This window comes from Macaca nemestrina, chromosome 4, assembly GCF_043159975.1.
Source record: "Macaca nemestrina isolate mMacNem1 chromosome 4, mMacNem.hap1, whole genome shotgun sequence".
In the NCBI taxonomy this organism is placed as follows: Eukaryota; Metazoa; Chordata; class Mammalia; order Primates; family Cercopithecidae; genus Macaca; species Macaca nemestrina.
Window position 1 is genome coordinate 180,530,717 of NC_092128.1, and position 576,716 is coordinate 181,107,432.

The window sequence follows — 576,716 nt, forward strand, 5'->3', positions numbered from 1 at the left end:
AGTAGCAATGGGGTCTAGTTGTGTTGCCCAGGCTGGTGCTCGAACTCCTGGGCTCAAGCGATCCCCCTGCCTCGGCCTCCCAAAGTGCTGGGATTGCAGGCGTGAGCCACCGTGCCCGGCCCCCAGCATACACTTTTCTTTAAGGTAGGGGAGGGGTACGGGGAACCTTAGCGGCCTTGTGGGTACCACCTTTTAGTTGTGGATGCTCCTCCTCCAGGATGACCACGTAGGTCCCACATAGGTCCCCTGACAAGACGGGACTGGATGGGGTCCCATCCGGTCCTGCAGGAGGTACCCCAGGACACCAGGACGCTGCCTCTCTTGTGGGGGTTTGCGGTTTTCATGGTCCTGTGTGGCGTGTCCTGCCTGGTTTGCATTTCAGAGAGAAAGAAGGAGAATGAAATAGGTTTAGTTCACAGCCAATTTCAGGCCCACCATGTCTTCAGACATTATGAGGCTGAGGTTCCGGGTTCCAGCTGCACTTTGGATTACAAAGAAAGGGCATTGTGGGGGTGGACAGGAAGAGAGTGGGTCTCCTCCAGTGAAGTTACAGCAAAGATCGGGAGGCTTTGGGGGCAGGCACGTGCTTCGGTTCCAGGATGCACTATTGTTATTACCTACTGTCTTAAATATCACCTTCTAGTTCACACGATCTCATTAACCTTCAGAACGGTCCAGGGAGGTAAGTCGGACTATTCCCGTTTTATAGATGAGGACCCCAGATTGGTCAAGTGGCTTGTCCTCTATCACACAGCCACAAAGTGGGAGGGCTGAGGCTCAAAACAGGTGTCCGTGAGCTTCACGGGTGGTAAGGCCGTGTCTACACTGCTGGGGCGTGCATCCCGGGGCTGCCCCTGCCACGCTCCCCGAGTGCACGGGGGATGCGGACCTGACAAGGCCATTGATCTTGCGGGAGCTTCCTGAACTACTACAGCGTGAAAATCTTCCAGAAGGATTCTCCACAGGGCAATGAGGCAAGAAATTTACAGCTTAGCCTGACTAATGGACCAGGCAGTTAAGAGTTCTTTGCCAAGCTATGAGCATAATTTAAAGTCACCACGGCAGGAGGAAAGGCCCCATAACTCACATCCTTAAAGGGCTCTCAGAACAAGAGACACCCCGGATCACTGAAAACGTCCCCACTCCTCGCGCCAAAAGAGATCGGCACGTTTCTGGGTATTCTGGTCAAAGAACAGGGAGCCTCGATTAATATACACAGCAGAAAAAAGTGAAGAAAAGGCACACAGGTCATATATTTCTGACTGACATTCCGTTTGTCGTTTTCAGAGGGACTTGATACTTATTTAACCACATTCTCACTCGACATGCCCCCTCCCTACACCTTGTAAATGCCATCCTCTTTAGCCGAGTCATTTTTCATCACATAGAATTGAAATGTTGCCAGGAAGGCGATTTACGAGATTGTAGAAATGGTGCTAGAGAACGCAGTGTGAAAAGAGGCCTAGAACATAAAAGTAGAAGATGTAGTTTGATTCCTGGCCCTTTTGCCATGGGCTGTGTGGTTTGAGGAACTTCCCCTGATCTCTCTGGACCTGTTTCCTCCTCTGTAAAAGAAAGAGTTTGGACACATTGTCCTCTCTGGTTTGAAAGTTCTGTGAATTCCTTGCAGTCGTGACAATCACAATCTTATCATTACTAAGCATCTGGAAGTAATACTCCCCTCTGAAAGCCCCAGAGCATTTTATCTACATGTTAAAAAATGGTATTTATCACTTCGTATCTCAGGTTCTAGTTATTTACGAGCATTTCTTTTTTTCTTATTCCTCCCCAACTGGACTAGGAGTGCTTTTGGCAGGCTGTCTTTTTCATCCTTGAATTCCCCAAGCCCCAGCACAGTATCTGGCCTGTGGGTGTCACCTAATAAAACTCTGAGTGTAAAGGAAAAGCAAATGAATGAGTGGAGATGGTCTCTGCTCACTCTGTCCTTAGGTGCGATGGCTTGATTTACAGTTTTTCTTATAAAACATACATTCTTTCTGTTTGATATAATTTATGTGTTTCAACATGAGGAGTTAGAAATAGATTTCATTTTTGCAAGAGACTATTATTTTAGGAGAATCGTATCAAAATCTTCCCCTGTGGTGTCTCTTTTCTCCACCAGACTTTAAATCAAAGCAACACGTTCTTCAAGGATTCTGCAAGACACAGCTCCACAAATTCCATCTCGGTGGCTTTCTTCTCCCTGCTCCAGGTTGGTGGTTATCGTTCAAAAACATTCCTCCCTCTTACCGTGGACAGAATATGCCCACTGATGTTGGGCCTGAATACGTGGACTGGCTTAGGCCCATGCAATGGTAGCAAACGGCACGCAAGCGGAGGCCTTAGATGTGCTTGTGTGGTTTTCCTTGCCTCTTGTGTGTCTGCTTTTTATCCTGAAAAGAACTTAGAGAAGAGACAAGAACCTAAAATGCAGCCTAGATCAGCCCAGCACAGTCGACCTGCAACACAGTGATAAAACTGTCAGGGGATACTGGGTGTTGGGACTGTCTGTCACACAGCATTGTTGCAGCAAGAATTGACCAATACCATTGCCAGCAGCAGCTGGTCCCAGGGTCTGCAGCAACCTCAATACTGGCTTCCACCGAAGAAAGAGTTCCACTGAGGGGCATAAGACAGAGGGAGAGCCCGAGGCAGGTTTTGGAGCAGGAGTGAAAGTTTATTAAAAAGTGTAGAGCAGGAATGAAAGGAAGGAAAGTGTACTCGGAAGAGGGCCAAGCGGGAGACTTGGGAGATCAACTGCCCTGTTTAATCACTGACTTGGGGTTTTATACGCTGCATGCTTCTGGGGTCTTGCGTCTCTTCTTCCCGATTCTTTCCTTGGGGTGGGCCGTCCGCCTGCACGGTGGCCTGCCAGCAGCTGGGAGGGGCCGCACGTGCACTGTGTTTACTGGAGTTGCACGCATGCTCACTTGAGGCATTCTTCCCTTACTAGTTGGGTGTTCCTAGAAGGTCATCTACCAGTTAAACTCTGCCATTTTGCCTCTTAGCACACATGCTTGAGCCCACTTACCCAACTCCAGATCACCAGTTCCAGGTTTTTTCTGTAGACTGCCTTTCCTTGCCCTGGCTGTGACCAATTGTTATTTTAGAGAGGCGGTTAACAACCGCCTGACCATCACCTAAGGGTCGCCTGACATTTCTGCTGGGGAGGGGGCCCCCTCCTGCCCCGCTCATGTCTGACTAGCTAACAACTGCAACGATACTTCTGATTTCATTTCATCTTTGCATGTGTTTACTTTCCCCACCAATTCTTTATCCCGTTTTCTTTGTGCCTTTTGGGATAGAGACAGATGCACTGCTTGGCTTGGACATCTATTTTTTGTTTTGTTTTGTTGTATTTTATTAAGTTCTGGGATACATGTGCAAAACGTGCAGGTTAGTTACATAGGTATACACGTGCCATGGTGGTTTGCTGCACCCATCAACCCGTCATCTACATTAGGTATTTCTCCTAATGGTCTCCTTCCCCAGCCCCTCACCCCACAACAGCCCCCCACGTGTGATGTTCCCCTCCCAGTGTCCATGTGTTCTCATTGTTCAACTCCCATTCATGAGTGAGAACTTGTGGTGTTTGGTTTTCTGTTCCTGTGTTAGTTTGCTGAGAACGATGGTTTCCAGCTTCATCCATGTCCCTGCAAAGGACATGAACTCATCCTTTTTTATGGCTGCATAGTATTCTATGGTTTATATGTGCCACATTTGCTTTATCCAGTCTATCATTAATGGGCATTTGGTTGGTTCCAAGTCTTTGCTATTGTGAACAGCACCTCCCTTCGTTGCCCAGGCTGGAATGCAATGGCACCATCTCAGCTCACTGCAACCTCCGCCTCCCAGGTTCAAGCGATTCTCCTGCCCCAGCCTCCTGAATAGCTGGGATTAGAGACATGTGCCACCACTCCCAGCTAAGTTTTGTATTTTTGGTAGAGATGGGGTTTCGCCACGTTGGCCAGGCTGGTCTTAAAAACCCTGACCTCAAATGATCCACCTGCCTTGGCCTCTCAAAATGCTGGGATTATAGGTGCGAGCCACCCTGCCGGGCCAGACGTGTTTTTTTTTTTTTTTCTAGTGACAGGTTCATCAAGCAGCTTCTGCAGACACAAGCCCGCAGCTGGAGAACTGAGTTTGGCATCTCTCATTCTCTATGGTCATGTCTGTACTTAGTTCATTGTTCTTTATACTTTAAAATAGTTTGAAGCATAACCTCTGGAAACGTTACATGATTTACCAACATTTCTTTAAAAATCGACCCTTATATCATACATCCCATTTCATGGAATCAGAAGTTCCAGATGGCTCTTCCTTGCTGAGACAATGGCTAAAATAAACACTTTCATATAGGATTAAGAAATTTGAAAATTAAAGTAGATCTAAAGTAACGGCATTTACTTTTTAAAAATGAGATGAGATTCACATAACATAAAATTAACCCTTTGAAGGGCATTAGTAGTCTTTATCTGTTCTAGTAGGTAGTAAGCTACTTCTTTCATTTTAAATTTTATGACAAACCATAATTCCGGTAGGCCAGAGTCAGAGGAGGGAGGGAAAGGGGAAAAGAAGCCCAGAGCAGCTGGAGAAAAAGCAGAGAAAGTGGGAGGACTGAGAGGGGAGAAAGCTGGGAAGGAAAAGCACCCAAATGATGAGTTTGTGGCTGCCTTCTGCTCACCGCCCTGTGTATGTGGGGGGTGGGGCAGCTAAAGCGGACCCCATGCTCTGTGTGTTTTGGGGGTGCACTGATGCTTGGAACTAGCGGAGGAAAAATGGAACTAACGACGCGGTTTTTAAGGCAGGAGGTTAAGACGTTGAAAGTCCTTGGCTTGGACACAAGTCTAAAACTTATCTCTTTGCTCAGGCTTGAGGCAGGGTGGCTCCTCATCGCCCCCTTCCCACAGCATGCACACCCTCCGGAGATGGGATGGACCACTCTTGTCCGTCCCCACAGGCCAGTTCCCTGCTGTCCGCCGCTTGGATCGGACCCTGCATAAGTACACAAGCGTGTGTCCCTGGCTGTGTTCCGGGGATGCCTGGGGTGTCCCTGAGACTCTCCCAGGAGTCATGCAAGGTCAAAACCATTTTTCATAATAATCCTAACGCGGTATTAACTGTTTTCACTCTCTTGCATGTAACATGGAGTTTTCCAGTGGCCCCGTGACGTGCGAGGGGGAAACAGATTGAAGGCAGACGCAGACCTGGGATCCATCTGGCTCCTGTTCAGCCAGACACTGACGAGTTTGCAAACATTTAAAACAATGCCATTCTTGCACATTTTTTTCTTTCAGAAAATATATTTATATTTCATAAAAGTGTTATTCATATGAACCTGTAATGGCTTTTATATTTTGAAAATGTCTCTGTTGTAACATGGTGAAGAGTGGTCACTATTCCCCACATTCACAAAAGCTCCCTGGAGTCTTTCCAGGAGTCTTAAGACCAAGAAACCTGAGGACTGTTCCGGAGCAGCCGGCAGTGTTTCTGACGTTTCCTGCTACACATCCGCGGCAAGCCTTGTGCAAACACAAAGATTGCAGGAGGGCCCCTGGGCGGTGTTCAGGCTCTGCTTGGGGCGAGGGTCCGACGGGCTTGCGCTGCCAGGTTGGCTCTCGGTGGGGAGCTCTGTGAGTGCCATAGCTTCCCAGTGCTGGGCCTCGCAGGCCACCTGCCCGGGACCATCCCTGACCCTCACAAGGCCTCATGCCTTCAGGCCGCCAGCCCCAGCAGCACCCTGAGGCCCACCAAGGGGGCATTTGCACTGGCAGGCTGAACATACAAATGGACAATGATGAGAGCAGCTGCGTACAAATAAAATCCGACCACAACTTCTGCAGTGACCTGCTGGGTAGCCAGACCACAAGCTCTGCAGCTGTTGGCCCCAAACGGCCAGGACTTGGTCAACGCTGGCCAGCTTCCTAAGTTTTGCCCCTGCTTCCAACTCAGGAGCAACCAGTAAAAGGCAATGACCCCTGTAATCCATCTCAGAGGGTGCCCTGCTGCCGCCAGCTTCCCTGCAGGACAGCCACCTGTGGCCTCCCCTTGTGCTCACTCCACCTGTCCACGCCTGGCTTGGCTTTGAGTCTCTGCCACAGGCAGCTGTAATGGGTAGCACTGTGTCCCTCAGAAATTCATATGTTGAAGTCCTAACTAACCCCCAGTGACACAGAATGTGACCTTATTTGGAAGTAGCGTGGTTGCAGATGTAATTGGTTAAGATGAGGTCCAATATAACTAGTGTCCTTATAAAAATGGGAAATTTGGACCCAGGGACGCACACAGGGAAAACACCACGAGAGGATGAAGGCAGAGCGGGGGTGATGCTTCTACAAGTCAAGGGGGACAAAGACTGCCAGCATGCAGCAGAGCAGGGGACAGGCCGGGGGAGACGCTTCCCAGTGCCATCAGTGGCAGGTGGCAGACCTTAATCTTGAACTTCCAGCCTCTGGCACGTTTGTGCAGGCCACCCAGTCTGCAGTACTTCGTCACGACAGCTCCGGTCAGCGGTGGTGGCTGACACCCTGGCTGCAGCAGGCCTGTCCTCACCTGGGTGGGCTTTGTCTGTCTCTGCAGCACCCACGCCCCTGCTGCGGGAAGAACAGGCCTCGAGGTGCAGTTCACAGGACCCCAGGTTTGAGTCAGCTTCGGAGAGGGCAAAGCCTTTTTGTGGGCTACAGGTGTTCAGTCTTAGAGACATGGTCTGAAGGATCTCCTGACACGGTCCAGGGCGGCCTCCGTGCTGTCTGCCCTCACCTCTGTGTCACCAAAAGCCCCTCCAGGCAGCCTGGGCCTGGGCTGCAAACCACTGAGCAGGTCTCAGCCTCAACCCCAGAAGCTCACAAGTGGGAGTGAGCCCTGGAAGCCCATGTTAGCATTTTGATTCCCGTGGTGTAAAGAGCCTGGGGTTAGCTCAGAGGTCTTTATTTGGCCTTGCGTGTGCATGGGGAACCAGCGCCTCACTCCTCCCATGGCAGGCCGAGGCCGACTGGAAAGGAGTTATTTTGAGATCAGCACAGCCTGTACAGATAACAGTAATAGTATTTCATTGCTAAAGCCGTGTGAGAAATGTTGGGTTGGGGGAGAAGAATGGAGATGAGTTTAAAAATAGAAGGCTGTAATTAGCCAAGCATGGATTCGTTCTAGAAGGCATCAATTACTACGGCAACCACACGGCCCAGATTTTCCAGGGCGGTCTCATTCCATGGGACCGGATTCTTTTCAGTAAATGTGATTGGTTCCACGTGGAAAGGTGATTTGCTGTTATGGAGGTGTCCGATGTTACACATAAATTAATTCACAAATCCAAGCCAATGCTTTGTCCTATCAGGACTCTCTTTATTTTGTTACTAAAATGCAGTCATTTCGCCTGTGGTCTTTTCCTATAGGTTAAGAACTATTCATGTAGATAAGAATTCAGGAAGGTGTGCATTGAAAGTGGGGCTGCTGAAAGAGTGTAAGGGGGAGAGTCAGACGAATTTTTTGGTTGCAGTGCTTTCCATTTTTCCTTTTGGAGACAGGGTCTGCGCTCCCAGGCTGGAGTACAGTGGCGTGATCATAGCTCACTGAAGCCTCCAACTTCTGGGCTCAAGGGATCCTCCCTCTTCAGCCTCCCCAGAAACTGGGACTATGGGTATGTGCCATCACTTACAGCTAATTTTTTGATTTTTTGTGGAGATGGGGGTCTCACCATGTTGCCCAGGCTGGTCTTGAACTTCTGAGCTCAAGAGATCTTCCCACCTTGGCTTCCCAAAGTGCTGGGATTACAGGCATGAGCCACCACTGTGTCTGGCCACTTAAATTTTTTTATTTTTATTTTTATTTTTTTATTTTTATTTTTTTTTTAATTTTAGAGACAGGGTCTTGCTCTGTCTCCTAGGCTGAAGTGCAGTAGCAGATCATAGCTCACTGCAGCCCCGAACTCCTGACCTTAAGTGATCCTTCCACCTCTGCCAAATAGCTGGGACCACAGGTATGCACCACCACGCCCAGCTAACTTTTTTTTTTTTTTGAGACCGAGTCTCGCTCTGTCGCCCAGGCTAGAGTGCAGTGGCACGATCTCGGCTCGCTGCAAGCTCCGCCTCCCGGGTTCACGCCATTCTCCTGCCTCAGCCTCCCCAGCAGCTGGGACTACAGGTGCTCGCTACCATGCCCGGCTTTTTTTTGTATTTTTAGTAGAGACAGGGTTTCACCGTATTAGCCAGGATGGTCTCAATCTCCTGACCTTGTGATCCACCTGCCTCAGCTTCCCAAAGTGCTGGGATTACAGGCATGAGCCACCGCACCTGGCCCCAGCTAACTTTTTATTTTATGTTTTGTAGAGATGGGCTCTTGCTATTTTGTCCAGGCTTGCTTTACATTTCTAACTGGACATACACCCAAGGGGCTGGTTCACAAGTGTTTGCCACATTTGGTATAGTACGTCTCACAGTATGCCAGAGACGCTCTGCAGGTGACACTCACATGAGCTGTTCTGTGCATGGATTATTATGGCTTGTGTATGCTGCATGCCCATGAAGTGCCACATGAAGTGTGTACTGACAGGGATGTGTATGAATGCCTCAGAGGCCAGAGGCAGAGCTTGGAGCCAGAGAGATGGCAGCGCCTCAGGACCAGAGCTGGTGGAGTCATCCTAGCCGCATGGGATAGGATAGGAAACCATATGTTCTGTTTTTTGCTTTGGTTCTCAGAGAAGGCAATGGTTGTGTTCAGCCGTAGGCGGAGGGGGAATTAGGCCAGCAGAAGTCTAGGAGTCAAGGACTCTGCAGGTGGAGGTGAACTGAGGGACACTCACTCACTGCTGGTGGACGGGCATCTTAGCAGTAGAAACCTACATTTTGGAGACTTGGATATCCATTGCTATTTATATTTTCTTTTTTTTTTTTTTGAGATGGAGTCTCGCTGTATCACCCAGGCTGGAGTGCAGTGGCGCAGTCTCGGCTCACTGCAAGCTCCGCCTCCTGGGTTCACGCCATTCTCCTGCCTCAGCCTCCCAAGTAGCTGGGACTACAGGCGCCTGCCACCACGCCCGGTTAATTTTTTTTTATTTCTAGTAGAGACGGGGTTTCACCGTGTTAGCCAGGATGGTCTCGATCTCCTGACCTCGTGATCCGCCCGCCTCGGCCTCCCAAAGTGCTGGGATTACAGGCATGAGCCACCGCGCCCGGCCGCTATTTATATTTTCAATCATGATTTCCCTTCATTTTCTCCATCTTTTGCTTTATTATTATTATTATTATTATTTTGCAAATATCAGCTAATTTTAGTTATACTCAGGGGATAAGAGGATTGGAATTTTGATGGGCATAGTAGAAATCAGAGTTAAAAACAACAACAACAACAGCAACAACAAGCAGAACTCCAAGGGGAAGGTGAAGCTTGGAAGTTAAATGCTGGGAGCCCTGAAGACGACTGAAGCCCCTGTTCCCATTCCCAGCGTCTCCTAGCCCTCTTCCCTGCTTAACCTCTGGAGGCTTTTGCACTTTGGTTTTACGAGGAAGCTGTTCTGCGTTCTTCACAGCTGACTACTTGCTACCAAGGAGGTGGCATCTCCAAAAACCTGCCTTCAACCCTGGTTTGTGGCTGTAACACCGTCAAACGGTTTCTCAAAGTGTGCTTTGTGGCCCGTCAGCACCTGAAGCCCCCAGGGGCCTGTCAATTGCAGAATTCCAGCTTCCTCTTCAGACGGACTGCATTAGTCTAAATATCTGAGTGGCCGGACCTCCAGATCTTCATTTTCAGCACACACCTATTTAAGTTTTCAGCACACCAAAGTTTAAGAGCCACTGCTGCAAAATCTCAGCAAGTTGAGCTGAACTCCAAACTTCCTCTCGTCTCCACAGTCCCTAGACGGGGAGTATCCTTTTCCCAGCTCTAAGGCCACATGCCCGAATTCCTTCAGCTTGAGTGGTGTGAGCATGTGGGTGCCTTTAGAAGGCTAACGTGCTGCCAAAAGATAACCACAGGTGGACGTGGCCCTGGATGAGACTCAAAGACGTGGGCTGTTTCCAAAGATAGCAATGCCAAACCCGTGCTGATGACTGTGTGTGTCAGTATGTGTGCGAGGCTGAACAGCCTTATATAGCGAGGTGAGGCCCCAGGAAGGATCTGTGGAGTACAGCGTGTTCCGCACGCTCTTGAACGTGCGTGTTCTCAGAGCTCTGACACATGTGTCTCGCAGCAGGCAGCAGATCTGTAAGGAGGTCACCACGTGTCCGCATCTATCTTTGCAGACTGCCCCATCCAGCTTTAGGCAACAGCTGATAAATGCCTGTAGCAAGCAGAGCGAGGCAGCTGAACCAGAACTTTTACAAATGGGAGCAAACATCTGCCATGGTTGCTTGTGGTAGAGGCGCTGTCATTAGTGTTATTACAGATAGTGATGGATAAGCTGCAGAGCCTCAGCTGGTTCTGTGGAGATGGACCAACAATGGCACCACAGGTAAGAAGAGGAAAGGCACACCCAACAGCCACTCCCTCTTGTTCAAATGTTGTTCGCGGGGTTGTTGATTCTCCCATTGTATTAGTCCATTCTCATGCTGCTATAAGGACATACCTGAGACTGGGTAATTTATAAAGGAAAGAAGTTTGATTGACTCACAGTTCCACAGGGCTGAGGAGGCCTCAGGAAACTTGCAATCATGGTGGAAGGAGAAGCACACGCATCCTTCTTCACATGGCGGCAGCAAGGAGAAGTGCAGAGCAAAAGGGGGAAAAGCTCCTTATAAAACCATCAGATCTTGTGAGAACTTACTATCACGAGAACAGGATGGGGGAAACCGCCACCATGATTCAATTATCTCCAGCTGGTACCTCCCACAACACATGGGGATTATGGGAACTACAATTCAAGATGAGATATGGGGACAGGTGCGGTGGCTCACTCGTGTAATTCCAGCACTTTGGGAGGCAGAGACAGATGGATCACCTGAGGTCGGGAGTTTGAGACCAGCTTGGCCAACATGGCGAAACCCTATCTCTACTAAAAATACAAAATTAACCGGGTGTGGTGGCGGGGGCCTGTAGTCCCAGCTACTCGGGAGGCTGAAGCAGGAGATCACTTGAACCCAGGAGGTGGAGGTTGCAGTGAGCTTCAATTACGCCACCGCACTCCAGCCTGGGAGACAGAGCGAGACTCCTTCAAAAAAGAAAGAAAGAGAGAGAGAGACAGAGAAAGAGAGAAAGAGAGAAAGGAAAGAAAGAAAGAAAGAAAGAAAGAAAGAAAGAAAGAAAGAAAGAAAGAAAGAGGAAAGAAAAAGAAAGAAAAGAAAGAAGAAAGAGAAAGAAAGAAAAAAAGAAAGAAAGAGAAAGAAAGAAAGAAAGAAAAAGAAAGAAAGAAAGAAAAGAAAAGAAAAGAAAGAGAGAGAGAGAAAGAAAGATCTGGGTGGGAACACAGTCAAACCACATCACCCATCAAAGCAGGGCGCTCTCTTCCCTCACCTGCTTTACTTTTCCTCAAAGCACTCACCATCCCCTCTGGCATAAATGCCTGGATTTATCCCCAGTCTCCCTCCTGGAACATGAACCCTTGGGGAGGCTCCCATGCTGTCCTGCTCACACATGGGAGGAGCTCAAAGAGTGTTTGTTGATTGAATCAATGGTAGACAAGCTATCTCAGAGGAAGATCTGATGTGACTGGGAGCTCCTTCTCGCCCCTCTCCTTGAGACCTGCTCACAGAGCATGGAGTCTAAATTCTGGCTCTGTATGAGTCTGAGCAATGCCTGAATGCCCAGCAACCTCAGCTAGGTACAGCAGGTTTCAGTTTGTGGCTTCCACCCTGTGCCAGGCAGATCCCATCCTTGGGAAGTCCCCAGCTGGTCTCCAAAGTGTCCAGACACTACCGTTCTCACGAGGCTTTACCCTCCCTGACTTCCACTCATTCAAGGACCTCCAGGTCTTCAAGGACAGCTCAGGCCCCAGCTCTCCAAGAAACAATTTCTTCTGATGACACCAACCCATCCTGATGTTTCTTGATTCCCAGTTCCTATGGACTCGAGGCCTGTTGCAGTCTGGGGCGCTGCTACTGAAGCTCTGGGTCTCACCAAGTAAGAGGTATGACTGTTCATGGGATCGATAGACCCCAGAGTCCAGGGGCCAGGGCTCTCAGATTAGACAGAATCTGGTAAGGTAGGAAGATACTGCCACATACTGGCCAAGGGTGATGGCTCACACCTGTAATCCCACCAATTTGGGAGGCCGAGGCAGGTGGATCACGAGGTCAAGAGATCAAGACTATCCTGGCCAACATGGTGAAACCCTGTCTCTCTAAAAATACAAAAAATTAGCTGGGTGTGGTGGTGCGTGCCCTGTAGTCCCAGCTACTTGGAAGGCTGAGGCAGGAGGGTCGCTTGAACCCGGGAGTCAGAGGTTGCAGTGAGCTGAGATCATGCCACTGCACTCCAGGCTGGTGCTAGAGTGAGACTCTAGCTCAAAAAAACAAAAAAACAAAGATTCTACCAGATACTACCTACCGTGTACCCCACGCATATACCTAGTACACAGTAGAGTACACGGTAGGTGCTCACAGATCCCTGTTGATTGTTTAACTATTCAGGCTCCATCTCCATAGTTACCACAATCAGTGTTTTTCACACATTCCTGTCTTTAGGGTCACAGTATGCGAAAGATCCCCCGATGCATTTTTAAACATTTTATCAAAGTAAGAGATGCATATAGTTGAAGAACGGTATAGAACTGAAGGGCACGGTATGGTGGGAAGTGATGCCTCCATCCATTCCTTACCTCCCAGAAGATGATGCCTTCCTCTTCAATCTTTTAAGGACCCTGTGAGTACACTGGGCCCACCCAGATAATCCAGGACCATCTCCCCATCTCAAAGTCCTTAATCACATCTCCAAAGTCCCTTTTATCACAGAAGGTAAAAGTCATGGGTTCCAGGGATTAGATTTGGGGACCGTTATTCGGTCGACCACCTCCGTGTGAGTGAATGCCATTATTTCCTGATAAACCCATCCTTCACGCATCACCTGCTGATTGCCTATTACAAGAAGGATTTCACTCTTACATCTTTACCCCACCTCCTCCCCCCGTCTTCTCACAATGTTATTAAGACCCTGCAACCATCCTTCCCAGCAGAGCCGGCTCATGTACTATCATTTCATGTCCTTTCTTGGAGGGGATTTTCTCCCACAGTGGAGATGCTTCAATTTTCTGGCTGTCTTTATCTCTGTCCTGCAGTTGGCTCTTACCATGTTCCTGTCCTTCTCCTGGAACCCTCCCTCTGCAGTCCTCCAACTTTGTCCTCTGGGCACCTCACAGCATAGTGGTTGGGGTTTCAACCACTGAGAGAGAGAGACAGAGAGACAGAGAGAGAGAACACAAACACGAGAATACTGAGTGGAGTCCTCTCACCTTTTTGACCCAGCCTTGGCAGTCACACAGTGTCACGCCGGCTGTACTCTTCTTCCAATTCTATTCACAGAGGCCCTGGTACTTTTAAAGGGATGGGGAAACAGACACTATCTCTTAAAGCGGGGGTAATGGTAACATCCTGGAAGAACATGTGAGACCAGAAATGTTACAGTGGGCAACTGTGGAAATTATCAATCCATCCTACAGCATAATGTTCTTTCCCCCCACCCCCCCGAGATGGAGTCTCTTGCTCTGTCGCCCAGGCTAGAGTGCTGTGGCACAATCTTGGCTCACCGCAACCTCCACCTCCCAGGTTCAAGCGATTCCCCTGCCTCAGCCTCACCAGTAGCTGGGATTACAGGGATACACCACCATGCCCAGCTAATTTTTGTATTTTTTTGTTAGTAGAGATGGGATTTCACTATGTAGGCTAGGCTGGTCTCAAACTCCTGACCTGAAGTGATCTGCCTGCCTTGGCCTCCCAAAGTGCTGGGATTACAGGTGTGACCCATCGTGCGCGGCCTGGCATTACAGTCTTTTTCTCAAACAAAAATCTGTTTTCTCAGAGAGAAACTGGTGCTAGCAGAATAAAACATTATTTTCAACTCCATCCCACTTGTTTTTCACTGTCTTCCCACGTACTGTATACAACTTTGTCATGAGGCTTTAAGACAACTTTTCTCTCTTGTTGTCTCCACCCCTCCCATTATTTTCATTTTATATGACCTTATCTCTTTTCTTTGCTTACTATTAGAAAAATAGCTTTTAAAATGAAGAATACTATTTTTTCTTCAAAGTATGCATCCAGAAACAGTTGCATTTCCCGAAAGTCCTTTAATGTTTTGTTTTAACCACCTGAAAAAACATAAGGCGTTTGGGACAGATTTTTGTGTAACCAAAAGGCTGATGTTAGGATGATGGCCAAACTGTAACCATTCCCTGTCACCCCCTTGGCTTGTTGCTCTTGTTTTAAAAATCATTCTTTTGAAAACAAATACTTTTAGGCAATCTAATTACAATATGATATGTAATATTTGGACCAGTTGACGAAAATCAACATTAAATCCAAACCTCACATTATTCAGGCCAAAAGGAGACCTAATGCATTATATTACATGTAGATTTCAAAGTTCTTACACTATTAAAATGGTGAGAAGACAGCAAGGGTTGCCTGCAGGCCACACAGCCCTTCTGCGATGATACCTTACAAGTACCACTGAAGATGTCAAAAGAAGCTGTGAGCCTTCCTGGTGCAGGGGCTGCTTGGACATTGTGAGGCTTCACTGGCTTGTCTCAGCCCATGTTCACAGAGCTCACTGCTGTCTGGTGCTTGGGGAGCCTCAGCCCCATCAGTGGCCTGTGTGTTCCTCTGCCGTGGAGGTTGTACAAATGTGCTTTCCACTCAAGGCCACCAGGTACAGTAGTGCGTGCCACGCACTGAGCAGCTCCAGGAGCACCATTCTCATAGGGGTCATCCTAGGTCAGTTTCCTGACAAATAGTAATATTTATCTCCAGCAATGGGGACCTTTTCTAGTTCATGCCAAGGTACTTGCTGCCTGGAGTGAAAAAAACACTGTTTCTGCAATCAGTTAATTGGGGTATAATCCTGCAACTTTCGTTTGACTACCCTGTGTGTATTAAGTTTGCGAGGGCTGCTGTAACATACAACAGCCTGGCAAACAACAGAAATTAATTTTCTCACAGTTCTGGAAGCTAGAAGTCTGAGATCAAGGTGTCGGCAGAGTTGGCTTTTCCCAAGGACTATCTCCTCGGTTTGTAGATGGCTATCTTTTCCCTGCCTCCTCACATGGTGTTCTCTGTGTGTGTCTGTGTCCTAATCTCTTCTTATGACACTAGTCACATTGGATTAGGACCCATCTTTATGACCTAATTTAACCTCATTTATTTCACTCTTATTTGTTAAGAGTCAGAGTCTTGCTCTGTCGCCCAGGCTGGAGTGCAGCGGCATGATCACAGGTCACCACAGCCTTGAACTACGGGGCTCAAGTGATCCTCCTGCCTCAGCCTCCCAAGTAGCTGGGACTACAGGTGTGCACCACCACGGCCAGCTTCATGTTTCCTTTTAAAGACCCGTTATGCAAATATAGTCAGTCACATTATCAGGTACTGGGGGTTAGGACTTAAACATATGAAGTTTTGGAGAACATATTTCAGCCAATAACACTGTGCCTCAGGGCCCTAATCTTTAACCTAGGGAATATAATGATATTCTTAGAGAAAATCATATCAAAGTGCTTTGTAGACTGCAAAAGTGCTGCACAAATATTGTGGTTACTTCCTGTGTCCTGACAACTTGTGCCTGGATCCCTGATGTGATCGTTTAGATCTCGTAAAAATACCAGGTAGAGTCAGCCTCCTGAAGGTGGGAACAGTGGGTAACAGGTGTAGAAGCTGGGGCATGAGGTTGTGGCATGCTCTCCTTGCATGAAGGCCCTCTCTCCCCTGCTGCCCCCGCTGTTGGTGCTGTGTTCAGACTCATGGACAGTGAGCCCTACAATGTATCACACCCCTGGGGCTGAGGGCAAGAGGGAAAGGGAACAATGGCTCACACCAAAATGTAAAGGCCGTCCAGGAGTTCTGGTGTATAGGCCCTCCACGTAGCTGGAAATGATGGCCACGATTCCTCAGATGCCTGCCGACTCTTTCTTCCATGTCTTTAGTGGGGGATCGACAAGGTCACTTACTGTAGGGAGTGATTTACTCCGCCTTCCCTGGATCACATCAGGTGATTCTGATCAGGTATCTATGTACTGTTACTCCCTGAGCAAGCATTTGGCAGTACTGGTAGTGGTGGTGACCCAAGATGGATTTGATGTCCTTTGGCACATATGCTCCATTTTCATGACAACATTTCACAAAACTTAATGGAGGGGCTTTTGCTTTCTGAATCTGCCCTTTTTTCTAGAAGGGTGAGAAAGGAAGGTCAGATCTCATTTTCAGACGATTAGTGACCAGCGCCCTCCTGCAGTGTCCATGCTCCCACCCTGGGGCTTTCCTTTGAAATCAGCAAGAGTCTGCGTAGATTAAGAGATACGAGTCAGGAGCAGGTCCAAATAGAAGCAGCTTTCCCATATTAATAATAATGTTTAACAATAGTGTCACTTTGGGTGCTTCCTCTATTCCTTGGAGCCATAGATAGTGGATTTATTGACTTGTTTTCCTTTGACTTATGGCTCTTTCTCGTTATTTTCTGAGTGCGGTTTTGCTTTGCTTCCTGGAAAAGGAAACAGAAGTGGTTCTGGTGAATCCTGGGAGAGTAGAGCCTCGTTTTGAAATTTTACTCTGTTGATGACAGGGCTGCTCAGAGAGAAGCATGGCCAGAAGAGCATGTTGGAGTTCCTTGCTCATATCCCTGTGAATGTGGTCACATGTGGCTGTAGGCATTCAGTGGGTTCACGCAGTCTTTGGAACAGAACCCCACAAGGGGCAGAAAATCAACCTTCTAAGGCTTGGGGAGTACTGAACTGGACAAACCAGATTTTAGAGCTTCCTCAGTGACATGCGCCGAGCGGATCCAGTGGCCGCTCTTAGAGTCTCTCCAGGATGAGGGCCCTTCTTTCCTTTCTTCCATCTCCACTTCCCTCTCCCTAGGGCCCAGTGCTTTCACTGACCTCCTCTCCCATTGGAAATTTAGAGGTTACGTGCATTTCATCTAGCAGTGAATACAAAGAAGATGATTCTGAATCTCAGAGAACAGCTAAAGTGGAATTTCAGGCATTTCCAGGGAGAGTTTAAATGGTAGGAAGGGCTGGGTTTGCCATTAGTGGCCATTAGTTTGCCTATACTAAGACAGCTTTCTTTTTTGCTGTTGGGTCTGAGACAAACGTCATTCATTTGACATGAAAAGAGTTGGGACCATTTTGGTATCTCCTTAGCTGGCTCAGTTAAGTGCACGTGAGGGAGCCCGTTTTTCACGCCTGGCCAGCTCTGTGCTTAAGCGTCCTCGTCGTAGCCAGAGTAGCCTCATTACAGGTGAAGTTCCCCGTAGGCCTCCTCCTTCCTCTGAGCCCAGGGCAGTGCCAAGGCCGGGGACTCTGTCTGGCACTGGTGACAGGCTGTCTTGTCCTGAAGACACGAGGTTAGGTTTGGCAGCTGGCTCCTGCGGGACAGGGCCCGGTGCACTGAACGTACTTGAGCCGTTCCCCTCGCACCCCAAGTGTGGCACCAGGCTGGTCACTCAGAAGCAGCGAGTGGGGTGTCCTGGTGGGAAAAGCCTGGCTCTGTGCAGCCTCGGGGAAGGTTTTCAGCGCCTTCTGAACCTGTTTCCTCATCTCTAAGGCGGGGACCAGGAAGCCCGCCCCGCAGAGTAGTTGCAGGAAGGAGACATGTATCTGGGAGCAGCTGGCGCGTTCCTGGTATGCGCTGCTCCCATCCGATTTCCCCAGACTTCCTGCTGGAACGTTTTCTCGGACCTTAAGTTTTCCTGAGAGGACGACGTGGAGAGTGGAGACAAAGATGCTCAAAAGCCGGGAAATCGCAGGCTCGGAAGCCCCCAAGCACGCCTCTGAACGCAGCCGCCTCTCGGGGCCGCGACGGGACTAAGCCTGCCGCTTGCAGGCTGCCAGCGGCAGGGGCCGCGAGCAGCCGGCTTAGGCCGCTCCCGCAAAAAGACCCAGCCGCTAGGGTTCCAGGGGTCCGCAGACGCTTCCGAAGGGCCCAAGGCGAGAGAGCCCGGCTGGCTCGACGGCCACGTGACCGTCCGCGTCCTCAGCGCCCACGTGACCGTGCGTCCGCGGCGTCGATTGACTGGGAGTTCCCTGGCCACGCCCCAGGCGCCGGGCCCCGGGCTCCGGGGGGCGGTGCTGCTGCGGTTGCCATGGCGTCCTCCTAGCGCGCAGGCGTGGGCCCAGGGTCGCTTTTCCGGTATTTGCTACAGTCTCTCGGGATAGCTGGTCACCTTTGCTTGCTGAGCTTCGCGCCCTGCGTCCTCTGGTTTTCGGCAACTTGCAGTGCAGCCGTCCTGCATGAGGCCCTCCAGCGAATGCCCTAAAGCTCCGGAGTTGCTCCGGAGGAAAGCAGGCTTGCCCCGAGAGTCCACGTCCTTACTGCCCGTGCCGTCGTGGTCCCTTGAGGGCACCCTTCTGGGAAGATCCTTGCAGAGGCCATGTCCCCTCTCCACGACATCTAAGCCCAGTCCCAACTTGCTTTTCACGCCTGTCCCCCCGGGAAACATCTACTGGACCTCAGGACAGCCCCTCACCCCCGTGCATTCCCGAGGTGAATCTGCAGCGAAGCCTCCGTGGTGACTCACAGTTGCTAGCATTGGTTATCTTCTTCCTGGCAGAAGGTGGCAGGCTGATGCTGGCCTCGTTCCTGTGTGTCTGACAGATCACAAATGTGAATTCAGATCGTCACAGCTGAGTCATGCTCAGGATTTCCATGAGCCCTGCTGGGGTGGCCAGCTGAGCTTCCTTCCCCACAGCCCCCTCCAGCTCTGCAGCACCAGGCACCAGTGTGACTCATGGGGGCCTGTGGAAGCCGGGGCTGCTCAGTGGGGCTGAGTCTAGGAGGGGGAGAGAGAAAGGGAGCCCAGCAACAATTACAGCACAAACGCCGCAGCTGCCACCACCGAGTGCCTCCAGTTGGGAACTGGTTTGTGAAATTCATTACCCTATGAGATGAGTTTTATCTCTGTTTCACTCCAGAGGATTCTGAAGCTCAGGAGGTTGTGAATGACTCCGGGAAGCACAGCTGGTAGGTGGCAGAGTTGAAATTTGAATCCACGTCATTCTCACCCAGGAGTTCAGGCTGTTTCCCAGCCCAGCCTTTCCACTGGACCTCAATTAGCACAGTCAGATGCTGGGTGCCAAAGCTATTTACTTTGCTTGTGGGAGTCCAGGAGCTGGCTCCTAATGGCTCCGTTTGAAATGGTCTTTTAGGCAAAGGAGACTAGATAAATGTGGAGGAGAGGGAAAGTGTTTATGCACGAAGACGCTACGCAACAGGCTTATTCCAGTGCACTTCCAAACCCAGGCGTGGTGTTCTTCCTTCTTGCGCCTTACTTTTACATCCCCAGTCGCTGCTTGGCATCACCTGGTTGTTCTTTGTTCACCTGAAGCTCAGCATTTCAGGCTGAATACTTGATTTTCTCTGCCACATCTGTCTGCCCTGCGTGAGTTAGTGTCAGTGGCCATGTGACCATGCGTGTCCGCAACGTCCTCCCCCCATCCTGATATTCTTGCAGGCAGTCAGGCTTTGAAAACCAGGTTGTCTCTTGTTAACTTAAAAATCACAGAGTCTGGCCGGGCGCGGTGGCTCAAGCCTGTAATCCCAGCACTTTGGGAGGCCGAGACGGGTGGATCACGAGGTCAGGAGATCGACACTATCCTGTCTAACACGGTGAAACCCCGTCTCTACTAAAAAATACAAAAAACTAGCCGGGCGAGGTGGCGGGCGCCTGTAGTCCCAGCTACTCGGGAGGCTGAGGCAGGAGAATGGCCTGAACCTGGGAGGCGGAGCTTGCAGTGAGCTGAGATCCGGCCACTGCACTCCAGCCTGGGCGACAAAGCGAGACTCCGTCTCCAAAAAAAAAAAAAAAAAAAAAAAAAAAAAAACACAGTCTATAAATTTGGACGAGGAGACCTTCCTTCCTTCCTTCCTTCCCTTTTCTTTTCTTTTTTTCTTTTCTTTTCTTCTTTTCTTTTTGACAAAGTCTTGCTCTGTCGACCAGGCTGGAGTGCAGTGGCATGATCTCGGCCCACTGCAACCTCTGCCTCCTGGGTTCCAGCAATTCTCGTGCCTCAGCCTCTCAAGTAGCTAGGATTACAGGCACCTGCCACCATGCCTGGCTAATTTTTGTATTTTAGTAGAGACAGGGTTTCACGTTTTTTTTTTTTTTTTTTCCAAATAGAGGCAGTGTTACCAGTGGAGGGTGTCCAGGTTCTTGGCATCTTGTACAAAGAATTGGGCAAAACCCACAAACACAGCAAGGAAAGAATGAAGCAACAAAAGCAGAGATTTATTGAAAACGAAAGTACACTCCACAAGATGGGATCAGACCTGAGCATAGGGACTCAAGAGCCTGGTTACACAATTTTCTGGGGTTTAAATGCCCTCTAGAGGTTTCCCATGGGCCACTTGCTCTACACCGCATGCAAATGAAGTAGTGGCCTGCAGTCTGTCTGATTGCAGAGGCTGAAGTGAAGTTGCAAAGGTTACACCCTATGCAAATGTCTGATTGGTTGTGGAAAGCAATCCAGAGGCTAAAGTGAAGTTACAAACTTACACTTCTGTGCAAACAAAGACTTAGCCTGCAATCAGTCTGACTGGATGTAGAAAATGGGAAGGCAAGGAGGGTTTGCCTCTGGTCCTTTTGTTACTTAGTTGTGAAAAGTTGGGGTTTTCCTTTTGATTTAGTTCTAGAAGTCAACATGAATTGGCCTTAGGTTTCCTGCTTCTCGACCCCATTCTCCTGCCTCAACAGGGTCTTACTATGTTGACTAGGTTGGTCTTGAACTCTTGGCCTCAAGCAGTCCTCCTGTCTTGGCCTCCCAAAGAGCTAGGATTATAGGCATGAGCCCCCACGCCTGCCGAGGAGACTTTATTTCTTATAAGGGGTTACGGCCTGCAGGGTGGCCATCCTGTAGGCTGGGAAGAGCCTCCATCAAAGACCAGAGACAGGCTCTCTGGGGGAAAAAGGGGTAAGTCAGGAATTTAAGTTGAACATGTTGACCAAATGTACATATTCAACAGGTTATCAGAGGAGATGTGAGTATTCATGAAGGGGGTCCTGACATGCATATTGAACAAACATGCATGTAACATACAACCCATGTTCACTTGGGGTGGAAAATAATATTTGAGTGTATTACAATTAGGCCCTATAGGTCAAAAGTTCTTTTTAGGACACAAAAGCACTCAAGTATGCAGCCTCTGTAAACTGGCTAGGACTAGTTCATGATTGGATTGGTGGTGTCTCATCTAGAGAAAGTTACTGACATCAGTATCTTGTACAATCAAAGCTGTAGTTATGGCTGGGCCCTCTGCCTTATCTGCATGAGCTGCAAATTGTTTTAATATTGCTTATCCTGAGACCAGTGCTTATTTAAATGGTAGAGAAAAAGAAAAACCCTGTGGCTGCTGAACAGCACTTATTCTTTAAGCATAGGGGTGAGTAACTCAACCGTTCCTTGGTGTAAGGAACATGGCTGTGATTTGATCAAGGATGGGCTGAGGTGGGATGTTTACATTCTGCGTGACTCAGCGAGTTTAGAGCGCAGGCGTGTAACTCCACTTGTTATCACATCCATGGAGCCATAACATGGGAAGGCCATCCTTTGGCATTAAGCCACTATTGTCTGTGAAAGATATAATTGCCCTGCCGACACTGTACAGGCGCTGGCACCCTGAGAAAGAGAGTCACAGCTGTCCATCTTTGCAGATGGACAGAGGGGAGCCAGGACACAGCTTGGCTCACTGGTGCCCAGAGAGAGACAGAGTTAAGCTGCCAACCTTGAAGGCAAGGGAGAACTGGCTGCGCAGCTGTGTGTGTGGGAGCCACCAGACTAAGCAGCTGAGACAGGGCAGACAGCGTGAGAAAGCTGTTGATGAAAGCTGCTGCTGAATAAAACCATATTCACCTGCCTACGGCCCCATGACTGTTCTTTCTGCTCATCTACCCACTCCCTTTGAACCTCAGCATGGGCTGGAACCTGACCCCAAGCGTGACATTTGGCGTAGTCATGAACATGACACCTGGCGTGGCCATAGGTCTTATTTATAGTTTGATATCTTATTGTCATAGAATCTGTTGTCAGTTTTATGAGCTCTATTTTAGCATTAATGCTCATCAGCTGTGTCTAAACTGCAACATGGAAGGCGTTAATGAGGCATGTCTGACCGCCCATCTTGTCATGGCTGGGAACTCAATTTTTAAGGTTTTTCAGGGTTCCCTTTGGCCCAGAGAGGGCTCGTTTAATTTGTGGGGGGAACTTAGGATTTTATTTTTAGTTTACACTCTGAAGCTCCTGTTCACATCCAATTGTATGAAAACAGGCTTTTCATGTATTTCGTCCCGTAATTTTTTAAAATTTTATATTTTTGCAGCAGAAGGGCTCCTCTGGTTCTCCATCAAGGCCAGAAGCATAATTTGATGACAGCATTTTTTTTTTTTGAGACAGAGTCTTGCTCTGTCACCCAGGCTGGAGGGCAGTGGCATGATCTCGGCTCACAGCAACCTCCACCTCCCAGGTTCAAGTGATTCTCCTGCCTCAGCCTCCCGAGTAGCTGGGATTACAGGTGCACGCTGCCACTCTCAGCTAATTTTTTTGTATTTTAGTAGAGACAGGGTTTCACCGTGTTCCCCAGGCTGGTCTTGAACTCCTGAGCTCAAGCAATCCACCCACTTCGGCTTCCCAAAGTACTAGGATTACAGGTGTGAGCCACCATACTCAACCGATGATAGCATTCTTTTCGATCATTTTCTTTTCTGCTGTTCAGACACTGCTAATGGCTTGTAGTTTCCTGTGATACTAATGAGATGAGCTAGTTTATTTGTGTTTTGTTCTCTTTTTTCTGTCTCCTCCCCGTGCCCATTCGGAGCAGATAGCTGTACTCTTCACATGTCCTTGCTTCAAGAAACTGGTTGAAGACCACCCTTCCTCCAGCCTTGCGTGAGTCTGAACTTGTTGAAGAGACTTTGCCACAAGTGTAGTGGTGGGGGAGGGGGAAAGGAGTGCTTTTGAGGTCTGCGAAGGAGAAGAAGATATTTTAGAACCGACTCTCACACCTCCTGCCTCCCAGCAGGGCCTTGAGGGTGTGGTGAGACACCAGGACCACACAGCCTTGGGATCAAAGCTGTGCCTGATGTGATACAGGTCTCCATAAAGGTTTGCCAAACAAGCAAGTTAGTGCTTACAATTTCCCATGACTGTCACTCAGCTTACCTGTGCCTAAATAACTTGCCCATCGCTTAAGAGAGAAACCCCATAAATGTCCTTTGATCCATTTATGCCCCAAGACTGTTGTCATTGTCGTTATTGTCATGTTCTCAAATATTTTTGCCTGAAGAGTTTTCCTGTCTGAGGACTTTTCACACGAAGAGGAATTGCTTCTCATTCTTCCTGTTGAAATTACTCTCAAATCTTTTCTGACAGAGTTGCAAACACACTGACAGCTCCCGAATGATCTGATACAGGATCCTTAATAGGCACGGAAGTGTTCGCCAGACAGAGAGGTCCTGCCCTTGCCGATCTGAGCTGGTTCTGTGTTAGAGACTCCGTGGGTGTCTGTTTGACAGGATCTGCCAGGAGTGGCAGAATAACGTTCCTGATCTGGAAGAGCAAATCTCAGATATTTTGCACATTTGCAGGTATTTTAAAACAGTTTCTGTAAGATGCCAACATTACCTTTCCAGTATTTTGAAGTTCTCCAGTGTTTACTGAGAAGGGCTCAGTTGTGTTTATACTGAATTTCAGGTGGGTTTCTTGACCACACCTCTCACTTCATCACCAGCTTTGCTCTGAGCCCCTAACTGTACTCCCCCTGAGGGTCCCATGGATTCAGGTGATTGGTGCCCTTCAGGTTTCATTTGTGAGGACCCATTCTTCTTCCTGGGACTTTGGCTTGTCTTTCTTCTGCCAAACCAAATTTGCCATTTCCTCTAAGATTCTGTTCAAAACTCTCTTCTCAGGAACGTTTCCTGAAAACCCAACTCCCTGTGCTGATTTTTCCTTATGAGCCTTCCCTATGCCTTTGGTAAAATGAAGTTTGACAAACACAACTCTGTGACAATGAACATTTGCATTCATATAACTTCTCTTCTCTTGAATTATTTGCTTAATCTCCCAGAAGTGAATTTTCTGGATGAAAGCATTTAGACTTTTTTTTTTTTTTTTCTTTTTGAGATAACGTCTTGTTCTGTCACCCAGGCCGGAGTGCAGTGGCACGATCACAACTCACTACAGCCTTGACCTCCGGCCTCAAGCAGTCCTCCCGCCTCAGCCTCCCAAGTAGCTGGGACTACAGGCACACACCACCACACCCAGCTTATTATTGTATTTTTGGTAGAGACAGGGTTTCCCCATATTGCCCAGGCTGGTCTTGAACTTCTGGGCTCTAGTGATCTGCCTGACGCAGCCTCCCAAAGTGCTGGGATTACAGGCATGAGCCACCCTGCCTGGTCGCATTTAGACATTTTTATGGCTGATTGAATTCATTCATTCAAAAAGTATTTGTTGAGCATCTGTAGGATGCCAAGACTGTGCTGGTAGCTAGGGTGTGACAGTGACTCACAGTGACCTCTTATCCTTCCTAGAACCTACCCCTAGGAGTGGGAGGAGACCACAACCAAAGAAGCAAATGGAGACACAGAATATCAGATGAACAGCAGCTACACAGGCAAACAAAGCAGTGCAGCAGGATTGGAGGTGCTTGTGGTGAGAGGAGGCAGGGAGTTGCTTTTTACATGGGGAGATCAGGGAAGGCCTCAGTGGGTAGGTGATATTTGAAGAGAGAGAGACCTGGGAGAGGAAACAGATGAGCCCTGTTGATATATAAGGGTAGAATGACTCTGGCAGACGGTTGGTGCAAAGGTCTTGTGGCAGAAAACACCTTTTTTGACTTCCATTGTGAATATCTTGGGACACTCAATGGTGTCCCACAGATCTCTGAAACTTTGTTTGTTTATTTATTTATTTAGAGACAGGGTCTTGCTCTGTTGCCCAGGCTGGAGTGCAGTGGTGCAATCATGGTTCACTGCAGCCTCAAACTCTTGGGATCAAGTGATCCTCCCACCTCAGTCTCCTGAGTAACTGGGACCACAGTTGCACACCACCGTGCTCAGCTAATTTCTTATTTTTTGTAGATATGATGTCTATGCTTTGTTGTCTAGGCTGGTCTCAAACTCTTGGGGTCAAGCAATCCTCCCTCCTTGGTCTTCTAAAGTGCTGGGATTAAAGGTATGAGCCACTGGCCAATAAATCATTTAAAAAAATCCTTTTTCCCCATTCTGTTATGGACTGAATGTTTGTGACCCAACCCCCAAATTCATGTGTTGAAACCCCAATCCCTAATGTGGTGGCATTTGGAGGCGGGTCTTTGGGAGGTAATTGGGTTTGAATGAAGTCTTGAGGTGGAGCCTGTGAAGGGACTGGTGCTCTTGTAAGGAGATGAAGGGACCAGAGTGCTCTCTGCCATGTGAGGATATGGCAAGGAAGCAGCTATCCGCAAGCTTGGGACCGAAGCTAAGAAAGGACGATGCTGCCATCCTGACCTCAGACTTTGAGCCTCCAGAACAGTGAGAAATACAGAGTTATTGTTGAAGCCACCCTGTCTGTGGCATTCTGTTCTAGCAGCTGGAACTGACTAAGACAGCTTCCCTTCTTCAACCTGGATAATCTCAGTGGACCTACCTTCAAATCTGCTGTTGAGCCACTGGTGATTTTTTCATTATGGTCACTGTACTTTTCAGCTCCAGAATTTATAGATATATATTTTGATAATTTCTTTATTTCTGTCTCTTTATTCATGTTCTATATTTGGTGGGGCATGGGTCTCGTACTTTCCTTTATTTCTTTAGATTGGGCTTTCTTTAATTCTTTGAATGTACAATTGTCCTTTGGTATCTGTGGGGGATTGGTTCCAGGACCCCTGGGGATACCAAAATCTGTAGATGCTCTAAGTCCGATAGTTAACCTTCTGTGTCTGTGGATTCAACCGATCATGGATTGAAAATTGCAATGCGGAAATGTGGATAGGAGGGCTGACCATACAGTATTTGTAATCACTGACTTGACGTCTTTATATAGTCAGTTCAACATGTGGGCCTCCTCAGGGACAGTTTCTATCTGTCTTTTTCCCCCCATGTATGGGCCATAGTTCATGAATCTTTTTATGTCCCCTTGTTTTTGCTGTTGAAGACTGGACATATGAAATAACATAATGTGGTTACTCTGGAAATCACATCTGCCCAGGCTTTGTTGTTTCTGTTGTTTATTAAATAACTTCCCTGGATAAAGGGTGTAAAGTCTATGTTCTTTGTCACAGATGACTACGGGGAGTTTCTGGGAACTTCCAGACAGGTTAGACAATGATGATCTCTAAGAGTAGGACTTTCAGGGAGTTTCACTCCCTGGCTTCCCTGTCCAGTGGCTGCCAGCTTTCTGCGTTCACAGCTACTGTGGAGCTGGGAAGAAGGAGATGGCAACAGGGCAAGGTAAAATGCTGCGCAGCTCGCAGTTCTCTCTGAGATTCAGTCATTTTTCTTGAATAAATCTCCAGGAATTGTTGCAAGCCTGTAGTTAATTTCCAGAGTTCTGAAAAGTTTATTTCGACAATTTTCCATCATTTTCAGCCAGAGCCAATTTCACCATTCACTTGAAACTTGCATTTATTTTGCTTCCATCCAGATTTGCAAAACTCCTTGCTCACTGTTCACTAGATCCCGTCTTGATTCAACTCACCTGCACGCTTTCAGACCCCTCTTGGTCTTTGCCCCTCTGTGGTAACTATTGCATTTCTGGAACACTGGACTTAATTCCCAAGCCCTTCTTCACATCCAGGCATTCTACTAAGAAACAGGTCCCCATGGCCCTGAGTCCCTCTTGCTTCACCTTTGTCATATCCTGCATTTCTGGCCCTGCCTCCTTCTTAGCTCAGCTCTACAAAGAACCTTAGAGAACATTTGGAACAGTGGCGCTCAAACTTGAGCAAGCTTCAGATTTCTCTGGAGGACGCGTTACAGATGGCTGGGTCCCATCCCCAGGCACTCGAAGTGCCTGATCTAGTTGCCTGTGATGAGGCCTGGGAATTTGCATTTCTAACAAGTTCCCGGGTGCTGCTGGCTCAAGGACCCCACTTGGAGAACCAGAGCGCTAAGGGTCCTCGGTGGCCCAGCAGGACCCCTGCAGACGCCTAAGGCAGATCAGTGCTCAGTGGCTAGTGGCTAGGGGTGCAGACTGGAGCTGGCCTGCCTGGGCTCAAATTCTGACCTGGGGCTAGTGACTGAAACTCTCCACTCAGTGTCCCCATCTGCAGTAGGGATAGTGACGAGGTTCTAGGGGTGAAGAGTAAGAGAGTGTCTGGAAAGCACTGAGAGCAGGCCCAGCTCATTATGTGGGCCACATCGGTGCAGCCTGTTGTCATTCTTGTTCATTGTTTGGGCCACTTCGGTGCAGCCTGTTGTCATTCTTGTTCATTATGTGGGCCGCATCGGTGCAGCCTGTTGTCATTCTTGTTCATTATGTGGGCCGCATCCATGCAGCCTATTGTCCTTCTTGTTTTACTCACAGGGAAAGAGAAATTTAGGGGGTGAAAATTAGGCCCAAGCTGGCCGGAAGCCCATCAGAGCCTCGAATCCTTATCTTCTCACTCTGGTGGCGTTACCCTTCCACTCTCCAGGCCACTTCCTTTTAGTCTTTTGGTCACGTAGCTGCCTTCATCAGCCCTTGAGGAAATGTGGGATCCATCTGGGAGAACACGGAAGATGTCTGCAGACGCCAGGCTTCACCCAGCGCATTCACTGGGAAGAAAGAACACAGGGTGGGAGTTCGCCACCAGCTCTTGCATTGCCTGCATTTCTCAGGGCCTTTGTTTCCTTGTGTGGGGCTAACAGTAATGCCTACCTCTGAGGTCTGTGGAAGGGTTACATTTGACGAAATATGATCAAGCCCCTAGCAAAGCCTAAGGCACAGAGTCCGCCATTTGTAGAGCCTCGTTGTCACCACGGCTGATACAGGCATCCTCTGGTCTCCTAGGATTAGGCCAGGTTTCCTTATCTCCGTAAGAAGTCTTCTGGTGCATGGGCCCAGCTGTCAAAACAGATGGTTTTGCTGTTTTCTTTATTCATGCAAATTATTAAAAATAAATGATTCCAGGAGTGACCGCATGGCAGCGTGGCAGCTCTGCCGTTCTGCCAGGGTCTGGGTGTCCCCAGCCGTCCCTGCCCCATGACATCTTCTCCCCTCCGCGCCCCCATTACCCTTTGATACCCGTCACATTTTCTCACATTTACCACAGCACAACTCACATTTTCTCTATTATTTTATAGCATTCCTGTTAGTTTTAATCCTGTGGTCCTACATTTAAATTTTTTTCTGATTTTTGGACACCACTTTGCCCAAAGCCCTGCCCTCTGGCTTTCATGAGTAACAGTGAAACCAGAGAGAAAAACTTGAGAAAATTGAAAAAATTCTTCCCTTCGAACCACACTTTTAGGGAAAAAAGACAAAGCATACAAACAAAAAAAGCTAATAAAAATTAAGAGACATTGTTTATTTGAAGATCTTTGAGGGCCTGTGTTGACACCACCTCCACCTCACTGTCACCAGGAACTGTGACTGATGCCATTGAAACAGGTCCAGGACTTTGCATGCAGGTGTATTTAGGTTCATGGGGTCCAAAACGTATGACTCTGGGGGTCTACTTTAATTTAATAATATGAAACTATGAATATGGAGTTAGTTATAAAAGTGATTATTTATTTAGAAGAGAAACCAATCACCATCAATTATAAATTTAATAACACACACGTAAAAGGATCCAGAAAAGTAACCTAGTATTTTATTCATATCAACTAACTATATCTTTTTTTTTGGCGGGGGGGGGCACCTATTCTTTGCTCTCCTCTTCATTTGACGAAATTTTTAAAATTTTCTAAAAAGGAGAATGGATTGGTAATCTGGTCTTTCCTGGCATCTGGGATCAACATTTATTTATTATTGACAGGTGAGACATTATTTATTTATTTATTTTAGCCTCACAGCTTATTATTGGTAATGATGTCATGCAAAGTTTTAGAATTGTTGTTAAAATTGGGAAGACCTCTGTCAAGTTTCTTTCACACATGGGCTTTAAGAGTTCAAGGCATTTCAGTTGTCTTGACTATACTTAAGTAGTCTTTGAACCGACATTTCCTCATTATCCAGATGGTCATGAATGCCCATATTATGAGTTTTTCATAATCAGTGTCAGTATTCAGTGCCACAAAAGCAAGACATTGGAATCTTATTTCAATGTGTTCCTATGATTCACTTTTTTTTTTTTTTTTTCCAGACAGAGTCTTGTGCTGTTGCCCAGGCTGGAGTACAGTGGTGTGAATGTGGCTCACTGTGGCTTCAACTACCCAGGCTCAAGCAATCCTTCCACCTCAGCCTCCCATGTAGCTGGGACTACAGGTGAATACCACCACCATACCCAGCTGCTTTTTTGATTTCTTTTAGAGACAGGGGTCTCACTATGTTGGCCAAGCTGGTCTCAAACTCCTGGGCTCAGCAATCCTCTTGCTTTAGCCTCCTAAAGTGCTGGGATTACAGGAGTGAACCACTGTGCCTAGCCCACTTCTTATTATTAATTGGATATCAAATCATTCAAGAAACTATTTATTATTTCTATTAGAAATTTATCTTCCTGTTAATGATTTACTGATTTTGATGTAAACTTTTTTGTTATTAAAGTTCCTTTTTCAATATAGAAATAATTTCTGTTGTTTAATTATCCATCATTATAGCTTTTAAAATATTCTATTATTTTCTTTTAGCCTTTTAACAAATTTTAAACTTTCAAAAAAGGTACTTTTTATGCATGTCTACATAAAGAGTCTGTAATTTCTCCCTTGTTTTATTGAAACATTCCAAAACATCTTTTCAAATCACAGTTAAATTAACATATTCAAGCTTCATCAACATTTCTAGTACTTTTTTTGGCATTCCTGTTGTGTTTGGGTTTCTCTCTCACTCTGTCATGCAGGCTGGAGTGCAGTGGTGCAATCATAATTTACTGTAGCTTTGAACTCCTGGGCTCAAGTGATTGCCTTTCCTCAGCCTCTTGAGTAGGTGAGACCACAGGCATGTGCCACTCTACCTGGCTATTTATTTATTTATTTATTTTGTAGAGATAGGCTCTTGCTATGTTGTCCAGGCTGGTCTTGAATGCTTGGCTTCAAGTGGTCTTCCTACCTTGGCCCCCCAAAATGTTGAGATTACAGACATGCATCACCACACCTGGCCCTCTCTTGAATCTGTAAAAACATATACTAGAATCCTCATAATACTATTATAACCATGTTTCAAATGTTGGAGAGGTTTATAAGGACATCTCTATAATTAGACCCATCAAAGAAAAATCCAGTTGATAAGTGTGTTTAAAATACTCCATCAGTTAACCTGAACTGCCCCCCGTTCACCTCCCCATATAACTATTGCAGAATATCAGGGTAGTTAAAACTTTTGGTCTTGTGTAGGCAGATTTTTTCCCCATGAGTTAAAGAAATGAGATGCTCAATGCCCATATATTGTGATATTTGTGTTGCCAAGCTGGGTGAATTGGAAGAGTGTGTAGGAAGAGTATTCCTAGAGGTCATTTCTACACTAGACTAGCTAGTGATAAGTTTATGTGGAAGTAATTATGAAGCATATACATTTATCCTGTTAAACCCAAACTAAACCCCATCCCTGAGCCAGATCACAAAAATCACTGCAGCCACTCCAGTTCCACCAGTCATGAGGGGAAGTATGATACAGGGAAATTGAAGTGGATGGAGACAGTGGTCTAATTCTGGAATCTGTATTGATGTCATTCATCAGTTTTGGAAAAAAAATTTCAGCTAGCATCACTGCAAATGTTTATTCTGACCTATTTTGTCTCTCTTCTTCTCTGGGACTTCAATTACATGTGTATTAGACCATTTGGTATTACCCTTACATTTCTCTCACCCTCTGCTTTTTAAAAAATATTTTTTTCTTTCTATGCTTCAATTTAGAAAATTTCTACTGAGAATTTCAAGTTTACCAAAGCTTTATTTTGTTCATTCTGCTATTAAGCCCACCCACTGAATTCTCTACCTTGGTATTGTATTTTTTTAGTTCTACAATTTCCATTTGGTTCTTTTTTGGGGTTTTCATTTCTTTGCTAAAGTTCTTTATATTTTCACCCATTTTGCCCATATTTCCCTCTAAAAATGTCAGCATATATATTAATTAGTTTAAAATCTTTATCTGCTAATGCCAACTGTGGGTCATCTGTGGGCCTGTCTCTACTGACTGCTTTTTCTTTTGATTATGGGTCATACTTCCCAGTTTATATGTGTGGCCTGTAGTTTTTTTTTTTTTTTAATGGACTCTTGCTGTCACCAGGCTGGAGTGCAGTGGCGCAATCTTGGCTCACTGCAACCTCTGCCTGCCAGGTTCAAATGATTCTCCTGCCTCAGCCTCCCGAGTAGCTGGGACTACAGGCATGGTCCACAATGCCCAGTTAATTTTTGTATTTTTAGTAGAGATAGGGTTTCACTGTACTGGCCAGGATGGTCTTGATCTCTTGACCTTGTGATCAGCCTCCCTTGGCCTCCCAAAGTGCTGGGATTACAGGTGTGCACCACCGCGCCCAGCCAGCTTGTAGGTTTTTTTTATTGAATGCTGCGGTTTATGTATAGCATAGCAGTGGAGACTGAAAGAAGTACTTATTTTTTCTAGGAAGTGCTTGCCCTTTTGTGTGTCAGGTATCTTGGATTAGGATCTGAGCTCTTTAATCTAATAATTAGTTGAGCTGAATTAGAGTTGAGGTTGCCACTCTAGTTGATTTAGTTCACCTCTGGTTTCAAATAGCTTGAGTGTGAGATCACCCTCTCTCCAGCAAGGCTATGAAATCTAAGCACCATGACACCACAACATTTCTCTCTGCTTTTCTGTGTCATCTCCTGACTTCTTGGACACCATTTATTCAATAAATTTCTATGGGAGAGAGTTGGAAGACAGACAGAGATGTCCAGTGCTGTATTTGGGATTCCTCCAGGTTCAAGTCTAACACCAGCTGTGAAATTTCTGGTTAGTTTCTCCTTATTCCCCCAAATTTTATTTGCCTGTAGCAAACTTGATTTTCTGTCCATCTATGACCCCATGCTTGACAACTTACCACAGGACTCGAAGGGACCAGGTTTGCTCAACTGACATGGGCTCATCCATCTCTGGAATTTAGTTTATTTGGCTTTCGAATCTATAGGTTTTAAATGGTTTTAAAGAAAAACACAATTTACTAGCTTACCAGTGCTTTATCCTTGCTCTGCTGGAGTGGTCGTCTTTTGTGATCTTTTGCATCCTAACCAGAAGTTGAAACACTTAACATCTTTTTAATTTTGTAAAATCTCCTTTTTTTTTTTTTCATTTTTTCATTTTACATTTCTTTTAAGGCATTATTTGTTTTGTTTATTGGCTCTGATGTCCCTTCTAATTTAGTTTTCATTTCTGAAAAATTTCCTTTGTACTTCTAATTCTGTTTTGTGTTCTATCATCTTCATCTGTCTTTCAAATCTTATATTTCTAAATGTTTCTAGTTAGGATTTAAATGATACTTTAATATACTTTAATGGCATCTATCATTTTCCTAATTCTTTTTACCTCATTTCCAATATTAGGTTACATTTTCATCTTCATTGTATGTATACCTGTCTGTTGTATTTTCATTGTAGGGCCAATATTATTGTTGTTATTAATATGTTATTATTCTGCTTTCTCTTATAATAACTATATTAGATTTGGCTATCATCCATTTTATTGCTTTTATAAAGTGAAACAAGTTTTTCTTTGTTCATAGGATGAGGTATAGGTCAAGATAAGTTTTCAAACTTCATGGGTCTACATTCCCTCTTCTGTTGTTTTTGTAAAATGATTTCAAAAATACTGCCTTGTGTTTTCTGAGATCTGACATTCTGCTCCCATTCCCCATTTTCTTCTGAGTCATTTCTCTTATCTGAACATTTTGTTTGCTAGCTTTGAAGACTTACAGGCTGCTTCACTGTGGTCAGAATAGTATTGTGGTCTCCTTTACCCACTCAGGAACTGAACCCGGTAGAGCCATCTCTCAGCCTGCCACTCCTGGATTGGAGCTCTGTGCTTTCAGTGAACACAGGTTAGCAGTGTTGTGTTTTCCTGCCCTCTGGACTGTTGGAATCCCAGTTGACTTCCCCGACTTGCCAGTTGTTTCCCCTTACCCAAATCCTCATACCATGTGGGTCCTGCAGCTGTTGGTGGTTTGTGCCACACAGTCTTACTGTGAGATTCTTTGGGATCTCTGGTCACTGATTTTGTTGTAGAAGTACAAAGTCTTTGATTTTGTTATGCTAGATATTCAGTCTGTTTTTATAGGGAAATTTGAGGAGATTAAACTATTATACCCTATAATCTCCCTTATGTTCAAAACACTATAAAAGAAAAAAAAGGGTTTTATTAATTATCCACTTCTGGTGCCAGTCAACTGAGATATCTCTGGAAAGGATGGTTCTCTCCCAGTTTGGTGACTAGACAAGGTCATACACACCATCTATGGCTGTTTGCAAAGACCCCCAAGACCCTGATCTGGTTCCTTGACACCTTGAATTTTCTCTGTCGGGGGCTGAATTGTGTCCCCCAAAAGTCATCTGTTGAAGTCCTAACCCCCAGTACCTCAGAATGTGACTGGATTGGGAGATAGGGCTTTTAAGGAGGTGACTGAGGTTCAATGAAGTCACAGGGATGGGTTCTAATTTAAACTGACTGGCATCTTTGTAAAGAGAGGAGATTAGGACACAGACAGGCACAAAAGGAAGGCCCTGTGTAGACACAGGAGAAGACGCCATCTGCAAGCCAAGGAGAGGGGCTTCAGAGTGAAACCCCCACTACAGGCACCTTGATCTCGGACTTCCAGCCTCCAGAACTGTGAGAAAATAAATGTCTGGGCTGGGTGCAGTGGCTCATGCCTGTAATCCCAGCACTCTGGGAGGCCAAGGCAGGCAGATCACGAGGTCAAGAGATCAAGACCATCCTGGCTAACATGGTGAAACCCCGTCTCTACTAAAAATGCAAACATTAGCTAGGTGCGGTGGCGCACGCTTGTAGTCCCAGCTACTAGGGAGGCTGAGGCAGCGGAATTGCTTGAACCCGGGAGGTGGAGCTTGCAGTGGACTGAGATCGCGCCACTGCACTCCAGCCTGGGTGACAGAGCGAGATTCCATCTCAAAAACAAAAACAAAAACAAAAAAAACTAAACACGTTTTGTGGAAAGAATAAGAAAGAATAAGGTAGAGTGATTTTTATTTTATTTTTTTCTGTTATTTTGGCACAGGCACGACCAAGACCAGGAAATGATTGGTCTTTTATCTGTTTTCTTATCTGTTTCTATTATGGCTGTACCTAAAAGTGTTTAAATTATACAAAATATTTTCTCGCTCGCTCTCTGCCTCTCTCTCAGAGTTTTACTCCAAAGATTTTCTGGAGGGGGAGCGTGGTGGAAACCAGACTTTGTTGGCAGAAAGAGATGGTTCAAACCTTTTGTCTGCTGCTCGCTCACTGGACGTTGGGCGAGGCATCTGACATGTTTGAGCCGCCGCTTCCTCATTTGTAACTGGGAAATGATGCCCCTCCCAAAGGATAGACACGAGTGTTACATGAGATAAAGCTGTAATTTGCTTCCTGGCCCATAACAGACTCCAAATAAATGGTATTTTCCATTTCTTCTCTTCCTTCTCCCAACCCATAGTTAGCCAGAAAAAAACCAATTATGAACAAAGAAAAGTCCAGTTCATTGAATCCCTGTTTACATTTATGTAAATTAGAAGCATGCTACTCACTGCACTCCCGAATCGGTGTCCTCAGCAGGAGTTCAAAGAGGTGCTGCTCCCAGACTCAGGAAGTGCACCACTAGGCTGGTCCATGGACAGTCTTCTGAGCATGGGCCCCTCTCAGAGACAGAGGCTGTTCCAAGAATTCTATAGACAGTGCATTTATTGGGCAACTGGCAAGCTGATGTCCCACCTAGTGGTCAGTGGGAGGTAGCCCATTTCAAGAAGAGATGAGAAGACATTGCATATTATCTTCTGCTGGACAGAGCCTGAAGAACTGTCAGCTCACTCCATTCTCTCCATTTAGAGAGGCCTGGGCACGTACAGCACGAGCGTGAGGCATGACAGGCGCAGCGTGCAACGTCCCCTGGCAATGAGGGTGGGGCTGGTGAGTGTCACTCTCCTGGAGAGAGAAAGAAAGTCATGAGATTAAGAGGCATACCTTTGAATGGTTTCCCTAAAATATAAAATATTTCAAATACACAGAAAAGTTTATAACACACAACACATTCCCCACCCAACTCTCTTGAGTGCTAACATTTTGTCACACTTGCTTTCTATTTTGTTAAGAAACAAAACAACACACGTCCCATCAAAGCTCCTAGAATACCCTTCCACGACCCTTTCTCTTCCCTGTCTGTCACCCAGAGGTAACCATCAGCTCCAATTTTGTGTCTACCTTAAAATTACAAAATTCAATTTTGTGGCATTCAAAAATGACACTTAACATCCCACGTGTGAATCCATCTTTTTGCGTATTTTCAAAATTTATTTTATTGATGACATGCTGTATGTATTTTTTCTATGACGAATAATGCAGTGAACTTTCTTGTGCCATTTTCCCCATGGAACTTCTGCAAAAGTTTCTCTATTACTTTCTTACATGTGGAACTGCTGGATCAAAGAGCAAATGTTTTCTTTCCAGAGGTATTGTACCAAATTACCCTTCAAATCTCCAGGGGTAAGAAGTCCTCGTGCTCTGTATCTGCACTTATGTTGAGATTGTTAGTCTTCTAAATATTTTCCATTTGATGGTTATGAAATGACATTTCATACTGTTTTGATTTGTAGTTTCTTATTTAATAGCTATATCAAACATCTTTTTGTTTCTTGGCTTTGTATCTTTCTTCTCTTGTGAATGGTCTGTTGATATCTTTTGCCTTTTATTTTTATTTTTGAGACAGGGTCTTGCTCTGTCATTCAGGCTGGAGTGCAGTGGTGGGATCACGGCTCACTGTAACCTCCGCCTCCCGGGTTCCAGCAATCCTGCCTCCTCAGCCTCCCCAGTAGCTGGAACTACAGGTGCATGCCACCATGACTGGCTAATTTTGTTTTTTTTTTTTGTAGAGACAGGGTTTTGCCGTGTTGCCCAGGCTGGTCCCGAACTCCTGAGCTCAAACGATCCTTCCACTGTGGACCTCCCAAAGTGCTGGGATTACAGGCATGAGCCACCACGCCTGGCCCCTTTTATGTTTTAGTCGGATTTTTTTTTTTTCCTTGTTGATTCTCAGGGTTTCCTTATGTATTCCTGATAGGAATCCCCATTTTCGGTTATATGCTTTGCAAATATCTTTTCCCATCTGTACCTTCCTTTTTTTTTTTTAAAGTAAAAAGTTTAAAATGGAGTTATATACATTCATAAAAATGCACAAATCATAAATATAGAGCTCCATGAATTGTTACACCCATGTAACCACCCAGATCAAGAATTGGAATACAACCTGCCTACTTCCTGACCATACTAGCATCTGCCACACTCCCAAGATAAGCACTGTGCAGATTTCTGAGTAACTTTGTGTTGTTCTGAACTTTATATGATGAAGTCGCACACCATGTACTCTTTGGTTTCTGTTTTTGTTCACTTGATTGTAAAGTTGCGAGATTCATTTATAATGTTGCATGCAGCAGTCATTGTTTATTTCCCGTTTCTATTTAGTATTTCAATGTATGCATCTACTATTTTCATATGAATCCATTTGATTGTTAAAAATGTTTGGGTAGGATGGACTCGGTGGCTTATACCTGTAATCCCAGCACTTTGGGAGACAAAGGCGGACAGATCACTTGAGGTCAGATGTTCGAGACCAGCCTGGCCAATATGGTGAAAGCCCATCTCTACTAAAAATACAAAAATTAGCTGGGCGTGGTGGCACATGCCTGTAATCCCAGCACGTTGGGAGGCTGAGGCAGGAGAATCGCTTGAACCCGGGAATTGGAGGTTGCAGTGAGCCAAGATCGCGCCATCACATTCCAGTGTGGGCGTCGCAGCAAGACTCCATCTCAACAGCAAACAACAGCAGCAACAACAACAACAATAACAACAACAACAACAGGTGTCTGGGTAATTTCCATGTTTGAACAATTATGAATAAAGTTGCTGTGAACATTCTGGCACATGCCTTTTGGTGTGCACCGGGCAAAAGTGCAAGGTCATAGGGCACACGCATCCAGCTTTTGTAAAGTCTGCCTGTAATGAAGACCCTCCCATTTTCTACCTGTCAGGAGGTTAACTGCTGCTGGGAGCTGGCCAAACGCTATCCTCTTAGCCCAGTGACAGTCCTGATTTAATGACCAGAAGATGTGGGGATAAAACAGCCCAGCCCCACAGATTAATGCTGAACATCTCTAAGGACCATCCCAGCTTCAGAACCTCCTGAGGGACCACTGGGACCACCTGAAGTCTCCATTTCAAAGTTGAATAGAAGCAGTGAGGACAAATACAATTTTGCCTTGTTACCAATGTAAGGAGGAAAGTAACCTTGTATTTCTGGAATCAACTCCATTGGTCAAGATGTATTTTTTATATTTTCCTTGCTATTATTGGTAGTATTTTAAAGAAGATGTTTAGACCTAACTGCATGAGGGATATCGGTCTATTGTTTTCTTCTCTCATCTCCTCTTGTCATAAAATGAGTAGGGAAGAGTTTCCTCCTACTGTATTTCTGAAAGAGATTGGTGTTTTTATTTCAATTTGATAGACTTTACTGGTGGAACCATCTGGCATGAGTAATTTCTTTGTGAGAAAATTTTAAAATTACAAAATTCAATTTCTTACATATATATATATGTAGATTCGATTTCTCCTAGGTTTAGTAATTTGTGTCTCACAAGGAATTTGTTCATTTCATCTAAATTGCCACATTTATTGGCATAAAGTTGTTTATAATATTACTTTATTAATTTTTTTACTATTTGTAGGAACTATAGTAATGAGCCCTCTTTATTCTTGGTATTGATAATCTGTGTGTTGTCTCTTCAGGTTTTTTTCGTAATCAGTCTATTTAGAAGTTTATCAATCAACCAGTTTTTGATTTCTTGGATTTTTTTCCTATTATTTGTCCACTTTCAATTTCACTGATTTCAGCTCTTTACTGTTTCCTTCATTCTTTTGATTTTGATGTTATATTACTCCTCTTTTTTCTTCTAACTTCTTGAGGTTGATACCTAGATAACTGATGTTAGACTTTTTCTATTTTTAAATAAAGCATACATTTCTGACTACATGGCAGCATCCCACATATTTTGATATATTGTATTTTCATTCATTCACATTGAAATATTTCTTTTTATGAGAAAGGATGGGGGAAATGTACAACTATCATTGCAGCTTTGTCTATTCCTTCAATTTTCTTATTTTTGCTTTATGTATTTTTAAGCTTTGTAATTGGTCGTCGTCACATTTAATATTATTATGGCTTCTTAATCATTTACTCTTTTGTCATTATACAATTTACCTTTTTCAGGTAATATTCCTGGTTTTGACGTCTACTATGTGTGATATTAAAATAATTGTGTCAGCTGTTTTATGATCAGTCTTTACCTAGCATACTTTTCCCTATCTTTTTATTTTTAATCTACTTGTAACTCTGTATTTAATTTAAACTGCATCTCATGTATACAGCACTTATGTACTGCTATGTTTGAGTTTTGCTTATTTTATCCAAACTGATAATCTCTGCCTTTAATTGGAGTGTTTAGACCACTTATATTTAATACAGTTATTGGTATGAATGGGTTTAAATCTACCATCTTGCCTTCTATATAACTTGTTTGATAAGGTGTCTGTTTAGAACTTTTGGCCATTTTTATTTTGGATTGTTCATTTTCTTGTTGCTGAATTTAAGTCCTGTATTGGATATACGTTTTGTAAGTACTTTCTTCCACTCTGTGGCTTGTCTTTTTATTTTTCTAACAGCATCTTTTGCAGAGCAAAAGTTCATGATTTTGGTAAAGTCCAACTTATAAACTTTTTGAATGGATCATGCATTTAGTGTTGTATATGTAAAAACTCATCAATAAGCCCAAGGTTATGCAAATTTTTTGCTAGAATTTTTATAGCTTTGCATTTTAGACTTAGGTCTCTGATTGATTTCGAGTTAATTTTTGTGAAAAGCGTAATATCTGTGTCTAGGTTCATATTTTTGCATATCGATGTCCAGTTGTTTCAATGCCACTTGTTGAAAAGACTATCCTTTATCTGTTGAATTGCTCTTGTGCCTGTATCAAAGATCAGTTGACTATATTTGTGCGTGACTCTTTCTGGGCTTTCTTCTATTCCATTCATCTATGCATTTATTCTTTTGCTAATACTATGCTGTGTTGATTACTGTAGTTTTATAATAAGTCCTGAAATAAGGTAGTGTGAGTCCTCCAACTTTATTCTTCTTCAGCATTGTGCTGGTTATTCTAGGCCTTTTGTCTGTCTATACAAGCTTTAGAATCAGTTTTTCAATATTTAGAAAATAAATTAATGAGATTTTGACTGGAATTGCATTGACTCCATAGATCATGTTGGGAAGAATTGACATCTTAACAATGTTGAGTCTTCTAATTTGTTAATATATTTCTTTATTTAGATCTTCTTTGATTTATTTCATCAGTGTTTTGTAGATACAGATCTTGTGTATATTTTGTTGGGTTTATTACTAAGTATTTGATTTTGTTGGTACTATTGCCAATGCTATTTAAAATTTTAAATTCCAATTATCGATTGCTGATGTATAGAAAAGCAAGTGATTATGTAATTCACTTTGTATCCTTTGAACTTTCTATATTTTAAAATTTATTGAAACTTTATGACACTGGATATGGTCTATGCTGACTGTTCTGTGTACACTTAAAATGGATGTTTGTACTGTCATTTTTACATAGAGATTCAATAAAGTAAATTAAGTCAAGTTGATGGATCATGTTCTTCAATCTGGAAGTCCCAGAAGTTGGTTTTTGTGTTTTGTTTTGTTTTAGATTCTTTGTGATTTCTACAATTATGTCTATGAATAGAGACAGTTTTATTTCTTCCTTTCCAATTTGTATACATTTGAATTTCTTTTTCTTGTCTTACTGCACTAACTAGGATTTTCAGTATGATGTGGAGAGGGGTGGTGAGAGAGGACATCGTGCTTATTCTTGATCTTTGGGGGAAAGCATCTAGTTTCTTACCATTAAGTGAGATGATGGCTGTAGGGTTTTGCAAGTGTTCTTCCTTCAGTTGAAGATATTCCCCTATATTCCCAGTGTGCTGAGAGTTTTTTTCCTTATGACTTTAGCTTTTTGTGTCTTATATAAGAATACCATCCTGTCTTCTGAACGTAGAGCCTCATATATCTTCTGTTAATGTTTTCATGATTTTCTCTCATATTTTGAGATTTCTTTTTGTAAGTGGAATGAAGTGAAAATCAAAAATTTTTTAATGTTTCTCCAATTGTTGTCTCATCATTTGCTGAAGAAAGCATCATTTTCCAACTCTTTTAAGATGCTTCTTTTATAATATTTAAAAATCCCATACTTGCTGTTTCTGGGCTTCATTCAATTTAATTGCTTCATTATCTATTCCTGCACCAATGCCATGCTATTTTAATTACTTAGCTTTATATTATGTTCTGGTATCCCCCTTGTGCTCCTCAATTTCCAGTTTCTCTTGGCCAGTCTTTATTTTTTTTATTTTTTTATTTATTTATTTTTTTTTTTTGTGAGACGGAGTCTCGCTCTGTCGCCCAGGCTGGAGTGCAGTGGCCGGATCTTGGCTCACTGCAAGCTCCGCCTCCCGGGTTCACGCCATTCTCCTGCCTCAGCCTCCGGAGTAGCTGGGACTACAGGCGCCCGCCACCGCGCCCGGCTAGTTTTTTGTATTTTTTAGTAGAGATGGGGTTTCACCGTGTTAGCCAGGATGGTCTCGATCTCCTGACCTCGTGATCCACCCGTCTCGGCCTCCCAAAGTGCTGGGATTACAGGCGTGAGCCACCACGCCCGGCCAGCCAGTCTTTAACATACACGTTTCCTCTGTTGTCTTCTCTGCCTGGATGTTTCTCCCCCAGATATCCACTTGATTTGCTCTTTCAGGTTTTATCTAAATGTCCTGCTCTCATTGAGGGCTTCCACAGCCAAGTGATCTGAAATTTTCACTACTTACCCTACATTGCTATCCCAGCCTGCTTTATTTTTCTCCTTGAAACTGAGTACTATCTAAATATACTATATGTTTTACCTGTTTAGTCTGTTTGCTGTCTCCCTGAGCAGAATGTAACTCTAGAAGGAAAAATATTTTTGTCTATTTTGTTCACCACTTACGTTTTTGCACCCAGAAACAATGGCTGCCACAAGTTATGTATTGAATTGGATTGAATTGAATTGCTAAGACAAAGGCTTCAGTCTCTGTTTCTGCATGAAAATGTCAATGGCCACCTTAGCTCAGAGGAGTGGCATTTGACAAAATCCACTTTCTCATTGGCTTCGGGAAGAGGACAGCTATGTGTTTAGGGACCATTTATAGCAGATACACCTCCTTATAAACCAAATCTGAATTAGGCCTTCTCTTTGTGCTGAGCTTCCCAAGGTGCTGATCACTTCCTAAATTTCCATGGCGGATGTCCTCTGCTGGCCTCCTTAGGTCTGTAACCTCATCACCAGGACATGTGGCTCCGAGCCGGCAATCAAAGCAGGGTTTTGAATGAAAGGTGCTCTGTGACTCCTAAGGTAATGACCTTAGGAACCAAGAAATCCATAAAAAGAGGATGTGGTCTCTAGGAAAACAAATGGAAATTTTGATATGATGTGGATAACTGTAAAAAAAAAAACACAATTAATTTTGCCCAGGTTACCTAATTAAGGTAGGCTAGTTTTCCCACACTTGTCCTTATAACCATCTTCACTGGCCCTCAGGTTCAGTGGATGAGCTTCCTCTCTTCAGAGTTTGCTGCTATTGCCACAATCTTATTTCTTAGGGGCATTCATGCACACTTCCTCCACAGAGGTAAGAAGCACAGGTGGGGGTTGCAAAGTTGAATTTGGGATGTGGAATTTTGTAGACATTACAAAAAACCAGATCTGTCCACGCAACGTCAAGGGCGCTCTTCTGTGATTTCAGAGCAGGAAGTCCTTGATCTCCTGGAAGTAAAACCTTTTTTTTTTTTTTCCTTCCAGTTTATAGACGGTCTTATAAATTCTTCTCTGAAATACAGTAACACAAAATCTCCTAACAAATAAAGGCAGCAAGTTTTTTGGTATTATTGACAAAACTCTTCATCTAGATAGATATATAACTGCATTATGCATTTCCACATTTATTTTGCCAGTTGGAGGAAGGAAAGCTGAGCGGCATGTTTCCTGCTACCTGCAGGTTCCCTGCATCTGGGTTTGGCTAGTTGTCCTAAGTCTGCAAAAAATGCTCATTTTAATCAAACTCCTTTAGCTGTTAGAAGATGTGATTCATGCAGGAGTTAAAGCCTCTATGAATGAGAGGGAGAGAGAAAAAGAGAGAGGAAGGGAAGGAGAGAGAAAAGAGAGGAAGAAAGGGGAAGCAGGAAGAAAGAGGAGAAAAGAGAGAAGAGAGAAGGAGGAGGAGAGGGGGAGCAAGGGAGAGAGTGACAGGGTGTCCTGTCCTTGGAGAGTCCTGGTCCCACGCCTGGAGGGCCCTGATCCTGCCCCTGGAGGGCCCTGATCCTAATCCTGGAGAGCCCTGGTTTTGCCCCTGGGTGAGTCCTGCTCCTGCCCTGGTGAGCCCTGCTCTTGTCCCTGGTGAGTCCTGGTTCTGCCCTTGTAAGTCCTGGTGCTGTTCCTAGGTGAGTCCTTCTCCTACCCTTGGTGAGCCCTGGTCCCGCTCAGGTCCAGCCTGGTTCTGCCCTGGGTGTTTCTGACCCTGCCCCAGGTGATTCTTGGCACTGATCCTTGACTGCCCCTGGGGAACGCCTAGAAACTTCTGTTGTCCCAGGACCTCTGAAGCAGGGAGAGCCGGCCCAGCCATCCTGGGATCCTGCCTTGGCTCTAGTGCCTGAGGTCACAAGGTCTGGGCTCTTTTACTCTCCCTGTCCGTGGAGCTCATCCACTACCCTCCTTCCTCCCCAAGAATTAGCAACTCCAGAAGGACCCATATCACATCTTCTCTTTCCAGGGACCTCCTAAAATCTGTGGCTGAGAAGGGGCAATTTTCTCCCATAGAGAGCCCCTCCTAAGCCTGTGGTCTGGCTTCATGCGGCCTGATGGGGCCCTCAGAGGTTGCAGCCAGAAAGGAGGGGAAAACCTCAACGCTGTGCATTATTTCTTTTTCTAAAACGTGCAGGGAAAAGTGTAACTAAACACAAAGGCATGCAGGAGGAACCAGTACCACTCTGGGGCTGCGGGCTTGTTTCCACAAAGGCTGAGTACTGCTGGCCCTTCTAGGCATCTCATCACCTCCCTTGGAAAGATGCAAAGCTTAATGTCTCTTATTTGCCTAATAGTGAAGACTGCCAAGTGCTCTACAAGTGCTTTACATTTGGATTACGTCCCAAGTCACGCACGACAAATTCCCAAATCCCTTATCCACTCCCCATCCCTCACCCCTTCTCTCCCTCCTCTCTTGGATTCATGGAGGAGACTGGGCTGGGATATTCTTGTCTCTTGGTGGCCATTCAGAATTTGTCTGTGGGTTTCCAGTCTCCTCTTCTGTCACTGACTCCCTCTGATTTACTGACAGTAGCCTGGACAATGTGGTGGGAGATTCCCTGCCTGGGAGCCCAACAACCTATGGCTGACCCTAGCATGGCCTTTAACCAACTAGTGACCTTGAGCAAGTCACTGTATCTGTCGGAGCTTTCCTTTCCTGACCACAAAATGAGGTAATAATAGCTCCTACCTCCTGTGATTCTGATGAGACTGAAAAGAAATAATGCATGTTCATTAATTCACTAATTCATTTATTCACTGTGAGACACGAAGGACAGTGCCTGTTGCATCAAAGATTACAAATGTGGCCAGGTGCAGTGGCTCATACCTGTAATCTTAGCACTTTGGGAGGCCGAGGTGGGAGGATTGCTTGATCCCAGGAGTTCGAGACCAGCCTGGAAAACATAGCAAGATCCTGTCTCTATTTAAAAAAGAAAACATTTTATATATATATAATGTATATTAAATATATATATAATGTATATTAAATATGTATAATGTATATTAAATGTGTATATATATATTTACAGGAGACAGGAGTTATATTATTCACATATAATAGACAGGAGTTATATACTCAAATCAGTCTCCCCCAGCATTCAGGGACCAGAGTTTTTAAGGACACCTTGGTGGATGGGGGGATGCCAGTGAGCTGGGAGTGCTGATTGGTCAGGTCAGAATTGAAATCATAGAGATTCGAAGCTGTCTTCTTGCACTGGGTCAGTTCCTAGGTAAGGGGCCGCAAGAACAGATGAGCCAGTTAATTGATCTGGATGGTGCCAGCTGATTCATCAAGTGCAGGGTCCGCAAAATATCTTAAGCACTGGTCTTAGATTTTACAATAGTGTTTTTAGCCCCAGGAGCAATTTGGGGTGGACCAGAATCTTGTAGCCTCCAGCTGCATGACTCCTAAACCACAATTTCTAATCTTGTGGCTAATTTGTTAGTCCTACCAAGGCAGTCTAGTCCCCAGGCAAGAAAGGGGTTCATTTGGGGATAGGGCTGTTATCATCTTTGTTTTAAACTGTAAACTATAAACTAAGTTCCTCCCAAAGTTAGTTCAGCCTATGCCCAGGAATGAACAAGGACAACTTGAGGGTTAGAATCAAGATGGAGTGGGTTAGGTCAGATCTCTTTCACTGTCTCAGCTCTAATTTTGCAATGGCGGTTTCAATCTCTTTCTTTGAGTTTTATAACATCTTAATCTTAAGTGTTAAGCGTGTCCGTATAAGAAACCACTTGAGCAGGCTTAGTGTGAGCAACAAGGCTGTTTAATCACTTGGGTGCAAGTGGGCTGAGTCTGAGAAAGGAGTCAGCAAAGGGTGGTGGGAGTGGAACTGGTTTTATAGGTTTGGGGTAGGTAGTGGAAAGTTACAGTTAGGGGCAGTTTTTTCGGGCAGGGGAAGAATGTCACAAGGTGCATAGTCACAAAGTGGGAGGAGGTCACAAGGCACGCTATCACAAGGTGGATTGATGAGTTAGGGTAGGGCAGGAACAGATCACAACAGTGGAATGCTGCGAGGTCGGTTAATCTGTTAAGGCAGGAACTATTTCTTCTTCTTTAGTGGTTCTCCTGTTGCTCCAGGCTTTGCGACTCCAGGAGGCCTGTACGTGTGGGTCACTGGGGTCACAATGGCTTGACCATGGTGTAGCCCACTCAGAGGACCTTCCATTAAGGTGCTGGCTAATGAAGATGGAAAAAAGCCGAAGACCGTTCTAACTTCTTCCTGCTCATCAGGGGCATCGCCCGGGTGGGTGTTGACTCCAAGGTGAGAAAAAGAAAACTACAAACGTGAACTGTTATTGTGCATGCCGCCAGCAGGCAGGGCTGTCTCCAGGAGGGTCCTGGACACAGACGGGATTGCTCCTGTTCGGGTTGGAGAGTTATAGCTGTGAGTCTCTGAGATCGCGGAAAGCATGGCAGGCTCAGGGCTCTACCACGTGGCCGACCCCATCTCTGCTGCCTTCCTGAGAGCCTGTGGCTTTGTTTCTGGATTTCCCTTTGCTGATTTGATGCTTTGGGCCTACGGTTTTGTATTGGGTTCCCTGGGCTGCTGTAATGAATTATTACAGACTTAGAATAACAGATTGTTATTCTCTCATAGTTCTGGAGGACAGAAGTCCAAAGTCAAGTGGTCAGCAGGAAGAACCTGTTCCTGCCAGCTCCTGGTGGCTCCAGGCTTCCCCTGTTTGTGGCTACATCACTCTAGCCTCTGTGTCTTCACATGACCTCCCCTGTCTCTCTCTGAGTCTTCTCTTCTTACAAGAACACTATCGATGAAAAGAGTTGAACTCTGTAAAATATTTGAAGAGATTTATTCTGAGCCAAATATGAGTGACCACGGAGTCCCTCAGGACATCCTGAGAACATGTGTCCAAGGTGGTCAGGGCACAGCTTGGTTTTGTACATTTTAGAGAGGCATGATATCAATCAAATACATTTAAGAAATACATTGGTTTGTTCTAGAAAGCCTGAACAACTCAAAGTAAGGGGGCTTCCAGGCTATAGGTGAATTTAAACATTTTCTGGCTGATAACTGGTTGAGTTTGTCTAAAGACCTGGGATCAACAGCTTAAGATAAAAGATTGGAGTCCAAAGTTCTTTTGAAGTCTTACAGTGGCTGCCCTTAGAGACAATAGATGACAAATGTTTCCTATTCAGATCTTAGTGAATCTCTTTAGGATTAAGAGGGTCTGAAAGAAAAAGATCTAGCTATGTTAATAGAGAGTCTTTACAGATGCAAATTTTCCCTCACAAAGAACAGCGTTGCAGGGCCATTTCAAAATATGGCAAAGGAAAATGTTTTGGGGGTAAAATATCTTGATTTTCTTCCTTGTCTCGTAATGTTAAGCCAGAGTCACGTTGGAAAGTAAGTCACAGCATACAGGGTTAAATAAAACCCATCTGATGAGACTTATGATTTGTAGGGCGTGACTTCCCAGACCCCTTAGATAGGAATTTGGGCAAGATAAAAATCAGAGTTTAGTCCTCAACACCAACCATTGGATTTAGGGCCCTCTCTATGATCTCCTCTCAACCCTCAACTAATTACATTTGCAAAGACCCTATTTGTAAATTAGGTGACATCCAGAGGTAGACATGAAATTTGGGGGACACTATTCATCCCCTCACAGGCATTCACGCCGGGCTCAGCATGTGTTAGCAATGTAGTCACCCATAGTGGTTGGAAGCTCCTTCTTTTAGGCCTGGAGGCAGGCCCAGAGAGCCCTGGTCCTGACCTGGTGAGCCCTGCTCCTGCCCCAGATGACTCCTGATGACCCCTAATGTTGGGGACAAACCTGCTGACACTGACCAGGCCGGAGGACATTTGTTTGCTCCCCTCGTCCAGCACCCAGGGCAGCCCTGGAGTTCTTTCTTGCTTTACCAGATTCTTTTTTTCAGCCTCATTTTATTTTCTGAATCTTTTTGTCCTATCATCTCAAGTAGCCTACAATCAAACCAAAGCCATGGTCTGAATGTTGTGGTTATTGAGAGGGTAAAGTTTTTTATTTTTGTTTTTAGAGATGGCATCTCTCACTGTTACCCAGGCTGGAGTGCAGTGGTGCGATCCTAGCTCACTGCAGCCTTGACCTCCTTGGACTCAATTGATCCTCCCGCTTCAGCCTCTTGAGTAGCTGAGTCTATAGGCATGAACCACTGTGGAGTCCAAATAAGTAAGCAATGACGAGGAGAGCCGTTGTTCTGAGAGACCAGTAATCACAGACAACTAACTAGTACAACATCCTGTTCCCAAATACCTCGCTCCACACGTAGTGCCAGCAGCAAAACCTCATTCTGCACATAGCCCCCTCCAGTGTGAACCTGTAAAACTTCCTCCAGCCCCTGCCTCTTGGCACACAGCCCTTTCTCTGCTGTGCTGTCCATTGCACCCTTGCAACATATCTTTGTATTTTACCTAATAAATTGGCCTTTCTTTACCTACAACTGTCTTGGTAAAATCTTCTACCACCTGTGACGCTGGCCCCAGCCAGTTGCACCCACAACAGCCACCATACCCGGCTTTTAAAAAAAATTTTTGTAGAGATGGGGTCTTGCCATGTTGCCCAGGCCGGTCTTGAACTCCTGGCTTCAAATGATCCTCCTGCCTCAGCTGGGGTTCTAATGTGCTGGGATTACAAGTGCAAGCCACTGTGCCTAGCCTGCAAAGGTTTTTCTAAATGTTAAAGCAATAATTTGTTTAAAAATATTTTTAATTTGAAAAGATCAGAGAGATAAAGTACGATACGTAAATGCGTGAAATTGGTAGTGGGCTGCAAAAATGCTCATACTGAGTTCTTCCTTTCTGTCCCCTCTCGACTTGATTATCAATTTCTGCGCCCCCTTGGGCTCTGTCAGGATTGCATCCTGCCTGCTTTGTACACACGGAACAGACTTGTGGGTTCTTGGCAGCCCTAAGGGACCAGGCTCTGGTGAGCAATCACAGCCAGCGCTGCCTTCCTTTCAGGCCCCGGTGCTGCTCTGTTTATGTGTCTTATGGCTTCTGCAGCACTGCAATGCCTGGAGGAAGAATTTCCCACCTAGAGGCTTACTGCTCTGTGCACAGACACGCGAGTTGCAGGAGAATGAGTGTCTAATCTGGCGTGGCCCATGGAGGCTGAAAGCTCAGCCCCAGGTCTTCGTTTACCTTCAGCTGCTGGCAATGGAGGTGAGGGGGAGGGTGGGGCTGTGGGTTTCCACCTAATTTGTTTCTCCTGGATCTTTGGCCCTGGCAGCCTCCCTTCAGCATTTTGAGGTGTGGATAAACCCCCGGAGACCGTTTGTTCGGATTCCATTTGACACCAATTTTCTCGGTCACCCTGTGTCCAAGGGCCGGCTAAGTAGCTGTCCGCCTGCATTTCCCATTGCAGGCTTCTCACTTCCAGGGCTTGTTACGGTGCATTAGCCAGAGCTCGTTTCATAGCAGTGAGATCGTTGCTGTGGCTCAGAGGGTTTCATAGGGCAGCTGTTTGTGGCTTCAGCACGGGTGCAAACTAAGGGACGACGCGAATAGCAGTCCTGACAGTTGCGTTTTCATCAGGGAGCTGCTCTAATCCTCTAACTGGAATGCCGTGAATATGATGTGGTTCTGTCTTCCTTGTTGCTGCTTTTTGGCGGGGAAGTGACGTGCGAATATGGAGAAGGAAGCAGAGGAGGGCCAGGTGGGCATTGCCCTGGGCAGGTGCTGCAGAGGGAGGGACAGTGTGGAAACTGGGCAGAGACAGTTAACCCCTCTCACCAGGCCCCTTCCCAGCCCAGCGTCCTCAGAAGTGGAAGGGAAATGGCAGTGAGGCCTAATGTGGCAGGTGGTTTTCCAAGGCTAACTACAAAGCACGCCTATGGTCTTCTGTGAACTCGCCACCCTGTGACGGTGGAGGCTCTGCGTGGTGGAGTCTGACTGCATGGAGCATCAGAATATGGTGAAAAATCACTCCGTCCCTCGTGTGGACAGGTAAACCAAAAATAAAATTCTAACCCCGCCCTCCGCTCTCCCCATCTGAATGGACCCCTTCCCTTGGCAAGGGTGTTGGAAGGCTAACCTGAGGGACTGGTTCGGGCCACGATGTGGGGCGGGGGCTGGATATCCCTCACTCTCCCCTCCTCCCTTTCAGAATTACTGACAGAACAGGCTCTTTCAGTCTAACGAGAAACATTTACAATCTCTTCTCTCTGAAGCCTGCTACCTGTTGGCTTCATCTGCGTGGTAAAACTTTGGTTTCCACAACCCCTTATGATAACCCAGACACTCCTTTCTGTTGATGCCAGGTCTTTAGATAGTAACTTAACTCCTTCAACTGATTGCCAATCAGAACAAATGTAAATCTACCTATCACCTGGAGGCCCCCTCCCCACTTCCAGTTGTCCCGCCTTTCTGGACCAAACCAATGTCTATCCCACATGTACTTGATGTCCTGTGTCTCCCTAAAGTGTATAAAACTAGGCTGTACCCAGACCACCTTGGGCACATGTTCTCAGGGTCTCCTGGGGCTGTGTTATGGGCCATTAATCACTCCTATTTGGCTCAGACGAAATCCCTTCAAATATTTTACAGAGTTCGGCTCTTTTCATTGACAGCCATTAACGTTAACTCAGCTGCTTCGGCTTCTAGCCCCTTGGAAGCTGCCGTCCTGTAAGGAGGGGCACCTGGAGACTTCCTGCCTGTGAAGAGCCCACATCTTGTGGAGTTTGGGGGCTGTGGAGACAGAGCAAGACAAGGAGGCTGAGGTACCTGCTGATGGCGCTTGGGTCAGAGACGCATCCTCTGTGCCTGTCCTCCCTATCCCTGACCTGCAAAATCATGAGAAAATAAAGGATGATTTGAAGCTTTGAAGTGTGGGAAGCTGCCTATGGAGCAACACATCACCGGAGCATTCAGCCAAGACAAGCCTGGGATGGGGACGAGGCTGTAAGATGAGCTGCCCAATAGCCTGGTGGATGAGGATTTCAGCAGCTCTCCCAGGCAAGGACAGAGAGGGGCATCTGGCAGGGCCCAGTGAGGGCTCCAGCTCCCTGTGCAGCCTGGTGGAGGCCCCCATCTCACTGCGTCTCGGTGTGAGAGGGGACTGAGCAAGAGTAACTCGTCGTCTGCTCGCTGGGCAGCTCAATGTTCATCTCCCCACTTAGCAAATGCGTCCTGATCACGTGTCCACACACGCCCGCTGAGACAGGAGGAACAAACAGGTAACCCGGGCCCTCAGCGACTGATGGTGTAGTGGCACTTCCCAAGAAATCCCTGCACATCCCTGGGAGGGGCAGGCGGGTTTCCATGGGTCACTCAGAGATGGTGGCTGCCCTACCAAGAGCCTCCCCCAGCTGGTACCTCTCTGGAGGCTCCTCTGGGGAGTCTTAGCAAGGCAAGCACTATAGCCATCAAGGTGTCATAGCTGGGTCATGACGTGAGCACCTCCTGAATCCAAGTGGATAAATATGGGCGAGAGTTCCTTAGGGGCTTTGGGGCACCACTTGTTGAGACCCCTCTCCCTCGAGGAACAGGAAGTCATGTTTAGGGACTAAGCCCTGATCTTTTTCCATCTGTCTTTTTGGTCCTTGGCAGTAGCCCTGAGCCCTCCTGTAAAAAGTAAAGTAGGGGTTCCTCTTCAAAGACTTTCCTCCCCATTTAATTAGGAACAAATAGTAACTTCTCTTAGAAGCAAAATGTATTCAAAGACCTGTGCTAACATTCTTAAACATCTGCTAGTCGCGATAAAGAAATCAATGTACTTTATGTTCGCAGCTCCCACAATGTAGCCTAAATATTTGCCCGGGCATGCTTATACAGGTCCAAGCAAGCATTAGGTCATAGCCTGTTCCTCTTCCTTATTTGAAGGTGTTTTTACCTTTCTCAGCATTCCACAAGTTACTTCCTCCTTCCTATGTTCTCCTCTGCCTTTGCCTCTTTTAAAAAGTTCTAAGTTGCTAGTCAGTCAGGACAAATACAGAATGTGAGGTCCCGTTCCAGTCAGTGGAGACCGGACACAGCAGTAGGGTGGATGCGTCAGGTTATAAATGACCCTGCCTCCTTTGTTCGGTGTACTCTCGTGGCAAAACTGCTGGCGAGTGTACCCTTTCTGCAGAAAGTATTAAAATGGCCTTGCTAAAAAAATTAAATCTATGTTCAAGTGCTATTTTTTTTTTTTTTTTTTTTTTTGAGACAGTCTCACTCTGTCGCCCAGGCTGGAGTGCAGTGGTGCGATCCTGGCCCACTGCAACCTCCGCCTCTTGGGTTCAAGCGATTCTCCTGTCTCAGCCTCCCAAGTAGCTGGGATTACAGGTACACGCCACCACACCCAGCTAATTTTTTTGTATTTTTAGCAAAGATGAGGTTTCACCGTGTTAGCCAGGATGGTCTCGATCTCCTGACCGCGTGATCCGCCCACCTCGGTCTCCCAAAGTGCCGGGATTACAGGCGTGAGCCTGTAAGTGCCCAGCTCAAGTGCTATTTCTTTATGGCGCCGGGAAACAAGCATTTCAAACACCTCCGGACTCACTGAAGCTGGTTTTTGTTTCTGGGCAAGAAGGAATGGCTGAAGATCCCCCACAACGCAGTGCCTCCTCTCCCCAGCGTTCCCCAGGACTTTTCCTCGGGAGGACGTTCATCTTATCTTGGGGCTGTGTGGGTTTGGTCCTGGGCTAAGGATAAAACCTCAGATTTCTTTAATAATAGAGAATTAAAAGGAACTGGATAAACAATGTAAAGACAATTCCCAAGTATTTTCATCAATAGTTGTATTACTCCACCCTCACGCTGCAAATAAAGACATATCTGAGACTGGGTAATTTATTTAAAAAAAAAAAAAAAAAAAAGAGGTTTAATGGACTCAGTTCCACGTGGCTGGGGAGGCCTCACAATCATGGCAGAAGGTGAAGGAGGAGCAAAGTTTTATATTACAAAGAAGCAGGCAAGAGAGCGTGTGGAGGGGAACTTCCCTTTATAAAACCATCAGCTCTCATGAGACGTATTCACTATCATGAGAACAGCTGGAGAAAAACTACCCCCATGATTCAATTACCTCCCACCGGGTCCCTCCCACAACATGTGGGGAGTATGGGAGCACGATTCAAGATGAGATTTGGGTGGGGACACAGCCAAACCATATCAGTAGTTTAATCAAAGCTACTTATGGGGATCTAATTTGAAACTTCCTTCTGTTTCTTTCTTTCTTTTTTTTTTTTTTTTTTTTTTGAGACGGAGTCTCGCTCTGTCACCCAGGCTGGAGTGCAGTGGCCAGATCTCAGCTCACTGCAAGCTCCGCCTCCCGGGTTCCCGCCATTCTCCTGCCTCAGCCTCCCGAGTAGCTGGGACTACAGGCGCCCGCCACCTCGCCCGGCTAGCTTTTTGTATTTTTTTAGTAGAGACGGTGTTTCACCGTGTTAGCCAGGATGGTCTCGATCTCCTGACCTCGTGATCTGCCCGTCTCGGCCTCCCAAAGTGCTGGGATTACAGGCTTGAGCCACCGCGCCCAGCCAGTTTCTTTCTTATTCTGGACGTGTGTGTTACGATGTTATCACCAACTTTCCAGCAGCGGTGGGGTAAGCCGGGAAGTTCATCATCATTTCTGTGACTGACAGAGATTTGATTCTGTCTGATTTCATGCCTGAATGGGTACATTTTTCAAACTGTTTGTGGTCGGCCCGTTCCCCGTGTTCATTCTTGGCTCCTGTGTTAGGACAGCTGTGGTCAGTGTTAAGGGGACAATGTGCCCAGCAGGGATGATAAAACTGTGGGCATCTTGGTGAGCTTCCCGGGGTTGCTCCTCACCCCTTGGTCACTCCAAGGGCCACGTGGCTTGCGTCTGAACCTCCCTTCACGTCCAGCTTCCTGGGCTGGTCAAACACTGATTCCAAATGAACGCTCACACCTTGGTCTGCTTGAGGGCTGTAGAATCATGTGTGGAAGTTTGGCAGCTCCTTGGCAAGCCTGCTGCTTCCCCAGCAAATAGAAGCACCATTTTGAATACCTGGGCATTCTCTCTAACGTCCCTTTTCATCTCCCCACTCTCACGCAATCCAGCTGGCTCTCTCTGCCTTCCACGGATATCAAGAATGTCCACCATCTCCTGAGTCCAAGTCCTTCTCAGTCACCTCTTTCTTGAACTAATTTATTCCTGTTTGTTTTTTTCTAGTCCTCCCTTCTGTTCATGTCTCTCCTCTGCACACTTCCGTTTTCTGGTTCAGAATAAAAGGCCAAGTTCTTGCAGTGGCTTGGAGGGCCCCATCTATTGGATCCTCTCCCTGTCACTGTCCCAGTCACACTTGCCTTATGGCTGTTGTGTCATAAATACAGTTGACACTTGAACAACATGGGTTTGAACGCATGGATCCACTTATACACATATTTTTTTCAATACAAATATAGTAAAAAATTTTGGAGATTTGTAACGATTTGAAAAAACTTGCAGATGAACAGCATAGCATAGAAATATCGAAAAATTAAAGCTGGGTGCGGTGGCTCACGCCTGTAATTCCAGCACTTTGGGAGGCCAAGATGGGCAGATCACGAGGTCAAGAGATCAAGACCATCCTGGTTAACATGGTGAAACCCCGTCTCTACTAAAAATACAAAAAACTAGCCAGGCGTGGTGGGTGGTGCCTGTAGTCCCAGCTACTTGGGAGGCTGAGGCAGGAGAATCGCTGGAACCCGGGAGGCGGAGTTTGTAGTGAGCTGAGATAGCGCCACTGCCCTCCAGTCTGGGCGACAGAACGAGACTCTGTCTCAAAAAAAAAAGAAAAATTAAGAAAAAGTTAGGTATGTCATGAATGCATAAAACGTATGCAGATACTCGTCTATTTTATCCTTTACCGCCATAAAATATACACAAATTCTATTATGAAAGGTTAAATTGTATCAAAGCTTATGCACACAAACACTTATAGACCATATAGGGAGCCATTCAGTTGAGAGAAACGTAAGCAAATGTAAAAGTGCGCTATTTAATGCACTAATTTCTTTTTTTTTATTTTCCCCCCTAGGTCATTGACATTTTTATTTTTTAATTTTTTTATATGTATTAGATGTACATATTTTGAGGGCACATGAGATAATATATTTATATAATTTGTAAAGATCAAATCAGTGTAATTGGGATATCTGTCACCTTAAATACTTTATGATAGAAAAATTTGAATTATTCTCTTCTAGCTATTTTTGAAATATATAATAGATTATTATAAACTATAGCTGCCCTACTGATCCATCAAACACTAGGTCTCATTTATTACAACAAACTCTATATTTATACTCATTAATCAACCTCTCTTCATTCCCCCTCCCTGTACCCTTCCCTGCCCCTAATAACCACCAATTTACTCTCTATCTTCATGAGATTCTCTTTTTTTCTTTCTTTTTCTTAATTTTTTTTTTATTATTATACTTTAAGTTCTAGGGTACCTGTGCACAACGTGCAGGTTTGTTACATATGTATACATGTGCCATGTTGGTGTGCTGCACCCATTTCAAAGCCACCTCCTGTTGCTATTGTGGCAAGCCCAACTGTTGTATCTGCTTAAAATGCCATGTGATGCTCATCCTGGCTGTGTGAGCAGTTCCTTTCTCCAGAAAATTGTGCACCACAGGAAAAAGTGATCTCTCGAGTTTCCTGTGTATTTTATGTCGTGTCTGGTGCAATATTGTAAACCTTGAATGACATCAGGGGACCCATGCGAAGTTCCACTATGGTGCTGGAAGTGCTCCCAAGAAGCAGACAAAAGTCATGACGTGCCAAGGAAAAGTTGACTTGCTTGCTACCGAACTCAGATTGAGGCCTGCCACTGTGGTTGCTGCCATTTCAGACAGATGATCCAGCTTGTAAACAGATGACATAAACTTATGGTATTGATAATAGGGGATAGCACTGTCAATGTATTTTCTCTTCCTTATGATTTTCTTAACAATGTTTTCTTTTTTGTCTAGTTTACTTTGTTGTAAGAATACAGTCTGTAATGCACATATGAAATGTGTGTTAATCAACCGTTTATGTTATGAGCTTCCAGTCAGTTATACTACTGATAGCTTCCAGGCTATTAGTAGTCAAGTTTTTAGGGAGTCAAAAGTTATATGTGAATTTTCGACTGTGTAGGGGTTGGCAGTCCTGCGTTCTTCAAGCGTCAACTGTACACCGCACTGGGTGGCTTCAACAACAGAAATGTATTCTCTCATGGTTCTGGAGACCAGCAGTCTGAAATCAGTACTACTGGGCTGAAATCAAAGTGTTAACTGAGCCCCTCTCCCTCTGGAGGTCTCGGAGTGGGGGAAATTCCCTTCCTTATTTCTTCCAGTTCTGGTGGCCTGTGACCTTCCTGGGCTTGCAGCCGCATCATTCTGATCTCTGCCTCCTTCTCCTCTGCGTATGTTCTGGATCTGCCCCTCTCTTATAAGCTACATGTGACGGCACTCAGGGCCCACCTGGATAACACAGGATAAGCTCCTTCTTTCAAGAATCTCTACCTTATCACTTCTTTTGCCATATAACAGTCACAGGTTCTGAAGATTAGGAAGTGAATCTACATTCAGGGGTCCCTTGTTCTGCCTGCCACTACCACCCTACTTCAAGATGGCACCCTTTTCCCTCCAATCTCCTTCCTCTGCTTTATTTCCTCTCATAACATTGGGAATAAGGAAACAGAAAGCTCTAGGGTTTCTTAGCAGTCAGTGCCTGGAGTTGGTGAATTTTATGCACTAAAATGCCCAAGAATTGTAATGCACCAAGAACTGATGGCCTCTGTATTGGTCAGGTAAAGGCCACTTAATGGATTTCAGGTCTGAAGGGCTTAGTCAGCGAGTTAGGGGCTTGCCTATCTGCTGGGAGAGCTGGAGGAGAGAAGGTCAGGACTGGTTTCTCCTGAGACGCTGAAATGTCTGGGTTTCAGAAAACTGGAGTGACTCCCAGGGTCTCTGGGCGGTTGGCACCAACTTTCTCCAACTGCGGCAGGAAAGTAGGCGATGTTGAAGAGTTTACCAGGTGGCCATGGAGTCTCATGTGTCTGCTTGCAACTGCTTTGGGACAAGAGGGGCTTCTCTTTCTCTCCTCTTTCCAGGCTTCACACAAGTTCCTCTCATGGACAGACTCACCTGGAACCAGACAGGGAAGGAGAGATGGCAAAGGTAATTCCTGGCTTCCTTGAGATACAAAGGGGAGTGTAGAAGGTAGTGGCACTGGTGATGTAAGCTGACCTCCCACCTCCAGCCCCGCAAACAGTGGGGATCATTCACATGTCCTCACAACACAAGTGTCACCGTGTGCTCTTTAATTTATCGACATTTCTTCTTATCTTTAAAATGCATTCATCAATTTGTTGGCTAGAATAGATTGAATGCTTACTCTGGGAAAGGCATGGCTTCCACTGAAATGCATGTCGGGCTCATGTATTTGCTCTGGGAAATTCTTCCCTAGATCTCCTTTCTCTTACTCTCTTCTCTTCCCTCACTTTCTTCTCTTTTCTCCCATTCTTTCATTTTCTTTCCCTTTTTCTTTTCTCTTGATTCAATGGTGAACTTTTGTGAAGTCCTGTTTAAGTCTTCATTCACTGAATTCATAAACATGCCTTCCTTTTTTTCTGTACTATTCAAGGATTTTGGATGCAAATAAGAAAGCTTGAGCTCTGGTTAGGAAGTAAACTCCACATTTAGAACCACATGTAGTCATTATCATGTCCTCTGTTGGAAGTGCTATTCCCTCGGGTACCAAGATCTCTAAACAAGCAGACCCTACAGGTTGTAGGATAAGATGCAAACATTTTGCAAATGGGTCTTAGAGGTAGTCCTGAGATGCGCCATCCCCACTTCCTCTCCTTCTTCCCACTCCCATGTCTTCCCGAAATGGGAGAAATAGTCTCATATCATACAGGTCACTGGCTCAGCATGCACATTGCATCCTGTGAGATGGCCCTCAATCTTGCAGGATGTAGCCTCCCAGTTGATGGTGTAACTGAGTCTTCAGTAGGCCTCTTCATGAGCCCAGCTGACTGTGAATAACGGGTACACAGTAAGGCTTGTGAATCCCATAGGCACCTGGTCATTGCCTTAGTTCTCCTGCTGGAGTGATACCAATAACGTGATAAAGTGAATCCTTGTTCAGAAGCGGTGTCATGTCTGATGCTGCAACAGTAAGAAAGGTGACCAGTAGGGCCATGTGTGATGGTGTTGGTATAAGTGAGGGTGTTGGAAAAAGCAAGCCTAAATCAGAGGAAGAGTCTCTTCTGGTGAGAATGTATTGCTGGGGTGATGGAGTCCCAATGAAACAACTGGTTGCCAGGTAGCTGCCATGTTGGTCTAGAATTGAGTGTTCACACGTGGTTACTGCATTGGACAATTAAGTACTCAGCATTGTAGCAGCTGATCAGCCTTGGAGAAGGGGCTTTCTGTATTGTTGAGCTCATGAATAGGATCCATCCTGACACCATGGTCCCTTTGTCGCTGGGTTCCCAAGCAAGCACAGTGATGGCTGGGGAGGTTGGTGATTGACAATCATAGGTAGGAGGGCCTTCTTCCAAATGATCAGGACCCTTCTCTGCAAGAAAGACTTATTGGTGAGCATTTGCATGGACCACAGGTACTGGCACACCCAGCACTCATTCCTAAGGGTCGCCTTTCTGAATTTATTGATACGAATCATCCAACTGTGCTTCTTCCAAGACCCTGGCTGCCCAGTCAAACCAGTAGCCACTGCCTATGTTCTGGTCTAGCTATTTCTTCCTCTAGGCAACATGGACAATGAGAGAACCCTTGAAGTTATGTCTACTAAAAATATTTACCTTCTCCACCATCTTTCAGAATCATCTCTGGTTTGTTTTGGGAAAGGTTTAACAATAGGCTCTCTGGAAAAACAGAAGCTGTAATTTGTAGTATTTGCCAATTTCTGTGGCATAAGTATCCCCACAGTTACCAATCTCAAGCTACTGGCTTGATGTCACTGACTGCAGAGTTGGGAAGAGAGGTGCTCTGTGGTCTTCCATTAGATAGTATTTCCACCAGGATGATACAATAGATGTCAGTGACCTCAAGAACAGAGATAATAGTAAAATACATAATGCGACAAAGAAGAGATGAGTTTTGAGTATTTTGTAAACCTTTGTTTTAAAACATAATTTATTTAATTGTAAGTTTATATATAATTTTGTTTTTAGTAGTGGTTGTGTTTAACAACCAGCCTGCAAAATTCCTGGAAAAAATTCAGTTGGCTCTTGTGAACTGGTCCCAGCTGGCTCTAGCTCAGCACTGGCTGCAATGCTGCAGCGTTCGTCCCTCTGTTGGCTGGGGCTGCCATACATGGTTGGCAGTGCTACCAGTAAATTGGGCTCTTTTTTTTTCTCCCCAGGTAATTGATCGTAGAGAACTTCCCCATGAGGCCTTAAGAGTGGATTAAGGAATGGGTAGCAGTGAAATGAGACTAAGCATGCCAGGAGTTTGCAACCCCTACCTCCACTTACACAACTTTCTATGGTCTTCTGACCTGCTCAATCCCTGGCCTGTATATGCCATCTCCACCAGCTGATGCAATGCTGCTGAGGTGCCCCACTTGATGGCCGGCTGGGAGAGAGACCCAGCAGGACCTTGTGTTAGTGGAGTGACCCTGCTAAGAGGTCACTCATCCCCAATTAGCTGTTTCCTCCATCATTAGCCAGTGTTGTGCCCCTGCTAGCCTTGGCAGGGGTTGATTAACGTTCTCATGTCTCCTCTGGCTCTAACCTACTGACCCTGTCACCATGTAGCTAATGGTGGGGTAAATGCTGGTGTTCATTTCTTCCTTTCAATACCAAAGGACCCAGACATTAGATCATCTCACAATGTTCACTATGTAACCAGCAGTATAACTTTCCATTCAGTGTTATAATTGTGTGACACTAATTGTCGTTTGTGATGCAATTTGGGACTAAGTATTTAAATCTCTGAGCCTCTTTCCTCAGCTAGAAAATAGGACTGATACTACTGATCTTGCAGGACTATAAGGATTAAATAAGATAATGAACAAAGAATGCCCTGCACCTATACATAAATGTGCTAATGAGTGTTTGTAGTTGGGGTGGTTGTGCCGTGATACAGTCCACAAAGGGAAGGAGTCATCTGTTCACCTTGAGTCTATAAAAGTGAAAAAACAATGGTTTTTGAGACTGCTTTGACAAGAAAGAAGTTGGAAATGAGACCTGAAATGTATTGACCATGGCCTCTGGCAAGGCTGCTCTGTCCTCACTTTACCCCACTGTAATAGTGACAAGCAATGGTTTGGGGAGATACATTTCCCATTTTCTTGTCTTTGGGATTTTCTTGATGCTAGAGCACAGGGAAGCAGAGACTGGTCTGCTCCAAGCCTCCTTGGGGGATGGAAGGTGGCCCACATGTCTTTCCTCTGGAGATGATTTCAGGATTTTGAGAGAAAATAACCATGGAGCTGTGATTTATGAAAACTGTAAATCAAGTAACTGTTGGGAAGACCCAAAATAATGTATGTATTTATAAGGGAAGACAGATCACATTATATGAGCAAATATGTAGAAGGATGTATGCATTCATGCTGGCTAAGGACAGCTGCCATAAAATATACACATATATTTTATGTTGGAGACACTTGCTTTTCCGAGTTCCTCCACTGTGCTCTTGGAGTCCCACTGGGTGTGACATCTGTCCATCCTGAGGGGCCCTGCCTAGGTTGTGAATGTGGAAGCGCTTGCCTTTCTGGGGTACATACTGACCTTAGGTGGTTAAATGTATCCTACTGGTTATAAGTACCTGGGTCACAGCCGCAAGCAATAATTGGATAAGAAGACTCCTTTAGTTAATGCATACTAATGAATTTCACAGAAATCACCTATAAGAGCTGATGTAAGTAGTGTGGTGTGTTTTGACAAAATATGAGATAATCTGGTAGAATAAACAGTTCTACTACAGATGGAAAGCACCTGATAATTCCCAGCTGGCAAAGAGTGAAATTTTCAAAATATAATGCAACTGTGAAAGCAATAATAAAGGTTTCAGTGGCTGCTGTAGTCACCTGAATGGCAAACTCTGAATATTCCATCCACCCATCCACCCCCTCCCAGTCAGCCACCTATCCAGTCACCCATCTACTCATCTATCCATCCATCCCTCCACCCACCCAACCATCTATCCACCCATTCACCCATCCAGTCATCCACACATCCACTCATCTACCCATCCACACATCCAGCCATCCACATATCTAGCCATCCACTTTCCCATCCATTCACCCATCCACCCATCTATCCATCCACTTATCCACCCATTTACGCATTCACCCATCCCCACGTCCACCCATCCATCCATGTACCCATCTATCCACCCATCTACCCATCTACCCATCCAACAATCAATCCATCTACCCATCCAACAATCCATCCATCTACCCATCCAACAATTCATCCATCTACCCATCTACCCATTTATCCACCCATCTACCCATCCACTCATCCACCCATCCACCCATATACCCATCCACACATCTACCCATCCACCCATCTATCCATCCACTTATCCACCCATCTACTCATCTACCCATCCACACATCCACCCATCCACCCATCCACCCATCCGCCCATCCACACATCCGCCCATCCACCCATCTACCCATTCAACTACCCATCCACCCATCCACCCATCTACCCATCCGCCTATCCATCCACCCCTCCACTCAGCCAGCCATCTATCCATCCATCCATCCATCCATCCATCCAATAAATAAGTATTGAGCACCAACTAAGTGCCAAGCATTACAAAAGGTGCTGGGAACAAAGATGAGTGAGACCACCTTTGGCTGTCAGGGAGCTTGTCATGTACTGGGGAAGACAGACAAGAGGAGTGAACACACAGGGCAGCGTTAGTTTACAGATGTCTGAAGACCCATACTTGGAAGCTTACTGGCTCCCTAGGGGAGTTAGGGAAGGATGTCTGAGTTCCCTGCATGGCTCTGGATTCACATTCCAGAAAGAAAGGAACAATATTGTCAAAGCCGAAGTGGCCTGAGAGGGTGTGCCCTGTCTAGAGAATGTAGACATTCGATAAGGTGGTCTGCAGAGAGGCCCAGGGCCCAGAACCTGCTGATGCTGAGAGGCTCAGCTGAGGCATTTGGACTGAATGCTGCATAGCAGTGAGCATTAACCTGTGCTCCAATGACAAGGGTCTTGGGGCAGTTGGGTTTGAGGGGTAGGGCTCTGAGCCTCCACCCATGCTGCAACCAAGCTCTCTACTTTGTCTGCCTTAAATATGGAGCTTCTGCTTGAGCTTTCCTTCAGAGCATAGTTTCTGCAGCTTAGTTTGAAAACCACTGGAATAGACGAAGAAGTGCCAGTATGGTTTTGACCAGGGAGTTGCTTTAGCCAATCCCTTGGGGGTAATGCGGAGGGTTGCCCTGGAGCCAGAGAAAAGCAGAGATGGGGCTCTTCACTGGATGCATCTCCACAGGGTTGTGTGGGGCTTGATGGGTGAAAAGTGGGACAGACACACAGGGGCTGGGGGACACAGAGGACAGGGTAATAATTCCTCCAGGCACAATACTAATATTGGCAGGGGCACATTAGGAAAAGCAGGACGAAATACAGATGATGTCTCAGGGTTTGTTTCACCAAACACTAGCTCCTGGGAAAGAATTTATCTTAGCACATTTTTACCTGACTTTTGTTGATGTTACAGTGTGACGCAACTCACGTGTCATTTTTAAACCTTGGCTTCCTACACGCCTCGGTAGACAGGGACAGCTGGCTAAGCCACCAGCCCGAGATTCCCTGGTGGGGAGGAGTCAGAGCCCAGCCAAGGCACTGGAGTTTGGCAAAGCCAACCCATGCAAAATGGAACACTGAGAACATGAAAAACTCTCACAGAATGTTTCTGAACGATCGAACTCCTTTTATTAAGACTCTTAGAGCTGTGACAAGGGGCAGGATCAACTGCTCTGCAAGTCAGTAAGTCCCTTTAGTTTTTTTCAAGTTCCATGAGGTGTAAGGTACAAACAGGTATCAAAGGGGTCCCACTTGGGTCAGCAGGGGTGGAAAGGCGTGGAGCTGACCCATTGCTGGGATCTGGTCATAGGCAGAACGTGGGGGTAGAGATGGGGAAAGAGACAGGAGAGGGAGAGGGAGGAGGAGGAGAGGGAGCAAGAGAGTTAGGGAGAGAAAGAAAGAGATGGAGAGAGAGGAAGAGTGGGTGGGAAGAAGAGAGAAGATCACTCCAAACCCATGGTACTGTTCTTGGGTTATACCTGAGATGCCTGACATCTTGAGTGCCCTGAGGCAGGGTGTTGCACTTTAAACAATTCATGCTGTCACTGGTAAAAAAGGCCGACTTCTTTGGACACAGAGACACATAAAAAAGAAACCAAGGCCATATCAAATTTTTCTTTTATTGTTCCAGTCAAAAAAAGAGGAACACCTCAATATGTAAACAGTTTCCCTAACACAGCGAGTTCTTAAAGATATATATATATATATATATAATTATATATATATTTTATTCTAAAAAAATTTGGCATTGTAGTGATTTCTCAATACATAATTTGTGCTTTCGCATTGAGCATGCTTTCTTCTCATTGTCCGTGCACAGACGTACTTGGAGTTGAGTAAAGGGAGTTACAAAAGGACCGAAAAATGGGACAGGAGCCAAACCAATACTTGAGCCCTACTTGGTATTCCTTCCTAAAAATCTTGGTGGAAAGGTTGGCAAGATTGACCTCAGAAGCAAATCTTAGTAACTTTACCCTGAAGAAATCTCTGAAGCCTTGGTAGCAACTTTTGAAAGAAACATTTCTTATTTCCTTTCTGTTCATCCCTAAAGGATCATTGGTTTTGCTTGGAGAAAACTTTAATTATTTTGTACATTATATTTCTTAATATCTCTAAGTCCCTTCTATAATAAACCCTTGTTTTATGATTTTGCTGGACACATGGTTTACTACTACGTGCTATTGAAATTCCGCTAGTGATTTATTCTGCTTTTTACTGAATCATTTCAAAGTGCTTGACGGTTATATAATGACCTTTTGGTTCTGTCCAGTGAAAATTATTTTTTTAATTCAATACTAGAGACTTAAGAACCTTTAAAATGCAATGATGGGTTTATCAATAATACCACTCATGCTATTCCTTTCTTAGTCCTCGTCCTTAGCCTGAAATTCTAAGTCTCTATAAATTAGCACCAGTTTTCCAAATGCATATTTTATCAAATCCTATGATCCTAGGCCGGTCTAGGTACCATCCCCCAATCTTACCTTGTGTGTTTCTGTTTTAAGACCCTCTTCCATGCTGGCCTTGCAAACTGAAATGCCTTTGCTTTTGGATCTCGATCTCTCGATCTCTCTCTCTCTCTCTCTCTCTCTCTCTCTCTCTCTAAAACAGGAACAGGGTCTTGCTATGTTGCGCAGGCTGATCTTGAATTCCTGGGCTCAAGCAATACTCTCACCTTGGCCTCTCAACGTGCTGGAATCACAGGCATGAACCATTGCGCTCACCTGCCCTTGGATCTCTGTCTTCCGAAACCTACGCAGTCTTTGAGAAATGTCAGGGCAAATGTCCCTTTCTTCCTCATGATGCCATTTCTTACTGCTTCTGCAGAAGCTGATCTACTTTCTTTATATTCCAGCAAATTTGTTGTGCCTGTCCCTCTCTGTTTAGGTATTCCTAAAGCCAGACTCAGTTACTTCACGTGTAACGTGGGAAGCAGTATTTGCTCACGGGGTTTTTGTGTGGTTCAATGCACTTAGCACAATGTTGTTGCCTGGTAAGAGCTGGCAGCCATGGGATTACAGGCTTGTTGAGGACAGTGAGGGATGTTTCTTTTTCTCAGAGTCCTCATAGCAACTTGTCTAGGACATCACTCTCTGTACTACAAATGTTCACTGAGTGCTCATGGCCAGCACTCAGGCAAGTGAATGCACATTTGGAGTAATAAAATATGGGGCATCAGCTACCTTTCAGAATATTTTGAGTGGAGTTTTGTCCTTGTCTAGTTTTAGTTGGCTGCTGGGATCCCTGAGAATAAAAATACAAGTGTGTGCCTACTCCCAGCATTGACGAACTTCATGCACCTTGAAAATGGAACACTTTATTTCTCTGTATGATGTCAGCATTTGATAAAAAACTCAAGTTCGTAAAAAATTTCTGGAGACAAAGTTGAGGATCAAGTATCATCTGTGCTTCATTTCTTTTGGGAAGATGTGCGTTCTCTAGGCATGGATATTGGAGTTGACACACTGACATGCACCCTAAGGACCCTCAGCTTGGGGACCCAATTCTGACAGCTGCTGGGCTTTGCTTTCTTTGCTTAACTAGTTCTTGAAAATTCTGAGTGATGGTAAGAATAAGAACTTCCAGGTAAATAGAAACATGAATGTCCACAAACATGCAACTCCCAAACTAGATGCAGTCTTACCTTCAATTGCATAGATTCAAAATTAAAGAGACTATTGAAACCTTGGCACTGCTGTAGACTTTTGCACTAATAGCTTTACGGAATAATTTTCTATCTTAAGAAATAGCTCACAGAACAACCCCATATTTTACCGGGCCATAGTAAACATTTTGGGCCTTAATATAATGCCAATTTATTAGGAAAGACATACGGTGAATTATCTTTCAATTAATAATGAAAAGTGGCCACGATTTTCCATTATTGGTGTATGACAAAATAAAGCAGGAGTGCTATGGCTAAAATAAATCAGTTTAATTAAAATATTATGGTTTAAGCTTTTTGCCTCCTTAATTATTCTGTCTGGTTTAGTATTTTTTTTTTTTTTTTCTGACTGGGATGCATGCTTCAGAGAGGGTAGAGCTGGATTTGGGTTAAAAGCAAATTGTCAGTAGCTGCTGGAGCTGAAGGAATTGCTCATGGATGAGCCAGCGAGATGCAGCCTTGCATTTATTTTCTATCAATGATGCTGACCTTCCTTGGACATTTTTCTACTGCAGAGAAGACCACAGTGCATGTCCAGTAGCACCTCATTTATCTAGAAGGCACCTACCTCACAGCTCATTTCTCTGCTACCGGGTTTAGTGGTGATAAGGACAGGGGAGCAGGGTGTGGTTGGTGGGTGCTGTTGGAGACAAGTGTGTGGCTGGTAGTTAATTTCCCTGCTGCCAGCAAGGGAATCAGTTAAATGATGAAAACGGCTAAGACTTAAAGCTGAACCAGCTGGGGTCATTTAGTGTAGAGGTACAGTCTAGAACTGATGATGGTGTACGTTGGAATGGATACTAGAATTATTAAAGCAGATACTGTGGGGTTCAAATGTTTGTTGAAAAAGATGAGGAAACTACAGCAGATTACTCTTTTTTCCTAAGCTCACATGGAATGTTCATCAATTTAGACTGCATTCTGGGTCCTAAAACATACCTTAACACACTTAAAAGAATAGAAATTCTCAGATCACTTAAGGTCAGGAGTTCGAGACCAGCCTGGCCAACATGCTGTTACCCCATCTCTACTAAAAATACAAAAATTAGCCAGTCGTGGTGGTGGGCGCCTGTAATCCCAGCTACTTGGGAGGCTGAGGCAGGAGAATCACTTAAACCCAGGAGGTGGAGGTTGCAGTGAGCTGAGATCACGCCACTGCACTCCAGCCTGAGTGACAGAGCGAGACTCTGTCTCAAAAACAAAAACAAAAACAAAAAACAACAAAAAAAGTAGAAGTCCTACAATGTTTGCTTTTCAATAACAATGGAATTAAACTAGAAATCAGTAACAGAAAGGTAGCTGGCAAATGCCAAACTACTTGGAGATTAAACAACACACTTGTAAATATCATGGGTCAAAGAAGAAATCTCAAGATAAGTGAAAAAATATTTGGAAATGAAAATGAAAACACAGCTTATTATAATTTGCGGGATGCACTAAAAGCAATGCTTAAAGGGAAATTTCTAACATTGAATGCACACAGCGCAAAAGAAGATCTGAAATCAATCATTTAAGTTTCCATTTTAAAAAAGTAGAAAAAAGAGCAAGTTAAATCCAAAGTAAGTCAATGAGAAGAAATAATTAAAATTAGCTTAAAAATTGATGAAATTTAAAATAGAAAATCAATAAAGAAAATAAATAGAAACAAAGTTGATTCTTTGAAAAGATCAATAAACTCTGTAAGTCTCTAGGTGGGCTAACTAAGAAAAAAAGAGAAAGAACACAAATTACTACTATCAGAAAGGAGAGGGGACATTACTAGCAATCCCATGAATGTTAAAAGGGTAATAAAGGATAATGAAGGAATTTTATGAATGACTCTATGCCCACAAATTTGATAACGTAGATGAAATGAACCAATTCCTTGAAAGACTTCTATCTTTGTCAAAACTCACACAAGAACAAGTAGACAATCTGAATAGGTATATATCTATTAAATAATTTGAATCAATGGTTAGTAACCTCCCCAACCAGAAAGCACTTGGCCCAGATGGGTTCACTGGTGAATTCTACCAAACACTTAAGGAAGAAATGATACTGATTCTCCACAATCTCTTTCAGAATCTAGAAGCAGAGAGAATACTTGCTAACTCATTCTATGAATCCAGCATCACCTTAATACCAAAATCAGAAAAAGACATTACAAGAAAACTATAGACCAATACCCATCATAAGCATAGATGCAAAATATCCTCAACAAAATATTAGCAAATCAAGTCCAACAATATATGAAAATAATTATACACCATGACCACGTGGGATTTATCCTAGGTATATAAGGCTGGTTCAATATTCAAAAATCAACAAATGTAATGAATATCAATGGGCAAAAGAAGAAAAATTGCATAATCATATCAACAGGTGTAGAAAAAATCCAAACAGCCTTTCATGATAAGAACATTCAGCAAAGCAGAAACAGAGAAGTCCCTCAGCCTGATAAATAAATACCTAAAGAAAACCTTACAGCTAACATCATACTAAATGGCACGATGGTGAGAAACCTGAAGCTTCCCACTAAGATCGGGGAAAAAAAGGTGTTCCCATCACTACTGCTTTTCAACATGATACTGGAAGTCCCGGCTGATGCAATAAGACAAAGAAAGGAAATAAAAAATATATAGATTGGGAAGAAAGAAGAAATAAAACTTTGTTTGTCTTTGTTTACAGATGACATGATCATCTACGTAGAAAATCTGAAATAACTGACCAAAAAACAAAACAAAAAATGAAAACAAGCCCCAGAAACTTCCTGGAACTAATAAGGGATTATAGCAAGATTTCAGGATTCAAAGTTAATATATAAAGTCTATTGTTTTCTTATATACCAGCAATGAATAAGTGAAATTTGAAATTAAAAACACATGGTTATTTAAATTAGTAGTCCTTGAAATGAAGTACTTAGGTATAAATCTAACTGAATGTATATAAGATCTACATGAGGAAAACTACAAAACTGGTGAATGAGATCAAAGAACTAAGTAAATAGAGAGATATTCCATTTCATGGAAGGACTCAATATTGTCAAGATGTCACTTCTTCCCAGCTTCCTCTGTAGATTAAATACAATTCCAATAAAAATCTCAGCAAGTTATTTTGTCGGTACCAACAAACTGAGTCTACAGTTTACATGGAGAAAGAAAGCTACAGTAATCAAGACAATGTGGTGTGGGTGAAAGAATAGACAAATAGATCAATGGAACAGAATAGAGAGCTGAGAAATAGACCCACACAAATACAGTTAACTGATCCTTGGCAAAGGAGCACAGGCAAAACAGTGGAGCAAAGAGTGTCTTTTCAACAAATGGTGTTGAAGTAGCTGCCCATCTACAGGCAAAAAAAAAAAAAAAAAAAAGTCTAAATACAGACCTTATACTTCTCACAAAAATTAACTCAAAATCAGTCACAGATCTAATGTAAAATGAAAAACTATACAACTCCTAGAAGGTAACATAAGAGAAAACTTAGATGACCTTGGATATGGCAATTGATTTTTAGATAGAACACCAAAGACATCATGAAAGAAGTAATTGATAAGCTGAACTTCAGTAAAATTAAAAACTTCTGTTCTGAAAAAAGACAAGGTCGAGATAATGAGAAGACAAGCCACAGACTGGGAGAAAATACTTATACGGAAGACACATCTGATAAAGAATTATTATCTAAAATTTACAAAGAACAAATCAACAGTAAGGAAACAACTTTAACAAATCAGTAATAAGAAAACAACCTGATTTTTAAAAAATGCCCAAAAGACCTGAACAGACACCTCACCAAAGAAGATGTACAGATGGAAAACAGGCATATAAAATGATGTGCCAAACCATGTCATTAGGGAATTGCAAATTAAAACAGCAATGAAACACCACTGTACGTCTTTTAGAATGGCCCAAATGCAGAACACTGACAACACTAAATGACTGGTGAAGATGTGGAGCAACAGGAACTCATTCGCTGCCAGTGGAATGCAAAACGGTACAGCCACTTTGGAAGACACTTTGGCTGTGTCTGGGAAGACTAAATGTCGTTTTAACATATCATATTTACCCAAATGAATTGAAAACCTATGTCTGCACAAAACCCTGCATACAGATATTTATAGTGGCTTTATTCATAACTGACAAAACTTGGAAACAACCAAGATGTCCTTCAGTAGGTGAATGGATAAAGAAACCGTGGTACATCCAGAAAACGGATGAGTGTTTGGTGTTTAAAATGTGAGCTCTCAAGCCATAAAAAGATATGAGGGAAACTTAGATGCATGTTACTAAGTGAAATAAGACAATTTGATAAGGCTACATACTATATGACTCCAATTGTATGCCATTCTGGAAAAGGCAAACCTATGGAGACAGTAAAAAGATCAGTGGTTGCCAGGGGTTGGGAGGACGCAAGATGAGTTGGGAGAGCACAGAGGATTTTTAGGGCTGTGGCACTATCCTTTATGATTCTATAATGGTGGATCCATGCCTTTATGCATTTGCTCAGACCCATAGAATGTACAACACCATTGTAAACAATGGACTCTGGGGTGATAGTAATGTCTCAGTGTAGACTCATTCATTTCCACAGATGTACCGCTGTGGTTTGGCATATCACTTGAAGGGGCAGCCACTCATGTGTGGGGCGGGGGTAAATGAGAACTCTCAGTCATTTCTGCTCTATTTTGCTGTGAAGTTAACGCTGCTCTAAAAAATAACCTTTATCAAGTTTTTAAAAAGGGGTGGAGGGAGGTATTTCCGAGCAGTGAAATGATATACCCAGGACTACATTGCTCATCTAGGGGCAAAACCTGGTCTTCTGAGTCCAGGGTTCCTACCAAACACTGAAAGAAGGGCTGTTGCCTGTGGGTTCAGGAAAGTGTATGGTACATTTTAAAAATAATGCCACAGTGCATGCAGGGGAGGAACAGCAATCTTAAGGCTTTGATTTCTGGAAATTTACTTTTGTGTTGCCGCTCATACCTGATTGGGAAGGATAAGTGTGTGTGTGCGCGCGTGCGTGTGTGTGTGTTCATGTGTCTGTGTGTGTATATGCATGTGTCTGTGTGTGTATGCATGTATCTGTGTGTATGCATGTGTCTCTGTGTATTTGTGTGTGTGTGTGTGTGTGTGTGTGTGTGATGTAGGGAGAGGGTGCTTGTGTTGTTGCTGTGTTACTTATGAAGGACTGGGAACATTATTGTTGCATAATATAACTTTCAGAGGAGTCCTTATTCTTTTAGAAAAGGAAAAGAAAATCTCTGTGAAGGTGCACACAGGGAGGAACCATGTGATAACAGGCCACATGTCTTGTTGATGCCTGTTGTTACAGAATAAGAAAATACACAGAAGAAATTCTTCCAGTGCAGTTGTCCAGATTGTGGAAAGTTCTCATCTATCCTCTAATGCCCCCATAAGACACAGCAAGCTGACCAGGTTGGCTGCGGATCCTGGGATCTGGTTAGGCCTGACTCCCACAGTGTGGGCACGGTTCAGGGATTTGAATATTAATGTCCTCTTTCTGAAATCAGGCCCTTGACTGACATTCCCAGCATCTTAAGCACGACCATGTCCAAAATTTCTCCAGGGTTTGCGTTCAGTATGGTGGCTGCAGAATTGTTACTGGTTAGCAGAGTTTATTCTTATCTGGTCCATGGGGCCAGACTAAATTGAACTCTGAAAGCTTCAGCGGTAAATTCCACATTACCTTTTATGCCAATATAGGGGAGTCTATTCTCAAGTTCAAAGCCAGATGGAAAATGGCAAAGTTCAAGGAGAATTAGTATTCTGGAACTTTGCTCTGCGGGCAAAAATGAGTATTTCTGATTTGAAATCAGGTTTTCTGAAAGATTCCATAAATAAATTTTAAGATGGCTTTTGTTTATATTTGTGCTTATTAAAACACACACTGTTCTGGACCAATCTTAATCTTCTAGGCAGAATTTATTTAGTGTTAAGAAAACAGCAACTCTTTGGACATCTGTTACATGTGATAATATAAAATTAATTTTGAAAAAATTTTTTAAAGGCAAATGTGATTGGACTGTGGGCATGTGTGTGATATGAGGATGATGGCTTGAAAATAGCCTTTTAAGAAGCTATTTGGCCACCTAAGTGCATCCCATCTTAGGAAGAAAGGATGGGAATACCCCAGACCTGGCGTGTGGAGGGAGCACCTGTGTGCTGGGTCCTCCTCCACATTACCTTGGGTTCTTCCAAGTCTGTCTGCAAGTGAAGCAGCCCTAGGGAGCCTCTGCCCCGTGGGGCCTCTGCCAGGTCTCCTCGAGCCTGCGGGAGAGTGGTCCACACTGAGAGGCTGGGGGTTACCATGGCAGCCAAGAACATCCTCGGTAACCAGGCATCCATGAGTGCTGGGAGTTCCCCCAGAGCACAGTCTGTGCAGACAGTGGGAAAGGAAAGAGCACTTGGCCAACACAGGCAGATACTTGGGGAGGCAATCATTTTGGAATCCCATGCACCTGTGAGTTCACTGTTGTCTCTGTGTGGCTCTTGGTTAAGATGAGGAAGCACTGGGCTGAATAAAGATGTTCAGGAGCTTCTTTGGCAAGCTGGTCCCCTAATGGCATGCTGCAAAAGACAAGAAGATCCCACTGGACAAGTCCAGCTGTCTTTTCAGCACAAGACCTAACTTTATGCTGCTCTCGTCAGTTACCGGGCTGAGGCCATGTATACACCCAACCATCACTCATAGGCTCTCTGGGCAACTATGAAGCAGGAGCAAAATATACTTTTAAAAATATATATGGTTAGACTCTGAATATATATGCTCAGTTAAAATTGGTGGTGGCCATTAAGTGGAAAGGAATAGGACTAACCCCAATAATAGGTTGCTGGATTGTGGATGCTCAAAAATGAAATTAACCTTCCAACGGGGGTGCTAGGAAAAAGGAAGTTTTTGTGGTGAGATGAGGGAGAAAATTAAAAGCGAGCAGCCAGGGGGAATGGCTGACTGATAATCTACCATCACCTGAAAGCTGTGTGGGCACCAGGAGACAGCATAAGTTGTGTCTGTAAGTGCTGCAACGCAGAGGAGTTCCTTGCAGATAAAAACGAGACTTGACATTGATGCCTTCATTTGGTGACCCTGATAGAGGCAGGGATGTGCGATTCCTTTCCTTTTCCTTTTTCCTTTTTCCCCTTTCTTTTCCTTTCCTTTCCTTTCCTTCTCTTTCTTTCTTTCTTTCTTTCTTTCTTTCTTTTTTTTTGAGACAGAGTCTCGCTCTGTGGCCCAGGTTGGAGTGCAGTGGCATGATCTCAGCTCACTGCAATCTCCCCCTCCCAGGTTTAAGCTATTCTTGTGCCTCAGCCTCCAAAGTAGCTGGGTGCACAGGCATGCACTACCATGCCCAGCTAACTTTTTCGTATTTTTGGTAGAGGCGGGGTTTTCCATGTTGGCCAGGCTGGTCTCAAACTCCTGGCCTCAGGTGATCTGCCACTTTGGCCTCCCAAAGTGCTGAGATTACAGGTGTGAGCCACCACACCCGGCCTTATGAGATTTCCTGACTAGGGTGGGATTCTATTGGTTGGGGGGTGGCTTCAAACAAACCAAACTCCCAGCCTTACTCAAAAAGAGGGACCAGGTCAGACTGTCCGGAGAGAGTGCTGCCATTGGCCTGATGACTGAATCTGTGCCCACAGCACTGTGATACCAAAAAGTGAGACTTTCTAGAGAAAAGAGAATTAGATAAGTCACGAAAAAGAAAAGCACTGCGCTCATCACCATGAGAAAATCAGAACTTTCGAGGATTTCCTTACCCTGACTCCATTTACACTTTAGGGTTATTTTTGGACTTTCACATGGGGGGGCACCCCTGCACTTAGCAGATGCTAAAGGTCTTAATTCAGTCATCATCTCTGACCCAGGGAGGTGCTCTGTGGGGTCAAGGGTGCGGGGCAAGTTAAGCTTGAAAGATCCCGAAAGATACTTCTAGGGAGTCATTGTCCAGGTGGGCAAGAGCCAGACCCTGCAGGGAGAAGCTTCCCCAGAGAGACCTCAGTGGGTGGGCATGGCTGAGGCTTTTGTTCTGCCAAGTCTGAGCTACAGCAGGGTATTCCTCATACCCATGCCCACAGTCAGCAATGTTGAGAGATGATGCCAGGGCGATGCCTGTGATGGCCGGATCTGAGGACAGTGCTCCTTCCCCTTCTATAAGAAGACTGGCTGAAGACCCAGAGGTTTGGGTAATGCTCGGCTGACTGAAACTCAGCTCTCCGCACTCTGGTTGATCCAGTTCTACTAGTTGTGTTTAGTGATAAGACCCAAGACTGACATACTTCATAAGGCATTCAGTCTGGACTAGGCTCTTTGTAGCCAAAAGTCTGCTCCTAGGCTCCTGGAAGACCTTGCCCTTTTGCTTGAATGTTTTGTGATTTCTATCAGAATTTTAGAAACGATGATGAATACATGTTTATTTCACTAGTGCTTGTTGGTAGCAGATATTTACATTGCCTGAGAAAAACAGCCCTTCATATTCTTATAAAGATTGGCTTAATTGATATCACAGTATTGATGATCGGTGTTAATGCAGTGGGCACTGAGCCTTAATCTTGAAATGGGCAATTACACAAAGTCGGTAGGAACATTTCATTCTCTGAAATCAAGATCTGTTTACTATGTGGCCACAATTCTCTGGCCAACCACAGTGCGTGTTAGGATTTGCGTCTAGGGCGTATAGTGTCTAAAAATAACTCTATAAATACCATTTTCATCAGTGATAAATCTAATCTCCATCACTTAATCATGTTGACCACCCCAATGAAATATTTTTGTGTGCCTTAAAAGTATGTTGCCTTCCTTTTCCTGGGACTCTCTTATTGAATTAGGTGGATACATGAAGCTTTCTTTTACCAAGGCAATGAGGCCAAGTAAAAGTTTGACTCCTTTTACATTTATTTAAGTTTTATGGTGTTGAACTTTGAGATTTGTTTCCTCCCACTTAGTTGTTATGCTCTTCCATGCAGTTGAAGGGTCACAAGCTTTTTGCATGGTCTATATCGTAGATACCATTACCTACTTAGTTTCAGACGCAGGATCAAATCCATCATTTATCCACAATACAACAACATCACAATGATTTGTTACATTGTTACATTTTTTTCTTTCTCATCTGATTTCCAGGAAAGCACTCATAAGAGAACTTGATATGTTTTTCTATAGAACTAAAAAGATAAGGAACCTAGCTTGGCTGACTACATCTGGCATTAGAAATGCTTCCTTAGAAGACAAGGGAGTTCAGCTTAGTGACACTAAAGAATGTCATTTAATATTGACTTATCTAAAAATCCCAAGGTCTGGACTTTTTCCATTCATAATGTCTGTAATTACCAATCTTTGTCTTTGCTTCAGACTCAGAAAGCGCAAGAAATCCAACAACCCTTTACTACACTTCCATGTCTCCCTGAGCTCTTTTCAAAGGACCTTTTGGTTTTCCATAAGAAGCATTTAGTTCTTTAATTGCATGTTAAACTTCTAGCTTAGTGGCTAGAGAGAGCCAGAACTAGCGCAGTTAAACACAAGCGGTAGTTCCAGGTTCACGTTCATCACCTTGATCAGTTGTAAATTGTAGGCTAGAGAAAACTAGCAAGAAAACAGAGGGAGACATCTGGGCCACCTATTTAGCTCTCCTCCAAGAGAGCCTAAGAGAGAAGTCATGTGGAGGAGCGAGGCGGGTTTGATGTACAGCAACCACTGCAGGTCTGGGCTACTTTGCTGAGCAGAGACTGGCAGCCTGAGCTACGTACATCATCCAACGCCTGTGGGTGCCACTGAAGCAATATTTCTGTTGCAGGGCTGGGAATGCCCATTTCTCTGTAGCTGATTAAGGAGTAATTTTACTGTGTCTACTTTCTGAGTTGACCACGAGATCCTGGCTGGCTGTTGACTCTGTTTGCCACTCTGGAGGAATGGCTATGAAAAGGAAGGATTCTTCCTTTGAGACCCTAACTGAATGACTGGCCTCTCTAAGTCTCGTGAAGCAGTTGTCCCACTCACAAAACAAAAAAAAAAAAAAAAAAGGTTATGTTATTTTGACCAGACTTATGAGTGACTTCAATAGATTTACACTAGAAAAAAAGTCATTCTTCTACATTGCCTAGGAATCTCTTAAGGGTACAGTACAATATTTCATAGTACTTAGTAGTACTACTATTAATAGTACTATTACTAGTACTTAATAGTACCAATAGTACTTAACAGTACAGTACAGGGGTCAGCAAACTTTTTTTTATACAGGGCCAGATAGTAAATATTTCAATCTTTGCCGGCCACACGGTCTCTGTTGTAATTACTCAGCTCTGCTAGTGCATGTGGAAGCAGCCATAGGCAATACACAGACAAATGGCTGTGGCTGTGTTCCAATAAAACTTTATTTGTGGACATTGAAATTTGAATTTAGGATGATTTTCACATGTCACAAAATATTCTTCTTTTCTTTTATTCCCCCAATTATTAAAACATGTAAAAATCACTTTTAGCTCACAAGTGGTCCAATAACAGGCAGCAGATCAGATTTTTTTTTTTTTTTTTTTTTTTTTTAGCAGATTTGGTTTGCCAAAATTTTTTGTAGTAAAAATAGCCCACAGCTTAGGACCTTGTGACCTGGATTTGAGACAAGGAGCTATGATTCACTGGCCTTGTAAACTTGGCCAATTTGCCCAAACCCTAGTTTTCCCTCTATAAAATGTAAATTATAATACTCAGCCTCTCATGGTGAATCAGAATGAAATAAGATAATTTGTACAAGTGCTCTTAATGCTCTCAAACACCATACCATGTTGGGTAAAATATCACTTTGTTATTATTATACATTCTGTGATTTATCAAAATATCTTAGCAGCCTTCTGACAGAATTTTGACTTCTAGATGACACTCTGCATCTAAAGCACTCAAGACATTGAAGGCAGAACTATTAGGAAGAGGTGTGCTTTACTCAATTTTAAATTAAAGGCTCACATTTTCTTAAATACAGGTTGGCCATAAAGTTTAGAAACAAGATAATGTTATTTTAGTGTATTGTAATGTAATATCAATGAATCATCTATTATGTATATGTTACCTATGTTTTTCAATGTTAAAGCCATCCATTGAGAGGAAATCTCCAGGAAGATAATGTTTACCATATATAGAGGACACTGAACTTTCAACTACCTTCCTGACATTTCTAAATCATACAGAGTATCACCCAAGTCAAGGAAAGAAAGACTGAAGAGTAGCCAGACTATTAGCAAACTGTTTTGGAAATGATTTACTATGAGTATTTTAACCATATTCTCTCAGCAAATCAAATGATTTCCCATTCTTCTGGTGAGTTCAGGTAGTTTTCTAATAGCTTTCTTATGCCTCCTTTTTCTGTCCACCAGTTCCCACCTTTGTAAGCAGTTTCTAAATATCCCAAAGACACTGGCCTAAATCTAAATAAAAAAGCAAAGGAGAAAAAAGTAAGAAACGTGGAATGTAAGAAAATGTGGGGATGGAAAGCATAAGAATGTTGCTCTGGAGAATTCAAAATTTAGACTATTAAATGAAGTCATGAATAGTTTTTAAATTAGAATGCAATGAAAAATAGACATTTCAGAGCCCTAGCTTGGTTAAACCTGCAAGAGAAAATTGTGCTTAAGAAATAGGTTGACATTTGCAGCTGGATTTCTGTTAGGGAACATAAGGTACTGAACTAAAACAGTAGAATCGGAACTGGAGAACCAGATAAAGAACAAAGGGTGGGGACAGATGGAGGAAGGGAGTTGGGGGAAGAAAGAGTTCTGCCTCATGGACATAGATGGGATATATGTTGGAACAGCCAGGCTGGAAGGCCATGTTTGAAGGAACATTGAGGGAACAGAAAAGTTGACATTTGCTATGTTAATGCAAAAGAGTGTAGCTTGCTCAGGGGACAGCTAAAACATAAATGATTTTATTGGTTCCAGAAAGTTGATTTATAAATGAATGGGTGTTTTCCAGTTGGAGAGCACGTTGGGGTGGGTGGAGGTGAGAATCCGAGGAACTCAGCAGCCTTGTGGTGGGGGTCATGTTTGCAGCTGAAACTGCCCTTCCATCCAGCAGCACTTTGTCAGATTGGGGTCAACTGTGGCAAACCATACCCTTAAATTCCAAATTCTTGTCGGGCTCACGGATCCCACCATGCTTTATGGAAAAGCGACTGAAATGCATTAACCAAACAGACCAAAGGATCAAGTTGAGAGTGATCTTCTGGTTATGGATACTGTTGTATTAAAAGAGACTTTTAAAAAATTCTCATTGCACTTGGTTTGCTAATGGCGTGACTGAGGGAATGAGGACTGGATATTGGAGAATAGAATGAGTAGAAATGGTGGGGTCAATTTTGTTGAACTGTCTTAATGGAAAACACCATTCGCTCACTACTTGCTGCTTAGAAAATCAGTCTCAATGAACTTTCAGTTCCAAATTTTAACGGTTGACACAAAATACACTGTTAAACTGTGTTAACAACTGTAGAAAAATAGACATGTTTGATAGGGACATTCTAGTAAAAGGTTCTTCAGGAGCATCCTCATTTAAAGATTCAGAGGCTCACGTTACAAAAACGAGATTTGGTTCAAGTTCTGTCTCCAACTACATTGACAACAAAGACAGTGAGAAACAGGGAGAGACCTCACATCTGGGTGCCCGTCACAGACACAGAACTGACAGGTGCACGTGGCCAACGTGTTGTCAAGGCTCTTCGTTCAGTTGTGCTAAAGGGCAGGCAAGCAGGGATCAGGCCCTGAGCTGCTCTTCCAACCAGACACCAGGTTGTGCGCTGTCCTTTAAACCTTAGCAATGGAATTAAAAAGGCCCAGTGAGTCTTCAAGAGCTAAATTAGAAGACATTTTGCAGCCCCTACTCCATCTCGTTTCATACCTGCCATGGCCTGCTCTGCAACCCTGGCAAGGCTGCAGGGGAGCTCCCCAAGCCAAGAGTGCCCTTCGTTAGGCTGCCTCCAGGTCAGGCCATGGCTCCTCCTCGCAGCCTCAAGGGGTGTGTATCGAGCTTCCTCCTCCCGGACCACCACCTCCTTCTTAGAGTGTGTGAAATAAAGAAATGATTCAACAGAGATTCAATGCAAAAAAGGAAATGCTGCCAAACAGAAAGGGCTATGGCCAACAGTTTTGTCTTCCTTAAAGTCAGTGCCAAGAGGCAGTTGTTCTGATCCAACGTCTCTGAGATGGGAGAAGAGAGGCCCCGAGGTTATATTTAGGAGCCACTTTCCTTATCCTGGGACTTCTTTTTTAGTAGACAAGGTCCCCAGACTACAGCAAAGGCCTGTGCAATCAGGTCAGGGAAGGCAAGGGAAACAAAGAGGGACAGCTAGTTTGATCTCTTTGACCTCCATGGTGCAGAGCCTCAAACTGAGCACAGCTGTAGGAGCTGAAAATAAACTTGGATCCATTCAATGAATATTTATGATGGGCAACTGTGTTAAAGAACAAACAGCTTATAAATGCAAAATTAATGTGAAAGATCTGTTACAGTGCAAAATCTCCACCTGCCCCGGAGGTTTGAGCTAAGATTTATTTTCTTATGTTTTTCATTTTAAAATTCAGATTTCCAGTACAAATACTCCTTCCTTCCTTCCTTCCTTCCTTCCTTCCTTCCTTCCTTCCTTCCTTCCTTCCTTCCTTCCTTCCTTCCTTCCTTTCCTTCTTTCCTTCCTTCCTTCCTTTTTGCAGATTAAAGTGAATTAAGGCTGGAGTTTTTTGTTTGTTTTCATTTGATTGAGAGACACTTTGGATTTGATTTCTAACCTGTGGCGTACTCTGGAGACATTTCTTAGACAATCATCAAGATTGTTGATCTAATCTTTGAATACTGAACTCTGGTCATTTCAAAATAATAAAAGAATAAAAATAAAAGATCACAATGCAAGAAATGCTGATGGATAAGCCCCAGGGACAGGCGAGATGTCATTCTCAGAACGCCAGATAGAGTCAAAGCATGAGAGGTCGATGATTATAATGCGTGTCACTCACTACATGCCTTCATGAATTTCATGGCTTTAGACCCAAACCATCTTCTGCTAACTTACCATGTCTCATTGTAACAGTCTGTAGAGAAACTACAGCTGGAGAATCAATGGTTTTCTAGAAAAGTTTCCTAAATTATTGTACTACAAAGGGCAAGAGCTCATGTGAGTGTAAAAACATACCTTTGGTGACATGCTAGAGAATATCTCCTTCCTGGTATTCCCCCTCCTCCAGGCCAGTTAGTGAGGCCCTTGTTATCTTTTAAAAAAAGACATCTGTTTTGTAACATTTCACAGTATTTCAGCATATTGGTGGTGGGTTTTGTCATCTACCAGATCTCTCAATTTCCCCTAGACCTATGGCTTATTAGATTCAATGAAAGGATCAGCATGGGAACAGTGAGGTAACCCTAACGGCTGCCAGTCTGAGACACAAACAAAGGCCGTGCACTGAAGGGCCAGCCGTCAACGGGATCAAAATAACCTGGAAAACACAGACATCAAAACAGAAATGCCTACTGCATGTTAGGAATCTTTCTTTCTTTCTTTCTTTCTTTCTTTTTTTTTTTTTTTGCTTCTTATTTCTAAAGTTATATATCTAAACCTACATTAATGATACATCTATGTACAGTATTTAGAAGTTCTGTTCTATGGTACTTTTGTACATGCTGGGTTTTATTACTAACTACAAAAAGAAAATAATTACATAAGGCATATATATGTACAGTGGTTTGTCTTCAGCTCACCTGGGCCCTATAACTGCCACGCCCACACGGGGGCAAGCACCTCACCCTGTAGCAGATGAAAAGAATTGGGATCTATAAAACTGAGGGCTCCACTCTGTGTCTCACTGAATGAATAAATAGGCACCGGAAACCTTGCTTGTCATATCCCAGGTAAAATCTTTGACACACCTTTTTGAGTGATCTGGTATTATACAACACATGCAGGTAAGTAACTGAAATCTCCAGGAGCTGGACGTGTAGTATTTTGGGAGGAGACCAGGCTTGGGCCACAAACAAGAGCACTTTGCACCTTCATCAAATCCACGTCTACCTTGTCAATCTAAACAACTGAGAGAGGGCAGGTAGATATTTTACACCTTGAAGATTTGTTTTCTGGTCATGTAAAAATTAAATATAAATAAAGAACAAAGCAAGAGAGACAAAAAAGAAAGAGAATGAGAGACAAGGGAAGATTGTGTCAGGGGGAGAAGAGAAGGGGTTGCCCAACTAGGGCACTAAACTTTGGATTCATTCTCCAGGTTTGCCACATCACCATTTCTTTCTGTTTGCTCTTCAAGGTTCTTTTCTTCCTCTTCAGTCTCCAGTTCTGCATGTTGGTTGAGTTTGCTGGATACAGACCAACTCAGGGGCAGCTCTGCCCTGCTGGCTAACTCGGCCAGCTCTTTGGCACTAAGGGATGGGGTGCTGGTCTCATAGGTCTCATGGAAGCTGTTGTAGTCAACTTCGTAGAACCCATCCTCCAGGGTCAGGACAGGCGTGAACCGGTAACCCCACAGGATCTCACTGGTGATGTAGGAGCTTCGAGCTTGGCATGTCATCCCTGCAGAGAGAAGAATGGAGGCTTTAGCATATGTGAGTGTGGGCTTTCCATGGCCAAGGAGTCACCGAGAGCCGGGAGGAGTACTGCATGCAGCTGTTGAGACTGACCTGCATACAGTGCCACAACTTAGTAGGTGTCATTCACGTTGTAGACACATGCTAATGTGCCATGGAGATTCCAGGCCTCTTAGGGGAGTCCTGGGGAACAATGAGAGAGTCCTGGCTCACATCAAGCCACATTTGCCTGCATGGCCATGCACACACAAAGGAAATCAAGTGTGCAAATGCACACAAGTGTTTGCATGTGTGTGGCTATGTCTGGTCCACTCTTTGCTCTGGGAGAACCCTGAAGCCATGACTCTGGCCTCCTACTGCTCTTGGAGACAGCCTGGGTTCTAATGGTATTTGAGCTCTTTAGCCGCAGACTTAGAATGAAATTCCATATACGGAACTACACTTAGGCTGCTTTTAAGCTAGAGGCCACAGATCAGTGTTACCCTCCCACCTGCCATTAATACACAGGCCATGACTGTGGCCCCCAGATGCAGTTGGAAGGGTTACCCACCTGAATTTGCACTTTTCTTAGGCCCAGTGGTCATAGTTACTCAGATTGTGCAATCATAACTACTTTAAAAGCTTTTCCCCCTTCTTTTTTTTTTTTAGATGGAGTCTTGCTCTGTTGCCCAGGCTGGAGTGCAGTGGTTCCGATCTCGGCTGACTGCAAACCCTGCCTTCCGGGTCCAAGCAATTCTCCTGCCTCAGACTTCTGAGCAGCTGGGACTACAGGTGCACCCCGCCATGCCTGGCTAATTTTTTTTTTTTTTGTATTTTAGTAGAGACGGAGTTTCATCATGTTGCCCAGGCTGTTTGCGAACTCCTGAGCTCAGGCAATCCACTTGCCTCGGCCTCCCAAAGTGTTGGGATTACAGGCGTGAGCCACTGCTCCTGGCTACTTTTCCCTTTTCTTAAACATGAGAAGCCTTTCTGTAATTTGCACAAAAGCACCACGTGAGCTACCAGCAGCCCTGGAGTCAGGAAGTAGCTTTCTTTTAAATATGAAATGGCAGAATGAGGAAAATTCCAGCCAACTCGTTAGAAAATAAAAATAGGCAACAAGGGTGGCATAAGATATGAGAAATGACACTTGTGTGTGTGTGTGTTTTTTTTTCCGAGGCCAAAGAACTCTTTTATAAAAATTTTCAGGAAATGGAAATATTCATTCAGTCATTAATCCAAGGCTGACTTCTCCATTAGGCAAAAAGGCATGGTGTCTACAGCCCATGATACTTTTAGAGGACCATGAAAATGTTTTAACTTTTTTAAAATCAGAAAAGATAAACTTTTAGATGGAAAAATTGTTAACGTATTCATCTTTACACCAACACAGTTGTAAAATATAACTTAACACATTTTCTTAATGGGGCAAGGGACTTACAAGGGCAAAATCACCGGGGACTCATGAATGTCATACTGTGGCCCTGTGTCCATTCATTCAGGAGAGAAGCCAGCCAGCCAGTTGGTATATTATCTGTTAGGACCACCAATAAGTATTACGCAGCTGCTTTGTGCTGAATGCAGGTGGATTAGGGAGAAGAGGATACCTGTGAATTTTTACACAGAAGGGTCCAGAGCTACACAACATTCCTGCAGCACCGCATTTGCTACTTATGTCTAGAAGAAGAAACTGGGGTGCCAGGGACCTATGTGATTGACTTAACGATAGCTGTCGGGCCTGAGCCAGCACCAGCCCTCATCCCAGCTCTGTGCTCTTCCTGTTAATCTTAAAACCGAAATGTGACCCTTTTTCAATGTTTCCTTGGATGACCCACAGAAGCCCCCTCTCTATGCCTCTAAAACAAATATTGCAGGGCTTTTAGGTATTAGAAAAATAGGTCAACACTGATTTGATTTTACTTCTCAAACAATGTTTCTCTTCTGAATTGTTTTCTTTATCTGTGCTTGGGAGTGGTGGGGTGAAGACAGGTGATGGCAGGGATATGTGGGCTCAGAATGAGGAACAAACAGGAAGTCAAGAGGAGAAGGTGATCCAATAACTCTTTTTCCACCAAGGAAGTACATATTTATGGTAAAGTGGCTAGAAAATAGGGCTGTGATAACAGTTGGGGAAAACAGCAAGCTAATCAAAGAACAAAAATACATTTTTGGGAAAGATGTTCATAGGGAGCTTTGGAAAACTCTGACATATTCCTGAGAAACTAGAAGGCCACATGCATGTGTAGGGCTGTGCACACGCCCAAGAAAACCAGAGAAGGCCCTGAGCTCTCCCTTCTGGTTGACACTGAGGCTCTGTGCAAGTAGGAGGTGAAAGTTAATGCAGAGTTGTAAAGTGCCTGACTGAATGCTGAAGGCACGTCCCACCATGTACATAGAGACTCTTGACAAAGACTGGGAGATTTTTGGTTACTGGCTTTTAAGAGAACCTGTCTAATTATTAGCTGATCACTAAATTAACTGAACAGAGACTTTAGTGGCCATATACACAAAAAGTACAGACCTTACAAAATTAGCTCAGGAAAGTGACTAAAAAACAAATAGCAATGGCAACAAAAAACTCTGAAAAGGAAGGAGAATCTCATTTTCAGGATTACTACATTATATTATTTAAAATGCCTGTTTTCAACAAAAAATTATGACACATGCAAAGAAATAAGAAAGCGTGTCCCATACACAGGAAGGGAAGCAGTCAATAGAAACTGTCCTTGAAGATGTCTAGGCATTGGATTCACTAGAGAAAGACTTTAAATCAGCTATTTTAAATATGTTCAAAGAACTAAAAGAAGCCATGTCTAAAGAGCTAAAGGAAATTAGGGAAACATTGTTTCCCCAAATAAAGAATATCAATAATAAAAATAAGTTACATGTAAAATCCAAACATAAATTCTGAAGTAAAAAGTACAATAAATGAAAGAAAAGAACTACTACAGGAACTTCGCAGATTTGAGCTGGCAGAAGAGAGGATCAGGGAGCCTGAAGATAGGTCAGTTGAGATGATCGAGGTATAGAAATTAAGAAGAATGGAGAAAAATGAACAGTGCCTCAGAGACCTGTGGGACACCAGCAAGCATACCAACATACGCATTACAGGAGCCCCAGAAAGAGAGTATTAAGAGAAAATACCAGGAGTAATCTACACATCTAAGAAGCTTATCAAACCACAAGTAAGATGAACCCAAAGAGATTCACACTGAGACTCATCATGATCAAACAGTTGAAACACAATGATGAAGGTGGAATCTTGAAGGCAGCAAAAGATAAACAACTCATTACATGCAAGTGATTTTCAATGACATTAACAGCTTATTTCTCATTAGAAACCATGGAGGCCAGAAGGCAGTGAGAAGACATTATGCAAAGCACTGAAAGAAAAAGACTGTCAACTGAGATTCTCTATCTGCAAAATTATCCTTCACAAATGAAGGAGAAATGAAGCCATTCCATGAACAAAAGTGGAGAGACTTTATTGCTAGCAGACATGTACTCCAAGAAATAATAAAGGGAGTCCTTCGGACTAAAATAAAAAGACACTAGATAGTAACTTGGATGAGAACAGGTGTGTTCAGGGCGGTATGGTCATAGACTAGACCGTAACTCAAATCCACATGAAGAAATAAAGAACATTGGAAAAGGTAACTACATAGGTAAATATAAATGTTTTTCTCCAGCATAATTTTATGGTTATTCCATTTTATGGCAATTATACTATGCCATTATATGAATATATCATAGTTTTATTTAATCAATAAAACAAAATGATCCAAAATATGTGGTGGGTCTATTTGTTGGGGGAAGATATTAATAATACCGACTTGGTTTGTGGAGGTTGTCTTAAGTGTACTATTATGGGCTGAATTGTGCACTCCCACCCCCCACATTCATATGTTAAAGTCCTACTCTCCAGTATTTCAGCATGTGACATGTTTGAGATGGAATCTTTAAAGAGTTAATTAAGTTAAAATAAGGTCATACTGGTGGGCACAATATAATTGATGTCCTTATAAGAAGAGGAAATTAGGACATAGACACACACAGAGGAAAGATCATGTGAAGACACAGGGAGGGGATGACCATCTACAAGCCAAGGAGAGAGGTCTCAGAAGAAACCAGCCCTGTTCACACTTTGTTCTCAGACGTCTATCATCCAGCATTGTGAGAAAATAAATTTCTGATGTTTAAGCTACTCAGTCTGTGGTACTTTGTTATGGCAGCAAACTCGGTACACTTACTGAGTTCCACAGGGAGAGGAAAATACCTTTCCACAGTGCCATTTGAAAAGGAGTATTTAATTTACGTAATAAGTAAGATTTAAGTAAATGCTCATGAATGCTTTTCCAATTTTTGTTCATCATTTTCGTATCAGAACTCATTTAAAAAAGGATAAAAAAGAATATTAATGTTTGCCTATCAGTAAACATTAAAAAGTATTTCTAGGGTAAATTGATAATTTTCTTCAGAAAAATTCCTGTCTTACATATTGACCTAGGTCCCAGTCCAGTGTTTAAAAGTCTGATGTTTTACTGAATTTGGAAGAGTAACAAAATAAAACCAGCAGAGTTAGCCTCATAAGCAAAGCAGAACTGCCAAGATGGCATCTGTGTGTATGCATGTGGTGTTTATGTTCCATATCAGGGAGATCATCATAAAGTCTCCCTGAGCTAGGTTATTTTGTGAGTATACTACTTTCTGGAAGAAGTAATGTTTCATTCGATGAGGAGCAAAAGGTGGAAAACCTGATCTTGATCTCCTCTGAGCATGCAGTCATAGGTGTCTGTTTTTCTTTTCTTTTCTTTTCTTTTTTTTTTTTTTTTGAGACAGAGGCTTGCTCTGTCGCCCAGGCTGGAGTGCAGTGGCGTGATCTCGACTCACTGCAAGCTCCGCCTCCCAGGTTTACGCCATTCTCCTACTTCAGCCTCCTGAGTAGCTGGGACTACAGGCGCTGCCACCATGCCCGGCTAATTTTTTTGTATTTTTAATAGAAACGGGGTTTCATCATGTTAGCCAGGATAGTCTCCATCTCCTGACCTCGTGATACACCCGCCTCCGCCTCCCAAAGTGCCGGGATTACAGACGTGAGCCACTGCCGGCCAGGTGTCTGTTTTTCTTATTGAATTGTGAATGCCTTGAGGATCTATTTGTCTTGTTTATTTCCAAATTCCTTACCGTTTGCACAGTGCTTCAATATTGGAGGTTCCCAATAAGTACTTGCTAAGTGAAAAGAGTGGACTTGGGGAACTATACAGAAACAGCTTAATATTGTTCATTGGCCATGTCTGAATGTATTATTAAATAAAAAGATGGCTTGCGAGTCATTAGGAAAGAAAGTGGGAGATTTCTGCTTCTACTATCATGTCAGTCTGCGTATGAAGAACCCTTCGCTAAGATATAACACAATGCTGGAAAATTACAAAATGTCTTACCTTTTGTTTTATGTATTTATTTGTTTGACAAACAAAAATTTTACATATTGATGGTGTACAACATGATATTTTGATATATGTGTATGTTGTGAAAAGGCTAAGTCAAGCTAATTAACATATCCATTACCTCAAACACTTATTTTTTTTTTTGTTGTGAGAACATTTAACATCTACTCTTAGCAATTTTTGGGCATATAATACATTGTTGTTAATGGTAGTTGCCATTTGCGTTTCTATTTTTGTGAAAGTGCTTGTCCTCTCCTTTATCTTGAATGCCCTTCCCATACTAAAATGCTGCTTATCCCTCAAGAGCTAACTAATGTGTGATCTCCTTTCCAAAGCACATTGTTGCCAACCAGTCTCTTGCTGGAACTATTGAGTTCCAGGTCACCATAACACTTCAGTGACCTATCACAGCACTTATCAGAGTATTTTACAACAGTCATATGTGTCTGTTTTCCTTGCTGAATTGTGAATGCCCTGAGGATCTATTTGTCTTATTTCCATATTCCTTAGCATTTAGCACCGTGCTTCAGCATTGGAGGTTCCCAGCAAGTACTTACGGTTAAGTAAAAAGAGTAGACTTAGAGAACTATATAGAAACAGCTTAATATTGTTCATTGGCCATGTCTGAAATGTATTATTAATATTAAATAAAAAGATGGCTTGTGAGTCATTAGAAAAGAAAGGGGGAGATTACTGCTTCCAGCATCATGTCTGTCTGCATATGAAGGACCCTCAGCTAAAATATAACACAACGCTGGAAAAGTACAAAATTCATAATTTGAATTAAACCTGAGTTCAGTGAAAAGCAAGAGATGGGCCTTCTGGGGGCTGGTGAAGAGGGAGTAAACGCACCTATTCCTTCCCACCAATTATAGTTGAGGCCTCTGGACAATGTACTAAATGAAACCACCTGAAGACTAGAAAGTTCACAATAGCAGGATGACTGGAGAAGGGAGTCAAAACTTGAGGAATGAATCGTTTGGGGATACATTTTTCTGCCTTCCTCTTTGATCTTCTGGCCTGAGAGAGGCCCCCGTGTAGAACTGGGGCTCCAATGCAGAACAAGTGCCGGCAAGAAAATCTCGGAGAGAAACCTGCCTTTCTAACCGGAGGACCAGGAAAAGGTGCTGCTGTGGGTCAGAGACAGGAGTGGGAATCCCCATTAATTGAGTGTGAGGACTTCTCCCCCAGCCGTGAGTGCAGTCTTCGTACTCAGCTGCTCTGCAGTGCGGCGGTGACATAGGCGCCAAAACTCTGAGAGAGAGCCTGTCTTTTTGGACCAAGTATTGGGAAAGGGGAATTCCAGGGACCAGAGTGTGTGGCTGCATTTTCCTCTTTCCTCTCACTGCTTTACCCTAAGAGTGGCCCCGATTGTGTAAAACCATGCAGCAGCCCAGGTGGCTCAAATGCTGAGCAAGTCTTGGCTTTAGAGAAAGAAGTATGCGGGGGCCGACCGAGGGGAGGGGTGGGTCTCATAGAGGACAGAACTGGAGGAGGATTTCCAGATTCTGTGTATGAATTGATATAATCCTGAGCTTTGCATGCACAGGACAGAAAACAATAAGAAAATATGAACTTAAAAATTACCACGTTTTAGAATATATGACCACACTTCTAAATGTCAAAGAAGAAACCATAATGGAAATTTGATAATACTTAGGACTGAGTGATATTGAAATTCTAAATATCCAAATTAAAGAGCATATAGAAAGTAAGAAAAATTTATATACCTAAATGCACATATTAGAAAACAAGGAAGTCTGAACATTAATGTTTAGAATATTCAACTTAAGACATTAGTAAATGAACAACAGAATTAATTCATGGGAAATAGGCAACAAAGATCACTGTGTAATTAATAAAATATAAAACAAATCAACCACAGTGAGGATCAATAAAGGCAAAAGTTGTGTTTTTGAAAAGTCTAGTAAAATAGACAAATCTCTGATCAGACTGGCCAAGTAAAAGGTATAGAAGGCAAAAATAAATGGCATTGGGAACTCAAAGGTATATATAACTATAGAAATGGCAGAGACTGAAAACACAAAAGGAGATTATAATAACTTAAAAATAAAGATGAAATGGACAATTTTCTAAATCATGTAAATTACCAATACTTATTTAAGTACAAATAAAAAGCAGAGATACCTTATAACCCATTATGAAATTGAGCCAGTGATTAAAAACTTGCCATAAAGAAATTACAAAGCCCAGACAATCTTAAAGATGAGTTCAATGAAATGTTCTAGGAAGAAATCATGATAATTTTACATATACTGTCCCAGGAAATAGAAGAATAATTTCCTAACTCATTCTAGAAGCCAAATAATCTTGACAATAAAGTCATAAATATAGTACAAGAAAGAGAAAAAAAAGGAGAACACAAGCCCATATTATTCACTTGTGTAGCTACAAGAATCCTAGAAGAAATATTAGCAAACCAAATCCAGCAGTTTAGAAAAAAAGATACACCATGACCAAGTTGGGTTTATTCCAAGGAATGCAAGGGTGGTTTAACCTTAGAATACTGATCATATAATTTATCATGTTAAAAGATTGAAAGATCATTATACTATGTGCATAGAATTCATTTGATAAAATTCAAAAACCACTTATCATGAAACTTCTTAATAAACTTTGAATATGAGACCAACTGTATCTACCAAAAATCTAAACAATCATTATTTTTGATGATGATGATGATCAAAAGTTAGGATCATTTAAAGTCAGGACCAGTGATTTTAAATACAGATGCAGTAAATGCTTGCTATCACCTTTTCTATTCAGTACTGTACCAAAGGACTTTGCTGGTATAAATAAGATAAAACAAAGAAATAAAATAATTTGATTCAGAAATAAATAAAACTTTCATTATTTGCAGATAATATAACTGTGTACATAGAAAATTCACAAGAGTAGTACAACTATTAAGATTACTAAGAATGTTTAGCAAGGTGGCTAGAATTAAAAATATGTGGAGAAAACTTATGTATATTTTTATATACCAGTAACAAACAAAAGATATAACAACAACCCTTCACCATTTCCTCTAGCAACAAAAAATACCTAGAAATAAATCTAATAATAGAAATACAAAACCTTTATGACAATTTATAAATTATACAATTTGAGAGACAGTAAGGAAGATTTAAATAAATGGAGAGATATATCATGTTCATGGATAGGATGATTAAACATCCTAAAGATGTCAGTTTTTCCCAAGTTACTTTATAGATTCAATGCAATCCCAACAAAATACTCTTAAAGTTAAAAAAAAAAATGGATTTGACAAATCCTTTCTTACACCATAAGGAAGTACAAAGACTCAAAAGCCAAAACACTCCTGGAGAAGAACAAACTGTAGGGACTCACTCTATTAGATCACAGGACATATTTAGTAATTATGGACATGTACAACAGGAAACATATGGTTATGTTCATAGCAATTGATATACTTTGGATATTTGTCCTCTCCAAATCCCAGGTTGAAATTTGATCCCCAACGTTGAGGGTGGGGCCTGTTGGAAGGTGTTTCGGTCATGGGGTGCTTAAGTAAGTTCTCGTTCTATCAGTTCCCATGAGAACTGACTTTAAAAAGAGCCTGGCACCTCCATCCCCTCTCTCTCTTCCTTTCTCTCTTGCCATGTGAGCTCCATGCACCTGCTCCCTTTTCCCCTTCTGCCATGAGTGGAAGCTTCCTGAAGCCCTCACCAGAGGCTGGGGCCCTGCTTCCTGTACAGCCTGCAGAATCATGAGCCAAATGAACCTCTTTTCATAAATTACCCAGCCTTAGGTATTCCTTTATAGCAACACAATGAGCTAGGACAGCAGTATCATTTTTAACAAGTTGGAAACAACCCAACTGTCCATTGACAGACAGTGGCATATCTTCACCTAGTGGAATTTTAAGAAGTACTAATAAGTAAATTACACATGTAGGGTCCAATATAGATGAATCTTAGAAACATAATATTCCACATAAAAGCAAGTTTTATAAAATTTAAAAGTATACCACTTTTATGAAGTTAAAATAAGCATAAGTGAATAATATAGTATTTAGGAATACACACAAATCATTTTTTTTTTTTTTTTCAGACAGAATCTCACTCTGTCACCCAGGCTGGAGTGCAGTGGCATGATCTTGGCTCATTGCAGTTTCTGCCTCCTGGGTTCAAGTGATTCTTGTGCCTCAGCCTCCTGAGGAGTTGGGATTACAGGCTTGCATCACCACGGCTGCTAATTTTTGTATTTTTTTGTAGAGATGGGGTTTCGCCATGTTGGCCAGGCTGGTCTCGAACTCCTGGCCTCAAGTGATCCGCCCACCTTGGCCTCCCAAAGTGTGGGATTACAGGCATGAGCCGCCACACCCAGCCAAATCACTTTTTTTTTTTTTTTAAAGAAAGCAAGGGAATGTTAAAAACCAGTAGTTATATTGGGGTGAGAAAAGAATATAGAAATAGATATAATGGTTAGCAATGTTCTAGCTCTTAAATTGAGTGGCCAAGTTACAAGTGTTTTATATAATATTCCATTTATTTATTTATTATTTTGAGATGGAGTCTTACTCTGTTGCCCAGACTGGAGTGCGGTGGTGCGATCTGGGCTTACTGCAACCTCTGCCTCCCGGGTTCAAGAGATCTTCCCTCCTCAGCCTCCCAAGTAGCTTGGAGTACAGGCACATGCCATTACGCCTGGCTAATTTTTGTATTTTTAGTAGAGACAGGGTTTCACCATGTTGGACAGGCTGGTCTGGAATTCCTGACCTCAGGTGATCTGCCTGCCTCAGGCTCCCAAAGTGCTGGGATTACAGGCGTTAGCCACCACACCTGGCCTATTTTTTTGTTTTTTGAGAGGGTCTCACTCTGTCCCCCAGGCTTTAGTGTGGTGGTAGGATCTTGGTTCACTGCAGCCTCAACTTCCCCAGGCTTAGGTGATCCTCCCACTTCAGCCTCCTGAGTAGCTGGGATTACAGGCATGAGCCACTACACCTGACTATTTTTGTATTGTTTGTAGAGACAGGGTTTCGCCTGGCTGGTCCCGAGCTTCCAAGCTCAATTGATCTGTCTGCCTTGGCCTCCCAAAGTGATGGGATTACAGGCATGTGCCACCGCACCCAGCTAAATTACAAGTGTTTTATTATCACATTTTGTAACATAACATGTGATGTACATTATTTTGTACTTATCAAGTACTATATTAAAAAAATCACCAAATTCCATTTTGTTGGAAATTTTTTATATTATACTGCTTATAATTATTCGTGCAAAGGTCCTTCTTGTTCTGTGTTTTCAGAACCATTAACCGTTCACTTATTTGGTGGTGGGTAGGGGAGAACTACTCGTCTAAGTCCTGGGCTCTGAAGGTCTGAGAACCTGGAGTACTGATGTCTGAGGGAGAGTATGGATGCCCATCTCTAGACGAGAGAGCCTGTCTCCCTTTTCCCTGCCTTTTGCTCTTTCTGGGTCCTCAATGGATTGGATGGTGCCCACCCACATAGGTGAGGGCAGATCTTCTTTACTCCAGATTCAAATGCCAGTCTCTTCTGGAAGCACCCTCACAGACACACCCATAAATAATGTCTTATTAGCTACCTGGGTATCCCCAGCACAGTCAGACTGGCACACAGACTCACCCATGACAGGGAGGCTGCTTGATTTCCACAGTGTTGTCTGAACTAAGTTACTTCTCCAAATGGGTACGTGGGAGTGTGCGTGTGTGTGTAGCTTTTAACAGTTATTTAATTTCGCAGTTTCTCCACTGAGAGCTTCTCTGTCTGGATGCCTAGTTAGTCTTCCAGGAGTTAAACTTACAGGGACATGCATGCAAACAACCTGTCTTTGGGTGGCCATTTCATTCCCAATAAGACCGTGTGAGAAGGAGGGCTTGGAGGGGAAGGGAGTGCGTGTTACGGGTGGTGATTGCAAGGCTCACTCTGCCTAGGATCCAGGAAAATAGACTGAAACACAGCTAAGGAATGTGCAATAGGCACTGAGCAAACACAGGGGCAGGCCCTGCAAGATGGAGATTTAATAGGCAAAGCCCTATTTTTAGATTCCGTGACAAATTATGATGGGAGAAGTTTGTGTGCGGAACACCAGTATGATGAAAGTCATCCTCATGAGAGAGCCCTCTGGGCAAAGCGAGAGGTATGGTCAGTATGTAGATGATACATCAAAACTGCCTGGAGGATAAGATTCCAATAAAATTAGATGAATACAAACCACTCTCACCACTTCTGAATACTGTAAAATGAATCTGTATTGCCAATATTCAAAAACAACCGACTGTAGACACTTTACCATTTTATTTCAAACGCCAGGCTACATAGATGATGTTTTCCTTTTCCTTTACTCCTGCGCCCATTCTCGATAAGAACTGTGCTGAATTAGTGCAGTAATAAAGTGTTGTGCACTTATAAGTCAGTGCTGGGTCACTCTTCATGTGAGAGAAAGGTGTTGGTGATTAACCAAGCCCAGTGTTAAAAAGAAGCAGGATAGTGTGATTTCTGGCATAATCATGGTTTTAATTCAGTAGGTTTTGCCAACTGCTGAACATTTAAATAATGATGAGCCCTGCCTTAGGCTCAGGTTACAAATCCCTTCAAGGAACAGTTGTGTTTCTTCTATTACCCAAATATTAGAGGGCCAGTGAGGGTCACCTCCAGCTATGCAAAAACAAATGGAAGTGTGGATTTTTAAAAATGTCTAAAAAAAGAGATCCTACATGTGTACTACTAATTCTACTCTCACCAAGGTCATTGATAAGTGTATAAATTAAGTATTGAATTAAGTAGGCAATGTTATTTATTGAGTGTTTACTGTGTGCTGGGCTCAGTGTGTGCTGAGTGTGAGCCAACCAGCTAGTCCCTGCAACAGCCTTCTCAGACAGATGCTATGATCTCAATTTCACGTGTTAGCAAACTAAGGCAGAGAGATTAAGTAACTCTCTGGGTCACATAGTGCTGTGGATTGAATATCATGCCCCAAAATTCATATCCAAAGCCCTGACCTCCAATATGACTGCATCTGGAGAACTGGCCTTAGGGAGGTAATTTTTTTTTTTTTTTTATACTTTAAGTTCTAGGGTACATGAGCAGGTTTATTACATATGTACATATGGGGGTATTTAAGTTAAATGAGATAATAAGAATGGGTGTCCTCATAAGAAAAGGAAGAGACATCAGAGCATGTACACTCTCTTTCTACATGAACACAGAAGAAGCCATGTGAGGACACAGCAAGAAGGTCACTATCTACAAGCCAGGCAGAGAGCCCTCAGCAGAAGCCAGCCCTGCTGACACCTTGATCTTGGACTTCCAGCCTCCAGAACTGTGAGGAAATACACTTCTCTTGTTAAAGCCACTAAGTCTGGTATGTTGTTGTGGCAGCCTGAGCAGACCAATAGGTACAGTAAGAGTGGGGTGAGGGTTCTCATTTAGGAGGCCGGGCTCCAGAGTCTATGCTGTCAACCACAACACTATTATTTCTATATTTGAAGACAGAGACCACATGTTAATTCTGATCTTGATTTATCTTTATTTTTATGTTTAAGATGGAGTCTCACTCTGTTGCCCAGGCTGGAGTGCAGTGATGTGATCTCAGCTCACTGTAGCCTCTGCCTTCTGGGTTCAAGTGATTCTCCTGCCTCGGTCTCCCAAGTAGCTGGGATTAGAGGCGTGCAACACCATGCCCTGCTAATTTTTGTATTTTTTGGTAGAGATGGGGTTTCACCATGTTGGCCAGGCTGGTCTTGAACTTCTGACCTTAGGTGAACCACCCTTCTTAGCCTCCCAAAGTGCTAGGATTACAGGTGTGAGCCACCACTCCCAGCCATACATTTTGATCTTTATAACTTCTATAGTGTCTTACACCTAAACATTGATAACATATTTTACAAAATAAAATAGAGTGCAGATGAATGATCATAGCCAAGGACATTCTGTACACCAACACCTGGCCACCATTTGTCCTAAATTTCCACTCCCTTCTGCCTACCATTTCCACCCTCCACTAGCTTTCCTTTTAAGCCTGTCCATTCTTACCTTGTCTTCCACACAAATGGTGCTTATTCTCTGCCCAAATCTGGGATACTGGCTACCATCTTCAGAAAATTGCTTGCAGGCACCAGGCAACCTTCATTTACTTTTTAATAAATCATGAGATAGCCCCAAATCAAATCTCAAACTGCAGGAAACTTCTTCAAATTCTCCCATTCTATACTTGTATCTTCCTTCCCCAAGAGTAAGAATCTGAATTCTCAACAATCTATATATGTAGGCTCTCTGCTACAAAACATACAAAACACTTTTGGAATGGTCACATCCATAACTCTACGGAGGAATTGCTTATACAAGACTCAGACCTCACAGCTAAGGACCTCCAGTTGAAACAGAAAATCCCATGTGACCTTATTTAGCCTGAGGGCTCCCAATAATGTACCAGTAGGTGATGGACCAGTCATAAACTGCTCAATGCATTTGAAAGCCATTTGGAAAGCTTCCCTACTTCCAAAAATTCTACCTAATAGAACACTCACCAATCAAACACTGTCTTAAGACTTCCTTCTTTTACTCTATAAAACTTACCCTCCTTTGACTTTTCACTAGGAGGAAAGTGATGGTAGCAGTCTTCCTTGTGTGATCTCAATAAATAGCATTTTGTTAATTCTACAGATGCACTTTGCCCTTTTGATACCATCAACTACAAGCCTATGAGGTAAAACTAACAATTTCTTGCAATTTTTTAAAATCCTAGAATATTCCCACTGAGGTTGTACAAGCAAAATACTGTGTTCAAAAGTTACCTGAACTAATTTTTTTAAATATGTGGTTATGTTATCCATTGCATAGACAGTTAGGTTCCTTTGTTTCTATTTGTGTTTCCTTTTAAGGTTTGCTTTTGTCATTCTTTTTCTATTTTGTTTTTAAACTTGTAAGCCATTTAAATGGTTCAAAAATGTAGTCAGCACACAAAGACATATTCAGAAAAGTCTCATTCCCATCCCTAAACTCCTTCTGCCCCTGTTCTGCCCACCTCCTATGTGAGGTCATTTTCATTCATTTCTGCTAGATCCTTGATATGGTTTAGATTTGTGTCCCTGCCCAAATCTCATGTTGAACGTAATCCTCGATGTTGGAGGTGGTCTGGTGGAAGATGATTGGATCATGGAGGCAGATTTTCCCCTTTGGTGCTGTTCTCATGAGATTTTGTTTAAAAGTATGTGGTACTTCCCCGAGTCTCTCTCTTCCTCCTGCTCCAGCCATGTAAGATGTGCCTGCTTCCCCTTCCCCTTCTGCCATGATTGTAAGTTTCCTGAGGCTTCCCCAGAATCTGATGCTATCATGCTTCCTGTACAGCCTGCAGATCTGTGAGCCAATTAAATCTGTTTTCTTTATAAATTACTCAGTCTCTAGCAGTGCAAGAACAAACGAATACGATCCTTCCTGTGCCTCCTTCTGTAAACATAAGCAAAGCAAATATATATACATACACGTTCTTGTTTCCCAGTCTTTTCCCATGGAAAAAATGTTTCAGAACAAGAAACGGAATAATAGGTTCCTTCTGCTAAAGTAATTTGAAATCAGTTAATGCATTCATTTCATTTTACAGAGCACAGGCTCCTCGATGAAGCATAGGGGCCACACTACAGGAGTGGGAGGCACACAGGCCTGGGTTTGAATTTTGGCTGCAGGGAGTGGCTGTGGGACCTAGGACAGGCTACTTAACCTCTCTCACTTCCTCATCAGTCACATGGGGAAAACAATGACCAGATTACAGGTGCTATTGCATCCATGTGAAGCTTCACATGTGAAAGTACTCAACACAGGGTTCTGCCTGAGGACACCACTGGGGATTCTCTTAATTCCCTTCCTTTCCTTGGTCAAATGTAAAAGCAACAGCTGACCTTTCCTGTAGAATTAGCATCATTGATCAATAGCTTTTGTCCCTTATGTCATGTGTTTTGTTGTTTGTTGATTCTTTCAAGTGGAATAAAAACCTCCACAGGAAAGGTCTGGAGATGCCGTGTCTTGGCTTCCTATTGATGCCAGGGTTTACTTTACACATACTTGTTCTTCGGACATTTCAAAATACTCTTTGATGCCTGGTATTTAAAGAGTCGCTCTTCATTTCATTGTCCCTCATTATCCTGCATTTTTCAGGCACTGGTTCTTAACTTTTTTAAGGCAAGGACGCTTTTGGGAATCTGATGAAACCCATAGATCCTCTTCTTTTAAAATATACGTGCATTCCAAAGTTTCCCAATGGTCAGGTGCTCATGAACTCACTAAAGCCCATAGGATCCCAGGTTCAAATAAAACAAAGGAAAGCAGAAGTAGAAGAATAAAACAACTCTTCTAGGGTTAAATGTGTGCATGCAAGTCATGGGGAGGAGATTTAAGAAAAAGTAGGGAATAGGAAGAGGGAATTTACTTAAGCTGCCACTGGGTTATAGGAACCTCACACACTTTTACAGTATCCAGTGCTCACCCCATCAGAATCTTTTTCACCAAACTGTAACTGTCAATACTTGTCTGTATCTCTCTGAAGTCCAGGGACTAGGGTTTCTGTGGGCAGGAGCTCTGTCTTGGCCACCATTTTATCTCCATTCCATAGTATAGTGTTTGGCAATATGTCTAATAAATAATGGCTAAATGAGTAAAAAGACCCAGCTGGTAATAACTTCATTTATTTGTTTATCATGTATTTATTGAGAATCTATTATGTGTCAGGCACTCTGATGGGTTCTGAGAGCAGAATGATGACTTGGCCCTTGGATTCATTGGATGTATGGTCTACTGAGAATCCAAATAAATATAAAATTACAACTGTGACTCCTATGAGACTGTAAAAAAGGACTGCATTTGGTCTTGTGTGTGAATTAGTAAAAATGTCCCTGAGGATGTGACATTTGAGCTAAGATTTGAAGGATGGATAAGGCAATGTGTGGGGTAAGGGTGAGTGCCCTACAAGCAGAGGGAGCAACATTTGCAGGGGGAAGATCTGTTGTAGGAAGGCTCCTTGGTCGTTCAAGAAGCTGAAAGTAGATAAGTGTGTTTGGGGGATGGGCAAGGGGAGCTTGGTACTAAATGAAAATATTGTTCTGGCTGCAGAGAAGAAAATGACTTGGAGGAGGACAAAGTAAGCAGATGTGGGGGAAATAGAAAGCTGCTTCAATTGTACGAAGAAGAAATTATAGTATTGGGACTAGAATAGAAGTGATGAAGATAGGGAGACTGAAATGGACTCAAGACATGTTTAGGAGGTCAAGTAGACAGACCACTGTAATGAATTATTCATGAGGGCGAGTTAGAGGGAAGAGCCAAGAAGGACACCCAGGTTTCTGGCATGGCAAACAGGATGGACGGATGGCGGTTCCACTGGGAATCTTGAATGCAGCAAGATGACATGTTTGGTTTTGGACATATTTAGGTTATTGTGACTTTGACACATGCAAGAGTATTGAGCAGGCCATTGGGATAACCAAATCTCAGATCTACAGAAGAGGCCTTGGTTAGACATACACAGTGGGGATATCAGCGGCATATGGATGATAACAGAAGCCTGGGAGGGGGCGAGATTGCCTAGGGAAGGGTCAAATGAGAGGGAAAGGCTGAGCGGGAGACAAAGGCTGTAGAAACTTAACATCTGATGGGCAGGAGAAGGGGGATGAGCCTGCCCAGCATGTTGAAAGAGAGAGGCTGGAGAGGCAGGAGAAAATCCGGAGAGCAAAGGGCGGCAGAAGCCATGTGAGGAGGATGTTTCAAGAAGAGCAAGTGGTTAACGCTGTAAAAAAATGCTAAAAGAGAAAACTGCCCCAAACTGAACAATATGCGTTAGATTCAAACATGGCGGTGAGAGCTGAGGGGTAAAAAGGGAGCCAGTGAGGTGGTTTGAGAAGTGTTTGAGGTGAGGAGGTGGGGAGTGAATATAGAAAAGTTTTTCAAGAATCTGACCCCGAAGATGTGGGGAGAAGGCAAGAGTTAAGGGATATGGGGTTGGGTGAGTTCTGAAAGCCATGAGGCACCTGACCACGTTTAAACATGGCTGAGAAAGGCTCTGTTTGAGTGGGTGTGGCTCCATCTACAGGTAGGGGAGGAGGTGATCAACTATTTCAGGTTCTGGAGAGATGGGTGAGGCTGGGAGAAGATGGAAGAGGGACCCCTCCTCTGTCCTCACAGAGGGCAGGCTGAGACTGTGGGTACTGGTGCAGGTAGATCTGGGATGTGGTGGCAAAGGCTTGAGGGAATTTTGGTCGGCACAGTTCCATTTTCTTTGTGAAACAGGAGGTTGAGGGGGTAATTGGAAACTTTCTGAGGAGAGTAAGAGAGTGATTTGATCAGAGAAACCAAGCAGGATTTAGACAGGTGGCTAATCATGAATTTGTCATGAGTATTTGTTCGTTATATACCTCACACCCATTTCCTTTCCCCTTTCCAGGTATTATTCAGTTTTATGAGCTGCCTCCTATCACTGCCCATGAACTCTGGGGTCTCACTTGGCTTAAGCTTACTGACACATGCCATCTCCTTGGCTACAGTCATCCACTTCAGGGCTTCATTCAGATGAATTAAAATAGCACGGCAAGAAGCAGTTGGCAGAAGTGAGCTTTCCCCCACGACTGTGAACCAGCGCCCAGATAGCCTCTTGGTTGCTGGCAACTATGTAGGGACTGTGAGATGAGACACCCAGAGGAAGCTGACCTGGAGGACATGCCTCACTGTCCACAGACTTGAGAAGTAACGAACCCCATGATTGCTCAAGCCAGCCACTAAGTGCCCTAAAACAATCTATCTGACCCAGGCACACATTTGCCCTGATGTGTCACTTTCTCCAGTCACACACAACAGCTGTAGTTAAGGCACAGGCTCATTGACCAGCTTACTGCACCAAAACCAAAGGGAAATTAATGATATTCATTTATTTAACAAGAATTTATTGAATGCCCTCAAAGTGTAAGACTTTGTACTTGGAGATCAGAATTAGTAGTCCTGGGTCTCACAGAGTTCAGCATCCAGTGCAGGGGATACAATAGCTCCAAGGACACGGCACCACTGACAACAGATTCTCATTAAATTCAGATGAATATATGAGCTTCCCATTATCACTAAGACAATTCAGGGTGATTGATCCATATTCTCCTGAATGACATATTGACTTAGGGGAAAAAAAAAAAAAAAAAAGCAAAAACTCCCTTCAATTCCTCTTCCAAGTTGTTCTTGGTGTTCATTTCAATCTACCTCCTCTTATATAAAAATACTGGTTTTGGCCAGGCACAGTGACTCATGCCTGTAATCCCAACACTTTGGAAAGCTAAAGAGGGTGGATTTCTTGAGCCCAGGAGTTTGAGACCAGTCTGGGTAACATGGTAAAACCCCATTCCTGCAAAACAAAAACAAAAACAAAAAACAGAAATTAGCCAGGCGTGGTGGTGTGCACCTGTAGTCCCCCAGTGCTTGCAGGGAGCAACAAGGAGACTGGTTCTATTTGGGTGAGACCACACCCCCAACCATGACAAAGTGATATTATGCCACCCCAAGTCCAACCACCCTTAGGGTGGGGAGGGGAACATCTTGAATGACAGTTTGGATCTGAATTAACCACGTCGAAAACTGGAAGTATGTATGTATGTATGTATGTATGTATTTATTTATTTTGAGACAGATTCTCGCCCTTTCGCCCAGGCTGGAGTGCAATGGCAAGATCTTGGCTCACTGCAACCTCTGCCTCCTGGATTCAAGTGATTCTCCTGCCTCAGCCTCCTGAGTAGCTGGGATTACAGGTGCACGCCACCTTGCCCGGCTAATTTTTTGTGTCTTTAGTAGAGACGGGGTTTCACCATGTTGGCCAAGCTGGTCTCAAACTCCTGACCTCGTGATCCCCCCACCTTAGCCTCCCAAAGTGTTGGCATTACAGGCATGAGCTACCGTGCCCAGTCATGACTAGGTTATTTTTAATTGGAAAATCAGTCTCTTTCTTTCTTTCTTTCCCTCCCTCCCTCCCTCCCTCCCTCCCTCCCTCCCTCCCTCCCTCCCTTCCTTCCTTCCTTCCTTCCTTCCTTCCTTCCTTCCTTCCTTCCTTCCTTCCTTCCTTCCTTCTTCCCTCCCTCCCTCCCTTGTTTCCTTCCTTCCTTCCTCTCCCTTCCTTCCTTCCTTCCTTCCTTCCTTCCTTCCTTCCTTCCTGCCTGCCTGCCTGCCTGACTGACTGCCTGCCTTCCTGCCTTCCTTTTTTTGACAGTCTCACTCACTCTGTCGCCCAGGCTGGAGTGCAGTGGTGAAATCTCGGCTCACTGCAGCCTTGGCTTCTTGGATTCAAGTGATTCTCCTGCCTCAGCCTCCTGAGTAGCTGGGATTACAGGCACTCCCCACCACACCTGGCTAATTTTTGTATTTTTAGTAGAGACGGGGTTTCACCATATTGGCCAGGCTGGTTTCGAACTCCTGACCTCAAGTGACCCACCTGCTTTGACCTCCCAAAGTGCTAGGATTACAGGCATGAGCCATCATGTCCAGCCTATGTTTCAGTTTTTTTCTATTGGGAAACAGAAAGGGAGCTGAAGAGCAGAATTAATTTCAATTGCAGAGAAAAAAGTTGGTTCCATCTCTACTTATCTGAGTGTTGTGTCTATAAATTATTAACTCTCCTGGAACATATTTTTAAAATTTGGCTTAAAAATTCAAAAACTCTTTCTAATAAAACAAAAAAAGATACTTATAACTAAAATGTCTTCATCTTGAAAGATAAAAACAGAATCTGTGATCCTGAGAATGCCCTCTGGCGAGTTGACAAGTCTTGGGAAAGCTTACGTGATATTATTGCTCTGTGTAGCTGAAACATAAACATCTATGTCAATGAACTTTATGATTCTAGTAAAAAACAAACAGACCTCCAAGTTTTGAGTTTGATAACTAGAACAATATAGAGATATGGGTGGGTGGGGACAGTTTAACAAAAGACTTACTATCTTTTTGATGGATAACAGGCATATAGTCGGGCAATTTTCATGGACCTACGGGCTCCAGTCCTAGTATGTTTTCCACTGGTGTTAAAGGCAGGTATTGTGCTTTTGAGAAGACAAAAGCTCCTAGGAAACTCTGTCTACATTGTTTCTGTAGCAGTCAAGGGGAAAAAACAGTAGAGGCAAACCCTTGATGATGGTCTCATCTTAATTACCTAGCTCTTCATGAAACCAGCAGCTCAGGGAAGCCACATTGTGGACAGGAAACAGACTGGCCATCAGACCAAGACACTCAGAGCCAAGGGACCTGGTAAGAGTCAGTGCAGCGGTTTCAGAGCTCCTGCTGTGGGCAAGCTCATTGGACTGGCTCTGCCTCTACCCTTGCTTCTGGAAAATGAAGAATGCCTTTAGCTGAACCCTGAAGAACGGGCAAGGGATGGGTAGCTGGAGGGGCCAGGGGGGTGCTGCATGGGAGCCGGACCAATGTGTGTCAGGGTCTCTATCTGTGGTTTGCAAACAAGCTCTGGACTAAGGTGATACCACCTAGATGTGGACACCTAAGGAAAAGCTAAATTTGTCATCCTGTGCAAACTATTGGTCTTCCACAATCCCCCATGACCCCTTAGGTCTCTAGACCTCCCTTTGCCACACATTTGCATCTGGGCAATTATCTAGGAAGGTGAAAGTGAATTGAAAGGTCTCCTGAAGGCAGAGGTTACTAGAGAGAAAGAAGTTTAGACCTAAAAACAGAAATATCAATAGACCCAGCAGTCTCATTCCTGGGTACATACCCAAAGGAATATAAATTTTTCTGTTATAAAGACACATGTATGCGTAGGTTCATTGCAGCACTATTCACAATAGCAAAGACATGAAATCAACCTAAATGTCCATCAATGGTAGACTGGATAAAGAAAATATGGTACATATACACCATGGAATACTACACAGCCATAAAAAAGAATGAAATCACGTCCTTTGCAGGAACATGGATGGAGCCAGAGGGCATTATCCTCAGCAAACTCATGCAGAAACACAAAACCAAATACCACATGTTCTCACTTATAAGTGGGAGCTAAATGATGAGAACTCATGAATACATAGAGGGGAACAACACACACTGGGGCCTAGTGGAGGGCAGAGGGTGGAGGAGGGAGAGGATCAGGAAAAATAACCAATGGATGCTAGAGGCTTAATACCTGGGTAATAAAATAAGCTGTACAAAAAAATCCCCATGACACAAGTTTACCTATACAACAAACCTACACATGTACCCCTGAACTTAAAAGAAAAGTTAAAAAAGGAGAACATTTACTGATTTGCATGTGATTTGTCAAAGCATGTAATGCCGTTACCATCTATTAAAACAACTTTTGGTTCCCCAAACTGAGATTTGCCTCTGTGGTATAAGATGCATGTGTCTAAGGCTTGATTTAGTAACTGGGTAATTTACTTGTTGGGAGGAAACAGAATGTGTAAACCTCTCCCCCGACATATTTTTAGGTCCGTGAATCTGACTGATATTTCAGAAGTGTAGAGAAACTGGGGAATCTTTACTAAAAATTAAACACAGCTTATGCCTGGCCTAGCTATAGTTCACTTTTATTGCCTTTTCATAATTGTTTACATTTTCATTAATTTTGCACCTCAGGAGCCACATTTGATCAATTTGCAGAGTGATAAAATGTCCCCATTCTCTGAGGACCAGTTTGTACTCTGCTTTGTTAATAGCCTGTCAAAAGGAAATGCCTTGAGCGTGTTTTAAATTCTTCTTAAATTTAAGGGAGGCTGGTGAAACAATAGCCGGGCTTCCTGCCCTCCCTCCTCACCTCCGAATCCTTTCCGAAAGATTCCAAGGTGCCCTTCTCATGGGGGAGGACAGCTGATGAGCAAGGGAAGAAGAAGGGAGAGCATCATTGGTTGCAAGAAAACAGGTGGGGTTTTTTTTTTGGTGAAAAAGCAGGCTTTAAAGAATTTTGAACCAAAAGCAATAGATTTTTAAAAACCAGGCTGGGTATGGTGGCTCAAACTCATAATCCCAGCAATTTGGGAGGCTGAGGCAGGAGGATCATTTGAGGCCAGAGTTAGAGACCAGCCTGGGCAACATAAAGAGACCTTGTCTCTACGTAAAATAAAACAAATGTAGCTGAGTCCCAGCTACTCAGGACGGGAGGCTGAAGAGGGAGGATTGCTTGAACCCCAGAGGTTGAGGCTGTGGTGAGCCATGATTGCACCACTGCACTCCAGACTGGGCAATACAGCAAGACTCTGTCTTTAAAAACAAACAAACAAAACCAAACAAGCTCCTTACAGAGTGACTCACAAATCCAGCACCAGGAAGATGATAAAATGGAGACGTATTTATCGAAGCAACCGCGTCTTCTCGTGGGCCATCTAATGAAGGCAGTCTTAAATTGAAATAGTGGGCAAATTTTGGAAAAATAAATGTAGTTTGCATCCTGCATGTTTGTGAAGGTCTGTGGATCTTGGTGGCAGTGAAGTGTTTGAACCATGTTTAACAGGGAAGCTTTTGTCCAAGAGGTTCCAAGCATTCTGCCTAGGCTGCCCTGGGGCTGCAGTGACCCTGGAGCGGGTGAGCACCCAGTCGTATTCCAGGTGCCAGAGTTCCTTTGGTGGTAGCTACTAGACTAGAAAATATTACTTGTAGAGTCACGTAGCGGCCTTTTCCAGAGCTTCTTCATAAATCGGATTCATTTTTACTATTACAGCTGTCTCAAGAGGTCCAGAGTCCAGCGCACAGCCTCTCTTGTAATCTGCTGGAAGTCCCTCACTCTTCGACTAACAGTGAACAGTTAATAAAACGGGGGTAAAAATCCACTTATGACTCTGTTAGGAACTCTCACCCTTTATTCACATTTGGAATCTTTCTTGACTTTTGGAAAATTTGGTTTGGTTTATAGAGTGTGAGACAAGCCTTCTGAATTAGCACATCCTCGTAAATGTATGCGTAATACGTTTAGAAGTCAGAGAGTCTCCTTCAGTCCAAGTCCAGTCTTGAAGTATTTATTTCAAGTGTATAAATCAACGAATCTCTACATTCCTACATTAACTGGGGTACTGTAACCCAGGAGAGTTTAGCATTTCAAATCTGTTTTTTAAAAATATATATTTCATAAGAATCAAATATTTTCAGGAACAAATGAAGACTTGGTATGGCAAAATAAACCCGCACCATGCTACATCCCTTGGCTCACAAATCACCACCAGGTGCCCAAGTTCTGTCCTGACTGTTGTGAAATTCTAGTAATAACAGGAGTATCTCATCCATTTATGTTCACACCTCTAGCTTGTTATTATCTCGGGGTGACATGAGATCCTTGTAGCTTAATCATTTATTTGGCTCAGGCTTTTAAAGACGAGGAGGAGCTGAGTAACAACACTGTGTTCCTCTCTGGTCTAATCTTTGTCATCTCAATTCACTGTTCCTCCCGGGAGGGAGGGTTGGTATGTTCCGGTTCCAGCAGCCGGTGTGTCAGGCAATGTTCAGCAGAGCCAGAGAGCAGGAACAGCAGGTACCAGGATCCTGGGTCACAGTGCAGTTTCAGTTAGTTTAGTTTCAACAGCAGCTCTTCCAAGGTGGTGGAAATAGATTGTGTGTAGGGATCAGAGTGACAGGGAGGGATGGAGCCCTTTCATCTGTCCTATTTTGAGGAAGACGAGTCATACATCAAGTAAAGTAATACATGAGGATATAGCATAGGGCAGAACATGTAACATGTTCTTCATGACATCACTTATTAAGCACAGGCTATTATTGGTATCCTTATTATAACTTGAAGGGGCTGACTTAATTCTTACTTTTTAGCTCGTTTCTTTGGATCCATGAGTTGTTTTTGTCTTACTTCTAAGAGCGTCCTATTAGACGTAAAGACTTGGCCGACAGATGTGTGTATGAGTAGGGCTGGGGTGGAGGGGAAGCGATATTTTGTGTCTATGTCAGAAACAGCTTGGTTCTGGATTAGTGTCTTTTATTTAACCATGTCTTTTATTGTCTATTTTCTGATCCTTTGACATCCGGGGTTGTGCTGACCCAATTGCCAGAGACCAGTAAACAGTTTTGCCCATGGGATCACTTTTCAGATGCAAACCAATAGCTCTGGGGTCCATGCCCCCAATCACTTCTCTCATGAGACTCTCTCACTCCAGGCCATGATCCACTCACCTTAATCCCCCCCCAGAATTAGGCCTCAAACATCAGGGACAGCCTCCATGCTCCAGAGTCTGCTGAAATGATCCAAACTAGCCCATCCTAAGCCTGCTGACCAGCCTCATCTATTCCTTCTCATGGAAACCATGATAAAGGGTCTTGCCCACAGCTTCCCTCCCTCCTTCCCTCCTGGCTGACTGGGTGCTTCCTGATGTGGAACACCTCTGCCCCCACCATGACATAGTGTGCCTCCGACTTTGGGAACTGTGAGTGACAAACACCTCAGCAGAGCTTGGTGGCAGCAGAGGCAGGGTCTATATCTCGGTTTATGTTGATATTGCATGGAAAATGGCACAGCTAACACTGATTGTATTTCCTGGACCTCAAGTTGGGACACGCAGTCTGAGCTGGCAGATTTGGAAGTCATGCCTGTGATCCGTGACTGTTCTGAGGCTGCAGGAAGCCCTTCCAGCCTGGGTTAGCCAGGAGTGAGCTGGGCTGCTGCCACCACTGACCCTCATCAGACAGCCCAGGGAGGGGGACATCAGGCTGAAGCACAGATGGTAGGGGTGACATTTCTGAGCATGCAGGGTATAAAACAGGGGAGGAATCTACAGGGGAGGAGGCTGTGCCCCGAGGGCATGAGCTGCAATCACTGAGGCCAGGCAGCTCTGGCTACAGAGCTGTGGGCCATGGATGGGAGGAAGTCTTACAAGTAGCCGGGCCTTGTCACTCAAACCTCCGTGAACAGCATCTGCTGGCTGAGCTCTTGGACTTCTCGGAAAGGTGATGGGGGGAGCTGTGGTCTGTAAGGTTTACCTTTCCTCTGGCGGATGCTACTGGCACACATTACAGACATCAACATTTTAGCTGCTAATCCTGAAGAGCTGGTCTGGGATCTCCATGGGATGTCATCTTGCTAATATTTAGAGTTGGGGACAAAAACCAGAATAGATTATTTCCTTTCCTGAATACTTTAATTTCACTCATAGCCAAATTGCCAATAGGTTCATTTTCTCCTAACCAAATTGCCAATAGGTGCAAGTTTAGAATGACTTCTCTTGGAATAGATTTTATTACACTGCTTGTTGGAATGTGGATGCCACCTGACAAAATGATGAAAATGAACCTTCTTCCTGCTGTTTCTTGGGGTCGGTCATTTGTCCAGTCATATCACACTGAACTCTTTACCTTGGGTTTTTAAAGTTTTTTTTTTTTTTTTTTAAATTGCAGATATTTAAGTTAGGTCACCTATAGAAAGGGAACTTAGGCTGGGTGTGGTGGCTCACGCCTGTAATCCCAGCACTTTGGGAGGCCAAGGCGGGCAGATCACCTGAGGTCAGGAGTTCGAGACAAGCCTGGCCAACATGGTGAAACCCCATCTCTACCAAAAATACAAAAATTAGCTGGGCGTGGTGGTGGGCGCCTGTAATCCCAACTACTCGGGAGGCTGAGGCAGGAGAATCACTTGAACCTGGAAGGTGGAGTCTGCAGTGTGCCGAGATTGTGCCATTGCAAGCCTGGGTGACAGAGCAAGACTCTATCTCAAAAAAAAAAAAAAAAAAAAAAAAAAAAGGGGGGGGGCAGTTTATAAATCACTGTGTTTTTACTTTTCCTCCTCCTCACTTATCTTACACTTCCTCAAGCTAACCACGGCATGTTGTGGGAGAGGCGGGAGGAGTTCCAACCCAAGGAATCTTGACCTGAGATTTCTAGGAGGAGGAGTACTGCCTCTTTCCTCTGGGGCCCACCTCCAGTTGCACTAATTGTTCAGTGTTGTTCCACAGACTCAGAACACAGTATAATTGTATGCTTCTCAATAGGAGTTATTAATGAACATAGAATGCGAAATTGATGAAATTTTTTTTGTAAGTCAGAAAAGCTCTCAGCAGCAATCTCATGGTGAAACCCAGGAGACAGGGCTATCTGTACTGGGAGGCTGTGGGCAGGAGCGTTTGTTTGCCAGAGGCTGGCTGTGGCACCACTGTGATGTAGCCAGACCTCGCATCACCTTTGCTAGGCTGTGCCTCGCTGACGTTTCTGCAGGTGCTGTTTCCAGATGAATCAGCCTGGGTTCTGATCTAGCCACATTGATAATGAATGTTCGTTTTGATACCGAAGCACAAAACTGGGAGAAGCTGAGCTTCTTCACTTATTTCCTATCTGTTTGTCCTATGTCTCTAAATAGGTAGGTGACAACGTGGCACGAACTCAATTCACTGAGTGTTTTCTATAAGTGTTAGGGATGTTTCCCCTACAAAGAGAGCTCAGGACAGAAGAGCTTCTTAAGTCACACAGCTCTGCTTTCGTCCATCGACTTTGTGTGTGTCTCCCTGGTGGCCTCATGGTGGGAAAGGGTTTGGAGAATGATTCTGAGTTCATTGGAGGTGCCATATTCCACTCTTCAACTTATGGTGCTTCTTAAGGACTCCCTCGCTGTGAAAATACTGATAATCATTGCGAGTCAGTGTGTGTGAAGGTGGGAAATTATGATATGATTTGCATGACTCAGAAAATGTATATCAGAAGGCCACCTTTGAAAAATGCTAAAGTGTTTGCACAGAAGGATGTTAGCTAGAAATGTTCAGCCTGGGTAGGGCGTGGAGGTAATGCCAAGAGGAAGAGCCCATATAGTGATTAACACCAGTCAAGGCTGAGGCATGGAGGGCGAGAGCTCAGCCAGGACCCACACATCCCAGATGGGGCCTGTTGGGGTAGGGGGTTGTGGGACTCCCTTTTAGGGAGGAGATTCTGATAGCTTCGCTCTTACTTCACTTTCACAGTTGCATCCACTGAGTGACTCAAGTCAGGCCCATTTGGAAGGCCTCTTACATGGGGCACCTGTCTCTGTGCCTTTCTACCTGGGAAGGCAGGAGGAGGCTCAGCTCTGCCCCATTACTGCAGGACACCCTACTCATCAGCACTAAAGGAGCCAGCCAGCACAGAGGTCCTCCACTCTGGGTAAAAGGAGCAGTGAGGAGGGAGAGACAGCAGATTATACGCAGGAAGACTTGACCCTCCTTCTTTGCTCATTGCCTGTAAGAAATGCTATTTGTTAAGGAAAGTTAGGGAAACATCTATTTAAAGGGTTTTAAAATGTAGACCTATCATGGCCCTTCCTCATTTGTTTGTTCCAGAGTTGTTTGCTTATCTGTCTTGTTTCTCCCTTTCTGGTTTAACAGGAAGCTTTATATCCCCAGAGTATTTAACCTGCAAAGTGCAGATGTTCAATAAATTAATGGATGGATGGATGACAGGATGAAAAAGAAGGTTGAGACAGATAATTGAGGAAGGGCCTGCTGGGGTCTGGAGTGGAGTTGAGTTTGGCGTTGGCCTGCCCGGCGGTTGGTGGGATTCAGGCAGAGGATGTGGAAGAGGGGTCCTCAGGGGATGCAGGAAGGAGTCCTCCAGCGGACACTGGTCCCAAGCGTGGGTCTCAGAAACAGCACACAGGTGGGCTCCATAACCTCTAGTTCTGGGGAGCACCCCTGATGCCGCAACATGCAGGGTGCACCAAGTCCATGTCAAGATCTCATTCAGTGAGTTCACTTTTGCAGAGAATTGCTCAACTCCTTGTGGGACGGTCATAGTCTATGGAGACTCTCCAGGGTTTGAGATGTTTACATTGGACGAGGGTGTCCTTTCTGCCCTCACCTGCTCATTTCTAGATCTGCTTTGAATGAAGAGGTGGAGTAGACTTTTGGTGACATTGACTGAAAATCTTTCATTTGACCATTTTATAGTATTTCTCCTCGGCTGGATGTTTAGAGCAGTCTTCAGTTTTGTTTTGTTTTTTTTTTTTCATTAAATATGTAATGACTCTGAGCTGTGGTGTGCATTCCTTCACAATGGGGGCAGAGTCACATTTCAGCGGGCAGTCTTTCAAATGTAATTTAAGGATTTTTATTAACAGTCTGACTTGCGAGTTCCCTATTACTTGCTGATTTAGCGATCTTATAAGAAGTTTGGATTTTGCAGAAGTGACAGTATTACTGTAACAGGAAGACATGGAAGGAATGTTTGCTGGGTCAGGGAGAAAACTCAGTGGACTGCTTGCTTTCCAATGACCCTTTCTCTATGTCCCTGGAGCAGAGAGACTACTACTAGTAGCCATAGTTTAGTCCCTGGATGTTTGCAAGGATTGAATATCCTCAAACCACTGGCAATGCACAAAAATATTGCCAAGATACGTGGCATGGTAAAAAAGGGAGACATGCCTTTTCTACTTGATCTCCTTCTGGACTTGACAAATGAAAGGATGTCCTCACGTGTTGGAAATAATCAAGAAACTCTAATTCCAGCTTTTTTATTTTTTAATTTTTAAATTTAATTTAATTTTATTTTTTGAGAGGAAGTCTCACTCTGTCACCGAGGCTGGAGTGCAGTGGCACAATCTTGGCTCACTGCAAGCTCCATCTCCTGGGTTAATGTCATTCTCCTGCCTTAGCCTCCTGGAGTAGCTGGGGCTATAGGCGCCCGCCACCATGCCCAGCTAATTTTTTTGTATTTTTAGTAGAGACGGGGTTTCACCGCATTAGCCAGGATAGTCTCGATCTCCTGACCTTGTGATCTGCCCGCCTCAGCCTCCCAAAGTGCTGGGATTACAGGCGTGAGCCACCACGCCCGGCCTAATTCCAGCTTTTAAAAACAAGCTGTCCAGTGTGTCTGCGTTCTAGAAAAGCAGTGCACCATGAACGTGGCTTTGATTCTGCCTGGTCCTTAGATAATCCTGGCCACACGTTAGACCCAGGTGTAGTGTCTGGCGCCAGTTCTGGCCCTCCGCCCGCTTCCTTGAGCTCAATGCTCCAGCAAGGTGGGGCTAGGCAGGATAGGGTTGTTGTAGATTTGGGCTTTGGCAACAAGCTACCCCTGGGCTGAGTTCTAGTTCTGCCTCTCACTCTCCACATGAGCTGTGACAAGCTCCATTACTTTCCTGAGCCTCAGTTTCCTTATTTGTGAAAAAGGAATAATACCTCCAGGTTGTTGTGAGATGCACATATGGTAGGTACCAGGTATGTAGTGCGTTATACCTGCCTCACGGTGGGCTGTCAACAAAGACGGCAGCTGGATGGCCACAGCCTCCTCACTGTGCTGCGCATCATTCCCCTGTCTGGACTACGCTTCCTCTTCCTCCGTTTATTGAAATTCTATCCAGTGGTTTTAGGAGGCCTCTCTGAGCATCTCAGCCAGCTTTCCTTCAAGAATCCTGCTTCATCTATTGTCTGAAGCACTTGCTAGGCTCTTTTCACAGTCTACTTATTGCTTTTCACTTGACAATTTTCCAGGTTTCGTTCATTACAATTATCAAAAGAATTTTGGCAAAGTCTTCCTTCCCCAACTAGGCTGTCAGTCTCTGGCATTGAGTAAATATGTATGCTTTGTCTGTCTTTGTACATTCACCCTCATCTCCTAATCAGATAATCTCAATGGAATTTGTATCTCTTGTATACCATAAGCTCGATAAATACTTGATAATACTTGATGACAACTCAAAAGTTCAATTTTATTGCCACTACTTGAATTATAATAGCACTTACTGTATGACACAGGTACTGTGTTAATTATCAGAATGAATGAAACTAGAAACAGACCTTCTCCTCTTGAAACTTATCGAACGTAGGGAAATAAAATACATTGATCATTGTATAAAACTTGTAATGAGTTTTTCAAAAGAAAGGTATAGAGGGCCACAGGACCATATAAGGGCAGGAGCTTGGCGTCACTTGGGAGTAGGAATGGCTTTCTCAATGTCACGCTGACAGAGAGTGGACAGGGAAGGGTATCCCTGGACTGAAGGAGCAGTGACCCTGTTGTGGGGACAGTCATATGTGAGATAATGATGTGAGGTGAGGCTAAAGAGGTGAGCAGGGACACACATGTAGGCCTGTCGGTCACATCAATAACTCAGCCTTCCCTCTAAAAGCAGTAAGAAGGCATTGGAGAGTTTGGAGGAGATAGCTAGGATCCTCCTCTCTGTCTTTTGAAAAGAGCCCTTGAGCTGCAGTGCTCTTAGTGGACTGGGGCAGAGCAAGAATGAACAAAGAGAGAGCAAGGAGGAGCCTTCCCAGTGGTCTGGGCAAGGGGTGATGGCGGGTAGACTGGAGTGGTCATGCAGAGGAAGGGAGTGAAAGGATTCAAGACAGAGCTGGGAAGGGAAATAGACTGAGCTTGGCGCTGGGTTGGAAATGGGGGCAGGGAACATGCAAATTCCCTTGATGTCATCTAGGTTTCTGGACTGAGCACCTGTGTGGACAGTGGACCTGTACACCAACATACCGACTCCTGGAGAGGACTGCATTGAGAGGGAGTGTGTGAGTTTAGTGTGGACAGGTTGAGTGATGCCCAGGCTCTAAGAGGAGCTATCAAAGGATGGTTGGATAAAGCCTTCTGGAACTTTAGGGACAAGTCTAACTTGTCCAGCATTGATGGTGACTAGTTCACATGTCAACCACAGTCTCCATCCTGCAGGCTTGTAACCTTATTTTCAGCCTTACTGACCCACTGATTTTACTCCAAATCTCTTTAGAACGAGTCTTTAGGTTAGAGGTAAATTTGGGAGTCACTGGCATACGGGAGCTGATGTTGTGGGGATGTTAATGAGAATTGGAAATAGAAGAGAGTTGGGGGGGAAGAGCTTAGTTAGACGGAACCTTGAGAAACCACAACATTTTCATGGCTGGTTATACGAGTTGGAGGCTGAACAAGAGCTTGAGTGAATAGAGGCAGATGAAAAACCAGGAAGTTCGAAGTCATAGGAGCCCAGGGAGAAGAGTGGTTCCAGAAAGAAACAGTGGTCAACATCAAAAACTGCTGGAAGGACAAAAGAAATGGAAATAGTGTATTGGATTTAAAGACTAAAGACCATTGATGAGCTGGGCAGGGGATGTTTCAGCAGAACAGTGGGGTCAGAAATCTGGGAGCCTGTTGAGTAGTGAGCGGCAAAGAGAAGAGGGAGAATGGAAATATCAACAACTCTTTTGAAGAATTTGCTTGTTGGGGGGCAGAAAGAGCCAAGGTTGATAGAGAATTGTGGAAGCGAAGGAGGGTTTTTTGTTTTGTTTTGTTTTGTTTTATTTTTATTTTTTTAAAAATTTATTTATTATTATTATACTTTAAGTTGTAGGGTACATGTGCATAACGTGCAGGTTTGTTACATATGTATACTTGTGCCATGTTGGTGTGCTGCACCCATCAACTCGTCATTTACATCAGGTATAACTCCCAATGCAATCCCTCCCCCCTCTCCCCTCCCCATGATAGGCCCCGGTGTGTGATGTTCCCCTTCCTGAGTCCAAGTGATCTCATTGTTCAGTTCCCACCTATGAGTGAGAACATGCGGTGTTTGGTTTTCTGTTCTTGTGATAGTTTGCTAAGAATGATGGTTTCCAGCTGCATCCATGTCCCTACAAAGGACACAAACTCATCCTTTTTTATGGCTGCATAGTATTCCATGGTGTATATGTGCCACATTTTCTTAATCCAATCTGTCACTGGTGGACATTTGGGTTGATTCCAAGTCTTTGCTATTGTGAATAGTGCCGCAGTAAACATACGTGTGCATGTGTCTTTATAGCAGCATAATTTATAATCCTTTGGGTATATACCCAGTAATGGGATGGCTGGGTCATATGGTACATCTAGTTCTAGATCCTTGAGGAATCGCCATACTGTTTTCCATAATGGTTGAACTAGTTTACAATCCCACCAACAGTGTAAAAGTGTTCCTATTTCTCCACATCCTCTCCAGCACCTGTTGTTTCCTGACTTTTTAATGATCGCCATTCTAACTGGTGTGAGATGGTATCTCATTGTGGTTTTGATTTGCATTTCTCTGATGGCCAGTGATGATGAGCATTTTTTCATGTGTCTGTTGGCTGTATGAATGTCTTCTTTTGAGAAATGTCTGTTCATATTCTTTGCCCACTTTTTGATGGGGTTGTTTGTTTTTTTCTTGTAAATTTGTTTGAGTTCTTTGTTTTGTTTTAATGGGAGAGACTTGACACAATTACATACAAAGAATTCATCGGGAAGAGAGAGGTCAAATATTTGGGAGGAAGAGGGGATTATTTATAGTGTTTTAGGGTGACTAGCTATTCTGGATTGTCCAGGACTAAGAGGTTTCCTGGGACACAGGACTTTTAGTGCTAAAACTGGGATAGCTTTGGACAAACTGGGATGATTGGCCACTCTAGTTGACAGATAGGTAGGACAAGATGGGATTCAAAGCACAGGAGCTGGAATTTTCTGCAGGAAGAGGGGCATTTTCTCTTTTGCAATGGGAGGAAAGAAAAGGATGGACTCAGATGTGGAAAACATTGTAGGCTTATTTGAGGAAGCTAGGGGATTCCTGTCCGACGTTTTCAGTTTCCTGAGTAAGGCCACTTGCTGAGAGGGAATGAGTGGAGAAAGTTTGAAATGCTCTTTGTGGAGCCTGGGAGAGCAAATTGACCAGAAAAATTACTGGTCACTGTTGAAGGTCCCTGTGAGGTTGGGTTGCATGAATTTAGAATGATGCTCATCTGCCCACATGTGTGGGATTATTTAGCAGAGATCAGCAGCTCAGGTGCAGCTCACAGAAGATCAACGTTTGGCTACTTCTAGGGCTGACATTTTCTCCAGCGATGCAACAACAACAGCAGCAACACAAAACAAAGGAGTGAACAGGGAATTAAGGAACTGGCAAGAATTTTATTGAATTCATAGACTAGAGCTGGATAAAGAAAGAAGTGAAGACAGGAAATGACAATGAATTTGGAGTAAAATTGGTGGGTCAGTAAGGTTGAAAATAAGGTTACAAGCCTGCAGGATAGAGATTGTGGTTAAAGTTGACATGTGAGCTAGTTGCCATCAACGCTGGGGGTGCAGGTGTGCAGGGGCAAGGGGTGCTGGCCAGGCTGCACGAGCAGATGGGGAGATGTAAACATGCATTCTTTTTATGGAAAGTTATGACAAAGGAAGGGAGGGATTAAAATACTCAAGGGGGGACATAGGGTGAATGACTGATGAGGGAGGCAAGCTTTCTAACTGTTCTTAAAAAATAAAGCAAATGCATTTAAATGCTTTAGGGAAATGGCCATTATCAACTGCCATTATTAATTCCACAGTGCATGGCATTACAGGACTTCAGTCAATGTTTGATATATTTCATAGGCTCTTTCCATCCTGTCTCCAACCCTGTTGTAATTCTAGTTTGGTATTCTGAGCTAAGTATTAGTTTAATTATCTTGCCTTTCTTATTATCTGATGTACTATGTTCCATTCTTATCAGGTTGCACGAGGTAAGCATATTTGACTTGTCTTAGCCACCAAACCACTTTCCACAGAAAGTTAGAGATGCATTCTTAGCTAGGACAACCTCTAGAAAAATGGAGTGAAAGATGAAAAACATTACCCAAAGTGTGAGCTAGTCCCACCCCAACAGAGACTCCAGGACTCTACAGTGACTCAAGAAGGAATGTGGGGACCCCAGAAAGTTCTGGAATCAGCCTGGAGAGACTCTTAGGTAGGAATTTTATAAAGGGTGCCCTTGGGCAACCCTCGCCGTCTCTTAGAATCCAAGAAAAAAATTCCACTTTGTGGGTTTGTTTTTTTTTGGTGTGTGAGCATTAGAGATCATGGACATGTAGCACCAGGCACAGTGGCTTGTTTGTTAGTTCATCCATACTTTTTTCTTTTCATTCATTCATTCATTCATTCATTCATTCATGGAATCAAGTAAGCATTTCTTCAGTCTCCATGTCCTATATCCTAGGTGAAGGTGCTGGAACACAGAAAATGGACACTCACACCCCTCAGTAGACTCAACAAATGGAAGCGTCTGTCAGCTCTTCTGCTACTTTCTGATTGGTCTTCTACCTTCTTGATTCAACATCTTTCTGCTGTCTTGACATTTGGTTAAAAAAAATGTTTTGGCATTTCCTGATAACTCTTTCCATATTGCTTTCCTCCAATTCACCCTCACAGCCCCAAATACAGCAGTTTTAGGAGAAACAGCACCAGGCAGGGGTCAGAGCCCTGACTCATGTGTCCTTGAGCAGGTCAAGAGACCCCTCTGACCACCAGCTAGGGCCTGCCCATGCTGTTCCTTGCCATTTAAATGTCTCCTTTGATCTTCTCAGTTGCTCAGTGAAGCAGCAGGCTGGGGTGGTTCTTGCTACTTCCATTTCACTGATGAGCAAATCTACAAGATTAAATGACTGGTCCCAGGGACAGAGCAAATTCATGGAAGACCTGGGTGTCCTGGCATTTGTGGTTGGCCTCCTGTCATCTGCATCTTCATCCTCTCTGCGCAGCCCCTGGCTGTGTCCGGGGATGCAGGCCTCTCCCTGGCTCTGGGTGAGGAGTGCATGACCAGGCCTCAGCCCATCGGCACGGACATCCCCAAGGCCAATGGGTAGGCCTGTGGCCTGAGTCAATCACTGTGATTCTCAGAACTCATAGGAGCTATGGGCAAGTACTACAGCTCTTTCCCATTAAACTTGAACCTGAGAGGGTGTGAGAGAGAGGCGGACCGAGACAGAGGCAGCACATAGGAAGTGGAGCAGGGAAATGGAAGAAGAGAAGGTCCCGGTGACATCATTTGAGCTCTTGGGTCAAGCTCTATCCAAGCTAGCCCTGCCATGGTCTTAGAATACACTGCCCTTACACTCTAGACTCTGTGTGTGTGTGTGTGTGTGTGTGTGTGTATGTGACAGAGAGAGAGAGTAACCATGAAGAGGTAATTGATACCTAGGGCCTCTGAGCTCCTCCACCAACACCCTCCCCAGACGTGACCATATACTTCTGGAGTAATTATATCATACGCAAATCAAAGCTGAAATTATTTATGAAGAAACTGAATGAACTCATTGATTGTTCTTTACAAGAATTTCAACAGACTTTTTCTTCTAAGGAACAAGTAACACCAGGTGTTACGTGGGTTTTTATATATACTGTGCACTTGTGTGCGCGTGTGTGTATGTATTTGAGAAGATAGGACATAGGAAGGTAGAATGGACAAGGGGAATGATGTGAAAATCCTTTGCAAAGTGAAAAGTCTTATTTAAATATAAACTTATTTTCAGTTACGGTTCAATTGGTAGTTGGCTTCTTATAATCCAGTGCTTGGCTCAGGGACCTTCTCTGATTCTTAGTGGTAACCAGGGAGCTGTGTGTCAGCCATGACGCCCATGCATGGGGAAGCATTTTCCCCCAAAGGTCATGACCAGAGCCCAGCTCTGAGGCAGAAGAGGAGCAGGACTGAGCCATGGAGGCCGGGGTTTGCACTTCTGCTTCTGTATTTGGCTGACACCATTCCATGGACTTGGGTGTGGAACTTCCCCTATGTCTCTCTTGCTCTCTCTCTTTCTCTCTTTCACACACACAGCCCTGGGAGGATGGCATAGGAGACAGCGTGTCACACCACATGGCCATGGCCCGGGGGTCCCTTCCTGGACCCTCATAGACTTAGGGGTTTTGTATCACCATGGCGCTGCCAGGCGTGGCATGCACACATTACATCAATGATAACGGGACATGGTGCCTGGACTCAGCGTGATGCTGCTGTGCCCTCTCCAAATGATACGCCCCTGCTGCACAGGCTGGCATCAGCTGGCCACACCCCTTCTCCCTGCTGAGCAGCATGGGAGATGCTGACTCCTCGCTCTGTTGCCTTCATCTGATCGTTGGGGGTTCTTCCTGCTGTGCCCAGGGTCCACAGAATCTTGACGAGCTCCTCACCCGGAAGACACAGGCCTGGTTTGTGCATGCCAACTTCAGACCCCTCATGAACGCTAAGGGGCTGCCTCGATGTCCCTGCCAGCTCTCCTTTCCCTGCTGGGCCTTCCCAGGCTGTAGCTGCAGACCCAGGCTGAGTCAAAGCGGTTGGTTTGTGGGATAGACGACGAGCTTTGGCATGGTGGCCCCCCACCCAGGCTCACACGTGGTACTCTAACCTCTGAGGTGGCCTGCATAGCAGCCTCCCTTGCCCGCTCCTCTCCCAGCCTCCCCACGGCTCTGCAGCCCTGCAGGGGTGGTGCATCAGGAGCTGGAGCGGCTGGGCTGGCATGGCACACAAGGGCGATTCTTATCTTTGTCCTCTCCCCGGCTTGCCTAAGCTGGACCGTGGCTGGAGATCAGACCCTTGGCTTGCCTTCTGTCTGGGGCACTTTCCTCAAAACTTGAGGATGGGAGAGAAGTTCACGTGCTCCGTGGCCCAGCCTCCTGTCTCTCTTCTCTGGGGAGGGGAGGCTGCTTTTGTTCATGCTTCCTTCTCTCTGCTGGAAAATACTGGAATGAGCGGATGTTTTCTTGTCCTTTGACCCAAGAAGTTGGCGCCCCAGCCCTGGGGTTCTCAATGACGCTTGTTCTTCCTTCCCACCCAAAGAAAAGTTCCAGGGGATGTTGGTGATGGCGCTGTCCTGCTCTGCCATTGGAGGTCCTGGAATATGCAGAGAGATTGCCTCTTGGACAGGAGGAAGGGGAGGGGGTGTCCTGCCCTGGTACCCACATGGGCCTTCCTTCACAGGATGAGGAGTCTGAGAAGCCGAGGGAACCAGTCCACCCAGAACTCATGCCTTACCCCCAGCCAGTCCTCAGGTATCTGGGACCTGGGAACTCCCTCCTCCAATGGCCCAGACCCAAGGCCTGTGCTGGCTAGAGTTATGGAGGGGTGACTCAGGGCTGCAAGGCTGGGGATGGGACTTGGGGGGCTAGTTGGGGTGAACCCACATACATCCCCAAGGACCCTCACTGGATGAGACAGGAGACAAGGGTGGGAGAGAAGAGGCACGTCCTCGGGGCCCCATTTGTGCTGTCGTTCTGGCACTGAAACCCTTAGGGGTGGGCCTGGGGTGAAGGTCAGCAGTGGGAGCCCTGGAAACCTTCTCTGCCATAAGGATGGGGGATTCTGAGACAGGTGAGGGTCTGCCTAGTGTGCCCAGAAAATAGTTCCAGCTCTCCATTAGTAGCAGAATCACCGAGGCTGCCTGCTCCCAGCTTGACAGGGGATCACTAGGACCCCTTCCTCTCCTTCTCTCCCTACTCTCAAAGAGACTGGGGACTCAGCTGAGGATTGTCGGGTGACTGTGACAAACCAGAGGGGTGCCCCTCACTTTCTGGACTCAGTGAAAATCAGTCTTCTAATTTTGCTCATATCATTCCTGATGAAAATTCAGTTAAGTGAGGTCTTAGCGAAGAGGTAGTAGAGAAAGGGTAAAGGGAGTGGTAATTTCTCATAACTGACCCACCTAGGCCACCCTCTGGTTTAGAAAAGTCCCTGCTCCATGAAGGGAATTTTCGGAGGAAACAGCATCTAAGAAAATCAGTATTTCATGACGGTGTCTTTCCAGTGATGGTTCTGCAAGCTGGTGGAGTGGTGAGCCGGGATTTGAACTCAGATCTTTGACCACTCAGGTTTTCCTTGCCTTGCCTTGCAGGGCTGGTCTTAGGTTTCAAGATTCATTTTTGTAATTTGTGGGTTTTCTCTTAAAACGAGGCTCTTATTCCTGCAAATATTTACAGGTTACTTTATTCTACGTGGAACAGAATTGCTTCTGACTTGGTGGGGGCAGGGAACACTGCTGTCTGCAGTAAGGGCTCAATTAACTGATTTCACAGTGGCCACAGCATGACTGAGACATTCATTTTAGAGATTAAGTGGAAAATAAAAGAGATCAGAGCACCTCAAGCATATGGCAGGAATGCACCGTGAATTAAATGGAGAGAGGGAAGTATTTGGTCCCTGAAGACCAGCATGACATTGCGATTTAGCTTGGACGAGAAAACTGAGGTCTCTCGGAAGTGCCTACCCACGTGGGGGAATTTCTCTGTCAAGTTTCTGCTGCTTTGCAGCCATTTAAAATTGGTCCTGAAATATCTGCAGTGCAGAACATCTGAGAAGAGCTTTTCATTTGCTAGAATGTTGCAGCAAGCAGGCTGAGCGACATTTGCAGGCAACTTTGTGATAGATTTAGAAAGCCCCGAAGAAATGGGTGGTGGTGATAGAGAGATTTTTTTCTTTCCTTTTTCTCTTTTTTGGCTTGTCTGCAGAATAGATGAAAAGAGAAAATATACCCAGATACTTTGCTCACTCTCCCAAGTGCACACTAGGCAGTGTAAGCTCCAGAGGCAGCGCTCACCGGAGGGGAAGGGACGCTGAGGCCAAGAGAATCCTCCACAGCAGAGAGCTGGCTCACTGGGGTGGAAGGGAGTTCAGAGGGCGCTGCCCACTTCTCTTATCGCAGGTAAAGAAACAGAGGCAGTGGTCCTTTGTCCCAGGCCATTCAGCTGGCCTGTAGCGGAGCCCAGGGCTTGCCCAGATCCTCCAATGCCCAGGCTGGTCCTCCTTCCATTCTGACCCCAACACATGAAGTGTCTGTCTGGAAATGTTGGCTCCCACACTTCAAAACATTAAACTCCTTGTTTGCTTTCTCCAAATGATAATTTGTTTTCAGTGTTTACATTAGCTGGAAGCCAAGTTGGGAACACTGCTAACTCATTTTTCAAACAAGATGTTTTTTAATAAAGTTTCCCAGCATGGAATGCTTTGCTACTTTGTAAAGGCTTCAGTTGCTGAGAACTTACTGCACCTGTGTCAAAACTGTGCTCTCAGGGCCCCTGGTGGAGCCCAGAAGAAGAGTTCCACGCAGTCCCTGGGTTTTTCTTTTTCTTTTTCTTGTTTTTTTCCAGGCACTCCTGGAAACTGCATCACAGATCAGATCATGTCGTTCCACAAGAACGATGTGTCACTGTGAGGCTGCATTCCTGATCATGAACTGGGCACCAAATAAGTCACGGACGTGGAGCAAAAGGTGTGACCCAAAGGAGGCAGCGTGTGAGCCCCAGGTCTCAGAACATCCTCGCAGACAGCAAAGCCCTTGTGGTGGTAGAGTATGGGCCCGTGGCCACCCCTCACACATGGCAGGTCCTCTGCAACTCCAAGTGCCTCAGATGCTACCAGCCATCCTTGAGCAGGTCTGAGACGTGACAGAGAGGAAGATGAGAATGGAAAAAGAGAAACGAGTGGAAAACTAAAAGAGGGAAGAGCAGAGGAAAGAGCGGAAATGCAGTCTAGCTGCAGGGCAGGCCGCTTGCTCCAGCCAGTGTCAGTTCCTCCGCCACCTGGGGGACTCAGGAGTCTGAGTGGGTACAGGGCTATTGCCTCAGTTTCCCCATCTGATGTGGGACTTGCCTTGACCCAATGCCTGGACCACAGTCATCCTTGATACCTGAAGCCTCCATGGATATGACTCTTTCTAATGTTTGCTGCTTCAGGATTCAACCTTGTCCACTTTTGGCTTCTTCATGCCCTCTCCAATGAGTAGCGATTCAAAACCTTTTATAAAACTACACAGCACTGTCATCTCTGGCAATGTGGCTGTCTAGAGAACTCGGAAAACTGTCTCCCTCTGAAATATTTAAAATGCTGGCTATATTTCAGAAATGTAGATCGTCACATATGACTAAGTTAAAAGAAAGGGAAGTGCTCAGAGGCCAAAAGAAGACGCTGAAGTCCAGAAAGCTGCAGGAATGCTGGAGGGTGGCTGCCCTGGGGCAGGTGCCCATGACCTCAGGTGGCGGTGGTGTTCCCACTTCCTGGGGGCTCGGCACAGCAGCTTGGGCGAGACTCATGCGCAGAGCTCACCGTCCAGGCAGCTTTCCCGAGAGGCACCTGCCTGGGCACACATGTACACTCTCTTCCTTTTTTCTTTCACAACTGGTCCCCCCCCCCACTTGACCAAGAAAGGCCCTGTTTTACCAGGATTGGTGCCCCAGGGTGCAAGGCCCTAGACAAAAGGGTGAGAGATAAGAAATATCAGTGCTGTTGGACACCCTTTTAATAGTGGCATCATGCGTCCCAGGCTGGCTTTGGGGCTCTCCTTCTCTCCCATGCTCTACCCTGAACGGGAAGCACTGGTCATCGGGTGTTCTGGCCCAGCTGTGAGGTTCTGAATTCATTTGAGTTGTGGAGTGGGCTAGCACACGGGATGCCGATTTTCCTTTAATGACCTTGCCCCTTCCATCCCCTACTATGGCCACAGAATGTATTGTTCCCATGAGGACCAAACAAAGACTTGTAGACGATGGTAGCTCATGTCACCCAGGCAACAAACACACACCTCATCTGCGCACCTGTGTTAGAAATACTTTGGGATGGGGAGAAGGCATGCTAGGAATCTCCATGAGGTTCAGAGCATGCTGCTCTCACACTCACCACCGGGGCTGGAGGGAGGTTGTTGGAGAGCACGCTTGCTGCCGGCCAGCCCCTGCACCAGGGGGCACCCATTTAGCCTTAATTGACACCGCTAATCTTGGTAAGGCCTGTCTACCATCGGTGTCCCCGTCTGTGCCTCGGTTGGATCATTTGTATGATTTTAAGGACGAGAAAGTGAAAATGTGCACATCTAAGCAGATTGATGGAACGTCTCTGACAGAAAGTCACATAGGATAGAGGTAAGACAGTGTCTTAGTTTCTTCAACATTTACAGAGAAAACACTTTCATGATCTTTTGGCCAAAATACAATTGAATATTGTAAATCCTTATTCAACTTTTTTTGCAAGCGTCTATCAAAATTCATACTATCTCTATGTTTCTGAAATGTTCACAGGATATTAGGCTAAAAGAGGCTCTCCTAACTATAAGTAACAGATTAATAGTTATTTGACAAGTGTTGATAAGACCCCCCTCCCCACCCCTACCTTTTGGTATAATTCCTTGAAAGTGAGAACGTGACTGTCTATAATGACTAGTCACAAATCCTTTTGTAAGATAGGTGGGTTCCAATTATTTGCTTTTAACAAAACTGAAACAGGACCTAATTCACTTATCAGCTTATGGATCATTTAAAATAACTTTCCATGATTAATCAACATGTGATTTTTAATAACAAATGACTCTAAAGGGTTTCATAGAACAGAGGGATGTGCTACATCAATACCCATTTCTTCCTTTTTCTGTATTTTTGAGAATAATGTTTATAAGTGCATATATCTAAACTAATAAAGATTGGAACAGAAGTAATGCTGAATCCTGCCTTAGACTACGAGTAAGTCATATTAATCTATAGCTACATGCAAAAAAATTAGAAGCTCCACCCATTTCCTTAAGAGATGTAGTTCTTTCTCTTTTTTTTTTTTTTTTGAGACCGAGTCTCCCTTTGTCGCCCAGGCTGGAGTGCAGTGGCGTGATCTCAGCTCACTGCAAGCTCTGCCTCCCAGGTTCACGCCATTCTCCTGCCTCAGCCACCCCAGCAGCTGGGACTACAGGCACCCACCACCAAGCCCGGATAATTTTTTGTATTTTTTTTAGTAGAGACGGGGTTTCACCATGTTAGCCAGGATGGTCTTGATCTCCTGACCTCGTGATCCACCTGCCTCGGCCTCCCAAAGTGGTGGGATTACAGGCGTGAGCCACCCTAAGAGACATAGTTCTAAAAAAATTTTACTATTTGTACTTAAAAATTATTTACCAAAACTTAATATATTTATGTTTTGATCATTTGTGTTCTGCTTATGTTACAATGACTATCTAGAAGAAAACAATTTAATCCTTGCAGTCTTGTGATCAGAGAAAATTTTATTTATTTTTATTTTTATATTTTATTTAATTTTAAGTTCCAGGATACATGTGCAGGATGTGCAGGTTTGTTATATAGGTAAATGTGTGCCATGGTGGTTTGCTGCATCCATCAACCCATCACCTAGGTATTAAGCCCAGCATCCATTAGCTGTTTTTCCTGATGCTCTCCTTTCCCCTCCCCCTCCCTGACAGGCCCCAGTGTGTGTTGTTCCCCTCCCTGTGTCCATGTGTTCTCATTGTTCAGCTTCCATTTATAAGTAAGAACATGTGGTGTTTGGTCTTCTGTTCCTGTGTTGGTTTGCTGAGGATAATGGCTTCCATTATTCCAGCTCCATTCATGTCTCTGCAAAGGACATGATCTCATTCCTTTTTATGGCTGCATAGTATTCCATGGTGTATATGTATCACACTTGCTTTATCCAGTCTATCACTGATGGGCATTTGGGTTCATTCAATGTCTTTACTATGTGAATAGTGCTGCAATGAACATATGCGTGCATGTATCTTTATAATAGAATGATTTATATTCCTTTAGGTATATACCCAGTAATGGGATTGCTGGGTCAAATGGTATTTCTGGTTCTAGGTCTTTGAGGAATCACCACACTGTCTTCCACAATGGTTGAATTAACTTACATTCCCACCAACAGTACAAAAACGTTCCTCTTTCTCCACATCCTTGCCAGCATCTGTTATCTCTTGACTTTTTTATAATCACCATTCTGACTGGTGTGAGATGGTATCTCATTGTGGTTTTGATTTGCATTTCTTTAATGACCTGTGATGTTGAGTTTTTTTTCATATGTTCATCAGTCACATAAATGTCTTCTTTTGAGAAGTGTCTGTTCATGTCCTCTGCCCACTTTTTAATAAGGTTGTTAGTTTTTGAGAAAATTTTTAACATTTTAAATTTTGTATACATATTCTTATTACAGAGAGGTCTGAGAGGGTGATTAAAAATTACTCGGAAGCAAAAAAGGGTAATATATTAGGATAAAATTCTGTAGGGAAGATGAAATGGAAATAAAAGTTCAAGGAAGAAAAGGATACTCTAAAACTCCAGATGTTTAAAGAAAAGCTTGACTTGTGTTTTTTAAGTGGACGATGATGTGTACTAAATTGTTATACATTTATATTCCATGGGATCTATTTAAATGAGTTCTGTAATTGTTTATGTCAGTGTTTACAATATGCTAGAAAAAACACCTTTTATAATTATTTAAGCTTATAATAAAAATTCTGGATGTCAAATTAAAAATATGTGAGAGGCCTAATAGTTTTCCAAAATGTTTAAGGAGTATGTGAGCAAAAAAGTTGAAGACCACTGTCTTGGAGCACTCAGCTAATTTTCTAGTAAAAAGACAAAGATAGTTTCATGAAATAAAAAAAAAAATCCAGCTACATATTGTTTACAAGAGGCACTCCCCAAATAGAAGGACATAGAAAAGCTGAAGATAAAATAATAGGAAGGGATATAGCAAACAAATATTAATCAAAAAGAACAGTTGTATAGCTATACTAATATGGGACAAAATGGATTAAGGCAAAAAGTATTGCAAGAGATGAAAGGGTCACCATAATGATGAAAGATTCTACTCACCAGGAGAAGAATACTGATTATATACATCTAATAATACAGTTTCAAAGTAGAAAAAACCAAGAGTACAAGATGAAATGGACACATTCACCATCATGACAGCTCTATCAGTAATTGAAAAATTAAATTAATAGACAAAAATCAGTAAGAATATACGCACACCTATGAAGAACACAATTAGCAAGCTTAGCATCATGGATTCATGCCAAACACTGCATCCCACAGCTGGGCTGGCATTCTTTTTAAGCCCCTATAGAACACTGGATATTTACCATGTACAACATTAGCAAGTAAGTCTTTATAAGTCCCAAAGAAACTATCATTCAGTTCACATTATCCAATTATTATGAAATTAATTAAGAAGTCAGTAGCAAAGAAGACTAATAAAACATCATACTTTTGGAAATACAATAAAGTTGAATCTAAATAATTTATCAGTTAATAATCCAACACCATAGGAATTAGCTCTTAGAATTGAACAATACAATAAAAAACTACATATCAAAAGTTTTTGAATAAAATGACTCTTAGAAAATGAAACCTAAATTTCATTAGAAAAAAAGAAGAAAGAAAAGTAATGAGTGAAACACCCACTTTAAGAAATTAGAGAGGAAAAGTAACTGAATTCAGCCAGAGAAAAAGAAGTAAAGAAACAATAAAGATGACAGCAGAAAGTAACGAAATAGAAAACAATCTTGCAATGGGAAGAATTAAAGTTGATTCTTTGGAGGTAAGTGAAATTGACCAACTCCTGATGAGATTAACACAGTAAAAAAAAATAATAATTTAAATACACAATATCTGAAATTAAAAAGTGTGCATAACAAAAGATGCAGTAAAAATATATTAAGAAATATCATGAATTCATACCAGCAAATTGGAAACTTTAGATGAAATAAACAAAGATCTAAAAAATATTACTTACAAAAACTGACTCAGTTAGAAATAGAAAAACTTGAATAGTCCTATAACTATTAAAGAAACAAAATCAGTCACAGAAAGAAAATGCTAGATGGTGTTTTACTCTGAGTTTTCCTAAACATTTAAGGAATAGATAATTCCAATGTTATGGAGACTGGAAAAAGAAAGAATATTCATTTTAGGCCTTGGTTTAGTCATCTGCCAAATGGGTCAACAGTGGCACAAATCTCACTAGATCCCTATGAAGATTAAAGCAGATAATGAGTAGAAGTCTTTTGCAGTAAGCAACAGAAAGGTTCACTGGCCCATGGGATGCATTAAATAAACAGTAGCTATTATTATTATTTATGATTATTGATGGTTCCCAAGAGAGCCTCACTGGCAAGGCAGGCCATAGTGGCAGACATCTGTAAGTCGATGCGATCATTGAAAGCATCATTTCTCCAGGAATGAGGTAGTCATTGTTCTCTGGTTTTATAATAAACATTTAGCAATTGGCAGGATGTGGACGAACCTCATGGGAACTGGAAGTAGCTCTGAATTGTAAAGAGAAACAGCCAGATCAGATGGGAAAGCAATTTTTAATCACTCCGCTGAATTTCTAGCAGGGAGATTGCAACCTTGGTGAGTGAGTCTGCACACTGGCATGAGGTAGAGCTGGATTTGGACAGCTCAGTGCAGGCTTGCCAACCTTTCCTTCTCTCTCAGTGGACGAGGAAGGGAGGAACAAGACTAAAATACAGTTTTAGGTGGACCAAGTGTCTGCTCGGTGACATCATTCATCCCTCCCACAAGTATCATGGACAATTTTCGTACCGCAGCATTGCTGCTGTTTAGTAATTCAAAGTGGATCTAAGAAACATAATTATCTTGGCAGAGAGTTGGACAGCAGCTGAGGGTGACGTGTGAGCTGGTGCCAGAGGTTTGCTGGTTTAGTTACTCCAGGTGGGGAGTTGTCAGAAGGCTTCCTGGAGGAGTGGAGCTGGGTGCAGAGTGGCCTCTCAGTGAATGTGGGTAGAAAAAGGATCCAGAAATGAGCAGGCCCAGCTAGTTGCCGGATTGGATAGTTGCTGCCATGATGTCATTTCATACCCACAGCCATCCTGAGAACCTGAAAGCAAGATTTTATCACTCCCCATTTTGCAGGTTAGAAGACATGGCTTGCACAAGTGGAGTGATCCTCTCCAAACCACAGAAGCAGGAGTGAAGGGATCCTATCCTGGAGCAGAGGCTCAGGGGGAGAAGATGGGTACACAGGCAGAGATCTGGGAGTGGCAAGGTCGGCTTCTGGTGACCCAAGAGCCCCTAGTTCTGGCTTCCTGTTGAGTAGGGCCAAGACCTCACTCCCCTTCCCCTGGGATTCCTCAGGCTGGTCGGAGGCTGAGCTGACCCTCACGGTCTGGACTGGGCGGCTTGGCTCAGGGACTCCCGTGGGATGAGGACCATGAGCTGCTCAGAGGTGCCAGTACATCCAACCCCACCCCTTGCTGGCTGTGCTGTCTCAGGCAAGTCACCTTGCCTCTCTGAGTTGCAATTTCCTTATTTGAAAAATGGGGATACAATGCTAATGCATCGTTCGTTGTTTTCCCCTTAAAAATTAAATGAGGCAACACAGGCAAAGTGTGCATACCCGAGCTGGATACGTAACAAGGGCCGATGAGTGTGAGTTTCTTTTGGTCCCTCTTGGTATCTCCAGGCCAGGGTTCCACTTTGTGAGCTGGAGAATTCTGTACTGTGGAGGGCATTTACAACATCTTCTCCTCATCACATAGGAGCTCCTGTAACAAGCCCATCCTATCTGGACCAGGGGGATCCAGCTCAGCCGAGGGTCAGTCCAAAGAATTCCAGGACTCGGAATGACAATAGGACATCAGGGGTAGCGGACTCCGGGGTAGCGGGCTGTGGGGTAGCGGGTTCCGGGGTAGGGGGCTGTGGGGTAGCGGGCTCCGGGGTGGCGCGCTGTGGGGTAGTGGGCGCCGGGGTAGCGGGCTCAGGGGTAGCGGGTTCCAGGGTAGCGGGCTCCGGGATAGCGGGCTCCGGGGTAGTGGGTTCCGGGGTAGAGGGCGCCGGGGTAGCGGGCTGTGGGGTAGTGGGTTCCGGGGTAGCGGGCTGTGGGGTAGCGGGCTCAGGGGTAGCGGGTTCCAGGGTAGCGGGCTCCGGGGTAGTGGGTTCCGGGGTAGAGGGCGCCGGGGTAGCGGGCTCCAGGGTAGCGGGTTCCCGGGTAGCGGGTTCCGGGGTAGCGGGTGCCGGGGTAATGGGCGCCGGGGTAGCAGGCTCCGGGGTAGAGGGCGCTTGGATAGCTGGCTCCGGGGTTGGCACTGCAGGGTGTTTAGCACCATCTCTGCCTCAGATCACAAGGTGCCAGTAGCAGAACCCTCCCCACCCCAGTGTGACATCCGAAATGCCTCCATATATTGCCCTCGGTCCCCCGAGGGACAAAACTCGCCCTTGACTGAGAACCACTGTCCTAGGTCCATCTCGTGCAGTTGGGCCAGAGCGTACCTGGACTCTGGGCACCGAGAAGCAAGCGCCGCCCCCTGGAGTGGTGGTCCTCCTCCGGGAGGCATGCCAGAGCTCCCTGGTGCTTCTTAAAAGCGCCGGCGCCTGGGCTCTACTCCACGATTCTGATGTCATTAGATGCGGTGGTCATTTGCTGAAAACTCATGCGATGGTCTGATCAGTGGGCGCAGCTGAGAACCCGTGGTGCCTGGCTCGCTTGGGGACAGAGCCCACAGCCCCAGGGCCTCAGCTCGGGTGTGCGGGGCAGTTCTGTGCATGCTGAAAGCAAACCCCCTCCAGTGCCTGCTGGGTCCTTCTCTGCTCTTCTGCCTCAGAGTCCTCTCCAAAACCCATAGAGGCCTTCAGACCCATGTTCAGCCCCACATGAGGAGTTGGAGGGGTGTTAGTGCCCCAGGGGTAATAGGAGCCTGTAGGAGCTCCCCAGAGCTGCCTTAAGGGAAACCACAGATGGCGCCTTAAATAACACAGTGATTGTCTCAGAGTTCTTGTGGCTGGAAGCCTGTGCCAGGGTGTCGGCAGGGTTGGGTCTGCTGAGGCCTCTCTCCTTGGCTTATAGATGCCCTCTCCTCCCTGGGTCCTCACGGGGTCACCCCTCTTTGTGTATTTGTGTCCTAATCTCCTATTCTTATAAGGACACCAGTTAGGTTGGATGAGGGCCCACCCGAATGGCCTCGTTTACCTTAATCACCTCCTAAAGGCCCTACCTCCAGATACAGCCACATGCTGAGGTACTGGAGGTTAGGACTTCAACAGAGGCACATTGGGAGACACACCTCCACCCACAGCAGCATCTGGAGGGCCCGTGTCTCTGTCTGAGCCTGGGTGTGGATGCAGCGCCCGCACTGGTTGGAGGAAGCTGGCCTGCACGGCCTCTGAGCTTCTCCACTTTGTTACTCATCTCAACTTCGGGGCACTCCAATTCTGCTGAGGAAGGAAAAGGATCCTTTTTGCAAATTATGTACTGAGGAAAATGTCAGAAAAACCTGTCAGGAGACAGTTGGACCTATATGGGTCCCAGCTGCTCTCCCGGAGATGCAGCCTGCTGGCTCCCGTCCGAGGACTGAGGTCTCCAGGAGTGGGTGTGGGTCCCAGTCCCTTCCTGGGGTCAGCTGAATAAAGGCCCCCAAAGATGTCAGGTCCTGACCCCCAACCCTGAGACTCTTACTCTGCATGACAAAAGAGGATTTGCTGATAGATAGGATTCAGTGAAGGAACCTAAAATGGGGAGATGACCCTAGATTAGCCAGGCGGGCCCTAAATGTAGGCACAGGGTCCTTTAAGATGCAGGCAAGAAGGTCAAAAGAGACAACGGGTGAAATGGTGACAGAAGCAGAGAGACAGAAGAAGCTCTGGAGCTGCTGCACTGCTGGCCTTGAAGACGAGGAGGCAGCCACAGGCCTGGGGATGCAGATGGCCTCTGGACACCGGAAAGGCCAGGAGATGGATTCTTCCGTGGAGCCTCCAAAAGCAGCCCAGGCCTGCCCGTCCACTTTAGACTTCTGCCTCCAGAACTGAGAAAGAATCCATTTCTGCCAGTTTTTTTTTTTTTTTTTTGAGACGGAGTCTGCTCTGTTGCCCAGGCTGGAGTGCAGTGGTATGATCTCGGCTCACTGCAACCTCCACCTCCCGGGTTCAAGTGATTCTCCTGCCTCAGCCTCCTGAGTAGCTGGGACTACAGGTGCCCGCTGCCACGCCCAGCTAATTTTTTGCATTGTTAGTAGAGACGGAGTTTCACCTTGTTAGCCAAGATGGTCTGGATCTCCTGACCTTGTGATCCACCTGCCTTGGCCTCCCAAAGTGCTGGGATTACAGGCATGAGCCACCGCGACCAGCCCCCATTTCTGTCGTTTTAAGCCACCACGTTTGTGGTCACTTGTCATGGTGGCCACAGCGAACTCATAAATATCCCAGAGGCAGCAAAGCCTCCCAGTGGAAATCTGTAGCCTCTGACTCCCAATCACCTCCCCTTCTCTTCCTCCAGTGACAGCCGTTCTAGTATTTCATTTTGTACCTTGAGTCAATTTTTCAAAATTGTGCTGCATTAATCTAAAAGATGTCACAGGGAGGCCCCCCAGGATCACTGGACAGTGGCATTTGGGACCTCAGGGACTCCCGGTGTTGGCCTCGTCCTGCTGCAGCCCAGGAGTCCTCAGGTGCTGCAACATGAGGGTGCATTGAGTAGATCCTTGTCTAGAAGTGATGGAAATGGCTAGCCTGCTCAACAGAATCAAACAGGGATGGGACTGAGCTGATTTCTCTCCTTGGCAAGAAGCTCATTTCTCTCCTTGGCAAGAACAGGAACCAGGGAAGCCTTCTCTGAGGTCCCTGGAGTTAGACTATAGGGCATTGTTCTAGAATAACTGCGAGGCCACACTATCAGGTTCTCTGCTAAGGTTGCAGCTTCTGGGGCAGGGGGAGGGAGAAACAGAGTCGGCCTGGCTTGGATCTCATGTCTCTCTGCTCAGCTCAGCAGCTGTGGTCAGGTGCAGGCTGGTACACAATGCAGGACCTCTGTCTGGGGAGAGAGGAGAGCTTTTGTGGTGGAAAATTTGCATCTGTAAGGAATCTCTAATAATATAACTGGATATTTCCCCTTCCAGGCCCTCTCAGTCTAGAAGAGATTAAATAAGAGTCTAGCACCTTTAAATGATCTAAGTAGGAGCCAGGCGCGGTGGCTCAAGCCTGTAATCCCAGCACTTTGGGAGGCTGAGGCAGGCGGATCACAAGGTCAAGAGATCGAGACCATCCTGGCCAACATGGTGAAACCCTGTCTCTAATAAAATACAAAAATTAGCTGGGTGTGGTGGCACGCACCTGTAGTCTCAGCTACTCGGGAGGCTGAGGCAGGAGGCTGCATATAGCTCTGCTGTGTCCTACAGCAGAGATCCTGCAGAAAGGGCATCTGTCTCCAAAACACACTCATCCCTGGCTACATTGGTAGACATACCATGAGCTACCAGTGTCCTTCTGCTGGGAGGCAGGGGTCCTGCCCAATTCCATGGTCTGTCTACCATCTTGCTGTCTTCTCAAAGTCTCCTGTTATTTGAAAATAGGACAAGTGTCCCAGTGTCATGGGTACATCATGAAGATTGGACTAGAGGATGCTTATTATGGTGTTAGGCTGAGCACTCAGGAAATCCTAGCTTTTGAACTCTTAATACTTCCTTTCCTTAAGTCTCTGAGGTGTTCAATGGCTTACTGGCTTCTTTTTTTCTGACAGGAAGAGCAGGGTGTGGAGGGTGATAGTGGTTAGTGGAAGGGGAGGAAGGAGTGAGAAGGGGGCAAGGAGGAAAGGAGGGTCAGGAACACGTGGAGGCTCATGTTGCCTGGCCTTGAGTTCAGGCAGAAGATTCCTTGGACTCGGCCTGGGGAGGGGTAGGGGAGAGGGGAGGTGGAGTGGGAGGACGTGCCCTAAGGAAAGTGGACTTTACTCTAATTCAAACCTGGGCACTAAAGGACAATTAGTGTTACTTTTTCTCTTGTTCTCAAGCTTCTGAGTTTTTAATTTTAAAAATTTCACTATGTATTAGTAAGCAAATTTGTTCTCAGTGTAACTTTATGAACTTCCTAATATGGACAGGAGACGGAAATACTGGGTAGAGAGGGTGATTCCCTGGCAAAGGCCCCACTCTCAAGCCTGCAAACCTGCAACGCTAAATGAGGCATTCCTGTTTTCATGCCCAAAAGTTGCCTTTTGGCCTGCCATATCCCCCTGTCCTGTCCCCATATAAACCCCGAACCCCAGGCTCCAGAAGCAGGAGATGAGCAGATGAACAGAAGAGCAGAAGAATGGCAGAGAAGGAAAGAAGACAAGGAACATCGGGAGGAGTTCAGCTGTAGATGGTTGGAGAATTGGCTGTTGGACCGCCAAACTCCAGGGGAAGACAATCTTCCCACTCCATCCCCTGTTCAGCTCCCAATCCATCCTGCTGAGAGCCTCCTCCACCACCCAGTAAAACCCTGCATTCACCATCCTTCAAGTCCATGTGAGACCTGATTCCTCCGGGATGCTTGGATACAGAAAGCTGTCACACTCACCCTCTGCCCTTGCAAAAAGGCACAGGATCCACTGAGCTGGTTAACACTTGCACCATCTGAGGATGGCAAGGCTAAGAGAGTGCACTATAACACACACTGCCTTGGGCTCCAGGAGTCACAGGTTCCCACCCCTGGGTGTTGCCATGGGGCCGGAGTCCAGTGATCTGGCTCCTGCACCTGTCCATCTGTGTGCTCCCCCTCATACAAGGGGTTTGACCAAATAGACAAGCCACACCTCTGTTGCATGTCCTGCAAGGGGGGTCAGGGAACTCTCTCATTTCACTTTTAGTGATAGCTGATAGCTATAAACCAAAATTAAAATTCTAAGCCCCTCAAATGAATGAATGGACTCTCCTCTTGGCCAAAGGGATTCAAAAGAAGCCTGAAAAACAAGTTCAGGTTATGATAGGAAGGGGTGGAGGTCAGACACATCTCATCATACCCTCTCCCTTTTGGAGTTCAGGAGAAACCAGCGTTAACATTGAAAAGGGATCTTCAGACTGACAGAACAGACTCTTTGTAGCAATATGATACCAAATTCCAACTTAACTCTAGTATAACATCACATGACAGGTAAAGGAGGATATCAAAATATTTTATCCCAAAATATGTTTCTTTGCTATATTTTGAAGTGGTGCTGCAAAGCTGGCTTTTGTGATGCAAAATTTGCATCTGTAAGGAATCTCTAATAATATAACTAGATATTTCCCCTTCCAGGCCCTCCCAATCCAGAAGAGATTAGCACCTTTAAAAGATCTAAAAAGGAAACACTTGCCATCTATTGTCTCAAAGGGCAGCCACCTGTGAGACTTCATCTACATAACAAGAACCTTGGTCTCCACAATCCCTTATCTTAACCCAAACACTCCTTTCTATTGATTCTAGGTCTTTAGATAATAACTTAACTCTTCAACCAATTGCCAATCAGAAAATCTCTGAATCCACCTATGACCTGTAAGGCACTCCCCCACCTTCCAGTTGTCCCACCTTTCCAGAACTAAACAGTTTATACCTCACATGTGTTGATTGAAGTCTTATGTCTCTCTAAAACATATGTGACCAAGCTGTACCCAACCACTTGGGGACATGTTCTCCGTACTTCTTAAGACTGTGCTTTGGGCCATGGTCACTCATATTTGGCTCAGAATAAACCTCTTTAAGTAGTTTACAGAGTTTGCTTTTTTTTTGCTGACATACTACAAATTCAAAGCTCAATGAAAACAAAACAGGGAAGTTTCAAAGAAATCTCTGCTTGATGCCATGCAGGTCTTTGTATCTTTAGGGAGATGGTAGGTGGTGTTGGGGAGCATGAAGTCTGTGTGTGTTGTGTGTGTGTGTGAATGAATGTGCATGTGCATCTGTGCTATAATGTAGGGATAAAAGCAACAATGCTTTGGACATTTTCATGATGCTGAATCTACTGTTTGGAGCTTACAGTAAGGGAACGTACAGAAACTCTGAAATGTCTTCATAGAATTGTAGCATGGTTAAGATGGATATTCAAAATAATTTGAAAATATTTTCTCCCATTCTGTATATTGTCTTTCACTTTCATGATAATGTATTTCAATGCATATAAGTTTTTTATTTTGATGAAGTCATGTTTATATTTTTCTTTTGTTGCTTGTACTTGTGGTGTCACGGCTAAGAATCCATCGATAAATCCGAAGTCATGGAGATTTACCCCTGTATTTTCTTCTAAAGAGTCTTATAGCTTTTGCTCCTCATTTAGGTCATTGACACAGTTTGAGTTTATTTTTGCAAATGTATGAGGAGAGTTTCAACTTATTTTTTTGCATGTATATATCTAGTTATCCCAGCACCATTTGTTGAAAAGAGGATTCTTTCCCATTAAATGATCTTAGTGTCCTCATGAAAATCAATTGTTCTTAGATGTGCAGGTTTATTTCTGGACTCTAAATTCTATTCCACTGGTTTAGATGTCCCTCCTTTTGCCTTAAATTCAGTCACTGCTTTAATTACTATAGTTTTATAGTAAGTTTTGAAATGAGGAAGTGTGAATCTTCCAATTTTGTTCTTTTTTAGTATTGTTTGGCCATTTGGGAACCCTTACAATTCCATATGGACTTGAGGATTGGCCTTTATAGTTCGGCAAAATGGCCATTGGAATTTTGGCAGGGATTACATTAAATCTGCAGATCACTTCGGGTAGTATTGCCATCTTAATAATATTAAGCCTGGGCTGAGTGCGGTGGCTCACACCTGTAATCCCAGCACTTTGGGAAGCTGAGGTGGCGGATAACCTGAGCTCAGAAGTTTGAAACTAGCCCGGGCAACATGGTGAAACCATGTCTCTACTAAAAATACAAAAGTTAGCTGGGCATGGTGGTGGCACATGCCTGTAGTCCTAGCTACTTGGGCGGCTGAGGTGGGAGAATTGTTTGAGCCTGGGAGGCAGAGGCTGCAGTAAGCCAAGATCGTGCCACTGCACTCCAGCCTGGGTGACAGAATAAGACGCTGTCTCAAAAAGACAAAACTAAACAAAACAAAAATAATATTAAGCCCTCCAACCTATAAGCACAGGATGTTATTCCATTTATTTAGATCTTCTTTAATTTGTTTCAGCAGTGTCTTATCATTTTCAGTATATGAGTTCTTTCACTTCCTTGGTTGAACTTACGATGAGATATTTTATTTTATTTTTTGGATGCTATTGTCAACGGACCTGTTTTCTTAATTTCCTTTTTGAATTGTCCATTGCTAGTGTATTGTGATATTGTGAAATATATATTTGGCCTGTATCCCATTTCCTGATACACAGCTCCTAAAACCACTAGAATCTCTGGAGTGTTAAGAATGTCTTTTGTTTGCTGTTGAGATGACTGGCAGCTGCAGACCTCTAGAGAGCTGCAGGGTGGGGGCTGGCCACCTGAAAGACCATGGCATGATTAGAAGGTTGAGACTTTCAGTCCCACCCCTAACTTCCAGGGAGGGGAAGGGGGCTGAAGGTTCAGTTGATCACCAATGGCCAGTGATATCATTACTCATGCCTACATAATGAAGCTTCCACAGAAAAGCAAAAGGACTGAGTTCTGGGGGCTTCTGGAAAGCTGAACACATAGAGGTTCCTGGAAGTGGTTCACCCAGGGAGGGCGCACCCCTCTTCTCCCACACTTTGCCCTGTACCCTTCTTCCTTCTGGCTGTCCATCTGTACCCTTAATTATATCCTTTATAATAAATGAGTAGGTGTAAGTAGAGTGATTCTCTGAGTTCTGTGAACTGCTTTAGCAAACTAACTGAATCCCAGGAGGGGGTTGCGGGAACTCCCAATTTACAGCCAACTGGTCAGAAGCACAGGCCACAACCTGTGCTTGCAACTGGCATCGCTGAGCCCTCACCCTGTGGGATCTGATGCTGCCTGCAGGTAGACAGTGTCAGAGCTGAACTGAATGAGGGAACACACAGCTGGTGTCCACTGGAGACCAACAGCCCTCTGGAGTCACGGAAGTGTTACCTGTTGTAAGAGTATAGTACGAGATGCTGAGTTTGTTTCTTCCTAGGTCCTTATGTGTAGAAATTCAACTGGTTTTTTTTTTGTGTTGATCATGTACTCTACAACTTTTCTGAATTTGTTTATTGGCTCTCGTAGTATTTTTGTGGATTCTTTGGGATTTTATCTATATAAGATCATGTTATCTCTGAATAGAACTAGCTTTACTTCTTTCCAATTGGAATACTTTCTGTTTCTTTTTTATTTTTACTTAATTGCTCAGGAGGGAATTGTGTCTTGGCCCATTCTCTACCTGCAGTCTAGGAGGCATTGACCCCATCTCTTAAGGGCGATCCCTGCTTGGCTTACGCGAGTCCATAGACCCCATCTGCTTGTCCCCAGTGATTGGGTTGGAAATGGCATATGACCTCCTTAAGGACAATGAGGTGCAAAGAAATATAGCTTTAGCTTCTAGGAAGGAAGCTTCTCTTTTCTGCGGAAGCTTCTGGAAGAGATCCTGACTCTTCTGCTTGTGAGAAGTTGGGGCCTGGAATGTGGTGGACACTTCTGCTACCATGAAAGAAGTAGTCTAAGGATGACGGTGATGCAAAAGGAAGGGAGAGCAGCAGAACTGGAGAAAAGGAGCTGGGGCCAGGGGTCATCTCAGGGCCTAGGAACCAGCAGCCTCGGAAGTCCTCTCCCCCTGGGTTTTTGGTTGGATGAGCTAAGACATCCTCATTTTTTTTTCTTTTTTCATAAGTCGGTTTCGGTTCTCTGACCTTCCTTTTTACTTTAAAATGTTAAAAGTTCAAGATACATGGTATATCCTTATCCTTAGCTTAGTATAAACTTATCAGCTGTGGTTGTTTCCCTTGGACTTTTTACCTAATCAAAAAGAAAATAAAGATGTAATACACATGTAAGGAGAGGGTAGGTTTCTCTCTCTCTCTTTCTCTCTCTCTCCCTTTCTCCCCTCTTCCCTTCCCTTCCCTTCCTTTCTCTTTCTTTCTTCTCTTTCTCTCTCTTTGTTTGAAATAGGATCTGGCTATGTGGCTAAGGCAGGAGTGCAGTGGTACCATCATAGCTTACTGCAGACTCGAACTCCTGGGCTAAAGTGGTCCTCCTGTCTCAGCCTCCTAAATAGCTGGGACTACAGGTGCATGCTGCTGTGCCCTGTTAATTATTTTACTTTTTGTACAACCAGAGTCTCGCTACATTGTCCAGGCTAGATTTTTCTTTTAAGTGTGGTAAATGCTATAAAAATTGCCTTTTTACATTATTCTCAGAACATTTTTAATGAGCAATAATATTCATTATTATTGCAAAGTGAGAGAAAGAAAACAATGGAGGAGAAGAAGAATTGAGGGGAGAGGGGGACAGGTAAGACAGTGCGAGGGAAAGAGGAGCAGTGGAAATGGAGCAGGGGCAGGAGGAAGAGGGATGGGACCTGAACCATCTAATGTCTGCCTCTCTAGGGCTGTGGCTGATAGGCCCAGGGGCTGCCCGCTGGAGCTAGTGGGTGGTTGCTCCATCAGCTTTCCTGGGTGGTGCCATTACTGGGAGGCTCCTATCTCCAGGTAGACTGCCCTGCAGCTTCCCTTGGCTGGGCTGCCCCGTCCCCTCCCCCTCTTCCAGTCCTGTTTCTTTCCAGGAGCTGGCTCCTTGGAGCTCATCCATCCTCCTTCCTGGGGCTCCAGGCTTCCTTTTCTCAGGCACAGGATTTGTCTCTCAGCTTCAGAAATGAGGGAGTGTCTCAGAGCAGCATTTTCCCTGGCCCATTGGCTGGACTCACTCGTGTCTGTGTTGTGTCCAACTCACTCATCACACACCTGTTGTGGATAGGACACAACACAGGGACACAGGGATGAGGCAGAAATGAGGACACAGGCACCGATGTGCGTAACCAGCATTTAGCGGTGTGTTCAGAGTTAGAGGCAGACAGGGAAGGGGGGGCTTCTCTCAGCAGGACTGAGGCAGGGAAGTCTTCACAAAAGATGGGCTGGGCTTTGAAGGATGGGTAGGAGTTGATCAGGCAAACCAGTGGAGGAAAGAAGGGGAAGGGGCTCTCACTGGGGCTCATCCTGGCTGCACATTGGAGACACCTGGAGGGCTTTGGGAGAGAAGACGGCCAAAGAGCAGGGAGAGCTGATGCTGTTCCCTCAGGGTTTACCTGTTCGCTTCCATGCTCTGACTTTCAGCCCTGGGGTTTCCCTTAGTGATGACAGCATATCCCAACCACGTGAAGTCTAACTGCCCTCTAGCCAGTGAAAACGGGTTATTCTGGAGTGTGGGGCCAGGGAAGAACCTTCTGATCCCTGAAATATGCCCCAGGTATAGTTTGTGGAACTCAATGGCATCTCTTTCACCTTCAACCCAACCTGTCCCCATTGTCAGCTCTCAGCTGAGTTACTGCAGCAAACTTTTCCCCAGCTACTGGCTGCTATCTGCACACAGCATGACCAACTTATCTCTGTTCGCCCGGGACTTACCCACATTTAGCATTGAATGTCCCACATCCCGGAAATCCCTCAGTCCCAACCAAACCAGGACAGTTGGTCATCTATAGCTCACACGCCAACCACAGCCATCCTTTCAAAATGCATGTAACGTCATGCCATTCCTTGCTGGACACCCTTTAGGGCTCCCCTCTCAGAGCAAAAGCCATGTGAAGCTCTCCCTGGTCTGGTGCCCGTGACCTCACTCCTCTCCTCTCTGCCCACTCCCCTTCTCACCCACTGGGCTCTGCCCACTCAGGCCTCCTTGATGCTTCTCAAAGCTGCCTTTCACCACAGGGTCTTTGCACACAGGTCCTCTCTGCTTGGAACACTCTCTCCCTGATACCCACAGGGCTCACGCCTCCTCTCACCCAGGTTGGATCTAGTATTAGCTCTGCAGGGACAGCTTCCCTGACCCACCTATACTCCACATACGTCACCCCTCCAGAGCCCTGATTCCTTTCCTTTCTGCACGTCTCACCCCGACAGGCTTACTTTCTGGTTTAGTCTTTCTCTGCTCATTTGGACGTAAGCTTGGTTTACTCGTGCTATGTCCTGACTACCTAGAACACAGCACAGCGCATAGCATGAGGGCAATTAACTACGAATGAATGAATGAATGAATGATGAATGAATGAATGAATGGATGGATGAAAGAAATCTGGACAACTTACTCACTTAGGGTGGCTAAGGAGAGGCAAGGGCTGCTCTTCCCAGGCAGCCCACCCTGCACTGCCCTTGTCCCCAGCCTTCCAGGTAGACTCACGCAGGCCTGCTCGGAGCTCCCCTGCTGCTCCGGGTTTGACTCAGTCGACACCCTTCGCGCCACTTTCTAAGTGTCTCCCTTGCACTGGGCCCTTGAGCCTTGAGCTTTCTTTTATTTAATGTGATATTCCCAGCGTCTGGCAATATAGCAGGGGCTCCGTTTTGAACTACTGGCCTGTGCAAAACCAAAAGTCTTTCCTTTTGGGATCTGGAGTTAATACGATGGCTGCATCTCAGAGATATAAAGGCCACACAGATGAGACCTCGGAGAGGAAGGAATAAAGTTGGACGGGATTTTTCCGCGAGTGGCTGCATTGGCTTTAAGAAACTGCGCCGGGCTGTGCAGCCGATGCACCGCTAGGTGGCGCTGGCGCTCGCTGTGTCTTTCAGGGTTGCAGGTACGGGGCGGGTTTCTGGTGGCGCTGACGGCGCTGGGGACGAGCGCTACTGTCATCGCGGGGACCCTCGGGCTGCGCCTCTGCCCCTCGATCCCCAGCACCTCTGGGAGGGGCTGCTGTGATGACACCCAGTCCCTGGGCGCCGCCACATCGCCCTGCCCTGAGCGGAATTCTCTGGCCCCAGGACAGGCCGTGTGGCCAGAAGAGGGCTGACCTCCTGATTCGGACTCCGCAGGCAGTCACTAGGGGCTTTCGCTGCTCCTGGAAGCAATTTCAAACCAGCAAGCAGGCTCTTACAGACTCTTTACACCAAAAGGAGAATTTGAGGTCCGCCCCTAAACAGTCCATCACTGTTACCTTGACTCCCACATTCCTAAGCTAGAGTTACCAGCCCCCTGCCCCCAACCCAAGTCAATAGTATGGGGGGTGCACCCACCCTGCTGATGTGCTTACCAGCTTCTCTAACTGTGGCTTGGCCCCTCTGTCCTCATGTGAGCTCTGGACCAGCAGCACCTGCATCCTTGCCAGCAGGTTGCAAATGCAGAACCCAGAGCCCCTGAATCAGAGCCTGCATTTTAACAGGGTCTGTGGGAGATTAGTGGGCACCACAGAACTGCAGGAATGCTGGTGGAGGACAGGGCTGAGTGCAGAAAGGGAGGTGAGCAGGCCCGTGGTATAGGGACTGACCTTTGGCACAGGGCAGGTCTGAGTGCAGAAAGGGAGATGGGCAAGTCCGGGGCTTGGGGACTGACCTTTGGGTCAGCGGCGGAGAGGGAGGGTACAGGGGTCCTTTCTCCAGGAGGTGGTCCTGGCATGGGCCAGGTGTGAGTCCCTTGACCTCCAGAAGCACATGGTCGGGCAGGCCAGGCAGGCACGAAGCTCCATCTATTACTGCAGGAGGGAGGCCCTGCACTTTGCTCACCATTGAACCCTGCCACCAGCCAACAGCAGGCATCTGATGGATCTGTGTTGGATGAAGCAATGAAGTAGACAGCCCAGTCCCCTGTGGAAGGGACAGCAGGGAGTGCTGAGGCCTGTGGGTGTGTGTACGAGGTGCATGGCAGCTGGCATTGGCCTGGGGGCTGTGCTCAAAGACAAACTCCATCCACTTTTGGCTGTGCTCAGGGCCAGCTTGGGGAGGTAGCAAGTGGATGAGCAAAACCAGGGGAAAGCAAGGCACCAGCCAGAGCTGTGTTCTCAGCAGGGCTGCATTGGCCCAAGTGGGGACAGCAGCCATGTCTGGAGACATTTTTGATTGTCAAACTGGAGGGAGTGCTACTGGCATTTGGAGGTAGAGGCCAGGAATGCTGCACACAGCTTGCAAGGCACATGACGGCCCCTGCAACAGAGAATGATTTGGCTCCAAATGCCAGTAGTGCTGAGGTTGAGAGGTTGAGGAACCACGAGAGAAAGCAGCAGGCTCTGCAGGCACTGGTGGAGATTTCTAGTCCCGATAGCTCTATGTCCCCTTCCCCACCTCCACCAGTCCCCACTGGGACCTGAGACCTTATTAGGAGTGACTACAATGCTGGTCCCAGTTGACTGTAGGAAGAGGGCTCCTGGCTAGGCTGACATTGCACTCAGGGGTCTAACTGTCCAGTGGCAGAAATCGATAATTGGTTTCAGTTCTTCTCCCCAGGTGCCTCGATGCCGGCAGTGCCCACCACTCTGCTGGCCTTGGACTATTGCTTCTGACTGCAGGACTGGTCCTCCTGTGGCTTAAGACAAGCTCTAGCCAGTCTGCTGCAGTGTGACAGCCTGGGGGTGGGGAGGGAGAGGACTCCGGTAAACACAGCCCGGGAGATGGCTTTTCCATGGCAACAGCTCATTTCCTGGTAGGCAGCCCTCACCTGCTTTGATCCTGCCACCCGTGTGCAGCTCCCTGTGTCCCACCCAGAGATCAACTTGGCCAAAAGAATTTATTTTCAGTTTTTTTGGTGAAAAACAATAAAAACAACTCGAAATAGCCCTACTTTGCCAGGAGTACCAAATCCTTGGGTTTGCAGAAATACTAATGAGTGCTTTTATTTGACCTTTCCTTTCTTCACCTTTCCCTTCCTTTCTTCCTCCTCCCCTTTCGTTGTTGTTTGTATTTAAAATTTATGCTTTACCTTTCATATGAGTTCATCCTGATTGGACTGTTTTCCATAACATTTTTCTTTAGCAAATTTCTTCAAAGTATGTGTTAAAATTATTTTTGTTTGACTATTGCATAAGCTCCAAGAGATCAGAAGCTGTTTCTCTCCATCCATTTATCCATTCTTCCATCCATCGATCCATCCACTCCCTCACCCACATACCCACACACACACACCAAACCATTTGTCCATCCATTAATCCATCCATCTATCCATCCATCCATCCACCCATCCAGTCATTCCAGTCATCCATCAACTCACTCAGCCACCCATTCATCAACCCACTCATCAATGCACTCTGCCATTCACTCATTCATATAGCCAGCCAACAATCCATTCATCCATCCATTAATTCATTCATTGGCGAAGGCAAGCATTTGGAATTGCTTCTCTTTGCCTAGCCCTGCAAAAGTTCTTATAGTCACAGAGCTACTTCTCTAGTGGAAGGCTAGAAATTCACAAAACAAAGTGTTAAATGCATTTGAATGTTATGCACAAAACTCCCATGGGGCCAAACAGATGCTGGCTAACTTGGGGGCGGGGGTGGTGTCAGAGAAGATCTCAAAGAGGATGGGGCTTATTAGGAGAGCCTTGAAGGATAAAGGAGGGCAGTGGGGTCAGTAATTATCTAGAGGTGACAGCTAGTGAGTGATTCACTGGGCTGCTTAAGTAAAGATGAGGGCATGAGATGATGCTGGACAGGTAAGGTAGGTCTACATTATAAAAGGACTTCAGTGATGTCCAAGGAATTTGCATGTTATCCTATAATCCTGTAGACAATGGGAGTTATCCATGAATGCTACCATCGGTGCTGTTTTAGAGAGAAACTTCTGGGATTGTATAGAGAGGTGAGGACGCTTTCCTAAGTGTCTTAACTGATTGGTTTGAAAACCTCTTTTCTGGGGTCATAGGCTTCTTGCATAATTCCCAGAAATACTCAGAAAGCCTCCATGACAGGCAGTGGTGCCTGGCCCTGCAGCTATGAGGGAAAGAGCCTGGAGGAGAGCACTAACTGCACTGAGCAATAACCTACTGATGAATGTGTTGATGAATGGGTGGGTGGGTGGGTGGATGGATGGATGAGTGGATGGGTGGACAGATGGATGAGTAAATGGGTAGACAGACAGATGGATGAATGGACAGGTAGATGAATGAATAGATAGATGGGTAGATAAATAAATGGAAAAGTCTACAGAGCTTTGTACACATGGCTGAGAGACCCACGTAAGCTCAGGGAGCACCTACTGTAGTGGTGAAGCATGTAGTTGTTGTGGCCAGTCTGAGGGGGCTGAATCCCAGCTCTACCGCTTACATGGTTTAAAACACATGCACAAACTATCTGATGCTCCCTCTTCAAGAGATGGAGCCTATGTTCCTTCCCCTTACATGTTGACTGGGTTCAGTAACTCATTTCTTTTAAATAAAGTGAAAGTGATGGTGTGTAACTTTAGAGACTAAGTCTAAAGGGCACTGTGGGTTTTCTCTTTCTCTCTGGAATTGTTTGCTTTGGGGAAAATTAGCTGTCATGTTGTGAGGACACTCAAGCAACCTACAGAGATGTCCATGTATCAAGGAACTGAAGGCCTCTGTCAACAGCCATATTAGTGTATTGTCTTGGAAGTGGATCCTCCAGCCCCAGTCAAGCCTTCAGATGACTGCAGCCCCAGCCAATATCTTGACTGCAACCTCATAAGTACTCACCTAAGTAGCTCCTGAATTCTAGTTCTACAGAAACTGTGAGACAATAAGTGTTGGTTGTTTTCAGCCACTAAGTTTTTGGGTGAATTGTACAGCAAGAGACAACTAATACAAAAGCTATGTGTCTTTGGAAAAGTTAATTCACTCTCCTATGCCTCTGTTTCCTTACCCATATAATCAGGGTGGTAATAACAGAATCTACATTATAGAGGAGCAGTAAGGATTTTGTGAGTTAAAATGTGTGAAACACAGAACAGGGCTGGCATGCAGTAAATACTCAATGAATGTTCATGATAACTACTGTTATTGATAATTGCATGATCTCAGGCAAACACAGAAAGAACAGGGAAGAAATAGAGTGTTTGCTGAATGAAGGAAAGGTGGAAATCAACACTGGTCTTAACCATTTGCCATGTACTGCCAATCCAAGCTCAGCCCAAGGGTTAGTGTGTTCATTGGCCAGTGAGGTTTGACTGACTTTCACTGAGGGGACCTTCTGTGTGGTAGGGATTGCGCCCAGCCTGGCACTCTGTTTATCTCTCTAAATCCTCAGGGCCACCTTTTGTATGAATTGGTGTATCACATACACTCACCTTTCTAGACATGGTTGGAAGAATCTTCAGCATTAACCTGGAAGAGCCTCTTCGTTATTCAGTTTTGAAACAACTGAGAGTATCCATGGTCACTGGTGCTCAGGGAATCCCTAAGTTAGCAGAAGGGCTAGATACCATTGTGACCATTTTAATTAAAATTGTTATTTGACAGAAGTGAGATATTTGTATATATATAAATGGCATAGAGCAAATCGTGCCTTTTTTCCTCTCTGATACAAAAGTGAGATTTATAGATCCCACTCATTCTCTCTCAACTGCTTTCCTCTACTGGCTAGGAGTATGTATAAATGACGGCTTGTTTTCAATTATTATTTACTCATTTTTTACCTTTTGGAGTGAAAAAAGGTTGTAAAGTTCCACCTCAGTGCAGAAATTCCTGAAGAAGAAAGCCCTCTCAAGACAATTCAGAGTGATGTGCTGGGCAAGACCCAGCATTATGTTTCTCCCCCAGCCCTCCCCAAGACTGAGCCAGTATCCAAGGATGTTCAGTCCTCAAGCTCACAGAGCAGTTGAGCCAACTCTCGGCTGCACATGGCTGCCACGAAATTCCTGGGTATCCATACTACGATGGTTAATTTTATATGTCAACTTGACTGGGCATGGGGCGCCCAGACATTTGGTTAAACAACCTTCTGGATACTTCTGTGAGAGTGGTTCTGGATGAGATTAGCATTTGAATCAGTAGACTGATTGCCCTTATTCAATCTACTGAAGCCCTGAATAGAACAGAAAGGCAAAGTAAAAGAAAATCTGCTCTCTTTGCCTGACTGTACTCCAGCTGGCACATTGGTCTTCTCCCTTTGGACTTGGACTAGGACTAGGACTACATTATTGGCTTTCCTGGGTCTTCAGGAAACTGCAGGTCTTGGGACTTCTGAGCCTCCATAACTGTGTGAGCCAATGCTTATAATAAATCATATGTATTTGTATCTGCATAGACAGATGTATATCTCTCTCTTTCTATCTCTCCATCCATTCTATTGGTTATATTTCCCTGGAGAACCTAGACTACATACACATTGTGCAGAATGCAGCCACCATCACCGTGACACCCTCCTGGGGCTTCTTTGACCCGTGAACCCAGGATCTCGCTGCTCACCAGGACAGTCCATTCTCTCAAGGGACAACACTTAGTACTTCTGCAGAGGTTCCATCAAGGACATTGGTCCTGAGGATCATGTTGGTTGTGAATGTCGCTATTATCTCTAGAGCTGAATGCAAGATTTCTAACTCATCTCAAGGAACCTGTCCACTAGATATCAAAGAATAAAAAGGTTTGGTTCTCATGACGCTAGTCAGAAATAACAATGCCAAGGTGCAGGGTTCCTCTTTTCTCTCCAAATTTCTTCAGGGGCTGAGAATTCTTGTGCTTTGCCTTACTTGGCATTTGCCAATTGATGCTGACAACTTGAAACTCTCAAATTAGGGGAGGAATTCCCAAGGTGTAGGCAGGGATAATGAAAGATGATCTAGAAATAGCCATGGTAATCTGAAAACTTGCCAAGCTCTTCTGATGTGCTCTTCTCTTTTTCTTCTGTGGACAGCTCTCATGTTGGTTTCGGTCTAAAAGAAGACTGACAGGTGCCTGTTGGGGAATTTAACACTGGCTCTCACATTGTCCTGAGCCGAACATAAACCTGTAATTTAATCAAGTGCTTCTGACAGGTGTATGCACATGCTTGTTGGTTTCACTTGGATCTGTCTTGAGGGGGTTGCTTCTTAGAAATTTCTGTACTGAGTCAGATTCTTCATAACTTTTCTTTCATGCTAAAAGGTAAAACATGAGTGACTTTAAAAATCTTTCTGTTCATTCAACTTTTTGTCTCTGAGTACACATGTGGCTGGTGAAATTTTCTAGTGACTCAGCCAGAAAGAGAGCGGGAGAGAGCAAGAGAAGAGGAGGAGAAGAGGGAGCGACCCAAACCACATTTTCTAGAAGGTCATACCTCTGAGTAGTAACCTTGGTTCAGTGAGACCACTCACCCATGGAGCTCCTGTGCAATTTGAGGTCAGGGTGCGTGATGCTGGTCTCGGTTGCTGAATGGGATGAACACCAGCTGCCCTATTTCTTCATTAAGGGGCAAGAAGTCTGTCTTGTGCATACACGGGGACTGGCCTTGGCCCATCACATTACTCTCCTGTTGCTTCTTTCATTCCACAAATGTTATTTGTTCAGATGGTCACCAGGGAGACAACAGAAGGGGAGGGGTGATTTGCAAGGAGGGTGGATTAGTTTCCTGCAGCTGCGGTAACAAATTACCACAAACTTGGAGGCTTAGAACAATCAAAAATCATTCCTTTCCAGTTCTCGAGGCCAGAAGTCTGAAATCAGGGTGTCCCCAGGGTTGTGCATGCTCTGAAGGCTCTAGGGGAAGGTCCTTTCTTGCTTCTTCTGGCTTCTCAGTGAGTAGTGTTAGCACATAGGCTGGTCATTTGGAACAAAATGCAAGCTGACCGCCCACCCGGGCCAGCGGCGTCAAAGAGTTCAGTCTAAAAATTAAACTATTGAAAGCACTACAAGAAAATAAGGGAGCATTATTTTATGTTCGTTTTATAGGAATAGAGGAGGCCTTTCAAAGTGTAACGTGGTGGCCCCAGGCATTCCTTTGCTGGTGACCGCATCACTCCAGTCTCTGCCTCCATCTTCACGTAGCCTTCTCTGTGTGTCTCTCCTCCGTGTGTCTCTTATAAGGGCATTTGTCATTGGATTTAGGGGCCACCTGGATAATCCAGGATGATCTCATCTTGAGACCCCCTAACCTAATTATATCCTCATAGGAAAAAGACCCTTTTTCCCATAAGGCCCCATTTGTAGGTACTGGGGCCCAGGATGTGGACATATCTTTTGGGTGGTCACCCGTCAACTCACTACAGATGGGTTGGTGCCTAAGCAGTGAGCAGAGCGGTCCTCTGTCTGCCCAAGGGTGTTCCTTGGGGTGGAGCCAGTTCTGGGTCCTACTGCTCATCCCTGGGCCATCTGTCCCTACAGCCTATGGAGAAGTTCTGCAAACCCAGTGGTCTCCATGAGCTCGGGAGTGATGGGGAAGGAAGACAGGGCTGCTTCAGAGAGCAGTGGGCTCAGCCCTGCCAGTCAGTGGGGAACCATGCTCCGGCCAACACAGAGCTGGAACATTCAAGCCAGCCTTTGTTTTCCCGAGTAAATCCAGCCTGCTTCCATACTGTTTCTCGGTCTCTGGCGTCAAGCGAGGGAAGCATTCCTGGAAAAATATGTCCTCTGAATCATATTACCATCCTGATTTACATGATAATTTCTTCAGCTATGTATTCCCAGAGGGAGGAAATTGGCTACAAGACATCACCAAAAATTCACACATAAGCACAAAGCAAGCCTGAAAGAAAAATCCTATTTGCAGAAAAAGGAGACAATGTTGCAAATGTGGCTTTCCCCATGACAGAAATGGCCCTGGTTAACAGGCAGAGGCAGCAGGGAAGAAGCCCCGCTTTCTGGAGGGATTTTCCAGGTTCTTGCTTTTTTAAAAGCAGCGTTTAAAGAGAGCAGCTTGAATAAATCTTTCCTCAGGGTTTCCTGGAATGATCATCGTGTTCCTCCCTCCTCCCCTCCTCCTTCTAGAAGTCTTCTCTACCCTCTCTTCCTTCTTTAAGCCCACTGGCTTCTTTAGTTTTTATTTGCACATTGCAGATAACACTTCTCCGCTGAGGACCTCTAGGTGCACTGTCTCTTTAAGGGTCAGAATGGTCTGTTTTCCCTGCTTAACGTGTTTGTTTGTTTGTTTGTTTGCAGGAAAAGGGTAGGTAAGACCAAAGCCTGGCGGGTAGAAAGGAAGACAGGACAGAAGCCAAACCCAAGTGAGTGAGATGTACAGAGTTTGGTGCCGGGAACCGGAAGTGGCCCCACAGAGCTGGGGTCTGGAAATGGGGCCAGGCTTCTTTCTTGGTGTGTCCCAGGGGAAGGAGCAATTATGTGAAGTGGCAGAGGGAGAACGGATCCCTTCTGCAGGGGGGTGAGCTGGCATCTTGTCATGCCTACTGCACTGGGTGAGTGGGCAGGAAGGCAGGCGTGAATTTGCCTGATGGTCTGAGAGGCACAGTGACCACGTTCGGTGAGGCTGCCCTAAACAGAGGAAAGATGTTCTGTGTCACACCTGCTCCAACAACAACTGAACTGGTCTCTAGTAATAAACAAGAAATGATCAAACTGCCCTATAATTGTTGTCTGAGTCTCCTCAGGCTGTCATAACGAAGTATCACAAACAGGTGGCTTGAATGACAGAAGTGTGTGGTCTCACAGTTCTGGAGGCTGGAAGCCTGAGACCTGGGTGTTGGTAGGGTTGGTTCCTCCTGAGGCTGTGAAGGAAGGTCTGGTCCAGGCCCTTCCCCCAGGTTATGGCAGTTGCTGGCAATCTTTGGCTCTTGCTGCATCACCCCGGCTTCTGACGTCATCTTCACACGGCCTTCTCCCCGTGCACGTGTCTGTGTCCAAATTTCACCTCTATTTTTCTTTATGAGGACACCAGTCACATCAGACTACGGTCTGCTCTTCTGTAGGACCTCATCTAACGTAACTAATTACATCTGCAATCGGCCTATTTCCCAATAAGGTCATATTCTTGGTACTAAGGGTTAGGACTTCACCATATGAATTTCAGGGAACACAATTAAACAATAATTGTGAAGTGTTACGTTAGCATAGGAAGGTTAGGGGAACTCAGACTGATATTTGAAACAGTTACCCTAGCCAAAGGTTGGGAATATTATTTGGAAACCGTTATTTTCTTTTGCTAAAGTGAGTGGGATAAAATCAGGAAGTACAAAGCTGAAGACCACTTAGGTCCGCGAAGGAAGGCCAGGTTATTCGGTGAAGAGTGTTAGGACGTCGGCTGGTCTTCCAGCAAACAATGCAAGCTGGTTGCCCAGCCGAGTCAGTGGGGTCAAAGATCTCAGTCTAAAAATTAAACTGTTGAAAGCAGTAAGAGAAAACAAGGGAGAATGACTTTATGTGAATTTTATAGGAATAGAGAAGGCCTTTCCAAGTATAACATAAAACTGAGATGGCAGAAAGAAACATCAATAACTTTCACTACATAAAATAAATCTATTTTGCAGGTAAAATACCATTAACAAAAAAATCCATAAGACAAATGACAGACTATGAAAGATATCTGCAAAACATATAACTGACAAGGGAGTCATTTCCTTTATATAAAGCCAGCCTTTACAAATCAACTAGAAAAAAGAAAAAAATCAATTAGGAAATGGGCAAAGAGAAGGAAACACCTGTAAATATATTGAAAGATGCCCAACTACATGCTAGAAAACATGAACGACACCTGTTTTCACTTATCCTATTGGCAAAGATCAATGAGGTTTCTACCCAGCGTGGATGAAAATAGGTGGACAAAGGCGTGCCTGTTCCTGGAGACAGGATTGGAAATCAACACGATCCTTTGTAGCAGGGCAATTTGGCAATATCTTGAGAAGCAAAATATGCATATCCTCTTTTATCCCATCAATCTCACTTCTAAGAATCTATCCTGGCTGGGCGCGGTGGCTCACGCCTGTAATCCCAGCACTTCCAGAGGCTGAGGCGAGCGGATCACAGACAAGGTTAGGAGATCGAGACCATCCTGGCTAACACAGTGAAACCCCATCTCTACTAAAACTACAGAAAATTAGCCGGGCATGGTGGTGTGCGCCTGTAGTACCAGCTGCTGGAGAGGCTGAGGCAGGAGAATGGTGTGAACCCGGGCGGTGGAGCTTGCAGTGAGCCAAGATTGCACCACTGCACTCCAGCCTGGGCGACAGAGTGAGACTCTGTCTCAAAAAAAAAAAAAAAAAAAAAAAAAAAAATCTATCCTATGGATATCAGAGGTTTACTGCACTGTTATTTGTAATTAAAAAAAAGTAGGAAGCTATCTATAATATTCTCTAGAGCACTAGTTAGAGAAATGATCATATGGCATCAAATGAAGTATTATTTTGCAATTTAAAAAGAACGAGTTAATGTGTTAATAAAGATTTACAGTATATGTTAAATTAATAAAAAGCAATTGACCACGGACAAAATCGTTCATTCCATTTGTGTAACAAAATAGGAATGCGTATGAGTACATGTTACAATATACCTGAAGACGCAGAGAACGTTTCCAGAAAGGCACTCAAGGGACAGTGAGCACAGGTTCTATCCAAGCAGAGGGACTGCAGAGCAGAGGATGGAAGGGGATGTATTTTTCGTTACTATCCTTTATGCCATTTGAATGTCTTATCCTGTGCAAGCATTACTTTTAATGTAAAAACACCCAAATTAAAATTTTAAAAATGAGGAACAGAGGATTAATCCTTCTCTACGGACAAAGAAGGATTTGCTCTGGGCTACTCACACGTGCTCTCTTGATACGCGAGTGAGGAGGGGACAGGTGAAATCTAATTTCTTTAGACTGAAGCAGGTGGAGGGAGACTCACCACTCCCGTCCACCTGGCTGTGGAGGTGGAGGAGGCTAGTGTCTGGGAAGGAAAGAATGCCTACGATTGAAAAAATATGTGTTGAAGTTGGTGTTTATAGTTTGCAGCCTCCACACATTCACTCTCCCAGGTGAAGCCTTTTTTTTTTTTTTTTTTTCCCCGAGACAGAGTCTCGCTCTGTCACCCAGGCTGGAGTGCAGTGGTGGGATCTCGGCTCACTGCAGTCTCTGCCTCCCGGGTTCAAGTGATTCTCCTGCCTCAGCCTCCCGAGTAGCTGGGATTACAGACACCCGCCATCATGCCCGGCTAATTTTTGTATTTTTGTAGAGATGGGGTTTCAGCATGTTGGCCAGGCTGGTCTTAAACTCCTGACCTCAGGTGATCTGCCCACCTCGGCCTCCCAAAGTGCTGGGATTACAGGCGTGAACCACTGCCTCTGTGTGAAGTCTTAATCGGGATGTGAGTGGAGACAGGGACCCGTGCATTTATTTGGTCATGGCCTCAAGTTCACCTGCGGCAGGTGTCAGGCTTGACAGGAAGGAAGGTAGGGGTTGAAAAAATGGGAGGTGGGCAGAGGTGGGGTGGGTTGGGACGGGACAAAGCCCGAAGTGCACTTTTCTCAAAGGCAGGCAAATTCAGACTTGGAATACACATTCTGCTGGACAAAGCTCATTTCTGAGGAAAGTGAGGCCCAGAGTGGTTAAGTGATTCATGATGGTATCAGGGAGGGCCCTGAGGGTTCTGGTGTGGTCACTCCCAGCACTTGATCCAAAGTCCCCAAGCCCTTGGAGGCCATTCAGTGGCTGGCTTGGGTTAAAACCACATGACAGGCGCCTCTTAACCTGGGCCACCTGCGCTGGGAAAATTGGCTGCTGGAAGAAAGACTAAAGGTAGCGTCCCAGCTGGTATCTCAGCAACACGGGTTACAGGCTGCAGGATGAGTGCTCCAGCTGACCCAGACTCACCACTTTTCAGCTGCAGGCAAGGCAAGCAAACACTTCCCAATTCCAGGCCAGAAATCTTTCTAAATTGTGGCAGACGCTTCCCTTTCTTCACAAGCAGACTGCACTGGGTATAATTTAAGCTTTTTCTTCATGTCTCCGTGCCATCTTGCTGAAACATCAGCTACTGTTCTGTCCTTCAACGCAGACCTTGCCTCAGGAGATTGTAAGGTGGGTAAAAACGTTGGCTTTTCTCATAAAGGATTCCAGACAGAGACATGTTTGGGCTTTTTTTTCTTTGATTTATAGCTCTGGGCTTTTTTTTTTTTTTCATTCACTGTCAGACTTGCCTCTTGTTGCTTTCAATGTGCCTGTTTTATAGCCAATCCATCTCCTCCCTTTATTTGCTGCTTCGATCTCCTCTGGTCTGGGAGAGCAGTCAATTCTGAACTTGTTAGGATTTCTTATGAGAAAAACAATAAATAAAAAAGACACAGCTCTGCTTAGCTTCCAGCATTGGTCTTAGATGCTGGGCCAGACTGCATGGGCTTTGTGGCATCTTCTGTGATTGCTTTTCTCCCCTCAGTTTGGAGTTTTAGTTGTATTCTAGAATCTAAATGGATAAAGTTGCTAGATAAACACGTGCCAGATGATGGAATGGTTTCTTTGTTCTACCAATAGCATATTCAATAATTGTGGATGATTTACAGTTTTTGTGTTCACTGAGTCCTACCATCTGAGATGGAAGTTGTCCCTCTTATCTGACCTGTTTGAGGCATAAAACACATGAATGAGAAATAGAGAACTCTCTATTTCTCTAGCTGATTTTTAAAGAACTTGGCAGACAGGTGTGTCTTCTCCTTTAGTTTTCTCTTATAAGGATAATTTTAGAGCATAAGTGTTCTAACATATTTGAATTATATGTGATGGGATTCCCAGCTCATCTCATTCAGATTCAACCTAAAAAAGAAGCATTACCCGCTAATTCATTATTAGTAAGCACTTTTTCTAACTTGACATTTTTAGATGTTTGAACCATCTGTCATTTTACAGGCAAATGGAACCTCTTGAGTACTAGAGATATACCCATATTTTAAAAGCATTTAAAAAAATCTACATTCCAGATTCTATGCTAGGCTTTTTTATATCATCTAATTTAATAATCATTGAAACCTAGCCAGGCAGGAATCTCATCAGATAAAGAACACAAGGTCCAGGGAAATCAGATCACTCAGCTAATGTTCAGGAGGGACAGGACATGAGCGAAAGGGCTCTGAACATAAGTCCGGGGCTTTTCCTAGTGAGCCTAACCCTCGTTTTTCAGCTTAACGGGATGTGTGATACAACCCACTGTTGGCCAGGCTTATGCTGTGATATCGGACTCAGTGACCCAAGGGGTTGGGGAGAAGGGTGCAGGTGCCAGATAAGGCACCTGAGATTATTCACTTATGAGACACATCTTCCATGATGCTTGGCTGGAACCCAGACTTGGGTGCCTAATAAGTATTAATATCTTTCTCTTAGTTCTACTATTTTGAAAAACTTACTAGACACAAGGACATGATGAAAGTGTTAGCTGAAGTATCACATCCAAAGACAGGATGATGGCAGTCAAATGGAAGATTCTTTGAATATGTTTCATGAATGTAATTCTATTGTAGTGGAGATACATTTAGATATATGTATTATAGATATACACGAAAGGTGCGTACATCAATGTGATATAAATCACCATATATCATTGGTGATAAATCAAAGGTGATATAAATCAATGTATATACAAATGATGTATGTATATGTATAACATCTCTCTCTCTCTCTCTCTCTCTCTCTGTTCCTCTATCTATTGAAGTACAGGAGGGAATGAGAAGTTCCATTACAGGAAAGCTTGCAGAGTCTACAGCTTTTCAAAGCAGTCACTTTCTGGCGGACAGAGCCCTAGTAATGAAGAAAATGGTGCTCTCCACCCTCCACCATCCTTAGTGAGATGAAATTTTGACTAATTGCTCTGCAATCACTTCAAAATCATGCATACTAAAAAGTGTGGTGGATGATAAGTGTCCCTTGAAACAAATTCGTAAGCAAAGTATATTTTCCTTTTCTTCTTCCTTCCCCCTTTCAGTGGGTTCCATCTTGTTTTCCTCTTACCTTTTAAGGGGCTCACTGTTCTCATCCTGTTTCTTTGTTATCAGAGCCTCTCAATAGAAGAGAGTTATAGTTCAGGTTGAACATTCGGGGCATGACTTATCTGTCCATCTATCTAGCCACAGTCCTAATTCTTTTTTTTTTTTTTTGAGACAGAGTCTTGCTCTGTCGCCCAGGCTGGAGTGCGGTGACACAATCTCGGCTCACTGCAAGCTCCACCTCCTAGGTTCGCGCCATTCTCCTGCCTCAGCCTCCCGAGTAGCTGGGACTACAGGCGCCCGCCACCACGTCCGGCTAATTTTTGTGTTTTTAGTAGAGACAGGGTTTCACCTGGTTAGCCAGGATGGTCTCGATCTCCTGACCTCGTGATTCGCCCACCTCGGCCTCCCAAAGTGCTTGGATTACAGGTGTGAGCCACTGCATGACCCACGCTTGGATTTGTAATGGGCATTGCTGGGATAAAAGGTCTTAGCTGTGAGAGTCTTAGGAAACCTCAGGATTTTTCAATTTGCCGAAGGCCTAAGCCTAAGAGTATTTTCTTGAAATTTCGGCATGGTGTTGCCAAGCATAACACCTGGCCTGGTGAATAGTCTATGGCCACAGTCAGGGCACAAATATGAATTTAAAAAATTCCACAAAGCCCCTCCTTTTCCATACAGAAATTGGACGTAAATATTTGTACATCAAGGTAACATTAATGGGTGATACTTCAGATTACTTTTTATTTTCTTTCCTTTTTTCTTTTTTTTGAGACAGAGTCTTGCTGTGTTGCCCAGGCTAGAGTGCAGTGGTGCGATCTCGGCTCACTGTAACCTCCACTTTCTCCTGGGATCAAGCAGTTCTCTGCCTCAGTCTCCCGAGGAGCTGGGATTACAGGTATCTGCCACCATGCCCAGCTAATTTTTGTATTTTTAGTAGAGATGGGTTTCACCATCTCGGCCAGGCTGGTCTTGAACTCCTTACCTCATGACCCACCCACTTCGGCCTCCCAAAGTGCTGGGATTACAGGCTTGAGCCACCGCACCTGGCCTGGGTTCCTTCTCAATTCCAAGCCAAGCAAGCTTAGGTCACACCTTTGAGGAGTAAGGACAAATAGATAATTGAATTGTGTGGGGCTGAGAGTGCAGGGTTTCTAACTCCTGAAGCCACTGCAAGGGCAGCTGGCCGGGTATGGCTAGGACAACAGTTCCCTGGCACCCTTAGGCTCAGGTGCAGGGAGGCTCTGTCAGGACCTCTAAGGACTCCGACGGGGTCCTCATTCACTAGACTGGAAGTGAGAAACATCTCCCTCCCCTCCCTTATTGGGGGCTATGATGCTTCCAAATCTTAACTTTCTGATGATTTATCTTCAGTGGGGGTGAAGAGCTGGGCATTTTGACACCCTCCCAGCCTGCTTGGCACAGCCTGCTCAGAGCCCTGGCAGCTCTTGTTGGAAGGTGGGAACTACTGACACATATTGAATAGGAGCATCAGCTGAGCCCGACTTCTAAGAAGTTCCTCTTAGGTGTCCCGTTCCTTCCTGATTCACAGTTTGGCTTCTGGCTGGAACGGTTTCCAGGTACATCTTCAGCCACTGCTCAGTGATTACAGTCTCTGTTCTAGCTTTGCTCAGTTTTTGGCAGGAGTCGAAATCCAATGACAGTGGGATATAGTGAGACGTGGTTGGAGGCCACTCGGCAGGGGTGGAATCTGTGTGAGTAACAGCGCACCTGTGCTTACAGGAAAGCACGGCCGTCACAACTCCTTAGACCCTGCAGGCAGGCCCCGCTAAGTTAAATAGTGAGAGTGACGTGAACATATTCATTCAATGCGCTTTTGCTATGATCCACCACTCTGGATCAAACATATTTTTTGAGATGTTTTGCTGTATAATTTAAAAAAAGGTTTCTCTAACTTCAGCTGATGGCCCATTTATTTCAAGCAGTTTGGGATGTAGTTGCATTCTAGCACTTAGTCATTGGGGTTTGAGGCAGTGGAATGAGATACGTGTGTCCATTTCCATGGATTGCATTAGGACAAATACCTGGTGCACACGGGGCTTAAAACCTAGATGATGGGTTGATGGGTGCGACAAACCACCGTGGCACGTGTATACCTATGGAACAAAGCTGCGTGTTCTGCACATGTATCCCAGAACTTAAAAACAAAAATCCAAAACCCCCCCCAAAAAAATGTCGAGTGGCACACAGATTCCCATTTAATATTTGTGTTTCAACTGCCTCTCCCTTTACCCTTGAGTAAAAAAGGCAATGCATTTTTTTCTTTTACAGTAATTTCCAAGGAGCAGCATTAGGGGTGTGAACGGTGCTTAAAGTGTGTAGATTTAAAGTAGACAGAAGAATGAATATATTCTCCTCAGCAGTGCCAATGCCAGCTCCCACATTGATCTGCTGTAAAGATGTTGCCTCTATCCCAAGCCCTATTTTAGTGGAACAATTTGGAAACTGATAGGAATGTGAGGGGCCAATAGGAACTGTGTCTTGATTAGACATGTGCTGGCCTGAGAGACAACATTCTTTTCTGCCAGGACGTTGGGGCCCAATGCTCACGGCCTTCCCACTCTCTGAAATAGAGTTTAGATTCTGGCTTTGGAGCTAATCAGGAAAATGGCAGAACCCTTCAAATTCACTTTCAAAGAGACATAGAATATTGACAATGTAACATTCTCTAACAAACAAAGTGTTTCTATTGAGATCCACAAATTACTCAGCCATCTGCCAAGGAACCATCGATTTAGCCCAAATTTCTAAGGCTACTCCCCTCACCTAAACCGTTATTTCGTTAAACTTAGAACGAAAGGGTAGGATTAGGTATGCTAAGCTTTACCCTTAACATAGACACCAAGAAGGGACAGTTCTTCACGCAAGTCGTTATTTGGGTTGACAAGAGCCACAAAGAAACTCATTCTGTAAGTGAGCTTCTGCAAAGTGTCACTAGTGACTGCCACACCCTGTGTATGTCCCATAATGTCTTTTAGTTTTTTTTTTTTAATTTATTTATTATTATTATACTTTAAGTTGTAGGGTACATGTGCATAACGTGCAGGTTTGCTACATATGTATACCTGTGCCATGTTGCTGTGCTGCACCCATCAACTCGTCATTTACATCAGGTATAACTCCCAATGCAATCCCTCCCCCCTCCCCCCTCCCCATGATAGGCCCCTTCCTGATGATGTTCCCCTTCCTGAGTCCGAGTGATTAGAAATGGTTAATGGGTAGAGGGAAACATCCCTCTATTTTGACAGCAGGAAATTGAAAACATGAATCCAATTTGGAAATCTATCAGATGACCTATTTAAATATTTTAATTTTTCTTTCTGAGAGAGATGGTACCAAGTGCTATGTTTTCTTGCCACTTGAAGATAGAACCGATGTTTTAGGCAACATCCAAGCAATGACTCATTGCTGTATAAGCAAGACTGTAAGTTCTGCCGTCTCTTGATCCACATCACCATTTGGAGGATGGGGTCTTAAATTTCTCCTTCACAAGGGAGGGGCCCAGGGATTGGCTGACTTGCAGAATGAAGGAGTATACAGGATCAAACTATGGTGGATGAGTCTACAAGACAGAATCCTGGAGGATGACCAGGAAATCAAAGCCTCAAGGTGGACTGTGTGGATCTGGGACAAGCTGGGAGAGAAGCAAGGGCGACCGTCTGCCCCTTGGGCCTCTCTAGCAGGCAGGTGCTTGCCCCTGAAAACCCAGATCCTCTCAGACAAGAGTGGGCAGCAAGGGATGTGGGAGGGGTGGGGGACACAACAAAGTGAACAATTTAAAAAATCGGTACGTGATTTTGGGATAAAAGCAGAAACACTATTGGATGAGCTAGAACAGAGCTCTCCAGGCCCACAGACACATGGTCTAATAGCTTAAATGGTAATAATTTGATAATCAGTATAAAGAAGTTTTTCATAGAACTGTTAACTTTTGGTAGTCTGGCTTCCTCATGCCCTCCCTCCAGCAGTACCTGCTTTCTTCCCTCGACCTGAACTCATTCCTGCAAAAATGCCTTTCACGCTTTTCATTTCTTCCATGTTCCCACTATCTTCATTCAATTATTTACCAATAGTTTTTTTTTTTAAACAAACATTGAAACAGACATAATAAAACTGCTTTACACTGATTATCTAAGCACTGACATTTAATCTCCTAGCCTATTTGTCTAACAGTTCTGTGTCGTGCCAGCCACTGGGCAAATGGTGCCTTCCTGCCCGAGAGGCATGGGAAGTAAGAAAGCACTGAGAAGGTCCTGGAGGGAGAAAGGCCCCTCCTGGGACAGAGGTGGTGTTCCCTACACTGCAGCCTCATAGCCGTGGGCCCTGAGTTTTCCTGAAGGCACTTTCTACTGCTGTGGAGGTGACAACTGGACCCATGGATGGCCGGCTGTGTGTTTATCTTGGTGCTTCTCACCAGGACAGCCTCCCATCCCCTTCACCCAGACCCTTGACCTTTCCCATCTTGATGGCTCTTTTAGCAAGGACAAGCTCACATGTTCAAATAGAAAAGGGGCATGGCCAGCTTTGGAGAAAGTGTACTGTTAGTATTTTTAGTATCTTTTAATACTGACTGCGGAATAAGAAGCCACATTTTATGTATAGGGATTTTGCCTTATATAACTTTAGATAAAGCACCATCAATCAAGTTACATGTGTGGCCTTATTACATTTTAGCCTGCAAAAAGTCAGGTTCTCTATTCCAGGTGTCAGCGGTGTGTCGGGGAACTTACGTGGAGGCTACAGGCTTTTAGTGATGATGAAAACATTGTGTCCCTTTATTATTGCTCTGACTTGGTCCAGGAAGAATAGAAGTACTTTGCATAATATCATGGACTGAATTGTGCACCCCCCAAGTTCCTATGCTGAAGCCCTAACTCCCAATGTGACTGTACTTAGAGGAGGTCCCACAGGTGAAATGTCCCATTGTCTACTCATTAGATTGTATCAGGTGGGGAACCTGATCCAGTAGTTCCAGAAGAGACACAAAAGAGGGCTCCCTCTCTCTGTGCCTGCACAGAGGAAAGGCCCTGTGAAGATAGAGTGGGAAGTCCCCATCTTCCTGCCAGGAAGAAGGCCCTCACCAGGAATCCAATCTACCTCTATCTGGGACTTCCAGCCTCCAGACAATTAGTAAATAAGTATCTGTTGTTTAAGCTGCCTAGCCTATGATATGGCAGCCTGAGCTGACTAATATATACAGCATACAACATAGCCAATTTCATGATGGGAGTGGTGCTATGGAGAGAGCAGCTCCTAGGATAGGGTCCTAAAAAGCACCAGGAATGAAGTATTCTGAACATGCACACCATAATGATGCACAATCTTGCTGCATGCACCATAAATTTGATTCCAGGTTGTTGTAACCACAAGGGAGACATGGCTTGTTACAGAACTTAGTGTCCATCACATAAAAGGAAATCAATGGCTAAGCAAAAGTCCAACTATTCTTAGTGCTGTGACATGAGGAAATTTCTCCTGAGAGTTTGCAATAAGGCAGCTGGTGGGGAAGTTAACACCACCTTCTAGCAGACACAGGATCAGTTTCACAGGGCTGGTTTTTACATTATGCAGCTCAATAAAAGTAGTGGGCTTCTAAGTGTAGGGTGGCTCTTTGATCCTCCTGCAGGTGTTAAGAGCTGGGTTGAGACTTCTGGAAGAATGCAGGAGCTGTGACTTTATGCAGACCTCTCTCCATGTTTTCACTCCAGATCAACATGCTGGTAAGTATTGGAGTGAGGAGCTTGGGATTTCTCCCTCACAAGTTTCTGGAAGACAGTGTTTTTGAGCTGTGAGTTTAGTTCAGATATGTGTACCTAGCAGCCAGTTGAGCTGGGCTAGAACTGACCTCTTTTGTAAATGGAGGGACCTGGTATGAATATCTTCTTGGTATACCAAGTGCCTACGTCTTGGCTTCTAAAGACCATTCCCTACTAAAAGGAACAAGGAATCTTTGGAGAAATGTCCGATTCCAGAGCTGGAGCTGAAAAAGTCCAAGGTGAGCCTGTAACATCTTTTTGTGCCAAAAAAAAAAAGGAAGAGCACACAAAATGATTATGTTCAAAGGGCAAAGAGCCACTAGAAGGGGACCCCACTGGCCAGATCTGGGATAATGTGAGCATCACAAATAATAGCAGTAGCAGATTATAACACATTGAATACAAGAGGAATCCATGAGTCCATACTGATGTAGATAAATAGATCAATAGATAACTAAGGGAGGCGAAAAGCTCTTCCATACAGCTGAAAGCCAACACATCGATGTAGAAAGAATCACACAATCAGAGGTAACCATCATAGAAATAACTGATTCAAGTTAGAATTATCGATGAATGCTAAAAGCAAAGTTTGAGGAGGAATAAGATACTTATGTGGCCTCAAAGCACCTGCTCTGAGATACTTCTTACAAGGTGAAAACTAGTAATTTTGTAGTGAAGAAACCTGGCACACACCACCTGAGCCAGAGATAGAAGTTAACATCACGCAAATTAGGAAAAGTTGACCTTATGTGCCTCCTGATATAATGTACTGGGAAGGACGCAGCATCACTTTTTATTCTTGCCCCAAAGACATAACCTGAATCTAATCATGGAAAAGACATTAAAAACCTTAAGTTGAGGCACGTGCTACAAAATAACTGGTCTATAGTCTTAAAAAATTAATGTCATGAAAGATAAGGAAAGACAGAGGAATTCCGCTAGATAATACGAGATTGAGAGACATGACAACAAAGTATGACCTGGGATTCCCTAGACTATAAGAAGAAATGGTTGGAAAAAATGGCAAAATCTGAATCAAGTCTGCAGATGCTACTGTATCAGATTAGATATAGTAGCATTATGTCAATATGCATTTTCTGATTTTGATAATCACACTGTGGTTTTGTAAAACTGTCTTCACTTTTACATAATGTATACTAAAGAACTTAATGGTAAAGTGGCATCATGCCTACAGTTTACTTTCAAATGATTAAAAAATCTCACATGTGTACATGCATTCACACATCTACACATGTGTCTATATCTAGAGAGAATGATAAAGTAAATGTAAAATGTGGAAGATCATTCCTTCTGCCCTAGCTCCTGAGGTACCATGGTGAACAGGCTCAGTTTCATGATCTGAAATGAGTTAGCTATGTTGAGCTTTCGTAGCCAGATTCATTCGACAAACTGTCCCCAATGAACTCTCCTATGGTTTGGATCCACAGTCAGGCCAAGAGGTATCTTGACAGGCTCCCTAAATTGTCACCAACAGGCACTGCGGTCTTCATGTGCTCAGCATGGTGCCAAGGGAAGGAGGGAGCAAGAAGACCATAAGATGACGGTTTGACCACCATGTGGCTTAAGTTCTGGAGAGATGTCACTGACATGGGGGAAGCAGAAAACAGAACAGGAGCCGATGGGGTGATCCCTTTGCTGGGCAGAGCTGAGCTGGTTCGAGGAGAGAGAGCACAGGACTGGCTGAACCCTGTGAGGCCTCATGGAAGAGGTGGAGCTTGCTTGGACCTTACAGGGTGTGAAGAATTTGGATTGGTTGGGGGAAAGGAGGCATAGAAAGTGGGGTGGGAAAGAGAACAAAAGCAAGCCAGAAGGGAACCTGAGTATTCCCAATGTGTGTTTTCCAGGGAAAATCCATTCCAGAAGAAAATGACTTTAAGTTGAGAAATTTCATATGTGCTACTGGTACTCAAGCGTTTGTTACAATTATTCTGATCCAAGGTCCTGCCTACCAGTTGGATAGGAATAAAGCCAAAGCACATCTTCAGGTCTTTGTGAGGGCTTCCCACCAACCATATTTGGTTGGGTTGGTGATGAGAAAGTTCAAACAATATTCCTTGGGGGCCATGTTGACAATAGTTGATCTGTGTGATTGGATGCATTTTCAAAGAGTTTGTTAAGGGGGCCTTTCTGCATAGACAGTGTTCCACAATTGCCCGAGAGAGGGTAAGGTTGTGCGGCGTGGATGTGTGATTTATATTTGTCGATGGTACATTATTGTAAGTTACACTCAGTCTCCTAGGCAAATGGGGGTGGGAGACAGGGGAGTTTGCACAAAGAGAGTCTCTTTTGGAGTGGGTGGAGTTTGGGACCTTCGACATTCAAATGCATTTATAATATGAATAAATGTTGCTATGAGGAGTTGGGAGACTTTAAGCAGTGGGAGTACTTTTCACCCAAAGAAGGACAGAGCAAGCCCAAAAGGAAATGGGGGCATTGGTGTAAACACTCATTAAACAAAGATGCTCATGCTCTTTTATCCTTTTCTTTGAAAACAGAATGTTAATAATAGTACTGTTTACTGCAGGATCTCTGCTTTTGAACAGAAGTTCAATTTTATCTTCCTCCCAAAGGTCAGGAAACCTCAACTCCCCCTTATTTTCTCATCCAGGGAGAATGCAAATGCAAACACACATGCAAATGATCTCATCTCCTCATGGACTGTGGCCACTTCTGCCTGTCCAGGAAAAACGGATGGTGGCTGCCCTGCTTCTCCAGGCAGGGGCCGCCCTCGTTGCGTCCTGGCAATGATGATGCGGTACCCACCAGAAGTGCGGTTCTGGCTGGCAATGTGGGAGGGTAGCTCAAGGTCTTCCGGCTGGTCTCCTCCGGTTCTGGCTGGGAGTGCGGGAGGGGAGCTCATGGTCTTCCTGCTGGTCCCCTCCTCATCGAAAATGTTCTCTCATATATAAGATTCCATTCCATATTGTGTTGTAATTTGTTTTTACGTGAGAAAATAATTAAAAATGGTTTTGGCTTTTTTTGTTGTTGTTTGAGACAGGATCTCGCTCTGTTGCCCAGGCTAGAGTGCAGTGGTACCATCATAGCTCACTGCAGCCTCGACCTCCCGGACTCAGTTGATTCTCCTGCCCCAGCCTCTCTAGTAGCTGGGACCACAAACACGTGCCACCATGCCCAACTAATTTTTATTTTATTTCTGAGACAGAGTCTTGCTCTGTCACCCAGGATGGAGTGCACGATCTTGGCTTACTGTAACTTCTACCTTCAGGGTTCAAATGATTTTCATGCCTCAGCCTCCCAAGCAGGTGAGATTACATGTGTGTGCCACCATGCTTGGCTATTTTTTTTTTTTCACAATCAAATGTTTTTATTCTTCGTTCTAAAAACAGACCATTTCTGAGAATTTACTTGTAGGTTCCTAGTTCTATATAACAATTTGGCACCACAAGTCTTAGACAACAAGGCAACCTACCACTGTATCCTTTTTAAATTTATGGTCTTACTCTGTTGCACAGGCTGGAGTGCAGTGGTGTGATCACAGCTCACTGCAGCCTTGACTTTCTGGGTTCAAGTGATTCTCACATCTGAACCTCCCAAGTAGCTGACGCTACAGGTGCACACCATCGCAGCTGACTAATTTTATTATTATTATTATTATACTTCAAGTTCTAGGGTATGTGTGCATAACGTGCAGGTTTGTTACATATGTATACATGTGCCATGTTGGTGTGCTGCACCCATTAACTCGTCATTAATGGGTAAGGATCCAGTTTCAGCTTTCTACTTATGGCTAGCCAATTTTCCCAGCACCATTTATTAAATAGGGAATCCTTTCCCCATTTCTTGTTTTTGTCAGGTTTGTCAAAGATCAGATGGCTGTAGATGTGTGGCATTATTTCTGAGGGCTCTGTTCTGTTCCATTGGTCTATATCTCTGTTTTGGTACCAGTCCCATGCTGTTTTGGTTACTGTGGCCTTGTAGTATAGTTTGAAGTCAGGTAGTGTGATGCCTCCAGCTTTGTTCTTTTGGCTTAGGATTGTCTTGGCAATGAGGGGTCTTTTTTGGTTCCATATGAACTTTAAAGCAGTTTTTTTCCAATTCTGTGAAGAAAGTCATTGGTAGCTTAATGGGGATGGCATTGAATCTATAAATTACCTTGGGCAGTATGGCCATTTTCACAATATTGATTCTTCCTATCCATGAGCATGGTATGTTCTTCCATTTGTTTGTGTCCTCTTTTATTTCACCGAGTGGTGGTTTGTGGTTCTCCTTGACGAGGTCCTTTACATCCTTTGTAAGTTGGATTCCTAGGTATTTTATTCTCTTTGAAGCTATTGTGAATGGGAGTTCATTCATGATTTGGCTCTCTGTTCGTCTGTTACTGGTGTATAAGAATGCTTGTGATTTTTGCACATTGATTTTGTATCCTGAGACTTTGCTGAAGTTGCTTATCAGTTTAAGGAGATTTGGGGCTGAGATGATGGGGTTTTCTAAATATACAATCATGTCATCTGCAAACAGGGACAATTTGACTTCTTTTCCTAACTGAATACTTTTATTTCTTTCTCTTGCCTGATTGCCCTAGCCAGAACTTCCAACACTATGTTGAATAGGAGTGGTGAGAGAGGGCATCCCTGTCTTGTGCCAGTTTTCAAAGGGAATGCTTCCAGTTTTTGCCCATTCAGCATGATATTGGCTGTGAGTTTGTCATAAATGGCTCTTATTATTTTGAGATACATTCCATCAATATCAATTTTATTGAGAGTTTTTAGCATGAAGGGCTGTTGAATTTTGTCAAAGGCCTTTTCTGCATCTATTGAGATAATCATGTGGTTTTTGTCTTTGGTTCTGTTTATATGCTGGATTACATTTATTGATTTGCATATGTTGAACCAGCCTTGCATCCCAGGGATGAAGCCCACTTGATCATGGTGGATAAGCTTTTTGATGTGCTGTTGGATTCGGTTTGCCAGCATTTTATTGAGGATTTTTGCATCGATGTTCATCAGGGATATTGGCCTAAAATTCTGTTTTTTATTTTGTTGTGTCTCTGCCAGGCTTTGGTATCAGGATGATGTTGACCTCATAAAATGAGTTAGGGAGGATTCCCTCTTTTTCTATTCATTGGAATAGTTTCAGAAGGAATGGTACCAGCTCCTCCTTGTACCTCTGGTAGAATTCAGCTGTGAATCTGTCTGGTCCTGTACTTTTTTTGGTTGGTAGGCTATTAATTATTGCCTCAATTTCAGAGCCTGCTATTGGTCTATTCAGGGATTCAACTTCTTCCTGGTTTAGTCTTGGGAGAGTAAGTGTCCAGGAAATTATCCGTTTCTTCCAGGTTTTCTAGTTTATTTGCATAGAGGTGTTTATAGTATTCTCTGATGGTAGTTTGTATTTCTGTGGGGTTGGTGGTGATATCCCCTTTATCATCTTTTATTGTGTCTATTTGATTCTTCTCTCTTTTCTTCTTTATTAGTCTTGCTAGTGGTCTATCAATTTTGTTGATCTTTTCAAAAAACAAGCTCCTGGATCCATTGATTTTTTTGGAGGGTTTTTTGTGTTTCTATCTCCTTCAGTTCTGCTCTGATCTTAGTTATTTCTTGCCTTCTGCTAGCTTTTGAATGTGTTTGCTCTTGCTTCTCTAGTTCTTTTAATTGTGATGTTAGGGTGTCAATTTTAGATCTTTCCTGCTTTCTCTTGTGGGCATTTAGTGCTACAAATTTCCCTCTACACACTGCTTTTAATGTGTCCCAGGGATTCTGGTATGTTGTATCTTTGTTCTTATTGGTTTCAAAGAACATCTTTATTTCTGCCTTCATTTCGTTATGGATGCAGTAGTCATTCAGGAGCAGGTTGTTCAGTTTCCCCATCTTTGTGGTTTTATCTGCCTTTGGTCTTTGATGATGGTGACGTACTGATGGGGTTTTGGTGTGGGTGTCCTTTCTGTTTGTTAGTTTTCCTTCTAACAGTCAGGACCCTCAGCTGCAGGTCTATTAGAGTTTTCTTGAGGTCCAACCAGACCCTGTTTGCCTGGGCATTAGCAGCGGAGGCTGCAGAAGATAGAATATTGCTGAATGGTCAGTGTTGCTGTCTGATTCTTGCTCTGGAAGCTTCATCTCAGAGGTGTACCCAGCTGTGTGAGATGTGAGGTGTCAGTCTGCACCTAGTGGGGGATGTCTCCCAGTTAGGCTACTCAGGGGTCAGGGACCCACTTGAGCAGGCAGTCTGTCCGTTCTCAGATCTCAACCTCCGTGCTGGGAGAACCACTGCCCTCTTCAAAGCTGTCAGACAGGGACATTTACATCTGTAGAGGTTTCTGCTGCTTTTTGTTTAGTTATGCCCTGTCCCCAGAGGTGCAGTCTACAGACGCAGGCAGGCCTCCTTGAGCTGTGGTGGGCTCCACACAATTTGAGCTTCCCGGCGGCTTTGTTTACCTACTTAAGCCTCTGCAATGGCGGGCGTCCCTCCCCCAGCCTCGCTGCCGCCTTGCAGTTAGATCTCAGACTGCTGTGCTAGCAATGAGGGAGGCTCTGTGGGCGTGGGACCCTCTGGGCCAAGTGTGGGATATAATCTCCTGGTGTGCCGTTTGCTAAGAGCCTTGGTAAAGCGCAGTATTAGGGTGGGAGTTACCTGATTTTCCAGGTGTTGTGTGTCTCAGTTTCCCTTGGCTGAGAAGGAATTTCCTTCCCCCTTGCGCTTCCCAGGTGAGGCAATGCCTCGCCCTGCTTCAGCTCTCGCTGGTCGGTCTGCACGTGCTGACCGGCACCGACTGTCCGACATGCCCCAGTGAGATGAACCCGGTACCTCAGTTGAAAATGCAGAAATCACCCATCTTCTGTGTAGCTCTCTCTGGGAGCTGGAGGCTGGAGCTATTCCTTTCTTGGCTAATTTTTTGTATTTTTCTTAGAGATGGGGTTTCACCATGTTGGCCAGGCTGGTCTTGAACTCCTGGGCTGAAGCCATCCTCCTGCCTTGGCCTCCCAAAGTGCTGGGGTTTCAGGTGTGAGCTATGGCGCCTGTCTAATTTTGCCATTTAAAAATCGTTAAAAAAAAAAAAAATCCAAAGTGAAGAATAATACTTTATGACACGTGAAGATGATATGTGTCCATAAACTCAATTTATGGCAGAATTGAGCTGTTGTGACAGAGACTATCCACAAACCCTGAAATATTTACAATCTGGCCCTTTACAGGAAATGCTTTGCTTAATCTTTGCTCTAAAATACCAGTTCTGTAAGGGCAGGACTTTGTCCTTTTTATCTTTGCACAATGTCAGGCATGTGGAAGGTTCTGGAAGGTCCTTGCCTATAGATTGAGTACACCTCAGCTTTGGCCCCCTTGCCTGTTGAGTTTTTATCTTTCAAAAGACCTTTTGCATGGTTTTGGAGGCTCATCCTTCCCACTCCTCCTCCATTACTGCAGGGGGAAGGGTTACTTATGGATAGACCATTCTTTATTGATGTGGATACCTCACATTGATATTAATTAGAGACTTCTGGAAAGGGATCACCCTTCCCATGTTTTGATCTTCTGAGAGTTGGCTTGTTCCTCTGGCAGAGGGAAGGGGATTTGCCAGGGAAACCGGATAACATCAAAGGGATTCCCTGAGCACATAATTAGGTGGCATGAAAGCCTTGGGGCATGGCTGCTCTTGGAGTCCAATCTCCTGGCCCTGGAGAGTCTCCATTGGACTAGACCCACTTTAAAAAGGAGCACAGGGACATTCCTAGTTGGCAGAGTTTCTTGTGTGATTTTGAGACTGAAATCTGGGGACAAGTTTGCTTTTTGGATGTCTGCTTTAAACTCTCTGTATTTATTTCAGATGGAGTTTATAAGATGCATGGTGAATATTGGGTGGGAAGGGAACCTACAGAATACTCTTAGTAAAATGTGTCTTTAATTTTTACATTAAATGACATGACAGCCTTCATAGGGAAGCCAGATGTTGCCCACAACTCCTGGGTAGAGCCCAGATTACATAGCGCCTGGTGGAAAGGAAACTCTTTAGAGGGTCTGAGACATATTTAGAAAGGCCACACCTTATTTTTAGAAAAGTCATTTATTTTTTTTCATCCTTTTTATTGAGCACTGAACATGTGCCAGATTGTGTTACTTTTTGGGAATAGAAAAAAAAAAAGGCATAATCTTTATCCTCCAAAGTGTAGTCTGTTGAGGACACCCACATGTGGTCAGTCACCCATAAGACATCACAGAGATTTGCAGAAACTCAGCAGAAGCAGAGAGGGAGGACTTTTGAGAAAGGTTCCATAGGCGTGGCATTTGCAGGGAGATTTGTGGGCAGGAGTTATTGGAAAGGTAATGGAAAAGGGTATCCTAGGCAGAGATGGTGTCACAGCACATGTGCAGGCCAGGGTTGAAATAAACCATGGCATATTCAGGAATTTCTGCAGCTTATGGAGGTAGTGGGGCAAAGGACAGGACACCTGGAGAGGTGACACGTCTGTGACAGGCAAAGGTGGTTGGTCTCTATTCTCTAGCTCCTCAGAAGCTACTGAGAGTATCTGAGCTGGGGAGTGAGGGGATGAGATTTTTATGTTACAAAGTTTATTCTGACAATGGTGAGGAAGGGAATTGCAAAAACTAGAGACTACATTTAGGGAGATCAGTATGGGAGCATGGTAATGGTCTAGCAGGAGGGTTTGGTGGCATGAACCAGGGCAGCAGCCAAGACCCTGAGAGGAAAGGATGTTTGGGTACTAGAGACAGGTACAAGATGGAATGGACAAGCTTAGCCAGGGACGCCTCATATGGTTGTGCAGGATGTACACTGCACAGCTCACCACATCTAAGGGGTACAGCTATATAGAGCTATTACACAGATTTCCCAGCAGATGGCAGTAGAGTGTCTTGAGGAGGGATGCCTTTTGCTCATTTGCATAAGGGAGCCTGTGGTCTGGCAGCAGCCCCATGGGAATAGCTGGGCTGTGGAGCACGTGGGAGGGAAGAGCACAAGATGACCACCAGGTTTCTGACCTGGGAGACAAAGTTCCTTTCATCAAGATGTGTAATGCATGACAGGGAGCAAATCTGAGTTTAGGACACATTATATTTTAGGGACTTGAGAGCCACCCCGATGGAGACGCCCAGGAGGACACAGCTGCCTGGGTCTGTGGCTTAGCAGAGAGGCATGGGGCTGTGCCTGTGGGAACTATCTCTATACTGATGGAGTTAGTGCCCAGAGGCAGGAAGAGATTGCCTGGGAAAATGTGCAGAAGGGAAGCACTGAGGGCGCAGGACAGAGCCCTGGGGAACCACTGAGGTTGTAAATTGCAGGTAGAGGAAGGGAACCTTGAAGGAGACAGGGAGGAGGCGGTTGGAACTGGTTGTCTGGAGTTATTCCCATTGCCAGAAGGTAGAGGCTTCAGGTTTGACCAAGACCAGGTTAACTTTTTTTTATGTGTGGCAATTTGAAGTGACTCAAGACTTTTTTTCTATGTGCTTAAGAGACCAGTCTGGTTTGTGACCACGTATGAGATTTCACTCATTTATTTTCCATTCATTCTCTCTGTACCTATGTATTTATCCAGGGCCTACTATGGTCGAGGAAGTGCTCTGGGTACTGAGAGGATAGCAATGAGCAAGACAAGGCATTGCTCTCATGGAGCTTACATTCTAATTGGTAATAATTAAATTAATGAGATAATGTCAGCTGGCCATGAGTGCCACACAGCGTGGTAGGATGCACAGTGGTCAGAGAGCTAGTTTCTCTTGGGTGATCAGAGAAGACCTCCCTGAGCAAGATTTCTGTGCTCAGGATCGGACACCCGTGTGGCTGCAACATGTCAAGTGGGAAAGAGGAGGTTGGAGGTGAGACCAGAAAAGCAGGCAGGAGCCAGGCCAGGGGGATCTTATAGGCCATGGAGTTTTCCAAGTGCAGTGAAAATCTACTGGAGGGTTTCAAGCAAGTGAGGTGATTTGCTCTGATTTCTGTCTTATTAAGGGAGCTCTGGGCCGGGCACGGTGGCTCATGCCTGTGATCCCAGCACTTTGGGAGGCCGAGGTGGGTGGATCACTTGAGGTCAGGAGTTCAAGACCAGCCTGGCCAACATGGTGAAACCCCGTCTCTACTAAAAATACAAAAATTAGCTGGGCGTGGTGGTGGGCGCCTGTAATCCCAGCTACTTGGGAGGCTGAGGCAGGAGAATCACTTGAATCTGGGAGGCGGAGGTTGCAGTGAGCCGAGATTGTGCCACTGCACTCCAGCCTGGACGACAGAATGAGACTTTGTCTCAAAAAAAAAAAAAAAAAAAAAAAAAAAAGTGCTCTGGCTGTTCTGTGCCAAGTGAAGTTTGGCAGCGTGGTCATTAGCAGATAGACCAGTTGAACGTCACTGCCTCCACATTATGACAACTTAATCTGGGATGGTGGCCGTAGAGACAGACATATTTTGGAAGTAATACCCACAGGACTTCCATGGTAAGGGACTGAGATGAATCTCCGATGACACTGTAGGTTTTGACTTGAGTCACTGTATAGCTCATAATAACATTTATGGCTTTGAGGAAGATGAAGAGCGGAACAGACTGTAGAGGACTTGGGAAATCTCTAGCTTCTGCTTTAGCCACACTGGTTGTACAAGCTTGTTAGGCCAAGTATGCCTTTAAATCTTTGAGTGCAGAGCTCAGGGGAGAGGTTAGTACTTAGACAGAAATTTGGTGTCACATAGAAAAAGATGGTAATTAAAGCCAAAGGCTGAAGTTGCTGAGAAGGAAAGTAGGGGGATAGGACTCTGGTTGGAATAGGCTCTGAGGCATTTTGGGAAAAGAAGAATAGCTTGCAGAGGAGAATGGAAAGGCATCTTATTGAGGTAGGAGGGAGAGCAGTAGGGGAGTCATGAGTGCCAGGGAAGAAAGTGCTGGAGAGGGAGGCTGTGGTCAAGTGCACCAATGATGTGGAGAGGCCAGGGAACACAGCAACAGTGGAGTGGTCTTCGGATCTGGCAGGATGGACGTTGTTGGTGAGTTTTGGTGGTGTGGTGGGAAGGTAAGCCTGTTTGAGATGGGAAGTAAGAAAGTGTGAAGGAGAGGACAGGCAATTCTTTCTAGAAGTCCTGAGGGAAAGAGAGCTGAGAAATGGGATAGTACTAGAAAGGGACATGGCACCAAAAGAAGTATAGTTTTGTTTTTCTTTGTTTGTTCTTTGGGGTGGTGAATATCAAGGAATGTTTTGATGTTGATGGAAATAAAACTATTAGGAAAAATTGGTGATGGAGGAAAGAAAGAGGATGGTTATAGTCCAAAAGTCTTTAAGTAAGCTGAGGAGATGGGATGCGGAGATGGTCCTTGATGGAACAGGGCTCCACAGCAACAGGGGGGAAGAAAGAGGGAGAGGCCCAGGTGTGTGGCAGAAATGGTCGTGATAAGATGCCAGTGTTCAGTCTGATTGCTTCTATTTTCTCAACTAAGCATGAGACCAGGTTGCTATCTAAGGGGGAGGTGGTGTTGAAAGACTGAAGAGAGGGAAGAAAGTGGAAATTATGAGTTTGGTGGGTTGGACGATAAAAAGACTAAACATTTAAATTAAATTCATATTACATCTGTGGATTTCGTTTCATCATCATAAGAGACCCTAGGGCGGGACATGTGACAGGTACCTCTGAAGGCAAGTGCACAAAACAGCTAACACCCTCCATGCCCCCTCTCCACTGGGCCACCACCTTCCTGGGTCATGGGTGCTCATTATTCATGAGATGCTCCTTGTACCTGGTCGAGTATGTGTCAGACTACACTCAAGGACAGAAACGCCACTGTGCCATTTTACCTTTCAATGTGGCAGTGAAGGACACCTTGCCTGGCTGGCATGGGAACTCAAAGTGCTCACACTGAGCCTCTTCAATGTCAGGGATGAGAAATCCAGCCACAGATGAGGCTTTTGCTAATTCATCCACCAAACCCAGGATGTGACTCCATGCAGCTGTATTGGAACCCAGCCCCGCCCTGCTCTGCTGCGCCTGGTTTGTGGGTGGCCCCTCAAGTTGCCTTCCCTCTCACTGGTAATCATGTCCCATCTGTTGTTGGCTTAACAGATATGACCCTTCTCTTCCCCTAGCCTTGAGGGTATGGGGTGACACAGGGTCTGCAGGCCAGACTGAACATGCTGAGGTCCCTTTGGGGGAACAAAAAGAAATTCTGCTGGAGGGACCAGGAAAATGCTTGGAAATCTCTCTTGACCCATCCGTGTCGGACCTCATGAATCCTTAACATCATCTAGGGGGATCATGAACCAGCAGCATTTTTGTTCCCCTGAGGTTGTACACCTTTTCCAACTTTGAGGAAACAAAGTACATATTACTGAGTATGTTAAGCAAACAAAGCCCTGCTTTTTATCACTACTTTAGCTTTCCAAGTTGTATTAAACATACTTAATTTTGGGCCAATGTGAATGGAGCCTTAATCTATTTTAGACTCAGTCTCTACAGTCTAGCCATCTCAGCAATCCCCTATTGTACATTCTCCTCTAATCCCATTACTCATCAAGCCCTCCATTATCCGTCTGCTTTCACAGATTTCTATTAATATTTACACTATATAAAACATGCTTGAGGAAATGTAAAAGGAAATGTATTTACTTAGCAGATGCATAATTAAAATCTTCCTAGGATGGCCTCAGTATGAGTCGTCGTCGTCATCATCATCATCATCATCATCATCTTCTCCAAAAAGGGTCTTGTTGAATCTTTTACAGTGGAATGGAAACCCCAGCCGAGCTTAATTAGGCTGATCAAAGCCTATATCTTTTTATTATAGTGCTTTCTGGCAGAGAATTCAGAGTCAAAATTGATTTTTGCCTTTCAGTGTTAAACTTTTTTTTTTTTTTTCCTCCCTTAAGGGTTTGTCAGCTGGCCGGTTGGTTGCACTTTGGATTATACTTGGCATGGCACCAGGGCATTTTGGATGGGGTTAACCCAGAGCTTCAACTGGCACAGTCACCTGATAACACTGAATTGGGTAGAACTGGAGGGTGGGAGCCTCTAGGCTGCCCTTTCAGGGGACTCAATGCCAACTGTTATGCAAGAGTGGATCATCCCTGCCTGCTTCCTGCAGTCAGGCAAGGGGAGCCCGGTAGAGAAGCCATGGCCTGTAATCAAGAAATTATATATCATTGAGTCATAGTTGTCGGTGCATTAATGAACTCTAATCAATAACCACTACCTTGGAGCCCCTCAGACATGCCATAGGATTTGTGTAGGCTCCTCTAGAGGGGCACTGGAGCAGATAGACTGGGGAGGGGGCAGTCCTGAGACTGCATCCTGGCTTTATCACTTCACCAGCTGGGTGACCTTGGCCAAGTTACTGTCTTCCCAACCCCCACCCAAGACCCAACTTCCTCATTTGTTAAATAAGAATGGTACCCACATTTCAGAATTGCTTTGAAGATTTAAAATAATCCATGCAAAACATCTAATAAGGTAATTGGCATCCATTAGGCATGAAATGAATGATAGCTATGAGAACAGTATGATTCACAGAATCATAGTGCCACTCTCTTGATTGATTGAGCACCTACTACACATTGGGCTCCACAATGAAGGATGTGCATGATTATCTCATGGAATCTTTTTGCAGGTACAAGAATCATTCCAATTTTTCAGAATGGGAAAAAAAATTTTTGTGAAGGTAAGGAATGTGATATGCTCAATCACAGGGATAGTCAAGAGTAGAGACAGAATTTGAATTCAGTCTGTCTGATCTCAGTCTTCACCAGTGAAGAAAGAATTTAAAACCTGGAGGAGAAGTTCTGCAAAGTAGCCAGCTACAGATTCATTTCCTGGCAAGTCTAGTATGCTTGGCAGTATACAATGGCCAACTTGTCAAATGTTAATGTGACATTTTATATCAGGCAAGATAGGCTAGATTTTACCTTGATGACAACCCAAATTTCAGTGGCTTAACCCAACATAAGGTTATTTCTCAGTCATGCTGTATATCACATGGGACTTGGCTTGGGTCCACTCTTCAAAGCCAGTGAAAGGTCAGGAGGACAGAAGCTTCTCTGTGACATGTGCTTCCACGAGAGCCTTAGAAGTGGGAAGGGAACACACTTTGGCTTGTAAAGTTTCCACCAGAGGGATACTTACCTCTTAATGTTTCTATTGATGGGACCACTGGTTGCATAGCCCTGTTCAACAAGAATAGGGAAATGCAATCTAATATGAGTCTGAAAGGATGAAAGCTGGGAATTTTTGGTGAGCACATAAATTACTACCACACATTTCAAAACCTAACTCACAAAAAATTTTCAACTCAGCTTACTGGTTTTCAAAACCATGAGGTGATCTGTGGTAGACTGAAATTGTTGCCCTCAATGATTTATTCCAAGCTCCTGTGAAAAAATTATATTTCCCCATTTTATTGACATCAAGCACTGCCATATGACTTGCTATGACTAATAAATTGTGAGCAGAAGCGAGTGTTTGGCCATGTCTCTTGTTTTTCCCTGACATAAGAACAGTGTGTCTTATGTAGGGGCTGCTCCTTCAGTCTGCATCTTGGAGAAAACAGGCTGTAAACACAGCTGCTGCCACCATGTAGTGTGAATGAGAAATAAACCGCTGTTTTCAGCCTTTGGGGTTGTTTGTTACAGCAGCATAACTTAGCCAAAGCAGACTGATGCAGTATCTATCATTCTTTCTATGTAAACAGAGAATAATGAAACTGGCTACACAGAAACTCACATTTACTGTCTACTTTGTTGAAGTACAGCTGTACTTTAAAGCAGACGTATCTATAAGAACTAACCATGAAAGTAAATATTATTTGGTAGAGTTAACAGCACAGAAATGCATTTTCTAAATTGGAACATCAGCTGATACCTCAGAATTCTTATGAAAAATCTAGAAGAGGAAATGGGAATATAGAAATCATATTGTTTTCAAATGTAAACAATTAGTCTTATTCTCACTGAACAGTTGCCTCGGAAGACCTGGGAGTAATCTACATTCATGTCCACTTTTGGCAGAAATTGGAATGATGAGATGTTACTATCTATAGGAATGCAAAGTCCTTTCTGACTGAGTCCAGTGATTCTCATTAATTCAGATCCCATTGATTTGTCATTCATGGCAGGTAGCCGGGGCAGAGGCCAGGCTGGCTTTTACCCTTGCATTGTGCTTGCGCACTGTGTGGCTTGGTGCTCACAGGTTAACACTCGCTGCTTTGACTTTTCAGAGTGGTTTTAGAGGGGAGTCATTTGTCATTCTATCACGGCACTAACTGCAAGGTCCCTGGGGACAATGAAGGTGCTCGCTGGGACTGGGCCTCCTGACTGCCTGTTCTCCTGTCCCTGCAAAGCTTTACTCTTGTTTTTTGCCTGTGTGGTCTATAGAGGGAGAAATGATCTGCTCTAATGGAATTCGGGAGGTTGGAAGGTTACCCGTGAGTAGGTACCATTATTGTTCCCATTTTAGAGCTGAAGAAATGGAGACAGAGGTTACGTAAGGCAGGGAAGGGAGCAACTGCAGCTTGAACCCAGGAAGTCCTGATGTTGTAAATGACACAAAGGGGTACAGATGAGCTGAGCTATAGCTGAGAGAGGTTAATTTGGAAAAAGCAGCTTACCAAGTAATTAATATAACAAACAAGGTTATAAGTGGGTGAGTGTGCCACTGTGGAGCAAGGGCATGATTGACTGGAGAAGCAGCACCTCAGGCTGCTTAGTTGTTTAGTAAGTGCGTGTGTGTATATGTGTATTTGTGTGTGCATGTATGTGTATACACGTGTAATGTATTTGCATGTATGTGCATGTGTGGGCATGTGTGTATACCTGTGTGTATGTATTTGTGTGTGCATGTATGTGTATTTGCATGTGCATGTGTGTATACCTGTGTGTGTATTTCTGTGTACATGTGTGTATATGTGTATTCACGCATGCATGTGTGCGCACATGTGTGTGCTGTGTGTGTGCATGTATATATATGTGTCTGTGTACTTGTGTGCATGTGTGTGCATGTGTGTGTGCACATGTGTGCTGTGTGTGCATGCATGTGTGTACTTGTGTGCATGTGTATGCGTGTGTGCACATGTGTGTGCTGTGTGTGTGCATGTGTATGCATGTGTGTGTGCATGTGTATACGCGTGTGTGTGCATGTGTATACGCGTGTGTGTGCATGTGTGTATATGTATTTGCATGTGCATGTGTGTATACCTGTGTGTATGTGTATTTGTGTGTGTGTGTATGTGTATTTGCATGTGCATGTGTGTATACCTATGTATTTCTGTGTACATGTGTGTATTCACGCATGCATATGTGTGTGCTGTGTGTGCATGTATGCATGTGTTCTGTGTACTTGTGTGCATATGTATGCATGCGTGTATGTGTGTGCACGTGTGTGCTGTGTGTGCATGTGTCTGTGTACTTGTGTGCATGTGTATGCATGTGTGTGTGCACGTGTGTGCTGTGTGCATGTGTATGCACATGTGTGTATGTGTGTACGAGTGTGTGTGTGTGTGGGAGTATCTGTGTGCGTGTGAATAATTTACATAGCCTTCCTCAGTGATCCTCTTCCGGTCATTAGAAATTGTTGAGTAAAACTGCTTTGCTGGCAACCTGCTGTCCGCACTTGTATTACTGAATACCCTAGGAAATAATAAAACTCTATTTGTTTAAGGATATGCTAATTAGAGGCTCCACACGATTTGACATTCATCTCCTAATTTGGATGATGCTGTTCCTTTGCAAGATGAGTATTGACTTTAGAGTTTGGGTCTGAGCTAAATTTAGATGCTAGTCCAATTTTGTCCAATGCTTTGAATTCCACATTGTATATATTGGGAGATCATCATTCATTTCTATTGAGCATCTAATTTAGTGGCTTCTCCTGGCCCATTTGGAGAAGGAAGAACAATGGATTTTCTGGTACTGGTGAACAATGAACAATTTTTGCTTTTTTCAATCACAGTAATATATGGTGACCTTGACCCCTTGTCTTCTAAAGTATGGGAAATGTTTAGTGGAGTTATAATGCTAGGTTTCTTACAGTAGCCTGCCTTTTGGAAGGAGTGGTAGAAAAGTTAAGACTCTATGTGTGCACCGGAGCATCCAAAATCTGATTGTGAAGACATTTGGTGAACCAGAACAGTGTCCCCAAGCTGTGGAGGATTACAGAGAGTTTACCATATTTGGGGAGCCGTTGTCACCAGTTTTTACCCAGCCAGCCAATGATACTACTGGGATATATTATATTGAGATAGACATTTTGGAAGGAAGCCCTGAATAAATGAGTTACACTTAATGCTCAAAAAGAAAGGAGAGCTGGATTTCTTGATTTATGGGTGGCAGATTTTGACCTAGGAAAAATATATTCATATGTCTTTAAATGGAAAAAATCACTCCTTACAGAGATTTTCCAGGAAGATGGCTCTATGAAGAGTTTCACCCACGTTCTTAGCATTTCAGAGCTCACCAATGAACTCTTTTCCCAGGCCGGGTGGTTGGGGTTATAACTCTCAAGAGAAAAATGGTCAAATTGGAGATAATGGCTTGGCAATGGAGGGATCAGCAGTCAATTATCAAAAGGAGAAAAATGAGATTTGAAAAATTTAGCGGCTGTGAAATATCATTACTAGAAACAGTTTAAGAGCGTGGTGGCGCTTACCCTCAGCAGTCTTAGCTTTTCAAAGGCTGCAATCTCATATTCTCCCCTGCTAGAGTAGATGGGCATTTTGATTACATTAAAGAAAAATGTGCTTGGAAATCAGACCTGACAGAACATCATGTTCTTCCAGGGGTATTTTTGTAGACAATGCTTATTTAATTTTGATTTCAGAATTGTTTTGTGGTATATCTCATTCTGATATATGGTTGTTTAAAATTCATGTCAATGTCTATGTAATTTAAAAATGAATTGATGACATTTAGAAACAGAAGAACCTTAAAGGAAAAGAAGAACTAATGGTGAGAGAAAAGAAAAGAGGGCACATTGATATTAGTCATCTGCACATGAAATATCAGTTGTCGACCGGGTGCAGTAGCTCACGCCTGTAATCCCAGCATTTTGGGAGGCCGAGGTGGGAGAATCACCTGAGGTGGGGAGTTCCAGACTAGCCTGACCAACATGGAGAAACCCCGTCTCTACTAAAAATACAAAATTAGCCGGGTGTGGTGGCACATGCCTGTAATCCCAGCTACTCGGGAGGCTGAGGCAGGAGAATCGCTTGAACCCGGGAGGCAGAGGTTGCAGTGAGCTGAGATTGTGCCACTGCACTCCAGCCTGGGCGACAAGAGCGAAACCCCATCTGAAAAAAAAAAAAAAAAAGAAATATCAGTTGTCTTTTCTGGGTGCATTTCTCTGCCGAATCATGAATCAGCAGCACTCATGGTGCAAAGGGCACTGAACATGGAGTTCCTGGCAACACCATCAATGGTTGTGGCTTTCAAGGTCCTACTCTGCTGGTGGCTATTTGACCTTAGCCAAGTCACGGGTCTTGTTGGGGTTCCATTTCTTCATCTGTAAAATGGGCAAAGATTCCCTCCAACTCAAAAATTTTATGATCTGTGATATGATTTATATGACTAAATTCTCTGCCTGGGAATAACTATACTAGCGACAGAACTGAGCTTTTCTATGGTGAAGGATGGCTTGCCTTCACCTATTTCCAGTGAACCCTGGCTGTCCTCCTTGGTGACTCCCAGATGGTGACTTCCGATTAATCAGCCCTGCCTCCTTGTCTATAAAGTGCTCTCTGGTGTGTTTCATCCTCCACTTTCCCCAGTATTCTATGTAGTATTTACATCTTTCAGAAGTTAACTTCTTTAAGAAAAACTTATCAGGAAAAAAAAAAAAAGATAGAAAAACTCACAGATGAAGAGGCTTACAAGATATCTCAACCAATCACCGTGTGTTAACCTTATTTGGATCCTGATTCAAACAAGCTGATTGTAAATAAAAAAAACTTGTGACATATACGAGACAATTGGAAGTTTGAACACTCGGTAGATGTTGGATCTTAATTTATTGGTCATTATTTTAGGTGTCATAATGGTATGAGACCTACATTTTTAAAAGAGTCTTTGTCTTTTAGGACCACATACTGAAATATTTGCAGATGAAATGATGTGATTCTGGTGGGCAGTGAGCGGGGATACAGAGGAAGCATGTTTGACCCTGAATTGATAATCACTGGAGCAGAAGGACGGGGGACACGGAGGGGGGGTGAGTGATACTACTGGGTCTGTTTTTGTGTAAGTCTGATAGGTTCCATCAAAAGAAGTGTAAAATAACCAAAAGGCTTAGCGGGGACTCATCCTTGCGGGCACGTTTGCCGAGGTGTAGGCAAATGCTGCCTCCCGCAGTTGCATAATCGCCGGGGGTAAATGTGGAAGTTCGTCAATCAGCAAGGCCGTAGTGGGGGCTGACTGGCAGCAAGCCCAGCGCTGCGTGGCTGTCATCTTGCCTCGAGGCCCATTTGCCCTCTATAAATAACCGTCTATATGAATGCTTTACTATTTTAACACACATGGGCCACAGCTGCTGAGCACGTTTGTTTACGTAGCTATGAAACCTTCTGTAAACACCACTATCTCAAAATCGCCCATGTGCCAGGAACATAAACGGCCCCCTTTAAAAATATATCTGCAGATGAGACACGGCCAACTCCTGGATGTCTGAGTGGCTGGTGTCAGAATTTTCCAGGGTTTGATTCATTTTCAAAAATAGAACCACATGACTGGAAGGTTCTTAAAGGTCACCTGGCATGTCCCTCTGACTTGAGGCGGGACCGGGCCAAAGCCATTCCTAAGGGATGCGGGGCTGTTCTGCCTGGGTGTGGGGCCATCTTTTGTGCAGTCCCTTTGAGGCCATGAAAGGGGGGCTCACTTCCAGCCTTCAAGGAGCCCACTTTCATTTTCTAAAAATGGAACCTGACCCTGCAATGCGGCTGGCGTTGGAAGGCAGTGCATCCACAGAGCACCACTCGCCTGCACCGGGCCTGAGCTCCCAGCAGACGGAAGGACCCAGGTGGCCTCCTGCGGGATAACTCGGGTCTCCGGAAAACACCACGTTAGGATCATCCTGTGCCCAGGATGCCTGCTTCCTATCAGGGAAGAGGGCACCGCGTGAAGGTGGCCACGTGGGCCTCCCCCGCTCCCTGGAAGAGGCCTGCTCGTGGAGACCACTGAGCACAGCAGGTTAAGGTCAACTGCGACATTTTTGAAAGAAGTGATGAGCGCAGGGGAAGCTGTTTTGGGTTAGCTTGCTATTATCACGGCTCCTGATTTCCAGTCCAGCACTACGATGAATAATTAGATCCCTGTGAATTTGTTTTCCTCGAGTGTGCATTTGGTCCACTTTTTTTTTTTTTCCTGTGGTTTTGAGAGATTGAAGCATTTTTCTCCCCTAAGGGCCTGTTTAATGCCCATAAATCCTAATTGAGCTTTTCATTCACAAACAGTATCCTGCTGAAACGTAAGAGATCAGCTGTACTAGGGGTACTGAGTTGTACGATTCCTCTGAGGAAAAGACCAAGACACATTCAGTTTCCAGACACCTCTAGAACTTTCTAGAACCGCCAGCCCCCCAAGTCTAGGAAGTAGAAAACTATTTTTTAAAATAAAATGAGTAGGATTTGCCTTTTTCCAGGGAGTGGGGTGAACATTTGGATTGGTTTTGCTGGTAATTACTCAGATTTCTCTTGAAAGCTGTGGAAAGGCCATAAGGTGCTCAGAGGCAAGTATCACTGTTAATTACCAAGAAAACCATGTTCCTCCCTTTGGAAAGGCTCACTTATTACCAGCTGTCATCAGAAAGACAGGGCCTGCCCCAGGGAGAATTCCGACTCAGGGACATCACAAAGATAATTTGCGTATTCCAGATTCATTTATTTTACAGAGATTGGGCTTTGGTTTGAGGGAACACAAAGCTTAACTCCCACAATTTAAAGCTCAGATTAGCATCAGTAACCACAGGGTACATCTCCAGTGGTTTTTGCTTCTTGAGCTTGGAGAGACTGCCCTCTCTCACGTCCTCTTGGGGGAATTTATGGTGAAAAGCGAAAAGAAAAACTGCATCCTGAGTGGTCAGTAGATAGTGTCAGAGGCTGTAGCTCTGTGGCCGCTAGGGGGATCCAGAGTCCCTGTGCTCGGCTGAGGTTGGGGAAGTTTCTGGTCTGTAGGAAAGTGACAGCTCCCTGTTTGAATTATTTCTCCTCCCTCCTCCCCAGGCTCCCCTCCTCCTCTCTCTCTCCTCCCTTTCTCTTCCCTCCCTCCTCCCCAGCCTCCCCTCCTCCTCTCTCCTCCCCTTCTCTTCCTCTCCTTTCTCCCCGCCCTGCCTTCCATTCTCCTCCCTCCTATCTCCTTCCCTCCTCCCCTTTTCCTCCTCCCCTGCCCTCCCTTCTACTTCTCCCTTCTATCTCCCTTCCTCCTCCCCTCCCCTCCACCTAACTATTGCCTCACAAATGCACCCCTAAATCAGTCTCAAAGTACAGCTCCTGTTAACACCTGGAGCACTTATGTCTTATTTCGCAACAGTGACTTTTGTTATTCTTTAAAGTTACTTTCCCGTTAGGTTCCTGCGCCTTTTGTTCCATGAAAAGGTGACCGCTCCCACCATTGAGCTCCATGCAAAGCCCTCTACTCACGTTTTCACTGTTTGCTGCATTTAAAAACCCTATAGCAAAAGTTTCACACCACCACCGTAAGAGAAATTTGTTAAAGGTTGTGACCTTGCCTGTTGGGTACAGGGAGGTAGAAACGTGGGACCAGTGACTTTTCCCTAAAAGGGATCACGGGATTAAGTTACTTGTCACAGGTTGATGAAGAACCTGGGGCCAGCTTGCTGGTCATGCAATTTCAGACAATATAAACCACCCGAATCTCAAGCTGAAGACTTAAAAGCACAAAAGGGCTGATGGTATCAGGAAAAAGGACCCCAAAGACACCATTACTACCTCAAAGAACAATAAAGGCCTTAATGAATTAGGGTTCTGGTTTATACTTTCCCTGTGAGGCACTATGGTTATCTTGAGTCATAGCTGATGGCTCTGTTTTGGGGGATGTTACATACAAACATGGGCAGAACCTGCTTTGCTGTTGGGATGTGTAATGTGCAAATTTCAGATATGAGCGAAGACGTCAGTAAAAACAGACCATTTTCTCTATTTCCTGAACAGATCATCTTCCCTAAAACATCCCAGTGATAAGCCATTAACAAGAGGGCCGGCGGGATTAAGATGAATGGATCTTCAACTTTTTTCTTTTCTGCTAGAGTTATTTACTTGTCTGCAACTTTATACTTACTGGGGGCTCGGCAGGTCAAGTGTGGAGAGATACTAGGCACTCACTTCATACAAAAGAGAAACCAATGCTATAGGCCTTATAAATGACTCTCAAAGAATGGGTGAAATTGCATTTTTATTAAAGCAGTTTGTCAGGCTTCCTTTGAAAGACTTAACTTCTTCCTCCTAACTTGGTAATAAATAACCTCAAGTATTTAAATTAGCAGTGTTTTAAGGCCATTTAAAACGTGCTTTAGAGACAGATCAGATTTTAACTTAGGTAAATATTTGGAGACTTAAAATATGTTACATGGTGATTTTTCATTGTTCATTAATTTATTTTCCAAAGGGCTTTTAAAAACTAAATGGTTAGGCTTCTTGGCGGATATACTTCAGGTGAGACACGTAGGCATACTATGTCATGAAGCAAGGGGATGCTGTCAATATTGCATGAGGTTTAGTATTCTAGATCTTGTAATAGATAAGAACATCAGGTCCAGTTTAAAATGAGCATCTATCCCACAGCCATCCCAGGATAGAACACATCTTACCTGTGGCTTCCACCATTCCTTCTAGGATGACCACAATTTCCAGTTCCTCTTTGGGCAGCTGGGCTTTGGAGATCTCCCAGAAAGGACTCTGCTGATTAATTTCATGGCTAATGATCAGCGGTGACACCAGAAACAGACGGTCATCCCCCGTGTAATACCCTACGTTGATATCCGTCTGATTCAACGGGATGAACTCCCCCTCCGAGGTCTGTTTGGATTTGATCAACTTGGCTCTGATGGAAGCCTCCACAATGTGGGAATTCCTAAGGTCCCCTACCCGGAACATCAGGCACAGTTTCCCATCCCGCATGGAGATCACTGCATGGGTGGAAAAGACCAGGGTCTCTGCCCTCTTCTTGGGTTGAGAGATTTTTACAAACATGCATCCCACCATGAATGCATTGACAATGGACCCCAACACAGATTGGATTAAGAGGAGAATAATTCCCTCTGGGCATTTATCCGTGATGACCCGGTAGCCATAACCAATGGTGGTTTCTGTCTCTATTGAGAATAAAAAGGCAGAGACGAACCCGTTGAGGTTGGTAACACAAGGAGTCCAGGAGGGGTCCTCTATGTGGTCCATATCTCCCCGGATGTATGCGATCAACCACCAGATCATTCCAAAAAAGAGCCAGGTCACTGTGTAAACCATGACGAAAATCAACAGGTTGAATCTCCACTTCAGGTCGACTAAGGTGGTGAAGATATCAGTCAGGTAGCGATAGGTCTCCCTCACGTTGCCATGATGAACGTTGCATTTTCCATCTTTCCTCACATACCTCTGGATTTTCCTTTTGGTCCGGTCTCGGCTGATGTGTCTCGGCAGGTCATCCCTGGCCTGCTTAGGCAACTTTGGCTGGTGAATGGCCACTGGGCTCTCGACATCCTGATCCATGGAGTCACCCTCCAGGACGTTAGCTGGTGGTTTGGAGAAAAGAAAAGAAACACTGAATGAAAGGCTGGCTCTTTGAGGACAATGGAACGGCACACTTTGTATGGGCTGGTGAAACCAAATACCATTTGTGTAGCTATAAACAAAGTAGACAAAGCCATTTTTATTCCACACCATCTGGATAGGCCTCTAGTTGACTTGGACTTCTGTGCTCTTCGATCTAGTTTGTGTAAGTACTTCACCATCCTGCCCACCAGGATGGAGCTTATTGCTGCAAAATTGTGTCCCTGCCAGCAGGTTCTACTGAGTCAGCTCTTACAGAGGGATGCCTCCCAACTCTGTCTGAGATGCTGTGGCATGGGAGAGACAGTAAGCTCAGAATGAAGGAGTCCTCTTTAGATTCAGTCTTAGCTCTACTACTTAGCAACTCTTAGTGGGCTCTTAGCCATGATATCTGTTATGGACTGTATTGTGTCCCTACCAACCATATAGGGCTTGAGCCCCAACCCCTAAGGTGACTGTATTTGGAGATAAGGCCTTTAAGGAGATAGTTAAAGGTTAAATGAGACTATAAGGTTTGGGCTCCAATCTAGTAGGACTGGTGTCCTTATGAGAAGGGAAAGAGATACCAGCGGTGCACACAAACAGAGGAAAAGCCATATGAGACACAGGGAGAAGGTGGTCATCTGCAAGCCAAGGAGAGAGGCCTCCCAGAAACTAACCCTGCCAACACCTTGATCTTGGACTCCCGCCTCCAGAACAACGAGAAAATAAATGTTGTTTAAACCACCCAGTCTGTGATATTCTATTATGGCAGCCTGAACTGACTTACAACACACTATCCAAATTCATAAGCGTCAGTTTCCTCATTTACAAAATGACCATGATACCCACCTCAGTGTTATAAGGTTAAACAAAACCATGTATGTGTTCTGTGCCTGCATGTAACAGACTTGCAATCAATTTCTTTTTATAATAAATTTTTCCCTTGTCACTTTCCTTATGTTTAGGGCAAGCATCTTGAACAAGCTCTTTGAACTGTTGGCCAAATTTCGGGGTTTAGAAAACATTTCTGGTTTTTGTTGGTAAGTATGCATGCATTGTACTTTAATGGTTGATTCAATGCCAAGGTTAAAAAAAAAAAAAAGGGTGGGGAAATGTTCTCTCTCTCTGTGCTTACAAATTTGATTTGGTTTCTGCCTCCTCTACCTTCAACATCTGTAATTTTAGCTTGTGGTTATGTTCCTTCTTTTAAAAAAGTTTTAAAATTACTATTTTAGAGATAGGGTCTCACTCTGTCACCCAGGCTGGAATGTAGTGGCACCATCATAGCTCACTGCAGTCTCGATCTCCTGGGTTCAAGTGATCCTCCCACCTCAGCCTCCTGAGTAGGCACAGGAGGCACAGGCTTATGCCACTATGCCTGGCCAATTATTTTTATTTTCATGGAGATGGGGGTCTCACTATATTGCTCAGGCTGGTCTTGAACTCCTGATCTCAAGTCATCCTTACGCTTTGGCCTCCCAAAACGCTGGAATTACAAGCATGAGGCACCATGTCTGGTTACGTTCTTTCTTATGGCTTTCATGATTAACACATTGGTTCACTCATTAGTTAATAATGCATTAGGAAAGCTCTCCTAAAACTTGAGTGCAGGGGAATTTTGGAACTGATTCTGCTGTTTAAAAGCATATAATCCACTTATGAAATTATTTATTTGGCCAGAAATACTAAAGTCTTCCGAAAGTTTGGTAAGAAATTTCTTTCTCCAGACTTAAATTCTGTGTTCTTTGACTCTGCCATGTGTTTCCTTTGTGGACATTCTGTTTTTATCTTGGTTAAAGGAGAAATGTCATCTGTCAACAAACCATCATTTATCTGAATGAGAACATAGCCAGAGATGGGATTTGAGTGCCACCAACCTAACTTATGAGTTAACTTTGCTCATGGATGATCAGTTGCCTTAAAAATCAGTCCCCTGGATCTGTTTTTATGTTTCAGCCTCAGGAAGAGACAGCATCTGTTCTGCAGAGCCTACTCTCCAGTCTGACAGCTTTGACTTTCAGATGATCGCCCTCAATAATCCTTCATTGAGAATAAGAAAAGTCCTTCATTTGTAAGAAAATTTGCTTTTTTCCCTTTCTTAGAACAAATACCAGGACAGATGTTGATGGGAGGGCTGAAGGTGAGGTGGGTGTGCGGATGGAGGGAGAGGCCATGTCCTGCTCACTGGAGGTGGGGTGGGTGTATGGATGGAGGCAGAGGTCATGTCCTTCTCACTGGAGGTGGGTTGGGATGTGTGGAGGGAGGCAGAGGCCATGTCCTGCTCACTGCCACTACCCCCTACATGGCAGGGTATTCTTGTCCTTGCATGGTCAACTCCGAGCTCTCACTGCTAATTTTTTTGTGCTGAGTGGAAGTCCCTAAATATGACTTTATATGGAATAGTGTCTGGGCTCAAACTCTGCCTGGCTGGGGAGACCTTGTCTGCAGAGTCCTGTGAAGGCTCCAGCAGGCCTGGTGTATATCCCACGTTGGCTGCTGGGAGGCTGCCCAAATGTGCAAAGCCACCCTAAGCTCTTGTCTTTCTGAGTCCTTAAGTGGAAGAAGAGGGTTTGTCAAATTAGCTGATTCTCAAGTCTTCAGTGATACTTCATACTTTAAAACTGTTATGAAGGAAATTTATTCCTGCCTCCCCCCATCCCCAATTTGTAGGCTTTATCCTTTTTCTACTAAACTGCAAACCCCCAGCTCCAGGCAATTATCTTGACCCCTGGAAGAACCTGTCTTGAAAGGTTAATGAATGAGTAGTGATCAGTGCTCTGGAAAGTCTGGGGGGATATCTGTTGCTTCCCTAAAATCCAGTTTCTCACCAGGGCTGGACCACATTTCCCATCCTCTTTGCATTGAGGGTTGGCCATGGTGATTGAGTCTTGGCCCATCTGGACTTGAGTGTGTCTTCCTGGGCCATTGTCCTAAATAGCGGATGTGTCCCCTCCTTATGCCTTTGCCCCTTCTGTGGGGCACAATGAAGTCAAGAGGTGAAGGAGCCTGGGTCCCAAGTCATGGGTGGAGAGCTGCTATCTGTCTAGAAACAAGGAAAGCAATGATTGTGTTTGACCCATTATATATTTTGCATCTGTTTTCAAATTGAGCCTTATCTCTAATATTATGGGCAGAAATATATGACACCTATAAGCAGAAGAGTGGTCAGGGGGAATGGTTGTGGGAAAGAGCAAAGACAGAGAAGAGGAAGCTGAAGATTAATGTTTGGGTTTAGTGTTTGGGGTTAATTAAATGCTTGTGTTTGGTATTGGGGGAAAAATGTAATGCAATGCTATTTCATTGCCTTTAAAAACCAATAAAAATTAAACACTGCATGTTCTCACTCATAGATGGGAGTTGAACAATGAGAACACCTGGACACAGGGCAGGGAACATCACACACTGGGGCCTGTTGGGGGTCAGGGGGCTGGGGGAGGGATAGCATTAAGGGAAATACCTAATGGAAACGACGAGTTGATGGGTGCAGCAAACCAACATGGCACATGTATACCTATGTAACAAACCTGCACGTTGTGCACATGTACCCTAGATCTTAAAGTATAATAACAATAAAATGCAATAACAATGGGAAACAAAAATTTAAAAACAAACAGAAAAAGCCAAACCTCCCTGGTAGTGTGTTTGGAAGGTGGGTGCCTCACAGGTGAGGCTGTGGGTGCAGGCCAGGCGCATCCATGGGGAGATGGGGAGGGAAGGCTGGGCCTTGCATCATGGCAGCTGGTGGGATGAACAGGCATGGAGTTGAGAGAAACCAAAAAAGCCAAGGAAATGTGAGAGTTCTGGGAGAGAAGAGCCTGAAGGAGGAGCCCCAAGGGGCCAGGAAGGGCACAGTCAGAGAGGAGGAGAGGGTGTGGGGCATGGGGTGGATGAGAGCGAGAGAGGGGCCAGGGCCTCGGGGCTGTGTCCAGAGTCATCACAGGGAATGGGGCTAGGGAGAGAGGATGAGTCCAGGTCTGAGCAGGGAGTGGCGGCCCAGCACTCATGGGCACGCATGTGGATGTTGCAGGGTAAATATAGAAGGAAATGGTGATCACGTTTTGTAACGTTTCTTTCTTTCTCGGAATCCCAGGTATGAATTTGAGTGGGGGATCTAAATCGCATCTCCAGGAGCATTTTGAGCTGCTCTGTAGGGCAAGTTGCAGCTGTGGTTGGGAAAGCAGACATTTCTCCCATGTTCCTGCTCAGCTGATGACACAGGCAAGTTCTTACCACCAAGGATAATGTAGAGGGGGTACACCCTCTGCTAACCATGAAATGCTGCACAAATGTGCAAAGGGACCCAAGGAATGGCTCTGGGAACTTTGACGATTTACTTGACTTTGAGAGTAGCTTTTCAGGATTTTGGCTCACAGTAAATGTGGGCCTGTGTGAAGGTCAGTTTTTCTCCTCCTCTCTTTTCTTTCTCTTTCTCTTTTAGAAAAATTATCAATTTACATGGAACTAGCTAAGGTACAAAATAGCCTTATATTGAAATTTAATCTGAAAGAATTAATAACAAATGACAGAGCCACAGCTGGGTGGAGCCTTGTCCTCCGAATCAGTGGGATTGTGTTGTTGCAATTCAGGTACAGCTCTTGTTGCAGGGAAGGCTGCCCTGGTGGCCCTGGTCTGTAGGAGATGTTTCTTACATTTCAAATTGTATATGAATTTTGCAGGTGAAACTTCCAGTATCCAAGAAAACATTCCAAAAGTACTTTGAGACTTTTTAATGTCATGGGGAAAACCTAGTTGAGAAAAACAGGATAGACCTCAAATGTACCTGGAAAGTCAAAGATTGGAAGGAAATACACCAGATGTGAATGTTAATAGGGCAATTTTGGGTGGTGGGTTTATGGGTACTTTTAAATTTTCTAGAATAAATTTATATTACTTTTATAATTAAAAAAAACAAATTGCCAAATAACACATCAAGACACTCTTTTGATATCTGATTTAAGAAAGGTATCTTAAATTTAAGATACCTTTAAAGTGTCTCGATGTGTTGTTTGGCAATTTAGAGTGGTCGTCGACCAACCTCCCCAACAGCACTTGGGTTTTCCTGTTGAGAGGGAGAACTGAGAGACAGGACTAGCTGGATTTCCTAGGCCGACTCAGAATCCCTAAGCCTAGCTGGGAAGGTGACCACATCCACATTTAAACACGGGGCTTGCAACTTGGCTCACACCTGGCCAGTCAGGTAGTAAAGAGAGCTCACTAAAATGCTAATTAGGCTAAACCAGGAGATAAAGAAATACCCAATCATCTATTGCCTGAGAGCACAGGGGGAGGGACGATGATCAGGATATAAACCCAGGCATTCAAGCCGGCAATGGCTACCCTCTTTGGATCCCCTCCCTTTCTATGGGAGCTCTGTTTTCACTCTATTAAATCTTGTGACTGAAAAAAAAAAAAAAAAAAAAAAGAAATGTATCACACAAAGAGTTAAATAATGATAAAGCACTTGATCTAAACGTATCCCATCCCATGTAGCTGACAATTTAGAAACTGAGACATTTGCTTAACCTGAATCCAAGAAAATCATAACTAAACCCTATAGGGTCCTTGTTGGGGGTATGAATTAGAAGGAAAAGTGAGAATGTATGCAAGTTTGAGGCGACTTGAGGAGTGGGCCCTATAGGACAAGTCGAGTCAGCTATCCCTGTAACTGTCCAGGGGACTTTGAAGGAGGAGGGCATCCAGGAGGCCTGGGAGCTGGAGGGGCTGTCACAGCGAGCTAAGAAGAAAGGGACAGATGTCATCTTTCTCTTGGGTTTAACCAAGTGTCAGTTGTTCGGGCAGTGCCCTTAGTGACACAGAAGTGTGGTTTCTTCATTAAAAATCACCCCCAACTCACAGAAGGGAGAAAACATTTTCTAGTCATACATCTGATAAGGGATTAGGATCCAGAATATATAAAGAACTCTTACACCTTAACAAAAAAATAACCCGTTCAGAAATGGGCAAAGGACTTGAATAGACATCTCTCCAAAGAAGATATCCAAATGGCCAATAAGCAAATGGAAAGATATTCTTCATCACTAGTCATTAGAAAAATGCAAATCAAAGCCATAATGAGACACCACTTCGCATCTATTAGATAGTTATTATTTTAAAAAAAGAAAATAGCAAGTGTTGGCGGAATGTAGAGAAATTGGAATGCTGGTATATCACTGGTGGGAGTGTAAAATGGTACAGCTGCTATGAAAAACAGTATGTTAGTCCCTCAAAAAGTTAAACATAGAACTACCATGTAATCCAGCAATTGCACTTCTAGGAAACCCAAAGGGATTAAAAGCAGGGACACAAACAGATACTTGCACACCAGTGTTCATACTAGCATTATCCATAGCAGTGAAATGGTGAATACAACTGTTACATCAAGAAATGAATGGCTAAACAAAATGTGGTATGTACATACAATGGACTATTACTCAGCCTTAAAAAGGAAGGAGATTCTGATGTATGCTACCACATGGGTGAACCTTGAAGACATTATTTAAATGAAATAAACCAGACACAGAAGGACGAATATACGGAAGGAAATTCTGATACAGTCTACAACATGGATGAACCTTGAAGACATTATTTAAATGAAATAAACCAGACACAAAATGACAAATACATATCTACTTATATGACAAACTTAGAACAGACAAATTCATACAGACAGAAAGTAGAATAGAGGCGACCAGGAGCTGGGGGAAGGGGGAAATGGACAGTTATTTCTTTGGGATGCTAAAAAAAACTTCTGGAAATGATGATGATGGTTGTGCAACATTGGGAATGCACTTAATGCCATTAAATTGGACACCTAAAAGCAGTTAAAATGGTAACTTTTATATTATGTATATTTTACCACAATTAAAAAAATGACTGACTCAAATAGTTTTTGTGATATTGACAGTCCCTAGATGATCCATCAGCTATGGCTCACTTCTCATCCCCTGAATTGAAATAATGTTGCAACTTTGTTCTAGCACTCTTTGGTAGAGAGGATGATTTAAAAAAAAGTAAGACCTCTTGCCACGTGAAATCTATTACTAATCACCAAAAGGGCCTCATTTGAAACATTTCCTCTGGTTGGAAGTAAGCTGCAAGTTAAAACAATGTGAAAACAGAGATCAGAGAAAGGGGCACTGGGGAGGCTGTCAGCAGTATTACATTTAAATTTATCTTGGGTGTAGAGCAGGATGGGTTTGCCCAAAGTAATGGTAAGTATGTGCTTGCTTCCTGATGGACTAAGACTGGAATAGTGGGGACATCTGAAAAGCAAGCACAGGAAGTCCCAGCCAGAGTAATCAGGCAAGGGAAAGAAATAAAAGACATCCAGATAGGAAAAGAAGTAGTCAAATGATCTCTCTTTGCTGATAATATGATTCTATACCTAAAAAATGCTAAAGACTCTGCCATAAGGCTCCTGGAACTGATAAACAACTTCAGTAGAGTTTCAAGATGTAAAAATCAATGTACAAAAATCAGAGTCACTTCCATACACTAATAACGTTCAAGCTGAGAGCTGAATCAAGAATAAAATCCCACTTATAGTAGCTACACAAAAATAAAACACCTAGGAATATATCTAACCAAGGAGGTGAACGATCTCTACAAGAACTACAAAACACTGCTGAAAGAAATCAGAGATGACATAAATGCAAAAACATCCCATGCTCATGGACTGGAAGAATCAGTATCATTAAAATGGCCATATTGCCCAAAGCAATCTACAGATTCAATGCTCTTCCTATGAAACTACAAATGTCACTTTTCACAGATTTATAAAAACTATTCTAAAATTCATATGGAACCAAAAAAGAACCTAAATAGCTAAAGCAATCCTAGGCAAAAAGTACAAAGCCAGAAGCATCATATTACCTGACTTCAGACTACGCTACAAGGCTACAGTAACCAAAACAGCATGGTACTGGTACAAAAACAGACACATAGACCAATTGAACAGAACAGAGAACTCAGCAATAAAGCCACATACCTATAGCCATCCAGTCTTTGACAAAGTCGACAAAAGTAAGCAGTGGGGAAAGGACTTTCTATTTAATCATAGTACTGGGATAGCTGGCTAGCCATGTGCAGAAGAATGAAATTGGATCCCTACCTTTCACCATATACAAAAATTAACTCAATATAGATTAAAGGTTTAAATATAAGACTTCAAACTATAAGAATCCTAAAAGGAAACCTAGGAAACACCATTCTGGACATCAGCCTTGGGAAAGAATTTATGACTATGCCCCACGAAAACAATTGCAACAAATCAAAAGTTGATACACAGGCCCTAATTAAACTAAAGAGCCTCTGTACAACAAAATAAACTATCAACAGAGTAAACAGACCAACCAAGGTAATGGGAGGTAATATTTGCAAACTGCATCTGACTAAGGTATAATATCCAAAATCTAAAAGGAACTTTATTTAACAAGCAAAAAACAAATAACTCCATTAAAAAGTGGGCAACAGACATAAACAGATTTCTCAAAAGAAGACATACAAGCGGCCAACGAACATACAAAAAATGTTCAACATCTCTGATCATCAGAGAAATGCAAATGAAAGCCGCAGTGAGATACCATTTCATACCAGTCAGAATGGCTATTATTAAAAAGTCAAAAAACAACAGCTGCTCGTGAGGCTGTGGAGAAAACGGAAACTTATATACTGTTGGTGGAAATATAAATTAGCCACCATGGAAAGCAGTTTGGAGATTTCTCAAAGAACTCAGAGCTGCCATTCAACCTAGCAATCCCATTACTGAGTATATTCCCAAAGGAAAAGAAATTCTTCTACTAAGAAGATATATGCATTTGTACGTTCATCACAGCATTATTCACAAATAGTAAAGATATGGAATCAACCTAGGTGCCCATTGTTGGTGGACTGGTTAAAGAAAATGTGGTACGATACACCATGGACTACTACACAGCCATGAAAAGAATGAAATCACATCCTTTGCAGCAACGTGGATGTAGGTGGAAGTCATTCCCCCAAATGAATTAATGCAGGAACAAAAAACGAAATACTATATGTTCTCACTTATGAGTGGGAGCTAAACATTGAGGACTCATGAATGTAAAGACAGCATTGGTAGACACTGGGGACTACTAGAGGGGAGAGGGAGGGATGGGCACAAGGGTTGAAAAACTATTGGTACTCTGTTCACTAAATGCATGACAGACTGTCATACTCCAAACCTCAGCATCAAGTGATATGCCCATGTAACAATCCTGCACATGTACTCCTTGAATCTAAAATAAACATTGAATGACAGAAAACAAATAAAGAAAAGCAAGAACAGCATGTGTAAAAGTCATTAAAGGCATGAAACAGCTTTGGCTGGGAGTGGCCCAGATTCTGTGCTGCTGGTATGCGGTGTGCATGGAGGAAAGGAAGGGGAATGAGAAAAGAGAGGTGGATGAAGGCCAGGCCGGGCCCTGAAGTCCTCTGTGCAAGACTAAGGAGATTGGTTTTAAACTGAGGAGTGATGGGATTGAGTATTTTGAGTGTTTTAGAAAGATCTCTGAAGACATCCAGGCGAGCTTTCCTGTAGGCAACCAGGTGTGTGGGGCCAGAGCTGTGGGCGACCTGGACCTGGAGCAGATGCAGAGGAAGCATTTCTCAAGGGTATTATTCACTGCAGCCTGTGGGACAACTGATTGCCCTCCTGGAACAAAAATGATGAGTTTCATCCTTATTCCTTTTATCAGAATAAATTCCAAAGAGATTAAGGATTTAAAGGCAAAAAATAAAACTACAGAAGTATAAGATGTCTTTAAAAAAATAATTCTAAGATATGGGTAGGCCTTTTTTTTTAAACCATGATAGAAATCCAGAAACTATTTTAAAAGAATATTTTGGGCAATGTAAAAATTATAAATGTCTATTAAAAAAACAGGAAAAATATTTACAACACAACACATATATATTCCCAGTTTACAAAAGCAATAAATACCCCAACAGAAAAAAATGGTCAAAGGAAATAAATGAGGAGTTTCTGAGAGAGGGAATATGTATCACAAGGTCAGGAGTTCCAGACCAACCTGGCCAACATGGTGAAACCATGAGTACTGGGAGGTAGTGGATGCGATTTTACATGTAAGCCTAGCCAGCGCGGTGGCTCACACCTGTGATCCCAGCACTTTGGAAGGACAAGGGGGATGGATCACCTGAGGTCAGGAGTTCAACACCAGCCTGGCCAACAAGGTGAAATCCTGTCTCTACTAAAAATACAAAAATTAGCCAGGCATGGTGGCGGGCACCTGTAGTCCCAGCTACTTGGGAGGCTGAGGCAGGAGAATCGCTTGAACCCGGGAGGCAGAGGTTGTAGTGAGCCGAGATCACACCACTGAACTCCAGCCTGGGCAATAGAGTGAGACTCCGTCTCAAAAAAAAAAAAATAGCCAGAAAACATATAAAAAGACTGTCCATCCATGGCAAAGGAAAGCAATACAAATAAGATAAATTTTGTTACCCTAAGATTGGCAAAGTTTTAAATATATGACAAATGAGTATGTGAAAGGTATGTGTTGGGAGAGGAAGTATAATTTCATACTTGTATGTATTATGTGTAATAGCACAGTCTTTCTGGAAGGTAGGGTAAGAGTAGGTATCACAATTTAGAAATGAACATTTCTGAATTGGACTGACAATTCAGGGTCATTTATTCTAAGGAATTGACATCACAAACATTCACAAATTGTATTCAGGGATGTAGTACAGCCTCTTTTATAATAGTGCAAAATCAGAAACTACCCAAATGTCTATCACCAGAACATTGGTTAAACATACTGCTGCAGATGCAGATATAATCAACAGAATGCCATGCAGTCATTAAAAATTATTTTTCAACATTTTGGGATCTTCAACTCTTTGCAAAGATTATATCTTTTCAGTGAGGCTTACATTTATTTATTTGTGTTTTTTTGAGATGGAGTTTCACTCTTGTCACCCAGGCTGGAGTGCAATGGCATGATCTTAGCTCACTGCAACCTCTGCCTCCCGGGTTCAAGCGATTCTCCTGCCTCAGCCTCCCAAGTAGCTGGGACTACAGGTACCTGCCACCATGCCTGGCTAATTTTTATATTTTTGGTAGAGAGGGGGTTTCACCATGTTGGCCAGGCTGGCGTTGAACTCCTGACCTCAGGTGATCCATCCCCCTTGTCCTCCCAAAGTGCTGGGATCACAGGTGTGAGCCACCGCGCTGGTCAGGCTTACATGTAAAATCTCATGCACTACCTCCCAGGACTCATGGTCATCCTTCCTTGTTTTACTGTTTTCTTTTTCTGTTGTGTTTTTCATCTTCCAATATGGTAGATGTTGTTCATTGTGTCCATTTTTAATTGTCTGTTGGCTCTTATCAGAAGGTATGTTCCAGGAGTGTAGGGATCTATTTCTGTTTTATTCACTGATAGAGCTCAGGCCCTGGAAAAAGCATCTGGTACATGGAGTAGGGCCACAGCACTTATTTATTGAATGAGTGGGTGTATGTTTACTGACCTGGCAAATTGTCCGTGCCACAGCATTAAGAGAAGAAACAGCATAAGACACATATGGTCTACTTTGCAAATATTGCCATCTTACAGTAATGTGTGCATGTTTGTGAATTGTGTGTGTGTGTAAAGAATGAATGTTCTCCAAAGTATAAACTTTGGTTAATCTGAGTTGTAAGTTTCTGTGGGTGTCTTTGCTTTCTCTTTTAATTTTTCTATTTTAAAATTTCCCCTAATATGCTTCTATCATCTAAAGAATCAGTAGGAAACAGAAATCTATTTCTATTTTGAATAACCAAAACAAATGCTGCACAGAGCTGCTGGGAGCTGTCCACTGGACTTGGCAATAGGGATTCGCTAGTGTTGTGGATCGAAGGGTTCCCCTCCAAAGTTCATATCTACCCCAAACCTCAGAAGGTGACCTTATATGGAAATAGGGTCTTTGCAGATATACATAAGGTAGGGGTCAAGATATGATCATATTGAATTAAGTTGGGACCTAAGTCCAATTAGATGTCCTCATAAGAGACAGAGCAGGATTCACAGAGACATAAAGAAGCCAGGTGAAGACGGAGGCAGAGCCTGAAGAGATGTGGTCTCAAGTCAAGGAACACCTGGAGCCAACAGAAGCTGGAAGAGGCTAGGACAGATTCCCCCTTTGAGCTTTTGGAGGGAGGATGGCCTGCTGACACCCCAACTTTGCACTCTGACCTCTAGAATTTTGAGAGGATAACTCTCTCTTGTTTTAAGCTGCCCAGTTCGTGGTATTTGTTATGGCAGCCCCAGGAAACTAATACCAGGGGTGACTGTGGTGATAGTGGTGTTGGTGGAGTGGTGGGGTCTAAGGCAGAGTGCAGTGGGTTAAGGAGTGACTCACCTGTGAGGGAGTGAAGGATGGTGAGCATAGATGAAGTATTTAAAGGCAGAGAGAGCTGGAGGGGAGCTGGATGGAGTGAGGACTCGTGTGTGTGTGTGTGCATGGATGTGTGTGCATGTGTGCACATGTGTCATGGGTGTGTATGTGAACTGGGGGGAGTTTTGAATACTTTTACATGTTGAGAAGGAGACAAAGGGGTTTAGGCTGATATAAGGAAGAGGGATAGCTGGTGGAGTCAAGTGTTTGATGGAATAGAAGTCAAGACAAAATACTGCTGAGACCTCTGGTAGGAGGGTAGGCTCAAATGGAAAAAGTCATGAACTTCATCCCAGAGAGGTGGGGAAGATATGGGAGGAAGGGAGAAAGATAGGGGAGAAATAGGACCTTGGAGACAGTTCTCTTAGGGTTTGTGTCACAAAGAAGCCTCAAACTGGCTCATTTTTGAGGGTGAATTTCAAGAATGCTCTATTTCAGCTGATTCATTGAATTGAATCTGTATCTAGCAACAACAACAACAACAACAACAAACTGAACTCAGCATAATCACAGATCAAGTAAAGCTTTCTGCATCTTGACCGGTCATGAAAGGCATACATAAATGGCTATTTGTATACCCATGTTCATAGCAGCATTATTCACAGTGGCCAAAAGGTGGTAGCAATTCAAGTGTCCATCAACAGACAAATGGATAAACAAAATGTGTTCTATCCACACAGTGGAGTATTATTCAGCCTCGAAAAGGAAGAAAGTTCTAACACATGCTGCAACATGGGTGAAGCTTGGGGACATTATGCTCAGTGAAATAAGCCAGACACGAAAGGACAAGTACTATATGATTTCACTTATGTGAGGTTCCTAGAATAGCCAAATTCATAGAGACAAAGCAAAATGGTGATTGCCAGGGGCTGGAGTAGGGGGGATGGGGAGTGAATGTGTAATGGGGACACTTTCTGGTTTGGGAAGATGAAGAGTTCTGGGAATGGATGGTATTTCCATTTACCTTGAATGCAACATTGAAGCGTGTGCTAAAGAATCATTAAAATGATAAATTTTATGTTAGGGATATTTTACCACAATGAAAAGGAGATTGTGCTTAAACATGAAAAGCATAAATATATTTAAAATGAGAGATCAGCTTGTGACTGCATTCTTATCTTATTGCAGGAAGACTTTACAAAGAGCTACAATGCTATAGCTCCAGACTGAGGAATGGTGGGACTTTGCCATCATATTGATTCCTGCAATCCCAGATTTATAACCAGTTAGTGATGCTTCTGGGTACGTGTGTGTGTATATATATATATGTTTGAACTGCAAAGCAGATGTAGAGAAGAGCGTATGCAGAGAGATGCTTCCATTTTACAACCTAGACACATGCGAGAGATAATTCAGAGCTGTAGTTACAAGTGGCGCCAGAAGTTCAAAATCAATAGTTTCCTTTTGGTCCCTTGCCCTGATGCTTATCCTTTGGCCTAAGTCCTTATCTGAAGTCTTACCCGCCAGTGACTGGTGTTAACACTTGTCATTTGTGTCTGTGGTGTCATGTGAAGGTGAGCTGGTTCTGATTCGCTGTGTCCCTTGAGCTGTTGTGACTAGGGGAGACTATTCTAATCAGAATTCCAGGCAGACCAGAAAGTTTGAAGTCATAGGTGTATGTGGTAGAACAGATCCTACATCCCACGAGGACCTGGTGACAGCTTCTAAAGGGCAAACGGTCCTGTTAGCATTTTAGCTTGGGGACCCCACAATGTGAATTTAAATTTAGAATGTCTAGTACCCACTGCAAGGTCAAAGCACTGATGCTGGCTGCTCATGGCATATGGCTGGGTAAAATGTGCAATTTCATTGGTTAAAGGAGATAAATGCCAGGTCTTTCTGGGCTGGATAAAGGAGACAGATATTCAATACCCTGATTCTTCTTCTCTTTTGGCGGGGACAGGGTCTTCCTCCGTCACCCAGGCTGGAGTGCAGTGGTGCGATCACAGCTAACTGCAGCCTCAACCTCTGGGCCCAAGCAATCCTCCCACCTCAGCCCCCTAAGTAGGTGGGACTATAAGCACGGGCCACCATGCCCAGCTCAGTTTTGTACTTTTTGTAGAGACAGGATCTTGCCATGATGCCCAGGCTGGTCGTGAACTCCTGAGCTCAAGCGATTCACCCACCTCGACCTCCCAAAGTGTTGGCATTACAGGCGTGGGCCACCGTGCCCAGCCCCTGATTCTTCTTTAAAGCGATTTCAAGAATCAGGACCGTCGACAGAACCATTAAGAACCTGCCATGACCATCATGTACAGCGATACAGGTTGTCCACTAACAAAGATGCCCAGATGAGGGGAGAAAGAGGGTGGAAACCTGGTCAATGCTTTCCCTGCCAAGACACATGCCCTTTCACAGGCCTGAGTCCACCCAGAGGAAAGGGCACCTGTGGTAATTTGCACAAAGGCACTGTATGGGCTAGCAGCAGTCCTGCAACCTCAGATGTCATTTACTTCATCCTCCTTTTTTTTTTTGGGTGAACACATGAAGAAAGTGAGGCCCAGGGAAGCCAACAGATTTGCCAGGAGACAGAGCTGAAGTGAGCTCCCAGACCTTGGGATCCTAGGCTGTCCTTTCCTCCTTCTGTGTTCTCTGAAGCAGTGGCTGCTTCAGGCTATTCTCTTGCCCAGGGACTGTGGAGTTGGTGGTTTCCTTCTGAGAGCAAGAAGACATCTATTGCTCCTGATTCTTCCAGCGTGGAGCCTGCCAGTCCTGGGGAATCCCAGCTCTGCTGCCCACCAGCCAAGGCACCGGCAGCCTTAAGTCTTCATATGCAAAATAGGGTGAAATGTCCACCTTGCTGGGTTGCTGGGAGAATGAAATGACATAATGCACATTGGGATCCTGGTGACAAGGTGCTTGGCTATAGTGCCTGGTGGGCCTGGGTTGGAATCCTGTTCTCCCAACTCCAGTCTGCATGTATTTGTTCAGGCCACTTCTGCCTCAGAGTCTGTTTCCTCAACTGCATAATGAAAATAATAAGACCTACCTTGAAGAGTTCGAGTGAGAAAGAAAAAAATCCTGCAAGGATGGCACCTGGTCCACAGCAGCCATTGAACAAATGACAGCAATTATGATAGTGTCTGGGTCAAAGAAGGTACACAATTTGTAACTACAATAATCACTATTTTTATAAGCTCAACATTGTCCTGGAAACTGTGGGAAATCCAGAAATAATCTAAGAAACAGATGGGCAGACCCATCTGGAAGCTAAGAGCCTGCTTGGTAACACAAAACCTGCATAGTGCCCCATATCACTGTGCAGTTGCATTCCACACTGTGGACCAGAGATCAAGAATGTTCTAGTGCATCAGAGACAGAGGCCAACGGTGGCTGGACTAATTGGCAAAGGCATCACAAAGGAGGTGGGAAATTATTGTGGCTCTCAAGTGTGAAAGGGTGAAAGGCAACCCTTTCGCCAAGTACTGGGCGGGGCACAACAGCCCACATGGGGAGTACGGACCTATCTTACAGATGAGGCAGTGGAGGTGCATAGGGTTCAGTCACTTGCTGCAGCTTACATGTCTAATATACAGTGGAGATAAGAGATTGAACCCTCCTTCAAGTTGGTCCCATTTTGAAGCTTGTCTTCTTTCCTTTCTGCCATTGCAGATAGACGAGAGAAGTGTGTGTGTGTGTGTGTGTGTGTGTGTGTGCGCGCCTGCAGGGGTGTACAAGGTGAGAAAAAGTGGCAACAAGAAGAATCGTGCCTCACTCCTGTGTTAATGGAGTAAATTACCCCAGTGGAGCAGAAGAAGTGGAAATAATGGAGTGAAAGATTTAAGGGGGTTGTGCTTGGGATATGGGTCAACACTAGAGAGAGGATGCTGGGGATGGAGGAGAAGGGATAAGGCTAATAGGGAAAAAAAGACCTTCTAAGATTTGATGGCAGATTAAGATCTGGTAAGTGGGAAGATCCTGGTGTCTTACAAAATCATAAGTTGGGAAGGGGAACTGGCAGCTAGGGAATAGGATGAACATTTATTGAACACCTACTATGTGCCAGCATTGAGCTTTGTAGCTTCACATCTGTTTTCAGCTTTATTCTCTCCCCTTAATAAATCTGTGTGGTAGACAGCATCATTGATTTCAGAGAGGCTGGCTACCTTGCCCAAGGTTACGTAGCTGGAATTGGGTTTGGTCTCGGCTGGTTGCTCTAAGTCTAGGGCACTTTTTATTAACCAAACAGCACAGAAGCATGAAATACCCAAGGGTGCTGAGCAGATGGACGGGCTGTCTCAGAGGATAAGAGTGTAGAGCAACAATCAAGAATCGAGACCACCAGATACTCCAGGAAGCATCCACAGATAGTGCTCAGCAGGAACAGAGGGTGCAGGCAGTGAGAGGGGAGGAGAAGTTAGTGGGAATGAGGGGGCTCTGCTCATAGAAAGAGTCCAGGATGGGGAGGCCAAGATGGTGCATTCAGCAGAGGAGAGACCCTTCCGAGCAAGGAAGGAAACTCCCGGAGAGTCTGAATAGGGTGGTCAGGATGGAAGTTGGACTGCAGGGGCAGAGGGTGATGATGGCTGAAGCTTCAAGACACACTCGTCTGTAGGTGAGGAAGGGAGATGGCAGAATGGCTGGGGAAAACAAGCATGACACCTAGTTTTCTAAATGAGGGAGGGGAAGCAACCAGTAGAAATGAAGCAATGGGACATTCTGGAGGGAAAGCAAGAACAAGATCTCCCAGGGATTGGGAAGAAATAGAATGAAGGTCAAAGCATTGCCCTCAGAGAGAAGACGGGCCCCTCCCTGTCTGAGAGGACACAATGCCAGGCACAGCAGGGGGTGTGGGGCTGGCCAGACGGGTCCCCCCTGCTCAGAATGTGACAGCTGTTCCAGTCCTTCCAATGGACTGTGGTCATCTATCCTGGAGTGTCCATAAATTAGATGAGACTTTTCAGTCTTGAGGGGCAGAGAGAAGCAAGAAAGTGATTGCTTGGTTCACAAGACACCCTCTCTTAGATTCTAGAATTGTGGAAAGCCAAATCTTCTGAAAAGGTTGTGGTGAGCTTTAGAGTGAGGAATGGGGAAGCTATTTCAGAAGAACTAGTCTCTGTATGACTGATGGGCAGGACGTTTCCTCGTCAATTTTCTGGGGCAAGACCGATTTGGATTTTGCTTTGATTCCACCACGTCATGGGTTCTCACGACAGAGGAAAGAATAGTCAATCCAAACCCTCACATTAGCCGGAGTTCCAATTTTAGACAGATGTTCCAACCCACTTCCCACAAACCCGTTTCTGTTAAGAATTCTAGCAAGTGGAAAATTGAATTTCATTTTCTCTGCTGTCCCTCTCCTGGGGATGATAAAAACTGGGTTTTGAAGGAGAAAAAAGGGACCCAGGTAATTCATCCAGAGCAGTGACCACATAATTGAGGGTTAAGAACAAATTGATCCCCACAACTCAACACCTGTTGGGTAGCTCCACCTGGTACCAGCAAGAAAAGGGGGGGCTGGCAAGCAAGCGTTCAAGGGTATTTTCCCTGCTCTAACAAGGTATGTTTAATTTTACAAGAAAACTGTTATTTCCCTGCATCATTTTCCCTCTTGACTTCACCTTTAATGCACACTCTATAGGTGTCCTGTTGTTTAACTTTGTGCTTGCAGTTAAGTGTTAGCATTTTGAACAAATTAATGCTGACTTCCTCTTTTCCTATAAAGGCTGCACCCTCTGGATGTATTTCAGCAATTATACTAATTCCTGCATCAATAAAACAGAATTACTTTTACTTAAATGTGGCTTAAATTCCTGGCGATACTTGATTGGAATGCAAAAGGCCTATGTTTTGCACTTCATTGCATCTGTGTTGTTCTGGAGAAATCTGCTGTTGGTATTTCGGGGTCTTTTGAAGAGGAGTCTGCCTCTGTAATCATTGCCATGTTTTATTTGAGCTCTCAGAGACGGGCATTTCCTTTGCCTGGGTTTTGTGGAGGAGAAATGCACTAACTAGATTTGGGTTTTCAAAGACTCAAGTCCTCAGATAATCACTTGGTACCTGATCTTTGGCCAGTGGCCAAACATTTCTGCATTTCAGCATCTTTTGTCTAGGGACTATTGGTCAACAGCTTATGCTACCAGCTTCTACCCTGAAAAATATTCACTTTTTAAGGATTTTTTAGGATCTTTTTTTTTTTTTAGGATACAATTTTTTAGGATAAAATAAGAAATTTCTTTTAAAAGAAAGCTTGATGTGTCTTTGAATGGTCTACTATGCATTGAATAAATTGCATGTCCTTTCTCTAGAAAGCAAATGAAATAATTTTAGTCAAAAGGTTTCACAAGGTTTTAGCAGGTTTCAGTTGATGGGAGCGCAATGTCTCCCCTTATGGTCACATACACGATTGTGTTTTGTGAGTGTTGCATTTCCCCAGGTTTCAGAGAAGAAAATGATTCTTTTCCTCCATGGGTCAAACATGTAGGTGTAGTTCTTCTCAGCGTCTGCCTTCATTTCTCGGATAACTTGCTTTCCTGTGACCCAGGCACATGCGTTCCCTTCAAAATGGCCCTGGATTGAAGCAGGCCACCCGTTACCATTTAGCCCTAAATGAATGAGACGATATTCAGTCCCGCCGGCTTCATTATGAGCAGGTCTCTTGCATTTTAAGTGTTTTTCTCAATTTGTTTGAGTCATCCTCTTGTGTACCCCGAGGCTTTGAGGTACCAGAAGACAGAAGTCGAAATCTTTAGGGTAGATGTGGCCTCCTGGCTTTCTATTGTGTCAGGTTCAAGGAATATCATTTTTCTTCTCAAAAGGACTTCACTAGTGGGAGATACCAGCTGGTTTTTTTCCTGGTAGGGGTGGCTTGAAGATGCTCCCACTGGGGAGGAGTTGAGGGGCTTGTGGCTTTGTGCATGGATCTCTGCTCTTCCAGTCTGTGCAAAGTAGAGATTGTGCAGACCCTGAAACGTTCTACAGAGGAGAGCCCAGTCTAGGGGTTCTATAAAGGAGAGAGCACCAGTGAGGAATTCTTGGACACAATAGGCCCCCTCCAATCCCAGGAAGCCTCTATAAATGGATCTGTCTTAACAAAAAGAAAAGCCTCAATTTGTAGCATTTGTAAATGTTTGTGGTGTACAAGTTCCCACCATGGCTGACTGCAAACTATCACCTGTTGACCAGCTCACAAAATTCCCGCTATTTAACCATCAGCTGTCATGAGCGGACCTGAGCTCACTGCAGCACCCCCACTGAAACAAGTCCTACATCCTCGCAGCGGGGGTGAAGGGATCCTATTTTGCTGGGAGGTGGTGGGAAGGAGGGGGTGACGTGGAAGGGAAATAAAGGGATGACAGGTTTGGGAAATGTTGCCCACTCTGTCTCCCTCTTGGAGAGTTCTAGAACAAGAGGCCTATTAAGGGCTCTGAGAAATCCTATGATATATATAATTGCTTAAATGTGCTTTCCCAAACTCATTTGAGCTTAGGATAACCTACGCACATCTTGGTTCTGTGGAACGTATTTGATATTTGGTTTGGTGGCTCCTGGAATGAATGGCAGGGACGCTGGAGATGGGCACACCCCCGCTGTGCCTTCTTCATGATTCGTTCAGGGCCAGCCCAGCGTGTCCCCATTTCCCCTGACACAGCCCAAAGCTGTCAGCCCAAGCATTCACTGTCAGCGTCCCCTATTGTCCTCAGTGTGCACTGGCTCCCCCTCCCTTCCCCTTGCCTCAGTAGAAAGAGACATGACTCAGTCAACCAGCAACAAGCAAAAAGGAGAGTGACATATTACCCAAACATAGGAAGATTCTCTGACACAAATGGGAGGTTAGCTTAGACTCTGTTGCTAGACTCGGAGGGTAAGATGAAAGTAAAGATTCTAAAATAGAATCCTATCACCAGAAATGGGGACAGCCCGAGGCTGGGATTACCTACAGACCACCCACGGCGCTTTCACCTTCACCCACTCCAGTTTTTCCCTATGGGCTTGCAAATGGAATCATTCTCTATTCGAGTGTGGTGCTGCCCCTCCAGATGCCAGGAAGCCCCCAAACCTCAGCACTGTAGGCTCTGAATGTATTCTGCATTTATCCCTCCTCCAGCCCTTCTCACTGAAGCTCTCAGCTTGGTGAACGGTGACTTGGCAACTAGGGAGGTCGGGGCTAGGACCAGTGTAGTTTCCACATCGGGCCCCACCCCACGGACTCCACGCAAGCCCCTGACCTTCCCTCGAGAGTGACGTGTATGGGCTGTGGGAGGAAGGGGTGTGTAAAGCCTGTGACTTTGCTTGGTGGAAACCCACAGCTGGAGGCAGAGGACACAGGGACACCTGCTCTGAATGAGGCCGGGAGCAGCTGCATGGAGGATGCTGAAGGCACAGCTCCCACCTCTATGGCAGCTGTGGCAGTGGCAGCTGGTGCAGAGCTGGGGAGAATTATTAGGGGAGAGAGAAACACAAACAGCCTTCCTTGAAAGGTTTCTTAAGGGGAGAGAGCCTGGGGTATAGAGCCCCATCTATGGAACGAGCCATTGGGAAGCACATGGGGTCAGCACTCTAAGAAAGGAGAATTCCCCCCTCCTGGCTCTCACTGGCTTTTTCGGTAGCACAGACTTGGGTGAACTTCAGGTACAGTCCACAGTAAAGTGCAGCCTAGGGGCTTGGCTCAAAACAGATGAGCTGAAACATGCATACCTGATGGCTCAAGCACAGGCTTGGAGCCCCATCTCTGCCATTTTGGTCCCGTAAACTTCTACTAGGCGCCTCCTGTGTACCAAGATCTGTGCTAGGCCCTGGGGATGCAAAGACCAATAAAACACAAATCCCTGCCAGGGGAACTCAGGGTTTTTTTGTGGCTTGAAACTGGCCCGAGTCTGGGGTGAGGGTAGGGTGGGGTGGGGTAGGAGACATTTTTTTTGGAATGAAATAAGACATCCTTTTAAATGTTGTTTTGGAGTTGGGGGTGACTGCTTTACGAGCATAGGCTTTCTTTTTGGGGTAATGAGAATGTTTTGGAACATGACGGAGTTGTTGGCTGGACAACGTCATCAATGTACTAAATACTGCTGAAATGCACTCTTGTAAATGGTTAATTTCGCCTGAAAAAAGAGAAGTTGCTTTGATGGTAAAACTCTAGAAGTCCAGCACCTCTGGAAGGTCATGTGTCTTCATCTGCCTAAGCCTGAGAACCAGGGGTGTGCAGGATAGACATCTGAGAGATAAAGCACGGCGGCGTGTCCATCCAGGGCCAGTGTCCCCATGGTGAGATGGAGACAGGGAGGCACGATGCAGGGGACTCCCCCATGAGCCTGGACAGCCTACATCCCAGCCCTGTTAAGGTACTGTTCACCTCTACAGCCTGCAGCGCTAACAACTGTGCTTGAGGCCAGGTTGGAACATCTGGCAAGCCATTAATAACTGGTGACTGTGATGAATGCCTACGAGCTCCAACTGACTTCAGCATTTCACGGTCACCCTCCTGGAGGCACCGTCCTTAATAATACTCTTATACAAACTAGACACGAGTTGCTGTGCTGGGCTGTTGCAGTTGACTGGGGGACAATGTGCTTTTCTCCTGACCTGAGTTTCCTAACAAATTATGTTGGGGGCACGATGCTTTTCCTTTTGTGAGACTGGACTTTCGCTTTTATTGTGCAATGTTCTTTCCCTGTGTCGTACTGATATATTATGGGGGGGGGGAAGTGCAGAGCTTCCTTACACAGCACAGCTTGCTTTTTCTCTGAGGTCCTCATTGTGCATCAGCGCCCGATGGCAAGAGAAGACCTGTTCCATATTGCCTCTCTCTGGGTATGTGTGCTAGAGAAGCAGATCTCATTTGGGGTCAGAGTGGCCAGAAGGAAACTGGATTTGTGCTTATCAGTCATTTATTCCTTGAGGTGATTCCTACTTTAACCTGAACTATGTGGTGGATTTTCATCAGACAGTGGAAATATTTGCATTTTCCTTTTTCCCTCAGCTTGGGTGGCAGTGTTTCTCTTGCGAAATTAGCTGCATTTGTAAAATGAAGCAGAAGGAAAGTCAAGAGGGCGATTTCTCTGTTGGCGTTTGTTTATTTTTCCAGGATCATCTTGCTAAAAGGAAAAATTTTCCTAGCAATAACCTTGCAATATCTTCAGGCAGCTCTGATCATAATTGATCTCCAATCAAGTCTTCCATCCTGGAAGGGAAATATCTGGAAAGAGGACTTGATTTCCCTTCTGTCCAGTCATAGTCTATTTAGGGTGAGGCCTGAGTGGTCTCTGGGGACAGGGTTTCTGGGGACAGAGTCTGAGTCACAAAGGCTCCCTGCTGATTCTCTGCTCACCAAGCCATGTACTCTGGTTTGGGACGGTTGCTGCACAGAACGGGGCAGATTCCTGCCCAACGGTCTTGTATAACCCTGCAGTGGCCCCATCTAGGAACCCAAAGCCATTCTGGTCCTACATTTGTAGAGTCTATATTTTAAGGCCACAGTGAGTGAACTTGGAAGGAGATAGAAGGATTTGCCGTTGAGATGCCTTTGGTAGAAAGCATGAAAACTCTGGGCTTCTCCCTGGGCTCAAACCATGCTCTGTACCTGGCTAGCTCTTGAGGAAGCCTAGATGGAATGATGGGTTTCAGGACAGTGGTTTCTAGTACTTTCCAGGGCTGTATGTGTTTAATGCTTACACTCTTTTTTAACAGTGAGATTTTGAGCGCTTGTGAGTCTCTGCTCACACAGCCAGCCAGCATGGGCCATGGAGACAGGCAGCCCTGGGGGCCAACTATGATGCTCCATTTGGTGTTCTGTGTCTCCTGGGGATGACTTATTAATAGCTCATAGATTACAAACGGTCTGTGCTTCCCTGCCCTGTGGCTTGTCTACTGCAATGCTGTTTGGGTTTCATGCACTTGGGATACAGTCCTTTTAAAATTACATTTTCTCCTGCTTCTGTGCTTCTCCCCTGGGGCCCATTGGCACTGCCTGTGTGCTTTGCTCTGCTTCCCCTTGAATCATTCGTGCCCTCTCCAGCAAAGGTTTATTTGATTTCTTTAAAGTCACTTGACGGAATTCTCAACACAAGTACATACACTGAGGTAATCACATCTGCTCTTTTTTAGGGAAAAATAGAGATGTGCACTCTTCTCTTGACTTTGCCTTGCCTGCAGAACTCAACATTTGCGAGTGATGTGTCCTTGAGAAGTCATGTTTTACCCAGTTTTGCAAACTTTTGGCTCACATCATAAATTCAAAGATGCTGGTGCTCCCAGTCTTAGTGCTAACATTTCTATTTATACCCTTTTCCCTGAGCCTCAAGAAATGTTCTTTAAACATATTCTCAGCTGGACCAGGAGAGATTTGGTTTGTGTGTTTCTTTTTAATGGGCCCTACATTGACTGGGATAATGCTGTTGAAAACACAGTAAGACCTGATGGATTAAGTGCTATGTAATTCTCCTTCTGGCACCAATACTCCCTAATAACTTTTTGATATATACAAACAAAAAAAATCCTCTTTAATCTGCAAGTTCCTCTTGGATGGGCTGAAGGGTAAGGTTATCTGGGAAAAATGAGTAACTTCTGCAGAGAGAATCCTGTGTCAGTCACCAGAAGGGAAGAGAGAAAGCTGCTTGTCTCTTGCAGACCTGTGCTGGCCAATACAGCAGCTACCAGCCTGAAATTTGCCTGGTCTGAATTGAGATGTGCAGTGAGTGTTAAGCACACAGGGGATTTTGAAGAGTAATAATGTAAAAGTAAAATATCCCATGAATAATTGTCATATCAATTACATGTTGAGCTTTTAATATCTGGATATAGTGGGTTAAATAAAATATATCATTATTTTGATTTCACCTATTTCTTTTTTCCTTTCAAATGTTCATAGTAGATAATTTAAGATTATGCAGGTGGCTGGCATATTTCCATTGGGCAGGGCTGTTACAGAACATCCAGTACTGAGGAATGCCTGCTCTTAGCATGTTGGATATAAAATTGATGCAAAAGGCAGTCCCTTGGCTGGCTTAAGTCAGAAGAAAAGGGCTGCTTTTAGGGGGATTTAACCTTTTGAAATGGAAGGAGCTGATGGCTCTGTAATTGGGAAAAAATTAATACGAGTTCATAATGTGATATAATTAGGGGTACTGAACACAACTAATCAAAAAAGGGTTGGGGAATTGCTGACAAATGTGTGTAAACATTTTCCGTCTTAGTTTGGGAGTTGTGGCCACTTCAGCCAGCTGGTTCAATTTTTTTTCACTTTTTCAATGACTAAGCAAGCTCGTATCAGTTTTCTGCACACCACTAATAACCCAATTTGTGCCTGATTGGAGAAGCTCGACACTGACAGTGTCTTACGTTGATGCCATGCATGATGGGGTGAGGAGGGAGAGAGGGAAAAAAGATCCTGGAAAAACGGGCATTTGCAAATGGGAAAAGTGAACTGGGACAGGGCAGTGTATCTGTTGGCTTGGGTAAATATTCATTTTATTTATTTATTTAAAAATTTGGGTTCATGAACAATTCTTCAGGTTTGTGTCTCCATCTTTCACCCCGTTGCCAACAGACACCAAGTCCTGTGGCTTCCTTTTCCTAAAAGCCTTTCCTCATGGTCCTTCTTTACTGTCCCCAAGGCACCAGAACTCTCTGGGCTGTGGAAATAAGTGAAAATCAACCAAGTGAGGAAAACAGAGGCTATTCATTCAGAACGTGCTGTAGTAAGGGACCAACACGTGCATTTGGTAATGGCTCAAAGGCAGGCAGGGGAGTGGGAAAGCTTCATGTTGGAAAAGAGGGAAGGCCTCAGGCATGCCCTAATAGAAACTGTCATCACGGGGAAGCTGCAGGTGAGCTACTTAGAAATGGGCACCCTGTGTGATTGGTGAGGAGGCATATTCGACTTTCTGCAATTGGCCCTAAGTTGGAAGTAGGAGCAAAAATGAGGGAAAGTTGGTTATTAACTAAGTCCTGGTCACTTGGGCCAATTGTTACAGAAGTTATTGTTTAGCTTTCTGGAGTGTCACTGGTTTCTTGCAAGTCTGACTTATAACGGGCTGGCTTCCTGGGTTGTTTATTGTAGAAAAGCAGTTGGTTTCCTGGGCAGGTGGCTGCAGGCTATGGGCCCAAGTGCTATTTTTATATGTGGTTGGCCACTGTCCATTTGTGTATTCGATCTCAGGGTCAGTTTTTAATTAACCTTTTTTTTTTTGTTGTTCTGGATTATAAAGATGGTATATACTCATGTAGAACATTTTAATTAATCCAGAAAAATATTTAAAAGGAAAACCACCTTGTATCCTGCCAGCAGAGGTAACCATTGTTAACATTTCCAGGATCATCTTTTCAGAGATCTCTCTGTGCATTGACACATTCATCCAAGAGTGATCATCCTCTACAGAGCGTTCTATAGCCCTCTCATCAGTTTTCATTGGGGTTGCTGTGGCAGTCACCAGAGCTAGATCACTGCTCCAGTCTTGCCAACATCCACTTCATTTCTCACCGAGCTTCAGAGTGGGCTCTCTCTCATTCAGATTTCATCAGTTCCTATCCTGCTTTAAATTGTTCAGTGGTTGCTGATCGAGTCCAGGCTCCCAGCAAGGCTCTCTGGGCCACTGATGATGTGTCCTCTTCTTTCGAACCTTCCATCTCTTCTCTGCACTTGTGGGAACTCAAGATTCTCTAAGGACTGTGCTCCTTCCCGCGGATGCGTGCCCACATGTTGCCTCTGTTGTCTCCCAGGCTCTTCCTCAGCCCCCATAGCCTAGCAAAATCCTCAGGACTCAGCTCAGACTTGCCCTCCCTTGGAAGCCTGCCAGAGAGCTCCCCATATGTTTAGTTTCTATCCTCACCAACCAGTGCCTGCCTCCAGGACAGCACTCAGCCCACGGGGTGACAGTGACTGGCTTTCATTCTCTGCCCTGACAGACCCTGAATCTTCAAGGTAAGCAACTATGCTTTACTCATTTTGTCCCCAGCCCAGTGTCTGTGATGGTACGTGAGATGCAGTGAGGCTCAGGAGACATTGCCTGAATAAATGAGTTGCTGGGGGGATGCAATCATATGCATGTGTGTGTGTGCATGTGTATGTGTGTGCATGTGATACATATATATCTGCAGATGCCCTGACTGTATGTCAGCTTGCTTTTTGGGTACCTGCCATGGTTTGAATGTTTGTCTCCTCCACGACTCATGTGAAATTTAATTGCCACTGTGACGGTATTAAGAGGTGGAACCTGTAAGAGGTGAGTAGGTCATGAGGGCTCCCCCATCACGGATGGATTAATGCTGCTATTGAGAGAGTGGGCTCCTCATAAGAGAATGAGTTTGGCCCCTCTCTTACTTTCTCCTCTTTCACCCTCTCTTACTCTTCCACCTTCTGTCATGAAATGATGCAGCAAGAAGGTCCTCTCCAGATGCTAGCCCCTCCATCTTAGACTTGCAGCCTCCAGAACTGTGAGAAATAAATTTCTGTTCATTATAAATTACCCAATATGTGGTATTCTGTTACAGAAGCTAAAAAAAAAAGACTATGAGAGTACTGGACAGAGATACAAACACCTACTTTCCATGGGGAAACCACTTACACCATTAAAAAAACCCCTCAGCGATTACTTTATAATATAGTCAGTAATACTTCTATATACTTTGCCTCCATTCTCATGCTTCCTATCTATAATCCCACAAAGATTTTTGTGGGGAGTAAAATGTTATATGCATGAAAATGCTTTGAACTTTTTGGAGACAAATCCACTCTTCCCCAAATCGGTAAGGGAGCCACACTACTCTGTCAACAATGGGTAGTACAGGTATCTGTTTTTCCTGATGAGATAAGTTGAGAGGTGACTGGGAAGGAATGCACATGATTTGGAATGCAGTGGAAACAGAAAGAATGAGAGGTCCAGACAGAGAAAAGCTCAGGTTAGGAACGGGTCTCCTCCGGGACTGCCAACCCACCAAGCCATGTCCTCTTGGGAGGGGGAGAAAGGGGCAACAAAACTGGCAGAATCCTTATTCCACAGCCTTTCCCCCAACACCGTCTTTCACCAATGGTAATAATTCAAGGGAGAGAAGTGGAGATTAAGTGGTTGCTGAACCAAGGATCAGCGAGCAATAACTCAAGCTTGGCAGGCCTGGTAATTTATCTCCTATGCAATGTTTTTCAGATGTTCCTGAGATATTCAAGTCTAGAGACCAGGCTTGTTTGGAATATGTGTCATAGGGAAGGCAACAGGGGGTGCGTGTAAGGATTTCAGTGAGTTGCAGGAATCACAAATTGGTATAGAGGTTATTTTCAAATCTCTTTATGTGGCATATGGTAGGCAGAATAATGGCCCCAACAATGCCCACATCCAGATCCTGGGAACTGTGGATATGCATGTTACATGTCAAGGAGAAATTATACTTGCAGATGGAATGGAGGTTGTCAGTCAGCTGGAAGATTATCCTAGGCCCTTAAAAGTGGAAGACAGAGGCAGAAGAAGAGAGAGAGATAAGAAGGACTTAGCCCAAGGTTGCTGGAGTTTTTTTTTTTTTGGACAGACAGGGTCTTGCCGAGGCCCAGGCTAGAGTTCGGTGGTGCAATTAGGGCTCGTGGGAGCCCCTTGACCTCCCAGGCTCAAGTGATCCTCCTGCCTCAGCCTTCCGAATAGCTGGGACCACAGGTGTGCACCACCTTAGTCAGCTAGTTTTGTTATTATTATTATTATTTTAAAATTATTTTTTATTTTTTTGCAGAGATGAGGTCTTACTCTAATGCTCAGGCTGGTCTCAGACTCCTCAGTGCAGGTGAATCCTCCTGCCTTGGTCTCGCCAAATGCTGGGATTACAGAGGTGAGACATCATGCCTGGCCATGGTTGCTGGTTTTGAAGATGTGGGAAGGAGACCGTGAGCCAAGGAGTGCAGGTGGTCTCTAGAATCTGGGAAAGGAAAGGAAGTGGATTCCCTCAGAGCTTCCAGAAAGGAACACAGCCCTGACAACACCTTGACTTTAGCTCAGCAAGACTCCTGTTGGGCTTCTGACCTCTAGGATCTTAAGTCAATGCATCTGTGATATGAGTCCAATCAATTTTCAGTAATTTGTTATGGCAGCAAAGGCAAACAAAACAGGACAGTAGGCAGATTCCAGTTCAATTCAATTTATAAACACCCAACACCTACTATGTGCCAGATCCTGTGCTAAGAGCTGGGTACAGGGGTGAATAAAGACGCAGCCCCTGCTGTCAAGGCTCACAGCCTTGAAGAAAAGGAGCACACACGTCCCACTAGGGCAGCGGAGGCAATTCCAGGGTCACTGTGTGTGAGTTGGCGTGGCCGTGGCAAAGTACCACCAACTGGTGGCTTAAATAACAAACATTCGTTTCTCACAGTTCTGAAGGCTGGGAAACCCAAGCTCAAGGTGCCAGCCGGTTCTGTTCCTAATGAGGGCTCTCTTCCTGGCTTGCAGGAGGCTGCCTATTCACACCCACATGGCAGACAGCAAACTCTCTGTGATTTCTCTTACAAGGGTGCTGACTCCATCCTGAGGCTTCCCCCTTATGATCAAATTACCTCTCAAAGGCCCCAACTCCCAAATGCCATCACATGGTGGATTAGGATATCAACATATGAATTTACAGGGGACATAACTCAGTCCATAGCAGGTAGGAATGGGGAGATGGTGGACTAACTGTCTTGGGTGAAGTGGGAGCAGGTTAAGGAAAGCAGGAGTGGGAGTCCTTAGGTAGCAAATCAAAGGCCCAGGGGCAATTGAGACCTGGGGAACAGAATAACACATCATGAGGTTGCAAGAGAGCCCACTTCCTTCATTCTCCAGCTGTCTGGTGATCTGGGGTTGCTTTAGGTCTATCTCTGAGGTGGGGTGGGGAGAGGTGGGGGTGTTTACTGAGTGTGCTCTGTGCATAATTCAGTCTTCTCCAAAAGGCTGTGAACAGATGCCATTTTTTAAAATCACCATTGTTAAGATAGGGGAGAGGAGTTTCTGGAAAGTTCCATAACTTGCCTAGCGTGTTTGACCTCTAAAGCTGGTATTCTCCATGATACTTACTTGACTCTGAGTAATTCCCCTCTGATTAAACAGTGGAAAAGCAAAAGACGACATGAGGTCTCCTGCGACCTTAAACCCAGCACTAAGACAGTGCCTGGCACATAACAAGAGTTAAAGACATTTTTCTTGAATAAATGAATAAGTAATTTCAGATCCTTTAAAACTGACCATTTGGAATGGGAGTCTATAACTTCTACATACTCCCTAAATTGTCCTTGATCCACTCTGACTGCTCAGTGGATTTTTTCTTTTGAGCTCTAGCATTCCATCCAAATAAATCCCAAGCAAAAGGTTTAAGTGCTCCAGCCACTGGAATTGATGGCAAAGCCTTATATTCGCTGATATTTTTGCTGACTTTTGGAGCCTTGTTCATAAGGTGCAAGATGAGTGGAACACTTGGATGTGTGTGCAGAGCACTGTGTGAGCCCTGCTGGAAGCTTCCAGAAGTACAGGATGTGGTCCCAGGCCCACGCATGCATGAAGAGAGGAAAGGGAACGGAGGCAGAGGAAAGGGTGCCCTGCCAGGGTTCAGCAGATACAAAGACAATTATAGGAAGGATGACTGAGAAATGATCTGTTCTTTCCCACCCCAAAAGGGGTAGTTGTTTTCTTTGTCCCCTTTGGAGAGGGCCAGAAGGGATTTATGCCTTGCCTTAGAGGTTCTTTACAGGTCTTTTGTTTCCCAAAGCCTTTGCTGTGGTAGGCAAAGCACTGGATTGCTCCAAAGGGATGAAGCTTTGGGACTTTTATTAGGAAAAGCTGGCAAAGGCCTTACTGGGGAAAGGGAGGGGCCCCTAAGACCTGCAGAAGCAAGCTGAGTTTTCTGATATACAGAATCTGCGAATATGTTCCACTATACAAAGAAAAATCGAGGTTGTGGTTTGGAGTTAAGGTTGCTAATCAGCTGACATTCAACTAGGGAGATTATCCTGGATTATCTGGGAAGCCCAGTGTCATCACAAAAGTCCTTTTAAGTGGGAGAGGGAGGCGGGAAGGGAGAACGAGAGAGAAGGCAATGTGAGAAGGACTCAGCCCATGGTGCTGGCTTTGAGGGGGGAGGAGGGGGCCATGAAACAAGGATTGTGGGCAGCCTCTGGAAGATGGAAAGGCAAGGAAACAGATTCTCCCCTAGAAGGTGCAGCAGTAACGCAGTCCTGCTGAAAACAATTTCAGTCCAGTGAGACCTGTGTTAGATTTCTAACCCGCAGACTTGCCAGATAACACATTTGCATTGTTTAAGCCTCCAAGTTTATGGTAGTTTTTTCCAGTTGCATTAGGAAACTAACACAGGGTGACATGGGGGTGCCTGGAGACTGAGCCACAGGGCTGAGACCTTGGAGACACAGTGATGGTCTCATGGTTTTCCTGGATATAGAGGAAATGTACCCACAGGCTTGTGCCTTGGAATGGGTTGTGCATTCTTAGTCAGAAGCAAGACTAGAAACCCCTCCACACGTTTTATGGACAGTGTAAGTCTCTAGGGCCATTTATACAACCCCAGGGACGGGTGGTGTCCCTGAATAATGGTGGATACGTGAAAGCTTCCAACCCCAGACAGCAGGTGCTCAGAGCCAGTTTAATTGGATCTAGGAAAATTAGGGGTTGTGATGTATCTTGCACCTGAGGGTGGTGAGCAGATTCACAGCTGCTCTGCTCATCAAGATTTTTCTAAAAGAATATGTTAATTGCTGTAGAATTGCACTTGTCAGAGCAAGCTCATAAAAGAGATGAGTTTTCAGTTGTGTTTGGAACAGGATGGGAGTGGGTGGGTGAGGACTGGGATCCATGGCTTTGTGGATGGGAGGAGAGAAGAGTTCAGAAATGGATGTTAGGAATCCATCTCCAGAAGTCTTAATAGTGTTTCCCATTGACTCAGAGCTTGGTTTTGTGTTGGTGGGAATGTGACAATATGAAGGATTCTGGTGATAGGAAGTGGAAGAGTTCATAAGCAAAAGGGCCCAGTCTCAGTGGACCGCTTCAAAGTCGCAGGTTCTTCCAGTAGCTGCCTGGGTCTTCCGCTCCTCCCCTTGGCTCTAAATTCCCAACAGGCTTTGTGGGGGTTTGACAGCTGCTCCAGGAGCTCTCAATTTACTTTTTGTTCACTTTATGCAAATTCATACTTGGCTTTGTAGCACAAAGGACAAACCTAGTGGGGTCTGAGTTGCCCCACAGAGGTTTTGTCTCCGCAAAACTTGGGAGCCCAGGAAGCTGCAATGACAAGGGAAGAGTCCAGGAATAAAACCATTGGAAAGACCTACAGATGAGGTATTCCAGAGTGGTCTTTGCACTGTGCTGTCTTAATAGGTATAGAGCTATCCACCCGGAGTAGGCAGTAGATATTTGATGCTCACATTTCATCTAGATGTATATGTATATGTATAGTGTATATGTGTACAATGTGCATATTTATATATAATAAACACACCAATGCATGCACACTTTTTGATGGGAGTCACTAATTTTAGGCAGTATAGGTCAATTTCTAAGTTCTGAGTTGGGGCATGAGGTCGTTTCCAGGTGACAGGTGGGTAACAGCCACAGGTACGCAGACTTCCTCCTAGCTGGTCTCGAGGGCATCTTTGCTCAGAGAGGGGCAGGAGGAAGTAGCATTGGCATTACTTCGAGGAAGCCGGGTGTGTGCCCGTAGCACAGCCAGAAGCAACTGTTCTTGGGAAGTAAGTGAGTAGAGAATCAAGTATGCGTGGGCAAGGCCAGGCAAGCACCAGCACAGCCTGAAGACACACCCTCTGCTTATGGACAGAATGGGGCACCATGCAGGGAGCCCCATAGGGACTGCTCGATGAATCCACCTGAACTGGATTTGTCGAGAGACGGTGTGAGACGGAACTTGTATTGCACCCACAGCTGGAGCCCGGCTGTCATTCTGTGCCATGGAGACAAAGTGCATATGTTGTGGCTGTCCCAGACCCTTTCCAAGAGGATTTAGACTGCAGTGTAAAGGGGGCTTCATGTTGAAGCACATTATCCATTTGTGGTTAAAAATTAGAGCAAGGAGCTAGGAAAGTTATGTTTGGGGTCATGATCTGAAGGAACTTCTACTCTATTAGCTTAATGATTGAATCTAAAAGACATTGGAGGTTGAAAAACAGTCTCAAGGAAGTCCTCTAAGTCGACTCAGGGACATAATCTATTGAGGCTGAATGGAAAGAAGGACAAGGTGTGGCTTTTGGAGCCAAAGTGCCAGGGTTCAAGACATTCGTCAAAGGGCGGTAATCATACCTACCCAGTCTGCCTTGCACTGTCGCCAGGAAAGCTCCAAGCCAGTGCAAACCAACTACCTGCAAAACATCTAACGAGAGGTCAGAGCTGAACCAACAAGGCACAGACCTGAACCTTTATCTGCAGGATAAAACATTTGGATTTATGTATTTTAAAAAAAATTTTTGCTGCTTTTTTGGTAGCAGAGCATAAAGCCACATCAAAAGAAGACTTTTATGTAGCCAACAAACATATGAAAAAAAGCTCATCATTACTGGTCATTAGAGAAACGCAAATCAAAATCACAATTAGATACTATCTCATGCCAGTTAGAATGGCAATCATTAAAAAGTCAGGAAACAACAGATGCTGGAGAGGATGTGGAGAAATAGGAATGCTTTTACACTGTTGGTGGGAGTGTAAATCAGTTCATCCATTGTGGAAGACAGTGTGGCGATTCCTCAAGGACCTAGAACCAGAAACATTATTTGACCCAGCAATCCCATTACTGGGTATATACCCAAAGGATTATAAATTATTCTATAAAGACACATGCACACTCATGTTTATTGTGGCACTATTCACAATAGCAAAGACTTGAACCAACCCAAATGCCCATCAATGATAGACCGGATAAAGAAAATGTGGCACATATACACCATGGAATACTATGCAGCCTTAAAAAAGGATGAGTTCATGTCCTTTGCAGGGACATGGATGAAGCTGGAAACCAGCATCCTCAGCAAACTAACACAGGAACAGAAAACCAAACACCACATATTCTCACTCATAAGTGGGAGTTGAACAATGAGAACACATGGACAGAGGGAGGGGAACATCACACATCAGGGCCTGTCAGGGGTTGGGGGCTAGAGGAGGGATAGAATTAGGAGAAATACCTAACGTAGATAACGGGTTGATGGGTGCAGCAAACTACCATGGCACATGTATACCTATGTAACAAACCTGCATGTTCTGCATAGGTATCCCAGAACTTAAAGTATAATAATAATAAAAAAATGCAATATTATTATTAGAAACTAAAACTTGGTAAGAATGGGAGCCTGCCTGAAATTGCTATCTAGTTACACTCTCAAAAAACCTGTGTTACATGTTAAGGTAAACAAAATTTACTACACAAACTAAAAGGCCTCTGAAATGAGAGAATCCCATGTATATTTGAGTTTCATGATGTCCTTTTCAATAAACCACTAAACAATGAGGTAGGGAATATTTCTGAGGGTGCTGAAGGAATAATCTTATTTTTTTGCTTAAGCAAGGCCAAGAGAAAGCAAGAGAGGGCCATACATACAGAGAGAAATGCAGTAGCCTTTGCCCCTAATCTCATGAGAATCTGCTAATTTTCCAGTCTCTCACTGGAATATTTTATGCCTAAAATAATTCACGATGTGGCTGTAGCATGCATTGCCCTAGACTGCTGAGCATTTTATTAGCAAAACATGGAAAGCGTTACCTGCTGTAGTGCTAAGGAGTCCGGGCTCATTCCCATCACTCCGTGTGCTAACACTGTGACCAGGGAGAGCAAGCGGGAGGTGGGACGCTTATTGTCATCAGTATTATGTGCCTATTTTCACACTCACACATAAGAGCACCCTGGGAATAAAGTGCAAGGTTCCACATTCCTGTGTTTAGAGGAATGCACTTGCTGAGACATGAGGAGTGTGAGCAGCTTCTTGGCTTAGCAGACCCAGCAGCCTGCGAGGTTGTAAGAAACCCAATTGTCCCGGCATGCTCCAACTCTGAGGGTGAGTTCCCCTCTAAATGTGATGTTTATGGTATCACAGGAAAGTCCTGACCAAAAGTGATCTGGGCACTTTGTACTTAGCTTCTATGTACGATTGTGCCACTTTCACAACATTCCCACACTCTCACCAGAAGGGAGAATGATGAACTCATCACAAACCAATGTAGTGTAAGCTCCTTTACTCTATTTTGGGGTCTTTGAAGACAGAAGCTGTGCATTCTTGATCTGTGTGTCCTCAGGCCCTAGCATGATGCCTGACATATGATAATTCCTCAGTGCATTCTTGATAAGTGATTGTTTGATGAATGAATGAGGGAAGGAAGACATTTCCACTGCATTAATGAAATGCTGAGTTGGAAAAGTGCATTAGGAACAGTTAAAGAATAGGCAGTGATGGAAAGCTACCTACAGTGCACAGAAATCTTGTTACTGCGCAGATTTGAGTCAGCCTTGGATGACTACTGATAGCTATGTCGCCTAAAGAAGAGCCTTCAGGAATCTTGGATCTGTCGTTCACCCAGTGGGAGGTAGAGACGCATTGTACGTCAAGGCGGGCTGCTCTATGTCCTCATGAGACCTTGGGCACCAGGGCCAGCTGTGCTTTGGAGGGATTTTCCAGGATCAGTTGCCTCGATTCAGCCCCAGTGGCCCTGCTACTTTGATCACAGCTGGTTGGACCAGAGGTGGACACCTGACCAAAAAGGTAGCTGCAGTAGGCTGACCAGCATCCCAGAAGGAGGTCTGACAAGAAGCTCTGCCTAGTAGATTTCTATATGCATGGTGGCTGGAAGCCCAGTAGATTTCTGTATGCATAGTGACTGGAAGCCCAGTAGATTTCTATATGCATGGTGGCGGGAAGCCCAGTGGATTTCTATACGCATGGTGGCTGGAAGCCCAGTAGATTTCTGTATGCATGGTGGCTGGAAGCCCAGCGGATTTCTGTATGCATGGTGGCTGGAAGCCCAGTGGATTTCTGTATGCATGGTGGCTGGAAGCCCAGCGGATTTCTGTATGCATGGTGGCTGGAAGCCCAGCGGATTTCTGTATGCATGGTGGCTGGAAGCCCAGCGGATTTCTGTATGCATAGTGGCTGGAAGCCCAGCGGATTTCTGTATGCATGGTGGCGGGAAGCCCAGTAGATTTCTGTATGCATGATGGCTGAAAGCCCAGTAGATTTCTATATGCATAGTGACTGAAAGCCCAGTAGATTTCTGTATGCATGGTGGCTGGAAGCCCAGTAGATTTCTATATGCATGGTGGCTGGAAGTCCAGTAGATTTCTATACGCATGGTGGCGGGAAGCCCAGTAGATTTCTGTATGCATGGTGACTGGAAGCCCAGTGGATTTCTATACGCATGGTGGCTGGAAGTCCAGTGGATTTCTATACGCATGGTGGCGGGAAGCCCAGTGGATTTCTGTATGCATGGTGGCTGGAAGCCCAGTAGATTTCTGTATGCATGGTGGCTGGAAGTCCAGTGGATTTCTGTATGCATGGTGGCTGGAAGCCCAGTGGATTTCTATACGCATGGTGGCTGGAAGTCCAGTAGATTTCTATACGCATGGTGGCGGGAAGCCCAGTAGATTTCTGTATGCATGGTGACTGGAAGCCCAGTGGATTTCTATACACATGGTGGCGGGAAGCCCAGTGGATTTCTGTATGCATGGTGGCGGGAAGCCCAGTGGATTTCTATACGAATGGTGGCGGGAAGCCCAGTGGATTTCTATACGCATGGTGGCTGGAAGCCCAGTAGATTTCTGTATGCATAGTGACTGGAAGCCCAGTAGATTTCTGTATGCATGGTGGCGGGAAGTCCAGTGGATTTCTGTATGCATGGTGGCGGGAAGCCCAGTGGATTTCTATACGCATGGTGGCGGGAAGCCCAGTGGATTTCTGTATGCATGGTGGCGGGAAGCCCAGTGGATTTCTGTATGCATGGTGGCGGGAAGCCCAGTGGATTTTTATACGCATGGTGGCGGGAAGCCCAGTAGATTTCCATAGGCATGGTGGCGGGAAGCCCAGTGGATTTCTATATGCATAGTGACTGGAAGCCCAGTGGATTTCTGTATGCATGGTGGCGGGAAGCCCAGTGGCTTTCTATACGCATGGTGGCTGGAAGTCCAGTGGCTTTCTATACGCATGGTGGCTGGAAGTCCAGTGGATTTCTATATGCATGGTGGCGGGAAGCCCAGTGGATTTCTATACGCATGGTGGCAGGAAGCCCAGTAGATTTCTGTATGCATGGTGACTGGAAGCCCAGTGGATTTCTATACGCATGGTGGCGGGAAGCCCAGTGGATTTCTGTATGCATGGTGGCGGGAAGCCCAGTGGATTTCTATACGCATGGTGGCGGGAAGCCCAGTGGATTTCTATACGCATGGTGGCGGGAAGCCCAGTGGATTTCTATACGCATGGTGGTGGGAAGCCCAGTAGATTTCTATACGCATGGTGGCTGGATCACCTCGTCAAGCCCTCCCTTCCAGGAAGTCTGCATGTGAGCTAGAGAGAGAGGCCAGTAGTAGCAAAAGCCGAGAGGAATACAGAGAGAAGGCATGAAGCAGAAGCTTTTAAGGAGAGGGAAGGAGAGGAGAAACAATGCAGGCAGAAAGACGAATAGAGAGGGAGGTGCTGGGTCCCACACATAGCAGACACACTGCCACGGGGTAACCAGGGCCACCATAATGTGGCTGTGCTCATAAATCCTGGGGACAAATGAGGCTTCGGTTCCCAGGAATCCTGGCTAGGTGGCCCCAGGCACATTCAAACAAACCTCATGACCCAAGGCAGCCCCTAGCTCTTCCTGCAACCCCGAGCAGCCTCATTCCCAGATTTTACTTCTTGGGCCCCAGAGCTAGGCTGGTGTGGATGACACAGTCAGAAGACCTGTGACTGTAGGATGCTGCGTGCTGTGGGAAACCAAGGGGTTCTGTAAACTGCAGGCTCTGCCCCTGCCCTGGAAGGGATTTATACTGCAGTTAGAAAACTCAGAAAAATCCACATGCAGGTGTCCAAGGTGTTATATACTAAGTAGCCAAAGTGAGAGAAAAGATAAGGGCTGCCAAGAGTAAGAAGTGAAGAGGGCAAGGTGGGCTGGGCAGGGAACATGGGGAAGGCCTTGGAGCTGGGGACTGAGTGCTGAGGGTGGGCCAGACGGCTGCATGGAAAGCTCCTTGCAAACATGTGCACAGGGTGGCAAATGCCTGCAGCCTATGCAGCTGGACTGAGAAAGGCAGCTCTGGTCTCTGCAAATCTGCGGGGGCTTCTGGATGCCGAGAGTGACCAGAAGCACGGACTGAATCTGTCAAACAACCCAAGTGAACAGACAGGGCCCAGATGGTATTTCCTGACTTGGGGGCCAGCTGTGATCCTGGACGTCCCCTAGTACCCTGGGATCAGCACATTTGAAGGCATGTCTGCGTTTCTTCCTGGGAAACACAGATCTCTGATGAAGACAGGCTATGATGTGAGAAAGTTCAGCCAGGCGTAAATTGCAAAGGGCAGCAGAGTGTCCTGTTCACACGTCAAGAACATATCCCAGCCTTAGAAACAAAATAGAAACGGGGTGCTGAATCTACAGAGCTGGACAGCGGGCTGCCTGGCAACCACCAAGGAACATGACTGTCTCAGCCAGGTCCTGCTCCTACTGTGCAAGGGGCAGTCTGGAGACAGCAGATCAAGATCCACTTGGAATCGAAAAGGTTAAAAAAGAATGCATTTGGATGGCTCTCTGTTCTCTTTCTCCCTTTTCTTTTCATCCTTCGTTAGTACCTGTTACCTGCAGACCGAGGGAACGCTGTCACTATGTTAGGTTTTATAGGTGAGCCTTTGCTGAGTAAGAGACTACACTCAAAACAATCACCAGGACCCTCGCGATTTCAAGGCAGGGGGCAGGTCCCAGTCCCCACACTCCTTGGTCTCTGAAACATCGGACACCACGCCTCTCATTCCCATGGGATGCTCTCATTTTCCTTGGCTAGGTTTATTCCATTGGGAACAAGGCTGGGCCCTTGAGCATGTTCTGCCTGACTCTTTAAGAGCATGGGACGGCTTCCTCGTGGGGTCTGAAATCAAAGACAACAAGCCTGCAGATAGTTTTCATGAATTTCTGAAGACATCTGGGGCCTGGGCCACACATAAGATACTGCAACCAGCTAATAATTAAACCTGGATGCCACCTGCCAGCTCATTCTCCAGGTTTGGCAAATGAAACACACATCACGAGAGGAAGGACATCTTTAGGGGAAGGAAGGCCCCTCTTTAGGGGAAGCTGCATCCCTGGTATTTTTAGAACAATGAGGCTTCCCCAGAAAGGACAGCTTCTGAGACCTCAAGGAGACAAAGTACTCTGAATCTCAAGTGCTGCTTGCTTGAGCAAAATGCAACCGACTTTCTAAGAAACCATGAGATTTCTGAATAAGGAGAAAGGTCTTTTATCAGGGTTTTTCTAGCTCCATAGTTTGTTAGCAGAACACAGAGTTGGACATGATACCTTGAAGCCTGTGGTATGAACTGAGGTGTCTTTCTAGGGTTTGACACTTAGTAGACACCCCACAAATGTCACTTGGTTACAGAAATAAGTGAAGGTTTAAAATGAAAGAAGAAACGTACTGTGTCTTTATTTCCTGTGGCTCTGGCTGATCTGGGACAGTGGACTGAATGCCACCATGAGCCCCAGTGGACTTACCTATAAGAAGGGTCACGTGAGATTCCAACACTAATGAGTGTGAAAGGTTTTTGCAAACTGGAACTGTAGCATAAAGGAGAGGTAATATGTGGCTGGGGGGTGAGGTGTCCTGGCTGGGTTTGCTTTAACCCTTACTTTTGGTACATTTCCTGCCTAAGACATTTGTGATGATGGCGGAAAGGCCTGGATTTCTTCCTTCAGGATTAGGAGTGGCTAGTTTCCCTTTTGGGGGCTGTTCCTAGGACTTGAGCCACAGTCTCAGCGCTGAGGAGTAAGCAAGGCTAAGCAGCAGTGCAGCTGGACAGAAAGCTGGAGAGGTATTGCCAGGCCTCTGGACATCCCTGAAGGGTGGAGCTTCTCAATAGATAGCTAAATGACAAACTCTAGACAACTCTAAGATGTGTTCAACGATAAAACACAGGTTCTGGAAGCTGGCCTGAGAAAGAAGTCTTAATTCCTTAAGGACCCAAGCGAGACCCAGTTCTAAATCTAAGAAAAGAAGTTTGCAAGTGTCTTAGTGGATGCACAGTCAAGACAAACAGAATTTTCTAGCACCGTGGAAGGAACAGAAATTACAATAAAGAAGAAATAGAATCAAAAGGAACTTGGCTGACTTTTTAGCTTCTGGTTGTCTATTTCTGGGACATCTATGTTCAGTGGCAAAATGAAAAAAAAAAAAGAAACAACTACACAAACACACATGCAAAAGCTCTCAAAGAAGGCAAGAAAAAGCTATGCCCCAGGGACAGAAGGCTCTTTCCTGAGACTTTCTTTGTTATCCTAAGTCCTGCAAATCTTCAAATGTTACCTGAGAGCGTTTCATCTGGAATTCAAAGTCAAAAGCAAAACAAAACGAAAACCAAAAAGAAAGGCAGGAGAGAACAGCTGATCTTGAAAATAGGCAGACTAGCTCAAGGGAAGCAAAACTGTGTGTACTTTGCCACGAGGGGCAACTGAAGGAAGCAAGGAGCCGGGATTATCCATGATTTACATATTTGCAATTGAGGGAACAGCAAAGGTGTCCTCTCTCTGTGTTTAGCCAGCAAGGGAGGATGGCTGAGTTGCCTTGAGCTCCTGACACTATCATGAGAAGCCACAAAAGGGTGAGGTGGCTGCTACTGTGGGCGAGCTTTGGGGTGAGAAGGATGGATACGAGGGTGCAGTGCAGGCAGCAGGACTGTGCTAAGCAGAGTGGAGGCTGCCCCTTTCCCCAAGCACATCTCACACTGCACCTTAGCCTTTGGTGGAGCCACTGACTTCTGGAGAGCCCCATGCTGGGTGAGTGCTAAATGCGGAATGCAGGCACTTTGTGAAGTCTTTATTCGGTGGCTCGAAATGCTCAGAGCTTGAGAAGAAAAATCAACACCAAATGGGTTAGCTTCCTCTAGATGCTTTTGGGTGAAAGCTCTTCCGGGTTCTGTGGACGGATGGACGCTGGCAGAGTACCCTCGTTTGTAAAGCAGGGCTGGTGGCACCCACCTGGAGGCTGGCACAAGGGTTGTGTGGGATTTCCCTGCCTGCCAAGCTCCTAGCCCTTGACTCAGTGTCTGTGGCTCCTTTAGGACCTGTGCCGGACCTTCATTAAAAACCAGCAAAAGTAGGAAAGCCGATGCAAATAAAGGAAACAATACCACAGATAACCATTCATTCCATGCCAGAAACAAATGCCTGGACATTCTTTTATGATAAACCTGGAGAACAGGAACCACCCCTTGAAGACAGTGTGGGCCACAGACCCCATGCTCAGAGAATGGGTGGTGGGAGCAGGGCTGGCGTGGGGGCCCGGGAGAAAGCAGGGGATGTGCGTGGAAACAGAGGCACAGTCTGGGTGAGGGGTCCAACCCTCAGGCAGCACTGACATCTCCTCACTATGCTCATCTCCACCCTGGCCCCAGCATTCACACTCCGGTCCTGCTTTGCGACTGTGAACCTGCGAAGCACCAAGTGGATTGTCCAGCCTGGAGTGAGCACTCCCTCACAGTATGAGGATTCCAGTCCGGAGTGAGCACTCCCTCACAGTATGAGGATTCCAGTCCGGAGTGAGCACTCCCTCACAGCGTGATGATTTCAGCCTGAGTGAGCACTCCCTCACAGCGTGATGATTCCAGCCTGAGTGAGCACTCCCTCACAGTATGATGATTCCAGCCCGGAGTGAGCACTCCCTCACAGCGTGATGATTCCAGCCCGGAGTGAGCACTCCCTCACAGTATGAGGATTCCAGTCTGGAGTGTGCACTCCCTCACAGTATGAGGATTCCAGTCCGGAGTGAGCACTCCCTCACAGCATGATGATTCCAGCCTGAGTGAGCACTCCCTCACAGCGTGATGATTCCAGCCCGGAGTGAGCACTCCCTCACAGCGTGATGATTCCGGCCTGAGTGAGCACTCCCTCACAGTGTGCTGATCTCATTTGTTGCCAAAGCAATGATTCCCTATTACGGAGAAGAGAAATCGATTTCGACTTGCATGAGGCCACACGCCTAGTCACTGGCTGGCTCGAGCCCAGGTTATCTGACTTGAAATCCAATTCCCACAAAATGCTTTCCTTAGCAAATGATTCCTAATTAATACAACAACAGAAAGTCCTCACAATGTCAAATCTTAGAATGAGATCAGGTTTCTAGCTGAGCCTGCAATTGCCCACCTCCTGCAAATGGCTTCCTGGCATTAGGTTCCAGGGTGTCACTGGATGGGTCGAGGGTGTGGGGGTGGTGAGGAAGGAGACCCTGGGCCTGGTTTCGTGGAGGGGAGAGGCTTCACCTAATTTTCAGGGGTCCAGCTCCAGCTAACTTTCCTCTTTGTGCTCCTAGGCATGAATCCTTGAGCGATTATGACAGTGGGAGTGACAGGGCAGTGACCACAGAGGTGGGTGTCTGCAGACGTCTGTGAGGCTGATGGTGTGTGAGTTCTTTAGGGTCCTGTAACTTTACTATCTTTAGACTCAAAAGGTGTTCCGGGATCATCATATTTGCATTGGTGAGAGTGTGTGTAGAATAATAGCAGTCATTTTGGGAGAAGTTACTCTGTGCCAGGTGCTGTAAATATCACCTCCTCCTTCTGCTCTTAAGATGGGAGTATCCACAGTGGTAAGCTGGTAAACCAAGTGTCCAGAAAAATTAATCCCTCATTTGTGGTGTTTGCTGATTGCCATGATGTGAATTGCTTTTACCACTGCTGATTTCAAGATTATCGACCATTAACAGGATTCCTGAATATCTACCCATCAGCTCTTATGAGCCGGAGGAACTGGCTCTAGCACAAATAAGCCAACTAAGGGATTGCACAGACATAGGAGTAAGCAATAGAATTTTTTTTTTTTTTTGAGACAGGGTCTGGCTCTGTTGCCCAGGCTGGAGTGCAGTGGTGCCATGATAGCTCACTGCAACCTTGAACCTCTTGGGATTAAGTGATCCTCTTGTCTCAGCCTCCCAGGACCACAGGTACATGCCACCATGACTACCTAGTTTTCTTGGTTTTTCATAGAGAGTGAGAGCTTGCTGTTTCCCAGGCTGGTCTTGAACTCCTGAACTCCGGTGATCCTCCTGCCTTGGCTTCCCAAAGTGCTGGGATTACAGGTGTTAGCTACTGTGCCTTGCCGGCCTTAGAGATTTTATAGGCGAGGAAACTGAGAATTAGAGATCACATGGCTTGGCCCTGCTCACGCAGGTTGCAAGAGTTGCTCTCAGTCTGATCCCCAAGGCTGCTGCTTTTAAGTCCTCCTCTTGACAGCCTCCTGGCCCCTATCTGAGGCTCAGCTGAGTGGTGACTGTTCCATGTTCAAGGCTGGGGAGGAGATTAGCTCTCCGTTCAGCTTCCTGCCCGCCAGGTGGAGGGGGAGTGGTCCTGACTGGGGAGGCTGATTTGCCCCGGCTGCATCTCTGTCCCGCTCTCGCCAGCTCTGCCACAGGGCTTCTGTCTTTCCCTTAAGCTTTGAGGTCTCTCTGGGTGCCTCACCCTTCTCTTCTTGTTCTCGGACACGCCACTCTGAAATGAACAGCGGAACTGCACTGAATGGCAGAATGTTTGAGGGCTTGGACACACAGCGGGAGAGAAGAGTGCAACCAGGAAGAGCTGGAACGTGGCCTTGCCATCCCTGTTGCAGCAGCACCCTTCTCACTGGGCTGCAGGCACCCTGACCGCAAAGGTGTTCTCACAACCCCGTGCGGTCTTGCTCCTCCTTGTGCCGCTGAGTTTGCCACTCCATCTGCCTGGCACGCTCATCCCTGCCATCCCCATCACTGGCTTCGCATTGTCCCCTGGGTCTTGTCCTTGAGGAAGCCTTGCAAGTCATCCCATCTAAGTAGCACTGTTGGTCTTCTCCCTAGAACCCTCTCTTCCTTTCCTGGCATCTATATCATCCTGGAACAATTTTATCTGTGTTTTCACCTGTCTAACCACATTGTGATGGTTTTAAAATATGTTCTTAATTCTTAGACAGTCTTTCCTTCCAAAGGCAGAGTGTAATTCCCCTCCTTTTGAGTGTGGGCTGGACTTAGTGATCCCCTTCTGAAGAAGAGAACGTGGCAGAAGCGGTGCTCTTGGGACTTCTGGGCTGGGTCACGAAAGGACAGCTGCTGGCTGGCCTGCTGTCTTTCGGCTTGCTCTCCCGGGGGGCAGCCAGATGCTACATCGTGAGGACACTCAAGCAGCCTTACCCAGAGGCCCATGTCAGAAGGAACGAATGCCTCTCACGCACAGGCAGCACCAACTCGCCAGCCATGCCTACGAGCTGCTTTAGAAGCAGACTCAGCCCAGTCAAACCTTCAGATAACTGCAGACCCAGCCAACATCAGATGGAACCTGGAAGAGAACAAGTCCTGGTCCCTACCTGCCCAGCCAAGCTGGTCCCGAATTCCTGATCCACAGAAGCTGCAAGAATAATGTCTCCTGCTATTTTAAGCCACTACGTTTTGGCATATTAGGTAGCAATGCAAGATTAATATAAATCTTAAAATGCTATGATTCCTCATTTCACGGACAAGGAAACCGAGCCACAGAGAGTTTACGTGGCTCACCTAAGGCCACACAGAGTCAGAATTTGGACAGAGGCAGTCTGATTCCAGAGTCCACACCCCTGAGCACTGTACTGTACAACCTCCCTCCAAACAAGGCACCAACTCAAACAGTGTCATTTTTCCTGTGAACCCCTGATTAGGTGGTGGGCGGGCACAGGATCTTTCCCTCCCCAGACAGATGTAAGTCCAACAGCGTGAGGCTTCTGACACAGTTTGGTGCTCCACACAGGACAGGGGTGCAGAGTCCTGCCTGACTGCCAGTCACCCAGCTGTCATGAGCCAGTGCCCTTGCTCCTGGTCTGACTGGAACTTCAGGCGAGTGTTTCATGCTTAAGAACCTGCCTTTTTCCTTTTATCCCTATGTCTTGGGATGCAAGAAAATGCCTCTCAGATGTGGCGTGGTCTCCTGGCACCTCACCTAGGATGGGAGGCCTGGGATAGAGAAAGGCTCAGGTTCCTCCTGTCTCACCTGGGCTGGGAATGAAGGACTGTTCTCCCTTCTCTTCAGCATACATTCTGGAGGCGGGGCGGGGAGCTGTCTTAGGCCTGGGTCAAGACGATCTTGGGCTGAGTGTGCTGAGCTCAGAGAGGCACATATGGATGAGACAAAGCCACGCAGGTCAGGGAAGAGCCAGAAGAAAGATGCACTTTGTGAATCCTAGGCATCTGGGTTCCAGGCTAGGGAAACTGGGCAGGGGAGCCTTGCCAGGGGATGCCCCTTAGAGTAAGGGCAAATAGTGGTGGTGTGTGTGTGTGTGCTATGTGGTGTATGTGTGGCATGTGGTGTGTGCTGTATGTGTGTTGGGTGTGCATGTGTGTGTGATGTGTAATGTGTGTGTATGTATGTGTGCATGTCTGTGTGTGGTGTGTGCTGTAGTACGTGTTGTGTGTGCATGTGTGTGGTAGTGTAATGTGTGTAGTGCAGTGTGGTGTCTGTATGTGCTGTATGTCTTGTGTGTATGTAGTGTGTGTATATTTGTGTGTGTGTTGTGTGTACATAGTGCATGTGTATATTTGTGTGTGTGTATATTTGTGTATGTGGTGTGTATGCGTTGTGTGTATGTAATGTGTGTGTATATTTGTGTGTGTTGTGTGTATGTAGTGCAGGTGTATATTTGTGTGTGTGGTATGTGTATGCGTTGTGTGTATGTAATGTGTGTGTATATTTGTGTGTATGTAGTGCAGGTGTATATTTGTGTGTCTGGTGTGTGTGTATATTTGTGTGTGTGGTATATGTGTATGCATTGTGTGTATGTAGTGTGTACATTTGTGTGTTGTATGTAGTGCGTGTGTACATTTGTGTGTTGTATGTAGTGTGTGTATATTTGTATGTATTGTATGTAGTGTGTGTATATATTTGTGTGTGTTGTGTGTGTGTAGTGCAGGTGTATATTTGTGTGTTGTGTATTTTTGTGTGTGGTATGTGTGTATGCATTGTGTGTATGTAGTGTGTGTGTATATTTGTGTGTGTTGTATGTATGTAGTGCGTGTGTATATTTGTGTGTTGTATGTATGTAGTGTGTGTGTATTTTTGTGTGTTGTATGTAGTACAAGTGTATATTTGTGTGTGGTGTGTGTGTATATTTGTGTGTGTATGCGTTGTATGTAGTGTGCGTGTATATTTGTGTGTTGTATGTAGTGCGTTTGTATATTTGTTGTGTGTGTATATTTGTGTGTGTGGTATGTGTGTATGCGTTGTGTATATGTAGTGTGTATATTTGTGTGTGTTGTATGTAGTGCATGTGTATATTTGTGTGTGTTGTATGTAGTGCATGTGTATATTTGTGTGTGTTGTGTATGTAGTGCAGGTGTATATTTGTGTGTGTGGTATGTGTGTATGCGTTGTGTGTATGTAGTGTGTGGGGTATGTGTGTATATGTTGTGTATAGTGTTGTGTGTCATGTGTGTGGTGTCTGCACGTGTCTATGTGTGGTGTATGTTCATGCACATACTTTGCACCTACAACCCATGCTCACTGTGCTACACTTTCCACACCTTTTGCCCCAGACTCTGATAAGGTCCCAGGAGGAGGGTGGTAAGAAATGCCTGAAATGATTTAATTAGGAATAAAGAGGAGTCGCTGAACTGGTTTAGGGTGGGCCAGGAGTCTTTTAGCTCCAGGAGGACAGGGGTGCCTGTCTGCTGTTTGCTGCTCATAAATTTCCCCAATGTGTGTGCAGGATTGCACCTATCCTCTGAGCTACCTGATGCTGAGGTCTTTACCAGATAAGAGCACCAAATATCCTCTTCCTTTCTCGTTAGTAGACTGGCCAGGTCCATCTGCACCCACTCCTCTGGCGCCCTGAGGAGTGCTTGGGTGTCCCTGCACTTAGCATCCAGCACAGATAGCTCCTTCCAAAGCCACGCTCCAGTGGCTTCTTTGGATTGGATGTAGACACTCTGCCTGTGGAGAGCAGCTCATAATCTAAGTTACAGCCCTTTAGAGTAAGGGATATAGATGAACAGGTGAGAGGCTTCCTGCCCAAGTCACTAGAAATTGTTAAAAACCACGTGTCCGCAGGTCTTGCGGCCTAGGCTGATGGGCTGGCTGGGCATGAGCCACAGGAAGAAACCTACAGGTGCTGGCCATGTGGAACTGCCTGCCAACTTTGCTGGCAGCAGAGCCCGTTTCTTTTTTCGGCACCCTGAATGAGAGGCAATGGGGACCCCGCTGGGGTCAACTCTTGTATGTTACCAGTGCCCACAGCTGTGTGCACCCACTGAGGACATCTGAGTGGGCTCACCACGATGACATGGGCCTTCTGCTGGGGAGGCTGGGCCATTCAGTGACCTGTGGCACTGCACTGTGTGATGATTGCTGATCAGCTGTGGCTCCCGGGCCAGCTTGCACATGAGGATCCCATGGGGAGGTTTTAAAGATGCCAGTGCCTGAGCCCCACTCCAAGCCATTGAAATCCTAGCCTCTAGAAGAAGGGTCTGGCATGGGCCTGTCTGCAACACGCTCCAGCTGTTCCCAATGGGCAGCCGGGGGTGAGAATCAGCGACTGAGAATAATGACATTCCAATCTCGATTCAGCCGGGGAACTCTTTCTTCACACAGATTCTCCTGGAGGGAACACAGGCGATGAAAACAGGGCTCTCTAAATGACGCACAGCCACCAGTAACTGCCCGGGCTCCCGAGAAACCCAGATTCATCAGGACCCACTGATTTGGGCATCTGATGATGGCATGTGAGGAGGAATTTTCCGAAGTTTCTGGGAGAGCACGAGGCAAGTCACCACCCGCTCCCAGCTGTGTGCCTTTCCCGGGGGCCAGACCCTGCATGCAGCAGCTTCCACCTTGTCCCACACTGGATGGCAGCCTGCCTGCAGGAGGGGCCTGCAGACACCTTCTCGCCCCCGCAGGACTTGAAGGCAAGGGCAGAATGTTTGGTGGATGCGATGATCTGTCTTCTCGTGGTAAGGACGTGATTCCCTGAACGGCTGGGACAACACCAGCACCTCCTCTCCCTTTCTCCCCTCTTACTTCCTGCTCCTGATCCTAGAGGGGCCACAGAGCTCGGCCCTTCCCCACCCTGCCTTGATGTGGCTCGGGCAAGCCCAGGGGAGGTAGCTCTGTGTGTCATGAAGTCCTGGAGGACCCGCTCCTGAGACTTTTCTGCCCACTGAGTGCGGTTACTGAGTGACAACTGGCCCTCTCAGTGACTGTGTGCCTCACCCTCTACCTCAGTATCTGGACAATGCCCTTCCCAAATAGGAAGTGTTTGAGCCATGTGTTCTAGATTCATGGCTGTTTTTCTCTTGTTTAAAAACCTTTGTGTGTGATGTTCCCCACCCTGTGTCCAGGTGTTCTCATTGTTCAGTTCCCACCTATGAGTGAGAACATGCGGTGTTTGGTTTTCTGTCCTTGCGATAGTTTGCTCAGAATGTGGGGGGAGGGGGGAGGGATAGCATTAGGAGATACACCTAATGTAAATGACGAGTTAATGGGTGCAGCACACCAACATGGCACATGTATATATATGTAACAAACCTGCACGTTGTGCACATGTACCCTAGAACTTAAAGTATAATAAAAAAAAAAAAAACCTTTGTTTCACCCTGACTCATCTCATATATCTGCATACTCAAAGGCCATGTTTGTCTAGAAGTAGAACCAAGTCCCTGATTGACAAAGTGAATTATTATAACACATCTATGTTTAACATGCAGGTGAGTCGTAGATGAAATACTATCTATGGAAACTGACAGTGGACGCTCTGCCTTTCTTGGACTACGGTGAGTGAGATTGAGGGTCTGGTAATGCAAGAGGTACCTTGTCATGGAAATGAATAGAGAAGCAGCTGGTTTGAAGGGACTCTCCTTCCAAAGTAATAAGCTGAGAAAACAGAAAGGTGTGAGCCATCGGCAGAGTATTTAGGAAGCATGACAGATGGAGGGGACAAAGTAAGAGAGAGACTTTAGCTTGGGATGATTGGAAGAAAAATTTGATGATATTTACTTTTTTTTTTTTTTTTTTAAGACAGAGTCTTGCTCTGTTGCCCAAGCTGGAGTGCAGTGGCACAATCTCAGCCCACTGTAACCTCTGCCCCCTGGGTTCAAGCGATTCTCCTGTCTCAGCCTCCTGAGTAGCTGGGATTACAGGCATGTGCCACCATGCCCAGCTAATTTTTGTATTTTTAGTAGAGCTGGGGTTTTGCTATGTTGACCAGGCTGTTCTTGAACTCCTTACCTCAGGTGATCCACCCACCTCAGCCTCCCAAGTGCTAGGATTACAGATGTGAGCCACCATGGTTGGCCAGAAATTGACTTTTTGATGGTGCTTTCCAAAATGAGTTTCCAGGCAGTCTGCAGCCAGTTGTATTTTTAAGGGTGAATGGGTGTTTGGTCATCCCGTGATCTTACAGTGCTTTGAAAGTGCTTTCAGAAAGTGCTGCAACTGAGGGGAGACTTGAGGTTGGTTGAGGGGAGATGCAAGTCAGGCAAACCAGCCAGAAGCCTTGCTCTAAGATGCAGGCCAAGAGGCACTGCAAATATTTCACTTCCAAGCCAAACCTTCCTCCTCAGGGGGTAAAGCGGTGTTGTGCCAGAATCAGCTGTACCGGCTTATGAGAGCCAATTGTCAAGTTTTCAGGAATTTTATAAGCTGGTTGTTAAATAAGGCTATTTTCAAAATTAAATTATATAAACTTAATACTTAAATTAATTCTATTAAAAGCAAAGGAAATTAATACTCAAAGCTTATAACCTTCCTACTTATTTTGTCATATTTTACTGCATCAATGTTCTTGGGGTTATTTCCATCTGTTGTGTCTGCATGGTGGAAACACTTCATATGACATGTCACTGCACATCTCTTTTACATTTTGTGTTCATGACATCGCTTTGATAGCTAGAAATTGGCCATGGTGGGATATGGATACCAGGGAGACTGTAAAACAAAACCAGTTGGGCTTGTTTTATTGTTCTGTTGATGATCAAGATCAGTGGTTCTGAACTGGGAGGATTTTTCCTCCAGGGACATTTGGCAATATCTGGAGGCATCTTTAACAGTCACGAATGGAGGGGGTAGGGGTGCTCCTGGCGTCTAGAGGGTGGAGGCCAGGGAAGCTGTTAAACATCCTACAATGCATATGGCAGCCCCCTTTATCCCCCAACCCCAGACATGGAATTCTCTGGTCCAAAATGTCAATATTGCTGATGTTGAGAAATCCTGGTTGAGATTTAAGGAAGTGATGGGGAATTAACTTAAAACAACTTAAGACTTGTCAAGTTCATACCTGTTTCATTGTGCATCCTACAGAAAAACCCCTGAAGCCTTCTTTCAGTGTTTGAAAGCTATTATTTGATTCATTAAAGAAGTTCAAGTCAATGAATGAGTCAAGTTCTAACACACTTCTTCATCATCTTTGTTTCACTAAATGAAGCTATCAATCACCATTTGCATGGCAACTATCCTCATTTAATTGTAGAATCAACAAAAGCATTCTGTAAGAATCAATTGGCTATGTAAAATTTATAATAAAATTATTATGCATATTTTGTATTGCATATATACAAATATGCATATTATGTATTTTGCTTATTTGTAAGTTGAGTGCTGTACATCCTTCTTATCAGTAAAATATGTGTGTGTGCATAATTTTTCCTGAAGAGCCTGTTGATAAACATTTACCAGCACGCCACTAGTTAGAAGCTACAGAGTTATCAGATTTTAAATGTAACACCCTCATTCTGCATCCTACACACCATGTTCATGAATTTTATATCTGGAGAAAGCTCAGTACTGTATAGTTCGGGAAACTGTTTTTGGGAAGAACTGGGGTAAGTAAGAATGGCGCCTCTGTACGTGGGTGGAGTAGGACGCCTGTCCTGTCATGTGATTTGGGCACGCTGAAAGACTGCCACTCCCTAAATATCCACTCCAGAGTCCTGTCTCCAGGGTTTGATACGAATCCCTTCGGAGACAGGTGGGTTGTCACTAGGCTAAAAAGGAATGGGTGCAGGGACAGAAGGGAAGGGGGTGGGTAACACAGTAACTGCCTAGAGTTTTGGCAGGAGTTTGATCATGCATTTAATCTGTTAGATCCCATTGTAGCCCATCTACAGCTGAAGTCAGAAAAAAATAACCAACAGGCCTGGTAAATTTGGATAGCAGGAATGAAATGGAAATCCCCCGAGGGTTCTAAGTCGGTATGGGGCACTCCGATGGGACCCCGGACAGTGGAAGCACATGGCGGTGACTGGCTAAGGGTTCCAAAGGAAGGGAAGGGACAGACTTTGCTGGCTTTGCAGTTGCACCAAAGGAAATGAAGATTGAATCTAGACCAGGAGTCCCCAAATTCTGGGCCAAGGACCAGTGCTGGTCTGTGGCCTGTTGGGAGCCAGGCCATACAGCAGGAGGTGAGTGGTGGGTGAATGAGCATTACCACCTGAGCTCCACCTCCTGTCAGATCAGCGGAGATTAGATTCTCATTAGATTCTCATAGAGGCGCGAACCCTATTGTGAACTGCACATGCGAGGGATCTAGATTGTGTGCTTCTTATGAAAATCAAATGCCTGATGATCTGAGAGACAGTTTCATTCCCAAACCACTCTCTTCTATCCCCCCATCCCCTGACCTGTGGAAAAATTGTCTTTAACAAAACTGGTCCCTTGTGCCAAAAAGCTTGGGGACTGCTGATCTAGACTAATGAGATGCAACTCTTAAGAAGCCAACTTGGATATTCCAAGGGTCTCCCCATCCTTGATGCACTGCATTAGTGCTGGGCACACTGTATATGGGATCGGAATTGTTCTGTGTCCAGTTACCTGATAGCTACAAGGATTGGTGAGCACATATCTTTGTCTAGGTGAGAAAGATGGGAGACAGAGGGCTTCCAGCTGCCTCATCCTCACCTCAGGGAAATCTTAAGCATGCCATCATTTGTGTTCACAGTATGACGTTCAAATCTATGATTAAGAACTTAGGATGGATAGAAGGGTCAAAAGGGCAGTAGAATTGTGGTATGTAGGATCTGCAAGGGACCTTAGAACACTCTAGTTCAAATCTCATCCTTCACAGAGCAGGAAGCAACTGGAGCAGTTAAGTGACCTCTTCCAGGGAACCAGGGAAGAGGCCGGGTCATACTTGGGAGTCACCACCGCCAACTCTGAACTCTCATCACTCCCCAGCCCCAATGAGAGCGACGGGGAGAGGCAGGAAAATGAGAAACCCAGCAGTCCAAAATGTCAATACTGCAGAAGCTGAGAAATTCTGGTCTAGATCTAAGAAAGTGATGGGGTATTAATTTAAAATGATTTAAGACTGTGTCATGTCCATACTGGTTACACTGTGAATACTACAAAACACTGAAGAAATATTCTTTCAGTATATTGAAATTTTTATGGGCAAAAGGTTTGTTTTTTTCTCTCCCTCCAAAAGTCTAAAGATTGTATTTTGAGAAATAATGAGAAGGGAATTTAAATTTAATTTTCACATTTCCACTAAAAGAGTGTATTGATTAGATTTTTAGCTTTAACTGTTGTTTGTATTTTATGCACCTAAGCTTGGAAAATGATCTGTACTTAGAGGGAGACACAGAGTCTAGAGGTCTGGGAAATCATATGTGAGAACAAAAATTCTTTTTAGACATGTGGGCTTTCATGCAAATTATATTTCCAAAGGACTTGGGTAAAATTTTTAAATTAAAATATTGTAGGTGGCTGTGTATGGATTTTTTTTTTTTTTGAGCATCTGTGTGAGTCATCTTGAGCTGTCTGACTTTTTCTTCTCAGCCATATGTCAGCCTGTTTGTCCTTCCCAAGCTGCTGGGTTAACAGAGTTGATTCCCTGAGGCCACTCCATACAGGTCACTGTGACATGTCAGCCAGGCTATCTCCTGTGTGATACGGTGGTCAGGGACCTCTGCGGCGTTCATGGAACCCTTGGAGGGAAGGTGCTGTTCTATTTTGGCTTCTGAATTTTCACATTAATAATAACATAAGAGAATGACATCCAAGCTCCTTCCGGAGTTGCTGCACTCACATCTCTAAAATTTCTGGCAGTTCCTCCTTACCAAATTATCCAACTAAAGGAAAAAGTAGGGAAGAAGAAAAAGGAAAAAAATTGAGCAACCAAAATACAACTGTTGAATTTACAAGATGGAGGATGACACTGGATGTCCATAGTGCACAGATTCATGAACCCTCTCAGTTTTCCCTGCTGCTTTGTAAAAGGTGGGAACAGATCTTTACTATGTACAAGAGGCACTGTGTTATGAGTTGTCACACCTGATTTACTTAATACACATACACTCTTAGATGTAGCTATCATTATCTCCAATAAGCACAAGAGGCAAAAGGCTTGTAAGGAAACTGTCCCCATGCTCCTAATATGAAGTTGGCCTGGAATTTACACACAGCATTTTTCTCTATGCTTTTCTGTTCAACTGTCTCTTAGTGCAAGATGGAATAACACAAGTAAATGGCAAAACATAATTGAATGGGAAGGGGCACTTATTTTTTGAGTTAGTATAGAAATGTGTGTTTGGGGAGCCCACCTACGTGAAGGGAATTTACAGCTTAGATGGAAGTTTACCTGTATGCAGGTGTGTTTAGGAGAAAGTACCAACTTTGATGAATCAGCCTGAGGAAGTCCAACCTAGGATGTGATTGTGAACACTGCACACACGGTAACTGATTGAACCTCACTTGAATTTTGAATAGAGACATTGTTCAGCTCTTCAGATGCTTTGCATGGGGTGATGTGGAGTATAGTTAGGACAGTAGGCTATGGTTAAGCTGCATTGATATACTATGTCAGTGTGGGCAGGCAATTTCCTCTGAGAGCTTATGTGATGTTCCAGATGAAAACTGAACTCTCTCCTCCTCCTCAAAATGTAAGGTCACATGCAAAAGGTGGCTAAAGTGTGTATGCCAGCCTCTGAACATGGTGTATATTGTGTTCAGATACTCCCCACCCCTTTTAGTTTTATTCAAGTTTAGACTTTCTTCGTTGAGAAAGACTTAAGACCTGATCTGGTCCTGTAGCCTTCAATTTTATGATGATGATTATTATTTAGTAGCAGAACACTTTATTTTCAAACCCAACATAGGCAATAGATAAAAGCCAAGCCGCTCTGGATGCAAGAGCTGTAGGACCCATACCCTAATATCTTATCTCCTTTCCCCACTGAGACGCCGTGAGAAATCCCAGAGTTCTAGAGAACCGAGCTGGAAAGATGCTGCAAGTTACGGAATTGATTGGGAAGTAATGGGATCCTTACATTTGGAACGGGGACTGCTATGGTTTGAATGTGTCCCCTCAAAAACTTAGGTGTTGAAACTTAATGGCCAATGGGATGGTATTCAAAGGTGGGGCCTTTAAGAGGTGATTAGGTCCTGAGGGTTCCTCCCCTCATGAATTAAGGGATTAAGGTGCTTGCTAAAGAGGCGTCATGCAGTGTTAAGCCCTTTTGTTCTTGCCCTTAGTCCTGCCACATAAGGCAGTGTTCCTCCCCTCCAGAGAAAGCATCTTGGAAATAGAGAGCCATCCTCACCAGATAATTGAACCTACTGGTGCCTTGATCTTGCACTTCTCCATCTCCAGAACTGTGAGAACATACATTTCTATTCTTTATAAATTGCCCAGTTTCAGGCATTCCATTATAGCAGCATAAGTGGATAAAAACACAGGCATTTTGGAAGATCCTTATGAAACCAGGGTTATCAGACCCTGTATTCTACCCATTGTCTTGGCCAGTAGAAGCTGCACTTTCACCCTATCTGAGGAGGTTTACTCTGTTTTGGCTGAGGAACCTGTAATGGCCTCCCTTGGCACAGCTGTCTTGTAATACACTGTCGGTTCTCCTCAAGATTTTTGCCTGCCATTTCTATACTCGAGTCACAGCGGGCTCCAAAAGGTGAGGGGCAGAATGTGACCTGTGAGGAGGTGCTCTACCCTCTAAAAGAACTGCATGATTTTTTTTTTCAATTTATAGATAAGGAAATTTAGGGAATATGTGTGAAAATGGATCTCAGGGGCATGAGTTCATTATGGAAGAAACACAAAATAGGATCAGGCCAAATTTATTTTTACTGATGTCGGCCTTCTAGGCAAAAATTCTGGAATCAAAATTTTTCTTGGGGGGATGCAAAGGGCTCTAAAACTTTGGTTGAACTTGGGCCCAAGGATGGCTACACTGATTGAAGTCTGAGACGCCAGGGTCGCCTCAGTGTGCTGTCGAGGAAGGTATCCAAAGGCTCAGGGAGATTGAAAGGTTAAAGTGGAATTACCATGTCAGACCTGCTGGGACAGAGAGGGTGCACAACACACTTTCACCATGAATATGAGAAATAAATTTGTAAGGGAAACTTGAAGAGCTCTGTGGTTGCTCTTATCTGTAAGTCACAAATTACAGTGGGAACTGCTATCACTGAACTGGGATCCCTAAATGCAATAAGGATAATTGGATCTCAGATTGGCAGGGAGCAAGAGTTAGCACTTAATCGCAAAATGCAAGGTGGGCATAGTTACCATGATGGACAGTGGAGCCAAGGCAATAATCATTATAGCCTGACTCACAGAGACCTATGGCATTAGCTAGTTGATCATGGTGTTCCTAGAAAAGAAACAGATGAGCAGTCTACTAAATTCTTACTCGATCTGTATACGTGGAAGGGTTTTAGGTCTAGTGAACAGAGGTCTAACTTAACTCACTAACCAGAGAGCTATGGCCTCTCAATCAATTCCTATACTTGGGCTGGTTTATAGAACTAGAATCTTTTGAATGAAGAGAAGGTCAGGTTCCCTTGAGGAAGGAATGCACTACATTGCCAAAATTTTATGTTGTTAGTCCTTCTCTTAGTCTTCTCCACAGGGACCCATATCTGGAGCTATTATTCACTGGGGGAAGGAAAATAACCAGATATTTTGGAGCTTACTAGGCACTGGCTCTGAACTGACACTAATTTCAGGAGACCCAAACACTATGGTGGCCCACAAGTTACAGTAGGGGCATATGGATGACAGGTGATCAATGGAGTTTTAGCTCAGGTCCATCTCACAGATGGCTCAGTGATTCCTAAACTCATACTTCATTTATTTCCCCAGTTCTGGAATGCATATTTAGAATAGATATACTCATCAATAGGCAGAATCTTCACATTGGCGCCCTGACCTATGGAGTAAGGGCAATTATGGTAGACCAGGTCAAGTAAAAGCCACTAGAATTGTCTCTGCCTACAAAAATAGTAAACAAAAAGGAATATAATGTTCCTGGAGGGATTGCAGAGTTTCATTCCACCATCAAAGGCTTGAAAGATGCAGGAGTGGTGGATTTTTACCACCCATTCAACTTGCCTATTTGGCCTCTACAGAAGACATATGGATCTTGGAAAACAACAACAGATTATCATAAGCTCAATTGGAAGGTGATTTCCACTGCAGCTGCTGTTCCAGGTGTGGTCTCTATTGCTTGAGCAAATGGACACATCCCTCATACCTGGTGTGTAGTTACTGATGTGGAAATGCTTTTATCTCTATGATTGTTATATGATTGTTAATAAAGACTATCAGAGGCAGTTTACATTCAGCTAGCAAGGCCAGGAACACACCTTCACCATGCTACCTCAGGGTTATATTACGTCAACTCTCTAGTCCCATGTAGTAATATAGTTCTTTTTTTTTTTTTTTTGCGACAGGGTCTCTGTCACCCAGGATGGAAAGCACTGTCACCCAGGCTGGAGTACAGAGACATGATCTCAGCTCACTGCAGCCTCAACCTCCGGAGCTCAGGTGATTCTTCCACTTCAGCTACCCCGAGTAGCTGGGACCACAGGTGCCTGCCACCATGCCAAGCTAATTTTTGTATTTTTTTAGTAGAGATGGAGTTTCACCATGTTGCACAGGCTGGTCTCGAACTCCTGGGCTCAAGCAATCCACCCACCTTGGCCTCCCAAAGTGCTGGGATTATAGGCATGTGCCACCATACCCGGCTGTAATAATATAGTCTTGATCACCTCTTCCTTCCACAAGACATGCTGGTTCATTAAATGGATATTATGCAGACTGAACCTAGTAAGCAAAACGTAGCAACTACTCTAGACTTTGCATGCCAAAGGGTGGGCAATAAATCCCACAAAAAGTTCAGAGGACTTCCGCTTTAATGAGATGTCTAAGGCTCTAGTGATGTGGAGCATGTCAACAGATCCTTTCTAAGGTGAAGGATAAATTGTTTCCATGGCTCATCCGATAACCAAAAAAAGAGCCACAGTGCTTACTGTCCCTCTTTAGATTTGAGGCAACATATTCCTCATTTGGGTGTGCTATTCTGTGACCCAAAAGGATGGTAGTTTTGAGTGGGACCTAGAAGAAAAAAAGGCTCTGTCGTGGGTTCAGTCTGCTGTGCAAGCTCCTTTGCCACTTGGGCTGTGTGATCAAGCAGATCCCATCATGCTGGAAGAGTCAGTGGTAGATACAGATACTGTTTGAAGCCATTGGCAGGCTTATAAAGTTGAATCACAGTGCAGATCCTTACTATTTTGCAGCAGGTCCCTGCCATCCTTTGTGGAGAACTGTCTTTCTTTTGAGAAAAGTTTCTGGTCTGCTACTGGGTCTTTGCAGAGACTGAATGCCTAACATTGGGCCACCAAGTTACCATGCAAACTCAGCTGCCAACTGTGGCCTGGGTATCATCTGACCTACCAAGCCATAGAGTTGGATGTGCACAGCAGAATTCCATTATTAAATGGAAATGATAATACATGGAAGTAATATCAAATGGAAGTGATATATACAAGAGTGGTATACTACAAGCAGTCCTCCTGGTGGTCATTTTTGTCTGGAAGAAGAAATGACCAGAGATATGAGGCTATATATATTGTAAGCTGTAGTCAATAATTTGGCTGGATAGAGGGGAACTTGGAAGAGATATGCTTGAAAAATTGGTGACAAGGATGTCTGGAAGAGGTATGTGGGCAGACCTCTTTGGATGGGCAAATAATGTGAACAAATTTGTGCCCCACATGAATGTTTACCAAAGGATGGCCTCAGTAGAGGAGGATTTTAATAATCAAGTGGATAGGATGAGTTGTTCTGAGGGCACCGGCTGGTCTGTTTCCCCAGTCACTCCTATCATTGCCCAATGGGCTCACGAAGAAAGTGACCATGGTGGTAGGGGTGGAGACTATGCAGGAATCAGAAACACGAACTTCCAATCACTAAGGCCAATCTGACTACAGCCACTGCTAAATGTCTGATTTGTGAGCAGTAGATTGGACCAACACTGATTCCCCAACATGGCACCATTCCACAAGGGTAATCAGGTAGCTACCTGGTGGCAGATTGATTACATTGGACCACTTCCATCGTGGAAGGAGCAGCACTTTGTTTTTACATGAATAGATACTTAGTCTCTGGATGCCTTCCCCATATGCAATGTTCCTGCCAAAACTACCACACACGGATTAGTAGTATGCCTTATCTACTGTCATGATAGTCCACCCAGCATTGCTTCTAATGATAGCAAATGAAGTGCGGCCCAACCTCAGGGAATACACTGGTTTTACGGCAGCTGGTCTGTTCTGAATGGTGGAATGGCCTTTTAAAGACCCAGTTACAGTACTAGCCAGGTGGAAATAGCTTGCAGGGCTTTGGCAATGGCATCTATTATGTAGTACATGCCCTAAATCAGTGTCCAATATATGGTGCAGTTTGTCCCACAACCAAGATTCACACATCCAAGAATCAAGGGATGGAAATGAGAGTGGCTTCACTCACTGTTATCCCTACTTATCCACTAAGGACACTGTTTTCCTTCTTGTCTCCTCAGCCTTAGGCTCTGCTGGTCTAGAGGTCTTAGTCCCAAAGCTGTAATGCTTCCACCAGGAGATGCAACAATGATTCCATTGAACTGGAAGTTGCAACTAAAATTTGGCCACTTTGGGCATCTCATGCCTGCGAATCAACAGGCAAAGAAGGGGGTTAATATACCAATTGAGGTGATTGATCCTTACCAACAACAGGCAATTGGATTGCTACTACATAACTGATGTAATGAAGAGCGTGTCTGGAATACAGGAGATCCTTTAGGGCGTCTCTTAGTACTATCAAGCCAGTGCTGAATGCCACAATGGAAAATTATAAACCTGTCCCCGGCAGGACTGATAATGGCCCCTGCCTTTCAAGAATGAGGTTTGGGTCATTCTTCTAAACAAAGAACCATGACTAGCTGAGGAGTTTGCTCACGGCAAAGGTAATAGAAAATGAGTCGTGGAAGAAGGTAGTTACATCAGCTATGATCATAAACCAGTTGCAGAAATGAAGATTGTAATAGTTGTATTTTTTCCTATTTTGAGGGGATATATTTGTGTATATATTAAACAAATATTTTTGTTTTTCCCCTTCTTTTATCTCCTAATTATCTATTAATGCATCTGTTATCACCTATTAGTATATCTATTAATAAGATATATTAATAATGGTTAACTTTATATCTCAGCACTTAAAAGTGTCAAATATCAAAGGATAAGCAGAACATCACCTAAGGACTTTGCATCATTTTCTAGGAAAAGAGTTGGTGTGCTTTTGCCTGTACACAGGATATCTGGTCATATAAGGAGGAATTATGACTTGGTTATTGTCTTTATTTGGCGAGTAAGTGTGTTTTAAGGAGACTGTGTGGTTGCTCGGTTGATAGGCATGGTCTTCACTGGTCTTTCAGGTATCAACATGGCTTAGCAGTAGTCCCCAGTTATTCACTCACCTAAACACAAATCTAGATGCTGCTGTGAAGGTATTTTGCAGATGTGATTAAAGCCCATAATCAGTTGACTTTGAGTGTGAGAGATTATCCTAGATAATCTAGATGGACCTGAGTCCTTAAAAGCAGGGTTGAGTCTTCTCTGAGATAAGAAGACATTCTGCCTGCGGACCAAAGCTTCAGCTTGTGCCCAAGAGTTTTGGTCTGTTCTTCCAGATGGCTTATCCTACGCATTTCAGACTTGACTAGCCAGCTGCCACAATTACACAAACCAATTCTCTGCAATAAATCTCTTACTATATTTCTCCTACTGGTCCTACTTCTCTGGTAAACGTTGACTGATACCCTTGATTTTCTAGTGGGTGTGTCGATGAAGTATCTGCTCTTTAGTCCGTGGTCCACCAGAGCCCCTGTAGGTGGTCCCAGAAGTGAGGCTACAAGCACTGCTAGATCCAAGGAGATGCACCAGATGGCTCCTTCTGATTTAAATAGAAAATGATGTTTTAATGACCAACTAATTTCTAGTGAATGATTTTTGGTTGAGGCTGATGTAGTTTTATATGTATTATTTTGAACTTCCCAAAGTATGCTTTTTTGGGGGGGAAATAAGGGCAGGAATTTCTCTGGGCAAATAAGTCTGAGATGTGATGTTAAAGATAATTCTTTATTTTAGGATTTGTCATGGCCTCTACAATGCTACTGGGCATGAGGGGTCCAAAAAAGGATCAGAATATGCAGTTTATACCCATCTTCTCAGAATATAGAACGAGATTTTCCCATTTTCCCCTTCTGGGAACATGAGAATTGCATGAAGGATATTTTAGGAACACTTATCCACACATCTACGGCCCATAAATAAAATTATCTCATCTGCATCTTATTAGCTTGCCTTTTACTTCACCCATAGTAACTCATAATTAGACAATGGTCCTACTTATTAAAACATTTTATAGTAAAAACAAAGAACCAAAAATTAAAGAGTGCCCCGAAATTATATTTGAAAAAAGGATATTCATGTCCTAATTTCAAAAGGTTACCCAATGGAAACAGAGCATGCTGAGACAATTTATTATTGGATGTACATATTATTATGTTTATACCAGTTGGTGAAGTGAAAATCTTCTAGTTTGCTCATTTAGGGTTCATTGATAGAAACACACACATACATGCATGCACATTTAACAGTAGAGATTTAACCATTTGCAGATTACAGCAGATGGAAATTACCTGTTTTTTATTCAGGCACTTAATAGTTATTTTAGAATCATCATACTTTTAAATTCTACTCTATAATTTTTCCAACAGTGAAAAAAGAAACTAAAGCAATGCTATAACACTAAATATTTTAAATGGGTTTAATTTTAAAAGACAAAATTATAAAGCTCAACAGACTTGGGTAGAATGTCTTATGATTATGTTGGCACCTTAGTATTTTCTCATATTTATCCGTATAGCCTATATTTCTCTTGCTATTTACTCTCTTTCAACCAAAAATTTGGGGTAGTTCATTTGGCTTTCTTACCATGTTTACTTTTACATTACTTCTAAACATTTTTATTCTTCACTAAATGAGATAAAGTATATGTAAACCCTAAATATGTAATTTACAAGTTTCAGTAGTATGAAGAGATTTGCCATTATTTCTTTATGCTGTATTAAATATGCTATATATATGTTATACTATAGCATTAACTCAACAAGTATACTGTGAAATGATTGAATCCTTTCAGGAAACCTGATGAGTTAGTCTGAAAGGTCTTTTTCATATGGAATACATCAAGGAATTAATAATTAGTGGGGAAACCTATCTTTTTCTACTTCTCTAAAAAGATAGCCATTCTAGGGCAGTTCCAGGGCCTTCAGGGTGTCTGTGTCCCTGGGGTGTTGTTATACTGTGGCCTGTATACAGTAGGTGCTAAATAACTGTTTGTGGATGATGATCCCTTTCCACTGTTTTCTTGAACTCATGTTGCCTACCTAGATGGGTTGCCCACATGGGATGGCTGCGAAAGGCTGGGACGTAGCTCTGAGGCTTCATGGCATAGCGGGAGGCTCTCTGGACATTTCTGTAGCATGCTGGGTTCCAGCCTCAGCCCTGTCAACTGGCTACATGTCTTGGGCAAGTCACTCCACTTTCTTGTCTTCATTTTCAAGGGCAGGCACCATGTCCTATTTATCTTTATCTCACCAGTACCAAGATAGTTCCTGGTAAGGGAAACAGCTGCTATTTTCTCCTTCTTATGAGTAGGGAGCAGAGGGAAGGCGTGAAGGCTCTAACTGCGGATCTCCCTTCATCCATCCCCTTCGCCTCCCCCTTTCCTCCCCAGACAACACACAACTGTGCATCCATGTTAAACTGGGTCTTTTGGAGAGGGGGATGGAATTGTTGACTTTTGTTTGTAATTGCTTTCTTAACATGGACACCGAAATTTAACATGTTGCATGTTAAATCCATCGTCTCTATTTTTCTCTAATTGCCCCAATATACCAAATGGACCCTCTACCCCACATCTGCACCAGAGCTAACAGTACTAAGAAATATTATTCTCCTATAGTCCTGGGATTACTGTTATTCCATCCCTCCTGAGTTCTCCAATCTTGTCATGAATTTTTGAAGATCCCTTTTCTAGCTCCAGCTGGAAGCATCCATTTCCTCCAGGCACATGGCCAGTCCCCTGGGCCATGTCCTGCTCCATTCATACCTGGGCTCTGTACTTCTCATGACCCCCTATTTCCTCTGCATCAAGCTGGTGTGATGATTTCCAAAACACTGTTTTTATCACATCATTCCCTCAAGAACTTAAAATTGCTCCTTATGGCTCATCACACTGAATCTTACCTCCCTGGCCTGACCCTGAAGATGGATTCCATGTCCTTATCCTACCTTTTCATTCGTTCTTCTGGTCTTATCCTTACTGACAGCGTAACAGGTAAGAGTGAGGGTTCTGGAGTCAGGCTCTGCCCCTTGCTAACTGCTCGACCTCAGGTAAGTTTCTTAATCTCTCTCAGCCTCAGTTTCCTCAGCTGTAAAATAACAATAAAGCATTTACTTGACACAATTGTTCGAGGTGCTGAATAATTGTTTGGGGTGAGAATTTTAGAAGATAATAGCAGCTTGTACCTATACAGGGTTTACCTTAGGGCTGTTCTTAGCATGCCTCCCATACCCTTTATCAAACAAGGGTCATTTCTGTCTCCCTTGTCCCCATCTGCTCTTTTCTTTCTTTCTTGTCCTTTCCCCAGTGGCCAGCCTCACTTTCCCTAGATTCTCTCTGATTGGCCTTACTCAGCAATGATTTATCCTCTGCTTTTTGACTCTGAGGACTTTTGCCTGGTCTGTTTCACTGTACCCTGAATTCCTATGTTTACCACTTGCTTTTTGTATTCTCCCAGACATTGTGCCATGTTTTCTAGCACTTAGAATAGAGCTAAGCTCATGGCTAGTATTTTTTTTTTATTATTATTATTAAGAACCAGGTACTAAGTATTATGCTCAGTTGACTCAAGATAGAGAACTGACATCTTTTTTGACAAGTTGAATTACATTTTCAAAGAATATAAAGTGGAGTTATTGGCCAACTTATCAGCTGTCACTTCTGGGAGTCATATAACACAAGTCTTGCCTATTCACTTGAAGGAAATTAAGCATCTGGTACAGAACCTGGCTCTGTCACCCCAGTGTTCCCAGTGCCCATTAATAGAAAGAGGTGCTTTGTGAGTGCTTGGGAAAGAACTTAACCTCACGGAAGAAAGGGTAGCAGGGAGCTGGGAACACCACTCTTGACTGTGGTTCAGCACACCTGGAGCCCGTGGAGGCAGGAGCCCAGGACATCCTTCTTTCTGTAGATCAGAGACTGGGAGTGTTGCCTGTTTTAGAAGAACAGGAAAGTGTTCCTGATGTTCTCAACCCATCAAGCTGGGAGCAGATGTTTGAAAGAGAGAGAGAAAAAGATGACCTGAAGCGTTTGGGCCATTCTGCTTTTTTTCCATGCTAGAAAAAGAACTGTGTTTGATCCATAGCAGAGTTTTTTATTTGAGCAGAAGCTATCTAGGGGCATCTGTTGACACATGATGCTGACTAGGGTATGATTTTGTCCTCAGTCAGTTCTTACCATGTAAGAGGATCCTCAAAGGAAGGATCTCTTCCCCAACCCATTGCTACTTTGCTTTCTGAAAGTCAGTGTTTCCATAACCTGACTTTTGAGTCTCCTCTGTTTCTAAGATTGTAAAACTAGCTCTCCAAACATAACCACCTCTTAATAGACAACTGTATCATCCTGGAGAATATGGAAAGACAAGATATCACAGTTCTGGAGGTGTTTCTCTTAGACTTTTTTATATTTTTCCAATTTTATACAATGAGCTTGTATTATTTTTTGTAATGGAAGGTAACTTATGTATTTCAGCAGCGGCAGCACTGCCTCTGTTCACGAGTTCTTGCTTTTGAATTGACATCAGATAATTTTGTACTTGGGAAACTACTCTGGCTGTGGCATCCATCTTTTGGATGGGACTTTCCAAGTCTCTGGACTCTGGGTCTTGGGTGGGACTTTTAGGTGCCTGGACTCTGGCCCCTTCCCTCCATGTTGTGTGTGTGCATGTGTTGTGTGTGTGTGTACGCTTTAACACTCATCTTCTGTTTGAATCAAGACAACATGTTCCCATCTCCTGTACCCTCCCCTCCCCAGCTTGGGTACCCCCCACTTATTCCTGGAGCACCCCCTCCTTCCTTCTGCCTCTGTAAACCTGACCCATTTGTCAAGCTCGTGAGCACCTGGGGCCATCCAAACACAGCCGTTTTTTTCTCTGAATTGTTACTGCCCTTATTATCTGCCATAATCATATACTCAGAATGCACGTGAACGGGCATTCGTACAGCTTTTTGCAGTTTTCAGAGCAAGTGCACATCTATTGCTTCATCTCAGGGCCATGAAAGAGCTGGATGAGATCCTGTCATTATTTAAAATTTAGATATTTTATTCATCTTAAAAATTTTGCATTCATGTTAATTTTTAAAACCATTGCATTAAAATAGTACTTGTCTTGATCCCTGAGTCTTGGTGCCCTCGTAAATTTTGCACGCCAGTCCCAACCCTGCTTCATTTAATCCTTATAACTATAAGAGTCCTGTGAGATGTGCACAGGACCTCCTGTGGTATTACTGGCCCATTTCACAAATAATGAAACTCATCTCTCCCACTGGATTCCAAGCTTTGTGAGGGCAGCTCTCTAGTTCCCACTCTTCTAGCCTTCCCAGGTCAACATGGTGCCACCTGTTGGTTCATTTATTTCAATGAGATAGGGAGAGGCTTGTTAATCAGCCCTTGTGGGGACCACGAACTTGTCAAAAGTCCAATTATTACCCCTAACCTGTCTGATTGTATCCATCCGTAGACCCCATTGCACTTCTAGGAAGCGAATTTTCTCTGCTTTAGAAATTTAGTGCTCATTTGATGAGAGAGTTACAGAGGCTGTCAGATACAGAGTATGACTGAAGGAAAGCCACTTGGGGAACCTGAGGGAGTTTAAAGATTGGCTGGTCCCAGGAGCCTCTGTTTCAAACGGGAACGAGTTCCTTGAAACGAAGCTAATCTCTCTAAAAGCACATGTGCTAGTGATTCTGAGATGACTGTAACCTTTGAAGGTTTGCTTGTATGATCGTGTGACACCGAGATGAACCTTTTGGAGTCACAAGTGAGGTTGTATGTGCTGAAAATCTTCTACCCTTGAAATAAGAATGCAACAGTGTATGTCTCTGGATGTGATTCCATTTAACTGAGTGTAATTCAGGTGGGCAGGATTCATATCTTAAACTAAGACGTGGAGACTTTCTGTATCATCTCATTGCACAGATGTGGGTGGGGTGGTGAGGCAGTAGGTGGTGTCCTTGACTGCCAACTTTTCCTTTGTTGGTCTGAGGTCATTCTGCCTATTTGAGGTTGGGAGACAGAGTGTGGATAAGAATTATTACCTTGAAAATATAAGATAAGGAAAGAATGTGAACATTATTCAGCAATAAAAAGACATTAGTTTTTAAGCCACAGAAAGACCTGGAGGAGGCTTAAATGCACATTGCCAAGTGAAAGAAGCCAGCCAGTCTGGAAAAGCTACATACTGTGTGGTTTCAACTACATAACATTCTGGAAAAGGCAAAACTATGGCAGTAGTAAAAAGATCAGTGGTTGCAAGGGGTCCAGGAAGATACAGGAAGTGATGAACAGGTGGAACCCAGAGGAATTTTAGGGCAGTGAAACCATTTTTTATGATATTGTAATGGTGGCTACTTAACATCATGTAGTTGTCCAGATCCACAAAATGTACAACATAGAGTGAACCCTAATATAAACTGTGGACTCTAGCTGATAATAATATGTCAATACTGGTTCATCAATATTGTTACAATCACATAAAATGTTCCACACTAATGCAAGATGTAACAGGGGAGACTGTGTGTGTATGTGGCAGGGGTAGGGGAGTGCAGGTAATAGGGGAATTCTCTGTACTTCCTACTCAATGTTTCCATAAACCTAAAACTCTTCTTAATAATAAAGTTTAGCATGAAATACTAGGTTTTATTTAACTGTACATTTTAAAATAACTAAAAGACTACATAATTGGATTGTTTGTAACACAAAGGATAAATGCTTGAGGGGATGGATACCCTATTTTGCATGATGTGATTATTTTGCATTGCATGCCTGCATCAAAACATCTCATGTACCCTATAGATATATATACCTACTATATACCCACCAACATTAAAAATTAAAATAAAAAATATAAAATTTGTTAATTCGATAGAAAGGCAGAATGAGAGAAAAGGAGAAAGAGAAGAAACGACAAACATGGCCTATTTGCCTCATCTTCCAACCAAGGGTCTTGGCTCTAAAAATCATGTTAGAGGAGTGGAAAAAGACAAGTTGGGACTGGCTGAGGCCTGGCTCCTTCCTGTGTTGAGTCTGTTGCACAGCACACGCTGACTGCTTCCATCAGCCAGGCTAGAACAGCAGAATTCCCATCTCCACCCCATCACCCATCCGGCATCAGTCAAATGGAGCCTTCGATAATGTGAGTCATGACAGAAGCTTCTTGACATGGTGAATGTTCCCCAGGGGATGTCAAGTGTGATTCTTCTCCTTTGCAGAGCATATGAGCTGCCTCGATTGTGTGACAAATATTTTCGTGTACCAGTGTAATCCGAACTTTGGCAGAGGCTGGGGTGAGGGCGCAGTGACAGAGCAGTGTTCTCAGAGCCTGGCAGTGTTAGTTTAGAAAGAAGGGAAGCATTTTGCATTCTTGACACAGGAACCCTAGGAAGTGACTCTTCTTGTCTTAGAACCAGGATTTATCACTAATGACAAAGTGATAACTCATACTTCAGAGAAGCTTGCAGCATACAAGGCACTAATGATAACAACAATTATGAAAATTATGAAGATGAGGAACATGATGATAGCAACATGCCTCTACTGTTTACCATGAGGCAGGCGCTGGTCTAGGCACTTTATAAACATAGATGTATTTAATCATTATAATGGAGGTAGTGTCTATCGTTATCCCATTCTACAGATGAGAAAACTGATACTAGAAAGATTAAGTGACTTGGATAAGATTGCATAGTCTTCTAGCTCAAGATTCTGTGGCCTTTCCCTCAACCATGTAACCTCTGATCATTCCCTGGTCATAGCTAACAGTTGAAAGCCTAGTATTGTCACAGCCCCAGAGAAAGAGAACAAGTAGCTATTACCTGGAAATACCTACCTACCTACCTACCTACATATAGGTACCTACCTACATATAGGTACCTACTTATATGTAGGTAGGTAGGGTGAATAATGTCTTCCCAAAGACATCCACATCCCAATCCTCAGAACCTGTGAACATGTTACTTTACACGGCAAAAGGGACTTTGTAGATGTGATTCTGTCAATAACCTTGAGATGGGGAGATTATCCGGGATTACTCATGTGGGCCCAGTGTAATCACAAAGCTTCTTATAAGAGCATGGCAGGAGGGTTAGTGTCAGAGAGAGGGATGGGGTGGGAAAAGAGAGTGAGAGAGAGAACAGAGACAGAAATCAGAGTGATGGGGCCATGAGCCAAGGAGTGCAAGTGGCTTCTAGAAGCTGGAAAAGGCAAGGGAAAGGGTCTTCCCTGAAAATCCCCAGAAGGAATGCTAGCCCTACTGACACCATCGTCTTAGGACTTCTAACCTCCAGAACTGGCAGAGGCAAAATTTTTGTTGCTTTAATCCACATAATGCGTGGCAGTTTGTTATAGCATCAACAGGAGACTCATGTACATACATAAAATATCAACACATGACACACCCCCCTCCCTGTAAATGCTTTTACCACCTGCAAACCTTTACATACACTTAGTGCTCACTTGCTCCCTTAGGGCCGTGCTTGCTGACTACAACCTCTTGGTCCTTTGTCCTTTCTCCTGGGGCTGGTTCCCCAGTGTAGCTTTCCTCCTTCATGGCCACAACTCCCCCCACCCAGGGGACCCTAATTCTGGTTCTCCAGCCACCCTGTTCATTTATGGTTCATATTCTAACCTATGCAACATACATTCTGTAGTGGTATTAACTTTATCAAGGAGGAAGCGGGTGGACAAGTCAGGCTGTGGCCCTGCTGGGGAAGTTGGACACCTCTTTTCTAGTTCTTGCCTCTGCCCTTGTCCATGTAAGTGTGGAGCTGGATATTTATTTACACTCGGGGTGCCCAGGGCAGTCTGGATTATGCCTGTTGTCTTGGTGTAAATATTAATATTACAAGCTCTCACTTTCAGTCTGAAATGTGACCTGGTTTGCATGACAAATTACATGGTTGCCCCATCACCTCCCAGTTGTCTGAATTCATCTTAGTCCCTGAACATTTTAATTCCAGGCTGACTTCCTCCTGCCACCCGGCCCACCTCTGAAACCACCTCCCTGAATTATGGGATGCCCCAAAGACTGTCAAGCTCAAATCCTTAGTTTTACAGAGGAGGAGGCTGAGTTCTGAAGAGGTTAAGATCACACAGGAGTCAATGCCATGATCAGGTCTTGAGCTCAAGAATCCTGACGTCACCCAGCGATGCTTTCACAAGACTCACATCTTTGGTGCACACTGAGGGAGATGCAGAAGCTAACCACAGACGAGGGCGTGCATCGGCAAAACATCTGTGTGGTTTGGCTGTGTCTCCACCCAAATCTCATCTCTAATTGTACTCCCATAATTCCCATATGTTGCGGGAGGGATCCGGTGGGTGATAATTTGAATCATGGGGATGGTTTCCCCTGTCCTGTTCTCGTGGTAGTGAATAAGTCTCATGAGATCTGATGGTTTTATCAGGGGCTTCCACTTTTGCACCTTCCTCATTTTCCCTTGCCACCACCATGTAAGAAGTGCCTTTTGCCTCCCACCATGATTCTAAGGCCTCCCCAGCCATATGGAACTGTAATTCCAATGAAATCTCTTTTTCTTCCTAGTCTCGGGTGTGTCTTTATCAGCAGCATGAAAACGGACTAATACACCTTGCTAGCCTGCAACGTGAATACTTGGAATTCTGTAATCTCTTATTAGAGGGTATCAATTCCCTGCTTGACAGTATTTGCTTTTGTCATGAATTGAATGTTCAAATTCATATGTTGAAGCTCTAACCTCCAGTGTGGCTGTGTTTGGAGATGGGGCCCTAAGAAGGGAATTAAGGTTAAGTGAGGTTGTAGAGTGGGGTCCTGATCTTTTAGGATTAGTGTACTTTAAGAAGAGACACCAGAGAACTCTGAATCTCTCTGTGTGTGTGTCTGCGCACATGCACTGAGGAAAGACCTTGAGAAGTCTCACCCCAGGCTAAGGCCTGGTTGCAAGACTGCTTTGTCCAAAGGCCTTTCCCTGCCCTCAGCCAGACTGAGCCTTTTCTACCTGGGAGGCTAGAGTAAGCTGGGTGTCACAAAGCCATGAGCAGTGGGTTGTACATTGTCCCCCCAAAGTTCACGTCCACCTAGAACCTCAGAATGTGAACTTATTTGGAAATAGGGTCTTTGCACATATTATCGGTATTTGATTTCACACCTGTCCCTCAGGACAGGTACCTCATCCTGGATAGCATGGGGCCTCTCCTAGCTCCCAGCACCCCATGAGCTTGCAAACTGTCACACTGCACTGAGCTGCAGTGAATGTCCCCAGGCAGCTCTCTCTTACCACCCCCCTGCTCGGGGGCCCAGTGGCTGGGTCTGTGTTTCACATCATAGAGTGTGTGCCTGCCTGGCTCCTGGGATGTGTGAATTGCTGGCAGAGCAATGTTAGAATTCCTAACCAGCACCCCGGTTTCTCCATCTGCTTGTTATGACTTGTCTCTTAGAAATGCTCTCAGGATTCTCATAAAATGGTTCTTCCAGGAGAATTTAATATTTTCCTCCAGAATCTGTTTGTCAGCTCTTTTGAGCCCCAGCCCTCCAGGGCACAGGTGGCTCTGAGCACAGTTTGTAACAGAGATTCATCTCCTAAGAGCCCCCAGACTCGTGTCTGCCTGCTTTTGAGAGCAGGTGTTTTAAGTAGAACTAGAGGAGCAGAAGAGGGACCTCAGGTCACTGCAGAGCCTCGGGAGCTGCACAACAGCCGACAGGAGCGGATTCACTTGTGAACAGTGTTGCCTGAGATTTCCGACAGTCTCCTGGGAGCTTCAGAGACATTTGTGGAGGCTGAGATCCAGCATGGGCCCATCAAGATGAGAACCCGAGGCTTCAGGTTATCACTGTTAATGTGACTCTTTGTGCCCAAGAAGGGGGAGGACCAGGAAAACTTCCACAAGTGAGTTCTTAGAATTACAGGAGATGTTCAAAACTCATTTAAAAGGAGATTTCAGACAAGCACTGCTTAAGCTGAGGAAAAACCACCCTGTTTGTAAGTAAACCACGTGGCAGTTTCCAAAGGCTCACCATAATCCTCCTATCACTGACAGGCATCCATGTCTTAACGTCTGGGAATGACATACATGGAAACTGTATTCTCAGTGTGTTGGGTTTGCATCATTGTTACATGCTGTTGATATGTCATTAACACAGAATAACAAGTGCATTCGTCAGGATGCATTACTAGCAAGTAACAGTGTCCTTCATTGAGTGTCCACTCGCTGAGACAGTGCACAAATGCCTTATCAATATTATTTCTTCTAATCTCCAAAACAAGTCTTTGAGGAAGGTTTATCCATTTCACAGGTGCAGAAACTGGGGGTCAGAAAGGTAGTGCCATGGTCTGAACGTCTGTGCCCTTTCCCCAATTCGCACATTGCAATCCTCATCCACAAGGTGATGGTACTAGGAAGTACAGCCAGAGATGATTGGATCATGAGATTGGAGCCTAATGAATGAGATTAGCGTCTTTATAAGATAGGCTCAAGGGAGCTTGCGTACCTCTTCTATCATGTGAGGACACAGTGGGAAGACGCTATCTCTGAGTAGGAGAGGTGGCCCGATCTTGGGCTTCCGAGCCTCCAGAGCTGTGAGAAATAAATCTGCTGTTTATCAGTTCCCCAGTCTAAAATATTTTGTTATGGCAGCCTGATTGGACTAAGGCCTGACGAGGCCTGATCTGGTCCTACAACTCTTTACAGCCTAGCCCTCCAAGCCATCAATATTAATCAGATGAAGTTGGTGTTGACACAGAAGATGGAGCCTCTTTGCCCTCCTGGTGATATGATGCTTCCTGTCTTGATGATAGGTTGCTGACCGCTGGCTACTTAAACTAGAAATATGAGCTTCCACAGGGAGGAAGGGTTGGGGCAGGGGGTGTTCTAGAAATATGCTCAGAACTCAGGTGGACCAAGTGAGAGAGGTTGGCACTTGAACCCCATATGCTCCCTCCTGTTGGGGCATCCACTTGGGGTTCCCAAGACAGATTGGTAGGCCCCTCCTCTTGGATATTCCACCTACAAATTCCATAAATGTGGCTTAGAATGGAGAAGACTGTCAGAGGCCACCTCCTTTTGGAAGAAAATAAAATAAGGTGCCTCTGGACACTGTTGTGTGCCCCACAATTCAGCTGAACAATAGGCCAACAGTTATGAGTGCAGCTGCTCCAACTGGTGGCCTCAAAGACTACATGCACCAGATGGTTTTCTGCTCTCGTCTCCGCCTGGCTAAGTCCACCTGTTGTTCTAGCATGGAGGAAAGAGACTGAGTCTCAGAGTGAGATTCAGCAGTTTGGTTCTTGAATTTGCTACTTACTAACACCATGGCCCTAGACATCTTATCTAATTTCTCTGAGTCACGGTATCTTCATTTCAAAATGGGGCTGTTGTGAGGATTATACCTGACCAGATACATAAAATTCCTAACACAGATCTTGGCAGAAAATAGGGACTCAGTAAACCATGGATTCAAGTTTTAGCTATGATTGTTTAGAGTTACTTTCTCTGTATTTTATTTTTCCAAGTAGACAATAAATTCCTTTAAAGCCAGGCACCCCTCTGAGCCCCTCACAGAGATTGCTTTGCACATAGTAGGACCTAATAAACACATTCCCCAAATCAGAGTTGATGTTATTCATTTTCTCATTTTTACTTTTGGTCTCAGTTGACCTGGATTCTGTTCTCTTTTGTCCTCTGAATTCAGGCCAGCATCTCAGAAAAGAGTTTGAAAAAACAACAAATGAGCAGGGGGTTAGAAATTTGACATCTCCCATTGACTGTGAAACTAATTTGACATCTCACATAGTGTGTGAAACTGATTGACTAGAGCTGTATAAAAACTTGCCTGGAAAACTTCTTAAGAAGAGCTGAGCCTGGAAGGAAATGGAGGTGGAGGGAGCTGAATAGTATAACAGCTTCAAGTTCCCCAAGGAGCTCTACATCCCTGGACACAGTGATGCCCCATGACACCTTTTGGGAGACTGGCCAGGGGCCATACTTACTCTTCCTTTAATGGGGATCTCATAATACATGCTGACTGTTTTTACGGTGGGGCATGCCAAAGAAAGGCAGAAAACCTTATTTTCTTCTGAAAGGAGATGGCCTCTGACAGTCTTCTCCATTCTAAGCCACATTCATGGCATTTGAAAGTGGCACATCTGAGGATGGGTCTACCAATCTGCCTTGGGATCCCCAAGTACAAGAATATATTTGTTTGGGAACTTGAAGTGAATTTCAATGGACACAGTCATGCTGGGAAAAAACAGACAAGGTTCTGACTAATGCCATGGGAATCTAATACTGATTACTTTTGAAAGCATAAGGGAATGGGCCTACAGAAAAACTCAGTATACAAATCTGAAGTGGAGTTAGCTGGAAAAGGAAGTATGAGAAATATTAAAGTTACAAGTTTGAGACTAGTCATGGAAAGGTCAGAAATGCTTCTTTAAGGTCACAGTTCATTCAGCAGTGACTTTAATTAAGAATAATAGGGTTGGAGAACCTCTACCCTTATCCCTGCACCATTACCATCCCAGATAGGAAGACATCTTCTTTAAGGTCATGGACAGAAAGCTAATGGGATTATGATCTGGCTTTCATATTTTTCAAGTACCTATTGTGTGCAAAAACCAGAATTTGAGAGGGAAGACCTGTTATTACTGAAGGCATTTGCTCATGCAGTTTTAATACCAGTCAGTGGTTATTGATCACTTAATGAAGCAGTTCATGGATTTCTAGTTTTCCTCCAGAGTTCTGCATTAATTTTAGACAAATAATATTCTTCAAAGTACTTGTCATTCTTGCTTTGATGAAAGGCGAATCTATGAAGATTTAATAGAGTTTGGGCACAATTCCAGTAGCTAGCCATGGAACATGAAGCTTCCTTTTGATGTTTTTGATGCACTATATGATGTTCCCCCTAATTTTCTTTGGGAGTGGCTCTTAACATAACTCAATAAAATACTGATTATAATGTCCTTCTTATTCTTCCCCCCACATTTGCTCAGCATACTTCCTATAATTTGACCAATGTGCCTGTGATAGATTGTGAAAATGGCCACAATGTTCCTACACCACTCTTTATATTTATGACCTGTGCAATGTGGCTTTACAGATGTGTTCAATAAGAGACAGTTCTGTTTCCCCATCCTGTGGATCTGAGCTGACGCTGTAATTTTCTTTGGTCAACAGAATGTGGCAGAAGTGAAAAAGGAAGGTGTGCCAGTTCTTTTCCTTTCTCAGAAATCTGCCCAGGTGCCATGTGTACAAGCCCAGGCTAGCCTGTTGGAGGATGAGAGACCATGTGGAGCAGAGATAAAGCCATTCCAGCCTGCCTCAGCTAGCTTGATCATTGACCTAGATGCATGTGTGAGCCCTGCCAAGACTAGAAGAAGAATCGCCAAGAGGAGACCAACCCAAACTGCTGACCATTGAATGACTCACTTTTGGGATGGTTTGTCATGCAGCAAAAGTAACTAACAGTACCTAATAGAGGTTTTCTGTTCTCTATCAAGAGCCCTTTTAAGAAAAAAATGACCCGTGTTGTAGAGTCATCATCAAAATGATTGAAGCTTCTTCTGGAAGTTTATCATTTCACTACACTCAAGACTCTTTTCCCCAGTCTCCTCTCTCTACCAAGTCTTCCTTGTAGCTAGGGATGATCATGAAACTTAAGTGGAAGTTGGTCAAAAAATTCTTCTTGAAAAAGGGACATGTATTTTTTTTTGTACTCCTTTTCTCCTTCTTCCTACTAGAGATGCAATTCCTGGACTGTGCAATGCTTTATACCCTATCTATGGAGTGAATTGTGTTCCCCCAAATTTACATGTTGAGACCTCAACCCCCAGTGTGACTGTACTTGGAGATAGGCTTTTAGGAGTAATTAAGGTTAAATGAAGTCATAAATGTGGGGTCTTAATCCAACAAAATTGGTGGCCTTATAAGAAGAAGTAGAGAGATCTCTTTTAGGAAAGGCCATGTGAGCATGTAGCAAGAAGGTGGCCATCTGCAAGTCAGAGAGAGAGAGCCCTCATCAGAACTTGACTATGCTGGCACCATGATCTTGGACTTCTAGCCCCTACAATTGTGAGAGAATAGATTTTTGTTGTTGAAGCAACCCAGGCTATGGTATTTTGTCATGGAAGCCTGAGCAGACTAATACACCCTCTGAGATGACACACTTGAGGATGAAAGGTTAACTTGTTAAGGTTGGCATAGATGAAAGAGTCTAGGTCTTTGATGGCATCTTTGGACAGCTGAATCAATACCAATCACTCCTAACACCAAGTTTACATTATGCATGGAAAGCATACTCCTCCCTGTGGTTTAGTGCACTGTCTACCAGTGTCTCTATTACTCACAGCAGAAAGTCCTCCTAAGTCATGCAGGTAGATATAACTCTCCTCTAGGTGAGAACTTTAGGTGTCTTAGGCCCCTTTGGACACATATGCATTAGTTTGTGGTTTGAGTGGAAGGCCAGTGGCTCTAAACACTTGATAGCACTTGTGACTTCAAAGGTCGCTACATACCCAGGTGTGGGAGTGATGGGGTTGGGGAAGAGATGGAGATCTATGCAGGATGGGGAAGGATCATCTCGAACTTCCAGTGAGTCTGGGATAAAGTAAGGTCTAGTCTCAGCTCTGACCAGTCTAGTCTGTCTTTGATGGGTCAGATTCAAGTGGCCCACAGACATCCCTTCAAGGCTAAATGTGTCATTCCATGTTTAAAGACTGTTGCATTTGAAGTCAGCATCAATCTTTGTGCTTTCTAGGGCACGGGGTTGCAACACCTTGAATTGTGACTAGGAGATATGTTTTCTTCAGCTTTGGCTGCATCACGGAGAAGATACAAATTTCTTAGATGCTGTTATCAAAGGAGGATGAAAGGGAAATGGAAAAAGCAGGCAGTAGGGGGGCATCTGTCTATCATTTACCACCACACAAAACTAAAAACCAACAATAACTAGCATTTATTGTTGCCCTCTTTTTGCCAGGCAGCAACACTGAATACTTCCCATGAATGTCTTATTTAGTTCTCAAAATAACCCTATGTTTCAGGCACAATTATTATCCCCATTTCATAGATAAAGAACCTGAGGCTTAGAGAAATTAAATACCTTGCTTAAGGTTTTGCAGACCTCAGGGGGGACAAGTCAGAATTAAAAGGCCAAGTGCCTTCACTCTGCATAGGTTTTTATAACAAAACCAATCGATTTAGAACTAGTGTGGATTTCTGCTACCTGTAGGGGACCTATATATGACTAAGGGACTGTGACTATAGTCTGCAAAATGCAAGAGTGATATCTTGCCAGATAATGTCTTCATTTCTGCCCCTCTTTTGCAAGGATTTGGAGAAAACTTTGTAAACAGGACTGAAACAGTAAAGCTAATCACATCACAATCACATGCCCGCCCTCCCAAAGGATCATACTGGTGTTTGCTAATGGGAATCCTCCCTGTTCAAAGTTTAATACCTCATCCAAGGACTCCACAATTACATTTCCATTACTTCCCACTGTTTATCACAGTTGGATTGCAAAAGCCAATTTACGTTGTGATTTTTCCTCTGCTAGATCTTTACCATCTATTTTTAAATTTGTCTCACAATCCAATTGGGCACTTCATCCCAAAGTGTTGGCTCCATGGTGCTGTTGGAACACCGGCCCTGGGAGGGACCTTGTCTTCCAGCCACACTGTGTCTGCTGGACCAGGCACGAGGTCATGGGAGGACCTGCGTCCTTGAATTTGCCTCCAGCTCCTTCTCTCTCCTCTGGGGCAGTTTCTGATTAACCTTATATTTGGGGGCATTTAATAAAATAGATTTCCTCCTGTATTGTAAAATGAAGAAAAATGATAGTGTTACTCTTCAGTGCCTCTGACCTGGGGTTTGTGAACCAGATTCACCCTGAGGAAAGACAAGCACTTTCATCATGTGACTGACCCCCGTCATAGCTCTTATGGTCCATGCAGGGGTGACCTGAGCATTGAGCTGGGGCCAGGTTTGCTGGGGCTCTGGGAGAACAAGCACATTGTCCCCTGACAAGAGGAAAGAAAGATTTCAAGAGCCCTTTTAGAGATGGGAGAGCAACCTGGGTCAGCAATATTTTTATTGGCCCAATCTTAATTCTTATAAAAGAAGGAACCAGCGTACATAAAAGGAAATATAATTCTAGAATGATTTTGATGATAGCTGTCTGATATTTGAAGAGGTTTTCTTGATGGGAGATTTTATTGCCCACCTGTCTTCCTTTCTGATAGTTCTCGAAGGTGGCAGGTGAATAAAATATGCCTACCAGCTTTGCTTTTCTAATCTGTTGGCAAAGATTGATGTGTTTTTTTTTAGCCTGCTTTAAAAATGTTCTTTTTTATTGACGCATAATAGATGTACATAGCTTCAGGGTACATGTGATAATTTAATGCATTCATATAATTTGTAAAGATCAAATCAGTGCACTTGGAATATCCATTACCATAAATATTTGTCTCTTCTTGATGCTAGAACTGTTCCAATTCTTCTCTTCTAGTGATAAAAATGTTGTTATATCCTCCCACCTTATTTCCTTCAAACAAACTGATCTGGGTTTTTTAATTGATATTGGAGAGATGTGACTTTCTCCATCAGTGGTTGAGTTGTAATGTGGTCTGTTTAACTGCTAATGAATACACAGAGGTGCACATTCTCCTGGGCCAGTAGGTTTATCAGAAGACAGAATAAGAGAAAGAAAGTGAAGAAATACTTCAGACCATGGGCTGCAAATGCTTGTGCATCAGCTGCAACCCTCCTATCTGCTGCTTTGTGGTCAGTTAGTGGCATTTTGGCGCAGACTTCAAGTCTCCAGCAAACCCTGCCCATCTCTGGTTCAGTGGATCTCAGTTCATACGCTGGCTAGGCCACTAGCTGCCCAAATCAATCAACACACTAATTAGTTTTGTTTCCCTTAAGCTCAGTTTCCCTCTCTGCATTTATCCCTGTGGCTGACTGTGAAAAGCACAGTCTCTCTCTTTGCCCATTTCCTTGAAGAGCAGGATGTCTAAAATTTTCAAGCAACAAAGCAAAACTTTATGCAATATTATGGGAAGAGCACAGATTCTAGAGTCTAGTAGGGTAGGAGAGGAAGTAGAGGGAGCAAATGGCTGAGATGTATTGAGCACCTACTACATGCTAAGGGTTGTATGCTTATTGTCTCATCCACTCCTCGTAATAGGCTTCATTTCCATTGGCATTGTTTTGGAGAAGGCACGGGAGTTTCAGCCAGGGTAAGTCACTTCCCCAATATCACACAGTGAGTCTAGGGAGCAGGTGCCAAAGTTTTTACTCTATTTACTGTTCCTGAGCTCTGTTTCATCCTCTTGACTGTGATGACATCTGTCCATTTTAATCAAGGGGCATTTTACAGTAAAGATTACAGGAGAGAAGGTGCACAAAAGCACACTGGTAAGCTCAGAAACACTTCAAGAGAGTTAGTTGCTGTTGCCTGCTACGTGCACATTCTGTTGGATCCTGTAAGTTCTGCTACTTCCACTACATAGACTACCCAAGGCCCTGTGTCGTGTGAGTCTTGGTCACAAGGTGAGTCAGTAAGCCATGAGGCCCCTCCTCTAAAGGTGCACCAGCTAAGGGTGCCCCAGGGGAACTTTGATCCTAGGACTTGTCAACTCCACGTCAAGACCTCATGAGAACCTGGATAAAGTCATTCTTTCTGTGTATTAGGATAGGATGGCCTAACCCTGATGAAGCTGGAAGGAATTTAGAGTTAGAAAATCTTCATGGTCGAAGTGTTATTTCTAGAATGTTCCATATCCATTAAAGAACAGCTCTGTCTTTTTGAAAGGCTGACTTCTCATGACTTGTCAGACAAAGCAGGTTATTTCATTTACATGTGGAGGGATGGTGCAGGTTGTGAGTGGGTGTTAATACAACCAGAGGGCCCATCCTATGAAGACTACCAGACCTGTGACCCCATGAGTCACCTCTCTCCCCCAGAACCCTTCAGCCTTGGGCTGAGATGCCTTTGGTGGCTCAGGCAACAGAACTTAAAGTCATCCCTTTCTTGGCACATCTGTTCTGGATCAAAAGGCGTGGTTAAAGAGGGAGAGCTATCAAGCCTCTAAGGCTCCCTAAATGCCAAGCTTCTCTATTAAACATGTGATGTGTGTTATTATTGCTTTTGGTCCTGGTAAGAATATGCAACAGAGGTGCTAGTTCCACGGCAGCCTGAGGCATAGAGGGGTTAAGCACTTGGCCCATAGTATATAAGAGCTGGGGGTGAGACTCAGGCTAGTCTGATTTCAGACTTCAGGTCTTACACACATGGCCCCACAGCTTCTGCAAGGGCTGGTGCCTAACTCACCACGTGAAGTGAAAGTTTGCTTAAGTAAGTTAATACCGTTTGCCTTTACCATAAATGGAAGGCAGGAAATGACACAGGCATGATGAAAGTAAAGGATAATTCATCGATTTAAAAAATGCCATGTAGTTTAGTGCATTAGTTTTCAAACTTTTTTGACAGTATCTCACAGTAAGAAATATATTTATTATTGTGACTCAGTAGAAACACTCACATATATGTGTGTGCATGCATGCATGTGTGTGTGTGTGTGTGTGTGTGTATGGACCCAAACCAAAAGTTTCATGGAAGAGTTCTTTCTTCTGTATCATGTACTCTGCACTGAAAGATTTTTTGTTCCATATTTCTCTACTTCACTGTTTTAAAGTACTGGTTAAATTGACTTCATTTCTCCATTTGTTGGTTGTGACTTTTCATCATACATAGACAATGGTTAATGCGGGCCAGGTCTCTGGACCAGACTCACTGAATGGGATTTCTAGATCTTCCACTTCTTAGTTGTTTAACCTTGACACAGTTCCTTAACCCCTCATTTCTCAGTTTCCTCATCTATAAAGTGGGCATAATAAAAATAATACCAGCTAAACAAGGTTGTTATGTGAATTAGGTAAAATAAGGCATATGAAGTGCGTAAACCAAAGACTGGCAAAAGCAAAGACCTTACTAATGTTAGCTGTTAGTTCTTTACCATTGCACATGACTTTCAACAATGTATTTTATTAGGTGAGGCACTCACAGCTGCTGTATAGTAACCTTTTAAAAGATTCTTTCTCCAGCAAACTAACACAGGAACAGAAAACCAAACACCACATATTCTCATTCGTAAGTGGGAGTTGAACAATGAGAACACTTGGACACAGGGAGGGGAACATCACACACCGGGACCTGTCAGGAGGTGGGGGGGGGTGGCAACGGAGGGAGAACATTAGGACAAATACCTAATGCATGTGGGGCTTAAAACCTAGGTGACGGGTTGATAGGCAAACCACCATGACCCATGTATACCCATGTAACAAGCCTGCATGTTCCGCACACGCATCCCAGAACTTAAAGTAAAATAAAAAGAGAAAAAAAAAAAAAATAGAAAAAGAAAAAAAAAATTAAGGCAGTGGGCATCTATGAGAAGAATGTAATTCTGCCCATGAATGAGTTAGAGGTCTGGGTAAAGATCACGTAAAACTCCACCTCCCTAGCTCTTAGAGACAGTAAGGCTGGTATGAAGTAGGTAACCAAAAACCTAAAATTCAAACATCGCTCTACATGTTAGTTTAACGTATATTCACAACACAGAAAAACGTCATCAAGAAAAGGTAAAATTATACTTAGCCTAAACTAAAGGAGTTGAGGAAACAGAACGCGTTTTAGAAAAACTTCCATCAGGATAATGAAATGAAACCAAAGTGTTGGCGCAGATAGCGGTAAACTGTGTTTTAGAACATTGATTTGTGGGGATGTGTCCTCCCCAGCATGCCTTCGGGTGATGGAAGGTCACTTACAATATGTACAGCAGGAGGTGCTGGGGTGAGGAAAATTCGGGCAAGAGGAGGCTCAGCTAACTCTCAGGCTTCCCTTTTTAAGAAAGATATGGAATTTCCTTGGGTCATGTGCTAAAGAAAGTAAGATTGCCACATAGAGGGTTGGACATGGTGGTTCACAGCTGCAGTCCTAACACTTTGGAAGGCCGAGGCAGGTGGATCACGTGAGGTCAGGAGTTCGAGACCATCCCGGCCAATATGGTGAAAACCCATCTCTACTAAAAATACAAAAATTAGCCAGGCATGATGGTGGGTGCCTGTAATCCCAGCTACTTGGGAGGCTGAAGCAGGAGAATTGCTTGAACCAGTTGCAGTGAGCCAACATCATGCCATTGTACTCCAGTCTGGGCAAAAAGAGGGAAACTCCATCTCAAAACAAAACAAAACAAAACAAAAAATGCCACATAGAATGCAACCACAATTTTTCTGAGATTTAAAAAGGAAAATAAAGAAAAATCTCTTTAGGGCCTCAAGAATCTTTACAGGCATGAGGGGTTAAGGAGTTTTCCTTAGCCACAATCTTGGGCATGAAACCCCTGGGATTTCTCCCAGTTTTGATGTATTACAATAGAGTCTCATCCTATCCCTTGCAATTGAGATGTAGAAAAATCATCTTTTCTATGGGAGCCTGAGGGGAAGGATGGCCCAGGGAGGCCTGGAGTCTGTCGGGAGAGAGCAGCGCTGTGATTGGCCTCTATGCTCTAGGTTTACATTTGTGTAGCCTGTGGTTGCATCCAGCGCTCTCTCCCTGCCATTTTTTATGGCCCTGCGTGGAGGTGAAAAGGCGAGGACAGTGCCAAGATGAATGAGCAAAGCCTGAAGTCACTGTTCTCAGTTGGATCAACAGCCTTCACTCTGCCTGTTCTTAGGAGCGTGGTGTGTTGGAAACAAAGCGAAATTAGAGTGATATTAAAATAGATGATGCCATTAAAATGGATCAACCCCATGAGCGCAAGGAAAGACTGACTTCATTTTGAAAGCAGCAAAGTGGTTGGTATTTCAGAAGCCTTAGGTGGCAGGTTCCAGGCCAGCAGCCTGACCTGAAGGGTGGCAGACGGGACCAGGCCTCATTTCATTTGTGAGTTAGTTGGATCCAACTCACTTGTTAGCCTTGGTTTTGTCCTATTTGCAATCAAGTGCTTGGATGAGACTTTTCTGGGGTTCCTCCTCGTTCTCATACTGAGATTCAAGGTGGTCAGAGTGGGACCCTCCCCTCACTGGGCCTCAACTGGGCCTCCTGGGAGACCAACTTTCCAGATGTAGCCCTGTTACTGTAACTTGGGGTCCCTGTGTCCCTGTATTATTTGTCAATATGGTTGCAGTTGGCCTCTCTGGGGTCTCCTTTGAGTGTTTGTGGGCCTTTTTTTTCTTTTCTTCTTTTTTTTTTTTAAGATGGAGTCTTGCTTTGTTGCCCAGGCTGGAGTGCAGTGGCTCGATCTCAGCTCATTGCAACCTCCGCCCCCTGGGTTCAAGCGATTCTCCTGAGTAGCTGGGATTACAAGTGCATGCCACCAAGTTTGTCTAATTTTTGTATCTTTAGTAGAGATGGGGTTTTGCCATGTTGGTCAGGCTGGTTTCCAACTCCTGTCCTCAAGTGATCTGCCCGCCTCGGTCTCCCACAGCACTGCAATTACAAGGCGTGAGCCACTCTGCCTGGCCCTTTGTGTCTTTTTGTAGTTACCATGCACAAGGATTTAGGATTTCATAAACAATGAAACAAAGGTAATTCTTATGTAATCATGACGATCCATAAAACCCAGTGTCTGGAGTGAAGGGAATGACAGAATACCAAGGTTTAGAGTCTATCTTTATATGGCTGTATTTCCCTGACAGAATTATAACACCAATGAAAACATGATGGTGACACTGTTGACTCACTACCAACTAACATTTTCCTGCCTGTGGTTTTCTTTTTTTCTAACCAGTCTGCCACCTACAACAGAGATGAGTGGCAGATACTCACTTTTCAATGTCCTCACAACTTGGGGTTGCTTGTGTTTTCCAGTCCTAAGGGGAGGTCAGCAGATAAGTGGGTAGAGGTGAACTGCTCCATCCCACCTTCACACCTGGTTGAGGCAGGATATAATGTGTGGAGCTATGGCAGCCTTCTTACCTCCAAGAGGGAAAGGCCAAAGTAAGGAATGAAGGGAAAGGGGTCCACCCTAGATCTGAGAATTTTGAGCTACTGAACTGGACAAGTTACCTTTGGATTTCTTGTAGGTGGGATTTATTAACAATTCCCCAATATTCTGTCATTTTAGCCAAACATTCTCTCAGTTGCAGTCTAGAGCTTCCTAGTTGATAACCTATAGCAAACTCCTTAAGTCACTCCTCTATACTGGGCATGGGTGCTAAGGGCTCCCTGTTTTGTCATTCTGATAATACAACAACAATGCCAGAAACTGCATTTATTACAAGCCCTGTTTTACAGACACAAAAACTGAAGCCTAGAGATGGGAAGTATCTGGCCTTGGAACACGTGGTTGGTAGGTGGTTGAGGCAGGACTTGAGCCTGTGCTTTCAAATTCCTCTGTGCCTGGGGCACAGCGGAGCAAGCGGCCCCTCCACATGACTCTGGAGAAGCCCAGGAAAGGCACTGGCTCTGCTTTGAGTCCTCCTTCCCACTAGCCTCATGTCCCACGAATTTCCTTAGGAAGCCTTCTGGGGAGTTGTGCATTTGAATGCGGTTACCCCATAGTGCTGCCCCAAGAGAAAGCAAACATATGCTCACACAAAAACCCATACGCAAATGTCCAAGGCAGTGTCGTTCACAATAACCAAAAGGTGAAAACAACTCAAATGTACATCAACTGATCAGTGGATAAACAAAATGAGGTCTGTCCAGGATGGAACATGATTCAGCCATAAAAGGAATGAAGTACTGATCTGTGCTGCAACATAGATGAACCCTAAAAACATGCCTAGTGAAAGAAGCCAGAAAGGAAAGACCATAGATGGTGTGATTCCATTCACAATAGGGCATCTGTTGAGACAGAAAGTCGATTTGTGGTTGTTGGGGGCTGGGGAAAGGTGTGGGAAGGTGGTAGCTTAAGAACACAAGGCTTCTTTTTGAAGTGATAAAAAGGTTCTAAAATTGATCTCGGTGATGGTTTCACATATCTTTGAATACACCTAAACCATTGAATTGTACAGTTTAAATGGGTGAATCATATGGCATGTGATTATCTCAATAAGGATTTTAACTTTTAAATTCAAGGGTACACACGTGCAGGTTTGTTATATAGGTAAACTTGTGTCACGGGGGTTTGTTGTACAGAATATTTCATCGCTCAGGTATTAAACATAGTATGTATTAGTTATTTTTCCTGATCCTCTCCCTCCTCCCATGCTCCACTCTCCACTAGGCCCCAGTGTATGTGGTTCCCCTCTACATGTCCATGTGTTCTCTTCATTTAGCTCCCACTTACAAGTGAGAACATTGGTATTGGGTTTTCTCTTCCTGCCTTAGTTTGTTAAGGATAACGGTCCCCAGCTCCATCCATGTTCCTGCAAAGGATATGCTCTTGTTCTTAATAAAGATGTTTTCAAAAAATCACAGTGCTGCCTAGGAGGGGAAATGCCTTAGCCAGTCACCCAACACACGCAGGCTCAGCCTCCAGCAGCGTTGAGGGAGGCAGAAAGGGAAGCTGAAAGGCAGGAAAGCTGGGAGAAGCTGGGGTCAGGGAGCCCTGTTAGCTCAGCATGACCCAGGAGGAGAGGACTGGGCAGGAGAGGAAAGGGTGAGTTCCTTTCCTTCTTTCACTCCCTTGAGCAAAGTGAGTCTCCTCTCCACAGTAATTATGGGCCAACCGGCAAGAGCAAGTTCTGCTTGAGGCAGAAAAAATAGTGCCTCAGCAAACTGCAGATTAGTTCACAAAACTTTGTGTGAGTAAATCAGATATTCCCATTTTGTAGAAAGATATAAACACTCAGGAAATACCTACTCAAATATTTGTTGTAAGTTCTCTCGAAATGTTTGAGGTTTCCAGAATGTCTATTACATTTCTTATATGACATTTGGAAGCCTCACTGATTATCCTTGACTTCTTTATCTTTAAAATGTGGTTCAGTTTGGGCATCTTCCCAGAAGCCCTAATTTTGAGAGAGCACTGTTAAAATAGGTTTGTCTTCCTGGTTATTTTTCCTAGGGACTCTATTTTACAGTTACAGTTTTAAAATTATTATCTATGAATTTCTTCAAAAATTCCTACACAAAACTATGAAAATGTGTTTTTTAGTAAGAGAGGCACCCAAATGCCTCTATCTGTTAAATCTTGGACTCCTCACCCCCCAAGATAACACCAAGAACTGCAGACAAATATATCTGACGCATTTGTAAAAAGTGGCTAATTCCATAGCTATAATTCTCAGCTAAAGTCCTAGAAGAAGTTGGAAACGGAGCATTTATCAAGAGCAAAAGGAAGACTTGGCTGGAACAAACTGTGCCCTACTTCCCTGCACTGGAGACTTCCTCAGAGGTAGCTGGGCAGAGGCTGAGCTAGCATGACACACTAAGGTGCCCACTGAGTCCACACTGGGTTCTAGACAGAGAGGATATGGCATGGGATGTCCTCAGGGTGTTGGAGAAAGGCCACGAAGAAATCCACTTAAATAAAATAGGGACTCAAACTTTATGCTGGACAATGAAAATGTCGAGTGTTACACTGTGGGGACTTTATTCTGAAAACTGAAACAAAAACTCTGAAAATAAGTTATCTGATATTAAACATAATTTTGGACATAGTTCTAACTAAGCTCCCGTTCTTAAAAAATAAGCAGGAATTAAGTGTTGATTATTTCTCATCTGGGTGATTTTTCTGGCAAAAATCCACATTAGTACAATTAAATAGCCTCCCTTTTACACAGCAAGTTTATCAGCAAGACCATAAAGAAGGTCGGTTTTGCAAAGACACGCAGCGGCTTTATTTCCCTAAGGGCCGCTGATAACCCTTGATAAACATATCTTTCTCTCCGAAGGCACATCCTGTTTGTCATCTTCCTGATCATTTTCTCCTTTTCAGTAGTGAATGAGTTCATCTCTACTAAATCATCATTATCAGTGATGTCCCCTGCCCCAAGATGGGAGGAGGTTCCCAACAACCCAGCCCATGACTATGAAATCCCACATTTGTTGCAAGATTGCACATCTTACTTTGCAAGGCATTTGCACCAGATTATTGGGCAAGATCCTGACTCAGACTGAACTACAGGTAACTGGATGCCTCTGTGGAGGTTGATGAGAGGTAGGGAGAGAGATGCTGGGGGTAAGGGAGAGGGGGACTCATTGTTAAAGATGGCCAGTTCACAGGGAGTATCCTTGTTTATGACAACTTTGACCAAACCTACTCAACCTTCTGACTTTTCAGAATCAGATAGCTGGGGTTCCCTGCATATCATCTGGATTTTTGAAACCAACCCTTTGGCCTCAGTTTCCTGGATACTTTGGATAAAAGCACACCCCCATTTTGCCTGAGTTATCTTGCACAGCCCCGATTTTCGGCTTCATTTATTGCCTGGGTTTTGATACAAAATGAACATTTTTGGAGCATCCCCTGTGTGCAAAACTCCAAGGAGCCATTGGGGCTTCTGCAGAGCCCCTGCCACATGTTTTCTCCAAGATGCCATCTAGAGAACTCCATCCTGCGCAGATTCAAACAGCACTTCTGGGAAGCTTGGTTGTCCTGCCTCTCTGGTGACCCCAGCTCTTTTCACATCACTTTGCTTGCTGCGTACAACTGCAGTTATTTGTGTGCCAGTTACCCTCCACTTCACCCTCACAGGCAGTCCCAGGGCATGGGCTCACCACCCTCCTTGGGTCTCTACTTGTGCTTTTCTCCATCACTGGGTAACGCTGAGCAAACATGTCTCCCCGATTCCAGCTTCTCCCAGCCTTCCCACCTTTCATCCCCTCCTTCTGCCCACCTCAAAGCTGCTGGAGGCTGAGCCTATGTGTGTTGGGTGACTGGCTAAGGCATTTCTCCTCCCAGACAGCACTGTGATTTTTTTTTTTTTTTAAACATCCTTATTGAAGTGGAGGCGTGGACGCCTTTCCCGACTCAGAGGGCGTGGTGAGGACAAGGAAGATGACATCTAACCACTTACATTTTATTTCTCAAAGCCCCTTCACATCAGTTATCTCAACATGACTCCCCCCAGTCACCAAGTGTGGTAGGCATGAAAAATATTGTCCCTAAAGTGGGCTGATGAAGTAGTAGTTAGAGTGACTGTGCTCAGAGAAAGTGTGATTTACCCAAAATTACACAACTTGTGAGTGGTGAAGCTGGAGCCGATGCCAAATTTTTAGTTATTTCCACAGAAACAGGGCACATTTAGGGCTTTGACATCACCACCTTTCAGAGCCTATTACTACTTATGATAAGGAGGATGTACCGCGGGGGTGAAGGATCCAGGCGTCCTTCCATTCATTTCCTTGTCCTGTGGTCCTTTCTTAGCCTTCCCTCTAAGCAAGAAGCAGTTGTTGCAGGGGGAACCCCCCCAAGCTCCCCAGTGTCCAGGCCTGGGAGACTGTGGCAGGCTAAACAATGTCCTCCTAAAAATGTCCACTTCCTAACCCCTGGGACCCATGAACTGGTTTCCCTACATGGTGAAAAGGTCTTGCAGATGTGGTTAAAGGAAGGTTCTTGTGAAGGGGAGATGGTCCTGGGTTATCCAGAGGGCCCAATATAATCACAAGAGTCCTTATAAGGGTAGGGCAGGAGGGACTGAAAAGAAAAAAGATGATGTGATGATGGAAGCGGAGAGAGAGAGATTGGAGGAGACTATGCTGCCAGCTTTGAAGATGAAGAATCGGGCCAGGAGCCACCTCTAGAAGTGAGGAGAGTCCAGAAGATGGCTCCTCTCTTAGAGCGTCCAGGAGGAACTCATCCAGGCCAACCCACGTTAGACTTCCAACCACGAAAACTCAAAGGGAATACATTTATATTAGTTTTTTGTTGCTGCTGTAATAAACTGTCACACATTTGGTGGCTTAAAATAATATAAATTTAGGTGACTTGTAGCCATCCTTCTGGAAAAGAGCATTTAAATCATCTGGAGGGTCACGTGAGACCGTGGGCAAATAGACCTGCTTGGAAACATATCAGCGGGGAGCAGGAGGGTTGGCTTAATTAAGGAATCAAGTCAACACCGCGGTGATGGCACTGCAGGTACAGATACTCTACTCTCCTGCCACTGGGATCCTCTACCCTAAGCATTTGCACTCAGATCCTCCACTCCTGACCTGTTTTACCCACCAGTCTCAGCAGGGCTTTCAGACCCGGTATGGATTTTGAAGATCATTACAAGCTGGTAAATTTCAAATAGTTGATGTTCTTGGCTCATTGTTGTCAAAGCACAGCAAACTGGTTAAATTCTAAGCCTTTGACAATGATGTTGAAAATTATGTTTTCTTCCTTAGGGCTGGTTAGAAGAACAGGAATGTGGTGGGGAGCAAAACACCCACCCATCACCCTGTCAGAGGTTATTCTAACTCAGTGGCCACAGAACTGTGGAGGAGGCCTTGAAGCTTAATTTCCCATTTTAGTGCCTTCCTTCGGAGATAGTGCTGGCCAAGAATCTATGACCTCAAATCCACACAGCACAGCATCTGTGTGATCTTGAAATGTACTTAGCAGAACAAGACATCAATCCACCACAGAAATAAGTCTGTGGTGATGCTGGGGCTGGAGTGGGGGCAGGAGATTCATGGGTTATAGTGAGTCTGCCAGAATCGTAATTAGAGCATTTGTCATAATTCCTGACACTCTAATTGGCTTAAAAGTCTCTTCTTAGGACAGTGTTGGACAGTATTTCACTGTGGGAATTTGCTTTTCCAGGTGATTTTATAGCAGACGTCACCACTGTCACTGACCATTATTCCCTCAAACTGGCAGAGAAGTGCCCTCCTCCCTGCCCTGCTGTGGTCCATGGTGGGCACACACCAGCAGGCCAAACAATGAAGAAGTGCTGTCCTGTTTGCTTCCAATTAAAATGAACACATGACAACTACCTTCCACACGAAGAAATAACACTATCTTCCCTACATCTGTTTCTCTGTTGGCATCACTCCGTCTGAGTTGTGCTCACTTTTTTTTTTTTTTGAGACGGAGTCTCGCTCTGTCGCCCAGGCTGGAGCACAGTGGCGCGATCTCGGCTCACTGCAAGCTCCGCCTCCCAGGTTCACTCCATTCTCCTGCCTCAGCCTCCCAAGTAGCTGGGACTACAGGCGCCCGCCACCATGCCTATGCAGGAACAGAAAACCAAATACCTCATGTTCTCACTTATAAATGGGAGCTAAATGATGAGAACACATGGACACACAGAGGGGAACAACCTCTACTGGGGCCTATTAAAGGGTGGAGGATGAGAGGAGGGAGAAGATCAGGGAAAATAATGAATGGGTATTAGGCTTAATACCTGAGTGATGAAATAATCTGTACAACAAACCCTGTGACACAAGTTTACCTATATAACAAACCTACACACATACCCCTGAAATTAAAATAAAGTAAAATAAAATTAAATTTAAAAAAGAATAGTAGTGCTATGAATATCCACATAGTAACTTTTGTGTGGACATAGGTTTTTAATTTTGGGGGGTATGCACCCAGGAGTGGAACTGCTGGGTCATGTGATAATTCAATGTTTAATCTTTTGAGGAACTGCCAACCTCTTTTCCACAGGAGCTGCACCATTCTACAATCCTACAATGAATGTTCCAATTTCCCCATATCCTTGCCAGCACTTGTTATTATCTGTCTTTCTGATTAGAGTCATCCTAGTGGGTGTGAAAGTGGTTTTGATTTGCACTTCCACAGTGACTAACGATGCATCTTTTCTGGTGTTTGTGGCATATTTTAATATCTCCTTTGAAGAAATGTCTATTCAAATCCTTCCCCCTTTTTTTCAACTGGGGACAGAGTATTTTTGCTCACATGGATTTTTAGCTCAGAAATAAAACTCAAAGTGGGAGACTTGGACGGAAGTGAAAGGAAGGAAACATTAGCAAAAGCTTTCCCCAAAAGGGCGCCCCCTCTGTGAGCCCTCGCCTCTATCCAGTGTCCCTGGCCCTATGAAGGAATGAGATGGTGAGGACACAGTCAAAAGGATATGATCTCATTACTTTTTATGGCTTTATAGTATTCCATGGTGTATATGTACCACATTTTCTTTGCCTAGTCTATCATTGATGGGCACTGTTGATTCTATGTCTTTGCTATAGTGAACAGGTACTACTATTCACAACAGCCAAAAAGTGGAAACCACCAAATTGATGAATGGATAATTGTGATGTGATACAATGGAATATTATTTATCTATAAAAAGGAATGAACATGGATGAACCTTGATAACATTATGCTAAATAAAAGAAGCTAGACACAAGAGACCATCTACTGTGTAATCCCATTTATATGAAATGTTCACAACAGGAAATCTGTAGAGACAGAAAGGAGGTTAGGGATTGCCAGGAAAGGGGGCAGGTGGAATGATTGCTAATAAAGACAGAGTTTTTTTTGGGGGGGGGGTGACAGAAATATTCTGGCATTAGATTGTGGTGATGGTTGCATGAATTTGTGAATATACCAAAACACACTGAATTGTATACTTCACAAGTGTGGATTTTGCGGTATGTGAATTATATTTCAACGAAAATAATTATATGAGAAAAATATCACTTCTGGGGAGTGATACTGGAGTTCCAAGGTGGTTCTGTCTTCTGCTTGAATCTTAAAATTGTGTTATTTTAGTAAAGATGATGATAAAAATAAAAAAAAATATGCTCTGTCAATCTGAGCTGCCTCTTCCTTCCCCAGTTGGCGTTTGGTGCTATCACTTCCTGAGCGGCTGGGGCAAGGGTCTCTTGCTACCCTTTGCATCCTGAATTTTATTTCTTTGCTCTCTGAGCCTGTCTCTCTGGCCATGAGCCCCATGAAGGCTTTAGTCCCTGCTGTGTTCCCCTGTTGTTTATTGATTTATGTCACCAAAAGGATGTGATCTTATTTGGAAATAAGGCATTTGCAGAAGTGATCAAATTAAGATGAGGTCAGCCTAGATTAAGGAGTGTCTTAATCCAATGACTGGTATCCTCATGAGAAGAGGTGAATTTGGACACAGAGACAGGCACAGAGGGATGATAATGTGAAGACACACAGGCAGATGTGTGGTGTGTGATGACAGTGGCAGAGCTGCAGTGATGCGTCTACAAGCCAAGGAATGCCGAGGATCTCTGTCAACCGCGAGGAGCTGGAAGAGGCCAGGAAGGACCCTCCCCTAGAGCCTTCAGCGACAGCACGACCCTGTTGACATCTGAGTTACAAACTTCTGGCCTCCAGAACTGCAAGTGAATAAATTTCTGTTGTTTTAAGTGCCCGCTTTGTGATAATTTGTTGCAGTCACCCTAGGAAACTAATATATCGTTCTAGCATGAAATCTGGCACATGGAAACCCAAACATGTTTGTTGAGTGAATTACTCTTCTGCTTGTGGCTGACATGGAAAGAAGCCCCAGCAATTGGCTGATAAGAAATGGAATGGTTAGTCCCTGCTTTTACAAGTGAGAAATTCTGCAAGAGATGAAGTGGTTTACCCCTGGTAGACAGCAGATGGGGACTGAGGATTTACTTCAGATATATCAACTCTGAGTTAATGAAAGGAGATAGGAAAGAGAAATGAGGCTCTTCGAGAGCCTACTACAAGTCAGGCACTGTGTATGTGGTATAATTTAATTCTCTCAAGGACCCTGTGTGATGAGCATTCTTATCCACATTTCTGCAAAATAGACAATTGACATGAAAACAGAGATGGGCCTCTGGACCTCGGATGTCCAAGGACACATAGTGAATAGCAAAGCCAGAATTCCCCCCACCCCAGGTCTTTCTGATTTGAAGGCCTTCCTTCCCTTGATCATGCTAAGGAGATTTATTGATCAGACAGCTTTCAAACATCAGGAGGACCTTTCAAGTTTATTTGGCAAATGATCAGGATCTACTTACAAACTCAAGTTGTGAATGAAAAATTCAATATCTCTATTTTCTAGTCATTAACTATACAATCCTGATCTAAATTCAAATATAAACATTTTCTATGACCAATAGAACAATGATAATATTTTAATATGTGCAGTGTATTTTTGCTCTTTTCAGAGTAATAAATTGCTGAGATGAATAATATAACCAATAAATGAAACATAAAAATAACTAAACCTTAAACTTAACCAAGGATTGTTTTGCATTCAGTTTTTTCAGTGAAGTGACTGATAAACCTTCTGTAAAGGCATACAAAATACTTACAGATTGTATTGTTTTATTATTTTGGGAGTAGTAAATGGGAATGACTTTCAATAAGATATGCAAACCGTTTTCTTTCTCAGCATAATTTATTTTAAAAGTTTTGTAACAATTTAGAAAGGTTGTTTTTCAATTTCTTTCTCCATTTTCTCAGGAAATTGCTATGAAGATTGGCTTATTTTTAAGTTACTAACCTATTTGAGCATTTAGGGACAGCTTTCAACAGCTAATGACCTACACTTACCCCATATGTTGGGAACATTGAGTGTAGTTAGCTAATGTTATATAATCTTTGGAAAAATTATTTTCATTAGAGTAATTACTGCTATGGTTGGGAATGATTTATTCCATTTTCCATGGTTTTGAGAAATATGAACAGAAAAGTACATGCTATAATTAAATCAAACCACTAAAAAGAAATTCAATGGTTTAGCCCTGGAGTGAGTTTCTAAAATGTAAAAGTCACGTATTTCCTGAAATTCACGATTGTGAGAGATTCAATGTCCATTGTCATGTTTAAGAACACAGTCATGTGTCGCATAACAACGTTTCTGTCATTGACGATGGACAACAGTGGTCCCAGAAGATTATAATACCATATTTTTATTGTATTTTTTATGTTTAAATTTGTTTAGACACACAAAAATACCATTGTGTTCCAATTTCCTACAGTATTTAGCACAGTAATATGCTACACAGATTTGTAACCTAGGAGCAACAGGCGGTACCATGTAGCCTAGGTGTGTAGCAGGTTATGCCATCTAGGTTTGTGGTATCTATCTAAAGATATCATCTAGCAACTTGAACTTTCTCTGAATGTATCCTTGTCCCTAATCAATGCGTAATCTTATACTCATTTCATCCAGCATGGCTTTGCTCTGCAGGCCCAGAGCCCTGTTGGGAGAAATGGTTGTGTCTTGGAGCCTCCCTTAGGACTGACAGGTAGATGTGGCAGTAGCCTGCATCTCTATGTAATGCCAGGGTCTGGGAACCAACCAAGCATCCAGGGTTCAGGTTGGGGGTGAGCATGCCCTGGTGTGACATGCAGGGGAAGTTGGCAGAGGATATGTCCTGGGTGCTACCAGCCACTTAGGGTCAATTGTGACCCTCTCTTCTAGAAAAATATTTTCTCTGCCGAATTCAAAGTAGCCACATCTCTACTATATGATAAGATTAGCATTAATTGCTTAAATTCTTCTATGAATTTAATAATAAAGAGCAACCTGCTAGTGTGATAAGCCCCAAATACATTTCAACAGAATACCTAATGAAATCCATGGAATTTGTCCTATTGTAGGGCATAAGAGCAAGGCGTTAAAAGTGTCAATCATAACATTGTACATGATCTCAAATGGGCTGATTATTTTGGTCATGGCTACCAAGTTAGCTTTGCCATAGTATTCTGAAAAACAGAGCTAAAGAACCATAATCTGCCTTAAATAAAATTCACAGGCAAGAATAATACTAAAGGTTAGATGGACTGTTGAAAACTTGAATGGAAAACCTTAGCAAGCATCCTACCACCTCCTCTCAGAAATGCACAAAGATAGTGAATCATTCACTTGATGAGATTATGCCTGGCCTTGAGTGCACTTTAAAAAAGATAGCAGCTAATCCAATAATAATGCTATTGACTTTTCCTTGTGTTAAAAATCAAATTTTATAATGTTCTGCTTTAGGCCCTAGATATCTAAGATGTTATGACAGAAAGATTCACTTTCAAGGGTTAAGATTATTCCCTTTTCCAGTTTCTTATGGACTGATGTTGGAGGCATGAACACCCAGAGACAGAAGCCACTGATCCCTGGGATAAAAGAGCCACATACAGAGGGGCATTGGCTTTGCAATACTTCAAGCTTCTGTGTTCTCCTGGGCTAGCTCTCCCAGAGAGAAGGTCTTGATTCCTTTTCTCTCTCTCTCTCTTCTCTGTTAGTCTTTCTCCCCTTTTCATAGATATTATTATTCTTAGAAAGGAAATTTACTATAATTATTTTCTGATTATAAAGATGATATAAGCTTGTTTGGAAAACTCAAGCAGTATAGAAAAAATGTAAAAAGTAAAAATCTCAGTATCTGGGATTTGGGCTATTCATCATCTCCATTTTCTCCTCCTGTGGGGACACAGTTGTACTGGTATCTCAGCCTCCCTTGTAGTAGGTAGCCATGAGCATGGTACGTGTGCTGCTTCTGGGCCTGATTCATTCGTAGCCTTCCTTGTGATACTGCATAGTCTTTCTGCCATGTCAGACTGTCATGGAGAGGTCCCCCAGAGTGACCTTGGGATCCACACCCTGGAGATGGTAAAGCACAAAGTGGCAGAAGCCTGAATTCTCTTTCCAACCCACCACCCCTGTCACTGGACTTTATGTGAGTGAGAAATAAGCTTCCATTGTATTGGATCATTACATGTCTGTGTTTATTTTTCAATGTAGCATAGCCTATCCTACCTAACTAGTACAATATCTTACCAACAGAAATAACAATGTAACATTTTAGTGAGAGTCATTCCAGATTACAAATAACACGTATGTGCATGCACACATACACAAAATTTTTTTCAAGTAGAATCATGTTAGATATAACACCCTTTTCACTTAACTATATCTGGTGCAAATCCTTCCATATATTGTGTCCATATCACCCTTACAAATAACGTCATGCTATTCCATTGAATATTCCATAATTAAATTAATTTTTCATTGATGGAAATTTAGTCAGTTTCCAACAGCCTTGGAATGAGCAACCTTGCATACCTCTCTTGGTGCAACTGGTCAATTACAGCTTTAGGAGGCAGGGCTAGAAGGAGATTATAAGGGCAAGAGCAAGGTTTGATCCACATTGTCAAGCTGCTCTCGAAAAAGATGATGATAATCTATTGTCAATGAACAGTCAATAAAATGTACCTGTTTTTGCCACCTTTACCTACCTGGTATCATCAAGGTATAGAATCTTGGCCCATTTAATAGGCCCATTTAAATATGAGCTTATAGCAGTGATTTCACTTGTATTTCTTCTTTTGCTTTTGATATTGACTTTCTTTTCATGTGTCTATTGACCCTCGATTGTTTGTGTTTCCTCTTTCATGAGTGATCTGTTTGAATGTTTTGCCAGTTTTTCTACTGGGTATGTGATACTGTGATTTATAATAAGGTATACATATTGTATTTAGCCTTTATTGCTGGTTCCTGGCACGGAGCTCCTTAAACTCTTATAATTTCCTGAGCAATAGGGATGCTAAGGTGCATCTTTTGTTCTAATATTTGGTCTTTGACTACAGTTCCTGACACAGAGCTCCTAATCCTTGTAATTTCCTGTAATTTTATTTTAATAAGGCCACTCTTGGTGGATTCCTGGATGGGAACTAATCATCAGAGAGATCAAACCATGATTAAAAGCTTGGAACTTTCAGCCCTAACCCATCCATCCTCCGCGAAGAGGAGAGAGGCTGGAGATTGAGTTAATAATCAATCATGCCTCCATTATGAAGCCTCCATAAAATTTGTTGAACTGTAGGGTTCAGGGAGCTTCTGGGTTGGTGAACAAGAACACATCCCATGCCAGGAGGGTGGTGCACCCCAACTCCATGGGGATAGGAACCCTTGCTCTCAGACCTTTCTGCCCTTTACCCTGTGCATCTCCTAATCTGGTTGTTCATCTGTATCTTTTATAATATCCTTTATAATAAGCTGGTAAATGTAAGTAGTGTTTTCCTGAGGACGGTGAGCCATTCCAGCAAATTACTGGAATCAGAAGAACCCCTGGTTTATAGCCAGTCGGTCAGAGGTATGGGAGGGTGGCCAGGACTTGTGATTGGCATCAAAAGTGGGGGCACTCTTGAGGGGCTGATGCCTTAACTTGTGGGAGCTGACATTAATTCCAGGTAGATATGTCAGAATTGCATTAAATTGCAGGATGCTGAGCTGGTGTCAGAGAATTGGTGGATGTGGGAAAGAGCCTGCACATCTGCTGTCAGAAGTGTTCTGTTTGAGAGCGGAGATAAACAGTGCTTTTCCAGAGGGAGTTTGTCTTGTTCATACGAATTAGCTAGAGCTTGTCCTCCCCACTTCATATTTGTGAATTTTTTTTTTACCAGTGGAATATGCTCATAAAACTGATATAACTACCAAGCTCTAGAATTTAAATGATCTTTGAGGGCTTAGGGGAGCTTCTTTTCAACCTCAGACATGCCAGAAAGCAACAAAATCTGCAGCAGTTTTCTGGTTAATATGGCAATGCAGACCTAGGGAAGATGGAGAGGTGGTTATGCAATGAAAGGGGAGACATGGGAAACACACCAGAAGACATAACATTGAGAAAACATTTGGCAAATATAAAGCCATCCCAAAAAGATAAGTTGCAACACTGCCAGTTGGGTAAGATGATTAAACGGCAGAAATATTTATATTGCTTAGGTAGAAGGGAATAGTCTCAGACATGGAATAGCTAAACTACTGAAAGAGTTTAGACCATTTGGGGTCCTTCTGATCCCCTTGAAATTGGAAACCATGTAAATTAGGTTATTAATTACAAATAAAAATGCTCTGGTTATACCACACTTTCTGAGGAAATCATAAGGCCTGCTACCCTAGCGTTTGGGGACTCCTCTTGGCTAAAATCACTCCATTGGCCCCATCACCAGCTGCAGGGATTCAGGGGAGTCCCACCTGGGTGTTCCTCTTAGAAATGAGAGTGCTGAGGAAGGCAAGGAATTCTTGAGTCCTAGAGAGTCCCTATTTTCCAGAAAATGGTAGCTGGGAAAAGAAAAGTGACCATTTAATTTGACACTAGAGCTGGAAATTTAACCAAAGGGTCATCCTACTCTGTCATTAAGAAATGGGTGTGAAGACCCATTAAAAAAAAATTATGCGCCAAAATCTCTGATAAATATTGATGCAAAAATCCTCAACAAAATACTAGCTAACTGTATTCAACAACACATTGAAAAGATCACTCATCATGACTAAGTGGGATTTATCCCTGGCATGCAAGGATGGTTCAACATATGCAAATCAATCAATGTGATACATCATATTAACAGAATGAGGGACAAAACCATATAATCATGTCAATTGAGGCTGAAAAAAAATTTGATAAAATTCAACATTCCTTCATGATAAAAACTCTTAAAAAACTGAGTATAGAAGAAATAAACCTCAACATAATAAAAGCCATATATAAGAAAACCACAGCTTGTATCATACTGAATGAAGAAAAACTGAAAGCCTTTCCTCTAAGATCTGGAACAAGACAAAGATGCCCGCTTTCACCAATTTTATTCTACATAGTACTGCAAGTCCTAGCTAGAGCCATCAGACAAGAGAAAGAAGTAAAGGGCATCCAAATTGGAAAGGCAGAAGTCAAATTGTCCTTGTCTGCAGATGATATGGTATTATATTGGGAAAATCTACAGGCTCCACCAAAAAGTTATTGGAATTGATAAACAAATTCAGTGAAGGTTCAGGATACAAAATCAATATACAAAAATCAGTAGCATTTCTACATGGCAACAGTGAACAATCTAAAAAAGAAATCAAGAAAGTAATCCCATTTGCAATAGCCACAAATAAAATTAAATTACCTATGAAATAAAGGAGTGAAAAATCTCTATAATGAAAACTACAAAACATTGATGAAAGAAATTGAACTGGACACCACAAAATGGAAATATATTCCATGTTCATGGATTGGAAGAATCAATGATGTTAAAATGTCGATACTGCCCAAAGCAATCTACCCAGATTCAATGCAATCCCTATCAAAATACCAATGACATTCTTCACAGAAATAAAAAAATTCTAAAATGTATGTGGAACCACAAGAGACCCAGAAAAGCCAAAGCTCTCCTAAGCTAAAAGAACAAAACTGGAGGAATCACATTACTTGACTTCAAATTATAACACAGAGCTACAGTAACCAAAACAACATGGCACTGGCATAAAAATAGATACATGGATCAATGGAACAGAATAGAGAGCCCAGAAACAAATCCATACAACTGTGGTGAACTCGTTTTCAACAAAGATGCTGATAACGTACACTGGGGAAAACTTAGTCTCTTCAATAAATGATTCTGGGAAAACTGGATATTCATATGCAGAAGAATGAAACTGGACCCCTATCTCTCACCATATACAAAAATCAAAACAAAATGTATTAAAGACTTAAACCTGAGACCTCAAGCCATGAAACTACTACAGAAAAATGTTAAGGAAAATCTCCAGAACATTGGTCTGGGCAAAAATTTCTTGAGTAATACCCTACAAGGCTGGACCACCAAAACAAAAATGGACAAATGGGATCATATCAAGTTACAAAGCTTTTGCACAGTGAAGGAAACAATCAACAAAGTGAAGAGACAACCCACAGAATAGGAGAAAATATGTGAAAACTACCCATCTGACAAAGTATTAAAAACCAGAATATATAAGGAGCTCAAACAATTCTACAGGAAAACAAATCTAATAATCTGATCAAAAAATGGGTAAAAGATTTGAAGAGATATTTCTCAAAAGCAGATATACAAATGTCCAACAGGCATATGAAAAGATGCTCAACATCACTGTCGAGATGCATATCACAACTATAATGAGATATCATTTCACCCCATTTAAAATAGCTTATATCCAAAAGACAGGCGAGGATGTGAAGAAAAGGGAGCCCTTGTATGCTGTTGGTGAGAATGCAAATTAGTACAGCCACTATGGAGAACAGTTTGGAGGTTTCTTAAAAAACTAAAAATTGGGCTACCATATAATCCAGCAATCACACTGCTGGGTATATACACAAAAGAAAGGAAATCAGTATACTGAAGTGATACCTGAAGTGATCAATGTTTGTTACAGCACTGTTCACCATAGCCAAAATTTGGAAACAACCTAAATGTCTATCGACAGATGAATGGATATAGAAAATGTGGCATATGTACACAATGGAATACTATTCAGTCATAGAAAGAACGAGATCCTATAATTTGAAACAACATGGGCGGAATTGCAGGCCATTATGCTAAGTGAAATAAGCCAGGCACAGAAAGACAAACATCGCATGTTCTCACTTATTTTTGGGATCTAAACATCAAAACAATTGATCTCATGGAGATAGAGAGTAGGATAGTTACCAGAGACTGGGGAGGGTAGTGGGAGGCTGGGGGGAGATGGTGATGGTTAATAGGTACAAAAAATAATTAGAAAGAATGAATAAGAACTAGCATTTTCTAGCACAACAGGGTGACTATAGTCAATAATCATTTAATTGTACCTTTTAAAACAACTAAAAGAGCATTGTTGGATTGTTGTAACATAAAGAATAAATGCTAGAGAGGATGGATACCTCATTCTCCATGATGTGGCTATTAAGCATTGCATGCCTGTGTGAAAACATCTCATGTACCACATAAATACATATACTTACTATGTTACTATGTACCCACAAAAATTAAAAATAAAAGATGGAAAGCCTTGGGGAGAGGGGGAAGAATGAGTGTGACCATTGGAGTGGTGATGGCTCTGTGCAGTGTAATCAGCAGACTTTGTCGGTGTCAGTCCCACAAGTGACTTGGGCAGGTAGCAGGGCTGAGCCCCCAGAGTGGGGTTCTGGGGACTTGGTCCTCCATGGGAAGTCCTGAAAACTTGGTGCTCCAGGGAGATCATCTAATCCAGTCCACTTGGCCTTAGACAAGGTGGTCTAATGAACAGCTCTGGTGGAGCAGAGAGAACCCCTCTGAGTATGTCAGGTGAGTATGATGGAGGCTCAGACTCAGAGGAGCAGGGATCTTACAGTTTTCTACAGCTGTTTCCCTTTGGGAGGCTGATAAAAGCTTTGAGCCCTTGACTTTAGCCCCCATATGTGAATAAACATGAGTGCACCCAGGACATTTCAGGCGCTTCACAGAGGCCAGATGTACGCCCCTGCACATGACACGGGAGGCAGTGATGCAACTGCAACAAGTGCTAAAGGTGCATCTTCTGAAGCAGAGAGTAGAGGGGCAGGGTGTCTCGGTGAATACAGGTCCCTAAATACCCATTTTTTAGTTTCCTCATTTGAGGTGGCCACAGGAAAGGGTGTTGGCCATGCTGGCCTCTGAAGGGAACCAAGCTCTGATGCAGGGGCCGAGACCAGAGCAGTGCTGGTGGTGCCCCTGTTCTGGAAGATCTCCGAGGAGTATCCAGGACTGGGGAGTCCAATGCCAGCTGCCTCTTCTGGAGCACTTTATGGACCCTTGGCTGTGTGCCACACTCTGTGGTGGGTGCTGCAGGGACCAAGCATAGGTAAGGGTTCTGTGTTTCAGGACGACTGGTTTACATTCCTGATGTTCAACTCGAAAATCCCTAGTAGGCCATCTGGGAGAAGCTATCACAAGGGCTTGGGGTTGCTTCTATGCACTAGGCATTGCCTGCAGATAAGATAAATCATTTCTCACTTCATGTCTGTGTTGCTGTTATTACACTTGAGTACATGCTACTGTGATAATGGATCACAATTTACAAATGAACTGACTTTAACTTTTTGTCATTATGTATTTTCTCTTCTCCTCTCCTAATCTTTTGTGTAAGTCTGTGACCCGTCTGAGGTTATAACATCATCCTGATGCTGGAAAAGGTTGGGCATTGGCCTAGATTTTTGCTGGGCTGGGTCAGGGCGATTGGCGGAGGGGGCACCTCTGTGGCTATAGTGGTGAAACCTGCTTACGGTGGATTTCTTGGCAGAGGAGGAACAGAGATGTGCCACCTCTGCTGAGTGTGGATGGTGGGGATGCATGGGTGTGTGGGGTTAGATGTGACTGTGCAATTAATCCTAGTCCTACTTGAGGGTAGCTGGTGGGCCTTCTGATCCTGCTTCTCTTAGGCTGGCCCATAGAGAAGCAAGCCCGCTGCCCCCTATCCAGCCTAACTCAGACAACTGCCCTGAATCCGAGAGATGCTGCTCTGACCCTGGCCATGTTTGCTCCTACAGGCTGTCCCCTTTCTGGGAGTTTCTCTTGCCACGTTTTTGGATCCTTGATGATTGTTTCAGAGCCTGAATGCATGAGTTCAAATTCCAGTCCCCTCCCATTGTAGCTGGGTAGCTGTGGGCAAGTTATTTTACTTCTCTGTGTCTCTGTTTTCTCATCTGAAAGTCTATTAGCACCAACCTCACGGAACTGTTGTCAAGGTAATACCTGGTAATACACACTAAGCTCTTAGAACAAAAATGGCTCTTAGAATCATGGTGAGGTACTACAGCATGGAGGTTAGGCAACTGGGTTTGCAGCCACATGGACTGGGTTTGAATCCTGACTGTTTCTTCCTAGCTAGGTGCTCTTGAACAAGTTTCTTAACCTCTCTGTGCTTCAGTCTCCTGCCCAGCACAAGGGTAATAACAGTATTCATCCTAGAAGATTCTTGTGAAGAATTAATGAGAAAATAAAATGGTTAGAAAGTCCCCTGATGCATACTAAGTGCTATGCAAATACTGACATATTAATTTTGTTTTACAAATGAGGAAACAGAGAGGTTGAGAAACTTCCCTGAAGTCATACAGAAGTCACAAAGATAGTAAGTGGTAGTGTTGAGACTGCGGGGAGGTTAGATCCCTGAATAAAATGGGAAACATTTCCACATTTCTCCAAAGTATTTTCCTTGTTCTGAGAGACAGAGGGAGGATTCTGAGATTCACCTTAGCCTGTGCATGACCCTTTGCAAATCAGCTGACAACAGCACCCTTATCCTGGTTCAGAAATAACCACGTAGGATTGCTGTTGTTGCGGTTGTTTTGGTCTGATATGATTTGCTGATGCACACTGACAGTTACTCTGGGAGGTGATTCCACTGTCTCCCTGGCTCACTTGGGAGCATTTTGGCTTTTAGCTTTGCCTCAGGTGTGACCCACTCAGGTACAACAGAGTGGGTACAACAGAACTCTTTCTATCATTATAATTGTCTGCGTATCGTAACAGTTTTCCAAATTATTTGGTCTCATTCACACTAGACAAACTGGATATTGGCCTTGGGTAGTTATTGCTTTTCAGAAGCCTCATCTGCCTTGTACCCAGAATGCACATGAAGATGGCATTCTCTTCATTCTCAGCAAACCACAATTCAAACGCTACAGATGCTTAAAAATACTTTCTCTACCCCCAAACATTCCCCAGTCTTGTCCTTATTTCCCAAACCTCAGGAACCCCTTTCATGTATCTTACATTTCTTGCTATATATAGCCAATTGGCTTAAAAGTGCGTGCGTGCGTGCGCGTGCTTGTGTGTGTGCGTGTGTATGAGTGTGCGTGTGTATGCATGTGTGTGCGTGTGTGCGCGTGTGTGTGCGCGTGTGCGTGTGTGTGTGTACTCTGAATGCTGGGGCAGTTTCCTTCCTTTCTAAAGGGAATACCAGCAAAGCTGCAAAACATCTCCATGGAAACCAGCCTCTCAATCCATCAGGCTTCTGCAATGTCTAATACATTATCTAAAAGGCGGGCAGGGACTAATGAGGCAACTTAATAGAACTCACAACATGACATTTTATAACACAACGCCCATTCCTAATCAGCTAGTGGCACCCGAATGATGAAGGAATCCCATGTTTTACCCCACTCAGGCTTTGACTGCCTGCAACTTTGGTGGATTTACCGCATCCCCTCCTCCCATACCACTAAATGTAGGTCTCTATAGTAACCTACAACGCAATTTGAAATGATAATTTCTCCATAATGAAAAGACTCCTCTCCCCCAACCCAACTGCCTTTCAGGTTTCTTATGTTGTCATAATGTGTTGTCTCTTGTTACAATGCTACTTTTTGAATCACTGAGAAAACAGAAGTGATTTCAGGAGAAATATTCCTAATGTTTTTGGTTTATTTTTCGCCTTTCCCTCACCCTCTTCTACCTTTTCTTTGTCAGAGGATGGGTATTAAGGTTCTAAACAATATGTGTTCAACCAGTTTGCATTTCTGACAGGAAGCAAAACAGGTGTAGATCTTGCTGTAAGAGAAACAAGTGGTTGGATATTACACTTCCAAGGTTTGTCATGAAGTTAGAAATATTAACAGACAGGATAAAGCAGGTATGGGGTGAGCTAAAAAAAAAAAAATCAAGCCACAAGTATTTTCCACAGGTATATTACTTCACCCCTAGAACTCTTTTTTGTATAGTTATAATTGTCTGGATATCGTAACGGTTTTCCAAATTATTTGGTCTCATTCACACTAGACGAACTGGATATTGGTCTTGGTTAGTTATTGCTTTATTTTTTGTTTACAGTTTCTTCTGTTGTTCAGAATCCTTCTGGCAACAGATAGTGAATGATTCCAAATCTCTTTCAGTTTGATGAACTGTTTTGCCTGAAAGCCTCTGGGAGAAAAATGTAGGATCAGATCATGTGAGACAAAAATTGTGCTAAGTTGTTTGTCATTTTAAAATTGAGATCAGAATGTCATTCCCTCAAAAATTGAGGTTGTTCTGTTTGCCTCTCAGACTTTTTAACTCTTGGGATTTAAAAACCATCATAAATTATTAGTAGAATGATTATAGCAAGGGAATACGATTTGAGAATGCTTGGAGATTGAAATTCCATCTGACAAATCTGAAAGGGCATTATGTATTTAAAGAAATAAAAAAAACTTCCCAGAACCATATTTCCTCTTCAGCAATGTACTACATGTCACTGCCCAGTCATGTGACAGGCAGCTATAACCCAGGCAGCAGTAACCTTTGTTTTTCAGATTATAGATTAGACTCCTTCTTTACCTACATTGTTTTGTAAAATGTTGTAAATGACTGAAGGGTGCCAGGTAAGACCTCTTTGCTCTTACTGTTTATCTTCTTTATAGATTAACTACCCTCTTACTTCGCTCATGCAAAGACTTCATGGCTATCATATTGTCTAAGATAGAATGTCAAATACACATTTTTTTTTAGATGGAGTTTCACTCCTTGGGATGCAATGCCACAGTGTCGGCTTTATAGCAGTGTGAAAACGGACTAATACACCAAAGAAGCAGAGAGTAGGTAGAATGGTGGTTCCCAGAGGCTAAGCGGTGGGGAGATGCTTGTCAAAGAACACAAGGCTTCAGTGAAACAGCAGAAGTAAGTTCTGGATGCTTACCGTATAGTATGGCAACTATGGTTAATAATTATGCATTGTATACTTGAAATTGCTAGATCTACACAATTAGATCTACTATAATTAGATCTAGTGCAAATCTACCACAATTGCTACATCTATACTGAAAATTGCTAGAAAGTAGGTCTTAAATATTATCACCACAAAAAAAGATATATTTTTGAGATGAATATGCTAACTAGCTGATTGAATCATTTCACCATGTGTACATATATTCAAATATGACATTGTAAATACACACAATTTTATTTGTCTATGGTATCTCCATGGAGCTAGGGGGAAATGCATTTTTAAAAAGGTAAAATTCTTGACACAAAAAATGCATATTTTTGTTCTGGTTAATGTAGAGAGTCAGCCTGTGTCAGGACAATTAAAAATTCAAATTTGAGAAATCGCCAGAACTCCTACAGTCCAAGTCCTTTCTCTTCTTAATGTCATATTTACACCTTCATAATTTTTACAGTGATATGACTGTTAGACAAACGTAATTCTGAAGTAAAACTGTCATTCAACCAACCTCTTTCCTTGTGTTCAACTCCTGTCAGAATCTAAAAGCTGGATGGCTTAAAACTATATAAATTTATTCTCACTGTTTTGTAGATGAAAAGTCTGAACTTCAGGTGTGGGGTAGGCCAAGTTCTATCCCAGGGATCTAGGGGAGTGATATGGTTTGACCCTGTGTACCCACTTCAATCTCATCTGGAATTGTAATTTCCACATGTGGAGACAGGGACCTGGTGGGAGGTGACTGGATCATAGGGGCATTTTCCCCCACGCTGTTCTTGTGATAGTGAGTTCTCATGAGATCTGATGGCTTTATTAAGTGACAGGTTTTCCTGTGCACACTTTCTCTCCTGCCGCCATGTAAGACATGCTTGCTTCTCCTTTGCATTCCGCCATGATTGTAAGTTTCCTGAGGCCTCCTAGCCATGCTTCCTGTTAAGCCTGTGAGTCAATTAAACCTCTTTTCTTTATAAATTACCCAGTCTCAGGTAATATCTTTATAGCAGTGTGAGAACAGGGAGGATCCTTTCTAAGGATTCTCCCTAATACCGGGAGGATCCTTTCTGGCCTCTTCCAGATGCTGGTGGCTGCTGACCATCCTTGGCTTTCGTGGGTTTATTCCCCAGTCTTCAAGGCTGGCATCTTTAAGTCTCTGTTCTGTCTGCATGTCACCTCCTTCCCTGCATGCGGTCAAATCTCTCTCTGCTTCCCTCTTACAAGGATACATGTGATTGCATTTAGGGCCCACCTGGATAATGCAGGGTATTGTCTCCAAGTCAAGATCCTTTCTTCCATTTGCTGAGATTTTTGGCCATATAAGGTTTGGCCATTTAAAGCTTCCAGGAATTAGGATCTGGATCGTGGAGGCCAATTTTTAAATCTACTACAGTAGTTAAGCAGATTTCTATACCATAGTACATTTTGAAACATTTATTACACTAAATATAGTTCGTTGAGAATCTCAAGTAAAAGGTTAAGAACTTCCTAAAATCATTGAATCTTCAAAACCCTTCTTCAAGCCTGCTTTAAAAAAATTTATTCTGAGGCTATCATGAGACTAAAGCCTCTAGGAATACTTCAGAAAACGTTATCTTATGGATAACTGGGCAACATTTTATATATACAAACTCCTGTCTAGCACTCAATGCCTTACTTGATCCAACCCTATCTGTCATTCTTAGACTTTCTCTTACTATTTTCTTACTTAAAGTGTCCACCTTTAGTATGTTCTGATCACTGTTCTCCAAACACATATTGTGCTCTCCTGCCTCTAGTTTTTCTGCTAAGTGAACAACCACTATATTAGTCCGTTTTCACACTGCTAATAACAACATGCCCAAGACTGGTTAATTTATATAGAAAAAGAGGTTTAATGGACTCACAGTTCCATGTGGCTGGGGAGGCCTCACAATCATGGCAGAAGGTGATAGAGGAACAAAGGCACGTCCTATATAGAGGCAGGGAGAATGAGAACCAAGCAAAAGGGGAAACCCCGGATAAAATAATCAGATCTTGTAAGACTTATTCACTACCATGAGCACAGTATGGGGCAAACTGCCCCCATGATTCAATTACCTCCCTCCAAGTCCCTCCCATGACACATGGGAATTATGGGAGCTACAATTCAAGATGAGATTTGGGGTGGGGGCACAGCCAAGCCATATCAACCACCTATCCTCTTCCCCACTGCACCCCAACTTGCAGCACCGTGACCCCTTTTTCTCTCTCTTATTAAGTCTGGGCATTCTCCAAGGCCCAGCTTTCCCCAAGTATTCCTTAATCCCCCAAGAAAGGATCTTCTCTTTTCTAAATTTTAGCTTCAGTGTTGAGGTACCCTGGGGTCAATAATAATCAAGTATAGAAATGCACAAATAGTTACTTTTTTTGTTTTACAAGCACCTTCAAAGTCATCCCTTTATTGATTATGTTGTCTTTGCAATATGGAAACTGGAGCTAAAACAGGGAGCTAAAATTACAGCATAATTTTGGGGTTCCTCCAGGAAGTGGGGCATTGCAGGTTGAACTTCATTTGATACCATGTCTTAGTTTAAAAAAGTGAAAAAGTGGAGTCTGCAGGTATGCCTCTCTCACTTGGAATCTTATCATCTATTTCCTTATGATAATTAAGTCTTGTTCAAAGTAGTGTTTAACTTTTTATGTCAGACTCACGAGTATGGCTCCTGTTTTGTAACTTACCTCCTCCCCCCTTCCTCATGGTGCCTACTGATAAATACTTAGTGATTACTTCGTTATTTCCGATTTTTAAAGAAATCAGATTTTTTTAAGAGAATGCAAGGAAGAATCGTGTAAAATAATTCTGATGAATGCAACTCTCAATTCACTCAAAGAAAGATTTCTTTCTTCCCTGATGGCCCTAGAGTAACATTTCAAATTCTGACAAGAGAAAATAACGAGAAAACCTCCATGGAAGACGTTAGAGATGGGTCTGAAACCTCTCCTCTTATTAAAGCCAAGGAAAGAGGGTTGGGAACACACACAGGCAGAGAGTAGCCTGGAGCTTTTCCTTAAATCCAGACGCGTTTTGTCCTTTCACGTCTTACTGAGAGTGTTGTTAAGAATGCATGGTGGAAAAGGGGACCGTAAAGGCCTGTCCCTGGGGTGTGGGGACTCAGCGACTCTCAGGAGAAAACAATTTTGGGAAAGAGATTATTGAAGAGTTAGAGCACAGTGGCCTCTGGATTTAACTGGACACTTCTGAGTATGAGAGCTATAATCTGAATTAAATAAATCTCTACTAAGAAAAACATCCCTAGCAACTAAGCAGGGAATGATACTTGGTTTGGGTTTGACTTTAGGAAATCAAAAGTGTGCTTTATCTCCCTGAGTTCTGTGAGCTGGACTGTGTGAGCCAGGAAGCAATCACCCTGTGTATCCCCATCTGTCCAGGGGAGTGTGTGGTAACAGGAGGGAAGCATTTACGTATTTAGCAGGAAAGATCTCTGGTATTTAGCAATGAAACCCACAGGTATACTCTGACAACAAGGAGATTTCAAGTGTAAGGCGCAGTGTTACCTTGTCAGAATAAACGTACTGCAGGTAACAAACACCACATATCCCAATCCCGTAAGCAGCAGACATCAGTCAACAAGACTTTGTTAGTACCTAACGGAAACTTATAAAATCATAGAGTAACATCATAACCCTTGTTTTTTGTTTTTGTTTTTGTTTTTAACCTCCTTGAGTCTTTAAAGGGGTTGAATACAGTACAAGGTGATAAAACTCAACAATATGAATATTATTATAATGGGCTTGAGAATAGTAAGTAAAACAAGATATGGAGGATAATGATACTTTGTCATTTTCACCTTCATTTTTGTTTGTTTCAGTGCCTGATATGGGATAGTTGCTATGTTACATGTTTTCCATGCATTATATATTAGTTTTCAATATATGAATATATTACCTCTTTCTCTCAGCTTTCAGTGTATCTATTAGTTTATATACACAGGAAACATATTCAAATGCAGTTATACATATTTACTTATGTATAAACATACATATTAGCACCACGTACACACACCCATTAGCTTTGTGTATATTACGAAATCCAGGTGGGGAGCTAGTAAGGTCAGTGGCAGAAACTCGGCCCAGAAGGGTTAAGTGAGTTACCTGCAGCCTCACAGCTAGGAGGCGGCTGGGCCACAGATCAGCTCTGTCTGTCTCTTAAGGCCGCACTGACGTGCCTCACCTGACAAGGACTACACCTGCTGTGGATGGCAGGGATGCTGTGCTAATTGTGGAGAAACCTTTATGAATGCAATTCTGGGCTGCAGAGAAATTCTGAGTCAATATTGAAACATGTAGATATCCCCAGCCCCCGACACCTTTGAGCCTGAAATGTCATATCTTGTGATAAAGGTGACATGGAATCAGGAAAGCACACAGGGGTGTAGGCGGCGATGTTTTTACTGCAGAACATCCCGGAAGCCTTGACTTTCTCCTCTCAGGGAAGCCATCTAGGAGGTGGCTTTCTCCCACCGGTGCCGTCCACCTGCATCCGAGTTTAATCCCCTCCAGCACTGGAAGCCAGGGTGCTTCCCCGGCCTGCTTCCCTTCCCAGCTGAATTCAGGGAGCCTGTGGGCTGTCCCAGCTCCCACACCTGTCACCAGGGAGAAGGGCAGGCCTGGGAGCTGGGGGTGATGGATTCTTGATGAAAAGTCCCTGAAGAAATCAGTTCCTTTTCGGTGACAGTGACATGAGGCAAAGAGGGCTGCATGAGGTGAAAAGCAAATTCCTCCAAGCAGGTGTTTGCATCAGTCCCGGTCTGGGAGAGGCCCATGGCTCTGCGTGGCAGACTGTCCTCCCCACCCTCGTAGCTGCGCTCTGTGGAGTTGGAGCCTTTAAAATTCAATGTTCTGCTGCTCCCTCTGACCATCTGCTCACTCCATTTCCAGAGCTGAGGCTCGGTGCTTCCTAAACATGCTGTCTTCTCCTCTGCTGTGGACTGTCCACACTTCCCTGATGAGTTAGCCATCTACCCTGCACCCTCCAGGCTGTCTACCCTGCGCCCTCCAGCTTTTCTCTTGGCCACATATCTGGGCATCTCTTCCAAATGGTCATTTGTTTGCAGGTCCCCTCTGTTTGTTCTCTGAGGGTGCAGGGAAAGGCTGGCACCCCAAAGTCCAGCCATGCAGCCTAACCTGGGGCCGGTGCCATCCTGGGGGAGACTTCCTCTCCCATTGCCCTCTGCCTTTCCTGGGTAGAATCTCTTGTTACCAGAGGCTGATGGGAGGACGGGCAGAAGTGGGAGTGGCGGGAGGTGGGAGATGGAGCCTGAGCCGGGGGTGGCAGGTGGTGGGAGGAAGGAGCGGGCTCTTGGAGCCAGGTGGTAGCTTGTGGGAGGAGGGCGGAAGGGACAGTGAGACACAGTGAGATGGGGTGGCAGTTGGTGGAGGCGGGGAAGGAGAGCGGAGGAAGTGTGAGGCAAGAGTTTAAAAATGTGTTTGTTTACTTTGGGCTGGAGCAAAGAGGCAAGTTAGGGGTAGGTGCCTTTCATGTTCCCTTTCGGAGCTGGGGGCCTCCAGCTTTGGAGAGGTGGTTCTGCATTTGTGTTTGGTTGGGGCTCCTGGATGTCACCTGGGCACCCCATTGGCTTGGAAGAGGCTGGGAGCACATCTTGCTGCAGGGTGTGTGGGGGTTGGCGGGGAGTGATGGAGACAGTGTGGGGGCCGGGGGCAGTAATGGAGACAGAGGCAGAGGTGTATGGAGCTTGTGGCCCCGGTGATGGTGGTGGCTGCCTGGCTCAGGCCTCTGTGTCTGAGTTGCCAAGCTGGGCTGGTAGTGCAGTGACTCATGTCGTGAACAGCTGCTTTGCCTGTGATTACTTTCTGTAAGAGGAGTGGCAAATGAGGAAGGCCAAAGTCCCTGTGATCCCATGCGAGAGAGGAAGACACTGGAGTGAAATGCTCCATGGAGGCTTTGCCCACGCAGGGGTGCCCCCGAGATGCGGGCAAATGGAACCAAGTGGAGAGGTCCGTGGCTGCCCCAGAGCTGGGCTTTCCATTACCAATAACTTGGAAAGGCAAAATGAGTGAGAAAAAATATTATTACTGAGGAAGTCAACCCTAAAACCTGCTGTTGTGGAAAGAATGACACTCTCATTCCATGTTCCGGGAGAAAATGGTCAGCTCTGCTCAGAACCAGGGTCCCCGCCTCCTCCACCTGCCCACTTTCCTGCTCTCCTGTGTCTGTCAGTCCCCAAGGCAGTGGTATTTCCAACTCTCCCCTGCAACACCATCACGATGGAACAATCAGTGCATCTTTCTGAGCCTCAATCAGATCATCAATAAAATAGAGATTCTCATGTCTGAATTGTCTCCGCAGTCAGGTGCCTGACCAGACAGACTCTCCTGGTGGTTTCCAGCAGTGTTTCAGGTTGATCATCCCCGTGTTAGGCAAGTGGAAGGTGGGAGGCCATAGCCTGGAGACCACAGGCCTAGGGAGGCTCTGAGACTGACTAGTAAATCCTGCCATTACTGCAGAAGAATAAATGCCTGGGTCTGTTCGGCCTTCCTCTTTCTTCCTGGTTTCATCTACAGCACTGATTTTCAACCACTCACCTGGGGGTGACTTTGCTCCCCCAGGGAAAATTTAGCCATGTCTGAAGTCACCTTGTTGTCATACCTAGAAGGAGGGTGCTACTGGCTTCTAGAGGGTTGAGGTCAAGTTAATCATCCCACAATTCACATCAAGAATTACACAGCTGCCAAATCTCACTGGTGGCCAAGTTGAGAAAGCCCAGTTCATTCCTTCCCAGTGCCAGAGAGAAGCTATGGCCATCAGAGAGGTGAGTTTCTTACCAACCAAGTAAAGGACATTCACCAGAAGGTGAGGGTCAACGTGATCTCCGAGATAGCAGAAAGAAAGGAGATGAATTTGAGATAACAGTGCTAGCCCCATTTCCATTTGCGCAAAGACCAGTAATAACTTACAGGAATGTTACACATGATGATTCTAAAATTTGCACACTTATTTTGCTGTTTTGCATACCCCTGCATGTTTGTACCAGTTAAATGCTTTAAGCCACATGCTTGTTCTGGAGATGGCAAGGGAGGGAATTGCATTCTTATTTGGAAATGGCTGCTAGGGGGAAGCTCCTGGTGAGCACAGGAGGCAGCAAATAAAAACCACAGAATCAAGAAACTCCCACCCTGAGGGACGTGGGAGGGAGGAGATAGATGAGCAGGCAGGGTGGGAAGCCCCCTTGCATGGAGACTTGGCTCAGGCCTTCTAGTCCATTTCAGCCCTGTCAGCCTCAGAGGTAGGTAGGATCTCTGATTCCAACTGAACATACCTGTAATCTCAACCAGGAAGCAATTATCCTTGAGTTTACAAGATGTTTTCCAGTAAGGACAAACGTGTATCTCACAGTGAAAAAATACCAGCTTTTCAGAGGAGCACAGACAGGGAAGAGCCTACTGGCTTGCTTCTGCTTTCAATCAAACGATGCTTTTCTGCCTAATGGCGGGACTGAAATGATACATTGTACAGGCACTGCACCAATGTGATAAAGAAGCATAATCGAAGCTTCTGCTGCTGCTCCCAGCCAGCCCCTCTTAGTATCCACTGAATGCCTCGCTCCCCTGGTCCTACAGGTAACCCAGCAATGAATAACATGAGAGAGGCTAAATCCCTCAGTTACAAGTCGAGATGACAGGAGGCAATTTGGCAAGCGTGAGCAGACAGGGGTGGTGAAGGAGTGTGCTTTAGCTCCGGGAGCCACAGGAGAGCATGAGAACCCGCCTCTAGGCTGGCCTTCAGGACCTGTTCCAGAAGCACACGGCAGAAGCTCTTGGTAAGGGAATAACTGCTTCTGTTAGTACCTGTGCTGGTAACTCAAAACCTGTACCTGCTTTCAGTCCTGTAGCTCACCTAGCTCAGCTCACCTGCAGGGGCCCACGGCAAAGGAGGGCAAAGGAGGCAGGGGAATGTGCAAGGAGGGGAAGTGGGGAAGCGGGGAATTGTCAGAAGGTGGTCTTGGGGAGAGAGACTGGGCAGCCATAGTGATCCCTACCCACTATGGAAGAGGAAGGCAAATAAGAAGGGAGGTTTTGGAGAGATGAAAGGCAGTAAAAGGAAGTAAGTACCATTCTGCAGGGACAGTAGAAGGCACACTGATGGACAGCTGAGGGGGATGGCATCACTGTGGGGCTTCAAGAAGACCCCAAACCTTCTTTTTAAAGGAAACGTTGCCTCTGGTAGGGACATAGCAATGTTTTCCTGGGTGGTTGTCACTGCAGAGCTCATTAGACAATAATCATAAATAAAACATCACAGCCATGTCTTAAAGTATGTAATGGCAGGAATTGAGTTGTCAAGAGTAATGAGTTTAAGTCAAGTTACTTTTGAGATGATCCTATAACTACCTGTGTGAGTGTGAGCCTGAGATAGGGATCTCAGTATTTAAAGTTCCTAAATTTCACTGGTAGGGAGAAAGTGTGTTTTAAAAAGCACTATATAGTGGGCCTGGAGTAGCTTTTGTCCCAGGGAGAAAGTGCCATTTAGCACCTTAAAGGCCATATATGATAAACAGTTCTGCCCCACGTGAGATGACACAACGTCTTCCTCAGCCCTTAACTCGCAGCCCAGCTACAGGATCTACAGAATCTACAGGATTCTCCCATTGTCAGGAACCCTGGCACCTCCGGATGAATGGGGTCCCATCTAGAATTCTGACACCTGCTTTCTGGGCTCTTTGTCTTGGTTGCCGGGACCCAGGCTTTGTCTTTGTAGGCAGGTGGTTCTGGAGCCATGGAGCAGTCATCTGCTCTCCGACAATCAACTCAGGTTTTTCCCAGGCCCATCCTGGCCTGTCTGTCCTCAGGTCCCTGCCTCACCCTTAACCTTCTCATCTCTGTATCAGGTCGGGGGCGGGGAAGCTCCGTCAGCTGACATCCAGATGGTCTTAGCCAGTGGGGGCTCCACTGGGATCCTGGTGGTCGGCAGGACGGGAGAACCAAGGTGTTTCTCTCCCTCTTCTTGGCCTATAGAGGAGTCTCTGGCAGTGGCCATGCCTCCTGCATGGCTCAAGCTTTCATCAGACAGGTAGGCTGTAGTTCCAATTCTGTCATTCTTTTCTGTCCCTCTGACCTAGAGATAGTGGTGGTCTCCAGCCATTGCTGAGAGTTGATTATCTCCCTGTCCCCCAGTCTGGTTTCTTGGCATCTTTTTTTTTTTTTTTTTTAAAGATGGAGTTTCACTCTTGTTGCCCAGGCTGGAGTACAATTGCATGATCTCAGCTCACTGCAACCTCCACCTCCCAGGTTCAAGCAATTCTCCTGCCTCAGCTTCCAGAGTAGCTGGGATTACAGGCGTGCGCCAACACGCCCAGCTAATTTTTGTATTTTTAGTAGACACGGGCTTTCACCATGTTGGCCAGGCTGGTCTCGAACTCCTGACCTCAGGTGACCCACCCACCTCGGCCTCCCAAACTGCTGGGATTGCAGGCATGAGCCACTGCACCCGGCCGACTTCTTGGCATTTCTAGCATGCAGTTCAGCCCCTCTGTCCTCTGGTGACTGTACATCCTCCTTCCAAGCAGAGAGTGGAATTGTGCCCCCTCCATCTTGGAAGTTAGGCGAGGTTATTGACTTGCTTTGTCTAATGCAATCAGAGCGGAAGTGACACGTGTCATGTGTCACTTCTGGATGGAATTTTAAGATGCAGTGTCAATATGCCATGTGCTCTTCCCCACCATAGCCACGGATGTGAAAACGCAGGTGGAGATGGAGCCTCTGAGACTGTGGGGGTCCCAGGGTGACCCTAGCATGTCCAGATCATGGCTGACCAGTGCAGACAAGTGGCATAAAGGAGAAATAAATGTGTATGTGCATGTGCATGTATGTTAAGCCACAGAGATGTTTTTTATTGCAACATGACTTAGCCTCATGCTGCTGATACATACACACGCCTGCCCTATTTATATCCTAGAGAGTAGGGGGTTCTTTCCCAAAAGGCACACTGACTGTGGACCAAAAATCAACTCCAAGCAACTAAATGCCTACCATTTTCCAACGCCTACCATTGGAAAACCCTAAACTCAATATATTTGCATTTGAACCAATTGTATCAGCTCATCAATTGACTCCTTCTGCCAACTGCATTTCCAGTCCCGGGGTCTCTTGAAAGCTTCGCCAAGCCTCTTCCCTAAGCTCAAAGTCCCTTCTTGTCCTCCACTACATCCCACTGGTCACCACTTCTTTAATTCATTTCAGATCCGCTCTTCTCTAGGCCCCCAGAGTCTCTCAGCTCATGTGGTGTTCCAGCTCCTGGATTCTTTTGTCCATATATGCCCAACCTGCAATCCATGCCACGCTGCCTTAGTGGATTCCTTCTAAAATGCTTATCTTCTTTGAAATCTTCGGCACTGCCCCATTACCCACAGGAAAAACCCAAGCCACACACAGGCCCTTTTACAATCTGACTCCTCCTGTCTGCCCAGTCATCTGCTATCAATGCTTTGCTCTTCCCCCACCTCCGTCCTCCCCCATGACGTTCTAGCACTTACAGTCCCATTGGCTGCCTGGTGGAACCCTGATCATCCTTTGGGTGCCTTTCTGATGCAGGAGCACACTGGGGTCTGTAAAAGGAAAGCCTCGTGGCCTGCACCTGCAAGCTGCAGCCACTTACAGGCTGCCTCTGCAAGAGCGTGTGCCGCGTGTCGTAGCTGTTACTCTCCTGCCTCCTTTGCCCCCAAATGCTGTGCCTGGTGCAGGCAGGAACCCCATCTTTTTGTCTTTCTGTGCCTTAACACAATGCCAGAGCTATAATAACTACCCCATAAAAAAGGGAATAAATGATTAGAAACCACTCTGCTTTAATTGAGCTAATTTAATGTGTGGTGATTGTAATTGGTTCTCTGTCTTCATTTCATCTGACACAACAGCATTTCAAATCTGTACTAAATTTGAGCTGTTTCTTTAGTCATAGGAGGAATTCCCTCTATATCAAAGCAGACAGCTAAGACCTCTGAACCCCTCACAGAGCAGGTCCTTGACTCTTTGCAGAAAAAGATAGTCTATTTGCCTCTTTTCTGGCTGGATGAAGATTCAGCCCCTGGAGCTACTCAGAATAAAGCTGCTGCTCTGTTATTTATTTGGAAATGATGAGTACCTCTTCTCTGCTCCATGTGGATGTGCTATGGTGGTGATTTCAAGGTGGACCATGCCCAAAGGGATGGCTGGGGTAGAATGGCTCATGAGGACAACCCCTAGGGATGCTCTGGCTGCAAAGGAAAAGTGGGGAGTGGGCATGCTTGAGAGAGGCTGGCAGGATAGAGACAGAAAGCAAGAGGAAGCCAGCTCCTTCCACCAAGATTCAGAGAGAGCCACAGGTAGCTCAGGCGGTCCCCACCTACTGACGCAGCAATGCACGGCAGACACACAACTGATGCGGAGAAGGGGACAGAAATGTGACTCCAGCTTGCCAGCAGAACCCTGAGGTGGGGGGTGGGGTGGTCCTAGGGAAGGGACCCTGCAGTCAGGAGGAGACATCAGGGCCAAGTCTACTGCCTGTTCAACTCTTGCTACTCCAACTCCATGCACAAGACAAGATATCTGATTGCAATTTAAATTATCAATGAAACCATGTGTCAAGACTTCCTGCGCTGTATTTGACGCATTCCCAGGACCTCCAAGGTTGGAGGGCAGTGCTGTGTCAGCAGGCAATGACCACAAAGAAAATTACCTTTGGAAATGTATGTAAGAACAGCCTGCAAAGATTTCCATGCAGACCACGATTCAGAGCTCTAGGGCTATTTGCCTGCCTCTGGTCATCTCCAATTTGTCATCATCTGAGAGGCCAGGACAGAGTCTACTAGGTTGTGCCACCTCTGATGATGGCATGGTTTGGGCCTCTGCATGCCTGTTTTTAGAAAACATTGGGAGCCTCCACTAGAATTGAGCTTTCAGTTTCATTTCAGTCAGTGGGTGTAGTGGCAAAGTGCTGGTTACCAGTGAGCAAGCTGAGAGTCACCCTAACCCTAACCCCAACTCTAACCCTCCAGTGTGGGCTTTCTAGTTGCCCCATTTGGAATAGGGCTTCTTGTAGTCTAAGTCTGAAAATATCTGTTGTGAAGATGCAAATAGAGATTAACATTTCAAAGGGTAGTGTTAAAAAATTGGCAGTCCACTTTTTGATGCAATCTATCCATCTGACAAAGGGCTAATATCCAGAATCTACAAACAACTTAAACAAATTTACAAGAAAAAAACAACCCCATCAAAAAGTGGGCGAAGGATATGAACAGACACTTCTCAAAGGAAGACATTTATGCAGCCAATAAACATGAAAAAATGCTCATCATCAATGGTCATTAGAGAAATGAAAATCAAAACCACAATGAGATACTATCTCACGCCAGTCAGAATGGTGATCATTAAAAAGTCAGGAAACAACAGATGCTGGAGAGGATGTGGAGAAATGGGAACACTTTTACACTGTTGGTAGGAGTGTAAATTAGTTCAGCCACTGTGGAAGACAGTGTGGTGATTCCTCAAGGATCTAGAACCAGAAATACCATTTGACCTAGCAATCCCATTACTGGGTATATACCCAAAGAATTACAAATCATTCTACTATAAAGACACATGCACATGCATGTTTATTATGGCACTGTTCACAATAGCAAAGACTTGGAACCAACCCAAATGCCCACCAATGATAGACTGGATAAAGAAAATGTGGCACATATACACCATGGATTACTATGCAGCCATAAAAAGGATGAGTTCATGTCCTTTGCAGGGACCTGGATGAGGCTAGAAACCACCATCCTCAGCAAACTAACACAGGAACAGAAAACCAAACACCACATGTTCTCACTCATAAGTGGGAGCTGAACAATGAGAACACATGGACACAGGGAGGGGAACATCACACACCAGGGCCTGTCGGGGGTGGGGGGCTAGGGGACGGATAACATTAGGAGAAATACCTAATGTAGATGATGGGTTGATGGGTGCAGCAAACCACCATGGCATGTGTGTACCTATGTAACAAACCTGCACATTCTGCACATGTATCCCAGAACTTAAAGTATATATATAAAGATTAAAAAAAATTGTCAGCCTTTGGAAGGTTGAAAGTTCACAGGCTGTGAATTGCCACTCTTAGTTTGCTAATTTTTAGACCCCATGGAAACTCTCTCTGTTGAACGCTCTCCCTACCTCCTCTCCCTCTTTGCCTACCTGTCTTGTCTTTGCTCCTTGTCATTCTGTCTCAGTCCTCCTTAATACCCCCTTCTCTTGGGCTTTCCTCATATACCGTACATATATTTTCTCTATTCTTTGTGTGTGTGTTTGTTGTTTCTCTATCTCTTCTACATTTTCTTCCTTTCTCCTTTTTTTTTTTTTTATCCTTACCAGGCCCGTCCTCATTTCAATAATGTGACATAAAATATTTTTAAAGTATTTTTAATTTATTAAATAAAGTTGCTGTAATTTTTTTCACAGCAAATTACTCACAAAAATAAATCTGGTTTTGATCAAACATTTACAATTTGTTAATCTTAATCAAACATTTAAAATATATCTCTTGCTTACCCTTAAAAAAATGATTGAAGTTGACTTTTTGGAGGTGGCTGATGAATGGCACATAGCAGAAAAAAAATGGCACATAGCACCTCTTCCCTGCTCCAGAAGAAGAAGACATTCCTTTCCCATTATGGTATTTCCTTAGCCATTGATGTGGCTAGCCATTTGCTAGCATGTGGACACGTAGGGTGATGAGAGAAGAATCTCTATCCAGTTCTAGTTAAACATAGAGATGTTCTAGTAACCAGATGGTTTTTGCTTGGCAGTTTAACAAGCAAAGTGTTTATTGGCTTTGGAAACCCATTCATAGCATTGTGTTTTAGGTATTCATGGTTCTGTTTTTTTTTTTTTTTTTCTTCCAGAGTGTGACCATGGTTTATGTTCCTATCAATTTTATTGTGTGGCAATTATATGTTAATTCTTTGCTCAGCCTACTGACAGAATCTCCTTACCTAATTATGCATTTCATTGTAGACTTCTATGTAAAATAACTGTGTAGTATATTTAATTAGTCATGAGTTTAATTTAAATGAAATGTTTGGTATGTTGACCACATGATTAGCATTTTGTAGCATCTATAGAAGTTGCCTTACATCTTATACATTTTATAATGTCCTGTATCTTTGTAAGGACCAATAAACTCGGACACTGGGTATGATTCTAAGGTCTGTTCTCCACTTTTAAATTTCCTTATGCATTGAGAAACATTTATGCAATCTTTTTCATCATGACAGAGCACATTAGAAGAATGGGTGTACCCAGTCATCTACCAAAGGATTTGAAATTCAACTTTGATAGAATTCTCTTATGACAGTTGATTCACAGACCAAAATCATTAGAAATACTGTCCAGCCAAACCTGAAATGTAAAACCAATAAATCAATAGTCAGGTGAAGAGCTCTTATTTAAATGTATCTGGAAACCAATATAAATGGAAAAATTAAAATAGCTTTATCAGAAATATTAATCAGTACAGTACCCTTACAATTCAGTCAGATGAGTTAAAAATAATATTCACTGAACCAGAGTATCAATTTCTAACGGAAGCCTTGGGAAAACTGTTAGCCTCATAACTTATGCACAACACCATCTGATTTAATTCACCCAGACACCTGAGACTCAGTTCATGGACAATGATGCTTAGGTTCTAAGCCACTGATCCTCCTGTCATTTAGAGAACGTGTTGGTGAATTTGGACTTAAAGATTAGAAAGAAATCTGCTCATGTGCTGTGGATTGTGAATTAGTTAGTAAGGCCCACGGATCCACTCCATATTTGGACAATACAGGCTGGTCCATTTTGTGATGGCACTGGCCACACTCTTTCATTCCAGGTCTGAGAAGAGCACATTTCATCACTTTAGGATGCTTTCTCTTACAGAGAACCAGTCATATGATTTGGTTCTGTGTCCCCACGCAAATTGAATTGTAACCCCCAATGTTGGAGGTGGGGCCTGGAGAGACATGATTCAATCATGGGGGCGGATTTCCCCTTCAGTGCTGCTCTAGTGATAGTGAGTGAGTGCTCGAGAGATCTGGTTGCTTAAAAGTGTATGGAACCACCCCTCCCTCTCTTCCTCCTGTTCTGGCCATGTGACATGCTTGCTCCCTCTTTGCCTTCCACCATGATTGTAAGTTTCCTGGGGCCTCCCCAGAAGCTGATCGGATGCCAGCACCATGCTTCCTGTACAGCCTCTGGAACTGTGGAGCTAATGAAACCTCTTTCCTTTATCAATTACCCAGTCTCAGGTATTTCTTTATAGCAGTGTAAGAATGGACTAATACAACCAGTTTGGGGTTCTTCAAACCAAGTTATAAATTCTTTTAACATTTTCAGTTTCCAAGACTACAGGTAGAAAAAAAGGACGGAGCAGAGAGCAGGGCAGAAGATGATACAGAAATGAGAGCAGGGGAGAGGTGTGTCAGTGCTGAAGGGATTTTATTCTTTACCCAGTCCTTTCATCACAGTGAAATGTGAAATTAGCATGTGTTCAAGACTTATGTAAAATTACACAGAGGTTTGGGGTCAGGAATGAAAGGAAATCAATGTAAATAACTTTTTAAAGTTATATTTTCTTGGTATGGGTGGATATTTTGGAATAAAGGTTCACTGACTATGCTACAGAGGAACACCTTTATTTAATAGTCTCATGATTTCGGGAGGAGGAAGGTGCACAGTTAAATGTGGGCAACATTAATGGTTAATTTTTGCCGGCCAAATTTAAAAAGGTGTTCATGGAGAAGTGTTTGTAAGCCTCCACTGTAACTTTCCATATGAAATCCATCACCAGGAGAAATTTCCATTTTTCAAAGGAAAAAATATGCCTTGATGGCTTATTTCATACTCATATGGTCTTTAATAATTAGACTTCAATATAGAAAATTGCATTTCTCATTTGAAGAAGGCTTTATTCGAATAAATTCCACTTTCCTTTTTTTATTTTTATTTTTTTTTATTTTGAGACCTGGTCTTGCTCTGTTGTCCAGGCTACAGTGCAGTGGCATGATCTTGGCTCACTGCAACCTCTACCTCCTGGGTTCAAGTGATTCTCCTGCCTCAGCTTCCGAATAGCCATAATAGGGATTACAGGCATGCGCCACCATGCTCAGCTAATTTTTGTATTTTTAGTAGAGACAGGGTTTCACCATATTAGCCAAGCCGATCTTGAACTCCTGACCTCAAGTGATCTGCCCGCCTCGGCCTCCCAAAGTGCTCGGATTACAGGCATGAGCCACCATGCCCAGCCCCCTTTCCTCTTAAAAAATGCTACGGCAACCAAAACAGCATGGTACTGGTACCAGAACAGAGACACAGACCAATGGAACAGAACAGAGCCCTCAGAAATAATACCACACATCTACAGCCATCTGATCTTTGACAAACCTGAGAAAAACAAGAAATGGGGAAAGGATTCCCTATTTAATAAATGGTGCTGGGAAAATTGGCTAGCCATAAGTAGAAAACTGAAACTGGATCCTTTCCTTACTCTTTATACGAAAATTAATTCAAGATGGATTAGAGACTTAAATGTTAGACCTGATACCATAAAAACCGTAGAAGAAAACCTAGGTAATACCATTCAGAACACAGGTATGGGCAAGGACTTCATGTCTAAAACACCAAAAGCAATGGCAACAAAAGTCGAAATTGACAAATGGGATCTAATTAAACTAAAGAGCTTCTACACAGCAAAAGAAACTACCATCAGAGTGAACAGGCAACCTACAGAGTGGGAGAAAATTTTTGCAATCTACTCATCTGACAAAGGGCTAATATCCAGAACCTACAAAGAACTCAAACAAATTTACAAGAAAAAACAAACAACCCCATCAAAAAGTGGGCAAAGGATATGAACAGACATTTCTCAAAAGACATTCATGCAGCCAATAGACACATGTAGAAAAGCTCATCATCACTTACCATCAGAGAAATGCAAATCAAAACCACAATGAGATACCATCTCACACCAGTTAGAATGGCAGTCATTAAAAAATCAGGAAATAACAGGTGCTGGAGAGGATGTGGAGAAATAGGAACACTTTTACACTGTTGGTGGGATTGTAAACTAGTTCAACCATTGTGGAAAACAGTATGGCGATTCCTCAAGGATCTAGAACTAGAAATACCATATGACCCAGCCATCCCATTACTGGGTATATACCCAAAGGATGATAAATCATGCTGCTATAAAGACACATGCACAGGTATGTTTACTGCGGCACTATTCACAATAGCAAAGATTTGGAATCAACCCAAATGTCCATCAGTGACAGACTGGATTAAGAAAATGTGGCACATATACACCATGGAACACTATGCAGCCATAAAAAAGGATGAGTTCGTGTCCTTTGTAGGGACATGGATGCAGCTGGAAACCATCATTCTCAGCAAACTATCGCAAGAACAGAAAACCAAATACCACATATTCTCACTCATAGATGGGAATTGAACAATGAGATCACTTGGACACGGGAAGGGGAACATCACTGGGGCCTATTGTGGGGAGGGGGGAGGGGAGAGGGATGGCATTGGGAGTTATATCTGATGTAAATGATGAGTTGATGGGTGCTGACGAGTTGATGGGTGCAGCACACCAACATGGCACATATATACATATGTAACAAACCTGCACGTTGTGCACATGTACCCTAGAACTTAAAGTATAATAAAAAAAAAAAATTGTAACACAAACCTGAACAAGTAATGAAAAAAAAATGCTTTGTGTATCCTGTTTATTTAGCTTAAGAGCACTATAACGCTACGTTCAAAACCTAAATCATCACAAGCTATTTATACTGCAAGGCCTCCATTTTTTAATAGCTCTGTCTGAAATTTCTGAAGTACACCTGAAGGGTTTAACAATGATTTATCATTCTTTCCTCTCTTTAGATCATCCAGCCCATGGAATAGATGCCCAGAAAAAACTTCAGCTGACTTTGACTAAACCTCCTAAAAGTTGGTTTGAAATTACTGTGGGTCCTAATCCCCAGCGCAGTGTTACAAATAAAATCTATTTTTGTTCTTCAGCTCCATACTGTGGGTAACAGTTTCAGCACAGAATTTGACCTCAAGCAACATGAACTCCGAATAACGCATAAAGTAACATCAACACGAGGCAGTGTGTGTGAAACAGATCTCGGTCCCGTAACAGCGAAAGAGAAGGACAAATCAGATCATCACACGGGATGTCTCTTTTGTGCGATTTCGCATTTTCCCATTCAAAACAAAAAATAAATAATAAATTTGAAGCTACTCACTCATGGATTCTGTCAGCTTGGCCATTGTTGCAGTTTCTTCTTTGTGCTTTTCCTGGAGGTGAGAAGAAAAGACAATGATCTATAAAACATGTCTTAGATATGAATTGATCTAATTGCCATTTACAGCTAAAAGTTCCTTCTTTTTCCTAGGTCAGAATTTGGTTTCCGATAATTAAATGAATAAAAACCCCACATTATAGTTATATTATCAGTCAGTCACTGAAAAGAGATTTTTAGGGCATTAAAAAGCTTCCCATTGCTCTTGGAAATGAGCGTCTGTCACACTGATCTTGGATATATATAATTGGTGACGCACGACCAGTTTTCAAAACCTCTTTGACACTGGATTTTTGACATCCATAGGCCAATTTTTTTTTCCTCTCTGTTTTCCCCTATTGAAGCTTTCTTGGTATTTTTGGAGTTGATATTTTTGTAGTCATTTGGTTTCTTCTTTCCAAAAAACTAAATAGATTTTATACATATTTCTTTGTCTTACTTTTTGGGTTCCTGGAGCCTTTTAAAAGTCGTAAGCTTTGATGGGTTTATAACCTTATCTACTTTGTGCTGAAAACATTTTGTTTTAACCGAGATATGGGTTATAACCCACTGAGTTTGAAAGCCAGAATAATACATACAGAAATTCAATCTGTCCTAATTAAAACATGACCTTGGAGCTATTAAGAATACTGGTCATCTCTACTGAAAAGTTCTCTTTAATTTCTCCACAGTTCTTTGGCTTTCTTTAATTTCTTTGTGTTCCTAACATATGTAGTAACTGAAACATTGTCCACTGTTATTATGCTTTTTTTGCAGCTTTGTTTTTCTGTGAAACTAAAATGTTCATTATTTTAAAACTTCAGAAAAAAACTGAAAATTATAAATCTAATGCCACCCCCAGAGGAAATCATGGTTACATTTTGGTGACTGCTTTCTAGGCCCATTTCTTTACCTGTGCATATTTACAGATATGGGAATATGATCCTATTCTCATAGAGATAAGTATCTGTACTATACACATTTTGTGTTGAAGCAATGTTTTCATTTAATATCATATCACACATCTTTCTATGCCAATAAAGGTAGAATACGTCATCATTTTTTAATGACTGTATAGCTCATCATGGGTTATATCATCATTTCCTTTACCAGATCCCATTTAATTTACTTAGAATTTTTCACTACTTCATAAAACACTGGGATGAGCATCTTGGACCTTATATGGTTGTGCACTTGTTCTGTGCAAGTTATTTTCTGAGGATAAATCCTAAGGTGAGGTATGGCTTGGTCAAAAAGTCTAAATATTAAAAATTCTGACATACAGTGGTCAATTGTCCCCCACAAAGGTTGTACCTGACAGTGTATAAAAGTGTTCAGTTCCTTATTAGCACTTTTGCCCCCTAATCTTTGCTAAATCAACAGGCAGACAACATGATCTTATTATTTTACACTGTTGTCTTTCTCTGACCTTTTGTTTATGGACAAGTGTAGTGTTCTTCCCCATGTCATCGTTATGAAGTTAACTCATGGTTTCACATTGTTGTGTTCCAGCCCCTCTGCCATCAACATTTTAGTGCTTAGAAGCCCAGGGTGGTATTTGCTTTTCCCCATGGCCCTGATACAATGCTGAGTACAGTCTAGCAGTTTGGCTAACACTCGAATTGATGTGTCATGGCTTGGGTGTTGTAGTACGGATAGCAAGATCATTATTTGTCCTCCCTATGACACTATTCCCAAACTAGAAGGGTATGCTTTGATTCAATGGCAACAAACAACTTCGCACATGGCAAGTATTCTTGATTTCCACAGCCCTGTATTCATGACAACGAAATCAGCACACCACCTCTTACTTAAACTACTAATTGCCCTTGAGAACAGAAGGAGCTACAGAGTTGTAATCTACTAACCTGCTTGCTGTGGCATTTCGCCCATGATATTTAGCCTACCACTTGGGTTATGTCAACATGCAGAGAAACAGCATGGCGTGCGCCAGTAGAGAGGCTAAGTGTCACGTCACGGAGCTGAGTAAGACAGGCAGAGAGGAGCCTCTCACACAACGCTGGTTCATGCGAGTGTGCACAGCGGCTGCTCACCAGCCGACCCCAGTGGGTTGTAACAATTCAGGCAGAAAAGCTGTTTCATGGCAGGGACTCAGTGAAGTTGGTCCCAGAGCTTGTTCTGTCTCTGTGTGTCCTGTCATTGACTCTCAGCTCTCCTCGTAGCCCAGTTCTGCTGTGTTGATCTGTCTAGCCGTACTGGCTCTCCTTGTGTCCTGGTCTGTGACTTGACTTCTCCATTTTCTGGCTCTGTGCTCCATCAGGCCTCACTCTGGATCACAGACCTCTTCAGCTTGACCCTCCTCTGATGGCACCAGCGGTAAGAACCCCCCAACCCCAAACCATAGGCGTCCAGATTCCAGGCATTATATTTTTAACAAGCCCTGTTTAGTGTGTCTGTTTTCTTGTGTGTGTGTGTGTGTGTGTGTGTGTGTGTGTGTGAGACCACTTCATCTCTTGTGACCTAAGGACCCTGCCACATTCTGGACCCCAGTCTTGCTGGTGGGTGGTCCTTGCAGCTATTTTTGTTCAGATGTGCTGGATATCTTAGTCCTAGAGATGTCAAATACCACCTGGACCAGCAATTTCCTCTTCCCTGTAGTTAAATGGAATCCTCTGACATTAAGTGGGGAGAGGCTCCTAAAATCCTAAATATAGCTCTCCCAGACTGACTCATCTATATCATAACTTATGGTGGAAATCATGACATATGTTTTGGTGTAAGTAGTTTAGTTATTCTATTGGATGTCTCTAAACTCCTTATGTCCTTCCCTCATTATCAGAAAGTTGATGTTTGCAGTTACACAACATGTATATCCAATAAAGCATTTACATTCATTCTCAGTCCCAAGCAAATTCTCCTTATTCTAAAGCCAAGAGTTTCCTTCACAGCAAATTTCCTGGTTGTTGGATTTACATTACTGGGAAGAGATTTAGAATTATAGCATATTAAAATTGGAAGTGATTCTTTTAGAGATTGTCAAGTCCAACCCCATATTGATGCAGTTGATGAAACTGAAGCCCAGGGAAGAGTGTGATGTGCCAGGAAAGGATTTAGAGGGAGCCGATCCCTTTCCCTTATCCACAACCTCTGCTCTCCCAGAAATCTCAAGGCCCATCAAACCTAAGCCCATTTAGCCAAGATCCCTCACACAACAGTCCCAGTGCAGTGTTGAAGTTTCCTAGATTTGCCATTTCTATGTTCTTTCTTTGAGTATTCTTATTCACAACAATGTCCCTAATTTCCATGAATGGCTGGCAATGCCCAGATTTGCATATCCTGCCCTGACCTCTCCATGGAACCCCTGCTCTCCACTTCTTCCTCCTTCCTCACTCCTTGATATATTTTGCTTTTTTTTTTTTTTTTTTGAGATGGAGTCTCGCTCTGTCGCCAGGCTGGAGTGCAGTGGCAGGATCTCAGCTCACTACAACCTCCGCCTCCCAGGTTCAAGTGATTCTCCTGCCTCAGCCTCCCGAGCAGCTGGGATTACAGGTGCACACCACCACACCCAGCTAATTTTTGTGTTTTTAGTAGAGATGAGGTTTCACCAAGTTGGTCAGGCTGGTCTTGATCTCTTGACCTCGTGATCCACCCACCTCGGCCTCCCAAAGTGCTGGGATTACAGGCGTGAGCCACCATGCCTGGCCTATTTTGCATACTTTAAAGTTGGTCTTCCCTCACTGCACTCTACTTAGGAGACTATTAACATTGCCTCCACCTGATTGGAACCTCACCTACAACCCGGAAGGTTTATCATGAAATAGCTCCGGGGGATCTATCTAAAACACAAACCTGACGTGGCCTCTCCCTGCTTGATCAGTTCTCCTCCAGCAAGTGAGAATGCAGTCCTTGCTTTCAGCCAGGGCCCCTGGACTGATGGCTCTTTCTTCTCCGCTCATACCTTAGGTCCAGCTCCCTGCAACCCACGACTGTCTTCTACCTCCCTGCCTTGGCAAGCACTATTCCCTCTGCCTAGATACTTCAAGTTCCACTTCATTCTTGTCCTCTGCAAATTCATCCTGAAAAACTCCACTGGGCACCACCCAGTCTCTGCTGGCTCCCCTGCTCTTTCTGACCATTTTCCTGAGTTTTATCTTTAGGTGTGTTTGTGCACAAACACATCCATGTGTCACACTGCATAATTTGTTATGGCATCAAGGGACTCTGGAAGCTTTGGAAAATTCCAAAGCCCCATCTCAATAGCCTCATCTGGAGGTCATGGGTGGGAGGCGGTGTGTGGTAGACCAGAAGCCCTGACCACTAAACCTCCCTAGGAACCTGGACAAGTCATTTTACTTTTTGGGCTACTGTTTCCTGATGTGCTCATTTCAGAAGTGGTCCGCTGCTTGCTGTGTTCTGCCCTGTCCTCCATCCCTTACCCCTGCGGAAGTCAGCAACAGGAAGAGGATACCTGAACATGCTCGGATAGGCTGTGACTATTGGTGGTATTTTAAAGTGAAAAAAGACAGATATGTTTGCTTCAAGAACTTGCGTTAAAAACGTCTTTCCCTGGGGGAGCCGAGGGTTTTTATATCCAAGGTAATCATCTCATGTTGTTTCAAAATGAAAAGAAAATCAGAAATGCAGGAATCATACTTGTTGGGAGAAAAGCATTTACTTTGGCCTGAAACTTTTTTGTTCTTGTTTATTGTGTCTGTCCCACTTGGATGTTCTTAGAGAGAGTGGCGGGGAGAGGGAGAAAGAGAGCATGTGTATAAGAGTTTGGAAGCCTGAGTCTAGAAGGGTTTTTGTCATGGCTTTACCACTTCTTATCCACTCATTAACTAATCTTGGAAGCTCTAATTTTCTCATCTTTAAAGTGGGGATAGGTGGAATTTGCACTGCCTGGTTCACAGGACTGTTTGAGGAACAAATGAGACGAGGCATATAAATACACTCAAGTGTAATGTCCATGTGTAGGTTTGTAATCATTATTCCATTTGGCTACCGTGTGGGGGCCCAGAGTCAGGACCTGTTCTTGCTCTTTGAGGACAAATATTGACCTTTAAGATTTGTGCCAAAAATAACAAAGCAAATTTCCCTGAAGTTAGCCAGACCCACGGCTGCCAGCCCCTCAGGGGACTACTTATCAAGAGTGTCAACAGCTGGTGACTATGCAACCCACACCTGTATTTCCATAGCCCCGCTCCAGAATATAAGGGCTCCAGAACTTAGACGCACTGCTTGGAAGAGCTATGCTATTTTGCTCTAGGAGGCACTCGACTTAAAGTTGTATTGTTGTACATTTAATAAAAGGCATTCATAGACACATCGAACATTCGGGGGAATCATGATGATATGTTTGAGCAAAACATGTCCACAGGTGCTGAAAAAAGAAAAAAACGTTAAGTGTCTTGTTTAAATCCTAACAAACTCCCCGGGTAGAGCATTGACTTTCAGGGGCAATGGGCATTTAATTTTCTGTCTTCTGAACTTTATTCCCTCTGCCACACCTGGGGAAGTAAATAAAGGCTCAGCAATTTGCTTGGGGTGTGTGTGTGTGTCACTTATACTCACACATCTGTTTCAGCTAAAGAGAGCATGGCTTTCTACTGAGACCATGCCAGATATATACTTCTCTTTGACTGTCTAAAATGACAGAGGTGTTTTTAATGAGGGCAATTATAACAGTGTGACTGTAGCTCAGAGCTAAGGCTGAGACACTGTGTGTGTGTGTGTGTGTGTGTGTGTGTGTGTGTGCGTGTGTGAGAGAGAGAGAGAGAGAGAGAGAGAGAGAGAGACAGAGAAAGAGAGAGGAGGATGGGGGAAGAGGATATTGATTCATGAATGCAGAGCTTCTAGAAAGGGTAGAAAGGGTTTTTTTCCGCTGCATGGGGCTCCCTCAGACAGAGGACAGGAGCTGGCAGAACCCAGTGAGGTCTGCATTTTCGGCGGTGCTGCCTTGCTTTCTGCTACCCAGAAGTAGGCTTTTAAGGATGAGGGGGAAACTCATCATGGTTGATGTATTTCAAACCGGTTATATTTGCATCTCAGATATTTTTATCTCTCTAAAATGTGTGCTTGTATTCATCAGAAAACTGTGATTTTTTTTTTCCAAAATACAACCATTTAAAGAAACATTTATGCAAAGTAGGAAACGATAAGACCATTTTATGAACTTAGTATCCTCAGCAGGGGCCTCACCTCTGGTTAAACCAGGAGCCTCAAATATCCCACCCTGTTCTTCAGGTTCTCTACAAATGCACCAGTCCTGGCCCCTCCTCATCTTCCCACTCCTCTTCCCTGACACGGTGCGATGGCAGGTCACCTGAGGACTGATTTAAATGGAAAATGCCACATCCTCAGATAGCCAAGCAAGTGAGTGTTCTCTTAGTACGGCATCATTTATATGGCCTTGAGTTGTTGCCGAAAAATATAGGCCACAGCATTTAAGAGTCAGTAATTAGTTTTTTGCCTAATGAAAAACAAATGGAAAGCAGTAGCCAGTATGCAAGTATGGTTTAGGGCAATATAAATATAAAATACATAAAAACATAACAATATGAAAATATACAAAAATAGTAACTCCTAACGTTTACTTCACATTTATTATAGCCTTTCATTGCATTACTACATTCGACTATCTCCTTAATTCTCACAAGGACCCTGTGAAATAGGTACCGTCTTCTCTACTTTGAGGATGGGGAAGCTAAGGCACAGAGAGGTTCAGCAGATCGCCCCAGATCACACGGCTGGTAAGGAGTAGAGCAGAGCATCAAACCCAAGAAGTCTTCTTTTTCGTGCCTGCATCTCTAAGAACTGGTGAGAAGTCCTAGAAATGAAGGACATTAGTGCTGAAGGCAGCAGTGAGAATCCAGGTCTAAGATCCTTCTTCAATCATCCGATGCTGAAAAATCTACTGATGTGCATAAGATGGGCACCCGACAGAAGAGGACATCCAGGTAAAGCCGGCTTTACGCCTGTCTTCAGAGAGCTTCCAGTTTGCTCCAGAAGGCAAGATGTGTAGAGAAATAGCTGCAATACGTGGTATCAAGGGGAAAACACCAGAAGGGTTCTACAGGACATTGATGGAAAGAGGAACAGACGGAGCAAAGAGAAGGGGAGAGACAGAGAGAGAGAGAGAGAGGAGACAAGGGGGGGGGGGAGAAACAGAATAGAGACAGAGAATGAGACTGGAGAAAATGTAGTTCTAACTCACAGAACCAGGGTGTGCTTCATGGAGGAAGCAGCTTCAATGTGTGCAGGAGGGGAAGAAGAGCGATGGGAGAGGGGAGGGCAAGGAAGAATATTCCAGGTGGAGAAATGGCATGAAGAAAGGTGGGGAAGCTTGGTGCGTGAGGAACAACAGGTTACAGGGGGACCGAGGCTTGGTGTGAGAGGAAGAGCAGGAGGCTGGCATAGACAATGAGGACATCAGCCCTGGAGGGCCCTGGAGGCCAGGCTGAGCCGCTCAGGAGGGAGGCTGGGGCTGGAGTTGTGGTGAACCACTGGGAGGAGGAAGGTGCCTGTGTGAGCACTGTGGCCACCCTGGTGAGCCAGGGGAAGGTGGTGGGTGATGTGGAGGCAAAACCCAATGAGTGTGCTCTCCTGTGAGCCCAGGGAATAGCAGATTTGAAGAGTAAAGAACTTGCCTAACAGGATGGGGTACCATTTTTTTAGAGTAAAGTTGGTTTTCACCACTGATACACTCAGTTAAAGTTTCTAAAATAATCTGAAACTTTCATGATTTGGGGTAAAAACATCTGCGGGGTGTGCTTGAAGGAGGAGGTGACATTCTCGCTGAGCAGGCCACATAGGATGCTTTAGGTGAGAAGACCCTCTTTGCAATAAGGCTCAGAGCCTTAGCCTCACCAGATATCCTTTCTAAGGTCCCTATGTCCAGGTAACCCTGCCTGGCTCCTTAGGCTGCCATCATTGTGGCCTTGTTCACCGGACCAGGGAAGGTCCTAATACACTGAAGTATGAGGCTATCTCACAAAGATAAATCAGATTCAAAGTTAAGCTTGTACTAACGTTGCCTTAATTCCTTTGGGCTTCAGCGTGAGTTTGTAGATGGCAGGAGAGGGTTTGGAGCATTGCCTGAGTACTTTCTTTAAAGCATGTTGAGCACGTGACCTTCTAAGAGTGATGGGTAGCAGAGATAAGAGAAAATGGCTGGACCACATGGCTGCCAGAGTTTCTCCAAACCCAACTGTGTGTGTGTCCTCCCTTGCTTGAAATACTGTGGGACAAGCTCTCAACTTTCAGCATCAATATCCAGACAATGTTTCACGAATTTTCCCAGGGGAGTTGGTTTCTTGGAATATTGGTGAGTGACTCATTTCTCCTTTCCTAGAGCTCCTAGAAATATTATAAAATATAGGACAAGCATTATCACCAAAGATCTATCAGGAAATTTCCTTTAAAGAAAATACTATGTGAGGCTGCAGGGAGGCACTGAGGATGTCCAGGTAACTGGAGCATACAGAGCCTGTGCCCGTGGTGGACAAGCATCTGCAGTCTTTTCCCTGTCAAGTACCTCTCCTTCCAAGATGTACCTACTCTAGGTTTGGTCCCCAGCTTCCCAGGACTCAACCACAGTGCTGAATCTTGGAAACAGGCAGGAATTTCGTGTTGGTCTCATGACTCTCAATCTATGGCCTCTTTTCTGGTTCAGCATCTTTCTGGGGGCTCTTGTCTCGCCTCCAGGGTGATCTTCCAGACATCCTAAGCCTTGCAGTGGCCAATGCCTCTCCCAACTGGCTTCATCCAAGCCACAGGCATTGCCAAACCATCTCTATTTCCAAGAGGAAAGGGAACAGATGCCATATGAGTTCCTTTCTTTCCCCTTGACTTTTCCAGGTTGCCCACAATCCAAGTTCTAGGCAAACTGAGTCTTCCAACATCCACTCTGCACTCCCAGCTCCCCACATTCCATGGCTTGCCTGGATCCTTCCCTTCCAACAACTGACTCCACCTACCTCTCCAGGCCCATTGCTTAACACTTCTATACTATGCTCCCGCCCGACAAGCCCCTTCAGTTTCTGAACACATTGCATTACTTCATGCCTCAGTTCAGGTTTGACTTCCTGTTTGACATTCTCCCTGGCTACCCCATTCTGAGTGCCCATCCCCTCTGCACCTTAGCAACTGTGCATACTGTAGGACTTGTCATTCTTGGAGCCATGACTTACAAAGTAACAGAGCAAGTCAGAGGGAATAGTCTTGACAACTCCAGGAGCAACTGAAACACTATAAAGGATGAATTCTTCTGTTTCCAAAAAGGGTAAAACAAAATACCAAACCACAACCAAAGAATGCATAGAATGAACGGAATTTCCCTGAACAGCTGTGAGTTTCCTGACATGAGATGCTGACCAGTCATTTGTTCAGAATTTTCCAGAATTTCTGCCCCAGAAAGTAGTACAATAAAATGACCCATAAGAGCTCTTCTAAAATGGTTTCAGGGATGCAGTGATACTTCAAGGGAAATAAATCCCTGATTCCTTTTGCTTTTCTTCACATACGTTCTTTCTTTCATTCAATCAGAGGTGGGTGGTGGGGTGTCAAGGGTCAGGTGGGCGTGATGATAGGGGCAGGATGGCAGGCCCGAAGGTAAGGCTGGTTAGTTACTCTGACATATAAGGGATACTTAGAACAGGGATCCCTAACCCCCAGGCCGTGGACAAGTACTGGTCCGTGGTCTGTTAGGAACTGGGCTGCACAGCACGAAGTGAGCGGCAGGTGAGCACTTCTGCCCGAGCTGCACCTCCTGTCAGATCAGCAGTGACATTAGATTCTCATAGGAGCGCGAACCCTATTTGAACTGCACATGTGAGGGATCCAAGGTGGTGCACTCCTCATGAGAATGTATTGCCTGATGATACGAGGTGGAACAGTTTCACGCTGAAACCATCCCCACCCCCTCCTCCTACCCCTGGTCCGTGGAAAAACTGTCTTCTATGAAACTGGTTCTTCGTGTCAAAAAGATTGGAGACTGCTGATTTAGAAAATAATCACCCGGCCCAGTAGTTTGACCCTGTTTTAAGGAGTCACTCAAGCCCAGTGGTGAGTTTGGTATGGTCACCAGAATGCCTTACGTTTGTCTAATGATGCAATGTTGCATTAGGGAGCCCCATGCCAAGGTACCGTAGCGGACTCTGGTTACCATGGTGCTCAATTCTCCCCTGCTTTTTAACTTATGCCTATAACTTTCATTGAGAGAATGAATCCTGGGGAAGCCTAGGGTTATGCATGTTGCTGTGGGACTATTTGTCTATTTGTCATGCTTCACCTTGAGAACTGGCTGGGTTGCAGTGAAGAGTAAGGGATTCATTCATTCATTCATGGCCCAGCCTGTGTGAAACTGTGAAAACACACAGCCTTTGGGAGGGCCATGATCAAGTTTTGTGACAGGAGATTTAAGCCTAAACTGCCCAATACTGGATAACCCATGTGGAGCCCCCAATCAGACAGGGAACCCAGTGCGGCATGATAAAAGCTCCTTCCCTAGCCAGGCCACTCTGGTCACTATCAGTATCCAGGGAAGTGGTGTGGATGCCTGTCCTCAAAACAGGACACTATCCCTGCTGAACTCTGCCACAGCATTATCAACAGGACAGCAGAGAGTCCTGGTTATTGGAATAACCCCAGGAAGCCAGCTTGTTCCCTACGCATGCAAAAAAGTGTAGGGTGCAGAAAGATGTGCTTCTTCAACCTCTCAGCTGTGTCAATAGTTATAAAAGAAACTAAGTCAGGCAGGGCACAGTGGCTCACGCCTGTAATCCCAGCACTTTGGGAGGCTGAGGTGGGCGGATCATGAGGTCAGGAGGTCGAGACCATCCTGGCTAACACGGTGAAACCCTGTCTCTACTAAAAATACAAAAAATTAGCCGGGTGTGGTGGTGGGCACCTGTAGTCTCAGCTTCTCAGGAGGCTGAGGCAGGAGAATGGCGTGAACCCGGGAGGCGGAGCTTGCAGTGAGCTGAGATCACACCACTGCACTCCAGCCTGGATGACAGAGCCAAACTCTGCCTCAAAAAAAAAAAAAAAAAAAAAAAAAAAAAGAAAAAGAAAAAGAAAAAGAAAGAAACTAAGTCAGGAGAATATTCTTAAAATGTTCCTTTGAGAAATTCAATTTTATAACCAAATGTGACATTTACTGGGGCTGGAGACTGAGGAAAATTTACAGATAGAAACTGTATTATTTTCTTGTGCTTCTTGTCATGTGTTTTCAGCTTGAACTTCTATTTGGATACAGGAGGGAAGGGAGAGAAGGTGACCCCTTTGTAGGTATCTAGTAATTGATTCTCAGCAACAGAGATCTCTGAGAAGGAAAATGAGGAACACTATTCTAATCTCTGTTGTTCTTTTATCTCTTCTTTCTTTTTCTCTGTTTACAGTTAATTTCTTCATTTCAGCTTTGGCAAAGATATAGATTGATTTTTTTTCCTATTCCTCTCATTCAGTACGACCAAAAAGTCCTGGACAATGTATATGGCAAACTTAAGTTGACTCTGAAAGGTGAATAGAGGAAGCCATACCAGCTAGGGACCTTGGGATCTGAGGAATAACATGGGAGTGAGTTCTCTGAGTTTTTTTTGTTTGTTTGTTTGTTTTGTATTGTTTGTCCCTGACTGGATACTGGAGATGCCAGCAAATTGGAAATGTCAATAGATGCAGACAAAAATGCCCCAAGTTTGAATTCTGTAGCCAAAGACCTAGGAAAGAGGTAGTCTAAGACAACAGAAGACTTTTGGACAATAACCTCTGTAGCCAAACATTACAGAAAAAACAGCAATTCCACTTGGAAAGCAAAGGCTGGGTGGGGAGCTTAGGCTTCCACTCTTGTCAGGCTGTAATGCTGTACCCAAACCTGTTGCCAGGATAGTGTCAGGGAAGACGGAGTGGAGATTCGGAATTTTCCTTCTTGCTGAAGGATAATGAGACTCCCTAGAGAACACATGGGGAGCCTGGTCCTCCATACGGTTCTGGTAATAATGAGGTATGTCTCCCCAGACCCACAGGGGAGGTATTAGAAGAGAGCCAGTATAGAGTCAGGATATTCACTGCCATCCAGCTGTAACAAGATCACTCTTGCAAAGTGTTGGTGGAGACCACCACATGGGAAGTAGTAATGAGGTGCCCCCTCCTATCCCAGCCAGGATGGTGTTGCTGGAGGCCCAGTAGGGATTCTGAACCTTCATTCCCATTCAGCAGTAAAAAGGATGATACCCTACTAGTGAGCAATGAGGTGGGTCCCTCCTTAACTCACCAGAGTGATGTCAGAGGAGGCCTGCTATCATACAAGATTTAAATAGGATCCAGAATCTTATAATAACACCAAAGATGTTTAGGTTTCTGTAAAAGATTACCTGTCATACCAACAGAAAGAGCTAAAACTGCATGACTAAAGACAAATATCAACACTGATATGACCCAGATTTAATAATTATATGAGGAATATAATGCAGCCATCATAAAAATGCTTTAACAAGCAGTTACAAACATAACTGAAACAAATGAAGAAAAGTCCTAACAAAGAAATAGTAAGCCTCAGCAAAAAATCAGCACTTATGGAGGAGAACTGGAAAAAAATTCAGAACTAAAGATTGTAATAACTGAAATAAAAAACTCAGTTGATGGACTGAACAGCAGGGTGGGTAAGACAGAGCAAAGAAACGGTGAACTTGTTGATAGAACAATATAATCTGGACACTAGAGAGAAAATAGACTTAAAAAAAATTACAGAGCCTTGGGAACGTGGGGCTGTAACAAAGAGCCAACATTTATGACACAGAGTATCAGGAGAAGAAAAAGAAGACGAGATGGAAGAAAGTATTCAAGGGAATAATGGCTGCAATTTTTTCAAAAACATTTTTAAAAAACTACAGATCCAAGAAGCCAAATGAAACCCATGCAAGAAAAACCCAAGGTAATTCATTCAGAGACACATGATAAACTTCTGAAAACTAAAGAAAAAGAAAAACATTATGAAAGCAGCCAGAGAGAAGTAATGCATTATCAATAGGGAAAGGTAATTCAAATGACAGTGGTTTTCTACTTAGAAACTGTGGAGGCCAAAACAAAACAGTATAACATTTTTCAACTACTGAAAAAAAATTTTTTTTCAGCTCAGAATTGTATACCAGCAAAAATATCTTTCACGAATTAAATGAAAATCAAGGCACTCAGGCATTTTCAGATGAAATAAAACAGAGAATTTGTGAAGAAAATGTGAAGAATTTATTTTATTTACCCTAAAAGAAAGGAAGTTCTTTCAACAAAAAGGAAATAATAAAGGAAGCAATTTTGACAGCTCTTAGAGGTAGAAAGGATATGGAAAGAGAAAATATATAGGCAAACACAGTAGACTTTTGTTAAGTTTTCTAAATTATACTTGATGGTTGAAGCACATATTATAGCATGGTCTAATGTGATTCTTAATATATGTAGAGGAAATACTTAAGAAAACTATATTTTAAATAGGGTAAGGGAAATGAATGTAAAGGAAGCTAAGATTTCTATGTTTCCTTTGAATTGGTTAATATTAACAGCAGTAGTTAAGAGATACATATATATGTATGCATATATAAATTACATTGTGTATAAATACATAAACACACAATGTAATTCCTAGAACAGTCGCTGAAAAAGCTAAACAAAGAGATATATTCAAAACACTATAGATAAATCAAAGTTGAATTTTAGAAAATGTTGAAGTGACCCACAGGATTTCAGGAAAAAACCCCAGAGAATCACAAAACAAAAAACAAATAGAAAACAAAAAATTAAATGGCCAACCTAAGCCTTAACATGCTAATAATTATATTAAACATAAATGGTCCAAATACACCAATTAAAAAACAGAGATTAGCAGAGTGTATAAAAAGCAACTCCAACTATATACCATTAAAAAAACTCACTTCAAATATAATGATATGGGTAGATTGAAAGTAAAAAGATGGAAAGAGATGTACCATACAAGCATTAATTTTAAAAAAGTGTGGCAATATTATTACACAAAGTAGACTGCAGAGCAAAGAAAACATGACAGATGGAGAGAAAAATTACGTAATAATAAAGATTCAATCATGGAGAATATTATGTTAAGTGAAGTAAGCCAGGCACAGAAAGAAAAATATATGTTCTCACTCACATGTCAGAGCTAAAAAATTGATCTAATGGAGTAATGAGTAACCAGAAGCCTGGAAGGATCAGGAGGGGGATGAGCATAAGTTGGTTAGTATGTACAAAAATACAGTTAGATAGAAACAATAAGCTCTGTTGTTTGATAGCACAGTAGAATAACCATAGTTAATGTGATGTATTGTATATTTCAAAATAGCTAGAAGAAGACTTGAAATGTTCCCAACACAAATGAATAATACATGTTTGAGGTGATGGATATCCCAAATACCCTGACTTGATCATTCCACATTTTATGTATGTATCAAAACATCACATGTGATGTTCATAAATATAAACAACTATTAAGTATCAATAAAATAAAGGTTTAATCAACCAAGAATGCATAGCAATCCTAAATGTGTATGCAACAAACAACAGAGTTGCAAAATATGTGAAGAAAAAACTGATACAACTGAAAGGGGAAATAAATCCACAAATGTAGTTGAAGATGCCAACACCCTTCTCTTAACAATTGTTAGGACAACTACAGAGAAAATCAGTAAGGATACAGCAAAAATCAACCAACAGGATCAAATCAATGTTTATAGAATTTGCCATACAACAACAGCAGAAAACACGTTCTTTTCAAATGCCCACAGCGTATGTACTAAGACAGACCCCAACAAAAGAATTGAAATCATACCGAGTATGCGCTCTGATCACAATGGAATCAGACTTTTAAAAAATCAATTTTTTTGTTTCTTTTCTTCTTTTTCTCTTTTTCACTTGTGCCACCCCCACGCCTGCTTTCTACCAGTACAGTATGTCATTACTCTGAATGCTGCAGTCAGGGTGCAGTTCTTGGGAAGTTTTTGGAGTGGGATGTGGCTTTCATGGCTCAGAGTTTTAAAGGAAAGGGAGGAATGGACTTTCCATTCTCTTTAACTTCTTTATTGGAACACTCTCTCTGTTCTTAGAGAATTAGCATAACCCTCACATTGCTCTATTGTGACTATTCTTGGAACCTTTCTATAGAATACTAGAGGAAAGAGGAAGATAGTTAGATTCTGAGTCTGTGTCATGGAAGATGGGTTTGCATCTTGTGTGCAGTTTAAACAGTTTTGTGACAAAAAGGATTAAGCAGAGCAGAAAAATAGCTTTCCTTATGAAACCAAAAATCCAACAGTAAACTTCCAATTCAGAAGGCAGAAGTCAAGAATGACTGCATCTGCTGGGGACCCTCTCTCCCCTGGGGACCAGTCATTGCAGAATCATGTCCTTTGTTTATATCATCCTTTTAGCACTGCTGAGCCAAGAAACTCAGTTCTGCTCAACCATGATGAATATTTTTCAAAACCACATATTCACAATAATGAGATTCTCACTGACAAGTCTGTGGTTCCTAATTTTTTAAAATATCTATCTGTAAGGAATTAAAAACAATCCTCTCCACTTTTAGCTATAAGGTGGGCTATTGGCCAAGCACGGCCAGGGGCCTCTGTCCCTGACAGGCAGCAGCTGTTCAGGCTCCCTGTCCCAGAGCACAGCAGAAGGCAGGGGAGAGGGGGTGGAAGCAGGATTCAGAGTGTTCAAGGCAAGAATTCTTTCCCAAGGCTTCATCCTCCCTGGGACTGGGTGCTAGGGCAGATGGTGCTTGCATTTTCCATCACTCAGAAAGCCATGGCCAGAGACAGGAGGGCGGGGAGGGGGAGGGAAGAGGTCCAAACATCATTTCTGGAAGCTCTTCAGATTCCCTGCATTTTAAAATCTCATAATTCTTCTCTCTGAATACCACAGAGCCAGTGCCATACAATGTTGTGGCATTTGCTGGGCCACATTCCCTAGTGAGATGGGAGAAGAATTACTGTGCCTAAGGCAGCGACCAGCTTAAACATTTTCATTTCCTTCTTGTGGCTTAGCTCTTCCACCAGGAAATCCTGATAGCATCTTCCTTGTCCTCTCCCCACTCCTCACTGTTCATTTCTCAACTCTGTGATTTTGTGCTTCTGGCCTTAGTCAGAGCCAGCCTCTCTATTCCTGGTTCTCTATGAGAACATGCCTAGGTTCCTGCCTAGATGAGCAAGTCAGGACTGTGGACTAGGTGAACTTCAAGTCAGTGTGGAAAATGCCCTTGTTCTCAGGAGATATACACTCAAATACTTAGGGCAACCTATCCTGATGTCTATAACTCTTAAACGAAGAGAGAGAGAACACAAATAAATAAGGCAAATGGGACAAATGTTTACAACTGGGGACAATCCAGGTAATGGGTATATCATGTGTATTATATTATTCTTGTGACTTTTCTACAGGTTTGTCATTTTTCAAAATTGAAAAAAAGATAAAAAATCAGTATGGTGAGTGTAAACTGCTTCTCCTAAGCCCCAGGTCAGAACAATGGCCTCTGACCTGGGGAAGTTGTATGGTTTGGGTATTGACCTGGCTGGATGTACCAGTTACTTGGTTTCATTCCAGTGTGTGATGATCTTGCATGGTTCACCAGGCCATGCTCTGGTAGGAGTAGCATTGAGTTGTATCCTTAATATTTCAAATGCATTGCCTATGGCTCTTCTGAGCCTTGAGGTGCCAATACTCCAATGAAGACCCACTGAATCAAAATCTCTGTGGAAAAAAGTAAAGAATATGCATTTCTTTAAACCATTCCTATGGATATATCTAATTTTAAGGTGTTAAGACAAAGACTTCTGTCTCCTTTGGAAAACAGCAAAGATACAAAGAAACCATATGAAATCTTCACTTTTGATGCAACTAGGAAATGCCCACAACCTCAGAACATGTATGTAGAGGGAGAGCTTTTGTTACATGCAGCAGAAATTGGGCCAGGATAAAGGTGGTGAGTGAGAAACAATGCCTAGCACCAGAAATCTATGGCAGAGCTGGCTGCCCACAGCCTTCACCATCCTGGGGGCACAGTCAAAGCATTACCAATGTTTAGAGCAACAAGATGAAGATGTGGTACTGGGTATGAAAGCCTTCCTGGGCAGTGTGTGATACTACAGAGGGACTGGAGGAAGCAGAAGGAAAGAAGAAAATGCTCAGTTCTGCCATTTTGCAAAGGGAATCATTTTGTGTGGCTGAGTGGAAAAGAAACTGTGGACAGTGAGCAGCACTGTGGTTGCCAATCTTTGCTGGCTGTGTGATGTAAGGACTAAACCTCTGACAAAACTCGGAATTAGACAGAGCTTTACTCCAGCCCAAGAGACTTCTTGCTCTGTGCTGTGCTTCCTGGGCCCTTCTCAACACTTCCTTTCACAAATCACTGACCCAGAAAGAAATCCCCTCTTTCATGAGGAGCCAGCAGTGGATCTATCAAAAATATTACAGGAAAAAAAGACAAGCTGGAAGCTGAACAATGACCTAGAAAAGTAAGGTGACTAGTAAATGGTAAAGCAAATATAGAAATAGTACAGGGAATACAGTAAGCGAATATTGAAATAGAGGCCATATTTATTTGGAAAAAAGAGAAAGACACTGATGAAAATATGATCAGGGACATCGAGTGCAATTTGAGAAGATAGATCAAAATAAAAAGAAAATAAATATCAAACTGAAAATGATAGACATGGAAGACAGAAAAAGATAATTCAACATGTACATAGTTTGTATCTTAGGAGAAGAAAACAGAATTAGCAGAAAAACATTTAGATATATCATTAAGAAAATTCAGATTAAGCTCAATTCTTACTATTGATAGAGCATGCTAGGTCCTAGAGGGGAAAAGAGGAGTCATGGGCACTGATATATATCCTGATATAGTTACTGCACTTCAGAGAAAAAAGAAATAATTTTACAGGCATCAAAGCATAAAGGGCACATAGAAAAGAGGAAAAACAGACTATCTTTAGCCTTCTCTCTAGAAACATTCAACAAGACAATGGGATAAGATCTAAAGTCTTTAGGAAAATAAAGTGAGATACTACAGTTTTATACTCAGCTATACTGGTGTTCAAGCAAAGAAATGCCTGAGAGATCTCTTAAAGATGAAGCACTCAGGAATGAAATTCTCCATGGGTTTTTTTTTAAGATATCATAAAGGTAAACTTCAGCTGCCTAAAAGAAGAATGGAGAAACCGTGATGAAATATTGTAGGGAGTGATTAATCCATTTACACACACATCTAAGGATAAAACAATCATGAAAATAGTGATGACAGAAAAGAATAAAAAAGTGAAAACCATGACAGTGTTAAAATAATAATGTAACTGACAAAATCCAGGTAGAAGAGAAGATTGAAGGCAGTGAAAGAGACCTATGTTTCTTACCTTAAAAGACGAGAGGAATCCAATATTTTTAAAGCTGAAAAATCAAGTAAGGGAGCTATAGAAATATTACTTAAGGGAATAAAGGTCAGCACTCGATGAACTAGGAATAACAGCGTAACCAATTAAAACCAGGCAGGGAAGGGGAAGGAGGAAAGAAACTAGATAAAAATAGAAAATCAAAGAATCTCAATTTAAACATACTTTATGGTAGGGAGACAAAAGTTTCTGTCTAAAGAACAGCGATGTAAGTACAGCACATATGATAGAAGAACAAAATGAAATTCTCATTCTACCAAATTTATAAAATTGCAAATTTCAACAAAGCAAAGCAAACAAAGAACACAAAATAAAATATGATAAAGAACAATAAACATATTTTTAAGGTCTGGAGGCTTCATGGAGAACAACTTCAATAAATAAAAGACCAAAATACAGCAATAGGTAATTTACCATGGAAAAATTCCCAAGATACATTGTTAAGTAAAAAAGCTATTTAAGAGAATATATGGTAGTGTTCCACTTATGCTTAAGAAAGCATATATATATATATATTTAAAATTTTATAAGATGTACAACTAAGGTCACATAAACATACATATGTGTGAGCATATGAACAGGATATCTCTGGAAGGATACACAAGAAACTCGTAACAGTGGTTTCTCTGGGATAGGAAACTGAACTGGAGTCTAGGAAGGGTTTCTCACCGTCCACAATTTGATACTCTTTATTTTAACTATGGGCTTATATTACTTTTTCAAAATATATAAAATACTTAAAAAGCTCCACAGATGGTTCTAGCCAGCACTGGGTGTTGAGCAGCCCCGGGTTTTCATTTCAGGGCTTTTGACTACCTAATGGCAGTTGTATTGTGTCTCAGTGGTAGGGATACAGTAATGATTGCTCTCTCTGTCTCATGTGCGGTTTTGGCAGACCAGCAAAGAGTTTTATTGATTTCCTTGCGTCTGAAATTTCCTGATTTCAGAAGAAGGTTACAGTCAACTAAAAAAACATAAAAATAAAAACAAAAGCCCAGTGATGAAGTTATAAAGTACTGGGGCTTTGGGTCTTCTAAGTGATCACTGATACTTTTGTCTTCATGCTAGCGTGCCTGCATTTCAGCTCCTCTGAATTAACAGAACAGCTTCTTAGCGTATCTCCTGGATTCTGGCTTCTTGGCCTTTCAGTTCTCCCTCTTTCCCACTTTTACCCTGCTGGTCCCTTGCATCATGACTCCTTGTGGGCACTCCATGAGACACCCCGTGCCCTGGAGGCCCAGTGTAAGATGGCCCCAAGACACATGCTGCAGGTGGGCAGGTTGCCGGGTGCAATGCCTATTTCCATCTTTGCTCCTGTTCCTCCCCAGGCAGGAGTAAACCCAAACCCACCTGCTGCTCAGCCCGGCACTGATTCCTTTCTCTCCTGAATCCTACTTTACACCCAGGCAATAGCTCATAATTTAGTTCTTAATTGTTCTCCAATTACCTCATCTGTGATAATTTTTCTCCAACTTGAGTTTGAGCTCCTTCAGGGGGAAGACCATGGGGCTCTGTGTTCTAAGCTGATCCCACATCTTATGGTCTCCCACCATCCTCACAGCTGTTAGCTTAGCTCAAGCCACCCTCCTTTCTCGCCTGGTCTACTCCAGGCAGGTCTCCCTGCTTTTCCTCTTCCTGTGGTCTGTTCCCTACAGGGCAGCCAGAGCCATCACTGACTTTGAAGAAGAAACAAGCTCACGTATCTGCCTGGCTTAAAACTCTTTCCAGCACACTTGTGATAAGATCTAAGCTTCAGGTGGCACAGAGTTCCTGCAGGATCTGTCCCTAGGATCCCTCCACCCTCATCTCCCAGCCTTCTCCCCATTACTCACACTGCAGTCTTTGACTTTCTTGCCCAGTCCTTCCCCAGGGCCACTGCACTTGCCAGAAAAGCCTTCCCACAACTCCTCTGGAGTGGCTCTCTGTGTCATATCATCCAGGTCCTGGTTATAATGTCACCTCTTCTGAGGCCTTCCCTGACACCGTATCTAGCATAGTTCCCATCTTCACCCCCTCATCACTTCCCAATGTCTTCCCTGCTTAATTTATCTTTGTAACTTTCATTTTCATTGTGGATGTGGGTAGACAGTATAATCTGGGGTTAGACTGTCAGAGTTTAAATCTCAACTGCACTACTTGAGCTGCGTGACACTGGGAAAGTCCTTAACCTCCTTGTGCCTCATTTTCCTCATCCATACAATGGGGATAATATTATATTTAGTTTATGAAACTACAGTGAAAATAAAAGGAGACATTAATGATATGAAAACCACTTAGAAGGCTGACAGGCAGGAGGTGAGGACTACATCCATCTTCGTTGTCTTTATAAAACAGGTCTTTATTTACTCATTATTGCCCGACTCCCTACCCTAGACTGTCAACTCTGGTGTATTAGTCAGCTCAGCCTACTGTAACAAAGTACCACAAAGTGGGTGGCCTAAACAACAGGCATTTATTTTCTCAAAGTTCTGGAGGCTGGAAGTCCAAGGCCAAGGTTTCAGTGTGGCTGGTTCCTGGAGGCCTCTGTCCTTGGCTTGGGGATGGCGTCTTCTCCCTGTGTCCTCACAGGGTGGTCCCTCTATGTGTGCCTGTGTTCTCACCTTCTCTTCTTAAAAGACCACCAGTCAGCTTGGATTAGAGCCCACCCTAGTGACCTCGTTTTACCTCAGTCACCTCTTTAAAGGCTGTATCCCCAAATACAGTCCCATTCTGAGGTACTGGGGGTTCAGACTTCAACATACAAATTTTGAGGGCATGCAATTCAGCCCCTAACATCTGGAGAAGCAGGGTTGCGACCTGGTTAACCCTGTATCTCAGCAGGCAGAAATGCATTTTCCAGTACACTTCAGTGTCTCAGTAATGACCCCTTGGAAACCTGACAGCATTTCCCACAGAGCCAGTCCCTCTGCCCCACAGCCATAAGACATGGAGTGACTACTGGGCGCCGAGCTGAGAAGGTACTTGAGGAACATCCTTGAGAAGCACCAAACTGGGGAACACTCCGGACCTTGGATTGTGTTCAGTAAAATTTAAATGACTCCTTCATAGCCCAGTGGCAAGTAGGGGACCATTAGCCACACTGAGGTGTTGATGCCGGGCCCCTGGGCAAGCTGGTGACTGGATAGGAGAGGAGGGTGTGGGTACCCTGAGCTTCCAGTCGTGGGGTTTTAGGTCATCACAGTCAAGTGGGTGGCTCCAGCCCCCCTGCAGAACACACCTCCATTCTAACCAAACAAGCCCATGTCTGTCTCATTCCTCGGCCTGCTCCTCAAGCCCCAAGTAAGGCTTGGAAGACAGCCCTTCTTGGAACCAGTTTCCAATCTTACATAAGGTGTCAGAATCGCCAGCGGTTGGAATTCTTCCATGAGAGCTGTGGAAAAGGGCTGTGTTTTGCTTACAATCAGGTGAACCTCACTCTATCCAACAGTTGAATCCCCCAAACATTGTGTGTGAATTTTAAGTCCAAGTCTACCTTAAATAGGCAGGGCTGGAGGGCGTCACTATTTCTAGTATATATCCAGTGTGCCTTTTTTGGCAAGCAGAGAAGTCTTCTATTTTAACTTTTCTGTTTTGTAAATGTCACCTTTATCCACACGGGCATGCACACATGTATACACATTGTGGCATTCAAGTCTGTGAGGACCAAGTATCTAGCTGCGCTTTAATTCTAAAAGGGGAAGGCTTTGTTAAGTAGCTCAAACTGCAGGGGAAATTATGATCTGAGTTTAAGCTAATATATCATGAAAAAGCCTAGACGCAGCATCTGTCAACTTGGGTGATCTTGCTTCTCTCTGGGCAGCCACCTGGTAAATTCGTATTTTGCAACAGCAGCTGCAGAGACTGTGTTTACCCCGTGTAGACTGTCGGAGAAATATGAAGAAACTGGGGGTTCTTCCTCTTCTATTTGTGCTAGTGGTAGGCTGACTTAGTTGAACACATTCTGGCAGTTTTGTAAAAGAGTACAATGCCTTAGAATTTTGAGCTGCTAAGTCGGTCCCCTCAATAGCCAGGGGAGAGGCAGGGCAGACATTTTGACTGATGTGTGACATCATTTGTTGCCAGGATGAAAGAGCAGGATTGGCTCCAAGATGAAGGGGTCAGTCCTACACGAGAGTAGCCACAGTTGAGAGGTGTTTTACAAAAGGTAGGACAGAGACTTTAAAAAGGCTAGGAAGATTCAGACAAGGTGAATAGAGACAGCCAACAGCAGAGCCGTGCTCATGAAGGGTATAGACACTCGACATACACAGCAGAGAACTACTGGTGAATATCAATGTAGTAAAACTGAGGAATGAAGCAAAACGTGTTTTATGTCTTTTCTTTAACATTTTGCTTTATTTTGTATTATTTGATTCATTAATAGTTTAGGCACAGTAATTCCTGATTTATTAGTATAACTGCTTAAATGAGTAAAACATGGAGTAATAAAATTTTAGGTTCTTAGTTTTTGAAATTCACAGATTGTTATGCCTGACTACTTACTGTGCCTCCACAGTAACCAAGACAGTAGCCTCCAATGGCTGGACGTGAATTTGAGTCTTTGCCCATATGTTATACCCTCAGCTTGTTCATATTGATGGGTATTGCACAGGTACCAACTTTGATTTATTGCAAATCTGATTTAGAGTGGGTGCAGAGAGACTTGAAAGGGCTGTGTCTATTTATTACTGAATTTTTGAGAGTTTATTCTTCAGGAAGTACATCTGGTGCCAGACATTTATATTTTTAATGATTTGGATGAATTTTGCTTTATTCACAGTGTGGGGCTGACATCTAAAATCGGTTTTTGTGCATCAGGAAATAAGGTTATTAAAATATTATTAGAATAGGTTTTCACAGGCACTTTGCTATATGTGACAAAATGCATAATTAGCTGGGATTAAGAGCTAATAGGTTTATAACATAAATGCCCCACTTCTAAAATAATGTTTAGCTGATACTTATGAGCACTGCTGTAACTCGTGTAAGAAAAAAAATTGTTCTATGGTTTCTAAAAGTCTTACTGCCTTATATTGTCTCTTTAAGCAATTTTAAAATATAAAGGTTTTTTTTTTTTTTTTTTTTCTTTTTTTGTGGAGAGAGAGAAGGTAAGCTTCTGCTATATTGGCAGTTTGGAGGTTGAGTTTAAACTGCTTGAAATGATGAGACCTCAGGAAAGACCATATGAAAATATCAGCTTTTCAGGCCAATGAGTCATCCGGCATCACAAGCCGTGTTGTGGGGCTGGAGGCCGGTTTCAGTCTGCATCATCCAATAGCTGATGCTTGACAGAGACACAGGAAAGGAATATGCAATTCTCCAATTCTCTCTTTTTTTTTAGGTAGAGTCTGACTTTGTCACCCAGTCTAGAGTGCAATGGTGTGATCTTGGCTCACTGAAATCTCTGCCTCCCATGTTCAAGTGATCCTCCCGCCTCAGCCTCCCAAGTAGCTAGGACAAGTGTGCACCACCATGCCTGGCTAATTTTTGTATTTTTAGTAGAGAGGAGGTTTTACCATGTTGGCCAGGGTGGTCTTGAACTCCTGACCTCAGGTGAGTCACCAGCTTCAGCCTCCCAAAGAGCTGGGATTACAGGTGAGCCACCATGGCTGGCCAGGAATATCCAGTTCTTTAATCGTGTTTCTTTTTTAAAACATTGGCATTCAGATTAAATATCTGTATGCCATTGTTTAACACACTGCAAAAACAAGTCAGGTGAGAGATGAAACCTAGACAGAACTAGAAAACAAGTTACCCAGACTTGTAAGCTGTGTGTGTGATTAGGTAGCTTCAAATACAAAGCTTTGAAGATGTGCAGGGGTTTCAGAGGTAGAGGGACTCAGGTCCTCTGGTAGGGCCACGTGATTGCATTGTCTTATTGGACTGTCACAGGAGCTGTCTTTTCAAAGGCACTTGCTCCTAGCAAACTTACGCTTCTCCAAAGAGTCCTCTAAAAATAAGGAGAGGACACTTTGTTTTACTTTTACTGAAGTGAAAACACCAAGGCATGCTTTTGGGGTCTCTAGCACTTGCGTGGGTCCATCAGTTCCCATTCTCCCCCAAATAAACAACAGAAAAGCTAAGCAGAAAAACATTCTCTTTCTCTGTCTGTCTCTGTCTCTCTCTCTTTTTATTTTATTATTATTTTTTTTTAGAGACAGGGTCTTGTTGTGTTGCCCAGGCTGGTCTTGAACCTGGGGGCTCAAGTGATCCTCTCGCCTTGGCCTCCCAGAGTGCTGGGATTTCAGGCACGAATCACTGTGCCTGGACTAGGAAAAGATGTTCTCTATGCCCATGAGGCTTCAAGAGAAGCTAGTTTCCGTATCTTTACTCTTTAGAGCTAGATCCCAAGTACCTCTTGGATAGAGCCCTAATCCTAACCCCAAACAGAATTTGTGCACAGAAGCTCCGTGTAGGAGTGTTGGAAAAGCTGAAGGCCCTATTGATAGGTGATTCAGATATGCTGGGAATAATGTAAAGTGTGTGTCTAGTGCAAAGAGCTGTATTTTTAACATGATGCTGAAGTCACTAAGAAATACTCTACTTCACTTGATACGAAAAACAGAAGTTACCATTGTACAGAAAAAAAAAAAGTGGAGGAGGCCTTGTGCAAACATTTTCAGATAACCGTGTACATCTTTTTTTTTTTTTTTTGCCAGTCATGTTCCATCATATCCGCCCCCAGCTCTCAGCTGTCTGCATGGGCAGGGGAGGAAAGGAAAGGCACTGGCTGGAGGGGGAGGCAGGGGCCTGACCCTCCCGAGCTTAAACTGTCTCGTTCTGTACAATACGGATCCAGCTCCTCTTTGAGAAGCCAGTGGTAGAACAAGCAATTTTTTTGAGCTCCTTATAGCTTATCTCATTAATCATTTTATGAATGGAGGAGCCAGCTTAGAAAGAATGTGTCCATGTCATACCCCTGTTAAGCGCTGAGGCACTATGTACTCTTGCTGATGCTGTCATAAATGATAACTCAGGCACTTGCCCACTGTCTGGTTTTTATGGGGTGGCTTGTAATTTGGTGACTGGGGACTTCAACATCCAACTCTCAGTCTCAGACAGATCATCTAGAGAGAAGATCAACAAAGAAGCATTGGATTTAAACTGCACTCGAGACCAAATGGTCCTAACAGACATTGACAGAACATCTCACCCAACCGTTGCGGAACACACATTTATGTGCTCATCAGCACATGAAACTCTCAGCAGTAGAGATCGTATGTTAGACCACAAAACAAATTTCAACAAATAAAAAACAATACATCATATCAGGAAACTTCTTAGACTACTAACTTAGGTGTTGCTGTGAAGATATTTTGTGGATGTGATCATAACTGGTTAACTTTAAATCAAGGGGAGGTTATCCTCGATAATCTGAGTGGGTCTGACTCAATTAGGCAAAGTTCTTTAAACGCTGGCTTGAAGCTTCCCTGAGAAAAGAGGAAATTCTGTCTGTGGACAGCAGCTTCAGTTCCTGCCTGAGAGCTCCAGCCTGCTCTCCTTGGTGGCCTGCCCTTCAGGCTTTAAGACCCCCACAATTACGTAACACAATGCCTTGTAATAAGCCTGTTAATGTATATCACTTACTCATTCTGCTTCTCTATTGAACCGTGACTGGTATACCAGGAGAGACATCACAATTAACAAGTGGATCTCCTGAGCTGGGAGAATATCTTTGGGTTTCTACAGATGGATAGAAGAAGGAAATGGGTCCTTGGGTGGGGACAGTCCGCTGGTTCTTCACTGAACCAGGAGCCCAACCTTTCACTTACTTTTGTGCAGCTTTTGCTAAAGGAACAGACCTGGCCCTAGCTAGACAGTGAGGCCAAGGTTGCATTCAAATGAAATGACCAGCTGGACACTGGTCCCTGCCTACTGGCAACTGGGGAGAATGAGCAAGAGAAGTGTGGATCAGAAACTAACTACAGAGAATGTCAAAAGGGTCCATTGGCAATTCCTGCAAAACAGCACTGCAGCCAGATTCACCTGCCACCAGGCCATGGTCAAGAGGACCATGTCCCTTGAGATCTGGGGGCCACAGGATGAACTAGAGATGGCCAATGGCTGCTGGAAAGAGAAAGGAGGATGGGAATGACGAATAAGCAATGAAGATTACTGGATGTCTTCAATACAAAACTATGCATTACTTAGAACATATCCTTCTAGGTTTTCTGATTCTAGCTATTCATTGCCATTCAGCTATTTTTACAATCTCTAAATTGTAGAGAACCGATGGCAGTGCAGTTATAATTGGCAATGCAAAAATAATTATTGTGTATAGACCGGCAAATGAATTCTGTTAGGTGGATGCTCAAATAATCTCCCTTCTCATAGAAAATGCGATCTCGACATTCCTTGACTCCATAGAAATGTGCCATTCTTTGACTTCTTCTTTGAATCTTTTGTAACATTTGTATGATTTCCTTATTAATAAGTGTAATAAAATATTTTCCATATGTTAACTGTATATTTGCCTGAGAGTCATGATTTCACACTATTTAAAAATCATCCTTTAATAACACCTGAGATGTCTTGGGTCCTACAGGGAAGAACATCAGAGGCAGCATCGCACTCAGAGTCAGGGACAAAAATCTGTCCAGTGAGGAGAGCTGACGGGTCACTGGCCCCCAGAAAGCCCCATGCAGCCAAGCTTGCAGCAGGGACAATATGAATAAAAACAAACTGTTTTATTTTTATTTTTTAAAATTAGGGCAAAATATAGATCCTTTATCGTGCCTTTTGAGAGTAATATCAAGAGATGTTTTTATAGTTTTTTGAAGAAGAGTTAAATCCATCTCTGTCTCATCTTTATATAAACACTTGTTTATGTATTTGTATTTTATATCCTACCTGCTTCCAAAAACCACATTTGAAATGGGCCAAATGGTAATAAAAGCAACAATAATAGATTGTGTAGCAGACCAGACCTTACCTTGCAAAGAGCAATGTCAGTTGTAGAACCACACAGCAGATGGTGAAAAACCATATGATAAAAAATAACAGAAGGCTACATGGTAAATATATTACCACAACAATCAGGCAGCGAAGAGACTGATGAACAGAAAGAGAAAAGCCAGGGGGTGGAAGGATCATCCAAGGTCATGAGCTCTGAGATATTCATGGCATCTTGCACTGTGGGTTTATATGTCAACAGTCTCTGAAGAGCCAAGTGTGGTTGCACTTTCATTAGGACTTGGCCTTTATCTAGCAGGTGGCTGGGGACAGAAAGGTACAGGGCTGGGCAGCAGAAATTGCTAGTTCTTGTGCGGATGGAAACACTGGTGCAAGAACGGGGACCATCTTTTCCCTAAGACCTCACAGCCAGTTGGGAGAATGAAGTTGAAGCCTAGCTCTCCAGCTGCTCCTGGCATCCTTTGTACCTGACCATGTTGCCTCCAGCACTATGGGGATAGTGGGGATGGCTATGTCAGGGGTCACGGAGCACTTTGCAAACAATGCAATAAATACAGTGGAGGGTAGCACATTCTCCTATTAATATACATGACTACAGCTAGGGAGATTATTATGACAAGGTTTAGGTCAAGTTGTATGAGATCTGTGATTACAGAGATTTGTATTGTCTGGAATATAATTTGAAAAAATTCTCCAGAAGGCCTTTTTAAGGAAAGCATCACAGAATTAAATTGAATGTGTGTGTATCCTATAAAACACGGTGTGCCTTCAACAAGTAAATTATACATCTTATCAAGAAAAGCATTTGGAAAACTAAGATGAAATGTGAATTCTCTTACCATGTAGGGGCTGCTGTTCAGAGAAGGATCCAGATTAAAGCTGAGTTCCAGACAAGGGAGGAGAAACATCTCTCTGGGATATGTGGGAAAAATATAAATCGAACTTGAAAGGTCCTGAGGAAGTAACGGTCCATGCATGTTTACACAAAGGGAAGATATAAGTGTTAGTCGGAAAATCAGAGGACTAACCTCAGAGCCCTGGAAATGTACCAGTCAGGGGACAATCCTTGTGTAAATTCTTGCAGCTCAAGACCTGTGCAATATTCTAAGCAGAATTACAAAGGGCTCCCACAAAGGGCAGGCACGGATGGGGTTGAGTAGGGAGGGGAGGACAGAACAGAGGCACTGGCAATCATCAAATAAAATGAAAATGTTCTTCAGACTCCACAGTACACAAAATTCTTGGAAGCTATTTATGTGGATGACAGTTTTACAACATGGCTCTCAAGCTGTGTGTTTGGTGTTTCGCTCACAGTTTAGAAGAGGGAAAAATGCAGTAGAGAATGGTGATGGAGCACCCGTTGCCTATTGGGCAAGAAATTCACAATGGCCCTGGGATGGAGAACCAGGCTTTGTGGATCCCTGAGCTGTGCTCTAGGCAGTGAATTCTTTAGGGTTGCTCGAAGCAGGCTGTAAGTGGATCGCCTGGGTGGTTTGGAGTCAATCATTAATCACACACTCTGGGGACGTGGAGGTGACAGGAGCTCTGCCCACCATGAGGCACCATTGATGGAAAAGGGGCTGCTCTCCCATTTCCATGGCCTCCATGGCCTCCATGGCACAGCCCTCAGATGGGTACTAACCTTAATACAGTACTAACAATTATTGAACACCTACTGTATGCCAAGCATTTCTTTCTGAGTAATAAGTCATAGAAATAACCCAAGAGGTGTTTTTACAGATTTGAGTGGAGAAATTCATCAGGTAAGTTAGTTAATGTTTTAAAGGTACAACCATTTTCCTAAGTTGTCAGTTCCAATAATTCTTGGATCTGGTTAAGCTGGATCCTGATAGGAACATTTGCCTCGGGCTTTTACATGTTTGTGTAATTTGGGTTTAGCTTACCTACTCATTTCAAACCCTGTCAGGAGCTGGAACAATTTCTACCTGTGATGTGGGTGGCTGATGACATGGAGTGATTTGAAGGAAGTAGACAGGTTCTATCTACCCCTTAGTAGCCTCTCTCACCCTTCAAGCTACATGGTGTCTTTATCCTTGAATGATTTCATTCCACTGTGTCATTCACACATCTGAATTAGGTAGCAAAGTCCTATTTAGGCTCCTTTAAGAGGTCAGCCTGCAAAGCCTACTCATCCCCTACCACTGGCCTATTGGTTGACCAGTTGGCTGTGATCCCTTTAGCAGATGCTAAGTAGTAAAGTCTGGGCTTTAGGACTTGGCAGCTTAAAGGAAGGACTCATTGTCTTCCAAGGGTAGACCCAAGGGGTGGGGTGCTATAGATAGTAGGAAGTGAAAAGCAAAGGGCCAGCTCAGGTAGAGGGTAAGCCAAGACAGGGCATTTACTGCAGAGAATGGCACAGGTCCCTGGGAGGATGTAGGGAAGGAGGAAGAAGACCACACTTCTCTGAGTGGGCATCTTGCATAGAAACGTATTTCCTGGAAGAGGGAGACAGGAGCTGTAGCCAGATGATACATTTTCCCTTTTCTGATGCTCATATATGTTGCAACGACCACAAAGGCATGCAAATCCATGGAGGATTTCCCACCCACCCCGCCCACCCTCCACCAACCCAGCCTGCTGAAAACAGATAGGCACATGGCATTGTATCTCTGGTGAGATAAATTAAAGATCTGAAAGCAATATGCCAGCAATAGCCACCATTAAACAGAGATCTCAGGAGTGGAACAGACCTTTTAAGCATCTGTTTTCTCTGAAGCCCAGTATTTCTCTCTGGCTCAGGCCCAGCTACCTAACTGGCAAGGACCCAAACCCATCCCAGAATTGCCTCTTGGGATCCAAAATAGCCAGTCCATCAGGATGCAACATTCTCTCTCTGCCTAGCTTTCAGCACTGTTAGAATAATTCTGAGATATTTCAGACAGTGCATTAAAAATATTTAGAACAATTCAATTTTTTTTTTTTTTTGGTTTCCAAAAGCAGCTCTTAGGAAGGCACTTAAAACAAACTGTAAATCACTTGAAAGTGAATTTGTACACAGTACAATGTATGCCCAAATGGTCTGGTTCCTTTATTAGCAGACATTTGTATTTGATGATGTCTATAAAGTTTTGAGTGACTTTTCAAGGGGGTCATCTCGCTAACATCAAAGGGTGATCTGATGATGCCATCATCCATCACGGCTCATTCTCTTCCTACATCTTCTGCACCCGGGGGGGTCTGCTTTTGAACTGTAGCTTGGCCTGACTACTCTTGTGAGCCTTGTGGTGTGATCTGGGAACTTCTTTGGGCATCTCACAGACTCAAACACCAATCCCAAGTCTTGGAAGATGCACCATTATCTCTATCTCCCCAAATGTTTTTTGGCCACAATCATGCATTTTCTTACTTTCCTGATTCTTCTCTCCCATTCATTACCTTCTTTTTTCCTATTTTCATTCCCTCCTCTTGATGTTGAGGGTTCCACTGACTGCCACTGACACGAGAGCTTAGTATGGATGGAGGGGACAGTTTCAAGTGGATGAGAACTATCATGGCAAATGACAGGATAGTTGGACTTGGGCACACCTTGCATCCTGTACTGGGGTAGGGGGAGCCATGGCCGTGAAGATAGCTTGCATGACATCATAGCCACAACTGTCATTGAACGTGTGTTGCGTCCATTCCTCTGATCCTGGTGTTCTGCTCTGCCTTGCACCGTAATCACAGACTAATGCCAGAGCTCAAACCAAAACCCGGACTTAGTGTTCCAGGTGGGTGGAAATTGAAGCAAGAAATGCAAGGCTGATATAGACCCTGTACACCTCCCACTCAAGGGCAGAGGCTAGCTCTACCCTTGACTGGAGGGCAGAAATCTGGGCACAATCACACCCTGGGCTCTGAGACTTTTTCCTGAATAACAGTAAGATTTTTACTCTGGTGTATTATTCCTACATGACTCATGGCTCTCTCTTCAAATCTGGAAGAAGTTGCCTGAAGAACAGTGTGCTCTTGCAGACAGATGAGTAAACCGGCAGACAGATGGGTGGACTTCTAGATAAACAGTGATGTAGAGAGGTGAGGCTGCAGCGTGCAATGTGCCCAGAGTCACAGAGGTTTGGTACTGTGGTTTATTTCCCATTCACAAAGTATAACCACCTGATTTTTTTCTTCTATTTTTTAAGGAAAAGCTTTTTAAACACCTGTTAAGAAACAAAGTGATTCTCGGACATTAGGCAGCTGTTAAAATGTTTTGATGGGTTTAGAATAAATAAGTCAGAAACATACGGATTTGATTTTTCATCAGTTAAATGTGCGTATTTTTAAATGAGAAGAAAATTTCCCATGAAAATACAGTTTCGTTCTTTTGAGGGGGATTGTGGGAGAAGGTTGTTATTAAACAAACAAATGTAAGCACACAAATCAAAGTGAAGAGGTACGGGGCACGGATGTCCCAAGAGCTACTCTGATCCATCAACACAGGGTAAGGCAGAAAAACAAGGCTGTCCTCAGGGAGCTTACCTTGTTAATTTATTAACTAACATGTGAAATGACATCTGAAGGAGTCATCAAGAATGAGTATATCTGTCTGGATGGAGAGCATACCCCAGACCCAGAAGTCTAATCAAGGCTGCCTGATGTTCAGGAAGCCATAACTAATAACATGCCTAGAAAGAATATGGAGGCAAACCTAAGCAAATCAGCTGCCTGGAGTCTGGACCTTATAAAGTCAAAGGGCAAGGCTTTCTCTGTGTTACCAGCATTAGTTAGGGAATGGGGCACCTTGGCCAGCAACAGGAAGTTTTCAGTGCACCCAGGAGGTGCAGCCTACAGAAGGAATAGGTGAGTGATGATCATGGCTTGAAAACACTCATTTGCTTCACCTAACTGCACTCTCAAGGCTCTTTGCCCAAACTTCTGATTTGCTCCCTCAATCAATTTTTCTCCCAATGGTGATGTTTCCTGAGTTGGCTTTGTGGTTTATATATCAGTCTCCTGTGAGTTTAGTTCATTTGAATCTGCGCCCCCAAGACCAATAGTCTATAGGCCTGATATGGTTTGACTGTGGCCCCACCCAAATATCATCTTGAATTATAATCCCCATAATCCTCACGTGTCATGGGAGGGACCTGATGGGAGGTAATTGAATCATGGGGTCAGTTTCCCCAATGCTGTTCTCATGATAGTAAGTTCTTATAAGATCTGCCAGTTTTATAAGCATCTGGCATTTCCCCTGCTGTCACTCATTCTCTCTCTTGCTGAATTGTGAAGAGGTGCCTTCCATCATGATTATAAGTTTCCTGAGGCCTCCCAAGCCATGTGGAACTGTGAGTCAATTATACCTCATTTCTTTATAAATAACCCAGTCTCAGTATTTCTTCACAGCAACATTGAGAACAGACTAATAATGTCAAGGTCCCTGACAAAACCTAGCTGTTTCTCCTGCTGGGCTGAAGGTGAGACTCTGGAACAAGTGATGACTCTAATCATTATTTGCCAGGCCCACCCAGGACAACATCACCAGCCCAGCCACGCATGCACTGCAGTCATTTCTTATTAATGTCATAACACTGAGAGTGCCAATGATGGCTGTCATTGAGTCCAGCTTACCACGTGCCAAGCACGTTACATGAATCTGTGCAGTAAATCCTCACAGTGACTCTATGGGCAGATACCATTATTGGTGTTAGTTTACAAAGGAGAAAACTGAGACTAAACTAAAAGTTAATAACTTTTCCAAAGATCTCATCACTGGTGGTCAATGGGGATAACTGGATTGAGGCCTTGTAGACTAGTGCAGAGTCAGTTTACCCAACTGTCCATTGACCTGATGTTTTACACCAGCTCTCTAAACACACTAACCACAACTAGCTGAGCATTGCTAGCAGTGTGTATACTCGTCTAGACTCAGTGTCTTTTCATTGACCCTAATCTATAAGTGTTTCTGCACTCAAAAGCCTTTTTTAGAACCCACTACATAGGACTAGAAATAGAAATATGAGCAAATTATTGACTTTCTCACTCTCCCTGTTCTCTCTTCTTAAACCTCCAGCATCTTCCCCCCCATCCTCACTCTTAGCTGAAGACCCAGCTTCTGCTTTCACCAAGAAATCTGACACCAAAAAACTACCAGATCATCCACAAACTACCAGATCGCATCTATCCACGCTTCCACTTGCATCTTTTATCCCTCCCTTTTGCCCTCTGATGCTCAGCATTTCTCTCATTCCTCAGCATTTTTCTACTCCTTCCTATCAGCTGTTACCACTCCACCCTGCAAAGAAAACTGTGTCTTATCTCCACTCCCTCATCAACTTCTGTCTCCATTTTTCTGCTCGCTTTCACAGCAGAACTCCTTAGTAAACTCGGTCATACTTGATTTTCCTATTTCCTCTGCCTCCATCTCTCTTAAACTCATCCTAATCAGTGGTTTACCCTCTCTCTTCCCTGCTCCCTGGAAGCTGCTCCTGTCCGGGCCCTCAGTAGCACCCAGCCCAGTGGATGTCATCGCTGGGGGAGGAGGCCTGTCTTGCTGGCCCATCAGCCACAGGCCACACCTGATCATCCCTCCTCCTTGAAATGTCCCTTTCATTTGGTTTCTTACCAGCTCCTCTTTTCCCCTTTCTTTGCCGGTTTCTTTCTATTTGGGATGCCCCAGGGCTCACTAGGACTTGTTGTCTTCTCTATCCTCATTCTCATTTTCAATACCCAGTGGCCAGATTTATTATCTCCAGCCCTTGAACTCCAGACTCGTCTATCAGACTGACAACTTGACTTCTCCATTTGGATGTCTAATAAATATCTCAAAATTCACCTGACCAAAACTGAACTTTGATACTAGTCTGGATTTAATGTCATTTAATTTATCCCAAATTATAAGTATTTATGCATTCAAAAGTCTTTACGATGAACCCACTCTGTAGGGTCTAAGAACAGAAAGATGAACAAATTACTCACTGTCTCACTCAGCCACACCCACGCCTACACTCAGCCGTCCTCAGGGCTCTCTGATGAACACTGGGAGGAATGATGGGAGGGTGACAACACCTTCTTCCATTTGCATAGGCCTCAACCTCAGAGTCACCATGTCTGTCCCCTTTCTGTGACAGTTCACATTCAATCTCTTAGAAAGCTCTTTAAACACATTCACAATCCAAGCACAGCTCCACCTCCACCACTGTCGCCCTCCTGACCCGAGCCACCATCTCTGCAATGACCTGACTGGCCTCTCTGTGTCCACTGTTGTGCCCTGCAAAACTATTCTCAATACAGCAAGCCATGGTAGTCCTTTCAAAACATAAGTCAGATTCTGGCAGTTCTGCTCCAAACCTCTTTCTCTCAACAAAGCCAGAGTCACGCTATGCCCAGCAGTCTCTTTCCAATGATCGTCGAGGTCTGGAGAGCAGGGCTGTCTCATGGGGGACACATGCTCCTCCCCTGCCCTCAGCCATAAGCGATTCTAGAAATGAACGTGCAAGGCTGGTGGAGCTCTCTCTGGAACACGGTTACCCCCTTCCAGAGTGAATTATAATTCTCCCCAACGAACAGGCATTAATTTTGTAAAACAAAAATAAAAACAAAAACAAAAACAAAAACTTATTTTAAAAAAGAATTGAAAAGCAGAAGCCTTCCAAGGACTTGAACTGCAGTTGGCCTATTCCCTCTCTTCCCAGCACAGTGCTTAGTGGGGAGCCTCCACCTTTCCTATGAATTCAAAATGCCAAGCTCGCCCATCCTGCTTCCTCCTCCCCTTTCTGCCCAGTGCTTTTTGTCCCCAAGCTAACCTGGAGAACCGGAGGTGGGGCCAGAGTGAGCAGCCAGAGCTCTAATCTTCCCGGGGGCCAGGTCACAGGAGGCTCCCAGCTTCTGCCCTAGGGTTCCTTGGGGTTTAATTGCTGGTGGTTTTATGCTTCTGAAGCTGCTGCAGGATGTGCAGCTGCTAAGCTTACTGTTTCGATTTTCCCTTATTGCTGGCCTCACACTTCAATACTTATGTGAAACTTAAAAGTAATTTTCTCTTTGAACCAGGCTCAAAAGGTAGAAGTAAAACCATGGCCTTTTCCACAGCAGCCATCTCAGGGCCAGTGCCTATCAGTGTCCACAAACGCGGCCTCCAGAAAATGCAACTCTTGTGCTAGCCTGCAGGTGTTTCCATGCAAGGAACACCTCCGGTGGACCTCTCAGACCCTCACTTATTATTTTAGTACTAAATAATTCAGGGCTCTAATCATGTTGGAGGGTGGCTTGTAAAGTTAAAAATTTGTAAAGATATGCAAGTTTTGACTCTGTGTTGAGCTTTGAAATAATGAAGAGCCAATGGGAACCCTTGATAGTATTAGTCAACATCTAATGGGCTTAGAACCAGCTATATAATTTGTGAGGCCTAGTGTAAAACAGAAACGCAGGGCCCTTTGTGCAAAAACTGTTACGAATTTCAAGACACTGATGGTAGAGCATTAAATCAAGCATGGGGCCTTCTGAACATGGGGTCCTGTGCAACTGCCTTGGTGGCAGGCCCGTGTCTGGGCACAGGCTGTGCCAGGCTCTAAGGTACACACTGGACATGGCTGTCTCATTTCATGCTCACCAGACCCTTTGGGACAGACACCTATAATATTCCCATTTTATAGATAAGCTAACTGAGGGTTTCAGAGGTTAAGTAACTTGCCAAAAGTCACCCAATTAACAAAAAGCAGAGCCAGGATTCAAATCCAGGTAGTCTGACCCCTAGAGAAGCCATCCTCAAAGAGCTATATTTTTAATATTTTTACTATCCATGCTTTCCTGTTACAAATAACATTCATTTTTGCATCATCATAAGCATTACTTATCCCAGGACATTTGAAAAAATAAGAAAAAGCACAAAGAAGAAAATTAAAATCACCCAAAATAATGATATCAGTACATATATGTTCTGTCCTTTTTTCAAAGCATATTTTATATACAAAACAAATTTACATTATATAGGTAAATATGAAAGATATATATAAATTAAACACCTCATTTATAGCTTTGCATTTCTTTGGGTTGAGAGTTGAACAAACAGGCTCACTATGAAACATACGTGGGTGGATCGATGTAGACACAGGCTGGAAAACCCAGCAGCAAGTGGACAAGTTGACCAAGGTCAAGTTCAGAGGGGCTTTGGGGAAAATTTAATCCATGAAATAATATACTTTGGAGTAGAAGAAACATTAGACCTGAGGAAAGCTTGCTTCAATCACCTGAAAAATCATGGACTGCCAGTGCTCAAAGAGTGAAGAGTCCCATGTAAATATCTGCAGCTTCACTATTTAGTTTTTCTTGTGGGGTCCAAGTCAGAATAAACTTAACATTTTTATTAATATGAGTCATTTTCCAAAGTGCTCTGCCCTTGAGTTGATGTCAAAAGGTTTCACAACAAGTTTTTTGCACCTGGGTGCCATTGAAATACTATTTGCACGTGCTATAGTGAACCCAGAATGGTCGGATTAAATTTAAAAAGGCAAACCCGATGGGGGCACCCAAGATGGCCAAATAGAAACAGCTCCAGCCTCCAGCTCCCAGCATGAGCGACACAGAAGATGGGTGATTTCTGTATTTTCAACTGAGGTGCAGACCGACACCTCACACCTCACACAGCTGGGTACACCCCTGAGACAAAGCTTCCAGAGCAAGAATCAGACAGCAACAGTGGCTGTTCAGCAATATTCTATCTTCTGCAGCCTCCGCTGCTGACACCCAGGCAAACAGGGTCTGGAGTGGACCTCAAGCAAACTCCAACAGACCTATAGCTGAGGGTCCTGACTGTCAGAAGGAGAACTAACAAACAGAAAGGACACCCACACCAAAACCCCATTAGTACGTCACCATCATCAAAGATCAAAGGCAGATAAAACCACAAAGATGGGGAAAAAGCAGTGCAGAAAAGCTGGAAATTCAAAAAATCAGAGCACATCTCCCCCTCCAAAGAAATGCAGCTCATTGCCAGCAATGGAAAAAAGCTGAACGGAGAATGACTTTGACGAGTTAAGAGAAGAAGGCTTCAGTCAATCAAACTTCTCAGAGCTAAAGGAGGAACTACATAACCAGCACAAAGAAACTAAAAACCTTGAAAAAAGAATGGATGAATAGCTAACTAGAATAATCAATGCAGAGAAGACTTTCAAAGAACTGATAGAGATGAAAACCATGACACGAGAACTACATGACAAATGCACAAGCTTCAGTTACCAACTCAATCAACTGGAAGAAGAGTATCAATGATTGAAGATCAAATGAATGAAATGAAGTGAGAAGTGTAGAGAAAAAAGAGTAAAAAGAAATAAACAAAGCCTCCAAGAAATATGAGATTATGTGAAAAGACCAAATCTACATCTGATTGGTGTGCCTGAAAGTGACAGGGAAAATGGAACCAAGTTGGAAAACACTGCAGGATATCATCCAGGAGAACTTCCCCAACCTAGTAAGGCAGGCCAACATTCAAATTCCGGAAATACAGAGAACACCACAAAGATACTCCTCGAGAAGAGCAACTCCAAGACACATAATTGTCAGATTCACCAAAGTTGAAATGAAGGAAAAAATGTTAAGGGCAGCCAGAGAGAAAGGTCGGTCACCCACAAAGGGAAGCCCATCAGACTAACAGCAGATCTCTCGGCAGAAACTCTCCAAGCCAGAAGAGAGTGGGGGCCAATATTCAACATTCTTAAAGAAAAGAATTTTCAACCCAGAATTTCATATCCAGCCAAACTAAGTTTCATAAGTGAAGGAGAAATAAAATCCTTTACAGACAAGCAAACGCTTAGAGATTTTGTCACCACCAGGCCTGCCCTACAAGAGATCCTGAAGGAAGCACTAAACATGGAAAGGAACAACCGGTAACCAGCCATTGCAAAAACATGCCAAAATGTAAAGTCCATCGATGCTAGGAAGAAACTGCATCAATTAACGAGCAAAATAACCAGCTAATATCATAATGACAGGATCAAGTTCACACATAACAATATTAACCTTAAATGTAAATGGACTAAATGGTCCAGTTAAAAGACACAGACTGGCAAATTGGATAAAGAGTCAAGACCCATCAGTTTGCTGTATTCAGGAGACCCACCTCACATACAGAGACACACATAGGCTCAGAATAAAGGGATGGAGGAAGATCTACCAAGCAAATGGAAAACAAAAAAAAAAAAGCAGGGGTTGCAATCCTAGTCTCTGATAAAACAAATTTTAAACCATCAAAGATCAAAAGAGACAAAGAAGGCCATTACATAATGGTAAAGGGATCAATTCATCAGGAAGAGCTAACTATCCTAACTATATATGCACCCAACACAGGAGCACCAGATTCATAAAGCAAGTCCTTAGAGACTTACAAAGAGACTTAGACTCCCATACAATAATAATGGGAGACTTCAACACTCCACTGTCAACATTAGACAGATCAATGAGACAGAAAGTTAACAAGGATATCCAGGAATTGAACTCGACTCTGCACCAAGCGGACCTAATAGACATCTACAGAACTCTCCACCCCAAATCAACAGAATATACGTTCTTCTCAGCACCACATCGCACTTATTCCAAAATTGACCACATGGTTGGAAGTAAAGCACTTCTCAGCAAATGTAAAAGAACAGAAATTATAACAAACTGTCTCTCAGACCACAGTGCAAGCAAACCAGAACTCAGGACTAAGAAACTCAATCAAAACCACTCACTACATGGAAACTGAACAACCTGCTCCTGAATGACTACTGGGTACATAACGAAATGAAGGCAGAAATAAAGATGTTCTTTGAAACCAGTGAGAACAAAGATACAACATACCAGAATCTCTGGGACACATTTAAAGCAGTGTAGAGGGAAATTTATAGCACTAAATGCCCACAAGAGAAAGCTGGAAAGATGTAAAATTGACACCCTAACATCACAATTAAGAGAACTAGAGAAGCAAGAGCAAACACATTCAAAAGCTAGCAGAAGGCAAGAAATTACTAAGATCAGAGCAGAACTGAAGGAGATAGAGACACAAAAATCCCTTCAAAAAATCAATGGATCGCCGGGCGCGGTGGCTCACGCCTGTAATCCCAGCACGTTGGGAGGCCGAGGCGGGCGGATCACAAGGTCAGGAGATCGAGACCACGGTGAAACCCCATCTCTAAAAATACAAAAAATTAGCCGGGCGCGGTGGCGGGCGCCTGTAGTCCCAGCTACTCAGGAGGCTGAGGCAGGAGAATGGCGTAAACCCAGGAGGCGGAGCTTGCAGTGAGCCGAGATCGTGCCACTGCACTCCAGCCTGGGCGACAGAGCGAGACTCCGTCTCAAAAAAACAAAACAAAACAAAACAAAAAAAAAACCAAACAAACAAACAAAAAAAAATCAATGGATCCAGGAGCTGGTTTTTTGAAAAGATCAACAAAATTGATAGACTGCTAGCAAGACTAATAAAGAAGAAAAGAGAGAAGAATCAAATAGACGCAATAAAAAGTGATAAAGGGGATATTACCACTGACCCTACAGAAATACAAACTACCATCAGAGAATACTATAAACACCTCTATGCAGATAAACTAGAAAACCTAGAAGAAATGGATAATTTCCTAGACACTTACACTCTCCCAAGACTAAACCTGGAAGAAATTGAACCCCTGAATAGACCAATAGCAGGCTCTGAAATGGAGGCAATAATTAATAGCCTACCAACAAAAAAAAGTCCAGGACCAGATGGATTCACAGCCGAATTCTACCAGAGGTACAAGGAGGCACAGGTACCATTCCTTCTGAAACTATTCCAATCAATAAAAAAGGGGAATCCTCCCTAACTCATTTTATGAGGCCAACATCATCCTGATACCAAAGCCTGGCAGAGACACAACAAAAAAAGAGAATTTTAGACCAATATCCCTGATGAACATCGATGCAAAAGTCCTCAATAAAATACTGGCAAACCGAATCCAGCAGCACATCAAAAAGCTTATCCACCACGATCAAGTGGGCTTCATCCCTGGGATGCAAGGTTGGTTGAACATACGTAAATCAATAAAATAATCCAGCATATAAACAGAACCAAAGACAAAAACCACATGATTATTTCAATAGATGCAGAAAAGGCCTTTGACAAAATTCAACAGCGCTTCATACTAAAAACTCTCAATAAATCGGTATAGATGGAATGTATCTCAAAATAATAAGAGCTATTTATGACAAACCCACAGCCAATATCATACTGAATGGGCAAAAACTGGAAGCATTCCCTTTGAAAACTGGCACAAGACAGGGATGCCCTCTCTCACCACTCCTATTCAACATAGTGTTGGAAGTTCTGGCTAGGGCAATCAGGCAAGAGAAAGAAATCAAGGGTATTCAGTTAGGAAAAGAAGAAGTCAAATTGTCCCTGTTTGCAGATGACATGATTGTATATTTAGAAAAGCCCATCGTCTCAGCCCCAAATCTCCTTAAGCTGGTAAGAAACTTCAGCAAAGTCTCAGGATACAAAATTAATGTGCAAAAATCATAAGCATTCTTACACACCAATCAGTAACAGACAAACAGAGAACCAAATCATGAATGAACTCCCATTCACAATAGCTACAAAGAGAATAAAATACCTAGGAATCCAACTTACAAGGAATGTAAAAGACCTCTTCAAGGAGAACTACAAACCACTGCTCAGTGAAATAAAAGAGGACACAAACAAATGGAAGAACATACCATGGTCATGGATAGGAAGAATCAATATTGTGAAAATGGCCATACTGCCCAAGGTAATTTATAGATTCAATGCCATCCCCATTAAGCTACCCATGACTTTCTTCACAGAATTGGAGAAAACTGCTTTAAAGTTCATATGGAACCAAAAAAGACCCTGCATTGCCAATACAATCCTAAGCCAAAAGAACAAAGTTGGAGGCATCATGCTACCTGACTTCAAACTATACTACAAGGCTACAGTAACTAAAACAGCATGGTACTGGTACCAAAACAGAGATATAGACCAATGGAACAGAACAGAGTCCTCAGAAATAATACCACACATCTACAGCCATCTGATCTTTGACAAACCTGACAAAAACAAGAAATGGGGAAAGGATTCCCTATTTAATAAATGGTGCTGGGAAAATTGGCTAGCCATAAGTGGAAAGCTGAAACTGGATCCTTTTCTTACTCCTTATATGAAAATTAATTCAAGATGAATTAGAGACTTAAATGTTAGACCTAATACCATAAAAACCCTAAAGAAAACCTAGGTAATACCATTCGGGACATAGGCATGGGCAAGGACTTCATGTCTAAAACACCAAAAGCAATGGCAACAAAAGCCAAAATTGACAAATGGGATCTAATTAAACTAAAGAGCTTCTGCACAGCAAAAGAAACTACCATCAGAGTAAACAGGCAACCTACAGAATGGGAGAAAAGTTTTGCAATCTACTCATTTGACAAAGGGCTAATATCCAGAACTTACAAAGAACTCAAACAAATTTACAAGAAAAAAACAAACAACCCCATCAAAAAGTGGGCAAAGGATATGAACAGACACTTCTCAAAAGAAGACATTCGTACAGCCAACAGACACATGAAAAAATGCTCATCATCACTCACCATCAGAGAAATGCAAATCAAAACCACAATGAGATACCATCTCACACCAGTTAGAATGGCAATCATTAAAAAATCAGGAAACAACAGGTGCTGGAGAGGATATGGAGAAATAGGAACACTTTTACACTGTTGGTGGGATTGTAAACTAGTTCAACCATTGTGGAAAACAGTGTGGCGATTCCTCAAGGATCTAGAACTAGAAATACCATTTGACCCAGCCATCCCATTACTGTGTATATACCCAAAGGATCATAGATCATGCTGCTATAAAGACACATGCACATGTATGTTTACTGCGGCACTATTCACAATAGCAAAGACTTGGAATCAACCCAAATGTCCATCAGTGACAGACTGGATTAAGAAAATGCAGCACATACACACCATGGAATACTATGCAGCCATAAAAAAGGATGAGTTCGTGTCCTTTGTAGGGACATGGATGCAACCGGAAACCATCATTCTTAGCAAACTATCGCAAGAACAGAAAACCAAACACCGCATGTTTTCACTCATAGGTGGGAATTAAACAATGAGATCACTTGGACACAGGAAGGGGAGCTTCACACACCAGGTCCTATTGTGGGGAGGGGGTGGGGGGAGGGATAGCATTAGGAGATATACCTAATGTAAATGACGAGTTAATGGGTGCAGCACACCAACATGACACATGTATACATATGTAACAAACCTGCATGTTGTGCACATGTACCCTAGAACTTAAAGTATAATAATAATAATAATAATAATAATAAAATAAATAAAAAAGGCAAACCCACCAAAGCCTGATTGGGGAAACAGTAAACTCTGATTTAACCATGGTGATGAAATAAAAATCCACCCTCTCTTTTTCCCCAGGTCTCTCCTGATAACTCTGAAACTCTAAAACAGCAGTACCATTCTTTCCAGCCAAAGGTATTATCTGCAATTTCTACCCTGAAATACACTGGTCAACAGTTGGTAGGAAAACTGACTGCAAGAGAACATTCCTGTAGCTGTTATCTAATGATGTTAAAACAGCTCTCTGCAGGATGTGCAGAGGGAAAGAATCACTGATCTGTGAGATGCTTCTGCCCTCAAACATAAAAACTTGACTATCAGGTATAAAATCCAGATGAACAAGTTGCTTTCCAAATAAAAGGAAAAGAGCTGGAATATTTTGTGAATGCGTCAAACCTAATGTGGAGTAAATGATATTAAATCTTGGCTAGGCTAACAGGCCACTGAGATTTAGACCTACAGGCTAAGTTGGCTCTTCTTTATGGAAGGCAGAACAGAAATACTGCTGCTCATCATGTTTTTCCCCACCGGCAGTCTGATCGGCCACGGGTGGCCTCTGAGGTCACTTGCCCCTCTCACTTCTTCCTCTCCAGAGGCTGATTTCCTGGGACTATGGATTTGAACACTCCGCTGTTTTAGTTGGAACTTAACAGAATACCAGGTTTCAGAACAAAAGTGGGTGTATATTGTCTGTCTCTTTTTCTGGCACATGTCGGAAGTTCACACACTTAATTTGTTTGACATTTTGCAAGATAAAGCACAAGTTTGAGAAGAGAAAATTCAAGAGAAAGAAAAGGGATCATGAGGCTTTTCTTAAAGAGACTGTATGTCAAAGAAATGACTTAACTCTGAGAATACACTCCATAGGAGTGGATGACTAAATGGTTTCATTTAGAGACAGCTCTTTTTGTGAGTTTCTGTCCTCTGTCAATCTGCATGGTGGAAACAATAAGCATTGAGCTTTGCACAACCAACGTTTGAGGGAGAAAAACACAGTAAAATGCTAGTTTCAAAATAAGTAACCTTCAAGGATAATTGAATTATTCCTGAGCATGGAGATATAATGTCATATTCCATTGTGACTATTGCTGCATTTGTGGGATTTTTCTTAAAGAATTACCTTCTTTAGAGAGGAACAGAGATAATGTTTCTTTTTTTAAAGTAAATATCCTCATATTCAACTTCTTTCTCTAAACTGTGACTTGAAATTCCAAGCAAATAGCTTTGCAGAATTGCAATGATTTGCTTAGCAGTGTTCTGAGTTAGGCAAGTAGTGAAACCAGCTCAGCACAGCAACTGCTTTCTAGACATCCCTGTGGTGGGCCAGCCTGCTCTTCCAGCAGGCTTGCAAGTCAACCAGCCTCCTGTTACCAAGTCCAGCCCAGCCCCATGGCAAGAAACCAGGACTGACATGAAAGGTGCAAGAGCTTAGCATCAGGCCCTTACCAGCACCAAAAACCAGGAAACTTATGTGCTCCAAGCGCGTGCTTCTTTTTGCCCAGTTGAAATGTGATCGAGGTACCAAATGTGTCTAACATACTATGTCTACCACTGAATCACAAAGGGAAAAATACAGGTGGGGTGGGTGGGGAAAGAAGGGCAGGGAGGGAAAGGTAGAGTGGTATGTGGGAGGGGGACAGGGGCACATGAGGACCAGCACTCACCCCCACTGGAAGGCTGTCTGCCTTGTCACATGCTCACTCTGAAAATGGTGATCCTGTGGGATGTTCCTGATAGACCAACACCACAGAGTTTCACAATGGTTTGTGCATATGCCTGAATCCAGTACTAGACTGTGACCTTCTCGAGGGCAGGGACCGTGTATTGATCATCATTCATGCTCGCATATGGCTCTTCAGGAAGGTTTGTAAAGGAGATGATTGAGAAAGACCACAGGAATAGATCCTCAACAGCAAGTCAATGCAACAGACGGCGATCCTGCTATGATCTGGCTAGGTGCCAAGTACAGTAGTGAGCTGAGTACTGAGTAATGGGAGTGGTCATGCACGAGACATAGTCCCTTCCCCCAAATTGCTCAGTGTCTAGATAGGGCCATGGCAGGTTTATGACTAACTCCACAGAAAATTCTATGGGTCAGGATGTTAGCTGAAGTTGACTCTGAGGACAGGGAAAGGTGGCTTGAAATATCTCCAGAGTAAAGTTGGGTTGCATTACTGGACCCCCAGCAGCACGTATGCTCCCAGTGGATTCCTAGTGATGCTCCAGCACTAAACTTGTAATGATGAGGCTTCTCTGCACTGGAAAAAGGCAGCTCAGTGGGCAGAGTGGTAAAGGGGTTGGCTATGACATATATTGGCTACTCCCAGCTCCACCCCTGTGTGAGTGATGTCCAGGACTACACTAAGTTCACTGTGCCTCAGTTCACCTGAGATTATATCCAGTTACAGATGAAGGTCTATTTGCCCAAAATAACATTGCTGTCTTCCCTGGCTGAAGACTGGGTCCTGTTTATTTCTAGGGCTACAGACAAAATAAAATTATGGAGCTTGCCGGGTATCAGAAGAAAACACAATGTCTGCCTTGAAATGAAAAGTGTGTGTGTGAGACACACACATGCATTTTGGATTGGGAGGAGAGATGGTTCCAGGTTGGATAAAAACATTTTCCAAAAAGAATTGTGGATTGGAAGGTGGCCTGTTATTTTCTGTAGGGCCCAAAATGGAAGCAAAAAACTCCTTTGACTCGTCTATAGGTTTTCATAGAAATTCACACCTAATTTCTTATTTCAAATGGACAAAATATTGGCTGGGCATGGTGGCTCACAGCTGTAATCCCAGCACTTTGGGAAGCTGAGGCAGGCGGATCACTTGAGGTTAGGAAGTCAAGACCAGCCTGGCCAACATGGTGAAATGCGGCTCTAAATAAATAAATAAATAAATAAATAAAAATAAAAAATAAAAAATTAGCCAAGCATGGTGGCTAATTACAGGTGGCAGGCACCTATAATCCCAGTTACTCAGGAGACTGAGGCAGGAGACTTGCTTGAACCCGGGAGGCAGAAGTTGCAGTGTTAAGAGAATGCACCTGGATGACAGAGCAAGACTCTGTCTCAAAAAAGAACAAAATGTGCATTGTCCAGGAAAAAAGGAGTCACATCAGCTTTTGGCAAGCACATTGTACGCCACCTCTCACCTCTGCAGAGAAACACTGGAAGTTAGTCCTGGTCTGGGGGAAACTCAGACTCTCACGTCTACAAAGGGCATGGGCCATGCCAAGGCTGTGGGCCAGGCTCACTATCTTCTTCCCATTCAAGCGAAGGAGGGAAGTGGGGAATACTCCTCTGTAACATCCCCAAACAAAGAAGTCCTGGTTGATAAAATGGCAGGGATGGGGGGCCTCAGGAAATGGGGAGTCCCAAGAGTGAGGGAGGAAGAAGGAAGGAAGTGCACAGTCAAGCAAGGGTTAATCAGACGGCTTTGCATTTTCTGTTACGTCCTTCAAAGGTTAATAGATGGGCCATAACAAAGGAGTTCCTCAGCAATCCAGTTAGGAAATTTTGGGATCAACAAAATAAGTGTTTTTACCCAGGGCTTTCCAGGCGTGAAGTACTTCCCAAGCTGGCTTGACATCAGAGTCCTTTCGGTGGAAGATCTGTTGACAACTCATGGATCTCATCCTCCCAGGAAAACAGATGAGAACCCCGCTCTAGGTTTTCAGAAGGCAAACTTCAAAAGAATTCAGAGAACATATGGATAAGAGCCCATGGATAGAGATGGCTCAGGAGGGATGGGAGGATCTGAAAATTAAAATCTGACAAGAGAAGCTTAAAGGGCACAGAAGAGGCAGACGAGCAAGGCAACTCAAGTCAACACTGCCCGTGACAACTTGAGCTGATGCAGACATGGAGAGTCTGGAGGCAGGCAGGCAACTTTCCCTCTGTGCTTTTTTTTCAGGGGTTCACTAAATATTTATTGAGCCCATTTTCTATATCAGGGACTGAGCCTAGCACAAGCTGGGATGCACCCAAAGGAAGGCAGCCAAGAGTGGAAAGGTCTGGGATTCTGATGTGGAGAAAGGTTGTAGAAAGTAAATATATTTAGTCTGTGTCTTAGTCATCTCGGGCTACCATAACAAAATACAATTGACTGGGTGACTGAAACAACAGATTTATTTCTCACAGCTCTGGATGCTGGGAACTCTAAGCTGAAGTGTTGGCAGGGGTCAGCTCCTGGTAAGGCCTCCTTTCATGGACTATAGGTGGGCAGATCTCTTGCTATTTCTTCACTTGGCCTTTCCTCTCTGCATGGAGAGAGACAGGGAGAGAGAGAGAGAGAGAGAGAGAGAGAAAGAGGGAGAGAGACAGGGAGAGAGAGAGAGAGAGAGAGAAAGAGAGAGAGAGACAGAGAGACAGAGAGAGAGCTTTTCCTCTGCTTCTTTTGTTGTTGTTGTCATTGTTGATTTGAGACAACATCCTGCTCATGCTGGAGTTCAGTGGCACGATCACAGTATAATCTCCAACTCCTGGGCACAAGGGAGCCTCCCATGTTGACCTTCCAAAGTGCTGGGATTACAAGTGTGAGTCTTCACCTCTGGCTCTTCCTCTTTTTCTAAGACCACCTATACTATTGCCCTCATGATGGGCCCCACCTTCATTGCCTTATCTAACCCTAAATACCTCCTAAAGCTCTTGTCTCCAAATTCCACCACACTGGGGGTTAGGGCTTCATCATATAAACTTTGTGGGGACGTGAACATTCAGTCTACAGCAGACAAGACTGTAGACAAGAGGACAGCTGGGTCCTGACAGTTGCCTTCAGGTGGACAGTGAATAGGGCAGGGCTAAGACAAACAGGAAGAAATCTGTGACTGGTGACTTGGGGGTGTCACAGCTAAAGCTGCTTAAACATTATAAGGCTTCTGTGTTAGGTAGCAAGTGCCCTGTCTTTGGAATTATCCAAGCAGGGGCTGATAGTTTTCACCTTAAGTTTGTTACAGGTGGGACTCCTATGTAGGTGAGAATTCAGTCAGAAGCTTCCAGACCCTCCAAGTCTACAATTTTATGTGGGTTCACTCCATAAGCATTTTCTTCCTTTTTAATCCTCTACCGTGTGCCCAGGATGGTTTTTCTGTCCTGTTTCCAAAGCAGTGTGAGCAGGAGGAGGTTGTAGCCTTGGGTGGACAGATAAGCGTGCTGGGTATACAATCAATATGTGTGCTCAGAATCCACACAACAGGCTTGGGTTTCTTGGTAACAGAAGTGCTGGGGAGATGGGGGTGCTCTATTAAAGTTTAGTTAAATAAACCATATCCACAGAGGGTGATGAAAACTACAGCACATGGGCAGGTGGCATCGGGAAACCACTGCATGGCTGGGCACGGATTTATTGCACTCTTCAATGCTCCTTTGTGTGCCACTTACATGCAGCAAATACCAGCCCCTTGCCCCCAGCCTTTCCTCTTGCAGAATCACCCATTAATGGAAGCAGGCAGACAGGTGTAACTGCGTTTCTTCACTTTGGCCAAATTCCTCATGGTTTATAGAAAACAGCAAGAGGTAAGGCTTGTGAAAATGGACAAGCTCCAGCTGTGGTGGGAGGCAGGCAGGGACACAGCGGGCCGGTCACCACGAGCACTTTTAGTGCATTTGCCATGGCCAGCATCCTATTGCTACTAAATCCACTTAAGCTTGACCAAAATAAAAACAGACTCTGCCTTACAGGCACTTTAGAGTTGCAAACATTCATGCATGGAATGTTTCACAGGACACAAAGAAAAGGCAGCAATATTATTCCATAGTCATAGGGCCTGTGTGTTCATGGGTGTGTTGTGTGCAAACAAGTGAGCATGCACATTTGTGTATGTATGTGCACTTATGAGTGATAGTGCATGTGTGTGTATGCATGTATGTATGCTCATGTGCCTGTGTGTTTGTATGCATATGTGGGTATGTGCATGTGTATTCACACGCTTTTACGCCGGTGCAGGTCTTCACTCTAGACAGTAGAAATAAGAGACCTGAAGCCTACCTCCCAGCTCTGTTTCCAAGTAGTTGGGTAACCTGGGAGTTGCTTCACCTCCTTACGCCTTTGGCACTTTTTGCCAAATATGCAGGCTTGCCCCAGAATCTAGGGGTTGGTAAACTCTTTTCTAGAAAGGGCCAGCTATTAAGTATTTTACTCTTTGCAAGTCCCATGTAGTCTCTGTAATAGTCTTATTTTCTCCCCAACCTTTTAGAAATGTAAAAGCTACTCTTAGCTCAAAGCCTTACAAAAACAGGTGATCATGTGGCCCTGGAATAGAGCCTGCAGACCCCCACAGATGACCTCTTTTAGCCCCAGCAGGACTGAGTCCCTGGTTGAGTGAATGAGTTGTCACTAGCATGCATGCTTCACTTTACTGGGAAACTTGTCATCTGATGGTCTTGCTTGACCAAGCACTCAGTGCCAGGTGGAACATGGCTCTGCTTCCAGGGGCCAGGAGGCGGGCACTGTCTTGGCCTCTCTGCCTCGGGAAAGGCTTATGTAAATGCATTTGAAGTTTGCCTGCTCCCAAAGTCCCAGGCTTCAGAACCAGACTGGCATGGGTCTGAATCCTCATTCTGTCACTTTCTGATTGTCCAGCGCTGGGAAAGTCATGTCACTACTCTGGAACTTGGACAACTGTGCTCAAAATTTTTCAGATTCCTTTCAGATTTGAAATTGTCAGATTGACTCTTAGTGATGCTTGACAGCTAGGCATTTTGAATCCCTTTGTAGGTATAAACCTTTCATGTGTGCAGGGGCTAAGAAATAAGTGAGCCCCTGTTGGCTCTCCAGGCTGGTGACCCCAGAGGACTGGTGTTCAAGGAAGCTGCCTGTTTGCCAGAAGCTGAGCTGCAATCCAGAGGCGTGAATGCTCCTCCACTCACTTGTTCTTCATCATGGGATGCGTCTATGGTAAGTCTATGTGTCTCCTGAAAAGTGTTCCAGAAGGTCGGCATCTGTTTAAAAAGTCTAAAGCAACGAAGTCACCTTGCTACTTTGCTCGTGTAGAAATCTTTCTACTGGGGGAACCACACGTCAGGATTCTTGATTCTCTAGTGTGTCTGGGTCAGATACGCTAGGTGTATCGTCAGCACTCTATGGACGCATTTCCCCACCTCACATCCATCTCACTTAAGAATGCATCAAGTAGTGCAGCAATGGCAGTGCCTTCTGCGGCTTAGGGGGAGGCACAGGTGTTCACCTTGTTCCTCTCAAGTTCACGGTCATGCTTGCTGGGCTGGCGGGCTATCGTAACTGAGCCCCCATCTCCATCACTCCTCCTCCCCAGCTTCTCTCTGCGTCTCCAACTTCCTGCCACCTCTCTGTTTCCATCACAGCCTTCCAGGGAGCATCATCTCTCTGCCCTCATCTGCAGTCTTTTAAAAACTGCTACTCCATTGTCTGCCCTGTTGCCAGGTTAACCTACCCCAGAAGCCACATTGCCTGCTGCTACCCCAAGTTGCCCTTTACTCATAAAACTTTCATGCCTGCACAAAGCCCCAAAGTAAAAGTCAAATTTACAAAAACTCAGAGTTCCACACTCTATCTGCCCCCAACCTACCCTTCTATCTTTATCTCAGAATTTCTTTATAAGTAGAGTCACCTGGCTCCCATCCCCAGGGACCTACAACCACTGGGTCAGGAATGGGGGCCAGGCACTGGGCTGAGAGCTGTGACCTGCAGGAACCCACTGCTTAAACCAAGCTAGGCTCCTCATGGGTCCTAAATAATGTGTGTCTCACTTCTAGAGTCAGAATAAAATAATGGAGGTCATTAATTATAAATGACTGCCTGCCCTCCTGCTTCTCAACCTTCTGCTGCAGTTTTCTGCCTCCTTTGCTTTCACTGCTGGTCTACAGCTTCTTATTCTCAGAGAAATCTTCCTTTTATCTCAGCACTTACAGCTGTTATTTCTCTGCCATGCTTTCTGAGCACTGTAGATGGTTCCCTGTGTTGGGATCCATCTGTCCAGCCAGTCCTATCTCATTCTGTCCATCCTATCCCTAGACTGACTGCACCCCGAGTGTTTGGTGAAGACACAGGTTAGAATTAATTCTGAACTGAAAACCATTTCCTAGGAAAGGCCACTTCATCACATAGCAGGGCTCAGGGGGTCTTCTTGGGGGCTGTACAGTGGTGGGGAGCAGAGGAAAAGGTCTGAAATAGCCACCTTTGTCAGTATTGCCCCAAAGCTTAGAAGACATGGACATAGGCGCTTGTGTCTTATGGTAGGCAGAATTCAGAGGTGGCCCCCAAGATCCTTGCTGCTTGGGGGACACACATCTTCTCCCAATTATCCAATCAAATGCTACATAGAGGCTTCTGAGAAGAGATACAATTAAGATTCCCAATGCGTTGACTTTAAGAGAGGGAGATGATCCTGTGCGGGCTTTGAAACATGAGAGGGATTCAAAGCATGCAAGCCCATATGGAGAGGCCATGTGGTGAGGCAGTGAGACAGCCCAGGAGGGGAACACAGCCTCCACCTGACAGCCACAAGAATGGGAACCTCAGTCCTACAGCCTCAAGGAATTGAATTCTGCCAACAGCCATGTGAGTTTGCAAGAGGATCCAGGAATGAACGCAGCCCTGCTGACACCTTGATTTCAGCCCCAGGAAAAGCCCAGCCAAGCCTTCACTTCTGTCGTCCAGAAGCCGTGAGATAATCAATGGGTGGTACTGCAAGCTGCTAAGTTTGCAGTCACTTGTTATGCAGCAGTAGATGACTACTGCATGCCTTCTGCCCTCCAAACTTGCCTTTCTCGAGGTTATTTTCCTTTATGATTAATACATGACATCACCAGGCTCATGAATTGCACCAAGGAGTCCTGGGAAGGCTGTTATCTCTTGGTGGATAAAATGACATGATTTGCTTATTATGGATCCAACAGACATTCTCCCTGAGCAGAGTGGGCTGGAAAGAATGAAGATCCTCCACGTCTCAAGACTCTTTTTGCTACCTGCTGCCAAAATTCCTAGCCTGTTAACCACAGCTCTCCAAAAAATTGGGGGTGGGGGAAAGGTTATATTTTTTAAAAACCCAACTCTAGATCTTTTGTTATCAGAGCTTCAAGTTAACCTAACTGCACCAGAGGCCTGGGTCATTTTTAATGCTGGACTAGAGCATGCAGCTGCTCACCCTTACCGAGCCACCGTTGGTTTCTCAGTGTTGCCTGGAGACAGTCAGACACCTGGGCACCACCTGCAGGTCCTTCCTGTGCCATGGACCAGTAGCTTTTCCCCGAAAGTAGAAGAGAGAGTTAATTTGGGTTTGGGGATGGATCATCCTGGGTCTTTTCAAGCTCCTTAAGGAATCTCATGTAATTAGAGCTAACCTGTCCCAATTTCAAATCAAAAGGTAACATGATTAATATCCTCTAAAAATAGAGTTAGCTAAAGGCACTTTTAATAAGGCATCATGCATATAGGCTACTTTTAAGTATGACCTATGATTAAGTCTCTGGATTTGCCCACTGAAGGAAGCTGAAATTGAGAACCTCTCTTAATAGACGAAGAGCTGCCTGCTGCCTCTCCATTTTCACTTTGCAACTCTTCAGCCTACTTCAAAGCCTAGTTGTCACTCTGGCTTCATGGCCATTTCTAGAACCTCTGGCTTCCACTTTCTGAGGGCTGGAATCGTGACTTTCAGGTATCTTTTCCCCAGCCCCTAGCAATTTGCTGACACACAGAAAGCCCTCGGGGAATGTTGATTTAATTAGTTAAAATTCACCTTTTTTCCCCTCTGCCTGATCCAACCTTGTTTTTTTTTTTCTTTTCTAAATTTCACTCACCCTCTGTTCCGGTTGACAGACAGTAGTGGGGGCCATCCACCCCCACTGTCAGGAAGAAAGCCCATCCTTCCATCTCCTACCCTCACCACTGTCTGAAGGCTCCCGAGCCTGCTTGGGAAGCTCAGCTGTGGTCTCCTGGTGACCAAGGAGTTTCCTGCATCCTGTTATCCCCTGCTAAGAACTATGGTCAAGTCACCCTTGTGTGGGAGGCTCCCAAAACGAAATAACTCTTAGGCCAACCTTGTAAAGAACCATGGTAGGGCTGTTCTGTTTTATAGCCATACCTTACCCCAGGGTTAGCACAGGGTCCTGTATTTACTAACCCTCCCCCAGCCCCATCCCCATGCTCGGTTATGAATCCCAGGTTGGCTTTGCTGCAAAACCAAGCCCCTCCCAAGTTGGGTTATAGTTTTCAGTGGTTGCTATCACGCATCCACTCCTCAAATCTTTTTTAAGTGCCCATTATAGGCCAGTTACTCTTCCAGGTACTGGAACTCAGCAGTGAACAAGACAAAGTCCCTGCCTTCATGGAGCTTGCATTTTGGTGGGAGATAAAAGTCAGAAATAACCGCTGTGTATTCTAGCTGTAACCTAAATCTCAGGAAATGTTACATGCTATAAATTCAAGATGTGTAAGAAGATAATGAGTGATGTGTGGTGGCGATTTTAGGGTGCTCTGAGATCCCCTCTCTGATGAGATGGCCTTTGAGAAGAAACAGGATGGATGTGAAGGGGCAAATTTTACAAAGTTCTGGGGGAAAAAGGTGATCTGGAGAGGGATCTGTAAGTGCAAAGATCGGCCGGGCGTGGTGGCTCACGCCTGTAATCCCAGCACTTTGGGAGGCCGAGGCGGGCGGATCACAAGGTCAGGAGATCGAGACCATGGTGAAACCCCGTCTCTACTAAAAATAGAACAAATTAGCTGGGCGCAGTGGCGGGCGCCTGTAGTCCCAGCTACTCGGGAGGCTGAGGCAGGAGAATGGCGTGAACCCGGGAGGCGGAGCTTGCAGTGAGCCGAGATTGCGCCACTGCACTCCAGCCTGGGCGACAGAGCGAGACTCCGTCTCAAAAAAAAAAAAAAAAAAAAAAAAAAAAAAAAGTGCAAAGATCCTGAGGTTAGAACAAACTTCACTTCCAGCCCTTCACCATGAAAAATGCCTCACTGATTTGAATATATCTTCTCTTTTTCCTGTCCTGTAGAATGTGGAAGGAAAGTCAGGGGAGCTGGGTCAAGGCAAAGGAAGACGAGATCAGAGGAAGCCTTCACCTGCTTGTTGGGCAGGTGGCCTCTGAAGCTGCGTGGGCCTGAGGCAGTCGCCGGGCTGTCCGGACCAAGGTTTCACCTTGTTGCTGCTATAGCTGGAGCTGTGTAGGGAAGGTGGGATGAGATGGCATGGGGCTCCTGGTCACTCTGAGACAGGCTGTTCCCAATTGTCTCCATGACAGGCCCATGAAAACCAAGGCTGGCTATTCTGGGCTTAGTTGGGTTGATGGGGATTGGAGGTGGTATGTGTAACATTGACAGCCTCACTACATGTTGCGTGTGATTTTGGGGGTACTGGTAACCCTTTCTGATTCCCTCAGACACTTTCTCTCTTCTCCTGCTGCTTCCACATCATTCTCAGTAATTCCCTTTTCCCCTTCAGCCTCTCCACCATTCAAGCCACAGGCTGAAGCTAATTGGCCCAGGAACAAAAAGAACACTGCACGAACAGATAGTAACATTCTCAGCTTTGACACCCCAGATAGTCTTGGAAGTCTGGGTTTTAGAATACAAGGGCCAGATGGAATTTTTTTTTTTTTTAAGTTCTCCAAAGGTTAACTTTGGAATCAGGCACTAAGCCTTGGAAGACTCAGAGCATAAAGATTTGGAAAGAAGATATGATGTTGTAACAGCAGTTTTCTCAACAAATAGAGGATAAGAATCCTACCACGGGGATGGGAGGAAGGTGGATAAAATTTGGCAAGGAGAAAAGGATGTATGGGGCCCATGCCCAGCCATCTCCGTGAAGTTGGAGACCCGGTGGCGCAGGAGATACGAACCCACAGGTGACTTTGGGGACCACAACGCAGAAGAGATCTGTACCTCATTTGTTCATATGTGGCCCAGAGAACTCGTAAACCTGTTAGTGAGCCCCACTCCTCGTAGTGAAAGTTGGAGTGACAGGTGGGGTGTGCACCAGCAGAAATGTGTGGTTTGGACAAGCAGCCAGGCCATGCTGTGGCCTAAGCAGCAGACAGAGCCAGGAGACTGAGGCCATCAAGTTGATCTCAGTGAAGTTCATAGCAGTTGAGACCTCAGCCCAGAGGCCTGCTTCCTCTCTCCACCTGACACCATAAGGTTATGTTAGCCTTCCCCAGACCCACTCACTGTCCGCAAGAAGGAAGGTAGGAGGTGCTGAGGGTGGGGCATTGTGAAACCTTGACCTGTGTGGGCGGTGGCTTCAAAGTCAGATGTGAACCACACGTGACTAAGGGAACCTTAAACTGGCAAGTTGTTCTGCTACTTCCTAGACACGGGGGCTTGTGAGCTAAGCGGAGTTCAGGTCTAAAGAAATGAGGTTCTACCTCTGGATGTTTTGAGTTTTGTGTTTATGAGATTGCTATGTGCAATCCCTCACATATTGTCTCAACAGGCAGAAGAGCCTATCATTTTATAAGAAATGAGCATCAATGTTTGACAGGCAAGGAGCCCCCCAGAACCCCTGTGCTGCATTCCTTGGTGCAGGCTTTAACAGAAGGAGGTGACGGCAGAAGAACAGGGTAAGAGGGGAGGGCTGGGCTGGGGAAAGGGGTGGGTGTGGTTCACCATTTTGCCCAGGGCCCGCTGACCCTGAGAAGAAGGTTTTGGGTGGTGTTCCTAGGGGGCTGCCATGACAAAGTACCACAACCTGGCCTGGGAGGCTTAAACAACAGACATTCATTCTTTCAGTTCTGGAGGCCAGAAGCCCCAAATCAAGGTGTCTGCAGGGCCACACTCCCTCTGAAGGCTCCAGGGAAGAATCCATTTCATGCCTTTGTCTAAGCTTCTCATTGGCCGGCAACCCTCGGCATTTCTTGATGTGTCTACAGACCCATCACTCCAATCTCTGCCACCATCTTCACATGGTCCTCCTCTCTCATGGCCATCCCATTGTCTCCTCTTTTAAGGACACCAATCATACTGGATTAACATTCACCCTAAGGAGCTCATCTTAACTTGGTTACATCTGCACAAACCCTATTTCCAGGTAAAACCACATGCATAGGTACCAGGCATTAGGACTTGAGTGTATCTTTTTGAGGGACACAATTCAACTCTGAGCTAGCCTGCACAAATTCATTTTTATTTCTTTTTTTATGTTCTTCCTATTTCTGGATGCTGAGTTTAGATAAATCAGCCTGAAAAATGTATATACTTCCATATTAGTCCTCTCATGCTGCTAATAAAGACATACCTGGGACTGGGTAATTTATAAAGGAAGGAGCTTTAATTGACTCACAGTTCAGCATGGCTGAGGAGGCCTCAAAAAACTTACAATTATAGCAGAAGGGGAAGCAAACACATCCTTCTTCACATGGCGAGAGGAGAGAGAAGTGCCGAGCAAAGGGGGGAAAAGCCCCTTATAAAACCATCAGATTTTGTGAGAACTCACTCACTATCATGAGAACAGCATGAAAGTAACTGCCCCCATGATTCAACTACTTCCCACCAGGTCCTTCCCACTAGTGGGGATTACAGGGTCTACAATTCGAGATGAGATTTGGGTGGGGATACAGCCAAATCATATCAACTTCTCAGAAGTATTTTACAGTCAATTCACATTTCTAAGTCAAAGAGCTTGAGACCTATTTTAACCTATGACACACAAGACTTCTGCTTTCATGGCCTCCTGTTGCCCTGGAAGACATTCCCGCAAGAAGCCTGACCTGCCTTCAGCTGCGTGTCTGTACAGCAAACCCACTCAAGGTTTGACTCAAACCTCCTGTGTGGGAAACACACGCTGAGATTTCTGATTTCTGAGAGTTGAAAAGAACCATGCAAGTGTAAATCATGTACAAAGGAATAAAACGTGGCAGCTCTGTGTGTCAAAAGGTTTTCCCCTGCAAGTCCCACAGACATGGAGAGTGTACCACATCGGTACAATTCAGGAGAACACTGCCTCTGACTCTGCCCACCTCCTCCACATCCAACCAAGCTGCCAACAAACAAAACAAACCCCAGTGAAGCTGTAGCCTACTGCAGGTTTCCAAAAAGCTTTACAGAATCGAATCTGGCAAGATGGCACATGGAGGCAACCTTATTAAAAATCTTTCCTGTAAAATATTGTGCACTGAAAGTCTAGTAATAAATTCTGGAAATTTCTCCCTAAAGTTACACTCAAGGGATTCTGAGGGTTTACTCTGATCTCCTGAATCTAACTGTACGATGCTCACCTACCTATCTCAGAAAGGCGAATGACAGAAGGACTGGGAAGCAGGGATGGCGCAGGGGAGGGGCTTTCCTCCTTCTTGCTTTCATAAGATACTTTCACGGGTGGGCCTCTCAGCAGTGTGCTGGATGGACAAAAGGTGAGCAGGCTTTGCAAAGGCACATTAGGGGAAATCACACACAGACACAGGCACATACAGATACACATAAACACACACACACATAGACACAGAGACAGATATGAACACAGACATGCATAGACACACACAGGCACACACGGACAGACACAGGCATGTACACTCTGCACTGTACACAATATCATTTTAGGCGTAGTGAGAATAATTTTATATATAGATCAAAATTTTGCCTCCTATCTATGAATGGTTCTGACTAGTAGAAAACCAAGGATGATTAAGCACTGCTTAGAAATGTGTCCCTAAAATCTACAAAGTTAAGAAAATCCCTTAATATGTATTTTAATTTGTGTAATGGGGGATTTATGAATTGAGTACTTGTAGGCTGTGTGGGTAAGAGCATTTCCAGGGTTTCTTAGACCCAGTTGAACCTAGGAACACCCTTGGGGGCCCAGGTTGCAAGTATTTAAACTCCCAGATAACAAGCCTGCTCAGTGACCTCCTCATATATATATTTTAGAGGCTTAAATATCCAAGTGTCAAAGTCGATCATTTGAGATAAGGGCCTCAGCTCTGCATTTCAACCTTTCTTCTTGCAGCTGCTGTTCCTGGTGGAGGTAGCAAGGACATTCATTGGTGCTGATGCTGGCAGCATTCGCAGTGGTGCTGGGCTGCGTGTGGGTTGATGGTCATAGGTGTGGGATGGGGAAGGGGTGTGGGATGGTGGGGGTGGAGACACACATCACACGACTCTCAAATGATTCTTGGCAATAAGACAATTAAAGATTTTCATGTTGGGAGTTTAAACACTGAAGAATTTACAGGTATCTTTTTAAAGCATTCTTGTGATTCTTCTTTAAACCAATGTTTCTCAACCCTGGCTGCCTACTACAACGATGTGGGGAGCTTTTGAACCATACTAGTGCAGAGACTGTTCCCCATTGTAATTCTGATTTAATCAGTCTGGGGTTTTAGAGTGAGGAGCTCTTCAGGAGATGCAAATGTGCAGACAGGGCATTGAATCACTGCAGGTCAAACGGGGCATCCCAATACCACAGTAAGAGTGAGAGGGAGCCCTGGGTGCAGCCATCTTCTTTGCAGAACAGCACTGATGTGGTCCTGGCTGATCGTAAAGTCACCCACTTCAGTTTTCAACAGTTATTACAAAATATTTCAAACATGCAGGAAATTATATGGAATTTCTATGCTCTGACCTCCAGGTTTAATGACTATTAGTATTTGGCTGTATTTCTTTTTTATTAGTTTAGAAAATATAGCTGTAAAAAAACCTGGTGGCTCTGAGTTGGGAAATTTGGGATATCTTTGGGTAAAATGTATGGAAGAGACAGGCTGCTCACTTAGGTCCCTGCTGGGTCATTTGCACTTTAGTATAAATGAGGGAACAGGGTGAAGGCAATGGGAGAGACTGAAGGTTGGGCAAAAATAGAGACGCAAGTTGGGAAAAGGGGTGCACAATGGGCATAGGGCTTAGGATGTCTATGGCAATCCCAGGTTGTCCACTGTTGACCCTGGCAATGAGGTAACAATCTTTTCACTGAGGAGTTTTTAAGAAGAAATCACTATTCGGGAGAGTGAGGAATCCCAGTTTTAGCATTCTTTGCCCCCATATGGTTTCTTTCATAGTTTTACATTACATTCCTGGGTATCCCTTTGAATGTTCCCCTATTTATTTATTATTATTTTTTTTTTTTGCACGATGGAATCTCACTCTGTCGCCCAGGCTGGAGTACAGTGGTGTGATCTCAGCTCACTGCAACCTCTGCCGCCCAGGTTCAAGCAATTCTCCTGCCTCAGCCTCCCAAGTAGCTGGGATTACAGGCACCTGCCACCACACCCAGCTAATTTTTGTATTTTTAGTAGAGACAGAGTTTCACTATCTTGGCCAGGCTGGTCTTGAACTCCTGACCTCATGATCCACCTGCCTCAGCCTCCCAAAGTGCTGGGATTACAGGCGTGAGCCACCGTGCCTGGCCTGTTCCCCCTATTTTTTGGGGAAATGTTGACTTCTTTGGTCCATACCTTCTTGCAACAGCATTCTGCTCCAGTACTCTGTATAAATGGCAGCCTGTGCCCTCTCTCACCTACGGCTGGAGAAGTCCTTTTTTTTTTTTTTTCCTCTGCCTTTCCTTATTTGGAGTTGATGCTTTTTGACATTTCTGTCCAACAAATACTACCTTGGGTTCTGGATTATATTCCTACGGAAGCAGCTGACATTTATTTGATCCTTCCATTTGAAAATATTTATTTTAAAAAGATTGAGAAAGGTAGAATTGACTTCTAAAATACTTCAATAAATAACCACTTTCAAGTTGCCGTGATTCACTTTGGCAGAGAGATGCTATAGACAGATAACCCAGAGCAATGTCAAAAATAGACACAAACAAACCCTGCTCAATTCTGGTATCTTCCTTTCTCTTTCTTTTCACTGATTCTATTCAACATCCTGCCTTCTGCAATCTTAACACAATCTGTTAAATTATGGTATAATCAAAACCCTGTCACCCTCCATCACTTTTAACTTCAGGAAGCCTTATAATTCTTGCTTAACCATTCAACAAAACAAACATATCAGGGGATAGTCTAGCAAGCTTAGTTCTAGAAGCTTATTTATCCTTCTTTGATGTCTGTCTAAACTCATACAAAGGAACACAAGTCACTTGGCAGATATGTGGAAGTTAGGTACAGCCTTGCAACATCAGAATCACCAGGGAGCTTGCTGGAAAATGCAGAATCCCAGGCCCTACCCCAGATCTCCTGAACCAGGATCTGCATTTTAACAAGAGCCCCAGATAACTGCTGTGCACATTGAGGTTTGAGAAACACTAACTTACAGCATAAAAATCAACACTTGGCCGGGCGCGGTGGCTCACGCCTGTAATCCCAGCACTTTGGGAGGCCGAGGCAGGTGAATCATGAGGTGAGGAGATTAAGACCAGCCTGGCCAAGATGGTGAAACCCCATCTCTACTAAAAATACCAAAAAATTAGCTGGGCGTGGTGGCAGGTGCCTGTAATTCCAGCTACTCAGGAGGCTGAGGCAGAGAACTGCTTGAACCTGGGAGGCGGAGGTTGCAGTGAGCCTCGATCGTGCTACTGCACTCCAGCCTGGGCAACAGAGTGAGATTGTCTCCAAAAAAAAAAAAAAAAAAAAAAAAATCAACACTTGTACCACCCAGCTCCCTCATGCAGCATTAACTTACCTGCCTAGAAAATGTGGCTTACTACTTTCGAGACTGCTTTTAGGCTCCCTCTAGGTAAGGTAGTTTTAGGGAAAAAAACCACCAATATATAAGCATTTTCTCCAGATTTCTTTTGTTAATGTGAGAGTGATAATTACAGTCTCACCAGTTTTTTTCTTTTTTAAAGAATTTAGAGATTTTCACTTTATTTTAAAAGTATGTTCATGGTGTCATATTTTCTATTTTTCTCTTCTTCAGAGATGGGATCTTGCTATGTTGCCCAGATTGGTCTCAAATTCCTAGGTTCAAGTAATCCTCTGGCTTCGGCCTCCTGAGTAGCTGAGATTACAGATGCAAACCATCATGCCTGGCTCCATATTTTCTATTTTCTAACTAAAATTACATATGCTAAGCAAGGGAGGGAAATACATAGAACTTCCAAGCTATAGCAAGTTCAGCTTCTTTCTAAAACTCAAATAATAGCCCCGGGATTTAGAGATGAGCAAGAGAAGGGCTTTTCTTAAGGATTCAGGAGGCAACACGGCTTTGTCCTTAAAGACTTTCATGATCATACCTTATCTTGCCAAACTTTAGCTGCCTAGAAATGTGAAGGGCTTAGAATCAGCCAGGGCTGAGTGGGGTGCAGCCAGCTTCAATATGACCCCATGAGTAGTACCTTTGGGGGGTGTCTGCTCCTAGAAGTATTACCAGACTTTTGAATAGAATCAGCTTTATTTCTGGCTCAAGATGACATCCTTGCTTTAGTAAATCCTCCTCTCCATGATCCAGCATCTCTCTCCTTGACCCATCCCCATTCCTAGCTACCCTCACTGACGCCATAGAGGTCATTCTTTGGAAGCAACTGAAATAAAAGATGTATAGCCCTTTCCGCCTCTGTCTCTCCCACCTGGTGAAAGAGGCAGACCTTCCCATTAACCTGCTCTCAGGGTGAAGTATATCGTCTTGATTACTTCAGTAAAGAGGAACATTGGAAGGAAGGTACCGGAATCAGGAATGCTGTGTGATGAAGACAAAGGGCTTCAGAGCCCTCTCCCTCCCTCTCCTGCCCTGACAGTGGTGCCCTGTTCCCATTCCCCATTTTTAAAAGTTGGAAATTTGAGGCAAAGCCTTATTGTAAAATGTTGCAGTTTCTCAGGTATTCCCAGGGTGAAATCTCACCCCTAAAATCAGAAACTTTCTCACAAGTCTGATAAATGCCAGCAGGCTCATTGTATTAGGCCGTTCTGGCACTGCCATAAAGAAATGCCCGAGACTGGGCAATTTATAAAGAACAGAGTTTCAATTGACTCACAGTTCTGCAGGCTGCACAGGAAGAATGAGGCTGGCATTTGTGGCTTCTGGGGAGGCCTCAGGAAACTTACAATCACGTCAGAAGGAAAAGGTAGGAAGCAGGCACGTCACATGACATGGCAGGAGGAGGAGAGAGAGGGGGAGGTGCCACACACTTTTAAACAACCAGATCTCGTAAGAACTCACTGTATCGCGAGGCCAGTGCATGGATGGTGCTAAACAATTTATGAGAAATTCATCTCCATGATCCTATCACCTCCCTCCAGGCCCCAACTCCATTCTTAGGATTACAACTCAACATGAGATCTGGGCAGGCACAGAGACCTAACCTATATCACCCATGCTAACTGCTGAGGCTTCTGAAGCCCTTCGTAGGGTGCCAGAAGCCACCTGTCTGGTCATCGCACACACACCTGTTTCCCCCTGAGATGACAAGGCTGATGTGGGGCTGATTGCTTCTCACCAGCCTGGCATGGGGTTCAGCTGTGTCTTTGTCAGGTGGTGCCCGGAACATTCTGGGCATGGAACATGCATTTTCTTGTGGGCAGTGAAGGTGCAGAGGCCACTTTTCTTTTTTTTTTTTTTTGAGACGGAGTCTCGCGCTGTTGCCCAGGCTGGAGTGCAGTGGCCGGATCTCAGCTCACTGCAAGCTCCGCCTCCCGGGTTTGCGCCATTCTCCTGCCTCAGCCTCCCGAGTAACTGGGATTACAGGCGCCCGCCAACTCACCCGGCTAGTTTTTTGTATTTTTTTAGTAGAGACGGGGTTTCACCGTGTTCGCCAGGATGGTCTCGATCTCCTGACCTCGTGATCCACCCGCCTCGGCCTCCCAAAGTGCTGGGATTACAGGCTTGAGCCACCGCGCCCGGCCTTAAAGGCCACTTTTCTTGGGTCTCCAGGTGAACCTTGAGACTGTGTTACCACTAGGAGGGCAGAGCTGTCACCCCCGATTCCTGGGGGAGACTCAAGGGTGGCACATGGGCTTGGGGATGAACAAACTCACGGAAGCCTTGTAGGAACACTCAGGGTTTCTCTCTGGCAGGAGCCAGTGTCTGTCAGAGGAAGAGACAAGCTGACAGCCTTTGGGAGAGAAGACAGCTGGGCCCCAGAGGCAGCGGAGGACCCCACGCTGACAGACACAGCTCCACCAAAACCAGAGGCAAGCTGACAGTGCCTGGAGCGCAGAGTTTGCTTTGGAAAAGGCACTTGAGCTTCAAAAAGGAGAAGAAGAAACAAGTGCCCGCAGTCGGGCTGCTGGGGAAGGCCAGAAGCCAGGGTTCCTGCCAGAGTCGGGAGGGCAGTTGGTCGCTGGTTCGTGTGGGAGCCTGAGCTTTGCCTGTAGGAACAAACACTGTGGCTGCTCTTGCTAAGGGATGTAAACAGCATCTCAATGCTGGGCTGATAGTTTTTGGGTATAACTGAGTTCTTTCCATTCTACAAGGCCACTTTGGCTTCTAAGAAGGCAGCTCCAAAAAGAAGTCCCCTCTCCAGTTACCTTACAGAACCCCCACTGGTGTGTGGACCCCTTCCCCTTGCTTGTGTGGGAGTCCCACCCAAGGTGCAGCCCAGCAGAGAGACAGAGCAATGTGGTTCAGTCCCAGCTGGAAGGGGTGTGCACAGTGACCCCCGATGAGAGTCAAATCCATCCAGGTAGAGCAATGGCAATGAGCAGAGGGAGCCTCAGCCCAGTGCTTCCTGTGGTGGGAGGAACAACCTACCACACAACACTTTCTTTCTAGAAGCAAAGTTGTCTGTTCCACTGCCTTGTCTAAAATCTTGCTTTAGCTGCTGATTGGCTCTGAGAGGCCATCTATGGTCCTGATCCTGGTGCTCTCCGTGCCCTGTGGCCTGTCCCCATTCCCCCAAAGCAGACCTTTCTTCACACTCTCTCCCTGGGATTGTACTCCATTGTCACATTGCCCTCTGGTCCCTCACTTTTCTAAGCCTCTGTGCCCAGGGCTACCTCGGATTTCCTGCATCCATCAGGGAAGTCTCTGCCTTTGAAGTCCTGGCTCAACCAGAGGTCTGTGCAGACTGGACAATCGCATGCGTCCATCTCAGGGACAGACTCATCATCACAGCCATTGTATTCTGCACCACCCGTTAGCATAAAAAGTCTTTTGCATCTGTTTTCCCAAAGTTGCCACAGCACTTAAGATCCAGTGGGATCCAATCCCTATTTGTTACGGGAGTAAAAATTAAGTGAGGTGGGAAAGCACTCCTGAGTTGGAGCTCATGAGAAAGGAGAAGGGGAGATTCCTAATAAATGATGGTTATTCAAGTGAACCTTGGACATTGGACTGTGTGTGCCCACTACTGTGGGTTCTTCGTGTTGGCTGCCCTTTAAAACCATGTGGGAGGCTCAAGGAAGTACCCGTGTGGGGAGGGGAAGGTGGAGTGTGATGGGGGCCACCATGCACAGTGTGTCTGAGCAGCTTTGGTTGCTGACGCTAGCCTGGCATCTGTGGAATTTGATTTTTACATTTGAGTGACTATGAAATGGGCCCTAGTACCCTTACTGGTCATGGAAAGTTCTATTCCAGGTAGGCCACTGCAGAGTATCCGTCAAGAGTTGTTCCCATTGGATTTCATTTCTTTTAAATTTCAAAAATGCCAGTATTGGGAGGCCAAGGTGGTGGATCACAAAGTCAGGAGACCAAGACCAGCCTGGCTAACATGGTGACACCCCGTCTTTACTAAAAATACAAAATTAGCCAGGCATGGTGGCACATGCCTGTAGTCCTAGCTATCCAGGAGGATGAGGAAGGGGAATAGCTAGAATCCAGGAGGTGGAGGTTGCAGTGAGCCAAGATTGTAGCACTGGACTCTAGCCTGGCCGACAGCACAAAGACTCCGTCTCAAAAAAAAAAAAAAAAAAAAAAAAAAGCAATAATGTGTTACTGTTCCGTTATTGCCCTAGAAAGGCTGTAGGAGGTGGATGGAGTTGCAGACCAGGTTCCATAGATGTCATGCATCCTGGGCAATAAGAGGTCTTCCCTCTCAGCCTCAGTATTTCCATCTGCAGGTAATAGCAAAGCCTTGGATACAGAGGTATTGGAAGAACTGAATTGTTACAACATGTGTGAAATTGTACTTCTTTAAAAGGGAGGCATAGCCAGGAAAAAACATTTCCTTTTCCATTAGTTTAGGAGTAATTTACAGTTGTTTATGATGATGACCATCTCTTTATTTCTTTGTCGCAGCTTTGAATACAGACAAAAGTTTTAAATATCCTGCTTTAACAAGAAAATATTATTCAATGTTTTAAAATAAGAAAGGTTAAAAAGAACTCACATAGTAAAAATGCAAATATTTCCCTCCTTCTCTTAAGAAGTAAAGGCTTTCAACCCTTTAACAAGTATACTCTTCTCAAGTTTTCAGGGGACAAAATAGCTAAGAAAGGGAGAGATGGCTTTGTCTGTTGAGATATGTGATGTTGAGTTTTTCCCGGGTAACAGTGAGAGGAAGAGATTTTTATCTTTTGTGTATAATCTCAGTAGAAATCATGACATTGCTTTAAATGATATTCTTGCACATGTGAAACTAATAATAGTTTGTGAGCCAACAGGGAAAAACCAGTTTTGCCCTGAAATACGGCCAAGTTGGACTAGAAAAGCGATTGTTAAGGAAACTGTCCTTAGCTGGATTGTTCTCTTCTCGTTCTCTCTCACTCCCCCTCACTCTGCTTCTTTCTCGCTCTCTTTCTCCAGCTCTTTTCTCTCACCCTCAAGTCTAAAAATTATAACAGTATTTCAAGAAGCTAATACACTACCACAGTTTTGCTGACACTCTTAAAAATCTCTTGTAAAGAACACACCTTTGGCCCTCACAGCCAGTGAATGTTAATTGAAGAGTGGACCTTGGTAGTGTCTGGGAGAATGCTGAAAAAGACCAGAGGTGGGAAGAGTTCAAGGCCAGATGTCCAAAATGCAGGGCCAGAGTCTCCTAACTCTGACCACAAATCCTGGCTACCTGGTACAACCTAACCTTGTGAACTTGGCTTCCAGTTCCCTACCTACAAAACGGGAAAAAACAGTAAGTTCTCTTCCTTCCTGGGTGCTTGTGAGAACCAACTGGCTTCATGACTGAGACATTATTACTGAAAGCTTGTAGCATATGAGTTCCACCATGCAAAGGTGTTTGCTTGGTGTCTGATGTTAATTCCTGCTTTACAATTTGCCCAGTTCATGTGGCTGAGTGGCTCAGGTGGGCACAGGTTCTGACAGCTAAGAATGACCTGTCCAGCTTCTTTGATGTTTTCATGTCCAATCAGATTGCTTCTGTGGTCAACAGATGAGGGATTACAGGTTGTTCTTTCATTGGGAAATGTTAGAATGTAAATAGGCACAGCCTTTTTGAAGGGGCAATTTAGTGAAATGTAACAAGAGCTTTCAAAAAAGTCCCTACCCTTTTACCCAGCAATTACATGTATAATGCTTTATATTAAAAAGGCATTCTGATATAGTGTGTACAAAGACACAGTGTGTGGGAGATGCTTATACAGCACTGTTTACAAAAACGAAAATTAAAGGATGTTAAAAATCCACAGTAAGTATGTTTTAGAGTCACTTACAATGCAGGCACCACAACGATAGTCTATATTTAGTTGACCATATTGAGTACCTACTATGTGCAGGACATCAGCTAGGGAAACATCAGTGAAGAAAACAAACAAAAGCTCTACCCCTAGGAGCTTGCTTTCTATTGCAGGAGACAGAAAATAAACAAAGCCAACATGTAATTTGCATGGCATGTTAGAAGGTAACGCGTACTATGGTGGAAGTTTAATCAGGAAGGAGGAGGTGGCAGCAGAGGTGAAGGATGGGTGCCAGCACAGACTTAAAGGAGGTGGGAATGAAGGCGCTCGCTGAGAAGGGGCAATTCTGGGTGGATTTGGTGGGAGAAAGGCAAATCTGGGGAAAGAACATCCAAGTCAATAGAAGGAGTGAGTTAGGAGGCCTGGACATATGGAGCAAGTATCCATCATGTTAGAGGAACAGCATGAGGCCACCAGCAAGGTGCGTGAAGAGCAGGGAGTGAGACACACAGTAAGAGACAATGAGCCCAAAGAAATCCACAAGTCACTCCTCATTCCTGACTTGGAGAGAAGTTGATAATGAACTATCAAATAACAGTATCAGTCAACAATATATGATGATCCAATTTTAGTTATAAAACATAAGTAAACCCTCCTATTTACAGTATGTGCTCTTTTCTCCCCCACTTCTGTCTCCCCCTTCCTTCTCTCCTTCCTTTGTTCAAAACTTTAGCTTATCTGAATTTTCACATTTTCCTACATTGAACATACTTGTGCAACAAACAAACGGCAAAGGCTCAGGTAAAATAAATTGACAGTATTTTATTGTCTTTGGTCAAGCTGTTTGAGCACAGAATTCACTGATGTTAAAATGTGTTTACTTTTCTGAATTAGCAATAAACACCGTTTGCTTTGCAGAAATGTTAAAACAGTGGAAGAGCTCAAATTGGGAAGTTACTTTAAAGGTGAGTGTTGTCTTAGAGAAAGAGTAGGTTGGTTTCCACAAGTTAGGCCACACCCAAAATACACGTTCTCTGCATTTCTACTGGTGAAAGTTCCCCAGGGTGGATCTGAAAAGTGCCATGTGTATGGAAACCACATGGAAACAGAGGGATAAAGGTGGAGAGCTCCTCCCACCCCCACACATGTATCTACAGACATGTTCAAACTCATCTGTAATCATAAGAGCGTTGACCTTGACTTCACTGTAAAATTTTGAAGATTGAAAATGCTTCAGGACTGGAGTGTTCCAGTTTAATTTGAATTATTTGGATAATTGACTCAACCAGGAACAAACAGAATTTCAAGTTAGGATTTCAAATCCAGTTGTTAAAAATCTTTCTAAAAAGCGAGCTCCCTTCTCTATGTTGGTGAGTGTGCTGTGCTGGACACAGTTCAGTCTTTGATGATATAGGTGCCCTGGGATGTAACTGGGTCATTATTCTATTCTTAAAGTTATTTATTTCTTCTTTAAAGCCCTACAAGAGTAGTGTAAGTAGCATATCTGCCTTCTGAAGTAACACATATGCTTGGCATTAAAAAATTATAAAATCATTAAATTGTTTATTACAGTTTTTCATATCCTCTTAGAAGCAAGGGACAGGAAAACCAGCTTACTAATTTATTGTGTTTTTTTTCTTAATTATCCCAATTTTGTAGCTAGAAAACCTGATATAGAGAGAAGTAAAATAACTCATCTAATAGAGTTCAGTGTCTGTCAAACTCATCCTATAGAACCACATGACTCCAGGTGAATTCCAATCTCTCAGGCTCCTAGAAAGGAAATATGGTTATATCCAAGGGCATGAGGACTCAGGTTTTGAAGATCTTTAAAGCAACCCAGAAGAACAATGTCAATACAGAAAGACCAGAAATCAGTGACCTGGACTGTGCTCCAATTTTTATATGGCTTAGAGAAGTGAATGTTACTTCCCTTGTCCCATCTGAAACACAAATTTATTCCTTCTCCATCATTTAAATATCACATCTGAGTGACATCTAGAATGGATGTTTTTGCCAGTACAAGTTACTAAGAAAAGAAGAAAGCTCTTTCCCATGTGACATCTCCCCTCTGACCTACATAACAGTATTTTGGAGTTTTATTTCTTGTACAGTGGTTCCTCACTGCATTCATAGAAACGGCTACAATGTGCCTACATGGAATAATAGATTCTGTATTATTTTTCCAAAGACAACTATTTTTAATAGTTTTAATAGTTTCTAGTAGTTCTCAGTACACTTTAAGGATTATAGAAATATTATTCAAATATCACATATTGAATGGCCCTTCCATGAAACTCCTTGAAGAGACACATAGGGGATGCAATAATGTATAGTCTGACCCTTGTTGGCAAAGGAGTTTGCATCTGGCAGAGAGGAAAAGTGTACAGGAAGGCACCAGCCCACAGGGTGGCTGCAAAAGAAACCCCACAGACAGTGCCCGTGGTGAGAAGATAAAAGCTCAAGCCTGAGAACATGACTTTGCATTTTGGTGGCATTTTCAAATATCCTTTCAATTGACATCTCAAATTCAATGACCTGGACATCTAACTCAAGAAGTCACCTAGTTTATTGTTTTGATTTCTCTGACATGACAGCATATAAATTACCTTTCCTTCCTTTTAAAACAATTCCAGGGTGTCAGAACCTCTGTTTTTAGCAAGTCCCTCTTGCACATATCTTAAGCCCATTTTTTTTTCCTTTCTCTTTATTAGAAACAATTGTCTGCAATTCCTTTTCAGGTGCTAAGAGCTTCAACGTCCTACTCAGTGTTTTTTCTTTCTTTGCCAACTCAGTGAGATCCCTCTTGTCTTTTCTCATGATATGATTTGGCTGTATCCCCACTCAAATCTCACCTTGAATTGTAATAATCCCCATGTGTCAAGGGTGGGGCCAGGTGGAGATAACTGAACCATGGGGGTAGTTTCCCCCATACTGTTCTCATGGTAGTGAATAAGTCTCATGAGATCTGATGGTTTTGTAAAGGGGAGTTCCCCCACACAAGCTCTCTTGCCTGTCACCATGTAAGATGTGCCTTTGCTCTTCTTTCATCTTCCACCACGATTGTGAGGCCTCCCCAGCCATGTGGAACTGTGAGTCCACTAAACCTCTTTCCTTTATAAATCACCCAGTTTCAGGTATGTCTTTATTAGCAGCATAAGAATGGACTAATTCATCATGCAATTGACCATTGTATGGAATCTTGGGGTGCCTTAAGGGGACAGAGTGATTGGATCTGTTTTGTGGTTGGAATATGAAGCATAAATGACTCAGTCAGATTACCAACGTCTGAAACGACATGGGAAGAAGCCAGGACAGACACACAGGGCTCCTCACTCTGTTTATCACTCTCCATGTGTAAGTCCTGCCTTATTTTAGCAATATCAACAGTTCATCTGGAAATTTAAAAAAAACAAAGAAGCAACTTGAGTCCAGATTCTTTACCTGAAGAAAGAAATGAACTACAACAATACTTGCACATTGCAAGGACTCAGGTAGTCAAACGAGGTTATGATTTTTCTCCAGGACACCCAGGGTCTGTCTTTAGTGCTAACAGCCTCCTGACACCTACTTTGTAATAAAAGGACAATTTACTTTGTATTGGTTGAGAGTACCAAAAAAAAAAATCCAGTATTGTTGAATAACTGATCATTTTAAGAAAACCTTATTAATGCAATGAAAATATTGGGGGTGTATTTGAAAATGGCTGGTGGGTTTTAATTAAATTCTCCCATCCCACAACAGTTTTTTGGGTTGCTGAAACCACAATGTCATCCCTTCTATCAGCTGCTCTAAAGTCCAGGTTTCACACTCTTTGTGGGTGGGCTATTGTGAATGACTTCGGTATTGTTTGGGTGATTTATAACCCAGGGATTTTCAGGTGAAATATACCTCCTGATGCAGGATCCCATGTTCTAGCTATTATCCCAGTGGCCAAGATAACTACTTTGTACTTCCCAAGAGAGCTGAATCTCACAAAAGACTCAGCCTTGCTAACTTAAAATAAACTCCACTTATGCACATGACAGGAATAGAGAAGACTATCTCAGTGGTGCCAGCCAAATCAACAATTTCCCTGAAAAATAAAGTTCATTGACAGCAAGGTATTTTTGTTCTTTTTTTTTTTTTTTTGTGGTCTTGAAAAAATTATCTTCACTTACTTGGAAGTTCTAGACTGACCCACACTTATCACTATACTGAAGTAGTGGGCTGTGCCATAAAGATTATTTGCAGACTAAGGTGGGTTCCACGTAAACCCCATTTTATATTTTTACCATAGACTCCTTGTTTTCATGGGGTCTCCATTCATGCTGCTTGGGAGCCAGGCTAAATTCCCAGTGACTTCTATCAAAGCATAAGTGAGTTTTACTTCATGGGCAGAGAGAAGGTTTGTAGTTTGACAGATATGACTGAATGACTAGGAGATGAACATCAAGTAACATTGTTTTTGCACATGAGAAAAAGAGGAGTCTTGTCTACTCTCTGCTCCAGATCACAAAATAAAATGGTCCCATCATATTCAGGATTAACACATTTCCCATTCACAGCAAATCCCCAAAAACATGCTCTTAAACTCTGCCAGCCAAAACCTTGCACGTGAAAGTGACAATACACCACAGCCCTATCTGGCTGCTGCAGCGGCTCACCTAGCTCTCTGCCCAGCACCGCTATTTATTCACTGGAACAACCTCAACACTCGGCGCCTGGACTGCAGCCACGTGCGCTCCCTCTGGCCCATGCAGCGTGGTGTGAGAGCTTTCTCTGGGCAGAATCCATCATCAGCCTGCTCTCTCGGCTCATGAGTGATTATCTGCTCTCAGCACTACTGATGACACTAAAGCGGGTCCATTTTTCTATTACTTGTTTACTGCTTTGCACATGCTTAGGGTTTCTTGCCTTCTCATCAGTGTCCTAGCTGTGTGTCCTAATCCCAGTATTTAACCCTGTCTTGCTCATGACGGCCAGATTTAAATCCCTGTATTTCCTCCCACTTGCCCCCAATCAAAGCAGTCGCTTCCCCAAGAGCTATGAGCTCACGTACCATGCCAATGTGCAGCGCTCTGATTTCCATGGTGTGGTAGACCATACCCCTGCCTGATCAATCCTCATTGCCAACATGCCCCATATATGGGTAATGGCAAAACCACAACTACTTTTGCACCAACCTATAATAGGTGGGTTCCTCATTGGAAAGCCCTCCTTTCTCCTGGGAAAACCTTACTAAGCAACAAAACACTACTCTTCTTCCAAGACTCCTTCACATTTCCCCACATCCCTGGATGTTTTCTGCAGATACCAGCCCTTATTAACGTTCTCCTCCCTCACTTAAAGTCTAGTACCATTCTCTCGTGTAATGCTATGCTTCTTTGTGTACATTATTGTTTCATCAATACTCTCATTTTCTAAGTTTAAGGCCTCTGGGAAGTGAAATCAGGACTTTTTTTTTTTCCTATGTCCCCTTGTCTTCTTTAGATAGTAGGTACTTAGCAGGGATTTGTTGACTGACTAACCCAAGAAGCTAAGACAATTCTGGACATAGCTATGAAAGGCCAGTTTCTGGCAATATGAAGGTGGTCAGGAGATGTTTTGAATGAAAGTAAATGTTATATAATTATTCCTCACTTGACTGCATGAAGGTCTGCTGTGATAAGCCCTCTATTCAATTTTCTTAATATGGGTTTTCTCAAGAGTACAACATTCTTATTCACTGATAGTGTCTTTTATTTAAAGGATAATAAATGAGACTACTAATTTTGAAAAGAACAAAGAAACTTCAGGATGGATTAACTATAATTCCAAAATACTAAGCAGTTTATTTAAATAACCTGCATAACAGAGAATCCAGTCCTTGCTTTGTGCTCATAATCTTTGCAACTTAGTGTGATCATGCATATTTTTTCTGATGGACCAAAAGCTTTTTGTTTTTGTTTTTCCCCTGCGCCTAGACATTGAGTCCAGGTTAAATCTGCCTTGGCAGTGGGCATTCTGGCATTCCATCTCTAGTTGCGACTCTGCATGGCTCTTGCATAAGCATGCACTCAGAGGTCTTTATTGTGGGAAGAAGGCTGTGAGAAGGGGCATTGTGTCTGGGTTCCTCCTTAAAGCAGATCTGAGGGACACCTAAGCCACCCTTTACAGTGCGTCAGAATCCCTGGAGGGGATGGGCAGATGATTGGCCCTGTCCTCAGGGTTCCTGATCCAGTAGATTGGGGGTAGGTTTGAGAATTTGCATTTGTAGCCAGCTTCCTGGTGATACTGCTGCTGGTTCAAGGACACACTTTGGGAACCACTGACCTCAGCTGATTTTCATCAGCTCTGATGCCTCCTTTTGCCCACAGAGACACCACCTGTGGTCAGTCAAGGTGACATGTGAAGTGTGGGCTTGGGCCCAACACTCCTTGAGTGCTGATAAAAAAAAAAAAAAAAAAAAAGGGCCACCGCCTAATTTGGCCTTTCTTCCAATGAAAGAATCCCTCTTATGACAACACATAATGTCATAGGTTCTTTATTTGCCCTCCTCTTTCTGCCCTCTCTTTATATGCTTTACTGCTGTGGGCCTAGCCACCCCAGAAGGGCTAATGAAAATTCAAGAGCGTGAATATGTTTAGGGTATTCAGTGGGGAGACCTTGGGAGACAGCTGAAGAGGAAGGAATCTACCCCTTCTTTGCCATTATTGAAACTGGATTTCTTGAGAGTAGGAATTACATGTTAGTAGCACTATATTTTACATGTTAGAGACGTCTAAGAATCTGAAGTGTGCTCTGCCTAACTCGTCATAGAGTCTTGGCTCTGAAAAGACTGTAAGGTGATGCAAAAGCCTCCAAAGAGAGATTTCGTTCCCTGTCTTTTGACTGAAGGTAGCTTGTTGACAACATAAAGCAAGGGTAAAGCTTTTCTGTGAGCAGTGGGTCCTTTACCCTGCCTCTTCTCGGTCATGTGATCACTGCATTCCAGACCCACTCTCATAGACCACAAGGTTTGTGTAGGGACTGAGATGTCATTTTTGGTTAAATGTGATTCATTTCTTTTTTTTTTTTTTTTTTTGAGATGGAGTCTCGCTCTGTCGCCCAGGCTGGAGTGCAGTGGCCGGATCTCAGCTCACTGCAAGCTCCGCCTCCCGGGTTTACGCCATTCTCCTGCCTCAGCCTCCCGAGTAGCTGGACTACAGGCGCCCGCCACCTCGCCCAGCTAGTTTTTGTATTTTTTTTAGTAGAGACGGGGTTTCACCATGTTAGCCAGGATGGTCTCGATCTCCTGACCTCGTGATCCGCCCGTCTCGGCCTCCCAAAGTGCTGGGATTACAGGCTTGAGCCACCGCGCCCGGCCAATTCATTTCTTTTATAGAGAAATGATGGCTCCCTAAGTCAAAGCAATGGCCCCATAGAGTGGTGAGGTCCAGTCTGATTTGCTGACTGATGCTGAAGGGCACTGTTTCTCTCACAGCCATTAGAAGTGCTCCGTGTTGGCAGAGACTTTGAAATACGTGAACTCCAACCCCAGTTCCTAGCTTTCTCAGCTTCTTTATGTTCTAGTGACAAAGAATTCAGAACTGTGAAAACGCAGAGAAGACAGATCATATTCCCTCTGTCCCGCTCTGACTACTGAAAATGATTTCTTATGTTGAACCAAAATATGTCACTTTGTAGCTTCTACTGCTGGGCCCCACTTTTATCCCTGAGAGCCCGGCAGAACAATTATAATCTTTCCTTCATCTTCAAACAGCAAGATGCCTGAAAACAACTATCATGGCTCCTCCTCCACATATTCTCCAGGGAAAACACCCCTAATTCTTTCATCTACTCTAATATTACACAGTTTGGACTCACCTACTGTCCTGCCTATTCCCTTCTGCACATAGATTGTTGGATTACATCCCTTTTAAATTGAAATGATTGAATGTGGCAGTGAAATAAATCCTCTCCTCAAAAACATTCTCTTCATTAAACAGAAGTTCCACTAGGAGACATTATTTACTTTGGAATGGCAAGATATTTGAAGAAGTCAAGAGTTTTCTAATCCGGTATTACTGCCCCATGGAAGGATTAACATGCATTACTGGTATTTACTATTTCAGTTTCCTAATGTTTTCCCCTGCATGAGTGTAGGTGGCTGTGATATCTGAGTTAGGGAAATGGAAAAGATGTAAGAGAACTAGAAGCATTATGGATCACCACCCTGTTTCTTCTGGTTCTTCCTCTCATAGTCTTCTCATACATTTCTCCCTGACATTTCTCTTTTCCAGGTTGTAAGTTTGGCATTAAAGCCGTTCTTTTGCTTCTAGTGAAAAGGTATGGAAGTTAGTTTCCAACTCTTCTCCTTGAGGGAAGCAGAGGTTCTCAAACACTACTTACAAATTACATGGTCTATTTTCAGGAGAACAATGACTATTAGTAGATTAATTCAACCTAAACTTACAGCATGTGTCTAACCTATAGACATTTATGTGATTTAAAACAAAATGCAAATTGCTAGTCAACAGCAAGTGCCAGATATTAGAAGACAGCATCTAATTCTTCAGCATTCTTAGACACAGTGTGGGTGTAATTGTCAGCATTAGAACATTGCTTTTGAGCATGGGTTGTGAAGTTGGCTTTTCTCCTTTGTGTCTACTTTAACAGATCAGCTAACAGAAATCAAACAATATATATTTGCATCTCTTTTGTTAAGAACCATCTACACCTACTCCAAAAGTCAAAATATCCCAATTAATTTGTTTTAAAAAATACACCACTAAAGAATGATTCAAGGGCACCAGGAAATATTATCTCTACCAGGAATCTTTTCACCACGGGGACAAATCATTTCCTCTGCCTTACTATATTCCTGATTTACATTAGCTGTATTTCTTTGTTGCCAGACATTTATATTGGGCATGCATACCAAAGACTCCAGTGTGTTCACCCTACCAGTTTCCCCTCCTCCTGGATATAGAGCTGAACTATAATTTGCAGCTACTCTTGCAGTTAGGGTATGACCATAGAATATGAATAGGAGTGATATACATTACTTCCAGGCCCGGATCATTAAAATCTTCCACATAATCATCTACTCTCCCTCTTTCCTTGTCTGCTAGTTCGATATCACCACTCAGGAGATATTAGAAGCCACGTGCTAAAGACGACAAAGTGTCCACAGCCTGGGTCCTTGTATGGCATCAACCAATTAGATTTATGTGAATGACAGAACTCTTCTATTTTGCTAAATTAGTGAGATTTAGAAATTTTCTGTTTCAAGAGCTTTCTAATTAATATAGTATACACAGACTCATCAAGAACTGAAGTTATTGCCACATTGCAATAAATGAATAACAACATCTGCTATTTATAAAGTGCCTACTTTGTGCTGGACATTGTACTAAGAACTTTTTTTTGGAGACGGAGTCTGGAGTGCAGTGGTGTGGATCTCAGCTCACTGCAACATCTGCCTCCCAGGTTCAAGCAATTCTTGTGCCTCAGCCTCCTGAGTAGCTGGGACTATAGGCATGCGCCACCACACCTGGCTGATTTTTGTATTTTTAGTAGAGATGGGGTTTTGTCACATTGGCCAGGCTGGTCTCAAGTTATCTCCTGGCCTCAAGTGATTCACCCACCTTGGCCTCCCAAAGTGCTGGGATTATGGGCATAAGCCACTGCTCCTGGTGTGTGCTAAGAACTTTATTTACATTATCACGTCAATCCTTATAACATTTCTATTGTTATGAAATGTCACTCTTATTGTTACTATTCTCTTATTGTTATTATTTTATGATAACATAAAATATTATGTTACTCTTATTGTTTACTATTACTCTTTTTTTTTTTTTTTTTTTTTTTTTTGAGACGGAGTCTTGCTCTGTCGCCCAGGCTGGAGTGCAATGGCCGGATCTCAGCTCACTGCAAGCTCCGCCTCCCGGGTTCACACCATTCTCCTGCCTCAGCCTCGTGAGTAGCTGGGACTACAGGCACCCGCCACCATGCCCGGCTAGTTTTTTGTATTTTTTAGTAGAGACGGGGTTTCACTGTGTTAGCCAGGATGGTCTCGATCTCCTGACCTCGTGATCCACCCGTCTCGGCCTCCCAAAGTGCTGGGATTACAGGCTTGAGCCACCGTGCCCGGCCTACTGTTACTCTTATTGTTATTATTTTATGATAGGGAAACCAAGGCATAAAGTTGATTAAGGTCACACAGTTAGCATAGTGGATTACATAATTGCCTCCAATTGTTCTCTTCCCTCCCTGAAAGATTAGGTACCTCCACCTGTTGCTGCACGGCTTTTAGTGCTTCACTGTGGGAGAAATATACATCTCCTTCCCACTGATCATTGGCACTGGTGTGACATGTGAATTGTCTGACCAATGGAATGTGAGTGGATAACTTGTGCCATATGTGAGCAGGAATGTTAAGGGCCATTGCTTAACTTGGGAGTCTCCTTTTCCTTTGATACTGGGATGGAGCGTTCCAGTCCAGATCGGTTCTTGATCTTGAATTCCAGAATGAAGACGACACAGGGGGCAGAGCCACAGCTGATCAGCAGAGGCACAGAGCTCCAGGGAATAATACCCGTTTGTTTTGTAAGCCACTGAGATGCTGGGGTTGCTGTTACTGCACCAAACTTAGCAAATACTGACAGATACACCTAGACCTTGATGCAGATTCAGTTAGCGAGAAACATCAGAGCCTGTGGTCTTAATCACGGAGCAATACGGCCTACCAAGCATGTTGTCAAACTTGCACAAGTTCTTGCTAGATGATACAAGAGGAATTTAGAGCATCACTAAAAAAATCAATGGATAAGAAAAAAGTAGATGTCTGTAAGTTTAAAGAGGAAACTGCCACAGTATTTAAACTTAATTTATAGATATGTCTCTCACATTGCATATACTACCTTCAGATTTAGTCCACCAGAACAGTTGTTGGCAAGGACATAGATCTTTTTAGCTACCGATGCACTTTCTGGTTCCTTTTATAAGGATTTCATGTCGGAAACCACATCTCTGTGACTGGGAATAAGATCAGTGATGCATGTTAGCCAAAATCTATTCACTAAAAGAATCACCAGTACTGTATGATTCCTGGTCCTAAGCACAGCCATACAGAAAAAAATGAGAAACATGAGACTCAAGGAAAGAATGGGTTTAATCTGACTTGGATACATTTGTATAGACATAAATTAAAAAGTCACTTGGTTAAAATTTAGGATTAATTTTACACATTGTAATTGGGAAAATTGATGGATGGCCTTACTGCATTCCAGATAAAATACAGATCTGAATGACGATTCGAACATTGCACCCTGCACAAAATCATTCTCTGAGGTTTGTGTAAACAATAATTCAATTTGGTAACAAATAAATAAATGAATATTTCCAATTGATTAGCAGGTGTGGTTAGATCAAAGCTACAGTTTCGAGAGGATACAGACTATTCTTTTAATGATGAGACTGCTCTTTGAGAAAAATAAATTCACTATTATTTAAAGTTATTAAAATGATAGCAAGTATATGTATATTCTAGTCCTTTGCCAGAGGAAATTCAGAATACCATTAGAGCATTAACTGCAATTGTGATTATCTCTTCTTTTTACTGGAGCCTAATTATTTCTAGAAATAATTATTTAAAATGCATTTTAAAATGTATTTTTATCCTAAACAGCTACATTTTATTTTTCTATCTCTCCAAACACTTTTACTACAATTAAAAAGAAAACTCTAATTCAACAAAAGTGTTTTGATGATTTTTCAACTTAACTGCCAATTTCCCCCTTACTGGTATTACCAAATTTAATAATTTTGTAAAACTCCAGAATGAAGCAATTGTCTTTTGGTACTTAAATGTCAATTATTGAAGATAAAGTGAAGAAACAATAAATGCCATCTCAATAAGCTATACATCCAAATTAACTGAATCTAAACATCTTAATTCCACCAAACTTAAAGTTCTAATACAATGAACTTAGAAAAACCAACCTTACTTTGAAGAGTATTATCACTTTAAAGCTGGTAGCAATAAGGAACTGCCTTTTCCCCTCACTTTCTTCCTTCCTCCTACTCTGCCTATCTCTGGTCCATTTCCATTTCCATATTACCTACATATCATTTGATAAAGGAAGAGCTGGTGAAAAAGAGAAGAGCTTCACCTTATCTGCCTGCCTTTCCATAAAGAAGGTTTACCTTGTTTTCATTAAGGTTTACATGGTCAACACTAAACCTTTGAGGACAGCACATTTTCTACCTGCGAAAATCCGTGAATGGGGTTAAGACTCCATAAGGGTATTTTATTTTTAATCTCCAGTGAATTTTTTTCTATCACTTCTTAAATAACTATTGTAATTTTTTTCCCCTATAAAGTAGAGGTAGACTGAGATGATAGGGAGAAATACGAGACTGAATTAAAAGTCCTTCTATGTTCTCAAGGGAAACAGTTCATGTAAGTCCTCTGTATTAAATAAAGACCTGTGTCACACAAAGGAAAACACTACATACCAATGTTTAGACAATACCTAGTGAGGTAACTATTGTTTAGGCAATACCTAGATGAGGTATCAAAATGACTTTTTTAAAATAGCAAAATGCAACCAAGTAAATGGGGGCAAATTTTCACAATTTGCTCTCCTTAACAAATCTTATTTGAAATGAGTAAACCAATTATTTTTGAGTATGCTATTGACTGCAAAGGGCATAGTGACACTTTGTTCATCAATAGGAAGAAAGCAAGTCATAGTTCGGTGCATAAGAACTGAATATGTGAGCATGGAATCTACCAGAAGTAAAGATTATTGACTGAGTAATTTCATATACCTAGATTATTGACACCACCCCCCTTTTTTAATTTATAAGAGAAACTGAACTTTAGAACTCAGAAATACTTTGTTTATCTAACAGTCTATATTCTTGTATGGCTTCATCCTCATAATGAATGTCTACTTCCCTTCTGCTGATAATATCAGACGGAACAAATCCCAGGGAACAGCTGCTTTGTTTAATACTCCATGCATCACTTCTTCTGTCTACTTTAGGTAGCAACCCTTTCATCAACTAAATTACGGATAAACTTGCCAATACCTATCAGGAACTGAAATGTAAGAAATAGTGTAATAACTCATCCTTTTGCTTAGGTTTGAAATAGATTGCTCTGTCTTCACTAGCAATCATTTGAAAAGACTGGAAGGTATAAACACACGGCTTTAACCACATCCTGAGTGCTCAGCATGCAATATCTTTAGAAACAACATGTCACACTTGGAAAGCCCAGCAAGGAAAACCAGGATCATATCTTGTTTACCATTAAAAATAACAAACCAGAACCAGCTCAAGACCTCATACACGAGTGCATCCACAAAACAGGAAAGCAGCCAGGGATACTGGTGAAGAATTATCAACATTTCCAACCAGTTGCCAAACCTTGCCTGGACTCTGCAATTCAAATTGTACCTTGTAACACCTGGATGGCAATCTTACAGGCATTCCATATAAAATATGACTGTCACCTTCCTGTATTATTTTTCCTCATCATATCAGTACAGTGGTGTGGTGGGGGACCTACTACAAAGGATGAGAGCAGGACAAAGACCAGCTTCCAGTAAAGTGAGAGCAGAGGGCTTGACGGACTTACCTGTTTTCCCTGTATAAATGTTGAAATGGAACTGGAATGGTAATAAATCCTCCCCTCCTGCAGTTTCTTCCTTGTTTGTATTAAGAGAAGTGACTCCTTTCGGTTTCTTGGTTTCTTATGCCTGCAACCTAGGAAATGTAGCCACCTTGCTCACACACAGGCTTGAAGATGTGATCACTGGCTCTCATCTTGCTAACACACTCTCTCTCCTTTTTGGGAGCTCACCAGTGTCGTTTTGATTTCTTCCAGGTCTAGAATGAGAGGAAACTATTTCTCCGCCCTCTTGAGTCCTAGGACCCTTAGAAAGAACTTGGTTGGGCCGGACACGGTGGCTCACGCCTGTAATCCCAGCACTCTGGGAGGCTGAGGCAGGCGGATCACAAGGTCAGGAGTTCGAGACCAGCCTGACCAACATGGTGAAACCCCATCTCTACTAAAAATACAAAAGTTAGCTGGGCGTGGTGGTGCGCACCTGTAATCCCAGCTACTCAGGAGGCTGAGGCAGGAGAATTGCTTGAAACCAGGAGGCGGAGTTTGCAGTTAGCCAAGATAGAGCCACCGCACTCTAGCCTGGGTGACAGAGCGAGACTCCATCTCAAAAAAAAAAAAAAAAAAAAAAAAAAAAAAAAAAAGAAAGCACGAACGAACAAGCGAACTTGGTTGGCTGGCCTCTCGCTGACCAGGGTGCTTCCACAGCTCCCTTCTGCCATCTATGCCCAACAAAAAGTTAAAGAGAGAAACATGAGAGGGCAAGGGATGCATGCTTTTGAAAGCCAAAGGGACTCAGCTGAAACTAGCAACCCTCGTCAGGGACAGATCACAGTGTGTGTGAGAGTGTGTGTGTGTGTGTGTGTGTGTGTGTGTGTGTCCGTCTGTCTGTCTGTGTCTGTGTCTGTCTGTGAGCGCGCACGTCCTTTTTCTCCCCCTGAGGACGGAATCCTGTCTCCACTCTCAGTTCAGCTCAGGTCTTTCCCTGTCCCAGTGTTCTTGATTCTGAATAGTTTCCCCGATGCACCGCCATGCATAAAATGGATGATTTGCAAGCTTCTTTGCCTCACATAATTCCGTGGGTAATTTGATATCCAGCTTCTGCACGAGCCAAAGACTCGTTTCTTTATAGAAAGTGATTGACCTCCAGCGACCAAGAAGTGGGTACCGTTCGCTGGGGGCTGCAGACCGGTGAGGCTGCACCCGCGGCTCCTGGGCTCTGGCCTTGGTGCTGAATCCGGAACCCGCTCGGGAACCACCACCTCGGCGGCCCCCGGGCAACTTACGGGAGGTTTGAGGGACACCGACCAGCTCTGGGCGCCCTCTCGAGCGTCGCCGTCAGGGAGTTGGGCACAACTGATGCCCTGGGACCCGCCACAGGGCACGCGGCTGGCTTATTCCCTTGCCTGGAGCCGGGAAAGTTTTGTCCAATTTTTTTCCCCTGTAACTGGAGCTGCGGTCTTCCCTCCCACCTGGGTCGCCATGGAGACTCGAGCTCTTTCTCTTTCTCCAGGCAAAATGGGCGAAGCTCAGTTAGCTCAGCCCTGACTGTAGCAAGCCCTTTTTTCTCCCTAAGCAGTTCCTGGACATCACCCTTCTCCGTTTTTTTTCAGCAAAAGAAAGGCAGGCAGGGAACAGGGCTAGCAGGATGTGGCATTGCCCCCGGTACCGTGGGGCTCCCCGGGACCGACAGACTTTGGATAACAGCAGTTGGGAAACACTCTAAACATATAATACATCTCCAACTCCCAAACACTGGAGTTGTGGTGTTTTGTTTTGTTTTTTTCTCTTCCTTTTTTTTTTTTTTTTTTTTTTTTTTTTTTTGGAGGCGGAATTCTTTGGAAAATTCTGGTATTTTGTTTTTCCACTAACCTCACCCTATCTCTGTGGCTGTTTCTATTAAGATATATTTTTCCCCTGAGAATCTCTCCATATTGCACCTAGTACAACAGATGTACCTGTGGATCCACTGGGCTTTTATTGGGTTTTGGGAATACTGATGTTATTTCACTTAAAAACTAATCCAAGCTTAATGTCTTGATGAAAATGAAAATATATCCACAGGGAAGCAAACATCCACAGCCACCCAGTCCCCTATATGCCACACACATCTCATTTTATCTAAAGCGTCTTTTCTTCCCTTCCAATTACAAAATAATTCAGTTTACTCCTAGGGAGATCTTCCTATTCACTGTTTTGAGTCATCATATCACATCTTCGGTTTTACGGATAGAGAACAGTTAGGAGTTACAGTATTCTGTTTCCCATTCTCCGCATGTTTGTCCCCAACCCTCACTTTTCCTCCCTCTCGTGTTGTCTCCTCTCCATGCAAAGCAGAACAAGAAGACTGCCTTCCACAAAGACAATGGGCTTTTCCCAACTGTAAATGACTACACCACAAGCCGCCCCTGCCAGTTAATCAGTGCATTTCGTCTTTGCCAGCGGATGTTGAAATGATGTCTGCAATAACTGACTGGGTTTCTGCGAGCCCAAGGATGCAGACCCCTCCTCCCCCCGCCCCCCGTGCGAGTTTCAGTCGCTAATGAAAACCGTATGAAACAGATTCCCCTTCTGTTATGTAACCGGCTTCTCCCTCGCCTTTCGGCTGACTTGGGTACAATGTTTCTCATGAGAGTGGAGATGCCTGGGGCGACGGCGGAGCTGGGGAAGGGGACGCGGGGAAAAGGGTACCCGAGAGCACGGAACGCCTCGCCCAGGTGGACGCCAGCTCCTCGCCTGCGATCAGCTCAGCGCACCGCTTACCTGGCTGCGGACGGGGTGGCTTCACTCAATCATGATCTCCTCTCTCGAAACGGAGCAAGACTGAACAATTCACTACACGACGGATGGCGAGGGAAGGAAATGCAAAAAAGAAAAGGAAAAGAAAAAAACTGGAATCAGGTGGTCAAATTTCACATCAGCCCCGAGAGGCTGTTAGGAGACTCCATTCTTGCTCGCAGCTGCTCCTGCTCCAGGTCCGGCTTCCCGGCGCCCGCGGGTCTCCACCCCTCCGCCCGCCCAGCCTCTCCAGCCAGGTGCAGCCGTCTCCGGACTGGCTCCCTCCGGCCGAGCGCGGAGAGCAGGGCTGGGCACCGGGGCCAAAGGAGGGGCGGAGGGGCACGCGTTTGGGCAGGGACGGGGGAGGGAGACTGGGTGGAATGAAGCGGGGAAAGATAAGAGTGGCAGAAGTAAAAAAAAAATCCCCGGTTAGGAGAAAAGTGATGGACCACGCAGAGAGACGTCATGAAATCCGCAGATTCAATGAATGCTACTCAATTCCAGCCGACTGGCTCAACCCCGCTGGCAGCGCACGAAGCGACGCGGCTCCAAGATAAAAGCGAGCGCAGCGCCGCGTGCTGGGGAAAAGGCCGCACAGCGCCGGCGCGGTCCGGGAGGAAGGGGCGGGGGCGGGCAGGACAGAGCCACAGACCCAGAGACGCCCAGCCCGCGGCCCACACCCGCTAGCGTCTCAGCGCGCCGAGGACCGGGCTTGGTGGGGGTGGGCTAGGCACAAACCAACAAGCATCCCCCGCCTCTCCAACATGACACTGGAAACGTGGGTGCTCCGTGCTGGGGGAATCTTTTGGGTTTCGGCTCCCGACCCCCCAGTCCCCACCTTTCTCCCCGTGCCACTAAGTAAGTTATTGCCGGAGACACGCCTGGAAAGCAGGAAAGAGCCGAAGCTCCGGGAGCAGTTTTGTCTGCTGGTTGTAGGGGCTTGGCTTTTAGGGTTTTGTGAGATAAGGAAAAAGAGGCTCTGGGCACTGCCTCCCACCAGTATGAAATGCGTGAGAGGCAGCCCCGGCGCGGGAGCCGGAGCCTGCACGGCCCGGAGGGGGCGCAGCGAGCAGCCGGGACGGAGAGGAGGGGCCGTATCCCTGGGCTTTGCTTGTACCTGGTGGCGCCCCAGCCTGCTGCCCCATCCAGTCCCTTCTGTCCTGTCCGTCGCAACTGGGACCTGGTCCCGGCTGCGGCATCATCACCCCACCTTTATATGGTGTCTCTGGGGTCACTGGAGACAAAGAATAGCGTCTTCCAAGAATGACCCGGGCTGCCTTCAAAGTTGAATTTGTCAGGATAAGCCCCTTAGACAAAGGTCTACTCCACTCTTTGAATCTAACTCGCTTTGTGCTGTTATTCCAGGGGCCCTTCATAGTGCTGCCCTCTTGCACCCTCTTTTTTTCTTACGGTCATTAAGAACAATGGTTCTACATTTCCAAAGCTTTCCCACAAACTGCTTCTACCTATGAACAGACCTCTCTTTTATGCTATCTTTTTCCTAGGGATGAATGGATTGACAAATTGTAAGAGCAGCAAATACCATTGGCTAGTAATTTTATAATGGCCCTTTCAATAACTGGCTATTCTTGTGCTGCTTTATGAAGTGGCTTTCCTTCCACAAGGCACAGAATCTCTACCTCAAAGAACGTGACCTTATTTTAGAGAGAACGCTTATGGAAATCTCTTATTTCCAAAATTATTTTATTCTACATACATACATTTTAATTACCTAGCAATTCAGGTCCCCCCAAAAATGTTGCCTGCCCTCTAAAAATGACTGTAATATGGAGAGGTGTTTGTGTCAATTTGCATCCAAAGTCATGTACAAGTCAACCTTACACACAGCCTGTGAGCTTGTATTTGCTGTTGATTTTCCCTAAGAGGTTTAATCTGACTTGCTATTACTTCTGAGTCATATATCCCATATACAGAAGATATGAGTATGTGTAATATGTGTAGTAGGTGTAATACGTGCTCCACAGTGCCTGCTGGATCTAGTGATAGTGTTAGAAATAAAGAACAACAGAACCAAACAATCCCTGAGAGACCAGGAATACAAATGCAAGATGCAGGATTTCGGTGGACACAGCCTTAGAACATTAAAAGAACAACCCATATTGACTATAGTTGTGTAAAGGGCATTCTGTTTAATCTGTGAACCTGCTATAGGTATGCCTGCTAATTTTGATGATATATACTTTTACCAGTAGAATGATTTCACAAAGTATCTTTCTTACAAGATACTAGACTAAATAAGAAAGTCAAGAATTGGAAGTAACCTATTTGTCCCCTTCAAATACTTTGAAAACTCCCCTAACGTGAAACAGCTGCCAGGGTGTTGTGGGCAACAGCACTTTGTGAATGGAATAAGAGCGTGTGTTGAATGAGATGGATCCCATTAGCATGGCCTGGGATTTGATTAACGCCAGAGACAAGAGCAATTGGCTTAACTGAATTCATTCATTTATTCCCTAGAGTTCAGATAAAGTGATCTGCACGGGTGTAACTAAGAGCCTACAGCCACATCTGAAAATCAGGCGAGTTGTGCTTCAGAGCTGCAAATTGTGGCTCCTCTGAGCTCCTGAGAGTGCAGTCTCTCAAACTACATTGTGTTTAGCTTGTCTGAAATCTCACTTATATATCTATTTTATGATTTCAGGTGAAGGCAAAGCCTGGGGGAGATCTTTCAGTACTCCAAAGCTCACATAGTGACTTTTATAATTGATTGATTATGTCATACAGATGAGACTGGTTTGTCTCCCGTATATAAAGCTGTAATGGAGGATTATTAGCTAGTAAAATTAACAAACTGAATTATCTTGACAGGTGTCATTTGTTTGGGTAATCTTGTTTGTCTCCATCATTGATTGCAGCAATTTATAAACCATTCTGTCTTCTTGGCCCATGTGTAGATCTGGCCTTGCCTTGGACAGCTGAAACCAGAACTAAGATGGTTGGGGGTTTTTGGTCCCCACCCTTGGGCCAGTACTTGTTTTAGATTTAAGACCGTAGCTGTTGTGGGTCTGTTAAGGGACCGAGTTCTTCCATTTCACTCCCCTGCCTGCTTTCTCCACAAAAACCCCCACCACAGATAAACAACACATTTAAAATGCAGAGATGGGAATATAAATTTAAAAAAATTTATTTTGTCTATAAAAGGACATCTTAAAGAGTATCAAGAGATAAGTGTTAAAATTATTCTGTTTTACATTTCTACTTCCAATGTACTGAATGTGATATAGGAGTTAAGAAGCAATTACTTAGGCAGATAGTAAGGGTATAGGAGTCCTTGGTAAGGCTTTTCTTTTTAATGAAAAGCAGCCCCAGCTAATTTTCTAACAGAGCAGCCTGCAAGCTGGGAGCTTGCACAGGTGAATGCCGGCAGGAACTAAGCACTAAAGATATTCAAGATGGCGGTCCCATCTTCCCTTCTCTGCTAGCCACCTGTACTGTAAAGGAGCCGACAAGATGGTGCCAATCAACTGGAAAGTCCATTTGCATAAGAAGATTAGGGTGGGCCAACTAGCCTTCCCGGCACACTATGTAGACGTCATACCTAATTGAACAAATCTATGAGCCTTCTGTTAATCAGACACCACCTTCTCCAGCCTGCCTATAAAATCTGCTGCGGTCCTCTACCTTCTCCGTTTTCCACATATCTCTTGCTCATAAGGAGCTGCTCTCCCCTCCTCTCTCCTTTCTTCTGTTAAACTTTCTGCTCCTTAACCCACCCACATGTGTCTGTGTTCTGAATTCTTTCTCAGGGCGTGACAATGAACCCCAGGGTATATACCACAGACAGCGGTAGCCGCTTCAAATGGATTTCATTCATGGCTCTTGTTTAGGGAATATCTGTAAGCAGCTGTCGGTATTTCCTTGTTTGATTATAAATTTGGAGATGTATTAAGAAATACATCTTAATTCTTAATAAATATTTATAGGTGTAAAAAGTTAAGAGTTTTTGCTAAGGAGGGGGTTTCAGAGGGGTTTTAGCTCTGAGGTATTTTGGGGCTAGTCTTTAGAACTTTAGGATAATTTAGAACAATTACTGAGTTATGCCCTTTTCCCTTTATACACTTTTCCTTATTTTTGTTAGAGAGGTAGATAGTCAGACGTGAGCAGGGCAGAAGAGGGCCTTTCCCACCAGGCATGTCAGGAGGCCATCAGGTGATGGTCAGGCAGTTGTCAAACTGTCCGTCTACAATAATAATTGGTCACAGCTGGCACCAGGAGAGGCGTTCTCCCAATAGACAGAAACACCTGAAACTGGTGATCAGCAGCTTCCTGATGACATCTCAGGAGTTAGGTGAGTGGGCTCAAGCATGTGGACTAAGGCAAAATGGCATAGTTTAAGTGGTACCTAATCTTCTTCTAGGAGCACTTGGCTGGTAAGGCAAGAACGCCTCAAGTGAGCATGCATACAACTCCAGTAAACACTGAACATGTGACCCCTCCCAAGTGCTGGCAGGCCACAGCACATGCAAACAGTGCACCCCAAGAGAAGAATCAGGGTGGAAGACACACAACACCCTGGAAGTATGCCAACGCATAAAACCCCAAGTCAAAGGTCAAACGCTGCACTCGATCTCACAAGTAGCCCACTTGGCACTCTTCCAAGTGTACTTCCTTTTGTTCCTGCTCTAAAACTTTTTAATACACTTTCACTCCTGCTCTAAAACTTGCCTCAGTTTCTCACTCTGCCTTATGCCCCTCAGTCGAATTCTTTCTTCTGAGAAGGCAAGAATTGAGGATCTTGCAGACCCACACAGATTTGCCGATGCTAACACTTTAATACGACATTCACCATTTCTACTAATCTTAAGTCATAAATACTTATGAATGTCTTGAAATCATGTATTTTTATTTTAATTTCATGGCTTGATAAATAAGTGCAGTCAGAAGACTATTTGATAGATTCTTTCTTATATGATGTTTTATTAGTTCATTGTTTAGGAGGTATATACTTTTAAATCAAAGTCTTCTCCCCAAAAATGTGTTAAAATGCAATTTAGAAAATTATAATAGCTTTGAACATAATATTTCAAAAGACCATGGGAGGTGACAATTAGAAAAATTGCATAAATGAAACCTAGTTAATCTTCCTTTACCTCTTACTGGAATTAATTCTAATTAACACGACATCTACACAACAAAAACATTGAAGGCCAAAATAAGTGAATTAAATTGGTACGTTGCTCTTTCTCATTCATTTGCTAAAATGCCTAGATTCTTTATTTTCTACTGAAATTTTTAAGGAAAGAGGATATGAGGTAGAGAGAATGAGATAAAGTTCCTTCTTTTGTGTGCTATTGGAACTCTTTGTGAGTCACCTCCTATAGCTACCCTGGACAACAAGCAATTATTAATCTACTGGATCTTGTCTGCTATCAGCAGAAGTGAAGCTCCTGCCCCGCATTCCCAAGCTTCTGTAGTTCTCTTGGTAGGACGTTATCTACCTGCTCTCTTAGAAATACAGTTCAGAGTCCAGTTCCAAATTTCTGGTCAGCCTTGGTGATCTTAAGCCAGATGCAAATACTTAGGCAGTCTCAGTCCCCAGCACCCATGCCAAGTGATGGGTTAAGGCAGGAATTTTCTGCTTTATCATTTTATCTGAAAAATGGTGTTGTAGAAATTCTTTGGGAAGCAGACTCTGAGAGGAAGTTTTGTGTGCTTAATGGTTATTAGGGACGTTTCTAAAGGATGTCATGTTTGTGGGGTCAACACCTATGGAAGGGATAGAAATGAAGTAGGACTAGGCACAGGACCCTTGCCTTGGCTGATCTCACTGGGAGCTCTGAGCTAAAATGGCCCATTAGAGTTGTCCTGATTTGGTTCTCAAATTGCCTCCACTAGCTCAGTCACTGGATGTCCATCAGTTGGGCAAGGGCATGACTTTGGGCCAGGTAGCTCTTTGCACCTGACAGCAAAATGCAGTCTACAACAGCCTTCTAGCAGCCTTCACACTGCAGCTGAGGGGCCCCAGAAAGCAGCCTGCCCTGGGTTTTATACCTCAGAGCAAGAAGTTTGCTGAGCTAAAGCATTGAAAGATATTCTATGTGTAGGGGGAGCAGGAGAAAGTCTCAACTAAAAAATAGTCACAGCTTAAGGATTAGATGAAGGACATGGCTCTAAGATCTCTGAAGATTTAAGATGGTACCTGGTTACTTCCTCAGCTAGAAAAACGCACTTTAAAGAATCTTCAGGGAATTGTCCTCCAGAAGTTCTAGGTGAGGCACAAAGTAGAGTGATCTGTTTTGAAAGAAATGATGGTTTTAGATTGGGACACAAGGTGAACTGCAAACACTCTATAAATAGCTCACAATGTCTTTAAAGGGATTTATCAACTTGGACTGAAAGAGACAGGATCAAATCAAAATTCAAAGAGGCTTTTGTTCCCTGACTTTCTGTGGCAGGAAACAGGCAGGAAAAACTGCTCACATCCAACTGCAAGACACTGCTTATGGGAAGGAAAAAGCTCTCACAGAGCAAGGCTGGGATCTTTAAGAGGAAGGAGCCAAGAACCACAGCAATTGTTAGGGAGCAGAATTAAGCCTTAATCATGGAACACTTCAGGATCCTTGGAGGTACATGACAAGATCTTTCTGGGTGTATTTCAGAATTGCTATGGGCCAGTGACTACTGTATGCCTATCATTACTTTCTTTTTTAAGTGGGACCATTGACTGCAATTACCCTGTTCTTGTCTCAACATTGTGTGTTGGATATGTGGGGGCAGATAATTTGACTTTTTAGTTCACATATCTCTAGATTAAGAGTTATTGATACACACCAATAATCCCAGCAATTTAGGAGGCCGAGGCAGGAGGATTACTTGAGGCTAGGAGTTTGAGACCAGCCTGGACAGCATAGCAAAACTTTGCCTCTACAACAAATTTAACAAAAAATTAGCCAGGCATGGTGGTGCACACCTGTGGTCCCAGCTACTCAGGAGGATGAAGCAGGAATATTGCCTGAGCCCAGAAGTTTGAGGTTGAGTTTGCAGTGAGCCATTATGGCATCACTGCTCTCCAGCCTGGGTGACAGTGAGACCCTGTCTCAAGAAAGAAAAAGAAAGAAAAGAAGAAAAAGAAAAGAAAAGAAAAGGAAAGAAAGAAAGAAAGAAAGAAAAAGAAAAGAAAGAAAGAGTTACTGATATCGAAAAGTCTTGTCTAAACCTGAATAAAGATAAAGAGATTGTAAGTCTGATGACATGATTGGGTGAAACTCTAGAGGCCTTTGGAGGAGGTGAGTGTATTTTGTATGTGGGAAGCATATGAATCATTGGGTTAGGGGAGGACTAAAAGATTGGTGAGGTCGTAGATGTGGTTGATAGAAAAGAGACGAAGAGAAGTATCAACTATTATAGTAGTTTTGGCCACTTGCTTAAGCAGATTTCTCATACTTTCCAGGTCTGATTGGACCCATCTTATATGGACACACAGTGCATTGTTACACCAATGGCTCAGTGAATCCCACCATACCCTTGTGAGCCCAGGCAAAATCAGCAGAAGAGTGTAGCAATGGACAGTTGATAGAGTGTAGAATGCCATTTCCATTTTATAATGGAATGCTGCTATGAACATCCCATTTTTAATGGTTCTGTGGGTCAGATAACATCCAACTAATGAAGAACAGTTTGAGTTACATGGTCACTCAGGGATCCACGGTGATCATTCTATCTTTACCAGATCTTGAAATCAAGCAAGAAGTTGCTTTTCAAATAGAAAATTAATATTAGCATAAGAGAACTTGGCTTTACTCCCAAAGCCTAAGGGTCTGCTCTGTGATTCTCCCATGGGGACTTGCCCAAGTCTCCTTACACTTACTTCCCTGCTTGGCATAAATAGCCACACTACAGGGTTCTTCCTCAAGGAAGCTGACCTCCCCCTCCATAAGAACTCCGTGTCTGAAACTGACTTAGCTCCGAGAACTGGACAAAGACTGTGAATCCCAGGAAGGCAACTTGAGTTAGGACTAGACCCACTTGCCAGATTAGTTTTTCTGATTTTGCAGGCAGAGCAATAACCTTAGGCGGAAGCATTTATTTTATTTTTGGAGGTCTCATAACCAGTCAGATCCCTGCAGATCAGAACATTGATCACGACTCTATTCTTGAGGCATACCATGGAATGGAAGTTCAGCTTATGGCTTCCAAAGCATTTGCCATTTCAATGTAGATTTTTAATTTATTTGTTTTATTTTGGATGTTTTATTATTGGTGGATTCTGGGAACCCTAGATAACCTGATTTTCTCAGTAGAAGCGGGAGGAATCCTGGAAGAACTGATGCTTAATTATAAAATGACAAACTCAATAGACAGAGAGTTACCAATACCAAGAGACACTAGGTAAGGAATTTTATTTTTATTTTATTTTATTTTTTATTTATTTATTTATTTTTTTTTTGAGACAGAGTCTCGCTTTGTGGTCCAGGCTGGAGTGCAGTGGCCGGATCTCAGCTCACTGCAAGCTCCGCCTCCCGGGTTTACGCCATTCTCCTGCCTCAGCCTCCCGAGTAGCTGGGACTACAGGCACCCGCCACCTCGCCCGGCTAGTTTTTTGTATTTTTTAGTAGAGACGGGGTTTCACCGTGTTAGCCAGGATGGTCTCGATCTCCTGACCTCGTGATCCGCCCGTCTCGGCCTGCCAAAGTGCTGGGATTACAGGCTTGAGCCACCGCGCCCGGCCGGAATTTTATTATAGTAATATTGAAAATGCCGAAGGGTTTGGGGGATGCCAGATTCATGCAACTACAAAAGCAGCTAGATCTTTGCTCTAATAGGGCAGTCTTCAAAAGTGTGCATTGTAATTTATTTATTTATGTTGGCTTTGTTAGCCTTTATACCTGAGAATGGAGAGAAATAGGATGCACCCCCTGCTTCTTTATTTGACTACAGCTCTTAACTCACAGTGAGACGTCAAAAGACATTTAAACCATAATTATTAACTAATAAATTCAGATAAATGAATGTAATGTAATTATTGAAGTAATTTTGAAGCACCCATATTTGAAGAAAAATTAGAAAGATAAACAATCCCACTGTTTTAGGTAACTATTTCTAAGCCAAATAAAATGTGATTGATATAAATTGCTAGAGGGTGAAGTGCAAGCAGATTCATGTTCACATCATTAAATGACTCTTGCTCATCCACTTGCTTGCAAAGACCCAGAAGCAAGGACTAAGTTAAATGTGTGGTTTTCTTGGATGACACCACCATTGCAGACCTCAGACTCCAGACCCTTCCTGTTACTAAGATACAAATGTCAACCACTCAACACTGAGAGGAAGCATAAAATCATCTTTTTCCATTTTTATTTCTCTTCTGAGTTAAATCATTTTCCTTTAGACACTGACTTCACAGCTGGGGTGGTTTGATTTGATTTGAAACAGTGTTAGCCATAAATCAGGGGATTTTCAGAAGGGGAGAATTCAGGCTTATTTTTTTTTATCTTGAAATGAAACAAATAATATACTGTTCCTTTACCTTGAGTTATAAATTATTTCAGAACAGCAAAAGACTTAGAGCTATTAGCTGGTTTGTTGGAATATTTGTAGTGCTTTAGAATGAAAAAAATACTTATTAGGATGTGTTTTTAAGCAGCTCTGTTAACCAGGGAGTTTTAAAAAACAACACAGTTTAAAAACACATGCACAGATGTGTAAGAAAACCCCCCACCTCTCGCAAGCAGCTGAGTGCAATCTAGCAAGTAATATTTTCAGGTGGAATTTAGGTGCTGTTATGATGTCACATTTTTAACTGGAATAAAGGGTCACACCTTTTTCTTTTCTAAGATTATGACTATGGAGAGCAAAGACCCTTGGATAAAAAGTTAGTGAAACCATTATTAGAATGATCTTTTCATAGAGTCTCTTGGGCACACAAGGGAACATCTGCATACCGTAGACATGGAGCCAATCCTAACGCTGCAAAGCCCCGTATGGATACCACTTAATGACTTCAGAGAAGGAAGTATTTCACATTGCTAGAATTTCCTTCTTCACTCTGCAGTTAATGTTATCCTTGAGAATCAGTGTTTGCCTTGGAGAAAAGTGTGTGTGTGCATGAGAGTCTGTGTGTGTGTGTTTGTGCATGAGAGTCTGTGTGTGTGCGCATGAGAGTGTGTGTGTGTGCATGAGTCTGTGTGTGTGCGCATGAGAGTGTGTGTGTGTGCATGAGTCTGTGTGTGTGCATGTGTGTGTGCATGAGAGTCTCTGTGTGTGTGCATGTATGTGTGCATGAGAGTCTGTGTGTGTGTGCATGAGAGTGTGTGTGTGTGCATGAGAGTGTGTGTGTGCATGAGAGTCTGTGTGTGTGTGTGCATGAGTGTGTGTGTGCATGAGAGTCTGTGTGTGTGCGCGCATGAGAGTGTGTGTGCATGAGAGTGTGTGTGTGCGCATGTGTGTGTGCATGAGAGTCTCTGTGTGTGTGCATGTGTGTGTGCATGAGAGTCTGTGTGTGTGTGTGCATTTGTGTGTGTGTGCATGTGGTATTGCCCTCACAGATGGATGTCAATGATAGAAGTGGGTATGCCTGCTGGGCGTAGTGGCTCACGCCTGTAGTCCCAGCACTTTGGGAGGCCGAGGCAGGTAGATCATGAGGTCAGGAGTTCGAGACCAGGCTGGCCAATATGGTGAAACCCCGTCTCTACTAAAAAAAAATCAAAAATTAGCTGGGTGTGGTGGCGTGTGCCTGTAGTCCCAGCTATTCAGGAGGGTGAGACAGGAGAATAGCTTGAACCCAGGAGGTGGAGGTTGCAGTGAATCGAGATGGCGCCACTGCACTCCAGCCTGGGCAACAGAGTAAATCTCTGTCTCAAAAAAAAAAAAAAAAAAAAAAAAAAGTGGGTATGCCTGCAACTTAAGTTGGAACAACCCTAACCTCCCTCAAATAGATACCACCCTGATGTTTATCCTGAGGATGCCTGAGTTTCCTCCGTTAAACCATCTATGAAAGCTGGAGGTTTGAGGACCAATACCAGCATCTGGCCAGTACTGAACCCTAGGCTGAATGACTCAGGTTCAGTAAATGCATCATGATGGTGGAGGAACTGATGAGCTGGGGTGTTTTGTGTGTTAGGTGATTCTCTCTGGGTAGGGATAATGTTCTTCAAGAGGTAGGAGAGTCACAAGGGGAAGGCTGTACGAGAATTTTTGGAAGGAGGTATTTTTCTACCGAGGCCTGCCCATGAAGAAGTGGTTGTGAGCAAACCTTAGGTCTTTCTCTGTGTATCCTGAGAAATGTCTGGCTTGGAATCTGGCTTCGCTCGCCCCCTCCTGTGTAGGATTTTCCTTTGTAAATTGTTCTAGCCTTGCTGGAGAGATTAATGTATGCCAGTATAGATGTCTAAGTTTTCCACAGATGTTCTAACCTTTCTGACATCTGTGGAGGAGGAAGGAGCAGTTTCCTATTGCACACCACCCTCTTGGTCCCTGAATCCTATGATGACTGGCACCCCAGGCATAGTGGCCTTGGAAAGTGGACTTGTGGGGCTGAGAAACAGCTTCCAGGTGGACAGTGCAGAAGGACTTCAGACACATCCTTCTGCTTTCCGGCCCTCTGTAGAAAAAGTTTGCCTACTCTTGACCTAAATATGCATAGACATATGTCATGCTTCTGAATTGAGATATTGCATATTTTAATGTATCAATTGTCCTCATGTTGATCCATACATTCAATGCAAGTCCAAGCAAAATTTCAGCACAATTTTTATAGAAGCTGACTGGCTGATAAGTCAAAATAACTAGAACACTCAAAACAACATGGATACAGAAGAAAAAAGATAAAGTATGTACATATGCAACCTGATTTTAAGATTTATTATAAAACTACAGTAATGAAGACAATGTGGTCTTATATAAAAGAGGCACATGTATCAGTGAAAAAAAATACAGAATCCTAAAATAGACCACATATTTATGGCCAATTGATTTTTGACAAAGATATAAAGGCAAGTCAATGAAGAAAGCATAGACTTGTCAACAAATGGTCCTGGAATAACTGAACATCCATTTGTTAAAAAACTGAGCATTGACCTTTACCTTCTCCCATACACAGAAATTAACTCAAAATAGATTACAAACTTAAATGTAAAATCTAAAACTATAAAACTTGTAGAATAATACATAAAAGACAATCGTTGTGACTTTGGCATAGGTAAAAAAATTTTAAATATGATTCTAAACAGCATGCTTTGTAAAAGAAAATGTTGATAAATTTGAATTAATAGAAAATTTTTGTTCTTTAAAAGACCTCATTAAGATGAAAAGACAAGCCATAGACAGGGAAAAGTTCTTTTAAAAATGTATATGATAAAAACCTGCATTCAGAATATATATGATTGTTTTCTTATTATTACATTTTGAGAGTTTCTTACATATTGGACGTGTTAACTAGCTTGATGTTAACCTTGTGCTAGTGATATGATGTATCATTCCACAATGTATGTATATTTCCAAACATTACATTGTACACCATAAATATATACGATTATTATTTCTCAATTAAAAATGAACATTTTGTAATGTGCAAAAGTTTAAGTAGATACTATATAAAAGAAGATATATGGATGATAAACTCACATGAAAAGGTGCTCATATCACTAGAAATTAGATAAAATCCGATTCAAAATAAAATGAGGTAGAACTACATACCTTTGCAAATGGAAAAAAAAAAACACCTGACAAAACCAAGTGCTGGTAAGGAAACAGGGAAATTGGAATGATCACATATTTCTGTAGGAATGCAAAAGATGCAATCATTTTGGAAACCAGGTTGGCCATTTTTTAGTTAAACACATGCTTGCAATAAGATACAGCAATCCCACTACTATTGTTTACTCAAAGGAAATGAAAACTTATGTTCACACAAGAATCTGTATGTGGAGTTTTAGAACAATTCTATTCGTAAGAGCCAAAAATGGAAACCAACCCAAATGTCCATCAATAGGGGAATGGGCAAACTGTTTTCATCTATATGATGTGTAATAGTAATAAAATGAAACAACCTGTGATAATCCAACAACGTGGATGATTTTCAAGTCCATTTTGCCAAGTGAAATAAGCAATACACAAATGGCTATGTAGTGGACAACTCCATTTATATGACATTCTAAAAAAAAGGTGAAACCATAGAAACAAGAAATAGATCAATGATTGCCAGGGCCTGGGAATGGGAAGAGAGATTTATTGCAAAGAGGTATTGAAGAATTTGGGAGTAATAAAGTGTTTTATATATTGATTTTGGAAATGGTTACAGGAGTATTTCTGTCAATAAAAACTCAGAACTGTGAAGCTAAAAAGGATAATATTGAATGTATGTAAATTATACCTCAGAAAATTTGACTTAAAATAAATGAGGACAAAATGAAGACATCTCCAGATAAAGAAAAGGCATTGAAATAAATTATTGGTAACACGCTTGTGCTACATTGCTACAAGAAGTCCTTCAAGCAGAAGGTAAATGACATCAGACAATAAATCAGATCTATGAGAAGGAATCGATAGAACTAGAAATGGTAATAGAGTGTGGGTGTGTGTGTGTGTGTGTCCATGCATGTGTGTATTTATTTTGCTCTCTTAATTTATTTGTAAGACATATGACTGTATTTTGAGGTTCATATTGTACATATGTGTAATACACATGACCATATAATGTGGGAAGAATGATTGAACTTGTCACAAAATTTCTATGTTTTACTTGGAGTAAGTAAATATTAACTTGAATAATATTGTATTATGTTAAAGATGTATATTTTCATCAGGAATCAACCACCAAAAAGATAAAGAAGGCAAATAAATGTAACTAATAGTTGGAAAAGTTAAAATTGTATACTAAGAAATATTTAACACAATTAAAGTAGGAAAAGAAGAATAGGACAAAAACGGAAGAGAAAAAACAAATGGTAGGCCTAAGTTAGCAAACTATCACAAGAACAGAAAACCAAACACCGCATATTCTCACTCATAGGTGGGAACTGAACAATGAGATCACTTGGACTCGGGAAGGGGAACATCACACACCGGGGCCTATCATGGGGAGGGGGGAGGGGGGAGGGGGGAGGGGGGAGGGATTGCATTGGGAGTTATACCTGATGTAAATGATGAGTTGATGGGTGCTGACGAGTTGATGGGTGCAGCACAGCAACATGGCACAAGTATACATATGTAACAAACCTGCACGTTATGCACATGTACCCTAGAACTTAAAGTATAATAATAAAAACAAAATCATGTCAATAATCATATTAAATATGAATGTGCCAAACATTCTAATCAAAAGGCAGACATTGTCAGACTGAATGAAAAATCAAGGTCTAACTATGTGCCGCTTATAAAAGATGGACTTTAATTTCAAAGGCACAAATTGGTTGAAAGTAAAAGGAAAGAAAAATGTATACTGTACAAATATAAACAGACAAGGGCTTGAGTGGTTGTATTAAAATCAGATGAAGTAGACTTTAATATAAAGAACATTACTAAAGACAAAGAAAGGTATTTTATTATGATGAAAGGCGAATAGAGTAGGGAGAGGAAACAACCATAAATGCATCTGACAATAAGCTACCGGATATATGAAGCAAATATTGAAATATAATTGAAAAGAGAAATAGACAAGTCAACATTTACAGTTGGAGATTTCAACATTCTTCTGTCAGTAATTGATAGAACATGTAAATAAACAACTAGTAGGATACTGGTCTCTCGAGCAACATTATCAACCAACTGGATCAAATATAGTGATAACTATGGAATGCTTCACCAAACAACAGCAGAACACATTCTTTTCATGCACTTGGAACATTCTTTAAGGTAGACCAGGTACTAAAGCATAATATATGTCTTAAAAACTTAAAAATACTGAAATTACACAGCATATATTCTCTGATTTCAATGTCAGTTAGGAATCAAGAAGAGAAGGAGAGAGACGTGGGAAATCCCAAATATGTGGAAATGATAAAATGAATGAACATATAAGTATAACTAAATTTCTTTTCTTTTCCTTTTTGTTTTAGAGACTGGATATCACTCTGTTGCCCAGACTGGAGTGCAGTGGTGCAATCATAGCTCACTGCAGCCTTGAACTCCTGGCCTTGAGTGATCCCCCACCTCAGCTTTCCCTCCCAAGTAACTGAGACTACAGCTGTGCACCACTGCACCGGGCTAAAAATGCAGTTAAGTAAACTTGAACTGCAGTTAAGTAAACCTTAGAGAAAGAAATGTATCTTTAGAAAAGAAGAAAGATACAAAATAAGTAATCTAAGCTTCTAAGAAGCTAGAAAGAAAGATAAATTAAATTCAAGTAGAAAAAATAAAAAAGTAAAATCAGAATGGAAATCAGTGAAATGTGAAATGGATGAACAATAGAGGAAACCAATAATGCCAAAGTTAGCTTTTAAAAAAGACTAATAAGATAGAATAACTTTTAGCTCATTGATCAAGAAAAAAGAGAAAACATGATCAATATCTGGATGACTGAGATCACTATAGACCCTACAAACATTAAAATAATGGTAACAGAATATTACAAAAAACTTTATACCAAGAAATTTGCCCATTTATGTGAAATAGATAAATTCCTTAGGAAATAGAAACTATTGAGATTGACTCAAGGAAAAAAAAAACCCACGAAATCTGAATATCTTTGTACAAAGCAAGCTCATTTAAATAGAAATTTAAAATATCTTTGCAAAATATATTAAGGTGGATTTGGTGGTGAGTTTTACCAAGCATTAGGGAAAAAATAATACAAATTATCCTTTCAGAAAAGGGAGGGAGAAGGTATAATTTTCAATTCATTTTATGAGGACAGTATTGCTTTGCTACAAAAGCCAGACAAAGACTTCATAAGAAAACTAGAGATTAATATCCTTTATGAACACAGATGCAAAAGTTTTAAACAAAATTTTAGCCAATTGAATCCAGCAATATGTAAAAATGATAATACACCATGATCAACTGGGTTTTATCTCAGGAATGCAAGGTTGGTTTAACATCCAAATGTCATTAGTATAGTACACCATATGTGGAAGGCAGAATAATGGCCCTTCAAAGACATTCATGTCCTAAATCCCCAGAACCTGTGAACATGTTACCATATGTGGCAAAAGGAACTTTGCAAATGTGATTGGTGTGAAGCACCTTGACATGAGGAGATTATCTTGGATTATCTAGATGGGCCCAGTGGAATCATAAGGGTCTCCATAAGGGGCACATAAAGGCAGAGGGAGATATAACTACAGAAGAGAAAGGAAGAGTGATTCAATGCGAGGAGGACTTGGCACATAATATGGTTTGGCTCTGTGTTCCCACCCAAATGTCTTCATGAACTATAATCCCCACATGTTGATGGAGGGACTTGGTGGGAGGTGATTTGATCATGGGGGCAGTTTCCCCCATGCTGTTCTCATGATAGTGAGGGAGTTTTCATAGGACCTGATGGTTTAAAAGTGGCAGTTCCCCTTGCTCTCTCTCTCTTTCTCCTGCCACCATGTAAGATGTGCCTTGCTTCCCCTTTTTGCCTTTTGCCAAGATCGTAAGTTTCCTGAGGGCTCCCAGCCATGTGGAACTGTGAGTCAATTAAACCTCCTTTCTTTATGAATTACCCAGTATCAGCTATTTCTTTAAATCATTGTAAAAACTAGCTAGTACAGAAAATGAGTACTGAGAGCGGGGTACTACTGTAAAGATAATTGAAAATGTGGCATCAGCTTTGGAACTGGGTAACAGGCAGAAGTTGGAACAGTTTGGAAGGCTCAGAAGAAGACAGGAAGATGTGGGAAAGTTTGGAACTTCCTAGAGACTTGTCTGGCGGGTTTTTTTTTCAACTTTTATTTTCAGGATGTGCAGCTTTGTTACATAGGTAACTGTGTGCCATGATAGTTTACAGCACAGATCATCCCATCACCCAGGTTATTGAGCTCAGCATCCATTAGCTATTTTTCCTGATGCTCTCCCTCCTCCCAGCCTCCTTCATAGGTGCCCAAATGCTGATAATGGTATGAACAGTGAAGCCCAGGCAGAGGTGGTCTCAGATGGAGATGAAGAACTTATTGGGAACTGGAGCAAAGGTCACTCTTGCTATGCTTTAGCAAAGAGATTGGTGTAATTTTTCCCTGCCCTAGAGGTATGTGGAACTTTGAACTTCAGAGAGATGATTTAGGGTATCTGGCAGAAGAAATTTTTAAGCAGCAAAGTGTTCAAGAAATGACTTGGCCTTTTGTGAAAACATACACTCATAAGCATTCACGAAGAGATGATCTGAAATTTTACTTCTAGCTACTTTCCTAAAAGAAATTAAAACATATATCTACACAAAGACTTGTACATGAATGTTAATTGCATCATTATTCATAATACTCTCCAAAAGGAACCAACCAACCTCAGTGTTCATCAACTGCTAAATAAATAAGTGGCATAGCCACACAATGGGATGCTACATAGCATGATCAACTGATACATACAACAACACTGAAGAATCTCAAGAACAGCATGCTAAATAAAAGAGCCAGACATAGAAGACTTGATACTGTGTGATTCCACTCATGTGATATTCCAGAAAAGCCAAGCTGAAGTGTTAGAAAGCAGATCGATGGTTACCAGGGTCTGGAGGTAAGAACAAAAATTGACTGTAAAAGGACACAGGGAACATTCTAGGGCAATAAAAATGCTTTAAACCTTAACTGTGATGCTATTTGCATACCTGTGTACATTTACCAAATCTCATCCACCTGTACATTTAAAATGGGTGAATTTTATTGTTTGTAAATTATAACTCAATAGAGTTGTTAAAAATACAAACATCCCTAATAAAGTAAAATAAAATAAATGAAAATAAAACAAAACAAAAAATAGTCCAGCACCATGATGATCTTTTCATGTGTCAATCTGGCTATGTTATAGTTTCCAGTTATTCAAACACCAACCCAGGAGTTACTACGAAGGCATTTTACAGATGTGATTAAAATTCATAAACAGTTGACTTTAAGTAGGGAAAGATATCCTAGATAACCTGGACTGACTCAATCAAAGGGCCTCAAAAGCAGAGCTGCGTCTCCCTTGAAGAAGAAATTCCATCTGTAGACGGCAGCTTCAGCCGTGCAGAACATTCCAGCCTGCCCTCCCTAATGACCTGCCTTATGAATTTCAGACTTGCCTCATCAGCCCCACAATTACGTAAGCCAATTTCTTGCAAAAATTTCACATGTACTATTATTTTGTCCCATGAAACTGATCAGAGTTGTAATTTTGCTTTGATTTTTGATTATGTATTTACCTTAATTGGCAAAGATATTGTCTTTTTCGTTCATCACGTGCATTCATTCTTCTTCATTCATTCATCAAGGATATTGTCTTCTTCAATCATAGCTATGTATATGCTGCCTGACCTATAGTACACACTCCATAAATATTTGTTGAATGAATGAAGTATTATTTTATGAGTATGTTTATATTTGTCAGACCATCTCCAAAATGCTGGTTTATGAAATGTTGTCAACATTTATATCATTAAGCAGGAGCTGGGAAACTTTTTCTTAAAGGACATATAGTAAATATATTCAGCTTTATTAGCCAACAGTTTACGTCATTGGCCCACAACAGTTGACTCAACTCTGTTGATGTAGGGCAAAAATAATCATAGTTAATATGTAAATCAATGAGTGTGTCTGTGTTCTAACAAAACTTTATGAAAACAGGTGGGGCCAGCGCAGTGGTTCACGCCTATAATCCTAGCACTTTGTAAGGCTGAGGTGGGTAGATCGCTTGAGTCTAAAGTGTGAGACCAATTTGAGTTGAGTAACATGGAGAAACCCCATCTCTACAGAAATTACAAAAAATAGTCCAGCATGGTGGTTCATGCCTATAGTCCCAGGTACTCGGGAGGCTGAGGTGGGAGGATGCTTGCTTCCAGGAGGTGGAGGCTGCAGTGAGCTGAGATCGTGCCTCTGCACTCCAGCCTGGGTGACAGAGCAAGACCCTGACCCTGTCTCAAAAAAAAAAAAAAAAAAAAAAAAAAAAAAAAAAAAAAACAGAGAGAGAGGGAAAAAAAAAGAAAACAGGTGACTAATATATGTGTTATGCCTTGCCCATCCTTGCATAAAGTCCTGCTTATCTATGGTAGTCATGGAGTATTGTGTTTAAGAAGTATCTGGTTACTATGTAATTTACTAAGGACCAAGGTGTTAGAGTACAATAAGAGACCTTCTCATCATAGTTGTAATGAATGTGATAAATATAATTTATCTGATGGTTCATAAGGTGCTCTAGCTTCACCTCATCCCCATGTAAAAAAAATCTCATTGCAAAATACAGTGAAGATGTATGGAGGCATTGACCTAAAACAGCACCAGATGCATGGAAGTCTCTGAAAACTTACTATATTTAATAAGTGTCTAAAATGTTATTATTTGCAAGGTTTTGGGCTTTGTCTCCTACATATATAGGCTTTGAGCCAGTGTTCTATCACTCAGTTGTGAGAGTATGACTTATTGGCCTCAGGACTCAGTTGTGAGGTTAAGAGATGACTGAGTGAGCAGCATTTTTATTACAGAATTCCGGGAGATGACTGTTGTTATATTCCCTATATTCCAATTTATCTGGAGGTGATATTCTTTACATGCATACCAACTTTCTAGAACCTACCATTAAATGTGAAAATAAAAGTTCTTTAAATATGAGGAATAATTTTCCCAAGGTCTTTGGGGTTAAAACCATGCACTTTATTGCTTATTTCTTACTGATTTTTTTCTTTACATACAACCCTAACAAACTTGATTATTAACACTTCCAGCCATGGCAAGTGAGAATAAGTGAAGTCTTCGGGAAAATACCCAATAATAGCAGAAATACTGCTGATTAAAAAAAACAAAAAACACCAAAAAAAACCCCACTGTATTTATTTCCTGCGCTTATTAAATAACTATGATTCATCAAGAACATTTTAAATTATTTCCATTGTTCTCTTTTTAGAAAGACAGAAATCATGCTGTGCATTTTAGGATAATTTCCATTAAAATAGTTTATTTAAATTAATTTTCATGCTAGATAAGAAAGTTTGATTAGCTGGAGATCACTCATACGTAACAGCAGCTGATAATGTCTAATGACCAAGGTATTAATCTGGGACATGTACCTCTTTCCCCTTCTTCTTTGTAAACATTTATTCATGCTGCTCAATTTCTTTGCATGATAGATATCTGCCTTTAGAGCCGAGTTTCTGGGAAGTATTTTTTACAGTAGCAGGTGTTTTGAGGTCTTCTGCAGAAAACTCCCTCAGACAGTGTGCGGATTTTGAAAACAAAGGGTTGATGGAAAATGCTAGTCATTGTTCCTGCTTATAAAATTCCAACCAGAGTAGGGCTTTTGTTCAGGAAAACAGAAGGGGAATAATAAATGCCAAGCGGAATGATCAGATGCGATTAGAAACTATCTGCCAAGGTAATGTGTGAGGGACGATTTGTCACTAGTCCCAAGTACTCTGTTTTAGCTGCAGGCTGAGTTGTCAGTTTGTTGAGAAAGGCAGCAAACCACACCTGTCCTGCTGCAGAATCACACCTTCCAAGGACGCCCCTGGAAGGCTCAGAACCTTGGCCTTGGACTGGATTCCCCTGTAGTTTACTGGGAGTGGACACTGAGCAGTGAAGGCAGGAAAGATGAATATGCTTTTGGATGAGGCTGGCTGCGTTTCCGCTGAGAACAAGATCACATAAATGTCTAGGAGGGCAGCAGGATAAATAAACATCCAGGCCATGAAACCAGCCTGGTGGATTTTAGGTTGAATTCCGCAACTAGGCTATGTGTGGGTGAAGTGGGAAGTGAGTGTTCACCTGGCAGATCCCTCTCCAGTCTTGTACAAAATTCCCACGTCATGTTAGGAGTCGATGCCTGTTCTTCCCACTTTACTATCACTGCTGGGCACAGCATCTGGTTCCAAGCATATCTTTACTTTTCCTAAAAATAGATTTTATTTTGAGACTAGGTAACACCTCCCTGCACTTGTATAAATGATTCCAATATCACAAAACTAAAGAGTAAAGCAGGCCAGGCGCGGTGGCTCACGGCCTGTAATCCCAGCACTTTGGGACGCCGAAGGGGGCGGATCACAAGGTCAAGAGACTGAGACCATCCTGGCCAACGTGGTGAAACCCCGTCTCCACTAAAAATACAAAAATTAGCTGGGCGTGGTGTCACACACCTGTAGTACCAGCTACTCGGGAGGCTGAGGTAGGAGAATGGCTTGAATCCAGGAGGTGGAGGTTGCAGTGAGCTGAGGTCGCGCCACTGCACTCCGGCCTGGAGACAGAGCAAGACTCTGTTTCAAAAAAAAAAAAAAAAAAAAAAAAAAAAAAAAAAAAAAGAGTAAGACAACGACCTCAGCAAATCAGATATATGATATGCCATGGTTATTTAGTTGGTCATCAAATATTGACCACTTCCGTAAAGAAAATGTGGTAAATATACACTGTGGAATACTACTCAGCCATAAAAAATAACAAAATAATGTCTTTTGCAGCAACTTAGATGGAGCTGGAGACCATTATGCTAAGTGAAGTAACTCGGGAGTGGAAAAACAATATTGTATTTTTTCACTTACAAGTAGGTGCTAAGCTATGAGAACACAAAGGCATAAGAGTGACGTAATGAACTTTGGAAACTCAGCAAGCGGAAGATTAGGAGGGGATGAGGAATAAAAAACTACATATTGGGTGCAGTGTTCACTGCTTGGGTAGTAGGTGCACTAAAATCTCAGCAATAACCACCAAAGAACTTATTAATATAACCGAAAAGCACCAGCACCCCAAAAACTTTTGAAATTAAGAAAATATTGACCACTTCCTTACACAGGTGGCTATAAACGTAGCTCTTACAATCAAATCCAAGCTACGCTACTATAGTTGGGTGAACTCTGGCAAACACATTCATATCTATGAATCCAACAAACTCATTTATAAAATGTGGTTCATAATAGCACGTACTGCTTAGAGTTGCTATGTGAGATTAAATGAGACAATTTTTTAGCGTGTTCAAGAATTTATCTCAATGTGTGTCACAGAATAAACACCCAATACCTGGTAGGCACTACTTCTGTGACACTCTTCCTTCCCCATGCTTCTTCATGGCACTGGCATCGTGGGGTTGTCTGCTCTCACCATGTCTGCTGCAACAGCCTCTCAATGGCCACCCTGGAACCAGCCTGTCCCCATTCATACCCTGCTTGTAAGTTGCTGCCAAGATATTTTTTAATAGCTATATTGAGGTGTAATTGACCTACCACAGACTACTCATGTTTAAAGTGTACAGTTTTATGTTTTGGCATAGCTACATACCTGTGAGCCAGTACCACAACCGTGTAGTGAATGTACGCATCACCCTTGGAAAGTTTCTACATGCACCTTTGCAGCTGTTCTCTCTTGCCCTTCTCCCTACCCTCCCTTAACCAGGCAGCCACTGACTCTGGCATGCTACTTTAGATTAGTTTGCATTTTCTAGAGTTTTATATAAATGAAACATTTAGTATAGACTTTTTTTTTTGCCTGACTTGTTTCACTCTGTATAAATATTGTGAGATTTATTCATCCTGTTTTATGTATCAATAGTACATTCTTTTCTTCTTCCTGAGTATTATTCTATTGCATGGATATATCAAATTTATTTATCCATTTCTCTATTGATAAACATTTCAGTTGTTTCTGGTTTTGGATAATATAAATCAAGTTGCTATGAACAGTTGTGTACAAGCCTTTTTAGGGACACATGCTAAATTTTTTCTTGGGTAGATACCTTGGAGTAAGTAGAATGTCTGGATCATATAGTAGGTATATGTTTAATTATTTAACAAACTGCCTTACTTTTTTCCAAAGTGTTTTTTTTTTTTTTTTATTTTAACAATTTTATTCCCACCAGCAGTGTAGAAGAGTTCTAACTGCTCCATATCCTTGCCAATACTTAGTATGGTCAGTCTTTTTAATTAATCAAATGGGTATGTATCACACTGTGATTTTAATTTGCTTCCCTAATGACTAGTGATGTTGAGTATTTTTTACATGTGTTTATTTGTCATCTGCATACCTTTTTTATGAACTGTCCAAATATTTTACCCATTTTTAAAAGTGTGTTTTCTATTTTTTTAATTTTGAAAGTTAAAAATATATATATTCTGGATACAAGGCCTTTATCACATATATATGCTTTACAAGTATTTTCTCTGAATCTATGGTTTATTTTTTGTTGTTAACTGTAGACTACTTTTTAGAGAAGCTTTAGGTTTATGAAAAAATTGAGTTCGAAAGTACTGAATTCTCATATACTCTCCCTTTTTTCGTTTCCCGTTATTAACATATTGTATTAGTGTGGCACATTTGTTATAATTGTTGAACCAATATTGATACATTATTTTTAACTAAAGTCCATAGTTTACATTTGTAACTCTTGGTGTTGTATATTCTATCTGTTTGGATAAATGTGTAATGACATGGGTCCACCATTATAATATCATACAGAGTCATTTCACTGCTCTAAAAATCTACCGTCTACTTATTCATCCCTCCCTCCCCTAAACCCCTGGTAACCACTATCTACTGTCTGCCTTTATTGTTTACTCTCTGCTTTTTCCAGAATGTCATATAGCTGCAATCATACAGTATGTAGCCTTTTCAAATTGGCTTCTTTCACTTAGCAATATGCAATTTAGTTTCCTGCATTTCCTTTTATTAATGAACAGTATTTCCTTGCATAAATGTACCACAGTTGGTTTAGCTGTTTACCTATGAAAAGACATTTGGTTGCTTCCAAGTTTGGGCAACTATGAATGAAGTTGCTATAAATACTCATGTGCAGGGTTTTGTGTAGATGTAAGTTTTCAACTTGTTTGGATAAATACCAAGGAGTAAGCTTGCTGGATTGTATGGTAAGACTATGTTTAGCTTTGTAAGAAGCCATCAAATAAAAAAGTGGTCATACTATTTTGATTCTCATGTGGCTTGTCTTTTCATTCTCTTAAGTCTCTTGAAGAGCAGAAATTGTGGATTTGATGAAGTCCAATTTAACAACTTGTTGTTTTATTTGTGCTTTTGTTGTCTTATCTAAAAATTCTTTCCTTTATCCAAAGTCACAAAAATTTGTCCTCATGGTTTTTTTTTCCCCTAGAATTTTGAAGTTTAGGTTATGCATGTAGGTCTGAGATCCATTTTGAGTTAATTTTTTGTCCATAGTGAAATGCATGATTTGTAGTTTATTTTTGTTTTTGAATGTGGATAACCAATTAATTGTTCCAGCACCATTGGTGAAGACTGTCCTTCCTTCAAGGAAATACCTTTGTAATTTTTTTTTTGGTCAAAAATCAGTTGTCCATTCTTGTTTGGGTCTGATTCCAAACTCTCTGTGCTGCTCCATTCCTTCATGTATCTATCTACATGCTAATACCACACTGCTGTGGTTATTATGGTTTTATAATATTTCTTGAAATCACATAGTGTTAACCCTCCAACTTTATTCTTCATACTCAAAGTTGCTTTGATTATTCTAGGTTCTTTGCATTTCCAAATTAATTTCAGGATTGTTTTCTCAATTATTGCAAAACAATCTCTCTGGGATTTTGATTGAAATTGTTTTGACTTTACAGATGAATTTGGGGAATATTTACTTTTTGAAAATATTGAGGGCCAGGCGCGGTGGCTCACACCTGTAATCCCAGCACAGGTGGATCACGAGGTCAGGAGTTTGAGACCAGCCTGGTCAACATGGTGAAACCCTGACTCTACCAAAAGTACAAAATTATCCAGGCATGGTGGTGCACACCTGTAGTACCAGCTACTCAGGAGGCTGAGGCAGAGGAATCGCTTGAACCCGGGAGGTGGAAGTTGCAGTGAGCCGAAATCGTGCCACTGCATTCCAGCTTGGATGACAGAGTGAGACTCTGTTTAAAAAAGAAAAGAAAAGAAAAGAAAATATTGAGTCTTATGACCCATAAAAGACGTTTAACTCTCCCTTTATTTGTGTCTTCTTCAATTTCTGTCAGGATTTCTTTTTTAGTTTTCAGTTTAGAAGTTATTCACATCGTTTGTCATATTCATCCCTGCATATCTCTTAGCCTGTTTTCTGTTGTTATAACTGCGTACCTGAGACTGGGTAATTAAGAAAAGAAATTGATTTCTTGCAGTCCAAGAGGCTGGAAAGTCCAAGATGGAGGGTCTGCATCTGGTGAGGGCCTTCTTGTTGTGTCATAACATGATGGAAAGCATCACAGGGCAACAGGACACATGAGAGAGAGTGAAACTGACTTTTATAACAGATGCATTCTAGTGATAACTATGTCACTCCTGTGATAACCCATTCATCCATTAATTCATAAATAGATTAGTCCATTCTTGAGGGCAAAGTTCTCATGACCCAATCACCTCTTGAAGGCTCAACCTCTTAATACTATTACATTGGGGATTAAGTTTCAACATGAGTTTCGGAGGAGACAAACATTAAAACCAAAGTAATATTAGCCAGGTGCAGTGGCTCACGCCTGTGATCCCAGCACTTTGGGATGCCAAGGCAGGCAGATCACCTGAGGTCAGGAGTTTGAGAACAGCTTGGCCAACATGGTGAAATCCCATTTCTACTAAAATTTCAAAAATTAGCTGGGTGTGGCGGGGCATGCCTATAATCCCAGCTACAGGAGAATTGCTTGAACCCGGGAGGTTGCAGTGAGCTGAGATTGCACCACTGCACTCCAGCCTGGGCAACAGAGTGACAGAGGGTTGAGACTCCATCTCAAACAAGCAAAAAAGAAAAAAAAAAAAGAAAGAAAGAAAAGAAAAAAAGGAAAACACAAAAAACAAAAACAAAGCAGTGTCTTATTGTTCATTGCTAGTGTATATCAATACAATTGATTTTTGTGTATTTTTCCTATATCTGAAAGCTTGAAAATTCACTTATTAGTTCTAGTAGCAGTTTTGCTGTCATGTGTGAATAAAGAGAATAAAGACAGTTCTACTTCTTTCTTTCCAACGTTGATGCCTCTGATTTCTTTTTGCCTCATTGCACTGGCCAGAACCTCTAGTACAATGTTGAATCAAACGGTGAGAGCAGACATCCTCATCTTGTTCCCGATCTTTGGGATAAAGCATCTAATCTGTCACCGTTAAGTATGACATTAACTGTGGGATTTTTTGTATATGCTTTTTATCAAGTTGAGGAAGTTCTCTTCTGTTCTTAGTTTGCTGAGCATTTTTATTAGGAATGGATGTTGGAGTCTGTTACATGCATTTCTGTGTCTGTTGGGATAATCATATGTTTTTTCTTCTTTTTTAGTTTGTTAATATAGTGAATTATATTGTTTTCTCAATATGAAAACAATCCTGCATTCTTGGACAAATCCTACTTTGTCACAGTATATTATCATTTTTATACGTTATTGAATTCGATTTGCTATCTAAAATTTTTTTTTGCATGTTTGTTCATGAGGGATATTGGTCAATAGTTTTCTTTTCTTGTGATGTGACTTTAGTATCAGTGGGATGCTGGCCTGAAACAATGAGATGAGAACTGTTTTCTACTCCTCAATTTTCTGAAAATGTTTATACAGAACTGGCATTTTTTTCTTTCTTAGATGTTTAATAGAATTCACTAGTGAAGCCATCTGGGCCTGGAGTTTTCTTTGTAGGGAGGTTTAAAATATAAATTTAATTTCTTTTTGATATAGGGCTATTCAGGGGCATTGCTAGCCTTTAAGTCATTTCCTGAAGCTCCCCTCCATCACTCCCCTGAGCCTGGGGGTAGTAGACAATTCCAATTCTTCCACAATAGAAAGCTCATATTCCTGCAATGTGCACATTTTCACCTCATTCTCCCCAGTTCTCTTTGACCTCAATCCCCAGCTACTTTATTTGGATGCCTTTTCTAAGATGTGATAATGCAAACTTTCAGCCGTTCATGCCCTTTCCTCGTAATCCATAGTCTTGTTTGTATTTGGTCTCCATCACCTTTTCCTGGGTCCCTGGGCTTCTTTGACAGATCTCATGCAAACTCTGGTATTTTCCAAAGTCAGAAAAGCTAGGGAGAAAATGAGAACATCCTTGTGCTGGAGTCCAATATTCCAGGGAATTAGGAATCTTGATTAGTCCAAAAAGGTAAAAAGGAAATGGCAGCTGATATTGGTGTCTGGGTACTTAATATACGGGAGGGAAGCTGGCCTTGAAGAATGACCAAAGGGGCTTCTCCCTGATACCCTGTCTCCCTTGCCATCTTCAGTGGCAGGCTTTCCTTTCCCAGGACTCTTCCTACCGATCAATATGACAAGCCTTGGACAGTCAGCAAGCGATAGGAATACTAAGATTTTTTGTCTTGTAATGTAGTGTCTCTCACACTTAATCACCATCAGAATTGCTTGGACGGCTTGTTAAAACACAAGTTATTGGGTCCAGCTCTTGGACTTTTTGATTTATTAGGTCCAGGGTGAGGCCTTATGAGGGAAGAAAGAGGAGGCTGCAGAAATGTCACAATCCTGAGATCATAGACTGTCACAAGCTAGAACTACCTATGGAACAATGTCTCAAATAGGTGAACGTGTGTAGGCTTCATGTCCGGTAACTATGGTTACCATGGGCACAGGGAGAGAAGCTTCACACTAAAGAGTGAGCAGTAAATAAGGGTGGAAGAGTCTCCTCCTGTTGTCTCCAGGGAGTCTGGGCAGGGGGCTGCTGGGACACAATGCAGGGATTGTGTCTCAAGACTGTAAATGAAAGACACAATTCTGAGCATGCAGGCTTGGTGTTCCTTTGTTACTGTGGGCCTCTTGTGTGGCTAACCAGTTGATCATTGTCAAGAAATGGAATGCCTCATAGGTGCACACTGCCTTCTCTGATCTCCCGGTGGTCCCTGCTGCAGGAGAGAAGACCTCAGGACTAGGAGAAAGCTAGGCCCCTTCTCTTAGCATGAGGACCTTAAAGAACTGGTGTGGGTTGTTAGCAGTTGTGGCAGCCTGCTGTCTTGGTTATGACATCTGGCCCTTCCTGAAATGGAGAAGGTTGAGCCCATCCCCAGGAGTTAGGATGCACAGGTGTGGAAGCTCCCAGAACTCCTTGCCTGGGAGGGAAGGCAGGTGCACAGAGCCTTGGCTTAGCCCCCGAGTCTCTCTGTGTCTGGCAGCTCTCACTGAGGACCACACACAGGCCCCAGATGCTCCACCTGGGCCTTGATCCCATGCTCAGCTCCACCTCCCTTTACAGCAGACGCCACCTGCTCCTGCTTTTATGATCTAGCTACCAATTTCCCATTTCCCTTCTGCCTGCAAGCTGTGGAAAATCTCTCAAAGAAGATACTAGACCTTTTGTTCTAGGAAAGAATTTATATATGCTTAAAATAAAATTCCTTTTACTCTGACAGTAAAAGTCAACCTGGGCCACTGTCCCAGATTATCTTGAGTCCTTTTAGTTTTTAAATTTTTTTCCCAGTTCATTCAGGAAGCACTTAATGAGTGTCTCCTGGATACCGGGCACTGTGACGCGGAATCAACAAGAAAGGTCCGTGACTTCAGGAAGCTGAGATAGCTCACAATCTAGTCAGAGAGTTGGAGATAAATGATGATTTTAATATAATATGAAAGAACTAGGGTACGTGTGTGTTCAGGGTGGTCTAGGAGCATAGAGGAAAATCTAATGCAATCAGAAAAGGCTTCTTGGGGGAGGTGGCCCCTGGGATTAGCCTGGAGGTATGAATAGTATTAACTAGTTCACAATGGGGACAAGACATTTCAGGGAAAGGGAAAAGTATGAACAAAGGCAAGAAATAGCAGTGTGTATATGTCTGTGCATATGGTGTTTGTGTTTGTGCATTCATGGGTTGTTTATGTGTTTGTGACTGCATGCATATTTATGTGTGTGTACATGTGCATATGTGGATGTGTTATTGCATGTGTTCATGTGTGCAAATGTGTATTTGTGTGTGCATGTCTGTATGTGTGGGTGTGTGGATGTGATTTGGTTTGGATGTGTGTCCCCTCCAAATCTCGTGTTGAAATGTGATCCTCAGTGTTGGAGGTGGAGCCTAGTGGGAGGTATTGGATCATGAGGGAGGATTGCTTATGAATGGCTTAGTGCAGGGGCTGGAGACTGGTACCGGTCTGTAGCCTGTTAGGAACCTGCCACGCAGCAGGAGGTGAGTGGTGGGTGAGTGAGCATTACTGCCTGAGTTCTGCCTCCTGTAAGATCAGCAGTGGCATTAGATTCTACAGAAGCATGAACCCTATTGTAAGGTTCACAAGTGCACATGTGAGGGATCTAGGTTGCAGATTTCTTATGAGAATCTAATGCCTGATGATCTGAGTTGTAACAGTTTCATCACAAAACTATCCCCCTACCACTGTGGTCTGTGAAAAAAAATTGTCTTCCATGAAACCAGTCCCTGGTGCCATAAAGGTTGGGGACCGCTGGCTTAGTCATCCTCTAGGTAATGAGTGAGTGCTCACTCAGTTAGTTCACGCAAGAACTGTTTTTTAAAACTCCTCTCTCTCTTGCTTCCTGTCTTTCAGGTGATACTCTGGCTCCCTCTTTGCCTTCTGCCATGATTGTTGGCTTCCTGAGATCTCACCAGAAGCCCAGCAGATGCTGGTACCATGCTTCCTATATGGCCTGCAGAACCATGAGCCGAATAAACCTCTTTTCTTTACAAATTACCCAGCCTCAGGTATTCCTTTATAGCAATGCAAATGGACTAATACAGGATGTATGTGTTCATGTATGCATATGTGTTTCTATGTGTGTATATGTGGGTGTGTGCATGTGTGTTTGTGTATTTGTGTGTGTGTGTGTTTTTGTGTATTTGTGTGTGCGTGCATGTTTGTGTGTATGTATCTGTATATGTATATGTGTACATGCATGTATGTGTGCATCTGTGTGGGTGTGTGTGAGGGCATGCATGCCTTCACAGTGAGATTGGCAAAGGAGGGGTGGAAACAAGGAATATGAGCAGTTTTGTATTTCTGAATCTGGTGGGAACAGATCATGGAGATCCTTGAGCACCACATTAAGAAAGCTGGCTCTGGGTTATTTTTCTAGCAATCCACTGAATAATATTTAGGGAGGGTGGTACCTGATAGAAAAGGTCAGGCTGTAAGGCTGGTTAAGTCTTTGGAAGACATCTCAGATAGAGCTCCCCAGAGGCAGTGCGTGGGCAGGGTTCGGAAGCACGTGGTTTTTAGAGGGCTGCTCTCAGGAGATGGAAGCACAGTGGAGCAGGGGACGATGCCGGGCAGGGCTGCAGTATCAGCTGCAGCCTGCTGCAGCCTGATCCTACTAAGAGATCTGAAGGGAGACCCCACCACAGAGCTGGTCCTGCCTATAGGAAAGGGTGTGGCATTCTGAACTTGGAATCAGTGTCACTGGCTGCAGGCTGAGGGAGGGGGATGGTGAGGGGGTGCATTGATGGCCAAGGCCAATGCTCCAGAGACAGGTCAGCTGTGAGCACTTGTCAGGCAGTGCCTGGGGGGAGGGTGCACTGCCTGGGCAAAGGGGCACCAACAACATCTAAGACAGTGCAGAGTACTTTTGTAAGTTCCCTGAGAAGCTCTAGCCTTTTGGGTTGCTTTAATTTAATGGTGGTTGCTTTAATTGAAAAAAAAATTATTTGTTCAGCATCTTCTGGGAACTAATACCCTTGATGACTATGTTATTATTATTATTATGTTTTTTTGCGGAATACTTTGCAGCTTCCACATTTGATTGCTAAATTTTTAGATTACTGTTTTGCAGTTAGTTTTATGCAAAATAATTACTTCTGTAGCATTCCAGATAGAAAAGAGACCTTCTTTTCACCAAAGCCTTAAAAGATATTTTCAAGTTGAATAAGATGGGCTTTGAATTGATGAAACCTCTACCTGAGAAGCCAACAATATACAGATGTAGACTCTTCCACATGGGACTTTGATGCATAGCTTTCCTGTCCATAACTCATAAGGAGTGAGGATGGGGAGGGGGAGCCAATCATGAAACCAGCATTTGGCTATTGTTAAAGAGAAATTATTCTGAGACTTATTAAAATGGTAAGGAACACTTTATCAAGACTATTGTAACTGGGGGAGACAGACTGAACTCAAATGCAAATACAGCAAGATTTAAGCCAAGAGCAGAGTGAAGGGGGTTGGCACCTGAAAAATTTCAAAGAGGAGATATCCAAGTAGGGGAGGGGATTCTTGCTAAATTGGCCCAATGGGATTCTTGCTAAAGGCACCCAGGGACCCAGACTTTAAGGGTGGCAGATCTTCCCTAAACTCGTCTAGCAAAATTCTTTGCTAAAACTGGGCTTGCAAGGACAGACAAGGAAGGCCAAGGCTGAAGACTAGTGGAGAAGATGGCTCCAAGGAGCCTGTCTAAGGTCTGGCCAAGGAGGGAGTCTTTATCACCATTGTACCCCACTGCAGACATCCCAAGAATCAGTCTCTGAACCTTGAAGCTTGGAAAGCAATGGGGCTAAAAATGAGTCATCACAAAGTTAGCTTTGCCTGGAGACCCTGGAAGTTTAATACAAGGCAGACAAAACCAAAATGAAGAGCAGCCCTGTAATCTTGAGGAAAAGCAAGACTCAGTCTTCAAGAATAGCAGAGATGCCATTATCATCTCCAGCATGATTCAGAACAGTGAGGCAGCAGGGAAGATGAAGAAAGCAAGAGGCTGAAATTCCATGACATGACTGTTCAGGTGCTTAGGACTTTAATTTTAAAATTTCCCAGTTTTAACCCTGCGTTATGTTCTACTTTTAGGTGTTTAGTGAAGCAGCATTTACTTGTTAAGCGGAGCATGGGAGGGTTGATGGCAAAGGGGCGGCCTTGTCTTGCTGTGGAGGAGGAAACATGTTCCAAAGACCATGCAGCTCTGTTGAAAAATGCCAGGAAAGGCTCAACTTGAAACACCAAGAAAAATAATGTGTTTTAAATAATAGCCACCTCTTCCTCAAATCTATTTTTAAAAAAACAACAACACTGAAAACTCTATCTTTAATCTTCAATTCTCTGGAGAAATTATCCTCCCAGGTTGCATTAGCAAAGTAGCTTATACTGCACTTTGGCCATCAGAGTTAAGAGTCTGTGATGGGGTTGATTTGTTGCTGTCTGTCACCTCTCAGACTAACAGGCATCATCAGCTCGGTTGTAGACACAAGGCTAGGCCTGGCCAAAAAATGCGGAATTTAATCACTGATGTTTCACAGTGATGCCTGTTACTCAGTGAAAGAATGCAGTCTGAAAAGGCTACACGCTGTGTGATTTCAACTGCCTGCCACTCTGGAAAAGGCAAAACTTTGGAGACACTAAAGAAATCAGTAGTTTCCAGGGGTTGGGATAGAGAAAGGGATAGATAGGCAAAGCTCAGAGGATTTCTGCAGCAGTGAAAATTCTCTAGGTGATACCGTAATGGTGGATCTATGTCATTATCCGTTTGTTCAAACCCACAGAATGTGCTGTGTGGGATAGTGATGGATCAGGTTGGGTTTTGTGTGATGGAGGCATGGAGAGCAGCAGACGCTCAGCAGTGACAACTCCTGGCTGTTGCAGTCTGTGACGCATGCCGACTTTACTATTTTTTAATGGCAAAAGAACGTGCTTTGGTTTTGTTTTAGGAGGAGAGGGATTGAAGGAACCGAGGGTGGCTGTGGGGGAGATTCAGAAACTCAAGGCTAGATGGGACTTGGCTGAATTTTGGAGTTCAAGAGGTTAACGGGACTGAGTTTAAGTAAATCTGTCCTCTCCACATTGCTTGAAATATGGTGGGGTGTGTGTGTTTGCGTGTGTGTGTGTGTGTGTGTGTTTGTGAATGTTAAAAAAATAATCAATGTAAAGTTTATCCATCATAACAAATGCACCTCTCTGGTGGGGGATGTTGGTAGTGGGGGAGGCTGTGCATGGGAGGGAGTGGAGGATATATGGGGAATCTCTGCATGTTTTGCTCAATTTGCCATGAACTTGAAACTGCTCTAAAAATTAAAGATCTATTTAAAAAATGTATGCAGTGCATTGTGTTAGTGGCACATGGGTTGGAAAGAGGGAATACTGGCCTTGGATTTAAGCCCATAGGAGATGTGCTTCCTTCCCATCCCCCATATTCTCACATATAGACTTAATTACTAGGCCTTTCTTTCTACTTGTACAATCGATTCTCATTATCCCAGTAGTTAAGTTGTATAACATTGCCAAAATAAGAAAACTGAATTAGTCAGTACTGAACTTTTGCTCCCAGGAGAAATCTAGGATTAGGTTCCTGTGAGCCTCTGGTCACAATATCTTTGTCAGCCAATCAATACATAACCTTGTTTTATGTGTGTTTCTGTTTAAAGACAACTTATTTATTACATATTGTTGATTAATTAACATGGAACTCACAGCCAATAGAACTATAACACATGCCTGAACTAAACTCATCTTAACACATGTATTTTCTCCACAAGTCACATCACAATCTTCTTGCACTTAGGAACCCCACACAACGCTTCAGCGCTGTGCTTGGGGCCATGTTAAAAAATGAAATCACTGACAAAAAGCACAAAAATGTGAAAAACATGGCATCAAACAGAGTGTGAAAAGAACACTTGTTTACGGTAGGAGAGCTGACAGAAGAAAACAGAACAATGCTTCACTGCAGCTCAGCTGGGAACATACGCTACGCCTGCTCAAATTTTTTTACCACCGTGAACATGCCCATAAATGACCACTAAAGCTCCCTGAGTGTTGATTTTGGAGTTTCAAATATATTTTATGAAGTAGACGACCTTGCAAATACTGAATGTGAGAATCATGAGGCTGGATCATATATGCTTTTGGTCCGGCCAAGGGCCCCATTGGTCCACCATTGCCATATCATGTTTTGACTGCTCCAGGGACCTTGCTGTGACTCTAGTTTGGAAGATCTGGAACATTTTGGGAGCTTGAGAATGAGAAGAGAACATAGTGTGGGGTTTATTTGGAGATGAGAGTGTTTTGTCTCCAGGTCACAGATTCACATCTCTTGGTGGACCACAGGAAGTAAACCAGCCCATAGCCTGCAAAGGTCGAGGCAGGCTTGCAGCTTGTGTTGACACAAGTCCCTGCTCACTTCCCTCTTCAGTCATCACAAGCATCCAACTCAGAGGTATACCTCGTGTGCTTCTCTGAGCGTTCCTGCACCCTTATCCCTCCCTGACCCCCCTCTGCCCACCAATACTTTCCATTTCTTGAAGCCTGCTTCTGTATTGACCACTGGGGAAACTTCTTATATACTAGAGACCTCTGTCTTGCCTTGGCATGTGATCATGATTTACTTTATTCAGGTTCTGCTTATCCAGGGTGGCCAGGAAAGTTAATCTGTAATCCCAGCATTCCATCCCATCCTGCCTTTTGGAAAGATGTAAAATAAATGCACCAAAAATGAATGGAGGCTTTGAATAATATCATACCTTGACATGATACATTTCAATAAGCAGTTTTTTCATATATGTCCCATGCAATATATGAGGTGTACTTATGTTGAAAATGCTTCATTATTTACCTGAAATTTGAATTTAATTGGCTGTCCTGTGTTTTTGACTGCTAAATCCGGTGACCCTATCTCCTCAGAGCCTGCAGCGCACTGCCCAGTGCTGGAAGTGATGTGAGAATCAGGGAACTATTCTGCCAGTGAGCAGCTGTGTGGTCTTGGGAAAGTCACCACCCCTCTGGGCCTCAGCCCCCTCATCTGTGAAATGGACATGATTTCTAGTATTTGCAGCTATGACCTTTTCTGGAGAATCAGAGTTTGGGTCCCCATTTTAGGTTTCATATTCTCTTTCCCTAATTGGTAAGCTGGCAATTTATTTATAAGCTCCCCAAGAGAGCTTAAAGTGAATTCATGTATTTATTTATAAGTAAAACTTTTCTGTTGCTGAGGGAAAACCCACCCATCTGGGCCAAAATAACATGCTGCCTTGGCAGGAATATAAACCTGCTGGGAATCGTTGGAGCACTTTCTCCCTCACCTGCCCAACGGGCTCTGCTGTGCAGACGAAGAGCTTGTTCTCTGAGAAAACAAGGCAGCTGAGGGCAGGTCCGGGCTTTAAATCAGCCCTCTGAGGGGATAGGCTGCATTGCTGGGCCCCACGTCCACACCAGGTTGTGTTCCTGTGCACTGCAGAATGGCTTGTATGAGGTCATGGGGAACCAGGATGGCAACAACAAAAAATGGGTTCTCTGCCTCCAGGACAGGCAAGGCAAGACCAGGTGACAGCAGCCTCGTCTGCATTCTGGAGCTGGCAACCTCAGAGATGAGCCTGTGCTCTCCATGGGGTGGGCCGGTTGGGCCCTGGCAAAGACGTGGTCTGCACCTCTGTGTTTTAACAGAGCACCCACACCGGGGGTGCCGGGGGAGAGTGGAGCTTCAGAGTGGGAGAAGGTAAATGCTGTGACATGTTTGTTTCAGCAACGCCCCTTGGATAGCATTGCCCACCTGGTCTTATTCTCATCAGAGACCCATCTCTTCTGGGAAGATTTCTCAGCAGCTGTGGTCACCCAGAGCAGGCATTTCTCCGCAGGTGGAAAATCCACTTGGGGTTGGGGCTGGGCACTGCATCTGCCAAACCGTGGGCTCCAGGCTCCAGGCTCCAGGCTCTGTTTGTGTTGGCCTTGAGCTGAGTTCCAACTGGGATTTGGAGACCACAGAATCTCCGCTGAGCGATGATTAGCAAATGCTCTCTGAGATCCCAAGTCTCTGGCTTGTCTTAGGCAGTGAACAGGTGGGATGGGAGTGTAAGCATGGCTCAGTGGTCCCCAGAAGTTTTATTTTGATGGAATACAGGTATCCATTTGTTTTTTTATGTTGTTCTGTCTAAGAAATCTTTGACTTACTCTAAGACACAAAGATTTGAATTATGCAGGCAGCTCTGAGCTGTATTTTCAGTTAATTTTTGTGCATGGTACAAGGTACAAATTGTAGCTTTTGTTTTTACCTGTAGATTTCCAATTATTCCAGCGCCATTTGGTGAAAAGATTATCCCTTCTTTCCTGAAATGCATTTGCACCTTCATCAAAAATCAGTTGTCTATTTCTGTGCAGACCTAAGTCTAGACTCTCTATTCTGCTTTTTTTTTAGATGGCTAAACACACAACAATACCACACTGTTTTTCTTACTGTAGTTTTATACTAATTCCTAAAATCACATAGCATGAACCTTTCAACTAAAGCAGAGAATTGAAGCCCTCAGGGCTAAACATCATCTGGCCCAGTACCCCATGGTCTTTAGAATGAAAAGCTGAAACTAGTTTTACATTTAAAGAAACAGAAACGTAAGAGAGGAAAGGCGCTGGCCCATGGAGCTAGTACATAATGAAGAAGCCAGCTCTCCTTCCTCACAAAGCCTTAGTAAAGCCCTTTCAATAATCAAATGATGATAAAAACAAAAGCTGCCATTTTTTTTTTTTTGGCAGTTAAGGTGCTAGGCATTTTACACATAGGATTTCATGTAACCCTGCATGCGTTTCGGTGATGTAGCACTAGTATATGTGTTGCAGATGAGGAAATGGAGACACAGAAAGCTGAAGGGATGCAGGCAAAGGTATACAGCTACTGGGTGGCTGGGCTGAGACACAAATCCAGGTGGCTCAGGGCAAAGCCTGTGCTTCCTCTAAACCAGCAGTTTTCCAAGCGAGATCCCTGGACCCACAACATCAGCATCACCTGGAAGCTTGTGAGAAATCAAATTCTTACCCCCAGGTGATTCCGATGCAGACAAATACCTGAGAACTACGGATGGAACCGATCCATGCACTGCCTCTGCTAGCAGAGCAGCAGCTCTATGTTTAAATCCCAATGGACAAATAAACAATTGCAGGGACTCACGTTTGTGGAGGATGCGTGTGGATCTATGGTTCTCTCTTACGGCCACACTCCATGGCAATGACTTCAGAGGAGGGAGGAGTGGATGGCGAGGCCAGTATCACGTCTGCAGGCAGGTGAAGTGCACAAGCTGCAGGTGGGGAGGGGTGGTCAGAGCCCTGGGCAACTGATTTTACCTCTCTGCATCTTCTCTTTCCTCTAGTGTAGAATAGGAATAAGAACAATGCTTACCTTCCAAAGGGACTGTAAGGATGGGTGAAACAAGTCAGGAAAAGGACTTAGCACAGGGTCTAGCCATAAAAATAAAGACTGCATCGAAGTTATTATGTAAGTCCATTTAGACACTTATTTCAAGAACTGACCACATAGAAGCCCCTGTGTTGGTTTTTTACTGACTCCCAGGCAGAGACCAATGGCCTGGCCATACACTCAGGAGAGAGGGCAGTGAAAACCCGGCCTATTAAAAGAATGCTCCCATGTAGCACAGCGCTATGGAAATTTGAGGGATGTATTCAGGGAGAACAAGTCAATGCCCATCAAAAGAACTCCCTTCCAGGTTCAGAAGGTGGCTGGAATCGACAAGAAGAGATGCCTGTGTGCTCCCTTGAGGTGGCCGCCTGTGTCCCTGAAATGAATGGATATGGGGACACTCAATGCAGCAGTGCAAAGACGGGCTGAATCTAGACATGTTGGTTTGGCGCCCTCTCAGGAGTATAATGCCAGGAAGAACTACTTTGCTTGTCAACAAGGGAGACAGAGACTGCCACTGGCTATGGAGCAGATTCAGTACTGGGAGGGCCCTGAGCACAGCTGGCGAGTGGGACTGATGCTGGCTGCCCTGGGGGACTACAAATGGGTCTTGCCTGGAATAGACATGGACTCGACTGGGCTTTGTTTACCTGGGGGAAAATGAAAATGCTCAGAGTGTCAAAAAAATCTGAACAGAAGATATTGCATGGATTTAGAAGGCCAACCATCATTTCTTCAGACCAGGCAATATACTGAACAGCCCCTAATGTCCAACAAAGGGCAGAGATATCGTCCTTAGAGTAACCGTTTGATAAAGGGATAGAAGGGGCAGTTGAAACACTGGTTGTCTAAAGCAACGGTCCCCAGCCTTTTTGGCACTGGGGACCAGTTTCCTGGAAGACAGTTTTATCATGCAGGGAGGGAGGATGGTTTCAGAATGATTCAAGCACATTCCATTGATTGTGCATCTTTTATTTCTATTATTATTGCATTATAATATGTAATAAAGTAATTACACAACTCACCATAATGTAGAATCAGTGGGAGCCCTGAGGTTGTTTTCCTGAAACTAGATGGCCCATCTGGGGTTGATGAGGGACAGTGACAGATCATCAGGCATAGACTCTCCTAAGGAGCACACAACCTAGCTCTCTTGCATGAGCAGTTCACAATAGGTTCCTGCTCCTACGAGAATCTAATGCTTCTGCTGATCTGATAGGAGGCAGAGCTCAGATGGTCATGTGAGCGATGGGGAGCAGTTGTAAATACAGATAAAGCTTCACACACTCAACCCACCACTCACCTCCTGCTCTACAGCCCAGTTCCTAACAGGCCAAGGACCAGTACCAAGTCTAAAACACGGGGAGATAAAACATGAAGGCTGCCTTGCACACCTTCACTAGTCTGTGCTCACACTGAACATGTGTGGGACTAAAGGAGTGTCCCTCCTAGATTTTTGTCTGTTTTCCTGGTTGGTCTGGGGAAGAGAGGCTGGGGAGGATGCTGGGATGACCTTGCAATTCTTGCCATGGGAGGAATACACTGGTAAAACAACTATGTAATTTTTTTTCTTTCTTTCCCAAATCACCTCAGAAAAATGTCTTGTTTTTTTGTTTTTTGTTTTGTTTTGTTTTGTTGTTGTTTTCTCTCCCTTACCTGATGCAGTGGTCCTAGAACCAGAGCTGCAACTGCAAGTTCTGGAAGCAGGAATGATTGCTAAGCAAGAAACCATCATTGTGTTTTTAAACTTTGTCAGAGTTCCTAACAATTCTGGGAGTGGACTGTGTCTTTACCCCATCTGGCAAAACCGGGGTTAGGACTAAATACAATGAACATACATGTGCATGTATCTTTATAATAGAATGATTTCTGTTCCTTTGGGTATATACCCAGTAATGGGATTGCTGGGTCAAATGGTATTTCTGCCTCTAGGTCTTTGGGGAATCGCCACACCGTCTTCCGCAATGGCTGATGAAGGAACGGAAGACTAACGCCGCATGTTCTCGCTTACAAGTGGGAGCTGAATGATGAGAACACATGGACGCATGCGCGGGGAACCACACACGCTGGGGGCTGTTACGGGTGCAGTGGGGGAAGGGAGAGCATCAGAAACAACAGCTAGTGGATGCTGGGCTTAATACCTAGGTGATGGGATGATCTGTGCAGCAAACCATCATGGCACACGTTTACCTATGTAACAAACCTGTACATCCTGCACATGTACCCTGAACTTAAAACTTGAAGAGAAAAAAAAGAATAAATACAAATATATTCCCTGGTGGTAGAAGTGGCTCACTAGTTTGGAACCGGTGTAACCCAGTCCAGAATGAATGGGAACAGACTGAGGCAGAGGCACTCACTAGGCTGATAGTGCTACCAGCGATCTGGACCAGCACAGTGGCTGAAGTTAATGTCCCTTTCAAAGGTGGAAAAGTTTCGTAAAAGTAAATGACAAATGGAAAAAAAAGAAAGAATAATAGCTGAGGGTAAGAAATGAATAAATATGTTATAGATTGAGGGAAATCCAATAGTACATTAACAACCCTTTTAAAGAATCTCAGAGCAAGAGATGACATCATTGGCCAGTTCAGTTATTCCAGGTGCCTGAAAGGGCGAAGCCGTGCATTTACTGAGACCCCTCCTGCTTTTGGGAACTGACAAGTTTCCTGAAGCACCCACGGAGGGCATGGAGGCTCCATGTCCCTTCCCCCATACCTCATCCTACACATCTGGATCCTTTGCAATATCCTTTATAATCAACTAGTATGTTGAAAAAAAAATACCACTGACCACAGGCTGCTGGCCTCCCATGGAGTACCTGGTGTAGGCTTGGGTATCTCTACCTGGTAGAACTGCCAGATGAAATACAGAGACCTAGCTACGTTTGAATTTTAGAAAAATAATTCTTTTTTGTATGTCTCATGCAATATGTGGGACAAACACTAAATTTTTTGTTGTTGATATCTGAAACTTAAATGTAACTGAACTCCCTTTTTATTTGGTAAATCTGGCAACTCTACTGCCTGGACAGCAGAGGCCCTTTGAGCAGGAGGAATTGGCTCCTGGTAGTAGAGGAAGGACTCTGGTCCCCAGTGTAAACCTGTCTGTTTGCTTTCAGGATGCGGGTTCAGAAACCTTTAATGCTGCCTATAAAGATTCAGCATGGCCAGGGACTTGCAGAAGGACTCTCACCTGGTTCCACGTCGATACATTTCAGCCACATGTAATCAAACAGAGAGAAATGGAAAAGAACAGGGTGGTTAAGGGACCTGTTAAAAGTGACTACAATTTGGCCCACTCCACTTGAAAAACAAAAGCAGAGAAACAAGCTGCTTTGTTCCAGGATACAAACGAAAAAAGCCGAAAAACCAAAACACCACCAACAAAACAAAGCCACAGACACATTTCACCAGAAGTGTATTTATTTACCCCTCTGAAATGTCTTTCTTAATATATGGCTGGATGTTCTGTTTTATAAATCTGTAATTACAAGTAACTGGTGTTGCAATGATTATAAATTTGCAGTATATTTATTTGGGAATTAAATGGCATTAATTGGAGGGTGGAACAGTGACTACGACTTAATTAACCTGATACTATGGGCTCTGGTTAAAAATCCACCACTATCAGGTAAGTGTGTGTTCCAGGAACAGTGGAGCTTCCACATTTAAAGGCTGTAAATTATTGATGGCAGTAGTCAGTGCTTCTGACAAGCAGTAAACTGGGAGACTGAGTGCTGGAAAGTTGGAACACATTTGATCCATGTAGGTGGAAATGTGCAGGGTAAAAATAGAGTTGTGGTGGCAAATGCTTTTCCAGATCCATCAGACCGCCAGGGAGCGAGATCTTTTGCCAGCTCTCTCCACCTCTGCTGGTATCCACTCTCCATCTCTTCTCTTCAGACCTCTACCCTGTGTCCACAGTCTGGTCATCAGTTCTCTTCTGTGGTCAAAAGGAGGCTGGATGGGAAGAAAGAAACCAGGCTGGAGAATGAAATGGGCATCTGAGCAGAAGGTGGAATTGAAAATTCACAAAGAGAAGCTTGCACTTCATCCTCATCTGTTCTCTTCCCTCCCTATTCAACTGGGGATTGTGTTTTTAATGCTGATTTCTTTCCTCCTCACTGGAATTGTCTTATGTAATCCTAGCTAGTGGAGTAGCTGAACTTAATTTGATGGAATAAAAAGAAATGTGCCTTTGTTTTCTTAAAAAGAATGAATGTTTGCCATTTCATATTTATGAAAACAATAAACCAGGCTTTACTGGGGAGAGAACTAGAGGGGGGAGCAGCAGATGCCCGGAAAAAAAAGGGCATAATATTTATAACACTGTGAATGAAGCATTAAAAAATGGGCAAATTAAAGCAATCCCTCAGCAGATGGGGCATATGTATTGCTAGAAACTCATGTGCACATGTTCCAGCCTCATCTATGGAACTGCGCTGAATGTCAAGCTACTTGGTGATAGGGGAATTTGATTTAAAGCGTATGTTTTTAAAGGAATTGTCGTATGTGCCCATGTGTGAGTAAAACACAAGTGAGGAAACCCTGAAGCTTCTCACTTCTGGAAGCCTTTTAATCAGAAAATGCTCTCCTATGCCTGCCACATAGGGAGTATCATAGGATAGGATGCTATGACATTCTATTTTAAAATGTAATGTGGGTTACCCAGCAATTTCACTCCTAGGTATTTACCCAGATCAATGAAGCACAAGTCCAGCAAAAGACTTCTTTGAGAATTTAATAATTGCCAATCCTTACCCCCTCTTAAAAATATAAAATCAACTCAAACAGACATCAATTGTAGAATGGATAAACAAATTGTATATGTTGGAATATTACTCAGCAACAAAAAGAAACAAACTGTTGATACAATGGAAGACATGATCGAATCTTTAAAACGTTAAGCTGTGGCTGGATGTGGTGGCTCCCAGCACTTTGGGAGGATGAGGCGGGTGGATCACCTGAGGTCAGGAGTTTGAGACCAGCCTGACCAACATGGCGAAACCCTATCTCTACTAAAAACACAAAATTTGCTGGGCGTGGTGGCACATGCCTGTAATCCCAGTTACTTGGGAGGCTGAGGCAGGAGAATTGCTTGAACCTGGGAGGCAGAGGTTGCACTGAGCTGAGATCACACCATTGCAGCCCAGCCTGGGCAACAAGAGCAAAACTCTGTCTGAAAAACAAAACAGAACAAATAATAATAATAAAAAAAAACCCATTACGCTGAGCAAGTGAAGCTAGATATGTCAAATAAAAACAAAGCTGGACTCACTGCAGACACTTTATATAAAAGGATTATTGCAGTGGGGGTGGGGAGGGTATTGCCATGGAGAAAACATTGTATCTATAATGTGGACACTTATCTCAAAGGTTAGGCAAGCAGCATTTTTCTCTTACAGAGAGGAGTGAACAAGGCTAGGAAGAACTGAGTGAGGGGAAGTAGGGTGAAAAAGTTTTACCTGAAGCTAGTTTCTTCTCTGGAGGAGTTGTCTGCAGGCTTTGGCTGAGGGTAACCAAATCTTAATCTTTGTCTAACAGGTATTTTGTTCCATTTCATCAGTGGCAACAAGGAGATCAGTCAATCATTTATGAGGCAAAGAATGGGAAGGCGGAGGGTCTGGGTCTGGTCTTGTCCTAAGTAACACAGAACATCATGAACTGTAGCTAAGTCTTGTAGGAAATGGTGTTTTCCAGAGCATGAAAGGGTGGGGGAATTCTTTTAACCGTTGCTGTTTTTTTCAGGAGCCCAGGTTCAGCTAAAATTCAACCTTGTCACATTACAAAGTACATTGCCATATGATTATATGAAATATTAAAAAAAAAAAGATGAAACTAAGATATCGTGAAAGAAAGCAGATGATGACTGCCCGAGGCCATCCAAGGAATGGGGACTGACTGCAAAAGGGCACAGGGAAACTATTGGGGGTGGCCGGAATGTTCAAAATCTTGATTGTGGATGTCTTAGTCCATTCAGATGGCTATAACAGAATACTGTACATCGAGTGGTTTGTACACAACAGAAACTTACCTCCCACAGCTCTGGAGACTGGGACACCCAAGATCAAGATGCTGTCAGAGTCAGTGTCTGGTGAGGGCCTGATTCCAGGTTCATAGACTGCACCTATTCACTGTGATCTCACCTGGTGAGAGGGACAAGAGAGCTTCCTGGAGTCTCTTCTTATAAGGGCACTAATCCCGCTCGGGAGGGCTCCACCCTCATGACCTAAGAACCTCCCACCTCCTAATATTATCACCTTGGGGGTTAGGATTTCAACATATACATTTAAAGGGAACACAAATATTCAAACCATAGCATTGGTGATGGTTGCACTGTATATACATGTCCCACAATTTATGGAACCACACATTTAAAATGGGTGTATTTTATTGTATGTGAAATATACCTCAAATGAATATATTTTAGCAAATGTCAAGTGGGTAGATCATACTAGCCATGAGCTCAGGCATAGAAGCTGGGCAGGTGTGAACTTGACAAGCACAAATCCATCACTTATGAACTGTGAGAGAGATATTAGGCAATTGCTTATCCTCACTAAACATCACTTTCTCCATTAGTGCCAACCTCTAAGACTGATTAGAGCTTTAAAGGCATGCACCTAGTAAGAACCCAATAATCTTAGCTATTATTGCTGCTACAATCATTACTGTGTGTTTCTCTTCTCATGCGTCTCTTGGGCAATGTGATACAGTGGAGAGAAAACAAGATTTCAAGGCAGAATATTTGGGCTTCAGGTTCCTTCGGCTCATTGTCTTCAGCAGGAAAATATAACCATCACAGCTCAGCTGTGTTACAGTGTAGTTATGAAAATCAAATGTGAAAGTGGATGTGGAAGTATTGATAAACTAAAGCAACCTCACAAGTGGAAACAAACTAATACATGGGATTAAGCATAAGTTCCTTTCCTTTTTTTTTTTTTTTTTAACTTATTCCCGTGTATTTTCTGATGTATTTTTCACAAGGAATATGGATTCTTCTTAGAATCAGGGAAAAAGTAATTTTCGTTTCAGTAAAAGATGCTGTAGGCCTGGAGTAAGTACTTAGATATTTACTTGAAAAATAGGTCCATAAGTAGAGGTGAAGATATAATTTATCTTCCATGGAGATCACTTTTGAAAGTGAAAGAGTATGCTATCGCTAATTACACCAAGGAAAGTGGCATACACTGAAATGATCTGGGGAAAACTGAGATAATTGGTCATCTCTATATAAGGGACATGTAAGCTAATATTCATTCACAGATGCCTCTTAAAAATAAATAAGGTACCACTTGAGGAAAGAGGGGAGTGGGAGGATGAAGAAGTTGGTGAATGGGTACAAAAATATAGCTAGATAGAAGGAATAAGTTCTAGTATTTGATAGAAAAGTAGGGAAATTATAGTTAACAGTAATTTATTACATATTTCAAAATAGGTGAAGAGGAGAATTGAAATGTTCCCAACACAAAGAAATGATAAATGTTTCAGGCGCTGACTATCCCAATTACCCTGATTTGGTCCATACACATTGTATACGTGTAACAAACTATGACATGTAGTCCCAAAATATGTGTAACTATGATGCTATCAATAAAAAATGAGATATCTGACATCACTGGATCTGAAAATTAAGAAAACGTGGTCTTGCCTTTGGACCTGAGAGCTCAGGTCAGTAACACCTGCTTACTGAAGGTGGAGACTTTCCAAAGGCTGGGAGCATAGTCCCCTGACTGTCCCCCTGGAGAAACTCATACCTCCTAGGGGACTCCCTTCCTATGAATAGATGAGGCTTGGGGTCCTCCTTCCATAGAAGAAGGAGGTTCTTCTGTGGAAGTAAAGAAATCAAAAAGTGTGGATAATTCCATGTGTTTCTTTAGTTGTTAAAGAAATTCAAGTATTCTACTTTAGACTGTTGATTAAAGGTTATTGTTTAAAAAACCTTAAAGCCGTTTTGCATTTTGATCATCATATTAAAGACTAGTTGAACAAAGATCATCAATGGATGCCAAATCTATGGAAGAAACTTGCATGTTCTAAAAATGTCTCCCGACCAGGCACGGTGGCTCACACCTGTAATCCCAGCACTCTGGGAGGCCGAGGTGGGCGGATCACGAGGTCAGGAGTTCAAGACCAGCCTGACCAGCCTGGTGAAACCCCGCCTCTACTAAAAAAATAAATACAAAAATTAGCCAGGCATGGTGGCGCTAATCCCAGCTACTCCAGAGGCTGAGGCAGGAGAATCGCTTGTACCCAGGAAGTGGAGGTTGCAGTGAGTCAAGATTGTGCCACTGCACTTCAGCCTGGGCAACAGAATGAGACTCCATCTCAAAAAAAAAAACCTCTCCCTATTGATCACTAAGTAAAAACAAGGGTAAAAATTGTCAGTGCACAGTGGAGGTTCTACACAATTCTTTGCCCCAGAGACCAAAATGAACATCCTCATTGAACTGCCGTGGACACTGTGGCCTCTGATGTGATGCCCCGAGAAGGACAAATCTTCCCCATGTAGATCTCCAGTCAGGGAGGTAGTACCCGAATCCAAGCACAAGGAAACATCAGAGACCACTTTGAGCCACTCTTTAGAAAATGAATGGCCTATAGTCTCCAAAAATGTCAATGTCATACTACAGAGAGGCTGAGGAAATATTCCAGATTAAAAAGCCTGGGGACATAATAAATACATGCTATTCATGATCTTAAACTGGATCTTAAACTGGAGGCTAAACTTCTACAGAGGGCATTTTTTGACAATTGACAAATTGGAATACAGTCTGTATTTAGACAACAGATTTGATCAATGTTAAATTTCTTGAATTGCTACCTATGGTTTTCTTTTTTATTTTTGCTTTATTTTATTTTATTTATTGATTTATTTTTTAGTTTTCCTTTTTTTATTATACTTTAAGTTCCGGGGAACATGTGCAGAATGTACAGTTTTGTATAGGTATACACGTGCCATGGTGGTTTGCTGCACCCATCAACCCATCACCTACATTAGATATTTCTCCTAATGCTATCCCTCCCCTAGCCTCCCACCCCCAGATAGGCCCCAGTGTGTGATGTTCCCCTCCCTGTGTCCATGTGTTCTCATTGTTCAACTCCCACTTATGAATGAGAACGTGCAGTGTTTGGTTTTCTGTTCTTGTGTTAGTTTGCTGAGGTTGATGGTTCACAAAAAAGCAATGGGAAAAGGATTCCCTATTTAATAAATGGTGTTGGGAAAACTGGCTAGCCACATGCAGAAAACTGAAACTGGATCCCTTCCTCACACCTTATACAAAAATTAACTCAAGATGGATTAAAGACTTAAATGTAAGACCTAAAACGATAAAAATCCTAGAAGAAAACTAGGCCAGGCATGGTGGCTCATGCCTGGAATCCTAGCACTTTGGGAGGCCGAGGCAGGCAGATCATGAGGTCAGGAGATCGAGACCATCCTGGCTAACACGGTGAAACCCCGTCTCTACTAAAAGTACAAAAAATTAGCCAGGCATGGTGGCGGGCGCCTGTAGTCCCAGCTACTTGGGAGGCTGAGGCAGGAGAATGGCATGAACCCAGGAGGTGGAGCTTGCAGAGAGCTGAGATCGCGCCACCACACTCCAGCCTGGGTGACAGACTCCATTTCAAAGAAAAAAAAAAAAAAAAAACTCCGTTTCAAAAAAAAAAAAAATTCTCTTTAAAAAAAATTTAAAGAGAATATCCTTGTTCTTAGTAAATATGCCTTGAAGTATTAAAAAGTAAAGAGGCATGATGTATGAAATTTACTCTCAAAAGTTTCAGAGAAAACAAATTATGTGTGTGTGCATGTGTGTGTATACACAGTCATTTACCAACAGACTTTGAGGGAGAGAGAATATGAAAAATAAATGTGGCCAAATATTAAATATTGATAAATCTGAGTAAAATCTACATGGGAGTAGTTTGTATTATTTTTGCAACATTTTTTTTGTAAGTTCAAAATTACTGTGAAGTCAAAAGATTTTAAAAATTGAGGAAAGAGGCTACTAAGTAGTGATAAGTGAATGATGACCGGAAGCTTAGAGACCTCAGACTCTGATTAAATCCCTAGATGAGGCCGGGAACAGTGGCCCATGCCTGTAATCCTAGCACTTTGGAAGGCTGAGGCAGGTGGATCACCTGAGGTCTGAAGTTTGAGACCAGCCTGGCCAACATGGCGAAACCCTGCCTCTACTAAAAAATACACAGATTAGCCTGGCATGGTGGTGTGTGTCTGTATTCCCAGCTACTCAGGAGGCTGAGGCAAGAGAATTGCTTGAATCTGGGAAGTGGAGGTTGCAGTGAGCCAAGATCATACCATTGCACCCCAGCCTGAGTGACAGAATGAAACTCCATCAAAAAAAAAAAAAAAAAAAGCCCCAGACGACAATGATGTTGCTATGGGGATAAGCTGGGTCCAGAGATGCTCACATGTGGTTTAGGGGGACAAAGGAAACATGAGGATATCCGTTTCGCTTTGGGTGTTGTGATTTGGACTATGGAGGCTCCACTGGGGCAGGTGGCATGAGAAAGTATTGGTAAAATCTGACTGTTCTTGGAATCGAGCTCTTTGGAAGATTGTGATAACCAAGTGAGAGGTCATTGCTCCACCAGATTTGAGTGCTTACAGTTGATCACATGAAATTAAAATGCCCAATTATGATTACTAAGGAAGGGATCCTATATTGCTGGAATTATCATTTCCCCAAAGTCAAGCGCCAATGCCAGGGTCAGATGAGCACTGAACACCAGAAGACTTCCTACCCAAAGCATTTGCTGAGCAACTAGGCATCCAGTTGGTCAAGAGGACAATAAGCTAAACTGATAGTAGCGATCAAGCCTCTATCCTCTTACTATGACAGTGTGAGCAAGAGGCAGAAAAAGAGGTGACAACCCCGCAGTGTTCCATTTCCCCCAGAGAGCGGTGCCAGGTGAAGGTCAGCATGGACCTGGGCAATAGGAAACTGCAGAGGAGTCCCAGTCTAAGGACTGCTGCCGCTTTATGGACACAGAGGCTGGGGAGAGAAGGGGGACAAGGACGTTCTTTAGCCACAGACCCTGATAAGGAGGTCTTGGTAGAGGACCCTGGACTAGGAGTGCATATATGTGCATGAGTTGGGCTGGCCAGGCAGGGCCCAAGTCCCTGACTGCACCTCCCTCCGGGGACTGTAATACACTTGCTGTGCACCAAGACTGCTGTGGGGAGGGCAATTTCCCTGGAGAGGCCTGCAAGACAAAGCCTTGTCACTGCCTGTGGTTGGACCTGAAACATCGCACGTGGGATTTGGGCCTGGAGCTGGACTTCTTACAATTTTCGAGTAAGAAAACCTGGGCTGAGTTGGAGATTGCCCTCCTTCAGGTGCAGTGAGCTGAGCTTTCTTCCGGTGGGCACCCGCTTGGGATCTGGGACTGCTGTTGGAATGCTCCCAGCCATATTTTCCCAGTCGCTGAAAGCAGGCTGCCCTTGCTGCCCGGGTCGGGTGGGGTGGGGGTTGCCTGCAGGTGCCTTGTTAGCACGTCAGCAGGCTGCTGGCTGCGCGCACCTCCTGGCTTTATTTTCCTCCTCTGCCGCTTTCAGCAGGGCATAGCTGGTCGTGACCCTTCAGGAAACCTGGCGTGGGTGTGCACTTCCTGAGCTGTTTAGCACCACTGCTCAGAACCCCTGGAGTTGAGACCACCACCTGCTCTTGTGCGTTAGAGCGCTCAGAGAGAGGGTTCCAAGGCCCAGTGCGGGTGGAAGGTGAAGATCCCAGCTTGGTAAAGCAGAGCTGCACACCCCGAGCATTTTCAGGATATATTTTTAATTCACTCCATCACCTGTCAGCCAGTGAAGGGAAGGCGGAGCCCAGCAGAGGGCAGAGGGAGAAACGTGATTTTAGAAATCATAAGGGTGGTGGGCAAGATCCACAAAAGGGCACAGGCCAGTTGTTGCTTTCGAGAGGAGGAAGGATGTCCTTGGGTGACTATTAAAATGCATTACAAAATTAAAATATGGGGACACAGATGGCCTAAGTTAAAATTAGATTATCAATACTGCTTAGCAGCCTTGGAACCTCAGGCAAGGCACTGAAGCAGTTAGGGTTTCCTCTTCTGCAATTGAGTGATTTTAACTGTATCTCTCATAGGATTGTTGAGAGGATTAAAAGAGATGATGCTTATAAAAACATGAGACTGCTTGGACCTATTCTGAATGCTTAATGAGCTCTAGCTGTGAAAATATGTGTCTACATACATATTTAATAAGCACACACACGCGCGTGCACACACACACACACGCACACACAGGAATGCTGTACTCTGTCATGTGGTGACCAACGGAACAAACCCTCCCTTCCCCATTCCCCCACTGCCCACTGCAGCTGAACTGGGCCCGGAGTCTTGACTCTTCACAGGCTTCCCCTCTCACTGGCTTCTCTTCTTGCCGCTTTTCCTTTCTCTTTGTCTTCTTTGTAGGTTTCTCAAATGTCCCTTTTTCTCTTTGGTTCTTTTCTCACGTTGACCTCTTGCCTCCTTGGTGTCTACATTTATTCACTGAAGAGTCTAGCAGAAGTTAAGAAAAAAACTAGTTGGTAACCTGAAAGCTCCTCTCTACTGCTAGAAACACCTGCCCTTGTTCAAATACAGCAAAGAGACGGATCACATGGAAGACAGGAGTTGGAAAAGGGTTTTCTAGTTCACTTTTTGCTGGTGACTCGAGATCCCCACATCAATTCATTGATGAAAAGAGAAGGAAGCATTAGCAGAAAGGCATGAGGGGTGCTGCTCTCCACCCGAGAGGATTCAGGCATGTTCCACAGCCCTCATTGGGATGCACAGGCCTTGGCGCTGCCTTGTCCATACCCCAGGTGTGGGAGGCTGAAGTGACTTCCTTTCGCTCAGTTCCAGCAAGGTCAGCTCTAAGGCATTTTCTCCAGTCTCTCTTGCTGCACTGGGGAATTCTGAGCCCAGAGAAAAGTTTCCACTTCCGGTAAATTTATGGCGAACTTGGTCCCATATGATAAGAAATGGAGCCTATTATAAGTTGATACTAACAAAAATGGGAGATTTTGTTGTTTTGTAGGAAATGTTTGCAAGTCTAATGTCAGAATGTTCTGTGAGTGTTGCAATGTAGTGGAATAATGCACCCACATGCTTCTTGTATTTTTTTCCCTCATGACAAGTATGACATAAGATGCACTTAAATAAATCTGTGGATTTATTTGGAGAAAACATCCCACATGCTTATTTATATAAACCATAAATAGGAAGACAGAAAGCAGAAAGAAAGGAGACATGAAAGAAACCCTTATGACCCTTTGAATTCCAGTAACTCACTTCATGCATAAAAGGGAACTTATTTTTATTATTTTTTTCTATTCTTCTTCTTTCATTATTCTGAAACATTGATGACAAAGAGGCCAATTTGACGGAATTTACTATAGTATAGAAATTTAAAATCTCCTAAATGTCTTTCTTCTCTATTTCCTCAGTCACCACCATGGTTAAAGAGCTAATTTTGGAGTTGACGGAATATGACATTTAGTTCAAAATGGTACTTTGGGCATCCACAATTCTTGTTGTTGCTGTAGAAAACCAAGTGCAACACCCATTATTCACAGCACTATGCAAGGAAACCAATTATTCTGCAGAGTATAAACCCATGCTCAATGTCTTCATAGGAATGTCATTTCGCATCTAGTGATTTTCCAATGCAGCCATGTTAACGTCAAAGGCTTATGTTTGGGAATGTGTTTGAGGCATCGCAGCTATCATTTTCTTGAAAGTGCTGGTATTTTTTTCCATCGCCTTACTTAAAGCATGTTCCAGAGCCCTGCTCATAATTTTTGACTTCCTGAGTGTCTTCTCTGAAACTGACCCGTTCTTCACACATTTACTGTGCACATGGTAGCTGATCAATTGGGACTTTACTAAATGGCCGGGATGGGAAAGTCCAGCACCCCATGTGCTAGGGTGACTTTCCAGACACTAAATATCTGCTCAGGAGCCAATCAGCTGTAGCCAGAAGTTGGGAGGGCATCCTGCATCTCTCAGCCCTCCCCACCAAGTCCTGTTGTCCTTAATATGGATGACACCTGAGTGTACTGGGGACATGGGACTGGGTGGGACAAGGAGGGCAGGTTTGAACTCAAGTCTAAATAGCTGGTCTGGAAGGAAGTATGACAACTCTGTGTTAACCTTTTTACATTTATATTTATTACTCAAAAACCTTATGAGTAAGTTTTTGCTATTACAATAAGAAGACTTCAGACAAACCCAAGATGGAGAACCAGGTAATACAGAGGGCTGGAAGAACCGGGCAAGAGACTGGGGCAGCCCACAGGAGGGATGATGCTACTTCAACTCTGCATCCTCTGGGATCGCGAGCCAAAGGGTCGGAGAACCGCTAGGGAGAAGGTGTGAGTGATGAGGCCCTGGCGGTGAGCTCCAATTCCAGGGCTGGGGTGGTCCATTGTAGGCGGCTCCTGGGATGGGCTAGGGGCTGCTTCCAACAGAGCCCTTGACCGATGCAAGTGTAGGTGGTAAAATCAGCAGCCAATTGGCTCACCCAAGGAGCAGCTACGATTCCAAGGTTGTGCACACACCCTCAGGGGGTGGTGGGCATAGAACTTCCCAGGCCTTCTCTGCACCTCTAACAGTTATGCTATCAATACTATTTGAAAAGGATGACCCAACTCCTTTCTGATCAAGATACAATATTTCTAAATATTGGGTTTGTGTGTTTTTTAATTTCTGCACTGTCTAGGGAAGGGATGATGTGCTTGCAGCATGGCATCCCCATTCTTCCAGTCAACCGAATGGCATCAGTAAGTGGTGATGTCACTCTAACTGACCCTCAGAGTCCTTCTCAGCTTAAAGCTGGGCAGCCCCTTCCTGTTGGTTGTAATAAAATCCACTTGCCACTTGCTGGCCTAGAGAATGTAATAATATAATTTCAATAGCTAGATGCCGACCTTTCCAAAACGTTGGCTTACAACAGCTTCTTGGATTACAGTATTTTAACAGTAACTTGTCAGTAGATATTTTATCACTGATGTGGGCATAGTTTGTTGCAGCCTACTATACTACTATTACTGCTGGTATTTTTTCTCAGAACACCCTTTGTTTCCATAGCAGTTCTCATTTTCCACGTGACAAAGGCCATGGAGCTGGCCGTGTGTGTACAACACAGGTCAGAGAGCTCCCGTTTTGCTTTGGCGAGTGTAGATGGGATGGTCCACTTCACCCTGAGGCCTTTCTCCAGTGTTACGCTGTGAGACCCAGTGGGTCCTCTTGCCTTCAATGCCTTTGTCCTTGCACTCAAGCAGAGAAGAGTTAAAATAAAATTATAATGCCTATTATTAACCAGCATTCCTGTTTTAGTCATTCTGCTAATCGCTTCACATCCATCCTCCCATTTCTTCTTCACAGTAACCTTGCCAGATAGGTAGTAGTAACATCTTCACTTAACAGGTGGAGAAACTGAGGCTTAGAGAGGTTAAACAACATTCCCAGAGTTACACAATAGAGAGCAGAGGCAGGGTTGGAATCTACATCCATCTGATTTCAATATCCATAATTGTACCACATTCTTAGACCCAGGGTGTTTGAGAAGCCCATCTTGTGCTATGAGAGGAGAACAAGTAATGCCATAGTTCATGTGACCAATCCATTAGGGAACCTGCTATCCATGAGTCTTCCTAGGATCCGCAGAAGCAAGGTGGCCCAAGGATGATCCAGGGCATTACCTATTGGCTGGGCTAGAACTCCTACAAACAGACCCAACCAGAACTAGAGGGTGGTGGGTTTTGTGTGATAGAGGCGTGGAGTGCAGCAGACACTCAGCATTGGAAACTTCTGGCTCCTGCCCTGTGTGATGCATGCTTACTTTGCTACTTTTTTTAATGACAAAGGAACATGCTTTGGTTTGTTTTAGGAGGAGAGGGATTGAAGGAACCAAGGGTAGCTGTGGAGGAAATTAAGAAACTTGAGGCTAGATGGAGCCTCGGCTGGGTTTTGGAGTTCAAGAGGTTAACAGGACTGAGTTTAGGTAAATTTGTCCTCTCCATTTTGCTTGAAATGTTGTGGTGTGTGTGTGTGTGTGTGTGCGCGTGTGTGTGTGTGAATGTTAGAAAAATCAGTGTAAAGTTACCAGTGTTAATGTTCATAATAAAAGTTAATATCTGTGAGGCTTTAATGGTCCAGGCTCGCTTTTATTATTAACATCAATTTAACACTCTCAGAGAAGTTATTAGACTCTAACCTCCCCTGTCATTGCTCTCAAAATAGGAATAAATGCCATTTTCCTCTGGTTGTTAATTCAGCTTTTAGAAACAGAACATCGGCAAGAGCCTGCCTATAAACAATCCCAAATACTATGTGTTCACTGCCTCAGCTAGAAAAAAATAAATATTAATGAGACCATGTCCTGGCCAGTGGTACAAATGCCACGGGCTTCGGGCAGAATTACTATGAATGATCTGAATCATAAGCTTGTGTTGGAAACAAATAATTTTACTCCAAACCTCATCATACAGATTGCGAGGAGCATTCTTCATTTTCTTTTGCACGTGTTGACAGCCTGATTAAGAGCTTTGGGCACTTGCCATAGTTCCCCATTTGAGAGTGATCTGTGCTTCTCCTGGGGTGTTTCCTTGGTCTGGCAGCGTGGGGTTGCTGTGTCCCTGGGACTGGCAGAACTCTCAGGGCAAAGCAACTTTTAAACCATCCGGATTTTGCTATCACCCCTGAGCTTTGGAAAAGTCTTTCAATGTAAGCTGGACTGGGAACCTCTTTCATCCTCACCCCCTCATCACCCCATGGTACCCGGGAATATCTGCTAATGTGTAGTTTGGTGACCTCAGACTACTATACTAGGTGCTTGTCAAAAATTAGGAGTGGCATGCTTCTCTTGAGCTATGCCCGATTACTTTTAAGCCTAATCTGTTTAAAACACTGGTAGAATTTCTAGGATACCAAGATTCTTGGCAACCTTGGGAATGTTTTCCTGCTGCCTCTCACTCCTCTACTCCAAATGGGATTACTCGAGCAGATGTGGCAATGTTAATTTCAGGCCCCTACTTGAGTGCTTTACTTTTCCGGTGTGAAAGGATGTGAGTAGCTTTCCTATACTTTGGAGTGGTAGATGTAGATGGTTTTGTCCTATACTTTGGAGTGCTAGATATAGATGCTTTTGCCCAATAGTGGGTGTTGCTTCAAATGGGAAGTGTCCTGATTCTGGTTTTTACTTCCTTGGGGGTAAGGTGTTAAACTTGATCTCATAGTTCCATTTCATCCCTTGAGAATGTTTCAGTGCAGAGCCTTCTCTGTCCTACAAGATGCTCTGTAGCATTAAAGAAAAACCTCAGCACCTTTGCACTAAGCATCACTGATGTGTTACATGCTTTTTGTGTATCAGAGCATGTAAATTACCTTCCAGGGAAAGGACTCATATCTCAGGGTCACTTAAGTACAACAGTGACAATTTGCTGATTACAGCAGTTTCCCCAAAGAAAAAGGAAAGTCATCACTATTTGTGTAGCAAAGATTAGAAAGCTTGAGAATAATAAAGGGAATTTGGCCAAGGATCTCCTGGCATGCCATGTCAGCTTATGTATTAGTCAGGGTCCTCCGGGAAGCATGTGTTGAGATGGGATTAAACTTGCATGCATTTTGTTAGGAGAAACTACCACGTGAGGGAAGATGAAGAGGGAATCAGGGAAGGCCAGGAGGGCCATTAAGCCTTGATGCAAATCTGACTCCATGTCAAGAGAGAAGGAGGGAAGGCTGAGAGAAAGCACCTTGGACTGCCTGCTGCAGTTTCTGGCGGGTCTGCAGGGTGTTGGGGACCCTTGTGTCTGCCTTAGTGATGTAAAACAGTCATTGGTTGGGAGCAGCCCTGGGGAAGCAAGTCCTCCTGCAAATGCAGCGATGACGGATTTCAAAGCACCACATCTTGAGCCCTTAGTGGGTGGTGCTCCCTGTAGTTGGAGTCTGCGAGATGTGTTCCAGAGGCTGCCACAGTGCACTTTTCTTAAACCGGAGAATGTTCCTCCATTAAATAAGTGCTTTGTGCCAGACAATGGCTACATTCTGGTATCACGGAGGGCGGCCAGAGGGAGAGGGAGATGAGAGGAGCCCCTGTGCTCTGCAATGCAGAGGCATCTCCCTGAGCAGCCTCCCTCTGCGGACGGGCATTTCACAGGCTTCTCCACGAGGAAGCAGCAGGGTGGTGGTGCCCAGGTCCACAGGCCACAAAGCCCATTGGTATTGTCAGGTCCTGTGCTTCACTGCATATAGGTCAAGACCACAGATGGTGGCAGCTACCTGAAGCTGCCATCACTCAGGACATGGCAGGTCCTTTCCCCTCCAAAGCGTCATTCTCATCTTCCTTTGACAAGGCACGCGCACGTGTTCTCTCTCCCGTTCCCCTGCTAAGCTTGCAACAGGCAGGGGTGGACTCTCACACCTCTGCATAGTGAAAGTGAGGATTTCCATTTGTCATTCTGATTTTGTCCAGTGGCCTTTCTAGTGTCCTTTGGTCCTTCCTCTGCTTAGTGAGGGGTCCTCCTGCTTCTTGAGAGATGGTAGCTGATGTGGGTGCCCGAGTCAGGCTGCTAACGTTGGCTGCATGACTTATTTGGGGTAAGTTATCTAAGCTCTCTGTGCCTCAATCTCTCATTTGTAAGAAAGATAACAATGCCTGTTGCTAACACTTACGACTGTTTTGAGGATTAAATGTGATAACACAAGCAAGCTTTTAGCATAGTGCTCAATAAATATCAGTTATTGTTAGACTGAACCCCACAGAATTGCCATTTTTCTAAATCAAGAAATTTAAATTTTGGCAGTTTCATGCGGTTTTACCAAAAACTATGGGTGGGCAAAACTTTTTGGTTTGGAAACTTCCTTACCCTCTGTTGGGTACTTGGTAGAGCAGCTGGGGTGAGCTGCTTTTGCCTTCCTGGCAGGACCTGGCACGTCACCCTCCGAAACTGGAAGAGAAGGCAGGTAGCTATTAGGTGGGAACAAAGACATTGATTCCATCACACCTGTGTTCACATCTTCTTCATACCAATCAGTGTTCACAAGGGTGACCTTGGCCTGAAGACAGCCCCCTTGAGTGTGTGTTCAGCCCATGAGAGGAGAAGGCCCTCTCCCTATTCACAGACCAAAATAAGCCACATTAGTATGGCTACTTCGATGTCAGAAATCACCATTGATCCATGTATTAGTCTGGGTTCTCCAGAGAAAAAGAATCAATAGGATATATATATACACACACACACAGACACACACACACACACGTATAACACACACACACACACACATATAAAGAGACACATACACAAACAAATGTATACACACACACACACACACACACAAACACACATAGAGAGACAGAAGCCGAGAAAGAAAGAAATTTATACAGAGACATTGACTCACGTGATTGCAGAGGCTGAGACATTTTGTAATCTGCCCTCTGCAAGCCAGAGGCCCAGGAAGGCCAGTGATGTAAGTTCCAATCCAAGCCCAAAGGCCTGAGAACCAGAGAGCCAATGCTGTGATTCTCACCGATCAGGCCCAAAAACTAGAAAGGTCAATGGTGCAAGGCCTAGTCTGGGTCTGAGGGCAGGGTACTTATGTCCTAGCTCAAGCAGTTAGACAGAGCAAGAGAGAGAGAGAGAATCCCCCTTTCCTCTGCTTTTTTGTGCTATCCAGGCTTGCAGCAGATGAGATAATGCTGACCCACATTGAAGAGGGCCATCTGCTTCACTCAGTTCATGAATTCAAATGCTAATTTCTTCCAGAGACACCCTCACAGACACACCTAGAAATAATGTTTGGCCAGATATCTGGGCAACTCGTGACCCAGTCAAATTGACACATAACTAACCATCACAGTCCAGGTAGACTTACCTAAGGTGAGTCTGATTTAGTTAAGAGCCTATCTTTGTGCCTTCTGGGAGACCATGGGAACCCTTCAACGCCAGCCATGGAGAGAGGTGCTCCTTCTGCTACCAGGCTTAGGTAGGTGCAGCGCAGGTCCTACAAAGTGAGGGAGGAGTGGTTCTGAAATGGTGGCCTGAGATCCCCATTCTCACCTCTGCTGAGTTGCCTCATGTCACAGGTACTCCTTGAGGTCAAGACATTTACTACCCGCAGCCGCAGTTAAACCAACAATATGCAGTGATTCATGTTTTTATGTAGGGGACAGTTTAGTGTTATGGGGAAGAGCACTGGATTTGGAGTGTGGAATTAAGTTATTCCTGGCTGGGTGGCTGTGTGTAAGCATTTTCTCTCCCTGGAACCTCCTCCATAGCATGAGGGTTTTGCAGCGAAGTTCGGATGGCAAGGACACCTTCTCCCCCAAACTATCACTGACCAATGAACATCAACTCCTTGGAGACTGGAAGGGCCTGGACAGCACCATCCTGTCCAGAAAAGCCAGTGGTGTAAGTACCAGTCCAAGCTCAAAGGCCTAAGAACCAGGGAGCCGATGCTGTAATTCCCAGCATAGGAGGCCTAGAACTAGAAAGGTCAGTGGTGCAAGTCCTGGTCTGAGTCTGAGGACAGGAGACGTATGTCCTAGCTCAAGCAGTTAGGCAGAGAAAGAGAGAATCCCCCTTTCCTCCACTTTTTTGTGCCGTTCATGCCTGCAGCAGGTGGGATGAGAAGTACACCTTTTCTCCCAAACCATCTCTGACCAATGAGCATAAGTTCTGATATGGTTTGGCTGTGTCCCCACCAAAATCTCATCTTGAATTGTAGCTCCCATAATTCCCACGTGTGATGGGAGGAACCTGATGGGAGGGAATTAAATCCTGGGTCCTGGTCTTTCCATGCGGTTCTCATGAGAGCGAATAAGTCTCATGGGAAAAGATGGTTTTATGAGAAATGACAGTTTTATAGAGGGGAGTTTCCCTGCACATTCCGTCTTGCCTGCCGCCATGTAAGACATGCTTTTGCTCTTCCTTCATCTTCCACCATGGTTGTGAGTCGTCCCCAGCCATGTGGAACTGTGAGTCCATTAAACGCCTTTCCTTTATAAATTACCCAGTCTCAGGTATTATTAGCAGCATGAGAACAGATCAATATAAACTCCTTGGAGACTGGGAGGGCCTGGACAGCACCATCCTAGTGCACAGCTTCTACCCAGAACACTAACAAATCATAAGAGGAGGGGGAAAAAAGGCCCTTGGGACAGAGCATTAAAAAAAAGAGTCCTATTTTCTGTCATTGCCAAAGGAGAAGGGGCTCTATCTGCAGCAGGAGTTAGAGCCTTCCCCCTCTCATTCCCTTCACCATTCTGTCCTCTTGAGCCATGAAGCAAAGCCACCTGTAGCCAACATTGAAGCCTCTGCTCCATCTACACTTTCATATATTGTCCCCTCTCTTTCTCATTCCACTTCTCTCCCTCACTCCTGTTGCCTCCTTCATGTTACTTACTCCTGATTTTCTTTCAACGTTCCTGACCATTTCTAGTCACTTTCTTTTGGCTTCTTTATCTCTAATTACTCCTGTACTTCCCAGGCTGAATTTTACAGAGGGGACAATTACACACTTGCAGAAATACTGTCATCAGTGGCCTCCCATTCATGTACAGAGCGCATGGCCATTATTACTACCCCATGAGGTTCAGCTGCTAGTTAACAGTTATGTAAAAAGATTAAAGAGATGCACTAGAATAATGTCAGCTGAGTTCACCTTTCCTTTCACTTTTCATTGTGTCATGGAATTGGAAGTAACTTGGAAGTTTATCTGGTACAATTCTTGTCATTAGGTTAAAACTTAAGGAGTCTGGTGGCTGGACATGGTGGCAGGTACCTATCATCCTGCACTTTGGTAAGCTGAGGTGGGAGGATCATTTAATGTTAGGGGTTTGAGACCAGCCTGGGCAACATAGTGAGACCTTGACTCTACAGGAAAAAAAAAGAGAGTCTAGTGACTTGTCAAAGGTCCATCTGCTTATCTAGTGGTTGAGATAGGATTATTTAACCTAAGGTTAAACTCTCAGCTAATTTTTTTCTATTTTAATTCCAAAACCAATATCCAATATGAAATCACATCATGGACATCTCAAAACAAACTTTCCCTGAGTTTTCAGGGTTGATTTCTTTGGGCAACATAAATTACACGTGGAGCAGGCAGTCAAGTTTGTGAATTAATTTTGCGGTTATGGTAAGAATCCCTCAACTTAAGTTTTGAGCTTTTGAAAACTCTGGAAATTGATTTCAAGTTTTATTGTCTTTGTTTCCAAAACGATGAATTAGAAGCACACTGCCCTTTCCCACCTACTCTATAATCCCTAAAAGGTTGAGAACAGATGGGACGCGATAGAAGAGGGATGCCACAAGCCAACAGATGGCTGCGTATACACTTCCATAGATGTTAGCACCATACAGGACCTTCCTTATCTGGGATGGAAGAAGTCAGGGGCAGGCAGAGTCCAGGGGAAACCTAAAGGGTGGTTTGCTGGGGAATGACCATGGTGGTCATCAGCCAGATTCACTCCATCATGTCTCCCCTTCCTGAGACATTTGATCTCTAACAATGTTAGAGAGAGACAACAGACTCAATAAATGGAAAATCATCTGCTTGAGGAAATGAAATTAATAGAGCAATCAGGATGTATAATTAATACATCAAAGAAGTAAGTTTTAAAAAATAAACTAGACATCTTAAGAATGACTGCTAGACTGAGCCAGCAATATTTTTAATAAGTGCTGTCTGATACCGAGAAAATAAAACAAGATGCTTTTAGCTTAAGGAAAACAAAACAAAATGAAGGAAAGCAAAGCAAAATAGTTGATTTTTTGGGGTGGGAGGGGATTTTACCATCCCATTCATTTATTCATTCAACTCATATGTTGAGCACACTATTGTAGGTGCTGGAATACAGCAAAGAAATAAGACAAATGTGGTCTCTGTTGTCATGGAGCTTCGAGTTGGAGAATGAAGGGAAACAGTAAAACAGTTAATCAATGAAGCAACAAGTGAAATATTGATAGTGGCATATGTAGAGACTGAAGTAGAGAGATGCAATAGAGAAGAACTATGATGGCTACTCTAAATTAGTCAGGAAATGTAAGTGATATCTGAAGATCAAGAAGAAACCATGTGAAGGTGAGAAAAGAAGAGGAGCCATAAAGCTGAGGCTTGGAACCTATGGGAGAAGGGAGGAAGGTTACAACATTAGGCTGGAAAGACTGATCGGGGTGAGATCATGGGGAGCCTTGTGAAATGAGAGAGCTCATTGTGCCATCCTCGGTAAGTTGTCATTACACCACTGTGTTTTGACACACATCAGTGTGAAACTACTGTTGTGAAAAAGCCTAACCTGGGTGGAAATAAAACTCATCCTAGGCCACAGACGATTTGAAGGAATTAATTTGCAGGATTGGTTAAGGGAAGGACACTACTGGATGAGAACAGAAGGCCCTCTTAATTTATTTAAAGAACACATGGCAGCTTAAGGTAAAAGCAAAATATATGACCATAGTAGCAAAATCTGAAACTGCTACTTATTGATAAATACTACTAAGAAAATGCAAAGGCACACTGCAGACTCTGAGAAAGTATTAACAACACGTATACTTGACAAAGGCTTTGTATCCAGAGCACATAAAGAACTCCTACAAATCAATATGGAAAAAGCCACAACCCAACAAAAAATGGAGCAAAATTCTCAACAGAAACTCCACAAAAGAAGACACAGGAATAGCCAATAAGAACATGAAAAGATGCTCAACAACATTAGTCACTAGGAAAATGCAAATCAAAACCACAAGATGCAATTTCACACCCTCTAGAATTAGCTAAAATTAAAAAGATTGATAACATCAAATGTTTGTGAGGATGTAGAGCAACTGCAACTCTCATACACAGCTGATGGTAGCCTAAAATGACACAACAACTTTGGAAACTGTTTGACAGCTTTTCATAAAGTTAACTATATACCTCCTCCTCCTCCTTCTTCTTCTTCTTCTTCTTTTTTGAGACAGAGTTTCCCTCTGTCACTCAGGCTGGATTACAGTGGCACGGTCATGGGTCACAGCAGCCTCGACCTCCCCAAGCTCAGGTGATCCTCCCATGTCAGCCTCCCAAGTAGCTGGGACTAAAAGCATGCACCACCAAACCTGGCTAATTTTTGTATATTTTGTAGAGACGGCGTTTCGTCACATTGCCCAGACTGGTCTTGAACTCCTGGGCTCAAGCAATCCTCCTGCTGTGGCCTCACAAAGTGCTGGGATTACAGACATGAGCCACTGCACCTGGTCTATGTGCCTTTTTAATGACCTACCTATTCTATTCCAAGGTATAGCCCAAGACAAATGAAAATATTTATCCACAAAATGTCTTGCATAAGAGTATTTATAGGAGGTTATTCATGCCAGTCAAAAACTGAAAATAATCCATGTGACAATTGAAGGGAAAATTAATAAAAAATAATTACTAAAGGGAAAATTGTGGTATACACACAAAAGTATTTGTCACTGATACAGGTAACAGCATAAGAGAATCCATAAAACATTGTGTTGCGTATAAAGAAGCTAGTCACAAAGAATATGCACAGTATAATTTAATTGATGTGACATAAAAGAACAGGCAACACTAACTTATGCTGGTAGAAATCAGAACAGTGGTTGCTCTTGGGAGTGGGGACTCAGTAGAGGTTTCTGAGTGACGGAAAAGCTTTCCACCTTGATGATCTTAATCATGGTGGGAGTTGTGTGGGTGTATACACCCTTCAAAATTCACCAAACTATATATGTAAGATATGTGTCTTTTACTGTTTGTTAATTTCACTCCAATTGGAAAAGATGGGGAGGTAGAGTAGGAAAGAGATTAGAGACAATGAGAATAGTTTGCTCCTTCAGGGAGTTTTACTTGGAGGAGAAAAGGGAAAAGGAATGGTAGAATGGTGACTGGAGGGGAAGAAAGGTCCAGAGTTTTGTTTGTTTGCCTGTTTCTTACGACGGGAGAGGTAACAGCATAGATATTTGCTGATGAGAAAGATTAGCAAGAGAGAGAAAAAATAAATGGTTCAGGAGAAAGTGGGCAGATGTATAGGAGAGAGGTCCTTGACTAGGGAGGAGGGAAGGGATCAGGAATGCAAGTAGGGCGCTGGACTTTGCTAGGCATTGGGAAGGGTTCCTCTGGAATAACAGAGATGACATTCTAAATGGGCACTGATGCAGGATTACTATCCAATCATTTAAAATGAGGTCAGTTTGCAACACTGAATTTTCCTCCCATCTTATGAAGGTAGTGTAGGTGGGCAATGAATGTAGACTTGGGTTTTAATAGTGTTTCGGTTTTGCCAAGTTAGCAATACTAAGTTAGAAGGGGAGAGGAAAATTGATGAAGTTATTATCTTGATTGACCATAAACTGCAAGTTGGCTCAAGACGTTGGTAAGGACAAAACGATGGTAAGGCATAGGAAAAAGTAGAATTAGCGTGGTTGATCCTGTTGGTGCTGAAGAAGTTGGAACTGAGTTAGTGCAAGAAAGATGATGGGAAAAGTGAGGTAGTGCTGGGAAAGTGAAATGCCTGAAATCAAACAAAATAAAATGACTGAGGATGACAAGGTCTAGGAAGGAAGAGGTTGAGGGGGAGTGAAAGTAAGATCTTTGCAAGAGAAGAGGTCAGGGAATGGAGAAGACAGAATACTGGAAGATTTATCTCATGGATATTGAAACCTCAAATTGTTGATATCCTCAGTAGCGTTGATGAGCATGTCAGTAAACTAGGAGCTATGTCTCCAAGGAACGAGTGGCAGTGAATGGGAGTCGGTCAAGGATGATGACCAGCAGGGCAGGAAAGTGGTGTAGTCTGATGACGTGAAACTCAATGCTGGGTGTTTTGATGGAGGCAAAGAAAGTCTGCTCTGGAGGGAGGGAGGAAACCCTGTGTCAAATGCTGCAGAGAGATCACACTTACCTCCAGGCCAGGGCTGCAGACGAGAAGACACTACCAGCAAAGCTGCAAGAAGAGTACACAGAAGAAAATGAATGATCTACATGTATTGATGTAGAAAGGTGTTAGAGACATACTGTTAAATGGGGAAAAAGCAAGTTACAAAATGGTTCCGTCTGCATGAATTGTTTGGTCATTTACAAATGAGCGGAAAATTAAAGGTAAGTCTCCACACTACAACTGCAGTCATCTCTGCATGGCAGCCTTGTGGGGATCTTTTATGTCTGATTTTCCTACATTTTGCAATACCTAACAGGACAGAGTGAGTGCCCATTACAGATCAGAGTGACTGGATTCTATTCTCACACCTGCCATCTGAATGGTCATGGCCAAATTCTGAGCTTCCCTAAATCTCAGTTGTGTCATCTGTAAATTAGGAATGAGCAATATCTACTTATGTTAATTGTGAGGGTGATGTAAGAAAACACGTGAAATATCACAATATGACACTTAGAAGGTAAAAGATAAAAGAACAGTTGTTATCCTTACTATTGTATTTTATATAGATTGCTTTTCTATTTAGAAAACACACACACACACACACACACACACACACACACACACACACACACACAGGGATTTTTTCTTTAAAGGAACTTAGAAGACAGGCCCAGAGAAATGATCACCCCCAGTTCCACACACAAATGACTAGAATTAATAAAAGAACAAATGGGATGGGTGATGGTGGTAGAGAGCCGATGGATTCCTCTGCATAGTAATTGATTTGAATCTAAAACCAATGAACAGATTCTTCACAGGGAGCCGGCGATCCAGCTGTTTTTCAAGATGATGTTTTATTTTGACTCTCACACACTTCTCATGTATCTTGTCTGCAGAAAGTTAACTCTTGTGCTGTGGGAGGTAGGGACCCTGAGCTCCTCCACCTGCTGATCTCCTGCCTGCGAAAGAACCAGGTGTGTGGCAGGACTCTCAACTATGCAGAGGAGATGGGTGCTGAAGTGAGGACCAAAATGTGGAAACTCTTATCCTTAGATTCCACCTGGTTGCAAGAGGGGCCAAAGAAAGGCATCTTGGCGGCTAAGCGGGAGTCAAGGTGAAATCATCAGTGGATCAGGCTAAGCTATACTGATATTTAGACCCAAGTTCCTTAAATAGCAACAAGATGCTTGCTTTTCAACCCCACCTTTTGACTTCCTAAAATAAGAAAAGAATTCCTTTCAATTTTCCATTTCAAACCACACTGAGTAATGGCATCTTTGAGAGCTTGGGCCTAGAGAAAATTCTATTTATGGGATAAATTAGGAACATTAGAGAACTCTCACCTCTGGGATACTGAATCAAAATTTCAATTGTCTGCTCAAGCTTAAAGCCCCAGACCTAGGCAAATCTCCCCTCCCACCCCCGTCTTTGCCATTTCGCCCTTGTGGGAAGTCTGGTCTGTGGTCATTGTTGTTGTCTTTGAATCATGCAAATTAGGAGAACATGTGTGAAGCCCTTTTATAATTTAGATTCCATGCATGTAGCTCACTGGCCATCAGGAAGGGTATCTCAATTCAGATAGTCGCTTGGGAGGGGGGCTGGATGGAAAAGAGAAATTCCTGATATATGAAAATGGTTTCAAATAGTAGTTTCCCTTAAAATTCTCTTTCTCTACTTGTATGTCTGTTGTCTACGATGGAGCAGACACGTAATCCCCAATCACTCCCATAACTCACCCTCCTGGGGCTGTGGCATGTGCAGCGGTGTGTTGTTTATACAGCCTGTGTGTTTGTGCTGTGGTGTCCCACATGGAGGACTCCTCCTGAATACAAAGGCTGTGAGTAATTATCCTGGTGCAGGGTATAGTACACCTGGCACGTGGATTTTGAATAAAAGTCTCTCATCACTCTTTCTGATTTACACTTAGAAGCCATTTTTCTTAAGCCCTTTATGATGCTAAATGCATTTCCTTATCCCTCTTTAGCCCAAATACCTTTGGGCCAACACATAATGTCCCTTTCATCTACTCTTGGAAGAAAGGAGCTATGAATTAGAAGGAAGTGTGATTTCCTTCCCTGGTTAAACTACCAACATAGGTCACACTTATATGCTTGCTTGCCTCTGATTCTTAAAAACATCAAACTCATGCCTCACTGGGCTAATAAAAGTTTATTTTTCTTTACTTGTGTGCCTCTTGGTGTATTTTTCTCTAGTGAGGTTTAGATCTGCACCTTGTATTCATTGAAAATATTATAGAAGAAATACTATTAAATAAAGTAACTTTTAGTTTTAGATGATGTTATTAATATGAGAACAATTTTAGACTAATATCAGCTATCAGTTTGTAAAGTTTGAGCTTCTTTCTCTTTGTCCCTCCTTCCTCTCCCTCTCTCCCCACCTCCTTGCCTGCCTGCCTGCCTTCCTTCCTTCCTTCCTTCCTTCCTTCCTTCCTTCCTTCCTTCCTTCCTTCCTTCCTTCCTTCCTTCCTTCCTTCCTTCCCTCTTTCCTTCAATTCCCTCTCCTTCCTTCCTTCCTTCCTCCTTACCTTCCTGTAAATTTCTTTTTTAGAAAGAGTTAGAAATATATTTTACACAAAATATCAGACAACTTCAGGATCTTCTTTTGGTATCATTTATCATTTTAGATAGGGGGGTATTGCCCGTCAAAGACGGGCAATACCCCCCTATCTAAAATGATAAATGCCTAGATGCAGAAACAGACGCATGGAATGCCATTCTATGACTTCACAACAGAATCAGTATGCTGGCTTCCTAAACTTGATATTCCTGCCTTTGATTCTTCTTCCCTGTAGGTGGCCAAGTACTCAGCAGTATTGAACTCTCTAAATTACCAGTTTCAGGTAAAAAGCTCCCTTCAAGGGAATCCTCACTGTAAAGAATGAAGTGGGAAGTCTTCCTTTCATCTAAGACTTGCAAAGATCTGACATCTTCCTGTCCCCCACAAATCCTACTCATCCCTGAGGTTCAGCCCCAGTGCCCCATTTTCCAGAGAGCCTTTTCTCATAGCTTCAGTTCCCATTGACTCACTTTACTGACATTCTTTCAGTGTGTCTCACTTAAAATACCCCCAGGCATGGAACTCAGAACTCATAAAACTTAGTGTCTACATTGACCTTGACCTGCCCTCACTCTTCCACTGTGTTCATCACCAAACTTTATTATGCCAGAAAACTCGTGTCCAGGAGATTAAACATTGCAAATAAGTCTATTTGCAGGATGTTCGGTAATTTCCTGAGAAAAATTAAATAAACATCAAACAGACTTAAAAAATTTATTAATTCATTCATTTATCTTTTAGAGAGGTGTTGCCCTGTTGCCCAGGTTGGCCTCAAACTCCTGGGCTCAAGCAATCCTCCCGCCTCAGCCTCCCAAGTAGCTGGGACTACAGGCATGCCCCACCTTGCCCAGTAAAACTGTTAAACATTTTAATAGATAGCATCAAACAAGTGTTTATGCTTTTGTGTCCATGAATTATAGGCTATAGTACGATAATAATTTTCCCAGCCCTAATAAACACTTCTCTTGTTTGAAATGTTCACCTTCAAGCAAACCCTACACCTTATAAATATCCCTTTCCCTTCCAAGACACTGCTCAGATTCCGTCGTGATGGTGGTCTTTCTTACTGGGGTGAGTAATATACTCAGCTTGGTCTCACTAGTACATTGTTTTGGTGTTTTGTTTTTTGTTTTTTGTTTTTTTTTTTGAGGGTGTGGTGAGGATTCCACAAGTACAAAATAAATCTCTTTGTTGTGGTTACCCGCATAAACAGGACGGATCTGGCACTCAAATTTTGCTTGGAAGTCAAGTCTGATGAAGCTGCAACCCCCCACAAAGAGGGTGCGATGAGGTTTATTACTCACATAATGAGGTTTCCTTGGAGAGTAGGGCAGTCTCCTAAGAAGGTCTGACAATGACTCGAGAATGCAGAGACATGAGGCTGGCTTGACTTTTATGGTGGTTAGTGGATGGGGCTGGGATGAGGGTTCCCATACTTGGGAATGTTCATAGACTAGCGCTTATGCAGTTTGAGCTCCCCATAGGTGCAGAAGGAGGAAGCACTTGGGCTTTCTTAGTTTTCCCAATGTGAGAAAAGGGGTAGTCACCCCTCCCATTTACCCCCTCCTCCACCCCTGTTCCCTGCAGCATCTGAAGAATCCCATGAATTATCTATCCACATATGCAAAGGGTATTGAGGGAATACAAGCATAAAAAGTTGTTATTGTCAATCAAGAAAAATGACCAGGCAAGTGTCAATCATTTTAAGAGGTTTTGTCAAAGGTAAGGATTCGTGCCTGGGAGACATGTCTATGCCATCCTCAGAAGATAATTTTGAGGGCTGCAAATATAAAAGGGAAAGGGCAGGATATTAAGAAGTACACAGTTTTCATGTAAGAGAGGGGTAGAGAAAAACAGTCATTCATGCTTTTGTCTGGCTTAGCGAATCTGCATTTCTTTACATAAGATGATATAGACAAATGGAGTAGAGGAAAAATGAAGGGAATCTGCATTTTACATAAGATTACATGGACAAAATGGGGCAGGGGAATAATCAGATATGCATTTGTGTCTGGTGGATGGCAGGGGTGATGACTGCACCAGTAAAGACAAGCTATCAATTTACATTGCCACGTTGAAATTTTACAGAAGCACCTTAGAGTAAAGATCTTGCAGCTCACTAGGAATTTCCTTGTGGGCAATAATATGGAGGAGGTGTGTAGCTTTTCATCTTGTAGCCATCTTATTTAGGAACCAAAAAAGGGGAGGCAGGTTTGTTTAACGCAGTTCCCGGCTTGACTTTTCTTTTAGGCTTAATGAGTTTGAGGTCCCAAGATTTAATTTCCTTTCACATTATCCTCAATGTTCATGAGAACTCAGTACAAATATTAGTATGTAGTGCTAATTTAAAAACAAAACACTGAATTATGCTGCAGTGGAAGACCCCAAGGTGAGCCCCATTGAGCTACCTTCTGATCTCCATGCCCTTCGATGATCCTCTCTCTGTGAGTGACAGGAGTACCTACAACTTCTTTCTAGCCAACAGAATATGACAAAGGTCAAGGTATTTTGCATATACAATTAAAATCTCAAATCAGTTGATTATGAAATTGGAAAGAAGGTTATTATCGCTGGCCTTGACCTAATTGGTGAAAACCCTTAAAAGAGGGGCTCAGCTCTCCCTGAGAGAGAGGGCAGCTCCTGTTGCTGGCTCTAAAGATAAGATGTCATGTTGTAAGGGAGTATATGGGGAAGGCCACATGACAAGGAATTGAGGGGCCACTGGGAGCTGAGACTGACCCCTGACTGACATTCAGCAAGAAATTGGGGAGCTTAGTCACAATCGCAAGAAGATAAAATTTGCCAACAACTTGGGTTGTTGGATTCTTCCCAGTCAAGCCTCCAGATGAGAACGCAGCCCTGCCAACACCTTGATTTCAATCCAAAAAGATACTAAGCAGGGAACTCAGTTAAGCCATGCCTGAAATCCTGACCCTTAGGAACTGTGAACTAAGAAATGTATGTTGTTTAAAGCCACGAAGTTTGTAGTAACTTGTTACGCAGTTGTAGTTAACCAATACATATGCATTGAAGTAACAATTTATTCTCTCAAGATAAAGAATGGAAAGTTACTATTTTAAATCACTTTAAGAAGAATAAGGGAAGTTAGTGTATTTGGTATACTTAAGTGTATATAAAAGAGTGTCTTTATTATTAAAACAAAATGAATTGGGCTGCTGCTTTGGTACCTTGTGCATTTCACTTCATAAGAGATACTATCTCTTCTGATCAGATTTTCCTTTGGTGCTCAAGTCCTCATTACCTTGCCTGTAAGGCAGGCAGATGGGAGAGTCTGGCCTTCCAACTTGGCTCACAGATGTCACAAATATTATCTCGATGTAATAAAAGACTCATTCCAATTATACAATGAGTATTGGATCCATTCCAGCCTCATGACTTTCCAAATTGTCTGTATCAGATCACAACTCCTAAGAACCATTTCCAGGTATATGGCACTATAAAACACAACCTAAATTAACTTGGCCAATGGCTTCATACCCCCTAGATGAGAATTTGCTAGCAAATATTTGCACAAGTCATTACTACCCATTGTGTGTGTTTAGACAGCGTATCTCTCATTTCTCCCTGTAATTAGCATTTTATATAAATGCAGTCTTTTCTCTGTTCTAGGGCACAGCCCCCCAAGCAGGGGCTTGGGGCAGTCATTTGTCTTGTACTTATTTATGGGGTGAGTGACTTGCCTGAGGCTGCCCTCCAGGTTGCCTAAGGCAGTAAACCTATATCCTGGAATAAACCACAACTAACATTTTTCTATCTCGTAAAATTTCCTCTACCTGCTTGGGGAAATCATAAGCGTTTCTTCTTTCAGATTTCTTTATACTTTGTAAGGGCAACACCCTTATCAATCTGCCTGGCACTATTGTGATGGCTGCCACATGAAAACATAGCTTAGAGCTTCCTTTGCCATCTATCTATGTATCTGTCTATGTATGTATGTACATATGTATCTATCTATCTGTCATCTCTTACTCATTTAACAAAATCATTTCTAGAGAAGGTACAGGGAAGAATGCTTGTTCAATAAAGTTATGAGTGATCCAAAGCCTTCTTTGTGACAAAGCCTATTTTGCAACATTTATTCTCAGTCCCTACTCTGTGGGAAGCTCTTTGGCACCTTTATTACTTTGCTAGGGCTGCCATAACAAAATACCACAGACTGGGTGACTTCAATGACAGATGTGTATTTTTTCAGGCTGGAGGCTGGGAGTCTGAGATCAAGATGTCATTGCAATTGATTTCTCCTGAGGCCTCTCTCCTCTTGGCTTGTAGGTGGGCATTTTCTTTTGGTGTCCTCACAGGGTCTTTCCTCTGTGCATACCTGTCTGTCCTGTCTGTGTCCTAATCTCCTCTTTTTTTTTTTTTTTTTAATGGAGTCTCACTCTGTCCCCCAGGCTAGAGTACAATGGCACAATCTCAGCTCACTGAAGCCTCCACCTACTGGGCTCAAGCGATTCTCCTGCCTCAGCCTCCTGAGTAGCTGGGATTACAGGTGCCCACCACCACATCCGGCTATTTTTTTGTATTTTTAGTAGAGATGGGTTTCACCATGTTGGCCAGGCTGGTCTCAAACTCCTGACCTCGTGATCTGCTCACCTCAGCCACCCAAAATGCTGGGATTGCAGGCATGAGCCACTGTACCCAGCTGCTAATCTCCTCTGCTTATAAGGACACCAGGCAGATTGGATTATAGTCCACCCTTATTGTCCGATCTCTGAGCCCAAGCCTGTGTGTATACATCCAGATGGCCTGAGCCAACTGAAGAACCACAAAAGAAGTGAAAATGGCCCATTCCTGCCTTAACTGATGGCATTACCTTGTGAAATTCCTTCTTCTGGACAATGAGTCTCAGAAGCTCCCCCACCAAGCACCTTGTGACCCCCACCCCTGCCCGCCAGAGAGCAACCCCCTTTGACTGTAATTTTCCACTGCCTACCCAAATCCTATAAAACTGCCCCACCCCTATCTCCCTTCACTGACTGTTTTTGGGCTCAGCCTGCCTGTACCCAGGTGATTAAAAAGCTTTATTGCTCACACAAAGCCTGTTTGGTGGTCTCTTCACACGGACGCGCGTGACACTTACGAACTCATTTCACATTAATCACCTTGTTAAAGGCCCTGTCTCCAAATACAGTCAATGCTGAGGTTCTGAAGGTTAGGACATCAACATTTTGGGCATGATTTAGCCCATCACAATATTCCCTCTGGGAATGCAACTTTGCCAGTGCAATATGGATTGATGTGAAGACAGAGGAGCCTCTGGAAATGTCTGAAAAGGCAGATGCAGAATTGGTCTCCAGAGGCTACCAAAGTCTTCCTCAGGCAGTGAATCAAGGATGGCCCGTGCCCATTCCCTAGAAGTTTAATCAGTGGAGACAGAGCCAGTACCAGTTTCCACAAAGACCCAAGGAGAGGCAATGGAAACTTGGAATTCAAGTTTTCCTCCAGGGCATTTCAGAGGTGGGTTAGTGGTCCAGAAGTTAGGAAGACTGTCACGCTCTCATGATGGATGGAGTTCTCACAAGGAAATGTAGACAGAACACAGGACCAAGACAGGGGCCAACCCTGTGCTCCAGCACTTGTGCAGAGTCATGGAGTTGAGGTACCAGCCAATCAAGGGGACACGGACAAAAACAACCAGACTACCAGGAAGTGGGGAAGCAAAAACACTCTAGTGAGACATGGTATTATATGCTGAAAATACAACCAAATACAGGGTGGTTGTATTTGGAGACAGGACCTCTAAGGAAGTAATTAAGGTTAAGTGAGGTCATTGGGGTGGAGTCCTGATCCAATAGGAGTAGTGTATCTTAAAAAAATATGCCAGATCTCTTTCTCTTTCCATGTGCACACACTGGGGAGAGGTCTTGTGAGGACACAGCAAGAAGATGGCTCTCTGCAAGCCACAAAGAGGGCCCTCATCAGGAACGAAATTGGTCCTCACTTGGACCTTGGGCTTCCCAGCCACCAGAACTGTGAGAAATAATGTCCATTGTTCAGGCCACGCAGTGTGTGGTACTTTGTTATGGCAGCAGGAGCAAATTAAAACACACGGTGAGAGAACAACCCCACTGCTATCTGGGGAGGCTCACTGAGGAGTCCTGGACCCTCGACCCTGGCAAGGCATGCCTCCCTCTCTGCAGTTAATATGAAACTTGGCTTTGCTTGATTAACAGGTAATTCTGGTGTTTTTTCTGGAGAGTTGGCTATTGATACACTCCAAAATTAGCTTCCAATGAAAAACTAAAGCCTTGAATCGCTTCTTGATGCTATTTTCTACCTGAACACTTGGGCAGAGTATGAGAAAGCATGAAGAAAATATCAGAAATGCCAAGTATCTCTACTCTTGGCTTCTTTGGATCTGTTATTGCAGACAGAGCAAAGGACATCAGTTCATGCCATCAGTGCCCCCTGATGTCCTTAGGCTTTCTGCATGTCCTGCTCTCAGCCCCTGAGCATTTATGCCTAGCACTGAAGTACTCAGCAGGTGGAGGCACCTATTAGCACATGCTTATCATGGTCTGAGACCAAGTCTGCTCTGCAAGAAGGTTTGGCCTGCCTGGGTACCCTGAGGGCTAATCTCAGAAACTGAGTGTTAGCCACATGGAGGCAGGGCAAAGCCCACTTTTTGATTTCCTTTGCTGTTCTCAATGACCTCGAAGGAGATGTGAATCTGCTAACCATTGTGCACTCCCCTGACTCACCTCTGAATTCTGGCCCCCTGTGACCTAGGACCCTCCTTAAGTCACAAACTGTCTTGGACATCCACTTTTAGTGATGTTTTTCACAGAGATCAAATGATTTATTAACAACTCCCTTAGCACTCATTAATTTAAAAGAGAAAGAAGAAGGAAGGAGGGAAGGAAGGAAGGAAGGAGAAAGGAAAGGAAAGGGAAGGGAGAGAAGAAAAAGAAAGAAAGAAAGAAAGAAAGAAAGAAAGAAAGAAAGAAAGAAAGAAAGAAAGAAAGAAAGAAAGAAAGAAAAGGAAGGAAGGAAGGAAGAAAGGAAGGAAGAAAGGAAGGAGAACAAGAAGATTCTCCTGTAATTTTATACGAATTAAGATGCTTTTTGGCTGTAGATTAAAAAAATCCAACTAAATGTGGCTTCAACAAGTAAGGATATTTACTATCTCTGGTAGGAGAAGTTTGAAGAAAAGCAGTTCAGTGGATCAGAGATGCTTACAAGGCTGGAGTTTAGCATCTTTCTCCTCTGCCAACCTCAGAGTGCCAGGAACACTGCCCCCCATGGCTGCCAGATGGCTGTCCTCAAATGACAGTGTCTGAAGTAGGAAGGTGGGTGTGGAGACATAATCCCCCTTCCTCCCACCCCCTGATTTCTGGGTTCCTGTAAAAAGCCCCAGCCTCCAAAGATTCTTCACATACCAGGACAATCAGATCTGTAGCTTTTTGTTTAGTTAGTTGTTGTTTTCCAAGAGGATAGTAAAATTTCTCTTTTTTTCTCCAAAGGGTCAAATAGTCACAACCCAGATTAGAAACCCAAGTTAAGCCCCCTAGGTGCTAGGAAAACCTAAAGGCTATCTTCCTGCATATTTACATTTCAAGGGAGACTGAAGCCAGAGACACTTGCAGGTCTTGGATTATAAACAATTCTACTAAAAAGACATACACACGTATGTTTCCTGCAGCACTGTTCACATTAGCAAAGACTTGGAACCAACCCAAATGCCCGTCAACGATAGTCTGGTTAAAGAAAATGTGGCACATATACACCATGGAATACCATACATCAATAAAAAAAGATAAGTTCATGTCGTTTGCAGGGACATGGATGAAGCTGGAAACCATCATTCTCAGCAAATTAACACAGGAACAGAAAACCAAACACACTTATGTTCTCACTCATAAGTGGGAGCTGAACAATGGAAACACATGTACACAGAGAGGGGAACATCACACACCGGGACCTGTCAGGAGGTGAGGGACTAGGGGAGGGGATAGCATTAGAAGAAATACCTAATGTAGATGATGGGTTGATGGGTGCAGCAAACCACCATGGCACGTGTAGACTTATGTAACAAATTTGCACATTCTGCACATGTATCCCAGGACTTAAAGTATATATATATATATATAAGAAATCTGAAAAAAGTATAGACTTTAGTTAAAAATAATGTATTAATATTGGTTCATTAATTGCAGAAAATGTACCACATTAATGCAAGATGTTAGTAATAGGGGAAACAATGGGGGGTATATGGAAACATTCTATACTATCTTCCCAAATGTTTTGCAAATTTGAACTGTGCTAAAAATAAAATTTATCAAAAAAATAAATAAAGTTGAGACATACCTGGAGCTATCTGATTTCCAGAAAAGATTTTTTTTTATGCAGCAAAAGACTGCAGTAAGAGGAGACACTTTAAGCAGGAGAGCTCCTCTTCCTTTATAAGTAGAGAAAAATAACTTCTCTTTCTTCCTCTCCTATAAGGTGTCAGCCCCCTTTGTAGGAAAAATTCCTACCGGCTCTTATCACACTGCCTCTTGGGTAAGAACTGGCAAAAGGAGTGGGTGGTGGGCACATTCTTTGCTCCAAGAGATTTGTTTAATAAGAAATCTGTGTCTGACCTAGAACATTTCATGTGTACATTTAGGATAAAATGAATAAAGATGACTGTTAAAAACCCAATAGTAGGACAAAGTCTCTCTTTCTCAATCTTTCTCTTTCCCATCATGGAGAAACATATTTCTAGAAACTGCCTCTGCAGAATTTCTGCTAGATTTCATTGGCCAGAACAACTGGATGATAAGCTCACTCCTAGTTGGGCAGGTGAGTCTCTGGCAATTTTAGACTCCATATTGGAGGTGGAATTGGCCAGAAAGGGGAAGGACCAAGGCATGGAAGCTGCACAGTAGGCCACATCATTGGCCATGTGTTGACATTAACAGTGACAGATGTGGTCTTTCAGTAAAGTCTGTATGTTCGGTCAGGTTTAGAAAATTCATTGTCTTGTCCATGATTCCACAATCAACTGCTGAGCTCTGCTTATGTCTAAGATCAGTTCGCGAACCCAAGGTGAACTTCTAGCAATTAAGATGTCATTACTGTGTGAGACATATGTCTCCCTATGAAAATAAAATAATTCACCCATTAGAATATTTACATCAGAGGAGCTCAGGATGGTGCCATAATTCAGGGATCTCTGTGGGTTTTCCTGTTCTTCCGTTGTGATCTGAAGTACTCGCCCATCACCAGGTTTTCCTTGCCCTTGGCAAATGGCCATGCTTCTTATAGGGAAGAATAGAAATAGTTTTACACCCTCCCCAAAGAACTGAAACAAAGACACTGGTAACCTAGGAAAAGCACACACATTCACACTCACCCCTGCATGTGTTACCTCAACACACAACCTCACACACAGACATCCTCTCTCATGTACATGTACTGACACTTTCACACATACACTCTCTCACACACACAATGACACATACAGCAGTCCCCCCTTATTCAAGATTTTACTTTCTGTGGTTTCAATTATCTAGTCAACTTCAGTCTGAAAACATTAAATGGAATATTCCAGAAATAAACAATCCATAAGTCTTCAACTGCACGTGGTTCTGAGTAGCACAATGAAATTTTGCCCCATCCTGCTCCATCCTGCTCCATCCTGCTAGGATGTGAATCTCTTCTTTGGCCACTGGATCTATGCTGGAGGCACCACCATCTTCATAGTCACTCAGTAGGTGTCTCAGGCATATGGTTGGCTGTGGTGGTATTGCACTGCTCATGTTCAAGTAACCCTTATTTTACTTAATAAGGATTGCAAAGCACAAGAGGAATGATGTTGGCATGTTCTATTTTATTAATGGTTCTATAATCATTCTAATCTTAATTGTTCTATCATAATTTTAATAATTGTTTTATTTTATCATCAGTTATTGTCATTAATCTCTTATTGTGCCTAATCTATAAATTAAACCTTATCATAGGTATGTATGTTTAGGAAAAAACAGTATATATAGGGCTTGGAACTATCTAGGTTTCAGGAATCCACTGAGGGTTTGGAACATACACCCCTCAAATAAGGGGGACCACTATACTCACATATACCCTCACACTTGTGCACACTCACACCCACTTCTACATTGTAACAGTCTCTCACACTCTTCCACACCCTTACACACACACACACACCTGGATAGATTAGAAGAGAACAAAATTAACACCTCCCCTTTGCTGAAAATAAAATTCTGTTCTGGCAGCTGAACATCAGATTTATTCACGGATATGAATTGTGTCTATCATCTCCTACTGTGTCTATCATCTTCCAAGACCTCTAGATTTTGATTTTCAGTCCTCACTGCTATTGTTAAACCATGTCTCCAAAACGAAATTCACAGAGGTAGTTGGGTTTTTGAACTTCTGGGCAGGACATCCACCCTCTCCCATCTCCCACCGCCTTTAGCTGGCTTCTTCATCTCTCCCCTGTGTTTAGACTCAAATCCATCTATTAAGTTAACAACTTCTTTTGTATTTCTACCTGGTATTTACGACATCACATGCTGTAATGATTATGCACCAGCTCTCCATGGGCTCATCTAGACAGCGCCCCAATCCGTGTGAAAGTTGCAGATACCAGGATGAAATTGCTTGGTCAGACCCCACCAAAATAGGACAGGGAAGGCGTGAAGGAGAGGACGCTTACACATCTGAGATAAGAACTGCTTCCAAGAACTTGCTAAAAATCCCCTAAGAAACTGTTTCGTGTCCTTCACGAATCTCCAGCCTTGACAAGGTTTACCACTAGACGTTCTTTAGGACTGCAGTGATTCAGATGAGATGCTCTCGAAAGAACACGTGCCCAGTGACAGCATCTTTACCAATGAACTGACAACAACTCTGGGTTTGAGCCTCTGGACCAATGGACTCTGTTTCTAGGCAGCTATGTGGACCTCTCTTGCTAAAAAAATCTTCCCTTTGCCTTCCCTCACAGGATCCACTGGTGGTTTACCATCCCATGCATTCTGGGTTATAATCCTCATTTCTCACACTCAAGTAAACTCCTTATATTTGGAGATAATTTTCTCCGCGGTCTTTTTTTTCAGACTGACACCCATGTGCTGAAAGAAGAAATAATTCCAGTTCCAGGCCCAGGCCTCTAAGAGCTGGAGCCTGATCCTCTGGTTTCTCTCCCACAGTGACCGTGGACGCCTTTTCTCCCAAAAATGGCAGCTCTCAAAGGCCTGAGTCCTGGTTTAACTAATACAGTTTCTCAGTGTTGAATAGTTATGTGTCTCTATAGTCAAGTTCAAGAAAATGCTTTATATTGAGCCTCACTGCTTATCAGCATATATCTCATCTTTTAAAATTTATATAATGTGATTTTGTCTTAGTAGATTATTTTAAATTAACATTGATATTTAATACCAAAGGGTAGCCTTTTCCTCTCAAAAGTGAAAATATTTCCGGTAGAAGAGTTGAATAAATGTGATTTCTTAGATTTATTTTTGGATCACCTCCAGTTAAATTTTACTTAACATTTTTGGCTGTCTATAAAAGTCATAAATTACCAAAACTCTAGAATTAACTTCTTTCAGTTGCTATTATGATTCATCAGTAAAAATGTTTTATTTTATCGTTTCTTAGATTGCTTATCAACACATCAAACACCCTACTGGTTTGAGATCATCTATTATTACGTCACGTATTGGGAAAACCTGCTTGGGCAACAGGGTGATGGTTTCCTATGTTCTCCAATCATTGGGTGATATCCTTTCATCTAAAGAATTGCTCTTTACATAGTTTGAGGAAAAACTAGAAAGAAATGAAATAAGTAAATATTTTATATATATGTGCATATGTGTGTGTGTGTGTGTGTGTGTGTATATATATATATATATAATCCAAAGTTTTATCATAATATTTATTTGTGGGTTGTATATACACAAGTTCTCTCTTTTATACACAGCTATCAAAGATGAGAATAGAACTGAATTTGCTGAATTGATTGGGTAGGATAAAAATACGAGAAAAATAAACAATGACTTCTATTGGTTGTTTTTGAATTTCTTCATTGTGTCATTATATTATGGCTGAACATGGGTCTGGATTAGTATTTTGGAATATTCAATTCTGTACACATACAGCAGAGAACTATATTTCTATCTTACTGTGTTAGAGTGAATTAATAACCTTATCAGGTAAAGTAAGAAAAAATGGAGACTTACTAAATGTTTATTAATTACTCTGTATTTATGAGCTCATTTTTCTCCATTCAATCATTTGGCTCTGCAGTCAGTTTATCCCTACATTGGGGATTCCTGTTCCAACCCCTTCTGATGTTCTACCTACCCACCTACTGTTCATGGATTCTCCATGGCTGCTTTCCTGCTGCAATGGCAGAGTTGATCCTACAGAGATTATCTTGTCTGCAAATCCTAACATATTTATTATCTGGCCCTTAACATAATATGTTTGCCAACTCCTGGTTTAGACAAACTTCATGAAGTCTGAAATGGAAATTGGTATTATTAGAGTAACTCTATGTCCTAGCTTTCATGAGATGACAAGAAACCTCCCTTCACTTGCATGAATCTCAATCCAAAACAAATGATGTTCCTTGCTATGGAAAGTGTTGATCCCAATTCATTCAACTTTATTCAGATTGAGCAAGGAGATATGTATCTAATTATGATTGGGAAGAATACCATGCAAATCGTCAAAAACATACAACAAAAATATCATCAGATAGTAGTAAATGTTTTAGATTTTAATCCTGTGTCCACCCGGGACCAGAATGGGGAGAAGGAACTTCAATGCACGTTCTTGGAAATAGGCTTTGAATGTTGCTGAGTCATAAGGCAGGTCATTTCATTCTGCCTTTGCTGGAGAACAGAGGGCATTGCCAAGAAGCTCTCAGCAGCCTCCTTTATATCTCCCATACAAATTTAGCCTGATAAAAATGGCCCAATTCCCACATTTACACTCTACCACTTTTCAGCTTTCTTTTTCCCCATGAAATAAGAGCAGTAATTTTTTTTTTTTGCTACTGCTTTAAAAATGATTCTTGCAAAAAACTCTAAAACAAAATAATTTTTCTTCCTTTTAATGTCATTTCTAAATTATGATCACTCACTTCATATTATTCTGGATATAAGTAAAGTATATGAATTTTAAAAGGGGCCTGGAAAACCAGGAGAAGTTCCTGAGACTTTAACTACCTTGATAGAAGGGACAGACAACTGGGTTCAGGAGGCCAGAGCTTGTCAAGCCGGAGGGAAGTGATTTCCTTCTGTCTTCTGCTGCCTGAGGAAACCCTGTGAGTATGGGCATGGAATGATGGGTTTACAGAAAAACCAGCCTGAAGGGCACTGTCTGGGAAGGATGGGAAATAATACCTAAGGGTGGTTGGGGAACTCTAATCTTGGAAGTTATCTCAAAAGAGGACAACCACCATCTGCCTTGGAAGTTCTAGGTGCAGGTTTTCTTCTAGTTGGGGAAGGGATGGGGGTGTGGGAGCACTTTCCCTTTGGTGGCTTTGTAGTAAACCTTTCCAAATGGACCCAGCTGTTTAGATGTATGGACCCATTAACAAGAAGGCGTAGATACTCATTGGCTCATAACCAGTAGAAAGGCACAGTTCCTATATTGGAAGCATCTACTACTGGAGTGAAATTAACTCCTGGTCTATTAGTTTCCCAGAGCTGCTGTAACAAGTCTCCACAACTGGACAGTACAAAACAATGGAGATTTGTTTTCTTACAGCTCTGGAGGTCAGAAGTCCAAAATTAAGGTATCAGCAGGGTGGGTCCCGTTTTGGAGGTGCTGAGGGAGAATCCGTTCCCTGCCTCTCTCCCAGCCTCTGATGGTTGCTTCAATCCTTGGCATTCCCTGGTTTGTCAATGCATTACTCAATCTGCTTCTGTCTTCACATCACATCCTCCTCCCTGTAGATGTGCATGTGTCCCAATTTCCTTCTCATGAAGACACCAGTCAGTGCAGTAGGGCCCACCCAAATCTGGGATGACCTTCTCTAACATTATACCTGCAAAGACCTTCTTTTGAAATAAGGTTACATTCACAGGTACTGAGAAGATCTAGGAGGAGAGGTACTGCAGTGAGCACCTGCGCGCTGTCCCAGGACCTGTGATTGCTCTAAGCTGTGTAGGGTCCACACAGACACTAAGCCATCAGTCAGCTCTCCAGGTGAAGCATTCAAGGAGTGAACAAAAGAATGGCTGATTTAGAAACGTTGACCAGTGCAGTGAAGGTCAGCTTTCCTAGTAAAGCCTGATGGGACAACGTAAAGAGAATCACTGTAGCCTAGCCCTTCACAAAAGAAAGACAGGCCTTAAATTTAAAGGCTAATTTAAAGTTGTGGACCTAGAAGCTAGTGTCAGCTCAGGTTTGTCGCTTACCAACTATGGCTATTGGAAAGGAGTTGGTGGAAATCTACCCCAGGTAACTCACCTTACAGATAGAATGAATGTAGAGAAAGGCCACACTGCTGGACTTCAGCACGACTGGGACCTCTGATCCAAGACTAAGCTAATTCTTCTCTCCCCTGTGTACTTTCATGAGGAAGGACTGGAGAGACCGTGAAGTCAAAACTTCTGCTTAATAATGCGCGTTGCGATTCCTAGGGTAAAATGATAGCAAGGCAATATTAAACACAATGTTTTTATTTTTAAAGCTGAAAAGCAAAAAACGCAGTCAAAATATTCACACATAACAAATGCAAACCAAGCAAGCAACAAACAAAAACCTCAACAACTCACCAGTTCCTTTCTTGGCCTCATCACTAACAGAGTTTAATTGTACTCAAGCCAAATGATGTTTAAAAAACTAGATTCTCCTAGATGGGTTGGTAAGTGGTCAGAGCCTGGGGGTGTCACCTCTATGCTTGAATTGGACTGGACCTGCTGACCACACTGCCCTTTCCTCATCTGAAAAGTGTGTCTAGAGAGGTGGTGGCCTCACAGGGCTTTTGTGAGGATAGAATGAGTTACACATAGAGTCTTAGAACAGTGCATGGTACCTAACGAATATTTATCATGGTATCGTGATTAAATGGAACATCTCTTTGTATTTCCCACATATTCAAGAGTCCATTTTAAAAGAATTTCTACCCACACTTCTTTTATTACATTTGTTCATGTTTCATGTTGTAAACGTAATATTTGCTTTTGGAGGAAAATGTAGAAAATGTGAATATAAAAAAAAATCATGGATTGACATTATTCTCTTGGTTGCATTTTATTTTCATCTCTGAAAAAATGCATACACACTATTATTATTATTATTATTATTATTATTATTATTATTATTTGGCGATGGAGTATCACTCTGTCACCAGTCTGGAGTGCAGTGGTGTGCTCTCGGCTCACTGCAATCTCTGCCTCCTGGGTTCAAGTGATTCTCCTGCTTCAGCCTCCTAAGTAACTGGGATTACAGGCATGTGCCACCATGCCCAGCGAATCTTTTGTATTTTTAGTAGAAATGGGGTTTCACCATGTTTTTCAGGCTGGTCTTGAACTCCAGACCTCGTGATCCACCCGCCTCAGCCTCCCAAAGTGCTGGGATTACAGGTGTGAGTCACTGTGCCTGGCCTACACCACTGTTATTTTTATAAAATTAAGATTATATTACTGCTTTGCATGCTTATTTTTAAATTTGGTGTTATGTTTTGAAAATTTTTCTAGGTCATTAAATCCCTTTGAAAATAAGCAGGATTTGAAACACAGAGAGAGAACTCCATGTGAAGATGAAGGTAGAGATTGAGGTGACACAGCTACAAGCCAAGGAACGCCAAAGAGTGCCAGCAGCCACTGGAGGCTATGGGAGGACCTGGAGGAGATTCTCTCCCATGGCCTCAGAAGGAACCAGTCCCACCTGATCTCAGACTTCTGGCCTTGAGAGCTATTTTGATTTAAGGCTAATAGAACATCAAAGAAGCACTTGAGCACCATCACAACAGAGCCTGCTAAAAGCTAAATGAATTGGGCATCAAGGTAGTCTCACATGTTAATGATAGCGACTTTGGCTATCATGGGTGACACATTCACTTTCCAGCACACACCGACTGTATTAGGCTGTTTTCACACTGCTATAAGGAACTTCCTGAGACTGTGTAATTTGTAAAGAAAAGAGGTTTAGTGGACTTACACTTTCACACAGCTGGAGAGGCCTCAGGAAACTTAGAATTATGGCAGATGGCGAATGGGAAGCAAGGCACGTCTTATACGGAGGCAGGAGAGAGAGAGAGTAGTGGGGGCAGGGCCACGGTTTTAAACCATCAGATCTCCTGATAACTCACTCACTATCACAAGAACAGCAAGGTACATTATTCCTTGCTGGCTTTGAGACAGGTATTGTCATCAGCTTTCATAGGCCCCCTGTGTTCCTGGCTCATATATCTTCTCCATCTTCAAAACAGCAATGATTATGGAGGCCGTCTCATACATCCGGTTTCTCTGACTTCTATCACCAGCTGGAGAAAGCTTTCTGCTTTTAAGGGCTGGTGGGATTGCATTAGTCCCATTGGGTCACCCAAGATAATCTTCCAATTTTAAGCCCAACTCTGCCATGTAACATCACATGGTATAGTTCTGTATTCGCAGGACATATGACTATATCTCATCATACGCACATGTTCTGGGGAGTAGGGTAGGAAACCCTTGGGAGTCCCATTTGGAAATTCTGCCTACAATAACATCCAAATGAAATTTGTCATTTCATTTTTTCTTCTGCTTTAATTGGTTCTATTTCTCTGTAATAATCTTATCCATCTGCATTTTAACATTTTCCACCCAGTTTTTCATTTTATACTTATCAGACATGATGGGATTAGTGTTGTTCCTAAGGCACTCAAAACTGAACTGAACCCAGCAAACGAATTATAAACCAAAAATTGATCTGATGATCATGACTATCACTGCTTGATACATTTGCCAACAACGTCCTTAGGGGAAGACAAATTAATAAGCTTGAGCTCTGAGGTTTAAATTTTTCGATTTAATTTTGAAGTTTCCTTAGGTTGAAAGTTCATACACAGGATAAAATACCATTTTCCCAGAATGCCTGGGATCTGACCTGCCCCAGATTAATTGACATGTCCAGATTTTGGTAACTATAACCAAAATGATGAATTTATTTGATGCTGTTACCCACAAACTCATATTACCTAAGGGGCATTTTCTGTTAAGATCATGAGATGAGCCCATCTTGACATCCCCAACTGTAGGTGGCTTCGTCATATGCCATACATTGTAGAAAAATGTTTTTCATTTATAATCAAGCCATGCTTTTCCCAAATGCATGATTATAAAAATATCTTCTGAGGTATTTCTAGTGGTTCAATGCATTTGTGTTGGCTCCCGGGGAGAGAAGAGCTTCTGTATAAACAGCCATCACAACCTCACCATCCATGCGCAGATTTACAGAAGAGGAAATAAAAATGACTAATTCACATAAAGTGTTCAGCCTCACTCAAATTGAGATATAATTTTTTGCATGATTTTTATGCCATCTTACATAGTATACTCGTGTCCATTTTTCATTGGGTTGTAACTGTTTCATATATTCAGAGTCTTAACATTTTATTGGTAATATTTCTGATAGACATCTTTTCTCATTTTGGTATTTAATATTTTGTTAGCTTTTTGACATATGGATATTTCAAATTTTTATGAATTTCTTTTTCATTTGTGACTTCTCTCATTATTTTTTATACTCAGAAGTTTACTTTTTCATCTCAAGATCAAACGCATTTTTCTCCAGGCTTTTTCATTATTGACTTTTTTTTTTAATCCATTAGGAATTTGCTTTGGAGTATAGTATTAAGTTGAGGGTCTAATATTTTTCTCTAAATATTTAATCAGTTATTCTAAACTACTTCAAATAATGATTTTTCTTTTTACCATTATTGTTATGCCATCTTACATAATAAACTGAATTCTCATGTATATATTCAGGACTGTCCCAGGATGTCTATTATGTTCCATTGTTCTGTCTGCACACTCTTTAGCCAGAGTCATTATATGTGATATTGCTATAACTTTATAAATATTCTCAAATACCTGATAAAATATTAGAACCATTCTTCACTAAACTTATTTTTTCAAAATCTTTGTTATTTTTCAAGACAAACTTGAGAATTCGATTTCAAGTTCCATCTAATAATTTCAGTGCATTGAACATTTAATTAATTTGAGATAATTGCTATCTTTGCCATATCTAGTATTTCCATCCAGAAACATAAAGAATCAATGTAATGACGTGTTTTTACATCCTTCCATAGTTTAAAAATTTTCCTCATATGACTTCCACACATTTCTTATTAATTTGTATTAATAGATTTCTCATTAATTGATTACCTTGTTGCAACAGTGACTGAAATCTTTCCCAACCATGTTTTTAAATTGGTTGTTAATGATATTTAGAAAATAATTAATTTTAGAAATTTCTTTTGTATCACGTGCTTACCATTAACATGCCTTGTTCTTTATTGACAAAAGAAAGAGAATAATTTCAGCTCTTGAATTAATGAAGAAATAGCCCTGTAGATTTGCCACTCTAGGATGTTTCTGTTTTTAGTCAGACTTATTCTCATCAATGCTTCTTAATTGTCTAATTTAAAATACTCATTTATTTCTGCACCCAGGCATTTATTAAACTGCCACCACCAGTTTGTTTGTTTGTTTGTTTTAGTATCTGTGGTGGGCTAAATAACAATCTTCAAAGATATCCCTGTCCCAATCCCTGGGACCTGCAACTATGTTACCTGACATGGCGAGACAGATTTTGCAGATGTGATTGAATTAAGGATCCTGAAATGGGAAGGCCTTGGGGATTTCTAGGGTAGGACCAATGTACTCACAAGGATGCTAATAACAAAATTATGAGTATTATATTTAAGGGAAGGGTAACAGGTGGCGAAGGCATGCTTTGAGAATAAAACTGACCTGGAAGCCTGACTCTGAGCTTCGGTTGCTGCATTTCTCTCCTTGGTCATTGTCACATACCTGTTCCTTCCACACAAGTGATGGAGAGACTCAGCCTGGGACATGCTGGGTCCTGCGAGATTCTGCACCCATTCTCGGCAGCAGCAGCGGCTTCGGAGGCTAGTGCCAGGCTCATATCTCAGGGCCCTTCCACATCAGTAATCTCTGATTAGTGGGTCTGTCTCTAGGGGGCCTCAGTGTGGAAGGAAGGTCACCTTCTACAGCCTCAGTCCCTCCTCAGTAGTCTCAAGGGATACTATCCTGGTTCCAAGCACTCCCAAATCTGTACAAGGACACCCTGTGGATGAGGGTCACTTGGTGGGATTTAGTTTACCTGAATCTGGGATATCACATCCACCTGCCTGTCCCCCTCAGCACCTTATCCAAAAACTCCTTTCACCTATGCATGCTGCTCCTCTTGAGAATTCTGGTAAATTCAATTTTCTTCATTCCCCTGCTTTCCAGAAAGTTTTGCCTCCAATGGTGTGTTCCTTGCAGACCTGTTTCATGCAGCTCCACAGCCAACACCCCACTTCACATAGCATGCTGAGGATGCAGCATCACCTGGCCAGGGTGACATCTCCTTGGAGGCTGTTCAGGCACTGAGAACTCTGGCAGTGTCAGGGAAGCCCACGACAACCTCATAGCTGTGAGCCCACAGCTCACACAAAAATTATAGTAACATATTCCTCACATGTTCCTGCCTTTTCTCAAAGGTTCCTCATGCTTCTGGATCAACTAAATGCTCAGATTTGGGTTATTTATTTTCTCAACGTTTTTATTTTTAAATAGTTATAGTTCTGCAGGAAGTTGCAAAGACAGTACGGAGAGAGCCTGTGTGTCCTTCACCAGGTTTCCCTGATGATTACCTCTTACCTACCTATAGCACTATATCAAAATTAGAATATTTATAATGGTGCAATGTATGCATATAGTTCCATGCCAAACAGAATTGTCCCATCAACATAAAGACTTCTCTCATACTATGCCTTTCTAGTCATTTCCTCCAATACTCTCTCCACTATCCCTCACCCCTTGGCAAACACTAACATGTTCATCTCCGTAATTTTCTCTTTTCAAGAATGTTACATAAAGGAAATCATATAGCATATGACTTGTTGAGATTGGCTTTTCCCAGCCAGGATACTGCCTTTGAGATCTATCCAAATTGTTACATGTATCAGTACTTCCCTCCCTTTAATTGCTGGGAAGTATTCCATGGTATTAATCACAGTTTGCTTAACCATTCACCTGTTGAGGGACATTCTGATGGTTTTGAGTTTTTGGATATTACAAATAAAATTTCAATGAAAATCCATGTGTAGGTTTTTGTGTGGACCTAACTTCAATTACCTAGGATAAATGCCCAGGCATGCTATTGCGGGGTTGTATGGTAAGTGTATATTTAGTTTCCTAGGAAACTGCCAAATTTTCCAGGGTGGCTGCACTATTTTACATTCCCATCAGCAATGCTAGCATTTGGTGTTGTCACCATTTTATATTTTAACTGTTTGGATAGATATGTAGCGATATCATGGTTTTCATTTGCATTTCTCTGATTGCTAATGATATTGAACACCTTTTTATGTGCTTATTTGCCATCTGCGTAGTCTGTCTGGTGAAGTGTCCTTTCACGTCTTTTGCCTATTTTTGAATTGGAATGGTTGTTTTTTACTGTTAAATTTTTAGATTTCTTTCTATATTCTTAATATGGGTTCTTTGTCAGATAACATGGTTTGTAGATATTTTTCTCCCAGACTGCAGCTTGTCTTTTTATCATTTTAGCAGGACTTTCCACAAAACAAATATTTTAAATTTTAATAAAGTCCAATTCATAGATTTATTATTTTATTCACTGTGGTTTTTACATCATGTCTAGAACTCATTGCATAGCCCAGGTCATGAAGGCTTTTACTCTGTAATCCTATAAAAGTTTAAAATTTTCACATTTTACCTTTAAATCTATGGTCAATTTTTAGTTAATTTCTGTGTACCGTGTGAGTTTTGGTTGAGGTTAATTTCCTTTTACCTACGGATATCCAGTTGCCCCGGCAGCATTTGTTGAGAAAACCACCCTTCTCCCATTGATTTGCTTTTGAACTTTTACCAAAAGTTTTGAATTTTGCCTTGACTGAACATGCAGTTCAAATTTGGATGCAGTGAGATCATCAGCATCCAGTGAGAAGTCATGTTGAGACTCAGTGTCATTGTTGGTGCTCAGTGTATCATGGAGAAAACCCAGCATCAAGAACAAGTTGTGATCAAAGCTGAATACAACAGTCTATTTACTGGCACGCTGAGCAGGTAGGAGAGGAATAGAGAATTACAGTTTGTAGACTGAAGAAAGCATTCTTACTAAGATGCTCTGAGTTAGATGCAAGCATCCTTTGAGGCTGTCAAACTGCTGGCTTGGGAACACTTGGTAGGTTCAGAAAAACAGCTGGTGCTTTGTTGAGCCTCAGTCCTCGAGATGCAAAGTAAAACCAGTGAGCCCTTTTCTATGTTAACAACGCTGCATTACCCTGGTCTGGAAAAGAGAAACTATAATTTGAAAATTGCTCTTGCCATAATATCTCCCCAGAGAAGTAGTGGAAATAGGCAACACCATTATTTTTTGCACAATTTATGAACTGAAGTGAGATTTATGAGCAGGATGCAGTTTATCTGCTTGAGTCATGGGATGCTGGATTTTCTGTGTGATGAGGTGAGCACCCAAACATGAACTTGTATGTGGGAAATCACTTCTTCGAATAAGGCTGAAGATGACTTCCTTTCTGATTGACTTCCTCCCCTCTGGACACATTTCCTGATCTGGACATGGGATATAGAATCAATGTGCAGGGGTAGCGTTGGCCAAAATGAAGCATCCCCAGACCATCTGCTGAGGGATTTGACTGCATGTGGACAAAATGGTTGCCAGCCAGCCTCTGGAGTCTGCTAGCACAGCCCACTCCATGGAAACCATCAGCAGCCTCTTGTCCAGACCAAGAGGGAATATCTCTTTAAAAGAGGCTCTCAGCAGTACTTATATCTAGCAGGAAAATTAAAAATGTTCACGACCTAGCAGGTGGTCCATTCAAGCACCAAAGTGAAATTTAGCTTCCCAGGAAAAAAAAACAATCTAGGTAGTAAGAGGAAGAATGTCCAGCAGTGAAGGAGATAAATTGGAAGGACACTGAAGGAGAAAGCAAATCCCAGGGACAGCTGCTCCGTGTGACCCACTGAGGACCCGCTCATTGTCATGGACACACAGGGTGCTGTGCTCACCTGTCATGAGTAATTTGTGAATTCACACAGGACTCCCGCTCCACCATGTCTCCAGTGGCTCTCACATGTGGGCCATATTTATTGAGTTCACTCCATGGGTCTGCTGAACAGACTGTAGACCATAAGGCAACGGGATATTAGTGCAAAGAGAAGAGAGAGAGCTTTAGAAGACCAAGTTAGACTTGTGAAAGGGATAAAAGGGCTGTTTTAAAAGTATCTTTAAAAACTAGTGTGGCTCATTTTAGAGGGCTAAGCCTGAGAGGGGTGGCTAAAGATCTGTGCCAATTTCACAACCAAGTACTCTTATGACTTTAAATCAGTAACTTGACTTCTGTGGATCTCAGATTCATGTCTTTAAAGGTACGAAGACGTAGGCTTAACTCTTGGAGCTGTCTAGAGAGATGCTGTGAAGTATCTGGAAAATAATCATGTGGAAATCAGCTGAGGGCCCCCATCTTAGTGGAAAGCAGGCACTGCCTCAGCTTCCAATTCCATTTATACATTCATTTCCTTAACCCTACATATATTCCCATACATTTTAACCATATGTCATAGGTGTATGAAGCTAGGAAGGCAACACTGGTGAGTTTGATTCATCAGGGGTCAGTTGGGCACCCAGGGGAGTTGGCACTGGGTTTGGTGGGCACTCTGTGGGAAAAAAATAGAGAATGACAAGATGCGGTTTCTGCCCCTGAAGAATCTTCAAACTCATTATGAAGATAACGCACCTGCCCAGGCACAGTGAAATAACTACACAGTGGGGTGTAATGCTTAGTAAGATAAAAAGTCAAGCAAATGGAGTTATGAGGATCCAGGACTGTTTTCAAGCTAGTCTGGCTCACAGAACCCTAGCAGGTTGTACTGACCTTCAGGGCAAGCATAAGTAAGATCTATGATGCTCGTCTGATCCCAACAGTTCTCTCCCCTTTCCCAATTCCTGTCTTCTCTCAGAGGGTGGCAGCTGCTGGGGGAGAGATGGCTGGGAGTGGAGGGTTGCCACTGACCATTATGGTGGCAGCTACTCATTCAGGGCGCTCTCCTTCTAATTCTGCTGGAGAACACTATTTTGGGATAGTCAATTTGTCATCTTGGCTGAAGGGTCCCATCCTAAAGTCTAGCATTGATAGAACACAAGGACGTAAGTGCTGCCTTTCAACCAGGAAGGCAAAGGCAAACTTTTCTTTAAAGGAGAAGGTTGCAGGTAATCCTTGGTGGTTCTTTTCAATAGTTAGCAACTACAGGGGAAGGGAAAGGCTGTTAATACCCTTCAGCTTGGATGCACAAGAGGAATATTAATCTGAGCAGTTTCCATTTCAGTCCTTTGTCATGTTAATTTTGAAGTCTGGTATAGGTGCCTCAATTCTAGTCGAAGGTAATCTCTAAAAGATGGCAAGATTGGTGAGGCCAAAATGCAACTGGCAAACTGAGCTTACTTAGAGATTTTCAAACTATTTGTAAGATTGGCATGACCAATAACACTTCTGTCATTCCTGCCATTCAAACAGGAACTGTTCCCTGGAAGACCCTTAAATAAACCTGTGGCTTTCAACCCACTCACCTGCCAGAGATGGAGCCTGAAAGAACTGGGGTGTGGGCTTATCATCCCAGTTGGCTCTCCTTTATTTCCCACTGGTGTTTTCTGAACATGCCAGGGAAAGAAACCAGTGGCTACATTCCAGCCCCTCCACGGTCAACTTGGTTTCATTTTTCCCTCTGGCTGAGGGTCTGCTGGAGGTGAGCCCAGGATCCCTGAGGCTGCTACAATTGTGTCCCTCTGTCCCTTTGATGTCTACCCAGCACATGTCTTCCACAGGGAAATGCAAATCAAAACCACAGTGAGATACTACTGCCCACCCACTAGGATGGCTAGAATAGAAAAGACAGATGGGAACAAGTGTTGACCAAGATGTAGATAAATCGGGACCCTCATAGATTCCTGGTGGGAATGTAGTGTGGTGAAGCTGCTTTAGAAAACAGTCTGGAAGTTCCTCCAAAGGTTAAACGTAGGTTTACTACCTGACCCCTCAATTCCACTTCTTGGTGTATACCCATGGGAAATGAAAACCTATTCCCTTCTATGGTGCTGGAAAAGCTGTTCAGGAGCCACTATAGCTATTAGCCATGTAGGCAGACAGTGTGCATTCACACATTTAATTCATTTATTCAACAAAATATTGAGCGTCTACTATGTGTCAGGCACTGAGAAGCAGTAGTGAACAGAATGGATAAAAAGCTGTGCCCTTATTTACCTCACAGACCTGTGGGGAGGAGGAAGAGACCATCAGCAACATAAGTAGGTCATGGAATAGGTTAGACAGGTTCTGGGGTTAGGGGAGACACAGCTATTTTAAATATGATGATCAGGGAAGTCCTCACTGGAAAAGGTGTAATTTGAATGATGACCTGAAGGATGTGCAGGAGAGAGTCAGGCAGGCATCTGGAGGAAGAATGTTATAGACAGAGGGCCATCGAGTGCAGTGGCTCTGAGGTGGGACTGTGTGTGTGCCTGGCATGCTTCAGGGACAGCAAAACCAGAGGAGCTGGATGTGAGCAGGGGGGTGCTGCTGCCTGAGGGTTATGACTTCTGTTTTGAATGAAATGGGATGCAGAGGAGTGACAGGAAGCTCTTCCTGTTACTTAGGCTTTAAAAGGATCACTCAGGCTACTTTGTGGGGAAGAGTTGCTTACTGGTAGTGGGGAAGCATGAAGACAGACCAGTTAGGAGGCTGTTAGAAGAATCTAGCGAGAAATAATGACATCTGGACGACATGATAGCAATGGAAGTAGTGACTTGAAGGATTTCTACCAGTGTTCATGGAAGAGAGAAGATGGGTGAAGTGATGTGATGTTATCTCATAGAAAATCTGGGTAAATAAAATCAAGATAGATCAAGGAATAATGAGAAGAGAGGTGGGCTTATGGGCAGGATGCTGGATATTTACATATAGTAGAGGTAAGTGGCTGGTATCCTAGTCAAAACATTGTAGCTGTCAATGTACCCTAAAATTACAGAACTAACCCAGTTGCTGGGCTCATTATTAATAATGGCAGAAAGCAACATAAGTAAACTGAAAGGATAAAATTGCTTTATTGGTTTGGCTTCCAAATCATGGACAGCAAAACACCACAACAACTCAGTGAGCAAACACACAGAGGTGCTTCTAAACCATGAGGCAGAAAACCATTTATGTTTACTTTCATAATTGGTTTTCTGGATGGGCCAAGAATATAACAGCACCATTCCCTTCTATAGCATGAGGGAAAATCAAGATTTCTTTTTTTTTCTCTTCTATGTTCATTTCCTTCTTCCTTCACTCACTCTTTTTGATTGCTATGATTGTATCCTTGGATGGCTCAATTGCAGTCTGTTGAAATTAAAGCAAAAAGATTCTATGAAAAACTAAAATGGACAGGTCTGGAAGAACCTCTTTTTCTATGTGTCATAAAATGTATTTATTTACTTTATAGAATACATTTCTTGATGGAATTTAAAATATGTTTTCATTGTTAGAACTTTGATTTCCTTGCAGGTTTCCGGAAGCCAATAATTACTTCAAATCCTACGAGCCTGTTGTAGGTGATGAGAATATAAGCAGTGAACAAAACATAAAACCCTGGCTTTATGGACTCATAGCCTAGTGGGGGAGAGAGAAAACGCACAGATAAATAAGCACAATATATAGTATGTTTGGTGATGACTACTACAGAGAAAGGCAAAACAAAGATGGGGGTGAGGAGCTCCAGGGTACAGGGGTGGTTGTCAGGTAAATGAGGTGGGCAGAGAAGGCTCCTCTGAGAACGTTTTATCTGAGTAATAACTTAGAGGAAGTGAAGGAGCCATGCAGACATCTGGGAGAAGTGGGAATAGCAGATGCACAGGTCTCAAGGCAGGAGGATTGTCAAAGAGGCCCCCATGGTTGGGATGGAGTGAGTGAACTGGGGGTAGTAGGAGATGAGGCCAGATCAGTGATGGGGACGGGGGCAGATTAAATAGTAACCCAAGAAATCAAAGTTCTCACAATGGCCCTCCCTAGTGAGAAGGAATGCCAGAGGAGCAACGAGATATGTTTAAAAGGATTGTTAAGAGACAGGATGGGGGCCAGGCTCGGTGGCTCACGTCTGTAATCCCAGCACTTTGGGAGGCTGAGGTGGGCGGATTGCCTGAGCTCAGAAGTTCGTGGTCAGCCTGGGCAACACGGTGAAACCCCATCTCTACTAAAATGAAAAAAAATGGGCGGGGCTTGGCCTCATGTGCTTGTAGTCCCAGCTACTCAGGAGGCTAAGGCAGTAGAATCACTTGAACTCAGGAGGCGGAGGTTGCTGTGAGCCAAGATCGTACCACTGCAACCCTGCCTGGGTGACAGGGCGAGACTCCATCTCAAAAAAAAAAAGAAGAGACAGAATTGGCAAAACTGTGCAAATATTACATTTGACAAGGAACTTTCCGATAGGATATATAAAGTACTCTTACAAGTCAGTAATAAAAAGATAAATAACCCAATTAAAAAGGGCAAAGGATGTGAATAGACAATTCGCGAAAGATTTACAAGTGGCCAATATATGTTACATTTCACTAATGGCTAGTGGCGTTGAGCATAAAAAGATGCTCAACATTATTCATTGTTAGGGAAATACAAATCAAGCCCACAATGTGATACCACTTCACACCCATTAGGATGGCTAGAATCACAAAGACAGGCAGTATCAAATGTTGACAAGGATGTGGGGAAACTGGGACTCTTGTGCATTGCTGGTGGGAATGTAAAGCAGTGCAACTGATTCTGAAAAAAGTCTAGAAGTTTCTCAAAAGGTTAAACATAAAATTACCATATGATCCAGCCATCCCACTTCTATGTCTATGTCCAAGAAAAATGAAACATTCCCACACAGAAACTTGTTCACAAATGTTCATAGCAGCATTTTCATATAGCTGAAAAGGCACAACCAAAAATTCCATTAGGTAATGAATGGATACATAAAATGTGGTATATCCATACAAGAGAATATTAATTGGTAATAAAAATAGTAAAAAACTGATAAATACTATGACGTGTATGAATGAATCTTGAGGGCATTAAACTATGTGAAAGAAGCCAGACCCAGCAGGCCATGTGCTGTGTGATACCGTTTATGTGAAATGTCTAGACATTTCAGTGAGACAGACAGCAGATCAGTGAAGGCCAGGGCCTTGAGGAAGTGGGGAATGAGGGGGTGCGGGCTAAGGGGCATGGGGTTTCTTTTTGGAGTAATGAAGATATTCTAATATTGATTGTGGTGGTGGTTGCATAACTTTGTAAATGCACTAAAAAACTGACTTGTACGCTTTAAGTGGGTGAGTGATACGGTATGTGAATTAATTATATTTTCATAAAGCTGTTTAAAAAGACCACTCTGGCTGCTCTATAAAGAGTCTTGTACAGGGCTTGTAAGCAGGGGAGCCAGGATCTCACTGAAGAGGCTGTTGTACTAATGCAGGATGGTGGCGGTGGAAGTGGGATAAGTGGTCGGATTCTGGCTGTTTTAATAGTAGAGCGGGAAGGCTTTGCGGGTGGCCTGGATGTGGGGTGTGAAGGGGACGGCTGCCTTATTGTTCCATTGGGAAGCCTGCATTGAGGCAGAGAGGAGCCAGAGATCTGGAGTGAATCCGCAAATGAACAAATTTATGGCCCTCCTCTATGGAGAAGGCAGTGTGCTCCAGGAAGTGCAAGGAGAAAGACTCCAGTCCTTGCCTCAAGAAAGTTACACTTTCAGCGTAGATTTCAGCACAGTAACACAGAAGAAGTTAAATGAGTATGAGATTTTGATAAGTGTCCCAGACAACACCAGAAGAGATATTGCAGGAATGTAAACTAGTGGTTGCCATAGGAATTCGAATATATGACTCTTGGTTGGAATAGCCCCAGAGCAGAGGGCTGAATGGAGGAGGATAATGACACACAGAGATGAGGGAGGGAGCCACAGGAAAACCCTGCATTTCAGGAGTCGGGAAGTAGACCACTTTGTCTGAAATCAATTTCATGTGGAGATGCCAAGGGAGATAAGGTTGAGAAAAGCAGAAAACAATTCCCTTTTAAATCACAGAGAAGAAAATACTTGTTCATCACTTGACTGATCACAAGAAGGAGCTGAACAATTTTGTTATAGATCATAAACCAGTTGCCCTCTTGCACAAGATTTAATACGAGGAAGACCTACTGGCTTTCTCTGATGATGAGATGATAAATAATACATATGACAGATTGCCTGGAAAATGAGACATAATAATGAGAGTCAAACGCTGTTATCAAATCCATGTGAAGGGGGAATCAGGAGAAGAAACCACTGTTGATGATGGTGAGAAAACTGTGATCCAAAATGGCCTGAGGGGATTTTTTTTTACATGTGTGAATTCAATAAATTATGAGACTGTCAAATAGGTGCCTTAAAACCATTAAGTATACTCAAGCTACATTTGAAACTATGTGCTCTTCTTTCAGAAAAAGCAAACAAGATGGCCTTGTGATATTTTTAATGAATAACAAACATTCACTTAGATTTTTTTTTCTCTTGTGATAGATATCCCATGCTCAGGTATTGGTAATGATCATTATAGCCCAGATGTTAGGAGCTCGAGTCTTAGAGTGAGGATGTCTCTGTTCAAATTCCAGCTTCTTGTTTTACTGCCATTTAATCTCTCCATACCTCAGTTTCTTCATTTGTAAAATGAGGATGATGTTGACAGCAATACTCACTTTATAGGGTTGCTGGGAGGTACCATTTGCACAGCACTTGAAGTAGTTAGTTCCTGGCAGTTTATCAACACTCCAAAAATGTTAGCTGTGAACCGAAAGCCTGGTTTTCTACCTATTCATCACTTTCTGCCCACTTTTGTTGTAGCTAAGCAGTATGTTTCTTCCTTATTACAAATATCCTTGCACCTCTTGTTGATGGAGCACCAGTTTTTCTAGAATGAGGGGCTGCTTTTCATTTCCAGCAGCACAATCAGTGGCTGGAAAAGGGAGGGAGAAACCCCACACAAAACCCATGTAATGCATCACAGATGCTGCAGACCGAGGCCTGGAGAAGAACAGGGAGACTTGATTCCCTTTGATATTGGGAGAAGTCTGTTTCCCAAGCTGTGGCCACCGAAATGAAACTGTCGAGATATCCATACCTGAGAAGGAACTTTTGGACAATAGGTGATCTTCCATTATAGGATGAAAGGGTAGGTGGGGCTGGAAGTATGCCCAGCAGGGACACTCCTTTCCCCACAAGGGGCTTCTTTACTTTTAAAAACTAAAACTGAAATGAATTATTATAAAATATCACATCATATTAAAATATAAAATATTTCATATTGAAATATATATTCAATATATCTTGACATGCTGTATATGAAACGTTATATCATACATGATATTATATCATAAAATATCATTTTAAATTATATTAATAAAAGTTTGTTGTATAAAACCTAAAAAATAGCCAATAAATAAAGCAGGGAAAAAAACCTTGATGACTCCTTCTCAGAAGCATGCTTATATGATTGACCCTTTTGAAAATTAAGTTTTGTTCAGAATACTCTGTTTTCTTAGTTATCAATGTGTGAGTACAGGTCAAATGACTTATAATGAAAATTTTTAATATGGAAAGTTTTGTATTTCCTTAGGGTTAGATTTTTTTAATAAATAAACTTAAAATTTGGAAGAGTTCTAGATTTACAGAAAAGTTGCAAAGAAAGTGTTGAGAGCTCCTCTTGGATCTCCCTCACCCAGGTTCTGTTCCCTTAATGTGACCGTCTCATGTCACCACAGGGCACTCGTTGAATCTGAGAAACCAAGCTTGGTCCACTACTATTAACTAGACTAAATGGGCTTCAGATATAGGTTTACCTTTGGATCACTGCAATACCTCTCTCCTCACCCATCTTTCAGATTAGTAATTTTATTTTTTATTTTTGAGATGGAGTCTTGCTCTGTCGCCCAGGTTGGAGTGCAGTGGTATGATCTCGGCTCACTGCAACCTCTGCCTCCTGGGTTCAAGCGATTCTCCTGCCTCAGCCTCCTGAGTAGCTGAGACTACAGGTGTGTGCCACCACACCCGGCTAATTTTTGTATTTTTAGTAGAGACAGGGTTTCACCATGTTGGCCAGGCTGGTCTCGAACTCCTGACCTCAGGTGATCTGCTTGCCTTGGCCTCCCAAAGTGCAGATTAGTAGTTTTTAAAGGTCTTAGGTCTTATAGCTCTCATACTTGAATGCAATATAATTACCTAATTTAAATCACTTGTTTCAAATTTCTGGAATTCATTTTCTCTGCGAAAGAATACTACCCATTATTATCAAATATGTGCTTTTATCTGTGGTAGTTTAAGCAGAATAACTAAACAACAATACAATAGGCCCTCCTCCTAGGGTTACTGTGTAATCCACAGATTGAGGTGCTCAACAAAATGGAGTCCTTAAATGCCTTACAATTATAGTTTCTCTTTCTTTATTCTACATTTTTTAAAATGATGAAGAAGGCAGGCTGTATCAGAGTCCTGATAGAAAACATGACACACTCAAATGAAGCAATGGAGGATACCTTAACACATTTATTCACAGAGCTACAGGCAAGTGGAAGGAGACTCTTGGGGTAGTGCAGTACTTTGGAGCTAGCAACAGTGGGGAGCTGTTAGGACTCCTAGGCTTGGGAGGAGCAACTGCAAAAAATAATGGCAACATATATGCAAACAGACGTCAACAGTTAGGTCTGTATTCTGAAACAGACTTCAAAAGTAATTTAACACAATTGTTCGTGTGTCCTTCCGTCTAGACACTATTATTCATCAGCTGTGCAGGACTGAACAAAGAGAGAAATCAGAACTTCTGGCAAAATAAAGGGATAACATCTCATTCAACTTGAGAATCACAGTTCCCTTGCTGTTTCTGGTAAATGCTATGCCTAATGGAAGCTGGTCAGAGCTTTGTCAGGCTTTCTAGAATTAGTATAGTCAGCATCTTTGCTGCAGAATAAGCTGTCCCTGCTTCATTATGCAAGCTGCACTGAATGTGTGCTGTGATGCTGCTGTCCTCAGTGCCTGATGCTGGTTTTGTATTTGAGTTTCATTCTGTTTCTGTATTCATGCGGTTGGCAGTTGTTTCCTGCATAACAGCACCATGAACAGCTACACCTCATTTTCTATCCATTCCTTAAGATTTGTATGGAAGAAATTCCTAAATCACATTCCTTGTCAGACAGTTTGCATGCCAATTTAAGGTCATTAAATCTACCATGATTTCTGAAATTTCTCTTTTGCTTTCCAGTTTGTGAACATGGATTTGTAAGTCACCATTCCAACCAGGATGCATACACTGAAATGCATATCCAGATTAATAACAGGCTAGGAAGAATAATAAGTTCTCTCTCTTCATTTATTCACACATTTGTGTTTGGACAAAGATATTTCAGACCAAATCATCTGTAACTGGCTGAAACTCCATTTTGATTGTCTTAATAAGAAGTGAATTTGTAGAACATTTTGAGTGCTTTATTATAGGTTATAAATTTATGATAAAAGCAAAATAACTTAAATTTTTTTAAGTTTGAAAAAGAATATATTACTAGGCTTATAGATTAGAGAAAAATGAAAATATAAAAATTTGAAAAGATCATATTCAAAATAAATTAAGAAATTAGTTTTTATGTTAAATGATTAATAAATGAGTTGGTGTCTACATGGGGGAGTTTTCTTTTGGTGTGCTAGAGCGCCTGTCTTCAATATTATCAACAAATACTCTGGAAACAGATATCTGTGACACCCAAAATATCACCAGCAGCAACAGTAAACATAAGTGACAGTAAGTAAGTGCTAACCATGCCCCTGCTATGTGCAGAGGACTCTGTAGGATGATCTCAGTTAGTACCCACAGAACATAGGTCTTGTAATGAACCTATTATTATATAAGAGAATGGAGGCAGAAAATGGAAGTATACCCAAGACGGCAAAGGGTTGGAGCAAAAATCTGGACCCAGTTTTTCTGATTCCATTGCCCAGGCTCCTAACCACAGGACTCTGCTCTTGCCCAGTGATTCAAATTCATGCAGGCTTTGAAACTGGGATTGGGGCAGGGGATGTCTATGAGAATCTGGGCCACCCTGAATGAGAATGGGAATCCTTCAAAATGAAACTTACCATGATTCACTACTTCATGAAGCTGCCCTGGCATCCTAAAACTCTCCTTGCAAATATAGAAAAGTGAGAAGTTTTTCAGCAATGACATCTACAAAAAAGACTAGAAGGTCTAATGATTAACATTTTTGAAATGAGTCCACTGTGTTATTTGGCTGCTATAAATGCTAGACAGCATATGGGAATGTGTTTTATAAGCCATAAGTCACTGCAAAATGTCATGTGTACATATATGCTGTAATGATAGGTGTTGATTCTGCTATGAAGCTAGGGACAGCATGTGGGAAAGTGTTCTGTAAATCATAAATCACTATACAATGTCAAATGTGTATATGCGTGTGCCATTGATAGATACTGACTCTCAGAAGGAGAAGGGATTGAAGCATGTCTTCTTGGGAAGGGAGTTTGGAGGGATTGTCTCCTCTATGAGTCATCATCCTTATTTGTTTTTGAAACATTTGGCGTGGCCTGTCTGGACATGAAGCATGGGGACAGAAAGTAATAAGAAGGGAGGGAGAATCTCTCTCAACAGGTCTTGCTGAAGGCTGGCATCACACTCCAGGGGCCTGGGCAGTGTGTAAAGCTGATTTATTTCTCTGGTAAGTTGCTTTTGTTCATAGATTGTTCTCTTGCTGAGTAATCCCTTGGTGGAGGTAATATCTGTTACCACAGCGCATCACTGACTCTTTCTGCAGACCTCAGGAACCCTCAATCCCTGTGGCTTCTCTTGCCAAGGGCAATTTGTCCCAATGTCCCAATCAGTGTTATGGTTCCCTGCAGGGCAGATGGACCCCCACCCAAAGTTTGTTTACAATGTGCAGACAGAGGTGCACATAATCCAATCCATACACAATCCAAGAGGGCACGAAAAGCATTGCAACTTACATAGCTGCGGTCTCTGGGGAGGGCAGAGTAGGCCTCTCAAACAGGTCTAAAATGGCTTTGAGAATAGGCAAGGACACTGACCTGGTGGTTAAGGGACAGAGCAGGCTGAAAGATCCCTCTAGTGAGCCAGCAGGCAAATGCTTGCATGCTTTGAACCTCTGACCAGTGCCAACAGAGGGAGGCCCCAGGCTTTCTTTGCAGCTTGTCAAGGTATGGGGCACAAGGAAGAAGAAGGGGAAGCCCTGAAAGCTAAAGCCAAGCAGACTCCTCATCTACCAGCAGGCTCTACACCATGCATGCCAGGCAAGTGGTGGGATTCCTGCAGGTGACCTTCCCCTGGGCAGCAGGCCCATCCCAACACAGCCATCTTGCCTCAGAATCCTCTGGAAGAAGCCAGCCAGATGGTCTGTAGAACCTTGGAAGTCTGACGAAAAATCAGACCTATGTGTTGCCCCCGTCCCTTGCCCTTTTTCTCTTGGTAAAGAAATTATCTTCAAAGCCCTTCCTGTCTTCACACACACCTACCCTTGAACACCTGTGGTGATGAGGAGCTCGTGGGGATTGTATCTGCTTTTCATTTTGGGGCTACATCTGTTGAGATTTGCTTCTTGGTCTGGCATTTTAGTTTGAAACTGCATAACTATGGTACCTTGGAGGAATTTTTTAATATCCTGCTACCGTTGTTTACTTATTACTGGCTTCTTGCTTATTGCATAATTTATCCTTCAATTACTTCTCAAAGGGATTAGAGAAGATTGACAACATGGAAATTCATATGCTGTCATCCAGTTTCAAGTATAGTCAGCATTTTCCTCCCAGTGGGAAATGGCTTTGATGTTCCTCATGATTTCTCAGAGACACCAATGGATGTGCTCAAGAGGGTGGTAGTTGTGTCTACAGGAAATACATTTCTTAAAGCTTTATTTAAGATGAATTATTTTTAACCAGGTAAATCAGGTATATTCCATCAATAGAGCTTTCTCTCTGTGTGTGGTTTTCCTTTTGTTTTGTTTCTTTTTTAAGAGATAGGGTCTCACTCTGTCATTGGTGCTGGAGTGCAGTGGTGCAATCCTAGCTCACTGCAGCCTCAAACTCCTTGGCTCAAGCGATCCTCTCAACTCAGCCTCTCAAAAGTAGCTGGGACTAGAGGTGCATGCTGCTACACCTGGTAAACAGAGCATTTTTTTTTTTTTTAAGAAAAAAATTGATGTGCCTGGATCCACCCTCGGTCATTCTATTTTAGTAGGTATGGAGTATATCTAGTGTATCTAGGTATTTTCATTGACCATCAAAAGCTGCACAGGTGATTCTGATGCATGCCCTGGTTCAAATCTATCCCTCCCCAAACCATAACTTATCTAATTAGTCTATCTCTGCAGATCAAATCTTCTTTACCTTTTTTGTTTTTAAATCTAGAATTCTACAAATAAATGAAACATTTCTCAGTGTGTCTTACCCATGCTGGACAATATGTCTCGGCTATTTCGCTATTTGTCTCAGGGAAAGGTTTTCTGATGATGGCAAATAGAATAGGGACTCTCACAGTATAAGTAGGATAGAAGTATTGAGCTGCAAGGGAGTGCCCTATTTTGTATATGTCTGTCCTTATCTTCCAGTTCCAATGAAAAATGCCCTGCCCCTCTGATACGGTTTGGCTCTGTGTCCGCACCCAAATCTCATCTTGTAGCTCCCATAATTCTCATGTGTTGTGGGAGGGGCCCGGTGGGAGATGATGGAATCATGAGGGAATTCTTTCCCATGCTTTTCTCGTGATACTGAATGGGTCTCACAAGACATGATGGTTTTAAAAACAGGAGTTTCTCTGCACAAGCTCTCTTTTCATCTGCTGCCATCTACTTAAGATGTGACTTGCTCCTTCTTGCCTTCTGCCATGGTTGTGAGGCCTCCCCAGCCATTTGGATCTGTAAGTCCAATAAACCTCTTTCTTTTGTAAATTGCCCAGTCTAAGATATGTCTTTATCAGCAGCATGAGAACAGACTAATACAGTAAATTGCTACCAGTAGAGTGGGGCATTGCTGAACATACCCAAAAAATGTGGAAACGACTTTGGAAGTGGGTAACAGGCAGAGGTTGGAACAGATTGGAGGACTAAGAAGAAGACGGGAAATTGTGGAAAAGTTTGGAACTTCCTGGAGGCTTGTTGAATGGCTTTGACTAAAATGCTGATAATAATATGGACAATGAAATCCAGGCTGAGGGGGTCTCAGATGGAGATGAGGAACTTGTTGGGAACTGGAGCAAAGGTGAGTCTTGTTATGCTTTAGTAAAGAGACTGGTGGCATTTTGCCCCTGCCCTAGAGATTTGTGGAACTTTGAACCTGAGAGAGATGATTTAGGGCATGTGGTGGAAGAAATTTCTAAGCATTCAAGATGTGACTAGGGTGCTGTTAAAGGCATTCAGTTTTATAAAGGGAACAGAGCATAAAAGTTCAGAAAATGTGCAGTCTGACAATGCAATAGAAAAAAAATTCATTTTCTGAGGAGAAATCCAAATCAGCTGCAGAAATTTGTGTAATGAGGAGCCAAATGTTAATCCCCAAGACCATGGGGAAAATGTCTCCGGACCATGTCAGAGGTCTTCATGGCAGCCCCTCTCATTGCAGGCCTGGAGGCCTACAAGGAAAAAGTGATTTTGTGGGAAGGGCCCAGGGTCCCCATGCTGTGTGCAGCCTAGGGATTTGGTGCCCTGCATCCCAGCTGCTCCAGCTGTGGCTGAAAGGGGCCAACGTAGCGCTCAGGCTGTGGTTTCAGAGGGTGCAAGCCCCAAGCCTTGTCAGTGTGGTGTTGAGTCTGCAGGTGCACGGAAGTCAAGAATTGAGGTTTGGACACCTCTGCCTAGATTTCACAGGATGTGTGGAAATGCCTGGATGTCCAGGCAGAATTTTGCTGCGGGGGCAGGACCCTTACGGAAAATCTCTGCTAGGCCAGTGCAGAAGGGAAATGTGGGGTTGGAGCCCTCACACAGAGTCCCTACTGGGGCACCACCTAGTGGATCTGTGAGAAGAGGGCCACCATCTTCCAGACCCCAGAATGGTAGATCCACTGACAGCTTGCACTGTGCTCCTGGAAAAACTGCAGACATTCAATACCAGCATGAAAGCAGCTGGGAGGGAGGCTGTACCCTGCAGAACCACAGGGGCAAAGCTGTCTAAGACCATGGGAACCCACCTTTTGCATTAGCATGACCCAGATGTGAGACATGGAGTCAAAGGAGATCATTTTGGAGCTTTAAGATTTTACTGCTCTGCTGGATTTCAGACTTGCATGGGGCCTGTAGCCCCTTTGTTTTTGTCAGTTTCTCCCATTTGGAATGATTGTATTTACCCAATGGCTGTGCTCCCATTGCATCTAGGAAGTGACTAACTTGCTTTTGATTTTACAGGCTCATACATGGATGGGACTTGCCTTGTCTCAGATGAGACTTTGGACTGTGGACTTTTGAGTTAATGTTGAAATGAATTAAGACTTTGGGGGAGTGTTGGGAAGGCATAATTGGTTTTGAAATGTGAAGATATGAGATTTGGGAGGGGGCAGGAGTGGAATTATATGATTTGGCTCTGTGTCACCACCCAAATCTCATTTTGAAGCTCTCATAATTACTACACGTTGTGAGAGGAACCTGGTGGGAGATGACTGAATCATGAGGGCAGGTCTTTCCTGTGCTGTTCGCATGCTAGTGAATGGGTCTCATGAGATCTGATGGTTTTAAAAGTGGGAGTTTCTCTGCACAAGCTCTCTTTTTGCCTGCTGCCATCTGTGTAAGTCATGACTTGCTCCTCCTTGCCTTCCATCATGATTGTGAGGCCTCCCCAGCCATGTGGAACTGTAAGTTTAATAAACCTCTTTCTTTTGTAAATTGCCCAGTCTTGGGTATGTCTTGGTCAGCATGTAAAAACAGACTAATACACCCTCCCTCCAAAGGCTTTATTTCCATATTTTGCTGGACCGATTTTCACCTTCATTTTTAACTCCCTCATTTGTTTTGTCTTGCAAGCTTAATTAAGGTTTGAGGTGGGCAGACATTTCTGAAGACAGTGATCTCTTTTTAATGACGTGTCACAGTTGGAAGCTACCTTGTTAGGAAGTACAAAACTGGAAGGCATTTGTCTTACACTTTCATTTGGTAAAGTGATTCAAATACCAATTCAAACTTTGTTGAAATTATAGTAACATTTTATAAAATGACACACACAAACGCAAATGACACATGCAAATGCAAACCTGAGCATGCAGAATCCTTGGCCATTGCCAAATGTTCACCAAATAAGAGTGGGGAGCTCACAGAACTTTCAGTTGAGTGGAGGAGTTAGTCATTAATGAAGACACATGCAGGGTGTGAGGAGAGGTTGAAATGGGGATGGGGTTGGTTTAATTTGGAGGTCAAGGAGGAGCTATAGGAAGAAGGGACATTTGAACTGATATCTGAGGAATGAGAGAGAGATAGCAGGGAACTAGCCAGTCAGTCCTGAAATGATAATCTCATATTTATTCCATGTTTTAGGTGCAGCTTCAGACTTACCATCTTAGCATTGTAAGAAGCCTCCCCTTCTGCCTCTCCTACCCCTCTACCTTACCCTGTGGCTCGTTAGTTGGGTCAGGAGCCTGGGGGTCCAGGAGTCCAGCTGAGTCTGCTCCCTGCTCATACCTGCTGTTTCTCTCTTCTGTTACACATCCTTCTTTCTCTGACTCAGCTAGGTCCAATACTAATTCTTTCCTCAATAGGAGAATCCTGCGTTAGGAGAGAAAATTTCTATTCTTATCACCAATTACAGGATGCCAAGAAAAGCTTATTCAATAAAATATGTGATGCAATTGTGAGATTCCCTTCATTGCAGGTGAGAATATTCCACCAACAAAGTTGAGGTCAAATTCTCCCAGCAGTTACCGGGTAACTCCATCATTGTGAGCACAATGTAAGTAAGCAAGAAGTTGGGTTTTCCAGGCCCTACAGTATGCATCTGAACAGCACCTGTCACACGGTTTGGGGGAACCTGTTTCTTCCTCTTACTAGAGGTGTAACTAGGGCGGGTTACTGAAACTCTGCTAACCTCAGTTTTCTCACTGATAAATGTCCTAATAAGCTCAGACTACTATAACAGAATATTTTGTGGCTCAAACAAGAGAAATGTATTTTCTCACAGTCTGGAGGCTAGATGTCCAAAATAACAGTGCTGGCTGATTCAGCTTCTGGTGAGGGCTCTCCTCCTAGCTTGCAGACAGCCACCTTCCCATTGTATCCTCACATATTGTGAAGAGAGAGGGAGTTCTGGTCTCTCTTCCTCTTCTGACAGGGATGTTAATCCCATCATAGAGATCCCCACTCTCATGACCTCATCTAACCTTATCAGCCTCCCAAAGGCCTTACCACCCAAATATCATCACATTGGGGGTAAGTGCTTCAACATATGAATTTGGGAGGAGCACAAATATTGAGTCCATAGCAATACAGTAGGGATGATGACACTGTTTTTAGCTTCTGTTTTTTTTGTCTGCTCAGCGTTCCTTTCCTTGAGAAGCAGCCATGCACCATCTGGTGCTGGGGAGAAGCACTGCCAATGCCACAAGTCCCACTTCTCTGGTCATGGAGGGGGCCATGAAACTCAGGCCTGGCCATATCCATGCATGAATTGTGTGCGCATAAAGTATAAAATGTACTGGCCTAACACCAAAAGCACAGGCAACAAAAATAAAAATAGACAAATTAGACTCCATCAAAATTTAAAACTTCTGTGCATCAAAGTGCACAGAGTGAAAGGAAAATCATGTATCTGACAAGGTGTTAAAATCCAGAATATATAAGGAATGTCTACAACTCAACAGCAGCAAAACCCAAGTAACCCAATTAAAAATGAGCAAAGGACTTGAATTTCTCCAAAGATAATACAAAAATGGCAATAAACATATGAAAAAATGCTCAACATCACTAATCACCAGGGGAATGCAAATCAAAACCACAATGAGATGTTGCCTCAAACCATTAGGATGGCTATGAACACACACACACACACACACACACACACAGAGTAGCAAGTGTTGGTATGGATGTGGAGAAAGTGAAATGCTTGTGCAGTCTTGGTGGAAATGTTAACTGGTGCAGCTGCTATGGAAAACAGTATGAGGTTTCCCTTAAAAATTAAAAATAAAATTACCATATAATCTAGCAATTCCACTTCTGGACATATAATGAATATAATTGAAAGCAGGATATCATTGAGATATTTGCATGCCTATGTTCATAGCAGCAATATTCCAAATAGCCAAGAGGTGAAAGCAATGCAAGTGTCCATTGATGGGTGCATGGATAAACAAGACGTGGTATATCCATACAATGAAATATTGCTTAACCTTAAAAAGGAGGAAAATTCTAATACATCCTATAACATCAATAAACCTTGAGGACATTATATTAAGTTAAATAAGCCAATCATAAAAAGACAAATACTATATAAGTTCACTTATATGAGGTATCTAAGCTAGTAAAATTCATAAAAACAGGAAGTAGAATGATGGATGCCAGGGGCTGTGGGAGTGGTGGTGGGGGAATGGGGAGTTTTTCGAAGGGCAAAGAGTTTCAGTCTTGCAAGATGAGAAGTTCTGGAGATCTGTCTCACAGCAATGTGAATATACTTAACATGACTGAATTGTGCACTTGGAAATGGTTAACACGATAAATTATGCTATGTATGTTTTACTAAATAAAAAAGAAATAAGACAAGCTGAGCGTGGTGGCTCACGCCTGTAATCCCAGCACTTTGGGAAGCTAATGCGGGTGGATCATGAGATCAGGAGATCGAGACCATCCTGGCTAACATAGTGAAATCCCGTCTCTACTAAAAATACAAAAACTTAGTTGGGCATGGTAGCATGCGCCTGTAGTCCCAGCTACTCAGGAGGCTGAAGCAGGAGAATCGCTTGAACCCAGGAGGCGGAGGTTGCAGTGAGCTGAGATTGTGCCATTGCACTCCAGCCTGGGCAACAGAGCGAGACTCTGTCTCAACAACAACAACAATAAAAAAAAAAAAAAAAAGGAAGAAATAAGACAAATGCAAACAAAACAAGAAAAACACTCATCTGTTACACTGGGGTTCTTTGATGGAAAAGTCTGAAGACATGAGATGTTACAAGTGGATGGCTTCCTAATTCCAAATAGAGACACTCAGATGTGTACCGCGGAAGTCAGAAAGTCAATGAGATAAACAGACTTCACAAACAAGTTAAAAAAGAGTTGGTGGCGTGAATGTCACTAGCGAAGACTTTACAACTAGCAGTCTTCGTCTGTCGCCTGGCTTTCACAGAACTTAAAAAAAGCCTCATAATTTAAGTTTGACTCATGTCTTCGATCACTGTTACTGTGTTCTTTATGGTAAATGTAGTCAGGATTCTTTTATACCCTAACTAGGGCAAATTTGTTTTTGGAATAAATGTAGCCCTCAAAATACAGAAGAACTCTGTTCCAGAAAAATTTATTTCTAGGTCAGTTGAGTAAAAGTTTGAACTCATTTGTAGTTTGAAAACAATGCTAGAAATAGCCTTTAAGTTATTAGACGTGTGCACAAATCTTATGATCTGAAAGTACTTAACATCAATTTCACTCACAGCCAGTGACCACTTCTAATAGCGGAATCTTCTGCACTTTGGAGAAGGAGACCTGAGACATAGTTACCCTTCCTCAACCAAGAGGGGATTGTTTGTTAGGAGGCTGCCAAGGTAGAGGCCAGGGGGTTGGAGATGACCCGCTGTCATGCTGCCTCCAGCACAGTTGGATTTTGGTCCTTGGCTTTTCCCTAGTGTCATTAAACATATCCCCTAAGAAAAATGCTCACTCTTTGACCTTTGGTCATCATTGATGAGTTCTAGATCTCTCTACCAGAAGTCTACAGGCATCATAATTAGCTAGACAGAGTTCTAAACCTAAGACTCCTCCCTCTTTCTAGGATTCTGGTCAATGCAGTGTAGCCATGAAGATTCTCTCTTTTCAAAAGAGACCTCAACATTCTGTCAATGGCTAGGCAAGTGCCCAAAGCCTACCCAAATGGAAGGCTTCTGAGAAGCCTGGGTGGAGAACACAGATTTGCCCAATGCTCAAGGATTCCGTGGGAGGCTGAATAATGCCTTCCCAAAGATAGCCATGTCCTAATCCCTGAAATCTGTGAATGTTCCCTTGTGGCATAAAAAAGGATCTTTACAGATGTAATTAAGAATCTTGAGATAGGCAGAGTCTCCTGGATTACCAGGTGGGTCCAAGTCCTAAATACAATCACATGTACTCTTTGTAACAGGGAGGCAGAGGGAGATTTGATAACACTCAGAGGAGAAGGTGACTTGAAGGGAGAGCAAAGAGAGGTTGTAAGATGCTGGCCTTGAAGATAGGAGATTAGAAGAGAGCATCCCCACAAATCAAGGGATGATGGCAGCCACCAAGGGATTTCCTGTTGACACCTTGATTGTAGTCCAGTGATTCTAATTTCTGGCTTCCGGAACTGTGGGAGAATGAACTGCGATTGCCTGAAGGCAGCAAGTTTGTGGTCATTTGTTATAGCAGCCACAGGATATGAATACGGCCTCCATCTGCCACCTGCATCCATCCTTGGCACTCTGGTGCATGTGCTCAGAGCCAACTATTACCCACATGGCTGGCTGCAAGGAGACAGAAAGCAAGGACAGGCTGTGATACCTGAACAGGAAGAAGAACAACAGGGAAACAGAAGACCTACTGCACTGATGAGAAGGAGGAGGGAGAGACCTGCCTCTATAGCACAATGTATTAAAACACGACACCATGATTTCCATGTTTCCACACCTTCTCCCTTCAGGGAGAAGGAGCAGAATAGTAACAAGGAATCTAAATCTTGTGTACCAGATGATCCCATCCCCGCCTTTACCACCTCCCATGGACACATTATGGACAAAGGGAGCTTGGGGCATAAATAGTCCTCCTTTTTCAAGCTTCATCTTGTCCCAAATCTCATTATCTCCCTTGTTCTGTCTCTACCCCTCTCAACTTACTCTGTCTTCCGTGCCCCCATTTTAGTTTATAGCATCATCATCTGCCCTATACGTACCCAAAAGAAGTGGGACCACCTTGACTCCCCTTTTTTCCATCCTGCCCCGTATCTCATTAGAAATGTAAGCCCTTTGTATTATCCACTGAACATGTTTCATTGATATTTTTTCCTTTTTCATTCTCATTGTCAGTCCCTAATTGAAGTCCTCTTTCACAGGAGCTTCACCATATCCCAGTCTGATCCCACTACTTCCCTGATGGAAGCTCTTCAGTGGGCTCCTGGCATGTTCCCCAGAAGGCCCCAGCTCTCTAGCATCACTCTCTGTGGTTTGAACTTGCTTTCTTTCAAGATTCACCTGTAATTTTATTCTGCTTTTCACTATAAACTGCAGACTGTAGTTACACTTAGGATGTTACAATTTCCTGACCATGCCATGCAATTTCATGACTCCAGGTCTATTCTCCTTGGCATAATGTACCATGGCTCTCCTAGCAGAACTGGGGGCAATGAAGGAATGAAGTCCTACATCAGTGCTTTCTTTAAGACTGCAGGGAAGAAACATGGAGAACAGGCATCCAAAAGGGCAGGTCACCCGGGAGGCCATACATTGCCCTCAGTACCTTCAGCCCCAGAATCTCTAGCAAATCTCAAAATCAACACATTTGCTCCAAAAGGCTCCAGGTGATGGTCTAAACATCTGATTCACTTTATCTTTTTCTTCCAGAATGTATACGTTCATCCCTTGTTTAAAGAAGTTTGGTTTACTTTTTTTTTTTAATCTACCCTAGTTTAGAAGATGCCAGTCTTTGCACTTAGTGATTGTTTTGCACCAAGTTCAAGAAAACAATACTTCCACTCCAAGTCTATACCACCACCTCCCTGTGCTCCTCTTCCCTGAGTGTGAGCTTCTGCAGACAAGGCCCTCAAATCCCCGACTCCAGTACCAATGCTTAGTGCTTCCTTCCCTGCTGGAGTGTGTGCAGGTGGGTAAGAACTTTGCTTGATGGTATAGTAGATATCTTAGAACACAGTTCATTCCTCTATCAAAATGAGTCTGCTGATATGCAGCTGTTGATTAAATACCCAAGCTTTGAATTGCTGAAGCATTTTCCCAGAGGTTTTAACCTGGAAGTCACTAAGTTGTCTGTGAGAGTCAAGATTACATTTTCCCCCAATACCAGAAGAAAGGAAAGTTCATGAGTTGTTGAGTGCAACTATGGAGAAATAGAATGTTGCATCTCTATACAGGTCAACTTCTTTAACCTCCTAACATCCCACTGGGCAGAAATCATGTCTATCCCCTGAGAAGGGGTCAGCTTCTCTCCCACATGGACCACACTTTAGGTCAACTTTCGGACCCAGGTCTATACTCTCACTTATTGGAAAGCAGGTGGTTTTACCCAAAGCGTTCTTCATGCGCCATAGCGACTTCTGCAAGAAAAGTCTATGTGTGTGGTGGGGGCTACAGTCCATCCCACGCATGCCCTATGGAAGAAAACCCTTCTGCATCCTGCTTTTCTGCTGCTGGGTGACTGGTATTCATCACTGGCTGTCTGCAGTTCAGAGGTGGCCCACAATTGTAGCAGCCCCTGTTAATGGATAACATAGGACATTTTGCATACTTTGGCCAAATATGGTCGCCGTTTTAATGTACGAACCAACACACTGTGAGATTTAGGTCTTTCCTGCCCTTCGTTCTGGGCCTATCATTTTATGCACATTCTGTAAATGCAGGGGAAGAGACAATGATCATGAAAAAGCCTGGAGCCTCACAACTATAAGCTCCGAAAGGGTCTGCTCTACAGAGGATCATCAGACATTCGTGGTGCATATCCTATTTGGATCACACTGTGCGACCAGTCCTGGGTCAGGTGGCAGAAAGGGTTGCTTGCCTTCTTTATGAGGAGGGGAACCTACCTCTTAACCTGCTTGCTGAACTCTGCAGTGACCTTAACTCTGACAGCAAAGTCATGGAGATCCTTCTGGTCAGGTTTGTAAAAGTTAGGTAGCTAGCCTGGCAGCTCTGAGAAAACATGAGTGTGTCCTGCGTCCATGTTTTGGGCTCTGTAGCAAATTTAAGTGTTGCTTAAGGGAGTGAAAAAATGTACTCATGTATAACCTGACCTCACTAATTGTACCTTAATTTGCTTATGCAGAAAATCACTGGAATTAGAGCCACACATCCTGCCCATTCTGACTAGTCCTTCATCCAGCCAAGTCCAGTAACTATGGGAAGGGAGAGCAGCTGGGGGTCACTCTCTTTTGGAAAGATTTTCATCCGCTTGCAAACCCACCCACACCTCTGCCTTGATTACACTCCTCTAATCAAAGATGCAGATCTTTCTTACAGCAATTAGGTCTATTAGTCTCCTATTTCTATTTTCAGTGTGCCCCTCCCCACAACACCCAAACACCCAGGTCAGTTCTCCCACCCATGGAAACATAATGAATACTTACCTACCTGCTCTGGGCACCTCTGGAATTTCAGCAAGCAAGTATTTGATAAGCAAAGCCTAGTTTCCCGTTAATTATACTCAGAAATATGACTCATACAAAAGACGCACAAAACTAATTGGAAAAAGAAACAAAATTAGGCATGAGAAAGTAAGAAAGTGAAATCATGCAATGGTAATGGGAGAAAAAAATAGCCATGATGATAAGACTGAATTAATAGCTTAGATGAGTGTGTGTCGGGGGAGCAGGGAGGGATGATGTACCCAGGAAGTGATCATAAAGGGTGGAGATTTGCACTGACATATGACTCATGACCAAATGGAACAATAAGTTTTGTTTTATGACATAAAATGTCCAGCTAATTTAGTCCACCATTTAATTAGTTTTACTGAATTTTTTTTTTTTTCTCATGGAGTTGACTCATGGTTGTCTTCTTCGTCTTCCCTATTAAATTCCTCTTCCCTATTAAATTGTCTGGTTTGCATTAAGATGATAACTGTCCCACTCTTAAAGATGATTGGAAAACTGGTACAGAGGAGAGAAATCTGTCCTGGAAATAAGACAGAATTTTCTAAAGTAGGATGATAGAGGGCCTTTCAGTACCATAAACAAAGAAGGGAAGGTGGCTGGGCGCAGAGACTCACGCCTGTAATCCCAGCACTTTGGGAGGCCAAGGCAGGTGGATCACCTCAGGTCAGGAGTTTGAGACCAGCCTTGCCAACATGGTGAAACCCGGTCTCTACTGAAAGTACAAAAATTAGCCGGGTGTGGTGGTGGGTGCCTGTAATCCCTGCTACTCGGGAGGCTGAGGCAGGAGAATCGCTTGAACCCAGGAGGCGGAGGTTTCAGTGAGCCAAGATCACGCCACTGCACTCCAGCCTGGGTGACAAGAGCGAGACTCCATCTAGAAGAAGAAGGAGAAGAAGAAGGAGGAGGAGGAGGAGGAAGAAGAGGAGGAGGAGGAGGAGGAAGAGGACGAGGAGGAAAGGTAACAGAGATGTTGAGGGCATTTATAAACTGATGAGTTAGGGTGCTCCTTGGATTGAATGATTCCTAAATCAGCTAATCCCTTTCTCCCCATAATTATGTCTTTCTGTATACCATTCTGTTCTCCAAGATGGGAAACTGGGAGTTAGGCTACCTGTGTAGTCTTCTGATTTCACCAAGAAACAGAAAATAATGGATCAGAGAGCACACAGAGAAGGAAGAACCAGGAAACCGGTTTTCCCCAGCCTGATGGTCACTCTTCTGTCTCCCACAACTGCTTCCTTCAGCAGTAACATCTCACCATTGAGTGGCCAGAGTGTTCCCAGAGCCATCTTGGGTCCCTTGGTGGCCTGAGAGGGTAGGTCATAGTAGGTATCTACCTAAGCCCAGTAGGGCCAATATTTACTGAATGACTGTTATGTTTCAGGCACATTCCATACAGTCCACTAATCCTTAGAGATAAGAAAACAGAAGATGACAAGTTAAGTAATTTTCCCTAAGTTTGGTAAATAAGGAAAACAGGATTTGAGGCTATCTGATGCCCAATCCTGCATTCTTTCTGCTAACCCAAGCTGTCTGCTTCACCAGATAACATTTTTTTTTTTTTCAGGAACTCATTTAGATTTTATGGTTGTATTAGGAAAACAAGCCTAGAATAATGCACAGAGTCATGCTATGCTAAGATGTTTATTAGTTTCTATTTTCAGAGAGAGCTAGATTTGCTAACTTTTTCTTGGATCAACTTTCTAAGTTCTAAAGCAAATGCCCGAAAGAATATTTCAGGTAGAGCTTACTTCTCCATCTTGAAAATTCATACCACAACCCTTCTTGAGTGCCTGCTAAGAGCAGTTTCTATGTGAAGTGCTTGGAGATGATTAAAACGCATCACTGCCCATGGGGTGCTTAAGGTGAAGTGAAGGGAACACCTAGGGACCCAGGGAACTGTGCATAATGAGAAGGTGCAGTGGTGCAGCTGAGCACGGGAGCCTAGAAAGAGCATACCTTCAACAGCTATTTATTGAATGTTACTCTGCTTCTCTGTCTCTCATTCTCTATCTCTCTCTAGCATGCCTAAATTTGCTATTTCCAAGATATGGATTTCAGAGTATAATGCCTATCTGCTGTTGTTTTTTTTTTTTTTTTTTTTTTTTTTTTCTGTCCCTTCTCCCCACTCTTTTGCTGGCATTACACTGTTTTGCTTCTGGAAAACTGTCCTTCTGCCATACCTGGTTCATGTGACTCTGAGGTATGGCTTGATCTACTTCTTGGCAAGGACACACATGAGAGGCCTAGTCCATCAGCGTATTCCACATCCCTGTCCAGTGGCCGGTTTGGGAAGAGGTATGTAACCTAAGACAGACCAGAGCAGAGTAATCTGAGGACATTTGGGGACCTGTGGAGAAAGAGATACCCTCTTTATGGCCGCTGAGCAGGTGGGAGGCACAACTGGATATACAGAGCTCCCACAGAGGACAGGGTGCCTGGGAAAGAAGGTAATGTAGGAGGCAAAAAGTGGGCAGGGTCCTGGTGACAACTTTGTGTCCTGGGCCAGGCCATGTTTAACTAGATGCATGGACTTGTAGATCTGTAATTCCACAAATCTCCAACACATCCTTTACCCTAACTCACCAGGAAGAGTTTCAGTAACCCTTAATATAATAATCTAACTTTCACCTACTATTGTTCTTGGGTGAATAGCTTCTCTGGGAAGTCCATGGGGGAGGAGTGACTAGCAGGGTAGGATCCAGGCCTTCTGGCTTCCATGGTTGTAATGTCAATCACAATACTGTCAAACGTCATCTAAAACTCCTAACAGAGGTCACCAACTTCATCTCCCCGCTTACATTCAGATTTAAGTTTTCTAAAAATCTTGGTTTCAACATCAATGGTTATTTGCACGTCACATCACTGGTCACTGGTGCTTTCTCACAGCATAAAACTGTTAATGAACTGAGACTATAGACTTGAAAAAAGTGTGAAATGGAAAAGCACCAAAACGTCTGTCTTCTGTGATGTTTGTATACAACCAATTATTTGCAATAATCACAACCGACTTGAATTCAAGACAAGAAGAATCTTTCCATTATACTTTTAAAAGTATACAGATACCTCACTCACATCTTTCAATTAATATAAAGTACGATTGAAAAAGTAAGCTTGTTAACTTTCCACCCCTATTCACCTAATGCAACATACTCAATATCATATATAAGAAACCTAACACCACACCTAAACATGTAAAGCTCATCTAAATATTCATGTTCTGGTGCTATTGGCTGTACAAGTATGAGGAGATAGCTTTTAAATAAAAATGGCAACATATATTAAGTATATTTCTTGAGGTAAGAAATTGCATGATTACCTAAGTCCTTTTGATGTAAATCATAAAACCGTTTGCCTGCTCTGCTGGTTTAAACAAATCCACAGTCCTGGAAACTACTCTAGATTTGATTTTCGCACTTCTATGCAAACCATACCACAACCCATCTTGCAAACTATACCACAACCCATCTTGCAAACTATACCACAATCCTTCTTGCAAACCATACCACAATCCTTCTTGAGTGCCTTCTCTAGACTTGAACTACAGAAGGTTGCTTGGGTCCCTAGGTGTTCCCTTCACTTCACCTTAAGCGCCTCATAGGCAGTGATGTGTTTTAATCATCTCCGAGCATTTCACATGGAAACTGCTCTTAGCAGGTACTCAAGAAGGGTTTTGGTATAGTTCACACAGAAGTGCAAAAATCAAATCTAGAGTTAACTACTCTTGCACCAAATCTAGAGTAGTTAACTACTCTTGAGTACCTGCTCTAGATTTAAACTTGTTTATAGAATGCGTCAATCTGAAGAGGTAGGACCAGTCATCACTGTAAGTAATGAAAAGGAAAGTCAGTGGAGGAACATATATTTCTTCAAAAACAAGAATATTCCTTTATGCAAGCCTTCCCCTCCCCAAGCTCTATGCAATATTATTTGCCCAGTGGCAGGAATCATGCTTAAGCCATTAGCATCATAAATTGCTTAGAAAACAAGGTATGGGTGATTTGAAAGATATATTGAGTGGAACTGAGCAAATTAAGTCTGTCCTTGCTGTTTTATCTTTATTTATTAATGGCAATAGTTCTGTCCTAATCTTTTGTATAGCACTTAGTCAATTATGTGGCATCTAAAGCTCTTCAAGTGATTTTAGTTAATGTCTTCCTTTTTCTCCTGCACAGGCAGATGCAAATTGCTCTGGGGAAAGTTGTAAGGTCAAGGGCAGTTGTGGTTTCTGCTGTTAAGGGAATCTGTACAGTCACCCCTCTCCCCGAGACAAGAACTTATAATTGATGAAGTAAGCAATCAACAGATCACAGCAGACATAAGGAAAGTACTTTAAAGAGACGGAATGGTTTGCAGGTGTAGAGGATGATAACAGTAGTTTTATTGGAAGTATGAGCATGTTTAAAGAATGCATCAATCTGAAGAGGTGGGGCCAGTCATCACTGTAAGTAATGAAAAGGGAAGTCAGTGGAGGAACTTGGCTCTGTCCATCTGAGCTCTGTGGCTAGGGGAACAGCCATATGGGATTCCAATTGACTGGTACAGGACAGGACCATAGCTTTTGAGGAGAGGAATCACGGGGTTAAGCCAGTGAACCCGCTGGTAGGATCATTTCTACCAAGCATTTCATTCCTGCAATCACCTTCGTTTCTCATTTCCAATTCCATAGTCAGTTTGCAACTTTCTGATTAGAAGGTGGCTTTTTGGGTGGATCTTTTAACTAAAGGAAGAAATGTTTTGGAATAGGAATTTTGAGTTTTAGTGTTTTTGTGATGTTTTAAAAAATATTTGTATTGTGGTAAAACAACTTGTAATTATTTTAACCATTTCTTTAGTATTTGATTCTGTGACATTAAGTACATTCGCAATGTTCTGTTATCATTATCACTATTACTAGAACTTCTTCATTATCCTAAACAGAAATCCTGTACACATTAAACAAAAAACCCCATTTCCCTCTCCTCTCAGCCCTTGGTAACCACTATTCTACTCTCTGTTTCTGTGTCTCTGTTTATTCCAGATATGTCATCTAAGTTGAATCATACAATATTTGCCCCTTTTTCTCTGGCCGCACTCATTTAGAATAATGTTTTCAAAGTTCACCTGTGTCATAGCACATATCAGAATTTCCTTCCTTGTTGAGGCTGAATAATATTCCAGTGTGTGCACATACCACCTTCCACTCGTCTATTAATCTGCTCATTGACATTATGGGTGGTTTCCACTTTTGGCTATCGTGAACAATTCTGCTATGAGCTGTGGCATGCATGGATCTGGTTGAGTCCCCATTTTGAATTTGTTTGGGTGGATACTCAGAAGTGGAATTGCTGGGTCCTATGGCAAGTCTCTGTTTAACTTTTTGAGGAACCTTGAAACTGGCTTCCACATTGGCTGCACCATTGTGTAATCCCAGCAGCAATGCACGAAGGTGCCAGTTGCTCCACATCCTTGCCAGCATTTGTTATTTTCCATGTTTTTATAATAACCATTCTAATGGCTGTGAAGTGGTTATCATTGTGGTTTTGATTTGCATTTCCCTGATGATTAGTGGTACTAAGCATCTTTTCATGTGCTTTTTGGCCATTTGTAGATCTCCTTTGGAAAAATGTCTACTCAAGTCCTTTGCCCATTTTTAAAATTAGGCCATGCGATGTAATTTCTTCATATAAATCTGTGTAACTTCTTCATTAATCAATGGAATTCTTAGTCAACTTGGCCGTAGGAAGGGACTATGCTGATTTTGTTGATGCAAGGAGCTTGGCTTACTGCTTGGCAGTTACTTCTATTATAAATGAAATTGTCCCTGTAGTTTATTTCAGTTTTCCAAGCCAGATTATCTTGATTTATACCTAATAGGTAGATTTTCTCTTGTGGTACTGGCAAGTCTGATTCTGAACTTGTGAGGCAGTAGGTCTGAACCCAGATCATAGCATGCTCTCTACTTTAGTGAAAGATACCTTCTGAGGTTCCTGGGGCAGGAAATACTGGCTCTGGATGTTTTCTAGGTTAATCTGCAAGTTTCACCATTCAGTGCAGTGACCAGTAGCCACACGTCATCACTTAAAATTAAATTCAGATTAATTTAAAACTAAATAGGCTGTGCACTGTGGCTCACATCTGTAATCCCAGCACTTTGGGAGGCTGAGGCAGGAGGATCACCTGAGGTCAGGAGTTTGAGACCAGCCTGGCCAACATGGTGAAGCACTGTCTCTAGTAAAAAAAGAAAAAAAAAATAGCTAGGTGTTATGGTGCCTGTCTGTAGTCCCAGCTACTCGGGAGGCTGAGGCAAGAGAATTGCTGGAACCCAGGAGATGGAGGTTGCAGTGAACCGAGATCAAACCACTGCATTCCAGCCTGGGTGACAGACTGAGACTCCATCTCAAAAAAAAAAAAAAAAAAAAAAAAAAAAGCCAGGCGCAGTGGTTCATTCCTATGATCCCAGTATTTTGGGAGGCCAAGGTGGGCGTATCATTTGAGGTCAGGAGTTCAAGACCAGCCTGAAAAACATGGTGAAACCCTGTCTCTACTAAAAATACAAAAACTAGCCAGGCGTGGTGACGCACACCTGTAATCTCAGCTACTCAGGAGGCTGAGGCACGAGAATTGCTTGAACCTGGGGAACAGAGGATGCAATGAGCCGAGGTGGTGCCACTGCACTTCAGCCTGGGTGAGAGAGTGAGACTCTGTCTCAAAAATAAAGAAATTAATTAATTAAATTAATTAATGAAATTGAAGAAATGACCCAGTTTTTTAGTTTCACTAGCTACATCTTGAGCAGTCGGCAGCCACGTGTGGCCAGTGTCTGCTATACTGAACAACACAGACATGGAACTCTCTCATAATTTCAGAAAGTTCTATTGGACACGTTAATTTTTAAAAATAAGCATTTTTTGGAATCATAAAAAATATTTACATCTAATAGAAAACAGAGAGGAAATAGAGCACAAATAATAGATGGGGAAAATGGAAAAGAAATAGCAATATGATAGATTTATATCTAACCATATCAATAATCACATTTAATGATCTAAACACCAAAATTAATACACAGATATTGGCTGAGTGAATAAATAGATATGCTGCATATAAGAAACCCACTTTGGAGGATAACTGACATCTAAATAACGTTTAGTTTTTCAGCCAATAAACACAGTGTATCTCTCTATTTATTTAGGTTTTTACATTTTATCTTAGCAATATTTTGTAATTTTGTCATATTTGTTCCTAAGTATTTCACATTTCTGAAGTCATTTTAAATAGTAATGTATTTTAAATTTAATCTCCAATTCTTTATTGCTAGCATACGGAAATACCATTGGTTATTTATACTGATCTTGTATCTGCAACATTGCCAAGCTCATTTAATGGTTCTAATAGCTGTATTATAGATACCATAGGATTTTCTACATAGATGATTTGCAAATAAAAATTGTTTACTTTTTCCTTTCAAAAAAATAAATAAAATTAAAATAAGCATTTTTAAAGGAGCTTTGGAAACAGGTAAATCAAACCAAACAAAACAGTAACAACCTAAAAAATGACTCGATGATTAGGCAACAGATTAAAGAACAAAGTTAGAACAGAATTGAAATGAACTCTACAGTTTGACTACAAGAAAAGTGTCCAGTAGTATTCTCTGCTGCAGAATCATTGTAAAATGTTCGTGTTGTGGGGCTGATGTGAGGACTCCCAAGCCTAGCACATAGCGAGCGCTGTATAAGGAGGTGACGGTCATGAAAATGCACTGCAGAGATCTGCTGCTGCTTAGAGTCTAGCTGGCTGCTGTCCTCATACTGAGGCCATGCCTCCTGCAGGCAGCTCCCAGCCAATAGCGGAGTGTGGCAGGCTGTCAGTGCACACAAATTCCAGAGAGGCGCAGATTATTTTAATAGGTGACTCTGACTTAAAGCTCCTTTAAAAATGCTTATTTTTATTTTATTTATTTTTTTGAAAGGAAAAAGTAATAGGTGACTTTGACAGCTTAATCAAAACCTTGTGAGGGCTGGAACTGAGTTCCGGTTTTCAGTCTGCTGCCCAGTCAATGCTCGTTCCTTTCTTTCTGCAGAATTTCACCAATATTACTTTCTCAGGGGCTCCCATTTTATTTTCTAGGGCCGTGTCTATTCAGAATATCACCATTGTTTGCATGTAAAAAACCCGAGATAGATGCCAGTATTCCCACACTGTATTCTGCACAACCTGAGTGTTCTGAAAGCTTCAAGACTGTCTTGAAAGCTGTCTTGTCAGATGCTGGTGCTCTGCTAACACCTTGGTCTTACCATTGTAGTAGTCTGGCTTCCAACTGCAAATATCTGTGTCTCTTTGCTTTCTCTTGCTCTAGAATGCTCTGTCCATGAGTGTTGCAGGTCGGATATTCCTCAGTCAGTGACTAAGCAGAAGTAGATGCTCCACCTGGGCTCTTCATTACCCAGCTTGAACCGGGGTGGTGAGTTGCTTGGTAACGCGCCCTTTCCTGGCTGCCTTCCTTTCCCCAGCTCACGTTCTCACAGCCTCACTGGCATTTCCTCCAATCATTTCCCAAATAAACTCCTTATACTGGAATGAATAGCAGGGGAATCAAAACTAAGATATTGTTCTAGTAAGGAAAGATGATTCATGGTTAGAAATGTCTGGGAACTACTAGGTTAAACATAACTGAGTAGGTTTTTTAACTGTGAAACTTCAAAAAACATGTAATATGTTGATTTCTTTAGTGACTCTCCAGGGATGAGAAGTAGACAGACCATACAAAGTTATGTGACAATGTGTGATTGTGGAATGCAGTGCGAGTGCAATTGTGTGAGTTATTGGACAACGTGTGATTGTGGATTGTGGAATGCAGTGCGAGTGCAATTGTGTGTGCGTGTGTGTGTGTGTGCACACACAGGCATCCAACACAGAACACAGCTTAAGAACAGCTACGATGTGGTTAACTGAACCCAGTGTTCCAGGAAGAGCAAGGTTTTGCTTTTTTGGTTTTCTCCTCATACTTCTACTTAGCACAAAATGTATAATGCTCATTAACTCAACGATGTACAAATACTAAATGCATAAACACATTTTTAAGAAGCAGCAGACAAGGTAATGAACAGTGCTTACTTTACATCATGGATTACTATGGTGTCTGGGGAACGGACTGGAAGACAAGTAGGCTCACGACTGACATTCTTATCTTGTGGTCGATAATAGAGCTTTGTTCAGCACTTAATTAAGCAGTTCTGATTGTTCTCCAAGCATGAGAAAATGCAACGTGGAGACTCACGGTAGTGGTTCTGCTCTCCCAATAAATCTAGTTACATATAGATTCTTAGCCAATTTACTTTTTCATTATAAAGAGGAGAAATCATAACACAGCATGAACTAGAACTAATTTAACATTGTACATAGTTTAAAACTTCCGTGTAAGATCACTGAAACCCCACGAGAAAATTTACTTCCTGTTCCAAGATACCTGGGCTTCCCGGGGCTAGATGGACACTATTTATTCAGCATCCTAGGTGAGTCTCACTCTTAGGTCTGACACTGGGTCACCTTTATGGGGATTTCAGCATGGCTTCACACAATCTGTGACAAGATTTGCAAATGCTTTCATCTGCCCTCACCTCTGAGGCTCCAACTCAAAGAAAAAACTGTGGATATACCAGTCAAATTGGGCCTTCAAATATGATTTACTGGTGGAACTGTGTGTGTGTGTGTGTATGTGTGTGTGTATGTGTGTGTGTATGTGTGTTTCTCTTGATATGGGTCTCTGTTCAGGGAAAAAGACAGAGACAGACAGAGAGAGAGGGAGAAAGAGAGAGTGGGAGAGAGAGAAATAAAGCACTCACTCCCCCGAAAACTCATACCTGAAAGCTAAATTAAAAATTAAATATATTTAAACTTAACAAATGGATTCAAAAGTCACTAAACTTCTTCATTTAAAAGGTTTTTAGAGCTGGGCATGGTGGCTCACACCTGTACAGCAATTTGGGAGGCCAAGGTGGCTGGATCACCTGAGGTCAGGAGTTCAAGACCAGCCTGGACAACATGGTGAAACCTGGTCTCTACCAAATAGTAAATACAAAAATTAGCTGGGTGTGGTGGTACACATCTGTAGCCCCAGCTACCTGGGAGGCTGAGACAGGAGAATTTGTTGAACCCAGGAGGTGGAGGTTGCAGTGAGCCGAGATCTTACCACTGCACTCCAGCCTGGGTGAGGGAGTGAGACTCTGTCTCAAAAAATAAAATAAAATAAAATAAATACAAATAAAAAATGAAAGGTTTTTCGATTTCTTTTCAATTTTATTTTTCCTAAGGAGTTTTTTTATAGGTGACACATTTATATCACATTGAACAATAGATGAAAGCATTTGCAAACATCCATTTAAAAGTGCTTTCTCCATAAGCAATAATTTTACTAACTGAATGTTAACATCTGCCACCACCCCCAAATTCCTGCGTTGAAATTCTAAGTCCTAATGTGATGATATAAGGAGGTGGAGTCTTTAGGAGGTAATTATTTTATGAAGATGGAGCCTTTATGAATGGGATTAGTGCCCTTAAAAGAAGAGACAGTGAGAGATGTTCGTTCTTTTGGCTATGTGAGGACGCAATGAGCAGATAGTCATCTGCAAACTACAAGCAGGTCTGTCACAGCACCAGGCCTGCCAGTGCCTTTATCCTGGGCTTACCAAACCCCAGAACTATGAGAAATAAATGTCTGCTCTTGAAGACATCTAACCTATTGTATTCTGTTATAGCACCTCAGACAGAATAAGACGAATTATTTTAAAATTGTTGTTAAGCATCACCTTTATTTTGAAAGAGAACATTGTCTTTTCCTTTCAAAATATCTGAGATGTAGTATATCACTGTCAGTTGCTTCTCTGGAACACTTGCCATTTCATTAAGGAAACATACTCGATTTTTTTTTTTTAACATTTTGTCAACTCTTTTAAGTATTTTGTCATAAAATAGATATTGAAACTCTACCAAGGAAGATTCCATCTAGCAAAAACCTTTCCTGGCCATTCCTGACTCATTACAAAGTATTGCACTGGTTTTACTACATTTTACAGGTTGTGGCAAACAGGCTCCAAAAAAGCCCCTGGGATTCCTACCTCCTGGGAATCACAGGCCTGTGTAATTCCTCAGGTGGGACCTGTGACTTGCTTCTGCCCAACAGAACATGGCACAGGTGAGGAGATGTCACTCTGTGATTACATTACATAAGATTGTAACTTGCAACCTGCTAGGGAACTCTCTTTATTGACTCTTTCCCTTGCTGGCATTAAGGAATTATGCTGCCATATGGAAAGGACTGTGTTGCCAGGAACTGAAGGTGTCCTCTAGCCTGACACCAGCAGGAGAGGAGGCCCTCAGTCTAACAGCCAGTGAAGAACTGAATCCTGCCAACAACCACAGAAGCTTGGAAACAGATCCTTCCCCAGTCGGGCCTCACATGAGGCCCCAGACCTGGCCGTTACCTTGATTGCCATCTTGAGAGAGACCCTGACATATAAGCCATTCCTGGGCTCCTGACACTCCTACCACTAGCTACTGTGCTTTATTTTCCCCTAGCACCTCTCACCACCCAACATTTGATATATGTGCTGATTAACTCCATGAGAGAGTAAGGCTTTGCTCTGCCTGCTGTTTTCTTCCCAGTACCTATACTATACCACAATCAATAACTAGTACACATGTTTTGCATTAGTTTCACAAATCCAACTAATCACCGCAGCAATAACTTGCTTTCAAAGGATGCAGTGCTTGGATTTCATGTGAGCACTATATCTGTAATGCTCACCTAGATTTTGTTTGTAAAGTTACAGTCAAGCAGCCTCCCCGTTAGGGGTTCCGCTACACTGTTTTTCCATCAAACATTGTTTTTACTCAAAAAATTACTCCTATGAAGATGTCTTCTCCAATAAATCTTCCACTTGGTGGCTTATAAAAATGTAGTTTATCATATATCTCCTTGCTGGAACAGGATCTAGCAAATATATCAGCTGAGATATTAGAAATATCTGTACTCTCATCCATGTAATAATCTAACATTTTCCACTGCATAATTTATCCCATACTTTTATCTTCAAGATTTTAGTGAAATCTCTTCCTGATTTGTTGACAATGAAAAGCATTTTAATTTGTCAACATATATTGGTTCCTGTGTATCCATTTAGCCATTTTTCTTCAAGAGGATGAATAAGTGCTTCCCTAATTAGGGTTTTGCTACTGAGTAAGAGACTTCAACAGATCTTCTAAACAAGTATCATTAAGCTTAGTGGAATTTTTAAAATACTGGGCTGAGTATATAGTACCTTTACATTTAAGTAATAAATAAATAAACAGATAGTTGTTTTTAGGTTCTAATTTTAAGTGTCCTGCTAATTGTGATGATATCAATAGTTACTAGCTCAAGGCTCAATTACACACCCAGAATGACTTTCACTATTAAAGGATAATCCATATTGCAAACTCAATGGCTACATGATCTCCCTGCTTCCACCCTTACTCCTTTTGTTAATTCTCAGCCAGAAAAAGCAGGTTAAATCCTGTCACATCCCTATGCAGACTTTCCAGTGCCTCTTCCTCCCGTTCATAGGAATGGCCTGAGTTCTTACAGGCCCCTGCATGACCTTGACCTTCATCAGCCCCCAGTGCTTGGATCATGTCACCTCCCACTTTTCTTCTCACTCACTCCTTCCCATCCACACTGGTCTCCCCCATTGCCTTTACACAGCACCCTGTCCACTGGAGCCTTCCTCCCCCAATCCCTCCTTCCCTGCCTTTGCAATTGCATTTTCTTTTGCTTGGAATGGTCTCCCTTTGTTGTGCACAAGACTCTTTTCCTTTAGGGTCTGCTCAAATATTTCCTTACCAGAGAAGCCTCTCCCAGGTTCTCAAACATTCCTAACACTAGCTACCCTGCTTTATTTTCCCCTAGCACCTCTCACCACCCGACATTTTATATATGTGCTGATTAACTCCATGAGAGAGTAGGGCTTTGCTCTGTAGCTGTTTTCTCCCCAGCACCTAGATTATGCCTGGCATGTAGAAGGCATTTGATAAATATTAAATGAAAGACTATATTTCAGATAGGTTTCTTAAGAATACTGAATTTTTTTCCATTGGTTTTCATCTCAGTTTGAATCAGGCTGTCATTGTTTTTATTTTGTCATGTGGTTAGACATATTAGTTGTTTGCCCTGGTTCTCTTGTGATTGTATTTTTTAGTTATTTTCTTCAGTCCACAGGGTTTGTTTTTTGGAGGATTGCCTTTTAAAACAGCTGCTCATTGTGTGAGAACTGGTTCAGCTTAAATGAGATAATGTAGTTTCTAAATTCACCTAACTGGGTATGTATAAGTCAGTATGTTGTATTATATGGAAATCAAACCAATGACAGGAAGGCTTGATAGGGACCCCTTATTGTCAATGTACTGCCAGCCTCCCTCGGAACACCTCACTCACTGCAGGTGACACATGAAGGTCTGATGTTTACTTAAAGAACAAAGTGCATTAATCATGGGTGGATAGGCTATGCTGTGGTAATATGTAACCCCAAAATACCAGTGTCTAAACATAGTTCAAGTTCATTTCTCACTCTAAGAGAGACAGCATGGACCAGACAGCTTCTCTGCATGATCTCTTTGTTTCTAGAGTCAGTGCAATGTGAAGGGAAGGCTGTGATCAGGCCCAGGAGGCCAATCCCATTGGTCAGATCCTGGCCACATGAATTGATCATAGCTGCAAAGGAGTCTGGGAAATATAAAGGAGTCCATGGGTATTTGGTGAGCATTACAATCCTCTGCCTCAGTCTCAATCCATATGTACTAAATAGTAGTAAAGTATTGTTCCTTTCATTTTTTAGTATGAAAATAAAATATTTCCTTTGTCTATCTCAATGGATAATTTTGTGTGTGCATATCATACTCTGGAGATCACAGCTAAGACGTTGATGACATAAAACCCATATTTAACCAATATACAAAATATCGTCCTGTTTTGTGATTTTCTCCTTTGTCTTAAAATGGACTAGAAAAAAATTTCCAGTTAATAATGGTGACCTTTAAGAGATTTTCTGGATAATCAAGGTCTATTGCCACATTCACCCAGGACTTGCTTGTCTCCCATGTCTCAGTAAGCTGGTCAATAGCATTAACAAGCACACCCTTAGTGAGGAGATTATCAGGAAAGGAAGAAGACAAAGTCTATGCCCATGTTTATGTATTGATTATGCTCTGTTTCAAGATCAATTCTGCACATCATAGATTAGAATAACTGCTCGAAGATTTGATTTGGGATGGTTCTGCCTAATAAGGACAAGGAGGAAGTATTAAAAGCATCTTTCTTTTCAGGGAAATGGAAAACAACAAACCAAAAACTCTTGCTGAGTGGAGGGCTCTGATACATTGCCTGATCCCCAGGCAAAGGAGAGCATTGTCAGAGGCTGTTAGGTGAGTGTCAGGCAGTACTGAGAGGAAGAAGCAGAACATGCAAATGAGAACAATATGCCCTTAGCAAGGGTCAGGGAAGGTGCCACCCACACCACCCACATCCACACCATGGGCTTCCTAGATCTTTGAGTCAAGGGTAGAGGATCCCACTTATTCAATGCCAAGCTCACCCATAGGTACTTCCACTTTCTCTTAGCTTTCCAGGGTCACGGCCTTTGCTATCACCTCTGTATACGGCTTCTTAAAATGTGTCTATTGCTTAAAATGTGCCTTGGCCTTCCGCATCCTGAGCAATGACACACCATGCCTCCTCATGGGGTCCATATCCCCAGGCTTGGACGAGTTCTCTTTCTCAGACATTCCAACACGAAAGTCCCCTTTAGCTCCATTTCCCTGTGATAAGCTTTGGCTGCTTCCAAGGCTCAGCACAACTCCCTTCGAGAAGACAAGGAGTCGCCTCTGCACCTGAGTGTTGAAGATGACTTTCCCGAGTGTCTTCAAAAGAGCATTTTTCTGGGTTGATTCCAAGTCTTTACTATTGTGAATAGTGCCACAATAAACATACGTGTGCATGTGTCTTTATAGCAGCATGACTTATAATCCTTTGGGTATATCCCCAGTAATGGGATGGCTGGGTCAAATGGTATTTCTAGTTCTAGATCCTTGAGGAATCGACACACTGTTTTCCACAATGGTTGAACTAGTTTACAGTCCCACCAACAGTGTAAAAGTGTTCCTATTTCTCCACATCCTCTCCGGCACCTGTTGTTTCCTGATTTTTTAATGATTGCCAATGTCCATCAGTGACAGACTGGATTAAGAAAATGTGGCACATATACACCGTAGAATACTATGCAGCCATAAGAAGGGATGAGTTCGTGTCCTTTGTAGGGACATGGATGCAGCTGGAAACCATCATTCTCAGCAAACTCATAGGTGGGAATTGAACAATGAGATCACTTGGACACAGGAAGGGGAGCATCACACACCAGGTCCTATTGTGGGGAGGGGGTAGCGGGGAGGGATAGCATTAGGAGATATACCTAATGTAAATAATGAGTTAATGGGCGCAGTACACCAACATGGCACATGTATACATATGTAACAAACCTGCACGTTGTGCACATGTACCCTAGAACTTAAAGTATAATAAAACAAACAAACAAAAAAAGAGCATTTTTCTGCTTAAGCTTCTGGAAGTGTGCTTCCTAGAGCTGGGTGTGCAATGTCTCTGTTCTCAAGATGTATGATGAGGTCAGTAGAACCATCTATGATCCCATTAGCCAAACATGTTTCTGCCTTAACTGCATTAGGGACATGCTGGTACTGTATTAGTCTGTTCTCATGCTGCAAATAAAGACATACCTAAAACTGGGTAATTTGTAAAGGAAAGAGGTTTAATGGACTCACAGTTCCACATGACTGGGAAGGACTCACAATCATGGTGGAAGACAAAGGAAGAGCAAAGGGACTTCTTACATAGTGGCAGGCAAGAGAGTGTGTGCAGGCGAACTCCGACTTCTATAACCATCAAATCTCGTGAGTCTTATTTGCCACCACAAGAACAGGATGGGGGAAACCACCCACATGGTTCAATTATCTTCACCTAGCCCTGCCCTTGACACGTGAAGATGATTAAAATTCAAGGTGAGATTTGGGTGGGGACACAGTCAAAACCATGTTAGATACCAATAGTGACAATCACCATAAAATCTTCACTTATTCCAATAAGAGGCGAGGCTCATGCTATGGCATTTTGTGTTGATCTAACAACTGCTTACCCTAGGCTATCAGTGGGCTGCATTTTCTAGCCTCTCATTACATTGTGTGTCCTGACCTGTGGTCTTAGTTTATATATCTTAGCTACTGACTCCTCTATTTTCTGACAACCCTAAACATCTTTATACTGGTCTTTTCCAGCTGCTGTGCCTCAGCTGAGATAGGATGCTACCTAATACCCTCCCGAACAGCATTTTTTCCTCTTTCTAGTGGATGTGTCTGTGTCTGCCTTCTCTAACTTGACTTGGTATTAGTGACAAACCCATAGTAAAGGAAGGGAGAGGAAGAAATGACTCCTGGGTTATCTCACACACTTACCTAAAAACTATGTCAGGGCTCATGGTTCCTGCACAAGAGTTTACTAACTCTATGACCTCGGGAAAGTTATTTCATGTATCTGAAAATCAAGATTCTCCGTCTATAATTGTGGATAATATCTGTCCTATGCCCATGTGGTTGGTCTAAGAGTTAGAGTGAACTCACAATGAAATACAAAGGATTCTGGAAATGCAAGCTAACATCATTACTCTATTATCGAAAAGGTCCTGGTGCTGGCTTTAGTTCCTTTATTTTAAAATTGGGTTACTATGTCATTTACACACTGATTGTGTTTATTACTTAAAAGTATCCCCTCCTTTTTTTGTGTCTACTAGAAACACAGACAGAAATTGACTTTCTAGTCATACTTTGTTGTCATTGTTCTGTTGTTACAGAAGAAAGGTGTATCATATACTTGCCTTCTAGATATGAATCAAGCATGCAACTGTTTGCCTAGCACTGTATTCACCATTTCTCAGTATTCTTCTATTCTGCCTCTCTGTGGAATTAAAGGCCCTTCCAGGGGGCACACTGGGATGGTGGAGGCTCTGCAGATTTCAGGGTTGTGGGAGAGGTTAGAGAGCTGCTGGGATAAGCCTATTCATGAACAAACTAGATTTTTGCAGAAACAGACTCTTCATACTGAAAATAAATGCCACTAGGTACAGAACCTCATATTTAATGGCACACAAATATTGGTCTTGTATATGTATATCAAATAAAAATGACTGAGTAGGTATTTCCATGTAGTGGAATATTACTGATACTCAATACTCAGAGAAGTACATTTGCATAGACTTTGGGATTTTTAATTTACACAAAGAAGAGGGTAAGTGTGAGTTTAATGTTTAGAATACAAGATAATGTTGAGCATTTATTGTTAGCACGTCTAATGAGCTAAACAAATCTCTTCATTTAACAACTCCATTTGAAAGTTAAAAAACAGCGTTTACCTTGCACAAAAGTCTTGGAGCTCTGCCCTAAATGGCAAAAGTCAGGCAAGAGAATTGGTTGTGAGTTTTCTCCTAAACATTTAGGCTGGACATTTGGCTCTTTGCTGGGCAGAGGAAGGAGCTGAACTCGGAGAAACTCGGGAAGGGAGGTGAAATTAAAGTAAACATCAACTTTGCTGTCATTGCTCACAAGAACTATTTTAAAAATCATGAAAAACTACTGACTTTGGACACGCATGGTGGCTGTAAAGGTCAATATTGGCCATTACAGTTGGCCATAATGTTGGCCATAATGTTCAATGAGTATTTTGAGTATTTGATATGGTTTGGCTCTGTGTCCCCACCCAAATCTCATCTTGAATTGTGATAATCCCCATGTGTCAAGGGCAGGGCCAGGTGGAGATAATTGAATCATGGGCGTGGTTTCCTTCATATTATTTTCATGGTAGTAAATAAGTCTCACAAGATCTGATGGCTTTATAAATGGGAGTTTCCCTGCACACGCTCTCTTGCCTGCCTCATGTAACATGTTCCTTTGCTCTTCCTTTGTCTTCCACTATGATTTTAAGGCCTCCTCAGCCATGTGGAACTGTGAGTCCATTAAACTTCTTTCCTTTAAAAATTACCCATTTGGGGGCATGTCTTTACTAGTAGCGTCAGAACGGACTAATACAGTATTTATAGAATTAGTGGATGAGGTTAGGGCAAGAAGGGCGAGAATGCAGTAGGAGTATAAGAAGCATTGGTTTCCCAGATTCATTTGGGCCCAAGCTTATGCTCCCTATTTCTGTCTGCTCAGAGAACTCTGAAGAGCATGATCTGCCACAAAAGGAGGTCTTGGAGGACTTATTTGAAGTCCTAGAGGGGCTCCTGAGATCCAGGAATCGAGCATCAAAGGACTCTCAGATTTATTTATATGTTTCGGCGAATGCCATACACTGCATGGCCTTAATTTAGGGAAAAAAATGGCTGCTTTAGAAAAAATGTTTTGGGCATAGAAAAAAACACTTTAATTTTTTTTTTTAATTATACTTTAAGTTCTAGGGTACATGTGCACAATGTGCAGGTTTGTTACATATGTATACATGTGCCATGTTGGTGTGCTGCACCCATTAACTCATCATTTACATTAGGTATATCTCCTAATGCTATCCCTCCCCTTCCCCCCACCCCACGACAGGCCCCAGTGTGTGATGTTCCCCATCCTGTGTCCAAGTGTTCTCGTTGTTCAATTTCCACCTATGAGTGAGAACATGCAGTGTTTGGTTTTTTGTCCTTGCGATAGTTTGCTGAGAATGATGGTTTCCAGCTTCATCCATGTCCCTACAAAGGACATGAACTCATCCTTTTTTATGGTTGCATAGTATTCCATGGTGCATACATGCCACATTTTCTTTATCCAGTCTATCATTGATGGACATTTGGGTGGGTTCCAAGTCTTTGCTATTGTGAATAGTGGCACAACAAACATACGTGTGCATGTGTCTTTATAGCAGCATGATTTATAACCCTTTGGGTATATACCCAGTAATGGGATGGCTGGGTCAAATGATATTTCTTGTTCTAGATCCTTGAGGAATCGCCACACTGTCTTCCACAATGGTTGAACTAGTTTACAGTCCCACCAACAGTGTAAAAGTGTTCTTATTTCTCCACGTCCTCTCCAGCACCTGTTGTTTCCTGATTTTTTAATGATTGCCATTCTAACTGGTGTGAGATGGTATCTCACTGTGGTTTTGATTTGCATTTCTCTGATGGCCAGTGATGATGAGCATTTTTTCATGTGAGATTTTTTAAAAGATATTATTTATTAATTATTAATCAACGGCATTTTTTTCAGGACATTAGGTCAGATTCTATAAGAAGTGTGATGGCTTATTTTTTTTCTCTCAGTAAGGCTACACTCCACCTGAGAACTCAGGACATGAGGACATGGTTATAGGAAGAAAAATCATAGATGAAAAATGGTTAACAATAGTCAGTACTTAGCATTAATTCCCACAATATCATTATGTATATTTCAATTCAATTGCAGACAAAGCCATTAAAAATGAATTCTTTTAGTTCTTTAATTTATTCTTAAATTAGCTAAACCGTTTTTTCTTTGAAATATTTTCTTTTCTTTTTCTTTTAAAAAACTTAAAACATTTTATTTTTAATTATTATGGATACATAATAATTGTATATGTTTATGGGGTGCATGTGATATTTTGATACAAGCATACAATCTGCAGTGGTAAAACTGGGGTAAGTGGGAGATCCATCACCTCAAGCATTTATCATTTTTTTGCATTAGGGATATTGCAATTCCACTCTTTTAGTTATTCTGAAATATACAAGAAATTATTAACTATAGTCACCCTATTGTGCTACCGAACACTACATCTTATTCCTTCTATCTAACTGTATTTTTATACCCATTAACCATCTCCTATTATCTCTCTCTCTCTACTACTCTTCCAACATGATATAAAAATCAAGAGGGACAAAATGTACACAGTGAAATGTCCCTTCCACCTGTGTCTCCCATCTACTCAGCTCCTATCCTTGGCAGCAAACATGTCAGTTTCTTATTTTTTCTCCCAGAGGTAACTTATAACTATTTTAAAACACAATGAGAATATAAGAGAAGACAGCTTTTAGTCATAGCCATCTCAGACTTCTTTCCAACAGGTACAGATTGTGGGGTCTTATTTGTCTTCTCCAGGGATCTTGGGGAAAGGGTGGCTAATATTTGAACCCTCTTAGGGGCAGATTCTAAGAAAGCACATCTTCCCCTTCTTTTGGGATTTCAGGTCAGAAAAACAGACACAGAGGCAGAGATAATGGTGACTCTGTAGTTGTGGGATCCATAGCTGGTACTGAAAAAAATATATAGTCTATCATTATAAAGCTTTAAATTTTATAAATTCAAATATATGTTAAACATATACATAGTATCAGTGTCCATAATATCACTATCTGTCCCTCCCAGAGGATCTCCAATGTTATCTATGGTCGTAATGTCCGAGGACATATTATAGAACAGTAATGACTGAAACCGAGCTAGTCTGTCCTCAACTCTCCCCATGCCATTATGTATATTTCAATCATATTACAGACAGAGCAAGCAAGTCCAGAACTAAAAGCAAGAATTGCGCCAATCAATCAGAATTAGTTTTACCTAAATGATATTATGAGATGCAAAAATATGGTTTTAGACACTGAAATTAGACACTGAAGCTGGCGTCCTCTGTGCAGAGAATGCTAATGCTGAGACTGCGGTCCCCAGTGGCACCACCAGCTGCCCCACTGCCAACCCGTGCCCTGATGCTCTTCTTGGAAATCAGCTTGTCAAATGTCGGGAGTGCTGCGATGCATCTGCACAGATCCATTTAGAACTCCTTCTCATTTGTATTCATCACAGCTGGCATGAATTCACAAGTGACGGCAGCAAAATGTTTCTGCCAGTTTCTAATGCCTCTTAGAAATACGGGCGTTTTTAACAAGTGGTTGCCTGACTGCTAAGCAAACACACTGAGATAATTCCTCTGAAGAGAGAGCTCATTGTTAAACACGGACACTTCTGGCAGTATTCTTGCTAATCCATCCCCGTTCACTGTGTCACTGTGCCAGCATCATGTGGACATAAGAACGGATGCCATAGCTGTCCATTGTTTCTGACATCACGGCAATATGTTGGGTGGAAAATAGTAGTTATTTCTTCAACATGTGAAGAATAATCATCAATAGTATTATTCCAGCAAGAGATTTAGGTGAGGTGGAAAAGGATTGGACCACACTTCTCTGCCCTTCTCTCCATGGCATAAATAATGGTGTGTTCCAGGGAAATTGTAAGAATGCCACAGGGTACTTCTGGAAACTTAAACTTCTGAACGAATGCTGCATAACGTTAGAGGCAGGTAAGAAAAGGCCATGCTGAGACTGACTTGCTAAAGAAGTTACATGTGGGTGTTCTGGCTAACAGCCCAGCTGAGCTGGCTGCAGCCACACGGAAGAGCTACCTTCAGTATCCAGCTCAGTTGAACCTTCAGGCCCCACTGGCAACTGACTGTTTCCATACAAAAGACTCCAAGCCAGAACTGCCTAGCTGAGTCTTTCCTGAGTTCCTGAACTACAACATCACAGGAAAAATAAAATGGCCGCCATTTTAATCCTCTGCATTTTGGAGTAACTTTTAAACTTGGCAATGACAATTGAACTGATGCTTTAAAAATTAAAATGTTAAGTATTGTAGAAATAAAAACATTAGAAGAAAATCTAGGAGACTAAAAATACAATCTGGGAATTGAGGAGATTTTAAGTGAGTTAAAATATCCAGACTGTATATATGTAGATAAATACAGGTATATGTATTTATTATGTGTATATACACACATGTATGAAAACATATGTGGCCAGGTGTGGCGGCTCACACCTGTAATCCCAGCACTTTGGGAGTCCAAGGTGGGCGGATCACGTGGTCAGGAGTTCAGGAGTAGCCTGGCAAACATGGTGAAACCCTGTCTCTACTAAAAATACAAAAATTAGCTGAGCATGGTGGCATGGGCCTATAATCCCACCTACTCGGGAGGCTGAAGCAGGAGAATTACTTGAACCAGGAACCCGGGAAGTGGAGGTTGCAGTGAGCCGAGATCACGTTGCTGCACTCCAGCCTAGGCTACAGAGTGAGACTCTGTCTCAAAAAACAAAACAAAACAAAAAACCATATATGTATATTTGACATTGTAAAAAATTTAAAACTTTATAACGGTATCTATTATAATCAGATTATAAGGAGCTATGGATTTGGAAAAATATATATTCAAAAAAGCCTTAGATTAATAAGAAAATAATGAAATAGAAAATTGGGCAAATAATATGAATAAGAAGTTTACAGAAAATCCAATTCAAAGAAGCATCAAATATGAGGGGAAAAATAAAAAATACTCAAAGTCACTAGCAGTTAAAGTAATAAGACACAACTTTAGATTGACCGACAATAGAAAGAAAGTGCCCTTATATGGTCGAGAACATGAAGTGGGTACACTTGACATAGCCAATGGAAATATGAGTTGGTCCATTCTCTTTGGATCATGATCTGGTGAGATCTATTAAAATTAAAAACCATGTGCTCTTTAATCACCAAGCCCAGTATTGGGAAACTATCCCAGAGACAAAAGCTCACTCTGTAGGGACAGAGGTACACAGATAGTTAATGTAACTTTGTTTCAAGATATGGAGATCAAGTGAATATCCATTAAGCAAGAAATGGCAGAATAAGCTACGGGTATAAGCACAATGTGAAATCTTATGCAGTTATTAACTATCAAAAAATCAGAAAGGGCAATAGCAGTTGACTTGCAGGAAACCAACTCCATGTGTTGTTGCTGAATGAGAAAAGCAAGGTTTGTGGCTGTGTGTACGATATGATTGCATTTAAGGCAAAACAAAGACCATGAAACTATTGTGTATGTGTTTGGGTATGATTAAATGAACATGGAGAAAAACACATAGGGAGATGTGATGGGGTGGGAGAGGCAAGCAAAAATGCAAAGTGTACACCGCAAATACTAAGCACATATGGTATGACTACCTTCACATAGAATTACGTATGTGTATGCAGATGCATAAGGAAATTAGGAGATAAAATATAGATCTATATTCACTTACCAATAAAGAGGTTTTTGATATATTAATTGAAAACCAGGCTGAGAAAGACAAACAATGTGTATGTCTTCATACAGTGTATGTCTATATACATGAAAATGTGTATAAATATTTAGAAATGATTTATAGGAAAAGGAAAAATTGTGGCCGAAGAATGAGCTATTAACATTAGGCCCCCAGGATGGTGAAGTTGGAGAGCAGTCTGGGGAAGAAGATTTGCTTAAAAAAAAAAAAATTTGCATTGCTGTAGTTGCTCCAACAATTATGCATTACTTCTGCTATTTGAAAAAGTAAATCTAATGCCAAGACTTTGAATATTGCCAACTTTCAGTAGCTATTGGTGACATTGCCTGTTTTATAGCCTGCCTTTGGTGACAGTAAATTGGATTTTGATCAGGTAAAAAACAAATTTAAGCCTGCTCTGTGTGCCTCTGTCAATTGCCTGCTTGAAATGCTTTAAATCACTTTGCTTGAAATGCCCCCTGACTTTTGGGGTCCAGTTATACTTCTGGCCATTGGTAAAGGGTGACTTTCCATCCTGCTTTTCCCCAGTTGAGACTGAACATGGTGTCAGTCCTCGTGTGGTCTCCCTGAGATTAGGAAGGTCCTTCCATGTCCCTCAGTCTTAGTCTGGGCTCTTTGTTCTGGCTGAAGTTGGCATTCGGGCCAGGCACCTTTCAGGCTGACATACATATTATGTTAATCCATCCATCCTGCATGTGGATGGGGTGAATGCATAGCACCCTCATTGAAAATTTGCTTTCTTTCTCTTTGCCGATTATGGTCTTAACCTTTCTGATCTTTTCTTCACCCTCCTCCTTTCTTTTGCATAGCAGGCAATTGGATGGTGACTCTTTATATCCTAATGCCAAAGACCCTAAGGTCAACCAGCTGCTCTCTACTAGCCTCCTTCAAGAGTCCTACTGTTAATGGTTAGTTTTTTATACCCACTTGGCCAGGCTATAGTACCCAGTTACTCACTCGAACACTAGTTTAGGTGTTATGATATTTTATAGATGACATCTACATGACATTTTATAGATATGTATATAATCTATATACTATATATAGATTATATGTGTGGTTTTATATATGTATATTATATATACATTAAATATACATATATGTATATATAATACACACATATAGCATGTATATATAATACACACATATAGTATGTATATATAATACACGTATATATAATATGTATATATAATACACACATATATAATATATATATGACGCCATGGTCAATCTCAACCATTTTATGTATATATATAAAATCAGTTGACTTTACATGAGAAGATTACCCTTGATAATGTGGGAGGGTCTTATCTAACCAGTGGAAAGGCCTTAAGAGCAAAACCGAGGCTTCCCTGAGGAACAAATGTCTGCCTGTGGACCACAGAGTCACTTCCTGCTGGAGAGTTTCTGACCTGCCCACCTGCCCTGCAGATTTCAGACCTGCCCAGCCTGACTTCACAGTCGTGTAAGCCAGTTCCTTGAAAGAAGTTTCCACGTATGTCCTACTGGGTCTCTCTCACTGCTAACGTACTGACAGATACATTTCCCCTTCAACTTGATTGGCCTGGAAATGGGACCTCTAAGTCATCTCTTTAGGAAAAAACAAAATAGGAGGAATTGGGTGAGGTGGGTAAGAGGCCTCTCTCATTTCTTCTTTCATGGGTGAGTCTACTCTGTAAATTAGTTGATAAGATTAATAATTTATGACTTAGAAAATATTATCACTCAGAAAAAGACACTATTTAAGACTTTCATGAAACAGGAAGCTCCCCTTACCCTGGAAGAGCAAACAGGAACACAGGAAGTGTTCACAGCGGGCTCTCAGGGAGGCCTGCTTTCCAGGTACCTCCCAGACTTAGGTCTGCATCTCCATCCCTTTCTCACCCCAGCTGTGACGTCTTCATCAATTTATAAATAATCACTTCACGCCTGTAATCCCAGCACTTTGGGAGGCCAAGGCGGGTGGATCACGAGGTCAGGAGTTTGAGACCATCCTGGCTAACATGGTGAAACCCATCTCTACTAAAAATACAAAAAATTAGCTGGGCGTGCTGGGGGGCGCCTGTAGTCCCAGCTACTCAGGAGGCTGAGGCAGGAGAATGGTGTGAACCTGGGAGGCGGAGGTTGCAGTGAGCCAAGATCACACCACTGCACTCCAGCCTGGTGACAGAGCAAGACTCTGTCTCAAAAAAAAGATCCATGCCTCTCCATGCAGGAACACAGCCTGTAGGACCAGTGCAGAGAGCCTTGTGGACCCCGAGTCAGAGCCCCTTTGAGATCTCATTGACAATGAGGTCTATAGATGTGCTTCCTTCTCCACAGCGTGACATGCAGAAACTGGCAGGTCACACCGCTGACCCTCAAGTGCACAATCAGACCTCATCCCATCCCGACCCAAGACAGAAACACATTTTCAGAGGAAGGAGGGGGATGTTATTTTACTTGCCTCTGTATAGGCTCTTTCACCACACATACCCATACCCACCCCTACCCCCCACACATGTAAACACATGCATTCACACACATGAATACACAGGCACAGATGCAAATAATTCACAAATATGCAAACACACACACACTGCTATTGCACATGACATGGTGGGGTGTTAGCCTTTTCACTGACACTCTGCTGCTCTCACATTCACAATGTTCCCTCGGATCTGCTGGAAATCAGAGCCAGTCCGACAGCTGCAGAAAGGTCCAATCATTTCCTTGAAATTGCTGCTTGTAAGGGTGAGTTAAGCATTCAGACAGTGGTCATCTCCTGCCAGTCTCTCTCTAGTTACAGAAGGCAGTTCTTCCTCCTGCTGAGTTCCATCAACTTAAATTGTAAAAGACTTGCTTTCCAGAGGGAATGTCATGCCCCAGTGCTTGTTACCTCCAGCTCCTGCAGAGGTCAAGTCAGCTCATTCTATTTCTCTTTGATCCCTGACCTTGTGAGACAGCCTCCCACACTCCAAGGAGTAAGAGTTGCTCCTAGCCTCCTGGATTCTTCTCCATCACATTTTCCCTCCCCCAGGTCATGGAGCTGGAGCCACCCAGCCTGGAGACCCACAGAGGAGGCTGGGATGCAGGGTGAACTGTAGCCGAGGGCCACCTCTGCTCCCTCCTAGCCCACACAGAACCTCACTCTCCTTCCAGACAAAGTGGCCACAGATGGAGAAGTAGGTGGCGAAGGTTCATCTTTCCCCTCACTTCTCTCTCTGCATCCATGCTTGGTTTAAATGAACCAGAGGAATGGTAATAAAGGCCTGCTCTGGATGCCAGCAGTGGGAGTGGGAAGTTGAGAATAGATGCTAGAAACTCTGTGATGTCATAATCTTTTTACGTTAAAAATTTTAAGTAGTAACACCAAGAACTTTATACCTTTAATAGTGTAGAAAATTGATGACAGGCATCTCCTTGAGAAGATGGTCACCTTCTAGATACAAACGAATACCACACAGCGTTTCCGGATTTCACTCTCCTCAAAATCTCCCTGCCCCGGTCCACGGTGGCTGCATTTCCTGCCTCTCTCTCAGCTGCCACTCTTCTGCTGAGGTAGAGAGGTTTTCTCATCCTCTGGGTCTCCACTATAACACCAACTTCCACGCCCCAAAGACACACACACCCTTCCCCAAAACCCAGCAGTTCTCTGTGAGTCTGGCAGAGAGTCCCTGTCATTTGGGGTCCTACTCAGCCTTGGTGAGCAGCTGGTCCCAACAGGATCCACAAGAAACTTGCATGACCGCAAGGCCTGGGAACAAGACAAACCCTTCCACTGTCACGCTGTCATCATGGCTGTTGTTTTCCCATATGGTCTCACATGGCCTCTCATCTGGGAACGACACTCTGATGGGATTTTTAAGGGCCTGTAAATAAAGCTCTTTGTTTCCCACTGGAGTTGTAAACTGAAAAGTAGACACAAGAATCAGACAGATGGAGATCAAAATGTCAGCTTTGCTGCTGCCCAGAAGGAGGTGGCTGGGTGTGGTTGACACGTTGATGTTGATGGGCTTGCCCTTATCTGCTTGTCCCTTCTCCCACCTGGTTTCTTGGGGAGCCCACGAGGGTAAAGTTGGTATTTCCAAATCAGATATTTTACCCAAAATTGCTGCCTCTCACTGGTTCTGAGAGGAAAGGGAAGAAAAGAAGTCAAATCTCAGTTACTTACAGTAGTAGATCAGCCTCACCAGTCATGGGCCATGAGCCAATATAGTCTCCCACAGACTGAGACCTCAATCCCCCATGGTGAGGGGCTAGTGAGACTGGAACACCAAGAGAGTTGCTCAAGTGGCATTCCCTCCACATGCAAATATGAGGCACAGGGGAGAAGAGGGCCCAGCCTTTTTGCTCCCTGAATGTGTAACCTTTAGATTGAAGTGTTCAGTCCCTGGTTGGCCAGGGAGGCACCGTCTTACTCCTGTGGCTGCTCACTTGGCAAAAGATGCCCCTGCCTGCGGCCACCCACTCCCCAATATCAGCCACTGTGTCTTGAGTGTCTTCTGGGGACTACTGCCAGGGAGTATGTATTTGGTTCTCAGAAGCTGTCAGTTGGGTCAGAATAGTAAAATATTCAAACTAAGTTTGAGCCACACTGAAGTCAAAGTTGGAAATTTATTTTTTTCTTTCTTTCTTTGCATTCTTTTCCAACAATATTGCCCAGTGTAGCTTATCTGAGATTCTGCAATGTGATTAAATGTCAACATTAATATGATCTGGGACTAAAATGTCAACAACTCAAAGTTGAATATAAACCCCTTCTTTTATTAAATTCTCTTTTAATAGGTTAGGCTAGGTTGGCTGGCTGTATTCTGGACCTCAGGACTCTTAAATAGCAGCAAACAATTCCCAGATCTCATGGCTTAACACTAGGAAGGTTTGTTTCCATGGACTTCACTGGCCAGCCTGGGCTCTGCCCTGTGCCTCCCTGGTCTTCACTCCGGTGCCCAGCTGAGAGCACAGCAGCCATACGGAATGCTGGTGGCTGTGTCCCAGAGGGAAACTGAGCTTAGCTAGGCACACACTGGTGCCTGCAGCTTTTCCTGGAAGGGACCATGTCTCTACTGCTCACATTTCATGGGCCAAGGAAAGTTATATTGCACCACCTGAGTTCAAGAGGGCACACGAGTCCAATCCTCCCTCATGCCTGGAGGATGACAGCTGGAGTAGCTTGTACCACTCTAAGGACCAGCAGAGATTCTCAGGAAGAAATTAAAAGAGGCAACTACTGGATACGCTTGGAAGTTAAAGTTCAAATAATTCTGTGCCCTAAGTAAAGTCTAAAATTAAATACTCTTGCTCTTGTGAAGTCAAATCCGAAGTCTATAATTCCCAGTCTTAAATTAATGTTCAATGAAATTAAGGCCTTCCTCCTTTCTTTCTCTGTTTATTGGATCTCTGTTCTCTGGATCTGTTTCTCTGTTCTCTGGATCTCTTCAACAATCAGATGTGAACTGGGCCACCCTTCATCATGACGTGCTTAATGCCTTCAGGACTTCAGAAGATGCACTAGGTTAGATCAATCTCTCATTTCCCACTTGAAAGAGAAGAAAGTGATCTCGGCACCACCAGGATTCTCACAGCACTGACATTCCATCACCAGCTAACTTCAATGTCTACAGAAACTACCCAATCCAAACATACTTCTCGGGACGTCACACTTGGTAAAATATTGGCCCGTGTTACTGACGCCAACTACACCATGGAAACTCCATGGGATCTGAGTGTAGGTTGGTGTACAGAGAAGAAATCATCCTTGTTTTTGTCTCTGCAGGATAACTCTGGTGCCAGAGCACTGTGACTGGGGCAGTTAACTCCATTGCAAGAACCGTCCCTTCACCAAACCAACAATGGCCCTATGTAACCTGTACATATTGTCTCCTTCCTCAGAGGAGGTATTTGTTGAGACATATTTGAGACATTGCTATCTTCTTTCAAAGTATAGAAATACACAGAGGTGGCACACTTTCTTTTGCACCTTGGGTGTCATTTCCCTTTTAGCCCGGTGTGTGGAGTCTCCTCAGGCTGCTCTGAGAGTTGGCCCTCTATAGTGTCAAGGCTGCCACTGAATCTTATGGGCATGCGTGCAGTGCTGTGACATAGTGAACTGCTTCTATTGCCTCTTGTTTTTAAATTGCTAAGGCCCGGGAAGCCTGGTTCCAGGGGACAATTTCCCTCTAGTCCTCATGTTGGTTTTCAATCAAGAACCATCCTTAGAACATTTCCAAACCAAAGCTGCTGTTATTGCTTCGAGTCTTTGCTCCTGGAGCACTGCTCCTCACCTTTGGCTGCAGCTTGGAATCCCTTGGGGGACTTTAAGAATCCTGAGGTCCATACTGTACCCAACCAATTGAGTCCCAGTCTTTGGGGAGGTGTGATGGCTAATTGTTTATGTCAACTTGGCTAGGCCACGGTAGCCAGATTTTTGGCCAAAAGCCAGTGTAGATGTTGCTGTGAAAGAATTTTTTAGGTGAAATTAACATTTTGGTGAATGTTGAGTAAAGCATATTACCCTCCATAATGTGGGTGGACCTCATGCAACCAGTTGAAGGCTTTATGAGAAAAGGCTGATATTCCCCCAAATAAGAGGGAATTCTGCCTCCAGACAAGCTTCAGCTTGAGCTGCAGCATCAACTCTGCCCTGAACCTCCAGCCTGTCATCCTACCCTGCAGATTTCAAACTTGCCAGCCTCCAGTCTTGTGGGCCAATTCCTTAAAGTAAATACATCTCTCTGCTCTATCTCTATCACTCTCTCTCTATCCCTTTATCTCTATCTCTATCCCTATCTCTGTCTCTATGTTTATCTCTATCTATTTCTATTTCTGTCTGTCTCTATCCCCATTCCTATGTCTATCTCTCTATCTCTGCCTCTATCCCTATCTCCATCTCTATCTTTGTCTCTGTCTCTTCCTCTATCTACTTGTCTCTATCTCTATCCCTATCTACCTCTATCTCTATCTCTATTTTTATCTCTATCTCTCTCTTGTCCTATTTCCATTGCTATCTCTCTCTATTCTATATCTCTCTGTCTCTATCTCTATCCCTATCTCCCTCTATCTCTATCCCTATCTCTATCCCTATCCCTATGTCTATCTCTCTCTATCCTTATCTCTATCTCTATCTCTATATCTATCCCTGTCTCTGTCTCTATCTGTCTTTATCCCTATCTTTCTCTATCTCGATCTCTATCACTATCCCTATCTCTCTGTCTCTATCCCTGTCTCTACCTACCTCTATCTCTATGTCTATCTCTTCAATCTCTATGTCTATAACTAGCTCTATCCCTATCTCTTCCTCTATGTATCTCTATCTTTGTCTTCATCTCTATCCCTATCTCCATCTCTCCCTCTCTTTCTTTATCCCTATCTCTCTGTCTCTATCTCCTCTATCTCATCTCTATCCACTTCCTGTTGGTTCTGCTTCTTGGAGAACCCTGGTGAATCCAGGTGGTGCTGATCTTCCAGGCACTGGTGGTGTTTAGAGCTTTCCTGGTGACTACAATGTGCAGCAGGTGGACAGCCCCTTCCTAGGGGATCTAAAAAGGACCCTCCCCCTTTTTCTCTGCCTCATCTTTTGTTATTTGTTTGTTTGACAATTGTAGGGGCTGTCTCCAGGGATCACGACCCTCTCCTGCCCCTGCTACTTCCAGAAAGTACAGTGGCATTTCTGACAGTTGGACCTGCTTCTGAGATCATTCCCTTTCTGTATTGAATGCCTTGCTCTTCCATGCCTTGCTCCACAAACTAGCAGCATTAGCCTTACCTAGAGCATGACAGACAAGCCTAGATATTGCACCTACTGAGGGATGATGTCCTGAAGTACCGCATCCACAACTCCACTTTTCTCTCACAGTCCATCTGTAGCTCCTCCTCCCTTTCACATCTGCCCAATCTCATCCCCCTTCCTGTATGCCCTGCCTCCCCTTTGAAAGCTCAGCTTTCCTTCCACTGAAATCACTCTCCTTCCCTCCAGTTTAATTAGCCTGACTACCTAAAAAAACAAATAGGCCAGCTGCAGTAGCTCATGCTTGTAAGGCGAGGCAGGAAGATCACTTGAGGCTAGGAGTTCAAGACTGGCCTGGGCAGTATAGCAAGACCCTGTGTCTACAAAAAATTAAAAATTAAAAAATTAGCTGGGCACAGTGGCGCATGCCTGTAGTCCCAGCTACTCAGGAGGCTGAGGTGGGAGGATCCCTTGAGCCCAGGAGATCGAGGCTGCAGTGAGTGACCCATGATCCTGCCACTGCACTCCACGGGCAACAGGGCAAGACCCTGTCTCAAAAAATTATAAAAATAAACAACTCTTCTACAGCTCCTTCTCTTCTAGTAAAGTGAAGTACACTTTCATAGCCTTCTAGCTCCTCAATTCTTCTAGCAAACATGACATCTATAAAGGAATCCAGACGCAAGACTTGTCAGTACAAGTCTTGTAAACTTTTGGGTTTACAGACACTGAATTAAGTTGTTTTTTGCCACTCCACTAAAAACAGACATTAAAAAAGTCTGCCATTCCTTCATTTAATTTTCATGGAAGATTCACTGAAATGATCTAATTTTTTTGTCTATATTTTTACTATAAAGCTAACACATGACTTTATTCTTTATTTGCTGATGATTCAAATCTACAATACTTCTATAATTAAAACTGATCTGGAACTCTAAAATCTAAATTCAGGATTAGAGTTTATGCAGCTAAAAATTACAAGGCCAACTTGAGATCACACGGTGGTGGTGATGGGGGTAATGGTGGAGTGATGTGGTGATCATAGCAATAGTGGGGTGATGGTGGTAGAGATGGTATGATGGCAATATGGTGGTGGCAGGAAGATGCTCATGGAGGTGACAGTAACCATGATGGTGGAAATGGAGCAGGAGGTAAAAGTTGTGATTGAGGTGGGGTGGGGGCTATGATGGTAATGGTAATAGTGATGGTGATGGTGGTGGTAACGGTGATGATGGTGGTGGTTGGTGGTGGTGATAGTGGGGACGATAGTGATGGTGGTGGTGGTGATGGTGGTGGTGGTGATGGTGGTAGTGATGATGGTGATGGTAGTGATAATAGTGATGATAGTGATGGTGGTGGTGGTAATGGTGATGATAGTGGTGGTAATGGTGATGATAGTGATGGTGGTGATGTTGTTGGTTGTAGTGGTGATGGTGATAATGGTGGTGGTAGTGGTTGTAGTGGTGATGGTGGTAGTGATGATAGTGATGATGGTGTTGGTGGTGGTGATGGTATTGGTGGTGGTGGTGATGGTGGTGATGGTGTTGTTGGTGATAGTGATGATGGTGGTTGTGATGGTATTGTTGTTGCACCTTGGTGGTGGTGATGATGGTGGTGGAGATAGTGATGGTGGTGGTGGTGATGGTGTTACCTATGATGGTGATGATGATGGTGGTGGTGGTTTTGGTGGTGCTAATGGTGATGGTGGTGATACAGGTTATGGGAGTGGCAGCATTGGAGACGTTGAAGAGGCTGGTGGTGGGACGGGAATGGTTGTGACACTTACAGCCTCTGGACAAGGCATATAGTAAGGAGGGATTCATCTCTCAATGCCTGAGACATTGAGAGACATTGGGACAGTGAAGCTGGGAGTGTGGAACAGTTGCTGCTCTCTTGGCCTGGTCCTACTAATTCAAAACAGAATCTGAACTCACCATTACCTCCTGAACCACACAGAGCTCACTGACTACTATTTAGGGGTCTTGCCTAGAGGCCCCACTGAGGTAATCCAGAAAGGGGCAAATATGTCTTCATCACAAATGCCAAGACAGCACCAGGCCGGCTGCTGTCCTGGAGTCCAGGATTGAGCTGCAGTGGCTCCCACAGCAGCAGGCCTGTGCTGCAAGCCCAATTGGAAGCAGTTTTGCTAAGGTTCTTCCTTCTTAAAACCAGCTCTCTTCTGCACTAGCTGCTGGCTGTGAGTTCAGAGGGCATGGGTTTGTGGTGGTGACAGTAGTGCTTGTTTGCAGCAGTTCCCAGGAGCCATTTGACCAGACTCCACCAGCAACCTTTTCAATCTCACCAATTCTTGTTTATATCTTGGGGTTCCCAGCTCATGTACTAAAGATGTACAGCAAATGCCCTCTATACATACATTCCATACACGAAATGTGGGAGTTTTAGGGGAAATTTAAGCAACACCCCTCTGATGTCATTTCTGAGGTATTTGAATGGAGAGAGCAGGGCATGCAGGGATGAAAATGCCAGTTTATCCCTGATAAGTGCTGGCTTGGAGGACACGACTTAGGTGGGCAGTCAGATGGGCTGGCTGCTTCCTTCTCCCCCAACTCTCCTCTCCCCAGCTGTCTAGTCCTTGGCACAGCCCACCCCAGGCTTGTGTCTCCCTAACAGATTCACTTACTCTGGTTGCTGGCATGCCTGGCCATTGGAAGAAAGGGAATTTCTTCCTTTATTTTTTACATTCATTCACTCAACAAACTTTATTGAGCACCTAGTAACTGCCAAGACTGGACAAGACAGAAAATAATTTTGTTTTTCTGATGCTTACATTTCAGCAGAGACACAAGTCCTCTTTGTTTGATTGTCTTTTGCTGAATGTGCCCTAATGAAACTCACTTTTTAACCTGTGAGGAGAGTAATAAAAAGGCACACTCTTTGGGAGGCCAAGGCGGGTGGATCATGAGGTGAGGAGTTCGAGACCAGCCTGGTTGACATAGGGAAACCCCGTCTCTACTAAAAACACAAAAATTAGCTGGGCTTGGTGGCAGGCGCCTGTAGTCTCAGCTACTCGGGAGGCTGAGGCGGGAGAATGCCTTGAACCTGGGAGGTGGAGGTTGCAGTGAGACGAGATCACACCATTGCAATCCAACCTGGGCAACAAGAACAAAACTCCACCTCAAAAAAAAAAAAAAAAAAAAAAAAAAAAGACACACTCTTGGAGCTTCCTTCTCAGGAGGAAGGAGGTACATGCACTTCCCCTAGTAATTCCGAGAGGTCAAATGCAATCCTTTTTGGGAAGTGACTGGATGTGCAGAGAGAGTCGGAGGGAGGTCTCACCACCTCTCAGGCTGCTTCCAAGCATCTCAGTCTGTGGACCTGTGGGCTTTTCTGCATTTGGTTGCTGTGGCTTGTGGTACATTCAGCAGGATTGGTTTCTGACCTCCCATCCGGCTGGGAGCACCCCACTGTGAAGCTCAATACTGAGAGGTTTGTGAAGGTTTTATTGAATGGCTCTAAGGTTCTAAGCCTCGGTAACTTGGGTGACAACAGCATTTATAAATGGAAATAGAGATATTCGAAAGACTTTTTTTTTTGAGGGAGAAACTGCTGAGCGCAGGTTTAGACCTCATGAGATGTTTAGAGGACAGCATATTATTTTTTGCATGGCTGGATTTAATGGCTGTTTTGCATCCCTTTGCAGGGTTAAGATAGCAGAGGACTCTCAGAAACCCTCACACCCAGCATTAAGAGGCACACACTAGATCAGCTTGCAGATACGAATGTTTGTGGCTCTACATTTTCTTTAAAATCAATTTCCAGTATTTTAAATTCCTCATTATTCCTCTACCATGTGTTAGACAACTATGATATCCCCAAATCTACAAATGGCTATAACTATGCTGTCACTGCAGGGATGTCTTGCTCTCTGAACTGTCGTCAGGAAGCTTATAAATAAACACAGGACACATGAAGCTAATTTGATACCAACAGCAATAATATCTACTCTGACTAAGAGGAAATTGGAAAGTGTCGCTGATCTAACAGCACAAAGAGGCATTAGGAGCGTGCATCTGCACGTACCTCCCTCCCAGGCTTGGGCTTTTTCCCATAACATTTGGAGGCTGTGATTTCACCTACCAAATACCTATTTACATGCTTAGCCTTCAGATCATCACATAATTCACATCTCTGAGAACATGATGTTTTGTTACCTAAATGTTTCACTGCTAAACGACATCAGCTGAAGAGTATGATTATTATCAGCTTCAAACTATGACTTGGAAATGTCCACATACTTGCACCTTGCTTTGCTGCTATTATTTGTTTTTGGTTTTGTTTTATGTTTTTTGATGGGAGATTGCAGTGGTGTGATGATCATGGCTCACTGTAGCCTCCACCCTCCAGGGCTCAAGCCATCCTCCCGTCTCAGCATTCTTAGGACTGACTACAAGTGCACACCACTGCACCCAGCAACTTGGTTTTTTTTGGTAGTTACAGGGTCTAGCTATGTTGCCCAGGATGGTCTCAAACTCTTAGACTCGAGCAATCCTCCCACCCGAGCCTCCTGGGTAGCTGGGACTATAGGCACTCACCACCACGCTCGACTAATTTTTGTATTGTTTGTAGAGATGGGGTTTTACCATATTGCCCAGGCTGGTCTCAAACTCCTAAGCTCAAGCGGTCTGACTGCTTCAGCCTCCCAAAGTGCTGGGATTACAGGAGGGAGCCATCATGACTCTCCAGTGCTGTTATTAGAAATACAAACTGAGTTCTCTACAAGGTGGAAGTTTTGATAAGTGATGCACCTTGTCAGGGTAAAAGCTTTCAGTGGGGGAAAATGTGCTTTAATTTAGTTCATCTAAATTTCCCCACACTCTCAGCCCAGCAATTGTCTTGCCTTCTATATCACCCTGACACAAACTATTAATCTATCAAACAGCAGAAGGCTGAGCACCACCAGGCTCCAATCTATACAGATAGTTGGGCCAATTCAGGTAAAAATTTTTTTTGGTTTTGACCTAAAAGTTGCTGGAAAAACTGTAAAATGAAGAGCAGTTACAATGTGATGATTTCAAAGATGAAAACAGGATAATATCAGTTTCCAGCTGCAAAGTTTTCTTCTGTTAAAAACCTGTAAGTTAAATAGGCACACAAATATATTTCTATGCTCTTTAAACTATTGGGTATAAAGTGATCACAATTTTAAATCATATAAAAAGACTGTAAATATTAAAACACTTGACTACAATAAGGTTCCTTTTGGGCCTTAGATAAGTAATGTTTTCTGGTGTTGTTACAGAAAGCATAATAAATAAAATAAAATTATCCTTTGATCATACCAAAGGGTTTGTGGCAGTGTGTATTAGTCTGTTTTCACACTGCTATAAAGAACTACCTGAGACTGGGTAATTTATAAAGAAAAGAGGTTTAATTGACTCATAGTTCTGCATGGCCAGGGAGGCCTCAGGAAACTTACAATCATGGCAGAAGGTGAAGGGGAAGAAAGGCACATTTACATGGTGGCAGGAGAGAGAGCAAGGTGGGGAACTGTCACACACTTTTAAACCATCAGATCTCCTAGGAACTCATGCAGTATCATGAGAATGGCATGGGGGTAACCACCCCTATGACCCAATCACCTCCCACCAGGTCCCTCCCCAACACATGGGTATTACAATTCAACATGAGATTTGGGTGGGGACACGGAGCCAAACCATATCACAGTGACACCACAATAAGATATCCATAGGTATCAGTTTCTTAAGGCAATTTTCCAAAGTACCCCACATCGGATAGTTGAAATATCTGAGACTTATTGTCCCACAGCTCGGGAAGCTGGAAATCCTAGATGAAGGGGTTGCCAGGGTTGGTTCCTTTTGAGGCTGTGAGTGGGGATCTGCTCCAAGCTCCCCTCCAGCTTCTGGGGGTTCCTTGGCTTGTAGAAACATCACTCCAATCTCTGCCTTGTCATCACATGGCCTCCACCCTGTACGTTCTTCTGGGCCCAAATGTCCCATTTTCTTAAGGACATCAGTCACACTGGATTAAGGTCCTACTCCAGTAGAACCTCATCTTACCTAAGTTACATCTTCAGTGACCCTGTTTTCAAATAAGGTTATTTTCTGGTTATTGGGACTTTAACAAATGAATTTTGGGGGAATCTGATGTAACCCATCATACTGCCCACAGTGATGCTTGGGCACCTGAGGGAGCAACCCCCTCTCAGCCCTGCATCCCAGTCCCTCATCCCACCTTCTTCTCCTGGCTTTGTTGTGCCTTGTTCCATCTCACGGCCTCACCCCCACACCACCATTTTGGTTGGGCTGTCTGCCTTGTCCCTGAACACTACCTTCTAATCTTCCCTTGACTCCTCTCCTGCCCAGAGCCCAGGCTGTCTAAATCCCAGACTAGGGATCAGACTCTGAAACCCCATTTATCCAGAAAGGGAGTGTCTCTGTCCCCTTAATAAATTGTTATCTTGCTTCTTGACACATGGAGGAACAGCAAGTCCTGAAGAAAGATGCAGGAACAAGGAACCCAGAGACCCAGCCAGGTGGGCTTATGGCATCTGGGGAACTGTGTTTTGGGACAAGATTTGGGGCCTGTTTGTGAGCACATTGTCCTAAAGGCACTTTTGAGCCCAGGATAGGTAAGGTCGATAAAATGGAATTCTCTGCTGAGATCACTTTTAATATCTTACACCACCTAGAAAAGAATGGTGTCTAAAATATCCAACCTGTCAGACAAAGAGCTTTGATTGAAGATGTAATCACACAGCCAAGTCAATGCCAGCTGACAAAAGGAGTCATTGGGGTGGGAAATTGGTGGGATGTGTCCAGGAATTTAAAACCTAATCCTTGCAGGTTTAAATGAGGTATGATTTTTGACAGGAGGTTCTCAGTGGAATCTTCTGTTTTTCTTCAATTTTTGATTAGGGCCTCATGGACTGGAATTTACCTATTCTCTGCCTGGAGCCATAGGGTGCTAGTGGGTAAGTGTGATGTTTTCATAGGTAGCGGTTTTATAAGGTCTCCTGTTCAGTCATCTGTGCTATTTTCAAATGTTTACCTCTGCTCTATAAAGAATTTGGGTCACTTTTGACTATGTAAGACTTTGGTCTGAATTATTTAGGCTACCACCCCTACTGCAGTAGTATTTTAGAATTCCTTCTACAACTTCAGTGGCTATGACATTTACTAATCTTGGCATATGATTTCTGAGAAAGGGTTGCTTAAAATAAATACCTAGGCGCCCAAATACAGAATTTAGCTGTGGTGAAATCTCAACAGTTCAGTGTCTCCTGGAAATCAATGATATCTTCTGGATGACCAAATTGGCCACACACTTGAAGGCTAAACTTATTCTTCCCTAGAACATTAAAATCTAAGCTGCACTTGTATTATATTTTGTTTTTTGCTGGAAGCATGGGCTTTCTTTTAAAACAGCTGATATCAATCAATCAAAACAATTTCTTAATGGTTTATCATGGTCACTGGGCACACCAGTTATTTTGACATGTTTTCTTGTGGCTCTGGTTGTTATTAGCAGATGCAAACTTGTATGTTGAAGGTGTGAGGCATGGAGCATGTTGCACATCTTATAGAGCTTGCTTTCATGGGAATCTCTTGACAATAATTTCAGATCATTTGTCTTCTCATCAAGATGAAGTGAGGCACACGGAGGCCATTTGGTTGAGGTCATTCCCCAGCCTCTCTGCAGACTTAGAGAATCAAGCCCTGAGTCCATCTTCCATGGAGTGTTTTTCTTACCTTCCTAAAAAAGCCTCATCTTCTGAGTAGCCCAGTTACCTTTGGTATCTCGGACCCGTCTACGGCTTGGATCTACTTTCCCACCTCTAGTTCTTTATGAAAGGTTCAGGAGGATTTTTTTCTCCCCACTACAGTAATTTGTGCTAGGAGAGGGTACAGACTGACTCAAGATCAGAGGTTCTCACTGGAGGTGATTTTATCCTCTTCCTTGGGAATATTCAGCAATGTCTGGAGACATATTGATTGTCATGATGAGGGGTTGAGGTGCTAACCCTAACCCTAACCCACCTAGGGAGTGAGTGGAGGTCCAGGATGCTGCTCAACATCCTATAATGCACAAGGCAGGTCCCCATAACAAAGCATTATCCAGTTCAAAATGTCAAGAGAGTTGCACTTGAGAAACCTTATTCTAAAGAGAATCACACTTTGGCGATATAACCTGAGCTACAATCTCTTTCAAACTCTCTTTATCTGTGATTATTCAGAGTCTTAACCTCTATTAGCAATTGCATCTTAATATTAAAGTTCCTGTAAAATGCCTCCCTGATGGATAAAATTTTTCATATAGTTTCTTCTCTAACACATGCTTTGAAAAGCATGATAATCCATAGGTTGAATCTAGTAAAGGCAGGAAGTGAAGGTAGGATGCCAGTTAAATACATGCAATGTTAACTCTGCACCTGGAAGGAGAACTCAGATACTGTCTTGCACTGGTTGAGACAACTTTTTTCAGGTGTCAGGCTGGTATCTGCATTAGTTTCCCAGGGTTGCTATAAAAATGGACACAACTTGAGGGGCTTAAAAACAATAGAAAGGCTGGGCACAGTGGCTCACACCTACAATCCCAGCACTTCAGAGGCTGAGGTGGGCAGATCAGAAGGTCAATAGACAGAGACCATCCTGGCCAACATGGTTAAACCCCATCTCTACTAAAAATACAAAAATTAGCTGGGCGTGGTGGTGTGTGCCTATAATCCCAGCTACTTGTAGGGCTGAGGCAGGAGAATCGCTTGAACCAGGGAGTCAGAGGTTGCAGTGTGCCAAGATAGGGCCACTGCACTCCAGCCTGGCGACAGAGCAAGACTCCATCTCAAAAAGAAAACAAAACAAACAAAACCAATAGAAATGTACTCTCTTACACTTCTGGAGGCCAGAAGTAAAAAATTCAAGGGGTCCTCAGGGCCATATTCCCTCTGAATGCTCTAGGGAGAGTCCTTTCTTGCCTCTTCTGCTGCTGGCGTTGCCAGCCATCCTGGGTATTCATCGGCTTGTTGCTGCATCATTCCAGCCTCTGCCTGGGTTATTATTTGGGCTTCTTCCCTGTGCATTTCCAAATCTCTCTTGTAAGAAAGTCATTTGATTTAGGACTCATCCTCATTTAGTCTGACTGCATTATATTGTATCGGCAAAGGCCGTGTTTCCAAATAAGGTCACTTATAGGTACTCCATGGAGATTAGAACTTGGCCATATCTTTCTGGGTGACACCATTCCACCCACAGCAGTCAGTAGCTAGGATGTATGAGGCACTGTGCTTCCCCACACCACAGAAGTCCTTTTGTCCCTGTCAATCACTTGCCATCTGTCTCTGGTGGTGGCAATGTTGTGGCTGAGTCAGATTGCTGGTGGTAGGGTTGCCATTCACTCGTCTTCATCATGTAGTTCACTCTCCCATGCGTTTTTGTGTCTTTTCCTCCTCTTTCTTCTTTATTTTCCCACCAATTCTCCTCATCTACCTGATTTTACCAGTAGAAGCTAATCATGATGCACTTTCCTTTATGATAAAGATGCTCACCCCATTCACCAAGCATGATATCTGACTCTTTGGATCTTCTTGGTGGTATTCGTTTGCTGCCCATTGCCTGGGAGCACCCTGGTAATTGCAGAAGACATTTTCCTCTAAGTGCTTAAATGCTGGCAGTCCTTAGGGGAATCTGAGGCTTCCATAAAACTGGACTTCCGATGACAAAGCCATGCTACATTAATAGCTCTAGAGATTTGCAGTTGGGATGGCTTATCTTTCAGATGCCATCATTTTGGCTCTTAATTTATTTGTGAACAATATCCTTTCGGGAGCTGTATCCTCCAACCTCTGCCTGCACTATCACATGGGCTTCTTCCCTGTGTGTCTCCAGATCTCCCTCTTATAATTCATCGGATTTAGAGCTCACCCTAATTTAGTCTGACCTCATTTTGATTATATCTGCAAAGGTCATATCTTTTACCTGAAGGTAACAGATAGTAAGAACTTACGGGCATCACCTAAGAGTGGGGAGTGAACAATCACACCCCGGGAGGAAAGAAAAATGCAGGACCCAGAAATCTTTTAAAATTTTATTTATTTATTTGAGACACAGTCTCGCTCTGTTGCCCAAAGTGGAGTGCAATGGTATGATCTCAGCTCACTGCAACCTCTGCCTTCCAGGTTCAAGTGATTCTCCTGCCTCAGCCTCCCCAGTAGCTGGGATTACAAGCATGCACTACCATGCCTGGCTAATTTTTGTATTTTTAGTAGAGACAGGGTTCTACCATGTTGGCCAGGCTGGTCTCGAACTCCTGACCTCATGATCCACCTGCCTCGGCCTCCTAAAGTGTTGGGATTACAGGCTTGAGCCACCACACCCGGCCCAGGAAACCTTTTAATTAGACAATGTAGTCGAGGTCTGTGGGAAGAGGCAGAAGGGATAGGATTGCCCCCACCCTCTGTCAATGTTCAAGAGCCTGAAAACCCCATCTTGCTGTAACCCTGATGTTGCTAAGTCACTGCTCAAGCAGAAATACAGAATGTCAATACCAGAGCAAAGACAGACTCTTGAGCGGCGTTCTGTTGGTGGAACCAAGGGCTTTAGTTGGAGCTACAAAAGTGGCATAAGTATACAGAGGAGTCTAGACAGTAAGCCTGGGTAAGCCAGGCAATGACCCGCAGAAAGTCAATTATTGATCCCAGCCGTGTGTGGAATTGTGTGTTTGGAGGGGAAAGATGTGATCTGATTGTTTTCAGGCTTTCCACCAGTTAGTGTTTCCCATGAAACCTGGAGGTTCATGGACGTGGTCTTTTGGGGTTCCCTGGGTCTTTTTGTGCCCTTGTAAAATATTGATAGGTAAGTTTTCTACAGGAATGCTGCTGTTGTCTATCTTGCTTAAGATTGCCACCTTCCTCTGCCTCTGAAATCTCCGTACCACTTCTGTGCTTTATTTTCCTCCTAAACATAATCATTTTCAAATATACTATATATTTACTCATGAATCTTGTTGATTACATCCTCCTCCTTAGGACGTGAGCTCCACGAGGACAAGGGATCTTGTCTGTTCCATTCACTGCTGTGTCTCCTGTAAATGAGACGCATGGCCCCTGGGCCATCCCGGCTTCCTCATCCTTCAACCCTTCAACCTGCACATGCTTGTTATTATGTGGGGTGTGATTTTACTAGAGGGAACCATTTGATGTTGCACATATAAGGGATTTGTAAAATGGGAATAGCAATAGTATTGAGCCGATGTGGCTGTTGTAAATGAGTACCTGTAAAAAAACAAAAAACAAAAAACCCAGAAGCAGCGTGACCTAGAATGAGTGCTTGGCAGTGTCAGCCCACTCACCAAGACCCTCTGATGGTGCTCGCTCAAGCTCTGGTGCTCTGCTGCTGAAAGGAATCCATGTGTTTGGGTTTCCACCAAGCTGAAATCTTAATTAGCATAATATGTAAAATTTTGTCAGTGTTCAGTTTTTGCTCCCCTCCCGCCCCCTATCCCCGTTTGTATTTCCTTAACTTTTGGTACTTGGTCATTGCTTCTCTGTTAGGGAAACTACTAATAGGACGGAAAAAAATGCTAAAAATCTTTCAGGGAAGGAGGAATGATCATGCTTACTTCAACAACTTGCATTTTTAAAGATTTATGCATACATCTGGTTTTGTTTTCCTTAAAATTATCCTCGGCTTTATAAATGCCTATACTTAATCCAATTGAAATATCAATGTTTCATGGTCTTCCATAATTGCATCATGACCTCAAACACTCAGTCAGTCCACTCACTAATTTAACTGTTTATGTCTGGCCATCCAGGCAGACCCATGCCCTTGGTACGTGAGCGTGCTTATGCATAAGGTGAGCATTAATAGGCGTTAGATGCTTTCAGCTTTGCTATATGTTGTAAAACTAATAATGATTTGCCAAAATGAGTAGGAATCTACAATTATTTTATGGTTGAAAATTTGAAAAAAAACTTGTATTGGCTTTCACTGACACTATGTGATTAGAAAAAAAAAAGGTGATTTAAGAAGAAAATTGATTAACACAGATGTTTTATTATGGCCTCTGATGTCCATGGAGAAGGGATATTGATATATTACTTATTTGTTAATCGCCAAGTCCTTAGTGATTAAATGACGCAAAAAAGGATTGTGGCAAATTGGATTTCAAAACAGAGTTGTTGCTCTTTTAAGACCCAAAGATTGACTGAGCCATGACTTGCCAAGGTGTTTGGAGCAAAGTAGATGTTTATTCAATTACTTAACTCAACAAATAATTATGTGCTAGTTTTGTTCCTGGCATATTGTGTACACATGGCTGTTTGCCATCCAAGAGGGTATCTAGTACATTTGGGAGTTATTATCATGTAGGTCAAGTTGGAAATGTAAAGTGAATGAACATGTCTTGGGAGATAATGCAGAATGAAGAGAAGACACCACCGTCTTTGGATGGGCAGAGCAGCTCACGAAGAAGATGGAGGAAATGATAGAAAAGAACACCAGGAGAAAGTGTGGCCTTGTAGACCAAGGGAAGAGGGAGTTCACAAAGGAAGAAACAGTCAGAAGCATCACATGCCCCAGTGAGGGTCAAGTGAGAGTCAGTTGCTATATTGCTGTATTTGTTACTTTGGAATAAGGAGGGCTGAGTAAGCTACAGTGAGTTATTTGGGTTGAAGATGCCAAACTTGAGGTCAGTTGTTGGAAAAAGGAATAAAACTCTGTGTCCCGTCTGAGTAGCCAAATGTGCCTTTGCCATGGAAGCACCTCCTGCTCCCTCAACTGTCTGTTATGCAGCCAGAATACAATTAAGTGTATGACTGAGATATGCACAGGATTTCTCAACCATGGCACAGTTGACATTTGAGACCCAATACTTCTTTGTGATAGGGTATGTCCTGTGCATTGTAGGAGGTTTAGCTGCATCCCTAGTCTTTGGGGGCCAGGACCACCACTACTGCCCCAAAGTTGTGACATCCAAAAATTTTTCCCAGCAGGGCCAAATGTCCCCTGGGGGGCAAAAATTGCCCCAGGTGAGAGTCTGTTCTAGATATGTAGCCAGGGAGCTCAAGCTGCTTCTTTTGAAATGCTCATCAGGATAGAGGTGCAGAACAAGCAGATTTTAGATGGAAACTGTCTCAGCCAGAAAACTGGCTAAGAAAAGGTGTGTACGGTGATGAAAGCCAAATAACCAATTATTTGGCTTTAATTATTTAAGCAAAGTTTATTTCACCTGAAGCAATGAAGGAATTGTCTCTAGAAGGTCAACACAAAACTGTAAAAGTCAATAATAAAAGATCTCTCCTAGTCACATACACACACCCTCATAAACTAAACACGAGGAAGCAAGAGCTCATGGTGATGGTGGTTTGTTTTGGGCATGTGGTGAGCAGGACCCTCCACCTCTCTGATAATAGTGCTCTTTGGTCCTCAGTAGTTGATGACAATACCAGCTCAAGTAATATAATTTTTTCTCTGCCTCATCTCTGCCTTCTACAGAGCAAAACTTCAGGTGGTCCTAGTTTTAAAGGTAGAGTAATATTTTCCCCCATCCCCCTTTTGTTCCCCATTTGGTTTGTTTTTCTGCTTTCTAGAATCTGGACGGCATTCCTGGCCCTTAGCAGACTTATTTTCCCCTTTTCTCTTGCTTAATCTAATAAGATGATAGCATGCATAAACCATGCAGCGAAAATTTTCCTCTCCTACAGAGTGTGTGGCTGTGACTTAGGATTTGTGTGGTTCACTTAGCCAGTCAACAAACAGTGGCTGCAACTCTGCTACCTGTTAGCACTGTGCTCTCACAGGTGAGACAGGTCCATGCTCTAGACAAAACAGTTGACTGCCATTTTTCATTTGAACAAGTTTTATTCAACTTGGGGGTAGAGACAATAAACAAGTCAAATGTAAATTTAAAAGACAAAATAAATACACATTATAATCATTCTCTGGCAGAAAAAAAGTGAAGTCCTGTGATAGGAATTCAGATGCAGTGAGACTAGAGGTCTGATTTAGCTAAGATGGTCAGGAGGAAGAGATGAAGAGAAAACACTGTGTCTTCTACTGAAGGGTGAGGTCCAGCCAATGATTTAAAGAGCTAGAGGAAGGTTGAGAACCTCCCAAGAGCAGAAAGCAGAAAGGAAAGTAGTTTGCAGAGCATGGAGTTGGGTGGTCGGGAAGGAGACTAGGGAGAGAGGCAGGTGCTAGATCACAAAGGCCTTGTTGCATTTGAGTTTTAGTCCCAGAAATAAAGAAAAGACGCTGATAGGTATAGGGTGGAGATAGAAGTTTCTAGATTATCATTTTGCCTGTTGTGTGGAAGGGAAAGGGTGGGGACAGAAAGACCACCCTTTGGTGGTCCATCCAAAGCGGGGAAGGCCATTGGATTAACCCAGTGAGTGGATGGGAACGTGGCAGAGGGCAGTGGGAGTGGAGAGAGTAACTGAGTTGAGATGCCTGTTGGGTGCAGAACAGATGGGATGTGCTAGGAAGAAGGATGGCTCCTGAAGATGTCCAAGCCTAATCCTCAGAACTCGTGAATATGTTATTTTACATGACAAGAGGAACTTTACAGATGTGATTAAGGGAACACACCTTGAGATTTGAGATTATCCTAGATTATTTTAGTGGGTCCAGTCTAAGCACTCGATCCCTTAAAGGTAGAGAATCATCTTTCCCAGCTGAATCAGAGAGATGAGACAGAAGAAGAGATTCAAAGCATGAGACTGACTTGCCCCACCCTTGTTGGCTTTGAAGATGGAGGAAAGGCACTGTGAGCCACGAAATGTGGGCGGCCCCTGGACACTGGGAAATGATTTCAGCTGGCAGCCAGTGAGGAAGTGAGATCTCAGTCCTACAGCTGCAAGAAGACGATTCTGCCACTAACCTGAAAGAGCAAGGAAACGGACTTTGCTTTAGAGCCTTCAGAAGGGAGCATAGCACTGCCAACACCTTGGCTTTAGCCCAGTGAGACTCATGTCAGACTTATAACACATTTCTGTTGTTTAAGCTACAAGTTTGTGCCAATTTGTTATAGCAGCAACAGGAAACTAATACACTGGGCTTGGTGGCTGAGTGGATATGGAGGAGGGGAGGAACACAGGGTGGACTCCTAGATCAGCCAGAGGGCAATTAATCTACATACCAAGGTGAGACAACTCAGGGAGAAATGGACTATGGAGGGTGGAAACCAGACAGACATTTTGGTCATATTAAATCTGAAATGTCTATAAGACATTTAAGTGTAGGTACCAGCAGGCAATTGACTATGTAAGTCTAGGGTTCAGAAGAGGAGTCTGAGATAGCGATGACTTTCTGGACTAGAAGAAGACAGATCCAAGGCAGGAGATCACTTGAGCCCAGGAATGGGCAACATGATGAGACCCCATCTCTACCAAAATAATAGTAATAATAATAGTAATAATAAGAAGCTGTGTGTAGTGGTGTGCACTTGTAGTCCCAGTTCGAGGCTGAGGAGGGAGGATTGCTTGAGTTCAGGAGTTTGAGGCTGCAGTGAGCTGTGATCACACCACTGCACTCCAGCCTGGGTGACAGAGTGAGACTGTCTCTAAAAAATAAAGAAAGAAGACAGGTGACAACATGCACCATGGAACTAACTGAGTGGATGTAAGAAGTGAGTGTGACTGGAGTAGCAAGACTAAGTCCAAATCCAAGACACCACAGTATGCGAGGTTGGGTGGAAAAGGAGGAGGACATGGCAAAGGTGTCAGATAAGGAGCCCCAGTAGGGGAAGGAGAAAACCAGGAGAGAACAGCATCAGAAGGGCCAGGAGCCAGGCATGGGTTGCAAGGAGGACGTGGACAGCTGAGGACAGGTGGAAGGATGACAGAGAGGTGCCATGAATTTGGCAATGTTGAGTGGATCCTGGCCCTTGGTAAGTCTGCATTAGCAGGGTGGCAAGGATGGAAGCCAGATGGGACTAGGATGAGGAGCCAGGGGTGAGGCAATTAAATTCAGACAACTTGTTCACTAGAAATAGAAGTGGAGAATGGATCTAGAATGGGCGAGGAGTGAAGAGATGGCTTTTAAAGATGGATCAAAGAGCAAAGCTGGGGTGTCACATTACCTTTCAAATTTATTACAAAACTGTAGTAACCAAAACAGTATGGTGCTGGTACAAAAACAGACACATGGACCAGTGGAGCAGAATAGAGAACCCAGATATAAATCCACCCATTGCAACCAACTCATCTTCAACAAAGGCATCAAGAACTTACAACGGGGAAAGGACAGTCTCTTCCATAAGTGGTGCTGGGAAAACTAGATATCCATATACCAAAGAATGAAAATAGCCCCCTATCTCTCATCACACACAGAAATCAAATCAAAATAGATTACAGAGTTGAATCTTAGACCTGAAACTATGAAACTACCAGAAGAAAACACTGGGGAACCATAACCCACGACATTGGTCTTAGCAAATATTTCTTGTGTAAGTTCTCAAAAGAATAGGCAACCAAGCAAAAATAGACAATTGGAATTACATCAAGCTAAAAAGCTTCTGCACCACACAGAAAACAACAAAATGAATAGACAAACCCAGATAGAGAGGAAATCTTTGCAATCTATCTTACAAGTGACTAATAACCTGAATATATAAGGAACTCAAACAACTAAACAGCAAAATAAAAATTTTTCATTTTTAAAAATAGGCAAAAAATCGGAACAAACATTTCTCAAAAGAAGACATACAAATGGCCTACAGTTATATTTTTTAAATGCCCAACATTGCTAATCATCAGATAAATGCAAATCAAAACCATAATGCAGTATCATTTCACCAAAGTTGAAATGGTTTGTATCAAAAAGGCAACAGCATTAGGAAAAATAGTTAATCCATGCTGGGCTTATTACCTAGGTGACGGGCTGATAGTTGCAGCACACCTCCATGGCACACGTTTACCTATGTAACAAACCTGCACACCCTGCACACGTACCCCATAGCTAAAAATAAAAACTGAAAGAAAAAAATGAAAAGAAAAAACAATATGCACCATTCAAAAAAAAAAAAGGCAATAATGAATGCTGGTGGGAATGAAGAAAGGGGAATTCTCATACGTTGCTGGTGGGAATGTAAATTAGTACAGCCACTATGAAGAACAGTATGGAGGTTCCTTAAAAAATAGAAAATAGAAATTTCTTATGACCCCCACAATTCCAGTACTGGATATCTAGCTATAAGACAGGAAATCAACATATTGAATAGGTATCTACACGCTCATGTTTATCTCAGCACTATTCACAATAGCCAAAATATGGAATCAACCTAAGTGTCTACCAACAGATGTATGGATAAACAAAATGTGGTATATATACACAATGTAATATTATTAGGCCATTAACAAAATAAAACTCTGTCATTTGCAGTCACATGGATGGAACTGGGGGCCATTATGTTATGTGAGATAAGCCAGGCACAGAAAGACAAATATCACATGTTCTCATATATGGCAGCTAAAAAGTGGATCTCATGAAGATAGAGAGTAGATTGGTGGTTACCAGAGGCTGGGAATGGGAGGAGGACAAAGGGGTAAAGGGGGAAAAAATCATTAAATGTCTAAACTGTACACTTAAAAATGGTAAAGATGGGCTGGGTTCAGTAGCTCACGCCTGTAATCCCAGCATTTTGGGAGGCCAAGGTGGGTGGATCATGAGGTCAGGAGTTCGAGACCAGCCTGGCCAATATGGTGAAACCCCACCTCTACTACAAATACAAAAAATTAGCTGGGTGTGGTGGGCCTGTGCCCATAGTCCCAGCTACTCAGGAGGCTGAGGCAGGAGAATCACTTGAACTTGGGAGGCGGACGTTGCAGTGAGCTGAGATCGCACCACTGCACTCCAGCCTGGGCAACAGAATGATGAGACTCTTGTCTCAAAAAAAAAAAGGTAAAGATGGTACATTTACATTATATATGTATATTTTACCTTGATTTTTTAAAAAGATGAGTCAAGTTTGTATACTGATGTGAATGATCTGGTCGGGGAGGATAAGTGGACCTGGAGAGAGAGAGAGAGAGAGAGAGAAAGAAAGATAGAAGAGGAGAGAGAGAAGAGAAATGAGAGAGACAGAGAGAGATAGAGAGAGGAGGAATGAGAGACAGATAAGAGGAAACGGGGGAACGAAAGGACAGAGGAGAGAGAGAAAGAATATTTGGGGAGAGAATATTTGGGGAGAGTATAGGAGATGGGACTCAGGGCACAAGCGGAGGAATCTGCCCATGGCGTTCACCGTAGTAGGAAGGGAAGCAGGGGAGGTGGATCTGTAGATTTGTCAGTGGGAGGCGAATGGAAAAGCGTAAACATTCCTGGCAGCACACCGGCTCGGCCTTCCCACATTAGTACTGCTGTAATAATGACTTGGGAGTAATAATCCAAAAATTCGGATGTGGAGAGGGAGATGACACTGCATCACTTTGATCTAAATGGCATTTTTATGATTGTGCTAAATATGTTTATGACGTTTATAAGAAGAAATTCTAGAATGCTGAGCAAAAGGATGCCTTTGGGAAAGGACATTAACATTTTACTGACAACACTAACCCCCATGCTTGCCTCTCTCCTCCCCCAAGCCTTGCACTCCTTCTAGTTCTTTTGTTGTTCCACACCTGCAAGGTTGACCAGCTGCCCCACATCAGGGGACTCGGTTCTTGGAGGTGTTATCCCAGGAACAGTAGTGGGGTCTTTTTGAGTCAAATCATTGTTTTCCCAAGTGAACTTGTAAGCAGAGATATTCATTATTGAGCTGATATGATAGTGTTAATGGAGATGGCTCAGATTCTAGAAGTATTCCTGGGACAGGCTAACTGGACCATCTGTAATGATTTATATCATGCATGGTCTTCAGGGGTCCACAAGGAGAAAGAAAATATTTGAACTTTTATGCTAGTAACTTTTATCTCATTCTTTTAAAACTGTATGCTGCAGTGTATAAAAACATTAATACAATAATATATGCATACAATTTATGTCTAAATATACAATCATACAGTGGTGTGATCAAAACCTTTATCCTGAAGGAAGAATGTGGTCTCACAAGCCTGCACACTCACACACACACACACACACACACTCACACACACATGACCATGCATGGCGGTTGTGAGATAGTAAAGCAATGGATTTTCATTGGCATTCCTGTTGGTAGATGTCCTTTCAAGAGTCTCTCCTGTGGGTTTGGATCATAGAGCACTTGCCATAGAGAACGGAAGACACCCCGTGCACCTTGTGAGCTGTCATGCGGTGCTGGCTTCTGGAGGAAACGTTGGCACCTCTGCATAGTGTTTGAGCTAAAATGATGAGCTATATACATATTAATTGGTATATAGAATTTTATATATGCCTGCAGTGCACCTTTCTGCAGTGACTAATGGGCCTAGAGAGGTGGCTTCTCTGCAGGAACTGCTCAAGGCAGGTGAGCATGGCTGTGTTCCTCAGGAGGACACTACTTACTCTTAGGGCCCTGCATTCTTTCCGGTCTTCAGCAAGGCCATTTGTAAAATGAGACAAACAATATCCCACCCACCAGAACCCCATGATTTCTTAGTGGAAACAGCCAATACCCATTCTAGTTTACTCAGTGCCAGGTGCTACTCTGCATTAGTGCTCTAATGCAGAGAAACCTATGTTAAAGATAAGGAAACAGAGGCCCATGTGGTCAGGATGTGCTCACAGCTATGGAGTGGCAGACCAAAATTTGGTTTCAACTAGCCTGTCTCCAAAGCCCGCAGTCTGAAGCACGGTGCTTTTTGCCTCTTGCACTCTCAGCTGCTTGCAGCTGCAGGCACAATGATTCTGGATTTACAAAGGCCCACAAGTTTAGACATCCACATTTACATAATGACTTAAGGATTTGCAGATGTCTGGGAAAAATTATCCTGCTCACTTGGATTGTTGGGACTGTGTCTCAACTTTCCATTTCATTTTGCATGTGTGCACAATATTCTCAGGTAATTTCTATAAAATAATATCCTGTCACATAGTTAAAGGTTATGAACATGGTGCTTTTACCTTTGTTTTTGCCTTAATGGTCAAAGGAAGGAGGCTAGCGAGTAAGCGCATTTGCTTCTTTTATCTGCACTAGGAGCGTTTTGTTGGAAGTATTTCCATGTAGCAGCATGAAGCCAAATAAGACATTTACAAACAGTTGTTTTTTTTTTTAAGTTAAGATATATATTTCATCTCTTGTTTCACTTTGTTTGCAATTGAGTTAGCTTAAAATAAAGTGCATTTATTTGACTAGATGGTTTGTGCCAGTTGCCCCACTGTGTTTTTTTCTTCTATTTGATTGTGGTCTAGGTACTGCTTAGTACAAAGACAGGAATGAAGATTTACAAAGTTTTCAAAGATTATATGAGCCATTGAGTGTGACATTTTAAATAGGAACCGACTTTAGGTCAAAAGCTTTCAAATCAACCAGTAGGTACTTAACAGAAGTCCTTTCTTCATGACAAGGATGAAACACAGAGCGGATTACACAAGGTGAATCTGGTCAGCCTGGGCCTGAGGTCACGTCTGACTCCCAGCAATGGTGTTTGCTTGGAGACTTCTGCCCTCTTGGCCCCTCTGTTTGATCTGGCATGGTCCATCTGTAGTCACTCGCATAACATGTCATACATTCCTACACATTCTCATTTTCTGTGCTCCTTCAACTTTTTTTTTTTTTTTTGAGACAGTCTCGCTCTGTTGCCCAGGCTAGAATGCAGTGGCACGATCTTGGCTAACTGCAACCTCCACCTCCCGGGTTCATGCAATTCTTCTGCGTCAGCCTCCTGAGTAGCTGGGATTACAGGTGTGTGCCACCATGCCTGGCTAATTTTTGTATTTTTGGTAGAGACGGGGTTTCACCATGTTGGCCAGGCTGGTCTTGAACTCCTGACTTCATGATCCACCCGCCTTGGCCTCCCAAAGTGCTGGGATTACAGGCATGAGTCACTGTGCCCGGCCTCAACTTTTATTAAAAAACAGGCCGGGCGCGGTGGCTCAAGCCTGTAATCCCAGCACTTCGGGAGGCCGAGACGGGTGGATCACGAGGTCAGGAGATCGAGACCATCCTGGCTAACACGGTGAAACCCCGTCTCTACTAAAAATACAAAAAACTAGCCAGGCGAGGTGGCGGGCGCCTATAGTCCCAGCTACTCGGGAGGCTGAGGCAGGAGAATGGCGTAAACCCGGGAGGCGGAGCTTGCAGTGAGCTGAGATCCGGCCACTGCACTCCAGCCTGGGCGACAAAGCGAGACTCCGTCTCAAAAAAAAAAAAAAAACTAAAAAAGCTGAGGCAGGGCCCTGCCTGGTACCCCTGACAGCCTTTGGGAGAAGAAAACAGCCCTTCTCTGTGGGTCATGTCTCCAGGGTGTGCAGGACCAAATACTGCTTTATTCATAAAATGGGTAGCTGGAAAGCTGCCCCACTGAGACTAAAAGGAAAGGAGTAAATCATCCTCCCTTCATTTGTCTGTGGCTTCTGACAATCTAGATAGTTGTTTGCATACCTGTGTGCACACCTGTTGTCATTCTGTTTGGACAGATGACTAGCATATATCGCAGGTTCTTCAGAGGATGCATAATTAATCAAATCATAATGACCCAAATAATATAATCTGAAGATTTACAAGCAGGGCTTCTGGTATTTGTTCTACATAGCATTCATATAAATGTCCGACTGCTCTTTCCAGCTAATGCTTGGTAGTCCCAATCACTCTCTAGAAAGCGCTTATGAGCAGCTACCTGGTTGTGTGCATGGAGGTACTAGGGGAATTGTCTTGAAGCTGGGTATGTATATAGCAAGCACATTGGTTTTGGGGCAGGAGAATAGGGAGTTAGCGGTGACCATGGGTTAAGGCATAAGCAAAAGAACAGCAGGTGCAGCCAGTTCTAGGGAAGATTAGGCAGGGTACAGGCCACATCCTCACTTCAGTGATATCAAGACGGAAGTCTCCACTTCAGCCTCTGATTGGCCATGGGCCAATCCTTCATAGGGTGTAATCAATTGGAGGCCTCTGAAGGGCACCTAGGGGTGTTACCAAATTCTTTTAGCTTAATAAAAACACTGCTTGTTGCAGGGGTTGCTCTTGAGCCGCTTGTTGAAGCCAGTTCACACCCTGTGGAGTATACTTTTGCCTCAATAAATCTGTGCTTTTGTTACTCTGTTCTCCTGTTGCTTGTTTATCTTTCATTGCTTCATTCTTTTGTTGCTTTGTTTGTGCATTTTGTTCAGTTCTTTGTTCAACACACCAAGAACCTGGACAACTCACAGTCATGACCTTCTGTCCTGTAACAGTTTTTCTTAGATTGTATACTTATTTGGGTGGCTTGGAGAAATACCCACTCAAGCCGCCTTTTGGGTTATGTCTTGATGGTGGTAGGGAGAGGGAATTCTTCTTAGAGAATGTGATATGGGAGAAATAAAAAAAGTATCAAAACTTTATGTATGTATGTATGTATGTATGTATTTATTTATTTATTTATATTTTTGAGACAGGCTCTCACTCTGTTACCCAGTCTGGAGTGCAGTGGTGCGATCAGGGCTCACTGCAGCCTTGCGTTCCTGGGCTCACACAATCCTCCCTCCTCAACCTCCTGATTAGCTGGGACTATAGGTGTGTACCACCAGGGCTGGGTAATATTTGTATTTTTGGTAGAGACAGGGTTTCACTATGTTGCTGAGGCTGGTCTCACTTGAACTCCTGGCCTCAAGTGATCCACCCACCTTGGTCCCCCAAAGTGCTGGGATTGCAGATGTGAGCCATCACCGTCAGCTATCATAACTTTTAGAAGTGTGGTATCAAGGTTGACAGCATCAGTTTGGGACACCCAGCGATGGAGCTTTACATTTATGCAAAGGTAGGCACCTAGTACTTCACTAGTCTGGAACAGGGCTGAAACAAAGATTTGATTTTCTGCTTTTATGTGGTGGGCCAGGGAGTTTGGAGGCTCGGCAATGAAGAGAACTGGCGGCTAAATCTAGACAAGGAAAGTGAAAACTATAAATGCTACCTCTGCCCTGGTTATGTTAGGTAAAAAAGCACCCCAAATCTACTAACTTAAAATAACACCTGTTTTATGCTGCTCACATTCTGTGGCCAGGCAGTTATTCTGCTCCACGTGGCACTGATGAGGTTACTTGCTAGTATTCAACTGGCACCTGGGCTGAGCTTAGGGCGCAAGGAGGCTTTACTCACTTGCAGGGAGGCTGGGCTTGGATTAGCCTCTCTCCCTCTCTGTGGGTGTTGGATCTTTCCTATAGGTCAGTTGAAAGCCTCAGAGGACAGCTCAGGCTCCACAGGCAAGTGCTCCAAGAGACAGAAAGTGAAAACTGCCAACCCTGGTTAAACCTGGCACAACACCACTCCCACCGTATTCTATTGGTCAAAGCAGTCATGGGCCACCCACACTTAACGCAACGGGGCAGGGACCCCATCCCTCCAAGGGAAGAAAGTCAAAGACTTGGTGGCCATCTTTAATCTGTCCAGCTGCCCTTCCAAGTGAAGATGGCTTTTGTTCTGTACTTTGCTTTAGTCTACGTTTTTCTTCCCCCAGCACATAGTGAAAGTGAGCAAAAGCAGACAAGGAGGCTGTGTTTCTTCCTGGGAAGCAGTGATGTGGAGAGGAATCCTATTCTCAGCGGGGTAGAGAATTTATGGGAGCAGAGACTCAGGGAGAAGTGATCGAATGACTCTAAGATACCTGAAGGATCCTCGGAGGGATGTGAAAGAGCTCTGGGTTTTCCACAGTATGTAAGAAGAGAGTGGGTATCAGATACAGATGCTCCTTGACTTGTGATGGGGCCCCAATAAACCCATAGAAAGTAGAAAATTCCAAAAGTCAAAAATGCGTTTAAAAATTTTCTCCCATCTGCAGGTTGCCTGTTCACTCTAATGATAGTTTCTTTTGCTGTGCAGAAGCTCTTTAGTTTAATTAGATCCCATTTGTCAATTTTGGCTTTTGTTGTCATTGCTTTTGGTGTTTTAGTCATGAAGTTTTTTCCCATGGCTATGTCCTGAATGGTATTCCCTAGGTTTTCTTCTAGCTTATTTATGGTTTTAGGTCTTACGTTTAAGTCTTTAATCCATCTTGAGTTAATTTTTGTATAAGGTGTAAGGAAGGGGTCCAGTTTCAGTTTTCTGCATATGGCCAGCCAGTTTTCTCAACACTATTTATTAAATAGGGAATCCTTTCCCCATTGCTTGTTTTTGTCAGGTTTGTCAAAGAGCAGATGGTTGTAGATGTGTAATGCTATTTCTGAGACCTCTGTTCTGTTCCATTGGTCTATATATCTGTTTTGGCACCAGTACCATACTCTTTTGATTACTGTAGCCTTGTAGTATAGTTTGAAGTCGGGTAGCCTGATGCTTCCAGCTTTGTTCTTTTTGCCTAGGATTGTCTTGGCTATAGAGGCTCTTTCTTGGTTCCATATGAAACTTAAAGTAGTTTTTTCTAATTCTGTGAAGAAAGTCAATGGTAGTTTCATCGGAATAGCATTGAATCTATAAATTACTTTGGGCAATCTATCCATCTGACAAAGGGCTAATATCCAGAATCTACCAGGAACTTAAACAAATTTACAAGAAAAAAAAAAACCATCAAAAAATGGGCAAAGGATATGAACAGACACTTCTCAAAAGAAGACATTTATGCAGCCAAAAAACACATGAAAAAAAGCTAATCATCACTGGTCATTAGAGAAATGCAAATCAAAACCACAATGAGATACCATTTCACACCAGTTAGAATAGTGATCACTAAAAAGTCAAGAAACAACAGATGGTGGAGAGGATGTGGAGAAATAGGAATGCTTTTACACTGTTGGCAGGAGTGTAAATTAGTTCAACCATTGTGGAAGACAGTGTGGCAATTCCTCAAGGATCTAGAACCAGAAACATCATTTGACCCAGCAATCCCATTTCTGGGTATATACCCAAAGGATTACAAATCATTCTACTATAAAGACACATGCACACGCATGTTTATTGCAGCACTATTCACAATAGCAAAGACTTGGAACCAACTCAAATGCCCATCAATGATAGACTGAATAAAGAAAATGTGGCACACATACACTATGGAATACTATGCAGCCATAAAAAAGGATGAGTTTATGTCCTTTGCAGGGACATGGATGAAGCTGGAAACCATCATTCTCAGCAAACTAACCCAGGAACAGAAAACCAAACACCACATGTTCTCACTCATAAGTGGGAGTTGAACAATGAGAACACATGGACAGAGGGAGGGGGAACATCACACACTCAGGCCTGTCGGGGGGTTGGGGGATAGCACTAGGAGAAATACCTAATGTAGATGACGCGTTGATGGGTGCAGCAAACCACTATGGTACGTGCATACCTATGTAACAAACCTGCACATTCTGTACATGTATCACAGAATTTAAAGTATGATTAAAAAAAAAAACTAATTTGAAAAAAAAAATGCCTTTAGTACCTGAATAAACCCACAGTAAAGTCAAAAAGTCATTATGTCAAAAATATCATAAGTTGGGGACTGTCTGTATTTAGATAATAATGGCATGATGCTAGGAGACCAAAGGACTGGAGAACACCTTGTTCTTATAACAAAGAATGCAATAATAACAACAACAACTCACCTGTCCTGCTTCTTCCCCAGCAGAAGGTAAACTTTACAAAAACAGGGTTATGTCTGTCCTATTCTATCCTCTGCCATGTCCCAAGTCCCAAGCGAGGGTTCAATGAACCATTTATGGAATACATACACAGCCAAAAATGTATTGCTTGCTGTGTGCTATTCACTGTGTTGGTATTTTACACATATTACAACATTAAATGTCATGACAATTCTATGCTGTTATTATCCCCATTTGACAAATAAAGAGAACGAGGCTTAGAGATAATAATATAGTAGACAGAGGCAAAGGTGAGGTTTGAATCCAGGCATGTCCAACTCTGAGCTATCCACTGCGGGCATTTTGGCTCTCCATTCATGAGTATTTACTCAATCCCTACAATACACACACAGCTGGATCCATTCCTAAGGCAATTATAGTTTATTTAATTGGGGAAATGAAGATAAATTCCCAAGGTGTGAGATGGCAAGAGTATAATAAGGATTGAGATATGTCAGCAGACAGTGCAAGAGAACAAATGTCCAAAAAGGATCTTGATAATAAGTTCTGTGAATCCAGATGATCCAGATGTGTATGGACAGCACAGACCTAAGGAAGATTCATGGAGAAGTTGAGATGCATAAGATGGAAAAGATAGAAGGCAAGGTGGAGAGGGTAGGACCAGGGGAACCTGCCATAGTGTCAGGGGAGAGGGTAGGGTCAGGGGAGAGGCATGGGGACATGAAAAATACAAGGCATATTGGAGGAATGTGAGCAGGCCCCAGGGCAGGTCCCTGCTATATTAAAAACTGTTCCACAAATAATACCCATGAGAGGCAGAGCTCTAGGATATGGAAAGGTGAGGACTGTAAAAGGACTTTAACATTAAAACACTGGCTCCATTTGACTGTAAGTAATCATAGACTATATATCTTTAAATGTACACACTGCAGAATCCATTCTTTTTTGTGTACAGATCTATTGAGTTTTGACAAATGCATGGACTTACAAGCCACATTACAATCAAGATGTAGAACAATCCCAGTATTTCCAAACAACTTCATTGCGCTGCCCCTTATGATAGACCCATTGGAAGAAAGGAAGGCCTGGATTAGGGAGCAGCAGTGGACGTCGTGATGGAGAGGACCTACGGCACCAGGCAGATACCCTATCAGACAGTGGGCATTCTCTAAACCATCTTTCACTGACACTTCACCATCAACCATGGTACCATAATTTTGATCTTTACCATTTTCAAAATTTTCTGTTTTTCAAACAACACGTTCAAACTCTATCATAGTTTCAGATTAGTAGTCCATGTTTTTCTTATGGCTCCATTTATTTAAGAATTTCAGTGACATATATTTATCTCAAGGTGGTGAGGATAAAAAAGTTGAGAACAAGAAGCTACTATTATCATCAAGACACAGTCACAGAAAGTAAAATAGGAAGGAAGGAAAAAGAAAGGTCTGGCTCTTCAGAGACAAGGGAGAGATATGGCAAGGCAGAAGTCCCTAAGAGTTCAATATCAAGACAGGTAATACCTCCACTCTTATGGAAAATATTCCCAGGGATTCAAGGTTGATTGTTTCCATTTGTCTATAATTCACTTGGACTTGCAAGAGAACCCCAACTTTAATAGAAAAAGAAAACAGGTAAAAATATCCTCGGCTCAGGGCTAGTGGCTTTTCTTATCTCAAACAAAGGGACTAATTCAATCATGTTGCTGGGCTTTCTTTGTCCTGTTTTAAAAATTTTCAAATTGTTGGCTACCCAAGAGCTGCATTCTAGACTTCTTCCTCTCGTCCCAATGGGTAGAAACATAGCCTGATATTTTCCCTCTTCAGTATAATAATTTCATTTTAAGGACAGTCAGGTACTCTAAATGTGTTATTATTTTGGTTCGGCTTTTAAACTGAATAAGCCAGCCAAACATTGATAAAAGCAATGTATCTGAGCTTCCCATATTTACTTGGCACCCAGTGACATTTGGCTCTTATCTACTGAGAATATGAGAGTGATAACAGTAGGAAACTTAAGTCAGAGCCTGCAGGTTCTTATTTAATATCTATAGACACTAAAGGATTTGCATCTGGATTTAAACGGAATTACTCTGAGAATATTTAATTCCAACAGTTGGAGGAAATTGCTCCTGTAATCAGTACAATTTGCCACAGCTTTAAACATGTGGGTGACAATGACTGACTTTCGTATTTCTGTCCTCGGTGGTGTGACTCTACACAACTGAGTCCTAGCCCCTCTCAGAGAGGATTGCAGCCTGCAGCTCAGGTCTTAGAGCTTCTGAATGCAGCAGAGAACCAACTTGCTGAACCACTATCATTATTAACAAAATGATGGGGATTTTAAAATAATCCTGAGAGTCCTGGCAACATATTCAACATAGAGCGATAAGGGCCAGGCCTTTGGAGAGCTGAAGAAACCGTCTTCCCAATAAACCCTCACATCAAATGTACCAGTGACATCTGATTGCGCTCTGATTCCTCTCTTGGAAATGCTCTTCCCCTCCTCCTCACCTGTAGAAATTTGATTCGCCTGTCACATCTGAACTCAAATCCTGCCTGCTCCACCGAGCCACCCTCTCTGAGGTTTCCTTCCCCGACTCCAGTTGGAATGAGTCCTTTCCTACTTGAGGTTTTTATTATATGACCCTTTGTCCCTAACACACTGCGCTTCCAAGCAAAGCACACACGGGTTTACATGGCCTGTCCTCTACCGCATGCCAGACTGTCACCCACTCTCATTAGTGGGGGCGAGGTTCTGCATTAGCAGGAACCAGAACAGCACCTTGCATGTCCTTCAGCGGTCGGGTTTTGGGGAGCTGAATCTGTTCATGCACACTTGGCCTTGTCCTGTTCTCAAAGCTGTTCCAAAGACACGGGGCTGTCTCCTCTCCGTGGATGTCCCTGGCTGGGGCAGCCTTTTTTCCATGCATCAGCCTGCAGCACAATGTGCAGTCTTATCAGGGTGACAAGAATAAATGTAATATTTCTTACCCAGCAACCACAGAATGTGCACAGCTACAAGTGGAGTGTGTGCATGTGACAGTGTATTTGTGTAACTGTGTGTGTGTATGAGAGAGAGAGAGACACTGTGCACATGTGTATCAGATGTAACTATCTATGTCACTTAACCACAAATTAGAGTTAAATGTTACTGTTTCAAGTTTTTAATGTTAAAACATTGATTTTGAGGCCGGGCCTTGTGTCTCACGCCTATAATCCCAGCACTTTGGGAGGCCGAGGCAGGTGGATTGCCTGAGGTCAGGAGATCGAGAACAGCCTAGCCAACATGATGAAACCCTGTCTCTACTAAAAATACAAAAAAAAAAAAAAAAAAAAAAAATTAGTCAGACGTGGTGGTGCAGGCCTGCAGTCCCAGCTACTCTGCAGGTTGACGCAAGAGAATCGCTTGAACCCGGGTGGCAGAGGTTGGCAGTGAGCTGAGATTGCACCACTGCACTCCAGCCTGGGGGACAGGGTGAGACTCTGTCTCTATAAAAAGAAATTAATTTTGATTTTCCTTTTGTGCTTGTCCTCTGATGTCACTTTCCTCCTCACAACATACGCTACTGTTGTTAATTTGTTCAGACCACGGGTCCCTGACTCACAATCAGAAAGTGGAAGTGACAGTAGAAAGACACTGCTTTCACTCCAAGCGCCCACAGTGGGCTGTTCCCTATTTTCAGGAGGTAGATGTTCATGCTGGAATACTGCTTTGAGGACTACGTGCCTTGAGTTCAGAAAATAAGTTTGATTTAACACGCCCCCTGCCCCACCTTTTGTTTTGCAGAGAATGAAGACTCAGTCATATCTTAGGAAGTCTTAGGCCTGAACATGACAAAGGCTTCCCTGCTTTGTGTCATCATCAGTCAGGATGCTATCTCCCTTCATCTTTTGTCCTGTGTGCTGCGAGGACATGGTCCAGGGTGAAATGAAAACCAAAGTGAAATGCATGACTTTATTTGCATGTTTCTAATCATCCTTTAGCAGCAAGAATAATACACTGTATTATAATAGTCAAATTTACTCTCTTGAGCTTACTTCATCTGGACAGATCTGCGGACTATTTTGGCTACTCTTGTAAGATTTTTCACTAGCTCAAGCAGCATCTCTCAAAGAGTCAACTGTTCACCTTTCACTCCAGTTCATGCTGCTTTTTCTGGTTGTGCTGCTAGACTGAATGCATCGCTAACACGTGCAGAGGGGACACAGCAGATTTCAGCAGATGCCTCCATGGTTTGAAATGGGAGGGAGCACTTCCCATGTGTCCCAAATGAAAACAAGCAGAACTTCACGTATGAGTATATATGTGAGTACATACAATTAGAAGAATATGCAGATGTACACATGCCTCCATGGTACCTGCTTTCCAGACAGAAAGGGAAAGAGTTGGATTGTGTGTCTCTGCATGAGCTCAAATGAGAAAGGGGTTCCCTCACCAAATATTCAACTCATTGATTGATTGTTGCAAATTTTGAGCTGGATGCTAATGTGGAAATCAAACACTGGTTCCTTCATCCCAGATTTGTAAAGTTTATTACTGATAGTTTTCAGTCTTTCTGTCTTCTAATTTATAACCCATCTTCTAATGTTCCAGTCACTCTGCTCTGCACAAGAATCCACCCCTGTCGTGGCTGGGAGACTTTGGCAAACCCAGAGATGAGGACAAACTGAATCAGCAAAGGAGGTGGTGTTGACCGGGTTCTGACCCAGCAGCATGTCTTGGGAAGAAACTAAGCCCTTCCTCAATACCTCGCCTCCAAGCTGGCACTGCTCATTGACTCAGATCACAAATCCTGGGTAATCTGGGTGGAGCATGTTGCCCAACCTCAGTGTCATTTGCTATTTCTATTTCTATTTTGGAGTACAGCAAAAGGATTCAGGAGATCCATACGGCTTATTCCTGTTTTTTCCCTTCTAGTCAACCTTCCTACAGTACCAGCAATGAGCCTCACTCCACCCCCAGCGCATACACACCCCCCTCTAGATCCCACAACTTGGGCAGTTTCTAAGACTTTGCGGAAATCCCTGGGAGTTCCTCATAACACAAAATGCCTTGGGCTGCACAAGCCTAGGAGAAGATGCCGAGCCGTGGTCTAGGCTCAGGGAATAGTTTCGCCGCTCCTTCCTCCCCACTTCCCTACAGACACCCCCCAGCAGCCAAGCAGCCTGTTCCCACTGATGCCTGCCCCACCCGACTGGGGAAGGAGACTGAGTTTGTCAGGGCCAAGGCCATAAGCACTTATCACTCAGCAACCACAAAAGCAACTGGGTCTTCTGTTGATCCCTCTAAGATTAGGCCTTGAACCTCCTTTGTGTACCCCTTCCCAACAGACAATTGTACTTCCGCCTGAAAGTTTTAATTAAATGACTCCCGCACAAGCTGTCTGATTTCATGAGACATAGCAGCATCTATTGGATCAACAGTTCCATTGTTCAAAACATGAGGACTATAAATAGGAGGCAGAGACTGACAGCCTGTTTACTGTGTTTGCCTATGTGGTGATGGACATGAACTGTATGGGCACTGAGCTGGTGAACAACAGAATCTCAAAAAGGGAAGAACGCATTTGCCCGTAACATTAATCACTATCAGGCTGGCAGGAGAGAATCAAAGTGGCTTCTATGGAGAGAAGACACTCACTCAGAGATCAATAGCTTGCAAGTATTTGAACATTCACAGTGAAAATTAGCCCATTTCCTTCAAAAAAAAAAAAAAAACTTTTAATTTTGAGATACTTTTAGACTTAAAGTAAAGTTGCAAAAATAGTACAGAGTTCCGTATCCCCCTAATCCAGCCTATCCTAATGTTAGCATTTAACAAAACCATAGAACCAAGATCACAACTAAGAAATTAACATCGATACAATGCTACTAACTAAACTGCACACTTTATTCAGTTTTCTCCAGTGTTTCCACCATGGTCCTTTTTCTGATCCAGAGCCAATCCAGGATATCACCCTGTATTTAATTGTCACATCTACTTGTTTTGGTCCACATTTTCATTACTGGTTGTATTTTCTGCATTTCTTTTTTCTTTGAGACAGAGTTTCGCCCCTTTTGCCCAGGCTGGAGTGTGATGGCACGATCTCAGCTCATTGCAACCTCTGCCTCCCAGGTTCAAGTGATTCTGCTGCCTCAACCTCCCAAGTAGCCAGGATTACAGGCATGCACCACCACACCCAGGTAATTCTGTATTTTTAGTAGAGACGGGGTTTCACCATATGGACCAGGCTGGTCTTGAACTCCTGACCTCAGGTGATCCACCCTTCTTGGCCTCCCAAACTTCAGGGATTACAGGCATGAGCCATCACACCTGGCCATTTTCTGCATTCTTTCTACATTTATTAATTGCTGTTTCTCTAGAAGGAAGTCTTATTCTTTCTCCCCCATTTGTGTATTGGTTTCTTCCAAGGAGATATGACAATTAAATACAGGGTGATATCCTGGATTGAATCTGTGACAGCTCCTTGGTGTTTCCTTGACTTTCATGACCTTCCTACTTTTAAAGAGCGTTGGTCGGTTATTTCACAGAATGTCCTTCAGTTTTGGTGTGTCTGATGTTTTGTCATGATGAGATTGAGCTTGTACATTTTGGGGTTGAATAATAGAGGTGATGGGCCCTTCTCAGGGCATCAGGTCAGAGAGTACGTGATGACTCTCTGTTTTACTATTGGTGGTGTTAACCTTGATTTCTAGGCTAAGGTGGGTGTTAACCTCGATTACTAGGCTAGGGTGGTGTCTGTCTGTTAAAATTCTCCACTGGAAAGTTCCTATTTTCCTTTTTGTGATTAATAGACATTTATGTTGAAGGGGGTCCTTTGAGGCTATAAAAATAACTTTTTTTTTTTTTTTTTTAAATTTTGCTCACTAATTTTGGTATCCATGTGTAGACCTTGACTGGAGAAATTTTTATTACTGGTTGTATTTTCCACATTCTTTCTACATTTATTAATTACAATTTCTCTAGAAGGAAGTGTTATTCCTTCTCCTCCATCTATCTATTTATTCAGTTATTTATTTATATCTGTATGAACTCAGCATTATTTATTTTATTCTTTGGATAAGAATGCAATAATGCAATACTATAACAATTCATTTTCCTGATCAAATTGTTTCACCTTTGGCCGCTGGGAGCTCTTATAGGCTGGCTCATGCACCCTGTTGCAAGCCTCCATTTCTTTTGTTGGAACACTTCTTTACTTTCTGGTACCAAAAATCCTCTATGTTCGTCTTACATATTCTTTGCTCCAGCTTTGGAGTTAACCATTACTCCAAAGCCCTGTTTCCTTTTATTGCAAAGTTGAATTTAGAATCAAGATCTGGGTAATATAAGTGCTCATTGCTACTGGAATGTCATTGCCTCTAGGTCCTCTCAGCAGACAGAACCAGGCAATGCATGTCATATGTACCAACCCATATGTATACACGCATCTATGTTTATTTCTGCATATATTTATCTGTATATATGTTTTAAATAAACATAAGTTTATATTGATACTTCTGACTCCAATTCAGCACCACTTGGTTCTCTCCAGCCTTCTTCCTTGTTTGTAATGCCTTTCCCTGACAGTGAGAGCGTGACTCACAGCATCTACCGTACATTTCTTATTTTGCTAACTCATAACCCAGAGACAAACAAATTTACCAAATAAAGTACAGCATGGAGTATAGTTCTTGCTGTCTTTAGCCTTCCAGTATCAAGTCAAAACAGGGTTTCCAAAGATACCTAGGTCAGCTCTTTTGTCCCCCCCCGCCTCAGTGAGCCTTGGTGATTGATTAATTTCTGACACAGTTGGGTTCCTTTCTTACTGTCTGTGTTTCTTCTCAAGTGCCCCCCTCTTCCATTCAGCCAACATGCTGGTTGATTTTTAAAATTTAACTTACATATAGCAAAACTGTAATTCTGTACATCAAATTTGTATGTCACTCTTTGTGACATACTGTTTTATGCATTTTGACAAATTGATAGTCATCTATTTACTGCCACAGTTTCTTAGAGCACAATTCCATTCCCACTCCCCTAATTTCCTCATGACCCCAGCTTGTAGTCTGGCCTTTTAAAAAGGTTCATTTCTGGTGTATATAAATTAATATTTGTATGTTGACCTTGTATCCTGTGACTTGGATGAACTTGCTTACTAAATCAAGGAGCTTTCTTTTATTCCCTAGATTCTTTTCTGGATTTTTGTATGTAGAGAATAATATCTGTAGAGAGTAAGATCTATAACTAGAGACAGTTTTATTTCTTCTTTTCTAGTCTGTATGCTTTTTTGTTTTCTGCCATATTGCACAGAGTAGGAACCCAGAACAATGCTGGATACAGGGAATGAGAAAACCTCCTTAACTTGTTGAAGATCTTAGGGGGAAAGATGACAAGTCTTTCACTATTAAGTATAATTATAATTAATTATTTCAATATCCTTTATTGGTTAAAGGCAGGTTCCTAGGTGATAACAAGTTTTTTTCATGAATAGATCTTGACTTTTGTCAAATGCTTTTTCTGTATCTGTTGAATGGAACACACACACACACACACACACGCACACATATATATATATTTTTTTCCTTTTTAGTCTGTTAATATGTTAATTAAACTGGCTGCTTTTTGAATGTTAAATCAGTCTGGTAGTTTTTGGAATAAACTCCACTTGGACTGATGTATTATATTTTTAATATATTGTTTGCTGAAAAAATATTGGTATAATGCATTATACTTAGCGTTGGCAGTAAAGACCTCTATGTTCTTTAAAAACCAAACACCGGGGCCAGAGTACTGCTGGAAGCTAATCTCCTCCTCCCTGGGAGCCACACAGATTAGGGCAACTGGAAGCAAAGGGCTGTGGAAGAGAGGAAGCCAGGGTGCTGCTGTTGCACCCCGTTCCTGCCTGGCTTGGACATATCTGGAACTGACCTCATTCTTTCACCATGGTGGACAGAATTCTAAAGCTATCTCCCTAAAATGTCGTCCCCTGGTTATATAATCAAGCGCTAATCCAGGTAATGCTGTGAAGGGACTTGGTAACTCGAATTAAGAAGGCTAATCACCTGACCTGAAAGTATGGCAATTATCTTGGGTTACTGAGTAGGTCCAATGTAATCACATGAGCTCTTAAAAACAGAAGAGGAAGCCAGACAGATGCAGCAGAAGGGCTGGCGAGACTGGAAAAATGGGAAGAACTTTGTCTGCCCTTGCTGGTTTTGAGGATGAAGATGGAGGAAGGGACCACTGAGGAATGTGGGTGGGCTTTAGAAGCCGAGAATGATGCTCGCAAGAAAGCAAGTAAGGGAATGAGACCTCAGCTCAACAACCACATGAAACTTAACTCTGCTAGCACCCGGAACGAGTTTGGAAACAGATTTATTCCCCAAACCTCCAGAAAGGAACACAGCTCCCTGAGACCTTGATTTCGGCCTATGAGACCCAGAGCAGAGAACAAGCTCAGCCCCGCTATATGTGTACTTCTGACCTCCAAAACTGTGGGATAATAGATAGACACTGTTTTAAGATGCTAAATTTGTGGAAATTTGTTAAGGCAACAATAAAAAACAAATGCTTTGGCTTAGCAAACATATACTGAAGACCTTCTATGTGTCAGGGACTGTCAGGTGCTGAAGATACGGAGACTAGAAGAAAGACGACCTCTTTCTCTAAGGAGCGCACCAACCAGAGGGAGACTCTAACACCAAACAAAACGTGGAGGTATTCTGTATATGTGCCATAAAAGCAAAGCTTATCTTGGTTGCAAAGAATAAAAAGCAATTCTGGCTAAGTTTAAATAACAAAAGAAAAAGAAAGAGAGATGATGTGCTTTTAATTTTGAGAGCAAAGATACTGGAAGATTCTAGTAAATGAAGGAAACTTTAAATATGTCAGATTTAGGGAAGGGAGGACCAGTACCTTCCCAGGAACCTCAGTCATAGAAGTTTGTAGACTTTCCGCTGGTACTTTAACTCTGATCCCACAGTTACTGGTCTTCATTTATCCTTTCCAAATTTCAAATTGTAAGGGGGAAAAAGATAAGGCTTAGCTTGGTCTTCTTCAAGGATGGCATCAATCTATTCATGAAGGATCCTCCCCTCCCCAGCCCAAACATTAGGCCCCACCTTAAAGACTAGTAACCAAATTTCGACATGAGGTTTAGAGGGGATAAATATCCAAATTATAGCAAGGGTAACCTGCTTTACTTAGAGTCCATTAAAAGAAACATCTTCACAGCAACATGTAGCCTGGTGTTTGATCAAATTTCTGGGTAACGTGGACTAGGCAAGTTGACCCATAAAATTGAGCATCACGTCTTGTGGTACACATAACCTGGGGGTCTAGCTCTATGGATCAGAGCCTCGTCCCCAGAAAGAAGCCTCTTTATGGGTCTTAAAGTTAGTCAAACAGGTGCTCCCAAGACTGTCTAGCTGTCAGCCACACTTTAATTACCTCTAAAATGAGGATGGTAATACTCATAGGATTTTTTTTGCATAGCTTGGAAAAAAGATTATGAGAGTAAAATGATTCTGCTAACTGTTAAGTGATGTGCGTATGTGAAGTTGGCATTATGTATTTTAAATTAAAATTCAAGGAAAGTTGGCAAACTTTGAAATCTAGAATTTGCACTTGCTACTAAAAACGAGTAATTTTTAAGTGAGACGTCAGGAAACCCCAAAGCCTTTTCCTGATTCCAAATGCTGTCAGAAGCTCCTCAAAGCAAAATTCCACCGTCTGCACTTTAAATTGAAAAGTGAAACTGCGATCATCCCTGTCTATCAGAAACAGCCACAGGCTGACAAATTGCAACAGGATAAGGTTGTCCCAACCCCAAATGACAAACACTCACTGCCCTGAAGGACAAAAGTGGGAAAAAAAACTAAACAAAAATCACGAGTTGAGCCAGAGATGTTTGTGACCCAACAGAAGAGGGACTTTTCATATTCTCTTGTGCTTTCCTGGTCTTTACTGGATGAAACATCAGAGCATCTATGCTGATTGTATTTTGACAAAACTATCAGAGGACAGAGTGAGTCTTACAAAATTTGTTTATATTATATGCTTCACCGTCAGCCCTTTCTTTGTAGCACAGCTGAGTGCTAAACTTAGCCCCAACTTTTAAAAAATTAAAATTGGTCAATATTGCAACCCTTTCCTAGCCCTTCTGTCTTCTGTCCCTCCCTTTCTTCTATCCTTACAGATGTAATTCAGGCAGAATTCTGACATTCATGTATCAAACTTGCTGTTGTCGGCATCATTTTGCTTAGTGTTCATTATCATTTCTGAAGGGTTGTATCAGGCAAAGGCATCCTTGTTCTCCAAGCAAGGAAGACCCAGCCAGACAGTTGTCAAGGCAACAGAAAATGCACACTGTGAACTACCAAGAAAAGGCCGTTTCTGGCTGCTAAGAGTCTTTGCACTGTGGAGGCTCAAACTTAATTTTTGGGCTTGGCAAAAAGAAGTATTTTATGGCTAATTATAAAATGTACCCAACGTTATTAGACTGGGGGATAGATGACTGCCTGCTAAATGTGTTGTGAAAAATTAAAGCAGTTTTCAGAGCGGAGGGACCTAAACTCAGTGTGCCCAAAGGACGATTGCTTATTTTTGTCATTCTTTATAGCTGGGATAGAACAGTTGATTTGAGTCTCATTATCTATTTTGCTGTCTTAGGTGTTCAAAACAAGGTAGAAAGTGCACTGTCCATATTTAGATTTTTTCTGGGGGAGGGGGGGCGGCTAGGACAGCCTTTAAATAGCATGTTTGTTGGTCCACATTAAGAGTCGTACATTACACTCAGCAGGTGAGACTAAGGATCAGAGTCTGTGGGCAAATTTCGTACATTAGCTGCTATCATTTCTCCTCCACATCTATTGATTTATTTATTTTTGTCTTCTATTCTCTTCCCATGTACTTGCTTGTCAACAAACCCCAAATAAATGCCACATATTACGTTAATAAAAGACATGGTGGTTAGGAATTGAAAGTGTCAGGGTGAAAACACTGGTATGATAATCCACCTTCTTAATAAGGTTGTTCTTTTGTAAACAATGTTTTAAAATCTAACTTTGTATGAATGGTTGATTCAAAGCCTGGTGGCCAGTCTTACAGTGAATGGAGACTCAGTTAATACAGTCGTTGAATAATCCATGTTAAGGCTTCACTTTTTTTCTTTTTGGGTGAGCCTCCACTCATTGAAAACAAGGTAAACTTAGATTGAGGTTGACACGATTGGGTATCTTTCCTCAGGATCTCCCCCTAAAGAGGAAAACTGAACCATCCTTTAGAAGAGGAAATATGATTTACCTGAGGAAGAGGTAATATATTTCTTTCTACACTCAGCTGATTGACCATGGAATAAAATAGTATTTGTAGTCCTCTCTCGGGTACAGAAGGCTCACGAAGTTGATCTCCTGAAAGAAAACAATGCTATGGAAACTAAGTATGTTTTAATGTTTAATGTGCATTGTATTTACTCATAGGTATTCAAACAGCATCCCTCCCTTTAGCCTGAATTGTTCCCAGGATTGTATTTTATACACTAGGCACATCGATATAGGCAAAGGAATGGGGAAGGTAATTATCCAGCAATCAGACATGTCAACTAGGCTTGTTTGGATAACCGACAGCAGTGAATCAGGTTCATCGCCTCTATTGCTTTGTGGGACTCTGTTTCTCTTTATAGCATTTCCACATGTGTTGAAACAGGTCCTAAATGTAGGTGTTCAGGATATTAAAACTAGAGCTTTCTAAAAGGACTGAGTATAATTAACTCTTGACTTAAGTTCCTTTTTTAAATTTCATTTCTATCTCTGGTTTAGAGGCAGTGGGAGCTGTGAAATGGAAAAATGGACCAAAATAAGAAACTGAAGTGAAATGACTGAAATCTGTTTCCCCATAGCCAGCTTTCTGGAGCGTTTCAACAGCGCCAGTCATCCTTGCATACACTGAGTTCCTACTACATTCCAGGTGTTGTAAAATTTTCTGTGGGGTAGAAAGTAGGAGAATAAAAATCAAAGTGATGCCTGGTCCAGCTCTCGAAATCCTCAGATTCGAATCAAATGCAGATTCGGTCTGAACTTGCATGATCAGAATGTACCGAGGGCCCCGATCAACGTGTATACAGGTTCCACAGGAACACAGAGGAGAGAGCGGCTTTCTCGGCCTGGAGGAGTTGGGAAGGTTCCACCGAAGAGGTGGATCTTGAAGAATGGGTAGGAGTTCAACATGTAGAGAAACGGGATGTGAGGCTGACAGAGCATTCCCAACAGTGCACATGTGGCTGAAAGGAAGAGCTCGATGCACTCAAGCAGCAGAGAGTTTTTTCACAAGGCAGGGGGCTCAGGCCACTTGCACGGATGGAAAGGAAGGGACCTAAGAAAGGCTTTTTAAGGCAGGAAGAGCTGGCTGTGTCCCCAAGAAGCTTCTATATGCTGTGCTAAAGAGCTTGGCATTTCGCTCCTGGGTTACAGGACCTCTGAAAGGTTTTAAGCAGAGGATGACCCTGATTCTGTTCATGTTTTGAAGAGACTCTGGTAGGTGGAAGGACAAAGGGTTGATTGGAGTGATAGTTAAAGGTGGAGACAGACTCAGAGATTAAGGGATGGCTCAAGGGAGATACAGGGACTTGAACAAAGGCAGGGGGCATGGGGATGGAGATGAAAGGAAACCATCAGAAAAGAAGGGGCCAAAGAGGGAGGTTATCTTGGCAGAGGAAAGACATTATTCATCTTGATTGGTTGGAAGCGTGGGTCTGGAGCTCATAAGACAGATCATGGATAGGGATATAGCTCAGGGTCTGGGGTCCTGACTCCACCCAAGGGTCTTACCTCTGAGAGTGATGACTGAGCTTCTGGAGGTCTTGAATTTCCTGAAATTGTATGTAAAATGGAAGGTGCGTGTGTATACATTTCCTAAGGAATGAGTCAATAGCTTTCATCAGTTTCTCAAATGGGTCCTTAACCCCTAAAAGATTAATAATGAACACAACCCAAGAGGTTGGAAAATGGAATATAGTACAGCACCAAAAAACATGATCTTAAATGAGGATCTGTCTACAGGGTGTTAAACAGAAGTGAGAGTAACCCAGTGAGCAATGGAGAGGAGAGGAAGGTCCTGGCAGACTTGAATCCCCTTCCCCCTTAGGCTGAGAACTCAGTGTTGCTCTTCTCAACTCCATCTAACTGTCCCCAACTCTAATCTCTCCCCATATCTACTTCATATGAATCAAAGGAAATAACATAGAGAGCCTGTAAACTCTGAAATGCTCTGCAAGTGTCTAGCTATCATTTAAAAGATGAAATGAAATATGGCAACACCATTTAATGCCATGTAAGCTTTTATTAGTTCTGCCCATCTCCATGGAAAATATCTGTGACATTCAAAATGCCTGTTGATGCTACATTCACTAACCCTTTTATTAATAAGTGAGCATGTAAAGTTCACACACCTCAGACACTAAGATATGCTATCAACACACATCGATGCCTTCCTCCTAATTCAGGGCTGGGTAGGATGGGCCTGAGACAACACAGATGGACGGCCAATGACTCAGAGGTGGAATGTGGAATGCAACCCAGTGGTACTGTGCAGCGATGCAATCAGTTAGAAACAACATCTAACTTTTCAGTGCAGCTTAAATGATGTTGAATTAGCCATGGTGTGATGGCACAATTATGTCTCAACATCACTGTGCTAAATCTAAACCAGAAGGAAGCCCTGTGTGCAGAAAGTGATGGTAGAAAAAAGCTCTATTAAGATTTGTTTCAGAACAGAGTCAATATATACTATAAATTAAAAAAAAAAATTCTGTCACGATTGTAGCTGATGTGAGAAATTTTGGCATGTCATTTATAGCCCAGATTCCCATTTGAAGTAAAATGCAGCCAGATTGCAAGAACAGGGTTTTGAGCCATAGAACTGATCATAGAGCTGATGGAGCCACATAGAAAGAATCGTTGATGGGAGTGGGTTCTCTGCATTTAGATTTCTGAGATGAGGGATAAGGAAGAACCCTCTAATCCCAGGTGTCTAAAATAGCCATGGGTCATTTAAGACAATTATCCACCAAAGATTCCTTAACAAATTTTTTTCTTTTTTGTTTTTTTGAGACAGAGTCTCACTCTGTTGCCCAGGCTGGAGTACAGTGGTGCGATCTCAGCTCACTGCAAGCTCCGCCTCCTGGGTCCATGCCATTCTCCTGCCTCAGCCTCCTGAGTAGCTGGGACTACAGGCACCCACCACCACGCCTGGCTAATTTATTTATTTAATTTTTTTTTTGTATTTTTAGTAGAGACGGGGTTTCACCATATTAGCCAGGATGGTCTCGATCTCCTGACTGGTGATCTGCCTGCCTCAGCCTCCCAAAGTGCTGGGATTATAGGCATGAGCCACCGCGCCCAGCCACCTTAACAAATTTTTTTCTAAAGTCGGGTTTAGGCACATGGTAGGAAGGAAAATTAAAAAGAATTTGTTTCTTAAATGAGTTATTAGAGAAATAGATTTGATTAGAAATGAATCCATGAAATTAAAATGTTAGGATGATTTAAAGTAGAACATCACTTTTTTCTTGTGAAGGTCAAATGAGGGGTGTGCTTGTGAGAAAGGAAAAGGACAAGAGCAAGGAAAGCAAATTAAAACCAACATTGGGTTGTGCAATGGACTAAATGTGTTCCCTTAAAATTCATATATTGGAATCTTGACACCAATGTGATGGGAATAAGAGGTGGGGCCTTTAGGAAGAGATTAAGTCATGAGAGGGAGCCCGCATAAATTAGATTAGTGCCTTTTTAAAAGGGACTCCCAAGAGCTCTCTCAGCCTGTTTGCTGCCTGTGAGGACACAAATAGAAGGCAGCTGTCTGCAAACTTGGAAGGGAGTCCTCACCAGAACCCAACCCTGCTGGCTTCCTGATCTTGGACTTCTAGGACTGTGAGAAACACTTGTCTGTTGTTTATAAGCCACCATCTCTATGACACTTTGTTATGGCAGCCTGACCTGACTAAGGCAAGTTGGGAGTCAGAACTCTCAAATTCTCTGAATCTCAGCCCTGACATTCAATATCTATGGGTGGCATGATGGGCATGGCACTTCACAGATTTGTTTCCTGACTTTTAATCTAAACGAGAATGAGTACAATCACTACTGCCTACCTGAGATCATTGCACAAAAGTGTTTTATCAACTGTTAAATAAATAATTTATTTTGGCACCATCTTGACATTTTAAATGTCTATATGAAAATTTTCTCTGCTTGTCACCACTACCTCCTGTCCTTATAGAAACGTATTTTCATGAGCTGTCTGGTTCAGAGTTTAAAAGCAGGGAGAATAATTATTCAACCATAATTGATGTCAAGCAATGTTGTAAAATTTCTTAAGTTATCAGAGTCTAAGCACTCTTGGTTATGAAACCCAAATAATAACAATGCATGTGAAACTGTTTTGTAAACTGTAATGCTCAATGCAAATGTCATTTATTTATTTCAGTCTCTCTCTTACAAAAGTCTATTTGTCTGATCTTTTTGCTGCTGGTATATTTTTGCCCTAGTAAGTTCAAAAAAATTAAAAATTCATAATTCCTGGCTTAAGATACCTCTCTGGGAATTCTGAGAGTTTTTTTCTATATAGATCTGCATTGCCTGCCTGATTCCAACACATCTCAACTGGGCTGCTCCTACGCCAAGCATTTATTTCATGAGCTTGCATCTCACTCCCTTCTCACCTTCTCCATTAACCTTTACCTTGGAAACATCAGATCTGCTCTCATCTAAGCCAAAACATTATCCAATTTTATATCCATTAGGTAATGCCTTGTGATTCAAACTACATCTCAAGATTTTCCTTGTTGAGAAAGCTTATCTCAAGGTGCTTGGAGGGGTGACAAGGATGCAATTCGTTAATCATTGTAGCTCTTCATATTTAGAGAATGCAGCAATTAAAAGGTGCTTCCTCATATACATGTGACCTTGTTTGATCTTTACTTAAAGAAAAACATAGTACCTATAGTTAAGTATTTAACATTATTCTATTCATTGAGCAAAGTGAGAAAACCAGCAATGTTTAAATCAATAAAGTCGAAAATATCTCAAATGATAAGCAAAACAGTGAAGTTTGCATTTTTTCTGTCTACATCTAAGTTTTTTTCTTTCAGGATTTTTTCTCTGTTTTTGGTTTTCTGAAGTTTGAATATAATATGTCTACATGTGTGTTTTGTTAGTTTTTCACTTATCCTATTTGGTGTACTCTGTGGCTTGGTGTTTCTCATTACTTTTGGAAAGTTCTCGGTCATTGTTTCTTTACATATTTCTTCTGCTCCATTCTGTTTCTTCTCCTACTAGTCTTCTAATTACACGTATATTGCATCTTTTGAAATTGTCCCACAGTTCATAATTGTTCTGTTGTGCTTTTATCATTCTTTTTTTCTCTCTGTACTTCAATTTGGAAAGTTTTCATTGATCTATCTTCAAGTTCAATGATTCTTTCTTTGGCTGTGTCTAATCCACTAATGAGCCTATCAGAGGCATTCTTGATTTCTGTTAGTGTTTTTCATTTCTAGCATTTCCTTTTGATACTTTTCTAGCGTTTCCATCTCTCTACTTCATTATCCACCTGTTCTTTCATGTCTATTTTTTTCATTAATTACCTTAACATATTAATTATAGTTACTTTAAATTCCATAATGATTACAACATGTGTTTCATATCTGAGTCTAGTTCTTAAACTTGTTTAGTCTCTTCAGAATGTTTTTTTCTCATCATTTGACATGTCTTATAATATTTTGTTGAAAGTCAGATACAATGTATTGAGTAATAGGAAGTGAAATAGGCATTTAGTGTAAGAATTAATGGTCGTCTGGCCAGAAGTTTGTTTGTGTTTAGTGTTTGCTATAGTTGTATGTTACAAATATAAATATACCCAGAGGTTTCAAATTTCTCTAGTGTCTTTGTCTTTGTCTCATCTCTTGCCTTTGGGCTTCCCTAAGTACTCCTTCTTAGAGAGAGTCTGTGTCACCTCTTTCAGCTGTGCTTGCTGTTTATACTGTATTCCTGTTGATGTGATGGTAAGGTGCAGGGGAGGAGGAGTATTCTCTAATTTTATTAATAAATCTCAGTCTTTTAATGGGGCTGTGTCTTGGGGCTATAACCTTTACAAGGTTTCTCCTTTGGTACTCTCGCTTCCCCCTGCCTCCTACTCCCTTTCCTGTCTGCAGCCTCCCCAACCTATTTCCTGGAAGCCATGGTCCTTGTTGAATACGGGGATCTTTTGCCACCTATAAAAGTAGACAGAGAGTTTGCGGGGGGTGCTTTCCACTGGAATATGACTCTGGCAAAGTCTTTTCTCTTGGAGCACAGGCTTTTGTTGCAGACACATTTCACAAAGATTACTCTCCCCCTTCTCCTGCCAGAACCTTGAAGGGATCTCTCAGATCTTCATCTTGAGAACCTGTAAATTTCCTAGAGGTAAAGCCAATGATTGTATGGGGTCCCTGAGGACTGGGGACCCCTGGAAGTTTCTGACTTTCATGCTAGTCTACACTCCTGGTTTATCAAAATTTCCATTTGAGTGTTCCTATGAGTTTATGCTTCATGTGGTTTCTGCTCCAGGTAAGCAGATTTGGTTATATTTCCCCAGATTTGGGGATGGCAGTTTGCCCTAAAGCCACAATTCTTTCATTGTTCCAAGAAATATAATTGATTTTCCAAGAAAAAGTCCAGCTTTTTTGTTGTAAGAATAAAACGATGATTTCCAAAGTATTTACATGTCAGAAAGGGAGCCAGATGTCCCAAGTCATTTCCTTTACCCAAGAGCCTTTACCAGCTTCTAAGCAAGAAAAAGAAAAATCTATAAACAAGCCACCATCTACCTGTTGCTATTAGTAAAACCATTTTTGTGTTACTAGCAAAGAGGAAGGAAATGCCAATGTATTGACTTCTCTATCTGCCCATTCTCTATGGAGGAGGAAAGCCAGCAGAAAAGTGCTGAAAAATAGCTTTGAGGCATAAAAAGCTAAGGCATACTATGCTGCAGGATGATAGCAATCTGTCCAGCAGAAGGCTCAGTCTGACTGTGGCCATCAGGGGTGTCTTAGGAGGGATCCAGGCCCCCAGAGATTAGAACAACCTCCATATATTTCCCACTTCTGGGTAGTTATTGATCTGCTGTCCACAAAATCATGGCAACTCATAAAATCACAAAAATTTGCAAGTTGGAACTGGAAGATTCTCAGGGCTTTATTTATTTATTTATTTTTTACAAATGAGGAAACTAAGTCCTAGAGAGTCTGGTTCAAAGCAACACAGGTAGCTCTTGACAGATTGTGGGTTGGTGGCAGGGGAGCGGGGGCAGTCTACACTTTTTTCAATGCCTTTTGCTCCTACTCTAAATTACTTTTATTTTCGTTTTATCCTACCCTTTGGAGCATAAGATTTCTATGTACTTGTATATATACTTTTCTCCTTAGTATGCTGGCTCCCTAAGGAGGGTAGAAACTGGCCCTTTATGTTATTTATTTATTTATTTATTTTTGAGACGGAGTCTCTGTCGCCCAGGCTGGAGTGCAGTGGCCGGATCTCAGCTCACTGCAAGCTCCACCTCCCGGGTTTATGCCATTCTCCTGCCTCAGCCTCCGGAGTAGCTGGGACTACAGGCGCCCGCCACCTCGCCCGGCTAGTTTTTTGTATTTTTTAGTAAAGACAGGGTTTCACCGTGTTAGCCAGGATGGTCTCGATCTCCTGACCTCATGATCCGCCCGTCTCAGCTTCCCAAAGTGCTGGGATTACAGGCTTGAGCCACCGCGCCCGGCCTGGCCCTTTATGTTATTACTAAACTCCTCTAGGCATTTATAAAGATGAAAAATGTCAAAAAAAAAAAAAAGAGAGAAAAATATAGCAGTGCTGAAGATGGGGAAAAAGAGGTAGGCAAGACTTATTTATTTCCCTTCCACCTTGTCATCTAGGCATTTTGCAAGCATATCACAACAGTATAAATCTGCTATATCTGCTGTCACCTCCAACACCCTTCCATTCCACCTGAGATCATGTTAGGAAAAGAAATGAGGAAGACATTTGTGTTCTTCTTGCTCATTGTTTCAAATGATGAGAAAGTCTTTGATGAGACAGAAAGAAGAATGAGGCAAAGCAAGAATAATAAACCCAAGTGCAATGATAAAACCAAGTGTGCAGTGGGAAAATATGCAAGACTAAATCTGAATCCTTCAACGTGAGTCATCTGAGGATACCTTTGAAAATGGTATTTTTATTTGGTTCGTCTGAAACATTATGTAGCTTTTGTCCTGTGCTTGGTTATCTTGGAGTCTTAGCTGTCAGAGAAGGAAGGGACCTGAGAGCCTGCCTTGTTTAATGTTCCTCATGCTGCACTGGAATCCACTGAATCACCAGGGATGAGCTGACCTCTGCTGAACTCAACCCCACCCACACTCACCCCTAGTGGGGCACTCATTAATCCTCAATCCACTTACTTTACGTTCTAGGGCTTTGGATGTTAGAAAGTCCGTTGTCTTGTGGAACTGAATATGATTTCCTTATAAATCCATGAATTGGTCTTAATTACATCATAAAATAAATATGCTTGACAATTCAGCTATTAAGCAAAGTATACATTTTGTATTAATTGGATGAAGTCTTTTTAAGGAGAAATCTTGGACAAAACTTGACAATCTATTCTTTTATTTACATGGATCTCCAAACAATATGAACCAAAATGGCTAGCCTGAGTGATTTAAGGAGTTCAGCAAATTGACCTATAAATAAAGCGGAGGCTAAAGTAGTTTGAAATACAGGACATAGAAATGTTTTTACTTCTCCCCAAGTAGTGAATGACCACATGTCCCTGTGGGATACTCAGGGCAGGAATATGCCCCCAATTTGTGGAGATGAAGGATCACTTTCTCATCTAGAGTGGTAAATTATATTAATTGGAGAAAGTGGTGAATTATATTAAAGGAGGCATTTCCACTTCCAACTCTTCAGATACACATGGAAATGGGCAGTTCTGAGTATATTTAGAGACACCGTGTTGCACTAGACATTAGAGAACGCAAGTGTCACATTACATGGTGATAGGTGAAATTGAAATTAGTTACTTGAACATTCTCTTTTTCAGAAAGATCCTGGACCTTGCATTAGAAAAACTTGGAAGAAGTCACAAGGTATGGAGACATTATTGATATCAAACGTGATTTCAGATAGGCTGTTTGTTCTAACCTCAGCCAAATTCCGGCCCCACTGGGGAGGCAGCAAGCTGATAGCAGGAGGAATGTGGAAGAGACAAAGGCTTGCGGAAAATGGACCAAAGAGGAAACAAGGCAGAAGTTCTCTATCTCTTTTGATTGGGGCCAACTATGAGAAGAGACAGCCCCAGTGAGAAAAAGTGAACTCCAAGCTCCATGGATCAGCAGGGAGACATGAGGGGAAAGTCTTAGTACCTGAGCTCTGTGTATATACAAGAAAATGCAAATACAAATTAAGCACCAAGAAATTACACATCTATATGCACAAAGGATAAGAGAAAAAGGCAAATTTACAATGTGACGTCACTAATTAAAAGAACTAGGGAGGGGCAAGAGGTATCCTACTGTTGTAGATCCCAGACTCTTTGAGTTTATTAATTTTTAAAACTAGAATGTTGAGTTCATTTGTTTAAAATATTAAATGCAATTCAAATAATGATATCTTAATGATTATTCAGAATCAAAATTTTATTTGTCAAAAAGAATGCTGAAAAAGGTCACATTCAAAGAAAATAATGATTATATGACTAAAGATAGTAATTAATTTCTCAGGAAAAAAATGAACCACCCACACATAAAATCCTTCATCTTTGTAGAAACTCATTTGAAGTAAACCTATTTTACTCCTTTAAGCTCACCTTTGACTGAACAAAGTAAAAATAATCTTTCTTTGTCTATGCATTTGCTTTAATAAATAGGCATCTAGAAACATCAGCGGCAATAATATATCAAAAGCTAACTGAATTCCACCGAGTTGTTTTGAAAATAAGATTTCTCCATCTTCGAATTTTTAAAAGCAATTTATCTCCTTCATTGGCGGACAAAAAAAAAGAAAGTTTTTGATGCCTTACTTTGAAGGAAAATTTCTTGATTTCAAATATGTAAGGAAAAGAATTCTCTGCATATTTTATCTTATTGTATATACATACATCTATCACTTGGTTTCTTTGTCAACCTCATAGCCTGAATTACTGACATATGATCATTTGATGTACCACACTAATTTCAATGAGAGTTGTACAAATGAGTGTTCAATCTCATAAATATGTTCATAGTTTCTAATAAACTCTGTATGCAATTCCTTAGTGAATTTTCAGTGGTAACACAAAGCTAAATATCAATTAATTAAAGAGTTTTGGGGGTGGAAAAGGGGACAAGGGGAAGGAACCACTCTTGGTTCTTACAGGATGGAGTCTGCAATGAGAACTTAAATTACAAAGGAAAAATGGCATTAAATTAATATCTAATTTCTAAGCTAGTTGACCAAATTATTTGAGGCTTATTGGTTTTTTCTTGCTTAGTGTTGATATAGTACTTACTTAACTTTGCTACCATCATAAACAAAAACAAACAATTATGATATGCTCTTCAAATTGAAAAGCGGCAGGTGGCACTCCCCACCTTCAATAGTAGCTACCTGAATATGTATCTCTCCATATATCCTTTGAAAGCAAACTGATCAATGAGGATATTAAGAAATATGACCCCTAACCCTCATGTACAACAAAACTAGAAGACAAAGAATAGTATAGACTATATGTGTAATGGGAAGAACCTCTCAAACCAGCAGAGTCAGTTTCAGACTACAGACTAAAGACAGAGATGGACAAGGATAGAAGAGGTGTGACTGCATTTAGGATGTAGCATGGAGGAAAAGAGAAACCATCCCCCCAAGAAAATAGGAGTGTCCTGAGATGGGACATAGAGAACAGGTCTGAGGCCTCAGGGATCCACTGGCTACTGTGGAATTGAAAGAAAGAGGCTTGATGTTTCAAAGGACCAGAGGTGTAAGTCTTCTAGGAAAGAAGCAGGCAACGTGGAGGCTTGCTGGTGAAGGGGAAAAGACAGCAAAAGCCAGAAGTCATAGAAAGAAGTATTACATATCAGGAAGCACTGTGGCCACCTCCACCCAGTAGAAGAAAGCAATGAAAAAATATACCCCACTTACAAGGGCAACAAAAAAATACAAAATACTTAAAATAAATGTTGTGGCCAGGTGTGGTGGCTCATGCTTGTAATCCCAGCACTTTGGGAGGCCAAGGCGGGTGGATCACGAAGTCAGGGTATCGAGACCAGTCTGGCCAATATGGTGAAACCCCATCTCTACTAACAATAACAAAAATTAGCTGGGCATGGTGGCACAAGCTTGTAATCCCAGCTAATCAGGAGGCTGAGGCAGATGAATCCCTTGAATCACTGGCGAAGTTTCAGTGAGCCGAGATTGCGCCAGTGCACTCCAGTCTGGGCAACAGAGCAAGACTCCGTCTTTAAAAAAAAAAAAAAGTTGCAAGAAATATGGAAAAAAACTCATGAGTAAGCCTTGAAAACGCTCTTGGAAGACCCATGATGAACTTGAACCATAAGGAAAACGCCCCTTGTTCATGGACAGAGCAAGTCAATGTTATAAACTTGCCAATTTTCCCAAAATGAATGAATAAACAATACAATCACAATAAAGAGAGCAACAAGTTTGTTTTTTTTCCCCCCTCGAGCTAGACATTCGATTCTAAAATTCATATGAAATATAAAGATGGGACAATAGCTAAGAAACCCCCGAAAAGGAAGATAAACTGGGTGGGGGCAGCCCTAACC

General features: G+C 43.3%; 1 protein-coding gene and 4 long non-coding RNA genes across 10 annotated transcripts in view; 2 read left to right on the forward strand and 3 right to left on the reverse strand.

Moving 5' to 3' along the window:
* Positions 1 to 18,148: 18,148 nt before the first annotated feature.
* On the forward strand, positions 18,149 to 26,406 carry LOC105472646 (uncharacterized). Of its 2 annotated transcripts, XR_011622819.1 has the most exons (5): positions 18,149 to 19,091; positions 22,941 to 23,008; positions 23,492 to 23,706; positions 24,652 to 24,763; positions 25,228 to 26,406. It is a non-coding gene; the product is annotated as an uncharacterized lncRNA (long non-coding RNA). The 2 variants fall into 2 exon arrangements; XR_981697.3 differs by having other exon boundaries at positions 18,153 to 19,091; positions 24,652 to 26,406.
* A 21,523-nt stretch (positions 26,407 to 47,929) lies between these two features.
* On the forward strand, positions 47,930 to 50,115 carry LOC105472644 (uncharacterized). Its single transcript, XR_981694.3, has 3 exons — positions 47,930 to 48,506; positions 49,080 to 49,289; positions 49,890 to 50,115. It is a non-coding gene; the product is annotated as an uncharacterized lncRNA (long non-coding RNA).
* A 14,934-nt stretch (positions 50,116 to 65,049) lies between these two features.
* On the reverse strand, positions 65,050 to 386,661 carry LOC105472642 (potassium inwardly rectifying channel subfamily J member 6). Of its 5 annotated transcripts, XM_011726071.3 has the most exons (5): positions 318,560 to 319,247; positions 303,733 to 303,784; positions 244,150 to 244,289; positions 181,070 to 181,990; positions 65,050 to 80,271 (listed from the first exon to the last, which is right to left on the reverse strand). In XM_011726071.3, the coding sequence occupies exons 4-5, from the start codon at positions 181,965 to 181,967 to the stop codon at positions 79,946 to 79,948; spliced, it is 1,224 nt and encodes a 407-aa protein (XP_011724373.1). In that variant the 5' UTR covers positions 181,968 to 181,990; positions 244,150 to 244,289; positions 303,733 to 303,784; positions 318,560 to 319,247; the 3' UTR covers positions 65,050 to 79,945. The 5 variants fall into 5 exon arrangements, with proteins under 5 accessions (XP_011724373.1, XP_011724372.1, XP_070951813.1 ...); XM_011726070.2 differs by lacking the exons at positions 244,150 to 244,289; positions 318,560 to 319,247 and adding an exon at positions 386,099 to 386,658; XM_071095712.1 differs by lacking the exon at positions 244,150 to 244,289 and having other exon boundaries at positions 318,560 to 319,232.
* Positions 386,662 to 426,425: 39,764 nt separating this feature from the next.
* Positions 426,426 to 451,676, reverse strand: LOC105472641 (uncharacterized). The gene is made up of 8 exons (XR_011621777.1): positions 451,619 to 451,676; positions 450,810 to 450,944; positions 449,098 to 449,139; positions 443,073 to 443,201; positions 442,067 to 442,147; positions 429,211 to 429,322; positions 428,642 to 428,816; positions 426,426 to 427,136 (listed from the first exon to the last, which is right to left on the reverse strand). It is a non-coding gene; the product is annotated as an uncharacterized lncRNA (long non-coding RNA).
* Positions 451,677 to 516,730: 65,054 nt separating this feature from the next.
* LOC105472639 (uncharacterized) overlaps positions 516,731 to 576,716 on the reverse strand; it is a 77,674-nt gene continuing 17,688 nt past the window's right edge. Inside the window, exons 3-4 of the long non-coding RNA XR_981688.2 lie at positions 565,184 to 565,290; positions 516,731 to 516,792 (exon numbers count right to left, since the gene is read on the reverse strand). This is a non-coding gene — a long non-coding RNA (uncharacterized lncRNA). The remainder of the gene's footprint in view (positions 516,793 to 565,183; positions 565,291 to 576,716) is intronic.

What these genes read in the sequence shown, in the direction of transcription:
- LOC105472642 (XM_011726070.2), bottom strand. Translation starts at nt 303,757, where the DNA reads ATGGCCAAGCTGACAGAATCCATGA. An exon ending in CAAGCTGACAGAATCCATGA is followed by an intron (nt 181,991 to 303,732) that starts GTGAGTAGCTTC and finishes CCAAACCACCAG; the next exon opens with CTAACGTCCTGGAGGGTGAC. An exon ending in AGGAATGGTGGAAGCCACAG is followed by an intron (nt 80,272 to 181,069) that starts GTAAGATGTGTT and finishes TTCTCTCTGCAG; the next exon opens with GGATGACATGCCAAGCTCGA.